The sequence below is a fragment of the Syngnathoides biaculeatus genome, chromosome 11, assembly GCF_019802595.1.
Source record: "Syngnathoides biaculeatus isolate LvHL_M chromosome 11, ASM1980259v1, whole genome shotgun sequence".
NCBI classification, from domain to species: Eukaryota; Metazoa; Chordata; class Actinopteri; order Syngnathiformes; family Syngnathidae; genus Syngnathoides; species Syngnathoides biaculeatus.
The window spans coordinates 13,580,192-14,123,666 of NC_084650.1; the positions used below are offsets into that span (position 1 = coordinate 13,580,192).

Consider the following 543,475-nt stretch of genomic DNA (forward strand, 5'->3'; position numbering starts at 1 on the left):
TAATTGTTTCCCCCGGTCACAATTAAGACGCTAGATACTTTTGTTGAGGCTTAACTTTGAAAACGAGCCGTTTCCCTTTGACTTTTGAGCCTAAATGGCTGTCTACGGTTTCCCCGGGGGTCGTCAAACCATCAAACAAAATGGATGCTGAAGCGCTGAAATGAAATTTTGAATTAGGAAGCAAAGAAGTCGTCGCAAGCAGCGTGTCGTGCATGACCTTCCAGGCTCGGGTTTCCCTAGTTTTTGTTATCGTCTTGAAGTTAGTCGACCTTTACAAGTGTGCGATATTTTAACTTGATTCAGAGGAGAAGAAATTAGCATTGCGATTAGCTGGTGTAAATGAGTTTGAGCGTAATTTCTGTGGAAATATGACTTTTGAATTGATTTGGGTTGCTTTGTACTGTTTGTTTGCTTACCAGTGTGTCTTTGAGTTAAAATGAAATGTTAGGTGGCTGAAAAAAAATATATATTTTTGGCGCATCACTTCATTTTCACATGCTACGGTAGCGACCCCTTTAGCTTATCACCTGAAAGCTGTGAGGATTGGGGGGGGGGGGGGATTAAAAACTCAATGAAAGACTTGGTGACCCGAGATAAATTTGTATTGCGGTATTTTCACTTTTTTTAAATTTAATTTGGAATTTTAGTTCCCCAACAAAACCCACCAGCTCTTCCGATACATGCGAAGTAACGGTAAGCTCTCGTTATCCCAAATTTTAACACGATACCTAGTTAGTAATTGACTGCTAAGTTACAAAGTAAGAAGTGTAAATTAAAGTACATTACTTACGATTATATTGGTTGATTTATTGGCCACCATAAATGGTAAAAATATGATAACCAAATGCGAGAGTGTGCATGCTTTTGGCTTGTTAGCTAGATGCTAACGTGAGCTCTTTCGGAAATTCAATGCGACGCGAATGTTCCCTGGACACGGCATGCTGCTGTTTTACACGAATTCACAAACGACTGAATGGTTGAGGGTGTGAATCCCCGTCCGCCCACAGTGGTTGAGGGTTTGAATCCCCGTCCTCCCTCAATCTGCATTTCCTCTCTCAGCCAACACAGATATCTTTGTGCCAGTGGAGAATTACAGTACGTTTTTGTCCAGATACTCCCCACCCCCACCCCACAGGATGGGCCAAAAGTAGGTAAACACTTCATTTTATTACATTGAGAAAAGTGAAAATTAAAAAAAAATTTGCGTCATTTAACTACCCGACCTCTTTCTTTCCGTCTTTCCATCCTGACCTCCACTTTTTACTTTCTTCATGCCTCATTTCATCCGATCCCATTTCCAATAACGCTCAAGAATCCACTCTCGGCTCGTGCTAATTATTTTGGTGCCATTAAGTGCGCCTGTAATAAAAGTTAATTAAAAATGTTTGCATTTACTTGATCACGATTGCTTGTGGCTGTTTAAGATATTTGTAATGTTAATGTTGTCCACTAGATGGCGACGTTTTCGCAGAATAGAGCACAGGCGAGTTCACTTCTGAGCCGGATTTGATTTTTAAAATCACAGTTTCGAATGAATTTCGAATTAGCAGTACTGCCTTTTTACTCAGTGACGCTGTTGTGTTTTTCTCCAGTTACTTGATGATACTTTCATCCGGTCATGTAGACTTCGGTCAGCAGATTGTCAAGGTGCGTGCAAGATGCTTCAAACTTTCATAGTTGTATCATTTTTTGGGGAAATCTCGGGTTGTTGATAATTGATTATTTTTGGTGGGTCAGGGAGACTTTTAAAGGATTAAATATTGGCGGAGGAGGAGGAGGAGGGATGATCCATTTTTTTTTTCTTTTAAATATTGGAAAAATCAATTCAAAGAGCGGCCACCTTGACTTTCATGTCATGTGTTCCTAATATTTTGATCATCTTAAGAAGTTCATCAGAAAATTTTCAAGGTTGTTTGGAACATTTTTCATGAGAAAAAATGGTAATCATCTATATCTTTTAACAAAGGTCAACTATTGTTTTTTAATATCATTTAAACATTTCTAAGTAATAAGAATATTGTTCATGGATTATTTTTTTTTTTTTTTTACTATTCAACAAGAAAAACAACATTGAGCAGCTATATTGGATGATTTCACAATATTTTTGGAGTTTTTATTTTTACATAAAACAAATAATTGCAATATTATTGAGCACATATTTTAAGATACTTATTTTTAATAAAATTCCTATCATCTCTACTTATACGACTAATGGTTATAATAATAGTAATGATCATTTAAGATGGAACGGTAGGGCATCTGGAAAGCATTGGCCTCACAGTTTGAAGGACCCGGGTTTGGTCCCAGACCCACTTGTGTGGAGTTTGCATGTTCTCCCCGTGCCTGTGTGGGTTTTCTCCGGGCACTCCGGTTTCCTCCCACATCCCAAAAATATGCAACACTAATTGGACACTCTAAATTGCCCCTAGGTGTAGTTGCGAGTGTGGCGGTTTGTCTCGATGTGCCCTGCGATTGGCTGGCGACCAGTTCGGGGTGTACCCCGCCTCCTGCCCGTTGACAGCTGGGATAGGCTCCGGCACACCCACGAGCCTTGTGAGGATAAGCGGCACCGAGAAATGGATGGATGGAATGACAATTGAATACAAATATTTGATGTAAGCTGGAGACTAAAACCTTCGATATTGAAAGGCGCAGGTGGTTGCTCGTTGCTTGAAAAGGAGGTCAGACGACAACTAGGCCACACTTCAAATCATAATTATCAAAAAAGAAGACAATAAAGAGGACGATAACGCGCGCTGACACAGAAGCACGAGACATAAAAGTTGTCTTCGGTCGTCCTTGGCAGGCTCCACCAACACGTCTTCCTCCTCCTCTTCCTTTCCTTTCCCGTCATACTTTCAACGTCAACTTAACCCGTTGGTGTCTGTCTGTATCCCCCCCAAAAAAAAAAAAAAAAAAAAACACCAACAAAACGATATTTATAAAAACATATTTACTGGCCGCTTTTGCCGAAATCAAACAATTGCGGGCCGAAATATCTCCGCAGAGATGCGAAAGGAGCACGGCCAGTTCTGGAAACGCTCGATTTCACTTGTTGCTGCTGGGGGCGGCCCAACCAGTTCCCGTGTTTTGGGCGCCGTTGCGGTGCCGGCCAGGCGGCTCTGAAAAAAGTTCCCCCGTCGATAGATTAAAAACGCCCCTCAAAAAAAAAAACAAAAAAAAAAAATCCATCAATTTTGTATTGTATCATTTATTTACCTGGGTTATTTTTGATATTTGCATTTGTCTCATGATATTATTATTTCTTTATTTGGGGCAGGTAAACTTTGCCCCCCAGCCACCAAAAAAAAAAAAAAGAAAATTGGAAAAAAGGGGAAAGTAATTTTCCACAACATTGTAGGTACGAGGAAATGTCAGTTGCAAAAATATGGTTTTGGGGGTGTGTGCTATATTCAAGTGGGTATTATACTTGGGTAATGACGGGAGTGCTGAAGCAAAATGTGCGTGTGCGTGCATGTTTCCTGTGACACGCTGTTCTCTCTGCGCACACACTTGGATTGGCCAATCAAATTCGACCTCCCGCTTCATCGACCATCTGTCTTTGATCCCGTATCACACACCCAGTCGTCTATTTTATTAGATATGAATGATCATTTCCAGGGCGGCACGGTGGTAAAGCGTTGGCCTCGCAGTTCTAAAGGACCCGGGTTCGATCCCGGCCTTCCCTGTGTGGAGTTTGCATGTTTTCCCCGTTCCCGCGTGGGTTTTCTCCGGTTTCATCCCGAAAACATGCGATATTAATTGGACACTCTAAATTGCCCGTAGGTGTGGTCGCGAGTGCGGCCGTTTGTCTCGATGTGCCCTGCGATTGGCTGGCGACCAGTTCAGGGTGTGCACCGCCTCCTGCCCCTTGACAGCTGGCATAGGCTCCAGCACTCCCCCCGACCCTTGTGAGGATAAGCGGGAAAGAAAATGGATTTCTATTTTTTTTTATGTTTTTCCATTCTTGTGTCCCCCTCACAGGGATTGGTCGGTTGGTTTTAAGCGATTGATCTGATTCGCTGTGATTTGTTGACTTTTTCCTGCATTTGCTATCAGGATCTTTCCAAGACAGTTTTTTGGGTGGTCTGAACTAGTTTTGGGGTTTTTGCTTTCACCCGGAGAGTTTACATTGCAGTGGGCGGTTTCCTCGGTGGGATCCCGCAATTTGTTTTCACCACGACGCGAACGTTGCGTTATTGCAGGTTGGCAACGCGCCGGCATGGTTGGTTTGCTCCTGCAGTTCTTTGCATGTTTTTCACCTTTTTTTTTTTTTCGTCTGTTCTCTCCATCTCGCAGAATTCCCGTCACCTCGTTAAAAAAAAAAAAAAAAAAGTTTCTCTCGGTTGCGCGCGTTCTCTCAGCATCTGCATATTGTTTTTGTTTTAACGAACGCGTCTTGTGAATTGTAATATTGTTTACTTATAAAATGAAGGGCCAATTAATTCCTACTCAAAAATTCCAAACACGAAGCGCCGTATTGCTCCTTTAAACACATTCATTATACAACAAGAATATCTTTAAGTATTTTTGTAAAATAATATTTGATGCTTTATATACTATTTTTATGGCTTGAGCCGGCTAAACGCGTTTTCCCATGAGGGAAAAGTTTACCTGCTGCGACGTCAAGACCGATTCAAATTTTGAACTGCGGCAAAAACCGGTGGCAGACTGATGGGCCTCTCGTTAAAAACAGTTCCCAAATCACTGCGCGACAGTTCAGTCGTGTTCAGAGGCGGCACTGGCAGCTACGTTGATTTGGGCCTCACCCTTCGTTTAAGAACCAGGTCGGAGGTTCTGAAAAGCAGTGCCGTTGTCGCCGCTCCGCTTCGAAACAGTGTAGTGAAGTGTGGCCGAGCGAGGCTGGTTGGAGTGGTAGCTTTTACGACGGAAAAAGGGGTATTACTTTCAAAAGTAATGTGGACCAAGCATTGAGCCCTGGGGAACACCTTGGGATAGAGGAGCAACGCAGGAGGTGGCAGTTGTGAATGAAGCTGAACCGGTGCGGGTTGGTCAAATAGCATTTTAGCCAGGAAAGAGCGGTGCCAGTGATGCCGAGTGAAGTCAAAGCAAAAAAACGCGGTTAATCGACAGCTGCTATCTCGAAATATTCCTTCGTCGGGTCAATTGCTGGATCTGTTATCAGCAAATAAAACGAACTGAGCTCTTATCAGCGTCACACATCCCGCGTTCTGATTCGTTAACGATATGAAATGTGTCCAGGAGTCAGTCAGTACGACGGTTGGGGGCCCGCGAGCAGTCCCGCAGCGTCTCCCCCCCCCCCCCCCACGCCGTCTGTCCAGAACCTCACGAGATCGGATGACGGATCTGTCCTCCGTTCCGTCTCTGCGGGCGCCTGCTTCGTTTTTTTCTTTTCATCCCCGCGCGGAATGTAATCAATTCCATTCTCGGGTGGATTTGATGACTCGGGTGGAATGTCAGCACTTTTAATTCCCCGTGTGCAATGCCCTCAATTGTCGCACGGTTAGCCTCAACGTGGCGCTTCCACGTGAGGAAATATGATCCGGTGACGGCGGAAGGTTGAAAAACTTCACGGCACAGCACCAAACAAAATGTCACAATAAGTACGATAGTGGTGAATATTCTTACACCGTTTGAAGCGCATTAGCGGCGGAAAAATGGGAGCTAGCCGCCAAAAGATTATTTAGCCCTCGCTGTTTTCCCGCTTGCCGCTGATTGTGTGGTTTTTGTCTCCGCCACGTTTCGCAGGAGTTCTCGTTTCACACGTAATTCCGCTTTTCCTATTTGTAGTCCATGTTTCGATTCTGTCTCACTGTGTTTGTCGCCGCTTTTGTATTCTAAACTCGTGGAGTTGAGTTTGCGCAACTTGCAAACGTCAGAACAGTTTTTGATCCTTAAATTTCCAAGGATTTCCGCTTATCTGGCCGTGACTCTGACCACCTCTTCCAATTTGTGCCTGTGACACGCTAAACCGGGTTAGCGGTGTTAGCTTAGCATCGCTGACGAGCTCCACGGTGAAGGTGAAAGCAGCGGCAGTGCGGCGGGAGCAGCTTGGGGATCCATCAGGATTTTAACTTCCCGGAGGCTCCTTCCTCCTTGGGGTCACCTGCTGCCGTGGCTCCGTGCCCACCTTCTGTCGGGATTTATTTCTGGCGCTACCGCCGGCTTGCTCCCACCTCCTCCTCTTCCTCCTTCATCCCTCTGTCCACCTTGGACTATTAGGCAGTCACTCACATTTGGAAAAATGTACGGGTCTGGTCAGTCATGCCCGCAGATATAAAGTTACAGTTGCGGTCCACCGGTCATACCCGCAGATATAAATTTACAGGTGGGGTCCACCAGTCATGCCCGGAGATATAAAGTTACAGGTGCGGTCCACCGGTCATGCCCGCAGATATAAAGTTACGGGTGCGGTCCGCCAGTTATGCCCGCGGATATAACATTACGGGTGTGGTCCGCCAGTTATGCCCGCGGATATAAAGTTGAGGGTTCGGTCCACCGGTCATGCCCGCAGATATAAAGTTACGGTTGCGGTCCACCGTCATACCCGCAGGTATAAAGTTACGGGTGGGGTCCACCAGTCATGCCCGCAGATATAAGGTTGAGGGTATGTGTTCTGTTTGTAATTATGAGCGTACCCCTTTAGGAGAGGAGGGGGGCGGTGTTCAGGTAAACTAGGAGGTAGAAGTAGGCTGAGCAGTGGGTGTGCTGGATCAGTTTTCATGTGCGCGTTACGTTATAGGCCAGAAATTATGGTACATATTGCTCATAGGTGTAAAAAAAAAACCAAAACCATCCACCAGTGATCAGCAATTAATATGATATCATATGTTGACATTCAGACATCAGAGTTTTGAGTTTTTTTTTTTGTTTTCTTTTGGTGAGCATATTTGTCCCGCAGCATCTACATCACCTGACACCCGAGCAGCTAACTGAATCAAAACATTACAAAATGATTATTTTCCCTTTATGAGGTGCTGCCAAAAATGACTCCAGACTCCGGAGGGCAGGAGAGGAAATGCGCGTAATTCCATTTTTTTTTTTTTTTTTTTTTTTTTCCTGGTTTCTGCTGGTGTGACCTTAAAACAGGCGCCCAAATGTACTCCCACTCTGTATTTAAGTGGGATTCCGGATATTTGTGGCGATGAAGGCTTTGCGAGAGGACCACGGTGCCGTCTCAGCCGTCCCGCGGTCCTGCTCCGCGGGTCCATGTGTCGTCTCTCTGCGTGGGAATGTTGGACACGACCCGCTCGGCCAGCTTCTGTCGCAGGCACGTTGCAACATTCTGCTCGTTTTAGTTTGAATGCATTGAGTCCTAATGCTTGATTTTGTTATGATTTATTATTAGTAGTAGTAGTTATTATTCAACCACAGGAGTACAGCCGTTCCCGTTATCATCTGAGCACAAGTTAATTTAGATTTAATTATATCATTTGGATTTACAGGTGATGTAATCACAAAACAGTTTCATCAGTTTGATTGAATGTTACTTAACTTTGGTTCCAATTGATCCATCCATCCGTTTTCTTTGCCGCTTATCCTCACGAGGGTCACGGGGAGTGCCGGAGTCTATTCCCAGCTGTCAACGGGCAGGAGGCGGGGTACACCCTGAACCGGTTAAGAGCCGATCGCAGGCCACATGGAGACAAACAGCTGTACTCACGATCACACCTATGGGCAATTTATCCATCCTTCCATCCATTTCTTCACCGCTTATCCTCACCAGGGTCGTGGGGAGTGCCGGAGCCTATCCCAGCTGTCAACAGGCAGGAGGCGGGATACACTCTGAACTGGTTAAGAGCCGATCGCAGGCCACATGGAGACAAACAGCTGTACTCACGATCACACCTATGGGCAATTTATCCATCCTTCCATCCATTTTCTTTGGCGCTTATCCTCACGAGGGTCACGAGGGGTGCAGGAGCCTATCCCAGCTGTCAACGGGCAGGAGGCGGGGTACACTCTGAACCGGTTGCTAGCCAATTGCAGGGCACATAGACACAAATAGCCGCACTTACAAACACACCTAGGGCAATTTCCATCCATCCATCCATCCATTTCTTCACCGCTTATCCTCACCAGGGTCGCGGGGAGTGCCGGAGCCTATCCCAGCTGTCAACGGGCAGGAGGCGGGGTACACTCTGAACTGGTTAAGAGCCGATCGCAGGGCACATCGAAACGAATAGTCGCACTTCACAATCACACCTTGGGGCAATTTAGGGTGTCCAACTAATGTTTTGGGATGTGCTCGGAGAAAACCCGGGCAGGCAGGGGGAGAACATGCGAACTCCACACAGGTGGGTCTGCGATTGAACCCTCAGAACTGTGAGGCCGAGGCTTTACCAGCTGCTCCACCGTGCCACAATATAAAATGATCATCATTTAAAAGACAAAATAAAACTTGGTGTCGCTTCAAATTATTCAGCTACTTTTCGCACCCTTACTGTATAAATTCAACCCTATCAATGCCACTTGCTTCGTCGTCGCTTCCAGTCCATTTGGACTCAATCTCGCAGTCGTCGTGTATTTCGTGTAGCGCGCGCGTGTGTGTAGTGTCGACACCGGCAAACAAAGTAACGCGGACTCATGAGGGCGGCGCTGGTACCAGCTCGGGCCCAACGTACGCAAAGGGTTGCGCGCAGGCGAATGAAGACGCGGCCTCCGCTCGGCCTTATCTCCATCGACGGAGGCGCTGCGGCCCGCATCGGTCCAAACTGCCCCGGTCGGGTGTTCGCCACCGGATAAGGGCGAGGCGAGAGGTTTGAAGAAGGGGAGCGGGCGACGGGGTGACGGCTCATTACCATCAATAGTGAAGATAATCGAAGATGATGTACAGAATCGCAAAAGGTCTTTGCATTACTTTGGATTCTTTCGAATGCGCCAGGTGGCGGTTTATCGTCGAGAAGCGGCGACAGGAGTGGGGCCGTAAGTCACGTGACGTGATTTTGTTCATTTCTATTGTGCAAAGCCAGAGAGGAAAAAAAAAAAGGATGGTCCCGAATTGGTTTCTTTACCTCTATCGGCACCAAAAACCGAGCCACGCTTTTTATTTCTTTTGCATAATCCTGCAAACACAATTTTTAAGATTATCCATCCGTCCATCTTCTTTGCCGCTTATCCTCACGAATGTCACCGGGAGAGCTGGAGCCTATCCCACCTGTCGACGGGCAGGAGGCGGGGTACACCCTGAGCGGTTCGCCAGTCAATCGCGGGGCGCATTGGGACGGATTGCCCCCGGGCCTTGAGTTTGACACCTGTGCCCTACAAAATAGGGGCATCAATGCCTTTGTTGTCACTGTTGAATCAAACGTTGGTCTCTCAAATGTCGCCGTTACCATATTTGTTTTTATTTCAGTTATCTTGAAAATGATCAGCTGGAAAGCGTTGGCCTCACAGTTCTGAGGTCCCGGGTTCGATCCCGACCCCACCTGTGTGGAGTTTGTACGTTCCCCCTGTGCCTGCGTGGGCACTCCGGTTTCCTCCCACATCCCCGAAGCACGCAACATTAATTGGACACTCTAAATTGCCCATAGGTGTGATTGTGAGTGCGACTGTTGTCTGTCTCCACGTGTCCTGCGATTGGCTGGCGACCAGGTCAGGGTGCAGCCCGCCTCCTGCCCAACGACAGCTGGGATTGGGTGCAGGACTCCCTGTGACCCTCGTGAGGATAAGCAGCAAAGAAAATGGATGGATGGATTACATAGTGGTATGGTGGTTCAGTTGGTAAAGGGTTGGACTCACAGTTCTAAAGTCCCGGGTTCGATCCTGGACCCGCCTGTGTGGAGTTTGCATGTTTTCCCCGTTTCCTCCGGGCACTCCGGTTTCCTCCCACATCCCAAAAAAAGACGCAAAACATTAATGGGACACTCTTAATTGCCCATAGGTGTGATTGTGAGTGCGGCTGCTTGTCTCAATGTGCTCTGTGATTGGCCGGCATCCAGTTCAAGGTTGTACCCCGCCTCCTGCCCGTTGACAGCCGGGATGGGCTCCGGCACTCCCGCGACCCTCGTGAGGATAAGCGGCTAAGAAAATGGACGGATGAATGTTTTGATGATTTGAATTTTCTTCACCTTTTGGCCAAGGTGTTCGTGTGCGATCCCAGGTGTTGCAGTTATGAAAATGAAAAAAACAAAGCCCCACCCGATGTTTGACGAACCGATTTCATTTCGCGGCAACAAAAATAACCACGACGATAATAACTAAAAAAAAAAAAAAAAAAAAAGCAGCAGTTCACACAGTCGAGTCCTGGCCGAGACCTGGCGGCCTGCAGGCCTGCGCGGGGGGGCAGATTTGACAATCTGGGCTAAAGGTTTGTGTGTGTGTGTGTGTCATAGAGGAGGGCCCGGGTGAGAAAAGGGTGGAGATGAGAGCACTCCTGAGCGAGTGTCATCTTGCATTTCTCGTGAAAGCCACTCAGAAGTTGCCCTCAACAGAGACCAACGCAACTTCGTTTTCTAATCATCTCTTTTTATTTGTATTTTTGTCCCCCCCCCCCCAACGGAATTCAACCGGAACGCACCGAACATGGGAGTGTTCCTCTTGCGCCGGATTTTGGAAGTTCCCGGGGTGTGAGAGGAAGGAGGAAGGAAAACGACTTTGACATCAGGTAGCGTTTTTTTTTTTTACGTCTTGGGAAAAAGTATTGGGACGGACTCGGAGAGGCCTCCGTCAGGTGTGTTGGGGGGGGGGGGGGTTAAATGTGGAAGAAGGACACCAACGTTATTAGCGACACGCTCCAAACGTCCAAATTTGGAGTGCTTCAACAATTTTGCCGTTTCCTGTAGGTGTCCTAATACTTTTGAGAATGTAGCACAGTGGCGACATTGTTTATGATAAGCAAAATGACATTCATTATATTCCGGTGTCATTTTCGAAAATGTTATTATTATTTTTTTAAACACCCATGTGTCTTCGCAAGATGAAATTTGCTGGCCATGCCCGTCGGTAGTAGACGCCAAAAAAATGATTTTTGGCTCTTTCTGGGGGTCCTGAAAAGACAACATATAATTAATATAATCATCCAGTTTGACTTTTGGTCGATATTTCAAAGCAACGGGAAGTTTTGGCTTTTTGGGTTTAGGTAGCCATATTGGGTTAATTCGGGTGTTTCTGGTTCCTTCAAAGTAAAACATCTCCAATAGAGTTTGCGTGAAGACCATGAATTTTGGTTTCCCAATCGGGACTTGAAATCCAGCTAGAAATATCTAAAAAAAAAAAAAAAGATACTAAATAGACGCATCTAAAAAAAACAAACTTTTCCACGTTTAGCAGTGTGTTGAGTAGTGAAGGTGAAGATTTTAAATTGAATAACCTGATTCCGGATTAACCGAGCATTCTTGGTGCCCAAACAATCGGCAGGCAGCAGCAAAAACTGATTTCCACGGTACGCAACTGCTCGTCTTTTCTCCTTCTCACGTTCAGTCATTGCAATTCAAAAATCTGCGGCCCGTTTGATTCCCGGGAAAGGTTCTGTCTTGTTTCTTCTGCGATATTGAGCAGAACCCGTTTTCCGGCAGTTGTTTGGGCCAGAACGCAAGTCGTCGAGGCTCTTAATGTCGACTCATTTGCCACACATTTGCTGTCACTGTGAAAAAGGTTGAAAACTCATTGGTTTTGGATTATCCATCCATCCATTTTCTTAGCTGCTTATCCTCATGAGGGTGATGGGGAGCCTATCCCAGCTGTCAACGGGCAGGAGGCGGGGTTACACCCAGAACTGGTCGGCAGCCAATCGCAGGGCACAAAGAGACAAACAGCCGCACTCGCAATCACACCTACGGCCAATTTAGTCTTTTGCATGTTTTGGGGATGTGGGAGGAAACCGGAGCACCCGGAGGAAACCCACGCAGGCAAGGGGAAAACATGCAAACTCCACACAAGTGGGTCCGGGATTGAACCCGGGACCTCAGAACTGTGAGGCCAACGCGATCCACAGTGCCGCCGGTTTTTGGATTATATTATAATTTTTTTCTTTTGCAATGATGACGAAAAACCGTTTGTTTTCTTTTCGCCTTTGTAACGCCACTTTGTTTTCCTCACAGCTGCGCCAACGAGTTGCTGTTGCGACGTCTTCCCGAATCAAGTCAGCACATGCGCGGTAAGAAGACGGAACAGTCCATTGCATGACGGGGGGGGGGGGGGGGGGGGAGTAGAATTAATTCTGACAGCTTTTTAAACGCATTCATACAATTAGAACAATACCAATTGCGTTAAATATTTTTTTTCTCCCAGTTTTATGAAACATTGACTTGTCATCGCTCCGTTCCTTAAAAGTAGAGTATGCCGGTTTCAAACTACCAGCAAGATTTGAATGTAGCCTGACTTGAAATCTTCTCATGTCAAGAAACGCCCGCAGGTCACTCGCTTGCGTGCACGTGTTAAACCTGAGTCTGGAAATATAAACAAGACGATCGATTGACCCGATGACCCTGTGACTACGACGGGACGTTGGCACCAGTGGTTGCAGCTGTGTACGAAATACTGTAATTCCCGGCCTACACAGCGCGCCCGGTTACAAGCCTCACTGAGTACATTTGTCAAGGAAATACCATTTGGTACATACATACGCCGCAGCTTTGTAAAAGCCGCAAGTGCCCACATTGAAACACGAGATACTTGCAAAGCAAAACGGTACACAGAGAGTTTAACGCTAACGCTAGCGGTGCCGCGCTAAAGCTGACGCGAGCGCCGCGCTAACAGTTAAAAAAAAAAAAAAACATACCGGTAAAAATCACTGAGACACGGCAGTAACGCGCTAGCGCAGCGCTAACAGGGCCGGACCGGTAAAAGTCACTTCCTCGGCACATATATTCCACCGGTCTCACCTTTTCTTACATTTTCTGCTCGAGTGCCCCCCTGCGGGCGTTAGCAAAAATGCACAAATTAGCCACATCACTGCATAAACCGCAGGGTTGAAAAATGTCGGGGCTTATAGGCCGGAAATTATATATATATCTATATATATATAATATGTTTACCATGGATTTTTCTCTGAACGATATTTCCAATTCGAAAACTTTTGTTGACAACAAGAGTTAAATAATCCGTCCGAGAATCCGTGAGCGTCGGTCCACGGGAACCAATTATTAATCGACAGTTGTAAAAATATGAATTGAAATGAAATTGCAGGAATAGAATTTTCTATGGCGAAAACATCGCAGGAACATACAAACGCGTATATATATCTTTCCATCGTTCCGCTCGTGCGAAAAACGACGGTAGCAAAAAAAAAAAAACGTCATGTACTCCTCTTTAGCAGTTATGAAAACTCCATAGCTGATAACTTTTTCCTGATTTGCGGGATTATTGTTTGCAGTCATCATGCAAATTTGCCCAATTTAGCATCAAATGGAGTAAAGGATGTGAGAAATGTAATACAAAATGACTGACTCGCTCTTTTGTATTTAAAGCAATTGTCGCCATCACTGTCGTCACAGACCGGACGGAAAAGCAGGAACAAATGTTTGTTTTTTTTTTTTTCCCAAATATAATTTTAGCAAAACCCTTTTGTCATTTTTTTTTTTTTTTTTTAATGTCATCTTCAGAAAGAGGGCAAAATGACAGTTTACGCACGGTTCATTACCGATGACAAAAGTAAATAATCACAGTTGTTGTTGTCGTCGGGCTTTCATAAGCGAAGGCGACGCGGAGGAAATGTTCGAACGACTTAATTGGTCGCGCTCGTCGGCCGCCTCGTTAACGGCGTCTGATAACGAGGTCGCCCGGAGTGGGCGGGGACGTCAAAGTGAGACGCCGACGCGCTCTTCTTCTCTTTGTTATTTGTTATTATCTATTCGAACCCCCCCGAAAAAACACCCAGAAATGACATCGCGCGCACTTTTGTAATTCTGGATACCGCAGCCTCTGTCCACAGACGTGACTTGTTTTTCTTCTTATGGAGGACGACGTATCGTATTAACCCCCAAGCAACGCTCCAAAGAAGGCCAGTTGCGTGTTTAAAGTTATTCTGCACTTTTGTTAATGAAAACAAAAAAAAGTTTACAAGGCTCGGGGCCGAGTCGCTACAGATACGGTAATGCGCTCCCAGCCTAGCGTACTCTACTACTAAAACACACATTTTAAGCATGTATTTCTTAAATTATTTTATTATATAAAATATTTAAACTATGCGAGTATTTCTACTATGCAGTGTATTATCAGGAAAAGCGAAAAAAATGCTTTACAAAGTCTAAATTTTTTTAGGCTTGGAACAAATTATTTCTTTTTCCGTTCATTATAATGGGAAACATCGATTTGGTTTTCGAACAATTCACTTTTCGAACCGTTTTCTGGAATTTCTATTCTATTTCTTCATATGCATTTTTTATGACAACTAGCCCAAATGCATCTTAATGTCTTCAGTTTTTTTTTTTCTAATGATCCCTTTTCACTGAAGCGGTCTTTACAATTAGTTGCAATAACCGTATTTAATCTTAATGAATTCATAATGCATTAAAGCCATTACGGCGAGTTACAAACGTCCCCAGAGGCGACAAAGCACCTCGGACGCACTCGAACACACAAAATTGCCGGCGGGCACGCAGACCCGCAAATTCCTTGGCAAAATTTCTCGTTCGCAAGCTCGCCATTTCAATCACGCCATTTTAAGCCGCCTCTACTGAATGACTGATGTGTTGTGAACCACTTTAACTCTTTTTTTTTTAAACGCGAACAAGCCGCTCTCCACAAACTCTCGCCCTGAAAGTCGGCATTAAAGTATTTATACGGGCTCTGTAAGGATGCAGCGCATGCTCGCCGTGTTAAGGGGTTTATAATTGTTTACCAATGACTTCCTTTGAGATGTTATCGACTATGGATAATCCTTTTTAAAAGGGCACACTTATATACTGTTTATAAATGTGTTATTACCCAATTTGTTGACGCTCAAGACATCAAATGCAGTTGTAGGGATGACATAATAATTTTTAAAGTAGTGAGCGCATGCTGAAAGTGGATGTCTATAACAATTTTTTTAACAGTTGTACCCTATGCATGATTTATAATCGTGTTATTACCTAATTTCTTCATCTTTATATGCCAAGATAATTGTTGTTAGTAGCATAGAAATACTCAACAGTACAGCAGTCCCTTGAGATACAAGTGGCCTGAATTGCAAGTGCAGCATCGGCGTCACACTTTTATGACCCTTTACGCGGCGATTATTTCAACACAAATGGTGGTGCAGCACAGGGAGACAATGTCAAAATTCCCACTAGTGTGTATTCTTTAGCCTTGACAAAAAATTCAACAACTATTACTGCCGCTCGTTGAGTCAGTTGTTAAACTCTTCTTCATGTGTCTCTATTATACTGCCGCCAAGTGGCAAAGGAGTGGCATAACGGCCACAGAGTTGAAGCAAAACTATAATTTTTCTATTTGATTACGGCATTACTGAGTTGATTTGCTTTGATTTGATGTGTCTACAAAATAAACTACTAAAATCACATCACAATTTTGGGGGAGGTTTAAATTGGTTATTGGCATTTTCATGCATTTCTATATGGAAAAAAATGTTTTTTCAAAAACCAAAGCACGGACGGAACGAATTAAACTCCTATCTCATGGCACCACTGTAGTTTATAACTGTTTTTATAAAATACTTATTGAGCATGTACAAACACTTTAAAGTGTACCTTTTGTAGTTTGTAGCTATTTATTAATGACTTTCAACTATTCATAACATCATTATTGAGAGTGTAATAACCCTTTATAAATGTGTTACTAACTAGTTTGTCACGTAGACCGATCCAAAACTGTCCTTTTTTTGTAGTTTATAGCATCATTATTGAGAGTGTAATAACCCTTTATAAATGTGTTACTAACTAGTTTGTTACGTAGACCGATCTAAAACTGTCCTTTTTTTTTGTAGTTTATACCATCATTATTGAGAGTGTAATAACCCTTTATAAATGTGTTACTAACTAGTTTGTTATGCAGACCGATCTAAAACCGACATTTTTTGTACTTTATAACATAGTTACGACACATGTATAAGCGTTTTTTTTTAAGTATTTATAAGGGTCCCTACGTGGTAGCCCGTCATGACCCGCTCACAAACACTGCAGATTCCAGTTGTGCTCATAAGCACTTTTAACGAAATTGCTACAGGCTAACAAACCTCCTGCGCGACGTTACCCAAAGTCGCAGAGTGACATGTTTCCTCGACGGATTCACCCGGGAAGCCGTCGGGGGGATGGGGGGTCGAAAGGTCAGAGGCACTGGGGCAACTGATGAGATGCAAGAAAAACTCATAAAGCTGCTAGACTCGAGTTATTTATGTATTTATTTCTTTTGCCCGCACCGGGGAGGAGGATGTCGAAAAGTCCAAAGCAGATAACATTCTTGTTATGAATGAACCATTGTGTCGTTTCTTCAAATTTCAATGCCAAATGAGCCAGATAAGCCATTTTTTTTTTTTTCTTACAACTATATCACGTTTGAAACATTACAGGTTTCGCCCGCATGCCCTAGGCTGTAATGGAAGTTCGAGATACAGCCGTCAGGTGGAATTAGGAAAAAAAAAAAATAAAAAATGAAAACACGCAAACAATCGCAAATTGCATTTGAGGGTAATGAACGCTGTCAAGCCGCGTGAAGGATCCCACGCAGCAGCGTCGGCGGCACACTTTTTAACAGCTGCGCTCACGCAGACGCGCGCAAATCGAGGCTTGGGGGGGGTGTCGGGATCCGCTCAATGTTTATCCATTTATTCCGCGCCGGACCTTATCGTCCCGTTTAGGGAAGAAAAAAAAAAACCAAAAAAACGGCGGTATAAATCATCACCGAGTGGAGCCTCGCGCTGTCGAGTAGGAACGTCTGAATAGGGTCCAAAATGACCCTTAAAGACGTCGTTTTTTAACAAAACGGGACTTTTTCAGGCGAGGCCTTTTGAGCCTTTTTTGTCGATCGACTCCCGGAAAAGGCCAAAATGACCCTGAAAGTTTGTTTTTCATGTTTTAAACGGGAGCACCATAATTTCCGGCCTATACCACACCTGATTATGAGCCTCGGTACACAGAAAGAGTTTAACGCTGATTTTAAAAAAAAAAAAAAAAAAAAAAAAAGATTGACTCGCGCATAAATATCTCGCGGTAGGTATGTCGATTGGTTGAAGCCAGTCGGCCGCCATCTTGGTGCTCCCAAAACGTGTGGAGGACGTGGTTGACACGTTGGATTATGGCGGGGGTTTTTCCGCAAAGTTTGTTTGCATGGAGAATTCAAACTGGTCGTGTGACCTTGACATTTTTTCAGTTCTGGTAACTTGAAGGATTTTTAATTTGATTTGGTAAGCCAAAAAGGGCGAAGTGCAAAGGAAAGACATAGAACAGCGTGACTAGCAAGAAACCTTGCATATTAGCTTGCGCCCGATTTCAGTGACATGTTAACTGTTCCCAAAATACGCTGTGAAGCACTATCATTGTAACGTAGCAAAAAACTAAGCTTTTTTTTTTTTGTCATAAAAACATTACATTTTAATTTAATCGGTTCGATATATTTTTGGAAATATGGGAAAATACGTGCTAAATTGTTCATTTGTTGTCCCTGCGATGTCCTATTTCAACTTGTTTCCCCGCATTTGAAAATCTAATTCAATTTGCAGAGTTGTGTATTATGAAATTCATCAAAAATTTCACAGAAAATGTATTTTCTTGCTTATCTGCTAATGACGTTTCGGAAAATATTGACATGGCTTTTTCGCGAAAAACCGTCGGCCTACAAAGGTGAAGCAGAGAGTGAACGGTGAACAACAACAAGCGTAAACAAAACTTTGTTCAAGTGAATTGAGCTAATCAGGAGATTAAAAAAACAAAACATTTACAAACAAACTTTAACGCCGTCAAAGTAAATCTTTCTAACTTACCTGTGGAATATTTTCTCGCAGCCACGAAACTGGCGATTAACGCACAGGTCGGCATGCTTGTTTTGGGAGTATCAAGATGGCGGATGTCCACAAAGAAAGTTTTGGTGGCCAATGATCAGTGGTTATAACCAGGTGCGCTAACCCCAGCGCCGTGCTAACGCTAGCGTTAAACTCTTTCTGTGTACCGACGCTTATAACCAGGTGCGCTAGCGCTAGCGCCGCATCACCGCATAAACCCCAGGGTTTAAAGCGTGTGGAAAAAAGTCGCAACTTGTAGGCCCGGAGATTACGGTACTCGTGATCGACATGCCTCTCAAATTTCCTGTTGCTAGCGAAAATACATGCGCTCCTTTCTGTTCTTGAGACATTTTTTTGCGGGTCTACTCATGATAGACGTGTCTCGCAAATGTTGCTAAGGGAAACCGGAAATGCCTCAAATCACCTTGAAATAGCTTCTAAAATTATTATTTGGTACGTCTTTTTATGAATGGCAACCCTACCAAACTTCATGTTACTGGGGCGGTGGAACATGGTGGATCAGCTTGAAGACGTTGGCTTCATACTTCTGAGGTCCCGGGTTCAATCCCGGACCCGCCTGCGTGGACTTTGCCTGTCCTCCCCGTGCCTACGTGGGTTTTCTCCGGGCACTCCGGTTTCCTCCCACATCCCAAAAACACGCAACATTAATTGGACACTCTAAATCAGGGCTCAGCAAAATTTGTGAGCATCGATCGTATGAAGGGCTACGTGATTTGTTTGCGGCAAATATTTTTGTTTTAATTTATTGTAGTAAATGACATTACAGGTATTTTAAAATTTTGATTCACGTAAGGAAGTGAGATTCAGAATTTAAAGCACAAATAATAGTAACAATTTGTGGCCTATGCTATTTTTAGAACCTACCTCGCGGGCACCTTATCTGGTCCTCGCGGACCACCATTCGCCCACGGGCGCCACGTTGGTGACCCCTGCTCTAAATCGTCCCGAGATGTGATTGTGAGTGTGGCTGTTTGTCTCTCTGCGCCCTGCGATTGGCTGGCGACCAGTTCAGGGTGTACCCCGCCTCCTGCCCGTTGACAGCCAGCGTAGGCTCCAGCTCTCCTCGTGAGGATGAGCGGCAAAAGGAAATGGATGGATGATGGATGAAACTGTTTTAAGTGGCCGGAATTTAAAAAAAAAAATCATTACAGTGCCGCCAAACCAATTCTGGTGGGTTTCAAACCTTCCGACGAATTCACGAGACTTTTTCTAAAGCAATTTGTCGCGCGTTAAAGTTCTTGAAGAAGTGGACGGATTCGGCCCAACAACGCGAACAAGAAAGAGGCGAAGCAATTTATCGCGAGCCGACGTGGCAGCGCGCAAAGTGGGGAGGGGAGATGTTCGGTTCCTCGGACATAAATCCGAGCGGAATGATGATTGATTGTGTGCATTTGGTCTTTCGCGGGGGGGGGGGGGGCGAAAGACGCGAGCTGCGAGCTGTTCGCGCCGCGACCTGCAGCGACTCGTCGAGCCGGATCGCATTTCTCCATCGCCCTCATTCTTCCCAGGAACGTCGCGAAAGGGGCCCGCAGCACTTCTGTCACTTGACTGCGGCTCCTAAAAATCGACAAATACTTTATTGTTTTTTTTTTTTTTTTTTGAATTGCCTTTGCAAAAGTCACAAATCCTCCCCCGAGGAGCCCCCCCCCCCCCCCCAGTCGGTCGCAAGTATTGAACCTTTTTTTTTTTTTTTTTTTTTTTTTGCTCCTGGTGTTGAAAATTGAATTCCAGTCGTGAGTCATGCAACGCTTTCCACAATGCGAGACTTTCAAAACGTCGCGTCGAGGCACGCTTCCGCGTGAAATTGCGCAAAGAGAGAGAATTTTTATGTTTTGCAAATTTTCTTTCTTAAACTCTGACGCGGATGAAATGAAGACTATGTGAGTTGGCGAAATTTTCGGCGCACGTCAAACGATTGAATATCGCGTATCGTTCGACAACGCGTGTCGGCTTTTGAGGCTGCACGAGCAAGCTGCTGTCATGTTTTTTTTTTTTATTATTAATTTTTATTATAAAAAGAAAAAGATTTCATGATTGTCTAGAGGCGACATGGTGGATCGCCTGGTAAAGTGTTGGCCTCACAGTTCTGAGGACCCGGGTTCGACCCCGGACCCACCTGTGTGGAGTGCAGGTGTGTGGAGTTTTGCATGTTCTCACGTCCCTGCGTGGGTTTTCTCCGGGCGCTCCACTCCGATTTCCTCCCATCCATCCATTCATTTTCTTTGCCGCTTATCCTCACAAGGGTAGGGAGTGCCGTAGCCTATCCCAGCTGTCGACAGGCAGGAGGCGGGGAATACCCTGGACCGGTTGCCAGCCAATCGCAGGGCACATGGAGTCAAACAGCCGCACTCACAATCACACCTAGGGGCAATTTAGCGTATGAAATTAATGTTGCATGTTTATGGAGTGTGGGAGGAAACCGGAGCGCCCACCCGGAGGAAACCCACGCAGGCACGGGGAGAACATGCAAACTCCACACAGGCGAGGTCCAGGATTCAACCCGGGACCTCAGAACTGTGAGGCCAACGCTTCACCAGCTGAGCCATCGTGTCGCCCGCGTTCATAGATTTGTTCTCAAATTATTTTCATCACATTAAAAAGTATTTACAATGCAAAAAAAATGACAAAGCACGAGATGGGGGACCAACTATCGGTTTGTGAGAAAATATTTCATTGAACCGCTTGGCATGAAAAATGTAAATAATGTCGAAATTGTAAAAGACGATTGAGACCATCTGAGACGCGGGTGTCAAACTCAAGGCCCGGGGGCCAGATCTGGCCGGCCACGTGGTTTTATGTGGCCCGCCAAGCCAAATCTAGACTGTCAATTTCCATGATTCTTGTAAAAATCTGTACCAAAATTTCAAATTGTCATCTATCATAAATGATAAAGTTGAGATATCCCAGGCGTCGAAAAACACATCACCCTTGATTTCTGCTTCCAAGACTGGTTCATAAATCGATGATGTAGATATGATGAGATGACTAAATATTTTTCTTTCACAATCATAAAGATTCATCTGAGGGAAACCACAACAACAATGCGGCCCGCGAGAAAAATGACTTTTACACCTCTGATCTGATTAGATTCACGGCAAAAACCGTTCAAAGCAGTTGCAGAACCCTGGAGACTCTACAGCAGGCCTTAAAGTACCGGTATCCCTTTTTGCCACCCCTTCGCAAGTCTCCATTTACCGCTTGCGGTTTCCGCGTTCGAAGGATCCGAGTGCAACCGTTGACTACAAAGCGGCCCGCTATGAAAACGCTCCAGGAAACGGTGCGTGCGTCAACTGATTGGTGTCTGCGCGTTACCTAAACTAAAGAGCGACGCAGCGTTGAGATGACAGCGATGCGGAAAAATCTCACGGCTCCGAAACCCAAACAGTGCCGATCTGATCCCGGATCGGCGGCGCGTTGCGGATAAAAAAAAAAAAAAACACCCGCAGCGTCATTATCGCCGCCGTCACCCTCCGCCGGAGCCTCCAGCCGACCCGGACGGGCCCAAGCGCCTGCGTTGAGCGCTTTGCAGAATCCCGTCGGGATGCGCCGATAAGACACGATAGCGGCGTCGGCTTCCGTCTTCAGCGCCGAGGCAAAAAGACGTCTTTTGTTCCCGCCCCCACCTCCGGTTTTCCCACGCCGAGGACGTTTCGCCGCAGATTAGCGGTCAGGCCCGTCAGCGAGGCGGCCGCTGAGATTTGTAATTCGGGCCCGTTCACAAAAGATTTATTGCAAAGTGCAAGTTTCCCCCCTTCAAAGTAACCCCCTCCGGAGTCCAGCGCACTTGTCCGACTTCTTCTTCTGCCGGATTCTTCCTGGATCATTCTCAGCGCTTTCGTGACTGCCATTTTGACGTATTCGGTGTTTTCGAGACGGGCGCCCTTGACGACCCTCTTGAGCTTTGGGACAAAACATCACGTCGCGCGACACGTCAGGTGTGAAGGGATTTCGTTCTTTTTGTCCAGGAAGTGTGCAGTGCTCAGGACATTCTGAGACGTTCTGTCCTGACGAGTTTTTACCGTCCTCCCAACTCTTCAATGAATGGCTGAAAAGACCATTAATGACCGGGAAAAAAATGTATTCATATCCATCCATCCATTTTCTAAGCCGCTTATCCTCACGAGGGTCGTGGGGAGTGAAGGAGCCTTTCCCGGCTGTCATCGGGCAGGAGGCGGGGTACACCCTGAACTGGTTGCCAGTCAATCGGTAGGGACATAGAAACAAACAGCCGGATCAACAATCACAACTAGAGTGTCCAATTAATCCATCTATCCATCCATTATCGACTGCTTATCCGGATGGGGTCGTGGGGGAAGTAAGGATACCCAGACTTCCCTTTTCCCAGCCACTTCTTCCAGCTCTTCCGGAGGGATCCCGAGGAGTTCCCGAGCCAGACATAAGTCTCTCCGGCGTGTCCTGGGTCGTCCTCGGGGTCTCTTTCCAGTGGAACGGCCCCGGAACACCTCACCAGGGAGGCGTCCGGATCGGATTCCCCAGCCACCTCATCTGGCTCCTCTCAATGCGGAGGAGCAGCGGCTCGACACTGAGCCCCTCCCTGATGGCCGAGGTTCTCACCCGTTCTCTAAGGGCAGAGCTCGGACACCCTGCGGAGGAAACTCATTTCCGGCGCTTGGATCCAGGATCTTGTTCTTTCAGTCACGACCCACAGCCCAAGCCGCCTCATCTGGCTCCTCTCAATGCGGAGGAGCAGCGGCTCGACACTGAGCCCCTCCCTGATGACCGAGCTCCTCACCCGTTCTCTAAGGGCAGAGCTCGGACACCCTGCGGAGGAAACTCATTTCGGCCGCTTGGATCCGGGATCTTGTTCTTTTGGTCAGGATCCATAGTTCATGCCCGTAGGTGAGGGTAGGAACGTAGATCGACTGGTAAACTAAGATGTTCGCCTTTCGACTTAGCTCCGTCTTTACCACAACGGACCGACACAAAGTCCGCATCACTGCAGACGCTGCACCGCTCCATTCTTCCCTCACTCGTGAACAAGACCCCAAGATACTTGGACTCCTCCACTCGGGGAAGGATCTCATCCCCGACCCGGAGACGGGCACGCCACCCTTTTCCGACTGAGGACCGTAGTCTCGGATTTGATTCTCATCCCAGCCGCTTCACACTCGGCTTAACGTCCAATTGATGTTGCCTGTTTTTGGGATGTGGCAGGAAACCGGAGTGCCCGGAGAAAAGCCACGCCGGCACGGGGAGAACATTGGGACTCCACACAGGCGGGACCGGTATTTGAACCCCAGACCTTAGAACGTCAGAGGTGTCGAATTTTGTCGCCAGCCACATTGTAGATCCGGTTTCCCCTCACAGGGCCGTTATGACTCCGAAACCATAAAAAAATCTTTCCTTGCCTCATTTTATTTACATGGGAAATTGACAAACTAGTTTTGGAATCGGAAATCAACCACTGTTCATGTTCGGTAACACAATATATATTATTATAATATCTCAACGTTATCATTTAAGTTATCTAACAGTTAAAATTTGGGTACAGATTTATGGAAGTTGACACTGATGATTTGCCTTCGCGGGCCAGATCTGGCCCCCGGGACCTTGAGTTTGACACCTGTGCGCTAACCAATCCACTGTTCCGCAAAATGTATTTACAAGATAAATAAATGAAACGCGTTATTCTTAAAAATTGGGCATGTTAAAATTGTATGTTGGCATTAAAATATCAGATTTTCATCTCTATGTAACATAATTGAAGAGACTGTTGTTGCTCACAAAAAGCCTCCACAAAGGACAAAAACGCAAGCCGTCATAAATCATACATTTCTAATGTTATCGTTCGATATTGCAGAACATTTGAATGCAAAAATGTGACCGCGCTTTGTATTCTCCACCATTTTTGGGGGGATTTTTGCCCGCCGGACAAACATCGAAAGCGGCGGCGGCGGCGCAGAGCTGAAATGAGTTCTGCGGCTATCCGGGGGGGGGATCATCTCGGTCGCTTCGTGTTGCTGACGTTGCGCATGTCGCTGGAATAATTACAGGGAGCTATGAAGGGGGGGGGGGGGGGGGGGCTGCCTGAAAATTCTCAACTTGCGTCTGAAATGCTCCGAGGCGACTTTTGTCTTTTAGGAACGTCGTGTTGCGCTCGCTCCGAGCAAGTCAGAACAAGACTTGTGGGCCGCCGTGTGTTTGATTTTCTTGCCTTTGGCGGACTGGAGGCGCGGTGGTTGTCCACGGATTTAAGTGGGTGGTTTTTACGTGCTAACGTGCAAGTTGATTCACGACGCAATGATTGTTCAACAATTATGACCGGAGGCTATTTATTGCGTAATTTCCCCCAAGTCTACGGATTCTTTAAATCACTTAACCAATTTCTTTGTCGTCATAAATTAACAAATTCATCAGGTATGTGGAAAATTTGCCTTTCGCCCCACTGAAATTGGTCCAGAATTGGGATTAAATGTAATCACCAAACTTAAATTTGCCAACTGACATCCATCCATCCATTTTCTTCGCCGCTTATCCTCATGAGGGCCTATCCCGGCTGTCAACGGGCAGCAGGCGGGGTACACCCTGAACCGGTTGCCAGCCAATTGCAGGGCACATGGAGACGAACAGCCGCACTCACGATCGCACCTAGGGGCAATTTCAATCCAGCCATCCATTTTCTTCACCGCTTATCCTCATGAGGGTCACAGAGAGTGCCGGAGCCTATCCCAGCTCAACGGGCAGGAGGCGGGGTACACCCTGAACTGGTTGCCAGACAATCGCAGGGTGCATGGAGACAAACAGCTGCACTCACGATCACACCCATGGCCAATTTATCCATCCTTCCATTCATCCATTTTCTTCGCCGCTTATCCTCACAAGGTTCACAGGGAGTGTGGGAGCCTATCCCAGCTGTCAACGGGCAGGAGGCGGGGTACACCCTGAACTGGTTGCCAGCCAATCGCAGGGCGCATGGAGACGAGCAGCCGCACTCACAATTGCACCTAGGGGCAATTTCCATCCATCCATCCATCCATTTTCTTCACCGCTTATCCTCACGAGGGTCACAGGGAGTGAAGGAGCCTTTCCCAGCTGTCAACGGGCAGGAGGTGGGGTACACCCAGAACTGGTTGCCATTTCCCACCGTGCCGCCATCCCAAAAACATCCAACATCAATTGGACACTCCAAATTGCCCCTAGGTGTGGTTGTGAGTGCGGCTGTTCGTCTCCATGTGCCCTGCGATTGGCTGGCAACCAGTTCAGGTTTTATCCCAGCCAATCCCGTTGACAGCTGGGATTGGCTCCAGCACTCCCCATGACCCTCGTGTGGATAAGCCGTAAAGAAAATGGATGGATGAATTGATGTTTTTGGGATGTGGGCGGAAACCAGAGTTCCCGGAGAAAACCCACGCAGGCACAGAGAGGATGTGCAAAGTCCACCCAGGTGGGGCCGGGATCGAACCCGGGACCTGAGAACTGTTATTAACCAGCTGATCAACCGTGCCGCCAACCAACAAACAAAGAAAAAATTGATGGACGCCGTGCCGCAAATCCTTCAATTTAGTTTTTCAGGTGGCCATTTTCCCGTTGCAACGTGACATTTGGGGAAACGCCCGAAAGGAGTCGAGCCGCCACAAACTCACAAGAAGCCACGCTCGAAAAGGCTTCTTTGAAGTGTCAATTTCGGGTCAATTTTAGGCTCAATTTTTCCACGCCTCGTAATAATTTTGAAAAGCACAATTTCCTTGCCAGTGTAACTTGGTAAAAAAAAAAAATAATAAATTTGGTTGGCTCGACTTTTCCATTAGAAAGCGTGAAATCGAATTAAGGGACCCGAAGCTGGCTCAACACAACAGTGGCGTGCAAAAAGGTTTGATGGCAAAAAGAGCATATATTACACATAGATACATAATTAAAATAAAAACGCTACGAATACAAAAATGAACAAAAAGAGATTGCCAGAGCCGCAGACTCGGTGATTACCCCAAGGACTAAATTAACAAAACGGAATCTATTCTATTAACAAATGATTCTACTCGGAAAACAGGATTGAAATGAAATGAAAAAGACTAACCATCCATCCATTTCCTTCGCCGCTTATCCTCACGAGGGTCGCGGGAATGCCGGAGCCTATCCCAGCTGTCGACGGGCAAGGAGGCGGGGTACACCCTGAACTGGTCGCCAGCCAATCGCAGGGCACACGGAGACAGACAACAGTCACAATCACAATCACACCTAGGGGCAATTTAGAGGGTCCAAGTAATGTTTTTGGGATGTGGGAGGAAGCCCACGCAGGCACGGGGAGAAGATGGATTGAATCCGGGACCTCAGAACTGTGAGGCCAACGCTTTTGACGCCTGAAAAGGACTACTAGTAGCAAAACATGGCAACGGGAAATACAAAACACCGTGACAATGAGATATAATAATCCGGCACAATCATTCTGATTCTGGTCCACATAGAGTAGCGACCCTGCTGATCATGATGGCCAACAGGTGTGCTACAGGTGGCTCCGCCCACAGGTAATCCCCCAGGAAACTATAGACAAATAAAAAAAAGAAGAGCAGAGGGGCAGAGAACATGAACAAAAGACCCAAATGCAGAACTCCGAGACAAAGGCATAATGTCCAGTGGATTTCATTGCAGAAGCGGTGTCCCCACCCTGTGACCCGGTACAAACTCAATGAACTGGCAAATGCCCGTGACAAAAACCCCGTACCCCTTCAACATACCGGATGAGCAACACCTGTGCCCAGTGCCAGAGGTGGCACCGCCCAGACCGGGGACCAGGCAACGCCGCTTCTGGCAGTGCTCCAGCCCCCCCACTATTATGAGTAGTCTATGCAAAAATGTCAATTTGAGGCCATTCAGGACCGTTTTTAGGTGGCAACAAAGACAGAATTGGTTTGATTGAAATCAAATTCGAACCGCATGTGCTTGACGAATGGGCCGACAGAAAATTGTGAAAAAAATATTGATATTTTTTCGTCGATCCATGCGGGCATAGCAATTGTGGAGACCTTTAGACCATTAATACCGTTGTCAAATTGTCGGTCATCTAAAAATTACGATTTCCACTGATGAGAGTGAAGGAAGTGCAACTTTTGCTTCTGGATGATGTGACATGCTCGTTGTAATTTTAATCTTCGCGCAAAGATGTTTTTAATCGTCCGCCATATTTGAGAATGCAGTTAAATGTTGTCCATGTGTTATGACACAGATCCTTTATGTGTTTGTGTTTTGTGTTTCCTTTTCAGACAAAGGAGAACCAAAATGGCACCCCCTTTGTCGCTGCCGGCCTCGCTAATATTAGCGGCAGTCCTGCTAAATGCGGCACGATGCGAGGGAACGACGGCAGAACTCAAAACCGGCTCCCCGCTGAGGTTCACGCACCTCCTCTACAACGCCAGCATCGACGAGAACTCCGGCACGGGGTCCTACGTGGAGACACCGGTGAAGATGGGCGTGGCCATGGCCGACGCGTTCTGGGAAATAAGATATGCGGTTGTCTCCGGGGACGACGGCGGCTTCTTCCAAGCCGAGGACTTCAAAGTCGGAGATTTTTGCTTTCTGAGGATCAAAACTCAACATGCGGCGCTCCTGAACAGGGAAGTGAGGGATACCTACGCACTGACCGTGGAGGCCACTGAGAACACTCAGGAACTCCAAGCCAAGACCAAAGTCTTAGTCCAGATCCTGGACACCAATGACCTCAAGCCTCTTTTCGACCCATCCTCCTACACCGTGGCCATCAAGGAAGATACTCCACTTCAGTCCAGTCTGGTCAGGGTTAGCGCAGCGGATGCGGACATGGGCAGCAATGCCGAGTTCTACTACTCCTTCACGGTCAGATCGCATCCCTTTGTGGTAGACCCTTTCAGCGGCACTATCAGCCTCTTGAAGAAACTCAACCACACCCGCAGTGACCGATACGAGCTCACCGTCTTAGCAGAGGACAGGACCAAGAGGATCTCTGGTGTTCAGAAATTCGGCAACGTCGCTAAAGTGAGCGTGAAAGTGCAGAAAGCTTCCGCGGCATCTCCGGCGATCGAACTTCCCTCCGAGCCGACCGTCTCCGTCGACGGCACGGTGACGATCGGTGTCCACGTCGAGGCGGGCCTCAAGCCTGTCGGATCCCTCCGCGTCCTCGCTGGGGATCCTCACAAGTACTTTGAGGTCATCCCTGAGGGATCGCAGGGATGTGACTTCCAAGTAGTCTCAACCAAGAAGATCATCTGGTCACAAAATCCCTTTGGGCTGAATCTGTCCCTACAAGCTCAAGACATCAGTTCCCCCAGTTTGACGTCTCCCATTGCTAAAATCCACGTTCCCGCCTTTAATTACAGTCCCATGTCCTTCCCGGAGGACACCTACGTCGTAGTCCTCAGTGAGATGTCTCCTCCAAAAACTTTTGTCGTGAAGGTTTCCGTTGACTCTGTCAATGTCACGTACAGTCTTAAAACCAATCCAGACAGCTCCAAATTCAAGATTCATCCCAAAAGCGGGGTCATCGTGACCAGGGAGACGTTCGACTACGAGGGTCAGAAACGCTACGAGTTTGACGTGCTGGCCAATGAAGGCGAGGCTGAGGCTCACGTCGTGGTGGAGATTGCGGACGAGAACGACAACAGTCCAGAGTTCACGCTCACCTCCTATCTGGCCACGGTGGATGAAAACAGCCCCGTCGGCAGCAACATTGCCAAAATAGAAGCGACGGACAAGGATGACGGGAAAAACGGCTTTGTGACTTACGCCATCGCCAACGCAGACAACCTGCCGTTTGCAATAGACCCCTTTACGGGCGTCGTCTCGACGACGGAGCACTTGGACTACGAGCTGATGAGGCGCTGGTACCACCTGAGGGTTTGGGCCTCAGACAGCGGGGAGCCGTTCAGTCGGGTCACCGAGTGTGCTGCGACGATCACGCTCAACAATGTCAATGACAACGTGCCTCTTTTTGAGAGGGTGGGCTGTAATGTCACCGTCCCCCCGGATCTTGCCGCCGGCCGTACGGTCGTCGAGCTGTCGGCCGTCGACTTGGACGAGCTGCAGCAGCTGCGCTACGTCATCGAGTCGGGTGACGAGCTCCAAATATTTGCCATCAACTCCGTTTCGGGCGAGATCACCCTGAAGCAAGCAATCCCGCCGGGTGTACATTCATTCGATTTAAGAGTTGTAGCCTCCGATGGCGAGCACCGGTCTGAGGCGTCGGTTGTCCGGGTGACAGTCACCGGCAGGGGCGATGAGTTAACAATTATCTGTTACGAAACATACATTTTCAAACAGCTGACCGAAAAACTGATTGAGTCCATCAAACCCATCTGGACTGACAACGAGGACGAGTCCTTCTCTGATATTCACATCACAAACAGACATTCCCCCAAATTTGACAGCGATATTCCCAGTTCTTTGGACTTTCCTGAAGACCACCCGCTGAACACCACAGTGCTCCACTTGGATGTGGTGGACCACGACACGGGCTTCAATGGTATGGTCGCGTACGCCATCTCGAGTGGAAATGAGGATGGCTGCTTCACCGTCGACACCTTCTCTGGCGACCTCCGTCTAGTTTGTCCGCTCGACCGAGAGACTAAACAGTTCTACGTTCTGAACATCACCGCCTATGATCAGGGAGCCCCGCAAAGGTCAGCGTGGAAGTTCCTCGCGGTGAACGTCCTGGACGTTAACGACAATCCGCCGCTTTTCGATCGGCCCAGATGTGTGATTCGCGTTCCCGAAAACCTCAACGTGGACTCGGTTATTTTTACAGCGCACGCAACCGATCTTGACGCGGATGTGAGCGGGAACGTCAGGTACACCCTCCTCACATCCACTGTCATGTTTCGGATCGAAGAGGTGACAGGCAAGGTGGTGATCACGGCTCCTTTGGATCGGGAAATCTCACCCAGGCACGACCTCTGGATCGAAGCCAGGGATCAGTCCAAACTCAGTCCCCCGTTGTTCTCCACCCTACACCTTGTGGTCGTGCTTCAGGACGTCAACGACAACCCACCCATATTTTTAACAAAGGTCTACAGAGTCAAAGTTCCTGAGGACGTACCGGTTGGAACCTTACTGGTCTGGGTGGAGAGCATGGACTCTGATCTCGGAGGCGGTGGCATCGTCACCTATAACCTTAAAAACACAGAGAGCGGGATCTTCCGCTTGGAATCCTCCACCGGTGCCTTGACCTTGGAGAGGGAACTGGACTTTGAACGACGTCCGTCATACAATCTCACCGTTCGTGCCGTCGATCACGGTTTACCGCGATCTCTCTCTTCATCCTGCTTTGTGGAGATCCAGGTGTTGGATGTCAACGAGAACCTCCACCGGCCAGTTTTTTCGGACTTTGTCTATGAGGCTGTGGTGATGGAGGATGCTTCAGTGGGGACCGTGGTGCTCACTGTGACCGCCTCGGACAAAGACGTGGGCAGAGACGGCGTCATACGGTACCGCATCCACGACGGTTCCGGTCTCGGAGTGTTCGCGATTGACGAAGAAACAGGTAAGCCAGGATAAAAACCACTCACCTCACCTCACCACTGTTTTGTAAACTTTGCCCTTCGTCCTAGCGGAGACTCTTCTGTCACATCGAACACCAGACACCTTCTGCCAACTGTTCCGCCCCGCTTGGACCCGTTTCTTCACTTCCTTACCGCACTCTCCTTTGCTCTGTATTGTTGACCCCAAGTATTTGAAGTCGTCCACCCTCGCCATCTCTTCTCCCTGGAGCTTCACTCCTCCTCCTCCGCGCACATATTCCGTTTTACTTCTGCTAATCTTCATTCCTCTCCTTTCCAGTGCATCCCTCCGTCTTTCTAACTGTCCCTCCGCCTGGTCCCTGCTTTCACCGCAGATCACAATAACATCATAGTCCAAGGGGACTCCAGTCAGCCTACCATTTACTACCGCAAACAGGAAGGGGCTCAGCGCGGATCCCTGATGCAGTCCCACCTCCACCTTAAATTCTTCTGACACACCCATGGCACGCCTCACTCTTTTTCTGCTCCTATCAAACATGTCCTGTACTATTCTCACATATTTCTCCGCTACGACTTCTTACCATATTCCACTTTTTACCACGTAAAAATATTGGTTGAGTTCCACACTGGCATCTGTCAAACTTCAGGAACTGGTTTACGGCTACTTTTCTGTCCTAAAGGGCATCGTGCACGTCAGCTGCCGAAAAGGCGGGATGACACACAGCGGGGAATACCCTTGAGGCCTCGGACGAGGCGATTTGTCGTTATTTCCATCAGCGTATATCTTTTTTTTTTTTTTTTTTCATTTTTCACGCAGAGCGACCCCCGCGACCCCTCAACAAATCACCGCGCATTCCATTAGCCTGCCGCTGCACTTGCGGCTCAGATAAGATCGGGGCAAATTGAGTTCTCTGTCAAACGGGTGGGTGGGGGATCTGGGGAGATAATTTATCAGTGTTGTTTCCGTGCTCGAGACACAAAAATGTCTCAACAGTGTAGAAAATTGATTTTTGCATATTTTTTTTTTTTTTTCAAAGACCCCGGGGCTCTTTGAAGTTTGGACCGAGGTTTGGCGTTAAACACGAGACGATGACAGATTGCGGCACCTTGGGGGGGGGGGGGGACAAGGAACTGCCTTGGAAAGCATTTTCACCCGCAGAGGCAGCACTTCACGCGCGACAACTTCGTGTGGGTCACCGTGATGTAGAAGGGTAGCTCGGCAACGGCAAACGGATTCGACAAACGGCACGTCATGGACTTCTCTCACCGCCCAATCAATTATGTGCCACTGATCTAAAATCTGTAGCGCTAATTTGTGCAGCTCAGCTTACCTTTTCCATTCGATTCATTGAACTGTTTGAGTACCGTTCACGCCGTACGACGTCTCCGCAGGTGTGGTCCGGAGCGCTTGCCCGCTGGACCGGGAAAAAGTCCCCCGCTACTGGCTCGCCGTGGTGGCCACCGACTTGGGTACCGAGCCGCGGGCCTCGTGGGCGCACGTCTACGTAGACGTGCTGGACGTCAACGACAACCCCCCGGAGCTCTCCCGGCCCGTCTACTTCGCCGCCGTCCCGGAGAACGTGGACGCCGTCACGTCCGTCGTCGCGGTGGTGGCCTCGGACGCCGACGCGTCCTCGCAGGGCCGACTTTCTTTCCACATGACGGAGTCGCATCGGACGTACTTTGCTGTCGATCACCAAACGGGTTAGTGACATATTTAACTCATAGCTTTAGCCACAACTTGTTTGGGTTTAGCCGATTCGACCGATGACTGGAGTGGGCTCACTCCATTTTTGCTATTTGGCTGCAATAAAGAATAAAAAAATGTTGATGCAGGTGGCAAATGCGGACTTTGTATCGGTCAGTTGTAGTAAAGACGGAGCTAAGTCGAAAGGTGAAGCTGTCAATTTACCAGTCGATCTACGTTACTACCCTCACCTATGAGGATGAGCTGCGGGTCATGAACGAAAGAACAAGATCCCGGATCCGAGCGGCCGAAATGAGTTTCCTCCGCAGGGTGTCCGAGCTCTGCCCTTAGAGAACGGGTGAGGAGCTCGGTCATCAGGGAGGGGCTCAGTGTCGAGTCGCTGCTCCTCCGCATTGAGAGGAGCCAGATGAGGCGGCTTGGACTGTGGGCCGTGACTGAAAGAACAAGATCCTGGATCCAAGCGACCGAAATGAGTTTCCTCCGCAGGGTGTCCGAGCTCTGCCCTTAGAGACAGGGTGAGGAGCTCGGTCATCAGGGAGGGGCTTAGTATCGAGCCGCTGCTCCTTCGCATTGAGAGGAGCCAGATGAGGTGGCTGGGGCTGTGGGTCGTTACCGAAAGAACAAGATCCTGGATCCAGGCGGCCGAAATGAGTTTCCTCCGCAGGGTGTCCGAGCTCTGTCCTTAGAGACAGGGTGAGGAGCTCGGTCATCAGGGAGGGGCTCAGTGTCGAGCCGCTGCTCCTCCGCATTAAGAGGAGCCAGATGAGGTGGCTGGGGCATCTGATCCGGATCCCTCGCGGACGCCTCCCTGTTGAGGTGTTCCGGGTATGTCCCACCGGAAAGAGATCCCGAGGACGACCCAGGACACGCTGGAGAGACCGTGTCTCTCGGCTGGCTCGGGATCCCTCCGGAAGAGCTGGAAGAAGTGGCTGGGGAAAGGGAAGTCTGGGTATCCCTGGTAAATCTACTTCCCCTGTGAAAAGCGGTAGATAATGTATATAAAAATATATATAAAATGTATTTTTTAGTTGTTTCCGCAGATTTGACTGTATTCCAATAATCGGTCTAATTAATCAACAACTCGTGAAAGATGAAAAATAATATTCACTGGTACTAACGGGCGAATGCACTGACACCCATGTTTGGCCCAGGTATTGCGCTGATGACTCAATAAAAATAATGAACGTCCGATCCACCACTTTGCTGCTTATCCTCACAAGGGTCACAGGAGTGCTGGCGCCTATCCCAGCTACGTTTGAGCGAAAGATTGCAGTGCGCTTCAGTTGCAGTTGCACTACGCTATCAGTGATGTTGACTCCATTCATTTCTGTACTTATTTTTAATTATGAAAAAAAAAATATGGTGTTATCCCACCCTGGTTCTGAAACGGGGAGCGAGGTCGGAGGCATCGCCCGGAATTCGGTTTCCGGCTTTTTCAGGACACGTCAGTAAAATTTCGCAATCACCAGCCGCTGATTTCCCCGTGGACAAATTGATGGTGAAACTTAAATCCCCCGAGATAAAAAAGAAAAAAGAAAAGAGAACCGCGCCAGGCCACGGCATGCCGGCACGTCTGTTTCGTGTGCCAGGATGGAGGCGGCATGAAAAAAAAAAAGAAAAAAGAAACTCGATGCCAGTTTAAAGAGGCTGGCGCAGGAATGTGCACCGTTCGGAGAGATTTTTGATTTGCTACGGATGTCACGCAAACGTTTTGGCTCGTGGGCTACCCAACAAAAAATGATGAAAATCGGTGCAGTGAGCGTAACAGACCAGCAGGTGTAGGCGACAAGTTCACGGTGTCACCCCGCCTCCCGGCTGAAGGTAGCCGGGATAGACTCCAGCGGTCCCTCGACCGGAGTGAGGATAAGCGGCTCCAAAAAATGAATAAATTCATGAACTTGTGAGTCAACATTTAAAAAAAAAAACACCGTGACTTTATTGTTTGGCCTGCGATTGGCCGGCGGCCAGTTCTGGGTGTACCTCGCCTCCTGTTTGTTGACGAGCCGGGATAGGCTCCGGCATTCCCCGCGACCCTCGTGGGGATAAGCGGTGAAGAAAATGGATGGATGAATGGACGGATGGACTTTGTTCTTTGGCCTCCGATTGGCTGGCGACAAGTTCACGGTGTCACCCCACCTCGCGGCTGAAGATAGCTGGGATAGACTCCAGCGGTCCCTCGACCGGAGTGAGGATAAGCGGCTCCAAAAAAAAGAATAAATTCATGAACTTGTGAGTCAACATTTAAAAAAAAAAAACACCGTGACTTTATTGTTTGGCCTGCGATTGGCCGGCAACCAGTTCTGGGTGTACCCCGCCTCCTGCCCGTCGACAGCCGGGATCGGCTCCGGCACTCCCCGCGACCCTCGTGGGGATAAGCGGCAAAAGAAAATGGATGCATGGACTAACACTTTTGTTATTAATTTGTTGACTTGTGTGGGGTTGGGCTAGTTTCTATTTGAGAGACAAAAATAAAAAACCAGATTGAGCGACTTTTTGTGGAATTGTTCGAGACTTGTGAGCGGGACAAACCAACCAGCCCAAAGCCGCCGTCCACGACTCCGCAGCAGTGGACGACGTTTGCGGCTCGTTTCGACACGTTTTGGATTTGGTGGACTGCAAAAAGCCACCGAAACGTGGACAGGAACAATGACTGATGATTCCACCCCCCCCCCCCCCGCCCCCCAAAAACTCCCAGCAACAGCGGGCGCCGGCTCGTAACAATCCCGATAAGAAGGATCGAGACTTGTCGTGGACTCGCCGCGAGTCTGAACAGCCGAGGTGGAGTCCGATGCCGGCGAGGTGTGCCCGTGGCGCGTTTCTTTTGCGACGTGTTGGAAAATGGAGCAAAGTTCAGCCGCTTCGTGTCGCCGCACGTTCCCCTCGTAGGAGAAGCTGCAGGTCGGTGGAGGTGAACTTTGATGGGTTTCAGGCCCGCGAGCCGCTACAAGCTGCGGCTAATCCGCGCGCGGGGTCCGGGGGGGTGACCCTTGAGCAGCTGTTGAAAGAGCGGAAACGACTTGTTGCGGTTGACATTTTCTGCTCTGCTAAACAACAACAATATTTTAGAGGCCAGAAAATTCTTTTTTTTTTTTTTTTAAAGAGCCCCATTTTAGTTTGTTTCACATTTCCAAAAATCAATCCATGCATTTTCTCAGCCGCTTATCCTCACAATGGTTCACAGGGATTGCTGGAGTCTATCCCAGCCGTCTTCAGGCAGGACGGGGGGGTTACACCCTCAACTGGTTGCCAGCCAATCGCAGGGCACATAGAGACAGACAATCACACCTATGGGCAATTTAGAGTGTCCAATTAATGTTGCATGTTTTTTGGGATGTGGGGGGGAAACCCACGCAGGCACGCGGAGAATATGCAAACGCCACACGGGCGGGTCTGGGATTGAACCCGGGACCTCAGAACTGTGAGGCCAACGCGTTACCAGCTCTAAATTGCCCCTAGGTGTGATTATGAGTGCGGCTGTTTGTCTCGATGGGCCCTGCGATTGGCTGGCAGCCGGTTCAGCCGGGAGAGCCTCCGGCACTCCCCGCGACCCTCGTGAGGATGAGCGGCGAAGAAAATAGATGATCCTAAATTTTGAATGTATGAGGTCAAGACAGACAGAGTTGAAAGGTGAATGTTCGAAATGCACTTTACTGATTAAATCGTGTTTACGTTCATTCCCCCCCCCCCCACACACACACACACACACACACTTCCACTCCGTATTAAATATGTATTTCCCACTTTTAAGAAAGCGCGAACACTCTGTGTGAGGCCCCCGACAGGTGCAAATACGTGATGACAAAACCACGGTGATTAATAGGGCGATAACCAGCTCTGCGTGGTCTTATGATTTCGGATCTTTGTAGCGGATGCGACAATGGCCGAACGGCGAGCGAGTTTGGCGAAGTCGTTAGCGCGCGAGCGGCGTGAAATGGGCCGTCTTTGAGCGACCGCTTCATTTGCATACGTCGCCGATGAGCGTAGAAAAGGCTGAAAAGATTCTTTCAAAGGCGTCACGGCGGACTTCAAATGGTCGACATCGAGCCATCTGCATTTCCATCACTGAGGTTGAAAAACATTTACATATTTTAATATAATTCCTAAAATCAAATAAATAAAATGGCGGTCTGGCGCACGACTGGCTAGCGCATCTGGCTCACTGTTCGAAGGACTGGAGTTCAAATCCCGGCCCCGCCTGTGTGGGTGTTTGCATCTTCCCCCCCACGTGCTCGCGTGGGTTTTGCTCCGGGTGCTCCGGTTTCCTCCCACATCCCAAAAACATGCGACGTTCATTGGAGACTCTAAATTGCCCGTAGGTGTGATTGTGAGTACGATTGGTTGTTTGTCTCCGTGTGCCCCGCAATTGGCTGGCGACCGGTTCAGGGTGTACCCCGCATCCTGCCAGAAGAGAGCTGGGATTTGGCTCCAGCACTCCCGTGACCCTTGTGAGGATAAGCAGAAAATGGATGGATGGAGGCTCCAACATGCCCGCAACCCGTGTCGAAGATAAGTGGTAAAGGAAATGGATGGAGAAATGAATAAAACGTTCCCAACCATGCTATACTATCATCCATCCATTTTTCTTAGCCGCTTATCCTCACAAGGGTCGCGGGGAGTGCTGGAGCCTATCCCAGCTGTCAACACGCAGGAGGTGGTTGCCAGCCAATCGAAGGGAACATCGAGACAGACAACAGTCGCACTCACAATCACACCTACGGGCAATTTAGAGTCTCCAATTAATCACTATCTACCATTTTCTTAGGCGCTTATCCTCACAAGGGTTGCGGGGAGCGCTGGAGCCTATCTCGGGAATCAACGGGAAGGAGGCAGAACTTGTTGCCAGCCAATCGCAGGGCACATCGAGACAAACAGCCGCAATCGCAATCATACCTAGGGGCAATTTAGAGTCTCCAATTAATCAGTATCTATCCATTTTGTTAGCCGCTTATCCTCACGAGGGTTGCGAGGAGTGTTGGAGCCTATCCCAGCTGTCAAGGAGCAGGAGGCCGAACTGGTTTCCAGCCAATCGCAGGGCACATCGAGACAAACAGCCGCACTCGCAATCACACCTATGGGCAATTTAGAGTGTCCAATCAATGTTGCTTGTTTTTGGGATGTGGAAGGAAAAAACCGGAGTGCCCGGAGGAAAGCCACACAGGCGGGTCCAACGCTTTACCGTCTGCTCCACCGTGCCACCTACTTTCACTCCACGGATAATTAGCTCCTCCCATTACAGTCCGATTCGCTCCAACGATGCGTAAATTTACAATCCCGTCAAAAACACACCATTGGTAGTTTATTACGATGAAGGATAAAACGACAAACTGTCAAATTTCGGACGATTCGCTCCAGTGCCGATCGGATGCACTCCGGTTAACGTGCGACCCGACGCGTCGGTTCGCTTGCAACGTGATTCACGCCGAGTATGACTCACAACGGTCGCTTTCCAAAGTGCGCCTGAACACAACAAAAGGCCTTCCCAGGCGAGCTTTTGTTTGTCTGCGCGAGGCGTTCACTGACTGGCCCCCGCTGAAGGCTCCTAATGACCGAAACGCACTCGCTTAATGCGGGCCTCGCGATAGCCGCCCGAGAGGGGTTAACGTCGGGCTTTGTTTGTTTTGCTGTGGAAGTGCCCCCCTCCCGGGGGGGGGGGGCAGAATAGCGTCAAGGTTAAAGCTCCCTGATGGACTCTCAAGATGGCAGCTAGATGGTTGTTCTGTACGCGGACCAGGCACGAAGGGGTTTTTGGGGTCATTTCCACGGATCTTGCCCAAGTAAATTCTTATTTGGGATTGCCAGAAATCGTGGTGGGTTTCGGGAGGCTGGAACTGATTGAGGACATTTGAAAAATATCAGAAATGGATTTGCTCGGTTTTATTTCGAGAGAACTTGGAAAAACGACCACAACATACAAAACTCAAACGTAAAATAGAAAAGCACACACTATTTTCTACCGCCCGTGTCGGGTCGCGGGGGAAGTAGCTTCAGGAGGGATACCCAGACTTCCCTTTCCCCAGCCACTTCTTCCAGCTCTTCCGGAGGGATCCCGAGGCGTTCCCAAGCCAGCCGAGGAGACTTAGTCTCTCCGGCGTGTCCTGGGTCGTCCTCGGGGTCTCTTTCCGGTGGGACATGCCCGGAACACCTCACCAGGGAAGCGTCCGGATCAGATGGCCCAGCCACCTCATCTGAATCCTCTCAATGCGGAGGAGCAGCGGCTCGACTCTGAGCCCCTCCCTGATGGCCGGGCTTCTCACCCTCTCTCTAATGGCAGAGCTCGGACACCCTGCGGAGAAAACTAATTTCGGCCGCTTATATCCGGGATCTTGTTCTTCCGGTAATGACCCAAAGCCCCAGCCACCTCATCTGAATCCTCTCAATGCGGAGGAGCAGCGGCTCGACTCTGAGATACTTGAACTCCTCCACTTGGGGAAGGATCTCATCCCCGACCCGGAGAGGGCACGCCTCCCTTTTCCGACCGAGGACCGCGGTCTCGGATTTACAGGTGCCGATTCTCATCCCAGCCGCTTCACACTCGGCTGCGAACCGCTGCGGTGAGGGTTGGAGATCGCGGCTTGATGAAGCCAACAGAACCACATCGATGCCGAGTCCACCAAACCGGACACGCTTTTATCAACATAGAGTAAAATGTAATAGTGAGTAGGCAGATTGGAATAGGTCTGAAGAGGGTTTGTGAGTCTGTTTGGTATCTCAGGCGCTAGGGAGTTCCAAAGACTGGCTGAAGGCTGAAGTTTTCAGTTTTCATTGGAGGGCGTTGGCGAGGTTCGCCAGAAAACGTTGATGATCTGTCATGATTCTGGCTTCTGGCTTCTGGCACCGGTTCTTTCTTTGGACACTGTTGGGGAAAATTCATTTTTACACATTCTGTGGGATTTAAAAGGTTTGAGGCTCGCAGCGCTCATTTTAATTGAGGACCTCACCTGAGACATTATATTTCAAAAATAATAATAATTGAAAATGTCTTTTCCCCTTGCGGGCACGCGAAGACATTTGACACCACATCCAAGCACCTTTTGTTTAAATTCGTTAATTAGAGAATGTGGCAGCGTTTCAACAGGGACAGATGGATTATAATTCGTCTGGGGTTGGGGGGGGGGGGCGATCACGTGACATATTAATAAGTGACGTGGGATCACAGCTGTTAAAATTCAACATTTATGCTTTGTGGCCGCTTGACTTTCTTCCGCAGCAGCATGACAAGAAGAAATGATTCCGAATTTTTCCATTTTGATAAATTTGTACAGCTAGCGTGAGCTGTTGTACGCGAGGCTTGACTGGTTCTGACCCGGACGACACCTCGTGAGGCATCGTAACACTTTCAGACAATTGATTCCAGAAGTTGGATTCGATTCCTGAAGTGTAGAATCACAGGAACCTTGGAGCTTATCCACATAATGTGCGATATTTTGCATTTTTGAGTCTGTTTTGGCTCTTGTGAATGACAAAACAATCCATCCGTCTGTTTTCTTTGCCGCTTATCCCCACGAGGGTCGCAGGGAGTGCTGGAGCCTATCCCAGCTGTCAACGGGGTACACCCTGAACTGGTTGCCAGCCAATCGCAGGGCGCATGGAGACAAATAACAGCTGCACTCACAATCACACCGATGGGCAATTTAGAGTGTCCAATTAATGTTGCATGTTTTTAGGATGTGGGAGGAAACCGGAGTGCCTGGAGAAAACCCACGCAAACTCCACACAGCCGGGGCCAGGATCTAACTTGGGTCCTCGGAACTGTGAGGCTGACGCTTTACCAGCTGAGCCACCGTGCCGCCTGACAAATCAATGTTTCACCAAAATATTATAATAATTATTATTATTATTATGATCGACATAAATGTCACTGTTGCCGTTAGCCCTTTTTTTGGTGAATCTATCTTAGCTAGGGGTGTCAAACTCATGTTTGTTGCGGTCCACATTGTAGTTGTGGTTCCCCTCGGAGGGCCATCAAGAATGTGAAAAAAAATCAAAAATTTTGAATTGCCTCATTATATTTACACATGCATTTTAGGAATTAGGAACCGGAAATCAAGCAAAATGGGTTTTTCCGACTATTTTTCATGTTTGGTCAGACAAAAATGCTCGCAATAGCTCAGAGCTGTCATTTATGACATGGCAATTTGAAATTTTAACAAAAATCCTGGAAGTTCGCGGGCCACGTAAAACCACACGGCGGGGCCGGATCTGGCCCCCGGGCCTCGAGTTTGACACCAGGCAGACGAGGGCGCTGCCAATTTTACCACCCCGTGAAAAAGCACAAGAAACCTTAGTTGGATTAATCTTTCATTTTATTTGTTTTTTTTTTTGTTTGTTTTTGAACGTTAAACCTTTTAATGCATGAAAATGTCGCCATAATGCAAAATGCGATGAGTTGATGTGTTTCCACACGCTCGGGAAAAGTGTCACAAAAACGCACAAGCATTGATTGTTTGTGTGCGCGTGTGTTGTTTGCGCAGGTGTCATCAGCACAGTGACGGCGTTGGACCGTGAGGAGAAAGCGGAGCACAGCATCGAGGTGAGACTGCGGCACCTTTTACATCACACGCCGGAGATATTCTTCATTTCCTTAAGTGTAACTCCTGGAAATGAAAAATGGAAATCATCCCAGAGAATCAATAAAAGCGCTTCTTGCCTTTCCCTGTCAAAATTGGAACTAAACTCATTAATTATGATCGGGGGGTAAAAAAAAAAAAAACAAAAACAGACAGCGAGTCGGCTCCTCGTACACGGAAGCGTGTTGCGGCCACACGTTAACCTTCGATAACTTCGTCACGCTATGGTGAACCCCTAACGGGACAAGCCGAAGGAAACTCTCAAATGAGTCCAAAATAACCGGCTTCAGCCCCCGTACACGGAAGCGCGTTGCGGCCACGCGTTGAACATTGGTAAACCTCGATTCCAGATTATCCACCGTGACGCCCCTTCATTTAGTGAACAGATGTATCAAATATTTACTGATAAATGGCGATTTTTCATACTTTTCAATCCAACAACAATACGATCTATTTGACTCCCGGCAGGATAATGTTCGCTTTTTTTTTTTGATATAATACAAGACAACTATGATATGATCCACTATCTCGACAATTCGATGCGATCGTTTTATGATATCAACTATTTAAGTAAATATGTGCCACCAGGATTTTAAAAATTTTTTAAAATAAAATATAAAATTGATGTCATAAAATTCACATTGTTATTTCAAAGTGATTAAATTTTCAATAACTGTGTATTTCATTTTAACTTTTGAATGTTAACAAATTCGCCATATTGAAAAAAAGATGTCAACCTTTAAAATTCAAACTCAATATTTTCAGTCTCCTGATATTCGCTCTCTGAAATTCACCGTCTAAATTCAGTGACAGGGTTACTTCAGGTCAGAACCCAACGCCCAGCCAATCCATTCACGCTTTCTTAGTTACGTGACGTCACGTACTAACGAAGCGGAACTGGATTGGCTCGTTCGGTGGTCCGTGGCGATGATGCAATTGACTCCAAAAAAACGATTCATTATGATTCACTCTGTTGGGCGAGATTCTCTCGAAATGCAATTTGATTGACTCGAAGTAGGAAGCGATTCAGCTCAATTAGATTTCGATTCACGACTGACTCGATTGACTCCGTTCACGGCACGTTCAGGTCATCGTGTCCGACAACGGCTCCCCGCCGCTGCGCTCCACCGCCACCGCGGTGGTCCGCGTGCTGGACGACAACGACAACCGGCCCAAGTTCACGGACAAACTCTTCCACGTCAAGCTGCCCGCCCAGCGCCGGCGGGACGGCCGGCTGGAAGTCTGCCGGGTGACCGCGTGCGACGACGACGAGGGGTCCAACGCCGACGTGACGTACGAGCTGCAGGACGACCACGACGGCAGTTTCCAAATCGACCCGTTGACCGGTGTCGTGACGTCGCTTGGAGACTTCTGGCCCGGGAATTACACCATCCTCACGGTAGTTTATGCTTGAAATTTAAAATATAATTGATAGCTAACAACGTAGCCTAAACCCCGACTGCGAGCTAACGACCAAGCACCGATGCGAGTAGTAATGAGACCCCCTTTTTTTTTTTTTTTTTTTAAATTTTAAAATTAAAAGGCATACCTCAAAGTCAGGTATGATCGCAAATATAATTTCATACTCATCTCACAACCGCGCCCGAATAGATTTCTTTGAACTGGAAGGGTTATGAAAAAAGATTGGCCGACAAAGTGTGGGGAAAAAAAATAAAGCAGTTCCGGCAAAATGCTAACAGGGAAAGTAAAATAAAATGTGTAAAAAATAAATATATAAATAAAATTCTTTATATATATATAAAGGAATGCCGTCAAAATTTATACAAATTGAGGAAAACAGTACAATTTGTAAAAATAACCAAATAAATGAAAAAGTACATTTAACAAACTGTATACAAATAACAAATTATCAGCAAAAAATTAAAAGAAATTCCAACAGAATGTGGAAGAAAAAATAGTAATAAATATTATATATATACTGTATATAATATATAAAGGAATTCCAACTAACTGTATACGGATTGAGGAAAACAGTACAATTTGTAAAAATAACAAAATCAATGAAAAAGTACATTAAACAAACTGTATACAAACAAGAAATTATCAGCAAAAAATAAAAAGAAATTCCAACAAAATGTGTAAGAAAAAATAATAATAAATATTATTTTATATATATATAATATATATATATATATATATATATATATAAAGGAATTCCAACTCACTGAATACGAATTGAGGAAAACAGTAAAATTTGTAAAAATAACAAAATAAATGAAAAAGCACATTTACCAAACTGTATACAAACACAACAAATTATCAGCAAAAAATAAAAAGAAATTCCAACAAAATGTGTAAGAAAAAATAATAATAAATATTTTATTTATTTATATATATATATATATATATATATATATATATATATATATATAAAGGAATTCCAACTGTGTACGAATTGAGGAAAACAGAGTACTTTTAAAAAAATGAAAAAGGAACTTCTCCAAATTGTAAAAAAAAAAAGGAATTACATCGAGATATGTATCTAAATAAGCAAAATAATCCAACCAAAAAAAAAGAGCAACTAAAAAAAAAAAAGAGCAACTATATGTGTAATAAGAAAAAGTCCTACAGAGGAAGTAACAAACAAGGACAATACAGTACAATAAAATGTGTAAAATAAGAGCAGAAAGAAATAAGGAAATATGTAAAAGCAAAATAGTCCAACAACAAAAAAAGACCAATAAATGTGTAATAAGAAAAAATCCTACAGAGGGAGTGAGAAACAAGAAAAGTACAGTACAACAAAATGTGAAAAAAAAAAGCAAATAAGATCAGAAAGAAATAAGGAAAGTGCCTTAAAATATGTAAAAGCAAAAAAATTTATTGCATAGTATGTGGTGAAAACGGAAAGTATTTTTTTTTTTTTTTAAAAAAACTGTTCAAATTTTCTAGCCCATCGGTGTCAAACTCTGGTTTAATAAAATATTTGGCCCGCGAGGCAATTTGAAATGAATATTCGAGCTGTCCCACACTTGTTTGGTTTCATATTAAAAGGTTGATTTGTTCAACCTTGGCCTGAACATTTTGGCCCACTGTGAATTTGAGTTTGACGCGTGTGTTGGAGACCATTTTTACACCATTATACTATCATATGATAATTGACCGGCAAAGGTGAGTCGGCGCACATCTTTGGAATGCGATTATGTCTTAATATGCGATCGTTTGCTCCACGCGTCGCAGATTAAAGCCACAGACGCGGGCGGCCCGCCGCTGTCGTCCGCGGCGAGGCTGGACGTCGAGTGGGCGTCGCCCGAGCCCCCCTCCGCCGAGCCGCTGGCCTTCGACGAGCCCCACTTCACCTTCGCCGTCATGGAAACGGAGCCCGTCACCCACATGGTGGGCATCATCATGACGGAGACCTACCGGCTGCGCTGGTTCCGCATCGTAGGTGAGAAATCGCGTCTCGCGCCTCAAAAATCTCTTCGGGGGTGGGCGGGCGAGCTTTGACGCCTTCTACGGCGCGTCGTCAAAATTTGGCGCCGGACTCAAATATGGAACCCGTTTCTGCTTGTTTTGGACAACTGGATCGTCGAGATTTACATGGAAAAGTTTGGAAGCGTGTTAAAGTCTGGACGCATACAAATATTTCGTTGCTGGATCTGTTCTTAATCAAGAATAAATCCCACATAGTGATCAAGCCGCTCGGATTTTTTTAATACAAATACCAATATTTAAATAATTGACACCTGGTTTTACACAATCTCGCAGTCATTAAAAACAGACAACGAGTCGGCTCCTCGCACACGGAAGCCCGTTGCGGCCACACGTCAAACTTCGATAAACCTGTACGTGACAGACGTTTTTTTGTAAAATATGGATTGTTCTCAAATGAGTCCAATGCGTGTTTAAAAAAAGAAGATAAACCGCTGGGATAGGCTTCAGCCCCCGTACACAGAAGCGTGTTGCGGCCACATGTTAACCTTCGTAAACCTCTGTGTGACTGACGGTTTATTTTCTTTTTTTAGATATTTATTGGACTAATTTGAGAACAATACATATTAGAAAAAAGGAAGGAGGTTTACCCAAGGTTAACGTGTGGCTGCAACACGCTTCCGTGTACGTTGGAGACGACTCCCTGTCTTTTTTTTAATATTTTTTTTTAACGCATTGTTCTCAAATGAGCCAACTTGGCATTATAAATACTTTTTGATCATTTCAGATTGGATTCACGTGCACGAGCTCTATTAAAAAGGCAGTTCTGCTGATTAGCCCCCCAGCCAAACCGGTACTTATTTTTCCATCCCAGGGATCTCGTTTGATGCGCGTTCCGCATCTGAGATGCCTCAAAATGAGCATTGACGCATGGAGATGATGATGGCGATCGATGCCTCTTTAATCTCATTTTGCCGGGGTTTGATTTTTCACTTTACAGCCGTAAGAGTTCTTGGCATCCCTCAGGCTCCCCTTTGAGTTTCTGCTGGACCCCCTTCATCAGATCTGAAGGCCTTTTTCCCTTGACCGAGGAGGACTTTCAGTTCACCAGAGAGCCATGTTTGGCGTTGGGGTATCCTTCCTGGAGTGACAGGGACTGACGTATTCGGTTGTAGTCCAGGAGGTCGTCTGTGTCGTCCCCTTGCAGATCACGGATCACATCCCAGCCCTTGGTCTTGGAGGTCGTCGCTGACTTTGGTCTTGCGCCTCGTCGCTGACTTTCCGACTCCACCGCCTCCTGACCCTTGTCGTCCCAGGAAGCCTCTGAATTCCAGGAACATACTGACTTGTTGACCAGACCAGAATGCGGTCCGACGATCCGAGCGGGGGGGCGGCGGACACGCTGCTGAAAATTGATTAGAATTGACCTGCGGCCTGCAGTGATTAAAAATCCCCAATTATGATAACGAGGTTCTCAGAGTGGAGGCTACGTCACTTGGCAACAGCCGCAGGTTCTGTCGCAATTGGTGGAACAAACCGCCCGTAGAAAACCATCAAAATCATTTGAGAGATTTACTCACTCGTTCCATCCATCCATCCATCCATTTTCTTAGCCGCCACTTATCCTCACAAGAGTCGCAGGGAGCGCTGGAGCTGTTGTTGTAGCCAAGCACGACGGTCGTTATTCCGTATCAAGGTCCAGAAAGTGAGCCACATCGGCCGGGGTGCTCCAAAGGGTGTTCCCCCGTCAGAGTAGTCGGTTTTTGAGCACAGTCGAAGAAATGATGTGTATCGTCGGGGGGCGACGTCACACAACGATGACGTTGTCGAGTCGATGCTGATAGTCGTTGAGCTTGTGAGTGAACGGAGTTGCGATAGCGTCGATCTCACGTGCCGTGGGAGTTGTCTTTCGGATTCGGCTACCGGAGGCGGGTCGCCGCCCAGAACGATGTCGGGTTTGTAGACGGCGATCCCGTCGGCTACGGCGGTTCGATGGATCGCCGAGAGGCCGCGCCTGTAGTCCTCCGCATCGAATGTACCGCTCGATCGATGGCTCGATATCTCGGACGGTTTTGCGGGACTCGGTTCTTGCGTCGTCATCTCGTGATCAGGATGTCCGGCGAGGTAGTACCGAAGGGCGTATTGTTTTTCGCGACCGTCACAAATCCTTCCGCGTACCGGAAGGAATTTCGACTCGGCGTGGAGGTGATCGATGGAAGCCATTTTGTGGCGGTTTTGGGCTGCCTGGATCGAGTCTCGGTGAGTTGGCTTCAGGTTGGGTCAGTCCACTCGGGTGCCGCGTACGAATGCTGGAGCCTATCCCAGCTGTCAACGGGGAGGAGGCGGCGTACGAACCTCAGAACTGTGAGGCCAAGCATTTTGGGAACTGAGGACCATAATTGTTGAGGCTTTGTAGGTGGAAGTTTCTCGTCGGCCATTCAGCATTTCAGCAATTTAATGAGTTCCACAGTTTTACGGATCGGCGTCGGCGCTCCAACGTTCACACGCAACATCTCCAGATACATATTTCCTCCGCTGCTTAGTTGCACGGGATCGTGCCTCATCCGCGGATCTTATCTCTTTGTTGCTGCGTCAGCGAAATACTTTCTCTCTCCGGCTCTCTCTTTGATACGACGAAGTATTCTCCGGGTCTCTCGCTTCTCCCTCATCTCTTATCGCGCTTTGGGCCCCGCGCGATAACTCGCGGAGACAAATGGAGACTTCCCGAGACGGCCCCACTTTGTTCCGTCCCCCGAGCAAAACAACAACAGCAGTGCCGGACTGATTGCGATGTGTATTGTTATATATTATATTGTCTATTATTTTTGCACCATCTATAAACCTCTAAAATATATTAACATTATATTTACTGTGTCTACACCTCAAATGTTGCACATTTACTTCATAAAAGTATGTGTAGCGCTAATGTTGCATTTCATACATTATATTTTGACCTCTAATGGAGCATAATCGCATCATATTCTTACCTCTAATGTCCCAATTTACATTTAATTTTTCATACACCTTTAAGAGTCCATTTCTATTCTATGTTCCTGAGACATCTATCATATTTAAGGTGTTATACAATTATAATGTACTCATAAAAGTATGTGTAGCGCTAATGTTGCATTTCATACATTATATTTTGACCTCTAATGGAGCATAATCGCATCATATTCTTACCTCTAATGTCCCAATTTACATTTAATTTTTCATACACCTTTAAGAGTCCATTTTTATTGTATGTTCCTGAGATATTGACATCATATTTAAGATTCTGCAGAACTATAATATATTTTATTTACACCATATCTCGTGACTACTTGCCTATTTAATTTCAAGACAACTCATGTTGCATATTTCATACCTCCTAATTATTCTATACCCTTCTCGTGGGCTCGATTTACATATTCTGGTGGTTTTATTTAGCTCCAATGAAATGCAATTTCTTTACCTTTAATGTATTATTTTTACATCATCTATAATATATAAACCTCTAAAATATATTTACATTATATTTACTGTTTCTACACCTCAAAAGTTGCACATTTACTTCATAAAAGTACGTGTAGCGCTAATGTTGCATTTCATACATTATATTTTGACCTCTAATGGAGCATAATCGCATCATATTCTTACCTCTAATGTCCCAATTTACATTTAATTTTTCACACACTTTTAAGCGTCCATTTTTATGGTATTTTCCTGAGACATTGACATCATATTTTAGGTTCCATACAAGTATAATGTGCTTTATTTACATCATATTTCGTGACTACTTCCCTATTTCATTTCAAGACAACTCATGTTGCATATTTCATACCTCCTAATTATCCTATACCCTTCTCATGGGCTCGATTTACATATTCTGATGGTTTTATGTAGCTCCAATGTGGCTCATTTTCATTATTTTTGAACATCTGTCCACCAGTAATTGGCCATGGCGAAGGCATATTTGACGGATTAATGAGGTTATGCGCCCGGGAAAACGTGACGACGTCGTTCTTCCTTCTCGGGTGCTGCTCGGCTCGTCCGCCCTCCGCGACCCTGACCCACATAAATATGGAGAAGAAGGACCGGGAAAGAAAACGAGCTGATAAATGGAAGAACAGAAACTCGCGACTTCTTTTGTTGTGCGGCAAAAAGGGACTTTTGCCGTTGTTTTGAATTTTTTTCATTTTTCTTCAATCTTGACGAAACAAAGAAAGCGTGCTTCATCATCACGAGGGGCGGGTGGGGGGTTGGGGGCGTGGTCGGTGCCCCTTCAACGTCGTGGCCTTCGAGAGTGTGCGTATTGTGTCTTTTTTTTTCGCGTGTGTATGTGGGGGGCTGGGGGGGGGGGTTGTTGTCATTGCGTGAAAGAAAGAATATACTTGAAATATTTCACAAATTGGAACACAAACAAAAAAAAAAAGGATCATGTAAACCCAAATTTAAGATTAACGTGTGTTTGCTAGAAATAATCCATCCATCCATTATCTAGCGCTTTTCCGGGTTGGGTCGCGGGGGAAGTAGCTTCAGCAGGGATACCCAGATTTCCCTTTCCCCAGCCACTTATTCCGGCTCTTCCGGAGGGATCCCGAGCCAGCCGAGAGACACGGTCTCTCCAGCGTGTCCTGGGTCGTCCTCGGGGGTCTCTTTCCGGTGGGACGTACCCAGAACACCTCACCTGGGAAGCGTCCCAATCAGATGCCCCAGCCACCTCATTCGGCTCCTCTCAATGCGGAGGAGCAGCGGCTCGACACTGAGACCGTCCCGGATGACCGAGCTTCTCACCATATCTTTAAGGGAGAGGTTGAACACCCTGCGGAGGAAACTCATTTCGGCCGCTTGGATCGGGGATCTTGTTCTTTCCGTCACGACCCACAGCCCCAGCCACCTCATCTGGCTCCTCTCAATGCGGAGGAGCAGCGGCTCGACACTGAGCCCCTCCCTGATGACCGAGCTTCTCACCCTATCTTTAAGGGAGAGGCCGAACACCCTGCGGAGGAAACTAATTTCGGCCGCTTGGATCGGGGATCTTGTTCTTTCCGTCACGACCCACAGCCCCAGCCACCTCATCTGGCTCCTCTCAATGCGGAGGAGCAGCGGCTCGACACTGAGCCCCTCCCTGATGACCGAGCTTCTCACCCTATCTTTAAGGGAGAGGCTGAACACCCTGCGGAGGAAACTCATTTCGGCCGCTTGGATCGGGGATCTTGTTCTTTCCGTCACGACCCACAGCCCCAGCCACCTCATCTGGCTCCTCTCAATGCGGAGGAGCAGCGGCTCGACACTGAGCCCCTCCCTGATGACCGAGCTTCTCACCCTATCTTTAAGGGAGAGGCCGAACACCCTGCGGAGGAAACTCATTTCGGCCGCTTGGATCGGGGATCTTGTTCTTTCCGTCACGACCCACAGCCCCAGCCACCTCATCTGGCTCCTCTCTCTGCGGAGGAGCAGCGGCTCGACACTGAGCCCCTCCCTAATGACCGAACTTCTCACCCTATCTCTAAAGGAGAGGCCGGACACCCTGCAGAGGAAACTCCTTTCAGCAGCTTGTATCCGGGATCTTTTTCTTTCGGTCACGACCCACACCTCATCCTCATAGGTGAGGGCAGGAACGTAGATCGACTGGTAAATTGAGAGCTTCAGCTTTGGAATTAGCTCCCTCTTTGCCACAACGGACCGATACAAAGTCCGCATCACTGCAGACACTGCAGCGATCCGTCTGTCGATCTCCGGCTCCATTCTTCCCTCACTCGTGAACAAGACCCCAAGATACTTGAACTCCTTCACTTGGGGAAGGATCTCATCCCCGACCCGGAGAGGGCACGCCACCCTTTTCCGACCGAGGACCACGGTCTGGGATTTGGAGGTGCCGATTCTCATCCCATCCGCTTCGCACTCGGCTGCGAATCGCTCCGGTGAGAGCTGGAGATCGCGGCTTGATGAAGCCAACAGAACCGCATCATCTGCAAAGGGCAGAGATGCGGTTCTGAGGCCACCAAACCGGACACCCTCTACGCCTCGGCTGCGTGAAGAAATTCTGTCCGTAAGGGTCATGAACGAATATATGAAATAATCCACAAAACAGTGAGTCAGGTACACTGAATCGTACGATTTGTGTGTTTGCTCCACTCAGCAATTTTTCAGAATAACTGCCGCTGGTGGCGTTGATAATACAAATAAACACATCCGCTCAAAATAATCTAGAGTAAAGAAAAAAATGTCATACGCAGTCACTCGTACGCCGCGAATGACAATTGGAAGTCATACCTGACGTGGTGCGACACACAAATATGACAACAACTTGAAATTAGGCACAAAGTCACACACCAAAAAAGTCTGTGACGCGTTCGGTCACAAAAAAAAAAAAAAAAAAAAAAAAAAACACACACACAATGAGTCGGAATAATCCAGAAAGTCAAAAAGAAAAGTTAGCGGAAGGATTTTCAATAAAATCATACGCTAAAAATGTTGGTTGTACATTTATTGATGATAACCGCGACCGTGTTTGTCGTCTCGCCGTGCGTCAGGCGGCGATGAGGAGAAGGACTTCGACATCCAGAGGAACTCGGGCACCATCTCCATCGCCCGCCGCCTGGACGCCGCCCGCCGCTCCAACTACAACCTGACGGTGCAGGTCACCGACGGCCACCACAGCGCCACCGTACAGGTCGGAACATGTAAATACAATGTTTGTGCTATGAATGCTGCATGTAAAACGTCTCACCGTCAAGAATTCCACTGAGATAGAGAGAAAAAAGAGATGCAGTGAGATAGTTTTTCAAATGGTTACTGTTGGTTGTTTAGGGCAGCGGCCATCAATATTTGTGACCCCCCAGAGGTCCTTTCCACTTTCAGACGAGATCGGGCACTCTCACGGTACAGCACGATATAAGTCTCGTTTTTGTTATCGTACTTCATAAAGAGGTACAAAAGTTATATAATGACCTGGAATGTAAAGACATTTTTTTGTTTCACTTCAATCAATATTCTCCTTCTGGCGCGGGGGTCATCAACCTTTTTGAGCCCGAGGGCTACTCCGTGAGAACTGATTGTACGAAGGGCTACATGACTTGTTTGCAGCAAACTTCACTCATAGTTCATTCCACGTACATCAAATATTGTCGTTTTCATTTTTTGTATGATGTGACATTAGCGGTATTTTAAAAATCTAAATAACATAAGCAAGTCGGATTCAAAATTTAAAGCTGTAGCATATTTAGAACATGCCTCGCGGGCGACTTGAATTGTCCTTGCGGGCTACAATGCGCCCGCAGACACCGCGTTGGTGACCCCTGTCCTGGTGTGTGCGCATTGGCCCCCTGGGGTCACTATAATACAGAAATAAGGATATAGAGTACTGTGAGAGGTCTCAGGTTCTTAGCAAGTCGCAGTAATATTAGTCGTGCTTGTGAGGATTATCTTTTTACACTTTACTTCTCCATTTGTGTATAGATATTTGTTGCTTGAAAGCTAAAACGGCGGGGCGCTGCTTCTATTTGCTAGCCCGTCTATCTTTTTTCCCATTATATGTTAGCATTAAGCTAGCAGACTTTAACGCAGAGGTAAATGGCAATTTACCCGGTGCTGTTCGGTCCCTATCCTTCACTTAGTGAGGTGGTTCACTGTCGTTGGGTGTTTCAGTGTTTTGTTTCCCAAATTGTGTGCCTGGCAGTTCCTTGGATGGCAGCAGGCGCTCATTGGTGCTTGAATGTGTGTGTGAAATGGTGAATGTGAGCCTCTGTAAAGATCTTGAACCCTACAGAACCCACGGAGTCACATATTTAAAAGAGGATTTGATTGTCTTGGGTTCTCTACGGTTAAATTAACCTATTCATGTGCATGGTAGCAATTTTTTTGCCTTATTGAGATACAAGTCTCCTAGCAGGGCCACAATCAAGGAAATAAAACTTCTTTTTCGTTGATGGTGAAGTTATATGATAACTTGAGGCAGCCATGTTGGTTTAAGAAGGAAAGGGAAATTACTCCGTGCTAACTTTGACCGATGAACTATCCTCTCCTGATACCAAATTATGGCTTCAGATTAAAACACTTCAACATTTTGATATACTGAAGGATATAATGCGTGAAAATTATGATGTCCCAAAAATGGGACGCTTCCCACGTTGGCGCAGCTGTAGACTGTTGGCCTCGCAGTTCAGGGTACCGGGGTTTAAATCCCGTGTGGAGTTTGCACGTTGTCCCCCGTCCCTATGTGGGTTTTTCTCCAGGCACTCCGGTTTCCTCTTACTTTACATTAATCGGAGACTAAATTGCCCCTAGGTGTGAATGTTGTCTGTTTCCATGTGCCCTCCGATTAGCTGCCAGCCAGTTCGGTGTGTACCTCGCCTCCTGCCCAAAGACAGCTCAGACTGGCTCTAGCGCTCTCGCAACCCTCGTGAGCATAAGCGCCTCAGATAATGGACGGATGGACAAATGCATTCCATTACCATTTCGTATGTTCTCAAGCCACACTGCACCTCTTCCAGTGCGATGCGCAGTCGACCGAACCGCTCGTTGCACACGTGAGGCTGTGCGCGCGGGAGGTGGCCGTCGGCAAAGTGACAGGTGCGCCCAAATTTGAAAAATGTGCTGTGGCCGGGTCAGCACATGCGTCCTTCATGCCGGTGATGCACGCACGGCCCGGTAATGGGTCACCGAGTCCTCTGCCGCGGATGCAATTTTCAACTTTTACGGACGCTTTTGTGAGCCGCGAGAGCCCCGTAATAGTTGGAATGCGTTCCATTTCCCGTGCCCGGTGAAAAGCGGAGAGCGGAAATCAGCAATTCAAAGAATGGATTTAGAAATAAAATAAAAAAATTTGCATTCATTCTCGCTCCGACCCAGCGCAATCCGCCAGGAGACCGGAGCTGCAGGAGACCGAGCGTCGCCGTTTTGACGAGATCTGACCCTAACCCTTAAAATTCACAGGTCAAAAACGACAAAATGGACTAAAATTGTCACATTAAGCTGCAAGAATGAATCCTGTCACGTCCGTCGCACAAGGAAAGCTCACTTAAGCGTGTCGGATGCTTTGAGTAAGCGCGAGAAGCCGCTCGTGTAAGACTGCATGACGGACGTGATGAAGGCAAGCAAAAAGAGACAATGAAGCAAATGTTTCTCCCTCTCTCGGGTTCCTCAGAAAAGTGGCGCTCGAAAGTACCGGCCGTCGATCGATTTAAGCGGCTGTGTGATGGAATCAAAAATGACGAGTCGTGAATATATTTATTCAGTGCTTTCTACACCTGCGAATGAGTCGGCGTCGTCCGACGGTGTTGCGAGGGATTATCCTGTTCCGAAAAGGGACTTTGCTGCCCGTGACAAAAATGAAAATGTCTCACTTAGGTTCGTGTTTTGATTTGGAATGAGATTTTTGGAGGAGTAATGTACTTCTTCTTCTTCTTCTTCTTTGCCTTTCGGTTTGTCCCGTTAGGGGTCGCCACAGCGTGTCATCTTTTTCCATCTAAGCCTATTTCGTGCATCCTCCTCTCTGAAACCAGCAGTCCTCATGTCTCTGGTCTTCCTCTCGCTCTTTTGCCATGCAGCTCCATCCTCTGCACCCTTCTACCAATGTACTCACTCTCTCGCCTCTGGACAAGTCCAACCCATCGAAGTCTGCTCTCTCGATCGAACCTTGTCTCCAAAACTTCCAACTTCCGCTGTGCATCTAATGAGCTCATTTCTAATCCTATCCAAGCGAGAACCTCAACGTCTTCATTTCTGCCACCTCCAGTTCTGCTTCCGGTTGTTTCTTCAGTGCCACCGTCTCTAATCCGTACACCATGGCCATCTTTATAGACTTTGCCCTTCATCCTAGCCGAGACTCTTCTGTCACTTAGAACACCAGACACCTTCCGCCAGCTGTTCCACCCCGTTTGGACCCGTTTCTTCACTCCTTTACCACACTCACCGTTGCTCTGGATCGTAGACCCCAAGTATTTGAAGTCGTCCACCCTCGCCATCTCTTCTCGCTGGAGCTTCACTCTTCCTCCTCCGCCCCACATAAATTGTGTTTTACTTTGGCTAATCTTCCTTCCTATCCTTTCCAGTGCGTACCTACATCTTTCTAATTGTTCCTGCGCCTGCTCCCAGCTTTCACTGTTGATCACAATATCATCTGCAAACATCATAGTCCAAGGGCATTCCAGTCTAACCTCGTCTGTCAGCCTATCCATTATTGCCGCAAACAGGAAGGGGCTCAGCGCGGATCCCTGATGCAGTCCCACCTCCACCTTAAATTCTTCTGACACACCGCTGTTCTGCCGCTCCCATACATGTCCTGTAACATATTTCTCAGCCACACTGGACTTACTCATGAAGTACCACAGTTCCTCTCTTGGGCTTTCTCTAGGTCAGGGCTCAGCAACCTTTTTGAGGCTGAGGGCTACTTCATGAGCACTGATCATACGTTCCTCCGCCTGCTCCCTGCTTTCACTCCATATCACAATATCATCTGCAGGAGGAGGAGTGCTATACAATCATTAAATAAATAAATTGAGTTTTGACCCATTGGGAAAAAAATATTTCTGGCTATTTTAGGATCGTTAGAGTAGCCAAAAATTGGACTCAATTAAGATGATTTACGTTAGACTTAGATTTGCTTTATTGTCAATAAACACACGGTTAATGCACATATTAAACATTAAAGTCTGCGCCTTTCAAAGAAGTTACATAGAATGACTTTGTGCATAGAAAATTTTTAAAAATCCACGGCAAGAAAATAATAATGTGACTCGTGATTATATCAATTTGTGTCAGCAGCATTTTAGCAGCAACGTAGCTTGTTAATTTGCAGTCCCGTGGGGGATTATAAATTCATATGACTCGAGATGAAAGCACAATTTAGTCCTCCCCAAAAACTTCTCGAGTAAGATTCTCGGGTTAGAACTCACCTCTGGTTTAGGGTTAGGTATAAGATTTTGGTTTAGGGTTAGGATGAGAGTTAAAATGATTTCGGATTAGGGTTAGGGTTGGGGTGTAGGGTTTTGAAGGTACAGTTCAGGGATCATAATTCACAACAACGGTTTGAGGTTATGGTTTAGGATTCGGTGGTTTGGGTATTCGGGTCACAAAGCTAAAGGTTTGGATTTCAGTTCAGGATTTAAAGTCAGGGTTAGGGTTTGTATCGGAACTCCGACTTGGTATGTCATTCACTCCATTTTTCCTAGTCGAACGTTGTGACATTTTAATGTATGAAAAGTGCGACATTGATCAAGTTTGATTGCCAAATATGAGCACATGAAGAAAAACTTTCTATGAGTTTAGAGGAGGATGTTTTTATTTTACACTTTTACACCTGAATGCTTTCTGACTTGAAGAAAGCGCTAGAAAAACAAAATCCCCGACGCGGTGTTTGTGCGTGTGATTCGCCGTACTGCCGAGTCATCGTGATCATAAACCGCCACCTCCGTGATTTGGTTTCATCTCCTCCATATTGGATGTCATTCCTTTAATCTTGCTACGCTTTACCTTTTTATGTTTTGTTTTTTTTTTTTTTTTTTTCCATCTACAGGCCTACATCCGTGTTCTGGACATAAACGAACATCGACCCGTCTTCCTCAAGTCACGTTACGAGGTGTGTGCAGGCTCACGGTGTGAATCGGTGTAAGATTGTTCTTGATGTAAAGAAAGGGGCAACGTTTAAGACTAGGTAACCGTTTGGGAAATGGTAAGGGTTTAGGATCAGCGTCTGGGGGGGGGGGGGCCCTGAGGTTTTGGTTTTGGGGTTTAGGTTCAGGGAATGGAGGAATTGTTGTGATAAATTCCGTGATTTTCTGGTTTCAGGTTAAGATTAGGGATGCAGAGGTTTCTCTTCACGCCACCAAAGTTGATCCAAAAATCTAGAAAACCCTTGAACCTATGTATAATACGCTCCCTTGATTAGACAAAAACATGGGGGATAAAAATGTGCAATATACTTTACAAAGTACAAAAATTGGGTTAGGGTGAGGGATTAGGGCTAGGATTCGGTTTTAAGGGGGTTAGCGGTTTTGTTTGCATTATAGAGTTTTGATTTATGAGTTTGGGTAGTAGCTCCATTTTGGGGTTTTTCAAGGATTTTCAATTTCGTTTGTGGTTAAGGTTTAGATGAATGGTTTGGGGGTAGAGGTTTTGTTTTGGGACGGTGTGCAAAGGATTTTGTTTGGAGTAAGGGGTTAGGATTTAGACGTGGTGGGTTAGGGTTTGCAATTATGATTAGGGTTTCGGGTTGATGGGTTAGGGGTCTCGGTTTAGGGTTATAATTATCCTTTAGGAATGGGGTTGTGGTTTGTGTTGAAAGGTTTTGAAAAAGCCAGTGAAAACCGCAACCCAATGTTCGGGTTAGGGGAATGAGCTTTTGTGACGATAGCGCCGATTTAAATGGTTTCTACCTTCAAGTTCTCACTGTCACTTTCACTGTCAGGTGAGGGTCCCCGAGGACACGCCGGCGTGGAAGGACATCCTGCACGTGGCGGCCCGCGACGCCGACGCCAACGGCAAACTGATCTTCTCCATCCACAGCAGTCTGGACCCTCACAGCCACAAACTCTTCCACCTGGACCCCAAGAGCGGCGTCCTGGCCACGACTGACAAACTGGACTACGAGACCATCCCTCTCCACACGCTTGTTGTCATGGTAGTGTCCACACTCTGGCACTAGGCTGCAAAGAAGTTAGTTTTTGGAGGCATATGGCTGTCCAAGATCATAGATTTTACACATACGCATCCTCGATGGGTTCTCAGTTGGACATTTCAGCAACCCAGTATCGTAGGACGCTCTTGTTTTTGGGCTCGCTCGGTTTTGTCACGTTAATCTAGAAGCAAGTTGAATGAATGCTGGGCTTCCTTTCAACTCAATTTATTGCCACCGACGGTTCATTATTTAACAACGCGACGACGTTTTCCGTCCCGTTTTAGGTGCGCGACCAGGAGATCCCGGTCAAGAGGAACTTTGCCAAGGTGATGGTTCACGTGGAGGACTGCAACGACCACGCGCCCACCTTCCTCAGCACCCGCTACGAGGCGGCCGTCTCCGACGTTGCGCCCGCTGGCTCCGAGGTGGTCCGCGTCAAGGCCCTGGACGGCGACGTGGGCAGCAATGCCGACATTGTCTACTCCCTTCATTCCGGTGAGTGAGAAAGTTACTTTGACTTATCACGACTCAAATTTATGAACTTTTTCACTTAGGCGATTGTTTTTCTTTGCTTTATGTTGTGAGTTTAGATTTGAGCTGAAACCAGTTGGAAAAGTAAGAGCGAAGGGGACAAAAATTGAGCAATATGAAATGAGAATACTCGCAAGTAGCTGCTGTAGGCCACACGTCACACCCAGACCCTCACGCGTTGTCGAGCCGACTCCCCCTCGTGATGTCCCTCGCTAGCCACGCCCCTTTGAAGCCACACATCCAACACACAAATATCACAGGAGCGCAGTCATTACACTATGTACAAAAAAAAAAAGTTTCCATTTATAATATTTTACCATGTTTTTTTTTCCACAATCCAGTGCTATATTCCGAAACAAGTAGTTTTTTGGGGGGGATTAATGGACAGATTTCGTGTGGGCAGCGTGCGATTGATTCCGCCTCAGTGATGGGGTCGATATGTGCCTTGCGACTGACTGGCGACCAGTTCAGGGTGCGGTCTGCCTTTCGTCCAATTTTAGCGCGAATAAGCTCCCGCACTCCTGTGACCCTTGTGAGGATAAGCAGCTTGGAAAATGGATGGATCTAACACTGCAAACATTGGCACTTAAAAATGTCTCTAGAAAAAAACTATATGAATATAAAAATAGACTTAGTAGAAAGTTGGGGCTTCTTTCCTGATGACATATTTTATTTCAGATAGATTTTGACCCGGCGGCACGGTGGCACAGCTGGTAAAGCGTTGGCCTCACAGTTCTGAGGACCCGGGTTCGATCCCGGTCCCACCTGTGTGGAGTTTGCATGTTCTCCCCGTGCCCGGGTGGGTTTTCTCCGGGTGAGCACTCTGGTTTCCTCCCACATACCCAAAACACGTAACATTAATTGGACACTCTAAATTGCCCCTAGGTGTGATTGTGAGTGCGATTCTTCTGTCTCCATGTGCCCTGCGATTGTCTGGCGACCAGTTCAGGGTGTAACCCCGCCTCCTGCCCGTTGACAGCTGGGATAGGCTCCATCACGCTCCGCGACCCTCGTGAGGATAAGCGGCAAAGAAAATGGATGGATGGATAGATAGATAGATGGATGGATCATTTACCAATTGCAACAAAACTGTTTATCATTGCAAATGAGAGCCCGTTTTATGGAGAAAATATGTAAAAAGAACTTTAAAATCATTTCAATTCCATTTAAATGGGGAAAATACACGACATAAACAATAAACGTTAGTCAAAGGTACGCCATCAAACGTCAGCCACTTAAGGGCTCCGGCAAAAGACGCCGCGACGGCACGCGGAAGCGAGTCGCCAGAGAGCTTCGCGATTGCTTCTCCCCGCTGCTCGTTTTATGTTTGGGATTTCCTGGGCTCAAACCAGCTCACCGTAGCTGTTTTATTGTTTCATTTGCGCTCCGGCGTAGAATGTCACGGAACAAATACCTCCCGGCTTCGGCCGAGGATTTTGTCTGTGATCCCGCGATGAAAAAAAAAATAAAGAGCCTACCTGGGTGTGATTTATGTGTTCGTTCCTGCACAAAACCTTCATCTTCTGCCGAGGTTATTGTTCACGCGACATTTTCTCCCAAATAATAATAATAAAAAAAATTAAAAAAAAACGGAGAAACGGTTCATGGAAGCGGGGAGCGTGTGGAGTCGCTTTACATTCAAGTGATTGATGACGGTGCATCAATACGTATTGTACAGCAGTTGAATTGTACAGTAACGGCGCACGATTCCGCTCCCTTTCTTCCCAATATTCTCCCAAATTTTCCCCAACCCGCTAACAATTGATCATCAACAAGAAGTCTTGCGAGAAATTCACTGAATATCCATTTGCAGTTTAATGAATGCACCTTTTCAACATTTTTGCACGCTATCCTCTGCTATATGCTGAAAAATTCATCCGTTTGTGTATTTCAAAATGGCGCCACTGTCCAATCGGAAAGTAGTAATTCACGTCAGGGAAGTATTGTTGGAGTTACACATCTTGACTGACGCTGAGATGTTTGTATGTCAGGGAGACGCTACGTTTTTAACGGAATCTACGGAGAGTCATCACCGGATCGAGACACTGGGTTAAACACGTCATCTGCGTCAGTGCCTTTCACACAGGCAAAGGCTGTGAAGCAGCCATCTTAAAACCTGGCGTGTCAGAGGCAAAACAGTCGTCAGCCCTGGTTTCTTTTATTCCCTTTCACACACGGGGGTGTCCGGTCTCCGTTACGCCTCTGATACTATCCCAGAAGCAGAGTAAATTTGTGTGAATATCATCAATCCTTTCACATGGGATGAGAACACGGGAAAAATTCAACTCTTGACACTTTCTTATCGTTCTCCCGCCAGGAAACATCAACAGCATCTTCTCCATCGATCGTGTCCTGGGCTCCATCAGCGTTTCCAAACCGACGGACCTTCAGCACCAGGACCCGTTCCACCTGACGGTGAAGGCCACCGACCAGGGCTTCCCTCAGCGTAGCGACATCTGCTCCGTCCACGTCCACGTCCGGATCTCGGACTACACCCCGCCTGTCTTCCACGACGAGGAATATCTGGCGGAAATCAGCGAACTGAGCAGCTTGGGATCACACGTGGTCACTGTGTCTGCCTTCAGCCCAGCCCCGGTGCATTATGGGATCGAAAGCGGCAACCCTAACGGAACATTTTACATTGACCGATATACCGGGTTGATCACCATCAGAAAGCTGCTGGATTTTGAGACCTGTGCCTATCACACACTCAAAGTTTTGGCATCCACCAGTTCTGGTGCCGTGTCCAAGGCGGCAGTTTACATCTATGTGATGGATGAGAATGATAACCCCCCCACGTTTGCGCGGGGCGAGTACACGGGGCACATAAGCGAGGCGGCACATGTCAATAGCCTCGTGACGTCGGAAGAAAACATGCCTTTGGTTGTCGAGGCTTCGGATGCGGACCGGGACGCAAACGCGCTGCTCGTCTACGAGATCTTGGAAAAGGAGGCCCAGAAAATGTTCAGGATCGACCCCAGCACCGGTGCCATCTCGCTAGTGGCGCCGCTAGACTTTGAAGGCGTCACTGAGTATCGCTTCAGCGTGCACGTGAGGGACTCTGGGAAACCGATATTCTACGCAGCGCAGCCCGTCCAGGTCACTGTGCACGTCCTGGATGTAAACGACTACCCCCCGCAGTTCACTGCCGCCTCCTTCGAGTCGTCCGTCATCTTCCCGCCGGTCCCTGGCACAGAGGTGACGAGGGTGGCGGCCCACGATGCCGACTCTGCGGTCTCATACAGCATCACCGAAGGGAATCTCCACAGCACCTTTTCCATTCATCCCACCACTGGGGTCATCGCCGTTAGCAACGTGTCGACGTTTAAGCCATTTTACCAGCTGTTAGTTACTGCCTCAGATGACCTTCACAGACACTCTGCCGTTGTCAGGGTGAACATGATCAATGTCACCAAGAGTGATCTAAAATTCCAGCAAAACACGTATTCGGTGAGCGTTTCAGAAAACCTGAACGGCGTGAAAACATTAGCGGCACTCAAACCAATCGGCTGTTACCTAAACGAGCCTCTGTCGTACTCCGTTTTGAACCCGATGGGGAAATTTGCAATCTCCCGGACCTCCGGCGTCATGGAGACCACAGGCGTGGCGTTTGACCGTGAGGACACAGACGCCTATGACGTAGTGGTGATGTTACAAGACGTCAGAACTCCACCAAGGACGGCAACCGCTCTTGTGAAAGTCTTTATAGACGACGTCAATGACAATGCGCCCGTGTTCCTCAACCTGCCATTTTCGATGACGATATCTGAGGACACAGAACCGGGAGATGTATTATACCAGGCCACCGCCAGGGACAGAGATCTGGGTGAAAACGGATCCATCATATACTCCCTGGAGGATGATTACGACTTCTTCAGGATCGATCCGGACATAGGTGACATCTCCCTTCAGAGGCCTCTTGATTTTGACGCTCTGAGCAAATACGTGTTGACCGTCCTGGCGGCAGACGAGGGAGATCCTGGTTACATGACTGAGGGACAGCTCAGTATTCAAGTCAGGAACCGGACTAACCCGGTTTTCCAAACGCTTTTGTACCCTCTGAAAGTCCCTGAAACTGTTCCCCCCTTCACCACCATCCTGCACGTACAGGCCAGGAATCCTGAAGGCTATCACCTGATTTACAACCTCGTGGAGGAAAATTCCTCCAAGCACTTTCACATCGACTTCAAGACGGGTGCGCTGACGGTCACCAATCCGCTTGACTTTGAGAGCCAGACCCTGCACGTGCTGACAGTGCGAGCCACCGATTCTGTGAGCGGTGCCTTTTCTGAGGCATCTATCGAAGTGGAAGTCGAAGATATGAACGATAACGCCCCCTTCTTCTCCCAGCAAAAGTACAACGCCGTCATTGCGGAGGGGCTCCCCGTCGGCTCCTCGGTCCTTCAGCTGTCCGCTTTCGACTTGGACTCCGGCAGGAATAAAGAGTTTACGTTTCACGTGTTGAGAACGGAAGGGAACGAAAGTGATTTCTTTGACGTAGACCGTCGGAGCGGATTGATTTTCACGAAGCAGGTGCTGGATCACGAGAGCACAAATCACTTCCAGTTGAAACTTCAAGTCGTCGACAACGGCAGCGTCGCCCTCAGCAGTGAGGCCGCGGTCTTGGTGACCGTCACCGACGTCAACGACAATCCCCCGGACTTCGTCAGCTCTCATTTCCAAGCTTCGCTGGATGAGTCAGCAAAGTGCGGCCACATCGTCATCAAGATACAAGCGTCCGACCCGGACGTCGTAGACGCTAATCGCCTCAAGTACAAAATCCTCTCAGGCAACGACGGACGCTACTTCAACATTAACGAGTCATCTGGGATCATATCTTTCGCCAACATCTGCAAGAGGAACCTGGATCCGTACTACAACCTTACGGTGGCCGTGTCGGACGGCGTGTTCCAGAAGAGTGCGCCGATCAACATCGACATGATCAGCAGCAACAGACACAGCCCGTACTTCCGACAGAGCACCTACGAGGCGGAGCTCACTGAGAACGCTGAGGCGGGTACCCGTGTGATCCGGCTGGCCGCCATTGACCCCGACGACGGGCCGTACGGCAGTGTGGACTACACCATCATAAACAAGTTAGCGGACGAGAAGTTCGCCATTGATGCTCACGGGCAGATCGTCACCACGCAACCTCTTGACAGAGAAAACCCGGACCAGAGGGTGATTGCCATAAAAGTGATGGCAAAAGACGGCGGCGGTAAAGTGGCCTTTTGCACCGTGAAGATCATCCTGGCGGATGACAATGACAACGTCCCGCAATTCAAAACATCCGAGTACCACGTCGCCATTCAATCGACTGTCAACAAAGGCTCGCCGGTTATTCAAATCATGGCATACGACGCAGACGACGGTAAAAACGCCGACATCACCTACACGGTAGATGAAGGGACGGGGGCGACGGAGGACATCATCGAGATCAACCCGTTCACCGGCGTGGTAAGCGTCAAGGAAAGCCTACTTGGCATGGAGAACAGGATCTTCAACTTTAAGGTGCAGGCCCGTGACGGTAGCCTGCCGTTCTACAACTCCACCGTCCCTCTACAGGTGAAAGTGCTCCCCCCAGAGATTCCCCTCCCGAAGTTCGTAGAGCCGCTGTACACGTTCTCCGCCGCCGAAGACACTCCCGTCGGTACGGAAATCGGTTCGGTGAAAGCCGACTCAAACTTGCCGCTCATTTACAGCCTGGTGGACGGCAACACAGTGGAGAGCAACAGAGACAAGGTGTTCAGCTTGGACAAAGAAAGTGGAACGTTGCTGCTGGAGAAGACCGTGGACCACGAGAGGACCAAGTGGTACCACATCGACGTGCTAGCTCAGGGGAATCACAACGGCACGGATGTGGCCTCGCTGGTGTCGGTCAGCATCCAGGTGCAAGACGTCAATGACAACCAGCCGGTGTTTGACGCCAACCCGTACAGGGCATACCTGGCGGAGAACATGCCCGCCGGAACCACGGTCATTCAGGTGACCGCTAATGACCCGGACACCGACACCAACGGTCTCGTCACCTACAGCTTGGAGTCACTACCCGACGACGGCGCCAACATCACTGACCTGTTCTCCATCGACGGTGATACCGGCTGGATTGTGACAGTGCGCGAGGCTGACTGCGAGGCTTCCAGGCTGCACCGTTTCCACGTGCTGGCCACCGACCACGGTGGTGACGCCAAGCTGTCGTCCAGCGTCCTGGTGGAGGTGACGGTCACGGATGAAAACGACAGCCCGCCGGCATTCTCGGAGGACGCCTACCGCGGCTCGGTGGCCGAGAACAGCCGCCCGGGCGAGGTCATCGTCTCAATGACGACCACGGACGAAGACGTGTCACTGGAGAACCGCCTTGTGACATGCTACATAACAGGTGTGTATATTTATATATATATATATATATATTCATTTATATTTTATAGATTTATTTTCAAAGAATAAGGGGAGGGAGGAGTGTCATTTTTTTATAGTGTATGCAAGCATCGGGTTTCAACTGTTTACCACAAAGACACCTGCCAATTTCACCCAAAGTCAGCTGGGATCGGGGATAGGCTCCAGCACACCTGAGACCCTACTGAGGATAAGTGGTAGAGAAAATGGATAGATGGAAAGCAATATAATTTCATAGCCAATATCATAGGAAGAGATTTTGCGGGTTAGATTCATTCATGCCTAGAAAGAGTACCACAGATGTATTATTTTCCTTGAGGATGCTCGTAGAAAGGTACAGAGAAGGTCAGAAGGAGCTACACTGTGTTTTTGTAGACCAAGAGAAAGTCTATGACAGAGTACCAAGAGAGGAACTGTGGTACTGTATGCGCAAGTCCGGTGTGGCTGAGAAATATGTGAGAATAGTACAGGACATTTATGAGGGCGGCAGAACAGCGGTGAGATGTGCCATTGGTGTGTCAGAAGAATTTAAGGTGGAGGTGGGACTGCATCAGGGATCCGCTCTGAGCCCCTTCCTGTTTGCGAGAGTAACGGGTAGGCTGACAGATGAGGTCAGACTGGAATCCCCTTGGACCATGATGTTCGCAGATGATGTTGTGATCTGCGGTGAAAGCAGGGACCAGGCGGAGGAACAATTAGAGAGATGGAGGCACGGACTGGAAAGGAGAGGAATGAAGATTAGCCGAAGTAAAATAGAAAAATGTGCGGAGGAGGAAGAGGAGGAAGGACAACTTCAAATACTTGGGGTCAACAATACAGAGCAATGGTGAGTGCGGAAAGGAAGTGAAGAAACGGCGCCAAGCAGGGTGGAACACTTGGCGGAAGGTGTCTGGTGTTCTATGTGACAGAAGAGTCTCTGCCAGGATGAAGGGCAAAGTTTATAAAACAGCGGTGAGGCCGGCCGTGATGGACGGATTAGAGACGGCGGCACCGAAGGAACAACAGGAAGCCGACCTGGAGGTGGCAGAAATGAAGATGCTGAGGTTCTCGCTCGGAGGGAGCAGGTTGGATGGGATTAGAGATGATCTTATTTGAGGGACCAGACAAGGTTCGAGAGAGCAGACTTCGATGGTTTGGACATGTCCACGGGCGAGAGAGTGAGCATATTGGTCGAAGGGTGCTGAGGATGGAGCTACCGGGCAAAAGAGCGAGAGGAAGATCAAAGAAAAGGTTGCACGAGATAGGCTTAGATGGAAAAAGATGACACGCTGTGGCGACCCCTAATCGGGACAAGCCGAAAGGAAAAGAAGAAGAAGATTTTAGGGGTTAGATCATTTAAAAAATTGTGTAGTGTTTATTCAATCAATCCGCCGCTGTTACTATTGTACCTCATGCCGCATCTGCCAGAGACTTTTTGGATCTGTCATCCTCGCGTCCCGCTGATGATTCGCCGACTAACCGTTCGGCTGACGAGACCAATCGAAAGTCCCCATTAATCGCCTCCTCATCGAGTGGCGATGTGATTTTTTACATTTTTTTTTTTTTTTTTTTTTTATGAGGTCACGATGAATCACAAAAAGACGAGCGCTGACAAGCGAGAGGCGGGACGTGAATACCAACCGTGTCCCCCGCAAGCCAGCGACAACAACAACAAAGTCTCATATTAATGCAAATCCTTTTGTGTTCACCCCCCCTCCGCCGCCGCCTAACCCCCCCCCCTCCCCCCCCTAGACAGTTCAACGCGCTCGAAAGGGGAGCTCACTGTCAAAACACACTTTTTTGAAAACGTGTAACCTGGGCAACGTCGGTACTGGAATTATTCATGAAGGCGAAGGTGTTCAAACACTCGGTATTAAAGTTGAGTGTAGGAGTGTTCGGTCATCTCGTGACTCATTCGCCAGTTCGTTAGAAAATACACATCAACGTCCAAACCGGCGTTCCCTCTAATTTTCGACGCGTCCGAGCGGACGCACGAAGGCCGTGAGCGCTCCGTCTGACCGCTTGTGAGCAACATCAGACGTACGCACTGTGGCCAGATCAGTCGGCGTCACCCGTTGAAGTTACATTCCCATCAGAACATTTTTAAGAACAATTTTCTGTTTTTGCTAACTTGCACTGAAAATGTCAACAAACAAACAAAAAAATACATTACAATACAAATACATACCAAGCCAACTATTAACCATAAATGTTTCTTTTTTTTTTTTTTAACCCACAACGATATCCCCGTCTCTTTTTCTTGGTGTAAAGCTGAATTATTGCTTGCAGAATATCTTTTGCAATCCACGTTGAAAGCCGAATGATGCTCCCAAACAGTTTTCGGGTTAATGTTAGGTTGCCTCCTATAATTAAAATACAGAATTAGCGTTTTGGGGCTGACGGCCGTGCTATGCTGAGAACGCCCGATCTCGTCAGGTCTCGGAAGCTAAGCGGGTTTGGCCCTGGTTAGTACTTGGATGGGAGACCGGCTAGGAGTACCAGGTGCTGTAAGCTTCTCTCCCCGGCTAGAATGCAGAGGGGTTGCGTCAGGGAGGGCATCCGGCGTAAAACTGTGTGTGTGTGTGTGTTTCTTTCGGCTTGTCCCTTTCGGGGTCGCCACAGCGTGTCATCTCAGATGAACGCATATATATGTTTGGCACAATTTTTACGCCGGATGCCCTTCCTGACGCACCAAACCAGTGCTCTAACCACTGAGCTACGGCGTAAAACTGTACCAAACAAATATGCCTTCATCTGAGATGACACGCTGTGGCGACCCGTAACGGGACAAGCCGAAAGGAAAAGAAGAAGAAGAATTAGCTTTTTGAGCAATATATCGTCTGTGCAAAGGTGGAATTTTAATATTATACACCGTGTCATCCTGCACTTTGTGCTTTGGCTTCAGACCCGGACCTTTCGCACTCAAATAAGAGAAAATCTCGTCCAGTTTCACCACTTTTTCTTCTATTATTCACATACCTCGGTGTTTGTAATTATGAGCGTACCCCTTTAAAATGAAGGGGGGGCGTCAGGCAAACGAGGAAGTCGAGTGTGTGGCCCGTGTGCCCCACCAGCACCTTTTTGTGAGTGGCAAAACCCGTCAGGCTGTAGTTGACTGCGCCGGATCAGTTTTCCTCTGCGCTGAGAGTGTGCGACAATTGCGCTGTTGCGCAGCTTAGCGGGAACATTGGTCCAAACACTTTTGTGTTCTTTTTCCACACAAGCGCAAGTTCAAATATAAAGAACGAGTTGAAAGGTCATCGGGCACGAGGCGAAAACGGAGTTGCGACCAACCACGTGGAGTCGCATGCGGCGAAAGATTTCTTGATCTGTTATCGTTTTGGCGATATTACCATATAATTCGACGTGATGACAATAAAACATAGCTCATTGTTTATTAAACTTGTCTTTTGGCACGAAAGCAGATGAAGAAACCACAATGCAAAACTGCAACACAGTCAACAAAAGGGCTGAAAGAATAAAACACGCGGCGTCGTGAGTAGAATTGAAGCCGAAGCAAAGCAGCCATTATCTGTGACTCCAGCCGAGTCTCTTTAATTGAGTAGAAATTTACATGAATAATAAATGTCAGCGGAATCTAAACAAGCTCGCAGAGGGCCAAATACCTTCAAAATATTCATGATATGTATGTTTTTCACACATTAATGCACTGGCGCTCGGAGCGGAGAGTGGAATGCGCGAGAAGCGACGATGCCTTCCGCAACGCCGCTTTAGTGCAATGACTTTTCATTTTCCTGCATATTTTTTTTGTACTGTCATTCACTGCTACACAAAGGAAAATATGATGAGTATTGAGTAAAATGTAGACATTACTGTATGCCAACTACCTCCTCGCGCCGCTCGAAATCATCCCCGAAGTCCTGCGCGCCGCTGCGTCATTGACGGTTCTTCGCCGGCCCGCAGATGGAGACCGGCTGGGCCAGTTTGCCGTGATCCATCGCGACGAGGGCGAGTGGGGTTTGATCGCCAAGGAGCCGCTGGACCGCGAGGCCAACGCCGCCTACGCGCTCACCATCACGGCCACGGACGGAAAATTCCAGACGCCCGTCGGCGTGCGCGTGGACGTGCTGGACTACAACGACAACGCGCCGCAGTGCCAACAGGTCATAACTTCGCCCCATTTTTTAGCACTTCAGAGATTCGCCTCCAGTACATGCTCGATACTCATGATGCGCATTGAATAATATTCATCTGGTTGAAACATTATCGCAGCATTTTGGGAGTTTCAAGACTTCCTCTGTGACTTTTTAAAAATATTCTTTATCGAAGGTCACGTCGACGTTGCGTGAGAGTCGATCAGTCAAAAAGAGCTAGCTTTCTTTCTGGAGCGGGAAGTACACAAAGATATAAGACAAAGCGCTCGTTAATAGATACTTTTCACGTGACTTTTGTTTACGACGCCCGCTGGACGGCAAAACTACAATACAACACGCGGTTTTTTTAGTGATCTTTTTGTGAATATTAGCTCGCTGATAAGCGTGTTCCGCGCTTTTCATTATGGAATTTGATTGTTTGGTTTATGGTTGTAAGAACGTACACGTCAAGCATTTGTTTACCTTTTCCTGGGCATTCAGCTAATTGACGGCGGTACTCTCCACACTTGTTACATATTTTTACGGAGGTCTTTGGGCTGTCGGTATTCCCACTAGCACCCAGAATGAAAGTTTGCTTTCCAGGTTTGCGGTGGATAACGTGTAGCTGTCGCTAGCCATAGCCTTTAGCCGCACTTTTGCTAACTCGCGGGAGCGAGCTGTGCCGATCGCTTTTTTTTTTCGAGCGTGACCGCCGGCCCCCGGCTGAGTAACTTCTCGCGCAACACTCGGTGAGTTGGTAGCGCAAACTACGCGGTCTCTGACCATCTCATCGCGGTTTGCGTAGTTACAGTCTTTAAGCAACAGCTTGAGTTCTGTCACAAAGTGCTCAAATGACTCAGAGTTACCTCGCGCCTTCTCGTGAAACTTATATCTAGCAAATACATGTATGGGGTTTGTTTTCGGAGCGAGGTCATCAGAGAATTACCGAACGGGTCTTCCAAATGGACCATGTCCTAAAGCGGCTTGAGGAACGCAAAGTTGTTGTCTCAGAGTGGCAAATACAAAAACCTGATCTGAATCCCATCGAAAATGTGTGGGCAGATCTGAAAACGGAGTTGCGAGCAAGGCTTAGAGCAGTTCTGTCAGGAGGAAAGGGTCGGGATTCCAGCAGAGTACTGTCAGAACCTTGTGGAAGGTTACCCAAAGCGTTTGACCCAAATCATGCAGTTCAGTTCAGAAACGCTCATCCATACTAATGAAATGGATGCAACCTTTTTGCCTCAAAGAAAATAATACTGTATGAAATTCTCTAAGAATTTCTCTCTCTCATTGAAGAAAAAATGAAATATTTCTTGTGATCCTGACTGACGTGAAACAGGGGAGGTTTAGTCTGATTTGACTTCAGACACGCAGATAAAAATGAAATGAAATGAGAGAGACATTACTAGATCTTGCTATCATTATACGCATTATTATTTCCAGATACGGAATGCTACGAGGTCGGAAAAGATAATATCGCGATGCGTCCTTGTCTCTCCGTTGATACTCGCTAATCGGGTGTCAATACGCTGGCTGGTTGATGTCATTCTGTGTTGAAGGTGAGACAATACTGCAGCTCGTGTTGTGATACAGTATCGATATGTTGACATCGAGTAACAATACTCTCACTTGGCAATATAGTTAAGGGGGAAACAAGTATCATGATTCATCGTTTTGAAGTATGTGCCAGGAGTGGGACAAAATATCGTTTGTTTTGATGTATTGGTACCGCACAGAGAATGGTAACAGTACATCAACTTCAGGTATCGATACTCTGGTTAGTTGAAATATAATGTATTCGCTCAGGGTGGGGAATACTATGTATATCTTGATATTATGATACAGCTAATGGTATCCAAAAATGTTCAAGGGCTGGGAAAATACGATCTTAAAATCACAATATGATGTTTTAAAGTATTACAGTGGATCGTTACATTTCAGGGAACCGTATCATGTATGCTAACAGTCAGCATGTTGTGTTTTTTTTTTTAGCTTATGTATTCGGAGGATCTGATGGAGAATTCTCCGTCCAGCACGTTTGTGCTGAAGGTGTCGGCGTCAGATGCCGATGAGGGCCCGAATGCTCAGATCTCCTTCAGCCTGCACGGCCCTGACTCAGACCAGTTCCATCTGGATCACGTCACCGGTATGTACCAACACAGAGACCAGACTCAGCTATTCTGGTAATGGGAGCATCGAACACGCTAGCTTGTCTGGTCAACCAAGAAGATTTTTTATTTTTTATTTTTTTTTTGGAACTATTGGGAAATTTTAGCTAACCTTAGTAAGGCTATAATCCCAATTTGTGCGGGTGAAACTATCATCAAATATATTGGTTAGCCCTGGAAACGCGATAATCAGATGCAGAGCCCCGGGTAAGGCTAACGTCAAACGTACAAGTTAGTGCAAGTAAGCAGAGGTTGGACCAGGTCAGTCCTTTGCAAGTCCTGAGTCTTTGGCCTCAAGGCCCATGTCAAGTCTAAAGTCAAGACATGAGAGTTCAGAGTCAAGTCGTAAGCCCTACACTTGGAGTTTCACCTCCTTTGGAGTCATTTTACCAGCAAAATTATGTATTTTAATACATGTAAAATGTTAATATATAATATTATACTGCCTTTTTACATCTAGTATAGTTTAAAATCCATATTTATTCATCAAAACAAATTAAACAAGTGCACTGAACCATTGTAAGAACACTAGGGGGAGGCCAATTGCTCCTGGTCAAACTCTTATCAAAGATGGTAGTTAGCCCTAGCAAGGCTAACATCCTGGTTAGCACTAAAATTATTATGGCCTAGCGATTTAGTCCTCGTAAGGCTAATGTCAAACATGAAAGGTAGACCAAGGAAGGCTCATATGATATTTCATCCTGGTATGGCTAATGTCAAACATGCTAGTTAGCCCTCGCAGGGCTAACAAGCTAGTTTGCTTTGTACAACTATCATAATCTACGCCTGTCCAGGCGAGCTGTTCACCTTGGCCGCGCTGGACCGCGAGGTAATGTCGGAGTACAAGATGGTGGCACGCGCGACGGACGGCGGGGGGCTGTCCTGCCAGGCGGACATCCTAGTAAGGGTCTTGGACATGAACGACAACGCGCCGCTCTTCTCGTCCGTCCATTACCGCGTCAGCGTGTACGACAATACTACGAAGGGCACGCCCATCTCGGCCGTCTACGCCCACGACATCGACGCAGGTACAGCTGTAGCCATATCAACATGCAATTATGTATTTGAATCAATATTTGTGTTATCGGAATGTATGGAATGATCTCTTTTTATTTTTTGTATGGCGTTTCTGGTGGAACAGTTTTGCTGTGTAACAAGGGACTTTAAAATGCTCCCTTTATTTTTTTTAATGATGTTCACTGTATAAACAATGGCCGGTAAATGGCAAAAACGAAATCCTCAATTGGCCGTTTTAAAGCCAAATGGCGGACTACGGTTGTATTGTTCCAACTGAATCCACTGCGCATCTTTCTCCCGCAGGGGTAAACTCAGAAGTGCGCTATTCCCTGCTCGAGGGCGACGGCGGTTACTTCTCCCTGGACGAGTTTTCCGGCATCCTCCGTCTGGAGCGGACGATCGGCCCCGACGCGCCGCAACGTTTCCAGCTGAAGGTGAAGGCGTCGGACGGCGGCCCGCTTCGCCCGCTCCACTCGGTGGCCGCGCTCACGGTGGACGTGGTGTCCCTGAACGACTACCGGCCCGTCTTTCCCGACGCCGAGTACGCCGCCCGAGTCCCCGAGTCTCTTGCCGTCGGGTCTCGGGTGCTCAGCGTGTCGGCGCTCGACGTGGACGCCTCGGTGAAGTACCGCATCGCCTCCGGGAACGAGGACGGACACTTCTTGTTGGACTCAAAAACAGGTACCACGGTTTGTTTGTTTTTTATGACTTTTGGATTTTTGGGGGGCCTTGAATTGCTAATTTACATACTGAATTTATCAAAAAGTGGCACATTTTCGCACTTACTCATTAAAATGGCTTTATGAAGAAAAATTGGGCATTTGTTTGAAACTTTAGCCCCTGGAGTCAGTTCCCATTTGCTCCGTTGCTCTTCAACTTCAACTGAACTCTCTCGTGACTCAGTCGCAACATTTTCAGAAAAAAAAAATCAAAGCCGTGCCTGACACGACGCAGGAGGTTCGCCATTTTGTTTCGGTTGAGTTGTGCCCAACCTGATTCCTGTTTTCATTCAGCCCCCGAAGCCAGTTTCACTCGTCCATCACCAGGAGACCCACAAAAAAAGTCTCTTTAAAGTAGACCTTGGAATCCATTGTTGTGTAATTAAAAAAAAAAAAAAAATACAACAAAAGAATACAAAAATAGCTAACAGATGTGCAAACATCTATAAATTAAATACAGGCACTACATAACAACGTACAGACTGTGAATTGCAATGAGTGCGGTGGATAATTCTGCTTCTCAGGTTCGTCGCGTCACGTCACAGCATACTGTAAAACAATTCACGAGTCCCGTGCTGTACGGCTTTTATTTTATGTCTGACTTCCGCAGCCTTCTGTCTATCGTTGTAAACAAACAAAACAAAACAAAAAAAAAACGATGAAAATCCTTGTCGCGTGTCGGATGTTCGAGGCGTCTCAAATGCAGCTCAAGCAGTCTCCAGGTCGCAAACGCAACTCGCTTTTTTATCCGGGATCCGGGTGAACGGAAGGATGGATGAAAGTTCTTGGTGGTCTTTTTATCTGAAACTTTCGCTTTAAATCCAGGACGCCACTACTTAAGTACTATGTACTCTTCCTTTATTTAGGAACCAAAAAAAGGGAAGGCAAATTGGTTTGTGTAGTGCGTTACGTAAATAAGGTCACGCACTGGTGTAGTGGTACACATGCCGGACTTTGGCGCGAGCAGTGTCGGATCAATTCGCGCTCAGTGAGGGCGTCGATGTGTGGGCTGCGACTGACCGGTAACCACTTCAGGGTGTAGTCTGTGTTTCGCCCATTGCTAGCTGGGATAGGTTCCGGCACGCCTGCGACCCTAGTGAGGATTAGTGACTTGGAGAATGGATGGATTGCACCTCAATGTGCTTTGCGTGATTAAAGAGATTTTAAGCAGGCCAATCCCAAGACCATATCGCCGCATCTTCATAGACATGTTAGATCTCCCGCAAGAGGCAACAAAATCCTGGACAATGTTTTCACAACTCACAAAGGAGCCTACAAAGCCCCCCCTATCCTCGTCTCCCACCTGGGCGCCTCAGACCAGACTACTATCGTCCTGATGCCAGCATACAGACTGATGGTTAAGATGAGAAAGCCAGCCAAGAACTAGATCCGGCTGTGGGGTCTGGCCAGAGGGGTCATCAGAGACACTCTAGGAGATCACTCAGAAGGACTAACGTGGAAAGCCTCCAGACCCGATGACATTCCTGGCTGGGTCCTGAGAGACTGTGCTGATGAGCTCACAGGTGTCCTCAAGAAATCTTTAACACCTCACCGAGCCAAGCCGCCATCGCAAAATTCCTCAAAGCCAACAGCATCATACTGGTCCCAAAGAAGCCATCTCCCTCCTGCTACAAGGATTAGGGCCAGGTTCCACTCACTCCCATCCTTATCAAGTTCTTCGAGAGGTTAGTCATGGACACCTACCAGTTTCATATCAGTCCAACAGGTTCACCAACGATGCAATCTCCATTGCCCTCAAAGACTCACAAGTCAAAATGCTCTTCATCGACTTCATCAGCATTATCCCCCAGCTGTTCATCCTCAACCTAGACCGACTGGGACTCAACACCTCCCTGTTGGACATTCTGACAGCAGGTATTTTGGGTCGCCAGCAACACCGTCATGCTGAATGCGGGCGCCCACCAAGGATGTGTGCTGGGCCCCCTCGTCTTCAGTCTGCTGACCCACGACAGCGGACCCACATCCAACTCTCCGATCTCTTCATCAGGTTTGCAGAAGACAAGACCGTGGTAGGTCTCAACAACCACAATAAGGCAAGGTACAGGAGTGGGTTGAACCACCTGGCTATGTGGTGCGAGGACAACTATCTCCACCTGAACATGGACAACACTAAGGAGATCATAGTGGACCTCAGGAGAGTGCACACCCAGCATCCCTCGCTAACCATCCACGATGCTGCAGTAGATCGGGTAAGGAGCGCCAAATTCCTGCGTGTACACATCTCCGAAGACCGGTACTGGACCGCTAACACCACAGCACTGGCTAAAAAGGCTCAACAGAGGCTCTATTTCCTGCGGAAACTGAAAAGAGTGAAAGCCTCGTCCCCCATCATGAGCTCCTCACGATCGAGAGCATCTTGAGCATCGGCATCACCGTGTGGTAGAGCGCCTGCGCCACCTCCTGCCGCAAGACCCTGCAGCACACGGTGAGAGGACTTGAAATGATCATCGGTGTCTCTCTCCCCTCCCTTCTCGACATTTATCACCCTCGCCTGACCCGCAAGGCCGCCAGGATCACAGGTGACCCCACTCGCCCATCCCATTGTCGCCTCAGACTGCTACCATCAGGGAGGAGACTGCTGAGACTTTTTCTGCTACACTCTTTATAAAAGTCTATCTTTGAATCGACTGTCCATAATACTCAACGGTGTACTTTACTGCTCATAATGTCAACACCACACGTACTGTGTGTATATACGGGAATTGCAGTTCCCCTTGTCAATTTAGCCAGATTGAGGATATTGTTTATAATATTTATAGTACCGCAAATCTGAGAGGAACGCTATTTCAGCTATGTTGTATTTCCTCTGTGTATAATATCTGATAATAAAGTTACTTGAACAGTTGGAAGATGCTCGATTGTGTCGGATAATGTTTCATGGCTTGCCATAAAATTAATAATTGAAACATGTCCCGAGAATATGTTATAGGACCGCGTTTCGCATTAGGCGGCCTTCAAGTGTCGAAGGAAGTTATGTAAAAAAAAATTAATCAATAAAATACTGAAATGTGCTGTACGGCGCGAGGAATCTAACCGAGCGATGGATAAAGTTGCATCTTTTCGGAGTTGCGATGCAGACAAGTTGCCTCGCGGCAGAAAAACAAGCAGGAATGAATTCATGTTCGAATCCATATTTTTCCCCCCAAGGCGGCCCCGGGCCGCGTGTCTGCTCTCATGTTTTGCCCCATTGATTTATGCTAATATTCCGGTGTGTAAAATAAAATCTTCGTTTATAGTTGTGGTTAGACACAACGTGCAGCAGTCATTACGTTTTTTTCATTTTACTTTCTTACATGTGAAACTGCTGTATTGTGTACAGTGTAAAAAAAAAAAAAAAAAAACGTTGTAATTTTAATAAGCAATTGCACATTGAAACGAGCACATTGCTTCCCAAAAGAAGCCGGATAAAATGAAAAAAAAACCAAAAAAAACCATGCAAGTGGAGTACTTTTTTGTTACTTGCTGAACTGAGTGATCTCGCGTGACGCAATCATAACTTTTTTTTCTGAAAAATTCAGCCCTCGAAGCCTCTTAGCCACAGGAAATTTGGTCGGTGTAACTGTTGTAAGTAAACCCACGAAAAAATCTGTCAAAACAATGCCCAAAGAATCAGAGGAGGATATCCCTCTTTTGCTTTTGACTAAATTCATATTTTTCACTCAATTGGCCGAGTTGCGCCCAACCAGTTACCATAAAATCAGGCCCTAAAGTTAACAATAAGAAATGTGGTTATCATGTCACGAGTAGACGCAAGAAAAGGTCCCAAAAGGTCATAGAAGCATCGTCTTTCCCTTCAGAATCAGAATCAGAATCATCTTTAGTGGCCAAGTGGGTAGAACACACAAAGAATTTTTCTCCAGCAGTCGGTGCTGCCCTGGTGCGACGTGCAGAACAGAAAACAGAGAACGAGGAACAACATAACAACAAGAACAAGACATTTCTGTTTATAGGAATTATTCCCGATATGACTTTGGGTTGAAGCGGGCGTTTTAGACTTCACGGCCCACTTCGACATTTTCCAGATGTCCTCGAAGGTAAACCCATCCAAGAGATTTAGGTTTTCCTACAAAGTCGAATAAATTACCGTAATTTCTGGCCTGTAGAGCGCACCGGATTATAAGCCTCACCCAGTACATTTTTAAAGGAAATATACATTCATAAGCCGCACCTGTGTAAAAGCCGCAAGTGCCCACATTGAAACATGAGATATTTACAAAGAAAGACGGTACACAGAAAGAGTTTTCAAAGTTTTATTACCTTAGCTCAGCTTAGCACAGCAACAATACGGTAGCACGAACTGGGCTGTTAAAAAAAAATACTGGAAAAAAAAAACAACCACCTATAGCGGCTACACAGTATCAACACGCTAGCACACCGCTAACTTATAAAAAAATAAAAGAAAAAACGAAATCACTGAGACATGGCAGTAACAGTTGAAACATGTTAGCAGGGCGCTAAAAAAAAAAAAAACCTGAATCACTGAGACGTGGGAGTAACACAGCAGAAACAAGCTAGCACAGCGCTAACAGGGCCGGTTAAGAAAAAAAAAACATACCGGTAAAAATCACTGAGACGCGGCAGTAACAGCAGAAAAACGCTAGCACGGCGCTAACAGGGTTGGTTAAAAAAAAAACAACATACCGGTAAAAATCACTGAGACGCGGCAGTAACAGCAGAAACATGCTAGCACGGCGCTAACAAGGCTGGTTAAAACAAAAAGCATACTGGTAAAAACCACTGAGACGGGGGGTAACACAGCACCAACACGCTAGCACAGCGCTAACGCTAGCACAGCGCTGACAGGGCCGGTTAAACAAAAAACATACCGGTAAAAGTCTCTTCCTCGGGACATATATTCCACCAATCTCACTCTTAACTTTTCCGCTTCAGTGCCCCTCGCGGCCGTTTGAAGAAACGCACAAATTACCCGCATCACCGCATAAGCCGCAGGGTTGAACGCGGTTTATAGGCCGGAAATTACGGTCCGCAACAAAGCCAGTTCTTGACCAAGCCAAAAAAATCAAATAAAAAAAAAAAATCAAATAAAATACACACATGCCAACTTTTTCATAGTTTTTCCTCAAAACCCTTCAGTGCCTCTGCTACATTGTCAAAGAGTCCAAATTTTATTGTTGCTTTTTTTTTTTTTTTGTTTATTTTTATTTTATTTTTTATTTTTTTTATCCTGCATCCATGACTTCAAGGCAGTCAGTAAATTTTTTATGATTTCGAACTTCAGCTCGCGGCTACTTTGGAGTCAAGCTCCCAAGTTTTGTGTTTTGACTGGCTGCCCTTCGGACGCTTCCTAACTTTGACAAAAAAAAAAAAAAAAAAATCGCTAACGGCCTCATCGATCGCCCGCGCTACACGCTCGCTCTCATTATCCGAGCGCCGGCGTCAGGTTTGGACAGCGCAGATGCGGCGATAAGGAGTTTGAAGAGAGACTCGCTGGGCATACGCCGGTTTCCGCAAGGTTGGCCGGAATCTCGATGAACTCTGACGAGATGATTTTTATTTATGAGGCCACGTACACGCGCACAAAAAACTGAAGTCGACAAAGTCCAACCTCGGGCAGGAGGGGGGAGGTTTTTGATTGTCCTTGACTGTTTTGTTCCAAGTTTTAAGTCGTTCCAAGTTTGTGTCACCGCAACCGTGGCAATGCTAAACTTAGCCAAACACACACACACACCAGTGATAATCATGATACGCAACAGCGATCGTCAAACAATTTCGGATCCTTTACAGATCTGATTTATTTTCCTAAATAGTCTATTAATAATTTGTTCCCGTGGACCGACGCTCGCGGATTCTCGGACGGATTATTTAACTCCTGTTGTCAACAAAAATTTCGAATTGGAAATCTCGTTCGGAGAAAAATCAATGGTAAACATATAATATACATATATACTACATATATTTTACATATATATATATATATATATATATATATATATATATATAATTTCCGGCCTATAAGCCGTGACTTTTTCACACGCTTTCAACCCTGCGGTTTATGCGGCTGATTTGTGCATTTTTTTTTTTCTAACGTCCGCAAGGGGGCAGTGGAGCGGAAAAGGAAAAAATGAGACCGGTGGAATATATGTGCCGAGGAAGTGATTTTTACCGGTTTAGCGTGTGATTTTTTTTTTTTTTTTTTTTTAACAGTATGTTTTTTTTGTTTTTTTTTAACGGCCCTGTTTAGCGCTGCTTTGTGGGTTTCAATGTGGGCATTTACGGCTTTTACACAGGTGCGGCTTATGTATGTACCAAATGGTATTTCCTTTACAAATGTACTGGGAGAGCCTTATAATCCGGTGCGCTCTGTAAGACGGAAATTATGGTCGTTACCTCCACACATTCTTATTTACTTTTTGAATAAAAAAATGTTTGCGTGTTCTGAGAGCCTGTATTTTGTCAAAACCAAATCTTTCTAGTATCTGTGATGTAATATTTTCTTGATGGTGCCTTATTATGCGTAAAATATGAATTCAAGTCGTCAACACGTTCTTGTGTCCCAGATGTTTTCCCGCAGAAATGAGCTGACTCGCATTTCTCCACGTTTCTTTACATCACTGGCGAAGATCTCCGCCTACATCTCCTCTCCTTAGCCAGCGCTATCAACATCACAAACGCGTGCGCGCTCACAAGTGGATCTCCTACATGGAGGCAACCAATCAGAGGAAAGGGGCCAGTCTAGGCCATATAGCAGATAGGAAACTGGGTCAAACAGAAGTTCTTGGGCGCATATATGACAAAATCAAGGCGTGTTTTAAAATGAATTTAGCACTTTTATGCAAAATCTGTGTTAGTCGTTGTATGGTGATCTAAATAATGAAAAAATATGGGAAATATTTAATATAATATAACCGAGGCAGCACAGTGGATCAGCTTGAACGCGTTGGCCTTACAGTTCTGAGATCCCGGGTTCGATCCCGCACCCGCCTGTGTGGAGTTTACATGTTCTCCCCGTGCCTGCGGGCACACCGGTTTCCTCCCACATCCCAAAAACACGCAATATTAATTGGACACTCTAAATTGCCCATAGGTGTGATTGTGAGTGCGGCTGTTTGTCACATGTGTCCTGCGATTGGCTGGCGACCAGTTGAGGGTGTGCCCCGCCTCCTGGCCGTTGACAGCTGGGATAGGCTCCAGCACTCCCTGTGACACTTGTGAGGATAGGTGGCCAAGAAGATGGATGGATGGATATTTTTACAGTAAAAAAAGTCAGAATCGGTACATTTTTTTTGGGTTGTATTATGATATGAAATTCAAATTTTTCCAAGGACGCAATATGGAGACTCCTTTTGCCATTTACAGTAGTGTGTACGTGTGTGCATGCGTGTGCGTGTGCATGCATGCGTGTGTGTGTGATGAATGCCAAAATAGTCCAGTCAGTAAAAAAAGTGCAATTTCTTATGTTTCATGCTTATGATTGACCATTTTCCATTTTTAAATGAGCTTTCTCACATGTTATATCTTCAGTCATTTTAGTTTGTTGTTTTAAACGCTTTTAAGCTTCTGTTTACTTTTTGTACTTTTTTTTTTTAATGGCTTTTGCTCTCTTTGTTTTTAATTAATATGAAGCACGTCGGGTTTCCGCGGATATGAAATGCGCCGTATGCATAGATTTTCCTTGTCTTGCCAAATGATGATTTGTCACAGACGGGCGCAAAAAAAAAGAGGTGTGAAATACAAAATAAACACTGCCTCGTACCTGGGAAAATAACAGGATAATGAGAAATAATCCATATAGTCGGGGGGGGGGGGGGTAAAAAAAAATCAATGTCAAGCACAGCGCAAGCCGTACCTAATGAATCGGCCACGGAGGCGTCGCTTCACTCCCCTTCCCGCCGTCGACAAAATGCAAATGGCGGAGAGCGCGCGTGACACTTCCCCCCGCCGCGCGTCCGACAATTTCACGCTGCAAAATGAAAACAAACCTCGCCGCGTCCCGCAGAGGCCGCCGCGCAAACTTTAACAAGCTGCAACATTTTGCAGCACGTAAAATAATTGCCTCCTGCCCTCCAGGAACAAAAAGTGAGCGCTGTAATCTGATTTACTTCTTTAACTAGCCTGCACTTTCGCACTTCTTTCATTTCAAGTGTTTAAAATTGTACCAAGGCCTCATTAAAGCTCAAACTTTCGACTAATTTTAAAAAAAATATGTATATACATATTTATATCGATACTGTAAATATATATACTGTATATTCAAGGACTAACATAGAGGCATGATCCTCTATCGCAGGGGTGTCAAACCCGTTTCTAGCGCGGACCAGATTGTAGTTCCGGTTTCTGTCGGAGGGGCGTTGTGACTGAAACCATCCATCCATTTTCTTTGCCGCTTATCCTCATGAGGGTCACGGGGCAGTGCCGGAGGCGGGGGGGACACCCTGAACTGGTCGCCAGCCAATCGTAGGGCACGTCGAGACAAACAGCCGCACTCACAATCACACCGAGGGGCAATTTCCATCCATGCATACATTTTCTTCACTGCTTATCCTCACGAGGGTCACGGGGATTGCTGGGGCCTATCCCAGCTGTCAAGAGGGAGGAGGCCGGGTACACCCTGAACTGGTCGCCAGCCAATCGCAGGGCACATAGAGACAAACAGCCGCACTCACACACACACACCTAGGGGCAATTTAGAGTGTCCAATTAATGTTGCGTGTTTTTGGGATGCGGTGTGCCCGGAGGAAAACGCACGCAGGCACGGGGAGAACATGCAAACTCCACACAGGCGTTGTCCGGGATTGAACCCGGGACCTCAGAACTGTGAGGCCAACGCTTTACCGGCTGATCCACCGTGCCCGCCTGACTGAAACCATGAAAATCTGAAATTGACCCATCATATTTAACGCGTTAAAATTTAGCAACTAGTTTTGGAATCAGAAATCAAAGGGTAATGTGTTTTTCAACTGTTGTTGATGTTTGGTAACACAAAAACGCTTGCAATATCTCAACATCATCTTTTGTGATATGACAATTTTGGAATTTTGGTCGAGATCTGACAAAAATCATGGAATCATTGACATACACTTAGACCTAGAGCAGGGGTCACCAACGCGGTGCGCGAGGACCACATAAGGCGCCCATGAGGTATGTTCTAAAAATACCATTGGCCGCAAATTGTGCTTTAAATTCTGAAAATTTAAATTTTAAAATGCCTGTAATGTCATTTACCATAATACATTAAAACAAAAGTATTTTATGTACGTGCAATGAGACGGGACAAGCCGAAAGAAAAAGAAAAAAAAAGACGAAGAATGGAAAGTTGATACTCATGATTTGCCTTGGCGGGCCGCATAAAATCATGTGGCGGGCCGCATCTGTCCCCTCGGGCCTTGAGTTTGACACCAGCGCGCTACCGGTATTATAACTCGGCGTTCTGTACCTTTTACCTGCATCAAGGTGTTACGCATGAGCTGCAACTTTTCCCCCCCAGTCGGTTCCGCGCAAAAGGACGGACGGGGTACGACCCGGACTTGCCGTCTGGACAATACGAAGAACCGGTTCTCAAGTGCCGGCACCCTGGGACCGACGTTTTCCTGTTGCTGCAAAGGAACTGAACTCAAAAAATTCAAACCCGGCAGGACGAGGGAGGTTTTTGTCGGTTGCTCAAAACCGTAGACCACGTAGAGTACTGTAATAAATTGAGGCCAAATAAATAGAACTAAAAGTTGCTTTTAGGTGCCATATTTCCATATTATCACGTGGCGGTTTTTATTTTGTGCGTAATGACGTACTAATTCGGCCTCCGTGCCGCTTTGCGGCCGTCAAGGGCGACACAAATTAGCAAGCGTTTGGCTGACGTCTATTAAGGGGAAAACCGATGGCTCGTAAAAAGTGTGCGGAACGCCGTGGACGGGAATCGGGAGAAGAAGCGCGTCCTTGCGGGCGGCGCGCGATGGATGCCGCAGGAATTGAGGGACAACAAGAAAACAAAAACAAAGAAAACTGTAAAACAAACGCAGGTCAACTGAATATTTTATGAGGACAGGAAAAACAATTTTTTGTTTTTTTAAAGTCGCCTTGACAACGGGGGAGCTCGGAGCTTTATTGTTAGCCTCTCCGATGGCGGTCAGAGCGAGAACACAACAGACGCTCTACGAGTGACTCGATCTACGATCCCCCCCCCCCCACCCGATTCCACGTAGCGGTGAACTCAACTCAGCTAACTTCGCAAGAGTTGTGAGCAATTCTTGCAAAAATAGACTACGACGGGAGACGAACACGCCCCTTCGACGAAAAGAACGACTCACGACCGAGTGAAGTGACCGGGGAAATATTACCCTATCGTTTCGAGCCATATTTAGTTGATATGCGGATCACGGCCAAACCGCATGCGGCCAGACCGCCTCCCCGCCCGATCCACCTCCGCGTGGCGGCGATAAAAAAAGCCGAACGGCCTCCCCGTCCAATCCGCCTCATCTCCACCGTGACGAGCCACCCCGGCGGCGCCGCGTCCGCCGATCACGGCTTCAGACGAGGTGGCGCATCGACACATTTAGCGCCCCTGATTTACAAATTACGCCCCCCTCCCCAAACTGTTTTTGTTTTTTTTTTTGTAGCTGTATACACATCTACGAAGCTCTCGTCCTTTGCGTCCGTGCAATCCATTTTTCCCGACGAACCGGGTCTTTTGGAAAAGTATGAAGAACGAATCCGTCCTCCCGAGTGTTTGCGCAATATCCAGCAATACCACGAGCCGGCATTTTGGCTAACACGAAGGAACAACGAGCTATCTTCCCTGAGGTAAAACTAGAAGAAACATGCGAGACCGCCTGGGTGGGCGTCTGCTGCTTACATCACTTCCTGCTTCTTCTCCAAAACAAATCCCTCAAGAGCATTTTCACGGCCATATACGTCAAAATCGTGTTTTGTGGGGGGAAAAAAAAAACGGATGGGTCCATAGCGGCTACCGTTTTTTCGTTAATAACATTTCACGACAGTGGACCTTTAAATTTGGAGTAGAACTGTGCAAGGGTGAAGGCTCCGTTTCCAGGGTAATATGATAAGCGTGTGGTCATGGAACATATGAAACTAATATCTTAAGCGGCATACATTTTTGATATTACTTTGTATATATGTGTACGAGTTGGAAGTGTGTCTCGCTGGCATAAAACCCAGAAATGTATTTTTGGGACGAGTGAAAGATTTGTGAAACCAGTTGCCAAAAGTTGCCCCCGCCGCAACAAATCAGTCAGGTTTGGCCGCATCTCGAACCCGAAGTCCTCACCCAGTTGTGACCCTACTCCAAAAATCTGGCACAGATGTGTCAACCATTCAGAACGGGAACGTGTAGCATTTTGTCTGAAAACGTCAGCTGCCATGGAACTCGTGTTGACATCGATAATGATAAAAGATTGAGAACGACAGTGATTGATTTCACATTGGCGTGACAACGCGGACGCTTCGGGTAAATGAGCGCAGCGAGCGGCCCGGGCAGCCATCCGCTCTCCGGCGCTGATGACGACTGTCATCCCGCGTGGAAAAACGTTGGCCGTGTAAATGCGGCAGCCGCCGCCGCCGTTTCACACGCGTGTGCCCGCGGGTGGCCGTCCAATTGCTCACGGCGATGTCTTTCGGTCCATGTTTAAAACAACACGCGTGGGCTGGTGCCGATTCTGTACATAACCTGCGCAGCTTCAATGAATAAAACGACACACGTCACGCGCATCATTTTTTTAAACTCAAGTCAACCGGCACACACCCGTCACCATTTGGGGCAGCTCAGAAATAAATTTCAGAAAGTATATTCGGCTTTTTTAATATTTTTTTGCTTTCTACCATAAACATGAATGTTGAAATTGTCAATAAATAAATTCTGAACACGGTCGTATACCTGTACAAAGAGGGTGTCCGCACTTATGCAACCACATTATTTTCCGTTTATCTTAACTGTCCCTATTAAAAAGTTATTTTTAATCAGTTGCGTTTTGGAGTTTATAGGTGACATTTATGGTGCAAAATGTTTTGAATTAATTTGTCTTGGTCTCATTTTTTTGGGGTGTATCATGAGAAGCTGCCATTTGAACAGGGGTGTGTATACTTTTTATATCCATAGTAGATTGATTGGGCTCTGAATGTGAATGTTGTTGTGTGAAATGATGTCAAAAAGCTAAAATTCCACAATTCGGGACTACACAACTGCTCATAATTTAATTTTATTTTGTCATAATCCCCAAAGGGTAAATTAATTTTTAATCCTTTTTTTTCATACATTTACCTCAATAAGTATTTGGTTGATTGATTTCTTTTCAATTAGTATTTGCAAAATAAGTGTATTTGTATATTTTGTACTAATTATTTTTATTCTTATTTCTTAGTTGTATTTATTATTAATTATTGTTTGTGTTCATTTTTTATTTATTTATTATTTTTTAATGTATTATTTTAAATAATTGGTTAATTCATTATCATTTAATTAATTCAAAATAAAAGAGATATTGTCTTTCCTGAATTGAAGATTGCAGCACTGTATGAATGGATGAATGATGCTAAGCTAAAATGCTAGAACATAGATTTGAAAGTAGTAGTTTAACATTCATAACTATAAGATGTTAACCAGTTTATAATAACATGAAGTAAGGGTAGATTATTCTAAAAAAAAAAAAAAATGAAAAAATGTTCAAATAACATTTGTTGTGTGCAGGCGTGTTGACCTTAGCCGCCCCGCTGGACTTCGAAGCGTCCCGCGAGTTCTACCTGTCGGTGGAGGGCAGCCGAGGCCGCTCGTCGTTGGCCGACGTCGCCGTGGTGGTCGTCGCCGTGAGCGACGTCAACGACAACGCCCCCGTCTTCGGCCGTGGCGACTACAGCGCCGAGATATCCGAGGACCGAGTTCCGGGAAGCCTGGTGATCAAGGTAGGCCTGAAGAAACGCCCGACACGCATCCAGTGCAGTAGGCCAATGTTAGCTACCGTACCGGCTTATGCGGTGATGCGGCCGCGAGGGGGCACTCGGGCGGAAAAGGTAAGACTGAGACCGGTGGAATATATGTGCCCAGGAAGTGACTTTTACCGGTATGTTTTTTTCTTTTTTAACCGGCCCTGTTAGCGCTGCGCTAGCGTTTGCATAACGCTAGTGTGTTGCTGCTGTGTTTCTGCCACAACGCAGTAATTCAGGTATGTTTTTTTTTTTTTTAACTGGCCTTGTTAGCGCTGTGCTACCGTGTTGTTGCTATGTTAAGCTAAGCTAAGGTATTGAAAACTCTTTCTGTGCAGCATCTTTATTTGTAAATATCTCGTGTTTACATGTGGGCACTTGCGGCTTTTACACAAGTGCAGCGTATGTATGTACCAAATGGTATTTCCTTTACAAATGTACTGGGTGAGGTTTGTAACCCGGTGCGGTCTGTAGGCCGGAAATTACGGTAGTTAGCTTAGCTCGCTAACACCTTGGAAGTAACTATTGCTGGCACCATATAAGTATATAATGCAATATTTTTATTTTTAACTGGGCCATATGTTCATAATTTGTTTTTTGGCTAATGAGCTAACAGGAGGATAGCATTAATGCTATATGCTAAAAGTATAAAAAAAATGGAAATCTAAGAATAAATGAAAAAAACTGATCAATCATTTGGCCATTATAAAAATGACAGTACTTCACTTGCTAGCTTGCGTTATTCGGTCATGTAGCTTTTGGTCAGAGGTGGCAAAAGTGTCCACGTTCTGTATTCAAGTGGAAGTGCAGATACTTGTTCAAAGAAAGTGTTCAAAGTCAACATACACATTCAATTTGTGTACAGTATTTCATTAAAAGTGCACAAAATGAACTAAAAATCCAAAATTGGCGATGAACTTCCGAGTTGAGCAGAAGCGCCGCTAATTCCGCGTTGTGTCTGAATCCTCAGCTCCACTCCCTCTCGTCCACTTGTTTGCAAATAAGCAACGGGTACTTTGAGTACAAAAGTAACAATTTTTTACTGTCAATTACCGTAATTTCCGGCCCACAAGCCGCGACTTTTTCAACACGTTTTCAACCCTGCGGTTTATGCGGTGATGCGGCTAATTTGTGCATTTTTTTTCTAACGGCCGCAAGGGGGCACTCGAGGTGGAATACAGTATATCTGCCGAGGAAGTGACTTTTACCGCCCCTGTTAGCGCTCCGCTAGCGTGTTGTTGCTGTGTTACTGGCGTGTCTCAGTGATATTTACCGGTACATTTTATTTTAACCGGCCCTGTTAGCATCAGCGCTAGCGTTACCGATAGCTTAAGCGCTGGGCTAGCGTTAGCGTCGCGCTAGGATTAAACTCTTCTTCTTTGTAAATATCTCGGGTTTGAACGTGGATTTCAATGTGGGCACTTGCGGCTTTTACACGACTGCGGCGTATGTATGTACCAATTAGTATTTCCTTTACAAATGTACTCGGTGAGATTTATAACCAAGTGGGCTCTGTAGGCCGGAAATTACAATATATACTCCAGCCATTTTGATAGCTTAGCACAAAAAACATCTCTGCACGCAAAATAAGATCTTTCGTTAAAGCTATGGTTGGCACGACAGTTGTGTATATGAAAACCACATAATCCCATAGTTTTGCAAATGTTGCGGACTGAAAAATGCTAACTGATGTTACGATAGCAACTGGAACCAAAAAAAAAAAAAACGCCCCTGACTAGTGTGTTTTTTTTGTTTTTTTGTTTTTTTTTTCAGATTAGTCCAGAGAACCAGCGCGTACTTATCCCGCCTGAGCCGTCGCGCCGGTCCTGCGCAGGAGATAAAGCGGCAATAACGCCGCTCGGTCCCGCGCCGACGGCGGCGTAATCGCACGCTATCCCGCTTTGACATTTTCCCGTCCGACCTCTCGCCGCTACCGCACCTTTAGCGCTTTTGCGTGTTCAAACTCGCCAGGCATTGTCTCGTACACCGCACACAAAAAAACACATCAATGTGTATTTGAAGCTAACTTGTAGCCGCATGTTTTGACAACATTAGCATTTCATCTGCGTTTCTCCTCCCTGATGAGAATTTTCGCTCCTTGGATTAGCAAGCATTAGTGTAGCTGTCACTCCTACAAGCTAACAAGCGCCTTGCTTTGCTCCAAGAATGCAAACACGTTTATACTTTTTCATTGGATACCGTTTACACACAAATCATATGCAATAAAATTACAAGATATAGGTAGCAATTGTAAAATATTTTTTCAAAACCACTCCCACATTGCTTTGAACACATTTAATGTATACCCCCATATGTATTAAAACATATTTTTACTGTTATCAAGAATAAAGTCTCAAACACACGCTAGTCCAATATTGGCTTTAAGGGGTGCGGCCTAACGATTGCCATCATGAGATCCAGTCACGCTAGTAGTTTAGTTTTAGCTTTAGTTTTAGTTTAGGAAGTGACTTTTACCACCCCTGTTAGCGCTACGCTAGCGTTAGCGCTTTGCTAGCGTGTTGCTGCTGTGTTACTGGCGCATCTCAGTGATATTTACCACTTGTTAGCAAATAAGCAACGGGTACTTTGAGTACAGAAGTAACAATTTTTTACTGTCAATTACGGTAATTTCCGGCCCACAAGCCGTGACTTTTTTCACACGTTTTCAACCCTGCGGTTTATGCGGTGATGCGGCTAATTTGTGCATTTTTTTCTAACGGCCGCAAGGGGGCACTTGAGGTGGAAAAGGTAAGAATGAGACCGATGGAATACAGTATATGTGCCGAGGAAGTGACTTTTACCGCCCCTGTTAGCGCAGCGCTAGCGTTAGCGCTGTGCTTGCGTGTTGCTGCTGTGTTACTGGCGTGTCTCAGTGATATTTACCGGTTCATTTTATTTTAACCGATAGCGATACCTTAAGCGTGGGGCTAGCGTTAGCGTCGCGCGAGCATTAAACTCTTCTTCTTTGTAAATATCTCGGGTTTAAACGAGGGTTTCAATGTGGGCACTTGCAGCCGCGGCGTATGTACGTACCAAATGGTATTTCCTTTACAAATGTACTCGGTGAGGCTAAGAACCAGGTGCGCTCTGTAGGCCGGGAATTGCGGTATTTGATTGTTTGTCCCATTGAATTCTGTTTTGGCTGAGGACCAGTCGAGCGTGCCGGCCCTTTAAAGTCAGCCGGGATAGGCCCCGGCTCGCTCACGATTAATTGGGACAAGCGCGAGAGAAAATGGAGGGATGGATGAATAATGTTATTAAACAGCGTCATGAATATTTAGGTTGGAATGTTGCGTACGAGGGTTTTGTGTGCTTGTTTGTTTATTTGTTTGATAAGAGCGTCGGAAGAACGGATGGATATTTGTATGCGCGAATGCGGCCAACACAAACGTGCGAGGGAGATGAATAGGATAAACCTTGAAACGCACTTAATCTGTTTTTCCATCCATTCCAAGTTGCCCGACTCCGAATTCCTGAATGTTGCGCTTGAACAGCTGACAGATTTGCGCTGCACGGGGATTATTTTTGAATTATAAAAGCCGCGTTATGAGGATTGGCACAACTTTTAGGTCGAATCTTTTCCTTTGTTTGTTTCTTTCTTTTAGAATGATTAGCGTAATTTCCGGCCTACAAGCCGCGACTTTTTTCACACGCTTTCCGCAATCCGGTTTATGCGGCGGTGCGGCTAATTTGTGCATTTTTTTTTAGCGGCCGTAAGGGGGCACTCGAGCGGAAAAGGTAAGAATGAGTCCGGTGGACTACATGTGCAGAGGAAGTGACTTTTACTGGCCTTGTTAGCGCTGTGCTAACGTATTGCTGGTGTATTACTGGCGTGTCTCAGTGATATTTACCGGTATTTTTTATTTTAAGCGGCCCTGTTAGCTTTAGCGCTAGCATCAGTGCTAATGCTAGCACCGCGCTAAAGCTAGCACTAATGGTAGCGCTGCACTAGTGCTAACGCTAACAGGTCCGGTTAAAATAAAACTTACCGCTAAATATCACTGAGACACTAAAGACAACGATGAAGCTACCGCGGTGCTAGCGCTAAACTCTTATGTGTACCGTCTTAAATGTAAATATCTTGTGTTTCAATGCGGGTTTCAATGTCGGCACTTGAGGTTTTTACACAGCTGCGGCGTATGTAAGTACCAAATAGTATTTCCTTTATAAATGCACTCGATGAGGCTTGTAACCAGGTGCGCTCTGTAGGCCGTTAGCGCTGTGCTAGAGGGTTGTTGCTGTGTTACTGGGGTGTCTCAGTGCTATTTACCGGCAAGTTTTATTTTAACCGGCCCTGTTAGCGTTAGCGCTAGCGTTAGCAGAGCGTTAGTGCATTGGTCACAAACATGGTGCCCGCGGGCGAATGGTAATCCGTGAGGACCTTATAAGTTCCAAAAATACCATAGGCCACAAATTGTTACTGTTATCAGTGCTTTAAATTCTGAATCTGACTTGCTGACGTGAATTACAAATGTAAAATACCTGTACTACAATAAATTAAAACGAAAATATTTTATGTACGTGTCTGAAATTCGCCGCAAACAGGTCACGTAGTGCTCCGTACGATCGGTGCTCACGGAGTAGCCCTCAGCCTCAAAAAGTTGCTGCGCCCTGCGCTAGCGTTAGTAATAGCGTTAGCGTTAAACTCTTTCTGTGTACCGTCTTCCTTCTTTCTTTCTACCAAATGGTATTTCCTTTACAAATGGACTCGGTGAGGCTTATAACCAGGTACGCCGGGAATTCTTACTTTAAATGTGAAGGTACGAGTTTAGCTAAATATTCCTAAAAATGACCTTCTCGAGACAGGCGTTGAAAATTAGCACCCGCTCGTCCTCCATTTTAGGTGACGGCCAGCGACCGCGACGGCCCGCCCAGCAACAACCTGCTGCGTTTCTCCATCGTGAGCGGCGACCCTCTGCGCCAGTTCGCCATCGACCCCCGCAGCGGCGAGATCAGCGTCTGCGCCGGCCTGGACCGAGAAGAGGTCAGTCGGCATCCTCGGAGAAACTCTTGCCATCATTTCATCGGTCTTATGATAAATACACTACTTTTGTATGTATGTTTATTGTATATTATATATATATATATATATATGTTTACATGTTTTAAGATTTTTTGGGGGCACAAAAGTCTTCTATCTCTCATTTTACTCCTTGTTTTAATTTTTTTTTTTTTTTGCGGTAAAAATATTTCAGAATCTTCAAAATGTCCCATTTTAAATTTATGTCATTCTAAAACGCAGTTCTGATGACAGCAGCTGACAATTTTTATTTATTGATTTATTTTACCTTTGATTTACATTTCAATTATTCACTGATAAATTCAATTATTATTCAATTATATATTAATTATTTTTAATTCGGAGAAAGATGTGCATTGCGAATAATAGCGATGCGAAATAAAAATGTTTTTATAAAATATTTTTCTCATTTGTTCAACTTTTACCTACGAAATCCCATGAAATGTGCGGATTTTTTTTTTATGATTATTAAATATATTCAACGAGCAAATGATTGGAGGTCCTTCTGGTGACATCATCGAGTAAAATATTTACGCTTTTTAACCTATTTTACGCTGAAAACAGCAATCATCATAGAGTGAAATGTCAACATTATGTGTGACATATTTTGATGCTTACGGGAGAAGCAAGAATCGTTGATTTTCTGCCCACGTCGCCTAAAAATGCTTCTGAAATGCCCCACCCGAGAAAATTCCCCCAAACAGTGTGAAACTCGCCATGATGAATTCCTTTAACGATGTCGTCTTTGATCTTTTGGCGGAAGAAAGTCCGACGTTTGGGATTTAATGAGAAAAACAACTTAGCTCACCCAAAATTTTAATATTCGCCGATAGAAAAGTGAAAACAAAAAAAAACATGGTTGTGAATGCGCTCGTACAGCTAACTAATTCATACACTCGCGTATGTTTATTTTTGTGATTGGATGTGTTCTTGTGTAATTAGGCAGCGTAAAGTCATTCCCCTGTTCGTTACATAAATGATATATTCATATATTTATACTTCTTGTGTCCGCCCGGCACGCAGCGTCCTCATTACTCGCTGACGGTGCAAGCCGCCGACGAAGGCGACCCGCCGCTGTCCTCCGCCGTCCTCGTCACCATCACCGTCGCCGACGCCAATGACAACCCGCCGGTGTTCTCGCGGGTCCGGCACAATCTGGTTTTACAGGTAAGACCACCTTCCGACCTTTTGTGAACGATTTCCCGCCAGTATTGCGATCTTTGGGGGCAGACGATCATGTGTGAAAGAAAATTCCGGAAAGCTGCAATCGTGGCGCAAAGTTTAACACCGGACACAAACTTCTCGCGCTCTGTGGTGTCCAATCACAGGGAACTGGGAGGCCAAGTTTTCTCCGGGTACTCCGCTTTTCTCCCACTTCACAAAAACATGCAACATTAATTGGACACTCTAAATTGCCCCTAGGTGTGGTTGTGGGTGCAGCTTTTTGTCTCTATGTGCCCTGCGATTGGCTGGCAACCAGTTCAGGGTGTACCCCGTCTCCTGCCCTTTGACAGCTGGGATAGGCTCCAAGCGCTCCCCGCGACCTTCGTGAGGATAAGCGGTAAAGAAAATAGATGGATGGACGTTCTGCTTTGGCTGTGATGCAGCCATTTGGAAGGATCTTCTTCTCATGTTTGACGCAGAACTCTTTTGTCAGAAGACGTTCAAATTCAAGCGGTTCCTTCAAGGGAGGTCTCGGATGTCTTTAAAGGCGATTTGCCGCCGCCTCCCCTCGAGAGCGGGGACAGAAGATTACCTGTCCGTCTGGCACTCAAGTCAGACGGACGCTTGTCTTAAAAGACTTTCCTGCCAATCAGTAAAAGTCTGGGTCCATCTGCCGCACCGGGTCTTCAACTGAAACCCGGAATGCCCCAAAGATCGTCTGGATTTCAGATTCTGGTAGCGTCTCTGAACGCCCCTTTCACTTCCACTTCCTGTGTGGTTTCTGGAATGCATTTTTGACGTTTTGGCAGGTTTATCTATGATGCACATGCCTACTAAATTTCATGCTCCTTAGTGAACAACAAAGTCAAACTTCCGCAGACTTTTTTGGGGGGCTTCTCTCGGTCGACACCGGAACAAGGTTGATGGTGCTGAGTGGAAGCTGGCTAGGACAAGTTAACCGTCCCCTTCCATCAAAATAATTTTTAAAATTATGATCGTGACAGAATGGGAGCGAGAGGTAAAATCATCTTTTTCTCTTTTAGTTCCCCCATGTCCCCTCCTCTGTGGGTTGGCGAATTCTTTTTCACGATGATTGTAAGATTAATTTTTGACAGGCGTCAATGGCGGGACGTCATCTTTCGTGAACGTCCTCAACAAATGATGGCGTCGATGAGCGACGTCAACTGAAGTGTCAATAAATAAAACAAGCAACATTCACTATTTATGCTTGTTACATTGTTCGCACCTTAGCGTCCAGTTCTTGTTTTTGTGATCAATCGGGCTCTGTGTGCCATCCAGGCGCTGCTGGATAGGAATTCTGGACTGGAGAATGGAATGGACCACGATTGTCCATCCATCCATCCATCCATCCATCCATCCATTATCTACTGCTTTTCCGGATCAGGTCGCGGGGGAAGTAGCTTCAGCAGGGGTACCCAGACTTCCCTTTCCCCAGCCACTTTTTCCAGCTCTTCCGAAGGGATGCCGAGGCGTTTCCAAGCCGGCCGAGAGACATAGTCTCTTCGGCACGATTGTACGAGTCCTAAAATCAGAGATTTTATATCACAGGGGAAGTAGCTTCAACAGGGATACCCAGACTTCCCTTTCCCCAGCCACTTCTTCTAGCTCTTCCGGAGGGATCCCGAGGCCTTCCCAAGCCAGCCGAAAGACATAGTCTCGACAGCACGATTGTACGAGTGATAAAATCAGAGATTTTAGCTCGCAGGGAAGTAGCTTCAGCAGGGATACCCAGACTTTCCTTTCCCCGGCCACTTCTTCCAGCTCTTCCGGAGGGATCCAGAGGTGTTCCCAATCCAGCCGAGAGACATAGTCTCTCCAGCACGGTTGTACGACTGATAAAATCGGAGATTTTAGATCGCAGGGGAAGTAGCTTCAGCAGGGATACGCAGACTTCACTTTCCCCAGCCACTTCTTCCAGCTCTTCCGGAGGGATCCCGAGGCGTTCCCAAGCCAGCCGAGAGACAAAGTCTCTCCAGCACGATTGTACGAGTGATAAAATCAGAGATTTTAGATCTTCTCCGATCCTTGACGGGTTTTATTCTCTTCCTAACATGGAACTGAGTTCCGATCTCAAAGATCAGATTGGGACGCCCCTAATGCCCAGCAGTGCGAACGTAGTCCAAGTTTGATGACCCACCGTCAAACGGGACACTTCGCCACGTCAGAGCACGACAAATCTCTCTTACGTTTGTTCTTTTGGTGCAGGAGGGCGAGGCAGCGGGCAGCGGTATCCTGCAGCTACTGGTGACCGACAAGGACACGCCCCGCAACGGACCGCCCTTCTCCTTCCACATCGTGAGCGGCAACGAGGAGCGCCGGTTCCACGTGGACCAGGGCGGCCTGCTGTCGCTGTCAGCCCCGCTCAGGAGGACGAGCCGAGCGCAGCACCGCCTCAAGATTCAGGCAAGAGCCGGAAACCTTTGCCCTCCATTTTTCCAACCAGCTGCCAGACAGTATTTCATTTTTTTTAAAAAGTTGCTTTTCATAACATGACAAGAACAGTATTACATCTTCTATAATAATATATCACGCTGGTGTCATCATACTGTAATCCCAGTCTGGAGATAAAAGGCAGGTTTGATGATGATTATGATTGAGTCGCTGTCTCCGCACGACTAACGAGCTGATTGTCATCGTCGGGCTGGCGTCGCGCTGCCAAAAACCGCAGCTGCCCTTTGCCGAGGGGAGCGGGAGGGCGCCAAAAGGCCGACTCGACGGTTAAAGCGAGATTAACATTCGCCGCGTCGTACGAGGCATATTTAAGATGTATGGAGGAGAGGCGGTGAGGTCACCAGTCGGGATGAAATCATCAGGATTCGCAATCAGGCGAGAGAAACCTTTAAGTTTCAGCCCGCTAAGAAAGGTATTCATTTATCGACACTCTATCACCAGATTATATCAGCGAAGAGGAGATGCGAGCTGAACTCTGGCCCAAAAGTCTAAACGGAAACCAGAATGTTGTTTTCTTCTTCTTCACGTTTTCTGCATTTAGTTAGATTCCAGCCTTATTCGGAAACAGGATTTATTTTACATTTTTCAGAACCGGGCAGAAAGGGGTGCTGGGGGACAGCTGACATTGGTCCTTTGTTGATTGTTGTGCAATTTTGATGCACAGAGAATGATCGTGACCTCTTGTAACTGTCGTGGTCCTGCCGGTCCAGCTCTGCCTCGTTCCCGCACTCCCGCATTCCTGATCGTGACCCCTGGTGTACCGACCGACCCCGTAAACTTGTCGTCTTTGATACTCCTGCTATCTCCGATCGGACCTGTTCTCTACGCCTGACGTCTTAGTTACCGCTGGTCTACTTGACTGTCTGCCTGATCCCCGACCTTGGAACGAATAAACACTTTTCCCAAACTGTCTCTGCGTCTCCGGAGTCCCGCATTTGGGTCCTCCTCCGTACCGATGGGTCGTGACAGTAACTGTTAGAACTGGAGTCAAAATGGAATATGTTTCCTTTAATGGTTTTTACTTCACGATGATAGTTTTGTGTAAAAATGCGACATTACGTTCTGACAGGTGACGGACAGCGGTCACCCTCCGCTGTCCTCCATCTGCGCGGTTACCATCAACGTCACCGAGCAGAGCAAGTACCCGCCCTCCGTGGTCCCGCTGGAGGTCTTCATCACTACCCCCGGGGGCCTTTTCGCCAACCGCCTCATTGGCCGGCTCCACGCCTCCGACCAGGACCCCCAGGACACGCTGGCCTTTACGTTAGTCTCCGAGGACCCTGTTGGGCACCGCTTCTTCGTCGACCGAGCTGACGGCAAAATCTGGACGGCTGAGAACCTGGAGGAGGGTTCTTACGTGCTCAACGTCAGCGTAACGGACAGCAGGTTTATCGTCTGGACGGCGGTGAAGGTCCACGTGTGGGCGGCCACTCAGGGGGCGCTGGACTCAGGCTTGACCCTGCGAATGGCCGGGATCTCCCCAGAAGAATTTCTGGCTGATCATTGGCGAGGCCTCCAGCGTAGCCTGGCACAAGCTCTAAGCTTCCCCCGACAAGAGCTGCACCTGGCTAGTCTGCAGATGCTACACGACGCACCGAATCTGGAGGTTCTGCTGGTCTGGAGGCCTCAGAGTGGACTCGTTCGGCCGCTACCGACCAACAAGCTAGCAGGTGATCATCCGTAACTCTTTTGAATCTCCTACCATGGAGGTTTTCCAACTTTGCTCTGCAAACTGGTACTGGTGCCGGGTAAACTACAGTAATTTGCAATAAATCTGGTTGTATCCTCAAATATGCTTGCCTACACGACTCGGAAAGTTTGAGAACCCATGTCCAATATGATTCATACCTCATTCGGTCCGCTTTAGGCATTCTGACGGACGTCGAGGACTCTCTGGGCCTGGACGTCATCCAGTTGAGCCACAACGGCTGTCTGGGTACCGGATGTCCGCCGCGGAGGTGCAGAAACGCCATCCACCTGCCGGGAGACACCATTAGCCACTTCAGCACCGCGAGACTGGCCTACATCACGCCGCGACACCGCTGGGAGAGCGTCTGTCCCTGTAACGGTACGTCAGTCACATTGCGATGCTAGCATTTTAGTAGCTTCAAGACAACAAAGTAACCAGAAGACTAGACTAATCAAAACAAAATGGAATCATCGAAACACACATCTTCTCGCCACAGAAACAGATTACGTTTGTCAAGGAACTGAAATCTTTTGTCTTTGTTTTTATGCAACAGTCAGTCGGTCAGTGGGCAGAGGTTTGGTCGGTTGGTTAGTTGGTCGGTCGGTCGGTCAGTCAGTCAGTCGGCTGGTTGTTTAAATAGTTGATCGTTTAGTTGGAGGCTCGCTTATGTGGATATTTCATTGGTTGGTTACCCGCTCAATCAGTCTGGGGCTTGGGTGGTTAGTCAGTCAGTCAGTCAGTCGATCAATAAGTCCCTTAGTTAGCTGGTTGGTTGGGTTGAGGGTTGGTTGATTAGCCTGTTGTCGGTTAAGGAGTAAGTCAGTCTGTTAATTAGTTGAAAGTTTGTTCGGTTGATCTAACCATAATTTCATGAATCGTTTAGTTATAGTTTGGTTGGTTGCTGAGGTAGTCTGCTGCTTGATCTGTCGCTCTGTTCGTTATTTAGTTAGTTGGTTGGTCAACTAGTTATTTAGCTCTGAGTTGGTCGGTCTACTAGTTAGTTGTTTACTTCATTGATAAATACAACCGACTTCCAAAGAACTTTGTTGATGTGTGGTGCATGGGCCAAGGAAAAAGCACTTCGGTCGACTTGTTGCATGTGGTTGTTGTTATGTGTATCGGCGCCACTCACAGGACTGGGGTGGAATTACACCACACACACGACATGTTTTGCTCGCTCTCTTGCCACAAGTGGTTTTCTCTCGCGGGACAAACTTTAGCGGTGACATTTTGTACATTTGCTCATGCATTTGCAGTAAATGGACGCACATTTCCACTTCCAGCGGTGATTTAGATGTTCCTCACTGAATGAGAAGAAGACAAATTGTACATGTCATCACGTTCTGGTGGCTAACGTTCATTTGTTAGCTGTCTGGCGACAAGAAAACGAGAAAAGCCTCTTCCGCCTGGCAGATGCGTCAAAGCCAACGATAGCGCCGGTCACGGGGGTGTTGATATGTGTGGGCATTCCTGCCAGGATTAGCAGCAGTGCTTTTGGAAGAATTGTAAGCCGGCGGCTCCTCCAGAGAGAGAGAGAAAGAACGGCGTTATCCGCTTGTTTTGGAACGTCTTATTTTGACGAAAGCGTCTTAAGAGACTGAAGAGAGCTGATAAAACAAATCAGGAAGGCGTCTGTTGGCATCCGGCCTTTTATCCAACAACCGCGAGCTTTTATTACGTCTACCCGGGTAAAACTGTACACGCCTTTTCTGATTCGACTTGACATTTACAGCCGACGTTGTAAATGACGCTCCTCTTCCACCCGACGGCTTTCGTGGTTCTCCTCAGGTCGACGGTCAATAAAAAAAATGAACAACAACGCCGCGTGCGTGTGCGTGTTTGTGAGAGTGTTTGACGTCGTTAGACATCAGTCGGTCGTGCACTCAGTGATGACTTCCGAGAGTATTTTGTTTTCCGCTAGGACACGCTAGCTTTTGATGCTGGGTTTTTTTTTTTTTTTTTTTTTTGATGCTCATCACTGGACGGAGGAAGCGGACGGACGATCGATGCGAACGATCGCGAACGCAACCCTCCACTTAACGGGCATATTCAGGGCGTCCATTGATGTGCCCGTCAACGGTGACTCATCCGTTCGCTCGTCTCTCATTATCGATGTCGACGCGCTTGACTTTGAGCCGGCGGCGGTTTTGTTTTTCGGCTTTTGGAATGTTCGGGGGGGAGAAAAGAAAAAACACATCAAAGGTGCTTTTTCTTTGTTTTTGAGCTCCTCCTCAATGCGCGTCAGGCAGACGGCAAATCAGAATTGATCCTCGTTTGACGTTTGTTTTGATGTCAATGGCAACAGGATCCACGCACACTTGTTGCGTTTTTACGTGTAATCGGCGCCAATCGGATGATATTAGCATCAGTTGTTGGCGTTCGACCATTCAACAAATGCTTGAAAGACTTACCCTTAGGTGAACTTGGATTTAAAAAGTCTAATTTGAAACTTGATCGTGACTTGAAACCTCAACCAATGTTTGTAGGCCTAAGCCTGCTTTCAAATCCTCACTTGAAACCTTTATTTCAAACCCTAACCCTTAATCCAAACCCGAATCTGATTTGAAAGCCAAATTTAAAACCCTTAACTGACCTCTAACCTTAAGTCAAACCCAAGCCTTGACTTGCAACTGTAATTTGAAACCCTAACCCTGGCCAGAAACCTAACCCGAATTTCAAATCCTTCTTTAAAACCCAAACCTGGTCTTGAAACCCATTATTCCTCGGGCAATTTGACTGGCCTTGGTCTCAGTACATCTTCATGTGTGTTTTTTTTTGTCTCAGAATCTGCACTAAGGTTCAGAGACGAGGGCTACCTGAAGTACATCCACGGCATGGATGAGGACCGGCAGGACTTCACTGTCTCTTTGAGCTTCAGGACCTTCCAGGAAGATGGTCTCCTCATGATGGTCAACGGCACCGACTGGGGAAGCTTGGAGGTAACCCGCAAGTCTTTTGACCGCCGCCAAAAGGTTATGACTACGATGAGTAGACCTGCTAAAACCTCTCCGATATCACGCCTGAAAAGACACAGAAAGACTTTTAAATCGGTTCAGTTAGTCTCCTTTGGATGAGTTGCAACTCAATAAAAACAAAATCAGCCCTCGGGGAAAAATGTTTGGGAAGGCACAGGAAGTCCACGATTTTGGCTTTTGCATTTGCAGCTCCGTTAGCGTCAGGAAGCTCAGTTGCGACGAGATTAAAACAACAAATTTAGTGTGTCCCTGAAGACGGCGTCACGAGGCAACATGCAATTTGGCCAACGTGTTCATCATGAGTCGTCTTCTTCTTTTCCCTTCGGCTTGTCCCGTTAGGGGTCGCCACAGCGTGTCATCTTTTTCCATCTTAGCCTATCTCGTGCATCTTCCTCTCTTAACACTCACTGTCCTCATGTGGTCCCTCACAACATCCATCAACCTTCTCTTTGGTCTTCCTCTCGCTCTCTTCCCTGGTAGCTCCATCCTTACCATTCTCCTACCAATTTCCTCACTCTCTCGCCTCTGGACATGTCCCAACCATCGAAGTCTGCTCTCTCTCACCTTGTCTCCAAAACATCCAACTTTGGCTGTCCCTCTAAAGGGCTCATTTCTAATCCTTTCCAACCTGCTCACTCCGAGCGAGAACCTCAGCATCTTCATTTCTGCCACCTCCAGTTCTGCTTTCTGTTGTCTCTTCAGCGCCACCGTCTCTGATCCGTACATCATGGCCAGCCTCACCACTGTTTTAAAAACTTTGCCCTTCATCCTGGCGGAGACTCTTCTGTCACATAGAACCCCAGACACCTTTTGTGTTCCACCCCGCTTGGGCTCGTTTCTTCACTTCCTTACCGCACTCTCCATTTCTCTGTATCGTTGACCCCAAGTATTTGAAGTCCTCCACCCTCGCCATTTCTTCTCCATGGAGCTTCACCATTCCTCCTCCGCCCCACATAAATTGTGTTTTACTTCGGCTAATCTTCATTCCTCTCCTTTCCAGTCCGTTCCTCTATCTTTTTAATTGTTCCTCCGCCTGTTCGCTTCATCTTAGCGGAGACTCTTCTGTCACATAAAACACCAGACACCTTAAGCCAGCGGTTCCATCCCTCTTGGACCCGTTTCTTCACTTCCTTACCACACTCATCATTTCTCTGTAATGTTGACCCCAAGTATTTGAAGTCCTCCACCCTCGCCATCTCTTCTCCATGGAGCTTCACTCTTCCTCCTCTGCCCTTCTCATTCACGCACATATATTCTGTTTTACTTCAGCTAATCTTCATTCCTCTCCTTTCCAGTCCGTACCTCCATCTTTCTAACTGTTCCTCCGCCTGTTCGCTTCATCCTGGGCGGAGACTCTTTTGTCACATAAAACACCAGACACCTTCCGCCAACTGTTCCTCCCCGATTGGACCCGTTTCTTCACTTCCTTACCGCACTCTCCATTGCTCTGTATCGTTGACCCCGAGTATTTGAAGTCGTCCACCCTCGCCATCTCTTCTCCCTGTAGCCTCACACTTCCCCCTCCACCCCTGTCATTCACTCACATATATTCTGCCACAAAAAAAGTCTCAAAATACGCAGTCAGTCCGACACGCTAGTTTAAAGAAAACATCCTCCAAAGATTTAGCATCATGATATTTTGCCGACATTTCCACCATCAGTAGAACCGCTACAAAGTCCCAAGAATCCGTGATTGCAAAGACACGGGAAGTCAGTCATTTTGGTTTCAAACGTCGATTTTCAGCTCATTTGTCGCCGTTGCCCTCAACAGGATTTTAGGAAATATTCAGCCACGTTGAGGCCTCAGCAAATTAAATTCAGTCGACATGTCGACCACGAGCCAGGCAAGTGCCTAAGGCACCGGGCAGGAGGGGGGACCCCCAACCCCCACCCCACCCCCGCCGAGGGGACGCCGACATCGGTCCACACCAGTTGACAAAGCACTGCGGAACAACGCGCCGTTGTGCAGATCTCTCGCTGGCTGTTGCCGGCCTCCGAGCAAAGGCTGGGGATCGTTCGACGTCACCTGCAATCGGCGTTAAGCGGACGCTGCGATGCGCACGACAAAATGAAGCCAGCTTATCATCAGGGCAAGCTAAAAAGGACAACAAAAATATTAAAACGAAGATTTAAAAAAAAAAAAAATGATACAGTAGTGTGATTATGTTTCGATTGCATGACAAAAATAGTGATGCTCGTTTGTCCCAGCACAAGTAGCAGAAAAATTTGCTGTACGTTATTCGCTAACGTTAAATTAAATGCAAACTCGCTGACGAAAGAGTTGAGACTAAACAATATTCAATATCTGTATAAAAAATTTTTTGCCGATGGACTAAATAAATATTTTTGTATACTGTAAGTTATTGTGTGTGAGGGGAGCATGAGGGTAAAGTTTGATGAATCATCAAAAAAAAAAAACACAAAACTTTAATAACTCCAACGAGGGAAATTATCTCCTGAGAACATGAAATTTGGTAATAATATCGATATCGACTCCCACTCAGTGATGGCGTCGATATGTGCCCTGCGACTGACTGGCGACCAGTTCAGGGTGTACTCCGCCTTCCGCCTGAAGCTTAGGGTTAGTGCTCCAGCTCTCCCGTGACCCTTGTGAGGATAAGCGGCTTGGATAATGGATGGATGGATATTTATAAAGTCATCACAGAGAAAAAGAAGCCATGCCTGAAAAGAAAAAAAAAAGCCTGGAAGTCTGAAAATTATTTCAACTACTTTGGGCATTTTGAAAAACTCAGATGCCAAGTTTGATTTATCCATCCATCCATTTTCTTTGCCGCTTATCCTCACGAGGGTCGCGGGGAGTGCTGGAGCCCATCCCGGCTGTCAACGGGCAGGAGGCGGGGTTACACCCTGAACTGGTCGCCAGCCAATCGCAGGGAACATTGAGACCAACAGCCGGACTCCTAAATTTCATTTACCGTAATTTCTCGAAAATAATGCGCACTTTTTTGTCCAAAAATATTTTCCAAAAGTCAATAGAGCGCATTATTATAACAGTATCAATAAAATGTTATGCTGTCGCTCGCATTTATTTTAGTTCATTGAGGGATGAGCGATTTTTTTGAAAACCAATACCAGTACAAACACTAAAAGTACAAATTTAGCAAAATAGAAATACAGATAATTCCTAATATTTACAGCGTAGGGATAGCGGCAAATTGGTGATGCGCATTGTACGTTGGTAGAAGGGTTTTCCTGGATTTTTTTTTTTTAGGTCAACTTTGGTGGTGCGCATTATACTCGAGAAATTACAGTATTTATAGTACAAACTATTTAGCAATTATCTCAGTGATTTTCGAAAACTACAACATAAGACTTATTGACAGTTTGCCCGAACGACCCCAAACTTGCCAGCCCGGTGACGGCGTCTCTCCTCCCTTCCCCCCACCCAAAAAAAAAAAATCATCTCGAGAGTTTTGAAGGCGATCTGATAGAGAAAAAGTCCCCCCAAAAAAGAAAAAAAGTTTTTTTTTCCCTTCAATCGAATCCGTTGCTGAGCTCGGCACAACAATCCGCCCGTCCGCCCGAGCGGCGGAACGGTTTGTATTGTGCACGGCGGCCATGAATAATTCTCTGAGCAGATGAAGTGCCGCGTGATGCCGCCCCTCGCGGGGGCTTGTCGCACGCCGGCAGAATGTTCAATCACCTTGATTCTAGGGGGAGGGAAAGAAGAAGAAGAAGAAGAAGAAGAAAAAAAAAAAAAAAACCAAACCACCTCAAAAGGACACCTCATCCCAGAACTGCAGCGCCGCACTCCCGGGCGCCGGTTCGGCGTTAAGAAGGCGTCGTAGGGAAGCGCGATGGACTTCAGAGAGAATTTGTAAAGATGGTCATCTGTCGACTCCCGCTTCGGGTTTGGCAAAAAAAAAAAAAAAAAAAAACAACGGGGTGAAGTTGACGCCAATTTGTTGGAACGTTTCAACAAGGATGCAACCCTAAAAGAAATGCTAGAACTTTCTTTTCAGCGATTCCACGCAGCTTAAAAATGGACAGCGTGCAAAACCAGCTCCTTTCACGATTTTTTTTTTTCACCCCCTTTTGCGTACGCAGCTCGGCAATTGGGCCGTTTCTTCGTGAATTTCGTCACTCGGGTTAGCTTCCAAGGGTAAAAGAATTTTTCAACGGCGAGCTGGGAATGCGCGTCAATCACGTCCCGTCGCTAAACCGGTCTGTAATGCTCGTTTTATTTGTGCTGTGGTTCCGTTATCGAGGTATTTGATTTTTTTTTTTTTTTTACAAATCATAAAAGGCTACAATACAAGCGGCCGAAACGATCCGCAGAGATAGGGTGAGAACCTCGGTCATCAGGGAGGGGCTCGGTGTCGAGCCGCTGCTCCTCCGCATTGAGAGGAGCCGGATGAGGCGGCCGGGGCGTCTGATCCGGACGCCTCCTCGGTCAGGTCCCACCGGAAAGAGATCCAGAGGACAACCCGGGACACGCTGGAGAGACTTTTGTCTCTCGGCTGGCTCGGGAACGCCTCGGGATCGGTCCGGAAGAGCCGGAAGAAGTGGCTGGGGAAAGGGAAGTCCGGGTATCCCTGCTGAAGCTACTTCCCTTGCGACCCGACCCGGAAAAGCGGTAGATAACGGATGGATGGATAAAAGGTATAAGATTTTATTACAAATGACATCGTGGACCCCCGAGTTACAGTACCTCAGAGGCAACGGGCCCACTATTTGAGAACGTCCCTTCAAATTTATCTGGTCGCACCGACCGTGTGAACGCGGCTGACTTCCTACTTTGCAGGGTTCCGTGTGAAAGGCACGAGCGAGCGAGCGAACGGATGCGAGGAAGTTCCTCCCATTGACAGTCACGGCACGGGCGTCCGCGTCTTTTTTTGGTGACGTTTTTTCGAGGCGCACGGGGGCAGCGGTTTGTGCGCGGGAAGGCCCTCCCGGCAGCGCGATCGGGACCCCCGCCGTGCCGGCTAATGGGGGGGGTGCTCGCCGTCAAGACGGCCGCCGTGCATGCCAATGAGCCTCAAACCCCGTCGGCTGGTTTTTTTTTTTTTACATTTTATTACAGAAAAGTTCTAAGTGAGCTCAGTGAATCCTTTTTTTTTTTTTTTAATCATGCCATAACTTTGCGTTCGTGAGCGTCGCAGTTCCGTGGGTCGTTGATTTATGAAGTCGCGAACCCGTCGACCGCCGCTGCCGTAAATCTTCCTGGCAGCGGAGATGACAGCCAGCGATGTAAAATGCATCGCGAGGGAAAGCCGACCTCGCGTTCCGCCGCCGACGTAGAGAGCCGCTCCCCCCACGTGCCGACGAGCGACGTGCCAACATTTCCCCCGCCGGAAGTGGCGGTCGGTCCAGTGGCGCACGTGGCCCGAATTCATCTGAGCTTTTTTTTCTAGTTTACTTCAAAATAGATCAAATTTTGATCCGAAGTCATCAGCGTAAACGGGAACATTCTGATCGTGACAATTTACCGAAGCCCTTTTTTTCCGGCTGGACGTTGGACTTTGTGGCTTTGAACTTTAGGGCAAGGCATTCTTTCTCCAATCAATAACAATGGCAGCAGGTTGAATTGCTGCAATTCCTCCAGGAAATCAAATCAAATGTTTGCGGCAACGCGCGGAGCCTCCGGATGGATCCGCAAAGGCGAAAATCGAACTCACGCCAAGATGGTGACTTGCCGTCCGCTCGGCTGAACCGCGTCGAGCGCGAATCCTCATCGCCGTAGCGACCAAGGCCGCGCTTTGGGGTCGTCTTCGTTGTTCCGACGAGCGACGCTTCGGAACGAGACTCGCTAATGAGATCTTAGCTGCATTCAGGACCTGCGCAGGGTCCTAATGTCTTTTTTTTTTTTTTTATATCAACATTAAAGTTTTGTACAAATATTTTTTAACACGCAGCGAAGTTTCAACGGAGCAACTGTACACTTTTTGTAAGGTTGAAATGAAAATGTAGTCTTCGCTAAAACCCAAAGACGGACATCAAAGTTAGCATCTTGAGTTAAGCTAATCTGTTTTGTTTTTTTTTGCAAGTATCAAAAACATTGTCGTCTTCCACGAATGGAAGGTTTTGTAAGCATCAAAGAAAATGCCCGCAATGACCCAAAAGTGTATTTTTGTAAACGTACAAGACAATTAGTTCATAAATGTCACAAACCACACGTGAAAACTTGTTGCCGTTGAGTCGGGTCCGGCGGCAGTTTTTCGCGTTTTCCACACACACAACTTACATTATCATTTTTTTAAAGACAGTTTCAAGTCCTCGATCACGCCAAGTCTTTCCCCGGATTCGGTCTTTCGTCCGTAGGTGAGCGGCGGGCATCTTCACTTCTCCTTCAGCTGCGGCGGGCCGCCCACGTCCCGGCTGGCCCCGGCGTCCCCCGCGGTGTCGGACGGCCGCTGGCACCGCGTCCTGCTGGAGGTGAGCGCCGCGTCCCTGAGGCTCACTTTGGACCGTCGGCCGCCCGCTTCCGCCGATCTGCCGTCGCCGTGCCGCATGATGCGCTCCGGCGGGGTCTTGCTCTTCGCCGGTCGGCGATTCCGCGGCTGCGTGGAGCACGCGGAGCTCGACGGGGAGCCGATCGGAGCGGGGAACGCGTCGGAGTGGTCGGGTCTGGGCAGGAGGCGGGTGTTCGGGGTCTACGAGTGCTGCGGTGGTGGGGGACCCTGCGACGACAAGCCCTGCCGCAACGGAGGGACCTGCCACCAGGACGAAAGCGGAGGTGAGCGCGTGCCTGTCTTGGGTCACTTAAAGTCCAAAAGCCTTGTGAGAGGGTCCCGTTCTGCCGGCGATGGCTGCTGTTGGATTGCTCCCCTTCTTATTTTTAGGCCCCTCATTCTACTCAAATCTTTTTAGAATCGATTCCCCTATTGGTTTTTGATCGAACAATCAAATAATAACTGTCACCCAAAAAAGAAATTTACTTTTTTCACTACACAAATGCATTTTAATTTCATTTATGAGAGAGGAACCTCAATCCTTAGAGTGCATAAGTTGTTGCTGAGTGTTTGGTATCAAATTTGATGGTCTACAGAATTTGAGACAGGTAAATGCTAAATGGTTAGCAATCGCAGTTAGCATTAGCAGGCTAGTGGTTTCATCTTTAGGTAAAAAATGAGCACTACATTCAGCTCATTCATAGTTATCATGTTATATGTGCAGTGCACATCAAACAGTGTCTTCAAAATCACTTGCAGACTTTGTCGTTTTTGGCAACGTTTATCACTGGCACAACGCTCCATCTGCAATAAATGAAATTCGGGTTGTTCCAGCAGTGCAAAAAAATACAACACATTTTTTTTTTTTTTTTTTGGGTGGGGGGGGCAAAAAGGTTCAAGGCAGAAAGCTTTTGTCGACCTATTTTTGATTTTTTTGGTTTGGTCGATTTATTTATTTATTTATTTATTCCAGACTTCCTTTCCACTTTTGACATTACCTATTGATACCTTCCACACAAAACCAAAAAATAAAAAAGCCGGCTCTGACAAGCAGCGGGAAAGAGGCTACTGAGTCGGATCCAGAAAATTCCGAGGTTCTGCGTGAACAGCAAAAGCAGATAAAAGGCGCATGCAATGTTCCCTCTAAGCTGCGCAACTGCGCATTTGCGCACTTGTCGCACACTCTCAGCGCAGACGAAAACAGATCCAGCGCAGTCAACTACAGCCTAACGAGTTTTTTTTTTAATAATTTTTTTTAAAAAATGGCAGCAAACAAAGAGCTGCTGCTCGGCCACACCCTCTACTTCCTCGTTTACCTGACACCGCCCCCCTCCATTTTAAAGTGGTACACTCATAATTACAAACACCGGGGTATGTAAATAATTGAAGAAAAATTGGTGAAACTGGACGAGATTTTCTCTTTTTTTTTTTTTTTTAAGTAAAAAAGTTCTGGTCCGAAGCCAAAGTAGAAAATACAGGATGAGATGGTGTATAATGTTAAAATTCCACCTTGGGGCAGCCTGATTAAGGATGAAAACACAGATGATACATTGCCCAAAAAGCTAATTCTTCTTCTTCTTTTTCTTTCGGCTTGTTTCGTTAGCTAATTCTGTATTTTAAATATAGGAGGCAACATAACGTAACATTTCAAATTTATGGTTAATAGTTGACTTTGTAATTAGTGGCGTGTTTTGGCTCTGATGCAACCGATTTATACTGACTCAGTGCCCCCCCCCCCAGCCCCCCACCCACCCAATGGCCTTTGTATCAGAGGCAGGATGAGTCACTCCTAAATATGTAACGGAATTCAAGCACCTGAGTCGCTATGTGAAAATCTTTTGTGTGGTTTCAACCTGTGGTTTGTGCCGTGAAAGCACAACAAAAAGAAAAAGTCAGACAGGAGTGAAGAAAAACACCTTTTCTTCTGTTCTACTCTTTTCTTTTCTTTCTATTTTTCGCGCCGAGCCACCGCTGGCCGTGTAGCAGCGATATTTTTTTTTTTACGGCAGCACAGGAAAGTGTTCCCTTTGGCGCGCAAGAAGAAGAAGAAGAAGGTGGACAAGAAAGAGACTCTCGAGGCCGCAGTCCCGTGCTGACCCTCATTAGCATTTTGGCTTATCGCTAATTGGCGAGCGCGGGGTCCCTTCTTTAGCCGAGATAGCGTCTCGGCTCGCTTTGCAATTCAGAGCGGCGCCGATAAAAATCGCGTCTGAAATGTTAAATCTTGACACTCAGTGGCCACGTGTGTGTGTGTGTGTCCTGAAGGTGTGAAGACAAATGCAACACAACAGACAACTCTTTTAATTACTGTAAGCGCGTTGTGTAGCGTTTACGCTGTTTTTGTGCGATGTTGCCGTCGCATTGCGCCGCATGCGTGCGTGAAGCAAAAAGTCGACGTTATTCCTTTTCCTTTACGTGTTATTACACTGTTATTACTTTTATCAGTTTACTAACTCGGACGTTACGTGACACCTTTTACGAGTCTTGTTTTACCAGTGTCACTTTATTTTTGTTACTTTATGAGTTTTCATTCATTATTTCATACCAGTTTGTTTACATGACTGTTAGTTTTCTAGTGTTCCTTTAATTTCGCTTAATGAGTGATGACCTTAATTTCACTTTGCCAGTGCTTTAGTGTTACTTGAATAGTGTTACTCTTTACTCTTTATTACTCTTACTCTTGACTGTTACTCTTTTACTCTTACTCGAAAGTAGCACCCACGAAGTAAGCTTCATGGGTGCTACTTTACCACTGTCATGTATTAGTGTTATTTTTCTAGGGTTACTTAAATTTACTACGTTACAGTATTAAGTATTTTTTTAGTTACTAGCGATACTTTACGACTGTACTGTTACATGACGAGTGTTGCTTTTCCGATACGACTTTAATAGTTTGACTTCCTTTGTTGCTTCACTAATTTTAGAAGTAGTTTACATCCATGCATCCATTTTCTTATCCGCTTATCCTCACCAGGGTCGCGGGGAGTGCCGCAGCCTATCCCGGCTGTCGACGAGCAGGAGGCGGGGTACGCCCTGAACCGGTCGCCAGTTAGTCGCAGGGCACATCGGGACAAACAGTCGCACTCGCAATCACGCCTACGGGCAATTTAGAGGGTCCAATTAATGTGGCAGGCCGGAGAAAACCCACGGGCTCTTGCGTTCACGTTGCCATAACTCGGGGGGAAATATGGATTTCTCAAAGAAAAAAAACTGGTTCTAGCTTCTGAAGACCGGGCGGGGTTCATTCATTGGAGACTCCAAATTGCCCGTAGGTGCGATTGGGAGTGCGACTGTTGTCTATCTCCACGTGCCCTGCGATTGGCCGGCGACCAGTTCTGGGTGTAACCCCGCCTCCTGCCTGAAGATAGCTGGGATAGACTTCAGCACTCTCTCGGCCATTGTGAGGATAAGCAGCTCAGAAAATGAATGAATTGATGAACTTGTGAGTAAAAAAATTCAAAAATGTGACTTTATTCTTGCTTCTGAAGACCGGGCGGGGTTCATTCATTGGACACTCTAAATTGCCCGTAGGTGTGATTGCGAGTGCGGCTGTTTGTCTCCATGTGCCCTGCGATGAGCTGGCGACCAGTTCAGGGGGGACCCCACCTCCTCCTGCCCGTTGACAGCTGGGGTAGGCTCCAGCACTCCCGGCGACCCTCGTGAGGATAAGCGGCAAAGGAAATGGATCGACGGAGATGACCGGAAAAAAAAACGGAGGGTAGGAAGGTGGCACAGTGGATCAGCTGGTTAACCATTGGCCTCCTGACGTCCAGGGTTCGATCCCGGACCTACCTGTGTGGCGTTTGCATGTTCTCCGGGTGGGCGCTCCGGTTTCCTCCCACATCCCCAAAAACACGCAACATGAATTGGACACTCTAAATTGGCCGCAGGTGTGATTGTGGGTGTGGCTGTTTGTCTCCATGTGCCCTACGATTGGCTGGCAACCAGTTCAGGGTGTCCCCCGCCTCCTGCCCGTCGACAGCTCCAGCACTCCCGCGACGCTCGTGAGGATAAGCGGCAAAGAAAATGGATGGATGTTCGAATGCTACTTCACTCGCACTGTTATTACTTCACTGTTCGTCTTGCACTTATCACATTACTTGAACTCGTGTTAAATTGCAAGTTTGGCTTCATTGTTACTCCACTGTTGCAACTTACATTATTATTATTATGATTATTATTACAAGGGTTGCATTACCAGTGTCACTAGTGTTCAACCCATGTACGGTTCCAGCATCATGGCCGAATTTTCTGCACTTGGGTTTTCTGTCCGTCTCGTCGTCGATCTCGTCTTATCGCTGGTTTGTTGTGTTCTCCCTTGTCCAGCGTTCCGCTGCCGGTGCCCAGGCTCGTTCCACGGCGCCCGTTGCGAGCGGGAAGACGACCCGTGCGCCTCGCAGCCGTGCGCCCGCGGCCGCGTCTGCGTTCCCGAGGGGCGAGGATACACCTGCAACTGCTCGACGGAACATCCCGACGCGAGGTAAACTTTTTCTTGGATTTCGGACACTTTGGTTTCCGAACGGTGCGTGTACCGAGGGCAAATCGTTCAAAATCTGCCGTGCCGTGTGCTGCTGCTCCACTCCAGGCCTGCAGGGGGCGGTAATAACGTTCATTAATACGTAATCAGCAAAGTAAACTCACTAAAAGGCCCGTCTCACTCGCCGAGACCGCCGAGGTTGAGTCGCGGCAACTCTGGGACCCGGGAGACTAAAATATTGCTTGGGCGCTGATCAGGAAGTTGCCCGGGCGACGATTATCCAAGCCGCTTATCCTCACAAACTGGAAGCAATCCCAGCTAGCTTTGGGTGAAAGCTGGACTGTTCCTCCTCTGTATGTACTAAATAGTTAGGATTAAAACAAACCAAAAAAATGATATGCCCATGCTGGCGGCACGGTGGATCAGCTGGTAAAGCATTGTTGGCCTCACAGTTCTGAGGACCTGGGTTCGATCCCGGCCCCGCCCGTGTGGACTCTGCACATCCTCCCCCGTGCCTGTGTGGGTTTTCTCCGGGCACTCCGGTTTCCCTCCCACATCCCAAAAACATGCAACATTAATTGGACACTCCAAAGGTGTGATTGTGGGTGACAGTGAGACTATTGTCCGTCTCGATGTGCCCTGCGATTGGCTGGAAACCAGTTCGGGGTGTACCCCCCCTCCAACTGCCCCTTGACAGCTGGGATAGCCTCCGGCACTCTCCGCGACCCTTGTGAGGATAAGCGGTGAAGAAAATGGATGGATGGACTTTATTCTTTGGCCTGCGATTGGGTGGCAACCAGTCCAGGGTGTAGCCCCACCTCCTGCCTGAACATAGCTGGGATAGGCTCCAGCACTCCCTCCAGCGTAGTGAGGATAAGCAGCTCAAAAAATTGAAAGAATTAATGAGGTTGTGAGTCAAAATTTTAGAAAATGTGACTTTATTCTTTGGCCTGCGATTGGCCGGCGACCAGTTCAGGGTGTACCCCCCCCCCCTCTGCCCATTGAGAGCTGGGATAGACTGTAGCACTCCCGCGACCCTTGTGAGGATAAGCGGTGAAGAAAATGGATGGATGGATGGATGGATGGGTGGATATGCCCACGCCAGCCGTGCAAAAGGCAGGCGTGTAGCAAATATCCAGACAATAATCAATCTCTTAATCAGACGATGGCGTCCACTTGATTAACGCAAACAACAGAGCACCACGTTCGTGCGTGTCGATCCCTAAATGTGTGTCAAAGGAACCCGGCGACCGCTCTCCGGCGACGCCATCGGAACGGAGGCCGTCCACTCCATCCGCCTAGCGACGCTTTTCGCCGGCGACGCGGGAGGGGGGCGGAGAAGGTCGGCCTCGGGGCGAGCTGACGGGCGACCTCCTCGGGCGCTTAAAGCGAGAGCAGAGACGAGACGAGGGTCAGGACGGACCGGCGGACGCCGTGGCGTGACCGCCAACTCCGAGAAAAGCGGTGTTGGTCGATTTTATATTTAAAGAGAAAAAAAAAAAAAAAAACTTTGCATGAAATTTCAACATTGGAGATTATCGAGGCGGCACGTTGGCCTCACAGTTCTGAGGTCCCGGGTTCGATCCCGGACCCGTCTGCGTGGCTTTTCTCCGGGTACTCCGGTTTCCTCCCACATCCCCAAAACATGCAACATTATTTGGACGCTCTAAATTGCCCGTAGGTGTGATTGTGAGTACGATTGGTTGTTTGTCCCCACGTGCCCTGCGATTGGCTGGCGACCGGTTCAGGGTGTAGCCCGCCTCCTGCCTGTTGACAGCTGGGGTAGGCTCCAAGCACTCCCGCGACCCTCCTGAGGATAAGCGGCAAAGAAAATGGACGGATGGATCGTATGCATTCATCCATCTTCTGCGGCGTAGCTGAGGTCAGGTCGCGAGTGCGACTTCCGTTGTGAGGCCAACACAGTCCAGCTGAGCCACCCTGCCGCCAGTGACTTTATGTCACATGCTATGATTTGTTGTGTGTATTTATTGGTTATATTTGTTATTGTTGTCCCGAACGTGGTTTCGAGCCCCAAATCTCGCTCGCCCTGGCTGGAGACAGGACTCCGAAAACCAAACCATGGCTCGGAAACCCGACGGCGAAAGCTCAACACCCCTGAGCGAAAAGTCACCTCCCGGTGTCTTGAGGCTAACCGCTTGAGTCCGCTCTTTGAAACCCAAACGCAGTTTTTGAAACGCCGGCCCTCGTTTGAATCCCTCACTCCGACTGGAAGCTTCCCCCTGGTGGAATATTTTACGCCGGGACTTCGCCGCACACTTCCGCAAGAAGTGATCGGACGACATTTTTAGCTCGACGGAGGCTTGATTTCGCTTCCCCTCCTGCCCCGGTCCCGCAGGTGCCAGGACGGCGTCGACGTGTGCTCTCCCGACCCGTGCCCCGGCGGTTTCCTGTGTCGAGATTCTTCCGGATCCTTCCACTGCGACCCCCTGCCGCAGGTCAGTCCTCGGATCGGGTCCTCGCGGGGACGGGCGGGGTTGACGCCGGCGTTGCGCCGCAGGTGTCGGCGGCGGTGGGCTACGTGGAGATGATGGAGATCGGCGGCGGCGTGCTGGGTCTGCTGCTGCTGGTGGCCGTCTTCGTTTGCGGGCGGAAGCGCTACGTCCGGCGGAAGAACCGCAAGACGGAGAACGACGCCAACAGGTGACGCCACGCCAGACTTGACGTCATTCGCGTCCCGCTTGCTAATCGTTGCGCTTTCAAATCCGGACCACAAGAAGGAGTCAGACGCTCTTCGTATTCATTTTTAAACCACTAGAGGCGAAACTAGCTAACAAACCTGGGAGGGAGTCAGTTAGCTAGCTAGCTTTTCCTTACTAGTTGCCCATTTTTCAATTAGCTAGCTCAGGGGTGTCAAACTCATATTTGCCGCGGGGCCCTCGGAGGGCCGTCATGATTGTGAAACAATAAAACCTTTTAATTCCCTTAATTATGTTTACACATGCAATTTATGAAATTTGAACCAAATCCCGCAAGTTGACACGCACGATTTGCCTTCGCGGGCCACGTAAAACCTTATGGCGGGGCCGGCTCTGGCCCCCAGGCCGTGAGTTTGACACCTGTGAGCTAGCTAGTTTATGCGGTTCTGGATATTTTAGTAGGTTATTTACTCCACTCTCCAAAGAACGTCCGGCGTCAGGTTGTTAGTTGTTTTGCTGGTCGGTTTTTGCTTTCCGAGCAGTTCCGAAACATCCGCCACGTAGACCGCAGGTGTCAAATTCAAGGCCCGGGGGCCCAGATCGGGCTCGCCATAAATTTTTTACGTGGCCCGCGAAGGCAAATCATCGGTGTCAAAATCTGTGATTCTTGTGAAAATATAACAAACATTTCAGATTGTCGTATGTCATAAATGATAATCTTGAGATATTATCAGCATTTTTGTGTTGCCTTGCATGAACAATGGTTGGAAAAACCCGTTGCGTTTGATTTCTGATTCCAAAACTAGTTTGTAAATTTCACGTGTAAATATAATGAGGCGGTTCCGGTTTTCTGCGGTTTGACCGTGACGTCCCTCTGAGGGAAATTGTAACCCGCGACAAAAATGAGTTTGACACGCCTGACGTAGACCTCGTAAAATTCGAACGCGGCGTTTCAACGACCGCCGAACACCTTTTCCAGCTCCTCGTCGAAGAGCCCGAAATCCCGCGACTGGGACGGCGGCCGCACGGAGCTGAGCTGCATGGCGTCGTCGGCCGACGACCTCGACCGCTCGCCCTTCCGGTCGCTCCGCCCCGGCGAAAAGTCGCAGGGGCCGGCGGTTTGCAGCGTGGCCCCCAACCTGCCCGCCAGACCCCCGTCCGGCTCCGACGACGACTCGGTCAAGAAGACCCGCTGGGACCTGGACTACGAAGGTCGGTGTCCGAGCGACGCGACAAATCGCGAACGTACGCCGCCAGCTAGCGGACGGATGGACAAAGCGCGTTGGGGCGTATTGCAGCACTTTAAAAAAAATAGACAAAAATGGAATAAAAGATCCAAATAACTTCAGAACTGACCAAAATTATATAGTTTGGGATCATTTACTTATTTTATTGCAGAAGTGAATCCACGGAACATTATTGAAGAAAAGGCTCAATAATCGATATTTGCTGAAAAATTATTAATAAACACACGAGTGCAAACTTTATCTATAATAGAGTAATAAGACAATATCAATCATGATGTTTTTCTTTTTTTTATGTTTTTATTCTTAACCACTGTTCGGGCGGCGCTAGCGTTAGCATTAGCACGGCAGCACTAGCGTTAAGCTTTCTGTGTACTGTCTTTGTAAATATGTTTCATACACGCTTGCGGCTTATACACAGCTGCGGCATATGCATGTACCAAATGGTATTTCCTTTACAAATGTTACAAAAGGCTCATAACTAGGTGCGCTCTTGTAGGCCGGGAATTAGGGTAGTTGCCAGGGTAATAACAATTAAAACCCTAAAAAAAAAAAGCAACAAAATGTGCTATAATAACATAAAGAATGACAAGTAAAGGGTCCAAAAGCGCAATTTAGTTTCTGGTATAATAACGCGGATTCAAGCCCGAAGAAATGTATTTACAAAGCCGAAAAATGGTAACGAAGAACTTGACAATTTACAGGAGAATCCCCAAAATTCTTCGTTTCACTTTTTTTTAGCAGCCGAACAATATTTGATGAAGATTTCAAGCCCCGCCCAAAAGCTCATTAAATTGCCCGAAGCCCGCAAAACGGCCATTTTTAACGGTGACTAATATTTCGCACGCAATCGTGAAATCTCCAACGGGAGCTGTGACGTTTGTGCCCGCTGTGTCTCCAGTTTACCCCGCCGATCCCGACTACTTCGGGCGTCCGGTGGCCGCCGCCCAGGAGTTCCCCCAGTTTGACATCGTGGAGGACGTCTACTCGTCGTCCGCCGCGTCGGACTCGCGGCGCAACTCTCGCTTCGGCGGCTTCCCCTTCCCGTTGGAGCGCGCCGACCGCCGCGCCCCGCTGCCGCCGTGCTACGCCAACCGGAACCTGGACCGCTTCCTGGACCCCGACGGCGTCCCGCTGCCGCGATCGCGGTGTCCCGACGCCTACGCCGTGACCGGCTACTACCCGGCCAAGCGCGCGGGCGGCCAGGACGGCGACGCGGCGGGCTACAGGCGGCTCAGCGTGCGGCTCGCCGTGTCCGGGTCGCCCTATTCCGAGCGGGCGGGGACGCCCCCCAACGTCGCCCGCCCGCAGACGCGCCCCAGCGGGACCGACGAGCGCAGCTACGACGGCGGCAGCCTGCTGGAGAGCGACTGCGGCAGCTGTGAGGAAGTCATGTTTTAAGACGGGCAAGTTTACGGCACTCCGAGGCTTGACGGGAGAACCGGGATCTTTTATTTTGAAACAACCTTTCCTTTCTCGGACTTTTCCCGACCGGCAAATCCGACCCCGAACTCGTCTTTCAATGACAGGAAGTTGACGTTGACAGGAACGGGACACTCACAGGAAGTGGAAAGTGACAGGAAGTAAACACTGACGAGCTGCCACTGACAGGAAGTGGAAAGTGGGAGGCGGAGGCAGACACCAAGTCAAAACTGACGGGAAGTGGCCAAACTGCCAGGAAGTGGACGCTGATTAGTACCGGGACAAAACGAGGCGTCATTTTGGCGAGTTGCCTTGACGACGGACGGCTAGTTCCAAAATGTCCGTCCGCATTTCTAAGGAGGGGGGCCGGATCCTCCAAGCGAGAAACAAAATGGATGCCGAAGGATTTGTTTCTCCAATGAAATGGAAACGTCCCAAGCGGTTTTTATTTTGAAAATACCAGATACACTTCCTGGTCGCGGTTGACAGTTAGCAGTATGACTAAAAGCCTCAATGAAGATTTCAACATCCGGTCGTAATTTCAAAGTAAGAGTGTCCATTTCCATTCGAACATGAATTTCCTGCCCCATTGAGTCAGACTGACTGGGAAATCCAAGGCTCAGCTTTTATTTTGAAGTCCCAGATGTACAAGAAACTGTTTGTATTGCTGTGTTCTGTGTCCTTTCACGACAAGAGCTTTGAATCAAAAATGTCAAAATCCTCCCACTCTGTAAAACAGGTGAATCTTTTATTTTGAAATCCCAGATGCACTTCCTTTGTCCCCATAGCAGAAGTTTCACAACATGAGCTTCAAACTGGGAGCGGGATTTGGATCCTTGTTATTTCTCTGCAGCTGTGTCCCTTCACATTAAAAGCAGAGATTTGAGTCGCAATGTGGATTTCAGAATAAAAGCATTTTTTTAAATTTTACATCGGCATGTATTTCGCACTTTTTTGGGGTTTCGCGATGATGTGAAGTGTTGTTTTGTGTATAAAAGTGTATTGTTGTTGTTTGGTGTTGTGCTGAATGTTGATTTTTGTTCCAATCACACGTCAGAAAGTTTTATTTTTGTAATGTTTCTTCGCTGTGAGATTTTACTACGATGTCGTCTTTGATGTACGCATATAGAAAATAAAGACGTTATGACACCCGAAGCGCCGACTTGATCAACGCGTTTGCGTGTGAGTCTCCAAAGCTGGGACAAATGCAGTTCTGGGCATCAAAAAGAAATATTTCCCCCGATATCCATCCATCCATCTATCCGTTTTCTTTGCTGCTTATCCTCACGACTTCCCCAATAAGAGACTTTTTTTTTTTAAATAAACATTTAGGTTTGTTTGCTGTCAAAATATTTTTTTTAGTCATATTCTGTACTGTCCTCATTACTTTTTTCATCCATCTATCCATTTTCTTAGCCGCTTATCCTCACAAGGGTCGCTTTCTTTTTTTTTTTCCTCCAGACTAACTCGAAAAAAAATCATGAAAAAAGTTTTTTCTTAGGGGTGGAAAATGGTTGTGGGAGCACCGGACCCAATCCCAGCTGTCACTGGGCAGGAGGCGGGGTCCACCCTGAACTGGTCGCCATCCAATCGCAGGGCGCATAGAGACAAACAGCCACGTTCACAATCACACCTAGGGGCAATTTAAAGTGTCCAATTATTGCATGTTTTGGGGATGGGCGGCACGGTGGATCTGCTGGGAAGCGTTCAATCCCGGTTCTGCCTGTATGTAGTTAGCATGTTCTTCCCCCGTGCCTGGGTGGGTTTTCTCCGGGCACTCCGGTTTCCTCTCACATCCAAAAAATATGCAACATTAATTGGACCCTCTAAATTGCCCGTAAGTGTGATTGTGACTGCGGCTGTTTGTCTTCATGTGCCCTGCGATTGGCCGGCGACCAGTTCAGGGTGTAACCCGCCTCCTGCCCCCCGTCGACAGCTAGGATAGGCTCCAGCACCCCCGCGATCCTTGTGAGGATAAGCGGCAAAGACAATTGATGGATGTCTTTGGGATGTGGGAGGAAACCCTCGCAGGCACGGGGAGAACATGCAAAGTCCACACAGGCGGTGCTGGGATCGAACCCGGGTCCTCAGAACTGTGAGGTCATGCACCTTGCCGTTGGGAAGAGAGTATAATTATTATATTTAAAAAAGAAAGTCACAGTCATAATAAAAAAAAAACTATTATTTGGAGAGAAGAAAGAATAAAGAAAGTTGTTTTTTTTTTTTTTAAAAACTGCAAGTAACATTTGGGAAGAAAACCAAAAAAAAAGAAAACCCACATATGCAAGTTTGTCGTAAATAAGATGATCAATAATTTGCTGCCGCGTGGCTCCTCCGTCGAAGACGCCGCCAACGTTCCGTGTGAGCAACATTTGACGAGGCATCAAACGGCGTCCATTATTTTCACACCTCGGGTGTCGTCGTCGTGATCCGTTTAAAGAGGTGAGCCCGCCTGCCGGTAACGACGTGAGCGCCGGAGGCGTTTCTCATCTTTAACGTGGGGGTGCAGGTTTCAAGCTGACGTGTTTTGGGCTCTTGCGTACACATCAGAAGAAACGTTGCCATACCTGGGGGGGGGGGGGGGGGGGGGGATGGATTTCTCAAAGAAAAAAAAAAAAAAAACGGTGAAGCAACTGGTTCCAGCTTCTGAGGAACGGGGCGGGGTTCATTCATTGGACACTCCAAATTGCCCCTGGGTGCGATTGCGAGCGCGACACTCGTCTATCTCCACGTGCCCTGCGATTGGCCGGCGACCAGTCCAGGGTGTAACCCCCACCTCCTGCCTGAAGATAGCTGGGATAGAATCAGCACTCCCTTGACCATAGTGAGGATAAGCAGCTCACAAAATGAATGAACTACTGAACTTGTGAGTTGGGATCAGCTCCGGCACTCCCTGCTACCCTCGTGAGGATAAGCGGTGAAGAAAATGGATGGATGGACTTTATTCTTTGGCCTGCGATTGGCTGGCGACCAGTTCAGGGTGTAACCCCACCTCCTGCTCAGTGACAGCTTTGATAGACTCCTGCACTCCCATGATAATAGTGAGGATAAGCGGCTCAAAAAATGAATGAATTAATGAACTTGTGAGTCAAAATTTAAAAAATGTGACTTCATTCTTTGACCTGCGATTGGCTGGCGAACAGTTCGGGGTGTACCCCCCGCTCCTTCCCGATGACAGCTAGGATAGGCTCCAGCACTCCCCTTGTGAGGATAAGTGATAAAGAAAATCGATGGATGGATGATGGATGGACAGACTTTATTCTTTGGCCTGCGATTGGCTGATGACCCGTTCAGGGTGTAACCCCCACCTCCTGCCCGATGACAGCTGGGATAGGCTCCAGCACTCCCCTTGTGAGGATGAGTGGTGAAGAAAATGGATGGATGGATGGACTTTATTCTTTGGCCTGTGATTGGCTGGCGACCAGTTCAGGGCGTAACCCCTCCTTCTGCCCGATGACAGCTGGGATTGGCTCCAGCACTCCTGCGACCCTTGTGAGGATAAGCGTTTCACACAAAGGACACACATATGTAATATCAGAGCTGACACGGGAGCAGATTTGGACTGGCGCTCCCTCCCATCCCCACAAATGTGGAGCTTGTGTCCAGGCAGAATGGGACAGAACTCCCCCCGCCCAATCCCGTCACCGATTGTGCAATTCGCTCACACCCCCGCAGGAATCCCGAAAATTTTGGGGGCTTCAACCGCGGCGCCTTTGTGATCAGGACGATTCCGAATGGACTCGACTTGGCGGGGAAGCGCACTCGCGCCGAGGAATGGGCGGGAAAAGAGAAAGAGAGAGAGAGAGAGAGAGAGAGAGAGAGAGAGAGAGAGACGGGAAGCTAAAAGGCTGGCGCGCTCGTTCGCACGCTCAGTCTGGGACCGCTCGGCGGGGGGGAAACCGAAGCGCGCCAACATGACACCGGCACGACACCCGCGTGTGCAGGGACTCGGCGGTGCGACACCTCCGGCCGCCATGTCCCTCCGAGACGCGTAAAAAGATTCCCGAAGCTTTTCCGGCCATGTGGCGCCCGCAGCGAGACCCGGCGAGGGCGCTGGAGCCGCGGCGCCACCCGCCGCCCATGGCCGCCCAGCGGCAGCAGCAGCGACCGGCGGCCGCGTGGCCCGCCGAGGCGCCGGGGGCCGCGCTGGGGGCCACGCTGGGGCCGCGCGGCAACTCCACGCCGGCGGCGGGGGCCCCCCCCCAGCAGCAGCAGGCGTTCCCCTGGGCCGTCAGCGTCCTGGCCGGCGTCCTGATCGTCACCATCGTGGTGGACGTGGTCGGCAATCTGCTCGTCATCCTGTCCGTCTTCAGGAACAGGAAACTCAGGAAAACAGGTACGCAAGCATGCCCCCTTTCCTTATTTTTACCACGTATTGTCATACTTTTTGCTTCGCTCTCAGCTATAATCATAATAATCATCATCATAAACAAGTTTTGAGAATGAGTAAAAGCGAGGAAGCGCCCATGGAGCTCGGACAAACTTCGGAGAACGGCATCAGACGCCGGCCGCTGCATTTTAATCACATCGCGGCGCGCCCTCGCGGTGGCGGTGGCGCTCGGCATGCTGGGTATTCCGGTGTGAACTGTTTGATAGAAGCGATGTAAAGTACAGTAAAGCCCTCAGTTTTCGAACGTCCCCGTTTCCGGACACATCGGTTTTTGCTTCTGTTTTTGAACGAAAGTCGGAAATGACTTGAAATCAGCGCACTTTTGTTATTGTGTAGAACGCAGCCTCTGTACTCCGACGGGTCCCGGTCGTTTCCTTCTTGTCGAGGACGACCGTATTAACTCCCAATCATGGCAAAGAAGCCAAGTTGCTTGTTTAAAGTTATTCTGCACACTTATTAATAAAAAAAAAAGTTGACAAGGCTGGGAGCCGGGTCGCTACAGATACGGCAATGCGCTCCCAGCCGAGCGTACTCTACTACTAAAACACACATTTTAAGCAAAAAATAAATGTATTTCTTAAATTATTTCATTATTTAAAATATTTAAACGAAACATGTATTTCTACTGTGCAGTTTATTATCAGGAAAAGCTAAAAAAAAAGCTTTAAAAAGCTAAATTTGTTTAGGCTTGGAACGCATTATTTCCTTTCCCATTCATTGTAATGGGAAACGCCGATTCGGTTTTCGAACAAATCACTTCTCGAACCGTTTCCTGGAACGGATTGTGGTCGAGAACCGAGGCAGCGCTGTATTATCAAACCTATTGAACACAATCAATGAAAATCTTCAGTTCACGTTTAAAGATAAGAAGGTTCCGGGTTCGAATCTGTCTGGAAATTATTATTTGAGTCGTGTTTTTGTTTATTGTTTTTTTTTTTTTTTTTTGTCCGGACGTGTCAGGCATGTAACTGACAGCTGACAGGAGGCGGGTGGAGGTCAAAAGGTCAGCGATGGGAAAATGGCGCTCATTGGGCTCCATCTTCCCCGTGACGCCGAACGGGATGAGTGAAAACGACGAATTGAAATTATGGAGAACCGCAAAAAAAAAAAACAAAAAAAACTTTGAGTGATGTCACCAAGGCAACGGGACTCAAAAAGATCAAAGAACATCACACCCCCTAAAAAAAGTTTTGTAAAACGCAAGGACGTACAAAAAACCCAAAACTATTACAGACGCATGAGGAGACAACGGCGGCGTTAAGCCTAAAATGGCTAAAAGACAAAAGCGTACGGTCAAAAAATAAAGCTCAAAAAGAAAGTTGATGAATGAATAAATTCATGAGCGAATGTCTGAATAAATAATACATGAATCCGTTAAAAGCCAAAACCAAACAAGTGAGTCTCGAGAATCCAGTCTGCGGTCCCGGTGTCGTTCCGAAGACGCCGTCCATTTTGCTTGAAAACTTCAGTCTTAAAATCCATCAATCCATTTCCTTTGCCGCTTATCCTCACGAGAGAACATGCAAACTCCACACGGGCGGGTCCGGTATCAAACCCGGGACCTCCGAACTGTGAGGCCGACGCTTTACAAGCTCATCCACCGTGCCGCCCTCGAGCAAACCTCATAAGTCAAAATCAAAACGGAGCAGTCTCAGAACGCTTAGGTTATAAAATATGTATTCGTGTACGTGGCGCCCGTGATAATGCGGGTTTAAGATGTGTGCATATTTGTGGGCGTGTCCAAATGGAGGACACGGCGAGTGACTTATTGAGGAGCGGCGTGTTAGCCACAATAGCAGCTAGCAGCTAGCCTGCTACGACCGTGCCGTTGCCTGACGAGTGGGAAGCAATTTTATTTTTGTGTGATGATCTCATAATTTCCATGGTGATTGGTTGGTCGAGTCCAAACCTTATGCTGCGGATTTAGACGGAAAGTACGTGTTAGCCAAACGTCGAGTTAACCGGCAGCGCGCGTGGGCCCACCCACATGGCGAGCCGCCCGGGATGAAATTCGGGCGACATGCGTGACTGGGTGCAAATGAGTCGCGGCTGTTTACACCCGGGGCGATTTCTCCTGGCGGCCGGCCGACGTTCCTGACATTCCGTCGCTCTGAAAAGCAAGCCAAGCAAAATGCAAAAATGACGGAACAGACTCAACCGGCTTTTCAGACTTGGTTTGGAACCTCAACCCTTGAAAGTCAAACTCAAAACAGGAACCCTCCTTGAAACCGGAAGAAACTTTAACTTCCAACCCTGTCGACAAGGCCGAGCCGGCCTCTGGGCTTCGGCCGGGGTGGCTCATCCCCGCGCGGAGGTGGATCGGATGGGGCGGTGGTTTGGCCGTGATCCGCATATCATCTAAACATGGGTCAAAAGCCAGGCTAACATTGCCCCGAGTCACTCCACTCGGTCGTCGATAAACGTCGGTTCGGTCTCGCCGGCCCGATGATAACAAAAGACGCCGTCGTGCCGTAGGCGCGATTCATTCCAAAATATTCCCAATGACTTCCGATTCTTTAACTTCCTGGAAAATAATTTCTCATTTGAAATTCAAATCTTATTCTTGGCTTTAAACTTTATTTGGAAAGCCTCGTTGACAAACAACAACAACCCTCCCATGAAACTCAAAGATTCAAACTGGAATCCGAAAACGGAACCCAGAACCCAGACCTGTTGGAAACTGTAAACCTAAGCCCTTCCTGAAACCCTAACAACAAACCATCACCTTTGTTTGGATCCCCATCCAGAACCTCTGAAACTGAAACCTTTGAAACTGCTCGCCAACCTTCAGGATCTCGAATCCCGTGATCATAAACCATTTCCCCTGTCCCCCCCGCCCCCCCCCTTCCTCCCGGTCCTCGTGCTCCAGGAAACGCGTTCGTGGTGAGCCTGGCGCTGGCCGACCTCGTGGTGGCGGTGTACCCGTACCCGCTGGTGCTGACGGCCATCTTCCACGACGGCTGGATTGCGGGGTACCTGCACTGCCAGGTGAGGTGGCGCCAAAAAAACGATTTTATTTCCATTTCCTTGACACGAGAACAGTTGGGGGGGGGGGGTTTGGTTTTGGTTTTTGGATTTTTGATGACTTTCTTCAAAGTCACAAGTTAACATACAGCAGTGGTTTTCAAAGTGGGGGGTGCGGCCCCAGTGGGAGGCGCAGCATCATGACGTCATTTGAAATTGTTAGTGCTAGTTCAATTTTGCTAGCCCCCGCTTGACTTAATCTCCCAAAAAGGCGGGGGCGGGGGGGAGGGGGGGTCACGCCTCAAAAAGTTTGAGAACCACGCGCCGACATGCAGTAAGATTACGATGCTCATGCTATTACGGTGCGATTATGGATAAAACGTTTGATTTCATGTCAGACAGTGAGGAAGGGGGCGGGGCATGTTTCGATTTTAGGGTTTCAAAAGTACAAGATTTGCAGTCAAGATGTAATTTTTTACCGCTCAATTGGGAAAATGGAGTCGTTCACCCAACCCTGCCTTGAAAATCCCGATTTAAAACCCAATCTTGGCTTGAAACTCTAACTTGTAAGCCGAACCCCTTGTTTGAAATCATAAATCCAAACCTTTGATATGACACCTTGAAAACTTCATGAGAAACCCAAACCCTGTCTTGACAAGTGTCCGTTCAAACATGAACCCCAACCCTTGTGTAGAACCTGAAACCCGAACTCAAAACCTCTATTTGAACACTAACCATAGTTTGAAATCCTAAACCTTGTCGGAAGCCTTGAGCCTGCCTTGAAAATCCCGATTTGAACCCCAATCTTGGCTTGAAACTCTAACTTGTAAGCCGAACCCTTTGTTTGAAATCATAAATCAAAACCCTTGATAAGATACCTTGAAAACCTCATGAGAACCCCAAACCCTGTCTTGACAAGTGTCCGTTCAAACATGAACCCTAACCCTTGTCTAGAACCTGAACCCCAACCCTTGTCTAGAACCTGAACTCCAACCCTTATCTAGAACCTGAACCCCAACCCTTGTCTAAACCTGAACTCCAACCCTTACTCCAACCCTTATCTAGAACCTGAACCCCAACCCTTGTCTAGAACCTGAACCCCAACCCTTGTCTAGAACCTGAACCGCAACTCAAAACCTCTATTTGAACACTAACCATAGTTTGAAATCCTAAACCTTGTCGGAAGCCTTGAGCCTGCCTTGAAAATCCCGATTTGAACCCCAATCGTGGCTTGAAACTCGAACTTGTAAGCCGAACCCTTTCTTTGAAATCATAAATCAAAACCCTTGATAGGATACCTTGAAAACTTCATGAGAAACCCAAACCCTGTCTTGACAAGTGTCCGTTCAAACATGAACCCCAACCCTTGTGTAGAACCTGAAACCCGAACTCAAAACCTCTATTTGAACACTAACCATAGTTTGAAATCCTAACCTTGTCGGAAGCCTTGAGCCTGCCTTGAAAATCCCGATTTGAACCCCAATCTTGGCTTGAAACTCGAACTTGTAAGCCGAACCCTTTGTTTGAAATCATAAATCAAAACCCTTGATGAGAAATACCTTGAAAACCTCATGAGAACCCCAAACCCTGTCTTGACAAGTGTCCATTCAAACATGAACCCTAACCCTTGTCTAGAACCTGAACCCCAACCCTTGTCTAGAACCTGAACTCCAACCCTTATCTAGAACCTGAACCCCAACCCTTGTCTAGAACCTGAACTCCAACCCTTATCTAGAACCTGAACCCCAACCCTTGTCTAGAACCTGAACCCCAACCCTTGTCTAGAACCTGAACCGCAACTCAAAACCTCTATTTGAACACTAACCATAGTTTGAAATCCTAAACCTTGTCGGAAGCCTTGAGCCTGCCTTGAAAATCCCGATTTGAACCCCAATCGTGGCTTGAAACTCGAACTTGTAAGCCGAAACCCTTTGTTTGAAGTCATAAATCAAAACCTTTGATATGACACCTTGAAAACTTCATGAGAACCCCAAACCCTGTCTTGACAAGTGTCCGTTCAAACATGAACCCCAACCCTTGTCTAGAACCTGAACTCCAACCCTTGTCTAGAACCTGAACCCCAACCTTTGTCTAGAACCTGAACCCCAACCCTTGTCTAGAACCTGAACTCCAACCCTTATCTAGAACCTGAACCCCAACCCTTGTCTAGAACCTGAACCCCAACCCTTGTCTAGAACCTGAACCCCAACTCAAAACCTCTATTTGAACACTAACCATAGTTTGAAATCCTAAACCTTGTCGGAAGCCTTGAGCCTGCCTTGAAAATCCCGATTTGAACCCCAATCGTGGCTTGAAACTCTAACTTGTAAGCCGAACCCTTTGTTTGAAATCATAAATCAAAACCTTTGATATGACACCTTGAAAACTTCATGAGAAACCCAAACCCTGTCTTGACAAGTGTCCGTTCAAACATGAATCCTAACCCTTGTCTAGAACCCGAACCCCAACTCAAACCCTCTATTTGAACGCTCACCATAGTTAGTGTCCATTCAAACATGAACCCTAACCCTTGTCTAGAACCTGAACCCCAACCCTTGTCTAGAACCTGAACTCCAACCCTTATCTAGAACCTGAACCCCAACCCTTGTCTAGAACCTGAACTCCAACCCTTGTCTAGAACCTGAACTCCAACCCTTGTCTAGAACGTGAACTCCAACCCTTATCTAGAACCTGAACCCCAACCCTTGTCTAGAACCTGAACCCCAACCCTTGTCTAGAACCTGAACCCCAACCCTTGTCTAGAACCTGAACCCCAACTCAAAACCTCTATTTGAACACTAACCATAGTTTGAAATCCTAAACCTTGTCGGAAGCCTTGAGCCTGCCTTGAAAATCCCGATTGGAACCCCAATCTTGTCTTGAAACTCTAACTTGTAAGCCGAACCCTTTCTTTGAAATCATAAATCAAAACCCTTGATAGGATACCTTGAAAACTTCATGAGAAACCCAAACCCTGTCTAGACAAGTGTCCGTTAAACCCAAACTAATCATGAAATCCAAAACCTCGTTTAAAAGCCTAAACCTTTAAAAACTCAACCCTCGTATAAAAAAAACTTCATTTGAAACCCATTTAAAAGCCTCAATTGTAACCCAACCATCCGTTTTCCTAGCCGCTTAGCCTCACGAGGGTCACGGGGGAGCGCTGTCGCCTATCGCAGCTATCAGTGGGCAGGTACACCCTGAATTGTCACCTTAACCCTGACACGCCTTAGCTTGAAACCCCCGCCCCTTCGAAGCCCGGACCCCGCCTAACTTGAAGCCCCTCCCCCGACAGGTGAGCGGCTTCCTGATGGGCCTGAGCGTGATCGGCTCCATCTTCAACATCACGGGCATCGCCATCAACCGCTACTGCTACATCTGCCACAGCCTGCGCTACGACCGGCTGTTCTCGGGCGCCAACACCGTGTGCTACGTGGCGCTGGTGTGGGCGCTGACCGCGCTGGCCGTGGCGCCCAACTGGTTCGTGGAGTCGCTGCAGTACGACCCGCGCGTCTACTCGTGCACCTTCGCCCAGTCGGCCAGCTCGGCGTACACCATCGCCGTGGTGGCGGTCCACTTCGTGCTCCCCATCGCCATCGTCAGCTACTGCTACCTGCGCATCTGGACGCTGGTGATCCGCGTGCGGCGCCGCGTCAAGCCCGACTCGCGGCCCAAGCTCAAGCCGCACGACCTGCGCAACTTCCTCACCATGTTCGTGGTCTTCGTGCTGTTCGCCGTGTGCTGGGCGCCGCTCAACCTCATCGGCCTGGCGGTGGCGCTGGACCCCCGGCTGGGCCGCGCCATCCCCGAGTGGCTCTTCACCGCCAGCTACTTCATGGCCTACTTCAACAGCTGCCTCAACGCCGTCGTCTACGGCGCGCTCAACAACAACTTCAGGAAGGAGTACAAGCGCATCGTGCTCATTGTCTTCAAGTTCCACTGTTGAGAGGCGGGGGGGGGGGGGGGGCTGCCGTAATCAAACACCGCAGGGAAGATGGAGTCACACTATTGAGCATAAGCTGCGACACGGTCTTCTGGTTGACCGTTCCTACCCAACATAAGAAATCAAAATGGCAGGAACAGGAACGAGGGGGGAAATACGGCGACAGGAAGTGATTTGCATCCATCGACAAGCGGCGCCGTAGCTTAGTGGTTAGCGCATTGCTTTGGCAATCCAGAGGTTGTGAGTTTGTACCCCGCCGGGGTTGCGTCAGTAAGGGCAACCGGCGTTTAAAAACAAATATGAGCGTGTCATATCTTAAACGTGAAATGTCAATCAAAATATTATGACAAGCCAAAAGAAACTTTTAACACACTATCAGTCGTGTGGATGGAATGTAAACATTTTCGAAGGTTGTTCCGATTTCCCAGTCTTCACGAATGCGGCAGACGCGAGGCTTTCAATTACAGGAAGTTTTTACAAATCAGGCTGATGGCGGTTCGAGCATTGGTTTGGGAAACCAGAGGTTGTGAGTTCATTTCCCACTTGGGGGGGGGGGTTGCATCCGGCGGGCGTAAAAACTGTGCCAAACAAATATGAGCGCTTCATCTGGGACAAGCCGAAAGAAAAGTAGTTCTAATCAAGCTGATGTCAATTTAGCAATTTGAACTAAAAAAAATGAATTTCTGTTTACCTTTGACTGAAAGGGAAACATTTTCCCAATTTTTTTGACCTCAGAGTTTCTCGTTTCCCAGCCGTCGCGACCGCAGCGTATCTCAAAATGCAACCGAGACAAAAAGGTTGGGATCGCTAATCTAAAAAAAAAAAAAAACAAAAACAAAAAAACAAAAAAAAAAACCGCATCGAATGTTATGTCGATTGGTTCAAGGCAGTTGGCCGCCATCTTGGTGCTCCCAAAACGTGTGGACGACACGGTTTACAGGTTGGATTATGGCGGGATTTTTATCCAAATTTGGCATGTACAATTAAAACTGGTCATGTGAGCTTGACATTTTTTCAGTCCTGATAACATGAAAATTTTTTAATTGGACTTGGTAAGCCAAAAAAGGCGAAGTGCAAATGAAAGACAGAACAGCGTGACGAGCAAGAAAACTTGCCTATTAACTAGGGCACGATTTGCGTGACGTTCGCTTTTCCCAAAATACGCTCTGAAGCACTATCATCATAACATAGCAAAAAAAACTAAGCATTTTTGGTCATAAAAACATTACATTTTAAGTCAATCGGTTAGCTTTTTTTTGGGAAATAAGGACTCGCAATGGGAACATAAACTAGCTAAACGCATCGTTTATTTGTTGCCTATTTCAGACAGAAAATGTAAACTTGTTTCCTCGCATTTGAAAATCAAATTAATTTGCAGAGTTCTGTAATTATGAAATTCATCAAAAAATTCACAGAAAGTGTTTTCTCGCTTCTCCACTGATGAGGTTTGGGAAAATATTGACGTCGCTTTTTCGTGAAAAACCGTCGGCCAGTAAAGGTGAAGCAGAGTAAACAGTCAACAACAACAACCGTAAACAAAAACTTTGTTCAAGTGAATTAAGTGGGAGCGCCAGGAACCTCAGGGGTTGCGGTTGGGGGTCTTCAATCTCAGATTAGATGCGAAGGAACCAGAGACAAAAGAGTTAAAAGCTTCCGGAATTTGAGCTGGAATTGCAGCATTAGACCTCGTATGGGAACGGTCACCATGGAAACAAGTGTCTGTGTGTTTACATCATTATCAGGAAAACACAAATTTGGTCGAGAATGTGAATTTAACAAAACAAACAAAAAAAACCCCACAGGGCTGGCGGTGGGGGGGGGGTGTAAATATGATTGCGGATGCGATATTTTGGAAAAAGATTTTTGAAATGTGTGTTGTGACGATCCCGCTACCAAACACACTGTGAAAAATATTCCGAAAAAAAAATATTATTTTCTCGATGTGATGTTTTTCCCGTTTTATTTTTAGTTGATGTGCTGAAACGTTTTTGTTTGTCGTGCTTCGGTTGACATTTTTCTTAAAAATTACATTTTGGTTGAGGACATATTTTTGTTTACACGATGAACTATGTTTTAAGTGTTTTTATTGACAGGAACATGTTTTCATTTTTTTTGGGGGGGGGGTGGAATGTTTTGCTGACATGAGATAGGTAGGGAACATCCATCCATGTTCTTAGCCGCTTATCCTCACAAGGGTCACAGGAGTGCTGGAGCCTATCCCAGCTGTCATTGGGCAGGAGGCGGCCCTGAACCTGTTGCCAGCCAATCGGAGGGTACATGGAGACAAACGACCAATCGCACTCGCAATCACACCAACGGGCAATTTAGTGTCTCCAATTAATGTTGCATGTTTTTGGGTTATGGGAGGAAACCGGAGTACCCGGAGAAAACCCACGCAGGCACGGGGAGAACACGCAAACTCCAGACAGGCGGGGCCGGGAATCGAACTTGGGACCTCAGAACTACCGTCCCGCCACGCTGGAACACGTTTTTCACACTTTTTTGTTGACACCGTATTGACATTTTGTTGAATATTTTTGGTTGACATTTCACTTGAGATGTTTTGTTGAAGAGCTGAAATGTTTTAGTTTGAGAACAAGATGAAAGATATTTTTGTCGGATTTTCGGTCGACTTGTTTTCGTGTCAAATGCGCACAAGAGATTTTATGACATGAATGAGCACAACGATATGAACGAAATTGCATTCGATACCTCACGACTCGCTTATCAGTTCCACACAGCTTCACTTTTGCACTTTTCAGCGAGGAGCCAGCCAACGTTTTATTCACGCTTTCTCTCTGCAGCCCGACAAGCATACAGTACAGATTACGTACAGTACTACATCCACATAATACAAAAGATGCGGACGGCACACGTTATTCAATCACGCGAGATACTGACATTACACGCGATACACATTTGACAGAAAGATGGAATTCAAATGTTTGAAAATTGAGTCGTGCGCCAATTTGTTTTTTGTCTTCTCGTGACAGCCGTGTCGTCAAAAAGCCTCAAAAATGTGAATGACTGCTGTCGGCGGTGCGTTCAAGGAGCGCGGGCCGGCGTCACGTGACGTTCCTTGCACGTTCCCGCTGAATGTTTCCGTCGCGTTGCTGAAAAGATACTGACGGAGCCGAGCGAATAAAGACTTCACTGTGACAACGAGCCCGTGCCCCGCCTCGTGTATTCCCATTGACACACACGAATCGGTGTAAGATTTCCTGATGAAAAATTTGCATCAATTTCCACAAGACGATGACTTCCCCCCCCCAAAAAAATGCAATTCCGGGGACAATAACGTTGCCGCCGCGCTCATCGGCGAACAAACAAGATGGAGACGTCCTGCAAAGACGAGAGCCAACCCCTCATTTTGTCCGAAACAACGTAAACGAGTCAAGTGTACATTTAATGTCCCCTCATTGATGTCCAAAATGATGGAAACAAAAGTGAGAGGAACTCGATAAACGCAGCAGAACTCAAGAGGAAAACCAAAAAAATCGCACCGAACATTAAGACCATGACAAAGTAGAAGACGACGACAATGAATTACACAGAGATGTAGGAAAAAGCATATGAAAGCATCCATCTATCCAGTTTCTTTGCCGCTTATCCTCACAAGGGTTGCGGGGAGTGCTGGAGCCAATCCCAGCTGTCAAGGGGCAGGAGGCGGTGCACACCCCGAACTGGTTGCCAGCCAATCGCAAGCCACATCTAGACAAACACTCACAATCACACCTAAGGGGCAATTTAGAGGGTCCAATTAATGTTGCATATTTTTTATGGGATGTGGGAGGAAACCGGAGTGCCCGGAGAAAACCCACTCGGGCACTGGGAGAATATCCAAACTCCACATAGGTGGGGCCGGGATCTAACCCGGGTCCTTCGAACTGTGAGGCCAACGCTTTACCAGCTGATCCACCTGTGCAGCTATACGAGCAAATTTATCCATCCACATTCCCTGGTCATAAAAGATTATTTACAAGCGTTTCGGGTTTCATTTTTTAGTTGTCCCTGAAAGATCGTTTTATAGAGCTACGGGAACTGACTGAAATATGGAAACAGACGAAAGCAAGCAGGAGGTGTACTGGCGATGTATATATGTTGATAAAAATACATTCAATACAAGTCAGGCAAATACTACATAGTATTGTTTAACTGGGGAAAATGGCTAAAATAGGAACGCACAGTGATTTTAGTAAATAATTTGATTACCTGTCTGGGAAGAGTAACGGGTTCGGATTACCGTAATTTCCGGCCTACAAACCGTGACTTTTTTTCCCACATGCTTTCAACCCTGCGGTTTATGGGGTGATGCTAGTGTTAGCGCACGTGGTTATAAGCCTCGGTGCACAGAAAGGGTTTAACGCTGGCGCCGCGGTAGCCTTAGCGCGGGGCTAGCGTTAGCGCGGGGCTAGCGTTAGCGCGGGGCTAGCGTTAGCGCGGGGCTAGCGTTAGCGCGGGGCTAGCGTTAGCGCTCTTTAGGCCGGGAATTACAGTACTAGTCCTCAAAAAAGTGGTCACATTAGAGTAACGTGTAGTGGTGTTACTGCCATACTACATCCTCAGCGTGCCGTTAACTCGATACTCGAGCTAAAATCTCACGAGATTTGCTGATCTGACGTGACTGAACAAGACGAAGACAACAACGTCGACAGACAGACAAAATCAAGAACAATCGGAGCGTTGAATTTTTGTTCCCGCCGCATTCTTTGGTTGATCGCCAACATTTTTACACATTTCTCGAAGACAAAAAACAAAAAACAAACAAAAAAAAAACAAATGCACCTTTTGTCTTCAAAGTTCTTTATTGTTGGCGGGGAGTTATGAGTGGAAATGGAAATGCATGAACAATTTGTCTGCGGAAACAGAAGACTTAAAAAAAAAAAAAAAAAAAAACAAACGTTACACTTTTTGTGATTTATGGTCACGATGTGAAATTTGTCTGACACGCAAATAAATTAAAACTTTGAAAGTTCCCGCAGATGCAGTGTGGCTTCGACGCATGGAAGTCGTCCTGCATCTTTCTGGTTCTCGCTTTGGGTCCATATATATAATAGATATATACATATATGTATATTATACACACAATGACAGTCTTGTGAACATCTAAAAAGATGTGCTGCTTTAATTAAAAAAATAATGTTTTTAGTACACACTTTTTTTTGTTAAAAGATAATGCAAAAGTGAACATAATCAAAAAAATGGAGCATCAAGGACAAAAAAAAAAAAGTTGATAGAATTTGGTCATGACAGGATTGGATTTATGTTTTTAATAATCTCAGAATTCACCAGCGGGACCCTAATCCTGACCCCAAAATTTATTTCTTGAACCGAAACCTTAACCCGGACTGACCCCTAAACCGAAACCCTCACCCAGCAGTCAATAAATTGTGTATAGACTAAAGTGCACTTTTTTTTTTTCCTCTAATGAATATCGTCGCGCTGTTTATGTGTGTAAAATGAAATAAAAAAGAAAAAACAAAACCTCTTTGGTAAACAGTCAACAAAATGGCCGCTCGTTCCAGCTTTGTTTTGAACCGGTCCCGCTGACAAACTCAAAGCGCAACCCGCTTTTTTTTTACTGTTAAAATACACGATAAAATGATGGTTTGTCTTTTCTGCCCATTTTTTTCCCCACCGTATCTACTGCATAAGGCATTAAAAATCAAAGTGCAATTCGAATTCTGTTGATCGGGTCACGGCAAAGAAAAAAAAAAAAAGGTCAAAGGTAACTAACAAGCGTGTCGGTAAAAACAGGACTTGTTGAGGTAGTTTGACTAAGTGTCGAGAAAGTCAAATGTAAAAAGAAGCCAGCACCTACCTGACGGACTGAGTAGCGTACAACATGGCGGACACACGCACACAGACACGTACGGCACGGCGATGACGGATAGAAACGCGGTGGCCTCCCGGGTCAAAAGTTTCGGCGGCGAAGGGGCTGGCGGGCGCGCCTACTGGAGCTCGCGTTTGAGCGCGTTGCGGGCGACGATCTGCTCGATGGCCACGTAGGTGCCGGCCAGGAAGCCCACCAGGCCCACCAGGCTGATGGCCGAGTTCTTGGCCAGCGACGCCGGCGACAGGCCCTCGCCCTGGAAGGTGAGCACCTGCAGGATGGGCGGGAAGATGAGCGCCAGGAAGCTGCTGCTGACCGAGCCCACCAGCGAGATGACCAAGTCCAGCTCCGGGATCAGGATGGCCAGGGCGCCTGCCCGCCACAAAAACACAAAATGGATTTTGCGGATCACACGTGTAACTCTGCATCTGTTAGTGACGATTGGACACGACGAGTCGCGTGTTCTTATTGAACGTGAGAAGGAAAAAGCGATTTCTCCTCCGCACGTGGCCGCCGAAACCTCTTCTGAACACGACCGGCGGCAGGCTGCCGGCAAATCAACACGAGGGCCGGCGCCAAGGTCGACTTTCATGTGACGGCTGCGGAAAGACGCTCATCAAAACGCGTTTAAGACTTCCCCGCCGGTCAAACGAGCCCGGGGGGGGGAGGGGGCTGGGGAATTGGGGGAGACCGAGCCCAGCTTTCAAGTCAAAGCGTTCGAGTGTAAGACGGCGGCTAAAAGGCTCGCTCGGCGTCTCCCTGGAGGCTGTTTGTTCATTCAAGTGACTTTCGTGCTAAACAAGTCGACAGTCTTCCTGCTGCCGTCTCAAAGAAGAAGATCTAACGTTAGCGGCTAAAGAGGAAATGCTAATAGGTGCACGACGTTATGGAAAGTCATTCAACAGGGACAATCTTACGGCCCCGAGCTAGCTAGCTAAAACTCGTGAATGTAAAACAGACGCACGCTGAGGTCATGCTAGCGGACAAAATGTTACATTGTATGTAAATTGGAGGTAACCTGTGGTACAGTTAGATGCTAAAGCTAATCCTAAGCGCACCTACAAGATGGGAGTGCTGTGGTCATGCTAGCTGAGTAAAGTCAGTAAATTAGTGGTGCCTTTCTCTTGAAAGGTGATCGAACCATCTCCAGGGAAGCTACGCCAGAACCTTGATATGCTTCTTACGGAGCCACTCTTTGGTTTTCCTGGCTGTGTGTTTCGGGTCATTGTCGTATTGAAAGACCCCAGCCACGACCCATCTTCATTCGTCTTCCTCCAAACACGGTTAGTGGAATTATCTCATCTGACCACAAAACCTTCTCCCATGACTCCTCCGTATCATCCTGAACGGTCATCGGCAAACTTAAGACGGGCCTTGACATGTGCTGGTTTTAGCAGGGGAACCTTCCGTGGCGGGCATGATTTCAAACCACGACGTCTTAGTGTATTGGCAACAGTAGTCACCTTGGAAACGGTGGTCCCAGCTCTTTTCAGGTCATTGGCCAAGTCCTGTCGTGTAGTCCTTCATAAGGATCATTGAGACCCCGCGGGGTGACGTCTTGCATGACCGTCATGTTTAGCTTCTTCTGTTTTCTAATGATTGCTCCAAAAGTGGAGATTTTTTCACCAAGCTGCTCCCCAATTTCTCCGTAGCCCTTTCCAGCCGTGTGGAGTTGTACAATTTTGTCTCTGGTGTCTTTGGACAGCTCTTTGGTCTTGGCCTTGTTACAAGTTTGAGTCTGACTGATCGTACGGGGTGGACACGTGTCTTTATACAGATGAGGACCTCACAAAGGTGCATCTGATCCAGGATAATACATGGAATGGAGGTGGACTTTTAAAGCCGGACTAACGGGTCTTCGGGGGTCAGAATTCTAGCTGATAGACAGGTGTTCAAATATGAATTTGCAGCTTTATCACACACATAAATCGTTGGAAAAAAAAAAAAAAAAATCATACATTGTGATTTCTGCATTTTTCATTTTAGATTATCTCTCACAGTGGACATGCACCTACGATGAAAATGTCAGACCCCTTCGAGATTTCCAAGTGCGAGAACTTATTACTTATTTGAATTATTCTTTTTTTTCCTCCGTAAATATGTTTTATATTTACCTGGGTTATCTTTGTCAGACATTTGCATTTGCCTTTGATGATGTGAATTATTCACGTGGGGAAATTTAGAATGCAAACAATTAATAATTTGAAAAATACTTTTTCCACAGCACCATAAACGGCGGCTAAATGCGAGACCGATTTTCACGCAGAACGTAGCAAAAACCGAAATTGGCAGGTAGCTGTCGGTACTTTATCGGCGCGTTCTGGCCTCACGCTGTTCCCTTTCACGCGTGACGCTCATCCCGGAGCGGGAAAATTGCCGGTGGCCTCTGTCCCCGCATTTATATTTCTGCGGCTTTTTGTACACAAGCACATAAAGACCGATATTACCGTTTGCATTCATAGACCTGACGGGGTATCCCGCCATCGCGTGGCCTCAGTCGTTTCAAAAAACCTCCGTCCCCGCCGGTCCCTGCCAACGCACTTCGACGGTACGAAAAGGGCTATCGAGTCAATACGACACGACGAGGTCATGCTCATGCAAATTGCGATTCTTGTTTCCCAAAAAGCCTTTTGTAGGCTTTGCCTACAAAACTTTGGATTTCCCCCCAAAAAATAAAAATTAATTTTCTGAGCGGCGGACGCACTTAAAAGGCAATTAAAACGGTCGAGATGAGTGGAAAACAGGAGGCGCACTCGCGTTCATTTGAAGTGACCGAATTATGCGAGGATAACGGCAAATGTCATTTCAGCTTCTCCCCACAGGTGCGTGGGAGGATTAATTCAATCGGGCCCTTCAAGGAGAAGAAGAATCAATTTGCCCGACTGTTTGCGTCTTTCATTTCATTCAATCTCTTTGAACGCCACGGACGGGATCGGCTCGGCGGCTAATGAAGTTCCCAGCGCTCGTTAGCCCTGCAAGTTTAGGACTTTAGTTTCTGTCGCATTTGGTACACTTGAAGGCATTGGAGAAGGTTCCACAGAAGGTGGAATAAAATTACAAATGAATTGAAAAGCTGTGAGAACGGCCAAGATCAAAATCTATAATCTATCATTTGGGCAAATTCCCGAGTGCAGGTTCATCGAAAACACCAGGCCCAAAATTCATCTGAAATGGCAAAGTGCCGCCTTCCTGTTCAATTGACCCCTCCGTACAGGGCACTTAGCCACGCCTCCTGAAGTGACGTCACGCCACGTGCGCTGACGTAAGACAAACAGTAAAAATGGCAAATACAATACAATACATTCTGAACTGAGACAGACGCCATGCTTCTGATTTCATTCAAATCAACGATATATTATAGATTCTAAATACAACACATTCTGAACTGAGAGAGACGCCATGCTTCTGATTTCATTCAATCGTTCACACGTAGCAATGTTATGCTAGCGGAGAACGTCTCATTCATTTATACGAGACGTGTATTAAAAATCAAATTTAGGGCATGTCTTCGTGCAAACACAGTCTGGTTAAGCTTCTGCCCGCGAGCCAGCAAGAAATCAATACGTTTGTGCAGTCCGATCATCGCTAAATATCGCTCAACATAGAATAAGTGTGTCAATCGTTCACACGCAGCAGTGTTATGCTAGCGAAGAACTTCAAATTCATTTATACGAGACGTGTATTGAAAATCAAATATAGGGCATACCTTCGTGCAAACATATGTGTTCCGGTTGATATTAGATGGATTTCGTTGATGATGCGGTCTTCCACAAAGTTTGATCCATCGAAGGCATTTTTCGTACTGGGTCTTCGGTTTTGGAAAGGGTACGAATGGAACTCCACCAACTAGCCTTTCAGGATACCTGTCGTCACTATTACAAAGTCCGTGACTACACCTCTTAACCATATTTTTTGTTAAATAACCCAAATACGCGATAAAACGCTAACTAACCCTATACTGGACCATGCAATGTTGTCTGAGAAAATGGCGGGAGCAAAAACGGGCTTTGGTCTATGCAGATCTCTGGCCTCTGATTGGTCAGTGATGCGGATTGCGCAATATCCACGCAGGGGTCAATTCCACTCACGAGTCCTGGAGAATATTTTACATCTCCTATTATGATGGACGTGTCCACCCAATTTTGCACCCCTCAGTGAAAGTATTGGGTGCAATTCTTTGGGGGGAACGTCCATCCATCCATTTTCTCAGCCACTTATCCTCACAAGGGTCACGGGGAGTGTTGGAGCCTATCCCAGCTGTCAACGGGCAGGAGGCGGGGTACACCCTGAACTGGTCGCCAGCCAATCGCAGGGCACATGGAGACAGACAACAGTCGCACTCACAATCACACCTATGGACAATTTAGAGTGTCCAATTATTGTTGCATGTTTTTGGAATGTGGGAGGAAACCGGAGTGCCCGGAGAAAACCCACGCAGGCACGGTGAGAACATGCAAACTCCACACGGGTGGGGCTGGGATCGAACCCGGGTCCTCAGAAGTGTTAGGCCAATGCTTTACAAGCTGATCCACCGTGCCGCCCCTATGACAGAAATCTCTACCCCCATCTGTGTTGATCGTCCGAAAGTGCAGATCAAATCGACCGGGTCAGTTGAGGAAACATTTTTTTTTTTTTTTTTCCAATGCAAGTACAACAATCTTCAACTTTCAATAAAAATGCATTTAACATGTATTAATACCATTATTTCTTTGTCTGACCAAAACATAAAACAAAAAAAAATAAAAATAAAAACACAAATGAGTGTGGCCATTGCTACTTGAGAGACATTTAGCTATATAAAAAAAGAAAGGATCATAAAAACAATATTTTTAGATGTTTTTCCCCTCTCTCTTTACCGTTATTGATCAATTTATATGAAAATGACCCGCACAAAGTATGCGTGAGAAAAGAAAGGCGGATCGGATGAAGGGCTTTACCTTAGACAGCAAACAGCGCACTTGTGCAGCATGATTGCCGCAAATTGTACGACCGCGAGCGTGAGCTACGACGAATAAAGATGTTTTTCTGCTTGTTTAGCCTGCGTTTCATGAATAAATCCATACAAATACCTCCGCAACGATGATTTGGAAATAATTGCCATCTGCCAGGTTGGGGGGGATGGGGGATGGGGGGGGGGGGGGGGGGATCGGGATTTGTGGGAAAATGAGAGGGAAAACCTTCCAACAGGCTATGGAGATAAACATTTTATTGTAAAAGCATTTTTGTCCAACTGAGGTCCTGAAACTTGGGGGGTCTGCAAAAATGATATGGTCAAAATTATGTGTCATTTTAAAAAAAGTGCGCACATGTATGAAGACTTTGAATCACTCATCCCTGACGTTTGCTTTGGGCCAATTTGGGTTGTCCTGCTTTTTTTGCTTCCAATCAACAAGTCAGGCAAGCAACTTCCATCCATCCGTCCGTTTTATTCACCGCTTATCCTCACGAGGGTCGCGGGGCGTGCTGGAGCCTATTTCCAGCTGTCAAGGGGTCAGGAGGCGAGGTACACCCTGAACCGGTCGCCAGCCAATCGCAGGGCACGTAGAGACAAACAGCCGCACTCGCAATCACACCTAGGGGCAATTTAGAGTCTCCGATTGATACATATTTTTGGGATGTGGGAGGAAATCCGAGTAACCGGAAGAAAACCCACACAGGCACGGGGAGAACATGCAAATTCCACACAGGCGGGTCCGGGATAGAACCCGGGACCTCAGAACTGTGAGGCCAACGCTTTACCAGCTGAGCCACCGTGCCGGCGGCAAGAAACTTTTTAAAGAAATTTCGACTTCTTTGCCTTGACGATCGCTAACTTGGAAGGGTACAAAAGAGTTGTAAAGCAAGTTTGAGGAGTTCTTTCTGTTGTCTCGCGGACGGCGTGCGAAACGCAAGGCGGTTAAGTTCGACAAGAGCTGCTGCAAAAAGACCGAAGCTTCTCCCCGGAGGACGAGGAGAAAGTGACGGGCGCTACCTGATCAGTCCTCGGAGGCGTTTGCGACGCCTGCACGCAGAAATGATTCGGCTCCCTCGCCGCAGTCTTACTTTTTAAAAGGCATCTGGAAAAGTCCCCTTTTCCTGCTCCCAGGATTCTGCATTCAACACACGAGCGCGCTAATTAAATCACAAGCTGCTAGCGGAATGACCCGCGGACGCGAAGCGCCGCATGGATGCCTTTTTTTCCCCCCTTTTTATTGGCTTATCAACATGCACGTGCGGAATGCAGTCCGCCCGAGTTTTTATAGGCTCAAACCGCGGACTAATGAAGGAAAGTCCCGAGGGGAGCGCGGCCAACGGCGGAGCTCGGGGGATTCTGCCGAGTCTTTCGTCCGAGCCGGGGGGCCGGGGTGTGGGGTGGGGGGGGGTGGGAGATTTGCCCTTGAATCGCTCGCATCGATACTCGCCGTGGCTGTTTATCATGACGAGGTGCGCTGCGCGTTCGGTAAGCAAACAGTTTTTGAGAGTTGCTTAGTCCTCGGAACGAAAACCTCTTTTGAGGATGATCAAAATGTTCACTTTTAATTTCAAGTGATCAAGAGGGAGAGATCCAAAACCGGACAAAGGGGCCTTTGATTATCAGTGAAGCATTCATGCATGAAACATGACGCAGGCCGACGCCGCGCTGGGGTTAGTGAGCAAGACTACTTTGGTCTCTCAGTGACCGTCTGAAAGTGGAGATCAGATCCACTGGCTCACTTGAGGAAACTTTTTTTACGACAGTATTCGACTCTCAATTCAACCGCGATTAATTACAAAATATTCATCAGAAACCGCACCAACTTTATATAGAACCCCTCATACAGGAAGTCCTCGGGTTAAGACGGTCTCGACCTAAGCCGTTTCGACTTTACAACGCCCGTCCCCCGTCCGCCATATTGTCCGGCTAATGCTTGTTCGGGTTTGTGCGTCGGGAGTATCTTCACGGGGGGTTTTTTTGCCCTCCTTTTTAGACATTATCGCCCCAAAGAAGAACGCTGCGTCTTTTAGCAGTGCTTCTGCAGCCAAAAGAAAATCCATTACCGTGGAAACGAAGCTCAAGATCATTCCTATGTCAACGGAAAATGATCTGAATCAAGCCAGGCGCTTACCAAAGTCGGACGACATTTTTGCAGGTTTTGGAACTCAATGCAGATATAAGTTCCGCCGGATAAGGCGCACTGTTGATTTTTCGAGAAAATTAAAGGCTTTTGTACGGGAGCGTAAAGCTCCCAAACCAAAAATAGAAAAAAGGTCGCTATCACGTTATAATGTGATATGTTTCATGTTATGTGATATGTTTCACGTTATAACGTGACTCATTTTATGTTATAACATAATTCATTTCATATTATAACATGACATGTTTCATGTTATCACTTGAAATGAACCACGTTATAACATAATTTATTACATTATAACATGATACATATCACGGTAAAAGCTAATAAGTTCTACGTTACAACGTGAAAAGTTGGCGTCAACTTGTTGCGACCCTGAGGTGATTCGTATGCTTCCGAGGTGGCATGCAGGAAGACACGGCTAGAAATGGACTCTCATTGAGTATTGCACAAAACGTGGATTTGGTGAGCTTTTTACCGAGTCCTGGTGCACCTGAAGATTGCCTCTTACCCACGGAGCAAGAACATGTAGTAATGTAGTAGAACATGTAATAGAACCTGAACTAATTGGGTTTTGGGGGGTGGGGTGAAGAGGGGTGAAATTTATTTCTTCATAGTTTTCTACTTCATAATGTGAAATGATTCACATTATAACGTAGAGCATATCATGTTATTACATGAAAGTTTCACACATAAAATGTATTATGTTATAACGAGAAACTTTTCACGTTATAACATAACATGATTCACATTATAACATGTAATTAACCACATTATAAGGTGAAACATATGTTATAACATGACACATTCCACATTATAAGGTGAATCATATCACGTTGTAACGTGATAGCGACCTTTTTTTTTTTTTTTTGGGTGTGGCAGCAATACGCTTCCGGACGTTTAAGTGTGTCTTATCAGGTGTAGACCAATTGAAGACAACACAAAAAGTCAAGGTTGTGGATTTGAAATTGTGTATATGGAATGTTAGGGTAAAAGGGAAAAAACAGATGAGGTGCTATTGCATATAAAGTCACTGGAAGCAGATGTCAACTTTTTACAAGAGACCCACTTGAAAATGAATCTCAGATGTAGATGGCTGCAACCAAGTATAGGGACCACTTGAAATTTTCCGCCAAGGCGGGAAAGGGTTACGTGGCCATGCTAATTAAACGTAGAGTGCCCTTCAGACGTACATCCACGATAGCTGATCAAAACCGAAGACCCGCACAGTGGTCACCGGGGACATACATGCCGCTCTGATAATATTCTTCTTGAATATTTATGAGGCTAATGATGACAATCCAGAATTGAACGGAAATTTGTAATTAGATTGATTCCTGACAACTGATGCCACTTTAGTAATTGGAGGTCACCCCTAATTTAGTCTTTGACCCATATTTAGACATATCAGAGAAAATTACAAGGAACGGGTAAGGAGAGTAGTTCAAATGAACATGGAAAATATTAACATTTGTAATGTATGGTGAACTCTGACCCCCATCAGTACTCAAAACTAGATAGACTCCAAATGATCGTTCGACTTTCATCAATTCCATCAGCACGTCCGCCTTCTCGTGTCATTAAAAAAAAAAAAAAAAAAAATTCAGACGCTGGCCATCACTCACTGCTTCCACTCCCCGAGACTTTCATTCGTGTCCTAATCACTTCCTGGACTCAGGCACCGATCAATCAATCGCAACCGCGGACAGGTACCGGTCTGTGAATCAACTCATAAATTGTAGTCAATCTTATCTTCAATCTCTTTCTGTGACATCATGCCAACGTCTTGTTTGCAAGCAGGTACTGTTGATTATTTGTTAGGCGTCGTATGGTCAGATATGATCTAAACGTGAACAGCGGGATGAAGAAAACTGTTTAAGTACAATATCTAAATGAACCAGGACATTTACTGTACTGGTCCCTTCATGGATCAAACATTGAATTTTGGATGATTGTAAGATTTCGCTGTAGATACTAGAACACGCAATTACTTTAGACCACAGGTGTCAAACGCAAAGTCCTGGGACCAGATCCGGCCCACCAAATCGTTTTCCATGACCTTCAAAAGGACATCATGTGTCAACTTCCATGATTCTTGCTAAATTCTGCATCAAATTTCTAATGTGTCTTATGCAATACATAACTAAGATATTGCAAGCATTTGTTGCTACCAAATGAGTTTTTACAGTACCATATTTTCCGCACTATAAGCCTTTAATTTTCCCAAAAGTTGACAGTGCGCCTTATATATGGATCAACATTGAGCCTTTAGCGTAGCCCATCTAATGGATGCGTAATGTAACCCCACCCTCTACTGTAGCATCTATTCTACGTACCTTATAGTGTGGTGCGCCTTATACATGGAAAATTTTGAGAATAGGCCAGTCGTTGAAGGCGCGCCTTATAATGCGGTGCGCCTTATAGTGCGTAAAATACGCTAACTTGAACAGAAGCTGAACAAACATTATCCTTGACTTCTGATTTCAAAAGGAGTTATCCTTCAATTTGTTGTGTCAATGTAATAATACGGTTAAACATTTATGGTTTAACAGCCCCCTGAGTGAAAGTGTAACTACAAAGCCCCGTGACAAAAATGACTTTGACACCCGTTCAATGAATGTTTCTGCTGATAATGCAGAAGGATTTTTATTTTTTTTTTGGTAACACTGACCTTTAAATCAAGGCTTGGCAGTAATTGCGTCTGATGAGAGTGCTACTCTTGGCAATATGCTGCACGTCACCATAAAATGGCAGCAGAAGAAATGTATGGTTTTATAATTATAGAGGCGACGATATGAGGACCATAATTGTGGGGGGGGGGGGGGTCTTGTATGAATAAGCAACATAAAAATGTGCGCAGCTTATAAATGGTATTGTTCTTGGCTGAGTCCTCGGCAGTGCAAAGGCCCTCTTGGGAATCTGCTTATTACTATCAGTCTAAACGATTAATCATATTTTTGGGGGTCTCACCATGCCTGATAACACTATTTTGGATGCTTCCCCGGCGCTACATATTGGCGTGAACGCCGCCCGATGCGGCAGTCGAAGTCCTGGTTGACAAAGATGTTGCGCATGAAAAATTATGTAAATAATAACTGATAAAAGTAGTGACCAGCAATTTTTTACTGAAACGGAATAAAAGTATCATTTGTTTTTTATAGAAATAGTATATCCATCCATCCATTTTCTTAGCCGCTTATTCTCACAAGGGTCGCAGGAGTGCTGGCACCTATCCAAGTTGTCAACGGGCAGGAGGCGGGGTACACCCTGAACCGGTTGCCAGCCATTCCCAGGGCACAAAGAGACAAACAGCCGCACTCACAAAACACACCTTGGGGCAATTTAGAGTCTCTTGCATGTTTTTGGTATGTGGTACTGTGAGGCCACCGCTCTAACCAGTTGCTCCTCCGCTAACAAGTAATTTAGTTAAAAAAAATTATGAGTCAACAAGTATCTTCTTTTTTTTGTCTTGAGATACAAGCACAAATTTGAGATACAAGTGCACTCACACTTCCACCGCTGCCAGACTGCTCCAGCAAACCAAAAAACAGTCAGCCAGCCTTAATTCACATCCATCCATTTTCTTTGCCGCTTATCCTCAAAAGGGTCACAGGGCGTGCTGGAGCCTATCCCAGCTGTCAACGGGCAGGAGGCGGGGTACACCCTGAACTGGCTACCAGCCAATCGCAGGGTACATGGAGACAAACAGCCGCACTCACAATAACACCTTGGGGCAATTAGGGTGTCCAATTAATGTCACATGAATTTGGGATGTGGCGAGGAAAATCTGGAGTGCCCGGAGAAAACCCACGCAGGCACGGGGACCACGTGCAAACTACACACAGGGAGGGCCGGGATCGAACCCGGGTCCTCAGAACTGTGAGGCCAACGCTTTCCAGCTGCTCCACCGTGCTGCCATAAATAGTCGAGTATAAGTAAAAATCCTGCGTATTGAAAGTACTCTGACAAGTATAATTTACCCAAAATTCAACGGAAAGGAACGGAATAGAACAGAAATGTAACGGAGTAAATGTTGCGGACTACTACCCACCTCTGCTAATAACGCAGCGGTCATAGCTTCATCATAACATGTTCGCCATGATTCATATGCACCTGCTGATCATCAGACAATTGAAATTGCAATAACGCAGGAACTCACGCCGTGATTTCATCTCCCCACTTTGGTCTCGGGGGTGCGACTTCCCATTCGTCGCTGCACGCAGGTTTACTGACGATCACATTTAGAGTCAGACTACATTGAAAAGGGAATATTTTCTTTGAGCTCCTATCACACGGGTAAATTAGCACAGATTTAAAAAGAAAAAAAATTAAAAAAAACGACACAAAGGAGCACTGACGGACGAAAAATGTACAATTTGTCACGGCCGTATGAAGTGCGTGCCAACGCGGCCAGCGGGAATGCAGATATAAGGTTGGTACATTCCAATCCTAATTCATCGAGTCACATAAACACGTAAGCTTCAATGCGGCCATAATAAGATGTGAATGAATGGAAGTCGTGCTCTAGCACCGAAGCAGTGAATCAGGCAATACGACCTGCAGGCAAGGGCGTGTTTACAGGCGCAACCACTTAGTTCCTGACATTGCGGATCAATCAGTGGTAACAAGAGGACTATTGAGTCCATTTATACGCAAGTGTTTGCTTCTGCTTGGAAATCAAGGAGGCGTCTTTTGCAAGGAAGTAGTACACATTATCACCTCCAGTGCAGCACACAACAACAATGCTACTACATTTTTTCAGCTTTCCGGCCAGTCTTTTATTGCTTTTCACCTACAGCTACTTTATCACAGAACTTGTCTGTTTGCTACGTGGGAACTAACGTAATTCGCGGCCTGCAGAGAGCACCTGGTTATAAGCCTCACCCAGTACATTAGTAAGGGAAATACCATTTGGTACATATGTAGGCTGCAGTCGTGTAAAAGCCACAAGTGCATACGTTGAAACTGACATTGAAACACAAGATATTTACAACGAAAGACGGTACACAGGGTTTAACGCTAGCGCCGCTGCGCTAACAGGGCCGGTAAAAAAAACAAAAAAATAAAACATACCGGTAAAAATCACCAAGACACACCAGAAACCCGCTAGCGCAGGGCTAACAGGGCCGGACCGGTAAAAGTCACTTCCCCGGCACATATATTCCACCGGTCACACTCTTTCCTTTTCCGCTGGAGTGCCCCCTTGCGGCCGTTAGAAAAAATGCACAAATAACCCGCATCACGGCATAAACCGCAGGGTTGAGTGTGTGAGAAAAAATTTGCGGCTTACAGGCCGGAAATTACGGTACTTTCACAATTTAGCTTTGGGGTCATTTATAAGGGGCCGAAAAAAAGACCCTGGTGGGAGGGTAGTCTTTTGGGGTGGGGTCTGCTGCAGAGATTTGGTTCTAGGAATTACAAACTTGGATAGGAATTTCTAAGTGTCTCGGGATCCCCCCGGAAGAGCTGGATGAAGTGGCCCAGGAAAGGGAAGTCTGGGTATCCCGCGACCCGACCCAGAAAAGCGGTAGAAGATGGATGGAGATATCGATTTTATATATAAATATATATATATATATACATATAATTTTTAAAAAATATTGTGTTGTTTTTTTGTTACTTTTTAACATATTGGATATAAAAATTTCAATTCATAATTCAATTCAATGTTGACTAACTGTGACCTAATTAACCTTAAAAACACAGCTCATTTTTATTATTATTATTATTATTTATTTATTTAAAGTAATTAAGTAATAACTACTCACACGTGAAGATGACCAGGACGGCACGGAGCAACAGGTCGATGGCGATCTCCCAACGCTCCGACACACGAGCTACGACTGACGGGATGAGGATCTCGGCAGGGACGTAGAACTGCAGCGCGAACGTGATGAAAATGCCGAAGCAGTAGAGGAGCTTGACGGCCTGGTAGGTCCTGGATCGCGACGGGGGGAGCACAGGGTACGAAAGGGTTCAACAAAGGACCAGTGACTTCATGTAATTTTCAAATCTTTCTGGTGTGATGTTGCCAAACAAACAACAACAAAAAAACAACAACAAAAGTGGAAAAATATTAAGTATGGTTGAAAAAAAACAAGGAAGATGGACACAACACTGTGGATCAGATATATGCCAGATTCTTATTATTCCTTGAATAATTATATACACATTACAATACAGTATTATAAAATATGAATACATTTTTTTGTAAAAATATAAATAAAAACAGTCATGATGTAACAGTTGGATGACGTTTGTCATGTCTGCATGCCACGCTAGACGTATCACCAATGGACCCATTCCAAATGTTACTTAGGTTGGGAATCAAAGTGGCGTTAAAATATGCACAACATTTAATATCTCGACCACATTAAGAGCGTGCAAATATTTTGCAATAAATGCTTCACTGCGCTGGTTATTGTGTTTACCTTAAGTGGCACGGTAGACAATGTTCAAAAGCACTCTCAGTAGACATCTGTCGTCTCGCGATAGGCGCTATAATGTATAAATCCCAATTATTATTATTAAGATTAATATTATTATTATGAAGGATGCAAGGGAATTTCGTGCTTTTGTTTCAAGCTTGCAAATCCACACCAGCGCAAACAAGGATGCGACCCTTCAGTTCCAAAGTCATGCACTTTAAGGCTGGACGGTCATAAATGCCTGCTGTAAAGCACTCGAACACACCACTTTTTTATACAAATGTGTTTCCGGATCAAACATCCATATTATTATTATGATTATTATTGTTAAACTGACTTTGAGCTCAAGGGGCATCTGTTATGTTGTTAGTTGTTCAAAAAGTGCAGTTACTAAATGATTAAGCCACTTTACCAGCAGTTGGGCAGGTTGAGGGTGATGCTGCCGCCGATGTCGGCGCCAAAGCACATGTACCCGATGGTGCCGAGGGTGATGTAGAGGAAGGTGACGATGCCCATCCCGAGGTAGAGGACCAGCGGGAAACTTTGGGGCCTGTGCATCTTGTTCTCCAGCGGGAGGACCTGGAAACGACAGCGGCAAATGCGCGTCAAAGGCGTTTGCCGCGCACGCGCGGACGTTTCGTCACGTACCACTCCGATCCCTTCAAAGGCAAAGATGGCCGTCCCGAAGAAGAGCGGGTAGTCCTTGGCCCGGCCCACAAGCGGAAGGTCGATGGGGTATTTGATGTTCTGGGATAGAAAAAAAAAAAAAAAAGAAGAGAGTTCAATTGCACACAGTAGCCTCACCTAACACGAGCTTGAAAGCATAATTTGCCTAATTGTCTGACAACTGAGCCCAAGATTGAAACTCGAGAAAACCACAAACTTGTTTGGAATCCTAAAGTCAAAGTGAAACCCTCATCATAAATCACCAGCCCGGACTTGAAACTCATTTCAAACCATAATCCAGGCCTGAAACCTTGATTTGAACTCTTACCTTGAATTCCTAACCCTTTGGTTGACACCTTAATTTGAAATTTGAATGTAAAATGCTGACTGAATCATCCAAGCATCTTATTTGCGGGCGAGAAAAAACATTGTCCAAATATTTCCTCGGCGGCATGGTGGGTCAAAATGTTGAAAATATGATTTAAAAATCTGGCGGCGTCATCACTAATTAAGTGAAATTAAAGGAACACTGCTGGCACGGTGGATCAACTGGTTAAGTATTGGCCTCACAGTTCTGAGGTCCCGGGTTCGATCCCGGCCCCGCCTGTGCGGGTTTTCCCCGGGCGATCCGGTTTCCTCCCGCCTTCCAAAAAACATGCAACATTAATTGGCTGCTCTAAATTGCCCCGAGTGCATTATGAGTGCAGCTGTTTGTCTCTTTGTGCCCTGCGATTGGCTGGCAACCAGTTCAGGGTGTACCCCATCTCCTGCCCAATAGCAGCTGGGATAGGCCCCAGCACTCCCACGACCCTTGTGAGGATAAGCGGCAACGAGAAATGGATGGATGGATGGATGGATGGAAATATTTTCTCATCATAGGGTTCGAATTGGGCTTTATCTCCTCCCTCATCTGGGACCCGTTTGCAAATGAGCGACCCCGGCAGGGGAATAAATAGTTCTGAGGATTTCGGGGACACACAAACCCCTCCACTACGATCAGGAGGCGTACCCCAGGTTTTATTTAATCTTGGCTTTAGAGCTAAAATGTAGATGCAAAAGACCATTGATAAGACTGAATCATTTTAAACATACTATTCCTTTTTATTAAAGGCTTAAAAAAAACTTAATCTGAAATTCCTTTCGGATTTAAATGTAATCTGTTAAAAGAGGAAGAATTCCCTTGGTTGTACAAATGTTCAAAGTACTTGTGATTCACCGCCTGAGCCCAACAACATTACTTTAACAATCAAACAGGACAAATACTGTTTTATGCAAATATCTGGTAGGCATATCAAATAAGCATTTACAAAATTTGGAGTCACGCGGCCTACTCTGTGATGCGTGAATGCAGCAGAAAAAAAAGAAGCGTCTACCATGATGGAGTAGAAGTAGATGAGAACCAGGCTGGCGGCCATGACCAGGTTGGCGATGAGGGAGAGCGGCGCCAGGTACTTGAGGTTGGGCGTGAAGACCAGGAGGATAAAGGCAGGCAGGAAGCAGAGCATGTAGAGCCGCGAATCAAAGCTGGGCACCAGCACCTCCGTCTGGTTGCTGCCGTTCACCTGGCAGTTGAAGGTGGTGGTGTTGGCCGCCTCCACCACCTGTCCAGGAAGGAAAGCGATAAAGATGGTCAGGAAGCACCAGGACTGGGGTTTCACAGGGATGAGAATGACCAATTTGGGAAAAAAACTGAAAAGGTCTGTCGATTGGGGGGGGCGCGGGGTGGTTTGAGTTTCCTCCTGGATATTTTTGGCTCCAGCACTTTTTGTATGTGTTCGGTTAGACATGTTGACACCGTATTCGGCCCTATCTTCACAGTTACACTTTTTTTCAAGCCATGCCCGTCTGAAACAGTTTTTGATTCCAGCATCCTTGTCGATTGCCCTCGCTCGATCTTCATCCTTTTTTTCTAAGACTTCCGCCATCGTAAAGCTTTGAACACGCCGTCGCTCGGTTCGCGCTATCTAACTCCCACGCGCCATAACTTGGCTTACTTAACAAGTAAAACTGCGATTTCTGAGAACCGAGAACACGTACATGGCAGTGGTGAAACTCGATTAACCACCAACAAGATTGGATCGTTATACTGTATAACTCTGTTGTCCAATTGAGTAATCTGCCGCAAACAAATTTTAATGTTTATGTCGCAAAATGCGAATATTTACACTACCGAGCAAGTTAGAACGGCATATGATAGTCGTGCTTGTGCTAGCGCTAAGCTGAACTTGCAACTCGGAGCCCACCACCGAGAGGCAGGCCCACGATACCCTACCCCTACCCCCCGAAATTTTCTCAACGGATTTGCGCTTATCTTGACAATGGTCATTTTGGTCTGGAAAAGTCGGAAATCCGCCAAATTCTCATCCCTGGTTTTAACATCCCTGACAAGTGAAGCCAAATTAAAAAGTTATGCCTTTAACGGTGTGGTTCCCCTAAAAATAATAAATACTTCAGTAAAAAATGTGGAGTAACGAATTAAGACTTAAAATGGCACTAAAACTATACAGTACCTGGGGAGGCACGATTGAAAACTCCACTTCAGACCTAAACTTGAAACCCTGATTTCAAACCTTGATTTAAGATCACTCATCCAGACGTGACAGTCTTGTCACTAATTTGTAACCCAAACTAGGCCTTAACTTTCGTGTGAGAGTTGAAATTATTGAGATTTTTGACGATTTGGTTCCACAATAAGATGCGGACACTGTATGGAGTAACCTGAAAACAGAGAGGCAGCGCCATCTACTGGCTTTCTTCAGTAATGAAAGATCATTTCCATAAATCCTGCACGGGCTTCACAAGTGCAGCGCGAAGAGCAGGCGTCAAAAGTTCACTCTGGCTTTTTCGACTCAGAACGAAAGAGCAGAGCCGGGATGTGAGGCCACCGGTCAAAGGGCACAGTGATCACAGATAAAAGAGAGGTTATTAAAATTCATGAAAACTGCGTGCGTGTGTTACCTGCTTCACATTGTCACTGAGGAAGACAAAGTAGACGCAGCAGAAGCCGAGCTGGGTGATGATAAGGAACAAGTTGACTGTCCGTCTAACGGGAGAAAGACACACACGCAATGGTCACGACGTTGGTAGTAATAAACTGAAAAGCTGCGGAATGATATGATGGCGGAGGGCTTCGATTATTTTTTTTAACCTACTTCCCCCACTGCGAGTGTCTCCTGAGCCACGATACGTTCTCCATGCCGTATTGGACTGCCTCGCCATACGTCAGAGACTGCCTGTTCATCCTGAAATGGAAATACCATTTTTTTACACAGACAGGTCACGGGTCACGCAACAAACTTTGACACCGAGTTGGCATAAGGGGTTGGTTAGGCGCTAAATCCAAAATTACATTTCATTTCTTTGATCATTCACTGCAAATGTAGCCACTTGGAAACTAACAGCAAAGCGACTGTTTGCTGGTCCAGAAGGACCAGACCGGTCAAGGACAGAGTTTCTCCTCTTTCACCCTGACTGAACTTAGCACAGCGTCTTTTGTTGTTGTTTTTATCTGTAAAAGCAGCCACAGGTCCATGGCATCCTCGATGCTTACGTCCAGTCGGCCATTTTGCGTCAAGAATTCTGTGAACTGCTTTGTAAAGGGAGAGGTACGCAATTTTAGTGTGCTGTTGAAAACTGAACTAAACAACACTGGGATCACCTCAGCGTGAATGGGGGCGGGGGGGGGGGGGGTGAAAAACTGCTGTGCTAACCGCAACGGGAGCATCCTGGACAGGCCCTCTATTGGCCGTTTAACGGTGACAAACTACACTTTATTAAACATTACAATTTCACTCACTCACATTTGACGAGCGCGACCACGCTCGCGCGTAACCGTGCTCGCAAATCTCCACAGTCGAGCACAAAAAAATCACGCGCGTAAAATTTGTTACGAGTAGAAAAAATAGATATTGAAAGACGTCGCTTATTTTGTGTAATCTTGACATCAATTCACTTGTTTATTTCATAAATGTTGTCAACTAAACAAGCCTGCTCCAAAACAAGCAGTATTCGGAAAGAGGAAATGCAAGTGGCCGGAAGAGCATGTTCAGAGCTGCTTCACGTACTGCGACCGCATTTACGTCGAAAGTCATCAACATTATGAGCCATGTCAAAGGAAATTCAGTTACACCGGGCGTGCTCACTGCGTCGAACGCGAGGCACTGAGACGGCATGATATTTTTCAAATGTGAGTTGAGCAATTTTACAAAACAAACAACAATTAACAAGGATGAGAGCACGAAATGCAAGCAGGGTCAGAGCAGAGCTTACTTAGCGCTGAGGTGGTGGGAACAGTCGACCAGGACCCTCATACAGTGGACTGCGATGACCCCCATGCAAAGCAGGCTGACCGGACCCAGCTGGACACACACGCGACGCACAGAGAGAGACCCAAGACATTTAAAAGGACCTATTTGGACAACCAGCGATCAACACTGAAACCATTTAAAATGCCTGTTGAGTCATTTGATAAGCTTTATAAGGAAGGTCACATTACAATTTTTTCAAATGAAAACTGAAACTCATGTGATGCGGCGAAATGCGCTGTTCCTATATCAGATGAATGATTAGGTAAAACTGAAAGTGGCAAGGAACAGGCACTGAACACACCCCGCCCTGACAGTCAGGCTGTGTGAGAGTTGCGAGGTGGACCGGATGGAGATCTCAAGGAAAAAAATGATTGTAAAATGGCGATTGCGTAGAAGACTTCCGTTGTCTTTAAAACGGGTGAAGGAGACAAAAAAAAAAACTGTAGGCAAAAATATGTTTAATGTGCTAGTCTACTCGTCTAAACGTGGTATTCTGGTCAACATTTCATTCATAAAATAAGAATTAAAGAAAGAAATTCAAGCCAACTCAACGAGCAATATCGCCCTCTGGTGTTGATTGAAATTAACGTCAACGGTGCCCCCCCCCCAGTACTTGGATTGCAAATGTCAGGTGATCAAACCCGGAAATGACGATCTCGGGCTCCCCCCCATTGTTACAGCGTCATTGGGATTCCCACATAGTTTCCAGGCATTCGATGGAATAATCCGATAATTCATTCAAAAATTTTCAATAGTGACAGAAAAGGGAGCCTCAAATGCCAGCTTCAAATCAAACTTCCAGTGCATTTTCCTGTTGGTAAAAATGATTTGGGGGTTGAATTCGAAGGGGGCTCACCACCAGGCCTGCGTTCTTGACCGCCAAAGGCAGACCCAGCAGTCCAGTGCCGATGTTGCCTTTCAGGAGGTGGATCAGAGTCTGACAGAAACTGCACAGAGTGAGAGTGGGGGCGGGGAGGGGGGTCCACAAATCAAAAAGTCACTGGCGCGTCACAGAATGAGTCTTTTGGGAGCATTTCTATGCGGCTACGTACGAGGTACCGGTACGCGTGCCGATCCTCTCGTAGTGGCGTCGTGTCCTTAAGGATCCTGGAGGGGAAGGACACAAAGCATCCAGTTCGGATGGGTTTTGATCGGCAAACTGAGACCCTGCAGAGGAGCGAGACGACAGACCACAGCACTAAATCATACCTGGACTCTCCTCTATTGTATACAAATAATACAAATCAGTCATTCTCAAAGTCTGGTACAAGTACTACAAGTGGTAAGCTAATTCAATGCCTGACCACACTTCAGTTGTATTTCACTTTTTAGTACAAAATAATACCGTCATACCCGGCCTACAGAGCGCACCTGGTTTTAAGCCTCACCCAGAACATTTGTAAAGGAAATACCATTTGGTACATACATTCGCCGCAGCTGTGTAAAAGCCGCAAGTGCGTACATTGAAACCCACATTGAAACACGACATATTTACAAAGAAAGACGGTACACAGAGATTTTATCGCTAGCGCCACCGTGCTAATGCTAGCACCGCACTAACGCTAATGCCCCGCTAACAGTGCCGGTTAAAAAAAAACAAATACCGGTAAAAATCCCCAAGACACGCCAGAAACACACTAGCGCAGTGCTAACAGGACCAGACCAGCAAAAGGCACTTCCTCGGCACATATATTCCACTGGTCTCACTCTTACCTTTTCCGGTCAACTGCCCCCTTGTGGCCATTAGAAACAAATGCACAAATCAGCCGTATCACCGCATAAATCGCAGGGTTGAAAGCGTGTGAAAAAAGTCGCGGCTTATAGGCCGGAAATTACGGTAATATAAATCAGTCGTTCTCAAAGTCTACTACAAATGGTGAGCGAATTCAATGCCTGACTACACTTCAGTTGTATTTCACTTTTGAGTACAAGATAATACTTAAATGCAGTGTGAATTTTGAAACTGTGAATATTGCAACTTACAATTTTATTTAATTAATGCCTTGTTTTTGATGAACACTTAGCCCTACTCTGGTACTGTCTGGTGTTACTTGGAGGGTTAATAATTTTTTGGGTGGGGTCAAGATTTTGAGAACTGACGTAAAAACTCCAAAAAAAAAAAAAAAAAAAAAAAGATTTCAGTTATAAAGTCAAAACACTTTCTACTTTGTTGAAAAGTGCAGGCAAAGTCTCTATTACTCGCCCAGCCTCAACTTTCAATTTTGGAGGATTTTTGAGCCAGAATTGATTGGATTTATGCCTTTAACGGTGCCAAAATACAAAATGGAAATATGCTGATGACACATTTGCTGACCGCTGGCCGTCAGAGCGCTGAGGAGCGACTTTTGTCTGCACACAAAAAGGAAGTGCGCGGCCGTTGCCGCGAAGGTGATAAAAAGATGATGTCGACAGCAATGTGCGCTCGTCATGTGAGGTCTCGGTGGCTCAAGCGAGCCAGGGGCCTGAAACACGTGTGCGGTCACGTGACGCTGCGGTCACATGGTCCAACCTGTGTTTTGCTTTACAGGCACTCGTTTTAAAAGTGCTTCAAAGTAAAACTGCATCCGGGTTGGACAGCAGGTGGTATATGACGGCAAGTACAAGACAGGCAATAAAGTTGTTCAACCACACCCGGGCTCAATGTGCGTCTTATTGCTTAAGTTAAACAAAACGACATCCATACCAAATAATACACAATCACAAGACCGCTCGCTCATATTTCCAGCCAAGATGGATTTGTCAGAAAATCAACAAAATTATGCATTCCTGCATTTAGTTATTAATGACCACCATCTTTGCAGTACAATTAAAACGCGAGAAAAACAACATAAAATAATCCACAAAGCGCAAAGTACTCTAGCTCACATAAAAGCGGAAGTCGACGTGGGTGAGTCGTACAATCAGTGCCACCCTCGAATCATAATGAAAATCTAAAAAGGAACAGGTCAAAATAATCCATCACCTGCACCAAACCTGCACATTAATAACGATAACTATGCCACGGTGCGTCATGGAAATGAAAGAAATGAGTCAAAATAAGACACAAAATTCGCTTGCCCATAGACAGGCAAACGCGTGTCCATTTGTCAGAAAAATCAACAGATAATCATCTATTACTGATAACTATGCAATCTTGTGTAATACGACAATAAAGTCCAAATCTATGAAAGATGTGCACGCTCATAAAGTCAAACTCGAGGCCCGGGGGCCAGGTCCGGCCCGCCGCATGATCTTATGTGGCCCGTGGAGACAAATCGTGTTTATCGACTTCCATGATTTTTTTTTTAGTTCAAATCTGGACCAAAATTTCAAATTGTCGTATCGTAAACGACAACGTTGCGAATCTCCAAGCATTTTTGTGTTACCAAACAACAATAGTTGGGGGAAAAAAAAAAACACTACCCTTGATTTCTAATTCCAAAACTAGTTCATAAATTTCATGTGTAAATATGATGAAGCGGTTAAAGATTTTATTATGGTTTCACAGCCGAAAAGGCCCTCTGAGGGAAACCGCGAGTACAATGTGGCCCCTGACAAAACTGAGTTTGACACCCCTGTTGTAGATGACATTTTCAGTCCGCGCCACCACTTGCAAATTTTCCGTGACCTTGAGAATCAACAAAGACATGGACAACAGCGGGGTGTAACTTCTTAATAATTAAAAACTGTTCATAGTAGGCAAAGGTCTGAATACCACTGGTGTAATCAATGGAATTGTCCCAAGTGCCAGCTATTGATAACGCACTACGAAAGGGAAACAAACAGTACAAGCCGAAACATCCATTCATCCATTATCCAAGTCGCTTATCCTCAAAAGGGTCGCGGGGAGTGCTGGAGCCTATCCCAGCTGTCAACGGGATGAAGGCGGGGTTACACCCGGAACTGGTTTCCAACCAATCGCAGGGCACATCAAGATACACAGTCGCACTCACAATGACACCTAGGGGCAATTTAGAGTGTCCAATTAATGGTGCGTGTTTTTGGGAGGAAACCGGAGTGCCCGGAGAAAACATGCAAACTCCACACAGGGAGGGCTGGGATTGAACCCGGCCGGGACCTCAGAACTGTGAGGTTTCCAGCCGCTCCCCCGTGCCGCCCCCAAGCCGAAACAATCTACAAAACTAAAGCCGTCAGTTTGCTAACTCGTTGACTAATCAATCGTTCCACGGATTAGCCATTAGCGTTAGCCACAATCATGTGGCGAACAACTCAAAATCATCCACAGTCAAAGCCTCAGCTGGGCTGCCTCACATGCGAGCGCATGAGCATGTTTTTCGTCTTGTGGTTCTGGCTGTCACGTCGACGTAGCGTCAAACGAAAACCAGCGCGCAGAAGATGTCACACTTGTGAGGAGAGCGTCAAATGTAGCAAGCCGACGCGGTTATGTCAGGCGGAGTGAAGTTCACTCGGGCCCGGACTTCCTCCTTTTCAGAGTGCCGTGTCAGGCCTTTTAGTAATTATCTCAACTCCGGAACTAAACGCTCAAGTCCAAAAACCACACGCAGTTCAATCGGACCTCCTTGCTAGTAGCGCTTTATCTAAAGATGTCAAAGCCACGGCGTCGATCGACAAACAAGGATGACATAACGGGTCGACGTGTCCGTGGACTTGGCCCACGTTTCGAAAGCGGGCGCCTTTTGACACTAGTAGCGTCCCGTAGTGTTTTTTTTTTTTTTTTTTTTTTTTTTAAGTAGAGACAGTCCACATGAGCTCCAGCGTCTTTTTCCGAACAGGATTAAGTCAGCTGTAATCAACACGGGACGTGGAGTCAATCCGACGTCACTACTGTACATCCGCCGTGTAAACAGACGAGCGTGTTGACTGAGGGAAGCGCCGTTAGCGTGTTTGAGGTCAAGTGTGAAGGCAAACAGATTTTTTTTTTTAATTTATTTAAACCGCAAATAAGTATTAAACAAGCATGCAAAAGTGAATCCGCTGGTGACAAACCGCGGTTATGCGGGTGTCCATTTATCTATAATTTTCTTGCTAGACATCTTAGTGGCTTCCACCAAATAGCAAATATTTTGAAAACTGCAATTAAACTCATCTGTCACAAGCTTAATAATAACCTACCCTGTAAGTATTGTTTTACTACAAGAATCAAAAACAAATTACCGTAATTTCCGGCCTATGGGCCGCAACTTTTTTCCACACGCTTTCAACCCTGCGGCTTGTGCGGTGATGCGGATAATTTGTGCATTTTTTTCTAACGGCCGCAAGGGGGCACTCGAGCGGAATAGGTAAGAGTGACACCGGTGGAATATATCTGCCGAGGAAGTGACTTTTACCAGTGTTTTTTTTAACCGGCCCTGTTAGCACTGCGCTAGTGTTAGTGCTGTGCTAGCGTGTTGCTGCTGTGTTACTGCCGTATCTCAGTGATTTTTACCGGTATGTTTTTTTTTTTAACCGGCCATGTTAGCGCTGCACTAGTGTTAGCGCTGTGCTAGCGTGTTGCTGCTATGTTACTGCCGTGTCTCAGTGATTTTTACCGGTATGTTTTTTTTTTTAACCTGCCCTGTTAGCGCTGTGCTAGCGTCTTGCTGCTATGTTACTGCCGTGTCTCAGTGATTTTTACCGGTATGTTTTTTTTTTTTTAACCTCCCCTGTTAGCGCCGTGCTAGAGTGTTGCTTCTGTGTTACTGCCGTGTCTCTGTGATTTTTACCTGTATGTTTTTTTTAAGTGGCCCTGTTAGCGCCGTGCTAGCGTGTTGCTACTGCGTTACTGCCGTGTTTCAGTGATTTTTAACTGTATGTTTTTTTTTTTGTTTGTTTAACCAGTTGTTTGTGCTACTGTGTTGTTGCTATGTTAAGCTAAGCTAAGGTATTGAAACTTTGAAAACTCCTTCTGCGTACCATCTTATTTTGTAAATATCTCATGTTTCAATGTGGGCACTTGCGGCTTATACACAGGTCCAGCTTATGTATGTACCAAATGGTATTTCCTTTACAAATGTACTGGGTGAGGCTGACAATCAGGTCCGCTCTGTAGGCCGGAAATTATGGTAGTCTGTTAATTATCCTCGTGCACACTTTGTTAACAAGGACAGTTTCATTGACAGGGAAACAACCCTAAATTGATTATTAAAAAAAGTGAAGCAAAACTTGAATTTTTGAGTAATGGTATAGGTAATGTTGATGTTTTGGTGATCAACTAAGACAATTTCATCTTCACTGACCCCAAACTACATTTTTAGTGAGCATCAGCCACCATTTAATCTTCATTGAACTAGATTTTTTGAGAAATTATTTTTCATACCTTCCCCTCGGACGTCATCGCTGGAGGACATCATGTCGGCGGTGCGCCTCCCAACCCCGTGGCTGCTAAAAGCTGAACGTCGGCGAGCGGAGCATTGACGTCACCTGACTGCGAGGAACAAGACAGATGTAATGAATTATGATATATATTTAATATTAGAAAATGAATTAATTAATACGGTATTTTGCACACGACACCTCGGCTAACCTGTGAAGGACTTTTTGTGATTGTGAGCAGCTCCCACAGGAGGGCAAAGGGTTTTTATAGTAAACCACGTGGGGCTCATGGCTTTTATGAAATAAATCAATAATATATAAATATGATAAATAATGAATGAAATAAAACCCCATCACGTTACTCTCATTTCATATTAAATCAATCACAGTGTAGCCTGCCTAACACAATTAAATCGTTTAACCACTAAAAGGAACTTGACATAACTTAATAGGCTCAATGAGCAAATATGAAATATTATTTTTTTATAATAATATATAATATATAAATAATAACAAAAATTCAAACAGTTCCAATAAAAAGTGATTATGCATAACCAAACAATAAAATATGGCATACTGAACGAGCGGTTAGCACATGTGCCTCTCACTTCTGAGAACCGAAGTCCAAATCCCGGCCCCGCGTCCTCCATTTCTAAAGTACTTTCTGTGACTTTTGAGTGTGTACGGCTTTGAAAAGCGGTGTCCATCGGCTGAGCGCGTGCTTATTATTATTAAGAGATGTTTTTCAAACTAATAAAGCAATTGAAACTGCGCCAACGGATGCGTTTATCCCTGACCAGGTGTGGTCTGATGACAGTGGAATCGAACCAGCGCCCGTTTGCTATGTCAAAATCAGCTAACAACGTTTACATTAGCTTGCGGTTGTGTAAATCAGATTTGCTTTGCAAAAGCCGGCGGCCCCCATTCGTTTTTTTTTTTTTGCGCTCTTTGGATAACAACGCAAGCATTGACAAAGACCTGCTGTGGGCCGCAGTTCACCCCGTGACTCTCACCCGATCCCAACTTCTGATGTCACTCACCAGGCCACGCCTCTTAAAGGTAACCATGCAACGCAGTTTCATCCATTTTTAGCCTCTTATCCTCACGAGGGTCGCGGTAGTCAACTGCCAGGAGTCGGGGTACACCGCGAACTGGTTGCCAGCCAATCGCAGGGCACATCGAGACAAACGACTGCACTCACAATCATACCTAGGGGCAATTTAGAGTGTCCAATTAATGTTGCATGTTTTTGGGATGTCGGGGGGAAACCGGAGTGCCCACCCGGAGAAAACCCACGCATGCACGGGGAGAACATGCAAAGTCCACACGAGGGGGCAGGGATTCAAACCCCGGTCCTCAGGACTGTGAGACCAACACTTTACCAGCTGCCACCCAACATAGTTTCTTCATGTTTTCATTTTTTTTTTCATTGCATATAAACAACAAAATTGCACATATGCCCCCCCTACATATAAAAACTATGAAAACATTTAATCTTTATACATATAATGATTACACCTTCTAAACCAATTTTATTCTTTTATCTCTATTATACTTTTATACAATACAGTGCCAATTTCTTTGATTAAAAAAAATAATTTGATTCATTTCAATTGGATAATCAATTCGGTAGTTAGGCGGCACGGTGACTCAGGTGGTAAAGCGTTGGCCTCACAGTTCTGAGGACCCGGGTTCGATCCCGGCCCCTCCCTGTGTGGAGTTTGCACGTTCTCCCCGTGCCTGCGTGGGTTTTCTCCGGGCGCTCGGGTTTTTCTCCCACATCCCAAAAAAAAACATGCACTCTAAATTGCCCCTAGGTGTGATCGTGAGTGCGACTGTTTGTCTCGATTTGCCCTGCGATTGGCCGGCAACCAGTTCGGGGTGTACCCCGCCTCCTGTCCGTTGACAGCTGGGATAGGTTCCAGCACTCCCTGCGACCCTTGTGAGGATAAGTGGCAAAGAAAATGAATGGATTTGGCAGTTACAAACTTTTCTTTTTTTTTTTTTATCGTTGTTCATGAGTGCACCAAACACGTTTTTGATCTGTGCCCGAAGCTCCAAAACCAACCAGAAAAAAAAGGAATCAGTTTGTTTGCTCACGACAAACAACTCATGTCATCTGTGATTCCAGCCCTATTTTGCGGGGTGGAATTAGTATTTATTTATTTTATTTGACATTGAAAGTCAGCCAAGCCAAGCCCAGCCGGAGCCGAACCGCGACACGGGCACACCACGGAGGAACTGAGATTATCTGATCCTTTTCACGGCAGCCCCGCGGGGCGGAAAGCCTGTCGTTGCACACCGCCGAACCCGCCAATGTCATCCCGCTCTGAGCCGCTCGCATTCGAGAGAGCTTGGCCCTCCCTGGAGCCGAATCCATTTGGACCCTGCGCGTTCACATCCGCGACAAGCCGCTACCTCTCTTTAGCCGCGTACCGTGTAGAACACGACGGGGAGGGAGGGGGGGGGGGTTAATAATAGCACGAGTCACGACAGATTCCGTGCAACCGACAAAATAAAAGCGCTATTCTAAACCTGTTAAAGACCGTGACGGCCATTCGGAGAGCCAAATTAGAAATAAATCAAGCTAGCTAGCCGATGTTAGCCATCTTGGTTTCCGTCAACACAGAGCGCTTCACACAATATTCATATTTTTTTTTTTTGGGGGGGGGGTCCTACCTCGGTGAAAGAAATTTTCTTCCTTGTCACCCGTCGCTGCGCAGCTTCTGGGGGTCGCCGTTAAAGTCGCCGAAGAGCTTTTGTGCTCATGTTGCGTTTGCGAGGGAGGCGACGAAAGCCCAGTGAGAGTGTCTGCGAGCGCGTGCGCGTGTGCGTGTGTGGACTCGCGCGCGCGCGCGCGCGCGGCTGTCACTGAAGAGGTCCAGTGGCTGGGCAGCCGTCGGGTCACGTGACACGAAACCGGAAACAGACACCGGCGGCTGCGACTCTCCTGTTGCCATAGAAACAGAATTTTTTTTTTTCATAAATCGGCGGCTTGACTGTCACGTATCATTTGAAATGGAAATGTTCCGGCTTCCCATTTGACGTTTTTCATGTTATTTCAATTAAATAAAAATTAAAGTTTTATGTGTTTTTTTGTGGTTGTTTTTTACGAACTGCAATTTCGACTTCACTTGCAGTTGCGGTTACGAGTCTGCAGATGTGAGCAAAGCTCCGATTTCGCTGACATATTTATTCACATACTGCATTTCATTTTCGGATTTGTACAATCATAAATACAAAGTAAAATGTGGCATTTATTTTTTAAATACCATTACAATCACGATTAATATGTTTTGACTTGTGCATTTCAAGCGGTTTATCCCCCATAAATAATGAATTTTCTCAACTTTATTTTTTTTACTGAAATGATTCATTTGAACTAACATCCATCCATTTTCCAAGCCGCTTATCCCCACAAGGGTCACAAGATTAAGTGTAAAAATACATGTTTTTTTTTTCAATTTGTCCCTTGGGAATCCTCGCCGCATTCAACTTTAATTTGACATTTATTTTATTTATTAATTAGTTATTTATACGGGTCAACTTGGCTTTTGCTAATTTATTTAATGTGAATATTTTTTAAAAAAATTAGCTGTGAAAATAAGCAAATAAAAAATAAATCTAAACTGAAATAAGCAAGTCATCTCATTTTTATTCAGATTATTTTGTCATGTTTTTTTAAAAAAAAAAACAAAAACAAACCTATCAAGACACTGAAACGCCAACTGAAGAAAAATTATTTCATCGGGGTCTTTATTTGCACGTTAGAGAAATTTTAAAAGACATATCGACAGAAATGGTCAGGCCCGGCAAACACAAACGCCGACAGAGTACACACACACACACAACTCGCCAATTTCCATTTATAACCTATAATAAATAAAAGACATGATATTCCACGACATTTACATTGGGAACATGCAATTCTGTAAATACAAAAAGGTGGGGGGGGATAATAATTAGCTTAATGTTCAATTTTCTCACGGTGAATACTGCGTCGGATGGTGTCGATATGATAACGAATCATTTTATATTGATGATAATCCGTCCATGAGCTGAAATGTCCACTGGGAAAAAAAAAAAACATGCTCTTATTCCGCAGTTGCCATTCGTGTAACAATCATAAATTCGTCCGGTGTTCCCATGATGCATCGCTGCCTTTTGACTGTTGTCCCGCTCGATTTTAAACGGTTGAAAGCGAGTCGGCGACTGCGGCTCTTCCCTCCACACGTGCGGCGTTGATATTCGCCAACTGGAATCCGACCGTTGACTCCCATTGACGGATATATCCGTCAATTCCGTTTTTCAAAGGGGGAAAGTCATTTAAGAGGGTCTCGATCGGCTTGTCGTTTCAATTCAGCTTTGTAAAGCACTGCGAAGACACAACAGATGCCAGATCGACGCCGGTTCGGGATGGAAGATGACGATTAGGGGTTGAATCGCAGCTCGTCACGTCAATCGCGAGGGGGAGAAATGGCGAAGTGTTGAAAGTCGGACCTGTTGAGGCACCTCACACTCCAATAAAATATGACCGCGTGCGCTAACAACATCGTGCTAGGTAGCGGAAAGTGTGTGGGGTGAGCGGGGGAAAAAAAAACAACAAAAGACAGGGAGTAATCTCCAACGTACACGGAAGCGTGTTGGGGCCACACGTTAAACTTCAGTAACCCTCTCCCCGACACTTTTTTTTTTTTTAAAAGATGAATAATAAGATTTTTAAAAAAGAAAACAATCCGTCAGTAACACAGAGAGGTTTACGTAGGTTAACGTGTGGCCGCAACACGCTTCCGTGTACAGGGGCTGAAGCCCATCCCTGCGGTTTATTTTCTTTTTTTTAAATACGCATCGGACTCATTTGAGAATAATACACATTTTAAAAAAAAATGTGTGACACGGAGAGGGTTATCGAACTTTAACATGTGGCCGCAATATGCTTCCGTGTACGAGAAGCCGACTCGCTGTCTTTTTTTCTCCCGCAATCATAGTTAACGAATGCGGGTTTGTGTCAAACCAGGGGTCAATTATTAAAATGCTGGTATTTGTATTGAATACTAGCTGAAAAAGATCGATGGTTAACGTGTAGCCGAGCACACTTCCGCATTCACGAGCCGTCTCCCCGTTGAGAACAGATCCAGCAACGAAGTATTAGTTTGCGTCCGGACTTTTCTACGCTTTCAAACTCTTCCGTGAAAATCTCAACGACTTACTCAGCAGATCCGATGCGCAGATCCAGTTGTCCAAGACAAGCGGAAGCGGATTAACAGTCCAATTTCTTATCGGCGAAGACATCGACTTCGGCGGCATAAAATATGGGTCCTCTATGCCGAGCGTCTCTCATTTTTCCACGTAACTTCGTTTATTATCACCTTCTAATTGTTTAACGGTATCGGACAAAACTCTTGGCGTATTTTTGTGCCGTCTCCAATCGACTTAGCGTTGAAGAATGGTTTGTTTGACCGGCACTTTCTGGCCAGTGATGTGATTTGATGACGTAGGTGCGCAAGCTCTATATGATGTTCGAAATCAACCAAGTGACGGGTTGTAATCCGGAAAACTGACAAACTGGAGCACTAAATCAATTTACAGTATACTTTAAGAAACTGAAAAAAAAAAAACCCAACAATTATGGCACGGGGACGCGAACGACGAACCGCGACGTAGCGAGGGAAGACTGCATAGTCTGGTGGTTCGGAAACGGGACGAGACGACGACAGGAACTCGCGGCCACAGCGGTGATCGTTCACAGTCATGTCGAGGAGATGAAGTGGCCGCCGCTTCAAAAGTATTTGCGTTCAAAATACCGACGGCTGTCTTCGTCGTAGCCTCGGTTGGGGCGGGGGGTGACAAAAACAAAAGAAAGAAACCGCCGAACGCCTTTAGGACTGCTTGACCTTGTTCTTCTCCTGGTCGTTGACGTGCTGCTGATGCTGCGGCTGGCGCTCCTCGCCGCTCTCCTCCCTCTCCGGCCGCTCGTCGCTCTGCCGGGCCACGAGCAGCCGGCAGGTGAGCAGGATGCCGAAGACCAGCGCGTGGGCGTAGCGCTTGAGGGGGTCGCCCACCAGCTGGTGGAAGAACAGCACGGCCAGCGTGACCAGCAGCAGCACGAAGTTGGCCACGTCCTTGGGCCGGCCCGGCACCAGCGTCAGCACGGCGCCGCACGCCACCTCCAGGCTGCCGATGATCTTGCGGAGGAGCACCGAGGTGACGCCGATCTTTTTCAGGCCGGGAAGAGCCTTGGCGTAGCTCTTGTACGCCCGTTTCTTGAAGGAAAGCAGATGGGACGCGTTACTCCAATTTGCCTTTTATGGGTACATCTCAATGTATTATTTAGATGATATGCGGATCACTTCAATCTAACAGCAGAGTCCCAGACAGTATGAGCGAGCCAGACGGGTGGCGTCGTGTCTCGGCCGCCGAGGACGCAATCGAGTGAAGTGACCGGGGCAATATTATTCTGTTTCATTTCGAGCCATATTTAGATGATATGCGGATCACTTCTAACGAACAGCAGACTCCCAGACAGTATGTATGAGCCAGCCCGGCCAAAGCCGTCCGCCGCGGACACAATCGAGCGAATTGACTGGGGCAATATTAACCTATCGTTTCGTTTCGAGCCATATTTAGATGATATGCGGATCACCTCTAACGAACAGCAGACTCCCAGACAGTATGTATGAGCCAGCCCGGCCAAAGCCGTCCGCCGCGGACGCAATCGAGCGAATTGACTGGGGCAATATTAACCTATCGTTTCGTTTCGAGCCATATTTAGATGATATGCGGATCACTTCTAACGAACAGCAGACTCCCAGACAGTATGTATGAGCCAGCCCGGCCAAAGCCGTCCGCCGCGGACACAATCGAGCGAATTGACTGGGGCAATATTAACCTATCGTTTCGTTTCGAGCCATATTTAGATGATATGCGGATCACTTCTAACGAACAGCAGACTCCCAGACAGTATGTATGAGCCAGCCCGGCCAAAGCCGTCCGCCGCGGACACAATCGAGCGAATTGACTGGGGCAATATTAACCTATCGTTTCGTTTCGAGCCATATTTAGATGATATGCGGATCACTTCTAACGAACAGCAGACTCCCAGACAGTATGTATGAGCCAGCCCGGCCAAAGCCGTCCGCCGCGGACACAATCGAGCGAAGTGACTGGGGCAATATTAACCTATCGTTTCGTTTCGAGCCATATTTAGATGATATGCGGATCACTTCTAACGAACAGCAGACTCCCAGACAGTATGTATGAGCCAGCCCGGCCAAAGCCGTCCGCCGCGGACACAATCGAGCGAATTGACTGGAGCCATATTTAGATGATATGCGGATCAGGGACATCACTGACAGACGTCGCAGCCAATATGGCGACCACGTGGATGTCGAATGAGACTTCCGCAACTTTACGCATGCTCATATTTATTTTTTCGGATGGACATTGAAGTGACAAATGTTTATATGTATTTTTCATTAAAATATCTATTTTAGAATGTTTATAGGCATGACACTCGAGCTTTAATTTCGACATTTTTTTCTCCGTAGCTTGAACAGCAGCGGCGAATGTGAAGCTAGCTCAGAAGTCCAAATTTTACCTCGCGACACTCAGAATTTGCAAAACTTGTACGTTGGGGCACAAAGTTCTTGGTCCAAGTACCACTGTACTTATATAGTAAAAAAATATATACACATAATTGAAAAAAAATTGTGGTCAAATGTTAGCATTGACTTCGTATATTGTGGCCATAAGTCATAAGTCACGTCTGTTGCTCCACACGTGCTATATGCTCCAAGTCAACTAGCGCCTAAAAACTGTAATAAAATGAAAATATAGCTGAAAACGTTCGTTCGTTGGCTCAATTTGGACGGATTTGTCGGTGCACGTGAACGTTCTCCTTTCCCCGAGCACATTTACGGCCTGGTTTGTCCGCTGGCGTGTGAATCGCAGCGATGGAGCCCGTTTTACGGTCTGTTTGGAGGACAAAAAGCGACCGTTGTGGCGTGAAAGGCGCGCGCGAAGCGGTTGTTTCGCGGCTGGTTTGCTATTGAGGTCAGCACCCGCAGAAAAAGAACAATGGCGCCCCCGCCCCCGCCCCCACCCCCACCCCCGACTCACCATCTCGCTGTGCGCGTCTTTGCTGAGCCTCGGCGTCAGCTTGATGGTGCCCATGAAGACGAAGAACAAGCCGAGGGCGAAGGAGAGCGCCACGATGGTGACCGTCCTCGGGGAGGCCATGTTTGCACGCTGGGAGCCGGAAGATGGCGGGACCGGATGCTGAGGAGGAGGAGGAGGATGCTGCTCCCGCTGCTTCTTCTTCTTCTGCTGCTGCTGCTGCCGCTCGGCTGCCTTGCCAAATCGCGAACCCGCACCGGCAACTTGCTCGTCTTCCGCGGGAGCGCGCGCAGGCTCTTAAAGGGACAGCTGCGCTATTTACGACCACGCAGGAGCCGTCCCAATTTGTACAATAACGATAATAAAGTCATTTTGTCATGGTAATTTTACATTTAAAAAAAAAAAAAACCCACACACACACACACACTTCAACATTGTGGGGTCCCCAATGAGCGACCTATCCGCCACTCATCAGTCCGTTTTCCATCCACGCATCCATCCGGCAGCAGGGTGGCTCACAGTCCTGAGGACCGGGGTTTGAATCCCTGCCCCGCCTGTGTGGACTTAGCATCGTCTCTCCGTGCATGCGTGGCTTTTTTCCGGGCACTCCGGTTTCCTCCCGTGTTCCAAAAACATGCAACATTAATTGGACACTCTAAATTGCCCCGAGGTGTGATTGTCTTGCTGTGCCCTGCGATTGGCTGGCGACCAGTTCAGGGTGTACCCCGCCCCCTGCCCGATGACAGCTGCGATAGGCTCCAGCACTTCCCATGACCCTCGTGAGGATAAGCGGCAAAGAAAATGGGTGGATGCGATTGTGAGTGCGAATGCTCGTTCGTTTCTATGTGCCCTGCGATTGGCTGGCGACCAGTTCAGGCTCTACCTTTCCTCCTACCCGATGACAGCTGTGATGGGCTCCAGCACTCACCGTGACTCTCGTGAGGATAAGCGGCGAAGAAAATGGATGGATGAATGGATCCACTAAAACCATCCATTCGCCCATCTGTCGTACACCAACAGCTACCACTTAATTAATATCCATCCATCCATCCATTTTCTTCACCGCTTATCCTCACGAGGGTCGCGGGGAGTGCCGGAGCCTATCCCAGCTATCAACAGGCAGGAGGAGGGGTACACCCTAAACTGGTCGCCAGCCAATCGCAGGGCACACAGAGACAGACAACAGCCGCGCTCACAATCACACCGAGGGGCAATTTAGAGTGCCCGATTAACGTTGCACGTTATTGGGGGTGTGGGAGGAAACCGGAATACCCGGAGAAAAGCCACGCAGGCACGGGGGAGAACATGCAAACTCCACACAGGCGGGGCCGGGATTTGAACCCCGGTCCTCAGAAATGTGAGGCCAAGGCTTTACCAGCTGAGCCCACCGTGCCACCGCAAAAAAGAAAAGGGGGGAAAAAAACAATTTCTATGTTGATTTTATTTGAATGCATTGCAGGGTAGTGAAACGATTTTGAAAATCATCTTTTCCACATTTCCAGAAATGACCCGAGATGGCAGCCGAGCGGCTTTCCCCCGTCATTGTCCTCGGTTCTCCTGACGCTCCTTCAGAGCCAGTATGGCTTTCCGGTAAAGATCTGTCGAGGGGGATCAGGTCTCGGTTACCAAAACGCAGCACGTTTAATTTGAGGGTGGGGCGAAAGGGGGGGTCCGGCTCATCCTCACCGAACGTGGCCGAGAGGTCGACGTCTTGAGAGGAAGCTCCGGACGTTTCTTCGGTGTTGATCTTGTTCCTCCTTTTAACTTTCACGCCTCTCTTCTTTTTCCTCTTTTCCCCTTTGGCTGCGACAGGGAAATATTATCATAGTACTCGATAAATGAATAAAATTGAACACTCCAAAGGTATGAACGTGAGTGCAAATGGTTGCCTGGCGACCTTCCGCCTCAAGATGGCTGCAATGGGCTTTTTTTTTTTTTTGGTCCACTTTTTGAAATGCTCTAAAATGCCACAAGATGGCGCCAAAGCGTGAACGTCGCACTTTGACCTCGAGGAAGTACAGTGAAGACTCTGTTCTCAAACGTCTCCGAACGAATCGGCTTTCGAACGAAAATTTTGAGATTTTTTCCGCTTGTGTTTTCGAACGGAAATCGGTACTTGGAACGCCTGCGACAAGAACCCGGAAATAACGCGACGGGCCCGGACCGACCAGCTGACCCACGACGCTATTGTGTACGACGCAACCTCCGTACGCAGACAATATCGAAATATCGATTCGGTTTTCGAACAAATCGGTTCTCGAACCGCCTTCTGGAACGGATTGTGGTCGAGAACCGAGGTCGGACTGTACCCGAAGTGGTACATCCCCACTGAGAGGCAAGCTTTGTATGTATGGGAGGAGCTAAATTGCGCCTGGGTTGTGCACGGAAAATCTTCGGGAGAGTTTTGCCACATGCATTCGGACACGCGACCTATTTGTAACTTTTTTTGGGAATACCTCTGAGGGGACTTCGGTCGCTGCGGGGCGACTGCGGAGCGGGGGTCCCGTCTTTGGCCCCGCCCTTCCGTCGCGGTCTCGTCTTTCCGGGCTGGCCGAGCGCGTTGCGGCGCTCGCCTTCCTCCCGCCCGTTGGCCGCGTCGTCGGCTTTGACGGGCCTCTTCTTCCTCTTTTTCGGCGCGTTCTCCTGACGACGGCGGTTGATCCCGATAAATATGAGGGCCCGGTTGTCGCGGGGTCCGGTGCAAACCTGCTCACCTTCTGCAGCGTGTCCCGAATGGGCTGCAACTTTCTTTCCCCTCTGCTGGCGTTTTCCTTGTTCTTTGGCCTTTGAACCTGGCGGAGGTCCGACTTGCTGCTTCTCACGCTGTGAGGAGGAACCGCAAAAAAGTCACATGAAGGATTCGGGTTATGATATTTTCAATGAACAAAACACGGAGTTAACAACATAATCAGCTGTAATCGCTCGCTGCCCGGTGGGCGGAAGCGTCAACACATAGCGTCTTTTTTAAAGGGTGCCAAATTTGTCGACCACTGACGCGTCTTTTTCAAATGGAATTACCTTTTTTCACACGCTTTCAACCCTGCGGTTTATGCGGTGATGCGGCACTAGCGTTAGCAATAAACTCTGTGTACCGAGGCTGATAACCAGGTGCGCAAATGCTAGTGTTAGCACGGGGCTAGGGTTAGCGCAGCACTAGCGTTAGCGGTAAACTCTCTGTGTACCGAGGCTGATAACCACGTGCGCTAACGCTAGCGTTAGCACGGGGATAGCGTTAGCGGTAAACCCTTTCTCTGTACCGAGGCTGATAACCAGGTGCGCAAATGCTAGCGTTAGCACGGGGCTAGCGTTAGCGCAGCACTAGCGTTAGCGGTAAACTCTCTGTGTACCGAGGCTGATAACCAGGTGCAGTAACGCTAGCGTTCGCGCGAGGTGAACGTTAGCGCAACGCTAGCGTTTGTGTGAGGCTGACTTTAGCCTGGCGCTAGCGTTAGCGGTAAACTCTTTCTGTGTACCAAGGCTGATAACCAGATGCGCTAATGCTAGCGCTAGCGTTAGCACTGGGCTAGCCTTAGCGCAGCGCTAGCGTTAGCGGTAAACTCTTTCTGTATACCAAGGCTGATAACCAGGTGCGGTAACGCTAGCGCAAACGCTAGCCCCGTGCTAACGCTAGCCGTAAACTCTGTGTACCAAGGCTTATAACCAGGTGCGCTCTGTCTGTCTTGGACATATGTGTGACACGTTAAGTGGGCTCGTATTTATCTCTTGGCTCTCCAGAATCCCTGGAAAAATTGGCCTAACGACCGCAGTGGTACCCGCACTGCTCAAGCCAGGGGTGTCAAATTAATTTTTGTCGCGGGCCACACTGTACTTACGGTTTCCCTCAAGGGGCCGTCACAGCTGTGAAACGATAAAAATCTTTAACTGCCTCATCGTATCTACACGTGAAATTTGTGAACTAGTTTCGTAATCAGAAATCAAGGGTAACGGGTTTTTCCAACTATTGTTGTTTGGTCACACAAAAATGCTCGTAATATCCCAACGTTATCATTTATGATATGACAATTTGAAATTTTGGTACAGATTTGAACAAAAAAAATCATGGAAGTTGATGCACATGATTTGCCTCCGCGGGCCACATAAAATCCTGCGGCGGAGCAGATCTGACCCCCGAGCCTTGAGTTTGACACCTGCGGCTCAAGCTTTTACTTCTCGGCCGTTTTTTTTCTCGGCGCTCTCGATAAAGTGCGACACAAACTGACCGTTCGCCCCCGTGTCTCCTCCTCGGCTTCTCCGTTTTGCCGTCGCGCTCGGCGGGCTCCGGCGGCGCCTCGCCGTCGCGGGCCACGCGGGCGCACAGCTGCGGGTAGTCCAGGCAGACGGCTCGCAGCAGCCAGCGGAGGCCTCGGAACGCCTTCCGGTCCGACCGGCGCCGAAGGTCCATTAAGGCCGAACAGGGCTCCTTTGCGAGCGGGGGTTTCGGTCGGTACGCCGTTACGCTAGTCTCGGCGGGATACGCGGCGGAGGACTCACGATATGGCACAGGGAGCGGCTCTGGTTGACCATCTTCTCCAACGAGAGCGTCTCGATCAGCTCACTTCCCAGCAGGGCGTTCGCTTTGTCTTGCTTGTTAGCCAAGCTGTAAAAAAAAAACAAAAAACAAAAAAAAAAACCGGCACACAACTTAGGCTCCAGCACTCCCTACGAATCTCGTGAGGATAAGCAGCTAAGAAAATGGATAGACGTTCCTCTACAAAGTGGGCTCCCAACACTGAATAGTCGTGCAATTACAAACGCTCGCCACTAGAGGGTAGTGTTGACAAAGTGAGAAATTGTAGATAATTACACCAGGAGGGGTTTTCCTGCCACTCTGGGCTGCTTGAGCATCTCAGCCAGGACCTCCTTGACCTCCTTGATCCTCGGCCGGTCGCCGGAGTCCACCACGAAGACGAAACCGTGCGCCTCGCCGTAAAACTCCCTCCAGCCCCCCCGCGACTCCGACGAGCCGCCCACGTCCAGCAAGGTGACCAGGTAGTTCTCCACCCGCAGCTGGCTCCGCACGCAGCCGTGGGTGGGGCCGCCCTCGGCGGCGTTGGGTGCTGGCGGCGGCGGCCGAATAAGTGCGCGTCAGTCCTGCATCTCCAAAAACGGGAAGACGCTCGACACAAATTGAACAAAGTGAAACAAAAATGACAAAAGAGGACAAAAGAAAAAGAAACAAAGGAAAAGAAAAGGTAGCTCAGAAGGGAAGAAACGAGCAAAGGAGGTTCTGAATCACAGATGGAAAACATTAAATGGGCACAGCACAGTGTGCGAGTGGTTAGCAAGTCTGCCTGACCATGCTTGGTCCAGAGTTTGAATCCCGACTTGGGATTTTGGGGGGGATTCAAACCTAAAACGCTTAACTGGCAGTCCATCCCGATTTATTCACTTAAAATTATCCATCCATCCATCCATTTTCTTAACCGCTTATCCTCACAAGGGTCGCGGGGAGTGCTGGAGCCTAGCCCAGCTGTCAACGGGCATGAGGCGGGGTACACCCTGAATTGGTCGCCAGCCGATCGCAGACACCTACAAACACCTACAATCACACCGAGGGGCAATTTAGAGTGTCCAGTTAATGTTGTATGTTTTTGGGGATGTGCCCGGAGAAAACCCACACAGGCACGGGGAGAACATGCAAACGCCACACAAGCGGATCCGGGATCGAACACGGGACCTCAGAACTGTGAGGCCAACGCTTTCTAGCTGTCACATCCCAGCGGTGCAGGGGGCAGACCCAAATGCAGGACTCCCAGGCAAAGGCATAATGTTCAGTGGGTTTTATTCTTTACTAAAGAGTTAAGTGCAGAACGGAATGCACATTAAAGTAGTCTAAAGAGATGCACAATTACACAGTCCAAGAAGGTAGAATCCAAAAAAAAAAAACGAGAAACAAGGTTTGAGGACGATGAGGCAAAGTAGCGGAGTAACCCAGGACGCGGTGAAGCATACGCACACTAACACAAAAACTCCAACTAAATGCTTGGTCTAGTTACAGTCCTTCGTGCAAAACAAGAGGGGTGTGGCCAGGCCTAGCTCGTGACACTAGCCGATCCACCGTGGCGCTAAATTAGCATTACTGGGTAAAAAAAAAAAATAAAAATAAAAACTTTCCAATGCGATGATAATGCCCATCAATTATGCGGCAATTTTCGCTATTCGGGGTCTGCCCCGGTTCCTACCCACCACCTATCATTTTTTTAATATGGTCTCCTTATATCACAGGTTCTCGCCTAGCGGGTGGGTCTGGAACGTACCCCCGGCGGCGTGCAAAAGTGGGGCGGGAACAGGGGAGCGGTCCCCGGCAAGCACCTTGGTGGGGGCTCTGCGGATCCGTCACGATAAACAGGGGTCCTAAACGTTGCCCTATGTCCCAAAATTGCGCCCCCAACCCACCGCACCTCAAATAGACCCTAAATCCATAACAGGCGGTGTCCCGATAGATTCCGCACAAGCAAACCGTATATCGCTACCTCGTAACATCCCGCGGATGGACGACGTCTTTCCGGCTTTGTCAAGACCGACCACCAGAACAGTCACTCGCCTGTCGAATCGGTCAAATATTCGGCATCAGAAGCACAAAAATATTATTACTATTATTATTACGGCATCAAACCGAACCTGATTGGCTCCTGGATTTTGGAGAACCAGGTGCAGCAGTTGCTCATCAGGTTGAACATGTCGTCTTGAGGCGGGCGAGGCGTGCACGCCGCCCACCATTTTCTCTGCAAGCGGTACCTGGCGACAATTCAGGACTACACACTCAAATACTCACAGTTTGCTGAAAGAAAAAAATGACATCTCCGTAGTTCATTTGGGAAAATGCGTCACGATTAGAGCAAAGCAAAATATTAAAATCAATATTTGGCTCGGGGTGCAACCATGCAGTACCACAAAGAAATGGCAATGGAATTTTGGGATATTTAAAAGATGGGACGAACATGGAAACAGTTTGTTTTGTTTTATGTGTTTATTTTTTTTAATTGACTTGGGAGTTTTGGAATTTGCTTTCCCTCCATTTTCAAATGTCAGCTTTTTACCCAACAAAATACACAAGATGTACTTTTAAGCCACAAGAAATCCTCCAAATGATTGTCAAAACTTGATGGCGTAGCTTGGTAATTTAGCTCCACGCATGTGTCGAGGAAGGTTGCTTCAGATTTTGGCTCATTTGGAGGAATTCCCTCATGGGGGAGGGTCAAAATGGCTGACTTCCTGTTCCATTTCAGGGCTGGCGTCTCGAGGGATTTTCATGAATCTCCTCATAATGGACATGTCCAGCCAAGTCCTTGTCAACGGGTCAAACTGATGTCTGGGGGGTATTTTTTGCTGACAACTTTTTAGGGGGGCGCTACCGAGCGTGTTTTTGGGGCCAGTGCTCATTACACATGCAGTACAATCCAGACGCACTCAGCAAGACGCACGTGCCTACCAACACTGGCAGGTTTTGGGGCATGTTAACCCCACCCCCCACTACCCCGATTCCAAACAACTCCAGGATCAGGCCTCCTAAATCTGCACATTTTTCTGCGATTGCTCTCGGTGAGCAAACGCAACTTCGCCCAAGCGCTGCGTCCTCATGAGACCCGGCTCTGTTTCCCTGCCTCGCGGTCAGACCACACAGCAGCTGTCTGAGGTCAGCAGACGGAAACGGCGACAGGAAAAGAAGGCAGAAAAAAAAAACACAACACACGAGCGGCAGCTCTTTCTTTCAGTCCAGCGCGTCTGTTGCGTCTTTGGATAAGCCGCCGAAGCCACTTTAGATCGGGCCGCTTTTCCCGAGCCGTGAGCACGTCGGCCCAGATTTGCTCGTCGTCGCCGGATTGAATGAAGACGGCTTCTCAGCCACTGACACAAATATTTGCTAATGCAGAGCCGCTAGTAAATGCTAATGCTCAGAATGAGCCATTTTTTCCGCACTGTGAACGCGTTGGCCCACATTTGTCATCATCACGGAAGTGAACGAGGAAAAATATTTGCAAACGAAGAGCTGCTCGTAAAAATTCTAATAAGCGTAAAGAATTCATTTAGAACAACAATATTTACACTCATAATGATTCTTGTAGTACAATTTGACAATGGTTTTGACATTTCCCGATACCATTTTTTTTTACCCTTCCCGTTCAGCCTGTATGTCCTATCCTTGGGTCAAATTCTTCCGAACCTTAATACTGACTATCATAGTGACGCAGACAACACAGAGTTACATCTGGCACTGTCTCCAAATGACGAAACTTCAGTGGAGGGTTTATGTCACTGTCTAAAACATCCACCCATCCATTTTCTTCACTGCTTATCCTCACGAGGGTCGCGGGGACTGCTGGAGCCCATCCCAGCTGTCAACGGGCTGGAGGCGGGTTACACCCTGAACTGGTTGCCAGCCAGCCGCACTCAAAATCACACCTTGGGGGCAATTTAGAGTGTCCAATTAATGTTGCATGTTTTTGGAATGTGGGAGGAAACCGGAGTGCCCGGAGAAAACTCACGCAGGCACGGTGAGAACATGTAAATTACACACAGGCGGGTCCAGGATTGAACCAGGGATCTCAGAACTGTGGGGCCAATGCTTTACCAGCTGATCGCATCGTGCCGCCCTGTCTAAAACACGTAAGTTAGATCTCAACCAGGCTTGACTATTGTAATGGTCTTCTGAATTCTTTCCCAATGCTCTAACCACCGCTGCGTTCTGCCACTGGTCTATAAATCACAAAACGGTTTAGGTCCTGAATACGTGCAAGAAATGCTAATGGGATACAAAGCCGGAAGGGATCTGAGATCGACTGACACGGTTCAAGTCGTGGCAGGCCGAGTCCAAAGCAAACAAGGCGAAGCGGCACTTAGCGACAATGCTGAACACAAACGTTCGCCAACAGAAGTCACCTAAACCCCAAGTGAGAACATTTTATGGTCCACTAGATCTTCTGATGATAATATTTTACTATTTCTTCCATAAAACCACATGATACTAAAACAGTTCTCCCTCTTACAAAGTATCTCGTATTAAACTTGATAAAATGCACGCATCGGATTAGATTAGCGAGAACAAGACCTGCACCGTTTTGACCTAAAAACAAACATCGGCGATCGACTGTTGCATATGCAGCGTGCCGTCACAGCGATGAATATGTAAATGGTTGTAATAATAATAATAATAACGAGACTTACAGAAGTAGATCTAGGTCCATGCATTTGTTTGCGTCGAGCTATGCGCTAACATCTTGCGGCCACCTGCGACGACACTTAATCAGGCTCACGCTAAGCCTCCGTGTTTTGCTTTCGCGGCCAATCACGGGTGGGGGGAGGGGCGTGACCTAGTAGCTCGCTTGGTCCCACTCAGATGGGGCAAAACCATCTTAGGGGGACCGCCATGGCGTCCAGGTGGGTCCAAATGGGCTATGGGGTATCTCGTGATGTCCAAAAGTGGCACCATTGCGTCGTGTTGCGTTTGGACACGTTTGGGCCGCACGGACGCCGGCGTCGCCGTGACAACGAAGACGCCGGCGTGGCAGGAGTTCTAAGTTTAGAAACATGCTAAAGCTCATTATCATTATGATGCATACACTGTACAGAAGGCATTGCACTGAATAAAGTGCAGTACGGTACATATTTTTTGTGGAAAAACAATAGTCAAAATACAAATACATATTCTCTAATAATAATAAACATTTAGTATGCTGTTGTCGAATCATGTTTTGGGTGTTTTCGGTTGTTGAAAAGGTTCTCCAAGGAGGCAACAGCATGTGAGGGGAAACAATCTCAGTCTTCTTTCATGACGTCATGATTTGATTAGTGCACATTGATGATCTTATCTCATTAAACGAGGGACATTTATGGACTGCAGAATTATAGAATGACACATTGCAGAGAGAGAGAGAGAGAGAGAGAGAGAGAGAGAGGGAGAGAGAGAGAGAGAGAGAGAGAGAGAGAGAGAGAGAGAGAGAGAGAGAATCAACCTGTTACATAACGAGTGTCGACACGATGGTGGCGCACCACAGCGCGATGCACGCAAACACCGCTGGGTGGCGTCACGGCCACGCAGCAGCCACTCGTCTGCGAGGCAGAGTGACGAAAGGGAGGCGTCTGTTCCCCCCCCCCAGTCCCCCCCGCCCCCCCCAATAGTGAGAGAGAGAGAGATAGAGAGAGAGATAGAGCGAGAGAGTGGTAGAGAGAGCTCAATAGATAGATAGATAGATAGATAGATAGATAGATAGATAGATAGATAGATATAGATAGATAGATAGATAGATAGATATATAGATAGATAGAATAGATAGATAGATAGATAGATAGATAGATAGATATATAGATAGATAGATAGATAGATAGATAGATACGTGTTTGTAAACTGGCTCAAGCGTGTTCGTACTTCTTTCGCTCCATAATGACTGAGATGATGTCGGCACGGTTGTTTTGTTTTTTGCTCTGATTTCGTCGTTCTACTCCTGCTGTAACCCGTGAACCTTCCGTCATCCGCAAGGCCAAAAAAAAAAAACAGAACAGAACAAAAGAGCTGAGGTCACGCATAGCGGCGGCCCGACCCCGCGTTTGCTCCACTGAGCACACCCCCCTCCCTCCCTGCCAGTTCACGCTCGGATCCCGCGCCAGGCCATTTGCGGCAAACAAAAGGTGGCGTCGCGCAAGCCTTCGGGCCTCCTCCGTAATGAGATTTCCGTCTTCCGCCTTCCCCCACGGGAGCGGCTCAGCGCAGCGCGTTGCCGCGGTCTGCCGTCGGTGACCCACGGCAACGCGCGCGCGTTGGTAACCGTCGGCCTTCATTTGCGCCGTCCGCTTCCTCCTCGCATTTACGGAGGTTACATCCGAGCGAGGCAGGAGCGGGTCGGGGTCGGGAACGGGGGCGGGGGCGGGGGAGCTCTCGGATCTCGGCTCAGTTTGCTCCCCCCCCCCCCCCCCTCTCCCCAGAGGAAACAACTGCGAATTTGAATAATATCGTTGCGGGATCGAACTGCCGTCCGTGAAAACGCAGTAAGAAAAAAGTATTTGACACCACCGAGTGTTGCTCACACAAAAAGAAAAAGGATAGAAAACGAAGCTTTAAAATCAAACCCATCAAATTGAGTGCGACGTGCTTCTCGGCCTTTGCGCATTTTGTCTTTTGTTTAGTTGTCTTTAAACGTCTTCTGTGGGAACAAACTTTGTGCAACAATAAAATGTTTTCACTTTCTTGAGCCGAGCCGTCAAAGTGGCTCGCTTGGCCGCAATACATTTTTTTTATGGAACGCTGCGACCTGAACAACAAACAACGACACGACCGGGTCAAAAGTCAAACAGTTGCAGGGTGACTAACTCTTTTGTCTCTCTCTCTCTCTCCCACCCTCCCTCCCTCTCCTCTCTCTCTCTCTCTCTCTCTCTCTCTCTCTCCCTCGGTTTTTCCTTCTGCCTCTCTCTCTCTCACTCCATCTTTTTCTCGCTTTTCTCTCTCTCTCTCTCTCTCTCTCTCTCTCTCCTCACTCACTCCCTTTCTCTCTCTCTCTCTCCTCTCTCCTCCTTTCCCCTCTTTCTCTCTCTCTCTCCTCCCTCTCCGCCCCGTCTCCCTCTCTCTCTCACTCCATCTTTTTCTCTCTCCCATCGCCCTGTCTCACTCTCTCCCTCTCTCTCCCCCCTGCCCCCCTTCTCTCACTCCCTCCCCTCTCTCTCTCTTCCTCCCTCCCCTCCGTCCTTGTCTCACTCTCTCTCCCATCCCCCTATCTCACTCTCTCTCACCCCCCTCTCTCTCTCCCCTCCCCGTCTCACTCTCTTCCCCTTCCCCGTGTCACTCTCCTTCTCCCTCCCTCCCTTGGTCTCCCCCCTCTTTCCCCTTCCCCTGTGTCACTCTCCTTCTCTCTCTCTCTCCAACCCCCCCTCTTTTACTCTCTCTCTCCCTTGTCTCTCTCTCTCTCTCTCTCTCTCTCCATCCCCCTGTCTCACTCTCCCTCTCTCTCTCTCTCTCTCCCTCCACCTCCCTCTCCCATCCCCTTGTCTCACTCTCTCCTTCCCTCCCTCTCTTTCTTTCTCTCCCCTTCCCCCGATTCACTCTCCTTCTCTCCTCTCTCTCTCACCCCTCTCTCTTTCTCTCTCTCCCCTCCCCCTGTCCTCACTCCCTCTCTCCCTCTCCCCCTTCCCCCTCTCTCTCCTCCCCCCCCCCTCATCTCCTCCTCACTCCCGCCCCCGGCTTTCTTTCTCTCTCCCCTTCCCCCGATTCACTCCCTTCTCTCCTCTCTCACTCCCTCTCTCTTTCTCTCTCTCCCCTCCCCCTGTCTCCCTCCCTCTCTCTCTCTCTCTCCCCTACCTTCCCTCCCCCTCTCTCTCCTCCCCCCCTCTCTCTCATCACTCCCTCCGCTCCTCCTTCATCTCTTTCTCTCTCCCCTTCCCCTTCACTCTCCTTCTCTCCTCTCTCACTCCCTCTCTCTTTCTCTCTCTCCCCTCCCCCCTTTCTCCCTCCCTCTCTCTCTCTCTCTCTCTCCCCCTTCCACCCTCTCTCTCCACCACCTCCACCCTCTCTCTCTCACTCCCGCCTGCTCCCTTTTCTCTCCCCTTCCCCCGATTCACTCTCCTCTCGCTCTCTCAGTCCCTCTCTTTCTCTCTCTCCACTACCCCTGTCTCACTCCCTCTCTCTCTCTCACTCCCTCTCTTTTTCTCTCTCTCCCCTGTCTCTCTGTCCCCCCCCCCCTCTCTCTCCTGTACCGTTCCCAGGACAACAAGTCCAAGGACTCCCAGTGGGTGAAGACTAAAAATGGAAGTGCAAAGTGAGTGAACTCTTGCCTGCTAAAAGTATATCCCCCCCCCCCCCCCCCCCCCCCCCCCCCCCGCCGCCCGGTGTCAGCGACGATCCGCCGCCAAACATTTGCCACTGACTGCAGTGGAATCATTCAGAAAGGGGAACCGCGCACAGCGCTCACGCCGAAAACACGTTTCACCGAAAAAAGTGCACCAATGAGGAGACGACATTCACACAGGCATTGAAAAGTAAACATCACTCCGGCTGCTGCTTCGTCTCTGAAAACGCATATTTTTCGCTTGAGACAACTATTAGATATAAATGTACATTTTAAGAGCTTTGATTGGACTAAATACATTCCTATTTGCTTTATGTATTCATTTGCTCGTAGATCCTCCTTTGAAAGAAGAGTTGTGGTCCATTTCTCCCTCGGGTTTTCAGCTCAAGGCCCCAAATTATTACTTTTTTTTTTTTTTCCTTCGCTGGCTTATCTATTGCCACAAAATTATACATGCAGCGAGAGTCATCACGATTTGGTGATTTGAATGTGAGGTCTCTGGAAGTCGTGCTTCGTGTCTTGCTACAAACAACCCAAAAATGTTATTATTATGAATCCAGCAGGGGATCAAATACTTATTCGTACACTATTTTTTTTTTTTAAAGGGTGTGGATTTATCACACCAAACGAGATTTTTTGCCAAGAAAATGTGTCGCTGCTTAAATAAAAACATCTCTGACAATAGGCGAGGCGGTAAAAATAAGCAACTTGTGTAAGGCTGATCTCCAGGAATGTGCCGGAGGGCTTTGCGATCGGACACCAGTGTAACTATTTACCTCTTCCTGGTTCCCAAAAAAAAAAAAAAAAAAAAGCTAAAAGGGAAGTGTCAAATGAGTTACTGTAAATATTAACTATTCATGAGTGATTTGGAATGGTGAATTATTCAGATAAATTGCTTTTGGCGGGGTTATTTTCATTCATGCACAATAATTTATCCGTGGTGAACTTTGAACTTTCATATAAACTTGTTGCCATGTTCGTGAAGCACAGGAACTATTTTAATAAATGAAGGGGGGGGGGTAAATATAAAGTACAGTTGGAGGAATAATTACGTGAACCCAGCAAAATTTTTCACATTTCGGAAATCCATTGATCATAAGAATAAATAGAGCGAGCCTGCTTTTGGGTGTAAAAGTTCCATTTCATTTTGAAAGGTCTAAACCGGATGCGCAGGGTTGATCGTGCGCTTTTATTCACAGAGTCCGCTCCACATCCGGTATCGTGTTTGTTTTGTACGCTAGCTTGCTGGTTTTCTTTTCTTTTCTTTTTTTTTTTTTTAATTGTATTCTAGCAGCAAAGAGGATGCGTGGCGTGAAAAGAGAAAGAAAAATACACGCGGCCGCGATCACGTCACCCGGCCCGGCCCGGCCCGGCCCGGCCGCAGCCGCCGTCATGAGACGCAAATGTCGGCGGTGGGAGGTTTGAGGGCTGCTGCTAACTTGACGCCGTGACGAGGCACAACTTCCACGCCGGCGGAACGAGCGAGTCGCTCCGACGACGGCGGGCCGGGGAGCCACGTCTGATTTCCCGGCTTCCCAAAAGCCTTTCCTCCAAACGGGGTGGGTTTTTTTGGTTTTGTTTTGTTTTGTTTTGTTTGTTTGTTTGTTTTTGTATTGATTGTTTTGTTTAACTATTTTCGAGAAAGGAAAGCGCAATGGTGACAGGTGGGGGAGACAGTGCAGAACTGACGGACGCTAAAGTTCCTACGTTCGAATCCGTTGGTGGTTAAAGCGTGGAAGGGGAGGAAAAGTAGGATTTTTTTTTTTTTTTTTTTTTTAAAGCACTCACCATGGAGGAGCGGGAGCGGGAGATTTCCTACGCGGAGCCGTCGGCGTCGGACAGCGGGGCGGCGTCGGTGGTGGTGGTGGTGAAGCCGAACCCGACCCGAGCGCGCCCCCCGTTGGGCGTGCTCCTCGCCACGCTGCTGTACTGCGCCGAGCTGGTCAACGCCGCCGCGCTGTGCGCCAGATACAGCCGCACGGACGACCGCCACTGGCTGGGCTTCACCGCGGCCTTCGCGCTGCTCCCGGCCGTCCTCATCCAGCTCGCGCTCATCTTCATCCACAGGGACGCGGGCCGGGACCGGCCGCTTGTCCTCCTGCTGCACCTGCTGCTCCTGGGACCCGTCGTCAGGTTGGAAGTCTTGCTAAAAAAAAAAAGTACTCGTGTTCTGTATCTTTGCAGGCCAAGTCGTGTAATAATAATAATAATTTGCACCTAACCCACAACTGTGACGCGTACTGGAGCAGTTCATATCATTCTCTTCTCATAAAATGACCCCCCCCCCAAAATAAGTATTACAGGTATTTGCGTGTGCAAATCGGCGCAGCCATACTTTGCAAGTCAAAATCGTCCGGAACAACTTTAGTGCTGGTCCTCCAATCGAAAGGTGGGAAAATGCTGTCGTCATCAATAGTAGTGAAGGACTAATTATACTAATTATTCTTTTCTTCAAAAAATAATAATAATAATAATCCATCGAGCCGTTTGTCTAACAAAACAAAGTCCGTTCTACGTTGTTTATCTTAAACAAGCACGTCAGCTAGCTTATTGCTCACAAACAATACAAAACGCCAAAGACAGGCTAAGGATGATGGCATTAGTGCCGTTAAGCATCGGATAAGTCGACACAAAGAGTGGAGTAACACATGTAGAGAGGCGATACAGGTTTACTCTAAGGCATCGATTTTGTACCCTCCGTGAGAAGTAATCAGTCGATCTGTGTACTGTGCTGCCTCCAGGTGGAGGAGGCTGGAACAACAAAAAGAGCAGCACAATGTCCGTTAAATTGAAACCCCCCCCCCAAAAAAAAAAAAAAATTGTTTTTTTTTAATCCTCTTATTATAAAGCACAATATGATAAACAGCTATTTTCCATCTTAAAAACAGAACATTTTGTTTTGGGGGACTGGAACAAATTGAAGACTTGTCCATTCATTTCAAAGGGGACTGATGATTTGAGTGTTTTGAGTTACAAGCGTGGTCGTGGGAAAATGCTACTTGTATCTGAAGGCACCACTACTCAGTCACGATCGGCAAGGATTGCCCGCTGTACAAGACACGATCAGAAGCACTGATGTGCAGTGGCCATAAAAAGTCCACACACCCCTGATGAAATGTCTGGCTTTTGTCATCTAAAAAAAAAAAAAAAAAAAGATAAGATTAAAAATTAGAACTTTAAAACTTTTTCCATGCGACTGCTAATCTGTACAACTCGACTGGGGACAGCAAAAAAAAAAAAAAGTCGTTAAGACAGTGGGAGTAAAAGTAAACAAAGGAGATAATGTTGTTACTCAAGCTTTGCTGCAAACGCAATTCTGACAAGATGATCGGGGCAGAAGTGACAATAGATCAAGGCAGGAATAAAAGCGTACGTGAACAATCGCGCCATGTTTTTAACATAATATAATACAATACCTTCTGTACGTGGAACGAAAAGTTGCAGTATTTCCATAGTAAGTGCCGCTATAAATTTTGGGATCGAGTCCTAAACACGAAAAGGGAGTCGGACCGCTGAATGGAGGTCACGTGACTGAACTGAACTTTTGAGATCTGGACAAAAGCCCGGCGGCGGCAATCCGGCTTCGTTAGAGACAAATGACATTTTCTTGAGGCAAGTGCAAAGAAAATTAGCATTAGCATGAGTGATCAAGGCGGCACGGTGTATCAACTGGTAGAAGCGTTGGCCTCACGGTTCTGAGGACCCGGGTTCGATCCCGGGCCCACCCGTGTGGAGCTTGCATGTTCTCCCCGTGCCCGTGTGGGTTTTTTCCGGGTGGGCACTCCAGTTTCCTCCCGCATCCCAAAAACTCGCAACGTTAATTGGACACTCTAAATTGTCCATAGGTGTGATTGTGAGTGCGACTGTTGTCTGTCTCTATGTGGCCTGCGATTGGCTGGCAACCAGTTCAGGGTGTGCCCCACCTCCCTTGTAACCCTAGTGAGGATAAGCGGCAAAGAAAATTGATGGATAAATTCCCGAAAAGCTAACATTAGGTACACCCGCACAGTCCATGGAGAAATTCAGGAAACAAAATACCGGAGCTGAGTTATTATTTTGATTCCTATGAAAAAAATTATTTCAAATTTCTATAAGATTGCAACGTTTAAAAAAAAAAACAAAAACGTTCTACCAGGGATGGACTTTTAAGGTCAGCGTTGCACCTTTAATCGGTACTGCAGTCCCCGTGTAAGGAAAATTCTTTTCACAACAGGAATGTTGTTTTTTTTAATATTTTTTTAAAAATGCTTCACGGTGCCAGCGAGCTCGCCCAAAATTATGTCAGCAATCTTCTTTCATCTGATTGGTCGGTCAGAGCGAGCAAAGTTCAACTTTTGGCCGTTGGCGCACATAAACGTGTTGACCGTGTGATGCATTTTTATTGAATTGTTTGATGTCATGATATTAGTTAAATATTGATTCTGGATTGTGTTTTTGTTTCATCTTGGCGGTTTCGATAAAGTGATAGCGCTGTTTTCATGCGGTGGATTAATATTGGTAAATCCCCCGCTGAATCGAAAGCCACCACTAGGCTCAACTCAATTGATTTTTTTTTTTTTTTTTTTTTTTAATCTCCTCCCCCCAGAAGCGGCTTTTAGTGCCTTGTAAGCACACCGCTCATCATATTTATGATGTTCGCGTGCGGCTGATGAGAAGCGAGGGGGGGGGGGGGGAACCCGTTTGGCGGCAGTGAGACGGGGTGTCCGGACTCCTGGTCTCAAATTCAGGTCTTTGCTTGAAAGGCGACATTCTCAGCTTTGAATCCGCCACATTTGCATATGTGGGGCGGTTGTGTGGCAATAATCGAGCAATCCGATAGCGTTGCCGTGTGACGCCAAGACCTCAAAGCGCTGCGACACACGCGTGAGGCTATCCTCGGCGCTGAATAAACACTTTTTATTTGAGTGCAATTCGTCATCACTCCTGCCTCTTATCAAGATTAATGTGCGCGTTTGGCACCGAGTCATGAAACCTTTTAGCCGACGTGGCTAAACGAGTGTGTATTTAGCCGCTACGTGGCTAAACGCACGCGTATTTAGCTGCGATGTGGCTAAACCTGCCTGTGTTTAGCCGCTATGTGGCTAAATGTGGTGTATTTCGCCGCGACGTGGCTAAATGTGCGTGTATTTAGCCACGACGTGGCTGAACGGGCATGTATTTAGCAGTGACATGGCTAAGCCGCGACGTGGCTAAAACACGCGTGTATTTGGCCGCGAGGTGAATAAACGGGCATGTATTTAGGCGCGACGTGGTTAAACGACAGTGTATTTAGCCACGACGTTGCTAAACGTGCGAGTATTTACCCGCAACGTGGCTAAACGTGCGAGTATTTAGCCGCGGCGTGGCTAAACCCAAGTGTATTTTGCCGCGACGTGACTAAACATGCGTGTATTACCCGCAAAGTGGCTAATCGTAAGAAAGAGCGGGCATTGTGAAGCGTCTTTCTTTCGACCGCCAGCTGTGATCAAGAAACCAGCGCGAGAAAACGGAGCAGTTAGCAACCAAATGGCGGCAACTTGTGACTAAATACATTCGCGTATTTAGCCGACAGGTGGCTAAACGCGTGTGTATTTATCCGCGATGTGTGTAAACGCGTGTGTATTTAGCCACGACGTGGCTAAATGCGTGGTTAGCCAAATGGCTAAATGTGCGTGTATTTAGCCGCGATGTGGCTAAACCTTTGGACACACTCAGCCAGTCCTCGTCACTTGTTACGACGAAGCTCCAAATCAAATTAGCGACGAGGCCGGAACCACTTGAGAAAATGAGATTTTAAAAATGTCAAAGGGCATTGAGCACGTGACCGCCGTAATGCTCTCCGTGAGCGGAATGTCGGTGAAACAAAGGCCAGAAAGCCCCCCCAACCCACCACCACCACCACCCCTCCCCAGCGACACGGTAGTATTCATCCCGCATTCCGGCTCCTCTGTTTTATCTCCAGCTGATGTAAACACATTGCCCTTGTGCACGGCGTCGGCTTCCCGGGCTTCAGCCGGGGAGGATTTCATGGCCGCGCAGTAAAACGAGCTTCGCGCTAGTCCGCAGTTCCGCACTCGAACGAGAAATTGCACATGAAGCCGCGAGGTCCGGCTAAACGCAAAAAACAGATGGGGGGGCGACTCGCTATTCCCGAGATAACTTTCAAATTGCTCCCCGTTGCCCTGACGGTAGTGGGCGGACATTTTGTCAGCGGATATGGACGAATGTCTTTATCTTTACTCCCTGAATTCGTTGATGATATCATAGCTAGGCGTGAATTTGCGCTCCCACGACTTCTGTTTTCATCTTCCCGAGCTGAGCAAGGCGTCACGGAAAGAAAGGATCTTTACCCTGCGCCGGCTGCCAAACTGTTGTGTCGCACCTCATTGACGTTCCTTTTCGGCAGAGATTTCTCCGGATTCTCCGAATTCCGATGCTGTTACGTAGCCCAGATGCTGAAGTCCCGAAATTCCTTGCAAGGCTACGTTGTTGACAAAGTGATTAACCCGGGGTCGCTCCTTTTGCACACCCAACTTTCCAATTACCGTAATTTTCGACCTACAAGCCGTGACTTTTTTTCCACACGGTTTTAACCCTGCAGTTTATGCGGCTAATTTGTGCATTTTTTCTAACGCACTCGAGCGGAAAAGGTACGAATGAGACCGGTGGAATATATGTGCCGAGGAAGTGGTTTTTATCAGCCCTGTTAGCGCTGTGTTAGCGTTAGCGCTGTGTTAGCGTGTTGCTGCTGTGTTACTGGCGTGTGTCAGTGATATTTACCGGTAAGCTTATTTTAACCGGCCCTGTTAGCGTCAGGCCTAGCGCGGTGTTATTGCTAGCGCGGCGTTAGCACGAGCGTTAAACTCTTTCTGCGTACCGTCTTTCTTTGTAAATATCTCGTGTTTCAATGTGCGCACTTGCAGCTTTTACACAGCTGCGGCGTATGTATGTACCAAATGGTATTTCCTTTACAAATGTACTCGGTGAGGCTTATAACCAGATGCGCTTTGTAGGCCGGGAATTACGGTAACCTGTTTTTTGGAGTGTTCGTCTACTTTCCCATTTGAACCTTAAATATCTGGTCTTTGTTTTGAATATAGTTTGAAAAGGATTTGCAATTCGTTGTCTTCGGTTTGGATTTACGTTTTACACAAGGGATGTCAAACTCATTTTTGTCACGGCTCACGTTGTAGTTATGGTTTCTCTCAGTTATGACTGTGAAACCATCACCTCATCAGATTTATACATGAAATTCTGGTCCAGATTTTAGCAAGAATCACGGAAGTTAGCACACGTGATTTCCCTCCGCGGGCCACATAAAATTATGTGGCGGACAAGATCTTGCCCCCGGGCCTTGAGTTTGACACCATGCTTCACGCGCCAAGGGCCCCGAGTTCATCGGAATCGGGAGGGGGCGTGGGGGGGTCTTTGTTTGTCCTTGCCAAAGCAAAACAGGAAGTCGGCCACTATCTGCGGTGACTTGACACCGTCGCCCAGCGCCGGTTTGTCTGCAGTTTGTCCAATATCTTCTTTTTCCCCATTTCCTGAGTTCAGCGACGCGGCAGCAAAATACACCGCACGCACCGCGATACGTCCGCGGAGAATAGACCGTTTCCGACCGCGTGACTACATCCGGGGGTTACGCGGCCACGTCGGAGGGGTTCACTCTCCTGACGCCCCGTCCACTCTGCGGCTTTTGCGTACAGACCGGAATTACGCAAATGTTCGTACGACTGTTAAAAGTGACGCACGACGGCTAAAAAAAGACTTTGGAACGTTATCGGGGCTCATTAGATGTTGTTTCAAGAAACCGTTACGACAAGAAGTGCGCTTGGATCGACGATATCGACCCACATGCCTTGGAGAAACGCAGACGGCGCAAGAATTTCGAACTGCGGGCGTCTGTAACCTATCCAGACACCGTCAATATCTCCTCTTCTCGACAAGCGCTTATACCGCCGACCCCTAACGGGACAAGCCGAAAGGAAAATAAGAAGAGGGAGAGTGAGAGAGCGGTTCGACTGGGACGAGTCCCAAGCGGAGCTCTCACCTCTTTCTCCACTTCCACGGCTACATTTTTAACTCAACTCACGAACCGGCTAGCGGCGCGGTAACTCGTTTTTGCGAGCTTATTATCATAGAGCAGAAAATACAGATTTTGGAGACGCGCATTGCAGTCGCACGCGAGTATTGTGCTCGGCTGCTAGTTCGGCTCTGCTCGTACGAGACAGCCGCGGTTGCAGCCGTTTGGATGCTAACTGCTCCGTTATCTCGCACAGGGTTAGGGTGAGAAAGGCGCTTTACAACGCCCACTGTCGTTTGAGCGACCGATCACGCAGCAGTGCGCCCCCCTTTCGCACCCCTTTCTGAAATGATTCCCGCCGAGCTCCGCGTGTTCAAGCCAAGATGGCGGCGGTGATGGTGGTGTGACATCAGTCAAAAACGGTCTGTAGCGACTCGTTTTCGGATGTTTGCTCATTCCGCGCCCGATATCTCCCTCGCGATTTCGCCGACGTATTGCGCCAAGACGTCGTCGCAGTGGTGTTATTTCTCGGCAGAAATGCGTGAATTCTGGCACCTTCTTAGATTTTTGCGACTCATAACAGGATATCATACCTCCATTATGCATTTACAGTACAAGTTGCATGTATTTGGTGGAAAGTTGTCTATCTTGCTTCAACTGGTCCCCACAAGTTTACACAGAGCCGGCCCAAAAACCACAATTAGTGTGTCACACCGGACTTGTCCCAGCATGCAGCGCTTCCCCGGCTGCCTGCAGAGGCGAACGCGTCGTGCGTCTCGAGCCCCCCACCGCTAATTGCGGCCGCTCCCAGACAGGATGATCTCGCTGTCGAAAGCGTTTCGTCAGACAAGATGGCGACACGCTTGACGCGCCGCTTAAAAAGGAAGTCCCGCTGCGTTCGGGCTCGAAAACAAACGCGTATCGATCGGTTTGCCGGATTTATTGATCAATGTCGGACGGATTGCTCTCAGGGGCCCCGAGTGCACGCAAATTCCGCGAGGGGGGTGGAGGCGGTTAAGAGCGAGCTTACTGGAAGCCGCCGACATTTCTGGCAACTTTGCAGCAGTCTCTCAAAACGTTGCAGCTCAGTTTTTTTTTTGTTTTGTTTGTTTTTGGGCCGCACTGACTGACAATCCCCACCTCAGACTTGCTAGCACGAATTCCTTTCCGACCCAGAAGCTCCCGGAAGGCATAAAAAAAATCGCGTCACTGCATGGGAACGGCGTTTAGCTGAACAGAGGCAGCATTCACCTTGCAAACGTTCTCGGGGACCGCACCCTTGCCGGTTTCTGCGGGGCCTCTCGGGCCTCCGGGAAGCGTCGTTTCTTCTTTTCTTTCCTCGGGCGCCCTCTGGTGGAGCGCTCGATTTTTGTTCCAAACTCACGGGCTAAATGATTAAAAAAATTATATATATATATATTGATAGTAATCCCTTGCAAGTGAAAATTATTTTAACCAGCTATTGCTGTGACGTAGATGGACCTCCCCCCCAAAATTATGTTTTTTATATCTAAAACCTGAATTTAGATTTTCGACCATGTAAAGAAGTTTGCTAGTCATCTCCGCTCCGATGTTCTAAATATGTAAAATGTCAATGAATGTGTGAAATACTTGTTTCTTTTTTTTCACCCCCCAAAAATTAAGAAAAAAAAATACATTTCTTAATAAAATATCTTGACCTAATGTTAAATGCAAAAAGGGGAGGAGCATGAAATTAAGATTTAAGTCTATATTTCTGCCCCTCTTATTTTTTATAGTGGCTATCGTATCGCATCTTTATATTACATTACTGTGAGAGAAAAATGATATCGTTTGTGTTCTATAGAATTAGAGAAAAATTTTAGACAAAAAATTATGAATACATTTATTAAATTTATTTTTATTTAATTTAAATTTGATAAATTACCTTTCACTTTAAAAAAAAGATATTCAATCAATTACTATTATTCACACGTTATCACCATCATTCTTAATATATGGAAAAATTGTTTGTGGATCAGTTTTATCATATTATGACATTGAAGGATTACGTGGGTATCGTTGCGGTTTTGGAGGCGCCGGTCCGTATGCAGCTAAAATTACATTTATTGGAAATATTTTGAGCAACGGCAAAAGCCAATCGTTGACATCAAGGCGGCAAAAATTGCTAAATTGGTAGCAAGGACGTCAGTTTGGGTCATGTTTAGTCAGGGGAATTTCACGGGTGGATGTCCGGTGGACATTGGTCGGCCTTGAGTTTTTCCCTGTCATCCGTGGCGCTTGTTAAACCTGAAAAATCATCTCACGCCACTTTTGTAGTTTTGTTGTTATTTGAACTGAGCGTCCGGGTTTTGTGCCAAAGTCTACAAAAACTCTAGCTAGTATTTTGTTGCGCTTAAAATGCCATATTTTGCGAAGGGCAGTAACGCTTCCCCTCCGGTGAGATCGGAAGGTTAGCACCACAGCGCTCTCTGCTGCCCTAAAGGAGAACTGCAGGCTGACGGCGCCTCCGTCGCCCGGCAGGTGTTTCGACGCCCTGGCGGTGTACTTCCAGATGGGCCGGAAGGAGGAGCCCTACGTGACCATCACCAGGAAGATTTACCTGAAGCGCGGCGAGGGCACGCGCACCGAGTGCCAGGTCAGCCGCTCGGCGCGCATCCTGGCCACGCACAGGAACGCCTTCAAGCGCACCGCCGTCATCCAGGCCTTCCTGGGCTCCACGCCGCAGCTCACGCTCCAGCTGTACGCAACCATCCAGGAGAAGTACATCCTCCCCATCCGACGTAAGGGCCTGCACGCACAAAGTCACACATAGTCGATTCTCCGTGGTCTTGTTTTTACTGGTGTCTTTAATCTACACATTTTACACAAATGTGATTTACGACCATCCATTTTCTTTGCCGCTTATCCTCACGAGGGTCGCGGGAGTGCTCGAGCCAATCCCAGCCGTCATCGGCCAGGAGGCGGGGTACACCCTGAACTGGTTGCCAGCCAATTGCAGGGCACGTGGAGACAGACAACAGTTGCACTCACAATCACACCTAGGGGCAATTTAGCGTGTCCATCCATTTTCTTTGCCGCTTATCCTCACGAGGGTCGCAGGGAGCGCTATAGCCAATCCCAGCCGTCATCGGGCAAGAGGCCGGGCTCACCCTGAACTGGTTGCCAGCCAATTGCAGGGCACGTGGAGACAGACAACAGTTGCACTCACAATCACACCTAGGGGCAATTTAGCGTGTCCATCCATTTTCTTTGCCGCTTATCCTCACGAGGGTCGCAGGGAGCGCCGGAGCCTATCCCAGCCGTCATCGGGCAAGAGGCGGGGCTCACCCTGAACTGGTTGCCAGCCAATTGCAGGGCACGTGGAGACAGACAACAGTTGCACTCACAATCACACCTAGGGGCAATTTAGCATGTCCATCCATTTTCTTTGCCGCTTATCCTCACGAGGGTCGCAGGGAGCGCTATAGCCAATCCCAGCCGTCATCGGGCAAGAGGCCGGGCTCACCCTAAACTGGTTGCCAGCCAATTGCAGGGCACGTGGAGACAGACAACAGTTGCACTCACAATCACACCTAGGGGCAATTTAGCATGTCCATCCATTTTCTTTGCCGCTTATCCTCACGAGGGTCGCAGGGAGTGCCGGAGCCTATCCCAGCCGTCATCGGGCAAGAGGCAGGGTACACCCTGAACTGGTTTCCAATCAATTGCAGGGCACATAGAGAGAAACAGCCGCACTCACAATCACACCTAGGGGCAATTTGGAGTGTCCAATTAATGTCGCATAATTTTAGAATGTGGGAGGAAACCGGAGTGCCCGGAGAAAACCCACGCAGGCACGGGGGGGAACTTGCAAACACCATACGGGCTGGGTTTCGAAACCCGGTCCTCAGAACTGTGGGGCCACCGGTCTACAGCTGCTCTGCTGAGCCCCCAATTATTTCTCGTCGTTATTGTAAATTGAAAAGTTTTATATATGCAATCGAGTGCTTCTTTAGAGAGCTGCAGGTATTATTATTTGTCCACTTGAGGTCATCATTCGCATACTCAACACTGGTCCTGCCAGTGTAGCAGGTGAAAAGAATTGTGTGAAGTAGGCGAGGAGATCCTCATGCGTCCCAGAATTTTTCTCAGTTTAACGACAACACTGTTGAAAAAAAGCTAAACGTTGCTCTTTACTTGATATGTTGCTGTGAATGTGCGCGTTAGCTGTCCGTCGGGTTGAGGTTGGCATTTCAGAATTGAGTTCCTGAAACTCCCACTTGTTCCTTGTGCGTTAAACAATGACATTCCAGTCACGTTCAAGCAATTCGGTGACTGACCAAACGGATACATTGAGATTATTCGGCAAAATTAGTTTTTCCGCAAAGAATTTGATACGATGTGAATCGCTGCTGCCAAATTAGTATTAATACCAATTAAAGCTGAGCGGCGCAGATGATGGCAATACACCAAATCCGCAATAAGTGAACGTCAATAAAGCGAGGGATTACCCCATTGCAGTACTTTTTACCCAAAACTCGTGTACTATTTTCAAGGTAATTGCGCGCATTGCTGTACCAAATATTTCGGACAATAACAGATGGTGCCCTCGAAGCGGAAGAACACGTTTGGCGGCATGCGAGGTGGCTCGCTCGACATTTCGCCAAGTTGTTGCGAAAGAGTGTGCCACTTCCTTTATACTAATTAATTTTTGTCAGTAAAGTCTTACCTCGTTACAGCTGGTACTTTTTTTTTTTTTTTTTTTAAATTGTCAGCTAAGTCGTTGTTGCGATTGCATGATTATAGGAAAAACGTGTCGAACTATTTTCAGGCAGCTTTGATTCACTCCCTCCAAGACATTTCGGGACAAATAAGATTAGACCTGTTTTTGTCCTGATGTGGGGTAAAAGGTTGAAGCAAATAAAACGGTTAAGCGCGTTGCGTCGAGGAGTTTTTCGCGCGTCGTAATCCATTTTGCGTTTCAGAGGCGCCTCTATTTGACTCAGTTAGACGACGACACGCCCGACGATTAATCGGGCACGGCAAAGCGGCGGAAAGTTTTTCAGAAGAACTTCGCCGCCACGCGCTCGGGTTAAAAGTTTGATAAAGACGAGCGCTGGTGGTTGGGGCGCCTGCCTCGCAGTTCTGGCCTCGGGGGTTTGAATCCCAACCGCGTGGAGTTTGTCAATCGCGCATCCCGAAGACGCTCGGGAGGGTTCGTTCGAGTCCAAATCAGATTATACGGTTGCATAATTCATTTTGCATTTTCTTTCTGCAAAAACAGCGACTCCATTTTTTAAAAATTCCTTCATGACGTAAAAATAGTTAATTTATGTCTAATAAAAATGGAAGAACTTGATTATCTTATTAAATAGTTTTTTCCGTTCATCCATTTTCTTCGCCGCTTATCCTCACGAAGGTCGCAGGGAGTGCTGGGGCCTATCGCAGCTGTCAAGGGGCAGGAGGCGGGCGGGGTACACCCTGAACTGTTCACTAGCCAATCGCAGGGCACATGGAGACAAACACTCACAATCACACCTCGGGGCAATTTCCATACATTTTCTTAACCGCTTATCCTCACGAGGGTCACAGGGCGTGTTGGGGCCTATCCCAGCTGTCAAGGGGAAGGAGGCGGGGTACACCCTGAACTGGTCGCCAGCCAATCGCAGGGTACATAGAGACAAACACCCGCACTCACAATCACACCTATGGGCAATTTAGAATGTCCAATGAATGTTGCATGTTTTTTGGGATGCGGGAGGAAAAACCCACGTAGGCATGGGGAGAACATGCAAACTCCACAAAGGCGGGGCCGGGATCAATCCCGGGCCCCTTAGAACTGTGAGCCCACCGTGTCGCCATATCGGGTTTTTAACATTAAAAAAATTAAACAAATAATTTTAAGACTGTGATCCATAACCTGTCTACACTTTAAATTCTTCATAATCATTATGACGAAAATATGAACCTTAGGTTAAAATAGATTTAAAAACCGAGTAGCCTGAACCAAGCTCAGGGAGCGGTTGCGTTTAAGCCCGTAGTTGTTGTGCCCGACTCGTTTGGTGGCACGGGAAGGGGGCAGGGGGGGGGGGGTGTCGACTTTCGCTCTCCAATGCAGCGGGGTTGCGCTGTGCGTCTGTGCAGTGACGCTGATGATCGTCGCGCAGATCTCCGTCATCTACGGCGCCCTGGTGTGCAGCGTGCTGGCCGTCCAGATCCGCTACGACGACTACAAGGTGCGGTTCCGGCCCGCCGCCTACCTGTGCATGATCCTGTGGCGGGGCCTGGAGATCAGCACCCGCGTCACCGCCCTGGTGCTCATGAGCACGGCGCTCACCCACTGGGTGATCCCGGTGGGCGCGGCCAACCTGCTCTTCTTCTTCTTCCTGCCGTGGGGCGAGTTCTGGGCCAAGAAGGGCTCGCTGGCCCAGGACGTGGAGAAGAACTTCTCCAAGCTGGGCACGGTGACGGTGCTGTGCCTGTTCACGCTGCTCTACGCGTGCATCAACGTGTTCTGCTGGTCGGCCGTGCAGCTGGACCTGGGCCACGCCGAGCTCATCGACCGCAAGCAGCGCTGGGGCCGGCTGGCCGCGTACTACGGCGCCCGCTTCGCCGAGAACCTGCTCCTCATCGCGCTGTGGTACTTCTTCAAGTCGGACTTCTACGAGTACGTCTGCGCGCCGCTGCTGGCCCTGCAGCTGCTGGTCGGCTACGGCCTGGCCGTGCTCTTCATGCTGATCTTCTACCAGTTCTTCCACCCGTGCCGCAGCCTCTTCCGCCACAACATCCACGACTGCCTGCGGTGCGTCTGCTGGCGCCGGCGGGCGGGCCCGGAGGCGGGGCGGCCCGGGAGGGCGGCGGCGCCGTCCTACTCCGCCGCCGCCACCGTGGCGCTGATTCCCGACGAGCCTCGGGAGCCGGCGGATCGGCCGGTGACGGACATCTTGGACGACATCGCTCGGTATCCCTGAGGGGGCTCAACCGTAGGGGGCGCCGTCGCCGCCCGAAACCCCCGCAACTAAATGACCCGCTTTCACGTCATTGGTCCGAACGTGACCATCACGCCTTTGTTCACCCGTCTGGAGCGATTAAATGTAGTATCCGATTTTCGGAGGCGTTCCTTGTGTGTGCCTTGCATGGAATGCAGTTCTTTAGTCACAATCATCGCTTTTCCGCTAACGACCCAGGCTAAACTCCCCAACGTGGTAACTGCTGCCAACGTCGAGGACGGGGGAAAAACAACAAACATCAGCCTAAACAATAAATAGTTTCCAGATGATTTGATTTCAAAGTGCAGAAGTGGCCAAGACTGTTTTCCGCTAACGACCCAGGCTAAACTCAACTCCCCCCAATCCACTAACTGCTGCCGATGTTGAGGACGGGGGGAAAAACAACCATCAGCCTGAACAATAAATAATTTCCAGATGATTTGATTTCAAAATGCACAAGTGGAAAAGACTATTTTCCGGTAACGACCCAGGCTAAACTCAACTCCCCCCAATCCACTAACTGCTGCCGATGTTGAGGACGGGGGGAAAAACAACCATCAGCCTAAACAATAAATAATTTCCAGATGATTTGATTTCAAAATGCACAAGTGGAAAAGACTATTTTCCGGTAACGACCCAGGCTAAACTCAACCCCTCCCCAATGCGGTAACTGCTGACGTTGTTAAAGACGGGGGGGGGGACGACAACAACCATCAGCCTAAACAATAAATAGTTTCCACATGATTTGATCCCAAAGTACTTAAGTGGAAAAAACTCTTTTCCGCTAACGACCCAGGCTAAACTCAACTCCGCCCCAACGAACAAAGCTTGTCGCTCAGTTAGGTTGTGACCTGGACCAATGACTGCTTTTGCTAGTCAAGCTTTGGTGCCATCTTGTGGCAACCGCGAGCATTTCAGAACAAAATCGGCAAACGGGGTGTGAGGTTTTGAGCAAGGAGCCAGGGGATACGTCCTAAAAACTACATTTGGATTCTACAGTCGTCGAGCGTGAATATGCAGCCGTTACTACAGTGATGATGATATTGTTACAAAATCACACAAATCAAAAAATTCTCACGTTATTACACTGTAACGACGTAGGTACATGAGCCAAGATGCATTATTCAAGAAATCATTTTGAGACCAACAACGTGAAATCGGACATTTTCTCAGAATACACTAATGTGCCACAGGACATAAACACCGATGATGATGATGATGATGTCATTTTGAACCCAAATGACATCATCCCGACAATAACGGCCATTTTGTTTTCTTTTGTTAACTCCACGCAAATGTAAGCTAAACATAGATGTCATGTTTTTGGGGAGTTGTAACCACGGCGATTGTAATATTTGACCCCGAAATGACCTCACATTGACTATGACGTCTGTTTTTGCCTTAATTAAAGACACAAATCACTGCATAAATATGACAAATATCGTATTGGGTGTGGGTGAGTCCGAAGACGATTTTGTGACTCTCCGGCGAGTATTTTCCATCTTTGCAACTTTTAGATTGTGCGGGTCCACCTCTGCAAAAAAAAAATAAAAAATAAATAAAAGTGAGAACTATTTTGGTCGACCCCCCCCCCCACCCCCACCCCCGCCCCCCTCCCAAGAATGTAGCCAACAAAGAGCGCCTTGAGAGCGGGTCGCGACCTGACCAGGTGCGCCACGAACCGCCGCGTGCCAAAAAAAAAAAAAAAAAAAAAAGCGTGCCCGGTTCGGTTTCTCCATGACGAGGTCCAATTCTGAGGAATTCTAATATGTTCCTCGTGGGCCCGTCGAACCGCCTCGACCGGCTTGCGACAGGAGGCCTCGCCTTCTTCAAACCGGTTTTTGGGTTCGGGTGAAAGAAAACAGTACGGGAGCAAGCTGCGGGAAATGAACCTGGACTTCATTTGGGGAACTGAGGCAGGAACTGGACCGGAGGAAAGTCACAATTTGGACTCCTCAGCTCAGCCGAAATAGTTGGGGATATTCGGCACGGGGGGGTCAGGATGAAGCGAAAATTCGTTATAATATTATAGTATTTAATATTTACAGGTAAACTAAATTTGAATTTAAATTGACCTTTTTTTTTTCCAGTACAAATCTCAAGGGAAGTACAACGGGAACAGATTATCTTAAAAACACAATTGTGAGCTCAATATGACTTTATCATAATGAAGAAGGAAAAATGGGGGAAAAAAAAGCACAGAGTGTCATCAGAGGGGCGTGGCCACCGAGCTTGACGGTGTCGTTGCAACACAGACCGGAAGAGTCACAGAAAGGTGACGCGGTCGACATTTGTGATCAAAGTTCAAACGTGTTGACTTTGCGCTGTGGCACCTTGTTTAAAAATAAAAAATTAAAATGCAGCAAATTGTGCAAAAAAGGAAAAAAAGAAAGTTCTGCAACTTGGATTTTTTTGACATCGTCATTGAAATGTTCGGAAAAATGAATTTCACCTGTTCAAAGTCAGCGTCGCATTTCAGCGTCATCATAAAAAAGGTCCACAAAAGTTAAATATGCAAAACGTTTGAATGCCAAGCAGGTTAATAATAATATAATAATAATAATAATTAAAGCCCACCGAACCGATTCGGATTGACTGACCCACTTTCGTCACGATGGAGAACAAAATTTAACATGTCGCGTTTCTGCCACTTGAATGAGCTTCTATTTTTATTTTTCAACATTTCACTCATAATTGTTTTGTTTGTGTGTGTGTGTGTCTGGTGCCTTGACTACTTTATTGTATAACTTGAAAGATGTCTAATAAACGCAAAAAAACAAATATGACGACAAATCTCAGTCTTTCTTGTGGGGAGTTTCTATTTTTAAAACTTGTCCCATGGCGCCTGCTTCCTCCTTTCTGGTCTCGGCCCTCCGAATTCCTGCCGGGTCGGAATGCGGTTCTGCGGGCTCGTGGAACCTTTTCGGCTTCCTCAATTCCAATTCCACGCGCGCGTCTTTTTTCCTTGTGCGCGCGCGCGCGCGTGGGCGGGGCCCGCGTCCTTTTAAAAAGCGCGTCGGCCGGCGGAGCTGCTGGTTGGAATTCCGGCGCAGGTGTTGAAGATGGCCAACTGGATTATTAACAATGGCGTTTCGGTCGTCACGCTGGTGAGCCGCTGGACGTTTTCCGACTTCCGGATAATGTTTGCGTTTTTTTTGTTGTTGTTTGTTTTAATTTATTTATGTTTGCAGGTGGTTTGGATGGGAATCAACCTCTTCCTCTTCGTCTGGTTCTACCTCTTCTACGACTTGGGGGAGGACTTCTTTTACACGCGCCATCTCCTCGGGGTGAGTCCTTCAGTTTGTCTTCTTTCTTTTTTTTACCCCTCCCCACCAGAATGACCGTGAGACTCAAGATTTTGTTTTTTTGTCCTTTTTTTTTTTTTGATCACAGTCTGCCCTGGCCTGGGCGAGGGCCCCCGCCGCCGTGCTGAACTTCAACTGTCTACTGATCCTCCTGCCGGTCTGTCGCAACCTGCTGTCCCTCATCCGCGGATCCCTCGTGGTAAGATGTCCTCCCGCATCCCCAAAACATCCGCTTATCCTCACGAGGGTGGCGGGGAACGCCGGAGCCTATCCCAGCTGTCGACGGGCAAGAGACGGACGGGGTACACTCTGAACTGGCTCCCAGCCAATCGCAGGGCACATCGAGACAAACAGCCGCAGTCACGATCACACCTACGGGCAATTTGGAGTGTCCAATTAATGTCGCTTGTTTTTGGGATGTGGGAGGAAACCGGAGTGCCAGGAGGAAACCCACGCAGGCACGGAGAGAACAAGCAAACTCCACACAGGCGCGTCCGGGATTGAACCCGGGACCTCAGAACCGTGAGGCCAACGCTTTACCGGCTGATCCACCGTGCCGCCATCCCCAAAACATGCAACATTAATTGGACGCTCTAAATTGCCCGTAGGTGTGATTGTGAGTGCGGCTGTTTGTCTGCCCGTTGACAGCTGGGATAGGCTCCAGCACTCCCCGCGACCTTTGTGAGGATGAGCGGCTAAGAAAATGCATGGACGGAAGTACTTTGGTGGTAGTGTACTTTATATAGTTACAACGTTAAATAGAACGGTTTAAAAAAAAAAAAATGTGCATCAGTGTGGCCCCTTCTGGTGTGTGCGATTTGGCCACAAGGGGGTAGTATAATAATCACCGAGACGAACCAAATCGTTTCACAACTGCCAAAAGTAACAGTCAGTTGCAGTTAGTCTTTTTTTTTTTTACAGGGGATTAAGAATATGTCTTGGTGTGGGTCTACATGTGTTGCTCCTCCATCTGTGTTCATATATCGGTTGCTTAATGCCCTCCAAATCTCTGCACTGTGTATGTACTTTTTTTTTTGTCTTTGCTTTTGCAATTATAACGTTTTAGGATCGGAAGTATTTACCTAACACCCCCCCCCCAAAAAAAAAAAAAAACCCAGCAAACAAACAAACTCATGCAATATTGCTGATTATCTGCAGCATGAATATGAAAAATAATCCATAATGCACTGACTCTGCAGTGGATGAATTGTGGTTTAGCGAGAGGACATGTAGTACTAAGTACTGCATAGTGTAAAAGGGAGATAATTTTCTTTTGGGGGGGGCTGCGGTCTAAAAAAAAGCCACTTGGGAAATAAATGTAGCGTAATGTATATTTCGCCATTGCAAAAATGACAAATTTGATAATACCCGACAATAAGTCATGAATTTAAATGCCAGCCAAGCAAAGGAACTTGTCCTAACGACGCGATCGGAGTCCGATGCCGCTTCCAATCGTGTCCTCTTGTTTTTGCAGTGCTGCAGCCGCAGTCTGAGGAAGCAGCTGGACAAAAATATCGACTTCCATAAACTGGTGGCCTACACCATCGCCCTGATGACAGGTGAGAGGGGCGGGGCGGTGTCGCGATAAGAGATGATTAGGTGATGACGGGAAACGAGTATTTGTTCGTTGCATTCCTCTGTGACAAAAGTCATCAAACGTCATCTTATCTGTTTTTCTTCATCCAGGAAGTGCGCTCATGAGCAACTTTGTTGTTTGCGGTGAGATTATGGGGGGGGGGGGGGTTGTTAAAAAAAAAAAAAGATAAAATCTGGTCCGTATCTCCAAGTCCTATCACGGCGCGAACGGCAGAGCGATAAGAGATGACAAACGGCCGCGTCGACGTTGACACAGTCAAGCTTGACTGGTGGAACGCTCACGACATAGAAGTGCAAAGATGGCGGCAAAAGATGACGGATTGGGAATGGACCTTTCCGATGGCGAGTTTAAGCTCCGCCCCCTTGGCCATGTCCCACTAGCTAACAAAGTGGCGAACTGAACAGAACAGGTTTGAAGTCGATTCTCTATCGCATATTCCCGATAACATTGGGGTATATTTTTTGCCAATTGCGTCAGACTCGTCCAAGAGAGTTCTACAGAGAGGTCTCAACTATTTCATGGAAGGATATGTACACGGAATTAAGATTTTGGACGCAGCGGGACGCAATGTCAAAGTTCCAGCGAAACGTTGGCAATCGGTGCAAAAAAAAAAAAAGTTTGACGCCTCGCAAACTTCATATTGAAATCCAACAGGATAAAATAGTGAAAAGCGCACGTAAAGCAGGGTGAGTACGTTTTTACTTGGAAATATCACAAGTAGTCTTCATAAGTGAGAGGGTGTATTCATTTGACTCGGCTCGTAATCGAACCCAGTGCTCTGTCTTAAAAATCAGATGTGATACAAATGGGCAAATCGACATTTCTCTTTCTCTTCGTAACATTAACTTTTCCAAGCGCACACTACTGACCACCGGCATTGCTTGTGGGACATGACGGCGAGAGGGGCGTGTCAAACCCGGGGTTGAGACAAAGCGGCTATCTGATTGGGTAGTACTGTACGAGTGATTCACAGGTCGGAAAGGTCCATCGTATCACTCCGCCGGCGGAAAAGGAACGTTGGACCTGTAGTGCGGGGAACCGTTTCAAATTCTTTTGAGCGTCAAAATATCGCAAAGTTCTCAAGGAAAATCTGGATTCTGACATCAGAGAGAGGAAGACGGCGACGCGCTCGCCTCCATTCGACGCGCGTGGCTATTTTGTCCATTTATACATATTTTTTTTGCGCCGACAGCCGTTCACGTCATCGCCCACCTCCTCAACGTGGAGTGGTACAACAACAGCAGACAAGGCGAATACGACGAGCTCAGCACGGCGCTGTCGAACTTGGAGGACGCGGACAACACCACCTACCTCAACCCCATCCGGATCACCAGCCTTGTGAGTCGATCAGGACCGTTACGTGACTTTTCGGGTTTCTGTTCGCGCCTTCGTCCTGCCCATTTGGACTCGTCACAAAGACAACAAAGGACTGATCAGGACTTTTTTTTTTTTTTTTTTGGTTTGTTAGGATCCGCAGCAAATTCCCACTTACTTGGTGTTCACCACCATCGCCGGCATCACGGGCGTCATCATCACGCTGGCGCTCATCCTCATCATCACGTCGTCCATGGAGGTCATCCGCCGCAGCTACTTCGAGGTCTTCTGGTACACGCACCACCTTTTCATCATCTTCTTCGCCGGCCTCGTCATCCACGGAGCCGGGTAAGAGGACGCCAGCCAGCCGCCGCCCCCCTCGCCGCATCTGGTCCGCCTGCCAACTCTCTGCCCCGTTTGCCCCCCTTTCAGGCGCATCGTGAGGCGTCAGAGTAACAGGGCGCAGCACAACTACACCATCTGCAAGGACCGCGTCGCCGATTGGGGTCGCGTCCCGGAGTGCCCCCTGCCGCAGTTTGCGGGAGGCTTTCCAGGGGTGGGTCGGCCGGTTCGGAGAACCCTGTGAGCGGGAAATTGCAAATGGGCGGCAGTGGCAAAAAGTTAGCGATGTTGAGCTTTCACGAGAAATTGCCCATGAACCTGAAACGCAAGATTAAAAAAAAAAAAATAGGATTAGGGCTTTAAATTACAATTTCCAGACAAGATTGTGAAGTGTTGCAAAGTAAATTTTCAGGTCAGGGTAGGGGTTTCAAAATGGGGTTAGGGCTTTAAATTTGGGTTTGAGAACACCGCAAACATTTCATAGTAGGGTTTTAAAACAGTGTCATTGATAGTATTTGGGTTGGGTTGCCAGTTAAAGTTTCAGAACAGGGTCAGGGTTTCAAAATAGGGTTCAAATCGGTGTGTATACATATGCAATGTATGTGTGCATCAGAATTAGCTTAATTGGCCAAATATGTAGCAACATTTAAGGATTTTGTCTTTGGTAGTGTGGGTGTGGCATTTTCTTGTCGGGAACAGTTTTTGTGAACTTTGGCAGAACGGTGACTCAGCTGGAAAGTGTTGGCCTCACATTTCCAAGGACCCGGGTTCAATCCCAGCCCTCCCTGCATGGAGTTTTTCATGTTCTCCCCCGTGCCTGCGTGGCTTTTCTCCGGGCACTCCGGTTTCCCCGCGCATCCCCAAAAACACGCAAAACATTCATTGGAGACTCTAAATTGCCCCTTGGTGCGATTGTGAGTCCGGACGTTTTGTCTCGATGTGCCCTGCGATCGGCTGGCGACCAGTTCAGGGTGTACCCCGCCTAATGCTCGTTGACAGCTGGGATAGGCTCCGGCGCTCCCCGCGACCCTTGTGAGGATAAGCGGCAAGGAAAATGGCTGGATGGACGTACAAACGCCATTCAACACACAGCTTGACCCAGTATATGCAGCGCTTGACTGGGCAGAAGCTGAAACTGCACATTGTCGTGCTTGTCCCAGTTTTATTTTTAATAATCTGGTCTCCGCCTCCAGACTTGGTACTGGGTGATCGTTCCGATGTTTCTCTACCTGTGCGAGCGGCTGCTGCGTTTAGTCCGCTACTTGCAGCACGTCCACTATCGAAAGGTAACGGCGCATTTCTGGGGGGGGGTGTTGACGCTCTCAACCGAGCCGGCCTTTATTTTTCCTTCCCTCCCTCCGGTCAGATCGTGATGCGTCCGTCCAAAGTGCTGGAACTGCAGATGGTCAAGAAGGGCTTCAAGATGGAGGTGGGCCAGTACGTGTTCCTCAACTGCCCGAGCATCTCGCAGCTGGAGTGGCACCCGTTCACCATGACCTCGGCCCCCGAGGAGGAATTCTTCAGCGTGCACATCCGCTCGGCCGGAGACTGGACGGAAAAGCTCATCAGCATCATGCAGCAGCTGCCCGAGGGGGCGCAGGGCCCCAAGTGAGTCAGTTTGACAGTCCGAAAGACAAAACTCGTCGGGTCGGGGGTACCCCCCCCCAAGCGCGACATTCAAGCGTCTTTGCCGCTTCTTCCTCGTCAGGATGGGGGTGGACGGGCCCTTCGGCACGGCCAGCGAGGACGTGTTCGACTACGAGGTGGCCATGCTGGTGGGCGCCGGGATCGGCGTCACCCCCTTCGCCTCCATCCTCAAGTCCATCTGGTACAAGTTCAAGGACTCCAACCCCGCTTTGCGCACCCGAAAGGTAAAACGTGCAGCGCCGCGTGACTGCCGTTTTTTTTTTTTTTGCTTTGGTCGCCATCTTGAGCCTTCAAAAGTGGCGCCGGTTCTGAACCGCAATGTTTTCTGCTGGTACAAAAAAAATAGATATGTATTTTATACAGATTTTAAAAACTGAACAAGGTATTTTCTTTACTGATAATGTGAAAACTTACCACTTTGTAAACTAAACATTCCTTGAAACAAAACATACACACTACTCTTTACACGATCCTTAATGAATTCAAATATTAAATGCTCAAATATGAATAGTAATTTGAAACAAACTACAAAATATTAAATATATATATATAAAATTTCATGGCATCAACTTCCACAGAATGTAGTTTTTCTTTGCAAGATCATAAACCGTGCTTCCTCGTGTGGAGGGGGGATAGTCAAAAAGATCCATAAAAATGTGGCTCATAAATCATTTTAAATGTAAAATAATATACACCACTAATAAAAATGAACCGCTTTCCCCAGAATTATCCTGTATCAGCTCCCAAAAATGTTTTTAATGAGAAAGTAGAATTAGAAAATGGAAAAAAATTAAGTTATATATTTTTTTAACATTTTAACCTGATCCTGACAAGCTTAAATGAACTGATAAAATTCTAAAAATCATTTTTAGAACCGGTCCCTAACCCCCACCCTGACACTTCAGTCTTAACGACCATAAATGTGACAAATCTGGTCGCCACGGTGTTCTGTTCCACGCAGCCGAGTGCCGACACGTGACGAAACCCGCCCACGTGAACGCAACCTGATCCTCGTGAAGTCTTTTTTGCGAGCGCCTCGTTGTTACCGCCGTTTCATTCCTGGCCTACTTCCTGGTTTCAGATCTACTTCTACTGGCTGTGCCGAGAAACCAACGCCTTCGAGTGGTTCGCGGACCTCTTGCAGGTCCAAGAGAGGGAGATGGAGGAGAGGGGCATCGGGGACTTCCTCACCTACAAGCTCTTTCTGACCGGATGGGACCAGAGCCACGTATGTATTTGTCAAAATGACCAAAAAAAAGTAGATATAAAATGAAACAGTACTGCATATTGAAATGTTGACTGTTCAAAAGCACTATTTCATCTTACAAAATTCTGTTAGCTTGACGCAAATGTGAAACGCCATAGATGGGCTAATTGGGGGAAAATAAGAAAGGCGGCACGGTGGATCAGCTGTGTTGGCCTGACGGTTCAATCCCGGGCCTGCCTGTGTGGGTTTCCTTCGGGTACTCCAGTTTCCGCCCACATCCCAAAAACATGCAACATTAATTGGACACTCTAAATTGCCCATAGGTGAGATTGTGAGTGCTGCTATTTCCCTCGATGTGGCCTGCGATTGCCTGGCGACCAGTTCAGGGTGTACGCTGCCTCCTGGATGTTTGACAGCTGGGATAGGCTGAAGCACTCTCACGACCGTCGTGACGATAAGCGGCTATGAAAATTGATGGATGCAAAATAAGACTGCCCTCAATATGTCAAAATCAGAACTAAACCTCAGCTTGAATCGGTATTGAGGAGTGACGTCTTTCCTGGAGTTGGCCCGGTCTGGTTCTCAGCGGCTTACGTGGGTTCTTATTCGCGGGTTTGGAACCGTACACGACGGAACGTCACGTTGCGCGCTCACGTGATCTCATCCGTTCCCCTTTAGGCCAACCACGCCATGGTCCACTTTGACCAGGAAACCGACGTGGTCACTGGACTCAAACAGAAAACTCACTACGGAAGACCCAACTGGGACAAGGAGTTTGAGCAAGTCCGCAAAGAGAACCCCACGTAAGATCCTCGTTGAATTGTCCCCGTGAGGAAAAAAAAAAAATTACAAACGTATAAGCATTGCCTAAAAATGTCCACCTTTTTGCGTTCGGTCTTCAGGGCGGTTGTGGGGACGTTCTTGTGCGGCCCCGTGGCTTTGGCCAAGGTCTTGGAAAAGAAGTGCGCCAAATACTCAGACGTGGACCCGCGCAAGACCAAGTTCTACTTCAACAAGGAGAACTTCTGAGCTGGGGAGGAACAAAAAGCAGCAGCAGCAGTTTCCTTTGGAAAGACCTGTTGGGGAATGTTGCTCAGTGCTAATTAAGACACAGATGAGTGTGACGCAAAAAAACAAACAAAAAAAACTTTAGACCACAATGCAGGGCGTGTTGCCGCGCATTCTACCTTTTCTACTTTTGGTCCTGATTTTTTTAGTTAACAACAAAAACAAAGTCATTTAGAAGACGCTCTTCTGAACATCAATGCACATTGATTTCGAAAGGCCTGAAATTGCGTGGGAAGTCGTTGCTGACAACAAAAGTCGGTTTTACACTTGTAATAACAAGATAGTTACACTATAGCGGGGGCTGGGGAGTGTAAAAAAAAAAAATTGCCACAAAAAAAGTTCCTTTCACAAGATAGTTGTAATACAAGAATATTGCATTTATAAAAGTATTTTAAATATATCAAGTTACCTTAAAAAAATGAAAATTGACGAGGCAATTTGCACTATAGAATGATGACAATTGTTAGAAGTCACATTACATAAAAGATATTTTCAAAGTATAGTTACAAAGCGAAGTACTTTTAAAAAGGTTATTTTACATGCTATCAAAATACCTTTTGAATTTTATAAGAATGGTCTTAATATTACAAGAAGAAGTGAATTTCATAAGATTGTTACAAGAAAAATCCTTGAGGGAGAAAAAAATAAATAGAATAAAATAGTTGGAGTCAAAAGAATAGTCACATTAATATGAGAAATATTTGAAGATAAAAAAAAATTACAGAAAAAAAAAAAAAAAAAAAAATCGGAATATTTCTATTAGCGTAATTCCCGGCCTAGAAGCCGTGACTTTTTTCCCCCCACACGCTTTCAACCCTGCAGTTTATGCGGTGTTGCGGCGCAGGGGTTAGCGCGGCACGAGTGTTAGCGCACCTGGTTATAAGCCTCGGTACACACAGTTGAACACTAGCGCTAGCGTTAAACTCTTTGTGTACTGTGGCTTATAACCAGGTGTGCTCTGAAGGCCGGGAATTATGGTAAACATATGTATCAAAGCATCACTCCAAAATCCCTTTTGCTGTGCTTCTCTGATGATAGATTTAAAAAAAAAAAAAAAGAAAGTTTCCAGTGGGTTGCTTCACCGAGTTTGTGATGCCCAGTGATTAAATTGACGTCCTTTGTTGCAATCTGCGCGTTTACACCAAATGTTGCGGTTCGGTTTACATTTTTTTGCAATGTACATACTTTATTTTGCATGAAAAAGCAGTTACGTTAATGCCTCCGTTTGGAATTTCCCGACGTTAGTCTTGTCGCGCGATCAATGCCGTGTAAATAAAGCAAACATGCACTTTCTTTTGTAAATAAGAGCGTTTATTTCCGACGAGCTGCGATTCCGCGATCACACCCTCGCGTTTACCGCTAAACAAAAAGCGGTGAGTCACCGCCGCGCGCTGTCAAAGGATCCTCGTGCGGGAGTCGTACACCGACCCCGACGCGAGGAGGAAGAAGGAAGCAAAAAGTCGAGCGCGCGCTTAATGATCCACTCGAGCCGACGCCGGTCGTGTTGAAACTCCTTTTAAATGAAGAACTCCATTTGCATGACTGTTGTCTAGATACTGAAAGAAATGAAGTGATCAAGTTGTTTTTGTAACTTTTTTTTTTTTTTTATTACTGATGGTGGTTGAGACATGGGGGAGAAAAAAATAAAAAATAAAAAAGGATGTGGTGATGTGATGTTTGCCTACACACTTTTTTGGGGGACTGCAGAAAAAGAAAATATATAGCTAAAAAAAAAAAAAAAAAAAAAAAAAAAAACATTTATCCAAACTTGACTGTTCAGGCCAGAACGTGAGTCCTAGAATAAAGAAAGTCACAATATTACAAATATGAAAGTATTGAGTCTGAGGGGAAAAAAAAAAAAAAAATACAGCGTGCATCTCAAATTTGAAAAAGTTTTGTGTAGTTCAATTGAAAAAGCCAAACTCCAATATCACTTCCTGAAACACAGGAAAGTACCTAAATATATAGATATACACACTATATATTTTTTACTTTTTGTCGTCATAGGTTATGTTCCACAAAATGATAAAAATAAAATCAGGAAAATTTGCACTCTGTGCAGTGAATTTGCATGGTTTACTCTTGACATGAGTAATAAAATTAACTCAGAATTTTACCAATAATTGAGACGCCTGTATAGTATACAAACAAAAAAATAATACTATACTACTAGCTAAATACTCTCACATGACACATCAAATTTGTGCGTCACTTCCGTTTCTGAGAAAGAGCGACACGCGCCAAAATCATGAGGAATATTCCGTCAGGTGTTTTCGTCTGCTGGGGACGGTGGTCGGGTTTGAGTGGGCCCTGGCAAGCGAGCCAGTCGAGCAGTACTTACCACAATCCTTCAAGGTGCGCCGGTGGTTTTCTGAATCTGTTCTTTGAGGATTAAGATGCTCTGCCTCTGCTCGGGGGGCAACATGGCGATCTGCTCCGGGGTCAGCTGCAGAACCTGCATGATCAGGGCGGCCTGCGAAGGGGGGCGTCGGTATGATGCGGCTCGTTAACTTGAAAAACTTGGAAGTCGGGGTACCATCGTTACCGTAATTTCCGGCCTACAAGCCGCCATTTTTTTCCCCACACGCTTTCAACCCTGCGGTTTATGCGGTGATGCGACGCTAGCGTTAGGGAACCTGGTTATAAGCCACGGTACACAGAAAGAGTTTAACGCTAGCCCCGCGCTAACCCTAGCCCCGCTCTACGGCGAGCTCCGCGCTAACATTAGCTAACTCTGTGTACCGGGCCTTATAACTAGGAGCGCTCTGTAGGCCAGGGATTACAGTAGTTGTTTTGTGTGTCTTTTAGTGGAATATACAGTTGAAGAAAAAGATGATTCTGAGGAACAAATCATACGCATACCTTCTCCTGGTCCTGTGTGGAAACTTGATTCTGACCCGGGCTGAAGCCCCCTCCCCCAGCTCCTGACGGAGGAACTCCTGGCATGCCGGGTCCCTGTGAAAGAAAAACACGGCGGATGTTTGCGGTGTTTATCAGACTGTTAATCATTATCCGGGTTGGACAGAGGTCCTCGTTTTATTGGCCGATCCAATTCCCCATTTGCTCAATCGCTCTTTGCGTTAACCACAGTAACATCCCGGGTGGTGCATTCTCAAGACATTGTGCATATCCATAAACGCTGCATCAATTATCAACACAGAGTCGGGTGTATCATATTTGATCAGTGTCACTAAACGACAACAAACACGGGAGAATGCTTGAGCCTCACACCTGATGAAAAGACAAGATGACTTTCACTTAAAAGTTAAAAAAAAAAAAAAAAAATGGGCGCAGACGTTTTACCGGCCGTGGGGCGAGTGGCGGGTTGGGCCCCATGTTGGGATGCGGGATGGCGCCTTGCATTCCGACCACCATGGGCACCCTCTGGCCCGCCGCGGGGCCGCGGGCGTCCATCGCTCTGGGATCGCGGCCTGCGGGAAGACACGCAAAAAAAAAAAAAACGCACTTTGGATGCACTGGATTGATACAAAAAAAAAAAAAAAAAAATGTACGGCTCGGCTTATTAGCGGCGTGCTTTAAATTCAACACCATTACATCATATGTCATTTTCCAAGCCGCTTATCCTCACAAGGGATGCAAGGAAGCTGGAGCCTATCCCAACAAGCTTCGGGCGAAAAGGCAGACTACACCCTGAACTGGTCGCCAGTCAGTCGCAGGGCCCACACAGACACCATCTGACCCACTGAGCGGGAATCAATCCCATGCTGCCGGCACCAAAGGCCGGCGTGTGTACCACTACACCATCAGTGACATACCATTACATCATTAAATTACAAAATGTATTTAATTGAAATCAATTATACGACCAGGGGGACAAGGAACTAGGGTGAAGTGAGTTGAGGAGCTTCACTTCATTCAAATGAGTGCTTTGCCCTGACCTTTGAGCGTTTGTGGGAGGGGTGATTACAGGATGTTTGTGTGAACAATTTTAAGAGTTGCGCATACCTCGGGTTTCCATAGGGGGTCCCCGCTGCTCCATCATAGGGGGCCCTCTGGGGTCCCCCATCATATTTCGCGGCTCTCCCATGGGCGGCCCCCTCATGTCCATCGGTGGTCCTCTCATGTCGGGCGGCGGTCCAGCGCCCATTGGACCCATGTGCACCGGCGGCGCAGGGTGGGGCTGAGGCGCCCCCATGTAGGCTCGGCTGAACACAAAAAGTTCCCGTTCACCAAGCGGTCGGCTGAAATAGACGCATCTGGACCATCGAAAAACAAGTCCAGGACTCATACTGATGACCCCAAAAAATGGCTGCCACAGAAAACTGCAACCCTCAGCGTTCTTCAAACTACTTGCAGAACACCCCCAAAAACGCTTCAGCTCGTATACTCACGCGGGCTCGATGGTTTCTCCGGTGACCGACAGCAGGCTCCCCCCTCGGGGATCGTTAGGGCCGTCGCCCAGCAGACCTCTGGGGGGGATGGCGCCCCCTGCTGCGGGAGAACAGACGACATGAACGTGCAAATCAAGACGGGACGACGGCAGAAAATACACTGCTGGGCCAAAACGTCAGTAAACACGACGCTCCTCGGTTTACGTCTGTGAAGTCATAATTACGGTAAATATTCAGATGAAAACCATTCAAATGTGATGAGGAATGAATTTGCCTTCTTATGCTAACAAGCTCATTGTGCACCATTGTAACCTCGAACCTCGTACGTAGAGTATGCGAAAACCGAAGACCCACTGAAGTTGGTTCTTGCTTCCTGCGCGGGTTTTTCTCCAGGCACTCTGGTTTCCTCTCACATCCCAAAAACATGCAACATTAATCGGACACACTAAATTGCCCATAGGTGTGATTGCGAGTGCGGCTGTTTGTCTCGATGTGCCCTGCGATTGGCTGGCTACCAGTTCAGGGTGTACCCCACCCGCCTCCTGCCCGTTGACAGCTGGGATAAGCCCCAGCACTCCCCGCGGCCCTTGTGAGGATAAGCGGCAAAGAAAATGGATGGAAGGATCGAGATGATGACTTTGTCATGGCCACTCCAAAAGATTGACTTTATTACCCTTAAACTGACCCTAAAACATAACGCTTCTACCCCCATATTTCAAAGATGGGACGGTGTTCTCACACTTTTCCTACAAGCGTTAGACGCTCATGGTGGAGTTCAGTATTAGTTTGTCCTGAGGATAAGCGGCTAAGAAAATGGATGGATAATCAATTAATCAAAAGTCCTCTGTAAAGTCTAAACTCTGAAATTCCAAAGACGACAAAAACACGAAGAATTTAGTCACCATTGAGGATTAAACGCCAGTGAGGGGTCGTAAAGCCAACCTTTGTACGACTCGCTTCAACCCCTACCGCCAAACCAGCAAGCAATCGACTGGATAAACTACCGTGACTTTGCGGAAGGGGAGTTTACTGGAAAAAGTTGCCAGGGGGTGGGAGGAAACGCGAGAGAAGCGAGGGAAATGTTCTTATTGCAAACTTTGCAAGACTGGAAACAGGTCATGTGCTCCGATGACCACATCGAAGATAAAAAAAAAAAAAAAAAAAAAAAAAAAAGACGTCACGGAAGTGTGATAAGGAAAAGCCGCTGAGTTCTGTTGAGCAACATTGTGCGGGAAAAACACACGAGCGGCGGAATAATGAAAGTTGTTTTTGTTTTTACCAGCATATTCTTCCCTATTGACAAGAGAACAATGCAAGCATTCAAGATGCAAGTCTTGAAAAATGGATACAGGCTAACGTCAATTTACAGCAATTGCAAGGCATAAAGCCAAACGTGGCGGAACAAAAACAAAAAACGTGTTGCTTATTTTATTTATTTATTTTTTTGGGGCCTGGGCAGCGCATTTCACGGCGAGTGCAAAAAGTCACCATGACAGAAGGAATCAAACTACAGCAAAGGGGGAGAGCACAAGCAACCAACGAAGAAACGGATTCATTACGGTTTCAATTAACACGTCTTAAGCAACGACTTGTATTTACTGGGTGTGGGAAACTTTGTGCCGGAGGTATGCATGCAAAATGTGAAGCCGCGGGTGTGTCAGCGTTAGCTTGGCATTTCGGATGAATGACACCTTTCCGGAAATGATTGCGAAAAAACAGCACCCTGCTGTTAAGAAGATATGGCTGGCGCCTCCGTGTCGTCGAACTTTCCAGACGAATTAATCCAATAAAAAAAATTAAAAAAAAAAAAAAAGGTCAACTGTTCATTTTCTACCGCTTATTTGAAGGCTGGTCTCAAGGGGCGGGACAAGGGACGCCCAGACTTCCCTCTTCCCAGCCACTTCATCCAGACCTTCTGGGGAGGGGGGGGGGTGTCCCAGGCTAGCCGAGAGACGTAATCCCTGAAGCGTGTCCTGGGTCGACCCCGGGGTCTCCATTCCCGAAACACCTCACCAATCAGATCATCAGATGCCCAAGCCACCTCATCTGGCTCCTCTCAATGCGGAGGAGCAGCGGGTGAACACTGAGCCCCTCCCTGATAACCGAGCTTTTCACTTATTCCCTCACCCACAGCCCGGATACCCTGCGGAGGAAACTCAATTTGGGCCGGTCGCATCTGTGATCTTGTTGTTTTGGTCACGACCCACAGCACCTGACCATAGGTGAGGGAAGGAACACAGATCGAGCGGGAAATTGATCAAGTCTCCAAAAGACCGTATCACTGCAGATGCTGCGCCGATCCGCCTGATGATCTCTCGTTCCATTCTTCCCCCGCTCGTGAACAACACCTCAAGATACTTGAACTCTTCTACTTGGGGCAGGATCTCATCCAAGACCCGGAGACGGCACACCACCCTTTTCCGACTGAGGACCGTGGTCTCAGATTTGAAGGTCCTGACACTCGTCCCAGCCGTTTCACACTTGGTTGCGAGTCAGTGAGAGTTAGAAATCATCTCCAAAAAGCAGAAATGCAATACATGGGCCACAAAACCGGACCCCCTCTTCGCCTCTGCTGCAGCTAGAAAGTCTGTCCATACGACATATAAACAGAATCGGTGACAAACGGCAGCCTCGGCGGAGTCCAATCGTGACCGGAAAGGAGTCTGACGTACTGGCGGCGATGGAGAGCAAACTCTAACACCGGTCGTACGGGGACCGAACAGCCCTTATCAGGGGGGTTCGGTACCACTCCGGGAGTGACACGGTCAAACGCCTTTGCCAAGTCCACAAAACACATGTAGACTTGTCGGGGGAACACCTATTCGCTCTCCAGGAACCCCCAAGGGTACAAGCGCTTGTCCACCGTTCCACGGTTAGGATGAAAACCACACTGCTCCTCGTGAATCTGACTTTCAACTTCCTGATGGATCCTCGTCTCCAGCACCCCTGAATAGACCTTACCGGCTTAGACCAAGCTTCGTTCAGCAGTTAGAGACGGACTAACGAATGGAATGCGTCGCCGTTTTTATAAAACCCTTTCATCCATCCGCCTTTCAGCAACGGCTATTTGAACACAAGCCAAGAAGCACAAAATGTACACAGATATTACTCGGAGGCATATATTCTTTATCCTCTGCAAAAACAACTACCGTAACTTCTTGTGTCGAATGCACAATATTTTCCCCCCCTAATGGAAGCATTCAAAATTGATTCATTAATAGATTTTCTTCAAGCTTTTCCAAGTCGCTATTTTAGCTCCTCTCATTTTGCACCAAAACGGGTCGTACATGGGACGTGCAGGGGGGGGGGGGGGGGTTAAGGAAATCGTTGCGAAATGACACGCCCGCTCCGCTGCACTCTCTCTTTCTCTCTTCATCTGTGCGGCATCTCGAACGTGAGGTTCCACACCCGCGACAGGAGAGAAATGCCACCAGCTTGCCAAGTCCCTCGCCCAGATTCTCATCTCACACTCAATTGTCTTACAGCGCCTCTTGCGAGTTTCTAAAAAAAGTGGCTTTAGTTCAGGTGTGGGCAAACTATGGCCTGCTCTGTTCTTTATTCCGGCCCGTGGAGCGTCGGGAGTCCTATAATGCGTGTATTAATTTAACCATGTCTCGGAAGACTGATTAATTAAAATGTATTTACTAAAGGGTCTAATAAAAAAACTTGTGACATATGTATTGTAGATGAAATTGGGGGGAAAAAAAATTATATATTTGTTATTTAAATACATCATTAGTAACATTTAGTGTAAAATATTACACGTTTCTCATTTATTAAACTGACTTATTCAAAGACAAAATATAAAAACAAAAGCATTTTAGATTTAATAGTTGTTCATTAAATAAGTGCCAAATTTGTGTGGACAAAAAGTAAAAACAGTTGCATTTACATGTATTTTAAAATTGGTTAAATAAAATAATTCAATGTATTTTATTAAAATACACATTTTATATCCACATTTAATCAATTTATCTCATCGTGTATAATGTCTAAATATTGTATATTTTACATATTTTGCACAAGGCATGACATCATAGATTTTAAAGGTAGGTTAATACACAGTATATTTCGCTTCTAGTTATTTAAAATTGATTAAAATATAGATCAAATGAAATCACAAAGTGTTTTACAGATATTTAATATTTAATGTGAACGCCAAAGTTTGCCCACCCCCGCTTTCGGCTGACGTTAGCGGACATGCAACCAAACGTCACCAAAGCGTTGGCGGGGTCGGACATTCTCCACCCCCACGCCCGACCGCGGCGATACCTTGAGGCCGATCGATTGCGGCTTGTGCAGACGATCCTGCGGGGGAATTCTGAAGGGCTCCTGAGTCAGCGTTAAAAATGAAAAAAAATAAAAAAGTGGTGGGGGGGGGGGACACACACACAAGACTCAAAAGAGCAACAGCAGCACTTTCCAAGCATTGGCTAAGCGTGCTGGTGACTGACGCCGTTCATGGTGAGATGAATTCCACGTGGTGATTGAGCAGATTTGTGTTTATGTGAAACTTCAAATTCCCATGAAAGAGGCGCTACTATTTGGAATGAGGCTGTAGCGCCCCCTGGGCATCTCAGTTGGGAATGACATGTGCAAAGCACGCACGGGTGATACAGCAGGTTCCAATTCTATCCAAAAGCTGAAAATTGAAAACCCACGAATACTTGTTTCACCCCGAGAAGCCCCCACCAACACACACACACACACACAAAATGTGTGTTTTTCCCCATGCCAACTAATCATACCGGAACTCATTTTAAGGTCAATTTTAGTTTCAGTTCATGATGTTTGCAAGCTAAATCCAAATGGTGTGCATCAAGTAGTTTCAGAAGTTCAGTTAGAAATTTTAAACTTAAAAAAAAAAGTGGGGGTGCGTTGGGGTTTTTATCATCACGGTTGTACGATCGGATGTGAGTGGCGTACTGAGGCGAATGTACCGCATTTCTCCTTTGTACTGATTTAAATACATTTGCACTATAATCTTGTGTTGTGTTTTTACATTTATTTAAGTACAATTCTTCACAATTTATATGCATTACGGTCCCTCAAGTGACAGGCAAAAGAACTGCTGCCTAAGTACAGTTCACTAACCTAAGTACGATACATTTGAATTTAGTCCGTGAGAACTGTTTACTGTTTTTATATGCCCTATTGGATCATATCACAATTCTGTAAATAACTGTACAGTGACACTAACAAATCAGTATTACATAAAGCTCCAATTTCAAGCTAAATTATAAGGCTCTTTTGAATTTGAAGTCTCACGTCAATTAAAATTACGTGACATAAAAACGTGACCGCTGCAAAGTAAGCGGCCCATTATGAGGGAAAAGGCGACAGATTATTACCTGGAGGGCCGGCGGGTCCCGGTGCCGGCCCTGCTCCGGGTGCAGGACCGGGTCCGGGTACAGGTCCGGGGCCGACGGCCATGTTGGGAGGTTGCATCATCGGAGGCGCTCCATTCACGTGCATCCCAACCTGATAACAAAATGGCGGGGGGAGATAAATGACCCCGAGAACCAGCAGACAATCCGACAGCTTCTTCCCATTTGCCATTGACTTCTGAAACTATTGATTTATAATTTCATTGCAACATGCTGCCAATTTTCCCCATCTCTGATGGGACAGGCACCGCTGGATTTTTTGTGCACTCACAGTTTCGCACGCTGCTCTTGGCTACTGCTGGCCACTCGCGTTTGAGAACTCTGCACCATTTGCACAATCACCGCTGTGCAATATTGGTCACTTTAAATTGCTCTAAATTTATTCTGTACCATTTGCACAACTGGGATTATATCAGCTCTGCTACACTAGTGGTACTTTCATTGCATAGTGATTTTTTTTTTTTTTTTTAAATGTTCCAAATTTATATTTTGTCATACTAAAGCAGCTTCAACTACCACAAAGAAGTCCCTTTGTGCGTCTTGTGACATACAGAGAGACGAAAACAAAAACCTTGGTGGAGCAGCATTTAGCTACTACCGTAATTTGCGGCCTACAGGCAGCGATCCACCCCCCCCCCACGCTTTCAACCCTGCAGTTTATGCGGGAATGCGGCTAATTTGTGCATTTTTTCTAACGGCCACAAGGGGGCACTCAAGAAGAAAAGGTGAGACTGGTGGAATATATGTGCCGAGGAAGTGACTTTTACCAGTATGTTTTTGTTTAGTTTTTTTTTTTTTTTTTTTTTTAAACCAACCCTGTTAGCGCTGCGCTAGCGTTGTGCAAGTGTGTTGCTGCCATGCCGCAAGTGATTTTATGGGCTTTTTTTTTTTTAACAGGCCCTGTTTGCGCCATGCTAGCGTGTTGCTCCCACATCTCAGTGATTAGTTTTTTTTTTTACTGGCCCTGTTAGCGCTGTGCTACTGTGTTGCGCCTGTGAAGTTCCTGCGGCAGTTTTTTTTTTTTTTTACCGGTATGTTTTTTTTTTGTTTTTTTTTTTTTTTTAAACCAGCCCTGTTCACGCATCATGTTGTTGCTATGTTAAGATAAGCTAAGGTAAAACACTCTCTGTGTACCATCTTCTTAAATATCTCATGTTCCAATGTGGGCACTTGCGGCTTATGTATGTAACAAATGGGATTTCCTTTACAGAAGTACTGGGTGAGGCTTATAATCAGGTGCGCTCTGTAGGCCGGAATATACGGTCCTTGTCCATAAAGAACGTCTGGAAATTACTGACAAGTATTTGTGTAATGATGATGAAGAGCTAAACTGCATGTAAAAAGAAAAACACAAAACACGAATAAAACCCTAAATTCTCTTTCGGCTTGTCCCGTTAGAGGTCGCCACAGCGTGCACGCTCATATTTGTTTGAAACAGTTTTTACGAACACAAAACATGAATAATGTAGTAATAATCAATAATTTTTGTATCTACTCCATATGCTATATTGCATGCATTTGTAATACTATATAAAATACTCGGGTAATTGAAAATGAATGGCCACTGTCTGGTTGTAAATTGCATTCATAGTCATTATAAATGAAGTACGGACACGCTTTTGGGCTCAGTTGGAACTATTTCACTCAATGTACACTTCCAAAAGTATTAGCATGCGGCAGTTAACAACGGCATCGTGCCTACCACAGGCTGCTGCTGAGGGGCGGCCATGTTGGGCGGGGCAGGCGGCGGATTCCCCGCCGGGGCTCCGGCCGCTTGTCCGCTCGAGACGAGCGGCTGGGTCGTGGTTTGGCGGTGGAGCATTTTCTGTGAAAGCGACACGATCGTTGACAACCGCGCAGAAGACACGTCACTCGGGGAAACGGTGAGGCGCGGCGGGCGTTCCTCACCAGCGCGATCTCTGGATCCACGATGCGCATGACCACCTGGGCCTGCAGCAGGGCGTACGCCAGCTGAGGGTTCTGCAGCAGCATGTTCCTCGCCTCCTGAGGACTGTTCTGCACACACAGCTACACAGACAGGAAACACATTTGGACGACCGTTATAATATTACAAACACTACACCTTGCAGACCACCGTTTCCTAACTTTTACTGAGACGATGCACAAATTGTATGTAATTGACCCCTCCTTGGATATTGCGCAATCCGCGTCACTGACCAATCAGAGGCCAGAGATCGGCATAAACCAAAGCCCGTTTTTGCTCCCGCCATTTTCTCAGACGACATTGCATGGTCCAGTATAGGTTTAGTTAGCGTTTTATCGCATATTTGGGTTATTTAACAAAAAATATGGTTAAGAGGTGTAGTCACGGACTTTGTAATAGTGACGACAGGTATCCTGAAAGGCTAGTTGGTGGAGTTCCATTCGTACCCTTTCCAAAACCGAAGACCCAGTGCGAAAAATGACTTCGATGGATCAAACTTTGTGGAAGACCGCATCATCAACTAAATCCATCTAATATCAACTGGAACAGATATGTTTGCACGAAGGTATGCCTTATATTTGATTTTCAATACACGTCACGTACAAATGAATGAGACGTTCTCCGCTAGCATAAAACTGCTACGTGTGAACGATTGACACAATTATTCTTTGTTGAGCGATATTTAGCGACGATCGGACTGCACAAACGTGTCGCTTTCTTGCTGGCTCGCGGCCGAAGCTGAACCAGACTGTGTTTGCACGAAGACATGCCCTAAATTTGATTTTTAATACACGTCTCGTATAAATGAATGAGACGTTCTCCGCTGGCATAACACTGCTACGTGTGAACGATTGACACAATTATTCTTTGTTGAGCGATATTTTGCGATGATCGGACCGCACAACGTATTGATTTCTTGCTGGCTCGCGGGCAGAAGCTTAACCAGACTGTGTTTGCACGAAGATATGCCCTAAATTTGATTTTTTAATCCACGTCTCGTATAAATGAATGAGACGTTCTCCGCTAGCATAACATTGCTACGTGTGAATGATTGAATGAAATCAGAAGCATGGCGTCTCTCTCAGTTCAGAATGTGTTGTATTTAGAATCTATAATATATCGTTGATTTGAATGAAATCAGAAGCATGGAGTCTGTCTCAGTTCAGAATGTATTGTATTGTATTTGCCATTTTTACTGTTTGTCTTACGTCAGCGCACGTGGCGTGACGTCACTTCAGGAGGCGTGGTTAAGTGCCCTGTACGGAGGGGGTCAATTCTGGACAAGTACTGATCCCAGGAATTGGGTACATGTGCCGATCTCAGCCACAAAAAAAAAAAAAAAAAAAAAAAAATTGGTCCTCTTTGCCGCTACACTGTGAAGGTTCGACAAATCGTCGTTTTTCGTAATTATGTCACTGTGTTAATTACAATTTTATCTATCAAAAAAAGTACTGGTGGTACCCATACTCCATATTGGTGAGTACTCAATAATGAATACCATGACTATGCCTTGCTTTAATGCGAACGCAATACACACCTATGTAGATAGCAATAGCATTCATATAATGGAAATGTTACACATTTAAACAACTTATTTGAAGTCAAGTGATAGCTACAAATGCAGAAAGCACATACGATGCTTACAAGCATATATATATATATATATATATATATATATATATATATTTTTTTTTTTTTTTTTTTTTTTTTTGAGACAGTTTTCTTCTTCGTATAATATACAATAGTAAGTATAATACATGTATAATGCGTGCCCTGGTGGGCAAATGCCCACTCAATTATTTTGAAGAAATTACTATCATTATTAATATAGTATATAAATACAATAATAAACACGATAATAATTATAATTGCTATATTTTATATTGTAAAATACAATACGATACTATTTTGTTTTAAAATAAAACATGTTTCAAAGATTTGTGTTTTTATTTATTTGCCTTAACAATACCAAATAAAATTGAAGCAAGCAATGATGAACACATCCTCACACCGCATGACGAACCCTCAAAATTGAACTTTGGTAACGTGCTCCGACACAATAGATGCGAAAATTGGCGAGTTTTGGGGAATCACGCAAGTGAGTTGAACCTCAAAAAGACGATTTAGAAGGGAAACAATAAAGTGGGCCGGATTTGCGAATTATGGTTCCTATTTAATGTGAGTTTGTGTAAGGGGTGGACAACATAAGCATCCCACCTTCATCTGTTTCATGAGTTCAAACATTTGCTCAGGCGGTAGACTGGCCACAGCCCGGCTGATGGACTCGGGCGCCTCCTCTGGTGCCACGTTGTCCCCAAATGGAGACTCGAGGATGGGGGCTCCAGTACCCAAACCTGCTCCCATACATATTGACACAATCACCTCAGAGCATAAAACCCAAACTACCAACTAATGTGTGTGTGTGTGTATGAGTAAAAACAATGCTGACTTTTAAGCTCTTCCTTGTTTTTCTCGCTGGCGGCGTTGTCAACACGCAGCGCACGACCATTGAACTCTCTCCCGTTGAGGTTCCGCATGGCACTGAGTGCGGTCTCCTGGTCTTGATACTCACAGAAACCATATCCCTTGGGTTTGCCAGTCTCCCTGTCATACACCAACCTGAAAGCAAATGGAAAAACAAAATTGGGAATAACACTCTTTTAAATCATGATTGTACTTTAAGTGCACTTGCATCTTCCATTTTGAGAAGATTAAATAAACACAACAAAGGCAAAGCAAGATGATAGAATGAATGAAACTCACCTAAAGCTGACAACAAGTCCGACTTCGGAGAAAATGTCTTTCAACTGCTCTTCAGTTGCTTCATAAGGAATATTTCCCACTGGAATTTATACAAAATATGTGAGCATTTTGACGGGCTATTTGACTTTACGCTCGTGTAAGAAGTTTAACTAAAGGTATCAGGAGACGACTGCCCGTGTTAGCTACCTAGCAAAGACTGGCCTTTATTCATTTTTTTTTAAATAACGTAATAATATTCACAATACAGCTTTCGAAATCAAATTATTAAGTTAAAGACTTACCGAACACCGAGCGTAATGAACGGTCGACCGCCGGGTCTCTATTCGCAGCCGCGGCGGCAGCGGCGGCAGCTGCAGCGGCAATGTTCGCCATTTTGAGGGGGGAGGGGCCGGAGGGGGACGGGGACGAAATTGAACGCGACACCTGGAAGTCGGCAGTGAGGCAACTTCCTGTTTCCGGTCTTTCGGTAAGGTGAAAAGTGAAGTCAAAGGCGACCTCTGTTACGCTCTATTTCATTAAAGCTGAAGTTTAGAAGGCCAACATCGACCCACGTTGATTAAAGAATAAAAAATAAACATACGAATAAATTGATATCGATAAAGCACAATTTAGTTTCACACGCAAAAGAAGCAAAAAATGCTGAGTTTACATTTTTCCCCCCTAAACAAACTACAAACTTTGCTACTTTTTCAAAAGATGCATATTTTGTTGCTTCTAGCCTGTGAATTGTACTTTTTTTTTTTTATTTTTATTTCAGAACAAAGGTCAAGTGACAAGCCCTGAGGGTGTGAATCAAGGACGTCGAGTTGTTCCAACAAACTCACCATTTTTGTTAATTTTATGACCACGGTGCCTTGGCTTTAATGTTTGACAACAGATAATTGCCTCTCTTGTTAAATGTTAGCATAGCGTTTACCTGCGTTTTACTCATTCCGTACGCCGATTCATAAATTTACTAGCAATATGTATGAATGGAAAGTTCCAGAAATTGTATCTATGGAAGTAAATCAGTGCGAACGCAGTTTGAATTTGAATTTCTAACTGATTTTTTTCAGCATCGAAAATTCCCAACACTGACTTTTTTTAAACATTGAAGTTCAACATTCAATAAAATTTGATTTCTCTAAATATTCATAGTGCAAGATGCATTATGGGATAAGTTGAGAGCACTTTGGGGACAATCGAAAATTTAAACAATTTTTTAAAAAATGTACAAAATGACAAACTACCTCGTGGATGTCCCAGATCAGCTTCCACTGCGAAGTTAATGTTTGCGTTTTTGCATTAAATTATTTCATCCAATTCATTAACAAGGCTCATGCAATAATTGTTGCGTTCATGTATTTATTTATGATTAATTATTCTCCACATTGACTAATTAACGTTCATGAAGACACACGCACCAAACCAAGTAGAAATCATTTGGCGCTGTGGCGGTAAGACGGGAGAAAAGACAAAAGACAGATAATATCCAGAATTTGGGATCATTTCCTGCTTTAAAAAAGATTATGATAACAATGTGCAATATTTCTACTGCGAAAAGGATCTTGTGTACCACGGCGCGCGACACAAACTGACGTGTCAACGTTGACTAATTTAACGTAGCCTATCATCGCGCGTGAGAACGTATTTGAATGCCTCTACAAATCGTTAAAAATAGACGCAGGACCCAGTGCAATTTCAGTCGTTTTATTGGACAAAGATTAATAAAATACATATAACTATAGTTGCTCTTTGTGGGCCACAAATTACGCCCAGGCACTCAACGACAGCCAACCGTCACCTACACTGTCATTCGCTGGCGCAAGTGTCACTCACAAATCAAGCCCCGCCTATTAAAGCTACAGACGTTTAAAGTCGCAAATACTACAGCGTGGAGCAGGGGTGTCAAAATTATTTTGATCGCGGGCCACTTTGTGGTTACGATTTCCCTCGGAGGGCCGTTATGAATATAATAATGATAAATTCTTTTGCTTCATCATATTTACACGGGAAATTTACGAGCTAGTTTCGGAATTGGAAATCAAGGTTAATGTGTTTTTTAAATTATTGCTGATGTTTGGGCACACAATAATGCTCGCAATATCTCAACATTATCATTTATGATATTACAATTTGATATTTTGGTACAGGGCGGCACGGTGGAGCAGCTGGTACAGCGTTGGCCTCACAGATCCGAGGACCCGGGTTCGATCCCCGCCCCGCCTGTGTGGAGTTTGTGTGTTCTCCCCGTGCCTGCGTGGGTTTTCCCTGGGCACTCCGGTTTCCTCCCAGATGCCCAAAAACATACAACATTAATTAGACACTCTAAATTGCCCCAAGGTGTGATTGCGAGTGCGACTGTTTGTCCCGTCGTGCCCTGCGATTGGCTGGCAACCAGTCCAGGGTGTACCCCGCCTACTGCCCGTTGACAGCTGGGATAGGCTCCAGCACTCCCCGCGACCCTCGTGAGGATAAGCGGCAAAGAAAATGGATGGATGGATGGATGGATGAAATTGGCCCTAAGTGTAATTGTGAGTGCGAGTGTTGTTTGTCTCGATGTGCCCCGCAATTGGCTGGCAACCGGTTCACGAAATACCCGCCTCCTGCCCGTTGACAGCTGGGATAGGCTCCAGCGCTCCCACAACCCTTGTGAGGATAAGCGGCTAAGAAGATGGATGGATTTTGGTACAGATTTTAACAAAAATCATGGACGTTCATACTTATAATTTGCCTTTGTGGGCCACATAAAATCATGCGGCGGGCCGGATCTGGCCCCCCGGGGCTTGAGTTTGACACCTGTAGAGCAAGGGATGGTGACACCCCCCCCCCCAAGTAGACAAAAATAATACCTGATCCTCACTTTTTTATTTTGTGTTTATAGTTCGCAAAATCCGTTTTTTATCTGATCGCTGTTTTAATTGATGGGACAATCTGAAGAATACTTGATTCTGAAGATATTCAATACATAATAATTGATTCAAATAAGAATGGTCCGATCGTGTGGAATTGATTGCTGATCAGTTGTGCCTTGAAGCGTTCGAGTCGAGATGCGGTTCGGTGCAATCAGCAGAGCTCGAAATTCGGCCTCGAGGCGACGCCGTCATTATTTTTTGGCCACGCTTTGTTTGAAAGCAAAAAAAAAAAAAAAAAAAATCTCCAGGTAGGGAGACCTGCAGCCGTTCTCGAAACAAAGCCCCGCAGGGCTTCCACTTGTGTGGGGAGGGGCGTAGGGGGGACGTGGAGGGGTTCGGCTGGTGATATGCAACTGTTTATCCTGCAGGATGCAATCGCCCACCTCGAGAGGTTCCGGCCAGGCCTTTGCGGATTCCGTCCGGCTCAGACTCGGCAGCCCTCGCGTTATTAAACAAGACAGGTTCATATACGAGCCGGATCAGAATTCAAGGCGAGCGAGCTCTACTCCTTGGGCAGCCCGATATGATTGACAATATGAGCGAGTAATGCCGGGGAGCCGTATAATATGTTTTCCGCGGACACGCGGGCACTTATTTCATACGGGCGGGTATTGCGGAGGTGACAGTTATTGGGATGAGCGGGGAAGAGGCGGCGTGATGAAGACCAGCCTCAAGGTTACTTTGATTTTTGCGGATGACAACGCTTTAAATATATTTTACATACGCCAGGGACAGAACGCATTCATCAGTACCGTCTTAATAAACGGAATTATTGAGACGTCGAAGTGCGGGTGACGCAGCGGAAACGTTTCAAGTCAAGGTGCCTTACGGGGTGGTCGCATTTTCGGGATTATCGGGGAGGAGGAAAACACAACCTCGGATGTCTCACAAAGCCCGCGGACTCGGACATCAGCGCACCTCGCCGGGCCGGGATCTGACCCCGGCATCAAAGGATCGCCTCTACGGGCGTGCTTTTGTTTTATTGGAAGAGAAGCAGCAGGCTCGAAAAGTTGCAAAAATGAAATATGTACCGAAGATGAACAATGGGGAAAGTAAGGGGACTCTCATTTGTACACAGTAATGGCGATCCCAGCTTAAACGGCGCCGCCCCCCGCTTATCCTTTCCTCGTTTCCTCTTCTTTCCCTTTTTTTTCTTTCGCGTCGTGTTGTGGTGCACGTTCGACCCCTTTATTCAAACTTCAAACGGTAATAATTGAAAGAATCATACATTCATGCGCAAGCTTGCTACGGCCGAAATTGAGGCACCTCGTGCGCTAGCGGGCTAAAATGAGCCAGCGACAGCTAACTAAACTCTCATTGGCTGACATTTACGTCACTCACGTTCAAATGTTTTGGTCAATTTCAATTCATATTTTTGACTTGGTTTCAGGGATTTTTGTTTCTAGAAACACAGTTCCTCTTAACCCTTAACAGGTTTAATATAATCCATCCATTTTCTTCACCGCTTATCCTCACGAGGGTCGCGAGGAGTGCTGGAGCCTCTCCCAGCTGTCGACGGGCAGGAGGCAGGCTACACCCTGAGCTGGTTGCCATCCAATCCCAACGGTCACACTCACAATCTCACCTATGGGCAATTTAGAGTGTCCGATTAATGTTGCATGTTTTTGGGATGTGGGAGGAAACCGGAGTGCCCACCCAGAGAAAACCAACGCGGGCACGGGGAAAACATGCAAACTCCACACAGGCAGGGGCCGGGATCGAACCCGGATCCTCAGAACTGTGAGGCAGAGGTGCTAACCAAGTCACGCACTGCGCCGCACCAGATAGACGTTCGCCACTTCAGTACTCGGTGGGGGGGAAAAAAAACTCACAATTTACGCACGTGCGTACGTTGAAAGCATAATCATCGAGCATAGTAGTTAGCGCGCAGGCCTCACAATTTTGAGGTTTCCGGTTCGAATCTCGGTTTGGCCTGGGACGGGCTCCGGCTCACCCAAATCTCCGACGACGACAAACCCTCTAGACAATGGAAGTGCTCCAATGCTGGTAACGGCGCGACACACTCCAGCTCCGAAACCCAAATTACGACCCCCTAATCAAGACCGCTTTCAAACAGATTCAATAAAAAGCAGATATTAAACCCGCGTTGAAGGTGGAATTGGATTTCATTTAAGGCAATAACCGCCATCGTCGTGAAATATTCTCACGTGCGATCCGAAGCCTGGCGGGAGGAATCAGCGGCTTCCGGACCGACCCCGCTAAGCTAACAAAATAACAAATGCAATTTATTTTCCCCACTTAAGAATTTGGCCTTGGCCGAGGTTTGCGCTCCCTTCTCCCGAGTCCGAGAGGCATTCTAGTAACATACGTCTTCAGTCCTTGAGGCGTTCCCGCCCTGCAGAGCGCCGCGCTTTTGTGTCGCCATTTATCCGTTACGCCGCGGAAGGCGACCCGGAGCCCTATCGCTTGTCCGCGCGCGTGCGCGGCGTTCGGTCGTCGTCGAGAGAACCGATCGCCGTTCGACGCGTTAGCGCGTACTCTCACTTCCTACCGGTTAAAAGTCTCCGCCCGCGTGATGTCGGCGTGAGCCTCGGCTCAACAAAACGGGGTTAAGCCACTTTAACGGATTGCCGGGATGGCCTGACCTGAACGTGCCGTGTGCCGGCGTCCGCGGGACGAGGCCGGGAGGAACAATGACGGGCCTCTGCAGAGTCATCCGGAAACGCCAAAATCCACACCGTCGTGGGTGCTCGACGTGTACATCTTGCCCACTCCGCGATCAGCAATTGTTCTTATTTTACTACAAATTGTGCATTATTGTTCCTTTGAACGATTAAATCCAGGCCGACCGAACAGCCAGCCAATCGCAGTTACGCTTTCTTCGTCACGTGACTTCACATGCTAAGAAAGCGTAACTGCGATTGGCTCTGACCTGAAGTAACCTTGCCTGGTGGCACGGACGGTGAATTTTAGACGGTGAAATGGTTGTCGGGTGAATTCTTAAAGGGAAATTCCGGTGGTGTGGGTCAACAATAGATCCAATAGGTCATGCAATATGTGCTGTATCTTGACAACGTAATGTTAATTCTCTCTCATTTAATGGCCTTTTGAGATGATTTTTAGCGACAATTATGAATTTGCCGCACCAAAGGCTCGATTACATGTGACGCCATTTACGCCCGGCGCAGATTTTCTCGGATTTATCCTCGTCTGATGGAGAAATAGCGGGATCGGTCGATCGGGAAGACGGAGGAATACTTCCGTACAGATTTGAACCTGTGGCTGTAAATAATGTTGATTGTTCGGATGGGAATGACGCAAAGTCCGACGAGCTCGGAGCGCACCCGTCACACTCCGCGTCATTCCGCCCGAAGAACCAATCCCAATAGTCAACATTATTTCGAGCCGGAGGTTTCTCGCGGCTCCGCGTCATTCCCATCCGAACAATCAACATTTACAGCCACAGGTTCAAATCTGTACGGAAGTAATCCTCCGTCTTCCCGATCGACTGATACCGCTATTTCTCCATCAGATGAGGATGAATCCGAGAAATCGGCGCTGGGCATAAATGCTGTCCCATCTAATCGAGCATTTGTTGCGGCACGTGACGCGTCTCATCCGCGCACGTAGGTCATGTGACTCGCCAAAATGGCGGCGCCCCTGAAAATTCGTAATTGTCGATAAAAAATCTTCTCAAAACACCGTTAAATGAGAAAGGATTAACGTGACATTTTCAAGATACAGTACATATGACATGACCTAATGGATACATTGTGAGTGGAAACCATCGACATTTCCCTTTAACATTGGAAAGTTACACTGAAATATAAATATTGAAATTGTGATCACTTTCCATTTCAAATTCAAATCCCGGTGGCACATATTTACTTCCATAACATTGCATGCACTTGTTGCCATTCACCGATTCAGTGCGGACAAAATCATCCTTTATTTTTATATACATGCTTTTATGTATATTTACATGTATGTAACACGCAAACAAAATTGAGAAAAGTTTTGGCCACTTGTTCATAAAAAGTATTTTGGAGGCTGAAAAGACACATTTTCAAAGTGAGGGTAGTAACAAACATTTTCCGTTAAAAGCAGACCTGGACGGCTCGGGTGGATAGAGAGAAGAATCACAAATGGATCATTATGTTAAAAGGCATAATATTCCATTTTATGAATAGCGCAAGGTAAAGTGATGCCGCCATTGCAACCTTGATTGAATTTCATCACTCAATGACGGAAGTAAATTGCATCTCGTTAATTTTGTCAGCATTTTTTTTTTAACTCATTAACGGGCACAATAATGGAATGGCCGTGATAGATAGATAGATAGATAGATAGATAGATAGATAGATAGATAGATAGATAGATAGATAGATAGATAGATAGATAGATAGATAGATAGATAGATAGATAGATAGATAGATAGATAGATAGATAGATAGATAGATAGATAGATAGATAGATAGATAGATAGATAGATAGATAGATAGATAGATAGATAGATGCAGTGTCTTTTTGGTTTCTTTTTTTTTGGTAATATTGACTCCATTATGAATTTTTGGCTCATTTTTATTGACTGAACGAAGCATGCCGTGACACTTTAACACATTTTATGCACACCAAAAAAAATAATTTCACAAAATGTATTTTCATAGTTTTTCATTTTTGCTCCGATTTGAGTGCGTTTCACCGAATGACTGAAGTAATTTTCTGCAATGTATGACCCGTTCGGATGAATGATATCGTGAGTGAAGGCTAAGCAAGTGATGACTGCACTGGAAGGCAACACATCCGCCCATTATTTGAGCTGCTTATCCTCACAAGGGTCGCGGGAGTGCCTTATTTATCATACACAATTTGGATAATTTGGGGCCTCAAACGTTTTCTTTAATTTGAATTTTAACCAGTTACTCTGGTGATTTTTTTTTTCAATTAATCGATTAATTAGATTTTTTTTTTTAAATGTAAATGTCCGTCATTTTATTTCAAATTGACACAGCAAAAAACGCGCAAATATCAATTGGTTATAGTCACTGAAGGTGTAACGGTACACTTGCCTGACTTTGGTGGGGGCAGCGCGGGTTCAGTTCGTACTCGATGGCGCCCCGTCTACGTAGATGCGCCCTGCGACTGACTGGCGACCAGTCCTGGGGGCGTAGTTTGCCTTTTGCCATCAAAGTCAGCCGGGACGGGTTCCGGTGCCACGCAACCCTAACAAGGATAAGCAGCATTGAAAGTGGTTGGATGGATAAATAGGTTACGATTCATATGATTCTAGCCCCAAGGAATCAGAATCAGCGTTCATGGTCAAGTGTGTAAAACACACAAAGATTTTTTCTTCCTTGGGAGTCATTTATGAGTCGGAATTCATCCTCACAACCCAAACAATAAACTAGCCCGGCCATGCTTCTTCCACATCCGCACATTAGCCGAAATAAAAGCCCACCGTGAGTAATGAACGAATCCACGCGCTCAAATGTTCTCGTGGTGGGACTACAATAAGCGACTCAAAAATCATCGCATGATTCTGATTCTGATTGTAGTTCCGCCTTCTGCGAATCACATCCCATGATTTATGAAGTGTGTATTATCTTTTACTGTGTCAAAAACATTTTGTGAGCACGTATTTTCAAGTGTGCTATATGAACAAAGTTATTATTAATTTGTATAGACCCCCTACGAACACCACCGCTAGCGGTTTTCACGTTCTCTGAAGTCCGACTGCGGGCTAATTTGGAGGCGGGGGGGGGGGGGGTACTTTGGAGTTTAGATATGGCTACGACCCCGAAATGCATCTGCAAGACAGCTCATTATTAAAATGACCAAACGACGAGACGAGCCCGCGGCCAGTCGGCGGCCCGGACGCCTGTTAGCTTGCAAGCTAGCTGGTGGGGGGCAGCTCACAATTTCAGCATGGAAAGCCAAAGAGATAAATAAACAAAACAACTACCAGAATCTTAAGGGCTTAGTTTTCGTGACTAAAATATAGACAATTGTAGAAATATGAAAGGTGCAACCATCCATTTTTTTTCACGTGTGTACGAGGTGTGATTTCAGGCATTGAGCAGACACGCCCACACTCTTTGAGAGCAAGGACAACGGCATGATTATTTCGTTTAGTTGATTCATCGTTCTAATTTACCAGACATTTTTTTTCTCTCTTTACACGGTCTTTAATAGTGATCATATTTGTAAGTGAACCTCGCGACCGGAATTGCCTGACCCTTTGGTCCCCAAAATGAGAAAATCCATTGGCCCCACACGCTAGAAGGTTAATACGGTGACCGCCCCCCACCCAAGAGTCGGTCGGCTGCATTCACCTGTAGGGAACGTCCGCCGCCGGCGGCGCTAGGACCCAGGGTGCGCGATTCTCATCTCCAGCTGCTGCAGACCGGAGGCTCGTTGCAATAAGCGAAGATCGCCGCGACAAGCGAACAACAACAAAACACGTTTTCTCGCCACAGCCACTCAGTTTCTTCCGAGCGGAGGAGCAAGCGGCCTCGGCGGGACCACCGGTTCCGAAGCCCCACCCCCCCCCCACACACACACACACCCACCCCTACACACACACCACACACCCGTCCCCAGGCGGACGACGGCTCGCTTGTTGCACCGTGTGCACACGCAGGCTTTGCGGCTGCACACAGCTCGGAGCGCCAAAGGTAAGAAGACGGCGGCGGCGGCGGCGGCGCAATAGCGTGCCGATTCCTAATAACAAAGGCGTTACTGGCACGGGGAGGGGGCGCACGTTGCACAAGGACACTGAGCGGCAGCCCAAACTCCGCCAAACTTTGACCCGCTTGTGTTGTCATCGTCGTCATTTTTATTAGGATTTTTGGGGGATCTCCTCCCGGTGACGTCTCGCAGCTACCCGGCGGCATTGTGTGTTAGATGCGAGCAAGTTGCGATGACGGGCTGCGTGTGTGCATGCGAAAAGACAATGTGTCGGCAGCTGGGGGGGTTACGTTCGGGATGGGACCCAAAGTACACGGGAAGTGATGCATTCAGGTGCCGAGCTTCTTTTTGTGTGTGTGTGACATGTGCACGACGCCGTGCATTATTCACGCCGGCGAACCGGAACGTCAAGCTCTCCCGACCTGATGTTACTAATGACTTGAGCCAAAATGGATACCCGCTCGCCCCCCTCCAGGTGAACTTAGACGGGACATCCTCGCTTAGTGAGGCCATGGCGGCCTAAAATAGTCTGTCAAGGGGGGGGGGGGGGACCAGTTTGAAGGCGACTGTCTTGTCCCCAAAACACACACGCACGCGCACGGGCCCCGAGCGATACACCACGTCAACGCCGAATCGGACTGTTTCGGCACTTCCGACGTCGACTCAACTGAGGTCGGCCGAGCCCCGGAGTGGGCGCTCGCGACCGGGGGAAGAGTCACCACCGCCGCTCGCCCCGCTCCGTGCTTGGTCGGCGGATCCCTCGATCCGCGATGTGTTTGTGTGGCACTCCCGACGCTTCCAGCGTGCTCCGCTTTTCTTTCCCGGTCGCCCTCCCCCACTTTTTCTTGTTGTTGTTGGTTTGTTTAGAAATGTCCCTTCCTTTTTTTTTTTTCTAAAAGCGGGGATTGCCGTGTCGGCGGTCGGGCGATGTGGCCGCATGCGCGCAGCCATTACTGGGCGAATGGCGAAGGGCATGTCGGAGAGAGGCTCGCGCGTGCCGATGAGCCACGCAGCCCAAATAGTTGCAGCCCCGGCCGGCCGCTGCAACCCCCTTTGCACCGCCCGAACACCAGGCTGGATGCAAAAAACAAAACCAAAAAAAAAAAACCAAAAACAACCCCCCCACCCACACCACCCCACCACCCCCCTTGTGTGATTTGCCGAGTTCCTCACTAGAACAAGTGTAAAAAAAAAAAAAAAAAGTAGGAAATACGTTGAAGAAAGTGATCCGGCCCTAAAGAAAAGTGGCCTAATTACAGCAAAGGCTGCTTAAGCACCGACGCAAAATGTGATTATGCCGAGAGATGAGTTTATGATCAGATAAACGTACATATTTTTACTTTCGGGGTGGGCTGAGACGTGTCCCGCTCCAGTGCAACTTTTCTTTTCAGAATTGCTGTCACAAGCACGAGCTGGATCTAAAATTCTGCGCTTTCCAGGACGATCGAGCTTAGTTTTTATTCATAATATTAAAGTTTCTTCATTTTTCGATCTATGCCGTATCAATGAACGCAGCGAGGTGGTGTTTCGTGGGTCAGCACATCTGCCACACATTTCTGAGGTTGGGGATTTAAATCGCTCATCTGCGTTGGAGACCCGGCGTAGATTTTGATTTGAAAAATATCCCGGCCTGCGCATTTTGTACATAATTTTGTCATATTTTCCTAAACAATCGAGGCAAATTACATTGGCTGGGAAATTCACAGCGTGGCCCCAGTGGTCCCCTGACCTCAACCCTGTTGAGAACCCCAATAAAAAGATTTATGAGGGTGGGTGGCAGGTCGGGAAGGCGAGCGGAAAACTCACGGGAGAGATTCTTGTGTTCGAATGCAACGTGCTAACCTGTTAAGATGTCCGGGATGAGGTCTGATTTCAGTAAACAGTTTTTGGGGGTGTTGAGGATGTCCGGTTTGGCGGCGTCAGTTTTACGTGGTTGCTTTTTGCAGATGATTTGGTTCTGATTGTTTCATCGTGCTGTGATCTCCTGAGCGTGAAGCAGATGGGATGAGAATAGGGAGCAAATCCAAGGCCGTGGTCCTCGGTCGGTAAAGGGTGGCGTGCCCTCTTCGGGTCTGGGATGAGTTCCTGCCCCCAAGTGGAGGAGTTCAAGTATCCCGGGGTCTTGTTGACAAGTGAGGGAAGATTGGAGCGAGTAATCGACAGGCGGATCGGTGCAGTGACGTTATCGGTCTCTCGAGGTGATTTACCGGCCATTCCCGGTCTCCACTTTCACGAGCCGTGGTTCATGACCCAAAGAACAAGCGCCCGAAATGAGTTTCCTCCGCAGGGGGTCCGGGCTCTCCCTTAGAGAACGAGTGACAAGCTCGGTCGTCCGGGAGGGGCTCGGACTCCAGCCGTTGCTCCTCCGCTTTGAGAGGAGTCAAATGTGGCGGCTCGGACATAAGGATACTCTCGGAATCTCGCCCCGGTGAGGTGTAGCGGGCCCCTGGGACCACCCAGGACACCCTGGAGAGACTACGTCTTCCGGTTGCCCTGGGAACGGAAGACTTAGACGGAGTATCTTAGGACAGAGAAGTCTGGGATTCCCTGGATAGGTTGCTGGCCCAAAGACCCAAACCTGGATAAGTGGAAGAAAATGAATGAAAGGGTGGTAGATTCAGCAAATATTCCTCACTTACAACCCAGGCTAAACTTGGTTCCTCCCTGACATAAAAATCTCTCCTCATGATCGAGATGCATTACTCCAATGTACTTCCTTGGCAACAATTTCTATTTAGACAATTTATGAATAGTCAACGTTGAACGTGGGGATTTATCGCATATATATAAATGTTTTTTGAACGGTCGACTTGTCATGGCCACCAAAGTGAAGTATTGGTTAGTATGGCTGCTTAAGGGTTTCGAGGTCGGGGGTTTGAATCTTTCCTATGCGGACTTTGCGTGTTTTCCCCGCTCCGTTTGGCTTCCTCCCCCATAAGCAAAACATCCACGTTAGGTTAGGTTAACTTGCAGACTCTCAATGAGCCGTCGCACGCTTGCGTGTCCCCCACGCAGCTCCAGATCAGAGGCGGTCCCGGACCCAAAGGGGCCCAGCGCGACGGCCTTCCGTCGCGCCCCCCTTGGCCGACTGTCAACGGAGAGGGGAGCTGGGGAGCTGGGGCGCTTCAGCGAGGTCGGCTGGGATCGACTCCAGCTAAACCCTAATGAGGCTAAGCGCTATCCAAAAGGGATGGATAAATATATTAATGACAGAGCTTAGAACGAGCTCGTAAACATACCGCTCGTATTTTTGCATACGGTTGATTTGGCCTCGAGATGACTTACATAAAAACTCAAATCAATTGTTGACCCAATAAAACCACACCGGGGACCCGTTTTTGGGATGTGACCCAAAATGCGGGGTCTGGTGATTTCATTTTGAGGTTATTCCGTCAGAGACGAAGAACGATTCAGTTCTTCCGTCCATCCATTTTCTTAGCCGCTTATCCTCACGAGGGTCGCGGGGAGTGCCGGAGCCTACCCCAGGTGTCCACGGGCAGGAGGCGGGGTACACCCTGAACCGGTTGCCAGGCAATCGCGGGGCGCATCGAGACAAACGGCCCCACTCGCAATCACACCTAGGGGCAATTTAGAGTGTCCAATGTTTTTGGGATGTGGGAGGAAACCGGAGTGCCCGGAGAAAACCCACGCAGGCACGGGGAGAACATGCAAAGTCCGCACAGGCGGGTCCGGGATTGAAACCCGGGGACCTCAGAACTGTGAGGCCAATGCTTTCCAGCTGATCCACCGTGTCGCCCGATTCAGTTTTTCTAAGAGCGAATTCATTTTCATATGTTTCAACATGACAATTAATTGCATCACCAGGACAAAGCTTAACAATTTCACGCAGGCGACGCATAACGGGTACACAATTAATTTAAAGATCGAATGAGAGCCAGTAAAAGAGTTGCATTTTCCTTTGAAAATATAAAAATGCTCCCTTTTTGGTGGACATTTTTCAGAGAGATGCTAATTGTTTATTATCGTTCACGTTTTTTTGGCGGCTGCGACGCAACCGAGGTGGATCGAACGCGGGCGTATTCGACTCCGAATCTCGAAGAGTCACAAATGATCTTCTCGGTGAGTCAAAGCGACGGTGATTGGGGCCACATGTGAGAACGCCGCAATATTCAAAACAAGCCGTCGTTTTCATTTCGGACAACAAACAAAACGAACGAGCCCAACAAAAATGTTGTCTGTGTGCAATTTTGAATTTTGCTTCCAAAAGCAGTTTGTGGCTTTGTGCTCGTGTTTGAATGGTCTTTAATTTTTTTTTTTTTTAAATTGAGGCTTTCAAAACTTTGGGATCGGGAACCGGAATGTTCTCGTTTTAGTGCTCATTGTCAAGCTAGCGCACTCGTCACGTTGTTGTTATCGTTAACTTATGTGTTAATACATGATATTGTTTTTCCATCCATTTTTTTAAGTGAAGGTTGCGAGTGATCTGGAGCTTATCGCGGCTGACTTTGCCTGAAAGGCCAGAACCGGGAGTCAAACTCCGAACCTAAGAACTTTGGAGCAGATTTGCTAACCACTAACTGGCCATGCTGATTGAAAGCATTTTGTGGCACTAAATTGAAGATTTGGGTCCCATCTGGGGAAGTTTAGGAAACTCCACATAAAGACGACGAGAAAGTGAGATTTTAAAGGCTGGACCTAAAGTTCGGATCGACTTCATTCGAGTGGAACATCTCGACGAAAATGCGCATGTGTTCTTTTCTTCCTCTCTACTCACTTGCTTCCTCATCTTCGCCAGCGAACGCAAACTTATCCCGCATTGAATTTCCTCGTTTTACTACGTTTCCTTTTTGGTTTCCTGTCAAGACTCTTGGCTTTAAAGTGACAGTTTATGACACGCTCTGTGAATGTGGGTTTTTTTTGTTCCTCGCTTTTCTCTTCTTTTCTTTCTTTCTCTGTCTCAGTGAAATCGCACCAGCAGCAACAGCACCGCTGTGGTCTCGATCCCCCCTCGTGTCTCCCAAAGCGGCTGTGACGTCGCGGTGCATTCTGGGACGTGTAGTCCTCGCCCACCTCGCCGCTTCTCCGGCGCGATCCTGGGCGTGGGTAGTCGAGCACTACGTTTCCCAAAAGGCTTCCCCCCCTCGCTCTCTCGCTCCCACCAGACTAGAGATACGGAACGGACAGTCTTGACGACCCCCCCACCCACCCCCACCCCCCCCAAAACCCCCACCGCTCACCCCCCCCCCCTCCCCGGACTTTGAGAACCGAAAACCGTCGAGATTAGTGTGGAGCCGCGGACCGCCAGAGGCCGAAGAGGCAGCCGCGGAACGCAGACGTCCGCCGTGCGACGTTCACGTACCAACCGGGTGAGCGGGCAGCTCGTGTCATTGGACATCTTTTATGTGGCGACTCGGTAGGGGGGGGGTTGAGGAAAAATAAGGTGGAGGGGTGGGTGGGTGCTGGCGGCGGTAGCAGGCGGTTTTGCTGGGGTCGGGGTCCGCATCCGGAAGCCTCGCAAGTGGCTCGAGAGGGACGGGACACCCGACGCTCTCCATGCTAGGTCGGCTGAGGATAACGAAGCGCCGCTCGGCTTGTGCGTGCGAGCCGGCGGCGGGGAGCCCTCCGCGGCGGTCGTCGCCGGCCGAGCGGCCGGCGGAGTTGTCGGGCTCCGTCTCGTCTTCTCCTCCTTTCTCCGTGACAGCGGTGACCGCTCCGGAACACAAGCTTGCGCATTAACTTGGGTCGCCCGCCCCCCTCCCCCGTGTCTGACTTGATCCTTTATCCCCCCCCCCCCCGTGACTTTGATATTGATTGTGTGCAGACGGCCGTTTTTGGGGTTATTGAAGATTTTTGTTGTTGTTGTTTGTTGTTGCTTTCGTTCATGTGGCATCTAGATGAGCCGTTTTGGAGGAAGTAGGGTGGGAAGACCCCCCCCCCCCTCCCGTTTTGCTGCTGCCGCTACCCCCTTAGTGTCGTTGTCGTCCCCCCCACGAGAGTTGTTTCTGATGTTTGCAGCATTCGGGTGGGGGGGGGGGTTCCGAGTGCACTTCCTCGGTGCCGGACAGAAAGCAAAGCCCGAAGTGGGCTGCGGAGCTGCGTGCTGCATGCACGGTTCCGCGTGCAAGTGTTGGCCCACACAAGGACGACTAAGCCTCGATTGCAGTTTTTGTGGAGATGTGCTGGCGTGGTTTTTTTATTTCCTTTGCTATAGACTGACCCCAAGGTGATGCTGTATTATTATTATTATTTTTAACCTGAAAAAATGTCCTGCCTGGTCCCGTTGTAGTAGTTCCTCCCTGCCCTCACCTGTACTTGCTTTTTTCTTACTCTCGGTACAGTTTTCTTTCTCCTCATTAATGTTTCCCAATATTGAGTCATAACATATTTCCACGCCGAAAATGTCACCCCAAAATGTCACAAATAGTGGATACGCAGGTTAATTACGTACGCGCATTCAGGGTTTTTGCTGGTTCGAACGGAGGCAGAGTTGATTACTGCACGGCCTCCAACTAACACTTTTTACATTTAAGTATTTGCACGTACTTTACGGTTCTTGAAGGTTTTCTACTGGAACTCAACACCACCGGCCGGGCCTGTAAACTTTAGCTTGTTTTCACCTCTGAAACACTAAAAACAAAATGTAGTGCCCGTTTAATATATGCTCTAACCCCAAGAAAAAAGACGTGATTACCAAAGAAAATCAATTTACCTGTTCGTCGGTCCTCGTGACACGAGTCCGTGTCTGAGACTCCTTAGACGGTTTTAGGGGTAGCTCCCATCTGTTCCCCGGGCGCGATTCTGCAACTGCAAGTTAGAAATAACTCCTAGAACAGTTTTCGTGCCACGCGTTCGATCGCATAACGATACGTCGCTGGCTTACACACTTAAAGAAGTCCCGTAAATAAACGTCACCCCTGTGCGCTCGATGCTCTCCCGTGGCAACGGTTGTGAATCGCCATGTTTATGCGCGACGTCCTGACGATTCGTCCCCGAGTCTTTTTGACTTTCCCGGCGAGGCTTCGTCATCGCAGAGAACCTTGAGGTTCCCTGTTTGTCAGAATTTCCAAGGGTACCGAAAAGTACCCCGTAAAGAGCCTTGAACGAGCAATTTCACTTGATTCGGGATTCTGCGTAAAGACGTGAAGTCTATATTTATATATTGTAATATGACGGCAAAAAAAAAGAGATTTCTTTGTGCTTTCTTGGTCTAATTGGCTCGGGTAACTCGACCCCTGTCGCGAGTCGGTGTGAGGTCGTGCGAAAAATCTGTAAACAACACTCGTGGCTTTTAAAATATGCGATTTCCATTCACACGGGGATTGAACAACAGAGGAATTCCTTTCGTGTGCAATGACAACGACAAAAAGTGATAAAAGTACGGAACTTTTTTTTGTTTTGTTTTTGTTTTACATTGAACGATCCACCTGGCGTCAGGAAATTGTATCATGTTTGGCCTCGGAGGCAATCTAGTAGAAAGGAAGTTTTCTCGTGATTCAGACCTTGCTTGAGAGTACATACGATATTGTCTTGAAATATTTTTCTCCTTGCAGCTCATTATTGTCGTGAAAAGAAAAACTCACCGGACCGACTCGGACTACCCTGTGAGGCATGTTGTGTTAAAGAAACACCTATGCAGGTATACATGTTTCTATTATTATTATTATTAGGTGGTAGCTCATTAAAAATGGCTGCTTGAACGCTTTTCTTTATTACCTAGGTGGATTCTTCACTAATGAATGTAGGGGATGGAGGCACGGTGAGCAGAGAAATCGGTGCTCCGAATAAGGCGCCCACGAGCATGGTGGGAAATCCTCCCCAAACGCTGCCCCTCGAGTTTCGAGGCGGCGTTACCCTCGCTCAGCAAAACAAGACCGCTCCGACGACAGACTGCAAGACAGCGAGGGCCTGCCCGGACACCAGTAATTACAACCTCAGCCCGGAGCTCTCTCCACCCCGGCAGCTCAACAATGAACCAATGTCAGGCTCGGCCCCCGCCGGCGCTGAGAAGCGGACAGACAAAAGAGCGGTAGAGGCCGCTAAAATCAAGCACGACGACGACGACGACGGCGGCGGCGGCGGCACGGGGGCCTCGCCCGTTCCTCAGCGGTCGAGCGGCGTAAAAGTCAGCCGGGAGGACTCGGCCAATCCCTGTCACAGCAAGAAATCGCAGACGCAAACGCCATCTGCTCCACCTGGTTTCCAGTGCTCCTTGTTCAAACCAGCCCGGCCAGTTGCCTTCCTGCCTTCCGCCGATATCTCCTCCCCCCTTTGTAATATCTCTCTCCCACCAGCATTGGGGCAGATCGCGCCTCTGAGAGAAGCCACTGCCAGCCAGTTTCCAAAAGACTCTCAAGCTCAAACCTCAGGTGTAGCGGGGACGCCCTTAATGCGGACCTATCAGTATCCCTTCTCCGGGGGCCGGGTTCCGGCTTCTGAGAAAAAAGCCTCGAAACTTAAAGTCAACCATTCGTCCAGCAAGAATGGCAAATCTGTCGCCGAACACAAGTCCTTGGCCTCGCCTGCTATGGCCCTCCCGCTGCAGCACCCGTCGTTGAACTCGGCGGCGCCCGCCCGCTACACGTTGTCGCCCACGGCAGCCATTTGTTGCGGCTCTGCACTCGCCACCATCGCCTCTCAGAGTAGACTTCTGAACCAGGTGGAGAAGAGCCTCAGCTTGGACAAGATTGCAATGGGCGCTCTGAAAACAGACGATCACAGAGTAGCGTGCTCGCTAGAGCAGAGGGACGTACCCCTGGATTTGTCGGCTAAATCGAAACGTCCAAAATGCCTAAATGACCCCGCGGTTTCAACGAAGGAGCCTCAAAACAGAGACTCCAATAAAATGGACTTTATGAACTCAAAGAGGACTCATTCCGCGACGTATAGCGCAACTGGGCAATATCCCATTTTACCCACTACCCACAGAAATGGATCCCATCCAAAGCAATCCATCCGGGCTCAGAATCATCAGGTCTCCGAACTTAAGCAGGTCTGGAGCAAAGGGCCTTCACAAGAGCCCATTAAAAATAGCCCTGGAACATACGTAGGCGTAGCCAGTCCCATACTGGCCTCTACGCTTCGCGGAAAAAATGGAAAAGGGACTTTTGTAGAGGAGTTCCAGAGTTTTGCCAAGCAGGAGTTTATATCAATAATTGATCAAGGAGAACAAGTAACCTCGGGAGGAAAGAGGCCCCCTTCGCTGAAGCATGCTCACAACGTCAAGCATGCTAAGAACACGAGCACAGCCATCACCAAGAACTGTCCTGCTAAAGGAGCTCTGATGACGGCCCTCTCGACCGCCACAAACGCGCATCTGAAGTCTGGCAAAGCAGCGGGTCCCTACTCGGCGTGGCAACAGTCCCCTCATCATCCACACCAAGCATCTTCAGCTCAGAAAAAGATCTCGCCGGGTCACCAAACGACCAGGGGAGCAGCGGAACGTTCCAAGTTCCAGAGTCCCTCCAATCCCGCAGAAGAGTCGAAGGCGAACCCGTCTCCGCTCCCTAACCTCGCATCCATCGTGAAGCAGCAAGACTCGGAAACGTCTTCACCGGCAAGCGACGCTCTCGCCGCGGTGTCGAAAAAAGACGGCGGTCTGACTCATCTCAAAGACACCCCGTCCAAACAGACCTCTCTATATGAACCCCCAGCGGGCTGGTCCACGGAAAACTGGCCTGGAGTGTTGTCTCAAGGAGGAAGGAAAAGGTTGGAAAGGTCGAAACCCACCGAGACTTCGGAGAATGACGCAGAGATACGCAGTCGTCAGGTAGAACACAAGCACGGTTTCTCTAAACCCTTCGGACAGTCGCATAGCCTCAGAAGCAACGCATCGACAAACGGGAACCGGCTGGACAGCAAACTGGCTCAGGTGTTGGAGGGCGAGGTGCTGAAAAAAGACATCAAAGAGTCAGACCGTCCCCCAGACGAAAACCTGGGGGGCTTGGTCGCATCTATCCTGTCACGCCGCTCCCCAGGTCGAGGCGACGAGAAGAAAACAAACGGAACCAAAGAAGAGTCGCCAACCAAAGTGTAAAACAGAAGAAAGTTAGTCCTAGGAAGCCCACAAAGGAGAGGTCGCCGGTGGAGGCGGCAAAGAAGACGACTGGAGAGAAAGAGAAAGACGTTACACCACCCAAAGTGTCTTCCCAAAAGAAGGTAAAGTGTGTTGCTCAACGTTTTGGGTTAGTTCACCGTAAAATACAGTTCAGGATCACACTAAGATGTGCCAGAACCTTTTTACAGGGGAAGTTAAAGTCCAGTTGTTCAATGTTTCAGGACTTTGTGCGCAACTCGATGTTCTCTAACGAGGACCTGAAAGGCCAAAATCTCTGCAGTTGTTTGATCAATGGGTCGATCAGTACGTTTAATTAGAACGCCTTTAGATTGTAAGACCAAGTCGACACCGAACAATTGATCGTTACCCTGCTGTGGTCCGGCTTCAAACAGGACGTTCGGCGGGACGTGGCGACAAATTATCGTCAGCGGCGATGCTGAGACTGGAAGGTTCACAGAAAGTCAGAAAAGTGGACATGTTCGCAAAGTCGCGGATCCAACGCCATTGTGCCGAACGTGCTGAGATATTGAACAGCGCAAAGGTTAAACTAATTTGTAAAGGTTGGAGCTCTTTTCAATCCCATTTTCGATCCCATTCGATCCAATCACGTGACCAGAAATCGAGACTGATCACGTGATATTCAGCTGATCGGTGTTGGCTGATAAAGATCTGATTTTAAATCTAGTTTTTTTTTTTTTTTTTTGGTCCATCCATTTTCTGAGCCCCTTATCCTCACGAGGGTCGCGGGAGTGCTGGAGCCTATCCCAGCTGTGAACGGGCAGGAGGCGGCCCTGAACTGGTTGGCAGCCAATCGCAGGCCACATAAAAACTGACAAAGACTCGCAAGAGATGCAATTTAGAGTGTTTTGGGGATGTGGGAGGAAACCGGAGTGCCCGGAGAAAACATACAAACTCCACAGAGGCGCGGGGCCAGGGTTCAAATCCCCGTCCTGAGAACTGTGAGGCAGAACCAACCAGTCGCACCACCATTTCCACACTCCGGTAAAAAGGTTTCACGTCGGGATCAGGTCAACAAAAATGAGTTGGCTTCAGATCAGGACTCAGTCTCGGTAGCGACTCCAAAAACTAAATTAATAAAAGAAAGTGACTGTGATTGCGGTGCAAACTAATGTGACGAGGGCAACCCTCTCCCTAACCTTTTGTGAGTAGTCCACGTTTGTGCCCGAAATGTACGTCGTCGTTATTTATTTCCATCCTGTTCTCCGACTCATTCCGCAGAAGAAACAAAAAGAGTTGGAGCAACGACTCTCCTTTCGGAGTAAAGAGCAGACATGGACGGGCGAGGAACCGCGTCACAAAACAGGTATCATCTTTTTTTACCCCCCTTAAAATGTCAGACTTGATGACGACGTTGTTTGTGTAGCACTTTTTTCGAGCTACTTACGTTTACAATTCGGGTCGCTAAACTCAAAAATCTGAATGCCTTCGACGTGTCACCTGCACCTGCATGCACGGGAGCTGTAGGGAGAGTTAACAGTCAGACGCGATTTAATCGGTTACAGATGGCGTCAGCGGTCCCGACGGGGAAGAGACTCGTGCCTTCAAGTCCGGCGAGGCCGCCGCTAAAGAGGCCTCCTTCCCGAGGTTGAGGAGAGGACGGCGGCGGGCAGACGAGGCCAGACTGGACCTTTGGGGCTTCGCGACGCCTTCCCCCCCTCCGCCGCCGCCGCCGCCGCCCCCACCTCAGTCGGCCCCCTCCCCATCGCCCCCGCTGACGCCGGCCCGCCGCCCGAGAGGGAGGCCTCGCTCCAACCGTTCGGCGAAGCGGGACGTCCGCAACGATGTCAAGGTGGGCGACGCGGCGGGGGACGGCGGCCCGGCGCGTAAAAGACGGCGCCACTGCCGTAACAGGAAGTACCAGATGGGGGAGTACGTCACCGAGAAGGACAAACGGGAAGAAGGCGAGCACCTCGATGAGTCGGACAGTGGAATCGCGGCAGGTGCGATTATTGCTTACTTTATCACATAATTCATGCTCACTATGAATGACATTGTTATGAACAAACAATGTATTGTGTGTGTCGTTTTTTTTGTCAAGCAATATTTTGTTTTTGGAATTTGTCTTATAAATAACATACAAAGTGTTAAATCCATTGGTAAAATAAATAAATGAAGACGTACATAAAAAATAATTATGCAATTTAGCAATTGGTAGAAAAAAAAAAAAACATCTAAATTAATGCAAGAAATATTAGCGGACTCTTGATCATGTTCTGGTGGTGCTCCAAAAATATTGGCATCCCTGGGGTGAATTGAATTGGGGTTTTTTTTTCATATTTTGTGCAAACGTTTCAATTTTTAAAAATTTTCAAGTTATTGAATGAACTTACAAACCAACGATTTAGTAAAATAAAATTGTTTTTGTTGACTAAAGATTTTATGCAAATTTTAAATGATTTTATGAATGTAATTATAAATTACAAACATTATAAAGTTATTACAATTATTTTAGTTATCATTTGTTATATGAATAATATACAAAGTGTTAAATGCATTGGTAAAATTGCTCAAAATAAATGAAGATATAAATAAAAAATAATAAATCTATACAATGAACCGATTGGTGAATAAAAACCCATCTAAATTAATGCAAGAAATATTAGCAGACTCTTGATCATGTACGGTGGTGCTCCAAAAATTTTGGCACCCATGGGGTGAAATTGAATTGTTGTTTTTTTTTTTCATACTCTGTGCAAACGCTTCAAATTTTTTTTAATTTTTAAGTTATTGAATGAACTTACGAATACACTATTTAGTAGTTTTGTTGACCAAACATTTTATGCTAATTTTAAATGATTTTATGAATGTAATTATAAATGACAAACCTTGTAAAAATGACCATTATTTCAGTTTTTATAATTTATCATATAAACAATATACAAAGTGTTAAATGCATTGGTAAAATTGTTCCAAATAAAAAAATAATACATTTATACAATTAACCAATTTGTGAAAAAAAAAAAAAACCCAAGCATCTAAATTAATGCAAGAAATATTAGCAGACTATTGATAATGTTAGGGTGGTGCTCCAAAAATATTGGCACCCCTGGGGTGAAGTGAATTGTTTTGGTATTCTTTTTCATATTTTGCGCAAACGTTTCAAATTGAAATCCAATTCTGCAATTAGCTTACTAGAACAGAAACCAGTGCGCCGGTGAAACGACCATCCTCAATTCATTACTCCGGTCTACCTCTTTGGGCCAGTTAAAATATGATTTTGGCAAGATTGTGACAACGCAACTCATAAATGTGACGATAACGTTTTTTTTTTAATATTATGAAGAGTTGTATTTTTTTACTCATTTGTTGATATATCACTTTTTTTTTCCTTGCTACCTTTGACATTATGACATTATACTTATATTTCTCCCCGCTGGACCCAAAATATTAGAAATGGTAATCAATTCCAAACCGACTGTTGCAGATTCCCAGACGGCTCAGTGCCCGAGTCCCGCCGCTTCCGGTCCGGAGTCGCCGGCGCCGCTTCGGAGACCCTCCTTCACGCGCTCGGGTTCGGTCCGTTACCAGGCCGGCGACGTGTCGGTGGAGGAGTCCGACAGCAAACCGTCTGGGAAGAGGAAGTTCAAAAGCAAACATTTGTGCGACAGCGACGAGCAAAAGGTGAGCTGCTTTGCTTTTATTTTCCAACTCGTCCACCCTCTGAATTTGAGTACCCCCGAAGTTGACTTTACGTGGTGATTTAAAATTAAAAAAAAAAAAAAGTTAAATGCTAACGTTAGCACGCGTCCCGTGCAGTTGCGCTGCATATTTTCTGTCATAACATGGAGATCGTTAGTACCCAATCGTGTTTCGGTCACAAAAATTCTCTTGAAATTTTTCGCTTGTCACCAAATCTCCTCCGTCGGAAAACGTCGGAGTGGTCCCTCCGGATCGGGGATGAGATCCAGCCCCAAGCGGGGGACTTCAAGTATTTCGGAGTCTTGTTCACGTGTGAGAGAGGAACAAGAAGAGCGTGAGGTCGACCGGCGGGTCGATGCGGCGCCGGTGTGATGATCTGAGCGCTCCCGGTGCTGAAATCATCATCCCCAAAAACATTAATTGGACACTCTAAAATTGCCCGTAGGTGTGATTGCGAGTGCGGTTGTTGGTCTCTTTGTGCCCTGCGATTGGCTGGCAACCGGTTCAGGGTGTACCCCGCCTCCTGGCCGTCGACAGCTGGCATAGGCACTCCCCGCGACCCTCGTGAGGATAAGCGGCAAAGAAAATGGATGGAACGCATGTTAGCTCCCGCTATGTAGAAGAAGAGGAACGATGAGACCAGAGGGATTTCCCAGTAAGCGTCGTCTACGTACCCAGAATTCCCCCGTTAGTAACGCATGCGCATTGATCACAAGGAGACTTTTCGGCACGGGGGAGCGATCAGACCGTCACACCGGCAGCGATGCGGACTCTGCCTCGGTCCGTTTTGGTAAAGGCGCAGAGGCGAAAGGCAAAGCTCTCGATTTTGTACTCCATCTACGTAACGGCGTATGAGCGAGCCGGTGCGGGTGGCCCTGTAACTCCGCAGACGACGTACGGAGCAGTCCAGCCGCGTTTCGAGCGCACAGGTTCTCTCGGGTCGGTTTGAAGCTCGGAGGCTAGCGAACATTTTGTTGTTGCCGCGCAAAGCTTTGGAGCAAAGTCGGCCTTCGACCGGGCCTCCTCGTTACCCGTTTTGAAATTACTTTTCAAACTCATCCCTTCTCCCGGGCCTTGACTACCCAGTGAGATGTCGACTCGTTCATCTTTAGTTATTTTTACTGCTACCGACTTTATTGCTCTTTTTTTTTTATGACTGACATTCGTATCGTTTTAATTTTATTTATGTACCCGTTTTTGTGTTTTATGTGAACCTCTCCGTCTACGTGTGCCGTGCGTGCTTTTAAAGTGCTTCACAAATACGACCGGATTGGATGTTAAATGAAATGAACATTTTGAAAATTTCAATTTATGAAGGATCCCGTCTTGACAAAAGGGACATTTTCCAAGAATAAGTGCTCATTTCCACATTATGATGTACGGCCGTTTATCGCCGGGGAAACGAAATGATCCGGACTTAACTGCAATCGATGAAAATCTGCTTGCTAGGAAAAGCGTATATTAAAAAAAAGCCTTTCAAAAGTAGTTTTAAGCCTCCGACAAGCATTCAAATATAATAAAACAGAGTTAAACTTATTAAAACAAAGTACTTACTGCTGGCAAGCAGTTGAGAGTATACCCCCGCCTCTCGCCCGAAGATGGACGGGATAAGCGCCGGCGCGCTTGCGACCCTTGTGAGGATAAGCGAAAGAGAAAATGCATGGATGGATAAAATGAAATATTTCTGAGGACCTGTTCTCACTCACTCGGTGTCTAAAGAAATTGGAAGCTATTAAATAAATGTCCTATCACTTTTTTGGGAAAAAAATGGATTCTCGCTCACATAATTCTCCACATAAGAGGCTTGCTGTGCTTGCTTCAAGTACACTTGCTAACTCCTAGCATAAGTTCATCCATCCATTTTCTTCATGTTGCATGTTTTTGGGATGTGGGAGGAAACCGGAGTGCCTGGAGGAAACCCACGCAGGCACAGCAAGAACATGCAAACTCCACACAGGCGGGTCCGAAATCGAACCCGGGAGCTCAGAACTGCGAGGGCAAGGCTTTCCAGTTGACCCACTGCGCCGCCCCTAGCATAAGACAAAAGATGGTTAAACATTGAATAATTCAACACCAAAATGCGCAAAGCAAACTATATCATTTGGTCGAACCAAAGTCTGCTAGCTTATTGCAACGTGCCATAGATGGGCTAACGAGAATGAGCATCGATATTACAGTCATCATGAACACAAAACACAACAAAACGGGCATATATATTCTCTCTGGCACGAAAGTGCGAGCAGCGACAAACTGTTATCTAGTTTTCTCGAAAGGGAAAAAAATACATTCTTGGGAGCAGATGATCAAAGAGCATTGGGGGCGGGACTTCTTTGGTATCTGGAATTAAAGCAAATTGCTGGAGGGAGTAAAAAAAAAAAAAACAAACATTTTATGTCATTAATCATATCTCATATCGGAATTTTGTGGTGGAAAAAAAAAAAAATCAGATTTTATTTTAAGGCCCTATTTCCCATCCCTGTGGTTAAACCAATCATAAGTTGACATCAATAATTAAAAGGCCAACCTCTCGTCCAATCAAAATGATCGGCTAGATCTCTTTTCCAATTTAGCCAATCGGTCAGTGTACGCTTCTCTCTGCAAGGCGATATGTATAAAAATATGGAATCGATAGCGTCGACGTCCTAAATCTACATTTTGTAATACGAGAGGCGATACAAGTCTCACTTGGCCCATAAAAAAGGATTCTGACCCTGACGTAGTCCACAAAGTGCCTTTAATCCCTCCACGAGGGGCCTTAAAACCGTCCCTCGTTTCCCGTTTTTTAGCGAGTCAAACTGATGTTCGGTTCCGAGTCAGGTTTAAGGTTCTGGTTTTAAATGTGCTGTATGTCATTTGAGGAGTGCAATATATAAGCCAGCAGTGCCCCCATGTGGCTTTAGTTTTATCTTTGGACTCCCTTTCGTTGGTTCTCGCCGATCGCTTTAGATCACAAACGCGTTCCATTTGACTCAAGTCGTCACGCTCCACTTATTTCTTTATCATATTTCATTTTTTTAAAAAAAGACAAAGAGCAAGCGCAGCAGCCCGGGCAAACGCAGCGCCGCCGCGGCTCCGGATCAGGACGCGACCGGGCAGAACAGCGGGCCCCCGCCCCTTGCCAAGAGCTCGCCGCCGCCGATGTCCGGCAAAACCAGCTCGTCGGGGAAAAACGGCGCCCCGGAGTCCCCCCCCAAACGGCCGATCCCCCCCGAGGTGCGGCGGCTGATCGTCAATAAAAACGCCGGCGAGACGTTGCTGCAACGGGCCGCCCGTTTGGGCTACCAGGTGAATATCAAATTTCAATTACTATGTGGTTCAGCAGTAATTGGACCTTTTTTGGTGGGGGGGTCGGCCCGTCAGGAGGTGGTGCAGTACTGCCTCGAAAAGGACATCCGGGAGGTGAACCGGCGGGACAACGCGGGCTACACGGCCCTGCACGAGGCGTCCTCTCGAGGCTGGACCCAGATCGTCCAGATGTTGCTGAAGCACGGCGCCGACGTGAACTGCAGCGCTCAAGACGGAACGCGGTGAGCCTAAAAGAGATCGCTCGCAAACGTAAACTCAAATTCTGTTCTGCCACGCGAAAACCAGATACCTAGAAATGCCGCCCGGGCCCAAGTGGATCCGAGGTGGATTGACGCAACAGTGTGCTGGGGTCGGACGAGTCCACGTTCGGAATGTTTTGGGGAAATCATTGTCGTTGTGTCCTCCGGGCCGAAGAGGGAAAGGAGCACCGGGTGACCGTTGGGTGTGTAGTGGTGTGCAAGTTGCCTGCGGCACGGCCACCATAGCACGGGTTTTGGAGGGCAACATATGCTGCCATCCAAGCAACGTCCCGTCTTATTTCCGTGAGAAAATGCCCAAGTCACATTCTGCACGCGTTAAAACGGCCCTGCTTGCAAGTAAAATCAGCAGAGCGGCCTACCGGCGGTCCGGACCTTTCTCCCACTCAAAATGTGTGCAGACGCATTGCGAAGGCCAAAATACCACAACGGAGACCCCGGACCGTTGAGCAACTCATGTTGTACATCAAGCAAGAAGTGCGAAAGAATTCCGCTTGAGAAAACTTCGGAAGTGTTTTCAAAACAAAAGGGGGTGCAACACAGTAGTAAACATGCCCCCGTCCGAGTTTTTTTTTTTTTTTTTTTTTTTTGAATTTGCTGCAAGCATCAATTTCAAATTGAGTGAATATTTCTATATTTCTTTTCACTATTGTGTACACAACTTCCTCGAACTTGAGGTTTGTATTTTGTGTTACAGTCTTTTTTTTTTTGCCCCCCCCGCAGGCCCCTTCATGACGCGGTGGCTAGCGACAACCTGCCCATCGTGTGGCTGCTCCTCAACCACGGCGCCGACCCAACGCTGGCCACCTACTCGGGCCACACGCCGGTCAAACTGGCGCACAGTGACACCATGAAGTCTTTCCTAACAGGTGACCGCCGCCCACCCCGTTGGGGGCTTTTGGAGGGGCAACGGCTTTAAACCACAAGCAAAGGGTTCTCGTGGACGTCACAACAAAGTACCGTAATTCCCGGCCTACAGAGCGCACCTGGTTATAAGCCTCACCCAGGAAATACCATTTGGTACACACATAGGCCGCAACAGTGTAAAAGCTGCACATTGAAATACGAGATATTTACAAAGACGGGACACAGAGAGTTTAATGCTAGCGCAGCCGCGCTAATGCTAACGCTAGTGCCGCGATAACGCTAACATTTCTCTGGCCCGAGTTGATCCAAGATGGGTTGACGCAAAAATGTGCTAATGCTAGGGCCGCGCTAATGTTAACATTTCTCTGGGCCGAGTTGATCTGAGATGGATTGACGCAAAAATGTGCTAATGCTAGCGCCGCGCTAACGCTAACATTTCTCTGAACCAGAGTTTATCCAAGATGGATTGACGCAAAAATGTACTAATGCTTGCGCCACGCTACGGCTAACTTTAACATTTCTCTGGGCCAGAGTTGATCCGAGATGGATTGACGCAAAAATGTGATAATGCTAGGACCACGCTAACATTAACATCTCTCTGGGGCCAAATTGATCTGAGATGGATTGACACAAAAATGTGCTAATGCTAGTGCCGCACTCATGCTAACATTAACATTTCTCTGGGCCGAGTTGATCCGAGATGGATTGACGCAAAAATGTGCTAATGCTAGTGCCGCTACTCATGCTAACGTTAACATTTCTCTGGGCCGAGTTGATCCGAGATGGATTGACGCAAAAATGTGCTAATGCTAGCGCCACGCTAACGTTAACATTTCTCTGAACCAGTGTTGATCCGAGATGGATTGACGCAAAAATGTGCTAATGCTAGCGCAGCGCTAACGTTAATATTTTCTGAACCAGAGTTGATCCGAGATGGATTGACACAAAAATGTGCTAACGCAAGTGCTGCGCTTAAGCTAATGCTAGCACCGCGCTAACAGAGCCAGTTAAAGAAAAAACATACCGGTAAAAATCACTGAGACCCGGCAGTAACATGCCAGCGCAGCACTAACAGGCCGGTAAAAGTCGCTTCCTCGGCACATATATTCCACCGGTCTCACTCTTACCTTTTCCGCGGGTGAATTCAGTTGGCCTGACAAACACGCTGCCTCGGTTGTTCTTCCAGAGTATTTCACCGACCTGGAAGGGCGCGGCGAACTGGATCCCACCTTGCACTGGGACTTCTACAGCAGCTCCTTGTTTGGTGAGTTCCGCCTTGGCGTCGAGGAAACGGGAGAACGCGGCCGTTCGGCGGTTGGAGAGAGTCGAGTCGAGTCGAGGCCTGCGGAGTCGTCGTCGCGGGCGCTGAAACGAGTGCAAATCCGACAAAAGTCAGACAAAAGCGTCACGTTTCGATTCACGAGAAGAATAAAATAAAATAAAGCCATAGAAAAAACATTTTTGGATTTTATTACGCAGACAAATAAAGGCGGGCAATGTTTTTGGTTAGGGGTGCAGCGAAATGAAAAATCTCGGCCCAAACGGAAAACCTGAAAAAAAAAAAAATGGAACCCAAAAAGAAATTATTATGCCCATTATGAGTAAAATTGCATTGAATGTTATGAATTTAGAGCTGCCAACGTCAAGAAATTCACTTCCAGAGCAATATGTCTAAATTTTGACATTTTTCTAATTGGGTCAAGGACGTTGCCACGGCGCACATTTTGCTGAATATTTAACAGAAACATACATAATCATTACTTGATAATTTATCGTTTTAAGTTATGGCATTAGTATTTGATACTTTCATGTATTTATGGGATCAACCGTGTAATGGCGGACATAGCTGCAGCCTGAATGAGATTTTAAAATGCTATTGACAAAAAAAAAAAAAAAAAAATCAAATTTTATGCATAAATTAGCCTAGTCCATTAAATCATATTAATCACATCTCAAATGTCACACATTTTTTTAAAAATTGCCCTCAAACAAATATGAAAGCTTATTATCTATCATTGTATATATTTTTTCCTTATCACGCATTTCATTTCGTTTTCATAAAGTATTTTTGCCCGCAATTTCTGCTCGGAATCCAAATTTTGGGCTCTCCCGGGTGTTCCATGATTATTATTATTATTTATTTTTTTTTTTTTACACCTTTAGCATCGCCACCTTTAACGCCGTGAAACCTTTCAACCCCCCCCCCCCTCCCCCACCCCACAGAGACGGGCGAGGAGCCCTGCTGGGACTACCTGCTGTCCCAGCAGAGCCAGGACTCCGGCGAGGGCGACCGCGGGAACGGCGACAGGGAACGCGACAAAGACACGCTGGTGTTCGAGTTCTCCTCGGAGCCCCTCCTGCCCTGCTACCACCTGCAGGTGTCCGTAACGCAAGGGTGAGTTCTGAGGTCCGAGGGGTGGGCGAATTACCGTCATTTCCGGCGGTGATGAGGCTAATCTGTGAAATTTTTCTAACGGCCGCGAAGGGGGCACCAGAGCGGAATAGGTAAGAATGAGACCGGTGGAATTTATGTGCCAAGCAAGTGACTTTTACCGGTCCTGTTAGCGTTGCGCTAGCGTGTTGCTACCGTGTTACTGGCGTACCTCAGTGATATTTACTGGTAAGTCTTATTTTAACCGGCCCTGTTAGCGTTGCGCTGGCGTTAGCGCCGAGCTAGCGTGTTGCTGCCGTGTTACTGGCGTGTCTCAGTGATATTTACCGGTAAGTTGTATTTTATCAGACCCTGTTAGCGTTGCGCTAGTGTTAGCGCCGAGCTAGCGTGTTGCTGCTGTGTTACTGGAGTGTCTGAGTGATATTTACCAGTAAGTTTTATTTTAACCAACCCTGTTAGCATTGTACTAGCGTGTTACTGGCGTGTCTCAGTGATATTTACCGGTAAGTTTTATTTTAACTGATCCTGTTGGCGCTGTGCTAGCGTGTTGCTGCTGTGTTACTGGCGTGTCTGAGTGATATTTACCGGTAACTTTTATTTTAACCGACCCTGTTAGCGTTGCGCTAGTGTTAGCGCTGAGCTAGTGTCTTGCTGCCGTGTTACTGGCGTGTCTTAGTGATATTTACCTGTACGTTGTATTTTAACCGACGCTGTTAGCGTTGCATTAGCGCTGAGCTAGCGTGTTGCTGCTGTGTTACTGGCGTGTCTCGGTGATACCGGTAAGTTTTATTTTAACCGGCCCTGTTAGCGGTAGCGCTAGTGCTAAACTAAAATATCTCGTGTTTGTAACCAGGTGCGCTCTGTAGCCCGGGAATTACAGTAAATGCGTCTGTGACATACTTTTGTGAAAATATCCCAAGAATCAATGTTATTATTATTAGCGTCACGACTTGGGCCGGAATTCCACTTTTTCCATGGTTAGCTTCTTTGAGACCATAGAGTAGTTATCAAAGGTGTGCACACCCCTGTTTAATTGCCACGTTTTGAAAAAAAAGGAGACCAAGATAAATCATGTAAAACACAGGTGTCAAACTCAAGGCCCGGGGGCCGGATCCTGCCCACTGCATGATTTTATGTGGCCCACGAAGGCAAATTATGAGTACGAACTTCGGATCCTTCTTCTTCTCCTCTCGGCTTGTCCCGTTAGGGGTCGCCACAGCGTCACATCTCAGATGAACGCTCACGTTAAGATATTTCAAGCGTGAGTGTGCGCCCAAGCATCAGCAATATTTTAACCTTGATTTCTAATTCCATAACGAGCTCGTAAATTTCACATGAAAGATTTTCACGGTTTCACAGTCATAACGGCCCACTGGGGGAAAACAGTAACTGTGATGCGGCCCGCGACAAAAATGAGTGTGACACCCCTGTGTACAACTTTTTCCACCAAACTAATTTTTTTTTTTAAAGAGGAAGTAAAAATAAACAACGGTTGTAATGCGGTTACTACACAAGTGTGCACACCCTTCTTCCTGTGGATGTGGCTACGGTCCCATTTAACCAATCGCAATCATGCTAAGAAGGATTTAACCCGCACCCGCCACCACTTCAAGGATCTCTGATCAAACGCCAATAAAGTTGACATGTTCTAGTAGGCTTTTTATTACCTTTTTTTTCCCGGTTCAAGTCGACAGGAGTCACTGATGGTGTAGTGGTACAGATGCCTGCCTTTAGGTGGGGGAGGCATGGGGTCGATTCCCGCTCAGTGGTGGTGTCGATATCTGCCCTGCGACTGACTGGCCACCAGCTCGGGGTGTAGCCCACCTTTCGCCCAGACAGAGCTCGCTGGGATAGGCTCCATCTTTCCCGCAACCCTTGTGAGGATAAGCGGTTTGGATAATGACATGACATCACAATAGTGGTAGTAAAAAAGTTTTCTCAAAATGAAATGTTCAGGGGTGTGCAGACTTTCTATATCCACTGTACGTAATGACAGAAAGATATTTTCAATAATTCATTTGTTCATCATTTGTGTGGCCCCCCCCCCCCTTTTTTTTTTTTTTTTTTTTTTTTAAACTTTCCCATTTGTGTGCACCGCAGCTTCTGCAACTGGTTCCTGCTGTCGGACGTGCTGAACCGCCTGAAGACGTCGGCGCGCAACTTCCGCGCCCGCCACCCTCACCTGGAGGTGGCCGGCCTGCCCCGCGCCGAGCTGGCCCGGCAGGTCCACGTCAGCCAGGTGGGCTCGCCCCTGGATTCCGCCGGCAGGGACAAAGACGAGGACGGGGAGGAGGAGGAGGACGAGGACGAGGGGCTGGTGCACTTGGTGCGGTGCGTTCCCGAGCTCCAGAGACTGCTGGGGTCCTCCATTCACCTCCTGCAAGACGACGGAGAAGAAGAAGAAGAAGAGGATGAAGAAGAAGAGCAGGAAGAGGGGGAGAAGGAGGAGAGGCCGCGAGGTCGGTAGCCCAGCGCGTGACCAACTTGAGCATCTCCGTCCCATCTCTGACGTTCAAGGGTCCTCGCTTGACTTTTGACAAGACCACCGCACAAACATCGGACCCCCGCCCCGCAGCCCCCCCAAACGCCTTGACTCCACCCTCCTCTTCCTCAACACGCTTTCGGTGGACGGACCTCCAAGACCCCCCCCCCCCCCCCACAGAATCTCTCTCTCTCTTTTTTTTTTTTTTTTTTTTTAAACTTTTCAGCAGCGGACACGTGCGGCCGCGTCCTTCGCGTCTCTGGACACCTCAATTTGTTGTGCTTTATTTAATGTTCCTTAATATATTTGACCTCTCGTCTATGTATGATAGTTGCTTTGTATGGTCGGTGCTTCGAGTACTTATTAGGATCCCTTTATTGGCCCCGAACCCGCTTTGACGACAGTATTTTGAGAGCGAGCGAAAGTACAGTTTTATTGTACTGGTGCTATCATGGATTTTGATTTTTTTTTTTTTTTTTTTTGTGTTGACAATCAATGAAATTTTGGTTTGGAATCACAAACTTAATAAAAATGAAAAAAAGATATTTAAGAAATGTTAAGAAAGTGGCGTTGATTTGAAGAAAAAGGGGGGAAACAAAAAAAAAGCGTGAGGAGAGCGTCAGCGGTTGCAAGAGACTTTCATTTGATTCTTTTTATAAGAAATCGAGAATAAAGCATGATTGTAAATCATCCATCCATCCATCCATTTTCTTAGTCGCTTATCCTCACGAGGGTTGCGGAGAGTCACTGGAGCTTATCCCAGCTGTCAACGGGCAGGAGGCGGGGGACACCCTGAACTGGTCGCCAGCCAATCATAGGGCAAAAGAGACAAACGGCCTGTCGCACTCACAATCACACCTAGGGGCAATTTAGAGTGTCCAATTAATGGTGTATGTTTTTTGAGATGTGGGAGGAAACCGGAGTGCCCGGAGAAAACCCACGCAGGCACGGGGAGAACATGCAAACTCCACACAGGCGGGGGCCGGGATCGAACCCGGGTCCTCAGAACCTGTGAGGCTGACGCTTTCCAGCTAATCCACCGTGCCACTCGATTGTAGATCATCCATCCATCCATTTTCTTTTCCGCTTATCCTCACGAGGGTCGCGGGGAGCGCTGGAGCCTATCCCAGCTGTCAACAGGCACGAGGACGGGGGCACCCTGAAGTGGTCGCCAGCCAAATCGCAGGGCACGTGGAGACAAAACAGCCGCACTCACAATCACACCTACGGGCAATTTAGAGCGTCCAAATGATGTTGCCTGTTTTTGGGATGTGGGAGGAAACCGGAGTACCCCGAGAAAAGCCACGCAGGCACGGGGAGAACATGCAAACTCCACACACGCGTGTCCGGGATCAAACCCAGAACTTCAGAAGTGTGAGGCCGACGCTTTCCAGCTGAACCACCGTGCCGCCCGATTGTAAATAAAATATAAAAGCGACACGAACGGCAGCGTAGCGGTTATCAGCACGTCTGCCTCGCAGTTCCGAGAAAGCGTCTCGAAACAAAATGGGGAAGTGCAAAATTGCAGCAAATCCTGTTTTGCTTGATTTGTCCACTAGAGAGGGCCAATGGCAAAGCTTTCCCACCCCCCCCAATCCCCCCCCCCACCTCTATCAGTTCCTCTTTCTCCCTCCATGTGGTAGAAATCCTTTTTTTATATACTGAAGATTATTTTCAATCGTTCACAGCAGTTACTACTACCACTTCATAATTACAATGTAATTATAATGTAATTACAATGTACGCACGTAGATCTGAAAGTAGCGCGATGGCTTTTTAGAAATGAAGGAAAATATACATTCTTGTTGTGGGAAGGAAAAAAAAAAAAAAGAAAAAGACAAAGCAGATGGTCGCATCCGGGCTGGAGGTTGCATCATGTCGAGATGTTGCAAATTCGCTTCGAGTTGCCTGACGAGCGGCTGAGCCGCGAGAGGTTGAGCCACGCTGATGAAATCCATCATTTGGGTTGCCCGGTCTGCTTTTTTCCATCTTTCAAAAAATGATTTCAAGCGATATTGATCAGTTTGGTAACACGGTTTAACACAGTAATGCGTTTCCGTGCATGAACCAGGTTGGACATACCAGTTAATTAAGGCCCTGTCAATCTTTCTGATGATAAATTCAAAACAAAAAAAATACATACATACATACTCCACCGTATGTATGTGTGCCATGTAAGCTATGAATCTTATTTCTTGTCGGCAAATATCACGGAGGGCCTTTGAAGATTCGTTTATCGGTTTGGCAGGGCGGCGTGACGCAAATATTGGTGCCAGAAACCCGTACAGGACACGAGAACATTTGTAATTATGGAAATACAACACGGGAAGGACACGTGAAGACGTACGGACGACTTCGCTAGCACACTTTGGCTTCTCCGCGTGAAAATCCGAAGGAAACTGGACCACTTCAGTGTGGAGTTTGCGTGTTCTCCGGAACAACATTAATTGGACCCTCTAAATTGCCCGTAGGTGTGATTGTGAGTGCGATTGGTCGTCTGTCTCCATGTGGCCTGCGATTGGCTGGCAACCAGTCCAGGGTGTACCGCGCTTCCTGCCCGTTGACGGCCGGGATAGGCTGCGGCACTCCTCGGACCCTTGTGAGGATAAGCGGTGAAGAAAATGGATGGAGGATTAGTTTGGCAGAGGAGTAAAAGTGACAAATGAGCCAGAATCCCATAAAACTGAACACGGTCTGAAAGGCCTGCAATGGATAAATTAATTTGCCAGCAGTTTCCAACCCGCTTATCCTCACATGGGTCGCGAGGAGGGCTCGAGTTTTGATTGTTGGGATCAAAAAAGTAATTTTCACCCAAACCACCATGAATGGAGACGACACAATGCTAATTAAACCATTCAGCTCCTCTATCATCCATCCATTGGCTGAGCCGCTTATCCTCACAAGGGTCACAAGAGCGCTGGATCCTATCCCAGCTGTCAACAGGCAGGAGGCGGGGAACTGGTTGCCAGCCAATCGCAGGGCACACGGAGACAGACAACAGTTGCATTCATAATCACACCTCGGGGCAATTTAGAGTCTCCAATCCAGCCATTTTCTTAGCCGCTTATCCTCACAAGGGTTGTGGGCTGTGCTTGACCATATCCCAGCTGTCAAGCGAGGTATGCCCTGAACTGGTCGCCAGACAATCGCAGGGCACCTTGAGACAAATAGTCGCACTCACAATCACACCTAGGGGCAATTTAGAGAACCCGGGTCCTCAAAACTGGTGGCCAACAGTTTACCAGCTGTTCCACCGTGCCGCCCTGCTGTATTTTGGTTCGAAAAATTATACGTTTTTCTAATTTGCCTAAAAACAATTTTTTTCCCCCGCATTCTTAAATTCCAATACGACTTCAGCACCTGCTAAAATCGGGTTTTTAAAGTCCATTTCTCAGTGAACAATTCCCAGATTCCGAATACGACACAAAGTGATATTTTAAAAAAATGTGACAAGTTCGCAGTGGCCGATAAAAGCTCGGCCACACATCCCCGGCCGAGCGTGACGCTGAGATATTTCCGCGTACGACTCGGGGGCGACGCGGCCGTCGAGCCCCCTCGACGGGCCCCCTCGACGGGGGGGGGGGGGGGGGGGGGGCGCAGATGCTTCTCAGCACTTTGTAAAACGCGAGCACGTCCTCCCCTCACCCGAGAGGTTACTGGAGTTCGCGCACGTCTTTATCTGCCACCGCTGATAACGCGCTGCCAGCTTTTCACTGGCAACAATAAAATGTTCATATTTACACTTATGATTCCTTTTTCTTTTTTTGCCCACCACAAATGAGGCTCATAAGATCTCGCGCGCAAACCCGCGCTCGCAATTGCACTGGCAGCGTGGCGGCGAGTCTCTTCTTTCTTTAGACTTTCGGCGCCTCGGCGCGATTCGGGCCGGCTCCCCGGCCCGTCCTGCAAAGCGAGGCCCGATTACATCATGCGGCGGCCCGCGCCTCCCCACCGAGCCCCCGCCGGGCCCGCCCGCTCATTGGCGGCCCGCCGCGAGCCGGCCGCTGCGCCATTGGCTGAGAAAGGAGGGCAAGTCTGTGCAAGACCTACTGAACGACTGACATGCAGAGAGGGCGAGGAGGGCGACGCCGCCCTGTCGTGCCCCCCCCACCCCCCACCCCGTCCCCTCCCCCATCGTTCTTCAGCGGGCGCACAAAAGGTTGAGCATACTGTACATGCGCTGGAGGTCAAATGTCAACTCTCGAGGCTTCGTTTATTCCCAATTATGCTCTTCAAAGAACAAAGTCTTTTTATTAATGACGAATAAAATATTTATTGTAAAAAAAAAAAAAAAAAAAAATCTCGTTTTCAGTATCACTAAAATTTATCAATTTAATGAGTTGACCGAAGAAATTACACGATCGAACCATTAGAACGTGAAAGTGGGCTTTAGCACGTTTTGTTTGGTTTTCGGAATCGTGCCGCCCACCCCAAAGTTCTTCTGGTGAAGTCGGGTACAGTAAGCCAGGCGGGGTCAAACTCATTTTTCCCTCCGAGGGCCGTTGTGACTTTGAAACAAAAATATTTTGTCATCTCATCATATTTGCATCATCAATTTATGAACCGGTTTTGGAATCAGAAGTCAAGGCTGATGTGTTTTTTCCAACGATTCACGTTTGGTAACGCAAATATGCTTGTAATATCTCAACTTTATCATTTATGATGTATGACAATTTGAAATTTTGGTACAGGTTTTTACAAGAATCGCGGAAATTGACACTCGAGATTTGGCTTCGCGGGCCACATAAAACCATGCGGCGGGCCAGAGCTGGCCCCCGGGCCTTGAGTTTGACACCAGTGCAGTAAACGGTAAGTACCGTATGTACATAAATACTGCTGACCCACGTACCTTTAAAACCGCTGTGTACACATTGTAGCCATATAATTACACGATCAAAGTCGCTATGATCATAATGTCATTATGAATTACCGTCTGGGATTAAAATGTGTCGTTAGTTTTTTCGATAAATTAGCAGATAAACCAAATTGCAGTCTGAGGGACCAAAACCGTCAATGGGCAAGGAGGCGGGGTACACCCTGAACTGGTCGCCAGCCAATCGCAGGGCACATGGTGACAAAACAGCCGCACTCACAATCACACCTAGGGGCAATTTAGTGTCTCCAATTAATGTTGCATGTTTTTGGGATGCGGGAGGAAAGCAGAGTACCCGGAGAAAACCCACACAGGCACGACGGGAACATGCAGACTGCACACAGACGGGTCTGGGATCCAACCCGTGACCTCAGAACTGTGAGGCCAACGCTTTACCAGCGACAGCATTAATTGGACAGACTAAATTGCCCCAAGGTGTGATTGGGAGTGCCTCAGTCGAATCCAACCTTTTTCTTTTTTTTTGCGATTTTTATTGCGGTATGATTGCTGATGTGTACAGTTGCGCTCGTAAGATCAGTTAGAATTTGGGAAGTATTATTATTTTTTTATAATATAACCGATGACTATTAATTGGACACTAAATTGCCCCTAGGCGTGATTGCGAGTGCGGCCGTTTGTCTCTATGTGCCCTGCGATTGGCCGGCAACCAGTTCAGGGTGTAACCCCGCCTCCTGCCCGTTGACAGCCGCGATAGGCTCCGGTACTCCCCGTGACCCTTGTGAGGATAAGCGGCAAAAAGAAAATGGATGGATTATTGATCCACTTGCAGATTTAGCAAGGCTGACGTGAGGTAAAGTGAAAATTGTTTTGTTTTTGTTTTTTGTTTTTCCCCTCTCCAGCTTCTCAGCCCGCACGTGTACTAATACAGTACACGTGATTTCCGAGGCGGAATCGGCGCTCTGCGTGAAATATTAAACGCGCGTCAGAAAGAAATGGCCATCTGTTGCATTATCCCGTTCGACAAGCTAATGGCCGCTCCGCATTAAATGTGCGCGTGCGCCTGTTCCGGCGTGCTGGGTTCACAGCGGACATCTGCTAACGGCGCTCAGGCTCGCTTATGTAATAACCGGCTCTCAAGAAAAAAAAAGAAAAGAAAAACGAGGAAGAAAAGGAAATAGGGGAAGTCCTGCCTGCTCAATCGGCCTCTTTCTTTCTTTCTTTCTTTCTTTTTTTCTCTCTCTCGCTCTCAAAACAGTCCTCTCAGGGGAATGTTAAGATAGCGACAACAAAAGATGGAATGGAAATGCAATTTCTTTTTTTTTTCCCGCCCCCCTACTGAAAAGCGTCGTGAACTTGACGTTTGCTCTCCGTGAGCATTAAGGCGACGCAAACGTGTCAGCCTCGCGATTAACGACTCGCGTTTGTGCCCCGTCAGCGCATCTCACGGTGCCGGATCGCTTGCTGTTTGTGACGAATGACGTTAACGCCTCCAAATATATCACACGCAAAATAACACGATGTGATTTCTTGTACCCCCCACCCTCCCCCATCCCGGCGCCGCCCCTTTTCCGCTACAACGGGGCGCCATGACCTTGCACGAAAAACACACTTAGGCGAGTCCCTCGTTGGTGCCGTGCGGGACGAGGCCTCGGGATCTCCAAAGGCTCGGAGATCGCATTTGCTTGAGCGACTCCCCAAATGTCGGCAGATGTTACAATCATTCTCTAGCATCTGTGAAAAATTACTGATGTTAGTGCCGTACTGATGAGCTCAGAGGAGTGAAGCTGAGTCAGTGAACATTTTCCATTGTCTTAGCCGCTTATCCTCACAAGGGTGGCAGGGAGGGCTGGAGCCTATCCCAGCTATCCTCCAGCGGGAGGCGGGGTACACCCTGAACCGGTTGCCGGCCAATCGCAGGGCACGTGGAGACAAACAGACGCACTCACAATCATACCTACGGGCAATTTAGAGTCTCCAATGAACGTCGCATGTTTTTGGGATGTGGGAGGAAACCGCAGTGGCCGGAGAAACCCCTCGCAGTCACGGGGGAGAACGTGCAAATTCCACACAGGCGGGGCCGGGATCAAACTCGGATCCTCAGAACTGTGACGTTAAAGTTTTACCATCTGAGCCACTGTGCCGCCCGGGCTATACTCCATTTATCATAAATTCATCTTACAACAAGCTAACCTTCACAAGCTAACGAAAGACGCTCTAATAACGTCTCCCACGAACGACCCAGGCTCAACCTAGCTCCGCCCCCGAACAGCCCAAGAAAAAGTCTAGCCCCGCCCCCAACAAATGAAGCTTTTCTCTCAGCTGAGTTGATGTATCAATATACTTCCTTGACAGCAAAGTACTAATAATACCCTATTTCGGCGTGGCTTTACTGCATTCTAAACATCTCAAAATTTCCCCCCTCCCGAGGAACTCCCATGTTCAAGAGATTTTGGCCGCATGCGGGAACCCTAACCCCGGAACTGTCGACTCACGCAGCAAACTCAAAATGGGCGCGGCTCATCAAAGAACTCCCGGGCCAAAACAGACCTCGGCATTCACGGGCATGCCCACTCACGCACCCGCACGCCGACACCAAGTCGCGCTATTGTTCGCCGCGGATTAGATTCAAGTCCGCAGCGAGCTGCCTCGGAGAGAAGGCCTTTGTCCTGCGGTGATTTTTGCGACGTTGCTCTGACGACGTATTTAAGCGCGCTGCAAAAAAGAAAGAAAAGTAAGAAGAACAGAGCAGTCGCTGGAGACGAATCCAAAGTGTTTCCCCGTGACCGTCCGTCTCTCCGCCGGGCTGCGAGGGCGCCACGCCCGCCCGAGCTCTTACGTACGTTCATTCCTCAAATGTCCCGCGTCCAGCGTGCATACAGATGCGAGGCGATTGGACGACGAGGATCAGGTGATGCGGGCTCCGCTTTTGACAAATGTGAAAACGACGGCAACAACACGCGGAAACCAGCTAAAAGACCTCCTTGTCTTCCCGCAGCAATGGGAGAGATTTACAAGGCCAAAACCACAAATTCCGCCCATCCAAGCAAAAACCTTGCGCATACCAGCCGGTCCGAGACGGAGTACAAAATTGGACTGAGCGGGACCCGTGCTGTTGGGACTGGAGGAGGACACAATGTTCCGGCATTCTGCAGCTGCTGCGCGATCCACATTCGCGTTCGGCGTTCTCAGCGCCGCCAACGTGCCGAGGTCCAATTCCTACTGAGTGCCAGTTTCCGACTTTGCCTGTTCCCGGGTGGATTTCAAGACGCGCATCCCGACACGTGGCTGGGTCCACGAGACCCAATTCCAATGAAGTTGGGAAAGTGTGTCAAGCGTGAATTAAAAAAAAAAAAATACACATATTTGCAAATTGTTTTCAATCACTCAAATATTGCATATTGATTGCTTATAAAAGGAGTACGGAAGCGTATTGCTGCCACACCAAAAAACAACAACAAAAAAAAAGGTCGCTACCACATTATAACGTGATATGTTTCACATTATAATGTGGTTAATTACACATTACAATGTTTCACATATATAAAATTGTCTTTTGGGGTTGGGGTAAAGAGTGGTGAAATTTATTTATTTATTATTTTTGACGTTATTATGTGAACGAATCCAGATTATTCTGTGAAACAATTCACATTGTAACGTGTAATTAACCACATTATAATGTGAAACATATCACGTTGTAATGTGATAGCGACCTTTTTTTTTTCGTGTGTGTGTGTGGCAGCAATACGCTTCCGTAAAGGACCAACCCCGAAAGGCTCGGTTGTGAGGTGAGGTTCTACACTTTGTGAATGCCTACGTCAGAAAATACGTTTCACAATGTATAATTCCGAGGAATGCACGGATTTGATCAACTACGCGTCCATAACATCGTCTGAACATTCACAGAATCTGGAAGAATCGTCGCGTGTAAACACCCAAAACCAAAAACCGGCATCGGATCCCTCGCGACCTTCGACGTCCCCATCAAGTTCGAACGCAGACATCTCTGATGATCACTCAAACCATCCGTCCATTTTCTTTAACGCGTATCCTCACAAGGGTCACGGGGCGCGCCGTAGCCTATCTCAGCTGTCAACGGGCAGGAGCCGGGGAACACCCTGAGCTGGTTGCCAGATACTCAAACCATGCAGAATAAATCTAGCAAACTACAATCGGAGTGGCAAAAATGTAGATTGTCAGCAGTGCTGGCCAGGGGCGGCCTTGCCCAGAACTTGAGGACTATGTTGCAACTCGCAGATTCCGTTAGAATTTATTGTTGCTTTTCGTCGTTCTAGTCCAGCCCCATCGCGGTGCAGTGACTGAGAAGATCCTGCGAAGGGCGCTGCGCCTTCACGATGGCCTTGGACGTCCAACAAGCAAGACACTTCCTTGTTTACCCTGAAGTGTGTTTTACAATACACGGGCGTCGTTAAATTCTGTATCTAATATCTTTAGCGCAAGAAATTCATTTTTGTCAGTTGGTCCATTAGAATCGAGCCTTTCTTGTGTCTGCGTGGGACTTTCTGGAGAATTGTCTGGTAAGCGCTTCTGCGGTGCGCCCAGAGAGGACGTAAAACCACGTCAGCGCCGGCCTTCGCTACGGCGGCGGTACAAGGCGCCGTATTGTGAGGCCCCGCCGGCGCACAATGGGACGTTCCCCCCCCCCCCCCCCCCGCCCCCCGTGCAATGAGACCATTTGTGCCTGCACCAGTACGACCTAACACTGGACTGTGGACTACCTCTGGAAAAACTGCAAAGCGATGTCGGTTGATCTGCTGCATGTGTTTGGATATTAAAACACATAAAGGGGGTGTTGACTTTAGAAGTACAGCCCGTTACCAAAGCGACCGCGGGGGTTGATAAATACAAAGAGACTGTGGGTGTGAACTTGAGCGCTCCAAAGATTTCAATCTCCATTTACAACATCGTTGAGGTTTATCTCCCACGTGCGCAGACTGACCCGTCTTGACTAGAGTCATTAATCCTGCCACGTCGGTGCGGCGCAGTTTTGCGGTGTTGACAAAATGAACGACCAAATACATTTTTGTAGTTGTCAATTATCTGATGGAAGTCGAGTCGAAGTCGATTCGTCGATTGACGTCACTGAGTTCCTTGGTCTCCATGACGCCGTCGTTCACGAATTTTCTCAAACAAACTGCCGAGGCCTCCACAGGATCCACCCATCCGTTTTGATTTGCCGCTTATCCTCACGAGGGTCGTGGGGAGCGCCGGAGCTTACCCCAGCTGTCAACAGGCAGGAGGCCGGGTACACCCTGAACTGGTCGCCGGCCGATCGCAGGGCATACATAGACAAACAGCCACGCTTGCAATCTCACCTAGGAGCAATTTAGAGTGTCCAATTAATGTTGAGTGTTTTTGGAATATGGGAGGAAACCGGAGTGCCCGGAGAAAACCCACGCAGGGACGGGGAGAACATGCAAACTCCACACAGGTGGACCTGGCACCTCAGAACGCCAGCATGTTTACACACAATCACGAGCGTTGGCGCTAGCTTGTTGGGCTATGTAACGTTTTGTCGATGGATTACAAGCAGTATCGTATGAAAAGTACGCGAACATACATCAAGAAACCCTTACACGGAAGTCTTCTCCAGTCCTGAGCACCGGTGAGCAAAACCCTCATCCCATTTTTCGGATTTACGGTCGCCGAAGATTTTGAAAATCTTCAACGAAATCCGTTCCACTTCAGTTATGCGCTACTATGTGTTAGCCTCTTACATAAAATCGCAACTAAATATTTTCAAGTTTGTGATGCTAACGTCAGATAAAGTTCTCGGAATGTGAGTGCCTTTTTCACGGCATGTCCGCCAACTTCCTGTTGCCGTCGCTTCTCTCCGTCCTTCCTCTGTTCAGCGGGGGGGGGGGGGGGGAGTCCTCTGCCCCAAATTGCAAATGCGCGGCTGCTCTCCGCCATTATTATTTTCTTTTGGTACAAGTAGTCAGACAAACAGCTTCTTCTTCTTGTTTTTCTTTCGGCTTGTCCGTCTTGCAGGGCAGAACACTCCCCGCCGGACTTTGCGCAAATGTCACTCCTCGACTTGCTAATGATCCTTTAGTTCTCTTTGGGAAGAAGTAGGATGACCTCGGACACAGGTCGGAGGAATGTCCTGACAGTGTCCAGACGTGGTTTCTCCTGACCTCCGTCTTCCGAACCCTTCCCATCGCTGCTTGGGAAACCCATCGGCCACTCGTTCCTTCGGAAGCACCATGTCTCCCGTCTCCGGTTTTCGGTGCGCCGTAACCCATTTGAGCCTCGGTTGAAGAGTGCCGAGAAACTTCTCCCACCGGCGGGCCCAGAACTCATTGGCGAGTTCTCGCGCTTGTTTGCGCTGAGACTTGAAGAGATCCTGTCCTGTGAAGTCGCCCGGTGGAGCTGGTAGATCCTGCTTTCGAGTGTGGAGGGTGGTTACCTGCGCTCTGCGCAACCGAGCTAGTTTGTCCATCTTTGTAGAACTCTTTCTACAAGATTTCGAGAAAGACCTCGTCCTCCAGTGACATGGCCCACATGTTGTCATGCTTTCGTGTGTCTCTTGCGCCAAAGAGTGTGACCAAATTTGTCCTCGGCTGTCACATGGGAGTGTTTGGGCCCGTGAGGATGAACAGTAGACTCCCCGGCGTCACTTATCCTCTCTTTCAAGGGAATGCCTTTGAGCACACAGGGAAGGATTCCAAGTTCTGAGCTCGCAAAGAAAAATCAGAGCAGTTCTGTAAATCTAAATTGCTGCGTCTGTCGGATTATGCGCCGATGTTCTTGCAGCTGTGCAATATTCTAGAGGCTTGCATGGATTTTTTCCATCTGTGTGGCTAGCTAGCTAGCTCCCCATTGGGCATAGCCTTAAATCGTAGTCTAACCACCTCGCTAACCCCGCTAAGTTTTCCATTTGCCGGCCGCCGGTGTGGAAAGGGGCACCAGACGCTGACATGGCCTGCCAAGCGTGCGTTCGCTCAGCTCAATGCGGGCCGCCAGTCACGTTGCGACACGGTCACAGCGGCGTCCGCTGCGACTTTGACGCGCCGACGCGAGGAAACAGGCAACTCCGCTCCGCCCCTGCCGTCGCGTTCGGCGGCTCGGCTCACGGGTTTCCCGGAACACGAGCGCCGGAACCTCGTGCGCAGAGGAGGCCTGTTTTGTCTGGACATGCTTCTGGATTAATGTGCATTCTCGGGGAATGACTGGGGCGTGGTGTGTGGTGCTCGGAGACAGCTGGGATAGACTCCGCACCGGTGTCCCTTGTGAGGATAAGCGGCTCGGATAATGGATGGGTGGATATAAAATATGCAGTAAAAACACTGGGATTTTTCACGCAAAGTTACTACCCTTGAACTGTTAACGTCTCCGGTTAGCATAACTGTGTTTCTGTTCTTGTGACTTGCCGGACCACCTGCCCCGAGTCTGGTTGACCCAGTTTAGCTGAACGAGGGGGCCATTTTGCCAGGCGCTCAGTCGCGCACAGCAGGAAGAGAAAGACCGGCAGTCCGAGAGTCCGTTCGCCCTCATTTCCCGGACGCCCTTCATCGGACAGCCGTCGTTCTCGGCCTTTAGGAGACGTTAGACCAAGCGAGAGGATTGGCTGAAGCTGTTGCTAAGGGAGCGCCTCGGGCCGCCCGTGATGCAATAAGACGCTCGGATCGGACTGTACTATTATATCACTTTGATGAGTCACGTTTCGTTGCTGACCGCGCAAGGACTTTGTTTTGACGCCGACAAAGCGCCAGACGCCGGTGACTGATTGACCCGCGCCGAATGTCAGACCGCCCTCAACAGTCACTAAAATGTGTTCGGACCTCCACGCGGACGCCATTTTATAATCCAATTTATTGCCGCGCCGAACGAAAGCGCTATCGTCGCTGACGCGTCGCTGCACTCGAGTCTTTATGACGATCCCGATTGTTGGATCAAGGCGCTTTGAAAAAAAAAAAAAAAAAAAAAACAAAAATCAACATTCGACTCGAGTTCTTTGAATAGGTGTGAAAGCATTAATATTCTGAGGCCATGCGTTATGAATATTCGTGTGCTCAAAAGCACTTAAAAAGGCAAATAGGCTCATTAGCCCTCAAATTAAAGATGATGCTAATGACGTCTGAGAGCTTTTATTTTATTTTAGTACACCAACTGCAAATATTAACCCTTGTGTTGCATTCGCTTGTCGGTGACCACAATAATGCTCCTGGGTCAAGTTGACTTGACTGGGCATGTGTAATTATCCAAAAGTGAAAAGTAAAAAAAATCCACTATCGCATTATTTACTCCATAATTATCCAACTTCAGCAAAAAGTACGGAAGTAGATTATAGTGACACCAAGATTTGAATCTGAAATCCAAAGTGATCACATTTTCAAAAGTTGTGTTTCAGTGCAACTTTTCAACGTTAACAATTCAACCGGCTGCGATTCACTGTCGGAAATTCAACCGTCTGTGCCGCCAGGCAGGGTTACTTCAGGTCAGAACCGAACAGCCAGCCAATCGCAGTTACGCTACCCTTTCTTAGTTAATCCAGTTACGCTTTCTTAGTGTGTGACGTCACCTGACTAAGAAAGCGTGACTGCGATTGGCTGGCTGTTCGGTTCTGACCTGCGGCGATGACGTGAGACAACGGATCTTTCCGACCCGTCAATCGCTCGTACAATAATAGCCAATTAAGATAGCCGCGTTGTTTTCTCCCCTGACTTGACACCCCCCCCCCCCCCCTCGCCACATTGTCCCACAAGCATTGCCGGTTGTCAATAGCGTGCGCTTGGAAAAGTTAATGTTACGAAGGAAATGGCCCTCAGATGCCCCTGGGGAAGAAGCTATCCTACTAGCTTACAAGTGGCCCGCTTGATTCATTTTCCAAAGCCTAAAGCACAGTTGACGAAGCGTCTACGACGGATTACGGCTCGCGAAAGACCGCACGTACAACTAAATGTGGACAATATCAACGAACACAAGGTTGTATGTTGAAATCTAAGTGAGGGAGAAGTATCTTCTCTGAGTTTGAATTATTATCAGTCCTTTACACCAGTGATTTCCGACCTTTATAGAGCCAAGGCACATATTTTACAATTGAAAAATCCCACAGCACACCAACAAAAGTAAACGTCACCAAAAATAGATAAATTACTGTTTGTATTTCCTGCCATCTAATAGATGATTTTTTTGTTGTTGTCTGTCATTGTGCCTCACTGGCATAAATACATGAATAAAGATACATTATTTCTTGGAATAAATGGACTTTTAAGACAAGAGCACAGGGTCAAATGAATAAACCCCACTCAATTATAAAGACTACAATGATATTACATGTTTTCATTCCAAGTAAAAAGTACTCACCCTGCTTCACATTCGTAAAAAAAGTACTCACCCTGCTTCACATGCGCAGTACGAGTCCACTATTTAATCCTTTTAACTTTCAATATGAAGTTTGTGAGGCGTCAAAACTTTTTTTGTATCCACCACCAACATTTCGCAGCAACTCCGACATCGCGTCCCGCTCAGTCCAAAATCTTAAATTCTGTGTACGTATCCTAGCGTGAAATAGTTGAGACCTTTCTGTTGTAGAACTCTCTTGGACAAGTCCGACGCAATTGTCCCCCCCCCCCAAAAAAAAAAAAAAACTTACCGCAATATGTGGAATAAACAGAATCAACTTCAAACCTGTTCTGTTCAGTCGCCATTTTGAAAGCGTGTGAGATGGCCACGTAAACTAAGGGGGCGGAGCTTAAGATCGTCAATCGGTGACGTCCATTGTAGCAACTATTGAACTTTTTTTTTTTAATCACTTTACGTTTCAAATTCAAATCCTGGTGGCACTAATCTACTTTCAAAATAAAAAAGTTTTTTTTTAAACAGCCTGGATTTGTATTTGAGTTGAACATTGCGCAGGTGTACCTAATGAATAGCTCAACTGCGTCCACTTCCTGGTTGAGTTAAATTAGCGTGCTAAATTAAGATGAATCTTTTCTGGTCCTTAAATCCTCACTAAATCCCTGATGAGCACCCCACCAAGGTTCTGTACCTGCCCATGTATCACACCCTTCCCTTGGGTCTCATAAAGTGCTTTATTAGCATTTTTACACCAACTTCCGCCTACAAATACTTCAGTCATATTAAAAGCACCAATATGACTAAAATTAGGAGTGAACTAGGTTTGTGTTAATAAAAAGGCAGAGGGAGTTTTTTTTTTTTTAAAGGTGTATTTCATAAAGACACTAACATTTTAATTTCAATAAAGAGGGAGCCCATGTACCGCTAGGTCTTCAAAATAAAAACGACTTACTTTCAGAATTTAAAAAATGTTTAATTGCAATTATTTATTCGCACAATATAAAATAAAACTTGACAAAAAGATGAGCCGTAATATAATGGTCAACGTTTTTTTGAGCAGTTTAGCCGACAGGAAGTGAAAATAAGAGGGCCAAGAGTCAAGGCACACCATGTTACGAGCAAAAAAAAAAAAAAAAAAAAAGAGAGCCCTTCCATTAAATCTGCATCAAAATATTTAAATTAAAAATTAGAAGAGGGGGGAAAAAGGAGGGACAGAATAACCAGCATTCAGTTTTACTCCTACACAGTCAGAATCTTTTATTCGCGCAAAAGTGGGCACAAAAACAAAAAGGAGTCGCCGGGCTTCAACCTCCACCAAGCACACAAAACGACGTGCGACAGGCGTCACCGGTTCCGAAGAGGACTTCCCCAAGGGACGCCGAGCCCACCGGGTCGGGGGAGGAAATAAGCGCAAAGACGACGCACGAACGAACCAACGAAGAAAGGGGCTGCGGGGCTTCTATCTGATGAAGTTTCCGCCTCCGATCTCCCGCTTGTACCGGTTGGTGAGGTGGTCCGCCTGCAGGGTGAGCTTGGACAGAACCCCAAAGAGTCCGCGCAGGTGGAAGTGGAACTGGCGCTCCAGGTCGGCGTTGTCGTCCGGGTCCGGCGCCCCGCTCGCGGCCTTGTGCTCCTCCTGCTGCTTGACGGCCATCTCCAGGAAGCTGGCGCCGGTGCTCAGCTCCCGCTTGAGGAGGCCCCACTCCATGTCGTTCTTGATGGACTTGAGGAGCAGGTAGTGCTCGTACATGTCCCGCTGCTGCTTGCTGGCGTCCTCGTGGAGGTGGTTGTTGTTGTTGTTGTTATTGGGTTCGATCCGCCCGGCCGCCTGCTCCTCCAGCGGCATGTCCCGCAGCAGGCTCGGCACCATGATGGTCTCGTCCATGTTGTTGGCCGCCGCCATGAAGCGGTGCATGACGTTGATGAGGGAGTGCTTGTTGCCGCCGGCGTCGCTGCTGATCTGCATCATGACGGCTGGAGGAGTCCCGAAAGGCTTCTTGGTTACGGGTTAAGGCTGGAACCGCAAAAAAAAAAAAAAGGGAGGTGCACAATAATCAACCGGGACCCTCGTGGAAGGACGACTTTCATACGATAAACTGAGATTAATCCGCTTTATCGCGCCGCGGCCATGACCTTGACTACCTGCGGCAAACATGCAGAGATGGAACACATCCGCTTACCTGAAGTTTGAGGTGAAATGCTTGCTTGGAGGCCGCCGGTATAATAACCAAGTCTTTTATTTTTATTTATTTTTTGGGACGGGGGGGAGGGTGTGGATGTGTGTTTTGGGGGGGGCTCCGGGAAGCACCCGCCGCGAAGGAAAAGCACGAATTTCCTCGTCGATCAAACGGCCGAATCCCGTTTATATAGCGCACAGCCGGCGGCGGTTGCCGAGTGGGAAGCGGAACCTCGCCCACGTGCGCGTTTCCAGCGAGTCCATTGGCCCGGGGAGCCGGATAAAGGCGGGGCTTGGGAGCGTATGATCCGTTTTGGGCCAATCGCGAATCGCCTGACGCGTGTCAATCAAAAAGCGCGTTCGTGTGCGCAATTAGCGGGCAAGTTTCTTGGGACGACAAAGGCGACGGCGGCGTCGAAAAATGAAAATACGTTATTCGTAATATGAACACAAAGTGCCTCTTTTGTCACGCGGTGCGCGTGGAGATCACGGTTGCGCTTAAACGTCACGTCTCGCGGGCTGCTTGCGTGGGCCGCTTGCGCCACTTGGCGGTGGTTCGGTCGCACCGCTCATTGTTGGGACATTTTGAAAAGTTCAAATTCCTGTTAATAATCATAATAATAACAATAAAAAGCGCTTACCAGCAAATGTCAGCCCTTTTTTTGTGTGACCTTCCCCGTGTTGAATAGCACAAAAGATTACAGAGCGTGGGGGGGGTTGCAGGCGACTTTAATTATGGCCATCAAACGTGGCAACGACGTCGTGACGTCATAAATGTTCGTTTTTTTTAAATACGTCTTCCAAGTGTGCGATTCATGACTGTTGGACTTTTATTTGCTAAATGATTTAAATTTAATGTAAGCATTTATCATATACTCTATTACATTAGTTTTTTTTCTTAAACTGTAATTGAAAACTATTTTAAAAAATCATTTAGCTCAACGGTAAACAAAGTAAACAGTAAACCATCAATTAACTGAGCCGCTTATCCTCATGAAGGTTGCGGGAGTGCTGGAGTCTTATCCTATCAAAATAAATACAGTAAAGCCTTGGTTCTCGAACGAAAATTTCGAGATTATTTTTTGCATCTGTTTTCGAACGAAAATAGGTACTCGAACGCCCCCCGACAAAACCCGGAAATAACATTGGGCGCGGCCGGACCAGCTGACCCACAACGCGGTTTGTTGCGAATTCCCACGCCGCCGAAAGAACATGGAAATAACGGAAATGTGCACGGCGCAAGCAGGTGACCCACCCACGACGTGTTTTGTTGTCTATTCAAACGCCCTCCGAAAAAATGACATAATGCAATCAGCCCAGTTTTGTTATTATGTATAATATAGCTCCAAAGAAGGCAAGTTGTTAGTTTAAAGTTATTCTGCATGTTTGTTAATAAAAAAAAAAAAACTTTACAAGGCTGGGGGCTCAGTCGCTACAGATATGAGCATACATTTTAAACAAAAAATAAAATATTTTGAAAATTATTTTGTGATATAAAGTATTTAAACAATACATGTATTTCTACTCTGCAGTTTATGATCAGGAAAAGCTAAAAAAAATACTTTAAAAAAAGCCCAATTTATTTGGCTTGGAACGCATTATTTATTTTCCCATTCATTGCAATGGGAAACATAGATTTGGTGTTCGAACGAATCACTTCTCGAACCGTTTTCTGGAACGGATTGTGGTCGAGAACCGAGGCATCACTGTAATAGTTGGGTTTTTTTTGCAGTTAATGCATAAGTAGCCTATGACAGTAGACAGACAAGTTATGTGAATTCACCTTTTATTTTATTTTTTTTCCAGTATTTCACATGCATTCACCAACAAAAAGCAATTAACACGCCGACGACTTTGATATGAAATTATGGGTTCTCGTAATTGGCACTTTACACGGGCTCACAAATCACCTCGCACACATTCCCTTGTCAGTTTTCTCGTCATACACATTTTGTCAAAATTAAAAAAAAAACAACAACGGCTTAAAAGTGAGACATGTAAACACATTAAATGAATACTTAAGCACAATAAAAAGAGAACATCTACACATTGATTTTTTTTTTTTCCTCCTCAAACAATACAAGTTGAAATGTTGTCCCTTTTGCAATCTTCCCTTCTGCTCCTCGAGCGAGTACAAAAAAAAAACAAAACAGAGGCAGCAGTTTGGTTTCTCATTGTTAAAAAAAGCGTCAGTCATCCAAGTCGAGAGCGGCACGCCGAGTCACCTGAAAGAAAGAAAGAAAGAAAGAAAAGCCTGAAACTTTTTTTTTCCATTCACTGAATTCTCAGCGTGAGGTCTTTTACCTGCGAGAGGCGCCGTCACGTCGCTTTCACACCATCTCGTACTGGTTGTTGGTTATGTATCGAGACAAGCAGCAGGCCAGGAATATCCCGATGAGCTGAGCGCAAAAATTGTCACGTCGCGTTTATTTGCGCTACTTTGAAGCATAAAAGGTATCAAAGAGCTTCACAGGCCACACTCGACACACACAAGCAGAATCACGTGTTGTAATTTCCGGCCTACAAGCTGCGACTTTTTTCCACACGCTTTCAACCCTGCGGCTTGTGCGGCTAAATTTGTGCATTTTTTTTTTTTCTAACGGCCGCAAGGGGGCGCTCGAGCGGAAAAGGTAAGCGTGAGACCGGTGGAATATATGTGCCGAGGAAGTGACTTTTACCCACTGTTCTCAAAAAAAAAAAAAAAAAAAGACTTGATAGCTCATTGCCCACCAAAACTGAAGTTGCCCTCCGCCATCTTGATACTCCCAAAACAACTGTGCCTTAACCGCCAGTTTCTGGCTGTCAGAAAACATTCCACAGCTAAGTGAGAAAGCTTTACTTTCACACGGTTAAAGTTTGTAAAGGGTTTTTTCATTTCTCTGATGATCATAATTCACTTGAACAAAGTTTTGTTCACGGTTGGTGTTGTTCACTGCTCACTCTCTGCTCCACCTTTATTGGCCGACGGTTTTTCGCGAAAAAGCCAAGTCAATATTTTCCCAAACTTCATCAGTGGATCAGCAAGAAAACAAATTTTCTGTAGAAATTTTTGATGAATTTCATAATGCAGAACTCTGCAAATTGAATTTGATTTTCAAATGCGAGGAAACAAGTTTAAATTTTCTGTCTGAAATAGGACGTCGCAGAGACAACAATGAACAATGCGTTTAGGATGTATTTTCCCATATTTCCAAAAATATATCAAACTGATTGACTTCAAATTTAATGTTTTTATGACCAAAAAATGCTTAGTTTTTTGATGATAGTGCTTCACGGCATATTTTGGGAAAAGTTAACATGTCACGGAAATCGGGCCTTAGGTAATATGGAAGGTTTCTAGCTCGTCACGGTGTTCTATGCCTTTCCTTTGCACTTCACCTTTTTTGGCTTACCAAATCAAATTAAAAATCCTTCAGAACTGAAAAAATGTCAAGCTCACACGACTAGTTTTAATTCTACACGCCAAACTTTGAGGAAAAACCCCGCCATAATCCAACCTGTAAACCGTGTCCTCCACATGTTTCGGGAGTACCAAGATGGCGGCCAACTAGCTTCAACCAATCAACATACTGCTCGATGTGTATGCGCTATCCAGTCTTTTTTTTTTTTTTTTTTTAGATCAGTGCTTTTACCGGTATTTTTTTTTTTTTAACTGGCCCTGTTAGCATTGTGCTAGCATGTTTCTGCTATGTTACTGCCGCATCTCAGTGATTTAGGTCGTTTTTTTTTTTTTAACCAGCCCTGTGAGTGCTGTGTTGCTACTGTGTAGCTGCCGTGGCTGTTTTATTTTACCAGTATTTTTTTTTTTTTTTTTAAACGAGCCCTGTTCGAGGTTCCGTGTTGTTGCTATATTAAGCCAAGCTAAGGTATTAAAACTTTGAAAACTCTTTCCGTGTAGAGCCTTTCTTTGTAAATTACCTCGTGTTTCAATGTGGACACTTGCGGCTTATACAAGTACCAAATGGTATTTCCTTTACAAATGTACTGGAAGAGGCTTATAATCGGGTGCGTTGTGTAAGCCGGAAATTACAGTACATAATACGTTTGACCTTCCTTCACGTTCGTCTTGAATCCGTTCTGTAACCGAGCTAGCAACTCCCGTTTTCTTTACATATGGAATCTATTTTACCACCACTAACCATAACTTCTTAAATGGTTTTAATCGAGAAAAAGAACACTGCATTGTTTAAGAACTTATAAGAGAACGCAATGACTTAAGAGCGGGTTCATAGAGTAATTACAGTACGTACTGTCAAGGTTGAACGCGTGCCCGTAAGGGGCGTGGCCGAGTCAGCGACATCAAGGAGCTGTGGTCGCTTTTACAGATACTAACATTTTTTTCCCGCTTTTACTCAAACGAACTCTCAACGCAACGGAAAAAGAAAATCCACCGAGCGACGGAAACTTGAAAGCCGCGGCGGGCGACTTGTCGTTAGCGAGTACCTGGAAGAAGGCGATTCCGAAAGAGATCCCGGCAATGATGCCCAAGTTGGACTCCATCACGTAGGTCACCAGTGAGAAGCAGCCCTGCGTTCGAGGGGAGGGGGAAAAAACAATCAACAAAATGTGCAATTGGTCCGTTTTTTGATCATCATTTGAGTCAATGGGAACGTTTTCATGTCCTGTGTTGTTTATCATAATTGAGCAATAAGAAAAGCAAATCTTATTTGTAGAGCGCATTTCATAAACGAGATAACTCAATGTGCTTTATATCATTAAAGGCATTTGAAAACAACGTGATAAAAACAATAAAAATGACATAAAATATTAAAAATGTACTATAGTGTACTAATGTGCAAGTCCACCATGCAACCAGCAGGGGGCGCAAAGTACCTCAGGCCCAATCAAAACAATTGAAGAGTAAAAAAAAAAAAAAAAAAAAGTTAAGAGAGTTACAGTAGAGGGCGCCATATAGCTACAGAGTCTGACGTCACATAATGTCACAATGGCGTCGATAGGCCGAAAAACTCATCAAGTGAAGGTTTGGATGGGATGAGCGCAAGATAAATGGATGTTACGTTCAAGCTTATGGAATAATTTCTGACTCACGGTGTTGTAGACTTCGTTCTGAGCCTTGTCCAGGTCCTTGAGGGTCTCGGGGGGGCACTTGGTGTTGACTTTGCAGCAACTGGCGGGGATGCCCTGCTCTCTGAAGTAGTCCGTGTTGGCCCAGTCCGTGTAGTTTTTCACGCCGCAGCATCGCAACTGCGTGTCAAAGATTACCAGAAGACAACTTATTATTTATGATTCATGTCATTTTAAATAAATTGTGAAATAATAAATTCTAATATTTTAAACGAGAATCTCGAAAAAAAAAAAAAAACGTAATTTCCGGCCTACAAGCCTACAAGGTTTTTTCCACACGCTTTCAACCCTGCGGTTTATGCGGTGATTCGGTGCTAGCGTTAGCACGGCGCTAGGGTTAGCGCAATTGGTTATAAGCTTTGGTACACAGAAAGAGTTTAACACTAGCGGTAGCGGGAGTTAAAGTTAGTTAAAGTGAGTTAAGTTAACGCTAGCACCATGCTAACGATAGCGTTAACTCACCTGGTTACAAGCCTCGGTACACAAAGAGTTCAACGCTAGCGCTGCGCTAATGGTAGCAGCAAACTAACGCTAGCATTAAACTCTTCCTGTGTACCGAGGCTTATAACCAGGTGCGCTGTGTAGGCCGGGAATTACGGTAATGCTTACGTAGAATTATTGACTTCACTAATATTGTTTTTAACAAAAATGAAATGAATCGCAATAAGTGAATTAAAAAAAAAAACAATGTGCAGAAGAAAAGGCCGTCAAATATTACAAGACAATTTATCGTGTATGATTCAAGTAATTCGAAATAAATGATGAAATGATAGATTCTAATATTTTAAACTACAATCAAGCAAAAAAAAAAAAAAACTAATCTAATTTCCAGCCTGTAAGCCGCGACTTTTTTCACACGCTTTCAACCCTGCAGTTTATGCGGTGATGTGGGATTAGTGTTAGCATGGCACTAGCGTTATCGCACCTGTTTATAAGCTCCGGTATGCAGAAAGAGTTTAACGCAAGCGTTAGCACACCTGACTATAAGCCTCGGTACACAAAAAGAGTTGCGCTAATGCTAGCACCCCGCTAACGTTAGCACGGCGCTAGCGGGGCTAGCGTTAAACTCTTTCTGTGTACCAAGGCTTATAACCAGGTCCGCTCTGTAGGCCGGGAATTACGGTAAAGCTTATGTAGAATTATTGACTTCACTGATATTGTTTTAACAAAAATAAAATGAATCACAATAAGCGAATTAAAAAAAGAAAACGTCGCGCCGCATTGCATCTACTTACGGTCCTCTGGATGGCGTCCACCGCACTTCTGCTGCTCTCGGTGCTGTTGTACGACTTGACCGCGTTTTGGTACGCGCTGCCCAACTTGGCCTTGATCTGCAAAAGTGCAACCCCAAAACAAAAAAAAGGAAGGACGTTCCCGTCCGCCTCTTTTCGACGCGGCGCTTTCGGTCGCCGATAAACTCACCTCGTGGCGGAAGATGAAGCCCGATATTCCGGCCACCAGCTCGGACAGGAAGACCACGGTCAAGAACATGGCGTACTGCGCAAAAAGACACCACGTCCGAGACGAATCGCGGCGATCGATAGGAAAACTACTACGGCGTGACCGGCTGACCAGTTTGAGCATCCACGGGCTGCCGCGGCACGTGGCGAAGCAGCCGAACAGCCCGAAGACGATGATGGCGGCGCCGGTCCCGATGAGGACGTACGGCGCGTTGGTGGTGTCGTCCGACACCAGCGTGATGTAGGCCTCCAGGTTGACCTTCCCCCACACGCCCACCGCCAGCAGGATCATCCCCGTGAACTGACGACGAGGGAGCAGCCGATCAGAAACGCCGTGTCGTCCATTGATAATGTAACGATGCTTTGCGACTGTCAGCGTAATGTTTCGTTTTGATTTTAATGTTTGTTTAATTTTGGGGCAATTTTAAGACAGCCGTTCTCAGCCTATATTGTTTATATTATAACAAAAAGCATGAGTGAACTTTGTGTTGAGCGCAGATTGTGTTTGCAGCGTGCAAAGATAAAACCAGCAGCAACAACAGTCGGTATCTAGCGTGCGCTCGCGCTATCGAGCAACAACAGTCGCTATCTAGCATGCGCGCGTGCGCGCTATCTTCAATTAGAGCTGTTATGATTAACATCTCCTGTTTTTGTTTTTACATGCAAGTTTCAGTCAACCCAGTAAGATCATCATAATCCGTTTAATTATGGTAAATTGGATTTTCTGATAGTCTTGTCTTTTGTTTTTGGATTAATTATATGAAATGATTAGAAAAATAAAATATATATTTTTTTAAATTAACAACACATACAGGTTGTGTCCTTTCATAACTTTGAATTTCTGATAGTCTTGTCTTTTGTTTTTGGATTAATTATAGGAAATGATTAGAAAGATAAAAGCATTTTTTTAAAATTATTAAGACATACAGGTTGTGTCCTTTCATAACTTAGAATTGTATTTTTTAAACAATTTATTTTTTTAATGGCTTTCAAACTTAAAAACAAAAAAAAAATAAATTTGGCTCTCAATGTTGGATGTACCACCATCAGCATAGCATAAAGGCCCAAGTCTGCATTAAAAAAAATAGAATTTTATTTCTAAAATGTATATTATAATAACGGTGCATTGTATGAACAATAATAAGCTCAAATATAGAAAAATAAATCAACTGTACTGTAAGATTGTTTCAATAAAAACGAATTCAAATCAAAATAAGTGTGTGGCACACTTTTGAGAATCGCTGTTATGGTTTATTGGTTATGTTGGAGCTATGATTTTTTTTTTAAATACTTGTCTGAAATATTTTGCTCGTGAGGCCATTATAAAACTTAATGCCTTAATTTTGTACAACAAATTAAATTTTAAGAAAACAAGAAAAGTGTTTCTACTAAACTAACGTGCGTAAACAGTGACGTCACGTTTTGTTTTCTTTCATCACACCGGTTTTCATTTTCTTTAAACCCTTTTTTAGAAGAAAAAAAATGTCCTAGCTTTTTTCCTGTGGAGCTATGATAAACTTGTTAATCTTTCTGGACCAATCATTACATTAAAAAAAAAATAAAATAAAAATATTCTTCCAGGTACTGTAGTGACGTCATGGTGTTTTAAATCCTCTGAACAATCGCTCTCACGCACTCACAAATCACAGCAATACAAAAAAAAATGTCAGGTATGACGGATTCTACACGCAACCGTCCGTCATTTCATAACTTTAATCCATAATTTAGGCTGTTGTAATGAGCGCTTTGTTAGCTTCTTTGTTGTGTCTGCTAGCTTGTTGTCGTGCACTCCGCCCCCCACCTTTCCGCCCTCCTACATCTACGTGGTCGCCGCTCACCCAGAAAATGAGGCTGTACGAGATGAGGAAAGTCTTCAAGCAGGTGATGACCGGCTTGGTCTGAAGCCGTCGCGAAGGAGGCGACATCTTAGGGTTCTTTCGTCTGGCTTAAAACTCCCAACAACAAAAGCTGTCCTCAAGGCAGCCTGGAAGCCAAGGAAAAAGTTCTTGTGTTGTTCCAGCGCAAAGGGGAAGTGACGTCACCGCCCAATCTCACTTTCCTAAACGGAAAAAAAAAGGGAACGACAAAAAAGTCAAGTTAGCAATCGTGTTTAAACCTGTCCAGCCTTGGCTCTGCTTTCACAATAAAATAAAAAGAATCGCTCGAGTGTATGACGAAGATCACCAAAGCACCCGTAGGCATTTTCAATGTCTACAATATCTGTTTTTTTTAACAACTTTTTTTCATAACCAACGAGCTATACACTATTTCTATTAAAACGGATAATACGTAACACTACGCCCGTTGCTTTGTGAGGTATTGCGTTATAAACAGGAAGCACACAAACCCGTTTTCCAAATGACGTGTTCTGCGTTTAGTCATTTACAGTGAAATAAATCAGTAATCATTTTAGTACAAATATGATTTTATGATGAATTAGCGTTAACTTGTTGCATCAAGTTAGCGGCTATTTTAAATACCATCACGCTACGGAGTGGCTTTCAAATTAAAGTAATCCGCGGGGGTAAAATAGGCACAGTATTCAGTCCACGCAATTTTTTATTAATATATTATTTATTTATATAATCAATATCAAATTACCATCCGAATTATGAACTATAATCAATTGAATGAACGCAACAGACACATTGTGACTTTTATTCTGAAGGTAATAACACTTCCTGTTGGGTGGTCGGTAATGTTAAAGAAGCGATTAAAGCGCATTTCTAAATTAGAAAGACAATAATAGAATAAAAACAATTGCAAATGTGAGTATGCTTATATGAACAAACAAGCGCTTTAAAGAGCTTATGAATTAATAGGTTTAAAAAATGTGATGGACGAGCCGTATTCAAAGCAGACATGTACGCCCCCTAGTGGATTTCTACTGGACCACTGAAGTAAAAAGGAGCGTCGGGCTGAGAACTGAGACAAGACACCCAAAAAAAAGAAACTACAATTTCCCACGTTTTTTTTTAAGTCATTTTAATGTAATTTGTCATGGTTTTGTGGCGTGTTGTCATTTTTAGGGGAGTCTGACTCGGAACGAGAAGCGACGCAAAACTCCCCCCGGCGGCCCCCTCCTGCTGTCATCTTTTTTTTTTTTGCCCGAGCACAGATTTGACAATGGCCGGGACCTTGTTGCTCTTTTTGTTCTTTTTACACCTCACAGGTGAGTCGTCGAACCTTTTTTTTTTTTTACGGCTAATATCACAATAGTTTTCTCACGCGTCTGCGAATATGATCGGCCGCGATCTCTCTCGCGGAGAAGTCGGACTAATATGTCTTCAATTTTCCACTTTATGACCAACATCCGCATTACTAACAGATGGACTTGAATGTTTTTTGGGAAGGAAGGAAAACGACAGCTGCCATTTCTCGACGTATGAAGCGACAATCTGGCGCAAATTGTCTTTAAAAAATAAAATAAATGAAGCGTTTTGTTGGCAGGCTGCGGGATTCAAAAGTTTGCGTGTCTGCCTCGCAGTCGAGAGGTCGGTGGTTCAAATCTCGTCTCTCTTGCTGACGACTCATTTTGACCGGACCGGACGTCCTCCAGTTTGGGGATTGGGCCAAGGCTTGCGAAAACCTCCATTTAGTCCTCCGCCGAAGTCCTGACCGAGCTCGTACTGACCGGCTGAAAGATGGAAGCCTCAAATGACCTGAAGAATGAAGATATTTTCATCCGTCCATCCACTTTCTTAGCCGCGTATCCTCACAAAGGTCGCAGGGGAGTGCTGGAGCCAATCCCAGCTGTCGGCGGGGTACACCCTGAACTGGTCGCCGGCCAATCGCAGGGCACATAGAGACAAACAAACAATCGCACCTATGGGCAATTTAGAGTGTCCAATTAATGTCGCATGTCTTTGGAATGTGGGAGGAAACCGGAGTGCCCGGAGAAAACCCACGCAGGCACGGGGAGAACGTGCGAACTCCACACAGGCGGGACCGGGATCGAACCCGGGTCCTCACAACTGTGAGGCCAACATCCTACCAGCTGATCCTCCGTTGCCGCCAGATATTTTCAACCCAACGCTTAAATAAGTAATCAAGTCCGTCCATCCATCCATTTTCTCAGCTGCTTATCCTCATGAGCGTCGCAGGCGTGTCAGAGCATAACACAGGTGTCAACGGGCAGGAGGAGGCGGGGGACACCCTGAACTGGTCGCCAGCCAATCGCAGGGCACAACGAGACAAACAAGAGTTGCACTCACAATCACACCTAGGGGCAATTTAGAGTGTCCGATGAATGTCGCATGTTTTTGGGATGTGGGAGGAAACCGGAGTGCCTGGGGAAAACCCACGTAGGCGCGGGGAGAACACGCAAACTCCACGCAGGCGGGGTTTGGGATTGAACCCGGGACCTCAGAACTGCGAGGCCAACGCTTTCCATCTGACCCACCGTGCCGCCCCCCCCCCCCTCCCGCTAAATGTCAGGTTCCGTTGTGTGTTCTAGTCTGGTTTTGTCAGCTGCTGTTTCTGGTTTTCCTTGTCGCAGGCGTGCGCGGGACCACGGAGGAGGAGGAGGGCGGCGGGGACGCCGGCGGTGGCGACGGCGCCGAAGATCCGGTGGACGCTGCCGACGCACTTCGCCTGGACTACACCGGTACGTTTGCAAATGCGGCAGCCACCTCAAGTAACTGCAATCACTAGATCCGAGTATAGTTTAAAAAAATCACTTATTACTTATATTATTAAAATTAATTATTGAAAATAATTACCGATTAATTAATGGTAAATCATCACAATACACAAAGTTAGTGATATAATCCTGGAATACAATAAATGTTTAGTTATTTAGATAAGCTGTTGCATAGCTACAATCTTCATGATATCTTTTGATAGCATTTCACGTTTTAAGCATTATACATTTCATTTACATTTTTATATGTACGCAACTGTGCGAGTTTTTCAAGTCTTTGAGAATCACTGCCCTGAGAACATCTGTAATAACACATTTATTACAAATGCGCATTTAAATGCCTAACAATTGCCTGGTACTGCTTGATGACAAAATAGGAAGATAATGATGTGATATCCTCATTTATTATGTATGTACAAAAAAAAAAACAGTAATAATTACCTGAAAATGGTAAATTATAAAAATATACGCAAAAAGGTGCAGAAATTTCGATCCATAGTGAATACTCAGTTCTCGAACGTCTACGTTGTCGTACAAATCGGTTTTCGAATGAAAATTTCGAGATTTTTTGCCTTCTGTTTTCCCAACGAAAGTTGGTACTCGAACGCCTGCTCCGAAATATGGATATAAAATAATGGTCAGCCCGAGCAGCTGACCCACGACGCGCGTTCTCATCGTGTATAACGCAGCCTCTGTACGCGGACGTGGGAAATATCGATTGGGTTTTCGAACAAATCGGTTCTCGAACCGCCTCCTGGAACGGATTGTGGTCGAGAACCGAGGTTGGTACCGTGCGGGGCCGTCAAACTCATTTTTGCCGTTGGTCACGTCCAAGTTCTGACCTCCCTCGTCGGGCAACCACAACTCTGAACCGGTACTAACGAATGAATCATTTAGACGATAGAACAAGTTTTGAAATCAGAATCCTGTAAAACACGTTTTTCCAACCAGAACCAGGACTGATACAAGAAATATATCGCAAGGTGTATTGGGAAAAAGTGAAGACAAATTTTGATATTTTTGGCGAGAAACAAGAAGTCGGCGCGTACGATTTGCACTCGCGGGCCGCGCGAAATGAGGCGGCAGGTCGGTTCTGGGCCCCCGTGCCACCAGTTTGACACCCGCGCTGTACTGTCTACGCACACCGTAGCTACACGGCTCAACACGGCTTCGCTGTCCCATCAGAACTTCACTGGTGTCACGCGCCGCGGCTCGTCAACGGCGAGCTGTCCTGCCACTCCCCCCGGGGCCGACCTTACCGGACCACGCGGGGCACCCGCTGCAACATGAGCTGCGACCGAGGCTACCGGCTGGTCGGCCAGAGCTCCATCCACTGCCTCGCCAACCGCCGGTGGTCCGGCACCGCCGTCTGCCGCAGTGAGCGTCAACGCCGTGCGGCTAGCGTGTACGCGAAGGGCTAACGAACCGGCTTTTTACCTTGCAGAGATGCGATGCAGCGTGTTGCCGCTGATCCCGCACGGCAGGTACTCGTGCACGCAGGGCTTCGTGGTGGACTCCAGGTGCGACTTCACCTGCGCGCCCGGCCGCCGCATCGAGGGCGAGCACAGCCGCACGTGCCGGCACGGCGGCACGTGGAGCGGCGTGCAGCCCATTTGCTCAGGTGCTCTACGCCGATGCGGGGTTGGGGGCAAAAGTACTCAAACTGTGTACTTAACTGGAAGTGCAGATATGTGTTTAAAAAGTAACAAGTTAAAAAAAAAAAAAAAAAAAAAAAAGACAGTACCGTAACGTCCGGCTTACAAGCTTTCAACCCTGCGTTTTATGCGGTGATGCGGCTAATTTGTGCATTTTTTCTAACGGCCACGAAGGGGGATTCGAGCGGAAGAGGTAAGCGTAAGCTCGCAATATATTTGCCGAGGAAGTGACTTTTACCGGCCGTGTTAGTGCTGCGCCAGTGTTAGCACTGTACTAGCATGTCTCCGTGATTTTTATCTGTAATTTTTTTTCTTAACTGGCCCTGTCAGCACCGCGCTAGTGTTAGCACGGTGCTAGCGTGTTGCTGCTGTGTTATTGGTGTGTCTCGGTGATTTTTACCGGTAAGTTTTTTTTTTTCTATTTTAACCGGCCCTGTTAGCGCCGCGCTAGCGTTAGAGCCGCACTATTGTTAGCGCCATGCTCGCTCCGCGCTAGCGTTAAACCAGGGGTGTCAAACTAATTTTTTTGTCGCGGGCCACATTGTAGTTACGATTTCCCTCACAGGGGGCGTTATGGTGAAACCATGGAAATCCCGAATCGCCTCATCATATTTACACGTGAAATTTATGAACTACTTTTGGAACCAGAAATCAAGTGTAATGGGTTTTTCAACTATTGTTCATGTTAGGTCGCAAAAATATCATTTATGATGATTTGAAATGTTGCGACATTTTCAAAAGGAACACAGATTTTGACACCGATGATTTGCCTTCGCGGGCCACAGAACATTATGCGGTGGGCCGGATCTGGCCCCCGGTCCTTGTGTTTGACACCTGTGTGTTAAACTCTTTCTGTGTACCGTCTTTGTTTGTAAATATCTCGTGTTTCAATGTGGGCACTCGCGGTTTTTACACAGCTGCGGCGCATGTACGTACCAAATGGTATTTCCTTTGCAAATGTACTGGGTGAGGCTTATAACCAGGTGCGCTCTGTCGGCCGGGAATGACGGTATAGACTAAAAGTGAAATTTTTACTGGCGAAATTTCAACTACGGTTGCGCTTATAAGGCATTTTTGTTGACCACCTACTCACGTTCCGCACTATCATTCACATCTGTGACTTTTAGCACGTGCGACTTTGAAAATCAGCCTCACCAGTCAACTTGCGTATTTGACGTCTAAAGCCGGCAGTGGCACTGAACGCGTTTTTCCAAAGGCGGGGTGGGGCGAGTGACGCGGGAGTCAGCGAATGAGAGTGGAGAGTTGGCCGCCGTGAGCGCGAGTTAGCGGCTGCCTCGCTGTTACTAGCCAAAACGTTAGCCAGTCCAGATTTTGTATGTCATGTTGTTTATTTGTACTGTACAGTACGCATATTTTTCAAGTGGAAAATGATCCCAAAACTTTAAAGGCAGGAATTTGGCTTCAACTTTTGTCATTGTTGCTGCATTGCAGAGGTGGTAGTAAAAGTTAAAAACGCAAGTAAAAGAACCGATAGCTGCCCGGAGGACACAAAAACCGCACTGCGAAGGTTGAGGAATTTTTTGATCGCTTCAATGTGGAGCTAAACTCAGTCCATCTGCTTTGCTGATGTTTTTTATTTTAGCAGCGGGGCTCTCTCGAGATTCGGTTTCACTAAAGTAAACAGGTTTCCTCTTCACGGCGCAAATGGAATCCAAAGCTGGAGTCCCTGAGCCCAACATTTCCCTGCAGTTCTTGTCAAAACCGGAGGCCTGCGAGCAGGAGCCTCCGTGTCGTGACCTTAATAATAATAAAAAAAAGTATTTGATACTTTTCTGAAGCCTCATCACGTGAATCTGGAATCTATTAATCTGCGGGTGTCAAACTCGAGGGCGGGGGGCGAGATGCGGCCAGCCGCGCGATTTTATGTGGCCCGCGGAGGCAAATCACGTGTCCATGATTTTTGTTCAAATCTGTACCAAAATTTCAAATTGTCATATCATAAATGATGACATTGAGATGTTGCAAGCATTTTTGTGTGTTACCAAACATGGACAATAATTGAAAAACACATTAGTCTTGTTTCTGATTTCGAACTTGTTGGTAAATTTTAGGTGTAAATATGGTCGGCCGATTTAAAGAGGTTTATGGTTTCAACGTCGTAACGGCCCTCTGAGGGAAACCGTAACTACAATGTGGCCCACGATAAAAACTGTATTCATCGATGGAACCTAAAGTCACATTTTCACCCGGTTGCGTTGAAACCGTCTCCTATTTGCGAATATTGCGAATTAATCGTGGAAAACGTAACGACTTTATCTCTTGATTTCAGATACGGAGCCTCCCAAAATCCGGTGCCCGCGATCCAAAATCAAGGTCGCGGAAGCTGGAAAACTGACGGCCAGAGTGACTTGGGACGCCCCCGTGGCCACGGACACTGCCGATAAAACGCTGGAGTACGCCCCCCCCCCCCCGTCGAACTTTGACCCTTTTTCTCGGCCGCGACGGGGTAGAAACGCTCAAGGTGGTTCTCTTTGCAGCGTGATCCTCGTGGGCCAGGAGCCCGGCACCGACTTCAAGGAGGGGCCCAACATCGTCCGCTACAAAGTGTACGATCAAGCCAGAAACCGAGCCGCCTGCAAGTTCATCATCCGGGTCGAAGGTGAGCGGACCGTGAAGTTCCAAGCGCGTCAGTGAAACTTTTGTCAGACCGCAAATACCGAAAGGATTTTGGATACATTACGTGCCTGCAGTTTTTGGTGTGTTCAGTTGGGGCTGCGGCTATAAATCCCAAAACTCCAATAATCCGCCAATTGTCCTTGTTGTGAAATCTGAGTCTGATTTAGCGTAATTCCCGGCCTCCTGATTGCACCTGGTGATAAACGTCGTCGTCTCGAACCTCCGATGTGGGGCTGGACCCAAATGCAGGACTCCAAGACGAGGACATGATGTTAGGCGTAGTTTTATTCAAGCTGGAGTGGGACAGAAACACTGTGACGGTGGTGGAGTTTCCTACTGTCAGTGAATGCAACTCACAAACTCAGAGCACAACGCACAACGAACTGGCCAATGCCAGTGACCAAAACGCCAACTTAGTTCTGAGGTCCCGGGTTCAATCCTGGACCCACCTGTGTGGAGTTTGCATGTTCTCCCTGTGCCTGTGCGGGTTTCCTCCCACATTCCAAAAACATGCAACTATTAATTGGACACTCTAAATTGCCCATAGGTGTGATTGTGATTGGCTGTTTTGTCTCGATGCCCTGGGATTGGCTGGCAACCAGTTCAGTGTGTACCCCGCCTCCTGCCCGTTGACAGCTGGGCTAGGCTCCAGCACTCCCCGCGACCCTCATGAGGATAAGCGGCAAAAAGAAATGGATGGATAGGGTAAAACAAGAACAAACAAATCCTGAATAGCGTACCATAACTAGACCGTGGTCCCGCCAAGCTCTTGACACTCGGTACACAGAAAGAGTTTAACGCTAGCGCGGCCGTGCTAACGCGCAGGTGCTAATGCTAATGCGGCGATGCTAACGCTAACACGGCGCTGTTAATGTTAACACGGCGCTGCTAACACTAACGCGGCAACGCTAATGCTAACTAGCACGGCGGCTGTGAAAAATGTCCCGGCTTGTAGGCGGGGAATTACGGTAGTTGAACGCAAAGGACCAGTTCGATGAAAACTCTCCGCCGCGTTATTTCCTTCGTTCCAGTGAGGCGATGCCCCGCCCTGTCCCCCCCGATGCACGGCTCCCTCACCTGCTCCTCTTCCGACGACGCCATCTACGGTTCCACGTGCGACTACCTCTGCGACGCCGCCTACGAGCGCAGGGGCGAGCCCACTCGGGTCTGCCAGTTTGACCGCAGCTGGAGCGCCGAGCCCGCGTTGTGCGTGCGTGAGTACCAAGTACACTTGACCACCCCCCAAATTTACCTTTTTGGCACCGATTCTCTATTCGCGACCCGTTGCCATTCAGCCATGGCGATCGAGCCGAACGTGCAAACGGCGTCGGCTCTGCTGCGTCAGTTCTTCCAGAAGAGGCGACTCCTGATCCTGTCGGCGCCCGACGTGACCGACCCGGAGTACCAGCTGCAGAACGTCATGATACAAGTGAGGTGAACTTCGGTCGCCGTACATAATCGCCCAAAAATCCATTAATATCATTTAAATCGTCCCGCCCCCGCCGTCAGAAAGCAGAATGCGGATTGGAACTGCGCCACGTGACGCTCATCGAGCTGCTGGGCTCGCCGCCGGATGAGACGGGACGCATCAAGGAAAACAACCTGACCTCGGCGGTCATCGACGAGTTGCGGTAAAGTCGAGAGTTTCTAATAACGCCGCCTTCCGAGGTATCGGACAGCCAAAATGTACATTTCGTAAGATTAAGTGATCGAAAAGAAAAAGATTCAATCGCGCATAAATGTCGAGTGGTATGGCGATTGGTTGAAGGCAGTTGGCCGCCATCTTGGTCCTCCCAAAACAGGTGGAGGACAAGGTTTACAGGTTGGATTATCGCAGAGTTATTCCTCAAATCTTGGCATGTAGGATTAAAACTGGTCGTGTGAGCTTGACATGAAGGATTTTGAATTGGACTTGGTAAGCCAAAAAACGCTCAGTGGAAAGGGAAGACACAGAACAGCGTGACTAGCGAGAAACCTCGCCCGATTTCCGTGACATGTTAACTTTTCCCAAAATACGCCGTGAAGCACTATCATCATAACGTAACAAAAAAAAACTATGGATTTTTGTCATAAAAACATGACATTTTAAGTCAATCAGTTTGATATATATTTGGAAATATGGGAAAATACATGCTAAACGTGTTGTTCATTTGCGGTCGATGTGACGCTTCATTTCAGACTTCAACTTGTTTCATCGCATTTGAAAATCAAATTCAATTTGAAGAGTTCTGTATTATGAAATTCATCCAAAAATTTCACATAAAAATGTTTTCTTGTTTATCCACTGATGTAGTTTGGGAAAATACTGACATGGCTTTTTTCGGGAAAAACCGTCGGCCTATAAAGGTGAAGCAGAGAGTGAACGGTCAACAACAACAACCGTAAACAAAAACTTTGTTCAAGTGAATCAAACTCATCAGAAAATGACAACAAAAAAAAAATTTACAAACTTTAACAGTGTCAAAGTAAATCTTTCTAACTTACCCGTGGGAATGTTTTCTTACAAAACCGGCGATTAACGCACAGGTCAGCATGCTTGTTTTGGGAGTATCAAGATGGCGGATGGCCACAAAGAAAGTTTTGGTGGCCAATGAGCCATCCAGTCTTTATTATTATTATTATTATTATTTTTTTAAATCAATGATTAACTCAAATCATGCACAGCGGATTCCACACTCGCTACACATTGCTTTAGCGCCATCTAGCGGCATCGTGTTGAAGTGATGGTATGAGCTTCATTTCGCCGGGCCGAGAAAAAAATGCTCTATCACCATCTTGTGACATTTATAGCCAATTAAAAATTTGGGGGTATTCACAGCAAGGGTTGGTGCCGACATTCTCCCCGTATGTAGATGTAAATGTGAACGTAGAGCGGCACGGTGAATCAGCTGTAAAACGTTGGCCTCACAGTTCTGAGGTCCCGGGTTCGATCCCGGACACGCCTGTGTGGAGTTTGCACGTCCTCTCCTGCGTGGGTTTCCTCCCACATCCCAAAAAACACGCAACATTAATTGGACACTCTAAATTGCGCATAGGTGCGATCATCTGAATGTCATCTGTCTCGATGTGCCCTGCGATGTGCCCTGGCGACCAGTTCAGGGTGTACCACCGCCTCCTGCCCGTTGACAGCTGGGATAGGCTCCTGCACTCCCCGCGACCCTTGTGAGGATAAGCGGCTACGAAAATGGATGTGGACGGATAGAGTTAACAAGTCAACTTTCCAGCCGTAATGGACCCAAAGACAGCACATATAATATGAATCATGTATTCATCTAAGTAAAGGCAAATATGTATGTAGATTTTCCACCAGTCAACGGAATCGGTGCGGCGGCACGACTCGGGTTTTCCGGGCCGGAAAATGCTTCCATTGAGCCCCCCCCCCCCCCCTCCTCCCCAATGAGCAAACACACTCACACACACTAATCCCGGCGTCTGACTCAGCACCTCACACGAGATTTTGACGATTTCCTCCGCCGCAGGATGACATTCCGGATCTCCAGGCAGTATTTCAGCATGGTTCTGGTAGACAAGATGGGGCTGGACCGGGAGCGCTTCATCAACCCCTTACCGTCGGAAGAGCTCTTCTCCTACATCGACAGTTTCGTGCTGGACGAAGACGAGCGGGAGAAGCTGGACCTCCACAGCGAGTTCTGTTCCGATTTCTAAAAAAATAATAATAAATAATCAAGAAAGAACGAGAGACAGAAGTGACACGCCCGGCGGGGGTCACGAAAACGAGCGGAGAGCCGAGAAAAAGGCCGGACGGACGCTGGGCAGGAGGAACGCCGCACACGGTTCTGAGCTTCCACCCTGAAGCGCTTCTTGCTAATCATCAGTCGGGGTCGCCTCACGAAATGGAGCGCAACGGACATCTTCAGTACTTACATCTTCAAAACTCTTTGATGCCCAAATCAACTTCCTCCAATTATATTGGAAATGCCGTTAATCTGTTTTAGCCGTGCACATACACACGAGAATTTTTTACTGTTTTTTTCAATAACAAAATAGCACTGCACAATAGTGTCATGTATAAAAACATAAAATGCAAAGAAGATGTTTATGCTTTTTTACTCGTCAATTTCACTTTTATTAAAGGGGAATTCCACTGATTTGCATTAATGTATCCAATAGTTCATGTAACATCTACTCTATTTTGGCAATGTGTTGTTAAATCTTCTCATTTAAGGGTTTTGAGAACCTTTTTATTGATAATTACGAATTTTCAAGGGCGCTGCCATTTTCGCGAGTCACATGACCTACGTGGGCGGATGTGACGTGTACCGTGCCGCAACAAAGGCTCGATTACATGGGACACTATTTTTGGCCCGCGCTGATTTCTCGGATTTATCCTCATCTGATGAGGAAATAGCAGTATCGGTTGATCGGGAAGACGGAGGAATACTTCCATATAAATTTGAACCTGTGGCTGTAATAATGTTGAATATTCGGATGGTTCTCCGGACGGGAATGACGCGGAGTCTGGCCGCGAGCCGAGGTCTCAGGCGGCGGACGCCGAAGCTCGGCTAAAGGCCTCCACAACCACCAATGCTTGGCTAACGCCCTCCCCAGTCGCCGAAGCTCGGGTAACGGACACCGAAACTCGCCTAAACGCATCCAACGCTCGGCTCACGGCCTGCCACCAGGGCTCGCTCGTCAGGCTCCGCGTCATTCCCGTCCGAAGAACCATCCGCGGCAGCTGGGCCGGAGCTCCGCTCTGCATTCACTGTAGATCACAATATCATATGCAAACATCACGGTCCAAGGGTCTAACCTCATCCTTCATTGCCTACCAATTACTGGAAGGAAACAGGAAGGGGCTCGGCGCAGATCCCTGATGCAGTCCCACCTCCACCTTGAATTCTTCTGACACAACTAACCGCTGTTCTGCTGCCCTCATGCGTGTCCTGTAATATTCTAACGTATTTCTCCGCCACACCGGAGTTGCGCATGCAGTACCAAATTTCCTCTCTTGGTCTTCCGTCATAGGCCTTCTCCAGGTCTACAAAGACACCATGTAGCTCCTTCTGACCTTCTCTGTACTTTTCCACGTGTATCCTCAAGGCAAATAATGCATGGTTGGCACTCTTTGTAGGCATGAAACCATACTGCCCTTCCAAAATAAAACAACCTGAAAAATAGCAAAAAAGGAACATGATTGTGGAGAGTTACAGTGCGGACAGTAGCTCAGGACTTGTGCGGGTCAGTTGAGATGAAATCCAGCTCTGATTTTATTTTATTGAACTTTTAATCTCAAATCAACACAAAAATAAACGATCCATAAATATTTGGTCAACGTTTATTGGCTGAATAAGATCGTCGAGGCAACGTCAAAGTAACCACAGGTTAAAAATCTCCTCCATCTGCAAATTGCTTCCAACAAAGACTTTACAAACCTTGTCCAAATATTTTATATAACATTGGTGACTAGCTATATAAAATAAGACGAGCGCAGTTGCGTGTGCATATTTCGCTATAAATTGCGTCACGGCTTTTTGTGGTCGTGGAAAAACAAAGCAATTGTGAGCGTTCCTATAATAACCCGACGACGATTTTGAGCATTCTTTGGCACATTTATCATCAGAAAACAGGTCAAAACTTGAGCGCGGCGACTGTGAAGCCGAAGCCTCCTCGCAGCCAATCAGCCGCACGTCTTGTCCTGTCGCTAGGCAAGTTTCTATTCTTGGAAAAAATTGTTTCTGGCCCAACATTTTTTTTCCCCCACCCCCTCACAAAAGATCCCAGCGTCCTTATTTGCCCTTCTTCTTCCTCATGGTGGTACGCAAGGGAAGGGTGCCCTCTGCCCACGAGTCGGGGTACTGCATCATCTTCTGCCACAGGTTGATTTCTTCTCCCACCGAATCCATCCCAACTTCGTCGTTTCCCATTTTGACACTTCCTGAAGGGGGGCAATGGTTAACGTTGTTAAACTGTCATGAGAATGACATCTAAAAACTGCTGGTGAATTTGTAGCCCAAAAGAGTATTTACGCTCTGGTATGCAAGGATTTTTCTTATCTGAAAAAGTGATTTGTTACTTCAATAATTTTGGCTGCACTTTGCCGCAATCGGCTGGCAACCAGTCGAGGGTGTACTCCGCCTCCTGCCCCCGATGGTAGCTGGGATAGGCTCCCGGCACTCCCGCCTGACCCTCGTGAGGCTAAGCGGCTCAGAAAAAGGATGCGGTGTTTCCGAAGTGTCCACTTCCCTTTGACAACTACTTGTTTGAAGCCACTCGCAGTTGCGGATGTCGTCTTGCGCTCGTTTTATTTTGAAAAGTTGAACGAACAAATGTGTCCATTTATGGATCACACACACAGACCTGTTGTGAATTTTGCCACGACTCGGCTTTTTAAGAACAGCGAGTTCTGCAAAACGTACTGCGACAATGAATAATTGGGACGCGCGTTGTCGAGTTGATAAAGAGTCAAATTGGGGCATTTTAAAAGAAGATCTGTGAACAGCCAATCGTGTCTTTTTATAACAGGCATCATTATTTGAGCCGCTTATCCTCACAAAGCTCGCGGGAGCGCTGGAGCCTATTGTCGGCCGGGAAGCGGGGGGTACACTCAAAACTGGTTGCCCGCATATCGCAGGGCACGCAGACAAAACAATCACACTCAAATTCATATAATAGTGGAAACCTGACAAATTGATACCCCCCCCAAAATTTGGATAATTGCCAAGATGGCAGCAAAGCACTATATGAAGCGCCTCATCTTGGTTCAACATAGTGGAGCTTGCATTTTCCTTGTTCGCTGTTAACGAATTACCCAAATTGTGGATTTTAGAGGCAACCCCGACTATTTAGTTTTTTTCCATCCAACCTATAAAATAATTTTTGTTCCCCTCCAAATTCTATCTTGATGAAATGCAATCATAAACGGGCTTCAATTTAGGGATTTACGGAAAAACGCAGTTGTCCATTTTCTCAGGAAATGAGGTTTATCCGCCCAATCGTAAAGAACCCGTACAACAAAGTCCAACGGGATGAGCCGGTGATGGTTTTCTTACCTTTGCCGCTGCTGAGGCGCACTCCTCCGAGGAACTCGTTGCTCAGCAAGGGCTCTTTGTCCCACACGGTCAGTTCCAGACACATGCCCTGCAGCTGCTCCAGCGTCAGCTCCTTGTACACGAACGTGTGGTTGTAGTGAGGGTTCAGGTTCTTCTTCATGACGGCCGTCTTTCTCTTGGTGGCCTTTGATTTGGACGGGAACAAGTAGCTGAAAAGGCAAAGCCCCACCCCCGAAAAAAGGTTTTCAAAACCCATCGTCACAGGAACGGCTCGCGGTCCGCGTTTCTATCGCACCCCTTCACAAAGCTATCAGACATCCCTCCGACTCCTCCCTTCATGGCCATCAAATTCTTTGCCTCCTTAATCAAGACGTGGAGCTCCCCGCCTTGCACCTCCACCACCTTTTTGCCTGGGGGGGGGTGAGAATTTTCAGTTTGAAGGCGGCCAGCGTGGCCGTAAAAATCGGTAGTTTTACCTTTGAATTTCTGCAACGGGGGGGCTTTGGGTGTGACGAACTTCAAGGAGATCGCCAGCTCGCCTTTGAATTGCGTGAAGGCTGACGCCGGGATGCAGCACGGAGCCTTGAAGGGAAACCATTACATTTATTTACAGCACGAAGACAGATTATTATTAGGACCGTAATTTCTGTTCTACAAGCCGTGACTTTTTCCCCACACGCTTTGAACCCTGCGGTTTATGCGGCGGTAGGGTTAGTGCGGCGCTAGTGTTAGTGCGGCGCTAGTGTTAGTACGGCGCTAGTGTTAGCGCACTTGGTTATAAGCCTCAGGACACAAAGAGTTTAACGCTAGCTTTAAACTCTGTGTACCGAGGCTTAAAGCCAGGTGCGCGCTGTAGGCCAGAAAATTACGGTTCATTTTGACCCTAACCAAGAATAGCCTCACAAAAAAATGTCTACGAAATTAAGAACTGGGGCTCTTTGATAGAATGTTTGATGTGACAAAATGGATTATTACCAGAAATAGGGAAAAAAAAATTGCATAAAAATCGACTAATCGACTTCTGATCCTGAGTCACCATATTTCTGGCTAAAAGAATGACATTTAATGTATTTTTATATACACAAGACCGAACCGAGAAGAAGAAAAAAACTGCCGGGGAATTTATTTTTCATTTTTTTAAATCACAGGTGTCAAACTCAAGGCCTGGTGGCCAGATCAGGCCCGCCGCATGATTTACTGTGGCCCGCGAAGGCATATCATGTGTATCAACTTCTGTGATTTTTGTTCACATCTGTACCAAAATTTCAAATTGCCTTACCAGTGAGATATTGCAAGGATTTGTTTGTTACCAAACATCAGTAATAGTTAAAAGAAACCATTACCCATGATTTCTGATTCCCAAACGAGTTCATAAATTTCACGTGTAAATATGATGGGGCAAAAGACTTTCATAACGGCCCTCTGAGGGAATCTGTGACGACAACGTGGCGAGTTTGACACGCCTGTTTGACATAATGAGAAGAAATTGGTCCTCGTTGACCTTTGTCATCAGGGCCATGCATTCCTCCTCCAGGGAGTCCAGGTCGTAGCAGTCCAGAGCGATCTCCACCTCCCCCAGGAAGGGGTTGCTGCTCAGGTGGCCGTGATGCCACACCGATATCAGCATGCTTCGGGTTAACAGCTGATTCCGCCGGATGGAGTACTAACAGTGGAGCAGACAAAGGGACAATTAAACACGTACTGATCTCGACGGAGGCTGTCGTGCTGAACTACACATATTTTAAGATCCGTAATAAAGGAGACATATTATGGAAAATGTACTTTTTCATGTCTTGTATATAAATAGGCCCCCCCCTGGAGCAGCAGCCCCACTCATCAAGCGTGAAATGAAATCACAAAAATCTGTACTTTGTCGCATTGTGATGCACTTTACATAATACCAGCCCAACACTTTATTCATCCTTGACAAGATCAGTTAAGGTGTCCAAAGATCCAGAGCCACTTTCAAGCAAAACAAAATGAATTGTCCAAAGCACGGGTCTCAAACATGCACCCCGTGGGCGATTTTGCGGCCCACGAGATGATATTTTGCGGCCGCCACCGTAATATGAAAGTATAATGGTAATGCAGCCCTTGAGTTTTATACGGATGGGACTTTTACAGACTTGTGTGCGGAGCAGACCAATCATGGTGGGGTAGATGGCTATCGGGCGTGTGACATTGATCGGACTTGATGCAAGCAGAGAAGCAATGAGAAAGTTACAACAACGTTGCCAAGGAGTTTTTTTGTTTTGTTTGTTTTTTTTACACACAAGTTCTAAACACCAGTGTCCATCTTATTTTGTGTTTAAAAAAAAAGATGCTTGAGAAGATAGAATTGTTTTTAATGTCTAATTTTAATTCCACATAAATCCATGTGCGTTGAGGGCCGCACCCAGACTGCGCCTCCAGTGGCCCCAAGTTAAATTGAGTTTGAGACCCCTGGTGTAAAGCATCTGGGGTCACCATCACACCGAAAACACCCACATCCTCTATCGGTGCGATGCCCTTGTTGTCAAATCAAATCCCAAAAGGTAGGCAGAGCTGCAATGAGTTTTGTTTGATGCACAAAGTAGCATAGGCTCCTAATTAGCAGAACATAGTTGATGACTTTTCTGTTCTGTTATTACACCTTTGTACTCACTGTGTATTGTCCATAATGAACACCATGTTCAAGCACAGGGGTGTCCACACGTGGGCTTGGTCCCGGGACACTCAAGGTCACCGTTTGATGTCTGACTTTGTGGTCGTGTCATCGAACTTCCACCCGGATGTCTTCAACATTCAGGTGATAAGAGGGGTGGAGCTGTCAATTGATCACCACCTGGTGGCGAGTTGGCTCCGAGGGTGGGGGAAGATACTGGTCCGACCTGACAGGCCCAAACCTACTGTGAGTACGGCGCAGTCGAGGCGTAGAGGTGATCTGGTTTGGTGGCATCAGTATTGCATCTCTGCTGTTTGGAGATGATCTGGTTCTGTTGACTTCATCAGGCCGCACTCTCCAACTCACGCTAGAGTGGTTCACAGCTGACAGCTAACGGGTGGGATGAGAATCAGCACCTCAAAATCTGAGACCATAGTCCTTGGTTGGAAAAGGGCAGCGTGCGCTCCCCAGGTCAGGGACAGACGGGATCCTTCCCAAAGTGGAGGAGATCTAAGATCTTGGGGTCTGAGGGGAGAATGGAACTGGAGATCGATAGACGGGATCGGTGCAGCAGGTGCATGAATGCGGACTTTGTATCGGTCCACTGTGTTGAAAAAAGAGCAAAGCCAAAAGACGAAGCGCTCTATTTACTGGATGATCTACGTTCCTACCCTAAACTATGATCACGAGCAATGGGGTCACGACCAAAACAACAACAACAACCAGTGGCTGAAATGAGTGTCCAGGCTCTCCCCTTAGAGACAGGGTGAGAATCTCGGTCATCCAGGAGGATCTCAGAGTAGACCAGTTACACGGCCCAATTCAAAACAGTGGGAGTCAGAACCAGTCAGGAATGATAAGACCTAGTGTAAATCACTCGTTATGCCAAGGCCGCCATAGCTGTGCTGATGAGGAATCGCACTGCTAGCCGGCTAAAGAGCCCATAAAACCTACAGAACAGGAAGCTTTCACCTCAAGAGTACCTTGAAGGTTTCTTCGTAGACCGGGTCGCACGTGTGCCTCTTGATGGTGGTCTTCCTCTTGCTCTGACGAGATTTGTCCGGGAGGAGGTAACATTTGACATAACTGAAAAACGATAAAAAAAACTGTTTTCTGCATGGATTTATGGAACTATTTGTTGACATTCCATTTCCTGCGCGGCATACCTCATGCACTACGCCCGCTTATCTACCGAGTGTTGCGTGAATAACGGAAAACGTGTACGTTTCGCAGCCAGCTCAAATGTTTGAACGCCGACAGCGCAATGGTTGAGGCTCGCGGACCGAAATGGAAAACGTCGTCTTACTTACGGGTTGGAAAACTGCCGCAGCGTATCGCCGTAGGCCAGCTTGTGGCACTCCTTGATGAAGACCTGGAGGCTCTGGGTGGGCTCGTCGTAGAACATGGTAAAGACCACCTCCCCTCTCACGTCCACGCTGTAACTGTCTCCCGAGTCGCTGTAAATGCTCGTCATGCTTGTGCTCTGGGAAGAGTTCAGGTTTTGTGACACAAGTCCTTTTCGTGCTTGTTAAGTTAGTGACGACAAATATTGACGGTCAAGTTGGATTAAACAGAATAATCCATCATTCACCAGGAATCTCAGGGCACGGCAATATCACCCTCTGCTGGTAACCAAGACTAAGATCGCACCTACGCCCGCGCTGGTTACGTACGTCAGGTGACCGAACATGGAAAACAGGTTCACAGACTCCCTGGGAATGCTGCGGGTTGCCGACAGTCATTGGAACTTGAACTTTATAAAATGCTGTTCAAACATTCAAGAAGCACAGCATTTTATTTGAGAACCTGTTTTCAAAGTTTTAGCGTTGACTCGGTAACATGCAGTACCGTAATTCCTGGCCTACAGAGCGCACCTGGTTATAAGCCTCACCCAGTACATTTATAAAGGAAATATCATTTGGTACCTACATATGCCGCAGCTGTGAAAAACCCGCAAGTGCCCACATTGAAAAACGAGATACTTTATTTACAGTTTAACAATAATACTAACTCTAGCACCCCGCTAATACTAACACTAGCACCGCACTAATGCTAACACTGCGCTAACAGGGCCAGTTAAAAAAAAAAAAAAAAAAAAAAAAAAAAAAAAACATACCGGTAAAAATCACTGAGACACGGCCGTAACACGCTAGCGCAGCGCTATCAGGGCCAGATCGGTAAAAGTCACTTCCTCGGCACATATATTCCACCGGTCTGACCTACCTTTTCCGCTTGAGTGCCCCCTTGCGGCCGTTAGGAAAAAAATGCACAAATTGGCCGCATCACCGCATAAACCGCAGGTTTGAAAGCATGTGAAAAAAGTCGTGGCTTATAGGCTGGAAATTATAGTAATCATTTTTCTTTTCTTTTTTTTTTTTTTTTTTAGAATAACCAATGTCTGCTTGCCCGTTTTGTTATGTCTGTTTACATGCATTGCTCCACAGTTCGTGTTCAAATACCATTGCTTATAGGGTTATAACATGGTGACGCTGATGCTATTTGTTAGCCTATGTATGCCGTTTTGTTAGCAATACGCAAAGAAGACTTTATGAAGGGAAAGCCATGTGCTTTTAAATACCCAAGATGCCACTGTCCTTGTTCTGTTTAATTTAACAAACTGAATTGGGAGTGGTAATGACTAGCTCAAAGCCTGCCTCTTTTTGAAAAGAAACCATACAGTGCCTGTATTTGTATTTCAAATTATTGTTCGCAGGTCAAAGAAATGGAAAAATAAATCGTCTGAACGACAGTTCGTATAAAGCTCCTAAATCAGGTCAACGGACCTTTCCGACCTGTCGAATACACCCACTCACTCAAAGAGTACAATGATATTACTCGTGATCTTTCCAAGTAAAAAGTACTCACCCTGCTTTACATGCGCTCTACGATTCCACTATTTTATCCAGTTGGATTTCAATATGAAGTTTGTGAGGACTCAAACTTTTTTTTTTGCATCGATTGCCAATATTTTGCTGTAACTCTGACATCGTGTCCTGCTCCGTCCAAAATCTTAATTCCGTGTACATATCCTTGCATGAAACAGTTGAGACCTCTCTGTAGAACTCTCTTGTACAGGTATGACGGATTTGGCAAAAAACATATCCCAATAAAGTCTGGAATACGCGATAGAGAATCGACTTCAAACATGTTCTGTTCAGTCGCCATTTTGGAAGCTTGTGGGACATGACTAAGGGGGCGGAGCTTAAGATCGCCATTGGAAAGGTCCATTGTATCTCAAGCTACCACCATACCTCCGTGGCACCAATTACTACTTCCCCATTAGTCAGGGCCTCGGTACCATCTGGGAGCATTATAGTAGGAATGGGGTTCCACGTGAAAAAAATAAATAAAAAATCCTGAATAGCATACCATAACTATGCAGGCCTTCACAGTACATCGAACCAAAACAGATCAAAAGATAGTTTACATTAAAATATGACTACAACAACTTACCCTTAAACTTGAACTGGAAGCCATTGTAGACTTATGAAAGTTAACCAAGCTGTCAATGTCTTCCTCTTCATCATCCTGTCAAGTTATAATGAACAACAACATCACTACATATTTCTTACTTCTGCATATTTTTACACATCCACAATTTTCATAAATACCATTAAATACAAGTATATAATGGAAATACTCACTTGCATGTCTAAATCCGGAACAGACTGGCTCCTGTTTCCCATCGGTAAAGTTAATTTGTCCCGCTTGCCATGCGAATCTGCAAGTGTTGACAGCGTTCCGTCGTGAAGGTGCAGAACAGGACTCACTTCACTGACGAGGGGGAACAAAACTAACAAGACGAAACTTACCAGGAGGATGTTCAGTCCGACTGATGCTCTTTTTGAAAAGCTTCTGAAGTTCCAACTCGGGGCTGGTGCACGCTTCTTTTATTTCTGGGACCTGCAGAGTTGAATACCAGTGCGTGTTGTCACCACACAACATTTTTTTTTTTTTTCCTGTCCTTTTAATCCTTGATGTAAATCCGACTATAGCATGACACAAAAATGTTATTAAAACACCTGGGAACTGTTTCATAACGTGAAAAGTTGCACGAAATCCCTCCCGCTGTCTGACTTACTTGTACGTCCAAACCGTGTACCAATTGTCTTTTGACAGCTACCGGGACCTCACGCGAGTCAGGTTGATCGTGTACATCCAGCCCGGATTTGACACCTTCTGCCATGAACATGAGTCACAACCAAATGCTCTCTCCATTGTGTGGGGGGGGGGGGAGAACGACAACATCAAGACAACATGGGCCTTACCAGGAGGATTCTCAATGTGTTTGGCAAACTCTGGAATTGGACTGGCCCGTTTTATTTCTTGGACCTACAGTATAAAAGGAGAAATAGCTAATGACGTTTGATGGAGAATAAATGGAGTAGTGTATGAAGTGTTGCCCCCTTGAGGTATTTTGTCTTAATGGGGTGCTTGGTTTTCAACCCGCATTGTGTTCACGGCAAGTCGTATACTGTAAGGAATGTGGTAGTTTCCCCCGCTTGCGTGTCAAAGAGCCAGCCCCTAAAAACGGGACTTGCTTACTTGCGTGTCCGAATCTTGGGCAAATTGCCGCTTGAGCTCCAACCGGCTCTCATATATGTGAGATGGATCGCAAGCATCCAGCCCGTAACTGACACGTTCTGGAACGAACATGGGTGAGTTACAAGGAAATCCTCTCTGCGCAGAGGGAAAACAATCGCAGGATAATACAAAAAACAACCAAAAACAAAACTAACCAGGGGGATTCTCAACAACAATGTTCTTGTAGAGCACATCAACGTAAAACTCTGAGCTTGGAACGGCCTGCTTAATTTCCAGGACCTATGAGGTCAAACGGCGATTGATGAGGCAGAAGTAGAATCGTGTCTAACTGACAGCACGGCAACGGCGTTAGCATTGGAGCGAGAGCCAAATATCACCGCCACCGCTATCGTCGACACGGCGTCGGGGAAACCCGGCCTTTTCCTCCCCACCGCACCGCATGAGTAGCAGCTCGGCCCCCCGGAACACTTTGGGGAGCAGCTAGTTCCCCACGTCAAAATAATCATGCCTCGATGGACACGTCGGAAGAACAGGACAAGGATTTCCTGACTTTACTTCACACTAAAGTAACCAGGAGAGTGATTGCAGCAAAGTGGAAACTGCTTAGAGCACCTAATTGATATGAGCTCAGCATGCCTGGAAGCCCCGCTGACCAAGTGTGAGAAAGAGTCCCTGCAAAACCTGCTTTTGGCAGCATCCAAAGCGAGAAAAGCTGCTTTGAGCAGAACAGGTACCCACGCAGTTGGGAAGAGGAGTCAACTAACGCCCTGGATTTATAATTGGAAGCTTTTAGCAGTCACTTCATCATTCCAGCCATGAATGTAACAATTAATGAAGTGTAATACTGTTCTACTTACTTGCGTGTCCAAACCTTGTACAAATTGTTTCTGCAAATCCACCGGGACATCATCGGAGCCAGGTTGATCGCAAGAATCCGGCCCATAATTGACATATTCTGTTATGAACACCATTTACAACCACATTGTCTCTGTTACGTGGAAAACGGTACCAGGACAATTTTGGGCTACTACGGGGCTTACCAAGAGGATCCTCAACGTGTTTGACGCTCTTCTTGGGTTTGTCAATCTCAAACTCTGGGCTTGCACTGACCTGTTTTATTTCCGAGACCTACAAGGACATGCACTAATCATGTTCAAGGAGGAGTTAAGTGCAGAAGGCTCGGGCAGAAATTGAACCACGGCTATTTGATAGCATCTTAGTGTTAGCGCCTCATCATTGTCAGCTCTATTGTCAACACACACGGGGTTTGGGGAATCTAGCTTTTCCACTACAGCAGGGGTCGGGTACCTTTTAGGCTGAGAGAGCCATAAACGGCAAATATTCTAAAAACTCCAAAACAGCCATACAATATTTTTAAAACTAAATACGAGTGTATTCGTGCATTTTGTGTAAGACCAACACTTTCAGAGAACAATAAGTCTCTAAATTCATTTAAATAACGTTATGCTGTTACCAACCAATGATGACAAAGGTACTTCTTGCCACTAATGCGACTACTTTGCTTATGGCTTAGTCGTCAGTTTCATACGTCATTAAATCAAACTTCACGCAGATCTTTGAGACTTCCAACAATTATTCGTGAACATATGTTGGTCTTAGTTTTCTTAAATGTGAGAAAGACTTTTCATATGCATTGGTAGAACCAAACATTGTCAGTACAGCAATACTCACACGCCGCAGTATGCGGTATGCGACGGGAAGTGCGTTCCAAGTTTTCACAATCAGCTGCTCTGCAGGTTGAATTTTTTTTCATTTCTCCCTACTTACGTGCGCTCGGCAACAATGCTTGCTGACAGAGGAGTCTTTATGTAAAAAAAAAAAAAAAATTCCCGGTCTTGATAAGCACGCTGTCATTATAAACCACATCGATAGGCTGCGTAAGGACTGTAATGTTTGTAATTACGAGTGTATCCCTTTAAGAGCGGAGGGGGGGTGGTGCAAGGTAAACTAGGAAGAAGAGCATGTGGCCGTGCAGTAGGTTATTATTAGAGAAAGTTATGTGTTCTGGCAAAATGTATATTTAAAAAAAAAAAAAAAAAAAACACAAATCGACCAAAACTGCCTTGCTCAGGAGCACCCCTGCTGTATACAGTATGTCGCTAGGAGGGCACTGCGAGCCATACCCAACCACCAAAAGAGCCAGATGTGGCTCGCGAGCCATAGGTTCCCGACCCCTGCACTACACAATACTAGCTCAGTTCAGGTCTACAAGCCTAAAAGTAACACTGGATGAAACTGCGAAAAACACTCCACATTATACGCATCAATCCAAAGAAGAAAATGGTTTCATATTTTGCTCAAGCACACACAGCCAAATAATAGGAAAATACAATTAAGTGGAGACTGGACAATGTGTGTTTATGTCTGTTGTTTCTCGCGGTGTAACCTAAAATGTTACATTTTCGTTAAGCACAAACCGAGGGGAAAAAAGACTGACATTTCTTAACATCCTCAGGACTGGTTTAGTTTACACATACGGTATCATGCTTAGAAGCCCATTGACCTAATACTTCAAATACTACCTCATCTGGCTTTTTACCAAGTGTCAATAGCAAGTAGAGCTGCTCTGAGCAGAGTAGGTGCCATGCAGTGGAAAATGTGCCACCAAATGTGTCAGCCTGGATTATCCTTGAGCAAAAAAAATTAAAAATAACCCAGAAAAGCGGTAGCTAATGGATGAATGGAACTACACAGTCAAGTGTGATCAACAATATTGAAGCCGTTGTACCTACTTGCGAGTTCAAAACTTGCACCAATTTTCTCTTGGGAGCCACCGGGGGCTCGTGTGAACCAGGTTGATCGCAAACATCCCTCTCATATTTGCCACATTCTGCCATGAACATGAGATAACTAAATTGTCGCTGTGTTGTCAGAAAACAATATCAGGACAATATGGGTCTTACCGGGAGGATTATCAATATGTTTGACACTCTTGTCAAGTTTGTCAACATCAAACTCTGGGTTTGGACTGGTCTGCTTTATTTCTGGGACCTATGAAGGACAAACTGCTGATCACCTTTGACAAGGACTATAGCCAATGACAAATTATTAAAGGTCAAGTGTCATCCCTATAAGCATTCTAAAATAGATATTGAAATGAAAAATATATATAACATTATTCACTTCAATGTCCATTCGAAAAAATAAATATGAGCGGAGGGCACTAAGTGTCATTCGAGATCCAAGTGGTCGCCATATTGGCTGTATCTAGTGTCCGTGACGTCACACCGGACATTCGCAATTGAAAACACGCTGTGCCAGCTGCTATGGGACACGGAAGCTCTTTTCAAAAAAAAGACACACAATCAAGTGAAGTGTCCGGGGCAATATTACCCTACTGTTTCGAGCCATATTTAGATGATATGCGGATCACTTCTAACGAACAACAGACTCCCAGACAGTACGTATGAGCCAGCCCTTCGCCGGCGAGCCTGACGTGGAAGCTGCCCACATCGACACATTTAGCACCCCTGTCATACGTACGTGGATCTTTTGTTACATTCTGAGAGGATTACACCCCTCCACTCCCCCAACCCCCAAACTTATGAAGGGTAAATCCATCCTCCTGAGTGTTCAAGCAACATCCAGCAATGTAACGAGCCGGTGTTTTGGCTAGCACGAAGGAACAACGGGCTAGCTTACCGCAGATAAAATTAATACAAACAAACGAGTCCGCTTGAGCGCTACTGCCTCCAACCTCACTTCTGGCTTCTTGTCGAAAACAAATCCCTCGAGAGGATTTTCATGGCGGGAGTTACAAAAAGCCATATGTCAAAATCGTGTATTGTGGTGAAAAAACAGATGGGTCCATACCGGCTGCCGTTTTTTCATTAATAACATACTAAAAATCATCCATTTGATGACACTTGACCTTTAAGTGCCGCCTCTCCAAGGAAATGACAGGTATGTGCTGTTCCCACAACATTCTAGGAACGTCACGGTTATGAAAGAACGACTTGCCATTGCCCCAAGAGGTGCGGGATACATAATTCACACAGCCGGCTACGAAATGACTTACTTGCGTGTCCAAAACTTGGACAGACTGTCTCTTTGCGTCCCCTGAGACCACATAGGAGTAAACCGGTTCACTAACATCTGGCCCATATTTGACACATTCTGTAATGAATATGAGTTACAACCAAAGACTCTCTGCGTTGTGGATTTTTTTTTTTTTTTTTGTACAAATGGCATACCAGGAGGATTCTCAATGTGCTTGGCATTCCGCTTGAAGAGTTCGTCAACATCAAAGTCTGGGTTTGTAATGACTTGCGTTATTTCTGGATCCTATAGGGACAAGCAGCTACCGTCATGTTTAAAGAGTCCATGGTGTAATGTGATACTGTAACTTCTCCTGTACCCGCCCTGTATGCTGGGATTCTCACGGTAAACAAAGCCCGCCTCTCTATTGACCCAGCATTAAATAGGGTGGGGTATAAAGTCCCTCGCTTGCGTGAGAAAGAGCCAGCACCTAGAAACGGGGCTTACTTACTTGCGTGTCCAAATCTTGGACAAACTGGCTCTCCGTGTCCACCAGGCTCTCATACGTGTGAGATCGGACACAAACATCCCGCCCATAATTGACACGTTCTGTAATGAACACGATGAGTTATAACCAAATTCTTTCTGCATGGAGGGGAAAAACAACAAAAGGACAATCAGAGACAAACCGGGAGGATCCTCAATGTGTGTGACGCTCTTCTTGAAGAGTTCGTCAACGTCAAACTCTGAGATTGGAATGTCTTGGTTTATATCTGGCACCTATGACGACAAATGGCTAATCATGTTCAATGAGAAGTAGACGGAGTAGCTAATATGAACGACTTCCACCCAAGGCTGACTTTGATGACAAAGAGCCCACCCCTAAAATGGGGTTTACTTACTTGCATGTCCGAATCTTGGACATATTGGCTCTTGATGTCCACCAGGCTCTCATATATGTGAGACTGATCACAAAGATCCCACTCATACCGGACACATTCTGTAATAAATATAATGCGTGATAACCAAATCTTTTCTTTGAGAGCAAACAATAAGGCACTAACCAGTAGAATTCTCTGTATGTTTGACGCTCTTCTTGAAGAGTTTGTCACGATCAAACTCTGAGCGTGGAATGTCCTGCATTCTATCGGGCACCTATGACGAAAAATGGCTGACTAATCATGTTCAAAGAGAAATAAGACTGAGTAGTCTATATGAACGACTTCCTCTTCGGGCTGACTTTCATGACAAAAAGCCATCCCCCTAAAAAAATGGGGCGTGCTTACTTGCGTGTCCGAATCCTGGACCAAATGGCTCGTGATATCCGCCAGGCTCTCATATGTGTGAGACTGATCACAAAAATCCAGCCCATAATTCATATATTCTGTAATGAACATGAGGAGTTATCACCAAATCCTCTCATGAGGGGGAAAAAAAATAGCAGGACAAATAAAAGACAAACCAGTAGGATTCTCAATGTCTTTGACGCGCTTCTTGAGGTATTCATCTACGTCAAACTCTGGGATTGGAATTCCTTGCTTTATTTCTGGGACCTACGAGGACAAACTGCTGTTCATGATCCGTCCCCAAAAAAAGTGTCGATAGAAAAATCAATGGCAGAAAAAGAATCATGACTACCGTAATTCCCAGCCTACAGAGCGCACCAGGTTATAAGCCTCACCCAGTACATTTGTAAAGGAAATACCATTTGGTACTTACATAAGCCGCACCTGTGTAAAAGCCTCAAGCTCCCGCATTGAAACCGACATTAAAACACGAGATATTTACAAAGAAAGACGGTACACAGAGTTTTTACCGGTATGTTTTTTTTTTAAACCAGCCCTTTTACTCCCTGCTAACGCTAGCGCCACGCTAACGCTAATGCTAATGGTAGTGTCGTGCTAACAGGGCCAGTAAAAAGAACAACAACAAAAAACAAAAACAAATGTACCGATAATCACTGAGACACGGCAATAACATGTGAGCGCAGTGCAAACGGGCGGATCGGTAAAAGTCACTTCCTCTGCACATATATTCCACCGGTCTCACACTTACCTTTTCTGCTCAAGTTGCCCCCATGCGGCCGTTAGGAAAAAAATACACAAATTAGCCGCATCACCGCATAAATTGCAGGGTTGAAAGCGTGTGAAAAATTTGCGGCTTATAGGCTGGAAAATACGGTAAGTGTTAGCTCCTTATTACCAGAGTGAGATGTAAACATCATTGCCAGCTCTAGTGTGAGACAACATTGCATCGCGAAAATCTGACTTTTCCACTTTTTCACTTTGAGGTGAGCCGATTTTCTGCTTCAAAATAAAACCAGGTAAAACCACAAAAACCATGCCGCACTGCAAACGTGGGTCTGAATAAGGCAACGGTTTCCAGAATTTCCTTCTCAAGGGACACATTTAGTCAAGAAGGGACCAAGAAAGCGAGAAAATGAACCAAACAAGCTTTAGCTCATCCATTTATCAGATCACCAGAGCACCCCTGAAAGTCCCACTAACCAAATATGAGAAACAGCACCACACAGTCCAGTACCTAATTTTACCGATGGAAACGCGTCAATGGCAAGTCGAGCCGCTTTAGACAGAATAGGTGTCCACAAAATGGGAAAGATTTAATTAAATGTGTCACCCAAGATGTTCCTTCCAGTTAAAAATGGAGAATCTAAATCTAACAGTCAACAAATGACAGGAAACACTTTAAAACTATGAATCAAGTACATTGATATACTTGTGCAAAGTGGCTTTTGACATCCACTGGGACCTTGCGCGTGTCACTCTGATCATAAATACCCAGCTCATATTTGACACATTGTCGTGAACATGAAATACAACCAAATCCTTGCTATGTTGTAGTAAAACATGGGCTGACCAGAAAGATTAACGTTTTGGTGGTGTTCTTGCAGAGTTTCTCATGCAATCGCTTAATGAATGTCAAAAAATTAGTAGGCATAGTAGTCCATTAAGTGCTGTCTCCTTCAGGAAAACACTTGTTTGAACCCCTCCCAGAATATGTGCTAAGGTATACACTCATAAGTAAGAGCAGTCCCCTAAAAACTGAGAAATTGCAGCTGGACAAGAAACACAGCACATGGAGCAATGTAATTTTTTTGGGATGAATGCACATTACAGACAGTTCCCAGGTGATTGAATAACATGTTTTTAAATTGTAAAAAATATTACAAAAAAAAAAAAAAAAAAAAAAAGCAAAGTGATTCATTGTACAGTATTGTAATACATTATTCTACTCACTTGTGTGTCCAAACCTTGCACAAATTGGCCCCCGCCATCCACTGGGACTTCAGCCTGCTCATTCACCCCATAGTTGACGGAGTCTGGAACACAGACGGGTCACACCCAAATTCTCTTTGCATTGTAGGAAAAACGACGAGATCCTCACCGGGAGAATCCTCAACACGTTTGATGCTCTTTTTGAAGAGTTTGTCAACATCAAACTCTGAGCTTGGAACTGCTTGCTGTATTTCTGGGCCCTGTAAGGAGATACAGTGGGAGCGCACGTAGCAAGTATAAAATTGTATTTCTTGCGTACTGTATCTGTACAAATTGGTTTTAAAATGTACAGTGGTAGTATCTAAATCACAAGAATAATCTGCTTCAACTGATATCACAATCAATTTAGTTTTTTGAAATTTTACAGAGCCTAAACTCAACTTTCACAGGGCAGGGAGGGGAAAAACTAAGTGAGCCCCGGGGTTTAATAACTGGTTGACTCTGGACCCTTTTGGGGTCCATAACCTCAACCAAACATTTCCTGTAGTTGCAGATCAGGCGTGTACGAGAATCAGGGTGAATTTTAGACTGTTCCTCTTCAGAAAACTTTTCCAGTTCAGCAAGATTCCTGGGATGTCTGGTGTGATTACCTCCCCAAGTCAGAGCACAGCGTCTCAAATTATTCTGCAATATATCTTGAGCAACTGAATTAATTTTACCATTGAGGATAGCAAGCCGTCCAGGTCCTGTGATTGAAAATTGATTTTACAAATGAGGATAGCAAGCTGTCCAGGTCCAGAAGTTGAAAAGCATGACCATACCCTAACCATCCAGAATGCTTCACGGTTGGGATAAAGTTTTGATGATGGTGTGCTGTGACATTTTTCCTGCATACATGACATTGTGTGATCCTTCTGAAAAAAATACAACTGCGGTTTCATCTGTCCACAGAATTTTTCGCTAGTAGTGGTGTGGAACATCCAAATGCTTTTTAGCAAACTTCAAACATGCAGTAATGATTTGTTTTTTAATACACAAACCACTTCCAACTTGATGTTCTCCCATAATTCTCACTCGTTTAATTTTTCCCTTGGGCTCTTTTTTTACATCACTGAGCATTCTGTGCTGTTGTACCCATCTTCACAGGACACGCACTCCTTGGAAGAGACATTTTTTTCCATTTATAGACAATTCGTCTAACATTGGACTTATGAACAAAGACATTTAGAGATACTTGGTAACTTTCTCCTGCTTTATATGCTTCAACAATTCTTAATCGTAGGTCTTCTGAGAGATCCTCTGAACAAGGCATGGTACACATCAGGCAATGGTTCTTGACAAGAGACAATGCTAAGCTGTTGTGTTTTCTAGTGGCCAGACCAGGTTTTAAGCCACACCTCAAATCTGACTCCATGTTGGCGCCTACCTGACTGATTAGCTTATGGAGAATCCGTAGCCTACAGATTTCACTTACTTTTCCCACACTGTACTGTGACTGTTCGCATGCTATTTTCTGTGTAAATATGAATACATAATGATGGTTTACTCATGACTTAATGTAGATTATGGTCAAACTACATTTCATTTCCAATTTATGAAGAAAATCAAGAGATTCTCAAGCGCTGACATATTTTTTTCCTCCACCTAAAAGTCTAACCAAGGTCAAAGAAGAGTAGAGAGGGAAAACTGAGAGAGATCTAATAAATCTGACACCAGACTTACAGTGTTAGCTTCCAAGCTATAGCTATGAATGCTGACAGCATCCGGTAAGAGGGTCACATTGGAATGGCTGTTGAGAGGTGGAAGGATCGCCCTTCTGGATGACATAAATCAATAAGAGTTTGAAATGCATCCAAATACAGTGCACAGTGGCTATGGAAATTATTCAGACCCCCGTTAAATATTTCCCACTCTTATTTTGCAACCATTGCTAAAATCATTTCACTTCATTTTTCCCCTCATTAATGTAGTTATTGTATTATTTTTGCAACTAAAACAAAAGAAAAAATAAAATATCACAAAGTCATAAGTATTCAGACCTTTTGATGTGACCGTTAACTCTGGTGGTGTCCATTTCTTCTGTCATCCTTGAGATGGTTCTACACCTTTACTGGAGTCCAAATAGTGATTGAACTTGAGTAGGAAAGCCTCGAAAATGTCTGTATAAGATCTTACAGCTCACAGTGCACAGAGACTCATGAGGTCAAGGGAACGGCCTGAAGTGCTCAGAGACAGAAATGTGGCAAGCCATAGATCTGGTCAAGGTTAAAAAGAATTCTCTGCTGCATTTAAGGTTCCTAAGAGCACTGTGGCCTCTATATTACTTAAATGTAAGACCTCTGGGATGACCAGAACCCTTCCCAGTGCTTGCCCTCCAGCCTTACTTTGGGAGAAAAGAACCTCGGTGGGGGAGGTAAAGAAGAACTCATAGATCACTAATGCCGAGTTGCAGAGATGTAGTAGGGAGATAGGAGAAAGTTCTAGAAAGTCAACAATCACTGCAGCCCTCCACCAGTCGGGGGTTTATGGGAGAGTGGCCGGACCGATGCCTCTCCTCCGAGCAAGACGCATGAAACCCCACATGGAGTTTGCTGGGGAAAAAAAACGGAGGCACTCAAAGATTGTGAGAAATATGATTCTCTGTTCTGATTAGGCACAAAATAACTTTTTGGCCTTAATTTTAGTGTACAGTATGTGTGGCGAAAACCAAGCACTGCTCATGTCCAATACAGTCCCAACAGTGAAAGATAGCAACATCGTGGTGTGGGCAGATTTTTTTTAGTACCAGGGACAAGGAAAAACTTGTTGTAATCAAAGGAAAGATGAATGCAGCCAATTACAGGGATATCCTGGACGAAAACCTTATCCAGTGTTCAGGACCTCACAGCGGACCAAAGGTTCACCTTCAAATAAGAATGATTCTAAAAACACAGCTAAAACAACAGAGTGACTTCAGAACAACTTTGTGACTGTTCTTGAATAGTCCAGCCAAAACCCTGACTCAAACCCAATTGAGCATCTCTAGAGAGACCTGAAAATGGCTGTCCACCATCGTTCACCATTCAATCTGACAGAACTGCAGAGGATCCCCAAATCTGGTGGTGAAAAAACATGATTCATTTCTAAAAAGACACAAAGTTGAATTATCTCAAAAGGATCCTTCGAATAAATACCAAGCAAAGGGTCTGAATACTAATTGCGTGTGATATTTCATTTTTTGTTTTTTATAAATTTCAACAATTCATTTTTTTCCCCGTCAGTGTAGGGTGCTATGTGTGAATAAAGAAAAATAAAGATTTTAGAAAATGGCGGCAATATAAGGGGTTCTGAACACTTTCTGTATCCACTGTAAATGATATGATATAGTTTTAGTTAACAGCTTGTATACATATTAAAAAAAAAAAAAAAAAAAAAAAAACACAACACCAGTATTGAGTTCACCTGGGCAGGTCAGGGGTTGCGCGTCCAGACTCTGTGTCTGTTTTACTGCTCGCGAGGCTGGCGATTTCTGCCGACTCGGTGTCGCTTTGCGACGGCTTGAGCAGGCCATCGATCCCTTTCGTTTCAAAAGACGCCGTTGAGGCAACAGACCCGGAGTACTCACTGGGAGGGCCATGGTAGACAAATGCATCCCCTTTCGCTTCAAAAGATGTCATCGAACTCACCGAACCAGCGTTCTCTCCGGACGGACTGAGAACAAAAATTTGGTATAATCTTTTTGAAATTGTAACTGTTAAATATTGTATTACACACTATTCAAGAAGTTAGGGGCATTCGGGTTTTGGGCAAAATTTTCTGGATGAAGCCAAAATGCACTATATTTTTTTCAGGTTAAATTGAACTCTTGAAACTTTTGAATGCAAATATCCATGTGATTGTTTTTGTTATTTATTGCATAACGTCCAATAGAGCTCGTGCACGTGACGTCACAGTTTGCACGGCGCCATATTGCCGGATAAAACCGAGCTGCTCTGCACTGGGGAGCCGTTGAACCAGAGCAGATTTTTCAAATTTCCCGAGACCTGTTGTGCAGTTGGTTGTCACGACGGACGAGACAGATATTCAAAGAGGTCATTCTGTGGAAAACAAGCTGAAATGAGGCAATTAAACATGATGGATGGTGCCCAACCAAAATACGCGCACGCCTGTGTAGCGATCGCTTAATTTCAGATAGGAATTATTCTTCTCAATCTCAAATTACCAAGAAGTATTTATTATAATGCCAAGTTGGCTCATTTGCGAAGAATGCGTATTTAAAAAAAGAAAATAAACCGTCTTTCTCAGCAGAGAGGTTAACGGGTGGCCGCAATCGCTTCAGTGTATGTTCTGTGGAGACGACTACGTCCTCTTTTTTTAATAATCATAGTTAACGAATGAGAGTTTGTGTAAAACCAGGGGTCTTTTATTTAAATATTGGTATTTGTGTTGAACACCAGCTGAAAAGATCGATGGATTTCGGCCAAAGTTAACGTGTAGCCGGATACGCTCCCGCATTTGCGAGCTGTCTCGTCAGCAACGAAGTATTTGTATGTGTCCAGACTTATATATGCTTTCAAACTTTTCTGTGCAAATCTCAACGACTTACTCACAAGATACATGTGTAGATCCAGTTGTCCAAGACAAGCGGAAGCGAATTAACAGTCCAATTTCTTATCGGCGAAAACATCGACCACGGTATTAAATATGGGTCCTCTATGCCAAGTGCCCCTCATTTTTCCACGTACGTTCGTTTATTATCACCTTCTAAATGTTTAACGGTATCAGACAAAACTCTGGGCGTCGTGCTATAAGGCATATTTTTGTTCCGTCCCAACGGACTTAGCATTGAACAATGCTTCGTTTGACTGGCGATATGGCCAGTCACGTGATTTCGGTGACGTAGGTGCACGAGCTCTATTCTCCAACAAGCAGCTGAAGAGCAAAATTCACAACAAGCGTTTGATCTAGAACTAGAGACACACATTTCAATTTGCTTTGATCAGGATGTTGTCGGAGGGAAGAGGCCACTGATCTTAAATTGTCTGAGCGTGTCATCAGCTGTTTGCAACAGAGACACTGGAAGAGTCACAGAAAGGCACAGATTTGGAAGCCCTTGCAAATTGTGAATGCATTGATTAAACAGTGCACTTGAAGTTTATCCTAAAATTTCACCTAGAAGCCCAATATCCTAAACTTTTTCGAGTAGTGTACTGTATGTTCAGTATGAAATGGCGCTGCACCGTCTGCTGTTGGCGTTAACCTTCTGCCTGGGGACGGGAACGGGTGGACCTTGCGTCGACTCGGAATTTTTAAGTAGAACGTCTCCCATTGTCACATATTTTTTCACTAAAAACAAAAAGTCAGATAATAAGTCAGTTAATGACACACCAATCCATTTCCTCTTTTACTGTGTGAATACTACAGCGGTGCAGTCGCTGTAGGCATGCCGTGCTTGGCCGCGCTGTTTACATTCCTTGTCAAATAATCGGAACGCGCTTCCTCTTCCTCTACTCACACTCGGGCCTCTGCCTGAGGCTGCTTCTCACGAGTTCGTGGCCAGGCGTGGCGGAGAATCGGTTGACCCGTAGATTGTAGAACCAGTCACCTGTACTCTTCCTGAGGTCGCTGCAAGGCATCGTAATTGGACGTTCGGAAATGGATCGACAGTTTCACAGATCTCTTGCCAACCGCTGTTATTGTTAGTCTTTAACATTTTCAATGGGGGTAATTAAAAAAAAAAATTTCCCTTACGACTCTTTGATGCACACGATGCACAGCCAGGATCCATCGGGGAGGCTGGCTCTGCAATTGCTGCACACGAGGTGGTGGCAGCGCAGACATTGGCTGGAGCCGAACGCCAGCAAACTCAGGGAGCCCTGGCATCGACCGCAACTTCGCTGACTGTATCTCCCGCTCCCACGTTTGGCCCCTTTCCTCTTAATTTCCAGCAACTCTGTCTTCAGTTTCCTGCGACACAACCAAAAAAATAACACGCACTCAGCCTGAATTCAGTATGTTGAAAACGGGCACAAAAAAAGCCAGTCTGGCTTCTCCGGTTGTGTGTGATATAATCAAAAGTATGCACAGCACTTTGGTTGACTGTGCTTGACCACAAAATGCTAGAGTGACGTAAACTTCAACTTGAATTTAACAGCAAAGTTATTCAATTCACACTCAAATGATGTGTACAATTAAACTATGGTATTGGATTAAGAAATGACATTCAATTTTCAGCATCACTCATAAGAATGAACAAAATGAACATACAAAAAAAAAAAAAAAAAAAAAAAAAAAATCTGCCGATCACCAAAAAATGCCAATTACCCGCTGATAAAGATTGGGCCAATAAAATAGGTGTATTGTCTAATTAACAGTGTAGGCCACTCATGAAAATACAGAAGACCCTCGGTTCTCGAACATCCCCATTTCCGAACGAAAATTACGAGATTTTTTGCTTCTGTATTCGAACAAAAATCAGAACTCGAATTCCCCCGACTAAACCTGGAAATAACATAACGCGCGGCCAGAGCAGCTGACCCACGACGCGCTTTGTTATTGTCAACTGGAACGCCCCCTGAAAACACCCAGAAATAACAATGTGTGTGGCGCAAGTAGTTGACCCACCCACGACGCGTTTTGTTACTGTCAATGTCAAAAAACACAGAAATGACATAATGCACGCGGCACAACCGGCGCACTTTTGTTATTCTGTACAACGCAGCCTCTGTACACAGACGTGTCCCGGTTGTTAACTGTTGTTTTTCTTCTTATCGAGGACTAGCGTATTAACCCCCTATCATGGTTCCAAAGAAGGCAAGTAGCTTGTTTAAAGTTATTCTGCACTTTTGTTAATAAAAAAAAAAAAAGCTTACAAGGCTGAGGGCCAAGTCACTTCAGATACAACAATACACTCCCAGCCTAGCGCACTCTACTACTAAAGCATACATTTTAATAAAAAAATAAATACATTTCTTTAATTATTTTATTATATAAAGTATTTAAACTATATATGTATTTCTACTATGTCATTTATTATCAGGAAAAGCTAAAAAAAAATGCTTTAAAAGCCAATTTTTTTAGGCTTGGAAGGGATTATTTCTTTTTCAATTCATTGTAATGGGAAACCGACTTGGTTTTCGAACAAATCACTTCTCGAACCATTTTCTGGAATAGATTGTGGTCGAGAACCGAGGTATCGCTGTACTTGCACGTTCAAAACTAGCGACTTTCTCCACTTTTTTCTTGAATATAATTCCCCTCCCTCGTCGTGCATGTGTGTGTGGTTTGCAAAGAGGGAATCATAAAAAAATTCAAATAGACAAGCAGCGCAAGAAAAATTGATATAGAATCAATAAGTACAAAGAAAAATGATGAAGCCAGCAACATTCAAGTAGCCAACACAGCACTTCCAACGGACACTCTTATTTTGAAACTCAAAATGTCACCACTTCCAGTAATAGACTGATGCAACCTTGAAGATCTCCACACAGCAACAAGTCCCGAACAAACATCACTTTAAAAAAACCACTTGAGTAAAAACAACTGATTGCTAATCATAATACATTTGCACGTATATGTATTTCGATGAAATTACTTAACTCAATATACAAATGATTATGACACAATCACTATATAAAATACACATACAAAATTAAAATGAACAGCCCGAAATTGACAAAGGACGGAGCCGGTACTTGAGAGCATAGAAAAGGGGCGGAAGCGAACTCCTTACCGAATGCGCTGCTCCTCGGCCTGCCGGAGATCCTCATCCCGCCGCAGCACCTCCAGGATTAAATCCCGCTCGGTGTCGGAGAGGAAGCCCAGGTCGATGTTGTCGCTCGGCGAAGGCATGGCGGCTGTCGGTGGCTTGACCGAATTCAAAGGAGTTGCATCCAGTCAGGCTGATGGCTAAGATAGAAATAAAAACATAATTATTGCATGGCTTCGTAGGAACAAGAACAAATGGGTCCTTTACTGAAGTGATGTGGCACTGGTACGTAATTTTCCAATTTATGACTTTTAATACCGAGTTATGGATGGTCAGCTCTGGTAAGGCCCTCTTTGCTGGCCTAACCATCAGCAGCATTGGCTCCATTTCGAGCCTAAATTATAATATTTGTTCCATAAAGTTATATCGGCGGGACGGTGGATCAGCTGGAAACCCTTGGCCTCACAGTTCTGAGGTCCTGGGTTCAATCCCGGAACCGCCTGTGTGGAGTTTGCATGTTTTCCCCATGCCTACGTGGGTTTTCTCCAGGCACTCCGGTTTCCTCCCACGTCCCAAAAACGTGCAACATTAATTGGACTCCCTGAATTGCCCGTAGGTGTGATTGCGAGTGCGACTGTTTGTCTCGATGTGCCCAGCGATTGGCTTGGCAACTATTTGAGTTTTTACCCTTGCCTCCTGCCCGTTGACAGCCAGGATAGGCTCCAGCACTCCTCGCAACCCTTGTGAGGATAAGCAGCAAAGAACTTATTCCAAACAGTCTATTCACATCATTTTGTAGCATTTTACTTGGGTGGCCCTCCATTGCATGTAAGCAGATTCTTGAACCTGGATGTGTTTTTGGGTCACGAAATAAATCTTGGAAAGGGACCAAATGTCAAATTATGTCTGATATGGCTCAATAAACAGATGCGTGGATAATAAATATACTCCAAAAATGGGCTTGATTAGCTGAATAACTTTTTTTTTAAAAGACCTGCTGAATCTTTCAAGCCCAAAAGACGCATTAGTGAAAGTTTGATAGAAAAAAAACACCCTGAGAATGAAAAGACCCGGATGAATGACATTCACTGGTAAGTTTACAAGTACATTACTGTAATATGAATTTAGAATATGAATGTTATTTGTCCCGCGATGGGGGAATCAAGAAGTTGAGCGGTGGGTGGTTTATCAGAGTTCTATTACGGCTGACACGAACCTTTAATTTTCATTTCAGGCCGTGGGGCCGAGAAGTGATGACTACAACATGGCAGCTTTGTTTAGAAGAGAAAAAAAATGAACATAGCTGGAAATATATTTGTCGATAACGAAATCACAGGGGACAAGTGGTTAGCACGTTTGCTTCACATTTCTGAGGTTGCAGGTTCAAATACAGTCTCGCCTTAGTGGAGTTTTCCACGGGTACTTCGGTTTTCTAGTACGTTCCAAAAACAGCCATCCATCCATTTTCTTAGCCGTTTATCCTCACAAGGGTCGTGGGGAGTGCTGGAACCTATCCCAGCTGTCAACGGGCAGGAGGCGGGGTACGCCCTGAACTGGTCGCCAGCCAATCGCAGGGCACATAGAGACAGTCGCACTCACAATCACACCTAGGGGCAATTTAGAGAGTTCATTTAATGTTGCATGTTTTTGGGATGTGGGAGGAAACCCACGCAGGCTCGGGGAGAACATTTAATGTTCCATGTTTTTGGGATGTGGGAGGAAACCCACGCAGGCTCGGAGAGAACATGCAAACTCCACACACCCTGAGCACTGAGTTCTGGATTGAACCCGGGACCTCAGAACTGTGAGGCCAACGCTTTACCAGCTGAGCCACCACCGTGCCACTTCCAAAAACATATTTAAAGCAACTTTCCCGTAGAAACATTGAAGGAAGGCCAATGTTCCAAATACACAGCCCGACACTGAGCGCAAGACGGGAAAAAATTAAGTTAAGTCCTTTAATGGAGTCTTTTGAAATCCTTTGACAATTAACCACTTTAAGTGTTCATGCTTAATTACTTCTGATAACCAAAATCACAACACCTCTGAGCTGTACATGGGGGCGTGACATGACAAGGATTCAGAAGGCACCTGTGGGGAAACATTCTTCACGTGCTTTACTAAAAAAAAAAAAAAAAACAACACATGATTAAAAAGGAAGTAAACCAGGATGCCCCGGTGAAAGGTTTGTTGGGAAAGGGCAGGCAAAAATAACATCATCTTGGCGTCCATTCCTGGTTCCCACCCTCTCAGGTCAGCAGCTACTTAAAACAAACATCGAGCTTGCTGTCTGAAATGGTATGCCCCATTTTAATAGGTTTTTGCTACTTTTACAAGGCGATTTTAAGTTGTTTAAAGACAAAGTGCACATCAGGTACCTGCAAGGCAACTTTTCAACCCAGAAAGAAGGAAACAGCGCATGCGCAGTTGAGCCCCTTCCAAGCTGTCCCGTTTACTCGGAAAATTCCAAGAAAATATTTTCATCACGAAAATTCACATAGTTGTTAAACATACGATAAACATGCTACACATAATAGACATGTCGAAGTAAGAAAGCGTAATTCCTTTTGGGCTTGGCTGACAAGTCAAAAGTAAAAAAAAAAAAAACGCTAAGATGCTAACACATGACTCCGACATACTAGTCGGGTTACTCAAACTAAAGATAATTTCCAGCAATTTCCCCAACATTTAGTCATTAAAACCTCCATTTATATCCAAACACGACCCGTTTGATTCAAAGTTTACAAACCGCAAGAGAACTGGTTTCACTCGTCTAATTACATACACCTGTTGCTGGAAAAAGTCAACCCCGACGTCATCACGCAAAAAACCGAATTATTCCCCTCGAAGGAAAACGGAGGAAAAAAAACAAACAAACAAAATATTACCTGGTGTTAGTTTTTAAAGTTCTCTCGTCTCCCCCGACGAAACTGGATCCATAATACCTTCACCTCCCCGTACAGAACCGCAGCGTTCGAGTGCTGCTTAGGAAGTGAACGAACAGGAAGATGGGACACTCAACGATGGCAACAGGAAGAAGCGCCGCGCCGACTTCATAATCGCACATCAGCGATTCTCAATCTTTTTACACCATATCGAAACAAACACATACACAAATTTATATATATATAAAATAAAGAATTGTAGACCAGTGCAACATCAGTCAGTGTCCAACTTAAACAAAATTGAACACATTTTTTGCACCCACATAAAACTTTAAAAACAAACAGGTGTTTGAGATTAAAATATAAAAGTATTGTACTAAAAAGTTAAACACAATTTAACTGTACATTGTCAATGATTTTACACCTCTGGAATATCTGCATAATGCTGTACATTGGTGGTCTCAAAGCTGCGGCCGGCGGGCCGCAAATGGCCCGTGAGATGATATTTTGAGGCCCGCGCCTGCTAATAATTTTTGTGTAGAAATTCGATAGAAATCTGTAAAATTCTATAGAATTTTTATAGAACAGTGCTCAGCAACCTTTTGAAGGCTGAGGGCTACTTCGTGGGCAGCGATCGTATGAAGGGCTGCGTGACCTGTTTGCGGCAAATTTCAGACTCAGTTCATTATACGTACATAAAATATTTTTCTTTTGATTTATTGCAGTAAATGACATAACAGGTGAAATTAAAATTTTAATTCACGTACAAGTGAGATTCAGAATTTAAAGTACAAATAATAGTAACAATTTGTGGCCCATGGTATTTTTAGAACGTACCGCGCGGGCGACTTATATGGTCCTCGCGGGCACTGCGTTGGTGACCCCTGGTATAGAACAACTTGTTCTATAGAACTTTGGCTGTGACTTTCTGTAGAATTTCTATAGAACAAAATGTTTCTGTAGAGATTCTAGAGAAAGGTTTGAAGAACAGAAAGTGGCACAGTGCTTGATCTCAAATTTCTATAGAATTTGTACAGAACAACTTGTTCTACAGAACTTCGGTTGTGACTTTCTATAGAGGTTGTATAGAAGAAATTGTTTCGATAGAATTTCCACAGAACAAAATGTTTCTATTGAATTTCTACAGAAATCTATAGAATTTGTGTAGAACAAGTTGTTCTATTGAACTTTGGCTGTGACTCTCTATAGAAATTGTATAGAAAGCTATATAATTCTATAGAATTTGTATAGAACAACGTGCCTACAGAACTTCGGCCGTGACTTTCGATAGAATTTGTACAGAACAAAACATTTCAATGGAAATTCTATAGAAATCTGTCGAATTCTATAGAATTTCTATAGAACAACTTGTTCTATAGAACTTTGGCTGTGACTTTCTATAGAAATTTTATAGAAATCTAGAATTCTAGAGAATTTGTATAGAACAACTTGTTCTACAGAACTTCGGTTGTGACATTCTATAGAATTTCTGTAGAACAAAATGTTTCGATAGAATTTCCATAGAAATCTATCGAATTTGTATAGAACAACTTGTTCTACAGAACTTTGGCTATGACTTTCTATAGAAATCTATACAATTTTTATAGAACAACTTGTTCAACAGAACTTCGGTCGTGACTTTCTATAGAATTTGTATAGAAAAATATATTTCTATAGAAATCTAACAACTTGTTCTATAGAACTTTGGCTGTGACTTTCTATAGAAATCTATAGAATTCTAGAGAATTTGTATAGAACAACTTGTTCTACAGAACTTCGGTTGTGACATTCTATAGAATTTCCGTAGAACAAAATGTTTCGATAGAATTTCCATAGAAATCTATCGAATTTGTATAGAACAACTGTTCTACAGAACTTTGGCTATGACTTTCTATAGAAATCTATACAATTTTTATAGAACAACTTGTTCAACAGAACTTCGGTCGTGACTTTCTATAGAATTTGTATAGAAAAATATATTTCTATAGAAATCTAACAACTTGTTCTATAGAACTTTGGCTGTGACTTTCTATAGAAATCTATAGAATTCTAGAGAATTTGTATAGAACAACTTGTTCTACAGAACTTCGGTTGTGACATTCTATAGAATTTCCGTAGAACAAAATGTTTCGATAGAATTTCCATAGAAATCTATCGAATTTGTATAGAACAACTTGTTCTACAGAACTTTGGCTATGACTTTCTATAGAAATCTATACAATTCCTATAGAACAACTTGTTCAACAGAACTTCGGTCGTGACTTTCTATAGAATTTGTATAGAAAAATATATTTCTATAGAAATCTAACAACTTGTTCTATAGAACTTTGGCTGTGACTTTCTATAGAAATCTATAGAATTCTAGAGAATTTGTATAGAACAACTTGTTCTACAGAACTTCGGTTGTGACATTCTATAGAATTTCCGTAGAACAAAATGTTTCGATAGAATTTCCATAGAAATCTATCGAATTTGTATAGAACAACTTGTTCTACAGAACTTTGGCTATGACTTTCTATAGAAATCTATACAATTCCTATAGAACAACTTGTTCAACAGAACTTCGGTCGTGACTTTCTATAGAATTTGTATAGAAAAATATATTTCTATAGAAATCTAACAACTTGTTCTATAGAACTTGGCTGTGACTTTCTATAGAAATCTATAGAATTCTAGAGAATTTGTATAGAACAACTTGTTCTACAGAACTTCGGTTGTGACATTCTATAGAATTTCCGTAGAACAAAATGTTTCGTTAGAATTTCCATAGAAATCTATCGAATTTGTATAGAACAACTTGTTCTACAGAACTTTGGCTATGACTTTCTATAGAAATCTATACAATTTTTATAGAACAACTTGTTCAACAGAACTTCGGTCGTGACTTTCTATAGAATTTGTATAGAAAAATATATTTCTATAGAAATCTAACAACTTGTTCTATAGAACTTTGGCTGTGACTTTCTATAGAAATCTATAGAATTCTAGAGAATTTGTATAGAACAACTTGTTCTACAGAACTTCGGTTGTGACATTCTATAGAATTTCCGTAGAACAAAATGTTTCGCTAGAATTTCCATAGAAATCTATCGAATTTCTATAGAACAACTTGTTCGACAGAACTTTGGCTGTGACTTTCTGTCGAATTTGTATGGAACAAAATATTTCTATAGAAATCGAACAACTTGTTCTATAGAACTTTGGCTGTGACTTTCTATAGATATGTTATAGAAATCTATAGAATTCTAGTGAATTTGTACGGAACAACTTGTTCTACCGAACTTCTGTGAAAGAGATCATCTAAAAAGAAAAATCCATAAACTCAAGCCAAATCTTCCGACTCCGAAACCTCGATCCATAAAAACGAGAAACTCCAAAGCACTGTTCTCCCTGCTTGTGGGATTTTCCAGGTACTCCGGCTATCCTTCCATATTTCAAAAACGTACGTTTGGTCCATAGAAGATCATATTGTATGAAAATGAGTGATTACCCAGCATTAAAAAAATAAATATGGATGGACGTGGTTGAGTATACAAATTAGTTTCAACTCTCCGAGCAGTGTCAGTTTAAATATGTAAAACGCAAGGTCATCGGTGATAAATCAAATCATACCCTTTGCAGTGGATTGACATTCCCCACTTGTCATCTCAGTTCACCAATATTACATATTTTTAATGTTTGATTTATCACCCAACTGGATCGGCAAGCATGACCAGATATTTTTAGATACTTATTTTGCACAGAAAAACACCCCCACCAATATTTTCACTCGTGAGCGAAGGAAGAAGGTCGGAGCAGTTTTAAACCCTGAACTTCGGACCCGGATGGTAGACAGCAGGTCACCGTGGTATCTGTCGACCCCAATACGTAAAAATAGAATCAAACAAAAATAAAGTGTTTTATGTTTTAATATTCACATCTGGATTTGGGAAATACGAGCAAAGACACACTAAACAGTGCTCAAGTGAATTTGCCATTTTAGAGTTCAGTCTCTGTCACTGTGCTGCCGCCCCCCCCCAAAAAAAAAAATTTGTACAGTGATGCCTTCTCGACCACAATCCGTTCCAGAAAACGGTTTGAGAAGTGATTTGTTCAAAAACAAATCTATGTTTCCCATTACAATGAATAGAAAAAGAAATAATCCGTTCCAAGCCTAAAGAATTAGGCTATTTAAAGCATTTTTTTTAGCTTTTCCTGATAATAAACTGCACAGTAGAAATACATGTATAGTTAAAATACTTTACATAATAAAATAATTTAAGAAATATATGTATTTTTTGCTTAAAATGTATGCTTTAGTAGTAGAGTACGCTAGGCTGGGAGCGCATTGCCGTATCTGTCACGACTCGTCCCCCAGCATTGTAAACTTTTTTTTATTAACAAAAATGCAGAATAACTTTACAACAAGTAACTTGCCTTCTTTGGAGCCATGATTGGGGGTTAATACGGGGGTGGGGGGGTTCGAATTGACAACAACAAAACCCGTCGTGGGTGGGGTCAGCTGCTTGCGTCGGCCGCATTATGTTATGTCAAGGTTTTTTCGGCGCCGTGGGAATTCACAACAAAGCCCGTCGTGGGTCAGCTGGTCTGACCGCGCGCAATATGTTATTTCCGGGTTTTGTCCGGGCCGTTCCGAGTGCCGATTTTTGTTCGAAAACGGGGACGTTCGAGAACCGAGGCTTGACTGTGTCTTCATTCAGGTCGGCCTGCACTCCAAGTCCAGCACAACGTGATGCACGTGAGGCGCGTATGACTTCACGTGCTCAATGTGTCGGACGTTGGTTCTCCACACAGTAGCAGTGAGTTCCTCCAAAAGACGCGCGATGCGGACCGCGGTCTCGCCAGCCCAGGTCCGCCACGCCTCTCCGTCAGGTCTCTTCCCGGGTACCCTGCAGTCCACGTCACGGCTTCCTTGGGAGGCGGCGGCCGTCTTTGGTGATGTGACGTTTTGGTGGATGTGTAAAATACCGCCGGTGGTTTTCTTCAGCAGGCGGCAGGCGACTGGCCAGCTGTCCTCGGAGCTTGGTATGAGACCCATGTTCACCCGGTCTGCAATGTTGCACAGCTGAACCTGAGAAAAAAAATAATTTTTTGGGAATTTGTCTTAAATTGTGAAGTTTTGATATTTTCACTACAGGGTGTACTCACTTATGTTGCCAGCGGTTTCAACAAAGACAAAAAAAAATCCCGATGTTATAAATATGCTACATGGAAAATATTAATCCATCCAGCCATTATCCAAGTTGCTTATCCTCACAAGGGTCGCGGTAAAGCTAGAGCCTATCCCAGCTAGCTTCAGGCGCAAGGCAGACTACACCCTGAACTGGTCTCAAAACTATCATTCATATTACAGAACATTACTAATCGGGTACCTAACGCTCTGTCTTTTTGGCGTACAGGTAAAATATAATGAAGGTGAAAAGCACATCCAGTAATTTCCGGCCTATGAGCCGTGACTTTTTTCACACGCTTTCAACCCTGCGGCTTATGCAGTGGTGGGTTTTTCCTTACGGCCCCAAGGGGGCACTCGACGGGAAAAGGTAAACGTGAGACCGGTGGAATATATGTGCTGAGGAAGTGACTTTTACAGGAATGTTTTTTTTTTTTTTAACCAGCACTGTTAGTGCTGCGCTAGGGTTAGTGCTGTGCTAGCGTGCGTGTTTCTGCCGCGTCTCATTGATTTAGGTATGTTTTTTTTAAGCGGCACTGTTAGCGCTGTGCTAGCATGTAGCTGTTGTGTTACTGCTGTGTGTCAGTGATTTTTACCGGTGTGTAATTTTTTTTAACTGGCCCTGTTAGCGCCGCGCTAGCGTGTTTCTGTTGTGTTACTGCTGCGTCTCAGTGATTTTTACCGGTATGTTTTTTTTTTTTTTTTTTTTAAACCACACTTGTTAGCGCTGTGCTAGCATGTTGCTGCTGTGTTACTGCCATGTCTCAGTGATTTTTACTGGTATGTTTTTTTTTTAACAAGCTACCGTGTTGATACTGTCTAGCTGCCGTGGCTGTTTATTTTTTTACCAACATGTTTTTTTTTGGCTTTTTTTTTTAACCATCCCTGTTTGTGCTCTCGTGATGTTGCTATGTTAAGCTAAGCTAAGGTTTTAAAACATTGAAAACTCTTTCTGTGTACCATCTTTTTTTGTAAATATCTCGTGTTTCAATGTGGCCACTTGCGGCTTTTACACAGGTGCGGCTTATGTATGTACCAAAAGGTATTTCCTTTACACGTGTACTGGGTGAGGCTTATAATCGCAATTACAGTACAGTAAGAAATACATTACTTGTCGATTGTCCCCAGGGTGAACTGTGCAGCGGTCCTGTACTCTGTTGCTTGCGAGGTTTTTACGCAGAGCCTCGAGCGCATGCGGGTTCCACTCGCAGGCGTGGACATGTGCCGCTTTCGCGTGGACCAAATATGGAAGTGTGAAGTATCCGATACCTGACGGCAAAAAACGAGCGAGTAACCGCATTGCTGTTTTGTTGCCGTTTAACAGAGGTAGAAGTTCTTTACCCGCATATAAGTCAACCACCGTCTCGCCCCGGCAGTCGAACCCGGCAACCCGAAGCTTCTCTGTAATATTCCCAGCAGAAAACATGCATTTGGTGACATCAAACTCGTACCTGCAATAAGACAGACACGATGTGGGCGTCAGGAAACAGAGATCAATAAGGTCCGGTTTTTCACAAACCCGTTCTGGATTGAGCAAGGGTACCCGCTAAAGTAACGCCCGGATCTCTGGATCCTCTTCCACATTTACCAACATCTGCATGCGAGACCGCTTGCAACGCTTTTAAAGGGTATGAAAGAATTCACTTTGATTGGACACAAACCTAACTGTGCTGTTTGAAGGTTTCTAATTGTAGTAACGTTAGTACTACTTTTTTTTTTTTTTTTGCTTATCTACTGCATTTGTTTTGAATGGCAGCTGCATATTAAATATTAATTGTGAGTGACGATTCAACAGCTTGAAGCAAGCACATTTTATCTCTTATTTGTGGAGTTGTTTGTTCAAGTTACTTTATTGTCGGAAGTCTGATACATACATGACATATCTCATACCTGGAATAGCAATCCTTTCAGACCTGCAGTACCGTCACAGTTATCAAAATAAACTACTCTGCTGAAAATATGGACATCGTGCATTATACTACATTGCTTATCTGTCAAACAAAAAAAACATCAGGAGTAAAAAGATGCAGGATCATGGTATTAGAGTACTTTTAGTACTTGCACACAGTGCAACCCCAATACAGTTGTCTCTTAAATTTGAATTAAAAAACATTAATTAAAATTTGCAAAAAAAAAAAAGGCCAATTTCGACATTCTATTCAACTGGAATTGTAACAAAAACATCTTCAATATGATTTACAAAATGTGTAATGCAAAAGAAGCTCTTTTTTGGATGCTATCTTTTTTGCTCATGCTTTTTATAATATATCCACTTTTTGATCATATTACTTGCACTGTATGCGGGTTTTAATTGTCTTTTTTAAATATTGTTTGTCATTTTTGTTTTTATCCCATTTTAAATGTTTTTTTTCCTCTTTGTTTTCAAATGCCTTTAATCATGTAAAGCACCTTGTGTATGAAATTCACCATACAAATACATTTGCTTTGCTTCGCTATTACCCAGCTATTATGCAGTTGTGCCCAACGTGTATACACAAATCCCATCGGTAAACAACAAGGAGCGAAAGCGCGAGTCTGCAGGGCGCTCACGTAATGCCGTTGTCCACGTGTTTGACCCAGGTCCGGTCTCCCAGCAGCACGGTCACCCGAGGAGATCGGAAGCCGTCGCCGGATATTCGGCTCATCTTCGCCAGCCGTTTGGCTCCCAGGCCTTTGGCGACCGCGCGCCACAGCCGTTGATCTAAAACAAACAGGAGAAAAAGAGTTTATAATCCAACCGGCGCTTACTTTAGCGGGGAATTTGTCAACATTTACCCATTTTCTTCCATAGGGGCAGGGAGAAACATTTGTGCCCCAGCAGGACTAAATCTCCATGCCGCTGGAAGCTGCGGGGAAGATCCTCTTTCAATTCCTTCGTCCAACTTTCTCCGTAAGCTTCCACCAACTCCTGGAGGAAATTCTCCAGCTCATCACTTCTCCTCTTGCTTCTCTCTTTCTTGGACACCAGAGAAGGCTGTGGACAATGTAAGTTCCCATTGTGGAGGCAGTTTAATTGGATTTAGTTGTATTTAATGAGTGTTTCATTACCTCGCACCATACTGTTGCGACTTCTTTTAGAAACGTCACGTCAAGTTGTGGTAAAGATGAAGGCAAAACGGGCAGCAGGACAGTCCCAGTAGGCTCGTTCACAATACATAAACTTCGGTCGAGGAAATTTCGGGATTGGAGGTCTTCCCTGAATATGAATAGACACAAAAAAAAAACATGTTAATATCATGTCTTAAAAAGAAGGGAGGAAAAAAAAAACAAACAACAACTTGGAAATCAGTCCGGGCAAATTGATTATACTGTACACGTCTTTTGCTAAGCATGCTAACCTCTACCAATTTCAAGACAATTCCTTGTCAGTAGATTACCGGAATTGCTGTGCGCGGCAACGGGACACGCGGAGGCAGGGCACAGTTTCCATTTAAAATAAAAATGACATCATATTCACTTGTAAAATAAAGAATGGCGATGTGGAAAAACGTAAACGCAGACACGTAAACGGCAATGCTGGTTTCCACCCGGACGATTGAGAACGACGGACTACAGTAACACTAAAATACGAGTACAGAACAGCTGTTAGATAATTTTTATCCCGAGTTCAAACTAAAATAATGTATTTATCTTCAAAGATAATCAATTTCAAAGTAAACGTAATTAATCAACTTCATTAAATTGGTTAAAAAAAATCGTAGTTTGGACAAGTTGCGGGCTGTTGCCGACAGAGGCCGCAAAAGAACACACTGCTGAGGAGGTTCGTAATGCGTCTCATCTTTGACACCTTATGACCGTAAATATTTTAATTATGCATGCATTTTTACATGAGAAAAATTCACGACACACCAACAAAACAGAAATAATAATCGCGTGATGGTATAATGGAAGAACATTTTATTGTTCAGTACGTCATTATGTCGCGGGTAAACTGTAGCAATATGAACAACACACGATATGAGTAGTAGAATAATAATTAAAGTTTTTCCAAGACCTCCTTGCGACTTTGTTCAATTCCCAAAAGTATATTAACTTTATGTTCTACTAAACATACCTAAATTTACCCGTCTGTTCGTGACCGGTAGAAAATACAGTAAATTTGTGAGAAAATTGAGACGTTAGTGTACAAGAGTACACGATAGCTGAGTTAGCTGCAGCCAAAGTTCTATAGAACAAGTTGTTCTGTACAAATTCTATAGAATTCTTTAGATTTCTATAGAATTTCTATAGAAAAATTTTAGCAAGGAAATAGGACGTCGTAGAGACAACAAGTTCACTGTTCTGTTTCACCTTCATAGACCGACGGTTTTTCCCGAAAAAGCGATGTCAATATTTTCCCAAACTTCATCAGTGGATCAGCAAGAAAACAAATTTTCTGTAGAAATTTTTGATGAATTTCATAATGCAGAACTCTGCAAATTGAATTTGATTTTCAAATGCGAGGAAACAAGTTTAAATTTTCTGTCTAAAATAGGATGTCACAGAGACAACAAATGAACAACGTGTTTAGCATCTTATTTCCAAAAATATATCGAACTAATTGACTTCAAATTGAATGTTTTTATGACCAAAAAATGCGTAGTTTTTTTTGATGAGAGTGCTTCACGGTGTATTTTGGGAAAAGTTAACATGTCAGGGAAATCGGGCCTTAGGTAATATGCAAGGTTTCTTGCTCGTCACTGTGTTCTATGCCTTTCCTTTGCACTTCACCTTTTTTGGCTTACCAAGTCCAATTAAAAATCATTCATGTTACCAGAACCGACCAGTTTTAATTCTGCATGCCAAACTTTTAGAAGACCCCACCCATCCATAATCCAACCTTGTAAACCGTGTCCTCCAACACGGTTTGGGAGTACCAAGATGGCGGCCAACTGGCTTCAACCAATCGACATACCGCTCGATGTGTATGCGCTATCCAGTCCTTTTTTTTTTTTTTTTTTTGATCAGTGGTACTGTTGCTATAAGCGTGGGCCGGTTTGTGTCCTTTGTTCCCTCCCTGCACTAGTAGCATCTACCTGCGCTGGCCCTTTAAGGGCAGAGTTCCATCTGGGCGTGTTTCCTGCTGCCATTGACACGAACGCCGAGCGAATTTGGCATCCTGCGGCTGGGCAAGCAGCGCACGCCAATCAGCTAGTTTCTCTTGCCACGCAGGTATTTTTTGACATACTTAATCTTATGTACTGTCATCACGAGATGAAGTGTTGATTTTTTTTTTTTTAATTATTTTATTTTTATTTTTAAATCAATGGGAAGCCGCTTGCCCGGCCAAGCGTGGACTTGTTTGTCAGCCGAGGGGGGGTCAAGGTTCGCTCCTCCACGGGTGGACTTACCGTGTTCTCATTATTTGCGGAGAGGGAGTGGAAAGGTCTGCAATCAAGCGCCCGCGGATGAACGCGTAATTTCCTCCAGAAAGGGCGTCAAGGATCCCGGTTTGATGTCGGCGTCGTCGTGGGAATGTGCTGCCGCAGAAAAAGACCGCAAACACCGCTGATGACAATGTGACTGCGAACCTTTCTCTGCCCCCCGTTTCCATGCACTCTCTTTTTTTTATTATTTATATTTTTAATTAAACCATAGAACATGCAGAAATGTGTCACGTTGCTCAGTGAGTAACATCTGCAGGATTATTATTTTTTTTTTAAACGTATCTGAAGCGTGCTCGTCAACAAGCGCCATGTCGGCGGTGATGATCAGCAGGAAGGTGCGGAAATGGGAGAAGCTTCCCGGCAAGAACACTTTTTGCTGCGACGGGCGAGTGATGATGGCCCGCCAGAAGGGCGTCTTCTACCTGACCCTCTTCCTCATCATCGGGACCTGCGCCCTCTTCTTCGCCTTCGAGTAAGTCCACTGCTTTTTTTTTTTTTTTTTTCCATTTTTATTATTTGCAATTAAATTGTCACTTATTGGTTGAAACGTTCCCCGACGCCTCCACATTGTTCCAGTAAATACCAAAAGTTAAATCCTTTAAAAGTTAATATCTCATCTCATCGCATGTGCTTTCCCCTGATATCCCCCCCCCCAAAAAAAAAAAAATAATAATAATAATTTTGCACCGATTCCTTAAGTTTATCTAAGAACTCTCCTAAAACAGGCAACATTTCACATATCCACAATCGGGCCCAATTTGAGTCTTTTCCCCACCCTTGGGGCTGATTATCGGAGGCTTCCAAAAGATTATCCTGTAGTGTTTGTTCAGTGTTTTTCTCCCGCTTCATAATATTCGTGAAAAATTGCCGACAATCATAAATGTTGAACAAGTTTGAAACGTTTGTGAAAGATGATCTTGAGTGATGATCATGTGTTGTTGTTGTTGTTTTTTACCCTCCTCGATCTGCTCAGGGCTAACGATTGTAAATGTTAAACCATTTCATCCATCCATTTTCTTTGCTGCTTATCCTCACAAGGGTCGCAGGGAGTGCTGGAGCCTATCCCAGCTGTCAACGGGCAGGAGGCGGGGTACACCCTGAACTGGTTGCCAGCCAATCGCAGGGCACATAGAGACAAACGGTTGCACTCAGAATCACACCTAGGGGCAATTTAGAGTGTCCAATTAATAACTATCCATGCATTTTCTTAGCTGCTTATCCTCACAACGGTTGCGGGAGTGCTGGAGCCTATTCCAGCTGTCAACGGGCAGTAGGCGGGGTACAACCTGGACTTGTCTCCAGCCAATCGCAGGGCACATCGAGACAAACGGTCGCATTTACAATCACACCTAGGGGCAATTTAGAGTCTCCAATTAATATTGCATGTTTTTGGGGATGTGGGAGGAAACCGGTCGACCACACAGGCGGGTCTGGGATTGAACACGGGACCTCTGAACTGTGAGGCCAACACTTTTACCAGCTGATCCACCGAGCGGCCTAAACCATTTCAGTATTCCTCAAATATGACTTTTTTTTTTTTTTCATTTTGCTGTGTTGTGGGATATATTTAAAAGTGATATAAAGTGACATGACTAACTCGCAGTAGATTTTGTAGCGTATGTGCAAGGTTCACAGCTTCTTCCTGAAGTTTTACGCCTGACCTCTCTTTCAATTTTTAATAGCTTTCCTGCGAGGCGGAAAATCTGGGCTTGATTTTGAAGGTTTTTCTCGTCACTCCCTCTCTCGAATATGGCAGAATGTAAAGTGTCGGGTTGTCTTTTTGACGATATGAACGAGGTTTCACTCAGTCAGATTTCATAGATTTCACCCAAAAAAATGAACAAAAAAAAAGCAGGTGACCGTATTTTGAGTTTGCATGTTCTCCCCGTACCTGCGTTGGGGTTTTCTCCGGGCACTCCGGTGTCCTCCCGCATCCCAAAAACATGCAACATTAATCGGACGCTCTAAATTGCCCCTAGGTGTGATTGTGAGTGCGGCTGTTTGTCTATGTGTGCCCTGCGATTGGCTGGCAACCAGTTCAGGAAGTACCCCGCCTCCTGCCCGGGATCTGACACCTGGGATAGGCTCCAGCAATATCGCAACCCTCGTGAGGATAAGCAGCTAAGAAACTGGATGGATGTTTTACCCTAACTTGAAGACTTTTTAAAGACGGATTTTCTCTACCCGATACTCCACAACAAGATTCCCTGAAATTATTATTATTTTTTTTTTTTCTGACACAGTAATTCAATTTCTTTGGAAATCATAATCCCTTTTTAACAATTCTCGCTGCGTTGTACTCTGTTCGAAGTGTCCGTTGCATCCAGATTCAACATTTTGCCAGCACGCCATTGTTGGGGGAAATCTCGTGTGGCTGCGCGGAGGAGCTTTCGCACAAAGAGAAAGCGAGACGATCGCGACGGTGCGAGGGTCGGCACAGACTAATAGCTGGAGAGTCGTTAGTGTGCCGACGTTCATGTTGCTGCACAGCCCGGGCGTGATTATCTTTTATGTCTGGTTAGATATTAAGGCTGAGACCTGGGCGGGTGTCATCTTCAAAATCCTCAAGACCGCGTGCAAAAATATTTTGCGGACAAACACCCCCGAGGCTTCACATTTCAGCAAAGCAACTATTTATTTTGTGTAGTAGCGTACATGTGACCATTGAAGTTGTTTGTTTTGATGGAGTTCATAAATAAATAATTGTCTGGCGATACAAAATCACCATATTGTGCGCAGGAAGGAGCCCCACCGGGCCGAGAACAGCAGAACAGAACAGAGCAGGCAGTGTCCTCTTAACTGGCTCTGATCCAAACGCAGGCGAGGCGACGTGACGCTTCTCTTTTGTCGGCAGCTACCGGCTCCGTTCGGGGAGGGGAACGTCTCTTTTAGTCGGTGTTAAATCGCCGAAAGAGGAGGCCAGGTGCGCGAATGGAAAGGATAAACAAAGCAACAAAAAAAAAGGAAGAAAGAAAGTCAGTCTCAAATTTATACGATGAAAGCAATAATCTCATTCTTGTATTGTTTTAAAAGTGCGTTTAAAGACCGTAGAGAAAAATGAAGTGCCGTATATGCCATAAAAGCACGGTCATGCGCGTATTTAAAGCGGGTGTTTTATTTATAGCGTATTTCAGTCATGGAAGGGTTGTTTGGAATGTAACCCCAGTGACGGAGGGGGTATTACTGGTGGGAAAACTCGCAAATCTGCACAGTGCGTAACATTTTTTACAAGTAGAAATGGATGGATATCGAAAGACGTCGCTTATTTTGTGTAGTCTTGACCGATGTTCCCTCTAAGCTGTGCAATTGCGCAGTTGTGGACTTGTCGCACACTCTCGATCCTGCGCAGTGAACCACAGCCTGACGTCTTTTTGTTTTCTTTTGAAACACGGAAGCGCACTGTCTCTAACAAGGAACCGCTGCTAAGAAAAAAGACTGGATCGCGCATCCACATCGAGCGGTATGTCGATTGGTTGAAGCCAGTTGGCCGCCATCTTGGTACTCCCAAAACGTGTGGAGGACGTGGTTTACGGGTTGGATTATGGCGGGGTTTTTCCCCAAAGTTTGGCATGTAGAATTAAAACTGGTCGTTTGAGCGTGACATTTTTTCATTTCTGGTAACGTAAATGATTTTTAATTGGACTTGGTAAGCCAAAAAAGGCGGAGTGCAAAGGAAAGGCATAGAACACCGTGACTAGCAAGAAACTTTGCATATTAGCTAGGGCCCGATTTCCGTGACATGTTAACTTTTCCCAAAATATGCTGTGAAACGCTATCATAACATAACCAAAAACCAAGCATTTTTTGTCGTAAAAATATAAAATTTTAAGTCAATCAGTTAGATATATTTGTGGAAATGGGAAAATACATGCTAAACGCATTGTTCATTTGTTGTCTCTACGACATCCTACTTCATACAGAAAATTTAAACTTGTTTCCTCGCAGTTGAAAATCAAACTCAATATGCACAGTTCTGTTTTATGAAATTCATCAAAAAAATGTCACAGTTTTCTTCCTTGTCCACTGATGAAGTTTGGGAAAATATTTACATCGCTTTTTCATGAAAAACTGTCGGCCTATAAAGGTGAAGCAGAGAGTGAACAGTCAACAGCAACAACCGTAAACAAAACTTTGTTCAAGTGAAATAAGCTCATCAGAAAATTAAAAAAAAAAAAAACCTTTACAAACACACTTTAACAGTGTCAAAGTAAATCTTTCTAACTTACCTGTGGAAAGTTTTAATGCTGTTAATTGCTGTCGCTGCACAGGTCAGCATGCTTGTCTTGGGAGTATCAAGATGGCGGACGGCGACTTCGGTTTTGGTGGCCAATGAGCCATCCAGTCTTTTTTAAGATCAGTGGCTCAGACCTACTTATACTTCCTGGTTTACCTGACACCGCCCCCCTCTGCACTTAAAGGGGTACACTCATAATTAGAAAGAGAACACACGCCCCTAACTTTATATCTGCGGGCATGACCGATGGACCACACCCGCAACTTTATGTCTGCGGGCATGACTGGCCACACCCGTACATGTTTTTTTTCAAATGTGAGTGACTGGTTAAGATTGATCAGTGGTTCAATCGGTGTGCACGGGACCGGGATTTCGTTGCACAATGACATTTGCCAACCGGTGGCTTGGGATGGTTGGCAGAGTGGAAACCCTCCCAAACGGAGAGACGGCACGTCAGCAGGCTTTCGATTTGAAAAGCGCGAGAAGGGAAGCCGCAACTTGTGTCCAGGTTATTCTTCCTGTGGACTTTGCTCACCGGTCTCGAAAAATCCCGACGCATTTTGCGGCTAGTCGACTCTAAGCGGTTGGGCTGAGACGCAAATATTCACGTGCTTGCGATTCCCCTGCAGCATCAGCGGGGCTCGCGTTGGCGGATGACGTGTTGTGACGTGAGACTTTAAAGCGTGGGCCTCTTTCCGGTTGTACGCCAGTGAGCGCACGTTGACGCGGTGCCCGGCGGAAGCTCGCGGGCGCATCGTATGCTTGCCCGCCCCAGGACGTCTGCGCTCGCCGTTCCTCTGCGCGTGCGAGTCGCCGGGCGGAAGCTCTCGGTGTGTCCGGGCTGTCCGCTCGGGCCGTGTTGCGTGAGGAAAAGTAAAGGAGAGGAAGAGGAAGAGGAGGAGGCACGCAGGGCCAAGCCCGCAGAGATGCTGCAGATCTTGTAACCGACACCAGATCCTCCTCCAGCTTCCAGCCTCACCCTTTCCCCTGCTCGGCCAATAGGAAAGCGGCCTCTGGGCTCTGCTTATATCTCAGTCAACTGATTTATGCCCTCTCCAGAGTTCATCCTGCTTTTATCCGGCACACATCTCCAAGCTTTGTCCCCGGCTTCCTCTGGAGGCCCTCATTTGTATTTCCATCCACCCGTCAATCCGTTTTCTTTTGCCACTTATCCTCATGAGGGTCGCGGGGAGTGCTGGAGCCTATCCCAGCTGTCATTGGGCAGTATTGAATTGGTTGCCAGCCAATCGCAGGGCACGTCGAGACAAACAAACACTCGCAATCGCACCGTGGGGCAATTTAGAGTGTCCAATTAATGTTGCATGTTTTCGGGATGCGGGAGGACACCCACGCAGGCACATGGAGGACGTGCAAACTCCACACAGGCGGGGCCGGGATCGAACCCGTGTCCTCAGAACTGTGAGGCCGACGCTTTCCCAGCTGAGGCACCACTGTGCCTTGACCACCACTATCTTGATTATATGCTTAAAAAAAAAAAAAAAAAAACTCCACAAAGAAACAACATTTGACTTGAAAGTTAAGATTAGCCCGGGTCGTTAGTGGTGACATGGACGAAATGAAATAAAATCAACAGGAAGGCAAATAGATGGTATGAAATGATGGAAAAGTTCCTGGAGTTTTGAATATTGTAAAAAAAATATACATAAAAAAATGCACACACACACACACACACATATATATATATATATATATTTATTATTTATTTATTCTCTGATTTTTCAGTCACTTTGTGTTTTTTTTTTTTTTTTTTTTTTTTTTTTAAGGATCCCACAGAAAGTTCACATTTCCACATTCGGTTAAAAAAAAAAATCACCAGTTTATTATTCTTTGCTTCACTTGGCGGATATTGTATGATGCAATCACTCGAATCCTATATTTAATCCCATAAAAAGGCCCATGACCCCCCCACCCCCCCCCTCCCCCGGGCCTTGCATGTTTTATCGCTCTCGTATGGTATTTTAATGTTGCATAACCGGCAAGATGGATTTAAACTGGAGGGGTGGGGGTGACCGATTGGATCCTCTGATGCCTCAGACTGGCCGCTTTCAAATACGCGGATTAGCTTTTCGAAAGAGTTTTGAAGGACGCAAAGATGGAAGAGCTGCCAGTTTGAAGTTCACCTTCACTCCCCTTCCCCCGTCATTTGCTTATGCTTCTTTTAACACCTGAGTCCACAAAACCCTTGCAAGAAATCTGATAACGTTATCATTTCGCAAGTCTGACCGCTTTTCCGGCGGTACTATACATATTTCTGCAATCTTTGAATAGTTTCGATCGGCCGCCACCAGAAGCCGCTTCGTTTGGAACCAATCTTTTGCGGTCTAGTAAAAAAGATGTATATTTATGTTTTTGAGAGGTACAATATTACAATTTTTAATGGCAGTTACCCTTCTCATGTAGTAAATAAGGTGATATTAGAAATGGGTCTATGTATGAGGCAGGGATAGCAATTAATGAATCTATGCTAGGAGTGCTGATTATTAATTGTTGCTTCATTTTGACTCTTATTAAGTGCTGTAAAATGAAATTAATGCAATTCATTTATGACATCAGCCTGCTACTACTTCCATGCAGATTTCCAAATCTAGTTGAATGTCGACACCTTTTTCCGTATAAATTTAGTACGGGGGTGTCAAACTCATTTTTCTCGCGGGCCGCGTCGTTGTTCCTCAGAGGGCCGTTATGACTGCGGAACAGAAAAATATTGAATCGTCGCATCGTATTTACATCAGTCACTCACGTTTGGAAAGATGTGCGGGTGGAGATGGTCATGCCCGCGGAAAAAGTTGCGGGTGTGATTGATAATGGAATCTCAAGACTTTAAAATAATTAGCTGGATTTGTGTAACATAACTGTCAATTAAAAATAAAATAAACAAATACATAACTAAAATGGAAAAAAATCTAAATTCGACAATGATAATTTCCAATATCAACTGATATTAGTAGAACACGGAATTTAACATTTTTCATCAATAAAAATCCTTGATCCGACAAACTTCATCTAAATGTTTTGAAAATGCTGAAAGTTTAGTTCAGCATACTCGGCGTTGGTGGCAACAAGCTAGCGATGCGTTGTAACAAACATTCTCGTCGGCAATCGTTATGCATCGTTATAATCTATCATCATCTACGGCGGTATCTGCTGTCAATCCGTTGATGAAAGCTAGCAGTAGATGATCTATATCTCGTCAAATCTGAGTGACTGTTTACATCATCAATTTATGAACTAGTTCTGGAATCAGAAATCAACGGTAATCTGTTTTTCAACTTTTCACGTTTAGTAACACAAAAATACTTGTAATATCTCAATTTTTATCATTTTCTGATATATGACAGTTTGAAATTTTGGTACAGATTTTTTTTACAAGAATCTTTGAAATTCACATTCTAGATTTGGCTTCGCGGGCCACATAAAATCACGTTACGGGCCAAGATCTGGCCCCCGGGCCTTGACTTCGACACCTGTCGTTTAGTATATACTGGTACACGTGCACACATTCATCTGCCTAATTAATCTTATCTTAAAGTGATGCACTTTGACTTGTAGGATATTTGTAGATTTGGTAGGAGCGAAGTTTAACCTGGGTTGTTAGTGGAAGTTAAAGAGTCTTTGCTCTGCGAAGTGACGATTAAAAAGCTCAAGCTAAGAAACGGCGGATGCCTGTTCTTGTTTGACAATTCTTTTTATGTATTCTGAAGGTGACGTACATGTGCACTTCAGATGCTCTTCTTTTCAAATCAAATGCTCATAAATCTATTTTTTTTTCTGGGTAATGCAAAATTAGTTTGAAACGATACATGTTTGGAGATTTTTATTTTTTTTTTGCTGGGCTTGGTCCCTATCCCATGTGAATAATGCGGGTTTACTGTATTTATTTTACAAATACAGTCGTGCCTTGGTTCTCGACCACATTCTGTTCCAGAAGGCCGGTCGAGAGATGAAATGTTCGAAATCAGAAGCGCGTTTTCCCAATACAATTAATGGAAAATGAAATAATACGTTCCAAGCCTTAAAAAAAAATTTCAAGTGTTTTTTTTTTTTTTTTTTTTTTAGCTTTTCCTGATAATAAAATGCATAGTAGAAATACATGTATAGTTTAAATACTTTAACTCAAATCAAATCCTTCTTGAAGTCGACAGTTTTATGCACCACTTTTGTTTTTTCAGCACCAGCTTCTTTGGAACCATGATCGGGGGTTAATATTGCTCAAGTGGAAGAAAAGAAAAAGTCACTCCCGGGACACGTCCGCGTTACGTCTTTTACGTTTGTTTTCCGTCCTGGGTCAGCCGGTCGTTCGAGTACCGATTTTCGTTCGAAAACGGAAGCAAAAAAAAAATAAATCTCAAAACAGACGTTCGAAAACCTCTGTTGCACTTTTCGCTAGCCAACGTAAATGATTATTTATGTACCGATTTTTAGAAGTTTTGCGATGAAACCAACACAGGTTGTGTGGGCTTCGCTCTCATCAAATATTTATCTCGGTGCATTTGGGATAAGATAAGAGTTTTATTTCTCCTTTATTTGATTTTATTTAATTTTATTTTTCACTCCAGCCGACGCCCTGGAAAAGAAGCAGGCCGTCAAACGTTTATAAGACGGGCGTTGTTTGAGGCGAGAGGCATTATGCATGACGGCTCGAAACGGTGAAGTATTAATAAAGATGTATGAGTCACTGTGCTTTCAACCTGGGTCCAATGGATGCTTTTATGTCCTTATAATCACTTAGAACTCATAGTAAATATTTACATAGTACACAATATAAAAAAAAAAAAAAAAACTTTTATATGAAATCTTACTTCACCTTTCCTGTTTTAGGTCGATATAAGTACTGTATTACCAAATCATTTCTAATGGATACAATGAAAGATTTTAGGCATTTTCATCCATCCATTTTCTTAGCAGCTTATCCTCACAAGGGTCGCGGGGAGTGCCGGAGCCCTTCCCCAGATGTCAACGGGCAGGAGGCGGGGTACACCCTGAACTGGTCGCCAGCCAATCGCAGGGCACATAGAGACAAACAGCGGCACTCTCGATCACACCTACGGGCAATTTAGAGTCTCCTATTAATAACTATCCATGCATTTTCTTAGCCGCTTATCCTCACAACGGTTGCGGGAGTGCTGGAGCCTATCCCAGCTGTCAACGGGCAGGAGGCGGGGTACACCGTGAACTGGTCGCCAGCCAATCGCAGGGCACATAGAGACAAACAGCGGCACTCTTGATCACACCTACGGGCAATTTAGAGTCTCCTATTAATAACTATCCATGCATTTTCTTAGCCGCTTATCCTCACAACGGTTGCGGGAGTGCTGGAGCCTATCCCAGATGTCAACGGGCAGGAGGCGGGGTACACCCTGAACTGGTCGCCAGCCAATCGCAGGGCACATAGAGACAAACAGCGGCACTCTCGATCACACCTACGGGCAATTTAGAGTCTCCTATTAATAACTATCCATGCATTTTCTTAGCCGCTTATCCTCACAACGGTTGCGGGAGTGCTGGAGCCTATCCCAGCTGTCAACAAGCAGGAGGTGGGGTACACCCTGAACTGGTCGCCAGCCAATCGCAGGGCAGATAGAGACAAACAGCGGCACTCGCGATCACACCTAGGGGCAATTTAGTGTCTCCAATTAATGTTGCATGCTTTTTGGGATGAGGGAGGAAACTGGAGTGCCCGGAGAAAACCCACGCAGGGACGGGGAGAACCTGCAAACTCCACACAGGCGGGGCTGGAATTGAACCCGGGACCTCAGAACTGTGAGGGCAACGTTTTCCAGCTGAGTCACCGTGTTTGGGCATTTTTAAAATAACTTTATTCAAATAGTTCATGCATCTCTTTCATATTTGGTGGTATTACCTTTAAATTGTATGACCAAACAGTTTGAATATCCTTCCACAGCTTCATAATAGCGGCAAGAATTTTGGGCAGTTCCTCTTGACAGAACTTTACAAAAGTTTGTACGCCGGCTTTTCAGGTCTGCCCGTGCTTTACGATGGCCAATCCAAAATATTTAATTTAGTAAGCAGGTCATTGTCCATTTTTGACGTTTTTACTTCCTGGATGATGTCTTGATGTTGATTCAGTATATAGGGTTAGGTTTAGGTTTAGGGTTAGGGTCAGGGTCTTTTGTCGTTTGTGAAGTGCACCCCTCCCTAACCACCCTAACCATAATCGGGCAAACACCTGGTGGTAAGGACCATAACTGCATAAAGTTATCGTTGTGGGTTTTACGGTTGCAATATAAACAGCTGATTGCGGGATTCTCAGGAAGGTGACGTCCGTTTGCAAACAGTACCGAATTACATAATGAAAACCATATGCGATGTTCAAAATATTACCGTAATTTCCGTCCTACAGAGCGCAACTGATTATAAGCCTCACCCAGTACATTTGTAAAGGAAATACCATCGGTGGCGACCCCTGACGGGACAAGCCGAAAGGAAAAGAAGATTGTATGTTTAAAAAAAAATGTCGCTTTGCAAGTAATTTAAAGTATGGATTTCTCTCGACATGCGCTTTAATAAATTGGTGAAATGCATCTGACCTTGCATAAATGCCCAAACGACATAATCATAACAAAGTGAGTGAGAAGAGCGGGCGCTGATCAGATCAATAAGTGTTCCAGATGAAATCAAACCACCCCCCCACCGCTTCGGTATAGAGCGGGTGATTCCGTTCACTCTTTCTCTTCTCACTCTGTGAGTGATGACCTCACAGTGTCACCGTAGCATCATCAGCCCACTCCTCGGCTGCCCAGGAAGCGCAGGCCTGCCTGATGGGAATTGATGATAGCGCGTGACTCCGCCGGCGGCCCCTCGACCGGCGTCGTCGTACTTCATCAACTGGGGGTGGGGGGTGGGGTGGGGGGCTGCCTTCTGACAATTTGGCCCTTGCCTCGTTAAGACGAGGAAATTGCTTCCAATCTGTTTGAACTCTGACGTTTGTTTCCTATTATGGGGAAAATTCAAACACATCAGACCGGTTCCGCAGTTATGTGTGTGTTCAGGTATTCGGACAAACTTGTTAATCAGCACAAACTGGTGGAGTTTCATTCTTGCCTGTGGTTGGATTGGTTTAAAGTTTTTATTTTTTAATTGTTTGGTATGTTTGGGGGGGTTCAAATGCCGGCCCCGCCTGTACGGTTCTCCCCGTGCCTGCATGGCTTTTCTCTGGGCACTCCACTTTCCTCCTAAATCCCAAAAACATGCACTAAATTGAGACTCAAAATTGCCCCTAGGTGTGATCGTGATTGCGTATGGTTGTTTGTCTCGATGTGACCTGCGATTGGCTTGCAACCAGTTCAGGGTGTACCCTGCCCCCCCTTCCCCATGATAGCTGGGATAGGTTCCAGCAGTCCCGCGACCCTTGTGATCACAAGTGGTTCAGAAAACGGATGGATTTTGTCTAAACTACCTACCATGTGATGTCGGCAAGTCTTTCCAATTATTTTGAACCTGGTAGTACGCAGCAAAACAGACCCAAAAAAACCCCCTCCTGATACATGTTCAACAAGGAGTCCAAAGAAGCTTATTTAACAATGAACTGCTCGGTTGAAATTGAAATGTCATGTCGTGTCGTCGCGCCGCGTGAACGGTTGTGTGTTGAGATTTGTCAACCCTGTGATTGACTGGCCGTCGGCTCCGGGAGTGTGATGAGCTGTCCGGGAAAATGGATGGACTCGGGAACTTCAAATGCTCAAAACCTCTCACGTTAGCAGGGGTGAAGTGCGGAATTTCTGCGACCAATGAAGGCCATTTTGGTTTCCAGGCCAAATTGATGCTGCTGATAATCACATTCATACTCATATTTCTCAGCCCAGTTCGTCACTAACATGCACGGAAGCGAACGCTCGGCTCCTTGATGTCCATCCATCCGGTCATTATCTAGCGCTTTTCCAGGTCGGGTCCTGGGGGAAGTAGCTTCAGCAGGGATACCCAGACTTCCTTTTCCCCAGCCGCTTCTTCCAGATCTTCCGGAGGGGATCCCGAGGTGTTCCCGAGTCAGCCGAGAGACATAGTCTCTCCAGCGTATCTTGGGTCGTCCTCGGGGTCTCTTTCTGGTGGGACATGCCCGGAACACCTCACCAGGGAGGCGTCCAGGAGGCATCCAAATCAGATACCCCAGCCGGCTCATCTGGGTCTTCTCAATGCGAAGGAGCAGCGGCTCGACACTGAGCCCCTCCCTGATGACCGAGCTCCTCACCCTATCTCTAAGCGAGAGCCCGGACACCCTGCGGAGGAAACTCATTTCGGCCGCTTGTATCCGGGATCTTGTTCTTTCGGTCAGGATGTGCCACAATAAATTGAAATTCAATGTTAATGGGATAATATGAATTCATAATCAGAATCAGCTTTAATGGCCAAGTGTGTAAAACACACAAGGAATTTTTCTCCGGCAGTCGGTCCTGGCCTGGTACGACAATCAGAACAGAGAGCAAGTAACAACATAGCAACAAGAACAAAGAACAAAAGACATTTCTGTTTATAGGAAGTATTCCTTCTAAGACGTGCAATATGTAAAATCTATATCGTGTGTTAACAGTTGTGCAAAGATGGTTTTATTGTTTTTACATCCTTATATTAAACAGTGATTGACTTCTTTGTACACTTGAATGAGAGTTCAGAATTTCAGGCGGTCAGCGTCCCGGTACAGATGGCGTACTCACTGATGTTCCACAGCACTACTTGGTCGTGCCCAGCCTGGTGATTTATGCTAACGTGTCTCCAGCCCTCCAGATTGTGAAGGCGGCGTGGCATGATATTTATTTATACCCAAACCCCGACTTTTACGAGCTCATGCCCACAACAGCGTTTGACGACATGTCCTTCTGCCTTTTTACGGTCCAGATTTATGGCTCGGAGGTGCAACTGCTGATCCTCCCTTTTTTTTTTTTTTTTTTTTGTCTTTTTCTCCTTTTAGATGTCCGTACCTGGCTGTCCACCTGTCCGCCGCCATCCCGGTCTTCGCCGCCGCGCTCTTCCTCTTTGTCATGGCCATGCTACTCCGGACCAGCTTCAGTGACCCGGGGGTCCTTCCTCGGGCGCTGCCCGAGGAGGCCACGTTCATTGAGATGGAAATCGGTGAGTCGATGTGGATTTTCAACACTGCACAAGTTTTCTTATTGCTCTTATTTGAATCTGATCATTTCACATATGAGTACGTTTCTGGTTTGTTCTACAGTTGTGTTTCAACTTGAATTTTGGCAGTTGGATAAATACAAAACTTTGAAATCGATTAGCAATATTGCGATCATCACCCAGAACTAAACCAACCCGTAGTCCTAACTAAAGAATGGAAAAATCTAGGAAGTGTTTTGTTTTTTTTTCTGCTCTTTCCTTTGGTATGTTTGTGCTTCTTATACAGTGATGAAAATAAGTATTTGAACACCCTGCTATAGTGCAAGTTCTTCCACTTAGAAATCACGGAGGGGGTCTGAAATTTTCATCGTTGGTGCATGTCCACTAATTTTTTTTTTTTTAAACAATTTATTTGTGTGATACATCTGTAAATAAGTATTTCAACACCTGAGAAAACCAATGTTAATATTTGGTACAGTAGCCTGTTTGCAATTACAGAGGTCGAACGTTTCCTGTAGTTGTTCACCAGGTTTGCGCACACTGCAGGAAGGATTTTGATCCCCTCCTCCACGCAGATCTTCTCTAGATCAGACAGGTTTCTGGGCTATCGCTGAGGAACACGGAGTTTCAGCTCCCACCAAAGATTTTCCATCGGGTTTAGGTCTGGAGACTGGCTAGGCCACGCCAGAACCTTGATATGCTTCTTCCGGAGCCACTCCTTGGTTTTCCTGGTTGTGTGCTTGAGATAGTAGATCTTGGGGTAAAAAAAAAAAAAAAAAAGTCTGGCCACCCCTGGTCCAGCTCTCGAAAGACTGGCCTTAATGCTCCGAATGCTTTCGGCTGGCGACATTAGGGAACTGGTTTGAAAATGGCCGGCAGGCATCGAACGCACGTTTCCTCGTGAAGTTGTCGGTTCAACATATTAGCGTGTTTGTTTCCACCGCACAAACATTCTCGTTACTGTCATTTCATTATCCAAATCGGGTAATCGCGACTAACGCTTTACAAACGACCCCCCCCCCCCCTAATCTCCATCTCTCCGAGCAATTCCATCGCTCCCTCCCTTGCCTGCTTTATTTTTTTTTTTTATGACCTGGGGAGGAAACCGTAGCGCAGTATTTTCTGCAGCAGATCTTATTGGCCCCCTCCCCCCCCCACCCCGCATAACCACCCCCACCCGCCCATCTCGCTCGCGCGTAAGCCTGCTCGGTCTTTGTCTGCGCAAAAGATTCGCAGCGTCGTTCAGCGGCCATCTCGCTCCGCGAAAGCGCCGGCGGGCGAGGACTCGTGACGGGGGACGGACGTTCGCTCCTCCGAGTGGGGGGGCGGGGGGGGGGGGGGCGCCGCCGCTCTCCTCTCCCATCAGCACCGTGACTCATTCGGCCTGATGCATGATGGGAGGGGGGGGGGGAGCCACACAGTTTAATTATTCTCATGATGATCTCCTGCAATTTCATCCATTTTAAGAAATGGAGCAGGACGTTATAAAGTCATCAGCGTGCCAATTTGTTGAAGCGCGGCTTTGTTTTTGCACCGTCGCAGCTGCGGAAATAAAAGGCAGTATTCAATAATGTCGTCTATTGAAACGGCTTCAGATATTACTTGGAAATGTGGTCAATTTTAAAATCGCCGCCCTGTGTTTAGCTCGTGGAACTGAAAACTGCACCCGAGACCCACCACGCACACAATTTGACTGCTCGAAAAATTATTTCTCATCTATAGATCATTGGATTTAGAATTTTTATTTTCATTTTTACCAATACCCTAATAAGTGTATACTTATTACTTTCTTTATCAAAAAGTACACACTGAGCTGTAAAATACACTATAGGAATATTAAAATAGTGTATGTAAATGAGGCGGAACAGTGGTGGCTCAGCTGGTTGGCCTCACAGTCCTGAGGTCTCGGGTTCGATCCCGGACCCGCCTGTGTGGAGTTTGCATGTTCTCCCCGTGCCTGCATTGGGTTTTCTCCGGGCGCTCCGGTTTCCTCCCGCATCCCCAAAAACGTGCAACGTTAATTGGACACTCTAAATTGCGCATAGGTGTGATTGTGAGTGCGAGTGTTGTCTGTCTCCGTGTGCCCTGCGATTGGCTGGCGACCAGTTCAGGGCGTAGCCCCGCCTTCTGTCCGTCGACAGCCGGGACGGCCTCTGGAACTCCCCCCGACCCTCGTGAGGATAAGCGGCAAAGAAATTGGATGAATAGATGGATTTCTTTCTTTTTTTTTTGCATACCACTATAGTACCATGGAAACTATATTTCTATATTTTGCACATGCGCTTAATATTGCGGCCAGTGTGTGTTTTTCTTGTCCTGCGATTGGCTGGCGACCAGTTCAGGGCATAGCCCCGCCTTCTGCCCGTCGACAGCCGGGATGGCCTCCGGCACTCCCCGCGACCCTCGTGAGGATAAGCGGCAGAGAAAATGGATGGATGTAAATGACAGAAGTATTTAGTGTGATCTCACGTGATACGAAATCATTTGTCAGACGGTTACGTCGTTAAAATGTGTAAAGCAATCGTTGAAATGGAGCTCAAAGCCACATGACAAATGAAGCTAACGAGCCGTGAAAAAATTAATTAAGGAATAAAACAAATCGATCAGTTATGCATCGTGGCAGGAACCTCTATGAAACTGTAATGGAATAAATAATGAATGTCATGGTAAGAGTCTGTATGTAGTCATGATGTCATGCTCAAAGTCCATCTTTACTGCTATTAAATATTTTAGCACATCGGAATGGCCATTGTGAATAAGATGGTTATAACAGTGTAATAGCATTAAATACCCTTCAGTATAAATAATAAGACGAGGGGTCTCCAGTCACCCCACACTTTTCACCCTACGAACTTCCCTTGATGTACTCCAATCTCGCCGAATTGCCCCTAGGTGAGATTGTGAGTGCGAACCCCTTTTTGTCTCTGTGTGCCCTGCGAGTGGCTTGCAACCAGTTCAGGGTGTACCCCGCCCTTAAGTCCGCAGTCAGCTGATGAAATATTCCTCGTGTTTTGACACACGCGACCCTTGTGAGGATACGCGGCAAAAAGAAAATGGATGGATAGTTAATAATTGGAGACTCTAAATTGCCCCTCGGTGTGATTGTGAGTGTGACTGTTGTCTCTCTCTAAGTGCCCTGCGATTGGCTGGCGACCAGTTCAGGGTGTACCCCGCCTCCTGCTCGTTGACAGCTGGGATAGGCTCCAGCCCTCCCCGTGACACTTGTGGAGATAAGCGGCGAAGAAAACGGATGTATGGATATTTTCCATCTTTCTTTAGCACATTTGCCGCATAGCTGTGAGGTTGTGGGTTCAAACCCGGCCTCCCCTGCGTGGGTTGTCTCCCAAATGGCGAAAACATGCATAGGCGACTGACCGCAGGTGTGAATGATTGTTTACTTGTGCCCTGAGATCGGCCGGCGACCAGTTCAGGGTGTACCCCGCCCTATCGTCCGCAGTCAGCTGGTGAAATGTTCCTTGTGTTTTGACACACGTGACCCTTGTGAGGTAAGCGGCAAAAGGAAGTTAATAATTGGAGACTCTAAATTGCCCCGAGGTGTGATTTTGAGTACGGCTGTTTGTCTCCATGTGCCCTGCGATTGGCTTGCAACCAGTTCTGGGTGTACCCCGCCTCCTGCCCGTTGACAGCTGGGATAGGCTCCAGCACTCCCCGTGACCCATTGTGAGGATAAGCGGCTCAGCCAATGGATGGATGGAATGATTTAGTGGCACTAGAACATTGAATTTGCATACCGGCTATCCACCATCTCGGTCTCGTGGGTCAAGGTGGTGCCGTCGTAATATTTTTCGGCCTCCAAACGGGAACCCGCATCAGTCTCCGATTTGTTTTCTTCCGCAGAGGCGGCCAACGGGAACGTCCCCAGCGGGCAGCGCCCGCCGCCCCGCATCCGCAACGTCGAGATCAACAACCAGATCGTCAAGCTCAAGTACTGCTACACGTGCAAGATCTTCCGGCCCCCGCGAGCGTCCCACTGCAGCATCTGCGACAACTGCGTCGGTAAGCGCCGGGCCGGGCCGCCTTTTTTTTTTTTTTTTTTTTTTTTTACGATTTGAAGAGCGTGACGCGGAAGTCGTCGCGTCTGATTTGAAGCGTGGTGAAAAAATGAGCAGCCGGCGGTGATCTTGGTGACGGATTTATAAATGGATTTAAAAAAATAAAAGAAAAAAGATCATAACCTTTTATGAAAACGAAAAAAATGTGCGCTTTTTTTTTGTAAACACACAGTCAACAATGGCTACTTTTGTATCCATTTTGTATCCAATGGCTGCTTGTATATGGAAAGACGGAGAAAACCTCTTAGTCATGTTCCACATTCTTCGTTTGATGAGGTCGTTATAATCCAATTCGGTTCTCTTTAGAAATATGAAAACGTGATCTCTATTTATGTGAGCGCAGAAGTCATCCGTCCTCTTGAGGAAACGTTTTGAAAATCTATTTTTAAGGTATGCGGCTGGCGTTAACTCGCCGGTGCTATTATTGTTCTTGAACTCTCTAAATTGGGTGCCGAGGAGTTTATTATGATGTATATACCTTATTTTAAAAATTTATTTACTTTTATTTTCCATAGCGTATCTCGACAACAGAAATATCGTGTTCTGGGATCTAATTGTCACCCGGCATCAAAACCTTTATGAGGTGACAAGTGGACCCTGGCATAATCGCAGTTCGGCACCCGCGGGCAGGCTATTTTTCACAAAATTGAAAAAAACATTTTTCACAAAATTGTTTTTTTTTTTTGTTCCAAATGGAATGCATGAATCCACGCAGGGCGCCTAGGCCACGCCCGCCTACTGTTGCCAGGCCCCCCAAGCTACCGATCAAAAATGGCGGACGCAGCGCGGCCAAAGCATGTTGTGAGCGATTCGCAATTCAGAGGATTCAAGTACGCACGCGAGCTCTTTGTGGGTAAAAGATGGCGGCTGTGGACAGCATGGGCGGAGTTCAGAAAAATTACGCTCACTGATTGGTCCAAAGGAGGTGTCAATCATTCTCACGGATTCCACCCATTCCCGGCCAACAGAGCGCACCTGGTTATCGGATCAGTGTTAGCGGGGCGCTAGCGTTAAACTCTTTCTGTTTGCAGAGGCTTATAACCAGGCTAATGCTAGCGCTGCGCTAACGCTAGCGCCGCTTCACCGTAAAAAACGCATGTTTGAAAGCGTCTGAAAAAAAATGGCGGCTTGTAAGCAGGAAATTACGATAATCAGGCAAACTATTTTGTCTTTATTACCCACTGCTCTGTTTTACACACATCTATACGCAATTGAATTGTTTTTGTTCTGCCCCCCCCCCGGCCCCGCCATCGAGTTCGGTTTTAGTCGGCCTTGTAGCTCGGCTGAAGTGAAAGCGGTTTTGGCGGAGGAATCAAAAGCTTCGAGACTCGGTCATTGATGTGACCACCCTCTGAAACCCGAGCGCCCGTAAACGAAGCTTATCTGCAAACTAAGCGCATAGACACCCCCCCCCCCCCCCCCGAATCTTCTCCCCGCGTCAGTAATCTCGTAGGGTACCGTTCGCCGGTGTGTTTGCCAGCAATTGTTCTGAGAGCCGAATCAGGGAACAGGAATGTTTTGGCACTCAATAATGAATTATTATTTTTTTTACATCAAACTAAGGAATTTTTTTTTTTTTTTTTACGATTTGGACCTTGGCTGTAAATTTGAAATAAAACGAGACCTTAATGAAGTGCAGATTTTCAGTGAGAGAAAAGTACCACCATACACCCGTACTACAGTACGCACCCAAATAAGAATCTACTCAATCTAAAAAAGAATATATTTACTTTTATTGTCAGTCATTCATATTTGTACAATGCATGCACATTTGAGGACACGCTCAGAAATGGGCAGCAAAAAAATTTGTTAATTTCACACTTTTATTGCTAGAAGACCAAGTGTGTGTGTGTGTGTGGTGTGTGTGTGTGTGTGTGTGTAAAAATGAATTTTCAATGTGCGCCCTGTTAAAACGATATGAAAGAAATATTACTAATCCAGAAATGCGGCTAATTTGTGCTAACGGCCGCAAGGGGGGTACTCGAGCGGAAAAGGTAAAAGTGAGACCGGGATATATGTGCCGAGGAAGTGACTTTTACCGGCCATGTTAGTGCTGCGCTAGCGTTAGCACTGTGCCAGCTTGTTGCTGCTGTGTTACTGGCGTGTCTCATTGATTTTTTTTTTTTTTTTTTTTTTCCCCCTGTTAGCGTTAGCACTAGCGTTAAACTTTTTTTATACCGTCTTTCTTTGTCAATATCTTTTTTTTTTCCAAACGGCCCTGTCAATGCCGTGTTAGCGTTAGCGCGGCGTTAAAGCTGCTAACATTAGCGCTAGCATTAAACTTTTGTGTACCGTCTTTCTTTGTCAATATCTTTTTTTTTTTTTTTTTTAACCGGCCCTGTCAACGCCACGTTAGCGTTAGCATTAGCGCTAGCATTAAATTTTTTGTACAGTCTTTCTTTGTCAATATCTAGAATATAATTAAAGCCAACGCATGACCGTCATGTCACCTGTTGAAAGTGTACTCGAGTGGCTTGTTTTATTGCAAATCTTTTGTATCTAAAGCTCATTTTGCTTGGCGTCTGACTCGCTTCCTAATGACAGAAGAGAGGAGGAAAAGGAAATGAACACTAAATATAGCTCGCCGGTTTACAGAAAGCAATGCGCGAGGCCATCGTTCCAACAGCGGGTGTATTGTTAACCGCCATTTCCTTTGATGACCAAAAACAAAACGCATTTAGCATTTTCAACATTGTTGTGATCTTTGGTCCGTCCCCCCCCCCCCCCCCCCTTCAGACCGTTTCGACCACCACTGCCCGTGGGTGGGCAACTGCGTGGGCAAGAGGAACTACCGCTACTTCTACTTGTTCACGCTGTCACTCTCGCTGCTCACCATTTACATCTTCACCTTCGACATCGTCCACGTGGTCATGCGTGAGTATCCTGCGGCGCGTCGACGCGGGAAGGAATGTGGCCGGACCAGAAGGGCCAGTTTTGCCGACAAACGCGCGCGGCGCTGACCTCAATAAGACGCGCTGAGATCGGCCCTGTGGCGTAACATGATGTGCATGTGACAATTTTTTCACACTTGCTAGCCTTTTTTTTTCATTTTTTTCTAACCGCACATACCGTAATTTCCGACCTTAAAAACGCAACTTTTTTTTCACACGATTCAAACTTGTACATATGCGGCTTATGCGGGGATGCGGCTGATTTGTGCATTATGCAACGGCCACAAGGGGGCACTCGAGCGGAAATGTTAAGAGTGAGACCGGTGGAATATATGTGCTGAGGAAGTGACTTTTACCATTTTTTTTTTTTTAACCGGCCCTGTTAGTGCTGCGCTAACATTAACATTGTCCTAGCGTCTTGCTGCTGTGTTACTGCCGTATCTCAGTGATTTTTAACCGGTATGCTTTTTTTTTCTTTTGTTTTGTTTTTTCACACCGGCCCTGTTAGCGCCGCGCTAGCGTGTTGGTGCTGTGTTACTGCCGTGTGATTTTAAACCAGTATGTTTTTTTTTTTTTTTTTAACCGCGGTAGCGTGTTTTTATTTTTATTTTTTTTAACCAGCCCTGTTCGTGCTACGTATTGTTGCTATGTTAAGCTAAGGTATTAAAACTCCGCAAACGCTGTGTACCGTCTTTCTTTGTAACTATCTCGTGTTTCAACGTGGGCACTTGCGGCTTTTACACAGGTGCGGCTTACGTATGTACCAAATGGTATTTCCTTTACAAATGTACTGGGTGAGGCTTATAACCAGGTGCGCGCATTAGGCCGGAAATTACGGTAGTTGATACTTTTGGACCAATTTTGTATATTTTTGTACGTATAAAAGGAAGGGGAAAAAAAGCACATTTCTGTATTTTTATATGAGATAACAAAATCTAAACTGTTTATTTCTGGAAAAGTCTGACTTGTGTGTGCCGCTCTGTTTTCCAGGTTCAGTGGATGATGGCTTTTTGAGCACTTTGAAGGAAACACCTGGAACATATCCTTTGTTTTGTTTGTTTGTTTTATTTTTAAAACTAATATAATGTAAATACTATAGCACGCAAGACATGACTCGGGCGGGAAAAAAAAATTAAGTAGTCTCGACATCATTGTGATGTGCTGTGTACACGATGTAAATTTCTGTGTAAGGTGCGGACAAAATGCTAATTTAATATAAGTTTATTATCATTCCTGTAGACGACACGGACATCTGGATAAGCAAATGCAGTGCAACGATGCTCACAACTGCAACGCGTGATGTCCTCTTCGTTATCTAGAGTTATTTCTTATTATTTATTCGTTCTTCTTATTATTACTTATCTTGTTCTAAAGTAGGGACGCTTGATTTGCTTACCCAGCTGTCCAGCAATGATATTAATACTATAACGTGTCATTTATAGGGAATTCTAAAGCTTTGAGTTGCAGATTTTCAGCATTCCCGGCAGGTATTGGTTCCTCCTAGAAGTGCTTTTTGTTGACAGTCCCTGCTTTTAATAACGTCCTGTAACTGTCGGCCATTTTGTTGTCCCCGGAATACGTGGCGGGCGCTAAACGGGTGTTGCCGTTTCCTTGACTGGAAGTTCTCACCGTGCTGGAGGTGCTGGTGTGTTTCTTCACGCTGTGGTCGGTAGTGGGCCTGACCGGCTTCCACACGTACCTGATCTCGCTCAACCAGACCACCAACGAGGACGTAAGTCTCCAAAAACTTCTCTCGAATTTCGACTTAAGTCGGATTCCACCGTTAAAGTCAGAATTTACATAAACAAGATGATGTACTCGGCATGACTGCTGAGAGGTGGACGGAGAAGAAGGAGGGGAGGCTGTGCTTAGCTATTGCCAAGGAACCTGGTCCTCAGTCCTCTCCATCTCGACAAGTCCCAAAGAACCTGGTTTTGTGATCATTGTACCCGACGTAGGAACGGAACCCTTCACATGCGCCAAAATACGGGCTTTCTCTTTAATAATTGTCACCAAGGTCGACTCTCCTTTTGCTAATCTTTTTATGATCTTGAGCATCGTTTCCACGGTAATGGATTTTCATTTGGCTGTAGAAGCATTGCTACAAAGACACGGCGTTCTTCTTTTTGCCAATAATGTCGAAAAAAATGAGGGCGAAAAATATGAACATACTCCCGGCGCACAAACGCGGACAAGCATTAGCCGGACAAAATGGCGGACGGGGGACGGGCGTTGTAAAGTCCAAACGTCTTAGGTCGGACTCCCTGTATTGTTCAAACACTGACATTAGCAATTTTTTCATCCATTTTGCACATGGTTCATCCTTATATGGGTTGCCAGGTATGCAGAATCAGCTTTAATGGCCACGTGTGTCAAAACACAGGGAATTTTTCGCCAGCTGACTGCGGACGATAGGGCGGGGCACCCCCTGAACTGGTCGCCGGCCGACCTCAGGGCGCAAGTAAACAAACAATCCTTCACACCTGCGGTCGATTTAAAGTAGTCAATGCGTGTTTTGGAAATGTGGGAGGAAACCGGAGGACCTGGAGGAAAACCCACGCAGGCCCGGGGAAGAAAGTCCACATGGGGGAGGTCGGATTTGAACCCACAACCTCACAGCTAAGCGGCGAATGTGCTAAAGTAAGATGGAAAATATCCATCCATCCATTTTCTTGGCCGCTAATCCTCACGAGGGTCGCGGGGAGTGCCGGAGCCTATCCCAGCTGTCAACAGGCAGGAGGCGGGGTACATCCTGAACTGGTCGCCGGGCAATCGCAGGGCACATCAAGACAAACAGCCGCACTCACGATCACACCTAGGGGCAATTTAGTGTCTCCAATTAATGTTGCATGCTTTTTGGGATGTGGGAAGAAACCGGAGTGCCCGGAGGAAACCCACGCAGCCACGGGGAGAACATGCAAACTCCACACAAGCGGGGCGGGATCGAACCCGAGACCTCAGAAAAGTGAGGCCAACGCTGCAAAATATTATCTATCTATATTCCCCCCCCCCCCCCCCCCCCCACCATAGGCCCACGCTCCTACTCAATCCCTTCCCTCGTGTGCCTTAAGCTGCTATTTGTGAAAATCAAATATCTGGAGATGAAGAGCCAATAAGCATAATTTAGACAAAAATAGGACAACGCCTACGAGGAGTCTGCTTATCATGGAATTGTTGACTTATGCATTTTTATTACCCTGCAAAACCGAACCACCACGTGTAATAAATAAATAAATACAATAAAAAAAATTTTTTTTAAATATGATTTTTTTTTTTAAAACTGTGCCGAATTTAATGTCGTGCACTGGAACCATTAAAAAAAAAATCACCACCCAAAAAAAATCAATCGGTTCACATATTCTGGCAATTTTCCAGATTTTGGAGGTTATAATGTAGTCTCGTGTGTAGCAAATTCAAATTTTGCACATTAGCAACAGTCGCTCAAATTGCTACAAAAATGGTAACAATTTCCTTTTATCTTGTCAGAATTTTACCCTCACGGCAGTTTCCAATCCCATTTGCGTTGCACTTATTAACGGAACCAGATTGACAACGTCGGCAACATCAAACCGTGTTTTTTTTTTTTTTTAAGCGTATTTCTCGTCAGCTCGAAAAGCCAGCTCCAGTGTGTGCGCGCTCGCGCGTGGCCTCACATGGCTGGAAGGATAAACACCGACGGGGCGTCAACACGACCGTCTCCAAAGGACCGCTGCGCTTGTTGCCATGACGACGGCCCTGCCTCCCCCACGAGCCGAGGACAAAGGCTCGGCTAAGTCTAACTTGTTAAGCATCAATCGATAGTCCCCAAAAAAATACACTATACTGAATATAGTTTGCGAATAAAACTGATGAAGCAGTTAAGTGCATTTTTAATGGCTCTTTTTTTTTTTTTTCTTTCCAAATTTAAACATTTCATTGATACCGACGAGGAGGAAGTTGCCAACGGAGCAGCTGAGTCATGTGACAAAATGGCCGGCAAGCGCTTTGAAAGCTAAAAACGTCCCGAAACGCAACACGAGCGGGTGGGGGTGGGGGGGGGGGGGGCATATTGTCCTCTTTGAAAAAGAAAAACTGCCCCGGCCAGGACAACCGAGCGCACGCTTGTCCGGTTTTGGCCATTAGGGAGAAGCGCATGAGGAGAAAATGTGGAGACGTATCGATTGATTGAGTAAAGGGGTAGGGCGGACGATCAATAAGGCAAAGTGGGTCATATCTTGTGTTTATACATTATTGATACACTGCAAGTTGAATATGCAAAAATATAGACTCCATTGCTTTTGGGCAATTGTGGATCCTTGACTTGGTCCTTTCCCAATAAAGTAGTTTAAATGGGTATTACGTATTTTTTTTTTTTTAGGATACTAAAAATTGGATTTACTTTATTTAAAAAAAAAACTGCAGTGGATATGAAAAATCTGCATGCCTGTTGAAATTATTATTATTTTTTGGGACCAAGCTAGATCATTTTGAAACCATTTTGACCTTTAACCTGGATAGCGCGCACACACATTGAGCGGTGTGTCAATTGGTTGAAGCTGGTTGGCCGCCATCTTGGTACTCCCAAAAACCAATGAATTGCATCTTATTAGAAATATTTATTCCGTGTCTTTGATGCAATTTTTTTTTCGCTTTTAAATTATCCTGCGGGCCTGATCGAACATCCTTGCGGGCCGGTTGTGCCCCGCGGGCCGTATGTTTGACACCACTGCTGTATACCTTTCACCTCCCAACATACCTCCATTCATCCAGCTATTTCCTTCACCGCTTATCCTCACAAGGGTGGCGGGCAGTTCTGAACGACTCAATCGTGAAGTCCCCGCGGGCCGGTGAAATAAATATTATGCGAGTATAATCGAGCCACGCCCACTTTACATTTGAAGGCGCCTGCGGGAACAGGAAATAACCTTTGCCCTAACAACCGAAAGGAAATTACGCTTAAGCAACACAAACAATCAACAGAAGTTTACATAGCCGTGTAAAATTTGCAATTGACTCGCTACTTCATATCAACTAAAGTGCTTTATTTTTTTTCCTTTTCAAATTAGATAAGGCCATGGCGTGACTAAATGACACACACATAGTTGCTTAGTCAGAGGATGGCACCCGAGCACTATTTTTGGATTTGTGTGCAAATGGGAAGATTTTCAGAGAATCAGAGAGGATGAGATCTGCAGTGGCGCAACTGGTTAGAGCGTCGGCCTCACGGTTCTGAAGTCCCGGGTTTGATCCCAGCTCCAACCAGGGCACTCTGGTTTCCTCCCACTTCCCAAAAACACGCAAAATTAATTGGACACTCTAAATTGCCCTAAGGTGTGATTATGAGTGCGTCTGTTTGTCTCTATGTGTCCTGCGATTGGCTGCCAACCAGTCCGGGGTTCGGGTTGTGCCCCGCCTCTTGCCCGACGATAGCTGGGATAGCCTCCAGCAATCCTGCGACCCCTGTGAGGATAAGCAGCTCAGAAAATGAATGCCTGGTTGGATGGCATTCTGACTGAAAAAAATGGTGAAAAGCAAATATGCAGCAGTTTACCGTGCAGCATTTGAGAACGGTCACAAACGGATTCATCTCTGTTAACTGTAAAATATGTAATACAGCAACTAAATGATTTAATATTCTGCTTGGACGCTGCAGTATTACAATTGCATGTGGAACACTGCAGCGTTCCGATTTAAAATAATATAATATCGTCATAACAATGTGATCGACATGATGCCAATCTCACTCTTAATCCATTAAATACAAAATACATTTTTAGAGAAACAGCACAGACTGCTGGAACTAGTGAACGGTCGCGCACTTGCACATCTGATTTTTGTTGTATCTCGTGAGTGCATACTTGACGATAACTGTGAAAAATATGGTAGCTTTTAGTAAAAAGACACAAAATTGTTCCTTTTTCTTCTCCCACGTCTCAAATTTCTGAATGAATTATTGACTTGGCTTCCGCGTGCATTACCCCCCCCCCCCGCCCCACCCCCATTTTATTTTATTTTATTTTTTGTCTCATCAAAGCAGGCGTCATTAAATCCGTGACGAGATCCTTTTTAGTAGGTCAAAGCCCACCCTGCGAGAACGGCATCTAAAAATAGATCTCCGCCTTTGAATAAGGTATAAGCCCGGGGAAAATGTTTTCGAAAAGGGCCGCGGAGCGCGCCGCTCTGCCTTAGAACCTTTTTTTTTTTTTTTTTTTTTTTTTGTGAACCCTGCAATTGGTGGAAAACCACAATTTTTTTTAAGCTTAATACATTTTTATTACATTTCAACACGTACTAATCTAATTAAAACGTAGTAGTAAAGAGTAGTCTTGAGCACCTGTTCTCACTCTTGCTCGCACGGTTCTCCAAAATTAGAGGCCAAGGATGCTTGCTTCAAGCTCTTTGTCACGCCCAGTTGAGATTTTCAGTAAAACCGACACACAAAACATTTATTACACATTTCTATATTAAAATACCATAATCTTGAACGAAATCCATCCATCCATTGTCTTAGCTTCTTATCCTCACGAGGGTTGCGGGGAGTGCTGGAGCCTATCCCAGCTGTCAACGGGCAGGAGGCGGGGTACACCCTGAACTGGTTGCCAGCCAATCGCAGGGCGCATAGAGACAGACAGCAGTCGCACTCATAATCACACCGTGGGGCAATTTAGTCTCCAATAGATAACTATCCGTTTCCTTCGCCGCTTATCCTCACAAGGGTTGCGGGGAGTGCTGGAGGCTATCCCAGCTGTCAAGCGGGGCACACCCTGAACTGGTTGCCAGCCGAGTGTGGGGCACATAGAGACAGACAGCAGTCGCACTCACAATCACCACTTGGGGCAGTTTTGAGTCTCCAATTAATAACTATCCATTTTCTTAGCTGCTTATCCTCACGAGGGAGTTGCAGACCGTGCTGGAGCCTATCCCAGCTGTCAACGGGGTACACGCTGAACTGGTTGCCAGCCAATTGCAGGGCACATGCAGTCGCACTCACAATCACATCTTGGAGCAATTTAGAGTCTCCAATTAATAAGTACCCATCCATTTTCTTAGCCGCTTATCCTCACAAGGGTCGCGGGGAATGCTGGAGCCTATCCCAGCTGTCTATATATTTTCTTGGGAAGATATTAAAAGCGTAACAGTTTAAATTTACATCGTGTCCCCAGAAAAAAAGACACAGCCATTTATGTATAGACCGTTGGCAACAAAAGTGAGTACACCCCGCCCCCCCCCCCCCCTCCCCCTCCGTGAAAATGTCCAAATTGTGTCTGGTTGTGAATGGGTAGCCGGTGTGCTAAATTTTTTGACATCACTGACGTGTAGTTTCATACTGCTCACCGCAAGTATTGTATGGTATTGATCAGTGTCACGCATAAAATACATGTTTTTGTGTTCTGACAGATTAAAGGATCCTGGTCCGGGAAGAACCGGGTCCAGAACCCCTACAGTCATAAGAACATCTTGAAAAACTGCTGCGAGGTGCTTTGCGGGCCCACGTACCCGAGGTAGGGCCCGACACCGTACACGCCAAGTTCATTTTACGCCGCATTAAATTTCACACACACATATATATATATATATATATATATATATATATAATATATATATATATATATGTATGTATGTATGTGTCTGTGTGTATTTATTATAAAAACAAAATGTGATAAGAAGACATATTTAAACTGTGATGAGGGAAATATTTTTAATGGCAGAATATTCTAATTTTCCCATTTAAATAAGAAGGGTAATATTTCAGATTTATTACCTCAATCTTAAAATCTTTTATTCATGCAACATTTGACTTTTTTTCCCCCACAGGACAGTTTTTTTTTAACAGATTTATGTATTTTCATAAGAAAAACGTTTACCTGACCAACTTGGAAAAAAAACATGCCCTTTTATTTTGTAATATTTTTTTCTTTAAAGTTTCAACGTAATTATACACTTTTATTGTAATATTGATTAAATTAAAATACATATATACACATACACTGTTTTTCCATTTTATTTTGTAATATTTTTTTCTTAAAAATGCACCTTTCAATGTAATTATACACTATTATTCTAACATTGGATTATATATATCTATTATGTATTTTAATTCACTCTTTTTCTATCAGTAACATTATTGTTGTATTTTTTTTTTCAAGAAAAAATGTAACAAGAATAGACTTGTAATATTGTGAATATTGTTAAATTACAAGTTTTTTTTTGTAGTATTGCAGCTTGATTCTTGTAGTATCATATGACATCAGCGTATTCTGGTTTGCTTTAACACATCTGCATTCAAGTTGTATTTGGAATTTAAAAAAATGTAGTAGTACGTATTACTTGTTATTTTTTTGAGTGGTATAAAATAACCTCCACTTTTCAGCGTGTACCCGACTTCATCTTGTGGTTCACATGCGTGCTTGTTGGAAATGTGCTTATCCACACAAACCGGATTCGTCGCGGCGACGAGCAGCCGCCGACGCTCGCGGGCCGCTCGGCTCGGCTCGGCTCGGCCCGACTGACCCGTCCGTCGCTGTGCGTTTTGCTTCTTTAGCGTCTTGGACAGAAGGGGCCTGATGCGCGAAGACTCGCCCGTTTCCGCCTCGTCCGCTGCGCCATCTTCCTCCTCCTCCTCCTCTTTTTCCTTCTCCAATCACAGCAAGGCAGCGCCTCCGACCACGGTGAGCACGCACGTTCGACTCCCCCCCCTCGCGCCTCGCTGACGGCAACATAAAATGCAATCGCAACCAATTACAGGAACGTGTGAGAGCGCGAGGAAGAACAAACGCATCCGCCCCTCGTACTGACGTGACGCTCCGTAATCCGTTGAGGGGCACGGCGATGTGCGGCCATTTTGTGCCCGCTTACGTCGCGTTTCGTTCATGACTCAATTAAAACGGCAGCAGTTCAAGGGTCACGGCGAGGAAGCTTGTGAGATTTGAAGTGACTTTTTGGACTAAAAGTCATCCAGGCATTGCTTATGAAGTTTATGTACATCATTTCGTGTATACCGTCATTTCCGGCCTAAAGAGCGCACCCGATTATAAGCCTCACCCAGTACATTTGTCAAGGAAATACCATTTGGTACATACATATGCCGCACCTGTGTAAAGGCCGCAAGTGCCCAGATGGAAACACGAGATATTTACAAAGAAAGACGGTACACAGAAAGAGGTTTTCAAAGTTTTAATACCTTAGCTTAGCTTAACATAGCAACAACACGGTAGCACGAACAGGGCTGGTAAAATTTTTTTGAAAAAAAAAAAAAAAAAAAAAAAAAAAAAAAAAAACTGCCGCAGCAGCTACACAGTAGCAACACGATAGTACGGCACTAACAGGGTTAAAAAAAAAAACAAAACATGCCTAAATAACTGAGACGTGGCACCAACACGCTAGCGCGGCGCTAAAGCTAGTGTGGCGCTAACAGGGCCAGTTAAAAAAAACATACTGGTAAAAATCACCGAGACACGGCAGTAACACAGCAGCAACTGGCTAGCGCAGCGCTAACAAGGTCGGTTAAAAAAAACAAAAAAAACATACCAGTAAAAATCACTTCCTCGGCACATATATTCCACCGTCAGGAAAAACGCACAAATTACCCGCATCGCCGCATTAACCGCAGGGTTGAGAGCGTGTGGAATAAAATCTTGTTTTACAGGCTGGAAATTATGGTACATTTATTCTCAGGCTAGATTGAGTTTAGGCTTTAATATCATATAGTCACTTAGTGACCCGAACATAAGTGAGGCAAGATATTCCTCCAGTTTTTGGGCTCATTTGAGTATCCTAAGTTTGCATTTATTTTAATCATTTTTTTTGCGTTTGTGTTGTTTTTCCTTATAAACACCGTAATTTCCGGCCTACAAGCCACGACTTTTTTCACACGCTTTCAACTATGCAGTTTATGTAGTGATGCGGCGCTAGTGTTGGTGCTAGCGTTAGCACGGCGCTAGCATTAGCATGACGTTAGCAAAGCGCTAGCATTAGCGTGACGTTAATGTTAGGGCAGCGTTAGTGCTAGCACTAGCACTGGTGATAGCTTTAGCACGGTGATAGCGTTAGCACTCGCGTTGCCATTAGCGCACTGGTTATAAGCCTCGGTACACAGAAACAGTTTAACGCTAGCGCTAATCAGGCGCGCTCTGTAGGCCGGGAATTACCGGAAACGGTTTTCTGTATCGTCTTTTTATCTGTACCTTGAGTCCGTCAGTAAAGATAATATAATAAGTAATGCACTGCAGTTAGTCGAAACATGACGGTTTGTGTTTTTTAATCATGAACGAAATCCACCTGAGAAATGATGATTAGTTTTTGTAAGAAGTGAAAAAGTTGATGACCGTACCAATTTCATAATCCAATATCAAATCACTGCCCAATTTCGCACCTATCGATGCTTTTTCCGTCGCTTCCAGAAAACCAGAGCACCGCTCATCCCGAACGAGCACACGCCCGACGACGCCGATCCGGGCGCGGCCGGCCCGACGGAACACGACGGCGACCGCCCCCCCTCGTCCTTCGTCCCGCCTCTGGCCTCCCCCGAGACCGACGCCGAGGCCTCCGTCGCCAAGGACGCCAACCACTAGCCGCCCCTCCTCCGAGTCCCGCCCCGGGCAGGGAACTCTCCTCATAAACCCGAGTCCGGAGCGATTTCACGGAACGCTCTCCTTGACGAGTCTCACCGGGGGAGGGGGGTGAAAAAAAATAATTTCTGCATGAGAAAACCCACAAGAGCGCCGATCGGATGACTTTTGCGTCCGAACCTCGTATCAACTTTAAACCTGAGCGGCCGGCGTCACGCGTCAACCCTCATTCAGTAGCGTCCCCCCCCCCCCCCTCTCGGCCCCCCCTTTGCATTGTGCACACACGCTCTATGCAAATCCACACGGCTGGACGAGCGGCGCTCGCGCGTAGCTGAGGCGTCCTGACGACTCCGGACAGGCAAGTTCAACGTTTTCATTTTTATATTTTGTCAACTGCTGCATTCAGTACTGTTACTAGCGATGGAAATGCCCGTCTTTCTTTCCTTCCTTTCTTTCTTTGTTTTTATATACATAATAGTTCAAGGGGTGTATAATATTCTGTGACATTGGCTTACCTTCCGCACGATATACATTATCTTCACCGTTTTGTAAGTGTGCGCGCGCTAGCTCGTAGCAACTGTGCCTTAAAATGGACGCAACAGATGTCTGCAAACAGTGTTAAATTAAAAAAAACGCCATCTAAACTCTTCGATGAGATACCCGCAAACACTTTCAGGTGACATTTTGAGACGAACGCAAAATACCATGTGTAACCTTCACAAGTCCTTTCATTTGGACTTTTGAAGGCGCAACTGCTCAACGTCGCCGAAAGAGCATTTTTCGTCCGGCCCGAAATTTCACCGCAACGTCGAACACCCCCCCCCCTGAACTTTTTCGGCGTCGTTTTTATGAGCTTTTAATATTTACTTTCTTGCTGAGAGTCGCTGTGAAGAATGAGATTCGTATCCTCAGGTTCACAGGCGCGGGGATCGTAGTTAGCTTAGCATAGCGTACATTTGAGCGCAAGAGCGAGGCTAAAAAGTTTTAAAAGACTGCAGGCGAGTGCACACGAGAGGAAATAACGCTGCGTAATCACATCTGACACGCTGCTCTTTCCCGTTGGAAATATTGCCGATAGAAATAACCCGTCACATACGGGTTTTTGCTCCCGGTCCCCAAACTGGTAGCAGCTTAAACAGGAGGTTCTGGCCAGCCCGATCGCAATTCAATAAATCCTGCTGAATTTGGACCGAATGTTGTGAATACTCGACTTGGCGACGACTTCACTGGACTAAAATCATCATCTGTGTAATCTTAGTACCCAAATTGGAGCCTTATCGTTCGCGTCGAAGCTGCTCGGCCTAAGTTAGCCTAGCCCTGATCGCTAACAACAAAACGTGTTTGTATTCTAATATTTAACATCAAATGTTAGTACCAACACGACCGAAAAAAAAACTATATTTCGTTTACAAGGCCTGAATCGTCAATATCTAGTAGTAAAGTGACAGGTGGGCTAATCGGTTCACCCGCTCGCGGTCGGATTAAGACCGGCTAGGCTAAAGCTAACAGAGTCGCTCCGTCCCAACTCTCAGGAAGAAACCCAACGAAATTAAGTAATTTCTTCAGGCCTGAATCGTCAATGTGGAGTAGTTAAGTGACTCGTGGGCTAATCGGTTTACTTGCTCGCGGTTGGCTTAAGACCGGCTAGGCTAAAGCTAATGGAGTCGATCCGTCCAAAAACTCTCAGCAAGAAACCCAACGAAATTAAGTAATTTCTTCAGGCCTGAATCGTCAATGTGGAGTAGTTAAGTGACTCGTACGCTAATCGGTTCACCCGCTCGCGGCGGCTTAAGACCGGCTAGGCTAAAGCTAATGGAGTCGATCCGTCCAAAAACTCTCAGCAAGAAACCCGACAAAATTAAGTAATTTCTTCAGGCCTGAATCGTCAATGTGGAGTAGTTAAGTGACTCGTGGGCTAATCGGTTTACTTGCTCGCGGTTGGCTTAAGACCGGCTAGGCTAAAGCTAATGGAGTCGATCCGTCCAAAAACTCTCAGCAAGAAACCCAACAAAATTAAGTAATTTCTTCAGGCCTGAATCGTCAATGTGGAGTAGTTAAGTGACTCGTACGCTAATCGGTTCACCCGCTCGCAGCGGCTTAAGACCAGCTAGGCTAAAGCTAACAGAGTCAGTCCGTCCAAAAACTCTCAGCAAGAGATCCAACGAAATTAAATAATTTCTTCAGGCCTGAATCGTCAATGTGGAGTAGTTAAGTGACTCGTGGGCTAATCGGTTTACTTGCTCGCGGTTGGCTTAAGACCGGCTAGGCTAAAGCTAATGGAGTCGATCCGTCCAAAAACTCTCAGCAAGAAACCCAACGAAATTAAGTAATTTCTTCAGGCCTGAATCGTCAATGTGGAGTAGTTAAGTGACTCGTACGCTAATCGGTTCACCCGCTCGCAGCGGCTTAAGACCAGCTAGGCTAAAGCTAACAGAGTCAGTCCGTCCAAAAACTCTCAGCAAGAGATCCAACGAAATAAATAATTTCTTCAGGCCTGAATCGTCAATGTGGAGTAGTAGTTAAGTGACTCGTGGGCTAATCGGTTTACTTGCTCGCGGTTGGCTTAAGACCGGCTAGGCTAAAGCTATGGAGTCGATCCGTCCAAAAACTCTCAGCAAGAAACCCAACGAAATTAAGTATTTCTTCAGGCCTGAATCGTCAATGTGGAGTAGTTAAGTGACTCGTACGCTAATCGGTTCACCCGCTCGCGGCGGCTTAAGACCGGCTAGGCTAAAGCTAATGGAGTCGATCCGTCCAAAAACTCTCAGCAAGAAACCCGACAAAATTAAGTAATTTCTTCAGGCCTGAATTGTCAATGTGGAGAGTAGTTAAGTGACTCGTGGGCTAATCGGTTTACTTGCTCGCGGTTGGCTTAAGACCGGCTAGGCTAAAGCTAATGGAGTCGATCCGTCCAAAAACTCTCAGCAAGAAACCCAACGAAATTAAGTAATTTCTTCAGGCCTGAATCGTCAATGTGGAGTAGTTAAGTGACTCGTGGGCTAATCGGTTTACTTGCTCGCGGTTGGCTTAAGACGGGCTAGGCTAAAGCTAATGGAGTCGATCCGTCCAAAAACTCTCAGCAAGAAACCCAACGAAATTAAGTAATTTCTTCAGGCCTGAATCGTCAATGTGGAGTAGTTAAGTGACTCGTACGCTAATCGGTTCACCCGCTCGCGGCGGCTTAAGACCAGCTAGGCTAAAGCTAACAGAGTCAGTCCGTCCCAACTCTCAGCAAGAGATCCAACGAAATTAAATAATTTCTTCAGGCCTGAATCGTCAATGTGGAGTAGTTAAGTGACTCGTACGCTAATCGGTTCACCCGCTCGCGGCGGCTTAAGACCAGCTAGGCTAAAGCTAACAGAGTCAGTCCGTCCCAACTCTCAGCAAGAGATCCAACGAAATTAAATAATTTCTTCAGGCCTGAATCGTCAATGTGGAGTAGTTAAGTGACTCGTGGGCTAAACGGTTTACTTGCTCGCGGTTGGCTTAAGACCGGCTAGGCTAAAGCTAATGGAGTCGATCCGTCCAAAAACTCTCAGCAAGAAACCCGACAAAATTAAGTAATTTCTTCAGCTAGTATCGTTGTTGTTAGAATTTCGGGGGAAATCCTCCTGATTTGTGATAAGGATTGCGAAATATTACTTTGGACACTCGTGAGTAAGATGCAAAATGAACAAGTAAAGCCATTGTCGAATTGTAAATATTTTTACGAGTGTGGATTTTGTTAAAGAGGTGGACTTTTTGAAGAGTCCCCTCGCGCCGCCGAGAACTCAAATATCACACCCGAGCTAACTTCCCCCAAGGAGTCCGCAGTCTTTCTCCAGCCGTCCTCCCAGAAAAACGAAACGTGGACTCGGTTCCGGTGGACGTTGGCCTCGTGGCCGTCTAATAAAAACCAAAGGAGGAGATGGGGGTGGGTTGGGGGGGGTCACAGGAAGAAAAAAAATCAAGTGTTCTTGGTGTTTAAAACGATGTTCGCGAGTTTGTGATTGTGCACCGTTGTCCGTATGCGAGAAAGAGCAAGTGTTTGTGAGCTATACGTGTGTAGAAGTGCTAAGTATCAGACGCTGCCAACAGATATTGGTTATGAAGGTGGCCCTTTCTCATGTATTACTCATTTTTATTATACGGTACCCAACGTGGAAAACCGATTAAGAGACGAGGACCGGTATTGGACCCTTTTCATGAACCCAAACTATTTCTTTTCAATCTATGAGAGGAAAAACAAGAGATAATGTTTAAGGGTGAATGTATGTGACTGATATTCAAAACAGTATCCAATATTTCTTTTAAATTGTATCTATGGGTTTTTTTTTTTGTTTTTTTTTTTGAGGCAGGAGGGATAAAATGCTGTGATCATATCCGAATGCTCTGATATAATATATATCTATATCTACGACATCATGTATACGGTAATCCTTATGTTCACTTCGTTTGGTCTCACACTGTGATACTCTGTATTTCATACTAGTTACTCCGTTTCTTTTTACATGATAAATATGTCTGGTAAATAAAACCGTATTATTATTATTCATCTTTCACGGTGGGTGTTTTGAAACTCAAAGCGTCATAAATTGGAAGAGTCATGCGTTTTTTGGATGGAACCCGGGGGGACCAACAATTAAGAAACGCAGTGGCCCTAAAATTGAACCGAGGGGAACGCCACACTGACCTCATTTTAAGTGAAGTTTAGGATTGTATGATCAGTGAAAATGTGTTATTAATCAAAAATGCTAAGTAATAGCAACCCGTTTCACCAAATGTATGGGGAAGTTATTAAAAGTTAATTTTGGGTTCAACGAGCATAAATTAAACGTCATCGGCAACATGCATGTAAGACAAATTGACGATAAAATTGATAAAAAAGTTTTCATTACAAATTAGATTATCAGTCAGATGCACAAATGGGAAATATTACAAAAAAAGTCTCATTTTATTCATCACGAATATTTACAGCACGTGGAAGAGTGTAATAAATCTCATAGTACAAGTAACGAAAAAAAAATACTACTCGCGAGTGAAGCGTGAAATGCAATCATCACAAAGATCGAAGATAATGACGATTCGAAAAGGACACTTTCATGGAAACAACACGAAGCAGTTCGTTTACAAAAGATCTGGCTGGAGAGTTGTGTTGGCGTCACAACACAAAGTTCTCGCAGCTTCTGTCGAAAAACTCCCCATAACCGCCGTGACAAACATTTACGATAACCGTTCCGGAATCTTCAACGTGCGTCTTGCGCGTTGAGCTGTTGCAGGTCTCGTTGGACATCGTCCATCACCTTTTCCTCCTGTTCCGTCTCCTCGTCCGGTTTGGCCTCCCCGGGCCTCGCGTCCAGGTGCTCGGAGCTCTCAAAACAGCCCGAGTCCCTCGGCTCCTTGGCGTTCCCCTCGGATCTGTCTTCCGCCTCCACTTCTTCCTCCCGCGGACTGGATTCATCCTCGGCTGCCAAATGATTCGTAGGTTTATTTCTCATAACATTTGTTTTTAGATTTTTTTTTTCAGTTCTCAAGTAAAAGTGACTACTAATAACTACCAATTAATACAAATCTAAAATTAGAATTTTAGATTCATAATAGTACATGAGTATTCTTGTAACTTGTTTTCTGGTACTATTCTATTTCTGGTACTATTGGGAAGTGTCTTTGAGTGGGATGGTGGGCCTTTATTCCATCCATCCATCCATCCATCCATTTTCATAGCCGCTTATCCTCACAGGGGCCGCGGGGATTGCTGGAGCCCGTCCCAGCTGTCAACGGGCAGGGTCAGGGTACACTCTGAACTGGTCGCCAGCCAATCGCAGGGCACATCGAGACAAAGAACCGCACTCACAATCACACCTAGGGGCAATTTAGCGTGTCAGACAGTAATGTTGCGAGTTTTTGGGGTGTGGGAGGAAAGGTGTAAAATGTTCCTTGAAGCCACAAATCCTTTGGACTGATAATGTCTACCTTAGTTTGGTTGAAGTACTACGTTACATACCGCAGCTGTAAGGAGGATAATTAAACCTACAGTCTTGGAGCAGGTCGACGGCACTCAGGATCTTGGCGCGTTGATCCGAGTCGGTGATGTTCAGCTCGTTGAGGTGAGACTCCCTCAGGCCCGTGAAGTCTTCCAGGTTCTGGAATCCGTGCATGGACAGCAAGGAAGTCAACTCCTGGAATGGAATGAAGGTAAACGATTGATATTGATTCAGAACACATCTAGCGATCAATCATTCGGTGACATTGTTTGCGGACTGCGCGAGACAGGAGAGGAGCAGACAGGAAATTGGTTCCCCACAGCTACCTGGTGGGCAATGATGAAGATCTATATTATAGATTGTACCATGAGGGACAGAAATTGCGCACAAGAGGAACTGATTAGTAGGCGTCCCACCGTCAGATCAATGCAGTCCAGGACCTCCTCCAGCGTCGAGGGTTTAGACTTGTTCCGGTTGGTGTTGCTGTCACAACGTCTGCGCCTGGCCACGGGGCTCTCGTCTGGCAGGAGGTTGACGTAGATGAACTTGAAGGATCCCACCTTTTGGTTGAGTTTCCCCGTCCAGGTCCCCACCGGAGGCTTCTCAATGATGTGGATGATGTCACCTTTCTGGAGGCGGGAGGAAGTACAAACATATAATCGTAAAACGAACCCAAACCCTAACCCCAGTCAGAAACCTCATTTTAATAAACAAATGCCTAACCTAAGACCTGAACTTAAAGTCCCCCCCTAACATAACCCATAGCCCCAATGTCTACTCTGACCACCGAACTGATCAAACTCAAACCTGAAAACTAACCCCTAATCCAAACCCTGACCCCAACCCCAAAGAGATCCCTAACCCTAACATCTTCATCCTAACATAAACCCTAATCCTGTACATAACACTAAAGCAAAAACTAACCGTAAAACCTGTCACCTACTCCGCAGGTCTAAAACTAACCCTACCCCAACATAAATCAAGACCAAACACTTAGCCACGGCTATGCTAGCCATCAACCCAAACGAGAACCTAACCCCGGCCTCATCTTTTGCACACCATCCGTTAGACTCACCTGAAGTTTCAGGGACTCCACATCGTAAGGACTGGGAGTGAAGTCGGTGTGCACCACGGCCCGACCACAGAAAGGTCCGTTGAAAGAGACCGCGTCCTCGTCCAGTCTCCTGCTGTCCCTCTGGCAGTAACCGCTGTCCAGGCTTTGTCTGTCGCCGTCTAAAGAGGACGGACGCCTTGAGACCAGCGTGCTTGAAGGCAACGCTGGGCGACGGCGAGGGGCTCTTAACTGTTGAAAAGCGGACTGATGACGGGACTGGACGTGGTGTCCTCCGAGCCGGTAGAGCACATGGATGTCCTCTGGCTTCCCCAACTGAGGGACTTGGGGGACATGTCCTCACAGCTCTCCCCCTGGAAAGTCTAAAACAGACGTGGTTTCCGGTTTATTGTATTTTATCATCACAATTGATCATCACAATTTTTTTTTTTTTTTACCCTTGCCTTGAAAACAAGCCCGACCGCAAACAGCGAAACGAAAAGCAGAATGAAAATCCATAAAGAGATGAATTTGCAAATGCAAAACCACGAATATGCGGTGGAGGGGGGGGGGGGTCCATCCCATTTGGAAAATTTAAACTCAATTTTCATTTACACATTTCTCCAGGAAAAATTTTTATATTTATTTTTCATATGGCTGTTGTCGGTACTACACTTAGTTACATATTTTAAAACATTACTTTACTATGCATATTTTACATGTAGAATATATAGTTGTGTATCTGATTAGTGGAATTTGTATCCAGAATTCGGACAATAATGTTTTTATTTAGATAAAATAACAACAAATACACTATTGTAACATCATTATATACTTTATACATATGTCGTCATTTCCGGCCTACAGAGCGCAGCTGATTATAAGCCACACCCGGTACATTTGTAAAGGAAATACCATTTGGTACATACATTAGCCGCACCAGTGTAAAAGCTGCAAGTGCCCACGTTGAAACATTTTTATATATTTACAAAGAAAGAAGAGTTTTCAAAGTTTTAATACCCTAGCTTAGCTTAACATAGCAACAACGCGGTAGCACGAACTGGGTTGGTTAAAAAAAAAAAACATATCTAAGTCACTACAATGCGGTAGTACCACAGCAGCAACACGCTAGCGCGACATTAGCGCTAGCGTGGCGCTAACAGGGCCAGTTAAAAAAAAACATTCTGGTAAAAATGACGCGGCAGTAACACAGCAGCAACAGGCTAGCACAGTGCTAACAGTGCAGGTTAAAAAAAAAAACAACATACCGGTAAAAGTCACTTCCTCGGCACATATATTCCACCGATCTCACTCTTATCTTTTCCGTTCGAGTGCCCCCTTGCGGCCACAAATTAGCCGTATCACCGCATAAGCCGCAGGGTTGAAAGGGTGTGAAATGGGCCGGAAATTCCGGTAAATGAATTATTTAGTTTATTTCGCAGACAGAGTAAAAAAAATTGCTAAAAAAATGAATGACAAACAGACAAGTAGCAGTGTAGCAAAAGGAGTAGGAAAAAAAAGCAGAACCTAAATGATGTATATGATACAATATAATACATGCAACGGTGAAGTAGTCGTGCACAGTGTGTGAAATCCTGTTTTACCTCCTCCTCAGCCAGATACTTCTGGACCATCTTGGAGGTCTTGCGGGTCATGGTCCGGGAGATGACGTTGCGCCACTTCTTGCCCAGTCTGCTGCCGCTTTTCTCTCCGTCTGCGTCGCCGTCAACCTGAGAAGACGCGGCGCGCTTTCACCGTCGCGTTCATCTGCGACTGAGGTACCGTCACAATAGTCTAGTAACGTAGATGAATATAAATAAACTGTCAAAAAAAAAATAATAATAATAGAGTCAAAGGAGTTGGACCCGTGTTCCTCTGATGAAATTGGAACCAAACCTCGATTTAGAGCACAGGTGTCAAACTCGAGGCACGGGGGCCATATCTGGCCCACCGCATGATTTTATGTGGCCCGCGAAAGCAAATCATGTATATCCACTTTCATGATTTTTGTTTTTTTTGTTCAAATGTGTACCAAAATTTCAAATTGTCACATCATAAATGATAACGTTGAGCTATTGCAAGCATTTTTGTGTTGCCAAACAATAACAGTTGAAAAAAAACCCTCTTGATTTCTGATTCCGTTACGCGTTCATAAATTTCATATGTGAATGTGATTGAGGCGGTTAAAGATTTTTATGGTTTCACAGTCATAACTGAGGGGAACCGTAAGTAAAAAAAAAAAAAATGGCCCGTGACAAAAATGAGTTTGACGCCCCTGATTTAGAGCAATATTCGGCTGCAAGATTCATTTCTGCCCTTAAAAATTAAAAAATATATAAAAAAAAAAAGCCGTGAGCACACGGTAGTTCCCAGCGGCGCCATGTGTGCTTTTCTTAATATCGATAAAAACAAAGTGAAACGTCTGCGGACGTGCCAGCTGTGGCCGTCGCGGCTTTCCGCTCGACTGCCTCCCGTCATGCAAAAGACGTTCCGTCTGCACCTTATGCTCAAAAGTACTTTTTTTTTTCTGCATTTGCACCGCGTCTCTAATCCGGATTTCCGATAATTGCGGCGATTTGGAATCGGGAAGTTTTGCACTTCCGCAGCGCTCTCGTAATCGACGCTAACTTCCTAGCGAGCGGCGCGAGGAGTACAACGCTTGGAGGAACATCGGAACTTCCACTTTTCGTCCAAGCGGGGCTCAAATGTACACGGCGCGACGGTCGCACCTGCGGGAGCTAACGCAGAGGTGCGCAAATTGAGGCCGCCGGGCCGCACGCGGTCACTCCGGTTTTGAGTGTTCCGCTAAAAAAAAGTTCCAAACTGATGATGAAAATATTTGAATAAATTGAGTTAAATTTTCTGTCAATATAAAGTATACTGTATCAAATTTTTGTTTCATGGTGTGCTGGGAGAATGTTATAATCTAAAAATATTCTACGTGTCATGGCTAAATGTAACGTCAGGACACGTTCATTTACTTTCACGGAGGAACTGCTTAGTTGACTCGTCGATGAATCAATCGACTTGACTCCTCCGCATCAAGACTTTAAATTTGAAGTGGACCAAAGGCCAGTCACGCGTTTCTGGCTCCTGGTCTTCTAATCGGCCAATTTTAGGATTTATGACTCGCCCGTCCGCTGCCGTCACAGAGCGTACGCAGATAAAATGGATGTGGGCGAGAATAGCGGTTAGCCCGGCTGGCTACGGTTATGCTAGCTTTTCTTGAAAGCGTCATACTCTACCAGAGAGATGATTATTATTACGATTATTAATGATGATTAGGATTCCCCACTCGTGTTCTAGGCAAGACCTGCCCCACTGCGACAAAACTGGTTTTTGCGTGTTAGCGCGGGCAGGCCGCACAGATTTAACCAGATGGCGATCCGAAGATGGACCGCAGAAAAACAGAAGTTTTTTTCTGATCAGTTTTCGGGCTAGGTTTGGGGTTCAGATGGTTAAGGTTGGGTTAGGATCAGGATGGGTTAGGCGAGAGAGTCCGAGTCCTTCTCCCAGGAGTCCAGATGTGCTTCGACTGATTCCCGAAAATGTTGTCCCACTGTTTTGTTTTTCACTCCCCAAATAAATCAAATTAAAATTTAGTCCTGTTCAATCGTTTAAATTTACGTGCCAACCTCGTTTGATTTTAAAATCCAATTCATTCCGCCAACCTCCAAATTTAGAAAACCGCCAATTATAAAAAAATCGAAAAAGTCGAGTGATCTTAGGGTTAGGATCAGGATGGGCTAGGCGAAGGAGTCCGAGTACTCCTGGAATTCGGATACACGAAGTACCGGTCCCAGGACCGGGAGCTAATTTGCACAGTCCTTCCCCCGACGTTCCCCCGTCGTCCCTTCCACCTCTCCGCTCTTGACGGTCGTCCATACCGGACAAGGGTTCCTGTCTCTGCCCATTTTGTATGTATGTATTTATTAAAGTAATTATTTCGTATATTTATGAATGAAATTTTAAATGTCGATTTTGTTTATGATGAAAAAAGTGTTAGGGTTAGGAATAGAATGAGTTCGTGTTGGTTAGGGTTAGGATGGATTGTGGTGCTGTTTATGGTGGAATTTGATTTATATCAACACTGCCAGACTTAAAATACATAAGTATTTCATTTTTAATTTCCTAAAAACGAACGCATGCACACCTGTCTCGATTGGGTCCCTTATAAAAATCTCAGAAAAATGGAGAGAGAAAAAATGCTCACGCTTTACCGATCAAAAAGCAAAACAAAATGTTGGCGCCCCCTGCTGGACTTCTGATTGACCGACAGGCGGACTCACGGTCTGGTCCGGGACGAAGTCCTTGTCCGGCGTGACGGGCGAGGTGACTTTGGGCTTCATGAAGTTGAAGCTGTTCGACCTCTGCAGGGTGAGCTAAAAAAAACAACAACAACAAAAAAAAACGCACACATGTATTTTTCTTTTCATATTTCTTTTCAACTTACTCGAGCAGTTACCGTCAGCGACGCAAACGGTGTCGGATAAAACCGAAGGCGTTCACCCACACCCACACACGCGTTTCGTCACCTCCCCCGACGTGTGAAGACCGACAACCAGCAGAAAGTTTCTCAGAAGTGAGCCGCTTTGGTCCAAAAGCTTCATTTGTGAAAAAGACAACCTTCTAGAACCGATCAGAGCCTAAAGATACATTTTTGCGCACGCAGTTACCGTTTGTTCATCGTCTGTTTCCGATTAATGTACTCTGAACGCAGAGGTGGGAAGTAACTGTACTAGATTTTGTGTGTATCTGTATTTTACTCGAGTACTTGAGAGGAGTCAAACAGAATTTATGAGAAGAGATGGCGAGGGTGGATGACTTCAAATACTCGGGGTCAACGATCCAGAGCAATCATGAGTGCGGTAAGGAAGTGAAGAACCGGGTCCAAGCGTGGTGGAACGGTTGGCGGAAGGTGTCTGGTGTTCTATGTGACAGAAGAGTCTCCGCCAGGATGAAGGACAAAGTTTTTAAAACGGTGGCGATGTACGGATGAGAGACTGGTGGCACTGAAGAGAACAACAGGAAGTGGCAGAAATGAAGATGTTGAGGTTTTTGCTCGGAGTGAGCAGGTCGGATAGGATTAGAAACGAGATCGTTAGCGGGACAGACGAAGTTGGAGGTTTTGGAGACCAGGTTCGAGGGTCCGGACTTCGATGGTTTGGACATGTCCAGGGGCGAGTAGAAGGGTGCTGCCAAGGAAGAGAGACCAAAGAAAAGGTTGATGGTTGTTGTGAGGGAGGACGTGTTAGAGAGGAAGATCCGTGAGATGAGGTCTAGATGGAAAAAGATGGCACCCTGTGGCGACCCCCGAATGGGACAAGCCGAAAGAAAAAGAAGAAGAAGAAGAAGAAGACGACGAAGGTGGTTTTCCTGCCAACCCAGGAAATAACGTTATTACGTTAAAATGTGATGAGGTTCACGTAACTTCAAGATGTCACATGCATGGGTATGGTTATAATAATAAAAAAAAGATATAAAAATGGGAAGTACAATATAACTATGAAAAAATATATATGATAATATAATATTAATGACGATAACATTTTGTGTTCACTCCAGTCCGCATGGACGAGGACGCAACACGAAGCAGTGTTGTCAAAGACAGAAGCTCCAAATGTAACTTTTACTTTTAAAACTCTTAACTACTTCTGCAGGTTGTGACTCACCCCGCCAGAATAAAACAGGAACTGGATCTTTTCTTCTCATGAGCGAACAACTGGTTCAACAGCGCGTCGGCGATATGATCTCAACCGCAAAAGTTTGCTTTAAACGTAAGCAGACTTCCTTTTTAAAAAAAAAAAAAAAAAGTAAATAAATAAAAAAGCTTTTCGTATGTTTTAAGCTCATTTAAAACTGTATTTAATTTAATTTATTTATTTATTATGATTATTTTATTTTCATTTATTTTTATTTTATTTAAAAAAATAAAATCCTTTTGCATTTGGGAGCTCACCTTCTTCTTTTGCACCTGCTCCCTCTCGGACGGCCTTCGCCTCAACATTTCGCGGTGGTCTTCGCCGGCAAGGAGGGAACCCGGAACCAAAAGCGACGGAGCCGTCGGTCCGCGTCGGTCTGGTCTGGACCCTACGGCGAAAAAAAAACCCAAAACTGCAAAGAGGGTGACGCGCGAGAGGTTTTGCTCCTTCCCGACCCCTCCCCTGCCGCTGCCGCGCAACGCAAACGCAAAGAGGAAGTCACGTGACCGCACGGAAACAAACCCGCTCTCGAACGCGTCGACGTGTGCCGTCGGCGCTTGAAAACTTATTTTTGAAACCGTCCCAAACCCTCAGCGACAACATGAAAGGTCGGCGGGTGCATTTCCAAACATTTCTTGTTGTTGCCACATTTGTTTGTTTTCTTTTTTTTTTAGTTCCCTTTTTTTTTTCCTTCTACAGCAGAATATGAATCAGCTCTTTTTTTTTTTTTTTAAATATTGCTCATCTCGTCATTTTGTGCTTTTTCAGCTTATTCGGCTCAGCTGTGACTATTCGTCAGCGTGTCTGAAGGAGGGTTAGGATTAGGCACCACCCCCACCCCAAAAAAAAAAAAATACTCAGTCCATCCAGCCATTATCCAAGCCGCTTATCCTCACAAGGGTCGCGGGAAAGGCGGAGCCGAGCCCAGCTAGCTTCGGGCGAAAGGCGGACTACACCACGAACCGCTCGCCAGTCAGTCCCAGGGCGGATATCGACGCCGTCACTGAGCGGGAATCGATCCCACGGTGCCCGCGCCCCAAAGGCACGAATGTGTAACCACTACACCATCAGTGACTCGCTTGTATCAGGCAAATTTTTATAAAATGTAAATGAGAGCATCATTTTCTCAAGTCATCAACCGCTAGATAACTTGAAAATAGACAATGAGCCATGTCCATCCATCCATTTTCTTACCCGCTTATCCTCACGAGGGTCAAAGGTAGTCCTGGAGCCTATCCCAGCTGTCAACGGGCAGGAGGCGGGGTACACCCTGAATCGGTTGCTAGCCAATCGCAGGGCACATAGAAACAAACAACCATTCGCACTCACAATCACGCCTAGGGACAATTTAGAGTCTCCATCCATCCAATTTCTGACCCGCTTATCCTCACAAGGGTCACAGGGAGTCCTGGAGCCTATCCCAGCTGTCAACGGGCAGGAGGCGGGGCTACACCCTGAATCGGTTGCTAGCCAATCGCAGGGCACATAGAAACAAACAACCATTCGCACTCACAATCACGCTTAGGGACAATTTAGAGTCTCCATCCATCCAATTTCTGACCTGCTTATCCTCACAAGGGTCACAGGGAGTCCTGGAGCCTATCCCAGCTGTCAACGGGCTGGAGGCGGGGCTACACCCTGAATCGGTTGCTAGCCAATCGCAGGGCACATTGAATTGAACAACCATTCACAATAACATCTACGGGCAATTTACATCCATCTGTTTTCTTAGCCGCTTATCCTCACAAGGGTCGCAGGGAGAGCTGGCGCCTATCCCAGCTGTCAACGGGCAGGAGGCGGGGTACGCCCTGAACTGGTCGCCAGCCAATCGCAGGGCACATGGAGACAGACAACAGTCGCACTCACCAAGTTCTAAAGCATCAGGGAAATGATGTCATTCTGCGGTTTTTATAAAACATAAATGAGAGTATCATTTTTTTTTTTTTTAAGTCATCAACCCGAGATAACTAGAAAATAGATAATGAGCTATGCAAGATCTTTATTTATTTTAAAGCTAGCTGGCCCTGCGTGGAAAAAGTAACGTTTGTTAAATCATGAATTCACCGTGCTGGTAGCATTTTTTTTTGGGGGGGGGGGGTTCATTTTCATTGACCTCCAGAACCGCTCAGTCCGAAACGCTTCGCTTGAACCTGATTTCTACCTCCGTGTTTGTCCCTTTTGCAGAAGACGTCAGCAAAAAGGGGGAAGTTGAGCGCAAAGACGAGCTCGCTGCTTCGGCGCACTCGCAAACCACAAATGACTGCGACCTACTTCGGTTTCCTCTCGCGCCGAGCGCGGCTCGCTGCAACAACGTTTACGTTTCGCTGGCACCCCAGCAGCGAACCCTCCTGCGCCCAGTCGACTTAGATCCAGTACGAAAACTGGATCGACAGTTCCTGTGCGCGATTGTGGCTTGCAGACGATAAAACTCCCTTGCAGTCCTTGCGATTGTACGTTAACAAACTTGTCAGTAGCTCACAAGGTGTTGAACTTGGAGTTTGCATGTTCTCCCCGTGCCTGGGTGGGTTTTCTCCGGGTACTCCGGTTTCCTCCCACATCCCAAAAACATGCGACATTAATTGGACACTCCAAATTGCCCCAAGGTGTGATTGTGAGCGTGTGCCCTGCGATTGGCTGGCAACCAGTTCAGGGTGTACCCCGCCTCCTGCGTGATGACAGCTGGGATAGGCTCCGGCGCTCCCCGCGACCCTCGTGAGGATAAGCGGCGGAGAAAATGGATGGATGTTGAAAAGGGTTAGTAAATCTTTGTAGTCTTTTTAACGTTTTCCACAACATCCCGTTTTCATTGCAATTGGGGCTTGTCTGTAAATGTTAGAAAAAAACAAAACAAAACGAAAAATTTTGGCCTCATTTTTGGGTCCACCTTTTGCCTCGATTGAGCTGGGATAGGTTGCGGCAGTCCCGTGACCCTTGTGAGGATAACCGGCTTGGAAAATGAATGGATGGATGTTTATTTGGTTCAATTTCATGGACTTTGGGCAACCCCTTCTGTTGCGCTTGCCTCGGCCGCTAGGGGCAATATTCTCTCATACCTTTTTATGTACATATGACATGTTTTTTTTGGTTGTTGCAGAGGATAAATAACATACGCTTGTGAGTATTTGTATACCGTCTGTGTTCAAATAAGTTTTACGTGAAGGGTCATAAAACCGTGACGCCGGTGCCACACACAACAGCATTTAGCATCGTTAGCATTAAAATAATCAAACTATACAATTGTCATGTGGTTGTTTTGAATACATAACTTATAATTATTTGTTTTTTTTTTTTACACCAGTGTACTGCACGGTGGAATCAAGTCAGTCTGAATCTGATTGCGATGAATCACATAGTCGTTTATTTGGCGGATCTGCAAGTAAACATCGTAGCGGGATACAAATAACGTTTACTTCTTGTTGCCGGGTAAAATAAAATTACTTCATGTAAGGCATGGGTGTCAAACTCAAGGCCCCGGGGGCCAGATGCAGGCCGCCACATGATTTCATGTGGCCCGCGTAGGCAAAATCATGTATATCAACTTCCGGGATTTTTGTTCAAATTCGAACCAAAATTTCAAACTGTCATATCATGAGCGATGACGTAGAGATATTGTGAGCATTTTTGTGTTACCAAACATCAAGAATAATTGAAAAACCCATTTCTGATCCCAATATTGATAATTAATTGATATGATGGGTCAATTAAAGATTTTCTTGGTTTCAGTAGTTATGGCCCTCTGACCGAAACCGGCCCGCGATAAAAATGAGTTTGACACCCTTGACGTAAGCGGAATTTGTCACGTTTACCTCGACCGTAACAACAAATCTAATAAATAACTTGAGCAGCATGATTACATAAATAGCTTCAAAAGCATTAAATTGATCCAAGAGATCATCGTCGGATTTAAAAATGTCAGCGCACACATTTCACTGCCCCCCCGATGTACAACGTTTAGCGCGCTAAACTGAACAGCGCCGCCGCAACGAAAGCGACCAGGCCGAGCGAGGACGAGGGGCGGGGCGAGGAGGACCCGGACTGCGCAAACGGTTCCGTGTTCTTCAGCATCCAGCGTTTCTCCTCGTGGAGGCCTTGGCGGTCCAGCTCGGGACCCATCAGCCTACGGATGGTCTCGTAGTAGTCGTTCAACCACTGCAGCTGGAGAGAGAGAGAGAGAGAGAGAGGAGAGAGAGAGAGAGAGAGAGAGAGAGAGAGAGAGGTGAGACCGCTCTCACTATTGCGCTAATAGCATCTGGTGTTCCACAGGGATGCCTACCAGAACCACTTTTGCTCTGTGTGAATGCTTGGAAATTACTTTTTTTTTTCAATTAGATAAATACATTCAATCAATACACCTTTCTCAGGGGTTCAAATCCCGGCCCTGTCTGCGTGGGTTTTCTCCGGGCTCTCCGGTTTCCTCCCGCGTCCCAAAAACATGCAACATTAATTGGACACTCTAAATTGCCCTAAGGTGTGATTGTGAGTACGGTTGGTTGTTTTTTTTTGTTTTTTTTTTTTTTTTCCTACGTGCCCTGCGATTGGCTGGCAACCAGTTCAGGGTGTACCCCGCCTCCTGCCCGGAGATAGCTGGGATTGGCTCCAGCGGTCCTGCCACCCTCGTGAGGATAAGCGGCTCAGAAAACAGATGGATGGCGAGATGTCACAGTGTGTCCTGAATCTATATGATTCTTTTAAATTGAACCAAAGTATGGGAATACTGTACAGACATACGTTTTCCTCAATATTACAATATTCGGAGATCCACCGGTAAATATTATATTCTGATAATTATATTTGTATATTAATTTCCGGCTGTATATTTAAACCAACTGCATATATATATATATATATATATATATAAAAATGAGGGGGCGGGACTTTTAAGAGGAAACCCGCACTCGAAGATGAGGGATATGAAAATATCTGATATGACACCGTTACCGCGTTACATGTTGTGTACGCCTTCGGAACAGGAAGCTTGTGGCATACGAACATGATATCGCTACAAACTTGAAGCCATTTTGACAATTTAAAGGTTATTACATTTGAACGGTCATTTATGATTGTGATTATCATCATACAATTACCTGGACCGGGCTCAGAAGAGAGGCGTCAATCAATTTCCTGTCGTACGGAACCAAGGACACCGTCTCGAACGTCAAGTAGTTGCGGCCGTACTGGAGGGAGGAGGACGGCGCCGTGTGCCGCTTTTTCATCATAAATGTTGATCAATAAGTCGATCAATAAGGGGCGGGCCGCGAGTACCTTTGTGTGAGCGGGCACAACCACCGCGACGTCCTCAATGCGGATCCCGAAGTCGTTCTCCTTGTAATAACCGGGTTCTATGGGGGGGGGGGGGGGGGGATATGCTTGATAAGCCTCCCAAAAATGGCTGGTGTGTCAATTTAATATTTATTAAAATAATGCAAATTCTGACTTTTGAACAATAAGGCTCACCTATGGATGTGAACATGCCTTCCCTGAAGGGGATGTTGTTGCTCTGAAAACCAACAGGCCCTGGACCCAAAAAAATATAAAATAATATTGATTTTGTCTAATATTTATTGTTAAAAAAAAACATAACATTAGGAATAAAAGTAGGAAATTTAAAATAAAAACATTAATATAATACCAGACCTAAATTGCCAAGGATATTCGTTTTTAGTTTATTATTTTAAGTATTTAAAAAAAAATGACATAAAAAAAATAAATACAAAAAAAATATTAAAAGTGTTAATATATATTACCATTTATCAAGTACATTTTTTAGGGTAAACAAAATATAATAATAATTTTAAAAATTACCAAAATGGAAATCAGTTAAAAATGTTAGAAGGTATTGAAATTCATGGTGTATTAATTTCTTTTTAAAAAAATACATAAAAATACACATAGAAGTAGGAGATTTTAAATAAAATAAAAAACATAAATATAATACCAGACCTAAATTGCCAAGGATATTAGTTTTTAGTTTGTTATTTAAAGTATTTTTAAAAAATGACATAAAACAAAATAAATACAAAAAATTAATAAAAGTGGTAATATATATTACCATTTATCAAGTACATTTTTAAGGTAAACAAAATATGATAATAATTTTAAAAAGTCCCAAAATAGAATTCAGTTAAAAATGTTCGAAGGTATTGAAATTCATGAGGGGTATTATTTCTTGTTAAAAAAAAACAAAAAAATACACATAGAAGTAGGAAAAAAGAAATACAATACCAGACATAAATTGCCAAGTATATTAGTTTTTAGTGTATTATTTAAAATAATTTTAAAAAATGACATAAGACAAAATAAATAAAAAAAAAAGTAGTCACGTCTATTACCATGTATCAAGTACATTTTTTTAACCATGTATCACGTACATTTTTTAAGATAAACAAAATGTGATCATTTAAAAAAAATCCCAAAATATATTTCAGGTTAGAAATATTAGACGGTATTGAAATTCATTAAATGTATTATTTATTGTTAAAAAAAATACACATTGAGGTAGAAAATTTTAAATAAAATTTTAAAAATAAATAGATACAATACCAGACCTAAATTGCTAAGTATATTAGTTTTTAGTTTATTATTTAAAATATTAATAAAAAAAATTAAAATTGTAACATATCTTACCATTTATCAAGTACATTTTTAAGGAAAAACATGATCTTAATTTAAAAAATTAAAAAAATAGATTTCAGGTAAAAAATATTAGAGGGTATTGAAATTCATTCAGTGTATTATTTATTGTTAAAAAAAAAACAAATACAATACAAGACCTAAGTTGCCAAGTATATTATTTTTTTAGTGTTTATTACTTAAAATAATTTTAAAAAATGACAAAACAAAATAAATACAAAAAGATAGTAACAAGTACATTTTTAAAGTAAACATAATATAATAATAATATTTAAAAATTCCCAAAATAGAATTCAGGTAAAAATATTAGAGGGTATTGATATTCATAAAGTGTATTATTTTGAATGTGTTAAAAAATTAACAAAATGAAATAATTGAAAAAAAAAAAAGGTTCTATGTTTTAACAACTGAAGATCACTATAATATAATAGTTTTTAGTCAGGGTGGAAGCAAACCGGAGACGGGAGAGGCGGCGTACACTCATGAACTCCGAAATAATTGCCCACGCCGTGTCCTGTGCCGTGGCCGTAGTTGAGGCCCACTTCCCACAATGCTCTGCGGCCCAGCATCTCCATGTTGACGCCTGCGAACACAGCAGCGGTCCAATATCACCTCCCGGCGTTTGCTCGGCAGTACATCAACGATCGTTTCCCCACCTCTGGTCCCGGAAGGAAATATGGTTCGCGATATTTCAATATTCCCCATCAGCACTCTAGTGAAGGCCTCCTGCTCGACGGCACAGACGAGCCCGCGTCAGCCCGTTTCACGCGACGGCCGGAACGCCAAAGACGCGTCGCGACGTCACCTTTTGCGTGGCGGTGGGCGTCCCCCAGTGGACCGTCCTCGTGATGTCGGTGGTCCCGTCGCTGCCGGCGTTGGAGAGGAGAGATGAACGCCACTGATGAGCGCAGGCGAGGCGCGTGCGTGGGGTCGATACTCACAGGTACTGGCCGCCGGAGTCCACCAGGTACATCTCGTCCGCCGTCAGCTTCCTGTCGCTTTCTTCCGTCGGGCTGCGGCGCCAAAAAGCGAAAGACGGAAACGCGTCGTCATTGGCGGCCGACGTGACTCTCGAGCTAGATCAGGGGTTTCAAACTCATTTCTATCGCGGCCCACATTGTAGTCACGGTTTCCGTTACAGGGTCATTAAATCTTGAATTGATTAATTCATCATATTCACACATGAAATTTAGCAACTAGTTTTGGAATCTGAAATCAAGGCTAATACATTTTTCAACTTTTGCTGTTTGGTAGCACGAAAAAATGCTTGCACAATCTCATCGTCATCATTTATGATATGACAATTTGTCATTTAGGTCCAGATTTTGACCAAAAAAATCATGGAAGTTAGTACACATGATTTGGCTTCGGGGGCCACATAAAATCATGTGACGGGCCGCATTTGGCCCCCGGGCCTTGAGTTTGACACCTTTTTTTTAAAAAAAAATTTTCTGGCTGGCATCTGCTTTTTTTTTTTTTTTTTTTTTTTTTTTTACTAAGACAAGCAACCGGTTTATAAAACAAACAACCGGTTAATTATTATAATTATTGTTATATCATAAAACACCAATATATTTTCCTGAATACATTTCTATCACACATTAATAATATATTTCAAAGATCAGTTTTGCTCCACACGATTACAGCTCTTTATTTACCAATATTCACATGTTTATTATTTTTATATTCCAGGGATTACACTGTTCCCAATATTTTGGCCTGTCATATCATATACACATAAAATTGAAAAAAAATATTTGAAAAAGCCCCCACTTTTATTTAGCGTGGTTCTATGACACACACACACACACACACAAAAAAAACCATTTATTTTTATATTTATCCACTTATTTCTAACACTAGAACACTGGTGTCAAACTCAAGGCCCCGGGGCCAGATTCGGCCCGCCACATAATTTTATGTGGCCCGCGAAGGCAATTCTAGTGTATCAATTTCTTTGATTTTTGTCCAGATCTCTCCCAAAATTTCAAATTGTCACCATTAATGATAACGTTGAGAATTGCAAGCATTTTTGTGTTAGCAAACATCAAATTACTCTTGATTTGTGATCCCAAAACTAGTTCATAAATTGTATTTGTGAATATGATGATATGATATGACGACGACAGTCCTAACGGCCCAGGGAGTGTAACCAAAGCTACAATGTGGCCCGCGGCAAAAATGAGTTTGACACCCAAGGCGCGAGAACACAGGTGTCAAACTCAAGGCCCCGGGGGCCAGATTCGGCCCGCCACATAATTTTATGTGGCCCGCGAAGGCAATTCTAGTGTATCAATTTCTTTGATTTTTGTCCAGATCTCTCCCAAAATTTCAAATTGTCACCATTAATGATAACGTTGAGAATTGCAAGCATTTTTGTGTTAGCAAACATCAAATTACTCTTGATTTGTGATCCCAAAACTAGTTCATAAATTGTATTTGTGAATATGATGATATGATATGACGACGACAGTCCTAACGGCCCAGGGAGTGTAACCAAAGCTACAATGTGGCCCGCGGCAAAAATGAGTTTGACACCCAAGGCGCGAGAACACAGGTGTCAAACTCAAGGCCCGGGGGCCAGATTTGGCCCGGCACATGATTTTACGTGGCCCGCGAAGGCAAATCCATTGTTTCAATTTCTCAGCTTTTCTGTTAAAATCTGTCCCAAAATTTCAAACTGTCACCATAAATTGAGAATTGCAAGCATTTTTGTGTTAGCAAACATCACGTTAACCTTGATTTGTGATTCCAAAATGAGTTCATAAATGTGTAAATATGATGAGGCGGTGAAAAATTTTTATCGTTTCACATCCGTGACGGCCCTGCGAGGGAAACCGCAAGTACGATGTGGCCCGCGACAAAAATGAGTCTGGAACATTCCAAATATGACGCGACTAAAACTCGACGTGTGTTTTTTTTCTTTCGACACTTTTAATTTTGATTTTATTTTCAGTCAGGAGGCGAATTGCTGAGCGGGCAAATGCGGTTCTGTTCGCTATAAATGTTGCACACGATCCGTCAAAGTCAACGACAGATATTTTTATCCATACAATGTTTCCGCGCGAGGAGATTTATGTACCTGTAATGCGCCAGCGCGGCGTTGGGTCCGCTCGCAGATATGGTCTCGAAACTGGGGCCCATGTTGTCCTTCTGTTTGCTGAAAAGTTGGGCAATCGTCAGGAGGGTCGCTGCGCGTTTTTCGCGAGCGGCGCGCCTGACCTGCGACAGCGGTCCACGTAGGCGGAGGCGCTCAGCTCCGTCTCGGCCCCGTTCGGCGCCGCCGTCTCCAACCACGTGAGGAGCTGCATGACGGCCGCCGCGTCTCTCACCTGCCGTGATGGCCGCGCTTTCTTTTATTCGTAATTTCCGGCCTACTTTTTTCACACGCTTTCAACCCTGCGGTTTATGCAGTGATGCGGCTTATTTGTGCAATTTTTTTTGAACGGCCGCAAGGGGGCACTCGAGAGGAAGAGGTAAGAATGAGACCGGTGGACTACATGTGCTGAGGAAGTGACTTTTACTGGCCCTGTTAGTGCTGCGTTAGCGTTAGCGCTGCCCTAGCGTGTTGCTGCAGTGTTACTGGCGTGTGTCAGTGATATTTACCGGTAAGTTTTTTTTTTTTAACCAGCCCTGTTAGCATTAGCGCGCCGCTAACGTTAACGCTAGCATTAGCGCGCCGCTAACGTTAACGCTATCATTAGCGCGGCGCTAACGTTAACGCTATGATTAGCGCGGCGCTAACGTTAACGCTATGATTAGCCCGGCGCTAACGTTAACGCTATCATTAGCGCGGCGCTAACGTTAACGCTATCATTAGCGCGGCGCTAACGTTAACGCTATCATTAGCGCGGCTAACGTTAGCGCCGCGCTAATGATAGCGTTAACGTTAGCGCTAGCATTAAACTTTTTGTGTACTTTCTTTATTTGTAAATATCTTGTGTTTGAATGTGGGCTTCAATGTGGGCACTTGCGGCTTTTACACAGCTGCGGCGTATGTGTGTACCAAATGGTATTTCCTTTACAAATGTACTGGGTGAGGTTTGTAACCAGGTGCACTCTGTAGGCCGGGAATTACGGTAACCATAGCAGTAAAACCCAATTTTTATTGAATACAACACATTTTGGTTTAACTGAAATTTTAAAAAAATTGCACAAATCGTCATCATCATGTCAAACGCGACAACAAAAGTGCTGATACTACTGCTAATAAATACAAACTTTGTGTTGTATTCAAAGTAATAAGAGATACTTAAAATATTTGGAGAGCTGATGCATTTGAGCAAGGGTGTCAAACTCATTTTTCTCACGGGCCACATCGTTCCAGTTTCCCCCAAAGGGCCATTATGAATGTGGAACAAAAATATTTTGTCATCTCATCTAATTTACATCATCAATTTATGAACTAGTTGTGCAATCAGAAATCAAGAGTAATGTGTGTTTTTCAACTATTCACGTTTGGTAACACAAAAATGCTTGTAATGTCTCAACTTGATCATTTATGATAAATGACAATCTGGTACAGATTTTTACAAGAATCATGGAAATTGACACTCTAGATTTGACTTTAAAATCATGTGGCGGGCCAGATCTGGCCCCTGGGCCCTGAGTTTGACACCTGCACATTAGCGCATACGTACTCATACAGCATCATCAATATCATATGATTAAAAAAAAATATCTACACTATAACAATGATGAAACTATAAAATAAATAGTAAATGAATAAATAAAATAAAAATAAAAACAAATATTACAGACAAATTATTTGAATTAAATGTAAAATAATGAGAAAACTATTAGTTCTACTACCACTACTAATATTTAAAATAATCTTAAGAATTATTATTATTATTTTTGTTGAGTTTTTGACTTCTTCCTGCAGCTTTTTAAATGTGTAAATTCCCTTGAAATGTTCATTTTCATTTCAGTTTTGTTCAGTTTTGTCTGCTTGCGGTGATTTCACAAGATTTTTTATTTTTTATTTTTTTTTTTAGGTAAATATTATTTTTCACGCAAGTGACACGATCCACGCCTCAACTTCAAGCGCGCCGGGCGACTTACGTGGGCGTCCCGTAAGATGCGCCGCTCGGTCTCGTCTTTCACAGCTTTGGTGGTCAACACGGGAGAATAGGACGTGCTCATGAGTTTGTCCTTCAGGATGCAAGATGGTAAAAAAAAAAAAAAAAAACCATGAATTACATATCATAATTTTTGCCAAAAAGTGACCCAGCCTATCTCAACAGGAGTCCCGATACTTTTGCCCTCGGAAATGCAGCGCAAACGACGTACCTCGGCCTTGATGATCTCATAAAGCGCGTAGTTGGTGTACTCGGCGCCGATCCACACTTTGGCCCCCGGCCGGCCCCTCAAGTACGCCTCGAGGTCGGCCGAGACGGCGTCGTAGCTCCGCAGACGCACGCAGAGCGGGCCGTGGCACGACGCGTTCAGGTACGCCCTCAGCTCCTCCGTCACTCTTTCCGTGTGCACAAACAGCCTGACGGACGCCGCGCATTTCACTACTTGTGTGCGCGAGCGCGTTTCGGTCAAATGTGTAAGGCAGGGGTGTCGAACTCATTTTTCTCGCGGGCCATATTGTTATTCTGGTTTCCCTCAAAGGGCCGTTATGACTGTGAAACAGAAATAATTAATCATCTCATCATAACTACATCAATTTATTAACTACCGTAATTTCCGGCCTATAAACCACGACTTTTTTACACTGCGGCTTATGCGGTGTTTCGGCTAATTTGTGCATTTTTTCTACAGGCCGTGAGGGGGCACTCGAGCGGAAAAGAGTGAAACCGGTAGAATATTTGTGCCGAGGAAGTGACTTTTACCGGTATGTTTTTTTTTTTTTTTATTTAACCTGGTCTGTTAGCCGCTAGCGTTAGCGTTGTGCTTGCGTGTTGCTACTGTGTTACTGTCGTGTCTCAGTGATTTTTACCTGTATGTTTTTTTTAACCGGCACTGTTAGCATGGCGCTAACGTTAAGCTGCTCTGTTACTGCCGCGTCTTAGTTATTTAGAAATGTTTTTTTTTTTTAGCCGGCCCTCTTAGTGCTGTGCAACCGTGTTGCTATATTAAGATAAGCTAAGCTAAGGTATTTAAACTTTGAAAACTCTGTATACCGTCTTTCTTTGTAAATATCTCATGCTTCAATGTGGGCACTTGCGGCTTTTACGTAGGTGCGGCATATGCATGTACCAAATGGTATTTCCTTTACAAATGTACTGGGTGAGGCTTATAATCGGGTGCGCTCTGTAGGCCGGAAATTACTGTAGTTTTGGGATCAGAAACCAAGGGTAATGTATTTTTCAACTGCTCACGTTTGGTAACACAAAAGGGCTTGTAATATCTCAACTATCATTTATAATGTATGACAATTTGAAATTTTGGTACAAATTTTTTCAAGAATCCTGGAAATTGACATTCTACATTTGGCTTCGCGGGCCGCGTGAAATCGCGTGGCGGGCCAGATCTGGCCGCCCGGGCCTTGAGTTTGACACCCGTGGTGTAAAGCGTAATCCCTGCAATCCGCGGAGAACGTACCAGATCTCATCCAAGGTCAGCAGAGTGTACGAGTAGAAGAAAGGGTTGTACGGGATGTCGGCGCCGCGCATGTTAAACAGCCCTTGAAAAGGAGAACAGAAATTCGCCGGTCCGGAAGGTGACTCGGAGCGCGCCGTGCCTAATAAAGCGACCTACAGGCCGTTTCGTCCAGCGCCGACAGCAGGAGCGCGGTGGGCTCGTACGGGTTCTCCGTCATCTGATTCCGGATTTGCTCCACTTTCGTCTGCCAGGACCGTTCTGTGGACCAAACAGTTGACGTATTGTTAGAATGAAAAATGCCGCATCGAATCCCAGAAAAATGGCGGTGGAAGTACAGCACGGGGACGCCTGAACTGGTCGCCAGCCAATCGCAGGGCACATCGAGACAAACACTCGCACTCACAATCACACCTATGGGCAATTTAGAGTGTCCAATTAATGTTGCATGTTTTTGGGATGTGGGAGGAAATTGGAGTGCCCGGAGAAAACCCAACGCAGGCATGGGGAGAACTTGCCAAGTCCACATAGTGGGGGCCGGGATCGAACCTGGGACTTCAACTCTGAGCCCGGTGCTTTCTCAGCTGAACCACCGTGCCACCTTCTATCCTCATTTATCTTGATATATGATATATAAAAAAATGAAAAAACTCCACTTGGAAACAAGATTTGACTTGGAAGTTAAGATTAGCCTGGGTTGTTAGCGGTGACATGGACAAAATGAAATAAAATCAATAGTAAGCCAAATAGATGATATGAAATTATAGTAATTTTTTTTTGCAGTTGTGGATACTGTGCTGCATATACAGTGGTACCTCGTTTTTCGAAAATATCGGTTTTCGAACGAAAATTTCAAGATTTTTTTGCTTCGGTTTTCGGATGGAAATCGGTACTTGAACGCCTCTCACAAAACTCGGAAATAACAGAACGTGCGCGGCCAGACCAGCTGACCCACCCGCGACGCGCTTTGTTATTACTACATTTGGAACCTATTGCCAATTCGAACGAACCCCCCAAAAAATCCCAGAAATAACATAATGCGTGCTGTGGTTGATTCAGTTTTTGAAAAAAATCTGTTCTCAAACCACTTTCTGGAACGGATTGTGGTCGAGAACCGAGGTTGTGCTGTATTTGGAGGTAGGGAACGGATTAAACTCATTTACATTGCTTCCTATGGGAAAGAATCATTTCGGGGGTTGAACAAATCGCACATTGAACACTTCACAAGAAGGAATTACGTTCAAACTAAAAAAAAAAAAATCATGCAATATTTCACGCTCGAGTGTTTGTCGAGCATCTCTATAATCTGAATTTCACTTTTTGAATTGAACTGCTGAACTACATTTGGAACCTATTGCCAATTCGAACGAACCCCCGAAAAAAAAACCCGGAAATAACATCACTCGTGCGGCGGTTGATTGGGTTTTCGGACAAACCGGTTCTCGAACAGCCTTCTGGAACGGATTGTGGTCGAGAACCGAGGTTGTACTGTATTTGGAGGTCGGGAACGGATTAAACTCATTGATATTGTTTCCTATGGGAAGAAAATATTTCGGGGGGTTGAACAAATCGCACATTGAAGACTTCACAAGAAGGAATTAAGTTCAAACTCCGAGGTTCTGCCGTACGTGATAGCGGACGCGGCGAGGCTGCAGGAAGCCAAATCGGTTCTCGAACTGTCTTCTGGAACGGATTGTGGTCGAGAACCGAGGCACCACTGTATTAGAAAAGGTGAAACAAAAAAAAAATGGTGGGATTACATGGTGCACCGCCCCCCCCCCCGGCCTTATCGCCATGGTTTTGCCCGAGTCCACGCAAACCGCTGTTGACTAAAGTTGACCGAAACCAAATAATGCGTTAATGACGTCTCGTACGCGGCTAGCGCGTCCTTATCCAGATCTGCTGTCAGACGCGTGCGTCAACACTCGATTTATGATCTTTCCATTTGTTCCGTTCGCCTCGCGCGCGGGACATTAACGATCTAATCGGGCGGACCGACGCGGGACAACTTCCTTCCCGAGTCCGCGTTCGATCCGTCCGCCGTAAAAATCATCGGCGGCTTCACTTTTAGATAAAGGAAGGGCGGCAACGCACGTATGACACTGTCCGGCAGGCGGATGAGGCCGTCGGGCCGGACGGGCGGTCTCTCCTTCCACACCTGGTCCACCAGGTTGCCGGGCATCGACTCCAGGCTCCGATTGCTCGACTCCAGACTCAATCCGTAGTCTTCCTGCGTCTCTAATGGAGGGAAGGGCAGACGAAGAAGCGCTATTAAGTTTGATCGCCCCCCCCCCCCCCGGTCAAAAACGGCAATGGAGACTCACTGAGGGAGAAGAGGAAGGGATCGAAGCCGATGCGCCCCCCGCGAGGGACCTCCGAGATCAGCCACGCCGCCACGCTGCCGACCGACGCTGCGGAACGAGCAACCGGTCGTTAATGTTCCACCTTCGGGATCGCAAACCGTTCTCCGTGCGAAGGGAAACGAGTCGTAGAAGTGTCCGCCCTGCGTAACGCCCGCAAATTTACCACGTCGTCGCGGCGTTTCAGTGCCAAGGAACTGCGTTGAAGTTGACGGGAGGCGCTTCGTTTGACAGGGCCGTAGCCGTGTCAAATAGAAAAGTCGCCGTCGTGTGGCGTCCGGAAGCAATTAAACGGGGTTGACCTCAATTGCTCGGACCCTGGCGGCTCCAAAATCTGTTGCGCCTTGCCATGGATTTACTCGAGCAATAATTGTGGTCCGTAGACTACCGCAAAAACCTCGTTTGGTGGTAGAAATAGCGAAGAACCATCATTGCGGATTTGAGGTAAAACTGTTTTGACAACAAACGTGCAGTTTGCGTCGTAGTGGGTCGGAATGCGGATTCAGGGCATTAAATTTATTAGCTTAAATCAAGAAAGTAATGGACACCTAGCCCCCCTACCCTAAACTTGACAAAAACATGAAGACGACCGACTTTGCATTTTTGCCCCTCGTTCTCGGTCCCTGGTCAAAGGTCAGAGATCCCCCCCCCCCCGTTCAGGCCCACCGTCTCTTTGCAGCTCCCAGTTGCAGTCCATCTGCCTCTCCGCTTGGACCCAGTAGCGGCTGTCCGTCCACAGCGCCGCTTTGCTCGCCGTGACCACGGCCGTGCCTGAAAATGACAGACGGTCAGTGAACGCGACCCGGTCCGGCTAATCCCGGCCATTGCGCAGCGGAACCTCGGCGTTCAAACGTCTCGGCGGTTGTGCGAATCGGAATTGGACCAAATAAAAATCTGCGGAAAATAATGCCTCGGTGTCCAAACACCTGGGAAAACCTGAATCGGTGTTGACCAAGTAGCTGGGCAACACCAAACAGCCACGGTTCGATGCCGAGACAAGCCACGTCCCAGTCCGAGTCAACCAGTCACTCGTACTCAAGTTGCGAGTACTTCTCTTGATTGATTTTTATCATTTTTCCGTATTTTCTTTGCCGTGGGCCCAAAGAGAAACGGCGGCACTACTAGCAGCGAAGGAAAATGAAAGCAGAGCGAACCACCGCGGATCGAAGGAAGGAGATCATCGCTAAGTACGAAAATGTGTTTGTTAGTTAGGGCTCTTGCTAGCCAGCATCGTATGGCTAAGTCAGCTATTTCAACGAACCGCCTTCTGGAACGGATTGCGGTCGAGAACCGAAGTTGCGCTGTATTTGGAGGTCGGGAACGGATTAAACTCATTTACATTATTTCCTGTGGGAAGAAAATATTTCGGGGGTTGAACAAATCGCACATTGAACATTTCACAAGAAGGAATTACGTTCAAACTAAAAAAAAAAATCATGCAATATTTCACGATCGAGTGTTTGTCGATCATCTCTATAATCCGAATTTCACTTTTTGAAATGAACTGCCAAACTACATTTGGAACCTATTGTCAATTCGAACGAACCCCCGAAAAAAAAAAAAAAAACAGAAATAACATAACGCGCGCGGCGGTTGATTCGGTTTCCGAACAAAATCAGTTCTCGAACTGTCTTCTGGAAGGATTGCGGTCGAGAACCGAAGTTGCGCTGTATTTGGAGGTCGTGAACGGATTAAGCTCATTTACATTATTTCCTATGGGAAGAAAATATTTCGGGGGTTGAACAAATCGCACATTGAACATTTCACAAGAAGGAATTACGTTCAAACTAAAAAAAAAAATCATGCAATATTTCACGATCGAGTGTTTGTCGATCATCTCTATAATCCGAATTTCACTTTTTGAAATGAACTGCCAAACTACATTTGGAACCTATTGTCAATTCGAACGAACCCCCGAAAAAAAAAAAAAAACCAGAAATAACATAACGCGCGCGGCGGTTGATTCGGTTTCCGAACAAAATCAGTTCTCGAACTGTCTTCTGGAAGGATTGCGGTCGAGAACCGAAGTTGCGCTGTATTTGGAGGTCGTGAACGGATTAAGCTCATTTACATTATTTCCTATGGGAAGAAAATATTTCGGGGGTTGAACAAATCGCACATTGAACACTTTACAAGAAGGAATTACGTTCAAACTCCGAGGTTCCGCCGTACGTGAAAGCGGACGCGGCGAGGCTGCAGGAAGCCAATCACGAGAGGCCGTGTCGCCATCTTTTGTCTCGCTATTCCACAGGAAAACCGCCGTTGTGGATTTGGTGATGGGGGGTGAAAGCAGTTCAGACTTTGGACTTTTAGTCAGAAAAGGAGGAGGAAGACGCTGGCTACCTGCCGAGCCCGTGAAGCCCGTCATGAAGGCCACCCTGGCGTCGCGTGGTGCGATGTACTCGCTCTGACACACACACAGATCACGTCAATAATCACACAAATATAAACAGGAAATGCATTTTGGAGAAGGGCGGGGGCGGGGGGGGGGGGTGGTCCGTACCAGGTGGGCGTCGGTGCCAGGGATGATGTAGGCGGAGATTTCGGAGGCCAGCATCCGCTCTCGCAAGTGGCGCAGCCGGAGACCGCTGTCGACGGCTGTGCCGGGAACGTACTGCCGCGCCCGCGCGTTGGCGGAGAAAGACGGATTTAATAACGGGCTTTAATTGCTGACTCCGCACTTCCTGCGTCCCACCCGCGCCAATCATTAACCAGCTGTGGCGAGCAAACGCCAAAACAACTGCGAGCAGATCTGAGGCCACGTTGCCAATATCTTCACGAGTTGATTGCCGTTGATACTTATGTTTGCAAAGTGAAAAACATCGCAAAATATTATATGTATAAATACACACTTAAGGAAGTAGTCTCAAAAACTTTTCATAGCAAAAAATGGCAATGGAATAATATTTCTGTTATGGAATGAAAGTGCTTGCGATGTGTTTTCGAAGCTAAAACAACGGCAATATTTCTTAAAAAATGGTTACTTAAGAAAATATGAAATTAAATATTTCAAATGTGAAAATATTTATTTTTAGCTTGACATTCAGGGGATTAAAGCACTTGTGGTATATTTCAAGACCAAAACAAAAAAATATTAAAAAAAAACATTTATTTGAGACAACCTTTTTCTTATGGATTTGTTATGAAATATAATTCTTGCAACTTTCTTTGTTTTTTTTTGTGGAATCTCAAGTGCCTGCAATATTATTACGATATCAAAAATACTTAAAAAAATATTTATTTGAGATAACCTTTTATCTATAGTTTTGTTATGAAATATAATTCTGCAACTTTCTTTGGTTTATTTTTTTGTGGAATCTCAACTTCCTGCAATATTAACACAACATCAAAAATACTTGTTAAAATTATGAATTTATATTAATTAATAATTAAGTAAATAAAATTGGTAATTAATTTAAAATTGAAATAAATAATAAAATAAATACAAAATACAATTATCTTTACCTGCGTTATTTTGATGGAATTTCAACCAAATATATTTCTTATAAGTACCTATTTAAGAAAATATATGCATCAAAATTTGACCATAACTATAAAGTCACCTTGCATCCTTGGATTTATTTTATGTTTATTTTTATCATAATAATTTTATCATACAAGGTGAACAGTGAAATAAAAAATGTTTATAGAAATGATTTATTTCAAAATATAAATGCAAAAATATGTTTTGAATTCTATTATGATACATATAAATGTAATTAATTAATTAAAAAATAATTAATTTCAATTGGAAATAAATAATAATCAAATAAATACAAAATGGAATTATCTTTACCTGTGTTACTTTGATGGAATTTCAACCAAAAATATTTCTTGAAACTACTTATTTAAGAAAATACATGCATCAAAAATTTTACCAGAACTATAAAGTCACCTTGCATCCTTGGATTTATTTGATTATTATTTATTTTTAATCATCGTACATCACACAAGGTGAACAAAGTAAAATAAAAAATATTTATAGAAATTATTTATTTCAAAATATAAATGCAAAAATATATTTGAAATTCTATTATTATACATATAAATGTAAACTAATTAATAATTAATTTTAATTTGAAATGAATAATAAAATAAATACAAAATAGAATTATCTTTACCTGCGTTATTTTGATGGAATTTCAACCAAAAACATTTCTTAAAACTACTTATTTAAGAAATATTTTAACATAACTATAAAGTCACCTTGCATCCTTAGATTTATTTTATTTTTAATCATCATACAAGGTGAAGAAAGTGAAATAAAAAAAATATTGATAGAAATGATTTATTTCAAAAATATAAATGCAAAAAATAGTTCTATATTTTACATATGAATGCAATTTAATCAAACTAATTCCCCCTCACTGCAAATCTTGCCGGACCATCAACACAGAAACGGAATTCATGAATTATTTATGAAATAGTATTGAAAATATTGAACACACATTTGTAAACCAGAGAAAATGACATTTTTCAATTTGAAACGAAAGGTCAAAAAAAAAAAAAAAACACCAAAAAAAACGTCTCACGCACCGGCGGGGAGATTGAACAGTTCCTCTCGGTGGGCTCCGACAAAGCGACGCCCCCGACGCTTCCTGAAACCAGAAGAGAGAGACCTTGACAAGTCGCCCAAAAAAACGCCTCATCAGCGCTTTCCGCGCAGCGCCGAGCGCCGAGCGGAGTTTCCTCCTTGGACGACGCCAACACCGGTCGGGACCTCAAAGCGGCGGCGCCGAGCCGATAAATCACGTCGTCGAATTCAATCGAGTGCTCCAGTCGACACGTTTTCAATTCCGTCGCGCAGGGGGCGCTTTCTCTTTTGTGTGAAAAGTGAACACAATACAGTCGTAATATTTAGAAAAAAAAAATGGATTTTTCTTTGAAATGTACCTGCCAGGGCCGGCAGAAGCAGAGCCAACACGCACAACATCGGGCCTCCGGAACACGTCCGACTGGAGCAGGTGCACCCTTGACAACTCTTACTCACTCCTTGTGGTTTACAGTTTCTCTCTCTCTCTCTCTCTCTCTCTCTCTCTCTCTCTCTCTCTCTCTCTCTCTCTCTCTATCTCTCTCTCTCTCTCTCTCTCTCTCTCTTCTCTCTCTCTCTCCATCTTGCCTCCTCCTCTTCCTCCACCCTGTCTCATCTCAGTCCAGGGACTTTGTGCAGTCTTATCGTTTATTTTATTTTTTTTAAATCATTATTGCTCTGGGCGGCACGGTGGAGTTCTGAGGATCCGGGGTCGATCCCGGACCCGCCTACGTGGAGTTTGCATGTCCTCCCCCGTGCCTGGGTGGGTTTTCTCCGGGCACTCCGGTTTCCTCCCACATCCCCAAAAAACATGCAACGTTCAGTGTACACTCTAAATTGCCCCAAGGTGTGATTGACAGCGATTGGTTGTCCGTCTCTATGTGCCCTGCGATCGGCTGGCAACCAGTGAGGATAAGCGGCTAAGAGAATGGATGGATTATTGCGCTCCTAAAATAATAAAAAGATAACATGTAATGCCACCGTCGTGTCTTATTAAATTCAAAATGTTTGGTGACAGGCGGCACGGTGCATCAGTGGAAAGTGTTGGCACCACGGTTCTGAGGACCCGAGTTCAATCCTGGACCCGCCTGTGTGGAGTTTGCATGTTCTCCCCGTGCCTGCGTGGCTTTTCTCCGGGCGCTCCGGTTTCCTCCCACATCCCAAAAAACACGCAACATCAATTGCCCCTAGGTGTGATCGCGAATGCAACTGTTTTGTCTCCATGTGCCCTGCGATTGGCCGACAACCAGTTCAGGGAGTACCCCGCCTCCGGCTGGGATAGGCTTCAACCCTCGTGAGGATAAGCGGCACATTAAATGGATGGATGTTTGGTGACCTTAACCCGAACGTCACTTTTATACGTACAACACGTGCAAACCTCTGGGTTGTTGAATGCCTTTCCCGACGCAATTTCAAAGTCTGATTTAAAAGGGCAAAGGTCATCTTGCATTGCTTTCCGTCATCGACAGTTCGGCCTTACTTTATGGGCGTTTATGGAGCGAACGTGTTCAGACCGCGCCACCGATTTATGAATGTCAAATGCGTTCGCCTGGGGTAAATACATTTTCCCTGTGTTTATGTCACCTCGTTGTAAAGACAGCTGTGACGCTTTAAGACAGATGTCGGATTTTTAAAGCTGTACTATGTAACTTTTCGACGACGACAAACGAGCGCGGGTGTCACACTTGTTGCACGTTGCAATGTGTGCATCAATCATAACAGGAAGTCAAAGCAGCTGCGTCCGGCCGGATTAGCGCACCAGCGAGGGGAGATACAGCGCGCACTTGTTGGAAGGAATCCTCCCAAATTCCTGACGCGACAAAGCCGTGACCTGTCCTGAGCGTAAAAAAAAAAAAAAAAAAAAAGTGGAGGAAAGCCAATGAGGCGCAAAAGGCGCCACATCACGTCCCACTCTGGAAAGCTGCCATCAATAAGTTACTCGCGTTTTGGGGGAGGGTTTCTAGTGACCAGGGTAAAAACAAAAGTCGTAACAAGCAGCAGATGGCGCTTTGATACCGTCTGCTGTGTTGGGTCTGTCTCAGTGACAGACTGTTGTTGTCTTCTTCTTGCATTTTATGTCAAATATTTATTCCGTGTCTTTCATGCATATTTTTTTCACTTTTAAATGATCCTGCGGGCCTGATCGAACCTCCTTGCAGGCCTGGGTCCGGCCCGCGGGCCGTATGTTTGACACCCCATGTGTACATTGTACACATTTATCCTCCCGACGTACCTTGTGATGATATTTTGTGTTTTTGTTGTGTCGTAGCGACTAAGTGTCATGCAACTAAATGCTCATAAAGAGAGCTGTGCGTGTATCCATAACCACAAATTTTATGCAGTCTTGTGTATAAACGCCCTGCTAACCAATTTCCATCAATGCTAAAAAGGAAAGCAGGAATAACCGTTCATTTTTTTCCTTTTTTAAGATGCTTATATTGGTAGACGTCGTAAAAATAGGTTAAGAAATGATTCAATTCTGACTCAATTTCTATTTCCATACATTGCATTTGATGGGAACGTTGTCCCTGCCAAGATGGCCGTCACGTAGTCACGTCGATTTACTGCAGCTCTAGATTGTAGGGGAATCTACGACAAATCTATGTATGGGCGGATCAGTAGTCGCAAATTCTGATAGGCCGACACTGAGAAATGACGTCAGTGTCGTTGGAGGATGTGTTACGTTACGTTGTTTACGCAACTTCAAGGGCGGAAGTTGAGCCGCCGTCATTTGCGGACGTTTTAAACGCAAGTACACGTGAAAGAACAACAACAACAACAACAACAACATGGCGACGTCCGCCCTGCTTGGCAAACTCCGAGTGGCCGGACTTTGTCGCAAGTGGTGCTCCTCCCGCGCGTTCGCGTGCACGGATCTCCTGCCCGGCACGGTGGACCGGTTCGGGGGAGTCACGGTGGACCTGGCCGGCGTCGATCTGCCGCAGGACATAAGCGAAAATGCTTTTGGAGCCCTACTGACAGGTTTGCGGTGCTATCTGTGTTACATTCCACGATTTGGCAGAGGCAATTACAGGAAACACGTTATTTGACTTGCAAATTTGGCATCAGAAGTGGGATCTAAACAGGTTGCTCATTTGATTGCCAGCCATTTATTCGTGCGCTACAATGTCACCAATCCAGTCATTCTTTGACTTGAAAGACTTCTCGACGATTGATTTACATTTCGCCAAGACGAGCTCGCTGTCAGAAGCGGGATCCGCCGCGTTGGAGCCCAGACAGCTAGGCTGATCACTCGTTAGCTTTTATCTCACTGGCCACTTAATGATCGATATGATTGGTTTACCGTTAAGACAAAGTCGGTGTCAGAAGTAGGATCCAGACATTTTGCCCGAGAGAGCTCAGTCGTCCATACAGTAGCCTTAATCTCATTGGCCGATCGATGACAGGCACGATTGCTCTAACCTTTTGCTCAGATGAATTGGTGTCAGAAGCGGGATCTGAACACAACACTCCAAATGTCGCCACTAAGATAACTCCATCATCTGTACAATAGCTAGCGCATTGGCCGTTTGATAACAAGCACGATGCATTTAACCTTTCACTAAATCCAAATTTGCAGTCAGAAGTGGGATCAAAACGGGTTGCTCCTTTGATTTTCCAGCCATTCACTCATGTGCTACAATGTCATTTGACCACTTTTTAAGAGAGGCGTGAATTTATCATTTGTTGGGACAGACTTGTCAGAAGTGGGATCAAGCCAATGCCATGGATGTTGATCTTGTATACATCTTTGTCATTCGATCTTTCACTAATTGGGATTATAACACGACATCACCACCCAGTCATTCTTTAACCTAATAGAGTTCTCGACGATTGATTTGCCTTTCGCCAAGACGAGTTTGCTGTCAGAAGAGGGAGCCCAGACAGCGAGGCCGATGATTTGTTAGCTTTTACCTCTTTCTCCACTTAATGATCGGTATGATCAGTTTACCGTTAAGACAAAGTTAGTGTCAGAAGTAGGATCCAAAGACATTTTGCCTTGAAGTGGGATCCGCTGCGTTGGAGGCCAGGCAGCTAGCGCCACCATTCGTTAGCTTTTGTCTCATTGGACACTTAATGATCGATATGATTTGTTTACCGTTAAGACAAAGTCGGTGTCAGAAGTAGGATCCAAAGACATTTTGCCTCGAAGAGCTCAGCCGTCAAGACAGTAGCTGAAATCTCTTTGGCAGGTCGATGACGGGCACGATTGCTTTAACTCAGATGAATTGGTGTCAGAAGCGGGATCTGAACACAACATTGCAAATGTCGTGACTGAGATAACTATCAGTTGTACAATATCTCATTGGGCGTGTGATAACAAGCACGATACCGTTTACCTTTCACTCAAATCCAAATTTGCTGTCAGAAGCGGGATCCGAGCACGAACTTTGCTCCCGTTCATGCGTTCATCGGGCGTCCTTTCTTGTGCCTTTCCCGCCGCAGATTCGTTGGCCCGCTGGAAATCGGAGGGCAAGGTGGCCGTGTGGCTCCGCGTCCCCATCGCGATGAGCCGGCTGGCCGGCGCCGCCTCGGCCCGCGGCTTCACCTTCCACCACGCGCGGGACCGCCACGCCGTCCTGGCGCTCTGGATGGGCCGAGGCGAAAGCAGGCTGCCCCGCTTCGCCACGCACCAGGTCGGAGTGGCCGGTAAGGAGCCGAACGTCCAACAGGGGGCGCAGCGCCGTCGCCGTGGCTTCCCCGACGAGCATGTCGCAACATGTCCGCAGCCTTCAAAACCCCCCCCCCAAAAAAAAAAAAAAAAAAGAAAAAAAAGTCCCCTTTTCTGTTTTGTTGGGCTTTTCTGGTCTGGTCGGACGAAATGAGCGTCGTGCTTACCGACCGAGCGACCGACCAGATCCTGGCAGGACTGCTGTGGTGTGTTCGGTGCTGCCTCGTGTTAGAATTCACAGCGAAGATTCACAAAGACGGCACAGTGGATCAGCTGGTAAAGCGTCGGCCTCACAGTTCTGAGGACCCGGGTTCGATCCCGGCCTCGCCTGTGTGGAGTTTGTATGTTCTCCCCGTGCCTGCGTGGGTTTCCTCCCACATCCCAAAAACATGCAACATTAATTGGACATTCTAAATTGTCCATAGGTGTGATAGTGAGTGGTGCTGTTGTTTGTCTCTATGTGGCTTGCGATTGGATGGCGACCAGTTCAGGGTGTACCTCGCCTCCTGCCCGTTGACAGCTGGGATGGGCTCCAGCTCTCCCGCAACCGCTGTGAGGATAAGCAGCTAAGAAAATGCATGGATAGTTATTAATTGGAGACTTTAAATTGGCCCAAGGTGTGATTGAGAGTGCGATTGGTCGTTTGTCTCTATGTGGCCAGCGGTTGGCTGGCGACCAGTTCAGGGTGTACCCCGCCTCCTGCCCTTTGACAGCTGGGATGGGCTCCAGCACTCCCGCAACCGCTGTGAGGATAAGCGGCTAAGGAAAATGCATGGATAGTTATTAATTAAAGACTCAAAATTGCCCCAAGGTGTGATTGAGAGTGCGACTGTTTGTCTCTATGTGCCCTGCAATTGGCTGGCGACCAGTGAGGATAAGCGGCTAAGAAAATGGATGGATGGATTATTGCGCTCCTAAAATATTAAAAACATGTAACGCCCCCGTCGTGTCTTGTTAAATTCAAAATGTTTGGTGACCGGCGGCACGGTGGATAAGATGGTAAAAACATGCGACATTAATTGGACACTCTAAATTGCCCGTAGGTGTGATTGTGAGTGTGACTGTTGTCTGTCTCGATGTGTCCTGCGGTTGGCTGGCGACCAGTTCAGGGTGTACCCCGCCTCCTGCCCGTCGAAGGCCGGGGTAGGCTCCGGCACTCCCCGCGAGCCTCGTGAGGATAAGCGGGAAAGAAAATGGATGGATACACAAATTGTTGAGGATATTCATTTGGTATGGAAAATGATACATTATTCCGCTGAAGAATAAAGCAGTAATTACAACTGTGCTCAATTATTATTATTCATCCAACATCCATCCATTCATTTTCTTCACCACTTATCCTCACGAGGGTCGCGGGGAGCGCCGGAGCTTATCCCAGCTGTCATATTATATTAAAAAAAAATGGGCAAAATGCAAAATTTTCAGCAACATTTCGATACAATTGCCAACATTTCTGATGTAAAAATTGTCTTATATTCAGTCTGTGGGAAAAAAAAAGATTTAAAAATGTTCCGTATTATTTTCTTGTACTGTTTTTTTTTTTTTATATTGGGAAAGATCGTCAAGGAGTGAATGAATGAATGAATGTTCCCACTTTTGCGTAACAAATGTTCAACTTTACCCGCATCGAATATGATTTTTTTTTTCTCATAATGTACAACAAGCGTGTTGAAGACTTTGTTTCTTGTAAAAAGAACATTTTCTAAATTTTTGACGAGTAATCGATTTATTTTTGTTCCGATGACGTCGTCCTGAGGTTACGGGTTCAAATCCGGGCTCTGGTCTTCTTCGTGCGTCGGTTTTCTTCGGGTACTCTCCCACCTTTCAAAAAAATTGCACGCTGGCTTCATTGATTAAATTGAATCTGATTCTGATTGTCCGGCAAAATTTTGACTTTTTTTTTTGTAATCACCTTTTTGTCCTCTAGTAACTTTATTTTTTCTTCCAATTTTTCTTTTTCTTCTTAACTTTTTTTTTTGCTGACTTTTTCCTTTTCTTTTTTAAATTCCAATTTTTTTTCTTCTTAATTCTATTTCATTTTTAGCAACTTACTGTATTTCTGTCGTGGTTTTGTTTTCATTACAACAGTATAGACCTGTAATAAAAAATATTTACTCGATTTTGTTAAATTATGTTATTATTATTGTTATATTATATTGTTGTTATTGTTAAGTTATATTGTTCAAATGTAATATTGCCCACTTTTGTTGAATATTCCCTGAACTCAAAGCGCAAACCATAGCGGCAAAATCCATTTTTTTTTTTTTCAAATTTGGCTTCAGAACAGGAAATGACGTCACTGCTTCCCGCACGGAAGTCCAAGTCGGACCTCGAACACTCGCCTCCTTTACGCTGCTGTCAAATCCATTTTTGAAAAGGACATAACAGGAGAAAAAACAGGCCCATTTTTTTTTTCCTCGGTCCCGTTTAGTCACGACGTTGTTTTAAAAAAATAAAAATAATAATAATAAAGTCGCCTTCATTGACAAGTTCAGCTGAGTCACGCACGCTCTGTTTATACTCCACAAAAGCCGGATATTATTTTAACCCGCGTTAGCAATCTCGGCGTGAAATATTTATAACTCGGAGGAGTGTGTGGCGCAAACGCACCAGAGAACCGGTCCAGACCGTTTGCCGGTTTCTTCTTCAGGCCTCAAATATTAATTATACATATTTATATTGTGCCTTTGTGTAGGCGCAGTGGTTGACGAGTCAAACGGAAAAGTTCTCGTGGTGCAGGACAAGAACAAGGTATGATGTTCCGATATTAATACTGTATATGGAAATATGCACTGTATAACTGTGTATAAATGTTTTCCCAATTGTCATACAAGTGTAACAATAAGCGAACCACGTATATCAGTTATGGATATGGAAAGTTCCGACTGGTACAAATTCAGCCTGCGTCGCAGGCGTAGTCACGAAACTGCCGTAAATAGAATATTAACCGTAAAAGAAATGATTGAAAAAAAAAAAAAAATCATGTCATACAAGAGCACAAAACATATTTCAAACAATACATATCCAAGAATGAATAGTTGATCACTTCACATTAATTTTGCAACATTACCGCTGAAAGATTTTGCTTAGAATAATGTAAATTCACATGCTGAGAAGAAACTCCCGCTAACAACCCAGGCTAAACTTAGTGGTCTCAGTCAAGAAGTATCACATGAAGTTACTTCCTTGACACCGCGGGTGTCAAACTCATTTTTGCCACAGGCCACATTGTCGTTACGATTTGCGATTTCTGTCACGAGGCACCGGTGCGGGGGAGGACCCAAACGCAGGACTCCGAGGCAAAGGCATAATCTCCAGTGGGTTTTATTTCAGAAGCAGCGTCCGCACCCGGTGACCCTGTGCAAACTCAATGAACTGGAAAATTCCCGTGACAAAAACTCAGACATAAATATGCGGTCAATTCACGTGCCGAAGGTGCGAAAGTTGTGACGAGGGCCAGAGGTGGCACCGCCCAGAGTGGCGACCAGGCCACGCCCCTCCTGGCAGTGCCCCAGCCCCGCTCATGACACCCTCCGAGGGCTGTTGTGGTGTGACCATAGAAAACTCGAATGGCTTAATCACATTTCCATCCATCCATTTTCTTTGCCGCTTATCCTCACCAGGGGGAGTGCTGGAACCTTATCCCTGCTGTCACCGGGCAGGGTACAACCTGAACTGGTTGCCAGCCAATTGCAGGGCACATGTCGACTGACAACAGTTGGACTCACAATCACACCTAGGGACAATTTGGACTGTCCAATTAATGTTGCATGTTTTTGGGATGTGGGAGGAAACCCACGCAAGCACGGGGAGAACATGCAAACTCCACACAGGCGGGGCTTGGGGATCGAACCCGGGTCCTCAGAACTGTTGAGGCCAACTCTTTACCAGCTGCTCCACCGTGCCACCCTCATCATATTTACACATGAAACTTATGAAGTTTAGGAATTAGAAATCAAGCGTAATGGGGTTTTCAACCATTTTTCACGTTTGGTAACACAAAAACGGTGATAGTAACTCAACATTATCATTTACGATATATGACAATTGGAAATGTCGGGACATATTTTCACAAGAGTCACGGATTTTGACACCGATGATTTGCCTTCGCGGGCCACATGAAATTATGTGGCGGGCCGGATCTGGCCCCCGGGCCTTGAGTTTGACACCCGTCGTTTACACCAATTACTGTACCAGATTTCTATTTTGATTTTTTTTTTTTTTTTTTGCGCTCGTTCCAGAAGAAAAATTGCAAAGAAAAAAAAAAGGTAAATTTGTGAATAATGAACAAATTATATGGCGGGGGATTGCTTTATGCTAGTAGCATATTAAATTATCATTATTATTATTATTTACACATAACCCAGGTATTCTCACGGCAATTTCTTGAAGTACTCTCCCGCCAAACCCGTTTCAACGCGTCATGAACTTGAAATGTCGCACGCCGGTCAAGACATAGCTTGAGAAATTTCTTTTAATATTGTGGAGACAAATCTCATTTTGTCAGAACTTCAACGTCCGCCTTCAATGAAGCACCTAAAATCACTTGCGTGTATTTTTTACTTCTGCGCGGCTCCGTCGAGTTGACCCGGCGCAAAGGGATCCCGTTTGAACACGAGCCGTACGGTCGCGTTGGGCCGGCGCTACTATACAGAGCTCGCGCTGTACACGCTCGCGATCTCTTTAGGGGAGAAGAAAAGCAAAAAGCAAACGCCCCACTTTTGATTTGTTTGCATTCCCGGAGGGTCCGCATAACAGTTCCACCCAGTCGACAAGGACAGAGATGACGGCACTTGATATCAGCAAAGACACATTTGCGCTTGTAGCTGAACAAATGCGTTTATTCGCCCAACTTATACGTAAAAATGCTGAAGATCCTAACGTGGTGGCAGTTGGGTGCCGACTGCTTCAAAATATGAAAACATTTTCCACTGAGCTGCACAGTTTATAGGTCACACATTACAGTGGAAAATGGTTTGAAATGGTTGAACATAACGTCGCAAAAATCTGGCATTAGAACAAGGGTGTGTAGACTTTTTATATCCACCGTAAATACAGTGGAAAGACCAGATGCCAGCTAGTTGGCTGGAAACGCAATTGTCGTTGTAGACGTCTACGTAAAGCTACCCGTAGATCATCTTTAATAGTGTGCAGGGAACTCGTTTTCAGTCATCTCGCGCTACTGTCTTGGTTAGCGACACAGTTAAATGGGCACAACGTCCATGTGTGAATGATAGTCTAGATACATAGATGATTTCTTCTCATCAACAACCATCGATTTAAAAAAAAAAAATGTCTGAAACTTTACCGGGATTTGTACCAAGTGGAAGCTGCCACACCCAAAAAAACTCGATTATCATGTTATAACATATGTTCCACGTTATAATGTGAATCATTTCATGTTATAACGTGAAATGTTTCACGTTATAATGTGAAACTTTGTTATAACATGATATGCTCTACGTTACGTGATTCGTTTCACGTTATAACATGGAAAATGCTAAATAAATTAAACCCCCTTCACCCCGCCTCACTATCATGTTATAATGTGATGTGTCACGGTATGTGGAGGTTTCATGTTATAACATATGTTTACCGTTATAATGTGGTAAATTACAAGTTATAATGTGAATCATTTCATGTCATTAGAATGTGATAAATAATTATAACGTGGTTCGTTTCACATTATAACGTGAAATGTTTCATGTTGTAATGTGAAATCAATTATGTTGTAACATGAAATGATTCCCATTATAACATGTTTAATGTTATAATGTGATAAATGACATGTTATAACATGAAATGATTCCCATTGTAACGTGTAATTAACCACATTGCAACTTGAAATACATGTTATAACATGAAACATCCACATTAAAACGTATCACATTATAACGTGATAGTGGCATTTATTTTTTTGGGTGCGGCAGCAATACGCTTCCGGAGCACCAAAATCAAACAAGAACAACAAAATCCAGTTTTAAGTCTCACAAAGTCTTTTATTTGTCTACACGTGGAACAAATCAATCCAGCAGTAAAGCATTTTGGTTGAAAACGCACAAATAAAATTTTTGTGTTCCCCACACAATTTTAGTGTTTGACATTTCTACACTGTATACAAAATAGACCTACAAAAATAGATATATACACACACACACACACACACACACACACATACACACACGTACACACTGACAGTATAATTTAACCAGCAGCATTTCGTTATTAAATATCAAGGATAAGTGGTGAAACTATTTTTAAATGGAAGAAAGTTCACTGGATCAGACTTCTCAGGTCAAAAAAAATTAACTATATCTAAAAACACTTTTGAACATTTTTATATGTATTTTTTCTGCAACGTAGAAACGAAATATTTTTGGTTTTCAAGACGCTATAACGGGAGGTTAAAAACGGGTTCCATTGTGACAGTGAAATAAATCCGTTTTCTTCCATTTCCAGTGAAATGTCTGCAAATGGACACACCCTCAAATGAGGTTCTAGTCCCAAAGGGAGAAGAAAAATTACACGCAATTTTGCACTGGTATGAAATTGTATGACTGCAAAAAATAATAATAAAAAAATTAAATTGTTTGCCCATTGGCTGACATTTAGATTTCAGCTCAGCTGCGGTGTGCCAGTGTGTTGCACAAGATGTGAACTTGGAGAATGCGAGTTATGCCGTGAAATAGTTTTGGCTAAAAATGTTGGAATGTTTGCTTCCACATATTTAACGTCTAACGTGTGTGCCTAAAATATGCTTTTTTTTTTTTTTTTTTTTTTGGCAGACGAGAAACACCTGGAAGTTCCCCGGCGGGCTGTCGGATCCCGGGGAGAATATCGGTGAGTGTCAAGTTAGGACGTTAGCGACATGCTAACATAGCATCGACTAGATGGAGCAAAATCTTTATTCCTAGGACGTTAAAAGAAAAAAAAATATATTTTTTTAAATTTACTTGATACAATTTGCCTCCAACATCATAAGGCGGTGGTTTGAGATGTGAGCAGAATTTATTCCATGATCACGCGCTTCAAATCTTCTTTCCCCACTGAAATGAATGGAGATGCCATTAATCTGTTCCAGACTCCTCCCCTCCCCTTCAAAATTTTTTTTAAACAAAGATGATTGTATATTATTCTAAAACAATAATAATAAGTAGAATGAAATGTTAATCAGTAAGCTCCAGCAAAAAAAAAAAAAAAATCAATATTTGCTTTAAAAATGCTAACTAGTTGTATTTTATAGTACCACTGTAATATAGGGTTATTTTTTTTATTTGTCTCATTAAAATCAAAACCTTACTTTTTCCTCTATCACAACTTTATGAACTTCAAAAAAAGCCGACGTTTTAATTATTACAGCATGGTAGTTAGATTTAACGGGCATTAAGTTTATGAGGGGGTCCTTGGAAAAACCCCACCTGGACCCCCAAAAATTTGAGAAGCCCCTAATTGTCCTGCAAATTCATTTGAAGTGCAGATGAAGATAGAAAAGCAGCTTTAGTATCATAGTTATCATAACTTCCTGTTAATCTGCAACACGGATTCCTTTCTAAGGGGCGACGGCGGTGCGGGAAGTCCTGGAGGAAACGGGCGTCCGATCCGAGTTCCGATCGCTGCTGAGCATCCGCCAGCAGCACGACCACCCGGGCGCCTTCGGCATGTCCGACTTGTACGTCATCTGCCGCCTCAGCCCGCTCAGCTACGACATCCACTTCTGCACGCACGAGTGCGAGCGCTGCGAGTGGCTCGGCCTGGCCGAGCTGGCGCGTGCCGCCGACACCACGCCAATCACCGCCCGGGTGGCCGGGCTACTGCTGCACGGCCTGGAGCGCGGCTTCGAGCGCATCGACCTGGGCATGGAGGAGCTCCCTGCCGTCTACTCGGGGGCGTTTTACCAGCTCTACTATCGACAGGTTCCTCCATCTTAGCCCAACGGGACCGACCTCAGTTTTCTCTTCTATTTATGATTGGACTCGGACTACAAATACTGTTCCTCCACTTAGGACACTTTTCATTTTATAGACTTGGAACCGTGCATCTGACAACCAACCGTGACCTCAGCTTTCCGCCGGACGGCCCGATTTAACTCCCATCCCGACTCGGCAAATACCCACCGCCCTGTGCCGTTAAGATTGTTTAACAACCTCGATCAGATTCTGGATTGGATCCTACGCGACGGTTATGCCGATTCGTCGCAAGAAAGTTGCTCGGGTGTGTAAACACTGATGAATCGCTTGGTGCCTCCAGAAGTTCTCCTACCTGGCAATTTTCACCTTGAGCCAAGAGAATTGTGGGAATACCCAAAGTTCTGTTACAAAGGGATACAATTTGAAAACCATTCCAACTAAAATTGTGACTGATCATTTTACGCACACAAAAAAAAAAAACTCCCCAATCCCGCCATAAACATCAGCTAGCATATCACGGTTAAATGTGTCGGGAACAGGAAGGAAGTCGTACCTCTTCGTACCAGAAGCCAACGTCTGCAGCTTCTAACCCAGCGTTATTAAAAACAAAACAGACGGCACGCTCGTACACGGGCTGCCTGTCGCCAGACCGAACGGAACCTCGTTCACTTCACTCGCATCTGTTCCGCTCTGCTCCAGTGCGGCGCAAATGCGGTAAAGACGTCTCGGGAAGATGCGTCAAAAGTTGTGTGAAATGCCCAACATCTTTCTCCGAGAGACCCTTGTGTTGAAAGCCTGAGCGGAAACAAAGTCACGTAATCTGAAGTCCTCTTCAGCAAGAAATCTGGTTCTGTTATCGGCCAGTCGGTGAAAGATGAGGTGCGTCGGAATAAAATGACAGAACGCGGTCGTGATAACATCACAGCTACTTCTTTCGGACAGTGGCGACGTACCTTCGCCGCCGTCACCACTCAAGACGTGGACGTGAAGCCGGCCCCTTCCAGGTTTAGCTCTTGGCGGACATTGGGAGGAAGAGGATGGCCTTCTGACCTGGTCCGGTTTTGCTTCCGGACTTGTACTGGCCGGTCCGCTTCAGTGCCACGTACATGGTGGGGTACTTCCTGGAGCGGTACGTGTTGTAGTTGTTGCTCTCCAGACGCTCCAGAAAGTGACACTCCTCGGTCGCTCGTCTCTGATGATAAAGACAAAAAAAAAGGAATTACCGTAATTTACGGCCTACAGAGCGCACCTGATTATAAGACTCGCCCAGTACATCTGTAAAGGAAATACCGTTTGGTACATACATAAGTCGCGCCCCTGTAAAAGCCGCAAGTGCTCGCATTGAAACAGAAAGATGGTACACAGTAAGAGTTCTCAAAGTTTGAATACCTTAGCTTAGCTGAACATAGCGACAACGCAGTAGCACGAACATGGCTGGTAAAAAAAAAAAAAAAGCATCGATAAAAACAACAACAACAAAAAAAAAAAACAACCACAGCAGCAACACGGTAGCGCGGCACTAACAGGGCCGGTAAAAAAACAGACCAAAAAAAAAAAAAAAAAACATACCGGTAAAAGTCACTTCCTCGACACATATATTCCACCGGTCTCACGCTTACCTTTTCCACTCGAGTGCCCCCTTGCGGCCGTTAGAAAGAAATGCATAAACCGCGGAGTTCAAAGCGTGTGATAAAAGTCGCGGTTCATAGACCGGAAATTACTGTAGAACATCCGCTTTCCATATTGCTTAGTGAGAGACCCTCATTTGCACACTCACCGAACGGGAGCTGAACTCACACTCCCTCCAGGAAGTCAGACAAGTGAACAACTATACTATCGACTGACTGAATTACAACAATTCACAGTAATCCACAGCATGCTTTCATCAGAGTACTAGTTACGGTTGTACAGTCCTGCTAAAAACATTTCCACCTAGTGATTGGTTGACAGGGAATGGTCACTTCTGCTTTATACCTGAAAAATGACTGATAGCTGCGTAATGAATGAAATACCACAGATTAGAAAGAACTAGATGCAGTTCTTGTTCCAGGTTTGGTTTTTATCTCACTGTCAAAGAAACGTAGGGGTCATCAGAATTTACCAAACTGAACACTTTCAGAGTTCACTACCACAACCAGAGACATTTCCTAAAGTAAATAATAGATAGAATAGAAATGTAACCGGTGCTGTCTGTCGTTAGTTTGATTCTTAAGTATCACCAAACCTTTCTGAATTGCTTCAATATCATGGTAAAAAAAAAATTAGCATTCCGGACAATCCGCCGTCGAAGAAACAACAGGCAAGACAAGGACAACAGACGTGGTCCACTCACCGCTCCAAAGAGTCGCCCGTCTCTGTTCATGGCCAGATAGCGGTTGGCGCAGACCCCCTTGATGACCACCTCGCCGACGGAGGTGGCCTGCAGCTGAAGTGTTACTGGGGAGAACACACAAATATGCCTTAGTACATAGAGACTGTGGAATGCCAGTAAAACTGCTTCAGGCTCTGGACACAGACGCAAGCTAGCAGAAACCAGATCAAAAAAAAGTATCCTAGCGGTTTCCAAACTTTTATTTTTAATGGACTCCTATGAAATCAGGAGAATGCAGGTTTAGCACATTGAGACATTCCGAGGCACTAGAATCTACTACAAACAAGGAACCAGAGTGGGTTAACTATTTATAGCAGTGGTTCCCAAACCGGGGTCGAGGGATCCCTACAACTCTCTGAAGCACAGCTTGGGGGTCCGCAAAGTAGTTTCCAATGGATCTCGTTGTATCATAAAAAAAAAAAAAATTGCATAAGGGGAAGTACAACAAACATTAAAGCAAATGTAAGCCACCAAAAACTCCTTGACTTAGCATAAGGCCAATTAAAATCTCCAATATGTATGATTGGGAGTGCCAATGGTTATTTGTCTCTACGTGCGCTGTGATTGGCTGGCGATCAGTTCAGGGTGTACCCTGCCTCCTACCCGGAGATAGCTACGATGGGATCCAGCACTCCTGTGACCCTTGTGAGGTTAGGCTTCTCAGAAAAAGGATGGATGAATCATGCTGTATCTATTTTTTGAAAATTTATTCATTTTTGTCAGAGAATATAAGCATTTTGGGACCCAAAATGTTTGAGAACCCTTGATCTAGACCAAAGAAACAGGTCAAAGACCAGGAACAAAGAAACAAACTACAGAACTTGAGAAATTCTCTACCTTCTTACAATTGTACTTTCGGAACGTTAGGCATTCCGTTTCATGTACGGCATCAGGTTTTGTGGTTTACTGAAAGGAAAATGAGCCATTCATCTATCAATTTTAATCATCCAACTGAAGTTTGAAGAACTGGAACTGTGACTGTGCCGGGGGTTCAGTGGCATTGAACCCACACTTAAATGTGGTTTTTGGCAAATTCGGTGTGAATACAAGAATGAAGTTTGTGGTCACCCCTCAAGGACGTGATCATCAAGTCGTGGTGCAAATAAGTTTCGAGGCGAACGGAGTTCAAGCGATCACGCGCCACCTGGAACACAACGCCCGCTTGACCGAGAGGCACATTCGGCGGACAGTTCTGTGGACAGTCGCACAACAGCAACGTTAGCCCGAGGTGAAAAAAAAAAAAAAAAAAGAAAACGTACTTACCGGTACATTCGTAAATGTTCTGTGACGTAATCCCCCAAATTTGGCAGGTCTGTTACACTTCAACAAAGGTACCATTGATGGAGCGCCGCCATTATCCCATGAATGAGGACTAGCGCTACTCATTGGCTTCCCGTTCCTAACATCCGCTCCACTGCGTACTCTGGTTTCTATCACAAGTAGCTGTGACTCATTGTTATTGAAGTCTAATTCAATTACCTTAAATAGCTCCTTTCTCCCGGAGCACAATCTGAATCGGGGGGCTTGTCACCCCCGGGTCGGAAACAAAACCATTTCCAAACATTGAGGGATTTGCTCGAGTGTCCCCTCATGTTTCAAAAGTATTCGGTGTTACGTACAAGGGCGCCCGGTTACGGTGTACCTTGTAAATCAGGACTACCCCCCCCCAAAAAACCTCAGAGGAACTAAAGAAAGTGAATGTGACCCGACGTAACCTCAAGCACGACTTTTTAAGATCGTAGGCCTTAGTCACCAGGAAGTGGGCTTCAATGACGTTTTGTGTTGTGTTGTCGTGTGACATCGACAAGTGTGAGTCAGCGCGGCGAGCCCAATTTACGAAATACGGGCATGTTCCGTAGATTTGAGGAAAATTTGACATCCGATGAAGCCTCCCGAATGTCGGCCAAGGAAGAAAAATGAAGTGAAGGCTTACTGTGAGGATCGCTCTTCTCCCGGATTCCGTCCACTCCCCCGTCCGACTTGATCCGCAAGAAGAAGCCCCCGTTTTTACAGTACAGCCTTTTGGGCTCCTTGAAGGTTCCGGGTGGGAAGCCGCCGCCGCCGTCTTCGTGCGTGGATGGAAGCGTGGTGATCTCTCCGGTGGCCATCTCCTCCTCCTCCTCCTCCTCTCCCCGGTCGGCGACTGTTTCAAGTCCTTCTGGAGGAGCCCCCACGGTGGCCTCCCACTGACTTCCCTCCTCCGCCTTCGCAGCAACCGGTTTGCAAAGACCTCGGAGGGGTCGGCGCCTGTGCTTGATTGGCCCGGTTGCAAGGGCCACGAGTGCCCTTTTGACTTGTGAGATTCACTTGCAGAAGGACTCCGCAGCGGGCTGGAAAATATCGTCACATCTGCAGTCTTCACATGCCGGCCTTCTATTTAAAGATTTGCTGGTTTGGGGGTGGATGGTATCCTCCCTAGCCTGTCCCCCCTTTTTTCTCGCTTGCTTCCTGTACGGTGGTTTTATCAAAGCAGCTGGCTTAGATCTGTGAGGCTTTCCCCGTTTGGGCCTCAGTTCGCATGCGCCCTCGCGCAGAGACGTCGTAAAGCTCACGCCCACCAGTCCTCTCCGATTTGCAGACGTCAAGAAAGCGGAGATGGGGCGGAGAGGTGGTTCAAGTTGGACACTTTCGCCGTGACCCTTCATCCATCTGAAGAGAACCAGTGTTTCCATTCATTCGGGCTGCCGAGGGGCAAAGCAACTTCAGCGCTTAAAATGTTCCCAACTTGCTGCCGAGTAATTTGTGCACCATTTTTTTTTTTTTTTCTCGTCTCGTTGCGTTGGGCTTCTGGCCAGACGTAACCAAATCTGAAACTTATACTGGATACGTTTACATCCGGCTGGGCTCACGTTGGTGACGCCGGAAATAAGCACTCAGTCAAACTACGTGCGTGCTGTATGTGTTGTGGGTTTCTGTATTTTGACAGTTCTTCCTCGGGTTGAGAGAGCGTCTCTGGATCTTTGCTCAGGCTGGTTGGCAGGTCGCGGTCGGGCAGACTTGCCGTTATGTAGATTACATAACAGGGAGGCGGAAGTGCAGAAAGGGCTCGTTCACTGACAATTTCAAAAATTGACAAAAAAAATTCTAAAAGACCAACTTAGATTCCTGGTAGTTTAAAGTCCAAACCTATTTATGAAACCCCCACAAAGTTCAAATGGGTTTTTGAACTAGATTTAAAATGAAGCAGATTGGGAGGCTAGTCTAACCTGCCGAGGCAACTCCTCCTGAGTTTGGGGGCTGCGACAGCAAAGGCTCCCCCCCCGCGTTTCAACCTCGCTAAAGGGACCACGAGGCGAGATCTGTCAGCCCACCTCACCTCACAGAACGCGTTGGGGTGTGAATTTCACACTTGGTTGGGTGAGCAGGCAGAAGAAATCAAATATCAAATTTTAGTCGAAAGGCAAAGCTCTCAATTTACCAGTTGATCTACGTTCCTACCCTCACCTATGGGCATGAGCTGTGGGTCGTGACCGAAAGAACAAGATCCCGGACACGAGCGGCCGAAAGGAATTTCCTCCGCAGGGTGTCCGAGCTCTGCCCTTAGAGAACGGGTGAGGAGCTCGGTCATCAGGGAGGGGCTCAGTGTCGAGCCGCTGCTCCTCCGCATTGAGAGGAGCCAGATGAGGTGGCTGGGGCATCTGATCTGGATCCCTCCTGGACGCCTCCCTAGTGACGTCCCACCAGAAAGAGACCCCGAGGACGACCCAGGACACCCTGGAGAGACCATGTCTTGGGAACGCCTCGGGATCCCTCGGGAAGAGCTGAAAAGAAGTGGCTGGGGAAAGGGAAGTCTGGGTATCTTTGCTGAAGCTACCAGACCCGGAAAAGCGTTAAACAATGGATGGATGGATTTTCCGGATACACCCGATTTCTCGCTGGTCTTGGTTGTTTAGACTCACAAAGCTGCGTGAACCGACTTAAAACTACAGCAAACATTCCAGCCAACCTCAATCAAAACATGCAAATTTCAGCATTCAGGTTTTAGCCACTTGATAACGCAATCGGTCAGGATATTTTTTCCAGAGATATCCGTACCTATTAACGTGTTGACTTTGCATTACCTGGATTTTCCTTCACGCCTACAAAAATGTACCAAGAGCTTGGTAGCATAATATCAAGGCGGTCTAAAAACAAACATATATTCAATTAGAGATGGACTACTGTTGACGTGCTACATTCCACACAAGTGCGTGTGAATAGAATTAGTATCCCAGGACTACCCCCCCCCCACCCATGTTCACTTTGTTCTGGGCCGCTCAAAGTACTCCAAATTAAGATTGATCTACTCATCCATTTTCTCCCCTTAGGCGAGATGCCAGACGACTGCACGGCACATGTAGACAACCATCCGTGCACACACTCCCACCTACGAACAGTTTAGACACTTTGAATCCAGGATAAAGCACAGAGAGTCAGACTCCACGGAAAGCAGAGATCTGAACTCCGAACCTCTGACTGTGAGGCAGATGTGCCAGCCTCTTTCCCTGCCACCGGGAAAGGAAAGCCTCCAAAGTCTTGCAATGCCTGGGGTGGCTTCAAATGAAGATTTACGGTTTGCGTCTGGTTTTAAATACCTCCAGTGTACTCTCCTTGGGTGTCACGTTTTCCCACACTGCTAACCTTATTTTAAAACGTGACAGGACTCTCCTTCCCAGAACTCCCTTAAACCGAGGAACTCGACAAGCAATCGCATTACCCGAAACGTGTCAATATGTCATTTAATTCATGTTCATCCATAACATCTACATTCATTTTTTTTAATCATTTCTTTTCAATTCCAGGGCTAGCGGCTAGCATGTTTGCCCGACAAGTGTTGAGGTTCTGCTTTCAGATCTCAGCTCAGGTAATTCCTGTGTGGACTTTGTATGTTCTCCCATGTCGATGTGGATTTCTACAAGTAGTCCAGCTTCCTCTCACATTCCAGAAATATTAGGTTCATTGAAGAATAAATCGTCCCCAGGTGAGAACCAGTCAAAGATGTAAAGTGCCCTTCACCAAAAGTAGACCGGGTTAGGCTCCACCTCACACATGACCAGAATGAGGAAAAGCGCTTATAAAAATCTATGTATGGCTGCATTGAATTCTCGGACGATGCGTTTGGATATAATGTTTCCTCGTCAACAACCATTCCCGCTATTCAGGTGTCGGCAAATTTCATCAAGTAACTATCTGTCTCTCCCATGTGGCAGACATGAGTAGTACTATTTTAGATCGACTGAGCGTAAAGAAAATCCTTCACCCAATACAAGGGTGCTCAAAATATTTGCAGTCCAGAGACCCTTCACTGGGGACGAAAAGAAACCCTAATCCGAACACCACTTGAGCGTAACGACCATAGATTCCTTCCTTCCTAATTAAAAAGTAGCACGTAAATTTTGGAGTGCACCTTGATTCTCGTAATATTACATCTTTTGTTCTGGAAAAGGCTTCTTTTTAAAAATGGAAACACGAATTGTGCCTTTTATTCTCAATTTATGATGACTTATTTATGATACGAAGCAATCATCCCGAAGCCAGTGCCAGATAATTACCCTGAAGGTAAAGTAGGGAGGATACAACATTATTTATAGAATATTATTTGCCAGACTCCCTAACCCTAGAAGATCTCAGGGTCCTAGTTTCGTGACTCCCAGGATAATAAACAATAAATAAGCACAGTTTTCTGTATACAACAACAACAACAAATATGTATGATATGTAAAATGTCTCTTCTTCCTGTCAAGGTCATAAAAACTCAAGACCTGCATGATCACCAGCCTCGCTTTGATCTACACCAGTAATGATCTCGGCGTCCGTCTGCAAAACAAGCAAAACCAGATCCAAGGCCTTCTTCCATGATTCCTGCTTGACGGTAAGATTGTCAAAGACTTTGGAGGGCTCTCTAATATCAGAGTCTAAGTTAAGTTGTGAAAAGTCTGCAGAAATGTCGTTGAAGTTTTGTAGTTTCTGTTTCACCGCAGTCCTGGCTTTGACTTGTGAAATCCCAGTGGAGTTGGCCATCACGACGGATAGGTATTCTGTAAAATTGTCTGCCATTAAGTGCAGGACAACACCAAGGTAGGGGTTAGAACCACCAGTCCCATTTCTGGGACTCTCTGCATCAGCTTTCTTGATCAGGTGATGAATACAAAGCATCTCCGTGACTCCGGCGCCAGGCAGCACCGCTTTATCTTTCAGGGCGTGGTGTACGCGGTAGGCACAAGACCAGAAACGGTCCTCCAGGGCCTGCAGCTTCCCGTGCACGGAACTCGTGATAACGGCCGTGACCAACCGGGTGCTGCCTCCGGCGTAAATATTGGCAGCGATTAACGCGGCCCCATCGTGGCTCTGAATTTCCCTCCATATGCTCACGTGAATACCCTTGCCAACACAGTGCTTACTCAACTGTGTCGCATATGTGACCGGAACGGCTCCGACGGCGTTAGCCATCTCCTTTAAAACAGACGCTTTAACTTTTCCAACCACAAGTATCCGACGCCGAGAACAGAGTTGAAGTAGAGCCTCGCTGACACGCCCACTGACGATCACCAAGTCCACTTCCAGGTGAGACAGGAGCGCCAGGACCTTGTCAAGCCACTCTTCCTCGTCGCTCAAATTTAACAAATCCGACTGGTTGGCAACACGTTGCACACCTGCGGGCCTCTTAAAGCCGAGATGGCGGTAGGTGTGCGATAAATCGCCACGGATAAGAACGACGTCCAGAGGTTTGTCCTTGAGGCGATGCGCCACAGAAGTCTGTTCTCCGTTAAGGAGAACGACGCAGCCTGGGCAAACTTGAGAGTGATGTTCTGGGAAGCCTGCCAACACACACGTTGTCACTTTAGTCACGTCGAAAGCAGAACCCAGGTTGTCTCTGGACTGCATACAACTGGCTTGAATGACTAATTGCATCGCATCGTCGCATCCGTGGCTCAGTCCATTTGCCAAGAGTGCGTTGTCAGGAAGACTCGACTCTAGCACTGGAATCCTTTCGGGCTTGTTGTGGCAAAAATAGCGACTTAGCTTGATTTGCCTTTTTCCTTTCTCGACTTGGGTGTCGGATGTTGCCTCTATAACTTGCTTCCGGGTAGACGCACAGAGAGCATCGAACGAAATCCTGCTTTTCGCGCAAATGTCTGCACACAAGTCCACGCCCTTGGTCATGCCCTCAACGATACGGAACACGGGAATCCCTTGCTGCAAGCACGATAATGCCGCCCGACTCCACGCCCCGGCGAAAAACAGCAGGTATTCGGACCCCGTGCGATAAACTTCGTGGTGTGCCCGAACAGTCTCGTGAACCAGCTGGCCGACGGCACAGGTGGACAGGTCCAGGTTTTCCAGAATGCGCAAACATGACCCAACCAGAACCGACTCCCCTGTAGCTTCATCCTGAATGAACTTGTAATTTTCATGGGGTCCCAACGTGGAGTGCGCGACGGCGGCCAGTGTAAAAAGCTGCTGCAGTCCCACGTGTTGTCTGTGATTTAGGATTGTGCTTCCCAGCATGACTACAGTAGAGCCTACAAAATAAAATAACACTTATTGTAAATGTTTTCTATGAAGGCTACACTGAAAAGAAAAAAAAAATACACTACGGGTTTAAATTTTTAAGAAAATAAGAATATTGTTAGGTATATTTATAAACTGTTGTGTTGACTTTTTTCTTGTTATATTAAATGTGTTAAAATGAAATTATATTCTCATAAAAAATAAAATACATTGAAAAGACGATTCTCATGTAATAACTTTAATCTAAAAACAATAGCCAAATTGGATGTAAAAATACAACTTAATTCTGTTAATAGTACGATTTTAATGTCAAAATGTAAGCCGGGTAAAAAAAAAAAAAAGAAATGCTTTTTCTTAAACGAAACTTGAGCTTCCGAGTTTTCAGTTAGAATATGGCTAAGAACTAGTTCCTTAAAGTGTGAAACTGCACAGGTGTGTGAAATATAAACGGGAACTTTACAGTTTGATATTCAAGATTGACACAACATTCGAACATTTTTGAGGATCATGCTTGTACAAGCTAGGCTAACATGACTTCAGATGATTAAGCCTATTTATCGTACACTACAGTTGGGCAACACAAATGAGAAATAAACCTCAAGTAATTCTCCTCATAACGCTTTGAAGAATCTTTCGATTATTAAAGATAATCATAATAATATTACCTTATTCCGTACTGTTTTGTCTTCCGCCTTCCATTATCGGGTTATCCACATTGATCACGACTGCGCATGCGTAGTTTGCCTCGTTGCTAAGCGAACAAGGCTCGCGCGCGATGATTGGCGGGCCACGTTACATCCCGCCTACTCCGTATTGCAATTGGCTACCAAGGACGATACCGGGTTTCATTGGCTCTTGCGTTCGGAACTGGTGTTTAGTAGCATTCTTGAACCGTTTGCTTGTTAAACGGCGAGTATGCTGCCAAAAATGAACAAATAATCCACACCAGACATTGGCTGATGATGACATTTGCCCAACTCATTGCAAACACCGAGATTCGAACGGGCAAGGCGTACCGCGTGTTTTTTTCGTCTGTACCACAACTGCGCACGCGTCATTTCCCTTGGTTACGAAAGATACAAAAAAAAAAAAAGGTCCGCAACAATTGGTTGCATCACATAACGTCCCGCCTACATCTTTCCGCTATTGGTCGACAAGGCCACATCCCTGCCGTTGAACGGTTCCTATTGGCTATCATGTTACAAAAAGAGGGAAAGTAGCACTTGTTGAAACGTTCAAAGGAAGTCAATCAAACGACTAGCTTGACTTCGACGACGAGCATAAAAACGTCGGCACGTCTCGTTTTTAACAAAAGTGTGAATAGCAAAACCAGTTTTTTGCATTTTTGAGTGTAGAGGACGGAAAAGGAATCGTGAGTGACGAAAAAAAACGTGTTGCGAAGTACTTCCGGGATTCCTCCTGTTTGTTGACTTTTTTTTCCCCACTCCATCTCTCCTGGCAACGCCACTTCAATGGTATACATTTTTGCACAATGGTCCTCTTTTCATATAAAATACGCATTTGCTTTCAAATCGGATCTTTTTATTCGTGTTAGCGAGCGTCTTTGTCCATAGCACGTGCACTTTAATTTGAGCAAGTGTGGCTGTCCAAACTAACTCATTTATTGTGTTTGTATATACATTTTTTGTTTTGTTTTGGTTATGCTTCCAGGCGACGGCTTACCGAAAAACAGCGCCGTCAACGAGCCAAAAGAAGAAGACCAGCTCGAAAATCGAGCTGAGCGAGGAGCAGAAGCAGGAGATCAAGGAAGCTTTCGACCTCTTTGACTCTGATGGCACTGGCAAGATAGACGTCAAAGAGCTCAAGGTTACTCATTATTAATAATAATAATAAAAATGTACATTGTACAGGGTAAATCTCCTACCCCAGAGCGGGAGTTCTCCAGGTACACATTTTATATTTGGAAAAAAAATCTCTCGGCATACTACAAAACAAAAGTGTCAGAAAAAGTGAAACAGGATCGCGTTAAAAGTCAGATCCAGGAATGTGTTATTTGAAAAAATTCATTTCACAACCGAACTATGAGCTTTACCCTGTAGTATCCCTGAATTCATGCGTCAAGTAGCGGACTGGAGCGTCTAAAACTGCTGGAGAAAGTGCTTGAATTGACAAAAGATTTTTGGTGCGAAAGCAGTGATGCTGAATTAAAATAATGAAGGGAGAGTGGGCCAAAATATTGCTACAGATATTAAAAGACGCTTTACCAATTATAGAAAATACTTGATTTCACTTTTTGCCCAGGGTGTGTCAACTATTTACCACGTTAAGTTTTTTTTTCCCACTCCAGTGAACACTTGGAAGAATTTTTTTCTCCCTCCGTAGTACAGAAAATCATCTAAAAATTGCATTGTTTACTTTAGTTATGTTTGTGATGTGTACATTTGTTGGATGACCTTAAAAAGATGAAATTATGTGGGAAAATGATTATTTCAAGGTGCCAAAAAGCGTCCTCCGACACTGTACATTTTTCTTGTAAAATTACATTATGTAAAAAAAAAAACCCAAAACATTTATTAAGACTATTGTAAGTACTATTGTAATACATTTTTTCAAATATTTTAATGACTTTCATCTAAAATTTATTCTTGTAAAATTTATAACCTCAAATGTAAGACAGTTTTTTTTTTTTCGTCAATTACATCCATCCATTTTCTTCGCCGCTTATCCTCACGAGGGTCGCGGGGAGTGCTGGAGCCTATCCCACCTGTCAACGACCCTGAACTGGTCGCCGGCCAATCGCAGGGCACAAACGACCAATCGCACTCGCAGTCAAACCTCGGGGCAATTTAGAGTATCCAATTAATGTTGCATGTTTTTGGGATGTGGGAGGAAACCGGAGTGCCCGGAGAAAACCCACGTAGGCACGGGGAGAACGTGCAAATTCCACACAGGCGGGTCCGGGATTGAACCCGGGACCTCAGAATTGTGAGGCCAACGCTTTACCAGCTGATCTAATTACAGTTTTGCTTAAAAAGGACTTTATGCTTATAAGGTTCCAGCAATAAGATGCGGTGATTATTTCTATCTTTCTTTTCAGGGTGGCCTTCATAGTTTAGACAATAGCCTGAAAATCATGTCGGCTCTGGTGTAAAATGCTCAATGGTGTTTGAATTCTTGGCGCGGTTTATCATTTTGGCGTCAGGTTGCAATGAGAGCGCTCGGGTTCGAACCCAAGAAGGAGGAAATCAAGAAGATGATCGCCGACATCGACAAGGAAGGCTCCGGAACCATCGACTACAGCGACTTTCTCAGCATGATGACCATGAAAATGGTGCGTCCGCGACACGATGGTTTTTGGCCCGGTTCGCCGAGCGCGTACGTAAATATGTGACGCCGTCCCCAGAGCGAGAAGGACTCCCGAGAGGAGATCATGAAGGCGTTCCGACTGTTCGACGACGACTGCACGGGGAAGATCTCCTTCAAGAATCTGAAGAGGGTCGCCAAGGAGCTGGGCGAGAACCTCACGGACGAAGAACTGCAGGTACTGAGACCACCGATAGTACGGCCGGAGTCCGACGCAGTCACGAGCACCTCGCGCAGTAGAAAACAAAGCGACGAGGTAGTAGGCAGTAGTCAAAAGTGCATGGCATGCTCGAGCATTACGCACAGACGAGCAGAACCAGGTGGATCCGTATCACAGTTGAGAAAATCTATTTCATGGATACAGAAGAAAGGAAGATATAATAATAATAATGATTTAATCCGTCCATACTATTGGGGAAAGTCTGTCTGTCCGTATTTTGGGGGAAAATCTGTCTGTCTGTCCATACTTTTGAGGAAAATCTATCGGTCCTCCGTCCATACTTTTGGGGGAAATCCAGCTGTCTGCCTGTCCGTCCGTACTTTTGGGGAAAATCTGTCTGTCCATACTTCGGGAGAAAATCCATCTCTGTCTGTCCGTCCGTGCGTACTTTTGGTGAAAATCTGTCTTGTCCGTCCATACTTTTGGGGAAAATCTATCTATCCATCTGTCCATACTTTGGGGAAAATCTGTCTGTCTGTCTGTCCATACTTTTGGGGAAAATCTGTCAGTCTGTCCATACTTTAGGGGAAAATCCATGTCTGTCCGTCCGTACTTTTGGGGAAAATCAATCAATCTATCCGTCTGTCAGTCTGTACTTTTGGGGAAAATCTATCCATCTGTCCGTCCATACTTTTGGGGGAAATCCAGCTCTGTCTGTCTGTCCATACTTTTGGGGAAAATCTATCTTGTCTGTCTGTCCATCCGTACTTTTGGGGAAAATCCATCTCTCTGTCTGTCTGTCTGTCCGGCCGTACTTTCGGGGAAAATCCATCTCTCTGTCTGTCCATACTTTTGGAGAAAATCTATCGGTCTGTCTGTCCGTCCGTACTTTTGGGAAAATCTGCCTGTCCATACTTCAGAGGAAAATCCATCTCTCTGTCTGTCTGTACTTTTGGGGGAAATCTATCTTGTCTGTCTGTCCGTCTGTCCGTCCGTACTTTTGGAGAAAATCCATCTCTCTGTCTGTCCGTCCGTCCTTTTGGGGAATATCCATGCATGCCATGCCGTGTCATGTTTGGCCACTGTCAGCGTAGACGTGCCGTTATAATAATGAACTTTCTGCTCGTTAGTTATTCACAATAAACTCATATTTGCACGATAAAAATGACTACGCATAATCTACTAGTACGACTGTTCCTCGATCACAAATGCCCGAGTGCACAATAGAAATTAACACGACTAAAAATCAACCGAAGAGCAAAAACCAAACTCAGTGCCAGCTAATCTTAATTTCCTTGCTCCTCCCTCTTGCTTATTTTTAATAACAAATGCCTTGCAGAAAGAAAATAAACAGTGACTAGAAATAAATCCATGGCGATATAGACGCATCAAGACAATGGCCGCAACTGCTCCCGTCACTAGTTAGTCACGGTTCCAACTGAAACGAAGTCCCCAAAATAGTCCAGAAGCTACGAGGTGCCTTTTGTGGTCTCGCAGGAGATGATTGACGAGGCCGACCGGGACGGCGACGGCGAAGTCAACGAACAGGAGTTCTTGCGCATCATGAAGAAAACTAACCTTTACTGATGAAATATTATTCAAAAAAAAAAAAAAAAAAGCTTGTTTTTTTTCCCCAACTTTGTGTGTAAATAGACTTCTGTAGAACATTTTTTTCCCACTCGACATTAAAATGACGCTTTTTGAACATAGCTGTTGTATGTGTTATTATTTTCTCAAGTCAGCAGAAGTGGATAAAAGATGAGTCATCCGGGGAACTCTGCTCATGTCACACACTTAAAAAAAAGACAAATGTTTATGGGGGGGGGGGGGGGGGGCAGGGAAAGAGGCCGACGGGTCGACTTTCAGCCCAAACCTCGTCGCATCGAACCGGATACTGTTGTGAGGTTCCTTTTCCGACAAGTACGGCAACGTTATTATTCTTTTTTCTTTCTTTTTTTTTTTTTATAAACAAATTCCTTCCACTGTTTTGAACGTAGCGGTGGAAAATAAGACATTTTTAAGTGTGACATGACGACAGCGTCAAATATTTTTGCATCAAAAGTGTAGTTTTTAGTTTTTCCCCTCAGTGGTCCTGGAAGTTGCATCAGTCGAGAACACCAGTCGGCCATTTGTTTTATGCTATTATATATAAAATTTAAATAAAACATATCTGATTTAAACAAATGGGAAGTTTAAATGCAAAAAATTTTATATTAAAGACATTGATCACACAAAAAATGAAAGTGAAAAGTTGTATATTTTTTATAATGTATATGTAATATATCATTCAAATAAATTCCCTTTTAATTCACATTTAAAAAAAAATTTAAACCAAAAATAATTCAAGTAAACTAAAATATTGGAAATAGATTTTTACATAGTAAACAGTTTTAATACAAAAATATAATTTCACAAAAAAGATTTTTGTGGGGGAAAAATTGACAATAAAAAAAAATCACATATCTTTCCAAAATATTAAAGTATTTGAAAATAGAAACTTAAAAAAGTATGGAAAAATAGACTAAATCAACAAAATTGAGAAAAATAAAAACATTTAAATCCAAAACAATGGCAAATTCAAAAACCCCAAATAGTGTTAAAAGAATCTTTTTACACTTTCAGATTTTCAAACTAATTAATCTCTCATGTTGTAGTTTGGGTTTCCCTCAGTTTTGACTGTGAAACAAAAATGTTTAATCGTCTAATCATGTTTACATAATTTATGAACCAGAATCCGAATCAGAAATCAAGGGTAATGTGTTTTTCCAACTATTCATGTTTGGTAACTCAAAAATGCTTGTAAATATCTCAACTTGATCATTTATGATATCTGACAATTTGTAATTTTTACAAGAATCGTGGAAATGGAAACTCTAGATTTGGCTTTGCGGGCCACATAAAATCACGCGGCGGGCCGGATCTGGCCCCGGGGCCTCGAGTTTGACACCCACGCTCTACCCTATGCAAGTGCGTTCACTCAGTGAGTCACCGTGGCAACAACAAACGCAAGTCACATTTGCCATTCATCTAATAAAAATTATATAGAGTTTTTTTTTTTTTTTTTTTTTTGGTTGAGGGAAGAATGGTCATTTTCTCATCGCGGAAGAAGCCGTTTCTCGCGTTTTCCATTCCAAATGGGATGTTTTGAATCAAACATGTCGCGGCGCTCCGTGATTCCCCCTCCCGCTGCGGTCTGGTCGACTTCGCTCGCAATCCTCCCACTGCTGCGCCGCCGTAATAACCGCACTTTCCAAAACAACCCTTTCCTTGCCGGTAATAAGGGGACCCTTATTAATAATAATCGGAATAGAAAAAGGTCAGGCAAAAAAAGTGGGCAGCCTCTTATTACCCAAAGACCCCCAACAAGTCAGGAAAGCCATTAGGCGTCATCGCCACTTGAACGAGCCGACTTACAGCAGTCAGGTATGTGACTTACATTTGTCTCTGTTTTTGTACACTTATTTTTATTTTTTCCTCTTCAGATGTTTTGTGTTCAACGTGTCCGTAATTAATCGTTGTGTAATTTTTGTAATTATGGACACAAAAGATTTAAAAAAGATGTTGCATGTTCGTATGAGGCAATATATTAGTGAAATAAAATAAATGAAACTTGTTAGCAGGGGGAGTTTTTAAAATAATTTTATATTGATGCACTTATTTTACACTTTGATAAGGAAATGTGAAATTTTCGTTTTCAAAATAATATCAATATATCAAAATACAGTACACATATATTACAGTAAAAATATTTATTCATACATATGGTAAAAAGTATTTCTTAATTTATTATTTTTAAATTCAACTGAAAATATTCTATGTAAAGTATGCAAATAATTCAAATTTGAGAACTTTTACAAAGAATCTTTTTGAGGGTAGATTTTCAATCCGCATTGTACTATACAAAAATGAAAATTCAAATAAAAGCTATACAACTGAATGAAAAAATGAGAACTATTCGCTAAAAATTAAATATTAAAACGTTAAATTACCCAAAAAAATAATTACAACTAACACTAAAAACACTTGAAATTAATAAAATATTTCAGTGAATACTTATCAGTGTATGATGTATTAAAATGTTTGAGCAAGTATTAACAAAACTAGTTACGCTAAAAAGTTAATTATACAAATATAAATATATAGAATTTATTTGAAAAAAAAATCAATGATTAAAAAAATGCAAGAAATTTGTTAAAAAAAAAAAAAAAACCTTAGCAAAAAATGTCTTAGAGGTGCACTTTATCATACTTTCCTTTGTCCCAGTTAAAAAATGGTGGAAACAATTCTTTTTAGACATTTATAAATTTCCTACGTGAAATTGTGCTTTGACTCATTCCTGTGAGAATCATGACATAAAAACATATTTTTAAATGAATCAACGCAGTATAAATACACGTCGTGCTTTTGTGATTCCTGCCTGACCAGAGTTGGCCATCCCCCGCCCCCGCCCTCCTTTACCTGCTTCCTGTACGTTTACAATAAGACGGCACGCCCTCGCTTTTCACCGAAAACGCCGTGTCATGACCTTATTGTGTGTCGCGGCGACAGACGACGTCATCGCGTCAAAGGGAACGATGGATCAACAAAATCTCAAAAAAAAAAAAAAGAATCGAAAGAAAAAGCAGCGCTGCGCGACGTGACCTGAAAATCAAATCTAATTAAAAAAAAAAAAAAAGGGGGCTCACTGGAACATTTATTTTTATATAGTAAACAGTTAAAATAATAAAAAAAATGGAATTTCACACAAAACAGATTTTTTTGTGGGGGGGAAAAAAATGATGATTAAATAATTTCAGATGAAATTTCAAGTTCAAGTAACTTTATTGTACTAACGTAAATTTCAAGTTCTGCTTGAGTCCAAATAGGAATTTTTCCTATTCAGAGGACTTGAACATCTCCCGAAAACTTTCTTGATTTTTGCCGATATTGCAATTTTTGTTTTTTACTGGAAAGTTGACTTCATTTCTTATTTCAGTAGACCACTTTTTATTCCACAAGGCCTCCTTCCATTATTTTTTTTTCAATAATTATTACGTAGACGTTTAATCGGGGGCTGTTAAATGAGGGAGACAAAATCCAAGTAAAGTTAAGGTGGGAGATCTTGGGGCGCGGGGGGTCATCAACAAATTTAACACGTAATATGGCATATTCTGAGCATTTTCTGCAAGAAAATAATTGGTCTCAACAACTATAGATTTGACTAGTTTTGATCTACATTTTGCCACATAAAATACATATTAAAGGGGAATTCCACTGGTTTGCATTTATGTATCCAATAGGTCATGGAATATGTACTCCATTTTGACAATGTGATGTTAAATCTCCTCACATTTAATAGTTTTGCGAAGATTTTTATCGACAATTACGCATTTTCATGGGCGCTGCCATTTTCGCGTGTCACATGACCAACATCCGCGGATGTGTGGAAGTATTCCTCCGTCTTCCCGATCAACCGATACTACTAGTTCTTCATCAGATGAGGATAAATCCGAGAAATCAGCGCTGGGCATAAATGGTGCCCCGTGGAATCGAAGGTTTCAAACGGCACGTAACGCATTACATCCGGGCACGTAGGACATGTGACTTGCGAAAATGCCAGCACCCCTGAAAATTCGTAATTGTCGATAAAAATCTTCTCGAAACACTATTAAATGAGAGGGGATTTAACATCACTTTGTCAAAATAGAGTACATATTTCATGACCTATTGGATAGATTGTTGAGGCAAATAAGTGGAAGTCTCCTTTTAAGTTTTTTCTTTTAAAATGTTAAAAAAATGGACGCCATTTTAACTGTGCCTGACCTAAGATAACTTACACCTTGCTCCTGTGCCCTCCGTGAAATATCTAAAAATTGCACATGCACATCTCTTGATAAAAAAAAAAAAGTAAGAAAAAATGTCAATAATTTTAAAAAAATGTTTATAAAAGAAAACTTTAATAGGCATTTCAAAAGTTTGGAAAGAGTTCAGAATGTTTTTTTTTTTTCCCTTGTACGTGGTCCACCGTCTTCCCGCCTGATCCATAATTGATATCTTGGTGGCATAGCACGCAGTAACCCTTGCGCGGCTCCTTGATTTTTACGAATGAGTTCATGCAGGTACTCGTTGCCAATTCTAATTTTGTGGATTTTTGACGCCGTTTTCCTTGTCGATTTTTTTTTCGCACATAGTTTTCCTCACCGTCTTCCCGTTGCACAACGTCCCTTCTTGCGGAAGACATTCTGTCATATTCTCGTAGACTCCTGGGAGTGTTTTTTTTTCCTCATTATTATCTAACACGCGTTTCAAAGCGAATACCGAGACAGGAAAGACAGAAGTGGGTGCGAATGCCGCCAAATCGTAAAAGGAGGAAGTATGGTGATGCCGTTTGTCGGTAAAATTCACGTATGTGTTGCCGGGTCACGTTATTCTCACCCAGCGTTAATTTTTACTCGGCTTTGCCGAATTGCAGTCGAAACGTGTTCTACGTTCAGCCGGCGCAAAACTCCGCCGCGGTGTAGGAGGCCTGGTCGCCGCCCGAGCCTATTAAAAGCCAAGTAAGGTCCTTACCCCTACCCCCTATGTGAAAATCACATTTTTCATAACAGAATCCGCGGAATTTCTGCAAATCCGCGGAAATTTCACAGCCCTGTTAAGTGGCTGGGGGGAAAAAAAGTGCGAGATCCCTTCGGAATTTTGTTAATCTGTGCTTAAATATGTCATCAAGTGTATTCCGACCTACATCTAAAGCACAACAATAACTCAAAAGTCTGCTTAAGATAATACCACACAAACAATTACAGATAGTTTTTAAATTTTTATAGCTCATAAGATTTTAACGCTCACAGTGCTGGGTGGAAAAAGGAAGTGGACCCTTGAATTTAATCACTGGTTGACCCAATTTTCTTCAAGCAAAACATGACTTCTCAAGGCACTGTATTTTGCTCGATTCTTAATTGATATTACTGCAAATCATTGTAAGCTACGCAAAAGTAGTAGTTGGAGTACTAGTATCAGAGTCATGAAAGAGAACTGCAACTGCACGGTGACCTCGTGGTTAACACGTCGGTTCGCACGTCAAGGGTTGGAGCGTTACGGTGGATGCTAATGAGTACAAGATTTTTCCAGTGTTTGAACACCTTTCACACTGGCTCCAAAGTCAGCTGGGCTCAGGACGCCAATGACTACAAGGGCAATCGAAACCGGATGGACGTCAAAAGTTTTTCGATGGTAATACCCCCCCCCCCCCCCCCCCAAAAAATCAAGCCGCTGACATATGTGTCACCTCTCCACACTCTCGCTCACCACAAATGGCGAATGCCTTCGTCACCTGCCCGGAAAGGCAAACTCCCGACACCGCCCGCACGTTTTTTTTCTGCCCGTGTGGCGTCGTCAGTTTCCGCTCGAAAACGAGCGTGTCACGAACGCGCCCTCGAAATAATCATCAAACTTTCATTTTTCGTTTAACGTCGTTAAACGCTTGGCGGGTTAGCCTCACCTCATAGGACGCCGATTCCAAGCACGTGGCCCGAAATGATCCAATTTCAATGACATTAGTCCTAAATTTGTTTACTACAAATCACGTTTTGTTGAGAAATTACTGGCTGCATACACATACTGTATCTTTGTAAACATTTAATTGCATTACACTTCGTCGTACTGACACAACAAACACACACGATATCAACACGGGGCGCGTTGGGAATTTAATTCGAGGCGAGGTCGCTACTACTCGGAACCTTTAGTAAGTCGCAGCATTGCTAGTGAGTGTGCCACTCGAAGTAAGTAAAATTGACCCATTCAATATGGTGGACGTACAGTCAAGACACATCCCTAGCAATGCCAAACATCCATCCATCCATTGTCTTCGCCGCTTATCCTCACGAGGGTCGCGGGGAGTGCTGGAGCCTCTCCCGGCAGTCAACGGGCAGGAGGCGAAAAAGAAAAAGAAAAGCACGTAGTGTCCATGATTGCATTGAAAATGCGATTGGGACGTTTTACGCAAAAACGGGAAAGCGATGCAAGTTTTTATTCGAGCCGCAACTTCCATCCATCCATTTTCTTTGCCACCTATCCTCACGAGGGTCGCGGGGAGTGCCAGAGCCTATTCCAGGTGTCAACGGGCAGGAGGCAGGTTACAACCTGAACTGGTTGCCAGCCAATCGCAAGCCACATAGAGACAAACAACAGCACCACTCACTATCACACCTATGGACAATTTAGAGTGTTCACTTAATGTTGCATGTTTTTGGGATGTGGGAGGAAACCAGAGTGCTCGGAAAAAACCAACGCATGCACGGGGAGAACATGCAAACTCCACACAGGCGGGGCCGGGATCAAACCCGGGTCCTCAGGACTGTGAGGCCAACGCTTTACAAACTGCGAAACAATACAAATATATTAATCATCATGAATTTATGATCTACTTTTGGAATCAGAAATCAAGGCTAGTGTGTTTTTCAACTATTTATGTTTTGTAACACAAAAATGCTTGTAACGTCTCAACTTGATCATATGTGATGCATGACAATTTGAAATTTTTGTACAAATTTTTACAAAAACAACTGAAATTGACACTGCAGATTTACTAATTTACTACCACTAAAACAATGACAGTGAAAAGTTGTATATTAGAGTTATTTTTTATAATGAACATGTAATATATCCTTCAAATAACTTCCCTTTTAATTTACATTTTAAAAAAATTGAAACCCAAAATAATTCAAGTAAACTAAAATATTGGAAATTGATTTTTACATAGTAAACAGTTTTAATACAAAAATGTAATTTCTCAAAGACAAAAGATTTTTATGGGGGAAAAATTATCGACAGTAAAAAAAAAAAAGGATTTGAAAATAGAAACTTAAAAAAGTATGGAAAAATAGACTAATCAACAAAATTGAGAAAAATAAAAACATTTAAATCCAAAAACCCAAAATAGTGTTAAAGATCATCTTTTTACACTTTGAAATTTTTACACTCATTTCTCTCGCGAGCCACGTTGTAGTTTTGGGTTTCCCTCATTAGGGCTATTTTGACCGTGAAACAAAAATGTTTAATTGTCTCATCCTGCTTACATAATCCATTTATGAACCAGAATTCGAATCGGAAATCAAGGTTAATGTGTTTTTCAACTATTCATGTTACGTAGGACAAAAAATGCTTGTAATATCTCAACTTGATCATTTATGATATCGGATAATTTGAAAATTTGGTACAGATTTTTACAAAAATCGTGGAAAGGGAAACTCTAGATTTTGCTTCGCGGGCCATGTAAAATTATGTGGCGGGCCGGATCTTGCCCCCGGGCCTTGAGTTTGACACCTGTGACTCATTATTTCTCTAAAAAAATATTAATTCAACATAACTGATTTTTTTCAGGAGAGACAAAGCTTTATTCCTGCAATAAGACACTTGTTGTTCTACAAATAAATATATAGATAAATAGAGTGGAGGCACGGTGACTCGAAGCTGGTAAAGCATTGGCCTCACAGTTCTGAGGTCCCGGGTTCAATCCCGGACCCGCCTGTGCGGAGTTTGCATGTTCTCCCCTGTGCCTGCGTGGGTTTCATATAACACAATTGACCAAAATGCTGTATGAATATCATTATATTGATACAATACAGGACAAATAAACAAATGCAGGACTTAATACGCAGCTGACAATAATGCAAAAAAGCAAAACAAAACAAAAAAAAGCGAACGAGAGTGCTCGGCCAAATTCCGGGTCAGGAAAATTCTTGTGAAAGTCCTTTTTTTTTTCTTTCTTTCTTTGTTTCTGTGATGCACACAGGCAGGAAGGGGACTCCAGAGCATGTGAGCGCTACTTCTTCCCCTTCGCGCTGACTAACCCATCAGAGGGGTTTTCACTTTCTTTTTTCTCAGTATCTCTCTCGCTTCCCTCGCTGCCTGCTGACGTTGGTCCGCTTGAATTTCCAAAGTGAATGCGGCGCTTTGGCGATCGCGCACACGATATTCGAGCGATGCGCCGTGATCGATTTCACAAGTTCGAGCCAAATTTAAAAAAAAAAAGAAAAAAAGAAAAGTGGACCGCAACCGTGTGCAAGAGTTAAATCTTTTATGGCGAGCCAAGGTGTCGAGCAGTGGCGCTGCTAGGCAGATTTTGGGGGGGCTGAAGGCCACCTTGAAGCTTCTCAATCTTCCAACCCCCTCCCACAAAAAAAAAAAAGGTTTTAAAAAGTATATTAAATGTGAAGTTTTACCGTCTTAGCCCCGCTAGAACTGATCTTCGGTCAACCTAAAATAAATTTGGGTTCTCACAAAATTGGGGAATCACAAAAAAATGCAACGCGCGGTTCGGTACCCCGTGAAAAGGACAATACGTACAGTTTTTATGCACTGCAGTTTTTCGTTTTTGCAATTCACTTTGTGTTTTCGTGTGGGTCCCACGACACCGTACGCGAACTTTGTGTAATTCTGGAATACGCGATAACGCTAGACAGCTGCATAAACACAAGGAGCGTAAACAAATGACCGTAATTCCCGGCCTACAGAGCGCACCTGGTTACAAACCTCACCGAGTACAGGAAATACCATTTGGTACTGTGCAAAAGCTTCAAGTGCCCACATTGAAACACAGGATATTTACAAATAAGGACATGTCCTAACGCTAGTGCCGCGCGAAAGCTAGTGGTAACGCTAACAGGGCCGGTTAAAATAAAGCTCACTGGTAAATATCACTGAGACACGCCAGTAACACAACAGCAACACGCTAGCACGGCACTAACGCTAGCTAGCGCAGAGCTAACAGGGCCGGTAAAAGTCACTTCCTCGGCACATATATTCCACCAGTCTCGCTCTTACCTTTTCCGCTTGAGTGGCCCCTTGCGGCCGTTAGAAAAAAATGCAAAAATTAGCTGCATCACTGCATAAACCGAAGGGTTGAAAGGGTATGAAAAAAGTCGCAGCTCGTTGGCAGGAAATTACGTATTGGTCGCAATAGTAATACTAGTAGGTGTTAGTCACTTGGGAGGATAAGCCTGTAATTTAAAAGTATGTTGACATAATAAATCTTTACCATGTCACAATGGGGAAATCTGCATTATTTCAGCGGCAACTGTGGAACAAGTGAAATACAAAAAGAGCATTTGGCTGCAAAACGGGGCTTCCAGATTGATCCAAGAAATACTTAATTGCAAGTATGATTTTATGAAAGGGAACACGATACAGTAGCTTTTTAATCCCTTGACGCAATATACCGTAATTCCCGGCCTACAGAGCGCAACTAGTTATAAGGCTCACCCAGTACATTTGTAAAGGAAATACCATTTGGTACATACACAAGCTGCAGCTCTGGAAAAGCTGCAAGTGCTCACATTGAAACACAGAGAGACTAACGCCAGCGCCGCCATGCTAATGCTAACGCTAAGCGGCCACGCTATTGCTTATGCTAACGCCATGCTAACAAGGTCGGTTAAAAAAACAAAAACATACCGGTAAAAACCACTGAGACACGGCAGTGACAAGGTAGCGCAGCGCTAACAGGGCCGGACTGGTAAAATTCACTTTATTAACCACTGAGCTATGGGGCCTGTAATAATCCAAAATGAATTATGAATAACTGATGGTAATTTATTTTTGCTTCATGTTTTATTTTCTGTATGAACTTACGAATCAAGTTTGATTGAATGAAAATGTGTTATTATCTACGCTCAGTTTTCTTCAGCTAGCGGCGTTAGGCTACGCTAGATCAGCTAACAAGATGGCGAAAGCCAGTTTTGCTTTGCACTTGACACATTTTTCTTGTTTAAGGTGTGAAATTATCCCACAATGTTCACATTTTCTGCATTTTATGCACTTGTTGCCAAGCGTCCGCGTGGAAATCCCACAATGTGGCATAAAATTCGATAGGGCACGTTTTAAAAAGTCTGCGATACAGTGAAAGCGCAAAAAAAGTCAAGCTGAGGTGATATTTCATGTTCAAATGTTTTTCGATTTCCGCCCCGAGCAGGTAGTCCCGGTACGTAGTCCCCCACGGTTAAGCTGGGGTTCACCGTGGTATTTTCGGCTTTTTCCTGTTCGCGTCAAATTGTGCGATCGTGCGGTCGCCAGCATCGCTGCAACCGCGGCCCGAGAGCGCCGCGAGAATGGGAAGTGGCATCTCCCTGCCGCTTCCTGCCACGCTCTCAACCTACGGACGACAACGACGGCGCGATGTCAGCGCGAGTCTGTTTTTGACCTCACGGGGCGGTGCGGCCGACAGCGGAAAAAAGAAAGAGTCATTCGTCATACGACTTTCTGCAGACACTTCCAACTCTCGACGGGTGGTTTTCCTACGTCCCCAGGGATGCGTATAAAAAAGGTGCGCGGCGTGAAGATTGTCACTTCCAGAAAAAAACAAGAAAAACTTACAAACTCGCTCGCTGGTGCTGCTGCCGACTCGGACCTCGAGATGAAACTTGTCCTTTTGTGCCTCCTCGCAGTTTGCTGCTCTTCTTCCCTTCTAGCCCGCGGCGCCGGAATGACCCTGGAGAGGAGAAAACTGATTGAAGTCTTGAGGCAACTCGCTGATGTCAAAGATTCGCTGCAGGTCAGGGCGACTTTTTACCACTTTTTTAGTTGGCAACCGAGCGCGAGTGCTTAACGCGTTCTATGTGTCGCGCAGCAACGAGAGCTGCTGGTGAACACGCCGCCGCAGAATATTGAGGTAAGTGTTACTATCGTATTTGATTATTTTGGTGTCGGGGGCGCTTTTAATGGCTGCGGTCGATTCGTCAGCGGAGCGCTCGCGCGTAAGTCAGCCCGAGAACCTCAACTGATGCCGTGCGATGAGGAAATTCACGTCTATGAAGCAAAATGTGTGACTGATAAAACCAAGAAAAGTAGCTAAAATGGTTGTATTTTTATTATTTGAATTTACGACTGTTGCGCTGTTATTAAAATGAATAATTACGATAGCAAAATAAAAAAAAATATATATATATCCTCTATCCGGGATACTGACAGTTATGCTCTTGTTGTATGATATATTTTCATTATTATTACTATTATGTTATATAATTAGGCCAGGACAAAAACATTTAATTGAAGCATATCTTTCTTATTTTTATAAGTACAAAAAAATAATAATATTATTAATACTAATAATTTTTAAAACATTAAAATAAAATTAAAATCTTTTTACATATAAAATATGAAATATCTTATATTTCATTTATTAAATCCCAATTTCAACACAAGTATTCCAATTATGGGACAGATGAAGAACATTTAGATTTATATGTGAATACAGCTTTTTTTTTTTTTTAAAAAAAACAATTTCATTAAAAAAAAAGAACAATTGAATGTCTTGTCAGATGTCTACCACGCAATGAGTCGCTTCCTGTTGTTGTTGTTGTTTTTTCAGTTTTTTTTTTTTTTTTTAATTTTCCTCCGCACACTTCTGCGAACTTTGCATTTGTTGCGTCAAAATGTGATGAGTAATCAAATGTGTAAAGCAAAAAATGCTCGCATTAAAGCAATTTTTCTAAATCTTTGCGCTCAGAAAATATCCGAGGAGCGGTTTCTCTTTGAAGATCCTCTGAAAATTCCACATCTGCAAAAAAATAAAAAATGCATAGCTGGGTGGCTAGATTTTTTTAGCCCCAAAAATATGGTATATATAATATATAATAATAATATATATAATATTGTAATAAGAGCTTTACAAAATAGCGTGGAATTTTTTTTCAGCAAAAAAAAAAAAAGTTACAACTTTACAAAACGCTACAGTTTTAAGTGTAAAATCAAACAAGCCTTTTCTTAAAAAAATACTTATGAGTGCAATAATTCAACATTGCATGGTGCAATGCATTCTGGGAACTGTGTGGCTGCACAGTAATTTTTTTCATTTTACTGTGTTTTATGAACATTGGGCCCAAATTTATACTAGTTATAAAGTATGTGAACTCTACAGATACTTTGAATTTGCTTGGAAGTAATTTACAGAATTTTACTGTCAATGTAACATTTTATTATTTTTTTTTAATCATTTCTTTATATATTCCCAGAAATCATCTGAGGTGAAGTCATTAAAATGGAAATTTGTTGGAATTTTCAGGACTGCTGCTGCCTGTCGGCGTTACGATGCTTCCGGGCCAGCTTGCACGTGCAGTTCAACGTGACGGAAAGAAAGCAAGACAAACTTTACCGGAGCCTCAAGCACCCGATCACTGTAAGTCCACTTTGCGTTGCAGTCCACTCCAAACAATTTCAATCAAATAATAATATTCAAAGCAAAATTGTCTTTCAGGAGAGAGGTCTTGACTCATGTAAATCGCTTAATTCTGCGGTAAGGAAACTATTTTTCTCCTCTACCTGAATGATTCTCGGTCCACAAGTCCGTCATATTTTATGTTTATTTTATTTTATTATTATTATTTTTTCAGGCTGCCTGCTCAACGTGTGATTCGCATCCGAAGGCAACTGCCCGGGAATTTGTCAACAGACTGGAGTCTCTTATTCAAAGGGTAAGTTGCGGCTCGAAGCTGGTAAAGGGTTGGCCTCGGAGTTCTGAAGGCCCAAGTTCGATCCCGGCCCCACCTGTGGTGGAGTTTTTGTATGTTCTCACCGTGCCTGTGTAGCTTTTCTCCGGGCACTCCGGTTTCCTCCCACTTCCCAAAAACATGCATTCATTGGACACTCTAAATTGCCTATAGGTGTGATTGTGACTGTGAGTCCCGCCTCCTGCCCGTTGACAGCTGGGATTGGCTCCAGCAATCCCGCGACCCTTGTGAGGATAAGCAGCTCAGAAAATTGGTGAATGGAAGGATGATTAAGCAAACAATTCAATGCAAACCTTGTTTGTGGAATAGTTCAAAATTTATTTTGCGTTTTACTTTGACTGGGGTGTCACAAAAAAATAGTAATATATAATCAATACAAAATAATTAATAATAATGTCAGATGGAAAGCGTTGGCCTCACAGTTTTGTGGTCGCTGGTTCAATCCCGGACCCGACTGAGTGGGGTTTGCATGTTCTCCCCGTGCCTGCTTGGGTTTCCTCCGGGCACTCCGGTTTCCACCTCACATCCCAAAAACATGCAACATCAATTGGACACTCTAAATTGCCCGTAGGTGTGATTGTGAGTGCGGCTGTTTGTCCCGATGTGCCCTGCGATTGGCTGGCAACCAGTTCAGGTTGTAACCTGCCTCCTGCCCGTTGACAGCTGGAATAGGCTCCGGCACTCCCCGCGACCCTCGTGAGGATAGGTGGCAAAGAAAATGGATGGATGGAAGTTGCGGCTCGAATAAAAACTTGCATCGCTTTCCCGTTTTTGCGTAAAACGTCCCAATCGCATTTTCAATGCAATCATGGACAGTACGTGCTTTTCTTTTTCACTTTATCTCGCAAACTAGAAAAGTCATATTGTCGTCTATTATTTGGTAATATTTTTCCACATCACAATTATTTTTTTCCCCTTTTGTGATCTTTGAAATCAACAACAACATCTATGTAAATGTGTAATTGGCCCTTCATGTTTTTTTTTTAATATATACTGTACTTGAAACTAACTTTACTGAAAATGTATGATTTCATTAAAAAACAAAATTGCCATTTTGTCTCTTTTAGGCAATCAGCAGACTGAGCGTCAGCTAAGCAGGCAGCAAGTTCAAGTCCCAAATCATAAAAGACACTATGCTGAAAAGACGCCCCCAAAATCAAGCTCCAGCCTCCTATTTATTGAACTTATTTATTTCTCATTTTGAGACGACGGTTACCCAAAAAGCTGCTTTGTCGCCCTCTGGTGGGCTCGGCATTTGGTTCGTGTCGTCAAATGTTTCATTAATTTTAATGTGAGGTTCTACGACGACGAGTGATGTGATTTATACTATGTATGATAGCATCTGGTTAATTTTATTGACATTCATGTAATTAACATAAAATAAAAACCAACTTAAGACCAATAGTTTTTTTTTCTTTTTTTTAACAATCATGCGCTCAAATGTGATTATTCTTCACAATGATTTGTGATTCGGAAATATTTATGAATTCCTGCATGTCTGCATACTTTTTTGCAATCAGCAAGATTCAAGCAAAAGGTCCACACTACTGACCAGTATTGTTTTGGCGCCATCTGGTGGCAGCTTGGGACCCAAGCACTGGTGACGTCAATTGAGTTTCATTTTGACATTCCCACATTTTTTTTGCAGCGCCCCTCCCACCTCACACTTGCCCCCCCCCTCCCATTTAAAATAATCATATGGAGACAATGTTTAGGTTGTACACGAAAGTGCAGTACAGCATAAACCATTACAAAAATGCAAAATTTGCTTCTTAAAGATAATCTTCTTCTTCTTCTTCTTTTCCTTTCGGCTTGTCCCGTTAGGGGTCGCCACAGCGTGTCATCTTTTGCCATCTTAGCCTATCTCCTGCATCTTCCTCTCGAACCCCAACTGCCCTCATGTCTTCCCTCACCACATCCATAAACCTTCTCTTTGGTCTTCCTCTCGCTCTTTTGCCTGGGAGCTCCATCCTCAGCATCCTTCTACCAACCATATACTCACTCTCTCGCCTCTGAACATGTCCAGACCATCGAAGTCTGCTCTCTCGAATCTTGTCTCCAAAACATCCAGCTTTGGCCGTCCCTCGAATGAGCTCATTTCTAATCCTATCCAACCTGGTCACTCCGAGCGAGAACCTCAACATCTTCATTTCTGCCACCTCCAGTTCAGCTTCCTGTTGTTTCTTTTCAGTGCCACCGTCTCTAATATCCGTACATCATGGCCGGCCTCACCACTGTTTTGTAAACTTTGCCCTTCATCCTAGCAGACACTCTTCTGTCACATAACCCACCAGACACCTTTCGCCAGCTGTTCCAACCTGCTTGGACCCCTTTCTTCACTTCCTGACCACACTCTCCATTGCTCTGTATTGTTGACCCCAAGTATTTGAAGTCGTCCACCCTCGCCATCTCTTCTCCCTGTAGCCTCACTCTTCTTCCCCCTCCACTTTTCTCATTCACGCACATATATTCTGTTTTACTTCGGCTAATCTTCATTCCTCTCTTTTCCAGTGCATGTCTCCATCTTTCCAATTGTTCCTCTGCATGCTCCCTGCTTTCACTGCAGATCACAATATCATCTCTGCAAACATCATGGTCCAAGGGGATTCCAGTCTAACCTCATCTGTCAGCCTATCCATTACCACTGCAAACAGGAAGGGGCTCAGAGCTGATCCCTGATGCAGTCCCACCTCCACCTTAAATTCCTCTGTCACACCTAAGGCACACCTCACCATTGTTCTGCTGCCATCATACATGTCCTGTACTATTTTAACATACTTCTCTGCCACACCAGACTTACGCATGCAGTACCACAGTTCCTCTCTTGGTACTCTGTCATAGGCTTTCTCTAGATCCACAAAGACGCAATGTAGCTCCTTCTGACCTTCTCTGTACTTTTCCACGAGCATCCTCAAGGCAAATAATGCATCTGTGGTACTCTTTCTAGGCATGAAACCATACTGTTGCTCGCAGATACTTACTTGTGTCCTGAGTCTAGCCTCCACTACTCTTTCCCATAACTTCATTGTGTGGCTCATCAACTTTATTCCTCTATAGTTCCCACAGCTCTGAACATCCCCTTTGTTCTTAAAAATGGGAACTAGAACACTTTTTCTCCATTCTTCAGGCATCTTTTCGCCCGCTAGTATTCTGTTGAATAAGTTGGTCAAAAACTCCACAGCCATCTCTCCAAATTGCTTCCATACCTCTACCGGTATGTCATCAGGACCAACTGCCTTTCCAGTTTTCATCCTTTGTAGTGCCTTTCTGACTTCCCCCTTAGTAATCATTTCCACTTCCTGGTCCTTCACTCTTGCCTCTTCAACTCTTCCTTCTCTCTCATTTTCTTCATTCATCAACTTCTCAAAGTATTCTTTCCATCTATTTAGTACACTACCGGCACCAGTCAACACATTTCCATCTCTATCCTTAATCACCCTGACCTGCTGCACATCCTTCCCATCTCTATCCCTCTGTCTGGCCAACCTGTAGAGATCCTTTTCTCCTTCTTTCGTGTCCAACCTGGTGTACATGTCTTCATATGCCTCTTGTTTAGCCTTTGCCACCTCTACCTTTGCCCTACGTCGCATCTCGATGTACTCCTTTCGCCTCTCCTCAGTCCTCTCAGTATCCCACTTCTTCTTCGCTAATCTCTTTCCTTGTATGACTCCCTGTATTTTGGGGTTCCACCACCAAGTCTCCTTCTCCTCCCTTTCCTACCAGATGACACACCAAGTACTCTCCTGCCTGTCTCTCTGATCACCTTGGCTGTCGTCGTCCAGTCTTCCGGGAGCTTCGGTTGTCCATCGAGAGCCTGTCTCACCTCTTTTTCCGGAAGGCTGCACAACATTCTTCCTTTTTCAGCTTCCACCACATGGTTCTCTGCTCTACCTTTGTCTTCTTAATCTTCCTACCCACCACCAGAATCATCCTACATACTACCATCCTATGCTGTCGAGCTACACTCTCCCCTACCACTACTTTACAGTCAGTAACCTCCTTCAGATTACATCGTCTGCACAAAACATAATCTACCTGCGTGGTTCTACCTCCGCTCTTGTAGGTCACTATATGTTCCTCCTCTCTTCTGGAAATAAGTGTTCACTACAGCCATCTCCATCCTTTTTGCAAAGTCCACCACCATCTGCCCTTCAAGTTCCTTTCCTGGATGCCGTACTTACCCATCACTTCTTCATCGCCCCTGTTTCCTTTACCAATATGTCCATTACAATCTGCACCAATCACAACTCTCTCGCTGTCTGGGATGCTCAGAACTACTTCATCTAGTTCCTTCCAGAATTTCTCTTTCAACTCTAGGTCACATCCTACCTGTGGTGCATAGCCGCTAACCACATTATACATAACACCCTCAATTTCAAATTTTAGTCTCATCACTCGATCTGATACTCTTTTCACCTCCAAGACATTCTTAGCCAGCTCTTCCTTAAAATAACCCCTACTCCATTTCTCTTCCCATCTACTCCGTGGTAGAATAATTTAAATCCTGCTCCCAAACTTCTAGCCTTACTACCTTTCCACCTGCTCTCTTGGATGCACAGAATATCAACCTTTCTCCTAATCATCATGTCAACCAACTCCTGTGCTTTTCCTGTCATAGTCCCAACATTCAAAGTCCCTACACTCAGTTGTAGGCTCTGTGCATTCCTCTTTTTCTTTCTGACGCTGGATCCGGTTTCCTCCTCTTCTTTGTCTTCGACCCACAGTAGCTGAATTTCCACCGACGCCCTGCAGGTTAGCAGTGCCGGGGGCGGGCGTTGTTAACCCGGGCCACGACCGATCCGGTATGGGATTCTTTAGATGAACGCTCATATTTGTTTGGCACAGTTTTTACGCCGGATGCCCTTCCTGACGCAACCCTCTGCATTTATCCGGGCTTGGGACCGGCCTACAGATTGCACTGGTTTGTGCCCCCATAGGGCTGCATTGCTTCTTAAAGATAATACCCCCCCAAAAAAGACTTCTGATCTCAAATGCCATTTGAGGACACAGTAAATTATAACGAAAGGTGATTATACAGAATATTCCTATGATTACATATTTGTCATTTTCACAGTAAAAACGGCCCTCTGAGGCCAAACTATAACTACAATGTGGCCCAAAATGAAAATGAGTTTGACACCCCTAACTAACCAACACTAGCGAAGAAGTAATGTCATTACTATGAGTATCCATCCAACCATTTTCTTTGCCGCTTATCCTCACAAGGGTCGCGGGGAGTGCTGGAGCCTATCCCAGCTGTCAACGGGCAGGAGGCGGGACTCACCCTGAACTGGTTGCCAGCCAATCGCAGGGCACGACGGGATCAAACAGCCGCACTCACAATCACACCTTGGGGCAATTCAGAGTGTCCAATTGATGTTGCCTGTTTTTGGGATGTGGGAGGAAACCGGAGTAACCGGATAAAACCCACGCTGGCACGGGGAAAACATTCAAACTCCACACAGGCGGGGCCGGGGGATCGAACTCGGCTGCTCCACCGTGCCGCCTCAAAACAATATAACTTTTCTTGTTAATTTCTTTTTGGTTTTTTTAACTTGCCGGATGACTAATGATGTTTCCAGAAACTTCTGCGGTCCTAAGGAGAATAATGAAACATCATTGTAATGGTGGGTAGTGGTTAGCATTACACTAAAACACTAAGATGAAACCGCACAATTGGTTGTCACGGTGACAGCCACGCAAAATGCCAGCGAGCAGGCGTCGAGGCCACCAGATTTTGACCGAGGTTTACTTGACACACTTTTGAACGATGTTGTTTTTTGTCATGTTCAAACCAGGCCTTGATGGTTCTGAAACCACACACACAAAAAAAAGAAAACAAAAGAACCACGGAATTATCATTTTCACAACTGAAACCACTCAGGATCAGGTGTCGGCGGACTTATAAAAATATATGTACTGTTTCAGGTTTGGTACCGTATATCGCCCCCCCCCCCCATGGTTAATTCTCACACAAAATATAATAAGTAAGGGAAAAGTACTTCTATTTTCTAAATGCTAGGATAATGAGTGGATTTTTTTTTTCTTCAAAGTCAGAGATTTACAAACATTTTATGAAAATTTGGTACCATTGCCTTTTAACAGTATGAGTTCGGTGAAACATTTTGAATATCCTTCAATAATATTTTAGCCCGCTGTTCCTGACAGAATTGGTGGACCAGTAAGTCAGGATCGTCTCCGGTGAGGGTTGGACCCCAGGACACGTTGGAGAGAAAATGTCTCTCGGCTTGCGTGGGAAGGCCTCGGGACCCCCCCAGGAAGAGTTGGAAGAAGGGGTTGTGGAAAGGGATGTTTGGACCACACAGCTAAAGTTACGGCCCCCGTGACCCGACCTCGGATAAGCGGAGAAAAAAAAAAAAAAAAAAAATTAATGGAGGGTGCACGTTAATCAATATTTTGTTAAAAATGTTGTTGCTTATTTGCTTGATTGGGAACTTTGGAGATTTGTGGTACAGCATGCGCAAGTCCGGTGTGGCGGAGAAATATGTTAGAATTGTACGGGACATGTATGAGGGCAGCAGAACAGCGGTGAGATTTGCCGTAGTTGGGTCAGAAGAATTTATGGTGGCAGTGGGAGTGCATCAGGGATCCGCTCCGAGCCCCTTCCTGTTTGCGGTTGTAATGGAGAGGCTGACAGATGAGGTTAGACTGGAATCTCCTTGGATCATGATGTTCGTAGATGATATTGTGATCTGCAGGGTTAGGAACAATTAAAAAGATGGAGGAACGGACTGGAAAGGAGAGGAATGAAGATTAGCCAAAGTAAAACAGAATATGTGCGCGGAGGAGGAAGAGTGAAGCTCCAGGGAGAAGAGATGGAGAGGGTGCACGACTTCAAATACATGGGGTCAACCATACAGAGCAATGGAGAGTGTGCTAAGGAAGTGAAGAAACGGGTCCAAGCGGGGTGGAACAGTTGGGGGAAGGTGTCTGGTGTTTTATGTGACAGAAGAGTCTTCGCTAGGATGAAGGGCAAAGTTTATAAAACAGTGGTGAGGCCGGCCATGATGTACGCATTCGAGACGGTGGCACTGAAGAGACAACAGGAAGCAGAACTGGAGGTGGCAGAAATGAAGATTTTGTGGTTCTCGCTTGGATAGGATTAGAAATGAGCTCATTAGAGGGAGAGCCAAAGTTGGATGTTTTGGAGACAAGGTTAGAGAGAGCAGACTCCGATGGTTTGCACATGTTCAGAGGCGAGAGAGTGACTAGACTCGGCTAGCGAGAGGAAGACCAAAGATAAGGTTGATGGATGGTGTGAGGGAAGACATGAGGACAGTTGGAGGATGCACGAGATAGGCTTAGATGGAAAAAGATGACACGCTGCGGCGACCCCTAATGGGACAGGCCGAAAGAAAAACAAGACGGAACTTTGAAGATGATAAATGAAAATGATCTTGGAAATTAAAAAAAAAAAAAAAAAAACAAGGCTTCAACACAAAAGGTGATGTCTGCTTTTGTGCTTCAATTCTTCATTTTTATTCGTCATGATAATTGCCACGTTCGATTAGCATAATAGACACTAAACCTCGTAAAAGTTATTCTAGACTTAATTCGGAGCAGGTCCTGGAATTTAAGAACACTGTCCAAGATGTTCGACTACCTAAACATGGACGTTCCAGCGGTCTTTCATGCTTTGTTTTAGTGAGCAGATTGCTCGTCCTTTCATATTTCAAAAATAGGTGGTCCACGTTTTGGTTTAACGGACATTTTTTTTTTTTTTTTTTTGAAAATGTTTGAGGAAAGCCAGGGTTATGTGATGACCCAACGTGAAACTACCGCTAAATGATAGGAAACATTCTGGCCCGGTAACAACATCAGTTTACTCGAAGGTCAATTACGAAAGATCACTGACTATGAGTAGCCCGACCTCAACACATCATCGCCTCGACTTTCACTCGCAAATGGGGGGAATCCCTGCGCTCTTGAGATGAAACACGACACACACACAACCACCTATGCAATCTCTTTTGCGGACAATACATTCATCCTTCATCACTACATGGATCTAATTGTGTAGCTCTAAATAAAACACACTATTATAATGCAAAAGTGATGAAAATCTCCACTCAAAAGATGATCATGATGAACTTGAGTTTGATGCACGGTCGTTTAGCCTTCAAATAAAAACTTTAATACGGCTTACCAGTGACGTAGAATAAAAACTAGACTGCGCACTCTGCATCCAACATTGGTTCCGCCACGGTCAACAGGTTCTGACTTCTGGTAAACAATACAGGCATTATGGAAAACGATGCGATAAATCTATATACTATAGACATGAATATAATCTAAACATTTGCAGCGTACCAAGGAAGGTTTAAAAGATACATTGACACATACATAATGTGTTGTTTTCATGCGACGTCACCCGTTGTGCTGCCTCGGACGGCGGCCGTTTTTTTTTTTTTTAACCCTGAGCTCCGTTACTCATACAGACGCAAAGTGGACGACATTATGTTTCTAACTGTGTTTATCGAAGACGCGATCGACAGCACATTAAGCCCAGACTGACTTACTGTGCCCTTGATCTTTTACTCTATGTGACAGAACTCACGAACGAGGTGCTGTGGGATCGGACACTTGTCTCCTCAAGAGACTTCGTCAATGGTTAGTTCAGTCTTATTTTTTATAGTTAGGTTGTCGTAGCTAACGGAAACTGCCACACCGTGTGCTGAGCTCTGTAACGTCCGTGCACCATTCCTCGTTGATCTTCTTTTCCTTTCGGCTTGTCCCGTTAGGGGTCGCCACGGCGTGTCATATTTTTCCCATCTAAGCCTATCTCGTGCATCCTCCAACTGTCCTCATGTCTTCCCTCACACCATCCATCAACCTTTTCTTTGGTCTTCTTCTCGCTAGTCTAGTCTAGTCACTATCTCACCTCTGAACATGTCCAAACCATCGGAGTCTGCTCTCTCTAACCTTGTCTCCAAAACATCCAACTTTGTCTGTCCCTCTGAAGAGCTCATTTCTAATCCTAACCAACCTGCTCACTCCGAGCGAGAACCTCAACATCTTCATTTCTGCTACCTCCAGTTCTGCTTTCTGTTGTCTCTTCAGTGCCACCGTCTCTAATCCGTACATCATGGCCGGCCTCACCACTGTTTCTGTCACATAAAACACCAGACACCTTCCGTCAAGTGTTCCACCCCACTTGGACCCGTTTCTTCACTTCCTTACCAACTATTCCTTGTTGATATAAAAGCATATTCCACCGCCTTTCGTTTTCCATGTTAGCATATATATATATATATATATATATGGGCACTTACCTGTATGCTAACACGGAAAGCAAAAGGTGGTGGAATATTATTTTTAGTTTTTTCCAAAAAGTAAAACCTGGACATTTCTTCACCACAAGCAAAGCGAAATGTTTATTTGTTTAAAATTTGATGACAATGGCAGAAAGAGAAAAGAATAAACAAATCCAATATTTCAGAAAATTCTCGACTCTTTCAAGTGATTAAATAAAAAAAGCATCTTAACTGTAATGTTGGCCTTCTGAAAAGAGTATCGATTAAGCTTGTTAGCTCGGCGACACGATCAGCACAATGGAGGTTGAAGCCGGGGAGCGTGACTTGTGTACCGGATCGCGAGGCTCTTCGTCGCGAGGCTTTGAAAAGCGTGCCAACTAGCAACTTTGGAAAAAGCAGAGAATTGGCGAGAGTTGTTGAAAAAAAGTCAGAGGAAGGCTCTCTGATGGTTAGCAAGTCCTCTCGTCTGTACTTGAGTCCCGAGACGCCCGTGAAAAACACAAACGGTAACTGGGAGAGTATTCCGGAAGCTGCCACACTGGTAGGCGTTAGGTAGGGAGGTTAAATGGCGGCGCGCAATGCTGTATGGATAATTCAGCAAAAAAATGTGACGTCAGTGAAAACAACCCACAGGGGGTTCAGACCTTCATAATAATGTAATGATATATTTTCCACATTCATAATTCTAATAATTAATTATGAAGGTTAAACTGAAACACACTTACCGGTGGAAAAGTTACTTCTTTGCGACCGCCTGCACGGCTTTGACAGCTGACGGCGCAACAAGAATTAACCATATTGACACCAAAAAAAGAAAAACCCAACGTATTCCGATATTGTGTTTCACAATGTACAATTGTAATGATATTAAAGCATATCAACTTTCACGTGAAATAGTACCCAAAGCAATGTTTTGCGCTGACCGGAAGTTGAAGCCGAATTACCACATGAAAGGGGTCTGTGCGCAGTCTAGTTTTTAATTCTACGTCATTGGGTCCTACCTTGTTTACTGAACATGTATTTTCTTTATTATCTAATATGAATAGTTTAGTAAGAGCACAACTTTTTCCCCCCTTGTTTCATAACAATGGCTGTCACAATCTAATCTTTTTCGAATAGAACTATTTCATGGAGTACTCGTCCCTTTTTTTTTTTTTTAAACAACTGGCATGCCTTTTATTCTCATTTAACCCTAGAGAACCCACGGGGGTCAAAATTTTAAAAGAGGGTTTGGATGTCTTGGATTCTTTAGGGTTAAACTGCACATGTTGTTACCACGTGTACGACATGAACTTAGTAGAGAAATTGAGACAACAACATCCTCCTTTGCCATTAGGTTACCACTCGCGATTAGCATTAGCATGCTAGCAATGGCCATTTTAGGTTGGAAAAGGAGAAACAAAGGCGAACTACTATTCAACTCGCTCATATATCATGTTATATGTACATTACACACCAAATATTATCTGAAAACTCAATTACAGACGACGACTGTTGTTTTCAGCTGTATATTCATGGCCCAACTCTGCATCCATCTGCAATAAATATCCGTGTGAAACATTGGTCCCGCTGGCCAAACAATGACGTGCGGAAACTCATTTGATATTTTTGGGTCCCCGCAGAGGCAGAAAGTCTGCTTCTACCCATTTTTGAAGGAGATTTTGCCCAGTTATTTTATTTATACATGTCCTAACTATTACTTTACTTTCATGAGATCATGAAATTTTCACTCTCATAGGATTATTACTTTTGTTTTGTATTACTTCATTATCAGAAAGGATGACTATGATTTTTACGACTTAGTTCTTGCAATAGTACATTTTTTTGCTTTATTTTGTCTTAATTTTAGCAAGATTACAACTTTTTGCTTGCATTATCACTACATTCTTCCTCTTCTTTTCCTTTCGGCTTGTCCCATTAGGGGTCGCCACAGCGTGCCATCTTTTTCCATCTAAGCCTAACTCGTGCATCTTTTATATAATTACAAATTTATTCTTGTAAGATAACAACTTTTTAGATTTTATTTTGAGTAGTATTATCACAAAAACTAGTGACTTTTCATTTGTAAAATTGCAACTATTCACACAAGATTTACCCTTGCATTATTTCTATTATACTAGCATGACAATTTGTAACATTAGAACTTTATCATTATTTTACTATTCTATTGGATTATTGCAATTTTATCATTTAAAAATTACGTTTCCCCCCCTCTATTGCCACTTCATCTTCACGAGAATACAATGCTTCTCATGTATTTTTACACCTTGTTCATCATAAAAAAAAAAATAAACAACACTTTTTTCGTGTTATGGCATTATTCTTGTAAAATCACTTTACTTGGATTCTTACGACTTTAATCTAAAATGATTTTTTCCCAATAGCATTTAATTCTAATGACTTTTATCTTGTATTTATATATATATATATATATATATATATATATATATATATATATAGTGTAAAACTTTAATATAATATTCCATATACAATTTCCCCCCTGTATTATTACCCCTCATCTCATAAATTTTTTATTGTATTTTGACTTTCATTTCGTAAGATTCCTTTTGTGGCTAATATTACAAATGTGACTTTTTCTTGTATTATTACTGCTTAATTTTGTTAATTACTTCACATAACTTTGCCATAAAATTACAAATAATTTTTCTTCCATTACAACCACTTTAAATTGACAACTTCTCTTGTATAATAATTTTATTCCCGTGAAATTTCCTTTTTTTTTTATTTTCCTTGCATTTTTACAACTGAATTCTTGTAAATGTACTTTATTGTATTTTGGCTTTCATTTAGTAAGAGTCCTTTTATTGTGACCATTACAAATGTGACTTTTTCTTGGATTATTACTCCTTAATTTTGCTATGACTTCACGTAAACTTTGTCAGAAAATTACAAATTATTTTTCTTGCATTATAACCACTTTATTGACAACTTTGACAACAAAATTACATTTTTCCCCATGAATTTTCCTTGCACTTTTACAACTGAATTCTTGTAAATTTACTTTATTGGATTATGACTTTGATTTAGTAAAATTCCTTTTATTGTGACTAATATTACAAATGTGACTTTTTCTTGTACTATTACTGCTTCGTTTTGTTAATTACTTCATGTAAACTTTGTCATCAAATTACAAATTATTGTTCTTGCATTACAACCACTTTAATTGACAACTTCTCTTGTATAATTACCTTTATTTCTGTGAGATTTCCTTTTTTTTTTTCTCAATTTCCCTTGCATGTTTACAACTGAATTCTTGTAATCATTGTAAGATTACCACTTTTTTTTTTCTTTTATTATAACATTAAAGTAAGTAAGTTTCTTTCGGCTTGTCCCTTTCGGGGTCGCCACAGCGTGTCATCTCAGATGAACGCACATATGTTTGGCACAATTTTTACGCCGGATGCCCTTCCTGACGCAACCCTTTTCAGGGAGTGGAGGCCCCAGTGGGATACGAACCCACAACCTCTGGTTTATCAAACCAGTGCTCTAACCACTGAGCTACAGGGCCTCTTCTTTTATTATAACATTATTCTCATAAAATTACAATTGATCTTGAAAATATTTCTCCCCACCAGATTATTCCAACCCTACTTTCATTTTCCTGAATCACCGAGTGGTGCTCATGATTAATAAGAAAAAATGTTTGTGCGCCACAAACTAGGGACAACCAACCTACTTTCACATGAGCTTGCAAGTGGCCACATGGGGGATTTTTTTCCTTGTACAAGAAGCATGATGACAAAAAATCCCAAGAGTATAGGAAAAAAAAAAAATTCTGTATGCACTAACCTGCTACCTATGCAGCCCACTCTTTTCCAGCCCCGCAGATATATAAGTTCAACTCAAGCCAAGAAGGGGTCAGGTCACAACACGCCAGCCTACAGCAATCCCTCAAAGCCACCATGGAGAACATCCTGACGATTTTCTTTTGGATTTGCGTCGTCTCCATCAACCTCCGGGCGAACTCTCTGCCTTTAGAAGACGCCAAGATTTACTTTATGCGGAAACACGTCAAATGTGTGAGTCTTCAATCCCGTGTGCGCTTCAGACTACATTTTTCCGTATCTTGTTTTGACATTTATTTCTATCCACGCAGCCTTCAAACTCAACATTCCGCGCTCCCCAAAATGTGAAGGTAAGGTTATACCATTTGGATGGATTCTTGGAAACAATGCATTATTGTAACGCATATGCATATTTATATCTATGATGCTGGAAGAGATATTAAGGTCACGGTGGGTTCCCCCCATGCATCAAAGTCGCTAATTTAGCGTAGCTTTCTCCAAACCGCACTCGAGGTCTTGTAGTACAGGAAGTGAGCACGGCGGTTGTTGGCGCCCCATGCCAAAAGGAAGCTTAAAAATCATAATTCTCACTCTCTCTCTCTCATACACGTTCACAGAGGCAATGCATATCGACAGCGCTGGAGTGCTGTGTGCAAGAACTCGACGGGGGAGTCCGAAAGCAGTGCGACGACCCGCATAAATACGTCGACGACGCCGTAGAGTTCATGAACATTACTGCGAACGAGTGGAAGGAGAATCATGTAAGTATTGCATAATTGTTATTACACGCAAAAAAAAAAAAGGCCCGTGCTGAAATGTGCTCGTTTCCCCTCTCTGATAGCCGCTGACCAATTCCAGCCAATGTGCCTGCCAACGCTGGCCTAAAATGGGTATGAACGACTTTCTCGACAAAATGGAGTCGCTCCTTTGGCTTCTGAACAACGTGGCCTCCCCGTAAAAGTCACCGGCGCGGTTGACACTCGAGAGCTCGCAAAGTGGCCCGTTTTGTTTACGAGGGTCCGAAATGGTGTGACTTTGAATTTTTACGGCTGGATTTTTATTTAGTTTACACTGCTCTGTTTGTGTCCACATTACTGCACTGACATGTTGAATGTTTTTACCGATTTATTTCAAATTAAGGGCGAAACGAGAGTCCCTTTTACACTTATTGTATAAAGTATAAAAGTCTTAAAAAGTAGACAAGTCTGTAAAAAGAGCTCTATTTATATATTTATTATTTATGACTCCTGTTGGTTGTGTGTGCCAGTACCTGTAACTTAATAAATATAATCTCAAAAAGAACCCGTGTCGCTGTTTTTCAAACAGAGTTTTGCACCGACGCGCAGAGGGCTGCAAATATTTTTCATGCACTCGGGCAGCTGCGAAATCAATGTGGGAGAAGGGCTGACGTGTCGTTGCCCCCCTCCGTAGGAGGGTGAACGGCGTCGACGTCGAAGAGTCTATCCACTCGTCAGGCTGCCCACCAGAGCAAAAGTGGAAAATGCAGTCATAATGAAGTCGGCGTCAAGTCATTGCGGGATTCGATACATTTTCACGGTTGCCTATGTTGGTCTAAAACTTTTATGGTCTCATAAAGGGAGCCGTGTAATTTTTTTTAAAAAAGATAACTTGAAGAATGCTTGAAAAAAAAGTCAAATAAATCCTCCTGCAGATGCTGCTAGCTCTGAGGTCAAATCTTTCATGTGTTTGTTATGTAAACACACAAAAACAAAAAAGAAAAAAAAAAAACTTACATCCTGTTTGTCTGCAAACCTACTAGTAGCACCCCTCCATGTAGACCAAACATTAATATTTCAATGCAGGTGTTAGCAGTGAAAGGAGTGGAAGGCAGGAAAAAAATTGCATTTTATGTATATGTATTTTTTTTTTTCCAGATCAGACCCTGAATTGTAAATGTGCTTCGATGGTCTTACGTGTCATTAATGTGAAAGTGGAAGTTTTATATACGTGTACACAAAGTTGTTTTTCTGAAATTAAACAACAAAGTACATATTTTGCGAAGAGTGTCATAAACGAGCCTGAATTCTGAATTTTGACGCAATGATTATCAGAATACAGTGGTCATGAGACCAGACATAATACTTTCTATATACGGTACATTTTTTTTTAACTTGTTCATAGTGTAAATGGTATAATTTATACTATAGATAAGCCATTACCATCAATCCAAAATTTATTCAGTCCAAACTGATGTATGATGATTATTGATGGAGTACCTGTAAGTTTGGATCAAATTAATATAATTATAATTTATAGAGGGGGGAAAAAAAAAGTAAAATTGGAGGTGTACATACAATAAAATATATTGATCCCCGAAGACGTTTGTATATTTCCTCCCGTGAGCTGTGAAATCAGAAAACTCACCGTTTGACGAGCCTGAGAAAAGTTTATGTTTCATACTAACAAACAGGAAACTTGAGCGTGTTTCCTGCGTGCTTGCGCAATAACACAAACAAAACAAATCACAGACTTCAGATGAAGTGGTCACGCACTAAGACGGGCTTTGTTTTGCTTTGAATGAATGAAGCAAACTGAAGACTTTTTTAAAGACTTGCCCCACGTTTGAAGGCCGAGTAAAAACCCACCCAAAGATGTCTTGGAAATTTGACCACCAACCTGCAAGCGGACATTGCTCCATGTCCACCAAACGGTTAACTTTGCGTAACGCACTGCGATCGAACGAGGCTTGCCACCGTTTTAGCTCGCTAACCAGTTACCTTCCTAGCTTGCGCAGATAACAAACAGTTATCTTTCTGGTGAATCTGGTGGCATATCTGGTCTATGTATTTTTACGGGTGGCACATGGTATAAAATATTTGGAACAATTGACCAAGTTCACCTGAAAACTCTATGGATGTCTTAAAGAATAGTAAGCACCATATTTTCCACACTACAAAACCTTTAATTTTCTCAAAAGCCGACGGTGCGCGTTATAATCCGGTGCGCCTTATATATGGGTCAATATCGAGCCTTTACTGCAGCTCCATCTAATGGATGCATAACGTAACCCCGGCCTCTACTGTAGCCTCTATTCTATGCGCCTTATAATGCGGTGCGCCTTATAGTACAAAAAATACGGTACTGCAATTCAAGAACCAGTTTACTATGATTCCATCCATCCATTTTATCCTCACAAGGGTCGCGGAGAGTGCTGGAGCCTATCGGGCAGGAGGTGGAGCACACCCTGAACTGGTTGCCAGCCAATCGCAGGGCACATAGAGACAAACAGTCGCACTCACAATCACACCTAGGGGGCAATTTAGAGTGTTACTATGATTCCTTATCACGTTATTCTGATTTGTTCTGGTTAACTTCGCCCACCACTTGAAACAAAATTAGTTCTGATTGGATCTTGTCTCTGGCAAGCATTTACGTCTTCTTTTTAGGAATTGACAAAATATGTCAATACACATCATCATCAACTTGGGCCCCGGAAATAAATTATGTCGTCATCATCTCGTCAGAAAAAAAAGTTGTTGACTAAGATGTAAGATTTCCAACCACAAAATTAGCATTGTTCTCCACAATTTTCGGCATATATAAATATTTATGTTGCAATGCAATGATACATGTAACCTTAAACTCCCACGCAAACTGTTTCACAAGCGTTAACATTTTCACACTAACTTAAGACACTTTGCTTGCTCATGTGCAAATTTAATACAAAAGGCAACGAAAAACGTACAGGTACCTTAACAATGAGAAACAAAATGTGGCATGATTCTTATTTGAACCATTTTCCTTTCTTTTTTTTTTTTTTTTTTTAAAAAAAGCTAATTGGTAAAGTCATTGTTGACCTTGAGTTTGTCTGGCCAGGAACCGAAGCCTTGCTCCCTCAGGTACACCCTCAGCACATTTTTGGCCTCCTGGTACGGCTTCGCCGCCCTCTTCATGGACAAAAAAACAAAAACAAAAAACAAAACATAATATAATTATTATCATGAGACTATAATTACTTCAGTAAAATATTAAAGGTAAACGTTGTCGTGCTGAGCATTTTAGTGATCTATCCTGAGCACCCTTCTACCATTATATTCACTCTCTCGCCTCTGGACATGTCCAAACCAAAGTCTGGACCCTCGAACCTTGTCTCTAAAACATCAAACTTTGGCTGTCCCTCTAATGAGCTCATTTCGTATCCTATCCAACCTGTTCACACCAAGCGAGAACCTCAGCATCTTCACTTCTGCCACCTCCAGTTCTGCTTCCTGTTGTCTCTTCAGTGCCACCGTCTCGAATGCGTACATCATGGCCGGACTGTTTTATAAACTTTTCCCTTCATCCTCGCGGAGATTCTTCTGTCACATAACACACCAGACACCTTCCGCCAACTGTTCCATCCCGCTTGTACCTGTTTCTTCACTTCCTTACCACACTCACTATGACTCTGTATTGTTGACTCCAAGTATTTGAAGTCGTCCACCCTCGCCATCTCTTCTCCCTGGAGCTTCACTCTTCCTCCTCCGCACATATATTCTGTTTTACTTCGGCTAATCTTCATTCCTCTCCTTTCCAGTCCGTTCCTCCATCTTTTTAATTGTTCCTCCACCTGCTCCCTAGTTTCATTGCAGATCACAATATCATCTGCGAACATCCTGGTCCAAGGGAATTCCAGTCTAACCACATCTGTCAGCCTATCCATTACTACCTCAAACAGGAAGGGGCTCAGCGCGGATCCCTGATGCAGTCCCACCTCCACCTTAAATTCTTCAGACACACCTATGGTACATCTTCTGCTGCCCTCATACATGCCCTGTACTATTCTAACATATTTCTACCCCACACCAGACTTGCGCATGCAGTACTATAGTTACTCTCTTGGTACTCTGTTATAGGGTCTACAAAGACACAATGTAGCTCCTTCTGACCTTCTCTGTACTTTTCCAAGAGCATCCTCAAGGCAAATAATGCACCTGTGGTACTCTTTCTAGGCATGAAACCATACAGTTGCTCGCAGATACTTACTTGTGTCCTGAGTCTAGCCTCTACTACTCTTTCCCATAACTTCATTGTGTACCTCATCATCTTTCTTCCTCAATAGTTTCCACAGCTCTGAACATCACCTTTGTTCTTAAAAATGTACCCATACAAAGCTTAAATGTGAACTAAATCATGTCAACACAGTAATAGATGTGTACAATGAAAACAAGAGAAGGGCTCTTCAGGATTACCTTGGCCTCTCTGTAGGAACTTGCGGCAAGCAGGTCCTGCCTCTGGGCCTCTTTGGCCACCAACCTGAAGCGGTGGAGCATCGCTGCCTTGCACAGGCGGCTCGCCAAAGCAGGTCCGCTCTTGAAGGGAGACCTTTCAAATATGATAAGCTAATTGGGAACAAAGCAGCACAAAAATACTGGACAGGCAAGTTTCTAAAGGTGGAAGAAAAGTTTAAATTGTCCTTAGATGAGAATATCAGTGTATCTAGTATAATCAACAGGGAGAGCCACCAGCTCCCCTACGAACCAAATGAGGATAAGCCTTTTTCAAAATGAAAAAAAGTAGAGAAAAAGTGAATGACCCACTTACTCTTGTATGGTCTTGCCAGTCAGACCGTCCACCACCTCGATGGAGCAGTCACCTTCGCTCCAGTTGAAACCGTACGTCACCGGGCTGTTTTTGGGACTGCCGTCAGCCACAGAGGGCACTGTTCTGATTTGAGGCCTAATCATGCAGTAGAACATGGGCAGCTGTGCGGTGATGCCCTCCGTCCGTTGGTTCACCGTCACCTCCATGCCGCGTGCGTCTCCCCCGCCTAAGTCACCTGGAGTGGTTTGTTAAATGCAATAATTGATGATGACAATCCAGGAATGAAACGCGTTCAATGGAGCGTCCACTTACCCACGAGGATGGTATCAACATAGAGGGGTTCTATGAAGTGGCTCAGCAAGGCTCCCTGGTAGCCCAGCACCTGCCACTGGGTGATTTTGTCCGCGGCCGACACAGTGACCATGTTGGTGCTGCGGTGCTCGAGGGCAGTGGAGAAAAGCGAGAACATCTTGAAGGAAGCGTGTCAGGAGAAGAGAAGAAAGAGAATACAGGTATTTGTTTTTCAGTTCAGTTTGACAATACAGTCGTGTCTTGAAATAAAAGTGACTTGACGTACAAGTTTTTCGAGATACAAGCGGTCATTCCATTGATTTTGTAATTTGAATTATGAGCGCTGTATGGGTAGAGAACTCGATTCAATTCCCAACAAGCGGTAGTTAGACATATACTGAAGAGTTCTTCAAAGAAAAATAAAACTGCCACTCCCAGACTGAAGTTTACTGTCAAACTAACAGAAAACAGAAGTACACATATACATGACTCGAGACAAGAGTTTTCCATTACGAGGCACTGCTATGAATTTAACTTGTATCTATGGCACCGCTGCATTTGGAATTATTTGTTGAAGAATGCAAACTGTCGCCATGCTTAAAAATGAATATCCTGGACAGGAAATCTTTTTAGAGGGAACATATTCCAGAAACATTACTTTCAATAGCTTGTACAATGCAACCATCAAGTCAGAAATTATTCGGCAGGTAAATCTGTCAAAATGTGTTACATAACATTCATCCATCCATTTTCTTTGTCGCTTATCCAGAAATAGTTTAATGGTAGCGCTGAAGCTCGTGCTAACAGGCCAGGTTAAAATAAAACTTACCGGTAAATATCACTGAGACAATCCAGAAACGTGCTAGCTCAGCGCTAACGCCAGCGCAGCACTAACAGGGCTTGTAAAAGTTACTTCCTCGCCACATATGTTCCACCGGACTCATTCTAACCTTTTCCGCTCGAGCGTCCCCTTGCGGCCGTTAGAAAAAAAAATATGCAAAAATTAGCCGCGTCACCGCATAAACTGCAGGGCTGAAAGCGTGTGAAAAAAGGTCACGGTTTGTAGGCCGGAAATTACGGTAATCAAATAAGCATTAGCTAACCGATACACACACATACAGTACTTGATTGCTCGGTCAAGCTGTTGACACCGTGGCATTGATTGTGTATTTTGTGTTGTTCGTGCATCACATACAATGTGGTGAACAAAGAGCTGCCTTTATAGGTTGGAGTATACATTGGCTGACTAGCACGGGACAGGCTAATTTAAGCGAGGAGGGCAGACCTGAGGTTGAAATCCACACCCTTTGAGCTGAGAGGCAGAAGTGCCAACCAATAACTCGCTATGAACCTGCAAATAATATTTTCAAGATGAAAATATTGACGGGAAAAAAAAAAAAAAAAAAAAAAAAAAATGGTACAACACCTTGCCCTCTACTGACACGCGCAGGCTCATCTCACTGTTCATCTGCCATGCCGAGATTGAAAGCGGGTTTAGGGACCTGCAAATACATTAAATGCAAAACACGCTACAACTCGTGTTCAGAACCACAACTCTTCAGTGAGCGCTTACAGTGTGGAGGTCATCTGAGCGGCGCCCTGGGGCACCTGGTTGACGTAGAGGTGCAGTGTGGTGCCAGTCTTGAAGCTGAGGAGGTCGTTGCCGTTGCGCTGGAAGACGGACTTCTCGACCAGTTGCGTGGTTTGGCTGAAGAACATCAGCAGGTGCTGGTAGAGGAATCTCATGAGGGACCTCCTGGCAGTGACCACCGCGTGAGAGTCGTGCACAATGCGTCCATTTGTTGGCGTGCCGTCGTCGGTGCAGTAGTTGCCGGTGCCGATGGCTACCACGTCATACTTAGTGGCTGCAGAATACAAATAAACATATTTAAGAGAGCACTGTATAATCTCCAACATTTGTTTGCGGACAAAACAATCCTATTTCCTCAAATTGTTAGAGTGCAACCTCTAAATAATCACTGGGTCATTCATTAATTTTAAACAAATACCGTAATTCCTGGCCTACAGAGCGCAACTGGTTGTAAGCCTCGCCCAGTACATTTGGAAAGGAAATACCATTTGGTACACACGTGTCGCAGCTGCGTAAAGGCCGCAAACGGCCACATTGAAACACGAGATAATTACAAAGAAAAACGGTACACAGAGAGTTTAATGCTAACGCTAGCGCCGCGCTAACAGGGCCAGTTAAAAAAAAACATACTGGTAAAAATCACCGAGACACAGTAGTAACACGCTAGCGCAGCGCTAACAGGGCCAGACCGGTAAAAGTGACTTCCTCGACACATTTATTCCACTATTCTCACTCTGACCTTTTCCGCTACAGCGCACCCTTGTGGCCGTTAGAAAAAAAAAATTCACAAATTAGCCGCATCACCGCATAAACCGCAGGGTTGAAAGCATGTGAAAAAAAAGTTGCGGTTTATAGGCCGGAAATTACCGTACTACAGTACTCCATGTAGCTCCTTTTTCTCCCCTCGGGGAATAAAAAATGGCAAATGACTAATACCAGCAATGCACAAAAATCCACATGTATTTTAAGATATATTTAACCGCATAAAATATACATTTAAAAATAAAATTAAAAAAAATAAATCATTCAGTCTAAATACAATGCATAGACAAGGAAAAAATATTTTTATCTAACCAGCCTCATGATTCAAATAGTCTATTTTTCAGGTAAAATAAAAAAAAAAAAAAATCAAAATGTTAATGTAAAATTTGATTTCCACAAGAATAATAAATTTAATTGAAGCACCAACCCTCATTAAACACTTTATGCGTAATACAGATGCAATGACAATGGTTGAAGTTGTTTTTTTTTTTTTTATATATTTTGTTCTAGCTCTTAACACAGTAGACCACAGGTGTCAAACTCAAGGCCCAGGGGCCAGATCCGGCCCGCCACATAATTTTATGTGGCCCACGGTGGCAAACCATATGTTAACTTCCACGACTCTTCCTCAGATCTGTTCCAAAATTTCAATTTTCATGTATAAATATGATGAGGTGATTAAAGATTGTATGGTTTCATAGTCATAACGGCCCTCCGAGGTAAACAGTAACCACAACATGGCCCGTGACCAAAATGACTATATAAGTCCCTACTTCAGTTCCTGCCATTTTGGTAATTTGCAGGTGAATAAATATATTTTATTTATCATGAAATAAGCATTGGACTAAACTCCATTTGAGGGTGCGCGAACTGGCTCCCAGAGTAGCTGTTTTGCGATATACATATTTCCTTCTTAAGAATCTTAATACGCTTGAGGTTATGGGATAACCGCACAAACACCATAGGTTTTTCTCTTTACACACATATAGTTTGCTGTACGAGTCAGTATTTTTCTTTTAATTGAGCTTAGGTGGGAAAACAGTTATTAAACCTATTAAACCAAATATATGAGTGATATAAACATAACGAAAGTGTCACTAGAAATGTATCTGCATCACGTTGTGTGTGTTAAAGGGGGCAGCGATTCTCACAAGTCTGCATGACGAACGCCGCGACGGAAGTGTTGCTGGCGGAGAACTGCGGGTGGCTGTCCATCAAACTGGTGAGGTGATCCCTGACGGCGTTCGGTATCTGGAGGTTAGCGGGACGCTTCCTCTCTGATGAGTAACGTGAACAAAAGTACTGCTTACTGATTTAGTCAAGGAATCGTAATACTATCTATGTGGCCAACAGGACGGGCGGCAAGTCAGAAATATCAGTGAAAAAAGGAAATGAGACTCATTAAAAGGTTGGACTACCACGAAGAAGCCCCAAGGATTGGATCTCCGAATGGGCAGACTCTTCTTTGACCAGTTGAAATGGTGGGACCGCTGAAAAAGAAGGAACAAGGAAATACTTGCATAAAAGGCAACTGCTTTGAAAACTGCGATGAAAACTAAAATGAAGGAACTGTAACTGCGTACCACAACATTTGTTTACACTTCAAATTATACAATTTTCAGTCAAGACCCACAGCTCATCCCCATAGGTGAGGGTAGGAACGTAGATTGACTGGTAAATTGAGAGCTTGGCTTTTCGACTTAGCTCCCTCTTTACCGCAACGGACCGATACAAAGTCTGCATCGCTGCACCGATCTGTCTGTCGATCTCCCGCTCCGTTCTTCCCTCAGTCGTGAACAAGACCCCAAGATACTTGAACTCCTCCACTTAGGGCAGAATCTCATCCCCGACCCGGAGAGAGCATGCCACCCTTTTTTGACCGAGGACCATAGTCTCGGATTTGGAGGTGCTGATTCTCATCCCAGCCGCTTCACACTCGGCTGCGAATCGCTCCAGTGAGCTCCAGCCCCCGTGGGTCTAGACCGAAAGAACAAGATCCCGGATACAAGCGTCCGAAATGAGTTCATAGCTCATAGTGTCCGGGCGCTCCCTTAGAGATAGGGTGAGAAGCTCGGTCATCCGCGAGGGGCTCAGTGTCGAGCCGCTACTCCTCTTCTTTGAGAGGAGCCAGATGAGGTGGCTTGGGCATCTGATTCGGATGCCTCCCGGACGCCTCCCTGGTGAGGTGTTCCGAAAAGAGACCCCGAGGACAACCCATGACACGCTGAAGAGACTATGTCTCTCGGCTGGCTTGGGAGCGCCTCGGGATCCCTCCGGAAGAGCTGGAAGAAGTGGCTGGGGAAAGGGAAGTCTGGGCATTCCTGCTGAAGCTACTTCCCCCGCGACCCGACCCGGAACAGCGGTAGCTAGTGGATGGTAGCTAAAGGATGGATGGATGGATTATACAATTTTTGGGGTTGTTCTGGACATTCCACTGTACATGATTTTTTCAGGGTTTCACAAATCTTGTAACTTCTGCCGAGCAACCAATCTCAAGTCGGATATTTTTTTGTTCCGATCTACTACACTGACCTGACACTTTAGGAGAGTCAGCCTTCTCTATGTCCAATTTGGGCAGCAGGTCCTTCAGCGCCAGTTCAGCTGCTTTGAGCCGGGCTGCCTTCTTGGTCGTCCCCATCCCGGTCTTGTATTGGATGCCGTCGACAAGCACGCAAAAGGCAAAATACAATCCACTTGTTTTGGCTGAAGAGTCAGAATGAAAAATAATACTTCAGTGACGCAATTTCAAAAAAAATGGTTTCCACTCAAGTGACACAGTTGTGATGTGTACAGAAAATTAGTGTAAATTGATAAATTCAATTCACATATTCAGATTGGACTAGATGTTTTTAAAATGTGCGAAGAAGTCCAATATATGCTATCGTCTTTACGTGTGGTCACGGTCTCCTTGATTTCCAGATGAAACTGCAGCGTCTGTGCCAGCTGATGCAGCAAGGTCACAGCATGGGTCTGACCGCTTCGATACCGATTTATCAGCTCTTCTGGACCAAGTTGAGGCTCTTTCGATGTTGTTGTAGGTGTGGGGGGCAGAAAACAGTTTGTTTTTCATTCACTAATTCGATCATAAACCTACTTCGTAGAACTCACCGGATTTGAACTTGCTGCTTTTATAGTGTTTATGCTTTTGTTTGTCAGAGGTGGCCATTTGGGAAAAGCTGGCTCCTTAAAAACTGCAAAATGGCCGTGCAGCTGAAAATATCCTGTAAGTTCAGTTCAAATAATAACATGAAAAGAAGAAACGTTTCACCATTTGATAACACTGATAAAGAGAGATATGTAGTTGTAATATCTATTAACATATAAAAGTAGTAGTCGGCTGTTTAAATGTATTCATCACAGGTTAGCACGTAAATACTTAAGCGAGTCGATGAGCAATCAGCTTCCATGACGTCGAAATACGAGGAGACCTAAATCCCAATTTGCACGGTAAGATTTGATGATGTCATTTGTTAACTAAGTGGACAGCTAAGGAAGAATATTTTCACCGTTTTTCGCTCATACTACTGTTGTGTGCGCTTTAAATTAAAAACGCCACACGGGCTGCTACGAACGTCATTCATCTCTATCGATAAACTCGAAGTCCTTACGAAACGTTATTTCCACACGTTCACGCCATTTCAATCTTCCGACTTGCGTCGTAAATTGTTTCTATATTGGTGTATACTTGCCAAATTGCAGCTCACCTGTCTAGCAGTGGTGAAAATGTTGGCACGTCTCGGCTCAACAGCTCGTTGCTTTCCTCCTTTACCAGAGACTAAACGCACCTTGGTCACCGTCTAATTGCTGAAATTTTGTTCGAAGACGTCATGCATTTTTATTTTTAAATGTTGGACTCTTGGACGACATTTTCCTAAATAAAAGTCTTCCGATTACCTCTTCAATTGTCTCCCAGATTTAATCACTGGGAAAAATAGTGGCATCTAAACGCTCGACTGTGAGCCGGAAGAAGTTGAACAAAGCAAGCAATTTTAAAAATACTTTTGTATTTCGTTTATTTTGTTTGTATATTATCTCCTATTAGACTGTCAATATAATTTCTAGATTAACATGATTATTATTTGTTCATTGGTATATTAAATAGAAATTTGTTTATACAGTTATTCTATCTCAGAGAGGCCTCTCATAGTAAGATAAAATAAGTCACAAACATGTTAGTGTAGAGTAAAACTTGTGAAAAATAATTAATAATATAAGTGCATATATTCTAGGGACGATATAGTAAAATTTATCAAAAATATTTAATAATATAAGTGAATTTACTCCAGGGATGGTTACCTAGTGAAGACCCACAGGCTCTGGGCTGTCTTTCCTTCAAAATATACATATTTAATGTTTAAATTTCAATATGTAAACTGAAACGTAAATAGCCCGCAGTTGTGAGTGTGAATGATTGTTTGTCTGTACTCTATGTGACCTGCAATGAGCAACTGACTAGTTGCGGGCATATGCGCCTCTCGCCGAAAGTCATCTGAGACCGGCCCCACTCACCAGTGACCCTGATGAGGATAGGCAGTACGGAGAATAGACGGCTATTTGTCTGATTGAAAAGCTCCACGCCATAAATATAAAAACAATAAGTACGGTATTTAGATGGTGCACGCCGTTTGCAGTTGTACCTTTGAAACCTTGTATGTTTGAGACCATTGCACAACAGATATCCATCCATCCATTCATCCATTCTTTTAGCCACTTATCCTCACAAGGGTCGCGGGGAGTGCTGGAGCCTATCCCAGGTGTCACAGGCCGAACAACAGATAACTAATTTTATATTGAGATGAATTAGCACAGCAGAGAGCAATTCCACAGTTCAATGTTAGTAAATGGCCTTTTTTTTTCTGCCTGGAGGTGTCAGAAATGAAGATGTTGAGGTTCTCGCTCGGAGTGAGCAGGTTGGATAGGATTCGAAATGAAATAATTAGAGGGACAGCCAAAGTTGGATGTTTTGGAGACAAGGTTCGAGCGAGCAGACTTTGGTGATTTGGACATGTTCAGAGGCGAGAGAGTGAGTATGTTGGTAGAAAGGGTGCTGAGGATGGAGCTGCCAGGCAAAAGAGCGAGAGGAAGACCAAAGAAAAGGTTGATGGATGTTGTTAGGGAGGACATGAGGTGTTAGAGAAGAAGATGGGAAAAGATGACATACTGTGGCGACCCCTAATTGGGACAAGCCGAAAGGAAAAGAAGAAGAAGAAGAAGATCAGGTGTCAACCTCGCACTGGGGCAGATGAAGATGAATTTTCCACCGTTAAATGATATCAAGACAGATGCTGTAAATATTCTTTGGCTCTTCCAGTTTTGCAGGATCTCTGTGGAAATCGTGCAGACGTGATGGAGTGTCGATGGCGAAACAGTAGTGGACTTAGCACAGACCCTTGGAGTACTCCTTGTGGGTTTCGTTGAACCTCACATCCACGGTTTTGGATTGTTGTAGGAAGTCAGCGTAACCAGAAAAAAGCCCACGCAAACTCAGGAGAACAAGCAAACGGCAAACAGGAAGGCCGTAGCCGAGATTCAAACCAAACCCGTCTTCAGACCTGGGGCAGAGGCGCTAACCGCTAGAGTACCTGCTTCCCGAGTTACATCATCACAACGGCATTTTTTTAAAGGTTAATTGTTGTTAAATGCCTTCAGATTGGTTTCAATGTTACTTTTGCGTGATGCGGCACTCTCTCGGAGGGGAAACGGCAAGCGTTCACACGATATTGACAGGAAAACTCGGCACGGTGCCCACAGAGAGCGACGGAGATCGAGGTTAATTTGGTTAAGTTGGGCACAACCATTCATACTTGAAAAGGGAAACGCGAAAAACGGGGGTTTTCCCATCAACTACGTAAGATCAAGTCCACACAATGTTTAGGGGTCTTGACCACAAACCATTTCCATGCATGAGCGTTGATGTCAGAGCTCTCTCAGTTTCAGTCTTATTATTTTTTTGTTTTCTTACTTTTTTCAGAAATGAAACCCAACCCAACCTTGGGGGGGGGGGGGGTAGTTTACCTTCTGGAACAAGCACCCACACCAAAGAGTCATTTAATGCATTGCCCCCACTCCCCCACCCCCCACTGATCTATATTCCAATTCCCGTATAACTCTCATTATGGCACCTTTTCCTCACATTTATACTATATTCACTGTATGTACACATATTTCACATGTTTTTCCAATCGTAGTGTCCCAAAATTACAATTGTGTGACATTAGTCAATACACTGGAAGAAAATAATATACAATGCATTGCGATAACTTATAGAAAAATGATATAGCATCTATCCCATTACAAAATCAAAATTTGTGCGACATGGTTTCCATTAGAAAGTAACAATAGCAATATTTAATGAGCTTTATTTTTAGTGATAATAATGGCATCACAATATGGCAATTTTGAAATAATTAATGTATTGAAGAAAACAACATTACATTGTGCTAAATTACACAAACAGTATTGCAAATACACCTTTGGAAATGATATTACCATAAACAGCTGGATGAAAAGATGGTATGTCAGGTGACCATCTTGTATTTAAATGTGAAAATTGTTAAAACAAAGACTGTACATACTTTATTTTAATCATAAAGTGACAACACAAGAGAAAAGACGTGATAAATCACAATTTTTAACTGATAGTCATGGTAATTTGGTAAATATACTGAAATAAAATCATCAACATAAAATCATTAATGCTTTCTATAATTACCACAAAATGCCAGTTGTAGAAGAATTGTATTAAAAAGTTACATGATACAATCAACGTGAGGGACGGTGGCGCGACAATCGAATCGCATCGTTTGGAAGAAAACCATTGAGATAACTTATAAAAATTGATTCCAGAACATTAATATTTTCTACATAAAAAAAAAATCAAATCCAAAAAGATTATATGTCCACGCATATTACTATTATTCCATTAAAAAGTCACATTTCTCACAAAAACACTCAGTTATCAATGGAAATCGGCCGATATTAATATTTGAGGCAAACAACACGATAAATTGTGGTATTTGTTTCCCACGTTTAGATTAAAATTTGTACTACATACAGAACATAACCCATAAAATGTATCGAAGCCCTTTTAATAAATCCTACATTGCCATTTGAAGTCCATTGAACAGCAGAGGGCAGTGAAGGTGTAGAGATGAAAATCAATCTGTCGGGTGGAGGGGAGGGGGGGGGGCATTTCGCATCCATGGAAGAACATTTTCCAGACCGAATATTCATTTTTATGACTAATATCTACAAATGGAGCCAAATATGAGGATGATTTTACGACATTGTGAAATCCCTTTTACGAAATGGCTCATAAGAGCGGTGTTGATGACATCTAGCATATGTGTAGATTAAAAAAATAAAATAAAACTGAATATATATATATATATATATATATATATATATATATATATATATAGCTCTCAAAGCTACTGCATTAATTGACATCAAGTGTGAATAAACTAAAATCGCGCTACAGTGGATTAAATGTGCCCGTAAACCCCGAGTTTCCCAACTTCAGGGTTGCAGCTCGATTTGTGTCGGGTCGATCGTCAGACAAAAATGATATATCGTCGACGTTATTTCATTCCGCGCCATAAGTTTGCGTCCCATTGATAAATGACAGCAGCTCAACTCCAGGCTGCTGCTCCTGCCGTAACTGGCATTCAACCGCAGTTCTTCGCTGCGTCTCCACAGCCCAAGATTGAATCTTCCCCATTCATTAGACTAAGTGGATGAGGCTCTCTAATAGGGGCTCCCTTCCCCTCAATAATTGCCATTGATTGGCGTAAATTAGACCCTAGTTGCCAGACGAGTGATTCTCGACGACGATAATCCGATTCCCAACTCAAACTAATAGGATTTTAACTCTGGCTTTGGCCTTAATGCTCGTCTGCAAAACCTGCCCATGGCCTTTGGCCCCATCTAGACCGGGTCCTCTGGATCATATCTGGTGCGGGATGAAGTCGGACTGGTGTTTGGATTCACTGGGGCACATTCAATGACTGGCTGCCTTTGCGACTCTTCGATTGGCGACCGTTCGCGTGCGTCACTTCAAGAGTGTCGGAGAAAAATTACTTCCAGAATGTTACAGTACTATATAGATAAATGACATTATAATGAACGGATTACAAATGCAAATAATCCTCATTCATTTCACTTTTGTAACCAAACATTTTTCACAATGCTGTAGTTTTATATGTTGAAATGCTCTGATACTTTGGAATTGCTTTCATCCAGAAAATGCATTTTGGCCACATAATCTCAATTTTGTCTTTAAAGAAACTAAAAACTAACACTTTTTATGCTGCTATAATGATTGCCGTTCATTTCATTAATTGTCATGTGACGTGTTGTCAGAAATGCAAGTATTTTTTGTGACGTTTTAAAAATCCCACTGGGAAGAGTTTCCTCAATTGCAAAAAGTGAGAAAACACATTCGAAAATTACTGCGTGAATTGAAATACGGTACTCAAATTCAGTTTTACTTTTGAGTTAAAACCAAAGATTAACAATGATAGTGAACGTAACAGGCCTATTTTCCAGTCACCATTCATTCCCCCCCCCCCCGCGAAGCATTAGTAAACATTGACTGTATGAATATATACCGTATTTTCCGCACTATAAGGCGCACCTAAAAGCCTTTAATTTTCTCAAAAGCCAACGGTGCGCCTTATAATCCGGTGCGCCTTATAAATGGATCAATATTGAGCCTTTAGTGCAGCTCCATCTAATGGATGCATAACGTAACCCCAGCCTCTACTGTAGCGTTTATTCTATGTGCCTTATGATGCGGTGCGCCTTATATATGAAAAAAAAAGTCTTAAAATCGGCCATTCGTTGCAGGTGCGCCTTATGATGCGGTGCGCCTTATAGTGCGAAAAATACTGTATATTGGCCAAGTACTCATATATCTGGCCATGAAATAAAAAAGATAACTCAAAACAGCAAGAGCAAAATGTTTATCTGATAACAGGTACAGACGCTGGGGAATATCGTGACCAATCGATGGTCCTATTATAATACAAAACGTATAATTTTTCCTATGATTCAACAGGGACCAACAAGCCAGTTATGTATGGAAATAAATTAATGCCACCATTATTTGAATTTGAAATGCCACAGAAAATGGGATTTGAATTTGAAATGCAAAGTGATGACATTTTCAATCGTTGCTAACAATTGTCTTGCTGTCTGAAATTCAACCGGGTACAATTCGCTGTCTAAAATTCACCGTCTGTGTCACCAGGCAGGGTTACTTCAGGTCAGAACCAAAGAGCCAGCCAATCGCAGTTACGCTTTCTTAGTATGTGACGTCATGTGACTAAGAAAGCGTAACTGCGATTGGCTGACTGTTCGGCAGAGTGCTTTTGATTTGGAAAAATAATAGTTTCAACGGTCACATGAAGAACACTTGTAGGGTGATTGGAAATACATTTAGTGATTCAAAAGCAGTGGTCTAGTTGAAGAAGGATACTCTTAACACCAAAATCCTAAGCGATGGCTCATCACAAGTCCACTTTGTTTACGAAGCCGTGCTACCAACTGCGAGTAAGCGCAGCCATTCTGTGTCTTTATTACGAGCCGACGCCGTTGCTTGAGAGCGGTATCCGTCCCAAATCCATCGCTATCCATCCGCAGGCTACGCCTACCAAGCAAGTCCATAACAAGACTACAGCCAATGTTCCTTTGTCATTCAGTTGATAAGGGGGACAATGCCGCTGCGACGACGAAGGCCCGAGGACTAATGAATCTCCACTCCATTACCTCTGAATCGGACAGATTGCTCTCCCGGAGAAATGAATTGAGTTTTTTGTATTTGTGAGATCATTCTCCCTCCATTAACTGCTCTTTATCCTGTCTCTTCATCACAGGCAAATCAAGTTAGGCAGCCATGATTAGCCGGGGTGGCCTCCCTTTTTAAAAGGTAATTGGGTTTGGCGGCTCAGCTGATAGTGCCATTAGGACCAATAAAGGCTGGGCTCGGCTCATCGAGTGAAACAGATTCTTCGGCGGCAGATGGCAGGCGGAGGGATGATGCGTTCGGGGCGAAAACAAAGTTTGTGTAACCGAAGTAGTTCGGGAGTCATCCCCGCGCTGCACGGCCCCTCCCCGCCGGCCGTGCTTAATCACCTTAGCATTTTCGTCTCTCCACTGCTGTGACATTTTCAAATGGCGAATGATTGCCGTCAGTGTTTACCACCATTGGGAACTGTGAGGGAAATGACATATTAACTGGAAAAACTGGCATGAAGCTACCGACATTTTTTAGGGGTAGAGGGTGTGCCAACTCTTTTGCACGTTTAACGCGCATACGGGATGAAAAGTTTATAAATTACAGGTCTACAAGAGGACCGTAATTCCCGGAGTACAGAGCGCACCTGGCGGCGCTAGCGATAAAGAGTTTCTGTGCACCGAGGCTTTTAACCAGGTGTGCTAACACTAGCGCCGCATCACCGCATAAACCGCAGGGTTGAAAGCGTGTGAAAAAAGTCGCGGCTTGTAGGCCGGAAATTACGGTAAGTGTCATGGGAGGGAGTTGGAGGCAGAGAACGGGGTGCGTCAACCTAACGGGGGAGCATGGTGTAAAGATTTGGTGAAATGCTGGTCGAGAAAAGAAAAAAATAATCGCAATAAAATCTTGCTAGATGGTATTTCAGGGTTTTTGAAGGTACAGTATGTGTGAAGGGAAGAGGGGGTGCGAAAACTGATGCCAAGTGTGCCTCGGAGCCTGTTTTATAACAGGGAGATGGCGTGCGCCAACTCTGTAAGCATGTCAATGGCGGTGTGCGGCATAAAGATTTTATGAAAGGCTGGTTTTCTTGATGATGAAATATCATTTAAGAAGTGGAACTGGACAGCGTGAGGTTGTTGCCAGAGGTGCACCAACTCTTTCTGGATGTGGATTGGGGTGCATGGCATTGGAGTTATGAAAGGCTGGCCTTGGAGATTATTCGTGATATTCAGTGGTTAGAGCACTGGTTTGATAAACCAGGGGTTGTGGGTTCGTATCCCACTGGGGCCTCCACTCCCTGAGAAGGGTTGCGTCAAGAAGGGCATCCGGCGTAAAAATTGTGCCAAACATATGTGCGTTCATCTGAGATGTCACGCTGTGGCGACCCCGAAAGGGACAAGCCGAAAGAAACTTACTTACTATTCACAACAATTTTTTTGTGGGGCAAACAGTGGCGCCTTGTGCAAACCCTGGAAACTGCTGGTGGTCGGCACATTCATTGAAGTCCATCCATCCACTTTTCCGAGTCGGGTCGCAGGGGAAGTAGCTTCAGCAGGGATACCCAGACTTCCCTTCCCCCAGCCACTTCTTCCAGCTCTTCCGGACGTGGTCTCTCCAGCGTGTCCTGGGTCGTCCTCGGGGTCTCTTTCTGCTGGGACGGGCCCGGAACACCTCACCAGGGAGGCGTCCGGATCAGATGCCCCAGCCACCTCATCTGGCTCTTCTCAATGCGGAGGAGCAGCGGCTCGACACTGAGCCCCTCCCGGATGACCGAACTTCTCACGGTAGCCTGGACACCCTTCGCGGAAACTCATTTCGGCCACTTGTATCCGGGAACTTGTTCTTTCGGTGACGATCCGCAGCTCATGCCCATAGGTGAGGGTAGGAACGTAGATCGACTGGTAAATAGAGAGCTTCGCCTTCCAATGGAGTCCGTAGCATTATAAAAAAGTTTGAAAATAGCTGGTCTAGAAGATGAAATATGACACATAAAATCCTGCCAAGTTGGTGTTCTATAGTGCTACAAGCCTATTAAGGAGCTTGTTTTTCTCCTCAATCAAATCCTGCAGCGATAGCAATGAAATGATCTAAAAATGTGTGTGTTTGTTCCCTCCTCGACGAGCAATTAAGAAGACCATTACTTTGACGACGGGTCATTTAGGAACGCTCTCGTTCCTGTATCTCTTTTAGACGGCGGGTGTAACTTTATACGGGTTTTATGGTGACGGCGGCGTAAACGGCACTCTACCTGTTTTTCGACAGCTTAGGCCCGGCGGGGCGCTGAAAGCGAACACCTGATTGTGTTAGTGTCTCCCCTTTAAGCTGTTGTCACCTCGCTGACCGATTATGGGCAATTACCTGCTCTGTCGGAATCCTAGCCGAATAGATTGAATTCAGATTGATTTTGGCCCAGGAAAGAGGAGGGAATTTAAAGCCTTTTTTAATTGGGTATTTGGTGTGTGCTGATCCGAACACCGTGGCCTTCCCGGGGGATCCGTTATAGGCCAATAATGGCATCGGAGTGCGGCGGCGGTGCTGAGGGTGGAATGGATGCGGGGGCGGTCGCTCCGGTCTGGTCTGCCGACTCCCTCCCAAGGCCATAACCCTGCATTTGCTCTGAGTGCTTTTCTATTATGCATTGATAGTTGAGCATCAATCAATAAGAAGGGAAACAGAAAACCCAGCGAAACCAACTTCTTAAGTGTAAAATGCCTCTTAATACCCGGGGCCTTTCAAACAACTTAACCTGGACGCTTTTTCCCCTCACCCTTTTCCTCCCGTTTGCTCTTTGAGGGACACTTACCGGCGCCCGAGCGACGCCATTTTTTTTTTTTTTTTTTATTTCCAAGTGGCTGGAGATGTGCGTCTGGGGGAAAAAAAAAAAAAAAAAGGCAGCTTTGCTAATAGACTGCGGCGTTTGCAAAAGCGCAATGGATCTTTTGGGAATCAAACTGTGCCTCCGCCGGCTGTAGCTCGGGGGTCTGTAAAATAATTTACAATAAGTAATTATGTTATGCGCTTTTGAATACCTCATAAAACAAACAGTGTAAGCCAATTACTCCTCCTTACCTTAGCTTTGGGCCGGTTGAAGGTAGTATCGTCACCTAATTCTGTCATCTGTGCATTAATTTAAAAAAAAAAAAGACATTACATGGAAAAAGTTATTAAAAAAAAAGAAAATGGGCATATTTTTGGTCAATATAGTTCTATTTTCTATAGCGTCAAGAGATCTATTCCAGAATGAAAGGTCTAAAATTACACGGAAGAATTTTTATTTTTTTTTTTTTTGTCCTTACTAAAATGGAACATTCCTTACTTAGTCAAGTTTGACTTTAATTAAGATGTTAAAGTGTTATTTATATATTAGGACTTGGACTTAGGATTTTGAAAAATATTGAATGCTTATAAAATAAATATATATATTAAATTTTTTTTAAACCATTTATAAAATATGACAACTTAAAATATTTCTCTCAAAAATACAAGTTTGTTGTTAGAAAGCCCCTTTTTTTTCCTCAAATATAGAGCCATATAAGATAATCCTTTGAAGATCCTCTAAGTAAAAGTGTAGGTTTTACAGCATTTTTTTTTAAAAAGCAGTGAATATACATAATAAATTGGTCTTTACAATTATATTTTCCAACATTTATTGGCACATGATTTTTTTATTTTGTTTTATTTTTACACTAGAGAGAAAAACAGCAATTCATAGACACTGTATGGAAAATTTTAAATTCCTATGGCAATTAAAGGTGGATGTGGTAGTCGTGTTTTAGGACTCTAAGGGGGTCCTCAGAAAAAAATGACTCTGGACCTAAAAAGTTTTACAACCCCTTCAAGAGACCATTTCACTTTGGTGAGTAAAAGAGCACACAACGTACCACCGACTGGATTTAATTTTGCAGGAACGTTAAGGTTGATAAGGTCACCAGAACCCCCGCGTGATCGTATTATGGATGTAGCGAAATCAAATCGCGCAAATGGTTTTTAAGATCCTCCAAGAAAGATGGCCTCCTGTAACGCTCAAATAAAGAACGTAGGGGAGTCGCCTTTCACATGAATAATACCACAGCGGGGCTGAATTGGGACAAATCCGGGAAAAAGTGTGCGGGACCTGCAGATAAGCGTATAGCGGTGGGAAGAGATAAGCGGAACAGTCAAAGCAACGCTCAGCCGCACGATACACACAGTCCACCTCGGGCCGTCCGAATCCGTCCCCACCGGGTTCGCCTGTCACGGCTAATGCACAATTTTTTCCTCTACAGTAAGGCTATCCCGTGGCTTTCCAGGATTTCTCGGAATGGCCGAGTTCACCTTTCCTTGGATCCAGATGACAGGACGCGATACGGCGGGGAAACATCGATCGCAGGTCCACATCTTGAATGTCCATCAAGCGGTGATTGTCTTTGCTAACCAACAAGTCTGTGGATGTACAGTACACGCAGCGTTTTCCCCAAGATTCATACCAATCCTCCCTCACCTGTCTTGAATAATATCACGCATGACCTATGTCATCCTGCAATTAGGTCTGAAACAATTAATCTAATAATTTGAATAATTAAAAGGGAAAATCTCCAGGCCTTGAGCCTAAAAGACAAAAAGACCAATTTTTGGGTTTAATTTATGCTCAGAAAAGAAGTGCAATGTGTGTACTGCGACGCAGAGCTCGCTAATATCCCAACGCAAGCTATCGATGTTAGCTCATTTAGCATAGATTACCACCACTAGTTGGAAACCTTTTGTAATGCTCTCACAAGTGTCCAAGGCTTGACAAAGCTGCCAGTGCCCTTTCAATCGCTTCATTCAACAAACGGTAATCAAATAAACACGTAATAAGCACATTCGTACAGGAGCCGCTACGGTCGCAATTGGCACTCAGCGCGCTAACGGTTAGCCAGTTAACAGCCAGCCGCTAACCTTGGCTTCGCAACAGTAAACTCTACACGGTCATTTGTTGATTCCTACGTCACTCACTGAGCTCGGGCTCGCCTTTTAAAGCCACTCACACTCAAAGTCACAGATATAGTGTGGAAAATGAAGATGGAAACCCAGAGTGAGTGTATGATAATGCTAAATTGATTTAAACTGATCTGTGAGATGGGAGAATATGCCTTTTCCAATTTCAGACTTTTATATTCTGATATTGTATTTATACTTAATCTTTATGGCAGTCTCCAATTTTTTTAAGTCATCAATGTGCTGACGTTGTTGGTTCACCATTTTCCCCCTTGCATGTTCGTGGTTTTCGGTCCCTCCAAAACAAACCGAATCAAAAACTTGGAATTTGGAGGATGTGATCCGTTTGGCCGTCTGGTAACATGATGTCCAGAGGTCAGCGGCGGTCAAAGGGTCAGTAGCAGAAGGCCACGATGAATGGATCGCCGGATAAAACTAGCGAGCTAATATTACCAATCGGCCCTCACAGAAAGCAGAGAGGGAATTCCTTCCCTTGTAGCATTGTTGCAAAAAAAAAAAAAAAGCAGCAAAGGGCCAAACGGCCTGGCTAATGAGTTCAAGTGGTCGCCATGCTTTTAATTGACCAATCGGGAGGAGAACCAAGTGGCCAGCCCGCATGGAATGTTAAGAAACGAGGAATGCGTCAAAGCAGATTTTACAATAGCTTTGTTCCATTGACGACAGCATGAATACTCAATTTTTATGCATCATTATGAAGCCTTATTAACCTGTGTCAATTGTTAAAGAAAAAAAGAAAATACCCCATATATTCTGTCCTTAGGAGTTTGCATGTTCTCCCCTTGCCTGAGTGGGTTTTCTTCGGGCACTCTGGTTTCCTCCCACATTCCAAAAACATACGACATTCATTGTAGACTCTAAATTGCCCCTAGGTGTGATTGGGAGTGCGGCTGTTCGTCTCCATGTGCCCTGCGATTGGCTGGCAACCTGCCCGGAGATAGCTGGGATAGGCTCCGGCACTCCCGCGACCCCTGTGAGGATAAGCGGTTCGGAAAATGGATTCATGGATTCTGTCCTTAGGGGGGGAAAAAAAAAAAAGTCTTCATGAGGCCAAATTCTGCAAAGCATCGATTGTCCTTTAGGTGGCGTATCCCACCCTCAACACACCCATACCCTCAACCAGGCTGCTTTCGTGCCAAAAATAAACACAAGGCAATATGTCACAATACAAGTCCATAATTTTTACATACTCTGATGTTCATCTAAAAAAGGGTAGGAAAGGTTTGCACTCAAGAGGTACATTTAATTTTTACAAACAGATTTGTTTTTTGTAGATGAGATTTAAAAAAAAAAAACATTATTAAATTGTTAGTGAACTATTATTTTTAAATGCATTATTCATTATAAATGATCCAATAGTGAATTAGGCAGTTGTTTGATAAAATAAATTAAAAGTAGTCATTCTATCTGTGAAAACATTTTAAAGTTGTAATTGTAAAAACATATTTTCTTGATCATGATGATGACTGATGTTTGATAAGTTGCAATGAATCCAATAAATTTATCCAGGTATTCATTGAAATAAATGAATAAATAATCTAAAATCAAAAAATACATCATAACAGCTAAATTAATACTGCAAAGACACTTTTTATTTACTCTGGCATACTAGTATATCTTTTTTATGGTGGTTGACTTCTTTTTAAACTTGCGTGTGTAAAACTTTAATATAGAAATAAAGAAACATATGAAAAACAATAATATATAAGTAATTAGATGATTTTTTTAAATTAAATTTCTGTTTTTCAAGGAACTTTAGTAAAAGTGGTTCAGGAGGCACGTATTAGTATTTATCTTATTTGAATTGGTTTACAGTGAATAAATACAAAATAAATTAAAACGTAATAAAACACTAAATAATGTAATTCATTTCAGAAAAATGTCTAATGCAACAAATATTATTGAGCTCTTGTTTTATTTTTCTTTATTAAGTGCTGATTTTTTTTCAGCAGTATTTGACCTATCTTTACAGGTCCTAAATATTAAGTAGTTTAATATTTTAAATCAACCAACCAAATTTGAAAATAAACCTATAATTAAATAGATGGATGGATAGAAAATACTGTAACTTTTTTACAGATTTAATTAGGTTTTTTTTAGTCTTTTTTTTTTTTTTTTTTTACCGTTATCCAACAATCAAGAATGTTTAAAAGTTCAGAGCCTCATTGTGCTACGAGCTACTGTAAATTTGATTCCTTTTTTTTACTATACTAACAGGATGCGCCCCTATGGCTTTGTTTTGACCCATCGTATGCGAAACCCAAAGGATATTCAGATTATAAGGGCCGTGCGAGGGCTGTATCGGGTTAAGGCCGCCGATCCAGCGCGCGTGTATTGGATTTCACAGAGCGGCGCTAAACAACGCCGCTCTCCTCCGCGCCGCTGTTGTTCCGACACGCTCGGCTGCGACGGAAAGAGGCTCTCTAAAGTGTCACCTCGAGGATGTGGGAAATGCAGGTCGGCTTTCGCGCGAACACACAAACTTACGCCTCTCACGTTTCAACCCACAGTGTGGGTGGATGTCACGCCAGGCGCCCCTTCCAATACAAAATCCAAACAAAGCTGAACCTCCAAACTAGTACACGTTGCCTTTGATGACTTTCAAAATGATTTTTTTTATTTTTTCTCAGGTAGTGCCTAGCGTGAGGAGTTAAGTTACAAAATGAACCACAGTTGTCACAGAAAATCCAAATTGAAGTCGTTTGTTCACTAAAGGTTAGTCAACGCTGACTGGCTGAGAGTCGCATCAAGTCAACAGGAAAGCTAACGTTAGCAGTCTACATATTTCCTCACTTTCCCGTCTTGTCGAGCAACATCAACAAATATGAGTTGGATGGACGACACCAGTCACCATGTCATTCGTGAACAAAAAGTCGGTCAACGCGCTTCGGCTGAGGGAAGTTAACAAGAATAGAAGCTAACAGCATTCACCTTTGGCCAGTACTACGTGACAAAACGGCACAAGCGAAAAGGAGAGCAGTCAGTGACGATCCAAACGGAAGTTGTTTGTCCACAAAAGGTAAGAGTCCTATCATTTCACCATGACGGGACCTACCGTAGCTTGTGCGTATCTTTACTCTAGGTTCAGTCTTGTCAAACAGCACAAACGATTGCGATAAAAAGGTCGGTCCAGTTGAGTGTGAATGGAAGCTAGCTGTAAGCTAGCAGTACTCTCCATTTTCACTCTGGGCTCATGCTCAGTGCAAACTAAAATGCATGGTACCAGTCACAGACAATTCATATCATAGCAGTTTGTTCACAAAAAGATGGTTAATAGAGAGTCCTACTATATCAAGTCAACAGGAATGGACGCTAGCTGGAAGCTAATGTAGCGGCCTGGCTTGGTGTCCTGTTAAATGCGACCTACCTCAAAGCGTATATAAAAGTTTAAATACTGTATTTACTCTGTGCTCCTTCTTGTTAAACAGCACAAATAAATGAGACAGAAGTCATTAAAAAATAAAATCGTAGTTTTGTTTTTTAAAAGCGCGTCAACACTGCGAGCCCAAATAAACCAAGAGAAATGGATAGACTACATCTGTACTTAGTTCTTCATGTCAAAAAAAACAAACTGATGACCTCAAACCCATGACAACTGTCACAAAATATCAGAATCATAGCCCTTTGTTTAAAACAAAAAAAAAAAGCGACAGTCACTTTTCTTGCTCTATATCACGTAAACACTTTGTAATGCCAGACGAAAGTACTTGGACCCTGCAAGTCTTTCCCCGGCTTCATTTGTTCCTCTTCAACCCGTCGGTGTATTGTTATTTTAATCCTCTCCTGAGCCCCCTCCAATTTCAACAACGGGGGATGTGGTATCAATATGAGAGAGGACAATAAGACTCTCTTTGGGCTAATCATTCAAAAAGATGCTCGCTTTTGTCCGCCACAATCATATAGTATACGCGCCGTTGATGAATCCCCGGAGGTGGCGTTTATTAACTCCGTCACGTGCCCATAGGTGCGCGCAGCTGCCGAGGCCCAGAGCAGCCCCCCACTTTCTCCCATACGGGCCTGAAGGCCGGCCTGTTGTCATGGACTAAATCAATGCTGCTTCCCCCCCCCCTAAGCACACCCCACCCTCCAACACCCTCAATCTACTCGCCACTTCCTTGTCAAGATGACGTATCCGTGCATTGATATTCCCCCTCCTCACCCGCTCTTTATTATTTTAATTAATCAGGATGGCTGCACCTGTCTGTCAGCTTGCACTGTTCGCCATTCCTCACGTAGACAAAAAAAAAAAAAGTAATTAAAGCGGCTGGCAAGGCATGACGGGTGTTTTTTTTTTTGGGGGGGGGTTGGGGGTGGGGGGTTGTTTTGGGGCAAAGACAAGATGAATTGGATACAGATGCCAGAACTTTCATTAAAAAAAAAAAATCCTCTCGCAAGCACCTCGAGCCGTTTTTTTTGCGCTCGGCCAGGTAAGGCGAGGGTTAATGAGGCGGCGGCGTTCCGTGTAATTGCGCGCGGGAATAGGCGACGGGTTCAGGCCGAGTGTGCGACGAAAATCAGACCCTCGAAACTATCCGCTGTCTTCCTAATCAATGATCGAGGCTCGTTAGGTCTTGTTTCAAATGCCACGTCTGAAGTCATGATATCATCCTGTCATATTTCATTTTCGATTAAATTTGGTGTTCGGAAACAACAAAACTCCAACTGAGATTCTAGCCTGGATCTCCTGTCGTACAGGCCACCATACCTCTGTAAATGAAACTGATTAAACGTGAAAAACCACAAGGATTTGATGCCATTTCTAGGAATGTTTGAATGCTTAAACTGTAAATATACAAACAAATATACCCAAAGGACTTTAATGTCATTTCAACCTCATCTTACTTCCTCCTCGACTTACGTCTTGTTCAATTTGGAAAATGTGCCAAAAATCTTCATTTACTTACACATGCGACAAAGACTCTCTCCTGAAGTTAAAAACAAACAAAAAACCCAGACTAAACGTAGCTCCTCGCTAACATTACAAAACTCGTCTCGTCACCATGAGGTATTGCTTTAACACCACTCCTGGATCAAACATCAAATCTTCTCAAGCTCCGAAAGGTCCGAAAAGTTGGAGATCTCGTCCTCCACCCCAACACCTGCGCTATCCCTCCCTCCACTGAAGTCTGGAACCTGGGTCTCATCATCCCGTCTGGTCATTGGAAGCAACTATCCGAACAGTTGGACGACGCTAAATTGCCAAGCGTTTTTGGCTATGCCGTGTAATGTGAGGAGGGCATGGTGTCTGATCATCTTATATTTTTTAAATATTCTCAAAAAGAAGGCTTTGAATATTCTCATTTGTCCAGGTCATTCCATTCTCATCGCATTGAATCGATCACAACTGGGCTGTTCCTATGTGAGAAGATGTATCGGCTCTCGTTCAAACAGGCTTCACCGGTTCATGCAAGAATACTAGTTGAGTCATTATTTCTAATCATAATACGCTACTACTACTTACTACTCCCTGAGAATTCTAAAAAACAAATAAATTCTCCCAACAGTTTTTTCTCCAACTGACACAAAATTAAGTGCACCTCTGTTGTGATAACAGGCATGAAAAAGTCTCGAGGACCCGTGCCTGGAACTGAACAAGACGTCAGCCGGGATTGGTTCAAATGCAACCTCTGCCTTGAGCTGGAGCTAAAGTCTACATCTCAGTTTCCAGCTCCCGTCAGTGGGCTCAGGGGCGGGGGGCGTTTCTTCCCTCCCACCAGCGTAGCTTCTTGTTCCAAAGTTGATATCATTGCCTGTGACTTGATTGCGCTCATACATCGGTCACCCGGCGCTATCGCATCCAAAGTCATATCCGCGCTCGGCTTTATGGCTCCGTCTTTCAATAACGTTTCGGCTGCTAAGCACCGCCGAGGCGGGAAAAATGCCTTTGTCGCGCACGTTATCAGCACCTTGTGGGGCCGACTTAGTGTCAATAAACGCCGGCGAGGCGACGGCAAGCGGGAACGGACAATCAGAAGGTCTGCGGGGATGCATAACGCGGCGTCAGGGCTGAGGGAGTCTCCGCACCGTAAGTGGAGACTTGGGGTCTCCCGCTGAAGTGTTGGTAATGACCTGCATTATGAAGCATCAGACCACTTTATGAGGATCCCTGAGAGGGCGGCGGCGAGTACAAAAAAAAAAAAAAAAAAAAAAACGAGACGTGACGCCATGGAACCTGCTAAAGCTTTCCATTTTGATTCCCCATCAACCCCCCCCCCCCTCCAACCCCCTTTCAGTGTCATCTTCGGTGAAACTGGAGCAAAGTGCTTTAAAAGGATGAGACGGGAATATTCAACGCTGGCTGGGGCGGGAGCTAAATGCGATTATTCTGTCCAAAAATGCACAAAAAGTGATATTTTATTTCAGCTGTAAGGCTTTCAAAAATGACCGGAAAAGGCAGGAAAATGGAGCCCGGGCGTGTTTTACCAGCGTGTAATCGCTTTAGCCCTGATGTGTGCTGTCCTTTTCACGCCGATAAGATGCGTTTCTGACCCCTGATTGGATTAAGTCAAACTTCATTTTGGTGAGGAGGGAAAAAAAACCCACTTTGTTGCTATTACTGCTGAATTTGTAAGATTGATGAATGTAATAGATGCCATTTTTTTCCCACCACTCCATGTCACTCTTTTGACAGCTCGTACAGCGGGGGAAATCTTTATTTGATCTCCTGCTGGATGTGTAAGTTGAAGTCTCTAATTGTTATCGCTGTTTCTGGATTATGGTTTTTACGGAATACCAGTTTTTTCAAAAGATTTCGGCGGCAAGATTGTAGGCCTTTACAGCAGGTTACAAAAAATGTCAGCAATATCTCTATTTTGCCTTTTGGTGTGATGATGAGAAGGTGCTACTGTCATGAAATGGATGATTTTTAGTATGTTATGTACCACAAAACATGATTTTGACCTATATGGCTTTTTGTAACTCCCGCCATGAAAATCCTCACGAGGGATTTGTTGTCGACAAGAAGCAGGAAGTGATGTTAAGGGAAGTCGCGCCCTCAAGTGGACTCGTTTGTTTCTATTAGTTTTACCAGCGGGAAGCTCGCTCTTTGTTCCTTCGTGTTAGCCAAAATGCCGGCTCGTTGCATTGCTGGATGTTGCTCAAACACTTTGGAGGAGGGATTTACCCTTCATAAGTTTCCAAGAGACCCGGTTTGTCGTGAAAAATGGATTGCGCGGGTGCCAAGGACGAGAGCTTTTTAGGTTCCAAATGACAGGTAGGTGTGTATAGAGCTACTAAAAAAAAAAACAATAGTTGGGGAGGGGAGGCTGTAATCCTTTCAGAACGTAACAAAAGATCCGCGTTCATAAGTCAGAGGTGCTAAATGTCCCTTAGTAGGTAGGCGGACGAGCCGCCGCCGAAGCCGTGCTGTCTGGGAGTCTGTTGTTGGTTAGAAGTGATCCGCATATCATCGAAATATGGCTCGAAATGATGGGGTAATAATGCCCCGGTCACGTCACTCGATTGTGAGATGTTCTCTTCTTTGAAAAGAGCTTCCGTGTCCCATAGTAGGTGGGCAGACGAGCCGCCGCCGAAGCCGTGCCTTGCGGACGAGCGCGGCTTCGGCCGGGCTGGCTCATACGTACCGTCTGGGAGTCTGTTGTGAGTAGAGCAGCCGGTTAAAGATCTGAAGGGAATGGAAGAAAAAAACACCGCACGACGCTGAAATCTCGCAGTGGCCCGCGAGGCCCGCCGCTTGCCGGTAAACATCTCAATCTGTCGCGCTAGCTGAAGTATTGTCACATGAAACCAGATGAAAATTTGAGCAATTTCGTCTTTTGGACCGATGGCCTGCTTATTGCCACAATCAATAAACAACCATAAAAATGAGAGACTGTTAATTTCTTTGTAAAAGAACAAGCTTACAGACTCACCAGGGGATCAAATAATTATTTCTCCCATTGTATAAGAATGCGCGTCTCTCGTTCCCCGAGCGCATAATAACGCCGCCGCAATATGAGTTCAAATTGTTTAGGATGAGCATAAATTGCGTTGACCGTAAGTGAGCCGCATATCCTCATCTCATTTCAGTTCCAATTAAAAAAAGTCGAGCAGAGAAACCCCCCCGTGACCGTAAATCCCCCCCTTTACGGACGAACTCTTACGACTTCATTTTGTTGTGCAACGTTATTGTAACGAGCGAACCAAAGAGCCCCCTGTTGTCTTTTAACTATTTTACTCACAATTAATAAAAAACAATCCAGCGTTGGGAGACGGGACGGTGTTGTAATATGTTTTCCAGGAACTATACGCATCCGCCGCGCACGTGTGTGCCAAGGTAATAAAGGGAATCGTTATTTAATCCGGGGGGGGGGGGGTGGTACGCATAACTGTGCCAAACATAACAACACAAACGCAATGACATTTGTTGTCAGCAAACAGAGGATTTGCGTGAACAACGGCGTTCTGTCTTCACGCGGGTCAGATCGAAGCGGCGTCGGCGCGGTGAGAAATGTCGAAACGTCGCAGCGAGCCGTTCTCGTCGGGATTCTGAAGGAAAAGTCCACCAGTCAGGCGGAAAGTTTTCCCTTTTTGACATTTCAAAGCAATTTGGAGGCGAGAGCGGTTCACTGACGACTTCTCGTAATCTTTAAGCAAACAAAGATTAGGCGCGTTAAAACGACGCGGTTCACTTCCCTAAGTAGACAAAATTTAAGATGTTGTGTTTTTATGGTTCATTTTTTTTTTTTATAGTCGAGTGTAATTTTTCAGAATGTGTTTGCACTTCCGATTTTTCCCTTGCTCAATAGATACAAGCTATAAATGTTCCACTTTACTAAAAAGAAAAGATTAAAGCTGCTATATGATATGAAAATGTTCCATTTTATAGCATACCGCAATAATTCAGACTAGTCTGAATTATAATAATTCCAGGCTGTTCTAGTCTGAATTATTCTACCTTAAAAAAGAACACGAGCTATTTTTGCGTTTCCCTCAAAAGAAAAGATCAAAAAAAAAATTAATGTCACTTAATATTGATTTCCAATCGTGACTGTTCAAACTGCAGCTGTAAAACGTTGGCCTCACAGTTCTGAGGACTGGGGTTCAAATCCCGGCCCCGACTTTGCATGTTCTCCCCGTGCCTTCGTGGGTTTTCTCTGGGCACTCCGGTTTCCTCCCACATCCTAAAAGCATCCATCCATCCATCCATTTTCTTTGCCGCTTATCCTCACAAGGGTTGCGGGGAGTGCTGGAGCCTATCTCAGCTGTCAACGGGCAGGAGGTGGGGTACACCCTGAACTGAACTGAACAATTAATGTTGCATGTTTTTGGAATGTGGGAGGAAACCGGAGTGCCCTGAGGAAAACCCACGCAGGCACGGTGAGAACATGTAAACTCCACACAGGCGGGTCCGGGATTGAACCTGGGACCTCAGAACTGTGAGGCCAATGCTTTACCAGCTGAGCCACGATGCTGCCTTCCCAAAAACATGTAACATTAATTGGACACTCTAAATTGCCCATAGGTGTGATTGTGAGTGTAACTGTTGTCTTTCTCCACGTGGCCTGCAATTGGCTGGCAACCACTTAAGGGTGTACCAACCTTCCTGTCCAATGACAGCTGTGATTGGTTCCAACACTCCCGCGACCCTCGTGAGGATAAATGGCTCAGAAAATGGATGGATATATCCCTTCATAGCAGTCGCGGAATCTCAATGATCTTTATTCAGCCCAGGACTACACGACAGGACTTGGTCAGTGACCTGAAAAGAGCTGGGACCACCGTTTCCAAGGTGACTGTTGCTAATACACTAAGACGTCATGGTTTGAAATCATGCATGGCACGGAAGGTTCCCCTGCAAAACCAGCACATGTCAAGGCCCGTCTTAAGTTTGCCAAAAACCATTTAGTTGATACAGAGGAGTCATGGGAGAGAGTTTTGTGGTCAGATGAGACCAAAATGGAACTTTTTGGTCATAATTCCACTAACTGTGTTTGGAGGAAGACAAATGATGAGTTCCATCCCAAGAACATCGTCCCTACTGTGAAGCAAGTGGGTGGTTTGTGAAATTTTGGGGGACAACCTCTTTCCCTCAGAACATTGAAGGTGGGTCGTGGCCAATGACCCGAAGCACGCAGCCAGGAAAACCAAGGAGTGGCTCCGTAAGAAGCGTATCAAGGTTCTGGCGTGGCCTAGCCAGTCTCCAGACCTAAAACCGATAGAAAATCTTTGGAGGGAGCTGAAACTCCGCGTTTCTCAGCGACAGCCCAGGAAACATTTGACCTCTGTAATTGCAAACAAAGGCTACTGTACCGAATGTCAACACTGGTTTTCTCAGGTGTTCAAATACTTATTTGCAGCTGTACCACACAAATAAATCGTTAAATAAATCATACATTGTGATTTCTGGATTTCTCTCTCACAGTGGACACACACCTACGATGAAAATTTCAGACCCCTCCATGATTTCTAAGTGGGAGAACTTGCAATATAGCAGGGTGTTCAAATACTTATTTTCTTCACTGTACTTTTGGTCCATTCTGCTTTGCTTCTCGCCGCCCCCCCCCCCCCCTCAAAAAAAAACAAAAAAACAATGGGATCACTCAACTTGGCGTTACGACTCGCTTAATGACAAAGTGAATCGTCTTTGACACCGACACGTCACAGCATGTAATCCAATTTGGACGTGACGCCGATTTTCCCTCCTTTTCACAAGCCGCCGAATAAATCTCCGTCCCCGCTTTCCCTTTTTTCCCCGCCGCGCTCTAATCGGTGATATTATCCCCCAGTGAACGGACGAATGAAGGGATAGACGGGCGGACGGATGCGCGGCGCCGGCGGCTATCGGGCCTCTGGCAGCTGAGCTCTGACGGGTGAGTACGGCTCAGCGGGGTGAGGCGTCCGCATCATTAAGTGTAATTACCTCCAGCTAATCCACTTCCACGCCGTGCAAAATAAACAGCCGGGCCCATTAGAGGAGCTGACTGTCATGCTGCAAGTGGCCTGTGGCTCCTTTTGGCACTGATCCCCGGCCACGTGGGAATACGAAAAGAGGGAAGGTGGGGCAGGGGGGCCGAGGGGTCAAAGTGGGAAGTGGTGTCTGTGTTGTGTGGAGGTGCTGGCTACATGCTGGCAGAGCTGGTGCCTTTTGTTTTGCCCCCCACCCCATCAACAACTAAACCTCCCCTCCCTCACCGCCCCCCACCCTTCACATGTACGCAGATGGCGTTCATTGTGAGCGCCACCATTTGCGCGTTGCCCGCAGGCACGCCGCCTTCGCCCGTATCACGGCGTCGCTCTCGTTACGTGCTGCACTTTTGCGAGGCGCTGATTTATTTGCCCGCAAACCTTTTTGATGGCTCTACTGGAAACCTTCAACGAGGCAATTTGGGTCGGCAAAGGATCTTGCAGTCGGTTAGATGCGAAGTCCGTCACCTTTTTCACATTTTTCATTTCGACGGCGACATTTTTGTGAAACAGATGACGAAAAAAAGAGACTTAAATGGCCTTTGTAAAACGATACAGTGAAAGCATGTTGTCTGCTTAAGATAAATGAAGGCTAAAAGCTGAGCCCATTTGAACAGCACCTCCCAAAGCATCTGAACAGTCTTAACAAACCTGATCTTAAAGGTCAAGTATCATCCCTATAAACATTCTAAAACAGATATTGTAATGAAAAATACATATAACATTATTCACTTCAATGTCAATACGAGAGCGCGTCATCCATGCGCAAAGTGTCATTCCACGACATCCAAGCGGTCGCCACATTGGCTGCGTCCTCTGTCCGTGACGTCACCCGGACATTCGCCATTGAAAACACGCGGTGGACCCTACTATGGGAGACGAACACGCCCCTTCTGACACGGAAGCTCTTTTCGAAGAAGAGAACATCACGCAATCGAGTGAAGTGACCGGGGCAATATTACCCTATCGTTTCGAGCCATATTTAGATGATATGCGGATCACAGCCAAACCGCATGCGGCCAAGCCAACTCCCCGCGCGATCCACCTCCGTGCGGCGGTCATTAAAAACAACGCCGCCAGTGAGCGACGACGACGCCGCGGCGGCCAAACCGCCTCCCCGTCAGTGATAAAAACAAAAGTTACCGGGGCAATATTACCCGATTTGTTTCGAGCCATATTCAGATGATATGCGATCACGGGCAAACCGCCTCCCCTTCCGATCCACTTCCGCGGCAGAGACGAGCCGTCGCGGCCTGGTGCCGCTATGAGCCACCCCGGGCGACATGGCCGGCGCCAGGCTCGGCCTTGTCGGCCAGGGTGTCTCGTTTTCGGCGCCGAGGGTGCTTATCATGGCGCCGAGCCGGGCCCATTTACGGCATTGTTGATAGCCGCCGCCGTCCGCGATGAACAGCACCGCCGAGCCGGGGCGCTTTATGGCGTTGTCGTCGCACGTGGCTGAGTGCGCCATTGTCAGCAGAGTTGTTCAGAGCCACCGCCTTCCGCGAGCCGATGCGGCAGGGCGGTCCCGCCATATACGTCACTTCCTGCTTCTTCTCGAGAACACATCCCTCGAGAGGATTTTCGTGGCGGGAGTTACAAAAAGCTGTATACGTAAAAATCATGTTTTGTGGTGGGGAAAAAAAACAAAAACGCATGGGCCCATGTTGGCTGCCGTTTTTTTTATTAATAACATACAAAAAATCATGACAGTAGCACTTTAAAGTTTGAAAACAAAACCTCCAAAAATCCAAAATTACAGTGTTATACTTCTACGTTAAATGCAATTGAACTCTAGTCAACAAATGTACCGCGGTGGATTTAAAAAAAAAAAAAAAAAAAGAAAAAAGTATTATGCACAGTTTGAACATGTTTTTTAGCATTTCTTTCACATACCACTAGAGGGAAGTAAAGGGGAAAAATTAGTCACGTTTTAATTGATTTTTGATTGCAAGTTGAAAATGGAAAGAACGAACGATACATGCATCAACACTGCTTTTGTAAACGAGTTCCTCGACTAAAAAAATGAAAAAAAAAATGTCCCGATGGGACTGGGATTCGTAGTTAAAATCATGGAAGGCCTTGCGCAGGAGCCACCGTGACAAGAGCGCGAACACAACAGTTTTGCGACAACATCTGGCGGCCAGCCGTAGAAAACGAGCGTAGCGGCCCAAAGTGCGCCATAAATCACGAGAGCGGACAGACAAACGGCCGGCGTCCATTTCACTCGATCCTTCCGCCGACAGGTGCTTTTGACCCCCCCCCCCACGTCACCCCCTTTCCCACCCGGAATAACACCTGCTCCCGGAAGCTTCCGAGATCTCGTTTTCCCCTCCCGTCGACGTCAGCCGCCCGCCCACCAACGACCAAGCGGGAAGCAGCATTAACCGGCGCGCTCGCCCGGCTAGCCGCTAATGGATGGGAGCCATTTCATCAGCAATCTGACATTTAATGAATATATATTTTATCTGCCCGTGCCGGTTATCGGAACGTCCTGCCTGTTCCGAGAAATGGTCGCCGTGGGACTCTTTTGAGTCCCCCCCCCCCCCACCCCACCGCCCATCTCTGACTGGCACCTGCACGCCAATCGGCACTCCGGCCCTCGACCCTCCGCCACCCCCCCCCCCCCCTCCCCTCCCACCCTTCCTCCCTCTCTCTTCAATATGGTTCGCCGATTAATAATTCATGGGCGGTTATTAGGGCCGGTTCAATAGGAGATGTGCTGATGGAGGGTCGGGGCTTGGGCGAGTGCGCCCCGCAGGGATGCTGCATGTTGTTGTGTCAGCCCCCCATCTGCCAGAATGCAATAAGGCAAACAATGGAGGCCTTGATTTCCACCAGCAGGCCCATAATCTTTAAATGGCTATTAGCTCAAGAGTGCAACCAGTCAATAACCGACAAAATCCTTTTAAAAGCTTCACTCACTCTCTCTCTCTCTCTCTCTCTCTCTCTCTTTCATGCTCCTTCTCTTTTTTTCCCCCCTTTTCTCCACCTCAACGTTCTTCCCGATCAGACCGAAACGCACATGCTCTTGCTCGTTCCCATCGAGAAATTGTACTCGGGTAACGGTCCCGTTACTTTAGACCGGTGATTTCCATCCTTCATAGAGCCGAGGCACATATTTTTTTTTTATTTAAAATCCCGCGGCTCACCAAATATGGATCGATTAATTACTGTATGTACTTCCTGCCATTTAATAGAAGAGCATTTTTTTTTGTTCTGTCTGTAATTGTGCCTCACTGGCATAAATAGATGAATAAAGATACATTATTTCTTGGAATAAATGTTTTTTTTTATTTTTTTAGCAATTACATAAAATTGGATCACTTCCCACGGCATAAATAGATGAATAAAGATACATTATTTCTTGGAATAAATGTTTTTTTTATTTTTTTAGCAATTACATAAAATTGGATCACTTCCCACGGCACACGAATGTACCCCGGCGCACTGTTTGGGAATCACTACTTTAGACCACACGTCTCAAACTCAAGGCTCGGGGGGCCAGACCCAGCCCTCCGCATTATTTTATGTGGCCCGCTCGGGCAAATGACGTGAATCACTTTCAATGGTTTGTCTTAAAATCTGTACCAAAATTTCAAATTGTCATACCATAAATGACACCGTAGAGCAGGGGTGCCCAGACTTTTTTTTTTTTTTTTTTTTTACCCCAAGAGCTACTTCTCAAGCATCCAGTTTCTCCCCATCGACGGGGGAAGGGGGGTTCTTTTTCTTTCTTTCTTTTTTTTTTTTTTTAAGAATGACCAATGATGAAACGCACTGCAAAAATGCAAAACATATTATTTTTAAAATATATTGTGGATTCTTCATGTGTAAATTTATGTTTGTGTGCCAATATTGCACAACATAATTAACTTGAAACATTTTTTATAACTATCTGAGTTCACGTTGACGATCGCTAAACGCCATAAGCGTGAAAATACACACCTGGGCTGCGTCACTCACGTCAGTGGCGGAATGTCGGTGTCGTATTTTCCGTAAACAGTTCGAAAATGTCCCGGCACATTTCGCTACACCGGCAGATGAAGCAAAATGACGTCGTTAAAAAGTTGGCCGCCTCCCATTCCGTATGAAAGTGATACATTTTTGTCTTCTTTACTGCAGAATTCATATTCATGTTTGTTAAGATTTCTTCAGGGAGAGATTAAAATAGGGAGGGAACTCACTGACAGTGTGTTTTCCTGCACTGTCGTTGTTTGAACATGCGCGGTGAGCTCAAGTTAAAAAAAAATTAAAAAATACTGCTGATGTCTTTCTTTTTCTCGGCACGCATTGAGCACCCCTGACGTAGAGATATTGCGCGGATTTTTGTGTTACCAAACAACAGCACTGTCGTTGAAAAAATTACCGTTCATTTCTGATTCCGAATATAAATTTCTTGTATAAATACGATGAGGAGAATAAAGATTTTCACGGTTTTATAGTCATAACGGCCCTCCGAGGGAAACTGTAGCTACAATGTGGCCCGTGACGAAATGGAGTTTGACACCCCTACTTTAGACTAATAATGGATAATAAATTCTCAAGAGAAACCAAAAACAGTAGCGCTCCAAAAATAATTACTCGGGAAAGCAGCCAGGGAGAGAAAGCTTCTGTTGTATTTTTTATGAGCATGTCGACTAGATTAAAAATTCAAAAAATAAATGGTAAAAAATAGTAACACACAAGTTGGGATACCGCCCAACAATGTGGTCTCATATGATTTAAAAAAAAAAAAAAAAAGACAAATTCAGCCACAAAAATGGTCAAAACAGCCCAAGTTCAAAGTGGAGTTCTTGCATGCTGAAATGTGCACATTTTTAAGCAGTTAAAATTCACAACTCACTACATTTTTTTCCCCATGTTCTTTTTCATAATCTGTTGGTTAAACGCAGATTTGAATGTGAGGCCCACAGGCGGATTGTGTAGCCCAATATTGTACTCGAGTAAGAGCATTCTGATTCAGAAAAGTGTTCACATAAACTGGCCCACGTTTCACATTAAGTACGTTTGTGAGTAAATACAGACAAGGTCATTGATATGTCAGCAAATATGTACATTTTTGGCTGGTGGTCCTCGTATAAAATATACGCCTCGGCTAAATATGAGTTGGTTGCAAGTGATTTAAATTCCCCTGCTCCCGGGTCAAAGCCGCGCATTGCAAAGCCGGATCGCACGGTGTCATGCGTCGGCGGCGCTGTTTTGACTAGCTGCCGTGACCCCTGTGTTGCACAATCACATGATCAACTGCTCGGGTCGAAGGTCAACGCTAATGGAGGACGCGGGGAGGGAAGGAAGCGCTGAGGATGTCACTTCTTTTTTTTTTTTTTTTTTTTTTTTTTTGCCATACAGCATTATCAAACTTATTACATTTTGTTCTCATTTTTGAGATACAATTTTTTTACTTTTTGAAAGCAGTAATTTAATTCTTGGAAAATTTTAACTTGGTTCTCATAAATATTTAGATTTTTTGCAATATTACAAAATTTACATCAATTTTACAACTTTTTTTCTCTATATTATATATCTAAAACTATATATTTTTTGTCTTCAATTTTGTTCTGTTTTCTGATTAGTTTCTCTCTCTCTCTTTTTTTTGCCATATAGCATGATTAAGCAACTTGTTACATTTTGTTCTCATTTTTGAGATACAATTTTCAAATGTTACTCTTCTGTACAATAACAATATTACATGAAAGATATTTTCCTTAACATTATCACTTTTTGAGAGCAGTAATGTAATTCTTGGAAATTTTCAAGTTGGTTCTCATAAATATTTAGATTTTTTTGCAATGTTACAAATGTTATATAAATTTTACAACTTTTTTTTCCATGTATTATATATCTAGAACTATATATTTTTTGTCTTCATTTTTGTTCTGTTTTCTGATTATTTTCTGTCTTTTTTTGCCTTATAGCATGATCAAGCAAGTTGTTACATTTTGTTCTCATTTTTGAGATACAATTTTCAAATGTTACCCATCTGTACAATAACAATATTACATGAAAGATATTTTCCTTAACATTATCACTTTTTGAAAGCAGTAACTTAATTCTTGGAAAATTTTAACTTGGTTCTCATAAATATTTAGATTTTTTTACAATGTTACAAACGTTATATAAATTTTACAACTTTTTTTTCTAAATATTCTATATTTAGAACTATCTATTTTTTGTCTTCAATTTTGTTCTGTTTTCTGATTATTATTATTTTTTTAAACGTGGTCTCATTGTCCTCTTCTTCATCCAAATCTGAAAGACAATACAAATATCAGTGAAGCGCAAACAAGGGACGCCGATGAACATTGACAAGCATTCATTTTGCTGACTTTCTGTTTCCTGTGTTTTCCTTCCGGGATTGTATAAAAAAAGAAACCATTTCATTTTCCATTTCTACACAGGAAAAGAGAAGCAGGAAAGGCCGACAAACGTGCCAGAAGCTCGCCTTCCCCCCCGATGTCCCGCTTCCTCCCGTCTCCTGGTCTTCTTGTCCTCCATCACTCTCCCTTCACCCGCCGACTTCCTCCGGTTTTCCTCCTCCTCACGCGGCATCGAGTGATCCGTCTTCATTGTGGAGGACGCGTGCAGCGTCGACACCGAAGCCTCAGACGGAGCCACGGAGAGGAAGGTGAGCAGAAAAGCTCCTGACAACCCCGCTGCGTTCAAAAACAACAACAACAAACATTGCTGCAAGCTCGTCCATCAGCAGTGACGTCCAACTTCACCCCAAGAAGTTTTAGCTCTGTTCAAAGCATCAATTTCAAGAGGATAAAGATGGAAAATGACGTGAATATTGCTGGAAAATTACCAGTTATGAAACATTTTGCTTTTAGATTAAAGCTGTAATAGTACGCAATTAACATAGTCACTTGAAAAATGGAAAATGTAGAGGTTATTTCATCTAAAAAAAAAAAAAGTTCCAATATGAGAATAATAAATTATGGGTTGGGAAAAATTTGAAAAAAATGGCAAGAATGAGGTCATTAAATTGAGGGGTCGGGGGATTTCATTTAGAAAAATATGGATGAATATTATTATTTTTTTATTTATTTAAAGAAGTAATTTTACAAGATTGAAGTCACAATTTTACTTGATTAATGGTAGAAAATGTCAAAAATTTGAAAAAAAAATATTACGAGACATAATCATAATAGGAAAATGTTTCAGTAATTTTTGTAGAATAAACTTGAAAATTGCAAGAAGAAAATAAAATTTTTTCAGAAGAAGTTTCCCAACTCTGAGGAGGGAAAAAAAAACATTTTAATGAGAAAACAATATGAATAGAACAAAATGTGTAAAGAATAAATCCATAATATTGTGGGAAATAAAATATATTACAATTAAAAAAAAGCTTGCAATTTTACGAAAATGAAGTTGAATTATAATTAGAAAAAATTGATACATTTACATGACTAGTGTTGTAAATTATATAAAATAAAAGCATTTTGTAAATAGGGTTAGTAGTCCACATGTCTAATTAAAGTTCAAATGGTGCATGGATAAAGTTGGAATTTACAAGAATTATGGATAAAAAGTTGCTAATGAATAAAAAAAGATAATTTTGTGGGAATAAATTTCATAATTTTACGACAAGGAAGTCGTAATTTCATAAGGAAAACAGTTGCAATTTTCTTGCGGTGAAGTTACAATTTTAAAAGAAAAAAGTTAGCTTAGCCGTCCCGCAGCAAAAAAAGTTCAAAGGTCAATCGTACGATTGTCCTGATTTGACTTGACTGTTGCTCTTTTTTTTTTTCACATCCGCCAGCAGCTCGTTTTGCAAAAGTACACGATTGTTATTTTTCCATTGAGTGCCGTCCGGCAGCGGCGGGGGCGGCGTTAAGTGCATCGCGGCGGTGAGCTTAAGCGCTCCAAGAGCAGACGACGCTCTATCGAGGGGAAAAAAACAAACAAAGCAGCAGCGCTGCATTAGCCTCAGCGCTCGACATGCTGACATTTGGCGACCTAACTCTGCAAAGTCAATGAAAAAAGGATAACAAAAAAAAAATTCATCTTGCCATCCCCCCTCCCCCCAAAAAAAAAAAAAAAATCCCAAATGCATCCAGAAAAGTTACAAATTCCTTCCAAATTTCTTGACCAATTCAAATCTTTCCGGCATCAAACTATTGAGAGCATTCCGGGAACATCTCGTGGGTTCTATTGCAGTTTCAACAATATTTTCAAGTATATTATACATGTTTTAAAATATAATATAAAATATGACATATTTCGACAATCCCCCGCACCTCCTTTTCTATTAAGAATTCCATAATGAAATTCCACAGTCATTTTTCTCAAAGGAATCAATCCATTTTTCACTTCGAGCCCACTCGCTGAGTGCTAAAAAGTCTCTTAGCTTAATGCTAACACACAATGCAAAATGCCAAAGGGCGGCTAACACAACTAGCAGCGTGCCAAATGTCACAATCCCAAAATTCACACATTTTTTTCCATCATTCATTCATCATTCCCAAATTTTATTTTACCTCTCATTTTTTAAAAATCACATTCATCCACTTCGACATTTCATTTAATTCCGCTGATTTCCATATTTTACCTCCTCCTTTATTTAATTTCTCACCTGATTCAAACCATTTCAACTACAAAACTGTTCCGCTCATTCATTACATTTAACATTCTTAAATTAATGCAATGCTGTTACATAATGCCTCTTTCCATATTTCTGGACTGATTCAAACCCTTCCGGCTTCGAAAATTTTTCAAACCATTCAGGACATCCTGGGAACTCTTTTTCAAAGTACATCGACATATTCCATCCATCCATTTTCTTAGCCGCTTATCCTCACAAGTGTACCGGGGAGTGCTGGAGCCTATCCCAGCTGTCAATGTTTCACCCTGAACTGGTCGCCAGCCAATCGCAGGGCACATCGAGACAGACAATAGTCTCACTGTCACCCACAATCACACCTTGGGGCAATTGAGAGTGTCCAATTAATGTCGCCTGTTTTTGGGATGTGGGAGGAAACCGGAGTGCCCACCCGGAGAAAACCCACACAGGGACGGGGAGAACATGCAGACTCCACACAGGCAGGCCCGGGATTTGAACCCCGGTCCTGAGAACAGTGAGGCCGACGCTTTCCAGCTTTCTAAATTCAAGTCCCATAAAACTTCTTTCCACGACTTGCACCGGATTTCAGTTCTCCGGCATTCGCACACGACGTCCACAAAAATTGCATTTTCTAGTGGATGCGTTGACTTGGATTCACAGTCAGACATCGGAGTGACACTTTGTCGGGCAAGCGCGTCTTTATTATTACCCTCACGGCGACTGTCCACGCGTCACGTCCTCGCCAAGGCGGCGTCTTTAATTGAACTGTCGGCTCGTCGGGGTCGACGAAAACGCCGTCGAGTCCGCTTTGACAGACGTTCCAAATGACTGCAACGCCGCGCGGAATTCCAGGATCAGCCCCGCTTGTTTTGTTTCGCGTTGCAGTATCGTATCCCCCATCTGGAAAGTATTCAGTTTTTCGCTAAGAAGTATTCATTTCAGTTTTTCGATCATTTGTGATACTAAAGTGTCAAAATTCAATTTAAAAAAAAAAAAAAAAGCAAAACACCGTATCATGACTGCATGAAAATTCAAAGAAAAATGTAAAAAAATCACATGTACCGCCATTTAAAACTGTGATATACGTGATACGGTGGATCAGCTGGTAAAGCGTTGGACTCACAGTTCCGAGGACCCGGGTTCGATCCCGGCCCCGCCTGTGTGGCGTTTGCATGTTCTCCCCGTGCCTGCGCGGGTTTCCTCCGGGTACTCCGCTTTCCTCCCACATCCCAAAAACCTGCGACATTAATTGGATACTCTAAATTGCCCCAAGGTGTGATTGAGAAAGTTTGTCTCTATGTGCCCTGCGATTGGCTGGCAACCACTTCAGGGTGTGCCCCGCCTCCTGTCCGTTGACAGCTCGGGATAGGCTCCAGCACTCCCTGCGACGCTTGTGAGGATAAGCAGTGAAGAACATTGATGGATGGATAGTTTAGGGGATATTTTTGATTATTTGGAGTTCCCAGTTATCGTGGCCTGTATGCCTGAGAATTTTCACAGATATGAAAAAAAATATATAGAAGAAAAAAAAGACAAGATGGAAAAAAAAGAAGACATTTTTTCATTTTTTTTCATTGATCTGATAAAAATGTAAAAATGAGTTGGGCAATGTGCTATTAACATATATCCACTTTTTAAAAATAATATTATTTCCTAATTCATTGCAAATTGTTTTGCAGGGCCCCAAACTGCGGTTGGCGGGCCCCAAGCGGGAAGTATTGCTTTCCACTCACATAATCTACGTTTGCAGACTATCAATCTACTTCATGAGTGTGTGTGTGTGTGTATGTTTGTGTGAGCGTGTGCGTGAGACATTCACCCCCGCACACACTACACCACACCGACCACACACGCTACGCACACGGCGGCCGTCTCCGCACGGCAATATAAGAGCCCGATTGAGTCCGAAAATGGCGGCGCGCGATGCCGTCTTGTGTCTGACGTTGTTTTTAAACTTGTCACATCAATCAGGTCCAATCAAGAGGAGGAGGAAGGAGGCCTCCCTCGCAGCGCCGCCGTGAGAATGAGCTCATCCGCCAGCCTGGCGCTGACTTCCCGTCTCGACCCGGGACAACAACAACAACAACAACAACAAAGACGCTCTTCCTCTTGACGAGCCTCCGAGGTGCGCTTGATGTCAACGCCGACGCCTCCTTTCCTCTCGCGTAATCGATAGCTTTGATGGGTTTGTTCTTCCCCATCAAACTCATCCAAGCGTGTCTGCCACCCAATGTGTTTTTATAAAACGTACTGCAAGATAAATATGTATGTCGTCATAGATACATGTTTTTTTTTCAAATCATCTAAGATTTGTGTTTATTAAAAAAGGTTTGACATGTGCCAAGTACATATTTACATCACAAATTGGATTTTAAATAAGGTAAGAAATCTTTTGTTTTATTCACATTTAAATAAAGTGAGAAATATTTGACCAACTTAATTTATTACATTTTTTAATAAGAGTAGAAAGGATTTTGAAATGTGTTTAATTAAATAAAAAAGAAATGAAATGTTCACCTTAAACATGCTACAAATATAGGTTCAAATGTTGCGATTGGCTGGCGACCAGTTCGGGGTGGACTCCACCCCTCCCACCCCCCTGCCCGATGACAGCTGCGTTGGCTCCGGCACTCCCCGTGACCCTCGTGAGGATAAGCGGCTCAGAAAATGGATGGATATTTAAAATAAGGTAAGAAAATGTATTTAAGAATACTTTAAATTTACAGTAGATAAACTTCAAAATGGGGCAGCGCGGTGAGCAAGCTGGAAAGCGTTGGCCTCACAGTTCTGAGGTCCCGGGTTCGATCCCGGCCCCGCCTGTGTGGAGTTTGCATGTTCTCCCTGTGCCTGCGTGGGGTTTCCTCCGGGCACTCCGGTTTCCTCTCACATCCCAAAAAGGTGCGACGTTAATTGGTCACTCTAAATTGCCCGTAGGTGTGATTGCGAGTGCAACTGTTGTCTGTCTCCATCTGCCCTGCGATTGGCTGGCAACCGGTTCAGGGTGTACCCCGCCTCTTGCCCGTTGACATCTGGGATGGGCTCCAGCACTCCCCGCGACCCTTGTGAGGATAGGCAGCTTAGAAAATGGATAGATGGATGGAATTTAATTGGCGTGCGATAAGAACTAAATTCAATGACTAAACAAGGTAGTAAGTACAATAAAAATTTGTTACAGCACGCTACGCTACTGCAAAATAAAAATATGCAATGCAAAATAATATACTGTACAATTCATGTTGTTTATAATTAGAAATAAAGAGCATGACTACCTTTTTATAAAGATTAGTTGCTGTACCTAAGAAGTATCCAACGAGCATACAGTTCCTGCATAAACCCATTTTTGTCGCGGGCTACATTGTAGTCGTGGTTTCCCTCATGGGGGACATCGTGATTATAAAACCATATAAACGTGTAATCGCCTCATTATATTATTTGCATATATAGGACAAGTTGATGGATAATTAGTTTTAAAAATCAATAGTGAAGGGTAATAGTTTGGTCACCTATCGATCACTTTACTATAAAAAGGGGTTAAGTAACAAAAAAAAGGCTTGCGATACATCAACGTTATTATTTATTACATATGACGACTTTAAATTCTGTAAGCCGGCGCACATGATTTACTTTCTCGGGCCACGTGAAATTATGCGGTGGGCCGGATCTGGCCCCCCGGCCCTTGAGTTTGACACCGGTGCAATAGTAGACTGAAAGCGCAAACCGGAGTCCACTCGCCTCCGGCAGACAAAAGTTCTCGGAGCGCACGACGACCCGGCCGGCGCTGGTCGCGCGGCGTAAGTGGGGAAAAAGTTGATGAGCTCATGCCGTTAGCACTTAAGCGGCTCAGGTAGGAATGCGCCTCATTCGTCAACGTCAGGCCCAAGAGCGCGCGTCCATTAAGGACAAAACACTCCCGACCGACTTACTGACGGACTTAAGTGTTCCTTCCCCTTGCCAGAATATTACAAGAAGCCTATTTGTTTTCCCGCTGACGTGTGATTGACTTTCATGCGAGCGGGGGAAAGAAAATGTGAGCCAAATGATTCATTTGATTGATTTTTTTTCTTTTTTTTTTTTTTTTTTTTTTACGTGTTCGGTGGGTTTCTTCTGGCTGCAAATCAAACAAGACAAGCAACCCATGCAGCAAATAATTACTTTTGGTTTTGGATGGACGGATGGTTCATATTTTTTGATTAATTATTCAAAGTTTCAATGTGTTTTTCGGCGTTGGGACTCATTTTAAAGGCGAGTGAAATCACTTTTAAGTGGTTATTCTATATTGATTAAAATATGGTAATTGAGTGTAATTTTTGTATTTTTATTGGAATTAGTTTTCATTAAATGTATTATAATTTCTTAAAATATAATCTATATTCTTTTTTTCATTGATCTGGAATTTAGTAATATTTTTGTTGTTGTCCTTTAATCATTTTGGTTGACTGATTCGAAGGTATTTCATACTTTTCTTGTAAATTAAATTATAAATCTTTATCTAATTTATTTAAATCATTTTAATATAATGCATTTGTATTAAATTTATTTGACCTCAGTTCAACGATATTAGTGCTTTTAATTTGTTTTGTTATGTAAGTTCAAAGTTTTAAAAATACATTTGTATTTTTATTGTAATATTTTCAATCTTATCTTACTGTATATGTACTGTATTTTAATTTAATTTCACTATTTTATGCAATGTATTTATTCAATTAAATTTGATTAAATCATCTCATCTTTTGAATATGTTTTTACTGACCTTAATTTTGAAATTTTTTTTTTATTAAAAGAAAATTCAAAATAGAAAATTAAGGAAGGTCTATTTTTCTATCCATCCATCCATTTTCTGAGCCGCTTATCCTCACGAGGTTCGCAGGAGGGCTTGAGCCAATCCCAGCTGTCGTCGGGCAGGAAGGAGGGCACACCCTGAATTGGTCGCCAGCCAATCGCAGTCATCAAACGGTACACTGGATAATACTGCTAACGTCATAATTTCCTATATGAATTACTCCACTGTAGTCAAATATGCAATTGGTCCTTTTTACGTACAGTATTTAAACATAAATTGATACTGAATGTTATTAGTAACATTTATTATTATTGAAACTGCCGTTTATGTCACAATTTTATTGATATCAATTTTTGAATTATTTTGTAATATTTCATTTTTGTGTGTCCGTGTGTACACCTGTGAACACGCAAACCAGCATTAACATGAACTCCTCAGTAAGGGTAACAGTAATAATAATGTCTGAGACAACATTACCGCTTGGGTGAACTTGGAAGAAAAAAAAAATTGCGCGTTTGTTTCATAAAGCCATGCCCAAACGCCTCCCTGTCAGTTTTCTGTCTTTCAGCTCCAGTGTGTTGACTTAACTGCGATCCATCCATCATAAACGTCAAGTTGATGGCGCGAGAAGCCGTCAAAAAGTAGAACACGGAAATCCCCTCACCCCCCCCCCCCCACATTTCGATCTTTAAAGTTGTTCACTTTATCATCCTTACGGCCCCCCTCCCTCTCCGACTCCCCAACAGCAGCCCTCCATCTTCGTGTGCTGAGGCTTTCCTCCCCCTTTCCGTCCGCGATTCATCATCTTCTATACAGATTAATCGCTTGCCGGGGAGCGTCCGGGCCCCAATTTTTCTTCACAAAAACTCAGCGAATCCTTGCGAGGACGTCTTCAGGGACAAGCGGCTCGCTTGATTTGGAAAAGAGCTGCAACGAACCCCCATTAGTTCCCATTACGCGCTCATATATCGTACGTACGATGTATACGATGCGAATCTACGATCAAAAACGCCGTCCACTACGCTTATCTGCCTCCATAAACAAGAAGTAGCCGGCGAGCTAAGAAATGGTAAAAAAAAAAACAGAGTAGCAAAAATGATGCTGCATTGTTTATCTCATATTTAGTCACACTGAAAACATTTCAAACTATTTCAAAATAAAAACATGGTACGGTCCAGTTATCTCTCGTCATCCTCTGTAATCCAGGATTTTGCAAGCCAGCTAAGACAGACAAAAAAAACGCATATATGAATGACTGCATTTTTTCCCCAAAATAATACAAATGTGTAGTTTTGACATGACTGAAAAAAAGAAATGTTAAAATAAAAATCCCAAATAAAAAAATGGCAGAGTCTGTTTAACTTACGTTACCCTCTGTAAACCAAAAAGTTGCCATGTGGCTAGTTAATGGACAAACAACCAGAATAAATATGTCGCTAAAGTTATTTTTTTCATTTTTTTATTTGTTATACTTTTGTTGTGACTGAGGAACTCCATTCCGAGCGTTCTATAATCACAAATGGTACATTTTATGTCATTGTCCGTAAACCAGGAAGTAGCCAGCTAGCTAGCTACCTAACAGACAAGACAAAACATATAGACACACGATGGCCCACAAGTTTGCGTCATGATATTAGTGGTTTCCATGCTCCATTATTTAAAAAAAAAAAAGACACAGTCCTGCCATTTAATCATATTTCATAATCCAGGAAGTAGCCCAATTTGCAAACAACGAAAAAGAGAGATTACTGCATGATTCTTGATTCCCCCTTTACCCAACCCCCCCACCCCCAAAAAAAAATAGTGAGGTCCCTTTGTTTTAGTCCTAGTACCGCGAAGTTGACATTTACTAAATAACTATTTTAGTTGTAATATTTGAAAGTAAGTTAAAACAAAATAAAAAGGAAATGCTCTACGAACCTAACCCGTGCTAAAGCTAACATGACCGCTTTTGAAAGTCCTTCTGATAAAAACAGCTTTAAAAAAAAAAAATAAACAAAGCAACAAATATGACTTAACAGGGGAGATGGGGGGAAAAAATGTCTCAAGCGGGGTTATATTTCCTGACGTCTTTAATATAATAGCGCACGATTGCAAATGAGGAATTATTAGGTGAATTAAAAAGGCCATGCTAACGTCATTTAGGCGTGGGAAGAAGATCCTCAAGTGCTCCCTCCTCTCACTAAGCGCTTAATAGGATTTACTAGCAAGCATAATAATGTTTGATTAACTAGCTGCCGTCTTTTGCGGCGCAATATGACTGTATTATTGTGATGATGAGGAGGAGGAGGAGGAAACTGATGTAAGGACGTTTACTTTTTCACCCGACGATGAAGTAAGTTAACGGCTGGGCCTCGGTATTTCTTTAACGGGTAAACGCATTGACTCGGTCCGTGTTTCCCGCTGGTCTGTTTTCAGGGCGACTTTCAGAGGAGATTCCGACAAGTGGTCGTTCCACGATGTTGTGCAAGTAAGTCCGTCTCGATTCTTGCTGTTCGAGTTCCTCCCAAGTCTTTCTTATTGCGTGTTACACTCCACTTTCGCGGTGGATTCTGACGTGGTCGCTCCGCGACGTTGTGAGCGTTCACGGTTATGTCCGCCATAGCCACAAGACTACCGTTCACTTGTTTTGACTAGTCTGGCAATTTCTTCTTTAATGTTACGGTTCTCTGCCGCAGCTGGAAAGGGCACTCTCGTGACCCTCATGAGGATAAGCAGCGGAGAAAATGGATGGATGGTTGGATGTTAGGGTTCTCTATAATGATCATTTTTCGTTGCGTTTTAAACTCCATTTACAGCAGAGACTCTGACAAGTGGTCACTCCACAATGTTGCGCGCGTCCGTGTTTACGTTCCCTCGAGCTACGAGACTTACTCGTTCGGACCCGTCAGCCCAGATGCTTGCCGTTACAGTTCTCCAGAATAATCTGTTTTGATGGCGTTTGAAACTCTACTTTGGCAGTAGACCCTGGCAGGTGGTCACTCCGCACTGTTGTGTGTGTGTGCATCCGTGCTTATGTACCATGAAGGTACAAGTGCCTGTGTGGGTTTATTCCGGGTACTCCGGGCTCCTCCCACATCCCCAAAAACATGCAACATTCATTGGACACTCTAAATTGCCCCTAGGTGCGATTGTGAGTGTGTGCCCTGCGATTGGCTGGCGACCAGTTCAGGGTGTACCCCGCCTCCTGCCGGTTGACAGCTGGGATAGGCTCCAACACTCTCCGCGACCCTTGTGAGGATAAGCGGCGAAGAAAATGTCAATTATCGACATATATATATACCCTTGAAATTGTTTTGCGTTCGGGACAGCGCCCCAGAAGATCCCACAAATGTATCGGCGGGGCGGGGAGGGGGGCAATTTTGCGGCAGCCATCATATCCACATAAAAAGAAGGCCATCATGTGAAGGATTACGCCCCCCCCCCCCCAAAAAAAAAGCTTCATCCCCAGGGAACGCTCCTCCCTATCTGTTGCAGGGGCCTCCACGGTAACGTTATACACTCATCATATTGGGCGCATTGATGTCGGGTCCCCTAAGAACAGTTATGTTCGACTAACTCGGGGGGGGGGCAACCAGGCGTGAAAGTGACCAATCATCTGCTCGGGAAAGGGTTAGAGACCTCAGAAAGGGACGGCGAGGCGTTTAATAACCTACCGGGCCAATTAATTTGAGTGCCGCGGCAATATTTTCTATATTGCTTCAATAAACACGCTGAGATAGAAGAGAAGCGATGACATAAGGCAGGCGCAGGAAATCGGAAGACGGGGTCTTCTCCTGTCGCGCTAAACGTGGGCGGCCGCCTCAGGATCGTAAAGGCGACATCGTCGCTTTGAACGGAGCGCGGATAATGAGCCGCGAGGTGTTTTCCTCGGTCTCGAAACATTACGACCCGATCACGTGGTGCGTTTTGGCGTCACGGTTATGATTAGTTTTGGCTAATTATTGTTAGCTTTCAGCAGGAAAAAAGCACCAGAACAAACCGGATGGGAAAAAAAATTAGAACGTAGAACTCCCTGTACCACAACGATGGCCGCGCTTCTTTAGGTGCTGCTCTTTTGGCTAGCGACGTTGTTTCAAAATGGAGGCAGCGACGACTTTACGTTTCTCTTCTTGGCGGGAAAAACGAGGCGTGCGTTTGGAGGGAGGCGTTTATTCGCCTTAAGTGTAATTTAAGTCGTTAAGTCGTTATCGAGTTAGTCGAGCCAGGTCCGTTAAAGGCGGCGTTCAACAAAAATCATTAGACGTGAATAGATTACACACAAGTCGGGGGCTGAGAGGGGAGGGGCGGCGGCGTTAATGGCCGACTGTTTCCTCTATTGGACGGACCGATCAACACGGCTTCCTCCCGGCAGCAGAAGGGAAGGCGGGGCGAGACGGGAGCAGCCGAAACCCGATAGAGCGCCCCAGCCCCCCCGAACGCCAAATACCCGGCACAGGTCGATAGCTGCAGCATGTTTTTTGATGTCCGTGCGACGTTGCCGGCCGGACCGACCCGAACATTTGAGGGGAGGACATCAATAATGGGGGAAATCGGAAACTGGTTGTTTATATGCCTGGGGAGGAACAAAAAACGAATTTAAAAAAAAAAAAAAAAAAATATTCTCAAATTAAATTGAATCTGAGCGCGATGATCTTCTCTTGAATTGATAAATTTTGTTCATTTATAGAAAAAAAACATTTGTGAATCTGTGTTTTGTGATGTTTTAAAGAAAGAAATAAAGCCGGAACAAAAAGAGAATGTAAAGTTGGATGTGTGCCTTTAAGGGGCGTGGCTTTGCGACCGGCGTCAAAAGTTGGGAGTCGAGTAGGAGCAGTGATCTAAAATTAAAAAAAAAAAAAAAAAAGACTGGATAGCGGATACATATCGAGCGGTATGTCGATTGGTTGAAGTTGGCCGCCATCTTGGTACTCCCAAAATGTGTGGAGGACGTGGTTTGCAGGTTGGATTATGGTGGAGTTTTTCCCAAAGTTTGCTATCTAGAATTAAAACTGGTTGTGTAAGCGTGACATTTTTCATTTTTCGTAACATGAATGATTTTTAATTGGACTTGGTAAGCCAAAAAAGGCAAAGTGCAAAGGAAAGACGTAGAACACCGTGACTAGCAAGAAACCTTGCATTTTACCTAGCGTCCGATTTCCTTGACATGTTAACTTTTCTAAAAAATACGCTGTGAAGCGCTATCATCAAAACATAGCAAAAAACTGAGAATTTTTTGTCATAAAAACATGAAATTTGAAGTTAATCAGTTCGATATACTTTTGGATATAAGGACTCCCAATGGGAAAATACATGCTAAACGCATTGTTCATTTGTTGTCTCTGTAACGTAAATTTAAACTTGCTTCCTCAGATTTGAAAATCAAATTCAATTTGCCGAGTTCTGTATTATGAAATGTATCAAAAATTTCACAGAAAATGTGTTTTCTTGCTTATCCACTGATGAAATTTGGGAAAATATTGACATTGCTTTTTTGTGAAAAACCGTTGGCCTACAAAGGCGACGCAGAGAGTGAACAGTGAACAACAAGAAACGTAAGCAAAACTTTGTTCAAGTGAATTAAGCTCATCAGAAAATAAATAAAAAAAAAAACCTTTACAAAAAAACTTTAAAATTAAAAGTAAAATTTTCTTACTTACCTGTGGAATGTTTTCTCACAGCCACAAAACTGGCAGTTGCACAGGTTGGCACTCTTGTTTTGGGAGTATCAAGATGGCGGACGGCGACTTCAGTTTTGCTGGCCAATGAGTGAGTAGGAGCATCCGCTCCTTGTGTTTTGTATTTGTGTATTTTTTTTTAACCTCATCCATAATCCCAATTGTTCCTCATAAATGTAATTCTATATTCAGGCCCCCACCCCAGATGAGGAAAAAATGCAAATAATTTAATATGAGTCCTCTCAGCGTTGTTTTCATAAAACAATGAGGGAGTGACAAAATTTGCCATTTTGGTGGATGGTTTGGAAGAAAACATAAATAAAGCAGGCCATGTCATGTCGGGTGTGTTGACTCGAAGGGGAGGCGGGGGCGCGTGAACCCGGGGGACCCCCACCCCTGGAGGCGGCGGGGGTCAAGTTTAGCCACTTTTTGGACCAGATGGTCTTAAAGAATTCAGGCTGTCGGAGAAGATGGAGGGGAAAAAAAAAAGAAGACACTTTATGGCTTTTATTGACTTGTGTGCGTCTCTCTATTGACCTGATGTCGCTTCCGAAACGTCCCCCCTCAACCCCCCCCCCTCCCCGGCTACTTTCTGTGTTATTATTCAGTATTGTTTGAAAGAAAAAATACACAACTTCATTTTTTTGTCAAAAATGTAAAAAGATTTTCAAAAAAGAAGAAGCATCTTTCAAAACATAAACAAGCATGTATTTCCACATTTATGTTTTTTAATGTAATTTCATCACAAAAAAATTCTTTTTTTGAATTCATCCATCCGCTCTCTGAGTCGCTTATCCTCATGAGGGTTGTGGGAGTACTGTCCCAGCTGTCGGTAGGAGGCGCGGTACACCCTGAACTGGTCGCCAGCCAATCGCAGGGCACATAGAAACGGACAAGCATTCGCACTCACGATGACGTCCATCAATTTTCTTTGCCGCTTATCCTCACGAGGGTCGCGGAAGTGCTGGAGCCTATCCCAGCTGTCATCAGGCACGAGGCAGGGGACACCCTGAACTGGTTGTTAGCCAATTGTAAGGCCCATAGAGACAAATAGTCGCACTCACGATCACACCTACGGGCAATTTAATGTCTCCAATTAATGTTGTATGTTTTTGGGATGTGGGAGGAAACCGGAGTGCCCAGAGAAAAGCCATGCAGGCACAGGGTTTGGGATTTGAACCTTGGTCCTCAGAACTGTGAGGCCAACGTTCTAACCATTGGAACAAGCCTTTGTGCGATATTTTAATCTGGTGGTGAATTGTCAGATTTTGTATCTTTTGAAATATGTGCCGCGGCTAAATACAGGTTGAGAAAGAGCGGGTTCCGCTAACGACTTTCTGTTTACGATTCTTGTGGCCGCCCGCTTTGATTCTGAGCCCAATTTGCAATTCCGCCGTTTACCAAATAAACGGCACACGTCCGTACATTAAGTTGTTGTGCGTTGCTTATCAAATGGCATCATTATTGTCATGTTGATGATGGCGCTTGGGTAATTAGCGCGGCTGATTGTTAAGGGAATGGCGGTGGCGGAGTGGGGGGAGGGGGGTGGGGGGACCAGAAACTTCCTGGAAGGTTGGGTTGAGGTGACAAAACATAAATAGTAATTTATGGTAATTTTAGATCAGCGATGAGCTTTAATCTCTTAATATTTTATAATCACCTATTTTCTTAGCCGCTTATCCTCACAAGGGTCGGGGGAGTGCTGGAGCCTATCCTAGCTGTCAACGTGCAGGAGGCGGGTTACGCCCTGAACCAGTCGCCAGCCAATCGCGGGGCACATCGTGACAAACAGCCGCACTCACAATCACACCTTGGGGCAATTTAGGGTGTCCAATTAATGTTGCATGTTTTGGGGATGTGGGAGGAAACCGGAGTGCCCACCCGGAGTTAACCCACGCAGGCACGTGGAAAAACATGCAAACTCCACAAAGGCAGGTCCGGGATCGAACCCGGGTGCTCAGAACTGTGAGGCCAACGCTTTACAGTTGTCACAGCGTGCCTCTCTATAGTATATTAGCTCATTCATTTTTTTAGCCGCTTATCCTCACAAAGGTCACGGGAGTGGTGGAGCCTATTTTAGCTGTCAAGGGGCAGGCGGCGGGGTACACCCTGAACCGGTCGCCAGCCAATCGCGGGGCACATCGAGACAAACAGCCGCACTCACAATCACACCTACGGGCAATTTAGAGTGTCCAATTAACACCTCTCGTTATCATATTTATTTTATTTCTAGCGCACTTTAAAAACATGAAAAGGAATTTTTTTTAATCCAAAAAAGAAATAAAAACAGAAGACATATCTCCACCATCTATAATTCATTTCTCATTGACAAAAAAAAAAAAAAAAAACAACTTTTGTCTTGGCACCTCGATTTAATGCACTTTGGAGTTAACGGACTTCCGATTTAACAAGTAAAAGAAACAAAACTGCAAACGCAATTAATTGAAGTAAAAGATGCATGAAGTCATTTTGCTAATGGAGGAAAAACAATCAAAATAATGTCAAATGTGTTTCTCTTGTGCTTTCCTACGTTTTTTTTTTTTTTTTTTTTTTTTATTGTGATGCAAGCGGGACACGCCGTGTAATTTTATTGAAAAATATGGCCTACTTACAGTCCTGGAGCAGCGGAATTTAGCTCCGTAATGAAGCGCGGGGGGTGGGTGGGGGGGGGTAAAAGCGCATTACGCCGCGCTCTTATTGCAAAACGATCCTTGCAGGACTCATTACGCTCGGCGCTCGGCTCAGCTTCGAAACGTCTCTCTCTGCAGGTGACACCGAAATCGTGTCGGGCCCGCCGCCGATTACGACGGCATTAGCCCAACGGAAGCCCGCGGGGGTCAAACATCAATCTCCCCGAGCTCATCACGCCGCGTAAACATTGGCTCCCATCAACGGGGAAATCAGTTCTCCTTTCTTTAGGGGGGGGCTCGGTCCAAAGAAGATCCGCTATCAACAGGACCGATTCACTTCAATGGCAGACACAATGTTATAATATCATGTCGTCGTCATATAAGGAAGAGGTGTCAAACTCAATGCCCGGGGGCCAGATCTGGCCCGCCGCATGATTTTATGTGGCCCGCGAAGGAAGATCACGCATGTCAACTTACATGATTCTTGCTAAATAAATCTGTGGTAAAATTTCAAATTATGAGATCATACATGAGGCGGCACAGTGGGGCAGCTGGAAAGTGTTGACCTCAGAGTTCTGAGGACCCAGGCTCCATCCCGGCCCTCCCTGTGTGGAGTTTGTGTGGGCTCTCTCCGGGCACTCCGGTTTCCTCCCACATCCCAAAAACATGCAACATCAATTGGACACTCTAAATTGCCCATAGGTGTTATTTATTGTGAGTGCGGCTGTTTGTTTTGACGTGCCCTGCGATTGGCTGGCAACCAGTTCAGGCTGTACCCCGATGAAAGCTGGGATATGCTCCAGCACGCCCCCCGACCCTTGTGAGGATAAGCGACTAAGAAAATGGATGGATGGATGTTTTCCAGATATAAGGAAATAAAAAAATTAATAATCCCACTAAATTTTTGATACATGCTATTTGATTTCAACAGAATGAACAAAAAAATATAGATTTTGAATTTTTTTTAAATGCAAAATTTGGCGATAGAGTGTTATTTTTTTCTTTTTGTAATTAAAGATACCCGCTTTTTGGGTTTTATTGTGTTCTCAAAATTTCATCCATCCATCCATCCATCCATCCATTTTCTTAGCTGCTTATCCTCACAAGAGTGGCGGGGAGTGCTGGAGCCAGCCAATCGCAGTTCTCACAATTTCCAAATGGATATTTTGGTTGCTGTTTGTGTGGTAAATATTTCGCTGTTTTTTTTTTCCACTGACAAAATTTAAGCAATACATGATTTTTGCTTTGATTTTCAGCACGGTGGCTCAGCTGGTAAAGCGTTGGTCTCACAGTTCTGAGGTCCCCGGTTCAATCCCTGTCCCCGCCTGTGTGGAGTTTGCATGTTCTCCCCGTGCCTGCGTTGGGTTTTCTCTGGGCACTCCGGTTTCCTCCCACATCCCAAAAAAATGCAACATTAATTGGACACTCTAAATTGCCCCAAGGTGTGGTTGAGAATGTTTGTCTCTATTTGCCCTGCACTTCAGGGTGTACCCCGCCCGCCTCCTGTCCGTTGACAGCTGGGATAGGCTCCAGCACTCCCTGTGACCCTTGTGAGGATAAGCAGCTAAGAAAATTGCTGGATGGATAGTTTGGGGGATATTTTGGGAATTTGGAGCCACACGCATTCTGATGATCAACCTGTTAAAATTGTACTCAAATTGTGGCTAAATGAACGCAGAAAACAAATGCTTTCATTCTCCGCCAACCAGGAAGTATCCCGTCCCAAAACCTCCAGAAGAGGTACAAAAATTTCCAAAGTGGCCCTCGAGGGTCCGCGTCCAATGAATCTTTTTGATTTGAGGCAGTTGAAAGGCTCGCCAGCGAGCCTTGAAGAGCATGAATGATGGCACTTAGTGAGAAACGAGCGTCCACAGCCCATTAAGCGCCATCCGTCACGCGCCAGATCGCCCAGATTAGCGCATGTCATAAAGTCAAACGCGCCACGCCCCCCCCCCCCCCCCCGGGCCCCTATCCGCTCCCGCCGGATGGAGACGATGCCGGCGGGCCGGGGCCGGGCCGCGCCGGGCCGGACCGGACCGCCCGTCGTCCCCATGAGGGCGCTTCCTCCCGACGCTTTTGTGTCGGCCGTCTTATCGGGATCGTTCGGAAAAGCCAATCTGCGGCGGATCGAAAAGGTGTCGCGGCAGACTAAACCGATGTCTGCACGTGTCGTAAACATGTCATAACAATCCGGTTAAAGCGACACTGTGGAGCGCTTTCAACGAGCGTTTTATCTGCACGTTTTCCGAAGGGACTTTTAGTCATCCGAGAAACAACAAAAAACGATTCCCCTCTGTTGTTGTTGTTCGAGGTACAAAAAAAAAAAACCTCGTAACAGCACGTGCGGAACATGTATATATTTTTACAATTTTGGTTACAAAATGTTTTTGGGATAAAAACATGAAAATGAATGATTAAAGAATGTTTCTGTAGCCAAGGATCGGATCGCCAAGGTCGCCTCCCATCGCACCCGACCCGTATGGTGAGCCCATGGGAAGGGGGACCCATGGTACCCTTTCAGACCGTGCCCAGCCGAGCCCCATGGTGCAGACCCGGCCACCAGGCGCTCGGCTTCGAGCCCCGCCTCCAGGCCCAGCTCCAGAGGGGGGCCCCGGTGACCCACGTCTGGGCAAGGTAAACCAAGATCCAATTTTTGTACTAATCATAGCGGTTTTGGAGTCGTACGTTGTCTGGTCCCTGACCTAGAACCTTATTTCCATGGGTGACCCAACCAGGGGCATGAAACCCCAGACAACTTGGGTCCTAGGATCTTCGGGACACACAAACCCCTCCACCACGATAAGGTGAGAGCTCGACGCCTGGTGAGGTGTTCTGGCCATGTCCCACCGGGGCATCTGATTCGGATGCCTCCCGGACATCTCTCTGGTGAGGTGTTCCGGGCACGTACCACCGGAAAGAGACCCTGAGGACGACCCAGGACACTCTGGAGAGACTATGTCTCTCGGCTGGCTTGGGAACGCCTCGAGATCCCTCCGATTTTCCGGGTCACGTCGCGGGGGAAGTAGCTTCAGCAGGGATACCCAGACTTCCCTTTCCCCAGCCTCTTCTTCCAGATCTTACAAAGGGATCCTGAGGTGCTCCCAAGCCAACCGAGAGACTTTGTCTCTCCAGAGTGTCCTGGGTCGTCCCTGGGGTCTCTTTCCGGTGGGACGTCACTAGGGAGGCGTCCAAGAGGCATCCGAATCAGATGCCCCAGCCGCCTCATCTGGCTCCTCTCAATGCGGAGGACCAGCGACTCGACACTGAGCCCCTCCCTGATGACTGAGCTTCTCGCCCGTCCTCTAAGGGCAGAGCTTGGACACCCTCCGGAGGAAACTAATTTCAACCGCTTGTATTCGGGATCTTGTTCTTTCGGTCACGACCCGCAGCTCATGCCTATAGGTGAGGGTAGGAACGTAGATCGACCGGTAAATTGAGAGCTTCGCCTTTCAACTGAGCTCCCTCTTTACCGCAACGGACCGATACAAAGTCCGCATCACTGCAGAGTCGTTGAGTAAGTAAATCGGCAGCAAGGTCTGTCATTTCGGGACTATCTCAAGTCCAGCACGCGCTTGGTGTAACTGCAAGGAGGCGAGTTAGATCGAGTGTTTGTCATTGCTTGTCGCAGCCGGTTTACACAACTCGTTCGGTGCCAAAGACGTATCAGTACGTTTTGTTTTTGTTTTTTTAAATCTTGAACGTTTAGTTCCAAGAATGTATTTTGACCGGTATACCATTATTGAACACATAATGAGTAGATGGGAAAACCCACTGCCGATTTTAAATGTTTCCGTGAACCTCAGCGATCTCGATCCTATCTAACAATCGTTCTTTTGTTCCCGTTTATGCATGTTGCGCAATCTATGAAAAAAAAAATGTGTTTGACCTTTTTGTGTTTGATGGTTATACCAAGAGAATTTTCCCATGGAAAAATATGCGCCTTGACTCAACACAGGTTGGGAAATACTGGATCGGCCTGACCGAGGCCGCACGCCACAGGGCTGAAAGTGGGCGTGTCCGGACAGCGTGGCGACAAAACGCGCTTTCGGGGGATGCGGGAGATGCTATCCAGACGCCCTGGAAAGTTCATTCCGTGAGTCAGCGCGTCGATCGGCGCTTACGAGCGAGTGGGAAGGAGGCGCTGTGGGGATCGGAGGTGGCGCGGGGGCGGGGGCGGGGTCTTGCCAAGTTCCCAGGATGTGATCCTCGGGCTTCAGACAATGGCGGACGGGAATGTGTCAATACAAGCAAAGGCGCTCGGCGTGCAGGGGCACGTCGGCTTCAAACTCTCGTCGATGGTTTTGGCCGGCCTGCGCTTCCGTCGTCACCCGACGAGCTCGGAATCAAACGTCGTCGCTGCGCTAGATTTTCCTTTTTTGGAATCATATCAACTCCAGAAAATTGGGAGAGATGCTTTTTTTTTTTTTTTTTTTTTTTTTTCAAAATAAAACTGAAAAGGAATTTTTCAAAATTAGACCATACTGTGCATGTGTTTGTTTTTCAACAAAATATAAACTTTTTCTGACAAAATACTGTTGTGATATTAAATAATAATAAAAATATTAATATGAATTAAATAAAAGTTTTTTCCAAATAAAAATAAAATGATTTTTTTGAAAATGAGAGCATACTGTACATGTATTTGTTTTTCAACAAAATGTTTTTTTCTGGCAAAATACTGTTGATGTGATATTAAATAATAATAAAATAATAATATGAATTAAATATGTTTTTTTCCAAATAAACTAAAAAGTAATTTTTGAAAATTAGAGTATACTGTACATGTGTTTGTTTTTCAACAAAATATATTTTTTCTGACAAAATACTGTTAATGTGATATTGAATAATAATAAAAATAATAATATGAATTAAATAAAAAAAAATCCAAATAAAGCAAAAAATATTTTTTTGAAAATTAGAGCACACTGTACATGTATTTGTTTTTCAACAAAATATAACGTTTTTCTGACAAAATACTGTTGTGATATTAAATAATAATAAAAATAATATGAATGAAATAACAGGTTTTTTTTCAAAATAAAACTAGAAAAGAATTTTTGAAAATTAGAACATACTGTGCATGTATTTGTTTTTAAACAAAATATAACATTTTTCTGACAAAATACTGTTGACATGATATTAAATAATAATAAAAGTAACAATATGAATTAAATAAAAGTTTTTTCCAAATAAAAATAAAAAGGAATATTTGAAAATTAGAGCATACTATGCATGTATTTGTTTTTAAACAAAATATAACATTTTTCTGACAAAATACTGTTGACGTGATATTAAATAATGATAAAAATAATATGAATGAAATAAAAGTTTTTTTTCAAAATAAAATAAAAAGGAATATTTGAAAATTAGAGCATACTGTACATGTATTTGTTTTTCAACAAAATATAACATTTTTCTGACAAAATACTGTTGACGTGCGTGTCATGTTAATTTTTTTTTTTGTTTGAGTCCCCTCCTCAAAAAAAAATTGACAAACTTCTTTTTTTGTTGTTGTTGTTATTCAGATTCAATCAAGATGACCTGATTGGTGATATTTGGTCCATTTTACTTTCATTCAAAAAAACTGACGAGACATATTTGTGTTTTTAGTCAGACGAAATTAGAAGGATACAACAAGCAGGTGCTGATCTTCGAATAATATTCGGTCCAAATGGACGTCACGAAAATGTTTTCCTCTTTTCATCTCCCAACACTTCATGTAATGATGTACTAAAGACAGAAACTAAGAATATTACATTTTGGAAGTAACTTTCCCAACACTCGTGACACCTGCTTTGTTTTCAACATTATAAAAAATGACAGGTTGCTTTTAATCTGCGACATAAAATTAACGTTTTTTTTTTTTTTTTTTTAAGGGGCCCTATCTGGTTTCCGAACCATCCGCGTCGGAGACTTTGATGCCTTCGCCTCCCGTCGGCTGTCGGGAGTCGTCGGCCGCCTTAATCCTGACCGTGACACTTTTACGGCGGGGGACAGTCCAACCTGGAAGAAAACAAAGGTTACAGTAGCCGAACCTGCGGCGGATCGCGTTTCACCCCGACGACGGCAAGCCCGGACTGGCAAGTTTATCTTCTCGTCTTTTTTTTTTTTTTTTTTTTTTTAAATGCGTGATGGGGCAGCTGACAGAGCGGAGAGGCCCGCCCGCCCGCTTGTCGTGGTTCGCGTAGGCCGTCCGCCGCCGTCGACGCCACTCACGTCTCGTCACCGGCAAACGGTTTGACCTTGCTTTGTAACCCGAGAGCCAGACGGCGAAAGAGCGAGTGAGCGCTCCGTTGGAATTTCGAGGGGGGGGTGGGGGGGGGGGAAGAAGAAAACTTTCATCTCGCCAGTCAAAACCTTTCAAACGGCTCCACGTCTTTGTCACGTCGCACTTCACGGCCCAGAAACGTAAACACGGCGTAGGGGATGGGGAAGAAGGGAAAAAAAGAAAGAAAGAAGGGAGGGAGGACTTAATTACGAGACGACCGTGGACGTCCGTCACGTTCGAGTGCAGTGATGGGACTGTTTCTGGGAATATTTCATGACATCAAACGTGAGCGGAGGGTGTAGAAAGTACTGGAATGAAGCAAACTTCCGAGAAACACTGTAGCCATGGAAAAATGAATTGGACTTGTTTCCAGCTCTGTTACTTCCAGCAAATGATAAGGATCGTGTAATAACAGTGTAATACCTGTGTATTAAGGTGGAGAGCTGTTATTACTCCAGTATAACACAAAAGAGACAAATATTATTTCACCGCTGTTTTGTATTATATTAAGAAGATTACAAAAAAAAAACAACACAACCGATTGATTAAAAAAAAATTAAAAATCCAGCTACGTCAATTTTGTTTCAAAACGGATTCGGGTGTAAATCCGTTAGCCACCGAGCATGAGAGTAAAAACTCAAGGTGTATTGGTTCGATGTCAGCTACCAAAAATGGAGCAGCAGATTTCCGAGAAATCTCGTGGCCATGTAGAAACGTGCCGAATTTTGCCGTCGATTCACGATCCGCCGATCGAAACGGCTAAATATCGCAGCAAGGTTAGCAAGACAGGCAACAATGAGTAGCCCTTGCTTTGTCGCAACGCCCTAGCACAACCGCCCGCCATGAAAATCCTCTCGAGGGATTTGATTTTGAGAAGAAGCAGGAAGTGACGTACAGGGCAGTAGCGCACTCAAGCGGTCTCGTCTGTTTATACTAGTTTTACCTGCGGGAAGGTAGCTCGTTGTTCCTCCGTGTTAGCCAAAATGCCGGCTCGTTGTATTGCTGGATATTGCGCAAACGCTCGAGAGGATGGATTCCTTCTTCATACTTTTCCAAAAGACCCGGTTCGTCGTGAAAAATGGATTGCATGGGTGCAAAGGACTCCTGGATTCCAAATGACAGGTAGGTGTGTATACTGCTACTAAAAAAACATTAGTTTGGGGAGAGGTGGGGGTGTAATCCTATCAGAACCTAAGTCACGGGTGCTAAATGTGTTGATGTACCCGTCGGCGCCGAGCACGGCTTCGGACGAGCCGCCGCCAAAGCCGTGCCTCGTCCGCCGCGAGCACGGCTTCGGCAGGGGTGGCTCGTTCCGGTGCCGAGCTGGCGTGGCTTATCTCCCCCGCGGAGGTGGGTCGGACGGGGAGGCGGTTTGGCTGCGGCGTCGTCGTCGCTTGCGGGCGATGTTGTTTCTATCACCGCGGGCGGGGAGGTGGTGTGGCCGCATGCAATTTGGCCATGATCCACATATCATCTAAATATGGCTTGAAACAATAGGGTAATATTGCCCCGGTCACTTCACTCGATTGTGAGGTGTTCCGTGTCAGAAGGGGCGCGTTCGTCTCCCATAGTAGGTGACAGTGTGACATCACGGACAGAAGATGCAGCCAATATGGCGACCACTTAGATCTCAAATGATACTTCCGCAACTTTGCGCATGGCTGACGCGCTTTCCCCTCAAATTGATTTTTTCGGATCGATATTAAAGTGAATAACGTTGTATGTATTTTTCATGACAATATCTATTTTAGAATGTTTATAGGGATGACATTTGACCTTTAAGTACAGCATGTGAGCACTTTTAGCACCTTTTTTTCGCGTCCAATGTGACGATTTTCTGTTTCTGGCGTCATCGCCACAGCTTTTTGACCACGGCGACACGCGGAATGGAGCGCAGCCGGCGGAAAGGCAATTGACCGGCCGCGACATTTGCGAGCAGACGAGACGCGCAAGTGGATTCTATCGGCGTGTTTAATAACAGCAGCCAGAAATGAAAAGATCCTGAAGGTAGCCGAGCATCCTCAACGGTTATCCGGAGGAGGAAACAAGATTGCGCTGTCATTTATGGGGGGGGGGGGCCGCGGGCCGGCGAGGAAAGAGAAGCTAACGAGTCGGAAATAAAGGAATTTCTCGTCTTAATCGTCCGCGGCTCCGGGCGGACCGAGTGCGGAGTCCGAGTCGGACGGCGTGGTCACCGTTCGGATAACTTTATCAGCCGACGCAATCAGACGTCGCCCTCCGGGGGTCGGGGGTCGTCGCGCACGCCGAGAAAGGTTCATTTTGCCGAGGCGCGCCTCCCTTTTGTAATTAAGAGAACCCAAACCAACGTTTGCCCCGGAGTGGAACGTCTGGAAACAAATAAAAGCCTAATGAAGAAATGATTGCCCTCGTCGGCGGAGAGCAAAAGAGGAAGGGGAGGAGCCGAGAAGCGACGGAAAAATGCGGAATCGCTCGGATCGCGGCGCTCTAATCGGAGGTGGGATTATGTCGTGTATTCCAACGCGAGATGCAACTTTAGCGAACAAGCTCGATAGTCGCGCAAAAAAACAATCAGATATAAATCATCATTGCCCATTGAGATGAATGGAAATGCCGTTAATTGGTTCCGGTCACAAAATTAAAATCGCATGGTACAAGCAGTCATTGTCAAACTTTTTACCACCACCACCACCGACAACAACAAATATTAGATCCCCCGAGCACCACCATGACAAAATTAATATGCAGTAATCTAGGAGGCCTAAAATGTCAAAAATGAAAATCTGGAGGAATAATTTGGTTTTATTCATGTTTTTATTTGTAAGGCTTGTTTTTTGGGGTTTTAAAACAGGCGGGAGGGTCGCCGACTGGTGAGTGCAGGGGTCTCAAACTCAATTGACCTTAGGGCCGCTGGAGCCGGAATCTGGCTGAGGCGGTGCAATTTCAATTCCAAATAAAAAAAAATCCAATCTTCTTAAATATATTTTTTATTTTTTAACGCACGCGGCGCGGTGAATCAGCTGGAAAGCGTTGGCCTTACAGTTCTGAGGTCCCGGGTTCGATCCCGGATCCGCCTGTGTGGAGTTTGCATGTTCTCCCCCGTGCCTGTGTGGGTTTTCTCCGGGCACTCGGGTTTCCTCCTGCATCCCAAAAACATGCAACATTAATCGGACACTCTAAATTGCCCCTAGGTGGGATTGCGAGTGCGACTGTTTGTCTCGATGTGCCCTGCGGTTGGCTGGCAACTAGTTCAGGGCGTACCCGTTGACACCTGGGATAGGCTCTGGCACTCCCCGTGACCCTCGTGAGGATAAGTGGCGAAGAAAATGGATGGATGGATTAAGGTGGGGGCCACAAAATATCACCTTGTGGGCCGCAAGCCACCAGTTTGAGACCCCAGGGTTCCCTCACATTTCTGAGGACCGGCGTTCAAATCCCGGCCGGCCCTGTCTGTGTGCTTCCCCGTTTTCCTTTTGTTTTGTGACTTAAAAATGATTACCCGAGACGACATATCATTCACAAAACTATTAATATTGGCAATTAAATTCACGCACTTCTATTTAGTCGCGCACTTCTATTTAGCGGGGGTTGGGTATAAAAGTGAGGCGGCTGGTAAAGCGTTGGCCTCACAGTTCTGAGGACCAGGGTTCAATCCCGGCCCCGCCTGTGTGGAGTTTGCGTGGGTTTCCTCCGGGCACTCCGGTTTCCTCCCACATTCCAAAAAATGTGCAACGGACACTCTAAATTGCCCATAGGTGAGATTGTGAGTGCGGCTGTGTGTCTCCATGTGCCCTGCGATTGGCTGGCAACCAATTCAGGGTGTACCCCGCCTGCTGCCAGTTGACAGCTGGGACAGGCTCCGGCACTACTCGCGACCCTCGTGAGGATAAGCAGCAAAGTAAATGGATGGGTATAAAAGTGGTAAAAGTAGAGTTTTTTTCCAAGAAAAAAAATGTCGGTTGCACAATAAGCAGGAAGTCACTTGATTGATCTCCAAGTTGGGACCGTTTGATGGGGTGACGTTTGCACCCCCCCCCCCCCCGACACCCCCTCGGATGGCCGCGTTGTGCAGCTAAAAGGCCTCAAATCTCAGCCGCAATTGATTACGGCCACCGGACTCCACGTACATTAATTCGGTTTGGGCCCATTAAACGGAGAACGCTCGGCCTCGCAAATGGCAAACGATGACCGTCGACGCCGTGATGGATGGCGGCTTATTATATTGCCCACCCCGACCCCCCTCATTATGATTAATAACATAGGAAAGGGACGCTCCATTCTTGTCAGGGCGGAAAATGTAATTAGCCGCTCCGGCCGGGAGCTGCAGCCGGTCCTCGTCTCGGCGCGGGTACAAAAACGCGCGCCCCGTCCGACGTTCAGACTTCCTGTTTGTGCTCCAGCAGCCATTTTGCTGTTATGTCACACGTCCATGATGACATTTTAATATCAGTCGCGTATATGTGGACGATTGGGAAACGCGTTTGCTAAACTGATGATGTTGTATAAAGTATTTGTTGCATAATATGTGTACAGTATGTGGAAAACCACCATAGCATACCATCCATTTTCTAAGCCGCTTATCCTCAGAAGGGTCGCGTATGGAAGGAAACATGTGCCACCAGGATTTTAATTTAAAAAAAAAAAAATAATCCAAAATTGTCAAGATAAAACTGTTCAAAATTCAATGTTATTTCATGTTTAAATCATAAATCTAAGCTTTTGAGTCTAAGCTTTTTCAAAATCTCAGATAAAGTGATTATAAAACAACGTCATATTTGCCCAAAATATGTCACATTTGAAAAACCAGAGACAGCCAATGGCAACCTTGAGCAGGAGGAAGTGATTATTATTTTTTTTTTTTGGTCTTTTCCAGCTATTTTTCAAAAGTAACAAAAATTATAACAACAGAAATTTCCAAAAGCAAGTAATTTAATGACACATTTTCTTCCAGTGATGTCATGGATTAGAGTGACATCAATTTTGGAATTTAATCACTTAATCTGTATCTAGTACATATATTACACATATTATTACATATTACATATAATAATAAATATTCTATATTCTTCATGTACATTTGTCAGTGTACTGCCGTTTTTGCTAACTTTCCGTACTGCTGTTCGCATTCACACCGGCGTGCATCTATTAATGACATTTTCCATTCACACTGCAGCTGTAAATATTTGCGCGGGTTATTTTTTATTATTGTTGTCAACTTCCCTCCCGTAAACCAAGATTTCTCTCCCCCCCCCACCTCTTTTGCGTGATAATAAATTCCTATTCTGTTTTATTATGTGGCTATTTGCAGATGATGTGCGTTACAGGGTGGAGGGTGGAGTCAACCGTGGGGGGTAATGGCTGGGGGGGGGGGGCGTTGTTGCCGGGGTCAACGGCAGGCCGTTCTCATGATTGCACCTGCAATCAGCACCTGCGAGACCGCTCTCGCGCTAAACATCAATTAATGCGCAAATATCCTAGCGGGCTCCTCGCGGGCTCCTCGCCGCGGCCGCCTTACAATTATTAAATTATTAAATTACGACTGAGACGTGCTGATGGAACGCGGATGCAATTTATACAGCCGTCATCACATTTTTTTCTTTTTTCAAAACTACAAAACGGCGTTCCATTACAATCGACTATCAGCGAGGATGATTAGCTTCAAAGCGTGGTTAGCGTCCGCCAGAATTTGTTTTGCGACTGCTCTTCGTTAATTTTTTTTCCATCAACCTTGTGTGTTCTCCACGTGCTGTTTATGTTGCACATCCACACGAATTATGAAAATACATTTCATGACGATGTGCTTGGAACACTTTTGATCGGTGCTACACGGCGTCGAGTTGTCACGTGCAGAGGCGTCGCTAGGTTAGCTCTGTTTGCGTTGACTTTAGAATAAAACTACAAAATACGTTTGGGGGGATTAAATTTGGTTTAAGACTATGACACTAAAATTTGGGCCTAAACACATACATACAAATGATTTTTTTTTTAATAGGGGGGGCTTACCAACGTATTAGGGGGGCCTGAGCCCCCTAAAATACACCTAGCTACGCCACTGGTTATACATATTCTACTGAATACGACCATCAAGTTTTCTCAAATGACCAACTCACGGAAACATCACAGCGTGTTTGACGAGTTCACCAATCCCCGACTTGCTCTTTTCGTTTGTTTGTGTCGTTTTTTTCTTCTTTCTTAGGTGAAGACTCTCGTTCACTCGTTTTTTTTTTTCAAAACAGGCAGTCTTCCCGTCAAACGAGGTCTCATTTTTGGGCTATTGGGAGACGACGGGTGATGCCACAGACCTTTTCTCAGATGGAATGTCCTTTCTTGTTTTTGAGGCAAAGGAACATTTGATTCTGGAAAAAAACAAAAAAGCGTTGGCCTCGCAGTTCTGACGCCCCGGGTTTGATCCTGGACCCGCCTGCGTGGGTTTTCTCCGGGCACTCTGGTTTCCCTCCCTGGCAACCAGTTCAGGGTGTACCCCACCTCCTTCCCGTTGACAGCTGGGATAGTCTCCAGCTCTCCCTGCGACCCTTGTGAGGATAAGCGGGGAAAAAAATGGATGGATGGATGGATGGATGGATATTTAAACACCAAAAATGTTCAACCAAACCACATATTCACGAAAGTACACTAGCTTAATGGTAATATGTAACGCAAAACACCAAAGAAAGGCTAACAACAATTAGCATGGATGTTTCAGTGAATCACAGTTTCGCGGTGTTATTATAAACATCAAAATCGCATGTTGCAACTCACATTGCTAATGGGTAATTTGTACCACTTTTTTGGGCAGGGCGCTCTTTACCCCTCGCCACGTAGCGCAACCACACCACATTTTCACAAAAGTACATTAGCTTAATCATAATATGTAACACAAAAAAAAAACCCATAGAAAGGCTAACAACAATTAGCATAGATGCTTCGGTGAATCACAGTTTAAATCGCATGTTGCAACTCACATTACAAACGGCTAATTTGCGCCACTTTTTTGGGCGGGGCATTCTTTACCCCTCCCCACGATGGTCAACCAAACCACTTATTCATGAAAGTACACTAGCTTATTGCTATTATTTAACACAAGACACCATAGAAAGGCTAACAACAATTAGCGTAGATGCTTCAGTGAATCACAGTTTAAGTCGCATGTTGCAACTCACATTGCTAATGGCTAATTTGCGCCATGTTTTTGGGCGGGGCGTTCTTTACCCTTCGCCACGTAGCGCAACCAAACCACATTTTCATGAAAGTACGCTAGCTTATTGCTAATATGTAACACAAAACACCATAGAAAGGCTAACAACAATTAGCATAGATGTTTTTGTGAATCACAGTTTCACGGTGTTGTTACTACAAACATCAAAATCGCATGTTACAACACACATTGCTAACGGCTAATTTGCGCCACTTTTTTTGTGGCTGGGGGGTGTCAATCTTTACCCGTCCCCACGTAGAGCAACCGGAGACGGTGCACGTCCGTCTCGGCGTGCGTCGGCGGACGGCGAACACAAACAGGCAATCAATTGTTGGGCGCCGCGGCTTGGGGGCCCCCCTCGCCTAATCGAGCGCATTTATCTGACGGCGCGGGGGCTACTTTAATTTGCGAGACATTACGTTGAGTTAGCGCCTAGCGGGTCGCTGCTGCTCCACCTGGGGGGGCGGAGGGGGAAGTGCGGTGGGGAGGAAAAGCGGGACAGATTTGGCAGCCAAACATGTTGTGCTGTGTTGCAGGACCGCCGCCATGTAAATGATCCCCCCACCCCCACCCCCCTGCTGCAGCTTTAATGGACCGCCCCGTGGATTTATGTGGGAATAGCCGGCGAGGAATATTGCATTGTATCATGGCGTAATTAGGGGGAAAGCTTCGCCGTTTGTCCTTCGACCGCCGGCTCTGATTGGATGACGGGGACGGGGTGGGGTGCTGGGGGTGGGCTAGTGTGTCTCTAATAATGATGCACCCTCAGGCCTAATGTGCTGGCTCTCTTTTCGTCTTCCTCGCTCTGCTTTATATTCCTCCTCCTGACGGTGATAATAAAGAGTTTATTTAGGGGGGATTCTTAAAAAAAAGCGGCTTTAGCCTTATTTTTAAAGATTAACTCCACTTATTTTTTTTGTAAGGAAATTATAATTTGACGGGAAAATCTTACAATCGTTTGTTTGTGATTATATATTTTGTGCCCTCTTTTATTATTCATAGTACTCAGTTGATTTAAAGGTTGAATGCAATGTATTCATGCGAATGGAAAATAATAATCTACTATAGTATATTCTTGAAACAACAAAATAAAAACCAAATCATTAAAATGTAATTTAATGTAAAACTTTTATTTTTGTATGTTTTATGAATTAAATGAATTAATACTACGTAAGGAACTCCTTGTTAGAATTACAAGAAAGCTAAATGCACATGGAATATAATCAAGTATAATTACAAACACTTTTTTAAAAATATAATAAAAATAGAAACGTAATTCATTAAATGTAACCCTGCCAAAAATTCTTGGTTTATAGATGTAAGAAAAAAATAAATGTTTTCTGTAAACTGATAGACTATAATTAAAAAAAAATGTATGATAGGGGAATCATATGAAAGATAAATACAGATGGTAAAAATAAAGTGCAATCACAAGTAAAAAAAAAAAAGAAGTAAATAAAATTTATTGAATATTCTGTCACGTTTACAAGCAGGAATATTTTGTAGATAAATAAACATGTGTAAAATAAATGCAGAGCAATGAAGAGATAAGCTGCAATGCCGGGGTACTTTGTCGTGTAGTGTTCTTTAAAAAAATATATAATAATAATAAAAATCCACTTGATGCAGACAGATGTCCCTCTTCCTCCTCCTCCTCCTGCAGTATCGCCCAGGGCCAGCCTGCTGCTCGCTGCCGGGGCTGGGCATCCCGATGTCGGCTAAATGACAGGCGGCTGGTGGCCCCTTCAACGCCGGCGGAGGAAATTCAATTAGCGCCGCTGTTGGCCGCTTTTGTAAACAAGACAAAAGCCAATGATACGGCCAATTACGCTCCGCCGTGCGCATGCGCAATGCGCTGCAGCCTTTTGCCAACCGCGACCGAACACAGAGAAGCTTTTTTTTTTCTTTCCATTTTTTTAAACACACAAATAAACACCACCCTTGTCGTTAGAGGCTATTTTTTTTCACTTTTTTTTTTTTTTTACAAATAATACTCCATAACGATCCTCCCCACGGCCATCCGGAAAACGGCGGCGAGAGTAAATAAAAGAGACGCTCTTTTATCCGACTAAATGACTTTCACGCAAACGCCTCACAGCGGCGGCTTTAATTCACTTGAAACTGCAGCAACAGACTCAATAAAATATAAAAAAAAAGAAGAGGAAGAAGCCAGCCGATGGACGATCGATACGCGCTCGGCTCATCTGAGCAGCCCGAGAGGAGCAAGAGGAAGAGGGCGGCCGGTGGAGAGAAAACTACGATGGTTGGGACTTGGGGGTGGGGTGGGGGGGGGGGTACTTTGGGGGTTTAAATGCGTTTTGTGCCAAATTTAAATTCCAACAACAACACACGCAATAAACAATGGCGCAGCTTTGAGAAATAATGGATAAAAAATACCAATTGTTGCCATGTCTAGTTAGGCAATAACGTTTAGAAAACGTGCAATAAAAACAAGGATCAAATCTTTATTTTGATTTTGTCATTATAGTCCAATAACAAGAAAGCTAGATTAAAATAATGTACTGACTGCTTGTTTCTCTGTAAAAAAAAAAAATCGTAGAAAAATGAACCAACAATAATTGTTTTGGGCATGTGTAAAAGTATAGTTTAAAAAGTAAACTTAATTACATGAAAAAATGTATAGTACAGAATATTTTAAAAATTTGAAAATAGCAAAAAAAAAATGTTGTAATTAAATTATTATATCAACCTGCTTAGTTTACACTTGCCGGTCTAATAAAACATGTCTTTAAAAGCTTTTCATTCATTTTTTAAACTGTACTGATCCTAATCATAAAAAACTTACCTTGATGGCTGTAGATTATAATAACCTTTTTTTAAGTAGCTTGCATGTCAGTATTGATATTTGCTTTAAGAGAATAATTAATCGTCAGTCAAATAAGACCTGCTTATCCTGAGATTTAAATAACAAAATAAAATAATAAATGGCTTGATTGCTTCGAGCTTTTGACGATCAGTATTTGTTTTCAGGGGAGAAAAAAAATGATAATGACAGCAATATTAATAAGTAACCTGCTTTCCAGTAAGCGTATTAACAACAAATAATAATAATACATTAGCATGTTGCCTTGAGCTTGTCAGCATGAATCATAACAATTATAATAATGCTGCAGCAAAAATCACCTTGTTGCCTTCAGCTTGTCAGTGCAAGCAACAATATGACATCCATCAATCGTCCCCAGCCTGCATTTAACCCCCCCCCCTCTCTCTGTCTCTCCATCTTCTCCTTCTTCTCCTCTCCTCCTTCCTGTTCCACTCTGGCCGCTTTCGCGTCGTCTGCTCCGGGCAGGAGGCGCCAGGTTGCCCCCTGAGGGGAGTTGAGGACCCCGCAAATGCGCCCTAATGTAATCCAACGCTCGGGATGCAAACAGGGCGATGGATGGGCGGGGTGGGGGCGGGTGGTGGTGGTGGTGGTGGTGGTGGGGGGGGGGGTCCTGCATGGGAACTCAGGCGCTCGTTCACTTATTTCAATCGACTAAGAGCCAAATACAAACACACACACACAAAAGAAAATAATAATCATAAAAAGACCACACACACGCATTAGCTCGACACTAGTTTTATCGAGTCATTGCAAAATTGCGGGTTTTATCTAAAATAAGGTAGGAAGTGAAATGGGAATATGAAAGGCTGAAATTGGAGCACTTGAACAAATAAGGCTGTGATAGACCCCCCCCCCTCCATCCCAAAATACAATAAAATAAATGTTGGCTTCAAAATACCCAAATAAGTTTCACAAAAAGTGAATACAAAGCAAGGAAAAAGTACCAAAAAGAATTTTCAATTTTTGTATTATAATAAAACTTGATAAATAGAAAATAGAAAAACTGAACATGTTGCTATTTAATAAATACCGTGCATACAATATAATATAGTTGTTTTTTTTCAATTAGCTCTAATAATATGAATCATAAAATAATATTTAATTGAAAAAACACATTCATTAATCAATATGATTAAAAAAATTGCAACGACATTTAATTTTACATTTTGAAATGTGAAAATCTACTCGTGCTATTGTCGCCTAATAATGCATTTGTTTCCTTTCCTTTCACTTATTTAAAAACTGCGATCCAAATAAGTGATATTATTTGGATTTTGAGAAAAATCTATTCCGTATTTTGCCTTCTAACAGCATCAAAACATTTTGGCATTTTTTAAAAAAAGTGTTGGTACACCTGTTAATTAAAAAATATTTGTTTCAATCTATTATCAATGTATTTCTTAGCTAGTGGTGTCATTTTTAATTCTATGCTTACTTTTATGATCAAAACTCTTTATTTTAATGTGACGGGCTGTTTTTGCAAGATGACTTGATTTTAGTTCCTTTAAAAAAAAGAAAGGAAAAACCACAATGGCATGACTTTTCTGATTATACCATAAAGATACGCATTTAGAAAATGATCATAGTTTAGAAATGACAATCATGAAAAAAATACACAAATTGGGTAAAAAATGCTAAATCGTTGACTATAGGTCATCATTAACCTGTCCATTTCCTTTCTTTTTATTAATAAATACTTTGAACTTGGGCAGCCCACTTGCTGACATGCATCCATCTCCATTACGCCCCCCCCCACACACACACACATCCCCCCCGCACCTGCACACTTGTGTTATTCTTATTTTTATTGCTGCTTTTAATCGGCCACGGGGAAGTTGCTCCCGCAAACTGTCACGAATTCCTTTTTTGTCCTTTTAATTTTTTTTCTCCGCTTTGCACTTTGCTGATGAAGCACACGAGCTACATCGCAGACAACATTCATCAAACACACACACGCACACACCAGGTCACTGGTGTCAAACTTAAGGCCCGGGGGCCAGATCCGGCCCACCACATGATTTTATGTGGGCGCGAAGGCAAATCAAATGTGTCAACTTCCATGAATCTCGTGAAAATATGTCATTTCAAATCATCATATCTCATAAATGGTCATGTTGAGATATTGTAAGCACTTTTGTGTTACCGAACATGAACACTGGTTGGAAAACTTATTACTCCTTCTACTAAACTAAAGTAATTCATCAATTTTGTGTGTAAATATGATGAGGTGATTAAAGATTTTTTTATGGTTTTGCAGTCATAACGAGTTTGTCAAATGAGTTTGACACCCCTGCTAAGTTTTCATGTGATATAAAACCACCATATTCACAAAATTAGGTACCGTTTGGAGAACAAAATCAAGATGTCTTTTCTTCGTTTTTTTAATGTGTCGCAGTGTTCTTGTGATTGTGATTGAATATATATATATAATATTGGTGAATGGTAATAACAATTATCTAAGAGTTTCTTGTATAATTATAGCTGGAAATATTCTTTTTTTTTCATTTTTCACAGTGGGAAAAAAAAGACAACAGATTTTCAATTTACTCTGGAAAAAACAAACCCTTTTTTTGCTTTATCTGAATAGAAAATATTTTAAAAATAAAAAACATTTTTCTAAAAAAATAGTTGGATTTTATTCATTAACAAAACATTGCTTTTAAAATTTTATCAGAAAAATATACATTTTTAATTCACCTGAAAAAAAAACAAAATATTTGGATTTAATCCCTCAACAAACAGAAAAAAACATTACTTTGAATTTTATCTACCAATCCATGCAGGAAATATTTGTTTCATTTGATCAGAAATTATTATCATTATTGCTGTTGTTCTTGTGTACCTAAAAATGGCCAATCGCCTTACATAGAACCGGTTTTATATTAAATTACTAAATGCGCAAAATGTCAAAAGTCATTCCTTCCAGGCAAAATCCACATTACGGTGTGAACACGTAATTTAAAGCCAAATGGTCCCTTTTTTTGATTTCATAATGCAACATATCTGTCTACAAGGACCAAAATAAATAAATAAATCAACTTGTCCAAATACTTGTGCACATCCATAAACAACCATGCAACTTCATAAATGGACTGCCGTAAAATATTTGCATGAAGCCACATCCGCCGTGACAGCACGCGCGTGCTTTGAAATATGCTAACTATAAATTCAAATTTGATTTGTTCTTGAAAGATTGTGTTTGAAGAGTCCCTGCAGTGTGCGCGTCAGCATCACACACAAACCCTCCATTATAAATATACTGAAGATACATTTAAAAATGAGCATTGACAGGTTTTTTGGGGTTTTTTTTTTTGGGGGGGGGGAGGGACGGGCTGAACTATTTCAATGGCATTGTCACTTCAGGGAGGTAAAAAGAAGAAAAAAAAAAGACCTTTTACATCTTAAAACCATAATTTGATGTTCTTCAAAACCTCGTGTGGAGGAAAAACTCACCTTTGAGTTTAAATCACACACAAATACTGCACAGGTGTTTTTCAAATTTTTATTTTGTCTCGCTCAAATCATATTGATGCCCAGAAAAGTGACACGTGGCGTATTATGTTTCCATTGGATTCATTTGCAGCGTGTAAACAGCGCCCTGCCCTTCATCATCATCGTCCTCCTCCTCATCCTCATCATCATAGCAATAACCACGGCAGTCACCAGTGTTACGGATATGGTCCGCAGCATGCACACAATTGATTTTTATGCTTCCCCTGCAGCCACCTCTTGCAGCGGAGACATATCTCCATTCGCGCCCAAAGTGAAATAAGTGCGTAATAAAACGCTGATATATTAAATTTGTTTTTCCCCACCCCCCGCCCTCCCTCCCACCTGCCTCTTCTCCTCCCTCACAGTGCGTGACGTGCTTTTATTATGACTCATTTCTCATGTTCATTGAATTGAGGCCACGCGCACGCGGAGCTGAGGGCATCTATCTATCTATCTATCTATCTATCTATCTATCTATCTATCTATCTATCTATCTATCTATCTATCTATCTATCTATCTGGTTACCTAGCTTGCTAGCTATAGCTTCAGACCAATTTGGCAAATGCTAGTGACGTCATCACACGCTGTAAGCAACATTAGTTATAAAAAATTAGCAAAACTCAAGTAAAATGTTAGTCACGGTTTGTTCTATTTTGATGTTTTGATACATTTCTTGTCTGATTTGACGTCTATTTAGAATACAACATTTGAAGACAAGCACAGAAAAAAGTTTCACTTTTCTGTGACATTGTACGTCATAAATAATTATTTGAAAGTTTAACACGATACAAATAAGTTATTAACGATCAATATAGGGGTCTAAATGCTGGTTGATTGATATTTTGACAAGCAAAACTTTATGCATGTCGCTTGTGAATGACGTCATAACCTGTTATTGTCATAGTGCTGTTCAAATGCTTAAATGTTGTTTTTTTTTTTTAAACTAACTCGGAATTCGTTTAAAATGCACAGTTTTGTATAACCAATACAATACACTGAAGGTGACTATTTCATATTTCAGGACTGATTGAGCTGGTCAACTTCCAAACATATGACGTCACGATGCAAGGTAACGCCCCCTTTTCGTATTGCGATTGGTCAGAATTTCGTCCTTATTCTGATGTTTAATTAAATTCTTCTCACTTTGTATTATATTGTGATTTTTTAAAGTGAACCAGACCAATTTTAAAAAGTGAGAAAATATATTATTCCAGTCGACGTTCTATCAGAATGACGTCATCATGCGACAACAGTCTATTCATCAATTTATTATTTAGTTATTTGTTTGTTTGTTTGTTTATTTTTGGGGGTGGAAATTTATCAAATTTGTGCAAAAATGTTGTGCAGTTTTCATTTATAAAGTCAACGTTTTACGTAAATCATTACAGTATTTATTAATTTGTAACGGTAGACCTGGAAGGTAAAAGTACCTTTTTTTTTTTTTTTTTTTTTTTTTTTTTTTTACTCGAAATATACTGGGGGGGGGGTGGACTGCACTTAATTGTCACTTTAATGAACGAATTTTAAAGGCACGAACGCCCCAGCCGAACTTTTGGAACGCCAGAAAAGCTGCTGTCCCTTTAAGAGACGCGAGGCCGCTCCACTAATTAAGAACCGAGAAGAGGAAGAGGAGGGGGATGAAGAGGAGGAGGAGGAGGAAGAGGAAGAGGAGGGCTCGGCCCGAATGGCAGCTTTTACGCAGAGGCTGCTGCTCTCACCTGCGCGCGAACGCAACACGAGTCGCTCCGCTCGCCAGCATAAAGTCCAAAACGTCCCCCGATCCGGTCGGGGTTGGGCCCTCCTTTAGCGGCGCATGGATCCCCAGCAGCGGCGTCATCCCCAGCCGCGGGGCCTCGCAGGCTCTCCGGGGGCCCGACGGGAGGATTTGTGCCAGTAAGTGATTATTTGTCACACCGCCAATGCTGTGCCCCCGCGCGCGTAAAATGGAATACTCTTAAGCCTTCCCCGGACCCAAACGATGGCACCGTTCGGCTCGCCTTACGCGCTGGATCTATTCTAATAATGGATGCTTGAGAGCGAACCGGACTGCGACGAATTTAGTGAGGGGAGGTGGTGGTGGTGGGGAAAGACACTGTGGTGCGTGTTAATTGCAATTTAAAGAACAATATGGAGCACACCGGCATCGAGGAGGTGAGCCAGACCCACCAGCAGCAGCAACAGCAACACGAGCCCATCAGTTTCGGCATCGACCAGATCCTCAACAGCCCGGAGCAGTCCCAAGGCGGCTGCATGCTGCCCAACCGGACCGGCGAGCCCGAGTACGCCGCCCTGGCGGCCGCTTCCAACGCCGTCTACGGCAACGGCTACGGCGGCGTGTACAACCCGGCGTGCTCGGTGGGCCTGCACGCGGGCTCCTACAACGTCAACATGAACATGAACGTCAGCATGAACATGAACGTCAACGTCAACTCGGCTGCGGCTGCGGCGGCGGGGGCCGGAGGGGTCATCCGCGTCCCTGCGCACAGGCCCATGCCCCCGCCCCCGACCCCCAACTCCGGAGCCGGCGGGGCCCACCACCAGCAGCCGCCCGGCCTCGGCCCGGTGCCCGGCATGGCCCCCATGGGCAATGCCAACTTTACCTTCCCCTGGATGGAGAGCAGCAGGAGGTTTGCCAAGGACAGACTAACAGGTGAATCTTGACCCCCCCCCCCCAACCCTTTTTTCCTCCTCTTTGAATGATATGTGGATGATTCTGCAACCCCCCCCCCCGCCCCCAAAAAAGCACAAAGACGCTCTTAAAATACATTAAAATAAATAAAATTCAGTATTCAAGTAAAGGCAACAGGCACACAAATGCTCACAAAATATATTTCCATATCATTTCTAATTAAATTTTGATTTCTCAAAGCATGTTAAATCCTAGGAATAAAAAAAAAAAGTGCACTAAAAATGGTCTCACTTTTGCATCATAGTTTTGCATAAATTTAGTACAATGTTTTTTAAAAGCTGATGCAAGGAGATTGGGTCGAAAAGAAATGCTTATAAAAATGTATTTGTGCTCTTATTAAAATAATAGTTTAAATTATGCACATGAAATATGTCTTTGTATAAGCCAAGAGAATCTGTCATTAACCGCCCCCCCCCCAAAAAGAAAGCACATTCATGCTCATATAAATAGCAGCTGTGTATCATATTTTTACAAAATATGAACGCAAGTCAGATCTAGGAGCAATTGTTATGTTTCTGTTTTTAAAAAATGCCGATACTTCAAGAGACGTTAAAAATTCAAATTTATATGCACATCAAAAATGTGCCTCACGTCTCATCCTAACGCAAATTTAATGTTTTACAAACAAGTCAAAGCCACGAAGAAGTCTTATCAAAATAAAGCCTCCAAATATTTTTGGGGGGCTCGTAATAATATCAGCAATGATTTTTGTGTTTTCAAACTTAGTTAAAGCTAACGTGATGAATTTCCAAAATGAGGCTGCTAAATATGCACACACAGGCTGAAAAATGTCATCTTTCCATCGTGTTTTTTTTTTTTTTTTTTATGCTGGTTATTAAAATGAGGTCCCCCAAATTGGGCACAAAATGCTCATAAATGTTTTTTTGGGATGGATTTTTTTTTTCTCTATTAAATTAGTCTGCCATTCAATAACAACAACAAACGAAAATAATTCCAAATATTCCTCGAATGAGGCCTCGCGTGCTTCTTGTAAACAAGTCGCAAATTTATATGCTTCAATATTTGCATTTTGAATTTTGCATATTGCGACGTCTCAGTTCTCAACCATCCAGCTGGTATTTTTCTGTGCATACAATTAACAAAAATGTCTACATTATCCCAAAAGATACACGCAAATGCTGATACGACAAGTTTAATTTTTGCGTCATATTTTTTCTTTAGATGAATGGAGAATGCCGCCCCCCCCATCACGCTGACGGCGTATGATAGAAAATTGATTTTAAACAAGTGAGGAAGAAAAAAAAAGGCTTAAGTGGTAGCTTAAGGAAAATAAATCGTTTCTGTGAATTTACATTTATTTCTCTTACATGGAAAATGTGCCACGAATAGTGAGCCTCAGTCAGTAATACCATTTACCATACTGTACATTTATTTTATTTATCTAAAAAGAAATATAAAGACATTTGTATTTTTATGCTTGTTATTGGTATTATATAAGAGCAGCCAACAAAATCGAGAATTATACATCAAAATACATCATCCGTAAAACTGTCAATGTAGCAAGACTTTCATTTATTTGTACATTATTTTAGCCTCATGCATGAGGAAAAAAATCATTTCCACCCATCAAAATACTGCAGCAGCACTTAGAATAAATTATTTAGCATTAGAGTGGCAAAATATGAATCATTTCCATGACTGCATATGAATCATATCAATGGCTTTACGAGACCTCGTTATATTATGACTTACATTATAATGTATACTTTGATTACAGTTTCTATACATTATTCATGTTCCAATGCATCTTGAGGCAAAATGTTTGCTCATACATTAAATAAAAGGCATATTTAATGGGGGAGGGGGACACAATTCATGTTTTCATCGTTTTTTTTTAATGATGCGATTAATTAGTATTGTTTGTGTGTATGTCACGTGATCTCACAGACTTTAGAAGAATATGTCCCCCCCCACCCCATGACTCCCCCACAGCATACACACACACTCCCCTTCGCATTCGATGAGCTGAATTATTAATATTAAAACGGGAGGGGGTGTGACGTCAAATGCAAAAGGCGTCACAGCCACGATCTACGCACCCGCGCAGGGCTTCGCTCGCTTTTTTTTTTTTTTTAATTCCTCCATTTTGTCGCCGTAATCATGACGTGGCTCGTCGTATTGATCACAAAATGGCGTCCAATCATGGAAAAAGAAAAAGCACAAAACGATTTTTTTTTTTTTTTTGGTGGGGTGGGGGTGGGGAGGGGATGCATAAAATGGAAATTTGTCACGCACAAAATGTTTTTATGCAGGAAAAAAAGCGGGGAATACATTTGAAGTGTCTTTTGCAATCATGATGTCATCAGTTAAATGCATGCATTTCATTTTTTTTATCATTACGTGAAAATGTTATAGCAACATCTTATGATTTTAAAGCCAGTAATTAATAAATAAGTACTTGATTTCTAAATATCCACATAAATTATGACTGTCGTTTTAGTGCACGTTAGTTTGAATGTTTTTAACATCGTCATTTAAAAATATATACAAGTTCAGCTTCATACAAATAACAAAAAAATGTAATGATTGAAAATGATTTTGCATATGATTTCCATTTTTGATATAACGGGCTTTTTTTTTTATCACGTTTTTTTTTTTTTCAAACAGCGACATTTTCTTGCAGTGTTTTAAACATCTTATATAGGCCCAAAAAATATGAAAACACTACAGTGTATACTTTAAAAAAAATTCAATTGGGCAGCTTTTATATTTATTTGACTTATTTATATTTTCTTATCTGTGCTACGACTTTTTTTTGTCCCTCCTTTAAACATTTGTTTTTGTTTGTATTGCAAACAGATATCTCCAACACCCCCCCCTTCTGCCACATTTTGTACAATGTAGCAATTTCCCGTTATGTATTTACGATACACACATTGCTGTTATTATTCTGACCCATTTAAGCATTATATATCAATTACGAGGAGTATTTTACATGCTCGGGCTCTGGTCCAAGCGAGACTCGTCATCATTAAAAAAAAAAAAAAATACAAGCGACAATAAACTGAGCGGCCATCACGCCATAAATTAAAAAAAAAGAGAGAGAGAAATAAAAAGAAGGACTGCCTCCTTTCTGCCTTCCCTCTTGCGCCTGAACGCCGCACGGTAATAAATTGCGCCGTACAATATGTTCATGTTCTATTTCAATATCCCCGTTCGAATCCTTCGCGGATTTATTTATTAGATTGCCTCAGAAAAGGTAATATCCGCAGTGGTGGGTGGGGGTGGGGGTGGGGGGGGGGGTTTGCGTTGGGGGTGGGGGGCCGCTCCCTGTCACCGAGAAGTGTTATTAAGTACACCGCGCGTAGTTTTATTATACACGTCAGATCCTCTGCGGTGGCATTTTGCTTTCCGTGATCTGCTAAATTGCCTTATAGACAAAAATACGTGCGTTTTGTCATTTGGAAGAACAAGATTTGACCCCCCCCCCCCTCATTTATTTATTTATTGAGGTGGGAGGGGGGCTTGAGTGTTTTAGCAATATTTAATAAAGCAATATTTAAAAAAAAAAGTCGTACATATTGATGCGCGTGGTGTTCACGTCAGGCTGTGGGATGCATCAACGCTGCAGGTAAAATTTTGAGCGTGTGTAAAAATTTGGAGTCAGCAATTTTTCTAAAGTTGGTAGAAATATGAAAACGAGGGTTCGGCAATTGTCACATCTATTTATATGTTGTAGGAGGCTGAAAATGTACATGCCTTATTTCATTTCAAATCTTTTTTTTTTCTTCCCCTTCGGGGTGTGGCGCACAGTTTTCCAATAATTTTGGACTTTTGTTGGGTCCAGCGTCATGGCAACTGATGTTGTAGGGAGTGATTTTATTTTTTTTTTTTTTAATTTGCTATCAACGTAAAGTTGTTAAAAGTGTCATTTTGGGGAAATTTTTCATTGGATATTAACCTGTCTTTTGTAATTATTAAAAGCTTTATTGGTTGTCGGCAAGTTAGGAATGGAATGATATTGGGATTTATTGCAGTGTCGGATGCTTGCATTTATCTATTTTTGTTTATTTTTTGGGCTGAAAATGTATCTTCGGCGGCAAGGTGGTTCACCTGGTAAAGCGTTGGCATCACAGTTCTGAGGTCCCGGGTTTGATCCCAGACCTACTTGTGTGGGGTTTGCATGTTCTCCCCTTGGCAACCAGTTCAGGGTGTACAGCTGGGATAGGCTTCAGCACTCCCCGCGACCCCCGTGAGGATAAGCGGCAAAGAAAATGGATGGATGGATGAATGTAGCTTCAAGTACTTTGGTATCGGTTCCAAGAATATTTCGTTCTTAGGGCTGTGGCGCATGGAAATATGTACAACAGGATCATAGCCAAGATTCTTTTAAGTTTCAAATGTTTTGATGTTTTTTTGGGTTGAAAAATATGATTTTTGTAAGTGGTGGAAGAACATGTTTTTTATGGGGGTGCAGCACATAAAATTGGGAGGAAGCGACTATAAATTGGGGATTATTTTTTGCAATCTGTCAATTTGCATTGAGTCCCACCTCAAGGTGCATATGATATTTAATGAGGATTTAGCATTTTTTTAAAAAATATGTTGTGAATCTTTGGGTGTGAAAATGAATATATTTCATAATTCTCTTGATCGGTAATGAGATATGCTTTTATGGAGAGTGCAAAAACATCAAATGGATTCTTGAGGATGTGGTGGGTAGAAATGTGAAAAAATAACAGGAGTATATTGGATGTGTAAATAAGAGGGTGCAATAATATAATACGGTATTTATTGAGGGTACGGCGCATAGAAAATGTTGCTAAGGGAGGATATTTTTTTGAGTTTGCATCCTGACCAGGAATGATTTTTTTTTCAAAGTGTGGAAAAAGTGCTAACAACAAAGCTTCTGTGACTCTTTCATCGTTGCTTGGAGAAACGGCGTCAAAGATTTTTTGAGACTGGTACTAAAGTTTTAGCTGATCCACATCTGTGGATCGGCGACGCATTTATCCGCTTGAATTCAAATTCCTTTCCAAGTTTCCATTCAAGTTTTTCCACTATGACGCTAAAATTCCTTTCTGCGCACCTGGTCCTGAATTTAGCACGCAGATGAGCCGAAATAGTATTGAACGCGGAGAATTATGTTGCCAGATGCGGCGTTTGTGAGCCTCAACAGGCTCCCAAAGACAAACACTCGACGTACGACCACTGTTGAATCGCGCACCAAAACAATAACAAAATGAAGACATTTATTGGAAGGCTAACTCATATTACATACTTTTGTTTTTTTTTATACATTTTTATATATATCAAGTATTTTTTTTTTTAAATGGAAACATTCTAATCTGTGACCCTTGTGAGGATAAGTGGCTAAGAAAATGGATGGCTGGATGGAAAAATTCAAATTTTGCACATATAGTAAAAGAAATAATACGTTTTGCGAAAAATATGAAGTGGGCGGCACGGTGAGGCAACTGGTTAGAGTGTTCGCCTCACAGTTCTGAGGTCCCGGGTTCAATCCCGGACCCGTCTGTGTGAAATTTGCATGTTCTCGGCGTGCCTGCGTGGGTTTTCTCCGGGTACTCCGGTTTCCGCCCACATCCCAAAAACATGCAACATTAATTGGACACTCTAAATTGCCCATAGGTGTGATTGTGAGTGCAGCTATTTGTCTCTACGTGCCCTGCGATCGGCTGGCAACCCGTTCAAGGTGTACCCCGCCTCCTGCCCGTTGACAGCTGGGATAGGCTCCTTTGTGAGGATAAGCGGCTAAAAAATGGATGGATGGAAGAACCAACAATAATTGAACACTCTAAATTGAGTGCGACTGATATTTTTTTAAGGGGAGGTGTGGGAGAAGGTCTCGCCCAGCTGTTCTGTGAAATTTAAATTTGTAACGCAATGTAATGACTAACATATCCCTGTAGATGGCAGCATTGCTTGCTTGGATTCGAGATCAGCACAGCTTTTAAGTAGAAGATAAAGATTGGGGGGCGTAAATCTTGGCCTGTTGATTGGGAGGAAGTGAAATGCCAACACGTTGGAAGTTGGAAAAGTTCAAGCACCGCTACCCCTTAAAGAGAGGCTACATATGTCAGATTTAAAAAAAAAAAAAAAAAAAAAGTATGTGCAGCGGTGGTTGGTTGCAATTGTGAGGAAAGATGACTGACAGATGACAATCAAAAAAGCCACTGACGTTCAACTTTTGACATCCGACGCCATCTTTCTATCTCTTCAGTTTTTGCTCTTTTGCAGTTTGAGGTCTCACAAAGGCGAACAATTTGAACGACAACGACTTGCGTTTCTTTTTTCTGGATTCGCGGCAGGGCTCGGTCGCGATCTCCCACCAAAAACCGGAAACGCAGATGGGTGAAAATAGCTGTTATGTTTTATAGACAAATGCACAAATAGTCAATTGACTCGCATGACATTCGCAAATGTTAAAATGTGATTTAAAACCCTAAAAATACGTCACAGATGAACATCTTGGGGATGACATCATCAAGGGGTTTTGCACTAATAACAAAAATCGCACCCCCAACGAAATCTTTTTGCTTGAGATACAATTACCATTCCGAGAATTACAGACTGCGAAACCTGATGCTGATGTTCATATTAAAAAAAAAAAAAAAAAAAAAGTGAAGGAGATCAGGGAGGGTAATTACATAGCAATAAGCCTCCAAATGTTCTTGTCATTTACACGACTGCCTGCAAATCACAAAGCTCGGGAGCGCCTCGAACGCACCGCGCTGTCGCCAAATAGCATCAGTGACGCTTGGGGGACTCCTGAACAGATGTTTACAATCATTTGAGCTCCAGGTGGGATTTTTTTTCTTTTTTCAATTTTTTTTTTTTTTTTTTTAATTTTCAAGGCGAAAAAACAGAAACAAAGAAGCTGACGATTTCAGATTGTGTTGCTCTCCATCACGGCGATAGTGCGGTCGGCCAAGTGGATCCATGGCCGAAAAAAACGATCTCCTTACACGCGTATCGATTGTGTGTTTACCCCGCGCCTGACAAAATAGACGGGGTTCAGAAATATTTCACGATGGGGACGATAAGCGGTTATTCATACTCGGGTCGGTGGGGGTAGTGAAAGTCAACCGAGCAAGCGGGGAAAGTGGCACCATTATGATAAAAGGCTCAAATGCTACGCGAAAATATACCAAAAGCTAAAAAATACCTTTAAAAAAAAAAAAAAAAAAAGAAATTTTACCCATGAAATATTTGTGTGGAACTAATATCATTTTTGGATCAGGGATTCTCAACTTGTGGAGCGGGACCCAAAAGTGTGCCGGAGACCCCTTTTGGGTGGGCCCCCGACAGCTAGTAAAAAAAAGTTTTAGCTTAGTTTTAACATCATCATGGCAAGCAATATGTCTTTGGCAGTAGAGCAAACTATTATTTTATGATTTTGAAAATTAAACCCCTGGAGAGAAAAAAAACATTGTAATTTTTATTTTTTATAAAAATGTTAGCAGTCCAAAATTTGGGGAAAGCCTCCGTCAAAGGATAATTGCAACGTTTAAACATTTTCAGGCAATAAAAACAAAATTTTTTTTTTTGCAAACTCTCCAGCATTTTATTGCCAACTTGATGCTACCAATGTAACAATTTGTGGACGTACTCGCATGCATATCTTGTCTACTTTGCATAATCCGCTGATGTTTAAGGGTTCATCTGCATTTATCAAGTGTAAAAAAACATTTTTTTTTTTTAAATTACGGTTAAATCTTCTATGGTGATGCTTATCGGTTCACCTTCAGCCCCCCCACCGAATATCACGATGCTGATGGGCTGCTTTGATTTATCATCCGCGCCAATGCTACCTGTCACTCGTGTTACTAAACAGCAGACGTGCCGTGTTTCAAATTTCAAGCGTAAATGTCATTAAAGCTGCGGGTGTTCATCATTCAGGCTTGTCCCTCATGCGATTAGCCAAACCCCGGCGCCGCCTCTGGCCACGGGCCTGGCCGGCTGTGCTCCAGATGCGGGACCTCACTGTGTCTCCCTTTCCTTTAGGGGAGCAGGCAGAGGAGAGCCGAGCGCGAGAGGCCGCCGGGGGGCCCGGGGCCGGGGCGGCGGCGGCCGCCGGCCCCCACTGCCCTCTCCCCAAAGGGGACATCGGCAGGGTCCCCGTCTGGAGCACAGTGGAGACCTTAGCTAAATGCTATTACCCCGAGCTCGCGCACCTGCGAGACGGCAATGGCCTCCTCGCAGACTATTCGTTCCCAAAGGGCGCTTGCCCAGGTGAGTCACCGCCTCGCCCTAACGCACAATAAATGCCCCCCCCCCATCACAAAAAGAAGCACGCCCACCCACTTCATTTTTACAACCTATATTACACATGCTTAAAACTCGGTACACACTGTCGTACTTTAGCATTAGCTTCCACATGCTAGCCGCGCGTACGGCGGCCCCGCAATCGCTCAACCTTCCAAATAGGCAAGCGATGAAAACGTGACAAAGTAACCATGACAATTTATTTTGGTTATTTGATGTTATTTTTTTAAAATCGGACATGGCGAGAGAGGAAAAAGAAACATTTTTATACAGTTCCATTGCAGTTTCAATATTTTGCACCAAGTTTTTGGCATCGTTTATCTCGCGCCAAATCTTGCCACAAACATGGCCGACCAGATCCACTGTGGGAATAACTTTTTTTTAATTGTTAATTTGACCTCATAGTATCATATTTTTTCTGAGAATCCTTAACTTGGTCCAAATATTTGCCTCCATCTCGAATTTTTCCTTTCGAGCAACCTGATTTTATTGATTTCCCGACAACAATAATTACAACTGGCAACTTCGGGGTCTTCGCTCGGGAGGTCCGAGATGTACCGCAAAATTGGCAATCACTTCATCCGGCTAACGACGGGGGGGGGGGGACAAACCAGATCTCCGGGGAAATCTTTTCTGTCTGGGTTTTGATTGTAATAAATGATCCTGGACATCGATTGCCAGAGGTGGGAGAAAAGTCGAGTCTTCGGCGAATTCTTGCTCAGCGAGTCCTAAAACCGGCGAGCGAAGTCACGTGACTTGGGTTGCCCACCTCTGTCAATCACCACGACGATTTGATCAGTTTCACAAAAAAAAAAAAAAAAACGTCCCCCGTTTCCCCCCGTTTTCCAGCCGCCCTGTCGCCGTTCTCCGTGACCCGCCGCATCGGACACCCGTACCAGAACCGCACGCCGCCCAAGAGGAAAAAGCCCCGCACGTCCTTCAGCCGGGTGCAGATCTGCGAGCTGGAGAAGCGCTTCCACCGGCAGAAGTACCTGGCGTCGGCCGAGCGCGCCACCCTGGCCAAGGCCCTGAAAATGACCGACGCCCAGGTCAAGACGTGGTTCCAGAACAGGCGGACAAAATGGCGGTAAGACTGGAATTTCCACGCTGTTGACCTCATAGGAGACGGATAAAAAGCATTCTCGTATTTGTCAGGGGTTGTCCAACTCATTTTTGTCGCGGGCCACTTTGCAGTTACGATTTCCCTGGGGAAACCATAGAAAATCTGAATCGCCTCATTATATTTACACGTGAAATTTATGAACTGGTTTTGGTATCAGAAATCAAGCCTAATGGGTTTTTCAACCGTTGTCCATGTTTGGTAACACAAAAATGCTGATAACATCTCAACATTGTGCCCTGCCCCCTGCCCGTTGACAGCTGGGATAGGCTCCAGCACTCCCGCGACCCTCGTGAGGATAAGCGACTAAGAAAATGAATGGATCTCAACATTATCATTTATGATGTATGACAATTTGAAATGTTGGGACAAATTTTCACAAGAATCACAGATTTTGACACCGATAATTTGCCTTCGCGGGCCACATGAAATCATGTGGCCGGCCGGATCTGGCCCCCAGGCCTTGAGTTTGACACTGGTGGTATATGTGGTTTATGGGCCATTGCAGTTGCTACTGTTTTGGTTAACGACAGACAAAATGGTTGGAGCCCGCTAGCGTTAAACTCTTTCTGTGTACCGAGGCTTATAACTGGATAGCGCATACACATCGAGTGCTATGTTGATTGGTTGAAGCCAGTTGGCCGCCATCTTGGTACTCCCAAAACGTGTGGAGGAGACGGTTTACGGCAGGGCTCAGCAACCTTTTTGAGGCTGAGGGCTTCTTCGTGAGCACCGATCGTATGAGGGGCTACGTGACTTGGTTTGCGGCAGATTTCAGACTCAGTTCATTACACGTACATCAAATATATTTCTTTTAATTTATTGGAGTAAATGACATTACAGGTATTTGAAAATTTTAATTCACGTAAGCAAGTCAGATTCAGAATTTAAAGCACAAATAATAGTAACAATTTGTGACCCAAGGTATTTTTAGAAAACACCTCGCGGACCCCTTATGTGGTCCTCGCGGGCTACCATTCGCCCGCAGGAACCGCGTTGGTTACCCCTGGTTTACAGGTTGGATTATAGCAACGTTTTTCTCAAAGTTTGGCATGTAGAATTAAAATTGGTCGTGTGAGCTTGACGACATTTCGGCCCTGGTAACAGGAATGATTTTTAATTCGACGTGGTAAGCCAAAAAAGGCGAAGTGCAAAGGGAAGACATAGAACACCGTGACTAGCAAGAAACCTTGCATATTACCTTGGGCACGATTTGCGTGACATGTTAACTTTTCCCAAAATACGCTGTGTAGCACTATCATCATAACATAACAAAAAAACTAAGCCTTTTGACTTTGACTTTTTTTTGGCATAAAAACATTACATTTTAAATCAAACAGTTTGATATATTTTTGGAAATATGGGAAAATACATGCTAAACACGTTGTTCATTTGTTGTCTCTGCGACGTCCTATTTCAGACAGAAAATTTAAACTTGTTTCCTCGCATTTGAAAATCAAATTCAATTTGCAGAGTTCTGTATTATGAAATTCACAAAAAAAAATTTCACAGAAAATTTGTTTTTTTTTTTGCTTATCCACTGATGAATTTTGGGAAAATATTGACATGGCTTTTTTGCGAAAAACCGTCGGCCTATAAAGTTGGAGCAGAGAGTGAACAGTCAACAGCAACAACCGTAAACAAAACTTTGTTCAAGTGAATTAAGCTCATCAGAAAATTAAAAAAAAAAAAAAAACTTTACCAACAAACTTTAACAGTGTCAAAGTCAATCTTTGTAACTTACCTGTGGAATGTTTTCTCACAGCCACGAAACTGGCGATTAACGCACAGGTTGGCATGCTTGTTTTGGGAGTATCAAGATGGCGGATTGTGACTTCAGTTTTGGTGACCAATGAGCCATCCAGTCTTTTTAAAAAAAAATTTTAGATCAGTGCTTTTAACCAAGGGCGCTAACGCTAGCGCATTGCTAACGCTAGCACCACATCACCGCATATACCGCAGGGTTGAAAGCGTGTGGGGGGTGGGGGGGGGGGGGTCGCGTCTTGTAGTCCGGAAATGACGGTAAAAGTTATACGGTTGACGGAGAATGCAGTTTGATGATTTTCATTCCCGTTCGAAATGGTAAAATGTCGCATTGAAAATAAATCGAAAGCATCCGCATTAAAGCGCTTCGGGATGCCGGATGATACTCGTGCATTTGCCAAGCACCGCATACAATTACACTATAACTAATGAAGGAGATCCATCAAAACATCTTGTGCGCTTTTATCCGGCCTAAATGGACCCTTCTCGTTTTGCCCTCAGATCCAAAGCAGCTTCCGACGTTGCACAAAATGGCGTACCGGCGGCGCCTCGCAGCACGGCGTGCCCCTTTTCGCATTTTGCTTAGCTGGGCGGCCGGCGGAGGCCGGTTCGCTTGACCAAGCACAATTACCGGAGCCCCCTAAAAGGCTTTTTCGAAAGCTGCTGACCGCAGCGATAACGCCGAGCCTCTCCCTGCATCGAGGCCCCCCACCCCACCCCGCCCCTTGCGAGCTTGAGTCTCGCCGCTGTTTGCTGTTGTTCGGAGGCGAATGTGATAAATCCAATTACCCCGTGGCCTTAAAAGCCTTTTCGAAGCATATTTGAAAGCACTTTTATTTTATGATGTGCCACACAAAAATCCGCAATTTTTGTTTTGGGTCTTCTTGGTCCGTAAATCAGCAATGTGTTCACGGAGCACTACTGTCACCTGTAGGTGTTTTGGAGGTATTGATGAAATTAAGAAAAACGGTGCCTTAAGAAACAAGCGATCAGACTTTACTTTTTTTTTTTAACCCTTTAAACCACGGGTGTCAAACTCAAGGCCCGGGGGCCAGATCTTGGCCCGCCACATGATTTTATGTGGCCCGTGAAGCCAAATCTCGAGTGTCAATTTCCACGATTCTTGTAAAAATCCGTACCAAAAATTTCAAATTGTCACATAACATAACTGATAAAGATGAGATATGACAAGCATTTTTGTGTTACCAAACGTGAATAGTTGAAAAACACATCACCCTTGATTTTCCGATTCCAAAACTACTTCATAAATTGATGTAAATATAATGAGACGATTCAATATTTTTGTGCTTCAAACAACACCTATAGTTAAAACAACCACATAACATACCATATTTAGCTTAATGCTAACAAACAGATTGGCACACGAAATTAGCATCGATGTTGTGGTAGTTTTAGCTAACCCTAAGCGATATTTAAACAAAAATGGTGGCGCAACACATGCAGACAGATATACTAATACTCAAGGGCTTGTATTATTCATCCTTTGTGAATATTACTGTACAACAACAACTACTACTAGTAGTGAGTCAGTTGTGCAATGTCTATGTTTATATTTCCCCGCCCCTAGCTCGCCAAGGTGCATGCACAAGAAGGAGCACCGAAATGTCCATTGAATTGAAGTAAAAAATATGGCGGAAGTCTCTCATTCTTTACATTTGAATTAACTGTATCACTACTGTACAGCTTTATAAACTACACAGAGCCCCATTTTTATTATTTTTCACGATTACATGTATAGCTTAGCAACCATTTTTGTGTTACCAAACGTGAATAGTTGAAAAACACATTACCTTGATTTCTGATTCCAAAACTAGTTCATAAATTGGTGATGTAAATATGATGAGATGATTAGATTTTTTTGTTCCACAGTCGTAACGGCCCTCTGAGGGAAACCGGAACAACAATGTGGCCCCCGAGAAAAATGAGTTTGACGCCCCTGCTTTAAACAAATGCAACTACACTTGTAGTTAAAACAAGCGCATAACATGCCATGTTTAGCTTAATGCTAACACACAGTCCAAAACATTTCAGATTGGCACACCAAATTAGCATCAATGTTCCGGAAGTTTTAGCTCTCTAAGCGACAGATATTTGAACAAAAATGGTGGCGCAACACATGCAGACAGATATGCTAATACTCAGAGGCTTGTATTATGCATGCTTTGTGAAAAAATGATATTACTCTACAACAACTACTACTAGTGAATCGGTTGTGGAACTCTTTTTTTTTTTTTTTTTTTTTTTTTTTTTTTTGTGTGTGTGTGCTTATATTTCACTCCCCCTCGGTCGCCAAGGTGCAAGGAGGAGCACCAAAATGTCCATTGAATTGAAGTAAATAATGTGGCAAAAGTCTCTAATTCTTTGCATTTGAATTAATTTGATCACAACTGTATGGCTTTATAAACTACACAGAGCCCCATATTTATTATTTTTCACAATTACATGTATAGCTTAGCAACTAGCGTGGCGTCTTCACCTGTGACTTAAAACGTCGGCGTTACTGCCTGTAACTCAAAATTAGCATTGACAAAATGTCGCGTCACAACAAATCAAGCACCCGGGGCTGAAACCCACTTCCTGGTTTGACCGAGATGGATGCTAGCCGCGCGCAGCTGCTAGCCCCGACATGAGGGATGTGCTTGCGTGACGCGCACGCTAGCTAACAAGATGCTGATCGAATCAGCGGGCAGCCAACCGAATTATCATAATGCTGTTAGCGGTAACGTGTGGCTAATGGCCGTAGGTTGCCGCGCGCGCCTGCGTGAGGTCCGTACCTGCGGTAATCATTTTCTTCCTGTTGCGACTAGCGCGGCGTTTCAAGCAAGCCGCTTAAATGAATTTTTATATTTTATTTTTGTGTAGCTACTGATCAAAGCATACCATAGACTTAACGGAGTGCAAATTATCTATGTTTTAACTTGTTGCACGGTTAATGTTAACCCCTTTATTGGTTATAACGTTATGAGTTGATTGAATAAGATTTACATTTCCAGTCGATAATCATTTCATATCTGCTACGTTTGAACTTAAGTCTTACACTTTGAGTTTGATTAATCGTTTTATTTAACCCACAGGTGTCCAGCTCAAGGCCCGGGGGCCAAATCTGGCCCGCCGCATGATTTTATGTGGCCCACGGAGGCAAATTATGAGCATCAACTTCTGTTTTTTTTTTTTTTAAATCTGTACTAAAGTTTAAAATTGTCATTTTATAAATGACAACATTGACATATTGCAAGCAATATTCTGTGCCCAATCAACAGTAACGTTTCAAAAACCCATTATCCTTGATTTATGATTACAAAACCAGATCATAAATTTCATCTGTAAATTATGTTGAGGATGAAAGATTTTCATGGTTTCACACTCATAACGGCCCTCTGAGGGTTAAGATGTAACTACAATGTGGCCCGCGCCAAAAAAAAAATGAGTTCGACACCCCTGACTTAACCCAAGTTTGAAATTTGGACTTCAGTTGTACCGATTGACCCTGGTTTAAGGTCCTGCTAAATACTGTACAGGGAAATCATGCACAACGTGCCGTAACCGTCCAGGCTTTGGCGCTTGTGTGCTGCTGTTTTGACCGGCAACGGACCGGTTCAGTAGTTGAATCAATCTTTCACCTCCGAGAATCAGAATCAGATTTTTTTTTTTTTTTTGGGCCAAGTGGAATTTGACAGGCGTATGATTCCGGCGTCCCCTGACGAGCTGCGGAGGACGCGCGTCTCCATGCTAACACGTGTAACGCCGAGCCGCCCACCTGGAAATATAAATGCTAATGTGCATCTTTCTCTGTGTGGCGCGTCAGCCTACCAAACAATACTTTTCATTCCAACATGGCTGCCAGTGATTCCGCTCTTCACCTGTCACCTGCCGTTTGGTCGGACCCTTACAAACAAAACCGCGACTGCCTCTTAGGCCCCTTCCCCCTTGTCGTTATGGTGCGTGAATTATAATTTAGGGTTTTGTTTTTTTTTTCGACATCTTTGTGTGAAGTTATTTTACAATGTCGGGACTGGATTGTAAAACTTCACACCGCCGATATCCCGAATCACCAAATTGAAGGGTGACGCGTCTCCGTGTGAAAGTTGCGGGAATCCTCCACTGAGCTGAGCTCTGTATGAAAGTCAAGTCCTGCTTCTGCTAAAGCCGATTTTAAACCGCCGATGAAAATATCTTCTTGTGTCACTGCTCCGTGTGAAAGGTACCGACACAGAATGGGGAATATCACAGTCATAACTGAGCTGGGTGTTTAGTCTGGGTTGTTAGTCGGAGTAGTTATAGAAAGTCTCGGCCGCACATGTATGTTTGTGCGCTGCTGCGTGGCGATCAAACGGGGATGACAAGCTAACAAGACAATTGCGTGAAATTTGTTAGCGTGATTGCGTAATCCATCCCATCCATCCATTTTCTTTTGGCGCTTAGCCACACGAGGGTCGCAGGGAGTGCCGGAGCCTATCCCAGCTGTCAACGGGCAGGTGGGAGGGTACACCCTGAACTGGTCGGCAGCCAATCGGAGGGCACATAGAGACAAACAGTCGCACTCAACAATCAAACCTAGGGGCAATTTAGGGTGTCCAATTAATGTTGCATTCCCACATTCCAAAAATCGTGCAACATTGATTGGACACCCTAAATTGCCCCTAGGTGTGATTGTCAGTGCGGCTGTTTGTCTCCATGTGCCCTGCGATCGGCTGGCGACCAGTTCAGGGTGTAACCCCGCCTCCTGCCCGTTGACAGCTGGGATAGGCTCCGGCACTCCCCGCGACCCTCGTGAGGATAAGTGGCAAAGAAAATGGATGGATGCTCTGTGTGAAAGGTACCGGCACACAATGGGAACATCACAGTCATAACTGAAGCGGGTGTTTAGTTTGGGTTGTTAGTCGGAGTAGTTCTAGAAAGTCTTGGCTGCACATGTATGTTTTGTGCGCTGCTGCGTGCCAAGCTAACAAGGGAATTGCGTGACAATCTGTTAGCGTGATTGCATAATTTTGTAGGTACTTTTATCCGCAAGATTGCTAAAAAAATATGCGTTTTTGTCCTTTTGTTAATGTGTGTGTAGATCCTCAGTTTTCCGGGGTCGTGGTCATCTCCAAAGGACAGAACTTTGTTGTTATTGTTTTCCAAAAAACGTTTACAAATGTAGGCGGCACAGTGGGTCAGCTGGAAGGCGTTGGCCTCACAGTTCTGAGGTCCCGGGTTCGATCCCGGACCCGCCTGCGTGGAGTTTGCATGTTCTCCCCGTACCTGCGTGGGTTTCCTCCGGGCACTCCAGTTTCCTCCCGCATTCGAAAAACATGCAACATTAATTGGACACTCGAAATTGTCCCCAGGTGTGATTGTAAGCGTGATTGCTACTTTGGACCCTGCGATTGGCTCGGAACCGGTTCAGGGTGTACGCCGCCTCCTGCCCGTTGACAGCTGGGATAGGCTCCGGCACTCCCCGCGACCCTTGTGAGGATAAGCGGCTGAGAAAATGGATGGACTGATAATGGTTAGGGTCAGATTCTCAGTTTTCCAGGGTCGTGGTAATCTCCAAAGGACGGAATTTTGTTGTTATTCATTCCTTTCCAAAAACGTTCACAAACCAGAGTTGCCATTTTGCTAATTATGCTAATAGGCTTACATATTGCTATTTTCCTAGGGGGGGGGGGGGGGGAGACAAATCATCTGCAGGCCATTTATTTGAAATGGCAAAGTTAAGTTTCGGATAAGGTATTGCAGTTTGTGTGAAAAGACATTTTTGCTATTCATAAGGGCGAGAGACTGAGCCGTGCCCTGACCACTAAAAATGTTCCTAACTGCCCATTTTAACCATACCTGCTATCGATTTTCCACAATCTGTGATTCCAAAACCCGGGTCATTTTCCCGTATGATCCAATTCCGTGCCGCACCTTCCCCGGTACGGCTCCCGGGCCTCTCTCTCGAGCGACACCGACGCTAAAAAGCCTCCGCGGTCTCTTCCCCTTCCTTACCCGACCAGGAGGCAGACGGCGGAGGAGCGCGAGGCGGAGCGGCAGCAGGCCAACCGGCTCATGCTCCAGCTCCAGCAGGAAGCCTTCCAGAAGACCCTGAGCCAGCCCCTGCAGCCCGACCCGCTCTGCCTGCACAACTCCTCCCTGTACGCCCTGCAGAACCTGCAACCCTGGGCGGATGACAATAAGGTGACGTCCGTCACCTCCCTGGCGTCTGTCGTGTGAGTGAATGTGAACGCGGTACGGACAAAGTGCGCGCTGTGTACTACTCGCAGAAAAATTCAGGATATTATTCGACTTTCGGGTGAATGCGTACTGTACAGTACAGTGCAGTACGGTGCGGTACAGTCTTGACTTTTTGCGAGTAGCGTGTCGAGTCGTTTTTCCTGCCTCACACCGCATTTCCGCTTTCCCTTCAGCTGACGGTCTAAAAGGCCAGGAGGGACCGCCCCGCCCCCTCCCACCCCCCGTCCCCCCCCTCCCGACCCCCAAACTAACGGACACCTCTGTACATGCCCACCTCTCAAGACTGACCCCCCCCCCCCCCCCCCTTCTATCTTCCCTTTTTACTGCTGGGACCTTCAAGAGGATGCAGAGACTTTTTCTCCTAGTGTCAGCAAAAAAAAAAAAAAAAAAAAAAAAATATCCATCTGGGTTCTCCCTTTGACTTTGTACAATGTAGTAATTTAAAAAAAAAAATGCATGTTTAAGATCCTTTTCTCTACGGGAGTTCTTCCTCGAAGCGGACTTCCTCACGACGCTCCATTTCAAAAAAAAAAAAAAAAAAAAAAAAAAAAAAAGGGTGTTTTATATTAAATGATTGTGACTTTTTTTTTCTTTTCGTTTTTGTTTATTTGTTTGGGAAAAACGATGACAAAAACTTCTCTTTGTTTCCTGGGTCCTGGCAATTTGAGCTGAACATTAAACTAAAAGGGGTAACCCGACCGAACTAATAATTCTCAAATTAATTATTTATAGGGCAAGTTTAAAACAACTGCGACTGAAACAGTCCTGTACATAAATAAGTTTTAAAAAATCAAAACAAAAAAAAAACAGATGAGAATTGAACACTAGCAATGATTTAAAAAATACTTTTAATTTTTTTTAAACAAACGAGAAAAAACAGGCCGCAAATAGAGGGATGCCAGAATTAATGGGAAGTTATGCGCTCCCTCTTACATGTACCAGTTAAGATGATAACTGGTAAAAAAAAATGTTTTTTAGTCAGATGTGAGCATTCCAAACCGTTTCCTGCTTTTCTAGAACTCATCACATCTTGGGGTAAACACAATTCATTCTGATTTGATCTTTGAAATATGAGATCTCACACGCATGATGAGAAAAATGAAAAATCATCATGGCGAAAAAAAAAAATAATTGTGTGTACCCTTGCTTATGTCAGCAAGCCGGTTGTGAATGAATCCGCAAGTCGACGTCTCCAAAATATTAAAACCCAAATTAACCAAACGTTAAGTTTACCAGTGATGACGGCGATATATTATGCATTTTTGTCAGAATTTAAAAATAGTTCCCAAATGTCTTAATAACATGTCTGATACACGCTTGTGTCAAACCACCCCATGTATCGACAATTATAGCATAATTCAACCATTCATAAGTCGCCTATTTATGCTTTAGACTGTTTTCATGCCTCATGCAAATAAGCAACTGCTTACCCCGCCGTCCATACCATTGGGCCAACGCTGCTTTTGTTCCCATGACAACCAGGGTGCCAACTTGAGTATTAAAAAAAAAAAAAGCAAGCCGTGAGCGGCGAAGTACACACGCGTCCCAATAAAGACGGACGGACCACATGGGAGCCAAAAGGTAAGCAGAGCTGCGGTGTGTTTGATTGGATGCAAGGGTTTGACGGCGCTAGCTTGTGAAAAGTGGGACAGACAGTGGTGCCTCGGTTCTCGATCGCAATCCGTTCCAGACGGCGGTTCGAGAACCCGTTTGTTCGAAAACCGAATCAACCGCCGCGCGTTATGTTAAATTCCGGGTTGTTTTTTTTTTTCGGGGGTTCGTTCGAATTGACAATAACAAAGCGCGTCGTGGCCACGCACATTCGGTTATTTTCGGGGGGGGTTTCGGCGGGTGGGAATTCAGAACAGAACGCGTCGTGGGTCAGATGGCCTGGCCGTGCGTGTTCTGTTATTTTCGGGTGTTGTTGGGGGGGGGGGGAGGGGCGGCGTTTGAGTACCGATTTTCGTTCGAAAACGGAAGAAAAATTAAAAATCTCGAAATTTTCGTTAGAAAACTGATTTGTTCGAGAACGGGAACGTTCGAGAACCGAGACACCGCTGGACTTGTTTGCTTGGTGAAGTTGTGGTGGTATGTGCGGGTGTGTGTGTGTGTGTGTGGGGGGGGGGGGTCGGTATTTGCAACTGCACTTGTTGACAAGTGTAATCGTGCAACTTGATGATGAAGTGGTGACTCCCCAAGGGAAAAATGAGTCCGTGCCGTCTTGTTCGGATTCGGACTTCAAACATTTCTGGATTCAGAGCCCTGAGTGCAGCCGCCCTAACCAACACGCTGAGTCATCACGATTGCGAAATCGGAATCAACTTGCGCGACGCAAAAATAGCGCGTGGAAATTTTTTTTCTTTTTTTATTTGAAGGTATTTTGACGTCCTTTAGACACCTGAAAACTTTTAAATTGTGGGATAAAATGCAGAATTTAGAAGAGCGGCTTCAGCGTTTTTGGATGACTGTTATTATTAGCTTTTCTTCGTCGTCAAGGCAACCCCCCCCCAAAAAACAAACAAACAAAAAAAAAAAAAAAAAGATGGGAGCCGTAAACATTCTGTTATCGCCGCATCCACGCTATCGGGCAAATGTTTTTTCAGCCAAGTCATAACAAAAGATTAGCGATCGGGAAGGTGCCGTAAACACCTCATTCAGGTTCCTTGCTCGTAAATGAGTCCTCGGCCCTGTGACGTCACGCCAAACAGGCCCTTCGCCAAACCTCAGGTTGGAGGACCAGAGGTTTTTCAAATGAACATGGATTTGGATCCCCAATCGGGTCTTCGAGTGGACGTTTTGGTTTTAGTGTGACACCGTAATCAAGGACAGCAGCTGAGATCGTTACAGTTTTGCGTTCAGTGTTTCTTGAAAAAGTGACATCGGGAACTTCTGGTCTGGCATACCCATGACAACAAAAACTCCTTCCAGAATCAAGAGCCCAACGTTAAAACTGGTAATAACCAAGCAATTTCTAATGAATATCTGGTTTCATCAGGTGTCTTTTGGGTCGTGGTATGAAAGTGTTCTGAAGTTTTAAGTGTTGCAAAATAGGGGCTAGCACGGCCGCCTCAGCGCTTGCTGCTATTTTCCTCCAACATTCCAAAAATATGGCTGTTAAATTCATTGAAGACTCTAAAATTGTCCAAAGGTGTTAAGTACAGTTTGGTGACATCCATCCATCTATCCATCCATTTTCAACCGGTTTTCCGGGTCAGGTCACGGTGGAAGTAGCTTCAGCAGGGATACCCAGATTTTCCCTTTCCCCAGCCACTTCTTCCAGATCTTCCGGAGGGATCCCGAGGCCAGCCGAGAGAACATAGTCTCTCCACCGTGTCCTGGGTCGTCCTCTGGTCTCTTTCCGGTGGGACATACCCGGAACACCTCACCACGGACTCTCCCTTAGAGAGAATCCTAAAAAGGCTCAAGACTCAATAAATGAGGACAATCGCGACAGGGAACTGCAGTTCATCCATGTTTGTATGCCCGACGTTTTAAACCACCGAGGAGAAGAAGCCATCCTGAAAACGCAGCGCTCAAAACCACTTTGGAAAACCTTTGGCGATAAACGCCCAAACGGTTTTGAAGACGCGTCAACGCTAATCTGTCAGCCGGCGAGCAGCTGCCTGCGAATGCATCCACCCCCGACGGCGACCGCGAAGGGCCTGGGCCCGGCGTTTTTTTTTTTTTTTTTTTTCTTTTTTGTCGTCATTTCGGGCGTCTCGCTCGGTCGGGATCCTGTCAGCGGCGGCCCGGTCTCCAGGCAGTCGCCTCCCTCTGCCCCCATTTCCTCCGCCGCTTTCATCCGCCTGTCTCGGCCGCCTTGAAGACGTGACTTGGCTCATTTGAGAAAAATTCCTGCCTTGGCTGTTTTCATAAACGTGCTTTGTGTTTTACTGCAGGTGCTTAAAGATTTTTTTTTCCTCTCCCCTCTTGTGGCGCTCACCCCCCTCACCCCCTCGCCCTCCCCGCTTCTGTCTTCTTTTATGAACAAACAGTCGAGCCCCGGGCCGGTATCGGACTTCCTATCTTGTGTTTGCGGGGCAACCAGACAACTGTTTCGGCACACGGCGCGTGTCACGCTCGGTCTGCGACCGTCACTTGTTTCCATTCTGTGGAGACGTTTAACTCCCAATCAGGAAGGCCATTGAAGCGGACGCGGTTCACTTCTCGGAGCGCGGCGGGGGCCGCAGACGTCCAGATCGTAAACACTGATCCAGGCTTGCCGGTATTGAATATTTAAGTGAGGCGCAGACTCCCCGGCAGGAGGCTTTTCCAAACATTTTAAGCCACGTGACCTTGTTTCTCCGTCCCGACCGAGTTTGCGCACCCCCGTTTATGAAAACTATAAACGTCAAAACAAAGCCTGTTTATGTACACTTGGGGTGGGGTGGGGGGGGAGGGTCGTAAAATTTCAGACGGTTAGTACTGCAGTTTTGTATTTATCGTCGCAGCCGTATTTAGCATCGCGGAGAGTTGCGGGTGTCGTTTGACCTCTCCCATCTGGCGGGACACGACAGACAACAAAACGACATAAGAGGACGATGAGAAACGATCCTAAATCATCTGGAAAAAAAAAATTTAATCAGTTCACTAAATTTGGACAACAAAATACACAGAACGAGGAAGACTTCTGCCGCAGAGTCGGCTACAAGCTCATCACTGGCCTGCTAGAATGTTCCTGTCCAGTTAATTTCCCATATTTGGGACAATTCAGATCGCCATAAAAAGGATTTCCAAATATAAACTGGTATAAAAGCGCCAATTTGATTAAAAAAAAAAAAAAAAATACCTTGGTTGTGTCCAGAAAAAGCCTCTCTCATAGCTACGTCTGTTTGACCCAGTTTTGGAGCCACTTTGTCCATATTTGGCTAACGCCGGCCCCTTTCCTGCGATTGGTTGCTTCCGTCCAGAAGCCGGACTTGTGAATGCACACCTGTCGGTCATGATGACAGCGCTGGCTCGTGGGCAGAGAGGTAGGCGGAGAGCTTTGCTAGTGACATAGATAAGCCTGAGAAATTTGAAGAACTCGCTTCTCAACAGAAAAAAAGTCTGTATGTCGTTTTTTAATTAAAATTTCACATTTGGAAGAAACTACAATACATGGAATCCTCGGTCGACGACCGAAATCCGTTCCTACACTAGCGATTTTACCCGAATTTTGACATAAGTCGGATTCCACCATTAAAGTCAGAATTGACATCAAAATACAAATACATTGAAGTAAACTAGATGACGTACTTAGCATTACTGCTGAGAGGCAGAGAGGTGGGTAGAACCTGGTCCTCAGTCCTCTCCATCTCAACAAGTACCAAAGAACATGCATGTTCTCCCCATGTTCTCCGGGCACTCCGGTTTTCGTCCCACTTGCCAAAAACACGCAAACATTAATTGGACCCTCTAAATTGCCCGTAGGTGTGATTGCGGGTGTGGCTGTTTGTCTCGATGTGCCCTGCGATTGGCTGGCAACCAGTTCAGGATGTGCCCCGCCTCCTGCCCGCTGACAGCTGGGATAGGCTCCAGCACTCCCCGCGACCCTCGTGAGGATAAACAGCAAAGAGAATGGATGGACGGATATTAATTGCAAATTGTCCCTTGAGTACCAATGGCAGTACTGCAATATTTAGCTACTCTGAGCGTGGTAGTTGTCTTTGTGACTTGCAAACCCAGATACATATTCTAGATGTAATAAAGTACGTTGCTGTAATAACTGTGACCTTGTTTTGAATCTCTCCTTGAATATTAAGGAACGCTCTTTGATATGCGATACTTGTTATTTTAATCCTGCGTTGTTGATGTAACATTTCCATAAAACAAGTTAGTTATCTCTGTATAATCTATTCACCCACGCATGTCGGTATTTATTTAATACACATAACAATTGAATTGCTCGACACTTCTGTTTTCCCACTAAATGAAGACATATTTACGTAACAAATCCAAAGGAGAAAAACCTGAACAAACTGTTGATCCCACACTAATCCGCGTGTCAAATTCGGTCGCTCACAGCGCAACATTTGCCACTTTATAGACAATGCAGAGCTTCATCGGGCTGTCCAAAGAAAGCCGAGGCTGATCCAGCGTGTTTACTTAACTGCAGTTTGACCCGGCGCCGCGCCGTTCCCAGCTGCTGCGTGCGGCGACTGCCGTTCGGTCACGTATGCAGACTTCTGTCGAATTTCTTATTTATGCACGCAATATGTACGTGTCGTTGCACGCCGGCAGCATTCCTGCTTCGGCGAGGTTCTATCTATCTATCTATCTATCTATCTATCTATCTATCTATCTATCTATCTATCTATCTATCTATCTATCTATCTATCTATCTATCTATCTATCTATCTATCTATCTATCTATCTATCTATCTGTTGTTCATTTAATTATTTGTGCTCATATTCAAATAATTAAATGTAATCTATTTGTTTATTTATTCATCCATTTATTATATTAGATTATTTACGTGGAGGGGGGGCTATCCCTGTTTTTCTGAGAAGTATTTTCCTCCTTTTTCATGCTTTTCACGGAAAAGCATTTTTTTAAATGTATATTAAAAAAAATTAATCTTCTTCTTTTCCTTTCGGGTTATCCCATTTGGTCGTGTCATCTCGGATGAACGCACATTTAATAATAATGATAATAATAACTGCTGGAATTTAAATGGTCACCAAATATTCACTGATTTTCACAATTTCCGCTCTCTGTCCGCCGCTGCGAAAAACGGGGGGTCCGCAGCATCCGGCGGAGAGTATCACTTCCACATACTTCCTTGACACCGATCATTACTTCCCTATTAACCAGGGCTTTGGCACCATCCTGTGGCATTTCACAGTATTGCGGAAAGAGTATGGGGGGAAAAAAGGCGAACGCGGTACATTTTGAAGACAATCGTAGTGGATAGAGAATTGCAAACTGTCAGAGTTTCACCGTCCTTGAAATGTATCTCGATTTCAGCCATTGCCCCCCCCCTCCCCACACCCCCCACCTCAGAGAAAAAAAAAAAAAAAGCCGATGAGTGAGTGAACTGCTGACGCGCAGATGTGCCCTTCCCCTTCAAAGCGTTCGGCCGTGCGTGACGGCGAGTCCAAATCGGCACTTGTGAGTCAACACCTGCTGCGTCGGGAGGCTCGAAAGGTGACTGACGGGCCCTCCGGCTGGCTGCAGCGGCCACGCTTCGACGGCAATTAAAACACGGGAGAGAGGACAAGCTGATTTATTATTATTATTATTCGCATGCTCTGTTTATGTGGAGGAATACTTGATAAAGACGTGTACAGTATGAGGTGATGAATAATACTAACTGAGCATAAAAGACTACTTTGCATGTCTTTTATTACTCATTTGGCCATCATATACCATTTGCATTTTTTTTTTTTACAAGGAATATTTATCCTGTAAGTTTTTTTAAAGTGGTGTAATCTAGTAACCGCTTATTTTATGTATTTCAAAAAACTCACCCGGTTTTAGCAATTCATACCTGTCAACTTTATAACTGTAAAAACTACCCCAAAAAAATCCTTATAGAGAACAAAAAAAAATCCTACACAAACACAAAGTTTGATTTGAATGATTTTTATCATAGATCTCCATCATGATAATATCTGAATTAATGTCTAATTATCAAAGTC

General features: G+C 45.2%; 25 protein-coding genes, 4 long non-coding RNA genes, 1 other non-coding gene and 1 pseudogene across 65 annotated transcripts; 15 read left to right on the forward strand and 16 right to left on the reverse strand.

The window, feature by feature from the left end:
• Positions 1-8,293: 8,293 nt before the first annotated feature.
• fat2 (FAT atypical cadherin 2) lies at positions 8,294-115,095 on the forward strand. 2 transcript variants are annotated; one of them, XM_061834547.1, is made up of 29 exons: positions 8,294-10,588; positions 12,024-12,079; positions 27,100-30,347; positions 31,717-32,028; positions 40,504-40,562; positions 41,687-41,998; positions 43,801-44,008; positions 50,511-50,650; positions 55,493-55,555; positions 56,384-56,596; positions 56,878-57,088; positions 59,442-63,503; positions 67,424-67,623; positions 69,586-69,739; positions 70,556-70,789; positions 71,082-71,459; positions 84,174-84,385; positions 89,250-89,390; positions 90,450-90,593; positions 92,817-93,014; positions 94,132-94,732; positions 94,930-95,130; positions 97,537-97,691; positions 104,010-104,424; positions 108,467-108,620; positions 110,974-111,073; positions 111,136-111,278; positions 112,254-112,486; positions 113,420-115,095. In XM_061834547.1, the coding sequence occupies exons 3-29, from the start codon at positions 27,116-27,118 to the stop codon at positions 113,917-113,919; spliced, it is 12,975 nt and encodes a 4,324-aa protein (XP_061690531.1). In that variant the 5' UTR covers positions 8,294-10,588; positions 12,024-12,079; positions 27,100-27,115; the 3' UTR covers positions 113,920-115,095. The 2 variants fall into 2 exon arrangements, with proteins under 2 accessions (XP_061690531.1, XP_061690532.1); XM_061834548.1 differs by lacking the exon at positions 8,294-10,588 and adding an exon at positions 11,317-11,365.
• Positions 65,895-66,013, forward strand: LOC133509274 (5S ribosomal RNA; annotated as a pseudogene).
• Positions 115,096-117,960: 2,865 nt separating the features above from the next.
• mtnr1al (melatonin receptor type 1A like) lies at positions 117,961-125,240 on the forward strand. Its single transcript, XM_061835204.1, has 3 exons — positions 117,961-118,276; positions 121,200-121,318; positions 124,590-125,240. Exons 1-3 carry the CDS (start codon positions 117,961-117,963, stop codon positions 125,238-125,240), a joined length of 1,086 nt encoding a protein of 361 aa, XP_061691188.1.
• A 4,816-nt stretch (positions 125,241-130,056) lies between these two features.
• slc36a1 (solute carrier family 36 member 1) lies at positions 130,057-158,664 on the reverse strand. 4 transcript variants are annotated; one of them, XM_061835202.1, is made up of 12 exons: positions 158,497-158,664; positions 155,822-155,929; positions 150,618-150,672; positions 150,422-150,512; positions 149,528-149,616; positions 148,411-148,500; positions 148,217-148,301; positions 146,632-146,859; positions 145,241-145,339; positions 145,005-145,171; positions 143,933-144,102; positions 130,057-131,341 (listed from the first exon to the last, which is right to left on the reverse strand). In XM_061835202.1, the coding sequence occupies exons 2-12, from the start codon at positions 155,853-155,855 to the stop codon at positions 131,055-131,057; spliced, it is 1,395 nt and encodes a 464-aa protein (XP_061691186.1). In that variant the 5' UTR covers positions 155,856-155,929; positions 158,497-158,664; the 3' UTR covers positions 130,057-131,054. The 4 variants fall into 4 exon arrangements, with proteins under 4 accessions (XP_061691186.1, XP_061691184.1, XP_061691187.1 ...); XM_061835200.1 differs by having other exon boundaries at positions 150,618-150,732; XM_061835201.1 differs by having other exon boundaries at positions 131,054-131,442; positions 150,618-150,732.
• An 886-nt stretch (positions 158,665-159,550) lies between these two features.
• tmem35 (transmembrane protein 35) lies at positions 159,551-164,199 on the reverse strand. Its single transcript, XM_061834797.1, has 2 exons — positions 163,936-164,199; positions 159,551-162,080 (listed from the first exon to the last, which is right to left on the reverse strand). The coding sequence occupies exons 1-2, from the start codon at positions 164,053-164,055 to the stop codon at positions 161,697-161,699; spliced, it is 504 nt and encodes a 167-aa protein (XP_061690781.1). The 5' UTR covers positions 164,056-164,199; the 3' UTR covers positions 159,551-161,696.
• A 1,181-nt stretch (positions 164,200-165,380) lies between these two features.
• On the reverse strand, positions 165,381-178,630 carry arl13a (ADP-ribosylation factor-like 13A). Of its 3 annotated transcripts, none has more exons than XM_061834066.1 (10): positions 178,494-178,630; positions 170,554-170,687; positions 170,406-170,476; positions 168,737-168,989; positions 168,424-168,529; positions 168,153-168,352; positions 166,647-166,755; positions 166,389-166,575; positions 165,619-165,735; positions 165,381-165,530 (listed from the first exon to the last, which is right to left on the reverse strand). In XM_061834066.1, the coding sequence occupies exons 2-10, from the start codon at positions 170,610-170,612 to the stop codon at positions 165,472-165,474; spliced, it is 1,161 nt and encodes a 386-aa protein (XP_061690050.1). In that variant the 5' UTR covers positions 170,613-170,687; positions 178,494-178,630; the 3' UTR covers positions 165,381-165,471. The 3 variants fall into 3 exon arrangements, with proteins under 3 accessions (XP_061690050.1, XP_061690051.1, XP_061690049.1); XM_061834067.1 differs by having other exon boundaries at positions 170,554-170,670; positions 178,494-178,626; XM_061834065.1 differs by lacking the exon at positions 178,494-178,630 and adding an exon at positions 173,098-173,232 and having other exon boundaries at positions 170,554-170,670.
• On the forward strand, positions 178,495-191,773 carry xkrx (XK related X-linked). Of its 2 annotated transcripts, XM_061834064.1 has the most exons (4): positions 178,495-178,838; positions 187,210-187,469; positions 190,813-191,335; positions 191,438-191,773. In XM_061834064.1, the coding sequence occupies exons 1-4, from the start codon at positions 178,495-178,497 to the stop codon at positions 191,637-191,639; spliced, it is 1,329 nt and encodes a 442-aa protein (XP_061690048.1). In that variant the 3' UTR covers positions 191,640-191,773. The 2 variants fall into 2 exon arrangements, with proteins under 2 accessions (XP_061690048.1, XP_061690047.1); XM_061834063.1 differs by having other exon boundaries at positions 190,813-191,773.
• Positions 191,774-192,484: 711 nt separating this feature from the next.
• nox1 (NADPH oxidase 1) lies at positions 192,485-203,198 on the forward strand. Of its 2 annotated transcripts, XM_061834059.1 has the most exons (13): positions 192,485-194,764; positions 194,849-194,944; positions 195,051-195,161; positions 196,437-196,521; positions 197,752-197,897; positions 198,028-198,221; positions 198,306-198,429; positions 199,409-199,501; positions 199,582-199,823; positions 199,924-200,086; positions 200,944-201,090; positions 201,748-201,872; positions 201,972-203,198. In XM_061834059.1, the coding sequence occupies exons 1-13, from the start codon at positions 194,720-194,722 to the stop codon at positions 202,096-202,098; spliced, it is 1,698 nt and encodes a 565-aa protein (XP_061690043.1). In that variant the 5' UTR covers positions 192,485-194,719; the 3' UTR covers positions 202,099-203,198. The 2 variants fall into 2 exon arrangements, with proteins under 2 accessions (XP_061690043.1, XP_061690042.1); XM_061834058.1 differs by having other exon boundaries at positions 192,485-194,944.
• cstf2 (cleavage stimulation factor, 3' pre-RNA, subunit 2) lies at positions 202,850-216,966 on the reverse strand. 2 transcript variants are annotated; one of them, XM_061834062.1, is made up of 13 exons: positions 216,866-216,966; positions 216,585-216,663; positions 216,271-216,440; positions 216,039-216,175; positions 213,785-213,904; positions 213,579-213,701; positions 211,841-211,970; positions 206,490-206,586; positions 206,104-206,303; positions 205,441-205,568; positions 205,000-205,092; positions 204,479-204,610; positions 202,850-203,932 (listed from the first exon to the last, which is right to left on the reverse strand). In XM_061834062.1, exons 1-12 carry the CDS (start codon positions 216,954-216,956, stop codon positions 204,488-204,490), a joined length of 1,491 nt encoding a protein of 496 aa, XP_061690046.1. In that variant the 5' UTR covers positions 216,957-216,966; the 3' UTR covers positions 202,850-203,932; positions 204,479-204,487. The 2 variants fall into 2 exon arrangements, with proteins under 2 accessions (XP_061690046.1, XP_061690045.1); XM_061834061.1 differs by having other exon boundaries at positions 206,490-206,589.
• Positions 216,967-224,023: 7,057 nt separating this feature from the next.
• LOC133508562 (uncharacterized) lies at positions 224,024-243,269 on the reverse strand. 3 transcript variants are annotated; one of them, XR_009797091.1, is made up of 8 exons: positions 243,133-243,269; positions 241,585-241,831; positions 241,356-241,432; positions 239,575-239,730; positions 232,797-232,891; positions 232,631-232,714; positions 227,969-228,704; positions 224,024-224,662 (listed from the first exon to the last, which is right to left on the reverse strand). It is a non-coding gene; the product is annotated as an uncharacterized LOC133508562 (long non-coding RNA). The 3 variants fall into 3 exon arrangements; XR_009797093.1 differs by lacking the exon at positions 232,631-232,714; XR_009797092.1 differs by lacking the exon at positions 227,969-228,704.
• On the forward strand, positions 231,770-249,268 carry bcorl1 (BCL6 corepressor-like 1). The gene is given in 13 exon segments (XM_061834747.1): positions 231,770-231,790; positions 233,638-233,723; positions 233,805-236,112; positions 236,115-236,242; positions 237,381-237,465; positions 237,665-238,102; positions 239,587-239,783; positions 242,826-243,086; positions 243,162-243,328; positions 244,088-244,233; positions 245,418-245,495; positions 246,455-246,626; positions 248,724-249,268. Coding segments are annotated over 12 exon segments (4,353 nt in total). The 5' UTR covers positions 231,770-231,790; positions 233,638-233,717; the 3' UTR covers positions 249,091-249,268.
• LOC133508563 (uncharacterized) lies at positions 245,464-263,601 on the reverse strand. The gene is made up of 5 exons (XR_009797094.1): positions 263,556-263,601; positions 263,298-263,460; positions 248,806-249,000; positions 248,291-248,497; positions 245,464-245,596 (listed from the first exon to the last, which is right to left on the reverse strand). It is a non-coding gene; the product is annotated as an uncharacterized LOC133508563 (long non-coding RNA).
• Positions 263,602-264,491: 890 nt separating this feature from the next.
• Positions 264,492-265,598, reverse strand: mid1ip1l (MID1 interacting protein 1, like). Its single transcript, XM_061834748.1, has 2 exons — positions 265,441-265,598; positions 264,492-265,274 (listed from the first exon to the last, which is right to left on the reverse strand). The coding sequence occupies exon 2, from the start codon at positions 265,227-265,229 to the stop codon at positions 264,720-264,722; it is 510 nt and encodes a 169-aa protein (XP_061690732.1). The 5' UTR covers positions 265,230-265,274; positions 265,441-265,598; the 3' UTR covers positions 264,492-264,719.
• Positions 265,599-267,216: 1,618 nt separating this feature from the next.
• On the reverse strand, positions 267,217-274,052 carry tspan7 (tetraspanin 7). Its single transcript, XM_061834265.1, has 8 exons — positions 273,820-274,052; positions 272,094-272,282; positions 271,944-272,018; positions 271,757-271,852; positions 270,486-270,641; positions 269,880-269,963; positions 267,741-267,835; positions 267,217-267,661 (listed from the first exon to the last, which is right to left on the reverse strand). Exons 1-7 carry the CDS (start codon positions 273,904-273,906, stop codon positions 267,767-267,769), a joined length of 756 nt encoding a protein of 251 aa, XP_061690249.1. The 5' UTR covers positions 273,907-274,052; the 3' UTR covers positions 267,217-267,661; positions 267,741-267,766.
• On the forward strand, positions 274,053-285,024 carry srpx2 (sushi-repeat containing protein X-linked 2). 2 transcript variants are annotated; one of them, XM_061834263.1, is made up of 11 exons: positions 274,053-274,175; positions 275,011-275,153; positions 276,480-276,587; positions 277,809-278,000; positions 278,068-278,244; positions 280,569-280,692; positions 280,777-280,898; positions 281,947-282,129; positions 282,211-282,344; positions 282,425-282,546; positions 284,395-285,024. In XM_061834263.1, the coding sequence occupies exons 2-11, from the start codon at positions 275,108-275,110 to the stop codon at positions 284,579-284,581; spliced, it is 1,395 nt and encodes a 464-aa protein (XP_061690247.1). In that variant the 5' UTR covers positions 274,053-274,175; positions 275,011-275,107; the 3' UTR covers positions 284,582-285,024. The 2 variants fall into 2 exon arrangements, with proteins under 2 accessions (XP_061690247.1, XP_061690248.1); XM_061834264.1 differs by lacking the exons at positions 274,053-274,175; positions 277,809-278,000 and having other exon boundaries at positions 274,855-275,153.
• Positions 285,025-286,193: 1,169 nt separating this feature from the next.
• Positions 286,194-313,086, reverse strand: sytl4 (synaptotagmin-like 4). Of its 5 annotated transcripts, none has more exons than XM_061834259.1 (33): positions 312,925-313,086; positions 310,061-310,236; positions 308,080-308,295; positions 307,844-307,953; positions 307,569-307,674; positions 305,791-306,039; positions 304,072-304,165; positions 302,519-302,609; positions 302,371-302,453; positions 300,576-300,666; positions 300,400-300,497; positions 300,178-300,268; positions 300,016-300,113; positions 299,803-299,893; positions 299,625-299,722; positions 299,329-299,419; positions 299,154-299,251; positions 298,039-298,126; positions 297,868-297,965; positions 296,155-296,242; positions 295,972-296,069; positions 294,838-294,901; positions 294,651-294,745; positions 294,382-294,472; positions 294,214-294,290; positions 294,023-294,097; positions 291,880-292,052; positions 291,553-291,655; positions 289,427-289,588; positions 288,402-288,507; positions 288,221-288,335; positions 287,926-288,134; positions 286,194-286,811 (listed from the first exon to the last, which is right to left on the reverse strand). In XM_061834259.1, the coding sequence occupies exons 2-33, from the start codon at positions 310,177-310,179 to the stop codon at positions 286,663-286,665; spliced, it is 3,615 nt and encodes a 1,204-aa protein (XP_061690243.1). In that variant the 5' UTR covers positions 310,180-310,236; positions 312,925-313,086; the 3' UTR covers positions 286,194-286,662. The 5 variants fall into 5 exon arrangements, with proteins under 5 accessions (XP_061690243.1, XP_061690241.1, XP_061690242.1 ...); XM_061834257.1 differs by having other exon boundaries at positions 294,651-294,748; XM_061834258.1 differs by lacking the exon at positions 312,925-313,086 and adding an exon at positions 312,415-312,797 and having other exon boundaries at positions 294,651-294,748.
• Positions 313,087-316,831: 3,745 nt separating this feature from the next.
• Positions 316,832-321,618, reverse strand: trmt12 (tRNA methyltransferase 12 homolog). The gene is made up of 7 exons (XM_061835019.1): positions 321,469-321,618; positions 321,140-321,287; positions 320,867-321,065; positions 320,642-320,792; positions 319,433-319,542; positions 319,203-319,360; positions 316,832-317,992 (listed from the first exon to the last, which is right to left on the reverse strand). The coding sequence occupies exons 1-7, from the start codon at positions 321,519-321,521 to the stop codon at positions 317,618-317,620; spliced, it is 1,194 nt and encodes a 397-aa protein (XP_061691003.1). The 5' UTR covers positions 321,522-321,618; the 3' UTR covers positions 316,832-317,617.
• Positions 321,619-323,038: 1,420 nt separating this feature from the next.
• zdhhc9 (zinc finger DHHC-type palmitoyltransferase 9) lies at positions 323,039-356,748 on the forward strand. Of its 6 annotated transcripts, none has more exons than XM_061835017.1 (11): positions 323,039-323,242; positions 323,345-323,696; positions 323,786-323,929; positions 336,636-336,796; positions 340,652-340,810; positions 343,603-343,740; positions 344,748-344,794; positions 345,385-345,489; positions 351,135-351,238; positions 352,279-352,405; positions 354,137-356,748. In XM_061835017.1, the coding sequence occupies exons 2-11, from the start codon at positions 323,680-323,682 to the stop codon at positions 354,305-354,307; spliced, it is 1,173 nt and encodes a 390-aa protein (XP_061691001.1). In that variant the 5' UTR covers positions 323,039-323,242; positions 323,345-323,679; the 3' UTR covers positions 354,308-356,748. The 6 variants fall into 6 exon arrangements, with proteins under 6 accessions (XP_061691001.1, XP_061690996.1, XP_061690997.1 ...); XM_061835012.1 differs by having other exon boundaries at positions 323,345-323,589; XM_061835013.1 differs by having other exon boundaries at positions 323,446-323,589.
• Positions 356,749-359,200: 2,452 nt separating this feature from the next.
• Positions 359,201-367,406, reverse strand: sash3 (SAM and SH3 domain containing 3). 2 transcript variants are annotated; one of them, XM_061835307.1, is made up of 8 exons: positions 367,278-367,406; positions 365,608-365,700; positions 362,923-363,048; positions 361,572-361,701; positions 361,343-361,500; positions 360,684-360,896; positions 360,318-360,462; positions 359,201-359,750 (listed from the first exon to the last, which is right to left on the reverse strand). In XM_061835307.1, exons 1-8 carry the CDS (start codon positions 367,323-367,325, stop codon positions 359,530-359,532), a joined length of 1,134 nt encoding a protein of 377 aa, XP_061691291.1. In that variant the 5' UTR covers positions 367,326-367,406; the 3' UTR covers positions 359,201-359,529. The 2 variants fall into 2 exon arrangements, with proteins under 2 accessions (XP_061691291.1, XP_061691292.1); XM_061835308.1 differs by lacking the exon at positions 367,278-367,406 and adding an exon at positions 366,991-367,114.
• On the forward strand, positions 363,014-367,425 carry LOC133508838 (uncharacterized). The gene is made up of 3 exons (XR_009797167.1): positions 363,014-363,096; positions 366,979-367,095; positions 367,350-367,425. It is a non-coding gene; the product is annotated as an uncharacterized LOC133508838 (long non-coding RNA).
• A 2,939-nt stretch (positions 367,426-370,364) lies between these two features.
• On the reverse strand, positions 370,365-387,559 carry xpnpep2 (X-prolyl aminopeptidase (aminopeptidase P) 2, membrane-bound). Its single transcript, XM_061834142.1, has 21 exons — positions 387,453-387,559; positions 387,096-387,157; positions 385,063-385,173; positions 384,903-384,966; positions 383,226-383,330; positions 382,524-382,610; positions 382,294-382,437; positions 380,359-380,460; positions 380,203-380,284; positions 378,943-379,147; positions 378,715-378,804; positions 376,873-376,982; positions 376,733-376,810; positions 374,592-374,663; positions 374,456-374,516; positions 374,307-374,376; positions 374,129-374,233; positions 372,475-372,534; positions 372,283-372,359; positions 372,105-372,194; positions 370,365-371,175 (listed from the first exon to the last, which is right to left on the reverse strand). The coding sequence occupies exons 1-21, from the start codon at positions 387,490-387,492 to the stop codon at positions 370,972-370,974; spliced, it is 2,019 nt and encodes a 672-aa protein (XP_061690126.1). The 5' UTR covers positions 387,493-387,559; the 3' UTR covers positions 370,365-370,971.
• Positions 387,297-399,691, forward strand: nudt6 (nudix (nucleoside diphosphate linked moiety X)-type motif 6). Of its 2 annotated transcripts, none has more exons than XM_061834146.1 (5): positions 387,297-387,523; positions 391,537-391,740; positions 394,458-394,513; positions 398,548-398,602; positions 399,317-399,691. In XM_061834146.1, the coding sequence occupies exons 1-5, from the start codon at positions 387,430-387,432 to the stop codon at positions 399,688-399,690; spliced, it is 783 nt and encodes a 260-aa protein (XP_061690130.1). In that variant the 5' UTR covers positions 387,297-387,429; the 3' UTR covers position 399,691. The 2 variants fall into 2 exon arrangements, with proteins under 2 accessions (XP_061690130.1, XP_061690129.1); XM_061834145.1 differs by lacking the exon at positions 387,297-387,523 and adding an exon at positions 389,757-390,072.
• Positions 399,692-400,665: 974 nt separating this feature from the next.
• Positions 400,666-404,893, reverse strand: fgf2 (fibroblast growth factor 2). Its single transcript, XM_061834148.1, has 3 exons — positions 403,974-404,893; positions 402,002-402,105; positions 400,666-400,861 (listed from the first exon to the last, which is right to left on the reverse strand). Exons 1-3 carry the CDS (start codon positions 404,146-404,148, stop codon positions 400,676-400,678), a joined length of 465 nt encoding a protein of 154 aa, XP_061690132.1. The 5' UTR covers positions 404,149-404,893; the 3' UTR covers positions 400,666-400,675.
• Positions 404,894-406,745: 1,852 nt separating this feature from the next.
• LOC133508315 (uncharacterized) lies at positions 406,746-408,106 on the forward strand. The gene is made up of 3 exons (XR_009797025.1): positions 406,746-406,883; positions 407,764-407,891; positions 408,001-408,106. It is a non-coding gene; the product is annotated as an uncharacterized LOC133508315 (long non-coding RNA).
• On the reverse strand, positions 406,875-410,609 carry bbs12 (Bardet-Biedl syndrome 12). Its single transcript, XM_061834143.1, has 2 exons — positions 410,197-410,609; positions 406,875-409,542 (listed from the first exon to the last, which is right to left on the reverse strand). The coding sequence occupies exon 2, from the start codon at positions 409,526-409,528 to the stop codon at positions 407,765-407,767; it is 1,764 nt and encodes a 587-aa protein (XP_061690127.1). The 5' UTR covers positions 409,529-409,542; positions 410,197-410,609; the 3' UTR covers positions 406,875-407,764.
• A 166-nt stretch (positions 410,610-410,775) lies between these two features.
• Positions 410,776-414,724, forward strand: cetn4 (centrin 4). Its single transcript, XM_061834147.1, has 5 exons — positions 410,776-411,006; positions 411,203-411,358; positions 412,695-412,823; positions 412,896-413,033; positions 414,513-414,724. The coding sequence occupies exons 1-5, from the start codon at positions 411,004-411,006 to the stop codon at positions 414,600-414,602; spliced, it is 516 nt and encodes a 171-aa protein (XP_061690131.1). The 5' UTR covers positions 410,776-411,003; the 3' UTR covers positions 414,603-414,724.
• A 9,858-nt stretch (positions 414,725-424,582) lies between these two features.
• On the reverse strand, positions 424,583-452,766 carry adad1 (adenosine deaminase domain containing 1 (testis-specific)). 8 transcript variants are annotated; one of them, XR_009797121.1, is made up of 14 exons: positions 452,472-452,731; positions 451,876-451,988; positions 451,659-451,787; positions 451,300-451,470; positions 450,186-450,257; positions 449,919-450,044; positions 447,988-448,279; positions 447,841-447,916; positions 446,436-446,592; positions 446,124-446,358; positions 445,772-445,904; positions 444,398-444,487; positions 440,584-440,762; positions 424,583-425,481 (listed from the first exon to the last, which is right to left on the reverse strand). XR_009797121.1 is itself a non-coding variant. In XM_061835021.1 (14 exons), exons 3-14 carry the CDS (start codon positions 451,931-451,933, stop codon positions 440,673-440,675), a joined length of 1,629 nt encoding a protein of 542 aa, XP_061691005.1. In that variant the 5' UTR covers positions 451,934-451,988; positions 452,472-452,571; positions 452,662-452,766; the 3' UTR covers positions 440,315-440,672. The 8 variants fall into 8 exon arrangements, 7 of the variants coding, with proteins under 7 accessions (XP_061691010.1, XP_061691008.1, XP_061691006.1 ...); XM_061835021.1 differs by lacking the exon at positions 424,583-425,481 and having other exon boundaries at positions 440,315-440,762; positions 452,472-452,571; positions 452,662-452,766; XM_061835026.1 differs by lacking the exon at positions 440,584-440,762.
• Positions 424,939-429,119, forward strand: il21 (interleukin 21). 2 transcript variants are annotated; one of them, XM_061835033.1, is made up of 7 exons: positions 425,264-425,316; positions 425,438-425,544; positions 425,620-425,661; positions 427,054-427,167; positions 427,246-427,284; positions 427,382-427,462; positions 428,566-429,119. In XM_061835033.1, the coding sequence occupies exons 2-7, from the start codon at positions 425,476-425,478 to the stop codon at positions 428,590-428,592; spliced, it is 372 nt and encodes a 123-aa protein (XP_061691017.1). In that variant the 5' UTR covers positions 425,264-425,316; positions 425,438-425,475; the 3' UTR covers positions 428,593-429,119. The 2 variants fall into 2 exon arrangements, with proteins under 2 accessions (XP_061691016.1, XP_061691017.1); XM_061835032.1 differs by having other exon boundaries at positions 424,939-425,544.
• Positions 440,230-440,302, reverse strand: trnai-gau (transfer RNA isoleucine (anticodon GAU)). Its single transcript has one exon. It is a non-coding gene; the product is annotated as a tRNA-Ile (tRNA).
• Positions 452,767-489,931: 37,165 nt separating the features above from the next.
• Positions 489,932-517,599, forward strand: LOC133508705 (proline-rich protein 2-like). 2 transcript variants are annotated; one of them, XM_061835035.1, is made up of 6 exons: positions 489,932-490,060; positions 490,144-490,195; positions 498,446-498,646; positions 501,889-502,092; positions 516,814-516,861; positions 517,322-517,411. In XM_061835035.1, the coding sequence occupies exons 1-4, from the start codon at positions 490,056-490,058 to the stop codon at positions 502,039-502,041; spliced, it is 411 nt and encodes a 136-aa protein (XP_061691019.1). In that variant the 5' UTR covers positions 489,932-490,055; the 3' UTR covers positions 502,042-502,092; positions 516,814-516,861; positions 517,322-517,411. The 2 variants fall into 2 exon arrangements, with proteins under 2 accessions (XP_061691019.1, XP_061691018.1); XM_061835034.1 differs by lacking the exons at positions 489,932-490,060; positions 490,144-490,195; positions 498,446-498,646 and adding an exon at positions 493,455-493,473 and having other exon boundaries at positions 517,322-517,599.
• Positions 517,600-517,909: 310 nt separating this feature from the next.
• On the forward strand, positions 517,910-536,747 carry tlx2 (T cell leukemia homeobox 2). Of its 4 annotated transcripts, none has more exons than XM_061835028.1 (5): positions 517,910-518,442; positions 526,468-526,695; positions 527,578-527,815; positions 535,615-535,827; positions 536,026-536,747. In XM_061835028.1, the coding sequence occupies exons 1-5, from the start codon at positions 517,920-517,922 to the stop codon at positions 536,027-536,029; spliced, it is 1,206 nt and encodes a 401-aa protein (XP_061691012.1). In that variant the 5' UTR covers positions 517,910-517,919; the 3' UTR covers positions 536,030-536,747. The 4 variants fall into 4 exon arrangements, with proteins under 4 accessions (XP_061691012.1, XP_061691013.1, XP_061691014.1 ...); XM_061835029.1 differs by having other exon boundaries at positions 535,615-535,795; positions 536,026-536,746; XM_061835030.1 differs by lacking the exon at positions 526,468-526,695.
• The last annotated feature ends 6,728 nt before the right edge of the window (positions 536,748-543,475 follow it).

Excerpts from the sequence above, each read along its gene's own strand:
- cstf2 (XM_061834061.1), bottom strand. The coding sequence starts at position 216,956 with ATGGCGAACATTGCCGCTGCAGCTGCCGCCGCTGCCGCCGCGGCTGCG. Across the intron at positions 213,905-216,038 it reads AACTCATGAAACAGATGAAG|CTGTGTGTGCAGAACAGTCC; the intron begins GTGGGATGCTTA and ends CTGTCTGTGTAG. Across the intron at positions 205,093-205,440 it reads CGCCACTCGCCCCACGGCCG|GGACCCGGCATGCCAGGAGT; the intron begins GTAAAACGTCTG and ends TTTCTTTCACAG.
- cetn4 (XM_061834147.1), top strand. Across the intron at positions 411,359-412,694 it reads TAGACGTCAAAGAGCTCAAG|GTTGCAATGAGAGCGCTCGG; the intron begins GTTACTCATTAT and ends TTTTGGCGTCAG. Across the intron at positions 412,824-412,895 it reads GCATGATGACCATGAAAATG|AGCGAGAAGGACTCCCGAGA; the intron begins GTGCGTCCGCGA and ends CGCCGTCCCCAG.
- zdhhc9 (XM_061835012.1), top strand. The coding sequence starts at position 323,546 with ATGTGCTGCCGCAGAAAAAGACCGCAAACACCGCTGATGACAAT. Across the intron at positions 336,797-340,651 it reads GTTCATTGAGATGGAAATCG|AGGCGGCCAACGGGAACGTC; the intron begins GTGAGTCGATGT and ends TTTCTTCCGCAG. Across the intron at positions 344,795-345,384 it reads CTTTGAAGGAAACACCTGGA|ACCGTGCTGGAGGTGCTGGT; the intron begins ACATATCCTTTG and ends CTGGAAGTTCTC.
- nudt6 (XM_061834145.1), top strand. The coding sequence starts at position 389,880 with ATGGCGACGTCCGCCCTGCTTGGCAAACTCCGAGTGGCCGGACTTTGT. Across the intron at positions 390,073-391,536 it reads TTTTGGAGCCCTACTGACAG|ATTCGTTGGCCCGCTGGAAA; the intron begins GTTTGCGGTGCT and ends TTCCCGCCGCAG. Across the intron at positions 391,741-394,457 it reads GCACCAGGTCGGAGTGGCCG|GCGCAGTGGTTGACGAGTCA; the intron begins GTAAGGAGCCGA and ends GCCTTTGTGTAG.
- nox1 (XM_061834058.1), top strand. The coding sequence starts at position 194,720 with ATGGCCAACTGGATTATTAACAATGGCGTTTCGGTCGTCACGCTGGTG. Across the intron at positions 194,945-195,050 it reads ACACGCGCCATCTCCTCGGG|TCTGCCCTGGCCTGGGCGAG; the intron begins GTGAGTCCTTCA and ends TTTTGATCACAG. Across the intron at positions 201,873-201,971 it reads GTCCGCAAAGAGAACCCCAC|GGCGGTTGTGGGGACGTTCT; the intron begins GTAAGATCCTCG and ends TTCGGTCTTCAG.
- LOC133508705 (XM_061835034.1), top strand. Across the intron at positions 502,093-516,813 it reads ACGACGGCAAGCCCGGACTG|GACTGATTGAGCTGGTCAAC; the intron begins GCAAGTTTATCT and ends TTCATATTTCAG. Across the intron at positions 516,862-517,321 it reads ATATGACGTCACGATGCAAG|GCACGAACGCCCCAGCCGAA; the intron begins GTAACGCCCCCT and ends CGAATTTTAAAG.
- tlx2 (XM_061835028.1), top strand. The coding sequence starts at position 517,920 with ATGGAGCACACCGGCATCGAGGAGGTGAGCCAGACCCACCAGCAGCAG. Across the intron at positions 518,443-526,467 it reads TGCCAAGGACAGACTAACAG|GGGAGCAGGCAGAGGAGAGC; the intron begins GTGAATCTTGAC and ends CCTTTCCTTTAG. Across the intron at positions 526,696-527,577 it reads CCCAAAGGGCGCTTGCCCAG|CCGCCCTGTCGCCGTTCTCC; the intron begins GTGAGTCACCGC and ends CCCGTTTTCCAG.
- tmem35 (XM_061834797.1), bottom strand. The coding sequence starts at position 164,055 with ATGGCCTCCCCGAGGACGGTCACCATCGTGGCGCTCTCCTTCGCCCTC. Across the intron at positions 162,081-163,935 it reads AAGACGCGCACAGCGAGATG|AAACGGGCGTACAAGAGCTA; the intron begins GTGAGTCGGGGG and ends CTTTCCTTCAAG.
- adad1 (XM_061835022.1), bottom strand. The coding sequence starts at position 451,933 with ATGGCCACCTCTGACAAACAAAAGCATAAACACTATAAAAGCAGCAAG. Across the intron at positions 448,280-449,918 it reads GGCGTTCGTCATGCAGACTT|CCACTAAGTATGACGTGGTA; the intron begins GTGAGAATCGCT and ends TGTATTCTGCAG. Across the intron at positions 445,905-446,123 it reads ACTGGCAAGACCATACAAGA|GTCTCCCTTCAAGAGCGGAC; the intron begins GTAAGTGGGTCA and ends CATATTTGAAAG.
- fat2 (XM_061834547.1), top strand. The coding sequence starts at position 27,116 with ATGGCACCCCCTTTGTCGCTGCCGGCCTCGCTAATATTAGCGGCAGTC. Across the intron at positions 55,556-56,383 it reads TCCTCAAGTCACGTTACGAG|GTGAGGGTCCCCGAGGACAC; the intron begins GTGTGTGCAGGC and ends TTTCACTGTCAG. Across the intron at positions 95,131-97,536 it reads GAGCGTCTGTCCCTGTAACG|AATCTGCACTAAGGTTCAGA; the intron begins GTACGTCAGTCA and ends TTTTTGTCTCAG.
- trmt12 (XM_061835019.1), bottom strand. The coding sequence starts at position 321,521 with ATGGAAACTGTGCCCTGCCTCCGCGTGTCCCGTTGCCGCGCACAGCAA. Across the intron at positions 321,288-321,468 it reads TGCCGCGCACAGCAATTCCG|GGAAGACCTCCAATCCCGAA; the intron begins GTAATCTACTGA and ends ATTCATATTCAG. Across the intron at positions 319,543-320,641 it reads CACGTGGACAACGGCATTAC|GTACGAGTTTGATGTCACCA; the intron begins GTGAGCGCCCTG and ends GTCTTATTGCAG.
- bbs12 (XM_061834143.1), bottom strand. The coding sequence starts at position 409,528 with ATGCTGGGAAGCACAATCCTAAATCACAGACAACACGTGGGACTGCAG.
- tspan7 (XM_061834265.1), bottom strand. The coding sequence starts at position 273,906 with ATGTCGCCTCCTTCGCGACGGCTTCAGACCAAGCCGGTCATCACCTGC. Across the intron at positions 272,283-273,819 it reads CGTACAGCCTCATTTTCTGG|TTCACGGGGATGATCCTGCT; the intron begins GTGAGCGGCGAC and ends CCTCGTCGTCAG. Across the intron at positions 267,836-269,879 it reads TCGGAATCGCCTTCTTCCAG|CTCATCGGGATATTCCTGGC; the intron begins GTACTCGCTAAC and ends TTTTGCGCTCAG.
- mtnr1al (XM_061835204.1), top strand. The coding sequence starts at position 117,961 with ATGTGGCGCCCGCAGCGAGACCCGGCGAGGGCGCTGGAGCCGCGGCGC. Across the intron at positions 118,277-121,199 it reads CAGGAAACTCAGGAAAACAG|GAAACGCGTTCGTGGTGAGC; the intron begins GTACGCAAGCAT and ends CTCGTGCTCCAG. Across the intron at positions 121,319-124,589 it reads CGGGGTACCTGCACTGCCAG|GTGAGCGGCTTCCTGATGGG; the intron begins GTGAGGTGGCGC and ends CTCCCCCGACAG.
- fgf2 (XM_061834148.1), bottom strand. The coding sequence starts at position 404,148 with ATGGCCACCGGAGAGATCACCACGCTTCCATCCACGCACGAAGACGGC. Across the intron at positions 402,106-403,973 it reads GGAGAAGAGCGATCCTCACA|TAACACTTCAGCTGCAGGCC; the intron begins GTAAGCCTTCAC and ends TGTTCTCCCCAG. Across the intron at positions 400,862-402,001 it reads ACGGGCGACTCTTTGGAGCG|AGACGAGCGACCGAGGAGTG; the intron begins GTGAGTGGACCA and ends CTTTATCATCAG.
- slc36a1 (XM_061835200.1), bottom strand. The coding sequence starts at position 155,855 with ATGATGTCCTCCAGCGATGACGTCCGAGGGGAAG. Across the intron at positions 145,340-146,631 it reads TCTACTTCTACTCCATCATG|AACATCAAATACCCCATCGA; the intron begins GTAGACGCTTCT and ends TTTCTATCCCAG. Across the intron at positions 145,172-145,240 it reads CCTTTGAAGGGATCGGAGTG|GTCCTCCCGCTGGAGAACAA; the intron begins GTACGTGACGAA and ends TGTCGTTTCCAG.
- sash3 (XM_061835307.1), bottom strand. The coding sequence starts at position 367,325 with ATGTTGAGGCGAAGGCCGTCCGAGAGGGAGCAGGTGCAAAAGAAGAAG. Across the intron at positions 361,702-362,922 it reads AGTATCTGGCTGAGGAGGAG|ACTTTCCAGGGGGAGAGCTG; the intron begins GTAAAACAGGAT and ends CGTCTGTTTTAG. Across the intron at positions 360,463-360,683 it reads TGGACTGCATTGATCTGACG|GAGTTGACTTCCTTGCTGTC; the intron begins GTGGGACGCCTA and ends ATTCCATTCCAG.
- il21 (XM_061835032.1), top strand. The coding sequence starts at position 424,939 with ATGTTTTTCGATTTCCGCCCCGAGCAGGTAGTCCCGGTACGTAGTCCC. Across the intron at positions 425,545-425,619 it reads ATGTCAAAGATTCGCTGCAG|CAACGAGAGCTGCTGGTGAA; the intron begins GTCAGGGCGACT and ends TGTGTCGCGCAG. Across the intron at positions 427,285-427,381 it reads GTAAATCGCTTAATTCTGCG|GCTGCCTGCTCAACGTGTGA; the intron begins GTAAGGAAACTA and ends TTATTTTTTCAG.
- srpx2 (XM_061834263.1), top strand. The coding sequence starts at position 275,108 with ATGGCCGGGACCTTGTTGCTCTTTTTGTTCTTTTTACACCTCACAG. Across the intron at positions 282,345-282,424 it reads TGCAGAACGTCATGATACAA|AAAGCAGAATGCGGATTGGA; the intron begins GTGAGGTGAACT and ends CCCCGCCGTCAG. Across the intron at positions 282,547-284,394 it reads GCGGTCATCGACGAGTTGCG|GATGACATTCCGGATCTCCA; the intron begins GTAAAGTCGAGA and ends CCTCCGCCGCAG.
- xpnpep2 (XM_061834142.1), bottom strand. The coding sequence starts at position 387,492 with ATGTTGTGCGTGTTGGCTCTGCTTCTGCCGGCCCTGGCAG. Across the intron at positions 374,234-374,306 it reads ATTTCCTTCCGGGACCAGAG|GCGTCAACATGGAGATGCTG; the intron begins GTGGGGAAACGA and ends CTGTGTTCGCAG. Across the intron at positions 372,535-374,128 it reads TTATTTCGGAGTTCATGAGT|GGCCTGTTGGTTTTCAGAGC; the intron begins GTACGCCGCCTC and ends TTTTGGGTCCAG.
- arl13a (XM_061834065.1), bottom strand. The coding sequence starts at position 173,117 with ATGGACCTAGATCTACTTCT. Across the intron at positions 170,671-173,097 it reads ATGGACCTAGATCTACTTCT|GTACCGCTTGCAGAGAAAAT; the intron begins GTAAGTCTCGTT and ends AATTGTCGCCAG. Across the intron at positions 170,477-170,553 it reads AAAATCCAGGAGCCAATCAG|GCGAGTGACTGTTCTGGTGG; the intron begins GTTCGGTTTGAT and ends CCGATTCGACAG.
- mid1ip1l (XM_061834748.1), bottom strand. The coding sequence starts at position 265,229 with ATGATGCAGATCAGCAGCGACGCCGGCGGCAACAAGCACTCCCTCATC.
- xkrx (XM_061834063.1), top strand. The coding sequence starts at position 178,495 with ATGGAGGAGCGGGAGCGGGAGATTTCCTACGCGGAGCCGTCGGCGTCG. Across the intron at positions 178,839-187,209 it reads CTCCTGGGACCCGTCGTCAG|GTGTTTCGACGCCCTGGCGG; the intron begins GTTGGAAGTCTT and ends GTCGCCCGGCAG. Across the intron at positions 187,470-190,812 it reads GTACATCCTCCCCATCCGAC|TGACGCTGATGATCGTCGCG; the intron begins GTAAGGGCCTGC and ends GCGTCTGTGCAG.
- sytl4 (XM_061834257.1), bottom strand. The coding sequence starts at position 310,179 with ATGCCTTCGCCGAGCGACAACATCGACCTGGGCTTCCTCTCCGACACC. Across the intron at positions 297,966-298,038 it reads ACATATTGATAATCCTCCCG|AATGTGGCAAATATGAGAGG; the intron begins GTAAGACCCATA and ends TGTTCATGGCAG. Across the intron at positions 288,336-288,401 it reads CCCGTTGCAGAAATTCAAAG|GCAAAAAGGTGGTGGAGGTG; the intron begins GTAAAACTACCG and ends ACCCCCCCCCAG.